Genomic DNA, 564,403 nt, shown 5'->3' on the forward strand with positions numbered 1-564,403 from the left:
GGAGGCATTTCATAAGCAACTTATGCAACTTTATTCCACATCAGCGTCCAACATAAATCCGTAGAGACCATATCTCCCATTAGATTGTTGCGTCAACCAACCTAACTGACGAAATAAAATAAACCCAATTTGCACAGGGATACTGCCCCCGTTGTACAAAGGAAAACAATTTCCCCATTAGAACTACCGTTCGGATAAACTTCAGGTTAAAGCATCAGTTCACTGCACTGCACAATTCAATTTCAAATCGTGTCAATGTTGTTACCCATTCTTGGGTAAAGTACTTTCGCAAATGAAAATTTTACCACCAAATGGGCAATACACTTATACAAGGGAAGCAATTTTAAAGGATAACAAGTAGCAAACATTCACCAGGCAATTTTATTTTTGTTTTTTTTTTCTTGAATGAAATGATTTTATTTACTTTTTTTCGGTATGGTTTGGATGGGATGTGTCCTTTTGTGTGGGTGTTGGTCTCCAAAATGGTTGGACGAAAGTTTTTTATCTTTGTTACCGATTTGCACAGAATGACTGTTTCATACACCCTTCTGTACCGATGGTGCTGGAAAGTCGTAAAACAAATTGCCATACCATAAATGAGCGAACCATTTCTGGGTGCTGCGTTTGTTGGGACCGTTGTGAGGTGTCACAGAAACATAGGGACAGCAAAAATCGTTATCGATAAAGTCAATTAACTGTGCAGTGTTAGAATGTTTCGATTCCAATCAAACACGGGCATATAAACAGGAAAACTTACCTTCATTGCTACGAGTGTTCTCAAACATTACCAGACAGGCAAAGTGTATCGATTGGAACCGGTAAATCAATTTCCATTTTATTGCCCACACACTCATTTATCAATCACTCTGTCCATAATCCAGGCTTATAACACCATATGGACTTCGTGAAAAGTCGACACGCTTTGCAAACAAGTGTCGGCAAAAGTACGATAAGTTTGTTTATATCAACCCATGAGTCACACCAGTGCACAATAATGGGCAAGAGAGAGTGTGAGAGATAATGCAATCTAATGCCAACTAGCACTAACAGGAACTGTTGCAAACAGTATACTAATATGTTTTGAAATGTTGAAAGAACTTTCTATGCTGTCAACTATTTCACATTGCATTCGAACAAAACTCTTTGTGACTAGGTTTCGGCATGCATTGTACTTTTTCAGCGGGACTTATTGGTGCAGAAATTGATGATAACAAACGTCAAATGCTCGATCCAGCCTCGTTATTGCTTGCCAATTTCAAAAGGTTACATTTGTTTGACCAACTGCAATATGAGCAGTTTTGAAAAGAAGTCCTTTTTGGGAATGGTAATAAATGCTTTTTTCATGATTTCATTATTATACTCCAACGACTTCCGATGAACTCCATTGATGTATAGCAAATTGAGCTGTCGGCTGCAGATATGCACAAATATTCAATGAATTTGCATCGTATGAAAGTATGTGATTATGTTCTATAAATTATTCATTACCATTTCGGCAGAAAATGTTTTAATTGGAACCGATTTTTTTATGTCACTAATAGCAGCTCTATGTTCTTCATTAATTGCGCAAGGATAATCATCTATACGTGGTAATGGTGCAAATTAACATATTTCTATACAATTCTAACGCTTACTGTCATTATTAATCTGTAAACAAATTCTATAAACGAGCTTTTTATCCTTTATTCAACGAATTGAAAGTAGAGCGATAGAACAGATGGTTAATTGCTAAATTTGCTCTTGCTTTGATGTCTTTACGTTCACATCCATCGCATTCTACCGTTTGAATTAATTATGAAACGTGAATTTCTTTTTGTAAAATATTTCTTCTACTTTTTTTGAGAATATGATATTAAAAAAAGCTTAAAGCAACAAAAATGGAACACGATTAAAGATTCAATTCATTCAGTGAGTCAGCTTATCGATCAACCCTTCCAGTTCAGTGCTGTCAAGTACTTCAACCATCTCCTTGACCCATATTCTGATAACACGAGAAAGTGAAGCTGTTGTTACACTGGATGGACCGGTTCAGTTTGTTGGTAACATTTTCTTCCAATTACAGCGCTCGTTGGTTGCTGTTGGACGATATCAACATAATAGTGGCTTAGTTTCCAGGGTAATGTTCACCAAATAATATAATGGAACTAATGAGCATTACTTCACTGTGTTAAGGATAAATCGACTCTCATCGACTCTCAAACATTTTGAACGCTCGAACATTTTGATTGAGCCGGATAAGGACGATCATTGGCTTTGCAAGGATAAGGGAAGCATTGTATATTTTACCTCAAAATAAAATAATTGATATCATAAGTATCAGAAGCGTAAAATTACATAGAAGCGAAACGAAACATTATGAATTTGTTCTAGTAAGTATTTACAAATCAATAAATTGTATTAAAAAAAACTGTTCAAATACAAATACTTCACTTAAAATCATGCATAATTAATGTACTATCTGAGGTAATAACGCACGTTTTACTGTTACCACGCTGGGTTTGGGATTGAGTGCTTATTTATTTATTATTATTATTAAATCTCTCTCTCTCTCTTCCTCGCTTTAACGACCTTATAGGTCACGCCGGCCATTTCTGGCTTACTAGACTTGTTTTACCACGTAGTCGGATAGTCAGTCCTTGCTATGGAAGGACAGTCCGGATGGGATATGAACCCGGTCCTGCCGTGAGGACCGGCGCCGTTTATCACATGCACCACCAACAATGATCCTATCCTATTATAAACCTAAAACTAAAACATAAGATTAACAATGAAATTTAACAAAACTAGCGTAAACTCAAAGCGGGAGCGAAGTAAAAAAAAATACATAAAACAAGAGGCAAGGATAACACTAAGATACATGAGGGGGTTTCAAACACAAGCACGAAAGGAAGCTAGAGAGGAGTTAAAATCAAAATCGTCGTAATATCAGCTGAACCACCTGAAGCATAAAGCACTTTGTAGGATCAACAAAACGGAGTACCAACTATTCGGAAATGGGTGATTCAAATAAAACAGATCAAGATCAACAAAGGTAGTGAAGTTAAATAGGAGGAAGTACAATGATGAGGACTTCTTTTTCCTTTATTTTTATTTTATTCAACCAAAACGGTTCGCATTGGTAAAAATACTTAAATATTTATACTTTTAACACACAATTCAAATAAGAACATCAGTCATCTCACAACGAATGTTAGCAAAATGCCATCTAGGGATAAAACATGGCTTTAGGAAAGCAAATTCATCATTTGCAATTCTGAATTATGTTGTAAAATGCTCACGAACACCCGACTGAAACGCGAGGCCGATACGATTGAATTGTGGAGCAATGCGACGAGTACAAAGTACCTGCTTGCCGGAGGTTTTGACCGTGCTAGAGCCCGACTCGGAAGCACAGTATCAGATGACGGCGACGATCTCGAGGTGGTAGAGAAGTTCTGCTACCTTGGTACAATCGTAACTTCAAACTGAATCCGAAGGCTCATTCAGGGAAATCGTGCCTACTACGGGCTCCACAAACTCCTGCAATCCAGAAGACTCCAGCAACACACAAAATGCACAATATATCCTCTACTGATACCTCCCGTAGTCCTCTACTATGCTGACGGAGGACGCTAATGCACTCGCTATTTACGAACGGCGGGTGGTAAGGACTATTTTTGGCGGTGTGTGCGAGCAGGCCATGTGGAGGAGGAAAATGGAGTAGCTGAGCTGTTTGGCGGTGCAGAGATCCTGATGTAAAAGTCAGAAGGATAGGATGGCTGGGCACATGATGAGGATACTGGACTCGTAGAGGAGCACAGCAAGCTCGTTGGCTGGATCAGAGGAAGTCGAACCTGTCGGTGATCCTTGAAAAAAGTTTCTTGGAAAAGAATTGGTGGCCTGGTCTTGTCATCGCGACGAGCTCGAGCAGGCCAAGGAGAAGAAGATGCTCATGGTTGCCACCTTTAACAAGATGTTCACATTCGCTATTTCTGGGTCTTGAGCTACAAGCGAACTTGAATGATAAGTACAACCAGGCATTAATTGTATCATATATTTAGGTAGTTCATGTAGGAAGAACAGTAATTATAAAATATAATGGAAAAATCGATTCAAATATCTTACGTACAATAATGTTAATAATAAAAAATCATCTCTTAAATTTTAAATGTTTGAAGATTTAAACCAAGATTACCTATATTTATATCCTGCTCTACATACAGTTGCTTGAACTAAAAACATTTTTCCAGCGTAGCCTTTAAAATGTAAATGCAAGCTCACTCGATTGCACAAAACTTAATCATTTTCTGTCATGTTGCTATGCAACTTGCTATTTGCCAACTTTTGCCATCCACGAAGTTTCCAGTCTATTCATCGTATCTTTCAATGTCCATAATTAAACTTCCATCACCCACGCTCTATTCACAATGGCAGTGTTTTCGACACGCAAATGAAAGACTTTTCCTGCAAAACACTATGCTTTTGCTATCGGGGGTGGTATAGAATATAAAGTCACTAAAACGGGGGGGTCGTTTGTCGCACCCCTGCTCGATGGTTTATAAAATATTAGTTTTGCATAGATTGGCTGGTACGATAAAATCGGAACCCGTTCATCAAACCACCGGCATGGTGCGCTCGTCGTGAAGTGGAATCGAACAAGAATTCGCTTCACCACAATCGAGGTCTGTCGGACAGGCATGGGGTAGCAATCACTGTGAACTGTTTATTGTTGTCATCTTCCGCGAGTTAAGTTTCGGACGAATGATGAGCGGATGAAATAATTGTTAACGCGTCGAGTGCCGATTACTGAATGTTAGTTTATTGCCTTTACAGCCAATAATTGGGTGGATGGAGGAAGGGAGGGAACGGAGGTGTACCGAACTGCGACGACGTCAGAATTGTATCGATGCACTAGTTCTGCCGAATAGCAATTTTGTTGCTAATCGGTTTTATGCTGTCCGTGCATTTGGATGCGGTCGGAAACAGCAACGGACATCGATGTTGCTGACATCGATATTGCTGACGATGACGTTGACTCTTAACTTGCCCCCTCTTAGTCTTGAGGCTCCGTACGAAAGAGATCTTGGATTGTGGGTGGTTGAAAACTTCGAATATTTTCGGAGTTTGCTGCTTCTGTTGGGCTGGTAACTTGAACTTCGATTCGACTAGATTTCTTTTTCAGCTGTAGAACGATGAGGCAACCGATGAAAATGATGAATGGTAACGCAATGAAGAAGGGAGGTGACCACTTCCATGTCCACGTAAAACTGTTTGACTCTAGTTTAATTGCGTCCATTTCTTTTCGCATTTCAACGTGTAGATCATTCAAGTTATCCAAACTCAAATTCGTGATGTTGCTTTTTGGCTGAATCTGTACACCGTATAGTGGAAGATGTATCAGTGATCCTGGTAAATCGGTGCGATTATTCGAAATTTCCTTCCCGTTCATTAGAATCGTACAAGAAGTGTATGTTATCAATAGCGGTCCGTTGAATACTCGTTCTTTCAAGCCGCAGTTGGTTGTTATGATGAACGTAGTACCAGTATTTATCAATAGATGTGTCGCATCCGGACACACAACTTCTGCTATTGTTGGTTGATAAACCATATCACATTCTGATTGTTCTTGGTTCAAAATCGCTGCAACGCATGATGATTCTTCTTCCTGCAGGTCCTCAGGTTGATATATGGCTTTTCGCAATGTCGGTACGGTATAAATATAGTGTTGATAGGATAGGAAATAGGGATTGGGTACATGAATACTTCTATTGCTATTTGTGACAGGGTAAACTTGAATTTTCTTATAAATCTTATCTTCCAGCCTAGGGACAGTAATTATTAAAACTAGTTCTGAATTGCTAATAGCAGCTTTTGTAGTTGTATACGAAAGGGATTCTATGATTGTATGTATTGGAAGATTATTCCGCTTAATGTCTGCTACTATTATGTCTATTTCCTTTTTGTTAAGGAGCTGTACATTGGTTACTCCCAATTTTGCCAAAGTTATGCTGTCGATAATGATTTTTATCCTTTCTGATAAGTGTTTCAAGTTTAAGAAAATGTTTATGGAGTAAAGCTCCATGGAAGAACTGTTAAATATGGTAATAGCTTCTCTTATTTTCGCTAGACTATCATTCAACCGAGTCGCCAAACCTTCATTTATTTTCACTTGTTCATTATTGTTTATGATCAATTTGTTTAAGGTACTATTAATTAATCTTAGATCATTAGCGTCTGGATTTCCTGCGACAAATTTCCAGACCGTTCCTATTGTGTCCCATCGTTTTTGACGGTTGGGTAAGATGGTGTTGAGTTGGCTTGTAATTTGATCAAATTCGTTCTTAATAATATGGGTATATTGGGTTTCCATTACTTTATCGAACTCGGCATGCAATAATTCCACTTGATTTTTTATATCGGTTACTTGAAAATGGTGAATATAATAATTATTACCTGTTGATATCCTAGCTACACCTCTATCGAAGGCCAGTAGTGGTATTTTTTCTAGGCTTAGTATTGAAATATTCTGTGTCCATACTGCCAAAACTATCCTGTAACATAACAGGGTATTAGACATTAATTATTTTAAGATCATTTTGATGAATCCTTTTTTCGTCTTTAGTGGTAACGGTTGTTTTGTTTACTTTTTTAATATTGATTGGTCTAAAGGGTTTGACTTGTTTCATTCTTCTTTTTGTTTTCACGAAAGCTAATGCTGAATCCGGTATCGGAATTTCTACTTTATTTTTGTTAAAGAAATGCAAATCTTTTTCCTGTTTTAGACGCAAATTTTTTTGTACTTGTAAAATAATAGCGGTACTTTTCTCTGAAGGATTAATAATTTCGAAAGGTTTAAATTTTGTAACCGAATGGATAGAATTATTATATTTATGCACAGTAAGATCAACGAGATCAATTAATTTCTTTAATTGATTGTCTGTTTTAGTTACACGATACATTTCCAGGAATGTTGAATGAAACCTTTCTACGATTCCGTTAACTTCGCTGTGGCCAGTAGGAGTAACATAGGGAGTAATGTTTAATGTGTTAAAGAAGCTTGTTATCTCTCCTGAATTGAACGATTTTTCTCCGTCCATGACGATGGTATCGGGAGGTTCATATTTAAGCAGCATTTCCTTCAAAACGGGTAACACATCAACTGTTGCCCTTGATTTAATTTTCTTAACCTGTGCGAACTTAGAGAATTTATCAACGCAAGTCAAGAAATAATTTTTTTCTAGGAAGAGGATGTCGATGTGTACAATTTGAAACGGTCGTGTTGGTAAAGGCGTTTCTTGGATTTGTTTTTTGATCGGTTTTCTATTGTATTTGCATTCGTTACACGTTGCACATGTTTTTATAAAGTTTCTGACGATAGCAGTCATTTTAGGAAAATAATATTTCCGGAGGATTTGTTGCTTGTTTTCCTCGACACCTCTGTGTGCCCTATTATGTTCTAAACACACTATATCCATTTGGTTTGAATAAGATTCGACGTCTTCAAGTATTCTTTGAGTAAATCGAATCTTTAAGATATTTTGTCTACCAAAATTGTTCTTGTAGACTTCCTGAATTCTTCCCATGATAGATTCAGTTGTGTACAAACCATTCAATTTAGAAGCATCAAAATTACTTTTCAGTATTTTAAGAAGATTTGCTTCACTGGTATCATCTGTTGTGATGACTATTCTTTTAAAACGATCGAAAATATTTATTTCCTCAATTTTATTTTTTCCTTCTTGTATTATTACCTGATGACGGAAAGCGTTTAGTGGTCCTTCAGTTGAAGGTATAAATAGCAAATCACAGTCAGGAGCTGAATGCTGGGTTGCTATCATAGAGCAGCAAATGCGACTTAAAGCGTCGGCCACCACATTTGTCTTTCCTGGTTTGTATACAATACTGTAATCGTGCAGTTCTAGATAGGCTTTCCATCTTTTAAGTTTTGCGTTTGTATTCTTTTCTGATAATGTAAATGTAAGGGGTTGGTGATCAGTTAGAATGGTGAATTTTGCCCCATATAAATAATTTCTAAATGTTTTAAGAGCCCATATAATAGCTAACATTTCTTTCTCTGGAACTGAGTAAGATTCTTCAGTTCTTGACAGAGAACGAGAAGCAAAATGGATTGGTTTATCCTTTCCTATGTCGCCTTGGGACAGAACTGCTCCAATTGCAAAGTTGGAAGCATCGGTTGTTAAAATAAAGGGCTTATTATAGTCTGGATAAATTAGAATGTCTGACGAGGAAAGTATGTTTTTTAATTTTTCGAAACATTTCATTTGTTCCGTAGAGAGTGTTATTTTGCTATTTGAAGTTATATTTTTCTCACCTCGTAGGCTATTAGTTAAAGGTTTCGCTATTTTCGCATAGTCCTTAATAAATCTTCTATAATAGCTTGTCAATCCCAAAACTGATCTCAATTGTTTGATTGTTTTGGGTGGGGGAAATAATTTTATGCCTTCAATCTTTTTAACGTTTGGTTTCAATCCTTCACTTGAGATAATATGTCCTAAAAACTCAATCTCCTTGTGAAGAAACTCGGATTTGTCTAATTGAACCTTCAGATTAGAAGCATTCAATGTAGAAAGAACTTTATCTAGATTATCCAAATGTTCTTGAACCGTTCTACCGAATACAATTACATCATCCATATAGATGTAACAGATTTTGCCTATGTGTTCGCGAAGTATATCATCAATGGCTCTTTGAAAAATGGCTGGTGCATTTTTCAGACCAAACGGCATTCTTGTAAATTCATATTTACCGTTGTTGATAGAGAATGCAGTTTTTTCAATATCCTGTGCATTCATCTGAATTTGATGAAATCCTGATGCAAGATCAAGATTTGAAAAGTATTGTTGGCCTCGTAGTTGATCAAGGACATACGAGATTTCTGGCATTGGATACCTATCGCTTATGGTCTTTTCGTTTAATTTCCTATAATCTATGACCATACGGAATTTCTTCTTTCCTGAGGCGTCGTCCTTTTTTGGTACAATCCAAACTGGGGATGTCCAAGCAGATCGCGACGGTCTAATGATTCCGTTATTGAGAAGCGTTTTGATTTGATCAGCCACTTCTTCTCTGTAGGCCGCGGGGTATGGGTAAACTTTTTGGTGCACAGGTAAATTATCTGTAGTGTTAATTGCACATTTTACATTTGTAGCACAGGTCAATTTGACATTTGGTTCGTGGAAGGTAGCTCGATTTGCATTCAATATTTTAATTAGCTTGCATTTATCTTCAGAATGCAAATGATCGGTACGAAATTCTGCTAAAGCATTGCTCATTTTGAATGAGTATTTTTCTAATGGTACAGTGAAAGTGGTGCCATTATCGGTTTTAAGTTGAAGTGTTGAATTTTTGAATGACATATCGGCTTCAAGGGTGTTCAAAATTGTTGTTCCGATTATTCCAGCAAAAAATGGATGGAAATCATGTACTATAAATTGAAATGATTTCATTGTTCTTGGTGCAAAAAATTTTATGTCTATTGCAGAAGATGTGTTAAATTTTCCGTTCGTAGACGCTATACTATTTGCTGAAAAAGGGTATGGCTTACTCAATTTGTAAGTATTTGCTAGTTTTGTTGAAATTAAATTTATATTTGATCCGGTATCTATTAAGAAGGGGAATTCTCCCACATTAGTACGCAAATTGATAAAGAAGTGAAATGGCTTTACCAACTCGCGTCCCACTCTAAAAAATTATTTTCGTGTGGAAAATTAGATTGCTCGTATCCGGGGTGTTCTGTACCATAAACATGTTGATCAGGCGTTTGGAATATAGATTTTGATTCACAGCTTACTTCATCTAATTGTCTGGAGCCATCGATATAATCGAGTGACGGTTCCGTTGAACTACTGTGTGACATTTTGCTGGTTTGTGCAAATGGAGCATCAATTCCGTAAGCCTGTCTAAGATTTGATGACGCAGGTCGGGGTCGTTTTGCATTGAAATTTCCCTGATTGATTGTTTGCATAGAACGGTCAACTTCCATGGGCACTGAAGTGTTGAATCTTATTGGTCTATTTTGGGGCTGAAAACCGTTTACGTTGGGATACCTATTTCCTGTATGAATTTGATTTACATACTGCTGAGGGTTACGCGTGAAATTTGGCGGTTGAATGTTATTCACCGGTGCTGTTCTTCTTTGATACGAGTGATTCTGATGGTTATGGGTTTCTAGGCCAATTGGTTTTGGAATTTTTATGATCCTATTGTCGTTAAAGGGTGCAGACCGCATGTCCATATTGTAATATTCTAAACAATATTGGAATGCACTGCTCAACGACTTAGGGTCGTAGTTTTTCAAAAGCAAGCTTAGTGTTTTATCAAGACCTCGGATGAAACAATCTAGTGCTTTTTCCCTAAAGAATTGTATGTGGACACTATTGTTAACCGCGTACTTGGGGTCGGATTGAATTTGTGTTACAATAGCAGTTTGTAGGTCGTTAACCCTGCTGAAGTAACTGCTGATAGATTCAGATGGCCTTTTTCGTATCATTGTCAGTTCGTGATCAAGTGTTTTAAGGTCTCTCTTGTCCTTATAATAAAGAAGGAGAGTCCTTTTTATTGTATTCCAATCTGCTGCTAGGCAGTTAGAATTCAAAACATCAGCGGCTTCACCTTGTACCTTTCTCCTAATAGTACCTTCGATTATCTGGTACTCGGAGGAGTCTTTAGGAAGCCGTTCATATAAACTAAGAACGGTTTCAACTTCCATTATCCAACTCGGTAAGCTTGAGGCTTTTCCACAAAAAACAGGTAACTCTTTGACATACTCTGGCACTTTCCCTATGTTCAAATACTCCTCGCGGCTCATGGTATTGGAGATGATAGTTTGATTCAACATCCTGTTCCTGTTTTGCAAATTTGCTCGTTGTTTTGAAAATGGAATTTTGAATTTTTTATTTTACGTAAAATATAAAAAAAAGGTAAATTTATGATGCCGAAAATTTTAAAATGATGGTTATACCTAGTTCACGCTTTTCAATTTTCAAATGCAGTTAAATTTACACTAACTTGAAATATTTTTTCCGATAGTTCACGCACACTTGATTCACTTATCGATTAATAATATTTTTAATGCTAGTCACTTAACTTACAGACTCAGAATCAGCAACGAACGAACCGACATCATCATCCAGTCCAGATGAACTCTGATCGCTTCTATGGTATGCAGCAGGTTGTGGGTTGTTCAATCCTCCTTCGGGCGGAAACGTCCAATCTTCAGGTGATCCTTTTTGATGTGTTGTTCTACTGGGGGCCTTCAGTTTGATTCGAGAGAGATGTCCCGAACTCGTTCCACTCCGTTGATGCAGGATAGATTTGTCCTCACTTATTTGGAGATGATTTTCACGACACGACACGACTGCTTTAACTACCGAGCGTTGTGCAGGTTTGATATTATATTAACGCCTCACTTTTATCAGGTCCCTATTCGGGCGCCAGTTAAGTTTCGGACGAATGATGAGCGGATGAAATAATTGTTAACGCGTCGAGTGCCGATTACTGAATGTTAGTTTATTGCCTTTACAGCCAATAATTGGGTGGATGGAGGAAGGGAGGGAACGGAGGTGTACCGAACTGCGACGACGTCAGAATTGTATCGATGCACTAGTTCTGCCGAATAGCAATTTTGTTGCTAATCGGTTTTATGCTGTCCGTGCATTTGGATGCGGTCGGAAACAGCAACGGACATCGATGTTGCTGACATCGATATTGCTGACGATGACGTTGACTCTTAACTCGCGCAACTGAACCACTTCCGATTCGGTCGAATTCTCGTCCCTGCCGATATGTCGATACAGCCATGCACGAAACCTCCAAAGCAAACATATCTGTCGACAGCTAGATATCAACAATATCAATCAATTCGCTTGAGCCAAAGCCGCTCGTTAGTAGGAAAATAATTGAGGATGCCCTGTCTGCGACCCCACTGTCAATTACGCAATCAGCACAACGGCAACGGCAAACGGTAATGAAGCAAGTGTGCTTCAACTGCCGAGAACGAATAAATACTTACCGCTGGAATGATATGTTAAACGTAACTTTCTTTTCCTGCCAACTTTCAAGCGATAGCAAAAAAAAATATTTTTTTTTTTGAGTCACAGATGATGTCATCGTCAGGAATATCCGGTCAAAGAGTAAGTAATGCAAAACTTAAAAACACACAAATAAAGTTGTAGCATTTTTTTTAAACGAATCTATAACGAAACCATCAAATATCTTTATTTGAAACATTCTCCATTGGCAAACCGGGCTTGTGAACAGAGTGGAAACTATATAAGCTTAATCTTAGAAAATACTTTATCAGGATTTACTAGCCCGTCTGCCCTCCTGCAAACGTCAGACCGATGGAAGTACAATCTTGCAGCGCAACGGCCTTAATTTAAATTGGCTACACAACGTTTCGCCCCCGGTCCAGACCCTAATGATCTGATCCGACCCGTTTGGTGCAGAACCTATGCTTTTTGCCGTGTGGGTTTTCCCATTCTATTTCACTATCGATATCACGTTCGACATCTAATCGCTATATGTACAGATGTAGTCGCTTCCTTCACATGGTGTAGCACCAATCGGCATCGTAAAGTCGTAAAATTCATCGAGAAATTTTTGAATCTGTGCTGTGTACAACGAGATGACAACCATAGTGACGATCTGATAACCTTTTCGTGCGGAACTGCTGGCATCGTGCGAGCAACAAGTGGAGAAGCTTCCGGTACGGTACCGAGCTAGCCTACGGCCATGGAGCGATGAATTTCGCTGGAATCAATCAGGGAAAGGTTGTCCCGCACAATGATTCCGATTAGTTTTTGTAGTACGTGTGTGTATGTATATATGAAATGGGGGAGGATTGATTAGCATCGAAATTCATCGTTGGGCTCAAGATTTTCTCCATTGCCATGGTAGCGAAACGGACACACGTCAGTCAGTCAGCTCCACTTGTGGCTAGGCTGCGCAACGGTAGGCACGTTTTTGAATGAAGCGTTGATTAGCTGGCAGACACACGGGTTGCATAACGTTAGGCGCTTTCGTTTCAGCATTCATTCACTCTTGAGCAAAGCTGCTCCTGCTCCTGGTGTTCGTTCGATTCGCAAAGCTTCTGCTGCTCCTCGTCGTTGTCTGTAAGCACTTCGGATTGATTGATCCAATGGCTCGGACGGTGCTGATGAGGGGAAAAGGGTAAAGAACATGTACAGGTATAACATTAATCGGGTCGGTCTTATGGTCGTAGTTCATCGATAGCAATTCAACCTACTCCTACTTGATATAGTAAATAAGTTTTAGTTAGGAGTGTATCCAAGTGATTGGTGTGTTCAGAGGGTAAGCAAACAGTTTGGTATAGTGGTTTAAGAAGAAACTTTGATTGAAGAGTAGCGTGAAAGAGTTAGATAAGTGCATTTAATGCATACTATCTTATTGCTGTTAAGATTATTTGCGCATACTTGTTTTAATTATGTCATTCATTAACTTAGGCACTGAAGCACTTATTGCGATAATAAATTATGCTAAAATAAGCTTTAACTACATGCAACTTCAAGTGCGGATATTAACACCAAAAGCATTGAACATTCTAACCGGGTTGTGGAAATAGACTTGTCACTTATGCCTTGACAATTTTGAATTTATTTACGTTTGGAATGTGGACTGAATATCTAAATCGAAAGCCATAAATTATGAAATGGTACAGTTTCTAAGCACATTTTTCATTCTGATGTGCCAGTTGACATCATCATGTTGTATATGAGAAACAAATGTTGGAATGTAAAATATGTTCCCATGAAGTTTACTTATGCATAATTGATCTCGTATGTGTTATGAAATTCCAGTAACCATGTCCAACATTACGACAACCAGAAGAACTATGTTTAGGTGATGGAATAAATTGTGAGTAAGATACATCAATTGAAATATTAGCATAGGTAGCATAACAGTGTTGCACATTATAATGTCAGTATGAGTTACATCGTTTGTTAAGTAAAAAAGGGTTTATATTGATGCTGTTTTTCATTTGCTCGCTGGTTTAGAGCTGAAATCACACTATTAGAAATGCATTTCATCTTGAAAATCTACTTTACATATAAAAGTGAAATTTAAACGTGAAGGACAAGGTTTCTTTTAAACATAGGACATAGCACCTTTACAACTGAGAACAGAATATTGAAGTAATAAATTAAATAACTTCAATATCTTTAAGCTTAGGGGCGGCCCGCTGGTGCATGTGATAAACGGCGCCCGCCCACACGGCAGGACCGGGTTCAAATCCCATCCCAGCATGGGCTGACTATTCTGCTACGTGGTAAAATAAGTCTTGACACGGCCAGGCCGTTCTAACCGAGCAAAAAAAAATATCATTAAGTTTCACCTGTAAAATGATCTAACTTAAGCATTGAATGAGATACTTGTATGAAGGAATAGAATGAAGAGCAACACCGAAAGCAGCTGATACATGAGCAGAAGAGCGAGTAAAAGGAAAGGCATTAGTGGAAGGCAGAAAGCAGTATCGGCATGGGAAGTGGATTGGCAAACCTCCGCGCGGTACCAGCAGACCGCTCTACAGCCCACCATCGGTGGTCAGTGTCGGGAGTCAGGATCAGGACATCAGCTCGGTCAGCTCTGTATGGTCACCGTTCTCGGTGATGCCCGATTCGTGCAGCAGTGCTGCCGCATGTCGATCATGGCGCACCTGCGTTAGTTCTGGTAGCGTTCGATCCTCAGCTCCACCGTCGGTCGCAGTTCGAGCAAGTTTCGTTCGTCCGGCTGTGGCAGCTGCTCCGTTCGCTCGGCTTCCATTCGAGTGACCGCCCGATCCGCCCGGGCCGCCCGATCCGCCCGGGCCGCCCGACGACGACCGGCAGAGCAGTTCGTTGAACTCTTTCCGAAAATTGTCATTCAACCAACCGTACAGTAGCGGATTCGAGCAGGCCGAACTCATGCCAGCCATGTGACAGATCGCGTACGCCACCATAATGTCTTGGGTGATGGCATGCACGTACAGATCGGCGAACAGGTTGAACAGATTTAGCGGTAGCCAGGAAACGCCAAAGATTAGTGCAATACTGATCAGCAGGTAGTTGGTCCGTTGCATTCTTCGGCCACGTTCCCGCTCCCGTACCGGTTTCGCTTCACCGGGTTTCCCGCTCGTGCTGGAAGCTGTACCGACCACCAGTCGGTGCTTTAGCTTTAGGTAGATTCGCAGATATGCGACGGAAACTATCAATATAGGTAGCACGTACTGTACGCAGAGTGTGAACGCCGAATAGTACACGCGTCCGTACGCAATCGGCCAATCCTCGATGCAGTACGACACATACTCTATGCCGAGGCTCGGCAGATTAACGTCGTAGTGGATCAGCTGCCGGGTGATGAACATCGGTGAGGCTAACACTATCGAGATGATCCAGATACCGGTCAGGATGGCGATGGCACCCATTAGCTGAAGGCTATCGCGTGTTGGATAAACAATTACCTTTTTGGGGGAGTGGAATGAAATTGCAATAAGTGGCGATTAGATGAATGGTCTCCCTCCTATCATACTCACTTGATACCTATCTAATGCAATGGCGGTGATGGAGATGGTCGATACGAAGATGCTCGTTGCCTGTAGCGTGCCGATGGATTTGCACAAAAATGGTAACCGACCCATCGGCCAGTACTTGGTAAGAATTTCCACCAGTGTCAGTGGCATTGTTACTAGGCACAACAGTAGATCTGCAACAGGGAAATGAACAGCATAAATGGTCCAATTACTGAAACTCGGGTATTACTGATTACTCGGGAAATAACAGTTTGTTAGAATTATGTGAATATTGTTTCATAAAACCCTCTTTTCACTGTATTTCGACCATTCTGTGTAATCAGCTTCATCGAACGTATTAATTACATCACGAGAATGCACCACTAATACTAATTGCAAAGGCAAAGCCCAAATGTTTAATTATTGAGCCTTTGGTACAATATAGACGAATAACATTATGAGTTGCTGTCAAACTTTTTTCCTTTTTTTAGGTCTAAAATTAATTACAGCAAGTTGATGTAAGAATATTGAAAATTCAATTTAATATTTTTCATAATTTGTAACTTAAAGCATTACATCTGAACTCAGCATTACACATCCGACAAACGATTATGCGTTAGCTATGAAATCTCTCAAATTTCTCTCGAACTCCAGAAAGAATTGCAAAACATATTGCGTTAAAATACTTTTAAGATGATTGCTTTCCAAGTGCACTGCAATGAATTACCGTAATAAAATGGTGATTATCAAGAAGATTGTTGTATACAACTGTTTTTAAACCGATTTGGAAACATAGAATAATTTAACATGAGGAAAATAAATACCTCCTCAAATCCTCCTCAAAAGCTCTTAAAGCACCGAAAAGTAATAAAGCTAAGAATTTATACACCTTTTCCAACGGTAAAGCCTTTTTCCACCGAGCTGTTCATCGATTTGTGATACCGGGGTGGCTTTACATTTTCGGTATCAAATTTACCATTCCGTAACCGTCTCCGATCCCAACGCAGTGGCAAACGTCGACTGCAAATAGAACGATAAAACCTCCAACCCATGTTGGTCGGAAAAGCGTTCCGACATCATTTGCATATTTACGAATGGAAATGTAGGCAATTTTCTTCCGAATGTGGTATGCTTCCGTCGTGGCAATCGAATTTGAAGATTCTCATCAGTGCAAAAAAAAATTGTATATATTGTAAAAAGCCCCGCATCTAAACCTTCACATCAAATACGATAGACCTACCGGAAACGGCCAAGTTCACGATGAACATATTGCGAGCCGTTCGCATCTGTGGTTTCCGGGCGACGGCCAACACCACCAGACTGTTACCCGTCGCACCGAACACGATCAAGGTACCGTACATGACGATCAGGATGTGATACCAAGGGTCGGCCACCTTACGGTTGTTGCTGTACTGTTCGATAAGCCCCTGCCGTATGTTGGAGCTTAACGTTGTCATATTGTCGAGCGTTAGATTGAAGCGGGTCAGCACGGATTCCATGGCGGATGGGTGGATAGATGTTTTGTTACCGCTGTCTATGCTTTTCCGTTGGAGAATGTGTTCTTTCGCCCTGTGTGTGATTTATAACGATGTTTTTGTTTTCCGTTCTCTTTCTGTACTTTTTGCGGTATTATCGCACTATCCGTGGACGGCGATGCGACCCCAGTTGATGCGTTGTGGATAATCCTGACTGAGGTGAAGGATAATACGCATTATCATATCAACGGTCGCAAATTGGAATGCTGGTTTTTGCGTACAACTCGTTGATAGTAAACTGTTGACCGAAGGGTGATTCGCTTCGGAGACGGAACATCGTTCTGCAAAAGGAAAGGGAAAACAAAGAGCATTCTGTAAATATTTTATATAAATGTAAATTTCGGTAATGTTATTGCTTGATCGATAGCGTTGTAGCTCATGAAAAATAAATATAATTTATTCCAATTGCTCACTAAAAGGTTTGCAAATGCATGTAACAATGAAATCGAAACAACATATCTGAACTAGGCTTGGGCAATTCGGTTCTTTCATATGAACGTGAACGAACCAGTTCTTTCATTTAGATGAACTGAACGTGAATCGTTGTTCTTCCGTTCACTTTAAATAGATTTGAAGCAACTGTATTAAAAAGACAAATAATGCATACGTTGTACAAAAATTGTGTTTAATTTAAAAAAGATAGCATTTAACAACTATTTTTTGTATATCAAAGGGTGTCATTCATTTACTTCCTGCAACTTTTTTTTTATTATAATACTTTCAGGCAGTAAAAGCATTTCGCTCCCGATTCCACCTGGGTAAAATGATCCCAAATAGGGCTGGTTGTGGTATTTATAGGCGCCATCAGATCTCAAAAAATGGGTTTATTATATCCTTTGAACCTTTTCTATGATCCTATTTCAATAATATTACCTTTTAACGTATCGTAGCTATAATTTATTTCGTTTGTATCCAGAAATTCAACGCAGCTCAATGCACAGTTAACTGTTCACAGACTCAAAGCGAAGTGAAGTTCAATACAGGAAACATTTGACAAATAACCAATACGAACACCATCTTACCAACATTCTTGATAGCAAGACTACAATACATTTAAAGATTTTTAATACTTTAAAAATAACCGTCAAAAATTCTAAATCAAAATTAGATATATAACCAATACGAACACCGTCTTACCAACATTCTTGATATCAAGGGTAAAATACATTCAAAGTTCTAATATTTTTAAAATAACCGTCAAAAATACTAACTCAACCAACGAACGAATATACTTGTTTAAGTGTTTGAAATTGCACATATATGTAGTGTCATGTACCTGTCCTTGTTTCACAAATTGGGATATCTAGGACAATGCGAATGTAAGAAAGAAAGAGCATACAAGCTTCTCATTAGCAATGTATTTCTGTCTTTCTAGAGTTTCTCGTGATAGTGCAGTTCATTTTTTGTTGCGGTAGAAAGAACGTTCTGCGTATCTATGCATCTCGTTCTGAAAGTGTGACGGCGAGAAGAACGACCTATTAGTACTGGACGTTATTAAAAACGACGGGTAGGTCGTTCATTCGTGGAATGACCTACTGTGAACTGAAGAACTGGCGAGAAGAACGACGTTCTTAAATTCGACGGGTAGGTCGCTCATTCATTGAACGACCTACTTTGAACTGAAGAACTGGCGAGAAGAACGACCTACTAGTACTGGACGTTCTTAAATTCGACGGGTAGGTCGCTCATTCGTTGAACGACCTACTGTGAACTGAAGAACTGTTGTACCTTGATCAAATGAACGTAGGTCGTTCGTTCTTTGCAATGAACTGAACGAACCGTACGATTCTGATTCTTTAAGCACACCTCTAATCTGAACACAAATTTCAATAAATAATCCTATGGGGTTTGCTTGATGTTATTAAATGGATGGATAGTATTATTCAGCTTCAATACGAATCCAATCGAATATATTAACGATAAATACAAATAAATTATTCTCTTTATCCATAAAGTAGGTGAACCGTCAATTCATGTGAATTGAACGATAAATACGTTTCCGAGAACTCATATGCTATTTGTATTAAATACTTTTGTGGCTCCACTATTTTTTTAAATTTAAATTATATTATTGTTTATTTTAATTTAAATAAAGAAATAAATTTTGTCTTTTGTTTATTATAAATATTCCGAACAGTTTACAAATACAGTTTCAGTTTTTTTTGGTTTTTTAGAACGACCAGACTGTATTAAGAATACAGTTTCAATTATGTGCTCCACAAAACAATACTAAAAAAATTCTGATACATGTATATTACAATCAATGTTGAAAAGTGCTGTTTTCAACGAAGCTTTATTTCTCTCGTCATAGTTGAAGTTGACCTCCTGAGTATGCTTCATGCAGGTAAACCGCAATCAATTTATATCAAGCCTTAGTAAATTCCAACCACAGATCAGAACTGAGCGTAACGTGGAAGAGGATATTGAGTGCACTCCTTACGACTTCAAAAGTCAACTAGAAAAGAAATGTTGCTTAGAGCTGAACCCGGGTAATTCAAAGAACGCAGCCTTAATTCAGTTAAGTACGGACTCAAGACAAGCTTCTTAATAACCCATAAGCCATATCGATGGAGCAAAAGGCAAGGATAAATATATAAAATCATTCAGGTTCAATATCTGAATCAGTTTTATTTGAAGTATTTGTTTTCATTACTTATTGTAAAATATCAATAGTTACTTAAAAGTAGCATAAGTAGTTAATTACATTTCGTTCGAAAAATGCTTCTTTTATCATTCAAATATCAATTTAAATTGATTGAAAGGAAAGCTAAAGCTGAAGCAATTTTCCACCACAATACACAAAAACGCGAAAATCTCACGCTTATCCTTCACTTCGTCACTATCATTGGTTGGTTGGAAGCCAGCAACAAGCGATGTGTACTTAGTGTACTATCTCTACCTCCGGTTGAAACGAAACGACCGACTCTAACCGCTAGAACCAAGGTGGAAGGTTTTCCACCCCAGCAAAGCAACAAACGATTGAAAGAATTTTATAGCAGTAGATCGTTCTTCCCTTGGCGTCAATCCATACGAGAGTTCATGGTTCGTTCCCCAGGTGGAACGTGCTCGTTTACTCCATGATGGTGCAAATAAATGGCGTCATTACTCATATCGATACTGGCATTACATCGAACTGACTGAACGATGGAATCTTGGCAGTGATTTAGCCGTGTACGTGCAGCCAATAAAGTTACTTTTTGGGGTGAGGTTAGCTTATGTTGTTGCAAAAAACCGGGGTACTGGCTAAAGCTACTGCATCACGTACAGGTAATGCCATTTTCATATACCAAACTTTTTTTTTTCATTGGCATTAAAGTCTACTTTGGTGGTCATTGCACCAAAGTCACTGCCAGAAATAAAACACCAGCAGACGCAATGAAAAGCGATAGTTTGAGCAAAGTTCTACAGATGCTTTTGATAACGGGCAATGTTTGATGTCCGTGAGTTTTATTTAGTGAGAATAAAAACGTGCTGGTACCAATTCAATAAAATATAAATGTGCTTTATGCATGACGTTATTGGGTGAAAATTATCTGAGAATGAGCAAAAGAGAAATCAAGTTTTTGTGGATTTTATTGTTTTTTGTTTTTTCATTACTGTTTCTTCTCACTTTATTTTTACACATATTTGACCGAAAGTTTGCTTATATTGCCGTATTAGTGATAATCTTAACCGTGATAATATTAACCGTACACTCTGTTAACAAACATAACATTGTGTATAACATATGATTACAAAGTTAATTTTGTTGACTTCATCTGACATAAAAGTGTTTTAATTATTTAATTAATGTACAGGGTTGAAATATCTTAAAGAAATTATTTATCGCTTAACAAGATGAGTTGAACACCAATGGTCATATTTATTATAAATTTAATTTCGAAAATCCACATCACAAATCAAAAACAAACATGCCACAATAAGTTGGAAAATTTTATGGCTTCATAATAATTCATAATAATAATTTTACATCAAACAAAGAAGTAATTCGTGTATTTCTCCGTGTATATAATACACCTTTTTGTCGAAATTTGGTATTCAAAACCAGAAGTGAGTGGGTATCAAATCACATACAGATCGAACCCCATAGCAAGGACTTACTATCCGATTACGTAGTGAAAACCTGTCTAGTAAGCCAGAAATGGCCGGCATGATCTTAGAGGTCGTTAAGCCGAGAAGAAAGAAGTGTGATTAATGATGTCCAGTAGAATCGAATCGAGCACAAGTTAATTCAAATGAAAATAAATGAAAACAATTTAATTAATTTGCAAAGAAATTGCAATAAAAATGATAAATAAATTTAATATATCGGTTGTAATATGTTTTCAGTAAATTGTTGTAAACTTAACATCAAATGTATTTACATTCTTAAAGAAATATTCCAAATGTCGTTTATCGTATCTCATCTCATTGGATTATTTATTCATGTACTAAAAAATATTATACTAAGCCATTTACGATGGACATGGCCTAGTACATCGTTAAATCGTAGAAAGAGAGAATGAGCGAGTCAGAAACTTGTAACTTGAATAGTCAACAATCGAAATAAACATGCCAAGACAATGCCATTTTTCTTTTAATAGTTTATCGCAAAAAACGAACTAAATTCGCTGTAAATCCTTCTACCTTACATTTTATAGCACATTTCTCGGTACATTCGGTTAATGTTTATCTAACTTTGTTAACTATCTTCATCATGCAAACGCAACATTACGTTCCGAATAAATACTTGCGTTTCTTACGCTTGTACAATAAACTCTATCCAGCTGCAAATGCAACCTTTTTTCCCTCCTCACGGCCCAGTGTAAACATTTACATTCCAGCTCTGTTCGCATTGCGGCATATTTCGAGTAGAGCAAAAAACCGATTGCCTTTTTATTTCTCCTATGGGGGCATCAGTTTGATCGTGCCTTTTCTTGCCGTGCCTGGTTGCACACTTGAATGAGGGCAAAATGTTTATGTAGTGTGCAGTGATTTCGCTACGATAATCAGTATTCGAGCAGCGATTTACGATCCGTTCGATTAGAAATCGATTATCTCGGTTGAAATCGTGGTGCGGGAAACGTCTATCACTCCAGGCAGAGAACGGGGTCCCGGCGGGAAAGGTCGTGTCGACGCCATGCCAGGGACTAATGGGGCAATCTTTCGTGCTGGTGAAGCAGAAGGAAGTAACCTCATAAAATCGACTGCCAGATTGAGTGGAATCCTTCGATAAGGTGGGGACAATTTTTATGGTCCTTTCAACATGGCCGTGAGGTTTTATTTTCGCCTCGATCCTATCAAACGAGGCGTACCACAATCGATGGCCCATTCCGGAGTACATTGCTTATGTTTGTGTGAATATGTGTGTCCGCATCCTCAACCAGCAGAAGGATGAAAATGCTCTCTGTTATTATTTATTACTCCATTCTTCGACCCAAGAACACTTGGGGGCGTTATCAATGTGGAATATGTTTATGTGTAGCGATAGCTGTTTTTTTTTACTTTTCCCACGTACACGAACATCATTAAAATAAACTGTCACTACCATGAGCCACTTTTTAATGCGGTGCGTAAAGTCAGTGTACGTACCCTTGTCTGGTTCTAAACAAAAAATTAAACTGTCAACAACCAGATTGCTGATAAGCGGTCCAAGAAGCAACGGGAAGGACGAAATTGTTCGGTTAGACATTATTCAAATAATGTTGTCCTACGCATGTTTCTGATGGGGACATACCGCCTAATAATAGTACGATACAGCCTTATCGAGATCAGAATTTTAAATAATGTGAAAGTTTTCACAGAATCAGTTAAAAAGTGCAATTACCACAACGATTCCCTTCATTGCTGACGATAAGAGCTTCTTTTTTTGTTTTATGTTATATCGATTGTGAAAAAAAGCCAGGAACATGGTGTATGGTCGTAACATTGAAGTTCAATGAATTGCATTCATTTTACGAACAATGGCTCAACGTCACTTCTCAGTAAGGGTCGCAATAAAAGCACTCGATTGCCCTATCTACAGTACCATCCTTCGGCGCTGTGGCCAAATCGAATCGACCAAACCTGAATTTACGAAACTCTACTGTCGACAAAATTGCACCCAAATCCTTCGTGCAGTAAAGAATATGTGAGAAACCCGAATCGAAACATAAATAAAACTCACTCGGAAAATACTTCATTCCTTCCCTCGTTCATTCCGCAATCGGCTTATCAGAAAACGAACACCAAAAAAAACCATGCCACCATATTAAGCCGTAAATTTAACAACAAAACAGGAAAAACCCTTCCGAACTCACACTCACGTCCCGTTCTGCATCTGGAAAGTTTGTTGAACAACCGCACGCCATAACAATTCAATCAGCTGTCGGTATATAAATTTTGCCATCCGACCTGGCCCTTTGCCCTTGCCGAATGCGATGGATTTTATTTTCGATTTTGGTGATGGTTCCCTACGTTACGTTTTGCCATCAGCAGTGCAAACACAGCGCTAGGCGATATGGGGTATGCCCATCATCAGTAAGCCGTCATTGGCAGCCTAGTATCGAACAAGCCATTTTTTAACGATTATACTCCGGTCCCGCGGTACGATTATGGTTCACATTTCCTGCCTTTCGCAGTAAAGGCTTTGATATATTTTTATTTCGCTTTTTTGTTGTTGAGCAACTTCTGCCGGTTGATGTATCAGTCTTTTCATATCGGCCATTCAATTTTGCAATTTATTAAGACAGCAACGTGTGTGTGGAACGAGTCGTTTTTTAAATAAACATTCATGCATTTAACGTGAACATTGGATGGGGAAATTAAATATTGGTGTATGAAATGGTATATTTCCTTTCACTCGGGAATGATTGTGGAAGGAAGGAATTAATATTCAATTTATTTGTTTGGTAACATCATATTTAAGCATTTTTATATGTTTTTTTATTTATTTATAATTGATTAATACGGCTTCGGCCGTATTTTCAGCCTCTGAAGCTGAAGAAGTACATTTTTCACAAGGCATTTCCTCCTTGTATTTTACCCTATCTCGGGCATACTCGGTTGTAAATCTGTTAGAGCATTTTTATATAGTTTGTAATATTATTATAAATTTAATAGTTTTTTGAGAAAAGAAAAATATGTTAAAGTAATAGATACAACAAATGGTCAACTTAAAATGTATAATTTAATAGAAAGTATGTAAAATATAATTTCATTATTTCAACGCATTCAATTCTTCACTATGACTGATTTTTGGTACATTTTGTACATTCAGTTTTCGTAAAAAAAAGTCTTGAAACTTTTATGTTGTCACCTTCAATATAGGATTTAAAGAAGCAATACACAACAATTTTTGTATGCATTTGAAGAGATCTCCTTCAGCTACTTCAACGAATTCTGTTTGATAACCTCAATCGACGTCCGCGAACTGACAATTTCCATTTTGGGAAATGAAAACCACAAGGGACTAAGTCTAGTGAATAGAGTGATTGTGCGATTATATTTGTGGAATGTTTGACTAAAAAAAATATATTCACAATATCGGACTTGTGAGACGTTGTCCTGTCATGATACAGGATTCATGAGATTTCCCTCCACAAATCCATCCGTTTCCTACACACATTCTTTCGCAAACGTAGTATAGCATGCAAAAAGAACTCCTTATCTATTGTAGAACCATTTCGAACGAACTTAGGGTGCATAATTCTGCGATAATCGAAAAAAAACGAACAGAATGATTTTCACTTTTGTGCGATTTTGTCGTGGTTTTTCTCGCCGCTTTGCGAATGTTATGTATCGCCACTCGAGGACGTGAGATCGAGTTTTTGACAAACGCCATAAGGTATTTTCAGTGATTCCGCACTCGAAGTTCCATTCAAAACACACGAATTCGTAGTTCGACACTGTGTCAACATTCTAGTAAAGAAAAAGTGTTATATGTAATCTCTTCTGTAATATTGAATATCTTCTGTCTAATCTGTAATTCTTATTTGTCTCTTCATTATTTTTATCCTTTATTGTACTTTTTTTTTCTTCTCATATCTTTTTTTATTTTTTAATTCGTTCACATTTATTATCCACTTTTTAAATATATAATTCCAGATACTTTTGTCACTATTAACAATATGAAACACCAATATCAAACACCAATTTGCATGACATTTTGCATCGCACAAGACCTTTAAAATTGCATGGATGATAAAAAATAAATTCTTTTCTTCAGTGACCTGATATGTAGCTACGTTACAGCCCGGCAAAAAATGTATAAAAGTATGCGCAAAAATAACTAAAATCTTTTCATAGTTTTTATTATCATAAAAAAGATCAGATATTTGTGTTACAAATTGTAGCATTAGAAAAAAAATAATTTCTTCTCTTTCTTTCTCTTTCGCTAACGCAATCGCATACTGTTAGACCATCTCAAAAGCCCAGGAGCTGGAAAATAAATCCCCCTCTGCAAATCAGCTTATACAGCTACGATCCGAATGGAATTTATAACGTGAAACTTTAAAAAAGACTTTTTCCACTCCGTCATTTCAATTTATCATGCCAATCATAGCCAGCGTCCGCAGAACGTTGGACCGGCAAAGTTTATTGTTTTATATTTTTGACCTTTCGTTTATTTTAAATTATCCCTTGTGTTCAACCTTCAAGTGTTTGGAATGCAAAGTGCAGCATAAAATGGACTCTGGACAAGCTAACTGTTTATGCTTTTCTTTGAGTTATATTGTGGAATTTACAATGGAGATTTCTCTCTCTCTCTCTCTCTCTCTCTCTGTTGAAAAAAAGCATACGTTGAAGTATACCCATAGCTGATTAAATGTAACAAAACTATAAACTGCATTATGTTAACGAGATGACAACGTGCATGCAGCAAATGGATCACAATGCGATGCATCTTGCGTTGTAAATTTAACCATGCAATGATTCAGCCAGAGCAGGGTTATTGTCAGTGTGTAGATAAATTTCGTTTGCATATGAGAGATTTTACTGCTGCATTGTGGTTTGATATGACGTATAAACTTTTATACAGGCAGGTCCATTATTCACCATCCATGGCTATAAAGTAATTGTCTGTTGGTTGAATTTTGTACATCACCATGAGGAATCACTTGAGACCATCAAGTTTCACATTTTATTTGCAATAAATTTTAAATTTTTAGCATTGTTCAGGCTTTGAGTAGCTAGTACGCATTATAGAGAGTTTTATCATCATTTAAATTTAATTTTTTTAGGGCAAGGTGGTGCATGTGATTAACGACTCCCGTCCACACGGCAGGACCGGTTTCAAATCCCATCCGGACCGTCCCCCGTAGCATGGCCTGACTATCCTGCTACGTGGTAAAATAAGTCTTGATACGGCCAGGCCGTTCTAACCGAACAAAAAAAGTAAATAAATAAACTTTTACTATATCTTGGTAATTTTTAAGGAGCGGCATTTACTGGAATGTCTCGCTCAAATAGCTTTAAACCGTAATTTATCAAATGCTTCATCATTCCGGATCGATAAAAGCGCTCAATTTGCCTACGTAATGCTTACTCTCTAATTCCTTTACAGCCGGTGATCTTAATCTGTTTTGCAGCGGCTTACTGTGCGGCTTATGCGAACCTTCGATAGCTAAAGCTCACTAGTTTCGTGAAGTGTTTCTCCCGATTTCTCCCGATTTCTTCCGATTGCCTTCATTGAATCACCTCGCTGCTGGAACGCAAATCGCTTAATTAAATTTTCCTCCATTACTAAAGTTTATAAAACACTCCGCCCCCCAAAAACCGTGTCCCTCCGATCACCCGTACATCAACATTACCGAGTTTCATCATCAATCTGCATTTAACAAATTATATCACACTCCCCATGTTCATTTACCAGCTCCATGGCCGTGACGCAAAAACGCTCTCGTAAATACAATCAGACACGAGACAGCAGTAATATTGTTCCATAAGAATGGAAAAAGCATCTTCGGTGCCGCAGCACCAGCACAGGCTTCTCCGGTGTCGAGTCGTTCGGGTCACGGAGCAATGCTGCGGTGACAAAAAGCAATCTCGCCTCGGTTTCGACGAGGAAATTTATGGCTTTTGCAACTTTTCTTTTCACAGCGAATGTAAAAGTATGGAGGGGGGGGGGAAGGAGGATTCTGCCAACTTCTTGTGCGCTTGAAGTGAGTCCCGCGTCTGATCAAAACTGTTGATATCGAAGGCATCCGGAGGATGCTGCGATGGTATCCGGGGGTGGAGCAAACAATTCTTACGATATTCGGTCCCTGAGCTGAGCACCTGAGGATGGATATGGTGGGGAATTCATTTGAAACGCTAATTTCCAGCAAACCGTACACACATTTTTAATGTGACACGGAAATGCTTCGTGGAAAACATTTTCCAAGTTTAAACTTTGTCTGCGTGAAAAGATAATGGTTTTTCGGGAAGCGGATAACGTAAGTAAACATTTCACATACATATTGTTTATAAATGAAGTACTTTTGGCAAACAATGATTTTGGGGACAGCGCTTGTAACACTTATCAATCTCTAGAGCCCTGATACGAGTAGCTCGTTTGTTTAAAGTATTGTTTGATTATTTGGAAACACGGTATCATTTTTTAAAGTGCATAACATTATTTTTCTTGGAAAATATATCTTTTGCTTTTGTTCAAACAAGGGAATGTTTTGAGTTTAATCGCCTTGAAATTTTCATTTCCGTCTTGCTCGGTTAATCCGAAACACGGTAATCGCTACCAAATAGTCGACGTTTCACTGTAGACAAATCATCCGAATTTCATAGTATATTATGGGTTAGTAACAGGTTGAAAAATATTTTAATCAACTGAATATTTGTTATGTATTTAGCAAACGAGCGTATGGGCACACATACCGTCTAAACACCGACTTAATTTAAAAAACATAACAGAAATAGCATAGTACAGGAGGAGCGAAAAATAATCTGTACTTAGTGTGCGAGCTGGGATTTAGATGTTTAAACAAGCAAGAAGGTCGGGGGCGTCTATTTCTTCAACGAACAATTTAGCTAAGAACACACATTGAGCCAATTTTATACCTATGGCTAAGTTTAAAGTTCAAATATTAAACAATGAGTTCTATAGTCAAGATTCCACGGAACATTACGCGCAAACAAACGAAAAGCAAATCGAGTGAAGCAACGTTAAATAGCTTCGATCTTGTTTATCCATACATCGAAATTGGGATGCCATAGGACACAGTTTTTCTCTAGTAGCGTAGGATACATACAGAACGGACGTAGTATACATACCTCCTAGTAGTATACATAACTTCAATCCTCGTCTGATAATTAAATTCTTCAGTTATCTTACAAATCAATCGCAGTATTCACAAAAATTTAATTTGTGTATGTTTGTTATGTAGATGCAAACTTATTCGAGTGTTAGAAGCTTAGGAAGCGCAACACTTGTTAACAGATATACATAAGTCATTCAGTTCACCTCAGTTACAGAAATTAGCACTGATGATTTGTGGCAGTCAGAAAGAGATGAAACTGACGTAAATATTTGAACATAATTGGCATACGGCATACAGGTCTCTTCTGGACTCGCATGCCAAAGGTCGTTTATATACATCGAGAACGGCAGAAATTTCAAGTTGCTCGCATGTGGAACTTCGGAAGAGCTTCCAAATAATGTTTTGACCAAATTATCGACCTTCATACGATGGTATCGACCAGTCAGATATAACCTCAGTACAAGAGAAGCAGATACTACAATTTATTTGAGTTTGGCAAGAAAGATTTTGATATTGACACGATCAAAAGTCGATCTTATGTCACTCAAAAAAGTGTCAATTTGACGTCTTGCCTCAAACTATTCGTGAAATTTAGATAGAAATACTAGCAGTTTTATAGTAACAAACCTTTTTGGAAAGATTCCGTGTTGTATAATACTGTTTATTCGCTTAACACCCATTAGAGCTCCTTAGAAACATTTTACAAGGAGCGCCAAGCGAGATTATGCCACGATTATGCTCTCGATGGAATGAAAATCTGTTATAAAACAGAAATCTCGGTAAACTCAGACACGGCGACACAAATCTTACTCATAACTTCAAATGCAACAAAGCTTGAACACTTCTTTGCTGCGTCTGCGGATGCTTACTATCACAATTGAACTTATTCTCACCGATTGTCATGGATGAAAACTTGTCAATGGAGTAGACACCCATCCACTCCAGGACATTAGAAAATTAATGACTTAAAAGTTATCAGGACTTTTAAAATATTATTTCACTAAATGCAAGCATCTATATCGAAAGAGAAACTAATAAATTCCTCACGAACCGAAGTCTTTACACCAATACTACAACAACTATCTCTAATCTAGTAGAGTTTAATAGCCCAAAGTATGTTGACGTCATTCATACCGATTTCTAACATAATGTGCTCTTAATTGTAGTTCAAATTTGTGTAAAACAAACGAAATCCCAAACCTCATTTCCCGTCTTCCCGATTTCAAAAACCGCTTTCAAGCACATTCATCCTGTAAAACATCGAATCGGCGCTATAGGCATGACAAATTGCTGTTGCAAACAAAATCCATCATCGTAAGCTATTAAACAAAGCTGGCTGAACAAACTTGCGGAATTCGGATGCTGAATTTTCTTTCGAGAATAGTTACCGTACGATTGGCGGGATTTTTAAGCGAAGAAGAGGGTTTTTGTTTATTTGTTTTCCCTTTTATAACCTTTTCTCTGAGTGCCCACTGAGTGCCACCGGCACTCACAATACGACAGTTGCTGAAACTTGACGAAACCAGCAAACTGTCGGTTTATACCACTATTGTGGTTCTTGTGTAAACATACTCCCCCCCATGACAGAATGTCATAACAAAGGCGAAATAATGGCATGTGGTTTCACCATCCGCTAACGGCCGTAAGCAGATTTTGTTGATCGGACGAGTGATGATCCCTTTTACCGTTTGTAGTTTTACCACACGTGTGAGCTGGTCCTCTCCAGGATGAATTGCAACGATGCGTGCTAGGGGCCATCGGGTTGTTGGTAAGGATTCATCCAGTAGTATAACCAATCGGCCGGGGAGTATATCGTTGGTTCGGTGTGATCTTCCTATTGCTTCACCCCTTGTCAATTGCCGTAGCTCCGTTGAAAATGCGTCTTGCTGTGCTAAACGACATAGCACGGTTTTAGCAGCTTTCATGTATTCGGGAGTGATGACTAAAGGTGATGCGAAGTGTGTTGGTGTTCGTTGAGTGCGTGCCTTCTCCTTAGTGTTACGTGTGAAGCGAATGCAGTATGCAACGATGCGTAACAATCGCTTCGGTTAGTGCAATCGGTTAGTGATGGTGTTTACATAGGCAGCACTCACCTGACGAATTTCGAGATTCGTATCTTCAGCTGGTTCAGGATTACAGTTGGGCCAGTTGGAGGCGGGTAGTGCTAGCCATTCCGGACCGCAACTCCAAAGCTTGCTCTGCAGGAAATCTGCTGCTGACATGCCGCGTGAGACGAGATCGGCAGGGTTAGTTGAGCCGGGAACATGCCTCCACTGACGAGGATGAGTATAATGCTGCACCTCCGATACTCGGTTGCCTACGAACGTTGCCCACGTGTTAGGTGAGGCGCTGATCCACTTTAACGTGACGGTAGAATCGGACCAAAAGAATGCTTCTGCTGCGTGTAGTCCCATCGCCTTCTTGACTCGATCGTAAAGATGAGCGCCTAATACTGCAGCACACAGTTCCAGTCGAGGTAGTGTGACACGCTTAAGTGGTGCCACTCGCGACTTGGATGAAAGTAAAGTGGTGCGAACTTCCCCTTGCTCACTTTCGCAACGAACATAAATGCAGGCCCCGTAAGCTGCTTCAGATGCGTCACAGAAGGTGTGTAACTGCAATTTACTACCAGGTAACAGCGCATAGCGATCGATCTTAAAACCGGATATGAGTGGCCAATCTTGCTGAATATTTTTCCATTTCTTGCAGATAGAATCAGGAACAAGATCGTCCCAACCAGCTTTCTGCAACCACAACTCCTGCATCAAGATTTTGGCTCGTACGACAATGGGAGAAATCAGGCCAAGCGGATCGAACATGCGGGCTATGTTAGAGAGGATGCTTCTTTTAGTAGGACGTGCTGTGTCGGTGTCGATTGCGGACTCGAATGATAGAACATCATGTTCTGGCTCCCACGAAACTCCAAGAGTCTTTACCGTTTCGTCGGGTATAAACTGTAGCGCTGACTGTGTGCCGATCTGATCCGCAGTTAGACCGGTAAGTACCTCTTATCGGTTTGAAGTCCACTTCCGTAATTCAAAACCACCCCTTGAAAGTAATTCATTTAACTCTACTCGTAGACGCCGAGCGCTTTCGATCGAATCCGCACCGCCTATGAAGTCGTCCACGTAGAAATTGCTCTTCAGAGCGGATGCGGCAACAGGATATGTGGTTCCCTCATCGTTTGCAAGCTGCTGCAAGGTTCGAGTTGCAAGGAAGGATGATGGGGACAACCCATAGGTTACGGTGTTCAGCTCGTAATACTGGATCGGTGAATGCGCATCAAACCGGAAACAAATGCGGGCATACTTCCTATCGTCTGGATGCAGTAGTATTTGGCGGTACATTTTAGCAATGTCTCCAACAACTGCCACCTTATACGTGCGGAATCGTAGAATGATGTCCAACAAATCGTCCTGCACTGCAGGGCCGACACATAGCGCTTCGTTGAGCGAGTATCCAGATGATGTTTTCGCTGATCCATCAAACACCACCCTGGTTTTTGTTGTTGTGCTCGACGCCTTGAATACGGGATGGTGCGGCAGATAATATGCTGATTCGTCGTCAGCTGGAGCTTGTATCAGCGACATGTGCCCTAGCTCCAAATATTCATGCATGAATTCATGGTATGCCGCTTTAATATGAGGATCGCGTTCTAGGCGCCTTTCGAGCATTGTAAAACGTCGTAGAGCTGATAATTTCGAAAGACCCAGCTTTTCTTCAAAGTCAGGCTGCTTTGGTAAACGAACAATATAACGACCAGTATCGTCTCGTTGTGTTGTATCTTGGTATAATTTTTCGCAATACCTTTCTTCGGGGGAGTAACCATCTCTTATTTGTAATTCTTCCACCTTCCAGAATCGCTCGAGTGATTCCTCAAGCGTGCTCATGCAGACGACGGAAGATGCGTTGGAAGTTTCGGTGTTATCATTACATGCTGATGCTGAGCCGGTCACGATCCAGCCGAACACACTTTCAATGAGGACAGGAAGGTTATACGAAATTTTATATTGCGCCCCGCTCTGGAAAAATGCATGATAATGCCGGGCACCGAGGATAAGATCGAGCGGTGCCGACTTATTAAACTGGGGGTCGGCAAGCATAAAATTCGGCGGAATTTGCCACTCGGCGGTGCGCACATCATGTGCTGGCAAATCCCCAATCAAATTGTCCACAATCAAGAAATCAGCATTCAGCTGATATTGGCCCGTTCGGGAGGAAATTTTCGCACGCACCGATTTCCGCACCGGGGTGGAAGAGTGACCCGCACCGATGAGCGTTACGTTGACCGTATCAAGTTTCAACGCTAACCTCTGAGCAAGCCTGGTGCTCATCAAATCAGGCTGCGAGGCACTATCCAATAGTGCTCGCACTGGATGCAGAGTACCATGTGAATCAGCAACGTGTACCACGGCAGTTTGCAGAAACACGTGATCATATGTTTGCTGGCTTGCGTGTGCTGCTACGTGGTGTCTTTGGGTGTTTGTGGCGTGATCGTCTTTGTTCTGTGGATGGCTTACCGGAACATTTCGCGCAGCTGGCATGGTGTTTGCAGTGGGAAGTGCTCCTTTTGCGTTGTGTACGTTGTGTAAAAGTGTATGGTGAGCTGAGTGACAGTGTCTGCATTTGTATTGCGAGGAGCAATCGCGCGCTCGGTGGTTGTCCCGCAAACAATTTAAACATAGTTTATTTGACATGACCTGTCGATATCGTTCTTCCGGACCCATAGTCATGAATCGCGGACATTTCGTGATGCTATGCTCTTGCTGGCATATTATGCACCTACGTGTTTCGTGAGAGGTAGACGGAAAACTAGCCAGCCGAGTGAGATTCGATTGTTTATGTGTGAAGTGCGTGTGATTTCCGCTAGAGGGCGCGTCGGTATTGTTTACCATTAGAGTTTCGAGCACTCGCATTCGGCGTTGCAAAAATTGCACCAAGCCTTCGTAGCTTGGATTTTCATTTGTTGATGCAAATTCCTCCCAATCGCGCAACGTTGTTGTAGGCAATTTTGTGCAAAGCAAATGTTCTAATACGCTACTCCAAGCATCTGTGTTTTCACCCAAGTGGTTTAGCGTTTTCTTGTGCCGCTCGAACTCATCGACAAGATGGTGAAGGGTTGAGGCACTTTCCCGTTTCATGGTGGCCATTCCGAATAAGGCTTGCAAATGACGCTTTTTTAACAGGTACTCGTTAGAGTAACGCTCCGTCAGTATTTTCCATGCTATTTCATAGTTTGCGGCACTGATGGTGATGGATTCAATAACCTTAGCGGCTTCTCCCTTTAAGGATGCGCGCAAATAGTGGAACTTTTGGATCGGCGGTAGGTCGGGGTTATCATGTATTAAGCCCTCAAAAGTGTCCCTATACGTTAGCCACTGCATGTAATCACCATCGTATTCGGGAAGCGCGATGGTGGGAAGTTTAATGCCTACTAGGGGGCTCGGGCCAGCGTTTGGTGTGGAACTAATGCTTCGAGGAACATGCACCCTTTTAGCCTTTAGCTGGGAATGTGCGCGTATCAAGCGCGGCTCAAAATCATCGCGTAAAGCGGCATTGTGCGCAATTTCTTCTTCGGTGATTGCCAAATCCTCTAGCTGACCTTGGATTTTCTCCAAGTCAATGGACAGCTGGTCGAACTTTGTTATGCGCGTTTCGATCTCGATAGCGTCTCGTTCCGGGAGAAAATCAAGGAGGAACTTCTCGTGGCGATCTAACGAGACCAGCAAAATTGCCCTTCGGGACGATAGAATGACGGCAGACGCTGGCATGATCAGACACGATGGAAATAGCTTCGTCAGCGGTAACGAAAAAACGGGAGTGTTGTGTCGCGATAAAATTTGCGTTATGCGTAGGAAAAAACAGGTCGCGAGAATCCGCAAATTAATAACCAGCAATTCGGCGTATCCTGGTCACGGCACCATGAACAAACTTGCGGAATTCGGATGCTGAATTTTCTTTCGAGAATAGTTACCGTACGATTGGCGGGATTTTTAAGCGAAGAAGAGGGTTTTTGTTTATTTGTTTTCCCTTTTATAACCTTTTCTCTGAGTGCCCACTGAGTGCCACCGGCACTCACAATACGACAGTTGCTGAAACTTGACGAAACCAGCAAACTGTCGGTTTATACCACTATTGTGGTTCTTGTGTAAACACTGGCAAACTATTTATTGGTGGAAAAATCCGCTCCACTAATTAGCTTCGTTTTTATGGCTTCCATCATGAACCACAAAATGGCCTCCGACCGGCAAAAAGTCATCTACTTTCCCTTAAGCTGTGCTCGTACAAATGTGCTTGCTTCAGTTAACGACCCGTGGATTGTGTCGCGGTTTTGCAGGACTTTTGTTCGGCAAGAGAATGGCGCCCAACCCGAAGGCTTAGAATGTATTTTAATGATAAACAAACAGCGCACAAAACTCTCCGCACCGAAATACTACATTCCAAAGTCAGCCTGACAAACTGTCAACTCACGTTTGCTGGGACGCGTGTCGGATTCTTCCGTTCTGTGTAGTGAACTTTTTTTCCTCCGGTTTGACCGAACAGTGTGTCGTATTTGTGGGACTTTTTTTCATTCGTGAAGTTATTTGAGTTCTTCCAGAGCGCGCTCGAACCACGCACCATTTAGCATGGGTGTTTTTCCAGCGGAAAAAATAAACATTCCATTAGGTTTTTTTTTTGCTGTTGTATTCTCTTGCTCGCCCATTAATAATGCCGATAATATTGCGCTTATACTGTATGCACACAAAGAATAACGAAGAAGCTTACAAAAGTTTTTCCTTACCAGATAGCATTTCCAGCAGTGAAGCTTTGCGCACCGTCGTACCGGAGACTGTTGCGTAGAATTCATACTCGGCGAAAGAAGCGCAGTATCATTGAAGAAAGAATTGCTTTGTATTCCGGTTATTACTTCGCAATATATAAATTTCTCCACAAATTGTTTCGTATTTGCTGTATAAATATTTTTTGTTGTTTGCTCTACTGTTTCCACTGTACACTAAGTATGGCAAGCTGGCAACGTCGTCATGGGCAGAGGTTTTATTGTTTTTTGTTGTTCCGGTGGGAACATGTGGTCACATCCTTGGCCCGTAGGAACAATCTACACCATTCGTTTCCCAGACACGTTCACCGGCCGCTGTGTAACGCCTAGCGGAAGCGTTTACAATCTGCTTGTATGTAGAAGTGATCGCGGCTGGTGGTAAAACTTTTCAAATTATAACACCATAGGGGAACTGATCTGAATCTTTGGCTGCTTTTCTACCCCACCGCAAATAAACATACCGGATGGAAAAATTAATAACGCACTTGCCCGGGCCGGATCAGGCCACAGGAGAGTTGGGCCAATTTTCACACTCGCACTTATTGATCGCTTATTGTTGCTTCGCTAAGTGATTCTACCACATTTCATACTAACCACAATAGACTTTCCACTTTCCGGAAGCGGTACACTGTACAATTTTACCATCGAACAACAACGGAAAAACGCTCGAGCACGTTTCATCGCTCAACGGACCACTTTGGATGGTGGTACATTTCATTACTTATTATTTTCACCATCATTTTGGAACATTTATCACCCGTTACGGAAGCCAATAGGCCATTGCTTAAGTGCTTTTGTGCTTGATTTTTTTTACATTAAAAATAACATCATTTTTTCACTGTGTTCACCCATAAATCACGTTTGTTAAAACTTGATGGAGACGCCTGGTATTCCGTTCCATGAAACTGGCTGCGTACGTTTTTTTTCTGTTCCTGCACATCCACTTACGAATCCACTCAATCACATTCAATCGCACTGAAACACTTCCTACTTCGACCGCGGACAAATCGCAACTGTACGAACTTTGTTGCAGAATGACTGTCGGTGTTTAAAGTAAGGTCCAGCACCAGCTATCATATCCGGCATGGTACGAGCCGAACGTTTACCATCGAACCGAATACACCGTTTGCTATTTTGGGCTGCGCTTTCGTAATGCGCAGAAGATTACGCGAATTGATTGTACCGATGGAACGGTAAAGTAAACCATGCACACACACACACACACACGGTACGATAGAGAAATGTGATTCGATTCCCTTGGTAGCATATGGGCAGATGGTGTTGCCGGTATCGGTCGATGTTGTGGACTGATTTAGCATCCCGCTGATTGATGCTCTCGTTCGAATGGGACCGTAACCGGCGTTGAGCAAGGCATCGTAACATCCGGTATGGTGAACTACACCAGCCGTTGACGGGTTGACAAGACAACAGTCCGGATAACAGCCGGGAATAAGATGCATTGGCTGAACTCATACACTTATTGCTTTTTGCCTGCGAGTGTTTACCAGTGCTCAGCCGGTTTCAAGCTCTCGTTCGTTAATCATGACCTTCTGCGAGATGTGTCTTGTGGGTGTACGCGTGTGTGTCTTTCTTTTTTCTTTTCGTTCCGCCGTATGTTTGGTAGCTATTTCTATTTCTCTACGCCTGCTCGTGTCTGCCCTAGAGCTTTGGGAAATACGAGCCCTCGTTAAATGGAACATGTTTAGTCTTCTTCGTGGAAGCAATGAAATCCTCAAAGGATTAATGTCATGCGTAGCATGCGATGTGAAAGTGTTGAAAATCTAACATCCCCATGGTTAATGATACGAAAAGGTTTCAATCTTCGTATCAAATGACATTGGAATTGTAAACATTAAAATCAATGTTAAGTTGCAATACGGTTGAGTAGTTATTTTTAAAAACTTACTAAACAGAAGACCTTAAGAAGACCTTACCTTAAGAAGCAAAATATATAGTAAACATTAAAATATTTTATAAAATACAATTGGTTAAATTTTCTCAGTAAATGAAAAAAAATTTGACTAATTTTTTTCAAGTTCTGGAAAAAAACTAAATAGCACTTTTTTTTAAAATGCTTTACAAAACCATTATAAAAGTGGAACATTTCTTTCGATTTATATTTATCATATTTATTTCAGCTGACCTAGAATTGACAAAGCAGATAAAAAAAGCCATCATACCAAATTTCCTGCTCCGAGATGAATTTCAGATGAAAGTGAACGGGTTTCCTTTTACTTGACCAACACAAATAAAAACACCACTTGCCCTCCATCCAACTAAAGTGAGAGTATCTTCTTCAAGCCATATTGCCATAAACACATTTGCGGAACCATTTTCTACCCGCACCGGTACCGGTTGTTACGGTGAACTATACACCCCGTATAAACATTGCCCGCCCTTTGGCGTAGTTAAAGATTAGCATCAATCAGCAGTGTAAGCACTAGGCAAAACACTACAAAACCTTTAGACATCCTCTCGCACGGAACACGATATTCGTTTACATCTGGTTCCTATCATTGCTTAGAATAATACGACCCGCATGCAAGTATGGGAGCTGGATGTGTGTGGCAAATGGTAGCTCTTGTTTTCAGGGTAAATTGAACACGTTTTCCGAAAATAATAACAACCAGACCTATCAATTGTTTAACCTCCAAAACCGAACCAAAGTGAAGAGTCAACTATGTAGATAAGCGTTGTCCCTTGTATTTTACTTCAGGCCAAACAGGCAAACAATCGGCAGGGGTTATGCGATGAAAACAAGGTTAAAATTTAAAATTTTCAGATTTATAATTTAAGGTAAATTTTTCTATATTTTTTTTTGCATAGAAAAAGTACCATTAATTGTATTACTTCTATTTTTATTAGTTTTGCATTTATTTATTTTTTTATTAAAATAAAAATGTATCGTATTTTATAACATTTAAATATACCCAAACAACGAGTATATCAGGGGTTATATATTTTCAAAATAAATATTCCAAATAGGGTTCCATTAGCTACCCCTTCCTACATGATTTATATTGACGTTGATGCTGTGCTGTGTCTTTCAATATTTCCTACAGCTTAACTTGCAAACATGGTTTGCATTGTTCTAACCTTCCAGAAACTCTCAGTAATTGGTCCTCAGTTTTCTAGAAACAAGATCCGGTACAGAAATGGTACCCGAATGTCATGTAAAGCTAACAACGGCATATTGATGAGTGGGCCAATACAGAGACAGGAAGATCCTAAGCTTCGGAATGCTTTGTTCGCAATTAGGAGAATCATTTGACAAGGGTCACAAAAATCGCGGGGCAGCGAAAGAGGAAAAGCTCTCCAACCAATTCTACTTAACTGAAAGCCTTTTCAAACGAAATTAATTTCAATCACAGTTTGAATAATAAGAACTTATTATGAAGCAGCTATAGGAAGTGTGTTTTTTTCGTACTTCATGAATTTTGGGGTTATTTCTTACCAATTGTCATAACTCTTTGTCTGTGCATGTTTTATTCATGTCGAACTTGATTTAAGCGTTTTGCTTAACACGACGTTTGTAACGCTATTGGAAACATTTTTCCTCCATTTTCCAACGTAACACCTTACCGACGAACCAGTTTCGCTTAACAAGAGCTGACGGATGCTGAATAATGCCCTCGTCAGCCAACTGGATGACCCTCGCCATTAAGTGTTTTGCTTGCTAAGGTGTCGGATAAAAAATCGATATAACAAAAAAAAACAACAAAACCCAGCCATATTGCAACCACCCCTTGGGAGTGACCCTTTGGTTGGGACTGTAGGCGAGCGAATCGAGAGACGAAGCACAAAAGTGTAAACAGAGAGAAAAGGAGAACAACAACAAAAAAATGACCATCCACTTTTGGTACTGTTTTCACACACATTTATTCATCGCATCCAATGGACGCTGGACGCAAACTCTGTTCTTTTCGTCCGGTTCCGTGTCTTTTTTCCTACAGTATATTCGTGCCTCTCGGGGGGGATGCCCTCGAGCAAAATTCGCTGCACGCGCGCCAACGAAACAAATAAATAATTCAATAAATAATTAAATCAATAAATAAATACATTAATCATCAAATTACTACATAGACAATCGACGATGAGCAGCCGTCGTGGGATAAGGATAGGATTGAGGGATGATGAAAATAAACACCAAGCTTACACAAACTTTTTTTTTTCTTCTAGCTGTGATGTGAATGTACGAAAGGGAAAAGAAAAAGTTATAAGATAGAAGTGCAAGAAAAATACGAAAGAATAGGAAGCAGATCGGGTGCGTACTAAGGAAGGAAAAATGAAGCAATAGACAAGAGTTGACAGGAGGTCAAGAAAAACGTGGACATGCTGTGAGGTGCAGAAGTGTCAGACAAAGATGAAAGTGAGACTAGAGTAGCTAAAAAGGGGAAAACCCAAATTCTAGGAAATATAGTAACTGTGCTCAGTTGCGTCAGATTCGTGAATCCATCCATTTAAAAAGGTTCTAGATTTTATGATTATCAATGGCATCGAGGAAACTGTAGCCGCTGTACGCCCGGTTGCTGGCCCAATCCTTGCTGTACGCATTGTACGGGGAGGCTGAATAGGACGGGTACGCTCCATACGCGGCATAGGACAGTTCTGCAATAAGGAAATGTTTCTTAAGTTGAACAGTTTTGGGGTCGTCCATTGATGCCACTTACCCGGACTGGATTCGCTCGAGATATGCGAATGTGCGTGTATGACGTGCGGTTGAATCTTGCAAATGTTCGTATTGCGGAAGAAGTGGAATAGCAGCAAACCGCCAGCAATCAGCAGCACCTGTATCAGTCCCACACCGAGCAGGATCGGCTTGAGGAGGAGTTTCAGATGTACCAGCTTCAACATTACCGCCAACGGTAGGATGAGACTCCATTTGCGCTGCTTCTGCTTCTTGCCGCGCGCTTCAAAATCTTCGTCCGCCAGAAATCGGGCCCCACTTTCCGCACCCATGCCGACCTGCACACCATGGCTAGCGATGAAGGTGTTGAGGGAACGTTGTAGAAATTTGGCACCTCTTATCAACTCGCTATCGTACGCTGTGGGAGAGTATAAAATACTTTGAGATATTCGATGTCCTTTTTTCGTGTTAAATGCTGGAAAGCTTGGGAGCTCGTTCCAGCCCATTTCCCATGCCGCACCACTTACGGTTTATTTGTCGCGCCTCCGGGAACACGTCGTCTTCCTTCGGTTCGTTTAACCGTACCAGCTTCAAACCGCCAGTATTTTCCACGGCTTGATTCTCCGAAGCGAACCAATTCATGCGCCCGGTTGCGAACGACCAAAGGTACCGGGAGAAGCGATACTTGAAGCAGGACAGCAACCGTTTCGATTTGTAGCACTCCGACTGGGTGTTGAGCACGTAGTCATCGAGCTTGGTTGGTGTAGGGCCGGCACCGGCCGGTCCAGGATCTGGTTCACCGACCGCACTCTGGCAGACAAATGCTAGCAGCAGTAGCACTCCGACTGAAATCGCACCATATCCTTGCGTCATGATGTCCTTGAATGGAAGCTCCAAACAACCGTAACACTGTACACTTTGCTACCGGGAAATTCTTGGAGTTTAATGGACACACCCGGAGGATATACACACACAAACACACACACGCACTCACAGCTCGGCTGATTGTACTGGTGGAGATCACACTGCGCCAGCCGGGAAACTGGGAACTGTTCGATGCGCTGCTGATTGATGCACTGTGACTCGAGCTATCCAAGGCCATCGCTTTTATACGACCGGTCCAAGGGTGTTGGACTTGTTTTCAGGTCAGCATCTAAGCCGACCTGGCAGCATCATCACCATCGTGTCTGATTAGATCCTCGTGCCATCCGATCGTGTATCACTTTCCCGGATCTAATTGTTCTGCCCGTCCTGGGCAATTCCTCCCTGGGCAAAAACAGTGCATGTACTCGCTTTTCACTATCGATGAGTGAGGCGCCCGTGATAGCGAAAAGGCATCATTACACACGGAAAGCGTACCGTCCGGTTTTTTTCCCTTGTGTTTTGAGTTTCCCTCTTCGTCTGATCATACAACAAGCATCCGTGTCGGCATGAATGAAGTTATGCAAATGATACGGTGAATGAATTTTATCGCTGAATGAAAGAAGGAACATCCATTTTCTCTTGAAATTTTACTCGAATAAATGGAATAATAACATCAAAGAAACAGTAAATATGTTACCAAGAAGAAAAAAACGCGTGAAGCGATCACTGTTACCGTAATTCATATGAAATGCGTTGTAAAGCAATTCATAAATACAGAAAAAAATTAAACAATTTCAAAAGTATCCTAGACTACAAGCTACAAACCATTGGAGTCGACTTTTTACCATTTACCACTTTTTGTTTGGGATCTTTTTTTTTCTGCTCACCTTCCCCTTTTTTGCGTGGGTTTCATTACTCAATCAAGCAATGTCACACACGCAACATCACATTCATAATTTTGACGGTGATTGTTGGAATGCTTTTAATCATATTTCCTACTACGTGAATAATAATACGTGAATTTATTCCACTTCAATCACTCAAATTGTGATGCGAAACGGAAATGAATGTTTCCGAAGTGAAGTCGTCTAATAGACGTGAGGCTTTCTTTCTGCCTTCCCATTTATTAATGTTTCTGCTGGTACACGTGTTGGTACACGGTTTATGAGCTAAACCCATATCAAGTACCAGTTCATGAGATGGAAAATTTTCTGTGATTTTTTATATCTTTTTCCCTTGTAATCGATTTAACCACAAATTGCGTACACACTTCAAAGGGAACGTTAGCCAATTTGGCAGTTTTTCATACGCGTTGGAAACTGTTTACTTGCCCCCCAAATCTACCAAACAAGATGGACGCATTTGGTCTTGGATTTGAAGGGGCAGCAAAGTCGTTAGCGGACTATCTTTAGCACCCTGTTGGCATGAAATGACGCGGTTAATTATTTACCTAAATGCTAGCGGGCGGAAAATTTATGACTCCACTCACGCCGGAAAGAATTTCAGACGCGTGGGTGTACCAGATAGAATTATGAATGCATTTTGCCGCTATGCCGTAGAATGCTGGACTGCTACAAGAAAATTGTTGTTTTGGTTGTTTTTTTGTTCATCTGACGTACATTTCATCTTTAACGATTCACGATTCGTCCTAATTAAAGCACGTAATGTGTGAAATGTCTGCTTTTCCTTTTCCTTATTATTTCATAGGAAATAATTTCAGCAGTTGATGGAAGATTCATCATGCTGTTAACTGTATTATAGCAGCCGATAATAAATCCATTCCAGCTACACATTTATTACAGCGGGTGCGATAGAACATTCTGCAGATGGGTAGGTCAAGGTTTTTGCTACGCATTCTACGCATGAACAGGCAGGTGGTAGATTGTGGTGATTTTGTTTTCACTAGGTTCTTCATGACCGGGATCATCAACCGATCGGTGAAAGTGGCCTGCAAAGAGTAAACTTTCATCCAATGAGTGATGTTGCCACCTAGCGATCGTTTGCATGAACGAGAACGGCCGGTTGATTAGATACAGGGATGGTAAGGTGTTTTACAATCGCTTACCCACGGGGTTGGATATATTTTATTGTATTATTATTATTATTATTTTTTGCAAAAAATGTTTGCATTTGCAATGAAGTTTAGAAGAACGTTTAATAAGCTTACAAATATGTCGATATAAAAAATAATTTCAAATCCGAACAACATTATGATATTCTTATATGTTTGTTATGATATGATATTTTGTATTAAACCACGAAAGGGACACTATGTCAAATATTTTTAACATATAGGTAATCAAAACTAATTAATTTTTATTAACTTTCAACAAACACAAAAAAACATTTAACAAAGTATTTTAAAATTTATGTCTAAAAATTCCCTCTCCAGCAACGTTTAGCACATCACTGTTAAGACAGGCGCATCCACCCGTAGGTGCGTATGATTTTATTTTCTTTACGTTGGAATGCTAATCACTGGCGACACGAGGCAGGCGCACACGCCCTTAGCCGTGGCGGTCACTGGCCCAATCACCAACTGATCTAGTTCGCAGTTCCGCCTCGTTCGGATGCATGTGCAATGCACCCAGTCAACGGCTGCAATTATGTTTTATCTGACACTTATGCGATCGGTACCGGAATGCTTTACCGTGGAGATACACTGAAGAAGGGAAAGACAACAACGCAAAACCGGCAGAGTAAAGAGCGTATAGCGAAGCAAAGGAATTAATCTTCATCTCCCTTTGGATGCGTTCGCGGTACAGTCGTCCAAGGCGTCGTACGACCCTGGAACTGACGAGGACCTTGACGGTCGTCGTTATCGTTATTAACCTCATGTGCGTCTAGCCCTGCACAACGACAGCCTGCAGCATCGAAGGTGTAATTAGCATAGTATCACTTTTTAATGAGATTAATTTAAATGTATCCAGACGCTAGTATGTGCCACTACAGTCGCAACCATGCACGTGTGGTTGTGATGCCGGATGATGGACTGAATTAAGTGAAACCGGACATGATTACAGCGAGTAATTGTATCCATCCCGGCCCATCCATGATTGATGGATGGTAAAAGTATCTCGAGCTTTGTTTTTCTAATGTTTTCACTTGGACTTGGCCCTGATGTTTTGCGATGATTTTTGTTTGAAGAAATAAAATATTTGCATGCATTTATGTTCGATAAATATAAATCAGAAGAATCTATGTAGGACCAAAGCCAGCATCGTTTGATTTCTAGATAAAGTGTAAAAACCAATCGGTAGAAAAGTGAAACAAAGTTACGCCGTGCTAATGGGTGCGTACTTAATTGATCCTCAGACAAGCTGTAATGCGTCTCACTCGTACAAATCGTGTTCATGTAAAATCAAAACCAATTACTTGAACAGAAGTGCATGGTGCAATCGGCACAGGTGGTGCTCTTGAGGCACAAAAAATGCCATCAGCAATAATGCATTTCCGCTCGCTTTTCATCAATTCAACTATCCACTCACAATGGAGAAGAGCTTAATGGATAGGAATTAACACTACTTGACACAGTTAGCAACTGATATCCACGAGTGTCATGTAATGGGTGTATAGTTCACCGATAGCTGTTTAATGCATATGGTGTTCTTTATTATTGTTTTGTTGTTGCCATAAGCGGAATAATTGATTGTTTTCGGAAATGTTAGCAGAGCTCATATCAGAGTAGTTAATTAGTAGAGTAGTTCATTAATAAAATTATTTCTTAATTAGAAAAAATCTGTTCAGTCGTGTAATATAGTTTATTAAGAACTAAAACACACAGGTTTAATAATTTTTTAATCATATATCATGTGAATAAAAGGAATTTGCAGTTGCTATTTTTAAATAATTTTTAACTAAACTTTTACGGTTCGGAGAAGAAAATATCTTGTAAGAAATAAAAACTGTTTCCTAGTAGAATTCTTCAATGGTTGTAAGCAATTCGCTTGGCAGTTAGAATATAAATAGAAAATATTCCAAGCAATTTTCTTGATATAATACATATTTAGCGATTTGAAGGTCTTTGTCTGGGTTTTTCTGTCTTGGTACGGAATTTCGGCACGGATTGGAATTGGTACTCGTCCTGCTACTATGCCAACAGAATGGCCCGTTTTTATCTTAATTTGTATATGATTTAATATTCTTCTGTAATAAGATTTTAATCATTTTATTTTCCAATATGATCTGTATGTGTAATTTATATACATTACAAGGCACCTGGTTGTTGTATATTTTTTTCCTTAATGTCTTTATTTCTTTGCAATTGTAACATTTTTAGTGAAATTTGTTAACATTTAAATTCAATAAATAAACAGCTCCGAAAACCCACCAATCCTTTTGGATTTTAATAAATTAGCTTTTGGTACACGTGGATCTTGCAATGTTTAGTCTTCTCTTGACATTTCGGTTTTTGTATCTGCCCAAAAATACAAACTTTAAGAGCGTTTTGATTTATTCATTTTTGTTTTTGATTTGTTCATTTTCGTAATAATTACGAAAATTTATTCATTACGTAAAAAGTTGTTGAATATTTTTAGTAAAGCGCGGTAGATTTAAAAATATTTATGTTCGAAAACTTTACCGCCAATTTCAGTTTCGAAAATCTCTCTCTGTCAATACTCTCTCTCTCGCTCTAATGTCATCCCAGTCCGCTTTGCATATGTAAGTTTAAACTATGCACAAAACGGCCACATTCCTTGGCCAAAATTTATTTTATATCCATTCGTTAAACTTTACAAACAATCACTTTTGTCGATGACTTTTCTGTTAAAACAAAACTATTCAAATATGTTTCTAAAATTGTTGTTAATCCATTTTCAACGTTCATGCTGTGACCTTCAGCACAGTGGTCGGTAATCGTTTTCTAAGCCCCGAACACTACACTATGGGATTATTGCCATTGGTCATAATAACGTGCTACATTTGACGTTTGTCCAATTTGACAACACGAAAGCGAGAAAAAATAAAGAACGAAAAATCGAAAACATTATCATTTTCCTGCGTGAAACTTGATATTTTCGTGATTTTTATCTTCTACGTAAGCATTCATTGCTTATAATTACCTGTGCTTAATGCGTTAACCGGTGGTACGTAATAGAAAGTTCCATCAAGTGGTGACTGTGCAAGATTGTGTGCTCCATTGCACGTTCGTTCATGTAAACTGCACAAAAGTACAGATTGCTCCCCACACACAAAACGGAACACTAGCGATCAACGCAAGGCTAGCCTTCCCCATGGCCACTGTACGAATGTCACAGCCGGGCACTCCGGCCACCACCCAGCCAAACTACATGAAAGTATTCATCCAGCGGGATTACAGTGAAGGCACTTCGGTAAAGTTCCAGAACCGCTTTCCCCCCGAGCTGGAGAGTAGGGTAGGTAAACCGTGCAGCACCAGTTACAAGGCAGAAACTTACCTGGCACTGATATCCGTTCCACAGATCGATAGACATACCTTCGAGAGCACCATGAACAAACTGAACGAGTATTTTGCAGAGGCAGAGAAAGGTTCTTGCAGCACATATTGTGAAGGTTGTCTGGCCTGTATTACAGCTTACTTGATTTACATATGCACGGAAACACACTACGAAAAGGTAAATATAAAAGGCGGCTTCCCATTTGTTTTCAATTGATTCGTCATTCGCGGTTCTGTGTTTTAGTGTCTCCGGAAGGTATCGAAGTACATCGCGATGCAAAATGAACGGGTATACAATCCAAAAGGGCTGCAAATCACGGACCCGGTGTATCGTGGGCTGCGTGTAATAGAAATATCCATACTCGATCGACCTGGGCGCACGTGACTGCCGCTGTCCCATTCAACGGAGGAATTCTTCATGTAGGAAGGTGTCGCCCGTGCGCAGCCAAACGTGTCCTCCGGCGAATAGGCGGAATGAAGGGGAAAACGCAGCATTAGCGTGCGGCAATCGTATGGAAACATAAAGCTAAGAACAAAACTTCCAATCGACGATCGAGTATCGGGGGTAGGGACGTAAATCGCAAAACAAATTGCATTACTCCCAATCCCACTCGAGACAGGACCGACGGACAGCTGGACGCACGGACGTGTACACATACTCACTTTACATCAGACACGACTTCTTCATACACCCCATAGCGACAGATTATTCCTGTAGAAAACGTCTACGAACGAGACAACGATACGCTCGGAAGAGATTTCCTCTGCCGCAGCGTCAGCGGGACGATACGTCATGTTGAATATGTTTAAAGTAGCCAACCTTTTTACCTAAGCCCCTGATGTCATCGCGGTTCCCCACTTTCCAAAACACAACAAACAGTTCAGTCGGTAGGTTACCTTTGGTCAGCGGTAACCGGTTGCATTACAACCTCATACCGAAACTGGAACGTTAATCAAGATCGACTGATCGTGTTGCAGGGCATTAAAAGTGCAGCCGGAGCATAAGAGAGATAGAGAGAGTGAGAAGATTCGCAGGCGCAAATCAGATATCATCACATGAATTCCATTACTTATACAAGCCCCTCTTAACTTATACTGTAAGGTAAAACAAAGCAAAACAAAACAAAAAAACAACGTAAAGTGAACAGTGGGAAAAGATGTACATGGTGACAACAGTGCTCTCTCCCTTTGCCACGCCTTTGGAACACTCCACAGGGCACCACGTCAACCAACATTGGCCTGCGAGTAGTCCAGGCACTAAAGATAACGAATGGCAGCAGTTGAATCAGCTAGTGTACTGACAAACGATTCTTTAACAACACAAAAAACACACACACACACACACGTTGTATTTCGTTCCGTTTAGGGATTAACCCGTTTCTTGAACTGTATTGCATCGCACCCGATGCGCTGACGGTGGTGAAGGTAGAACGGTGAGTGAATGAGCGAGTGCAAAGTTAATAGTGGAATGCATTTGTGCAAGAGGTAATAATAAATGAGACGAAAAAGATGGTTCTATATTTATCTGTAAGCAAAAAGGGTTTCCTTTATTTGTGCAGATACACCTGAGAAAAGAAAGAGATTAATGTAAAGGTGATTTAAATTGCGAAAGGGAAAAGTAAACTATTTCAACTTGCGCTAGATAAGAAACCGATCAACAGTTTGGATGTTAGGAGTTAAAGTATAACTGTTGGGAAAAGCTGAAGATGAAGGAAGTCTTTTGAATATTGTTTTCGATTATAATACTTACAGAGGCATCCTTTTTATCATATGTTTCAGCGCAAACTGTGCAAAATCAAATGAATATTGTCCTGTCTCAATTTGGAGTGGCAACATAATCGAAAAGACACAGCCCGAAATGTTGTTTGTACAGCGGGCTGACTCGTAAGCAGAACTGACTTTCCTGCTGGCAAACGAAGACCAGTCGACCAAGATCACAGAGTGTTTAAAGCACCGGATAAACAAGTAAGTATAAATGATATCACATCAATCCCATTTCCGACAGGTTATGGCGAAAGAAATCATCCACTCTCCTCCATAATCTCCATAATCCTAGCTCCTGCGGGTTCTGCTCCGTATAGTTCAACCCCATTAAATTCACAAACGTTTCCGCACATCGCTTGCCTAACAAGTGATGAGAAATATCCTGATTTGGTCTGATTTCGAAATCATCATTATTTTCATTTACATTGATGTATTAACATATTGTTCATTAATCATATAAAAGATAAGGAAAATTCTTCGAGAGCGTACATTGCCGCTGACACGATTACAAAGACAAGTTGTTTCATGAACCAAGAACCCAGAAGGCCAAGTCGTGTAATGCAATCCACGTCCGAAACATCGAGTATAAAATTCGTACAAAACTAACATACTTGTAGTTGTAGGAAAAGTCTACTTCCTAAAACTTTGTGGAGCTTCTTCTATCTACATTTTTTTTTTGCTCGGTTAGAACGGCCTGGCCGTATCAAGACTTATTTTACCACCTAGCAGGATAGTCACTCCATGCAACGGGGGGACGGTCCGCATGGGATTTGAAGCCGGTCCTGCCGTGTGGATGGGTCGCTTAAAAAACGAGATAAGTGCGTGAGTAATTAAAAAAGTTGTGTAATGATTTGCATGTGTAAATGGCGCCTTGCACGGAAGGACCTGGTATTAAATCCCAAATGTCAAGGAAAGCCAGAAATACCTCCTGAAGTGCCAGAAAAGGAGAAGAAATGCCACAATAAAAGAAGAAGAAATTGCTTTTACAGGGTTTTTCGATTCAGTTTAGACTAGCCGCACACTTTTTCCTACTCGGCGCACTTGGTTTTTAGCAAGCTGCATGTGTTTTTGCCTACCCGCGTCAAAAATCAAGTGCGCAGAGCAGGAAAAAGTGTGCGGCTAGTCTAAACTGAATAGAAAAACCCTGTATTAGGAATATCATTTTTATGAAGAATAGTGATAGGTAATTTAAAAAATTTCAATTGAACAACGATTTTCTCTAATCACCACACGGATCAAAATTGAACATTCAAAATGTTTGCTACAAAACTTTAATTGCAAAACGTATGATTAATTGCAATTATTATTATAATAACAAAAACTATATAAAATGAGCTTCGAAAGCTTTTCCTATTTTCTTTGCCTATTATTGCAAGATATCTGAAATGAACGTTATCTACTGATGCTTTAGGTAGTTTTTTTTTCAATTAGGACGGCCTTAAAGACGATTTATGCTTTTGGTAGTATTTTGTGTAAATTTCATTTTTTGTTTTATAAACAACAGATATGTTCTATTGGCATGGAGGCGCCTGGTAGTTCTGGTGGATAAATATTACCCCACCAAACAGGAATGCCATGCTCAACAAGCTCTGCTGACCAAATTAAATTAAAATTCTCCGCTCTTTTCGGGCCGTTACCCAATTTCCCTCCATATATTTTTGAAAGGCAAATGTTGTTGTCTACGTATTAAGTTTTTGTTTCACGTGCTAGTACTACTTAATGCGTCACCCATACACAGCACTAGAAGAAAGTAATTTCATAGTATTGCACAATGTTGTGCGAAAGGTAGAAAGAGGTTTAACAATGTCATTTTCCTCCATAAGAAAAAAAATACCATAATTTTTATTTAAGTTGAAGAACTGCGGCAACTAATGGAATAATTTGTTTGATTAATGTAACAGACTAATTATTGAAACGTTTGTTAATTGTTTAATCATTTCCAGCAATGAAACAAAACTGAAAGCAATTATTCTACATTTGGTGTTTGTCTATTTCGGATGCACCGTAAACAAAAATTAGCCCATCTCTTCAGTGCTCACATGTTGCTGTATTTCTTTTCCATCATTCTTGCCATTGTGGATAGCTTTCTTTTTCGACGGTGTTTTCGTTTCAGTTTTTCGGTTCGCTTAATCCAAAAACATTTCCTTCCCACACCCACGTTTTTTTCCACTCCCCCTTTTTTGCCACCCTTTTGCTAGAAGTGTTTGCATCACAAAAAAGTATACGGATATACAATCACAAAAATGTTTTCTAACCATCAAAGACACGGCGTTTGGTTTTTGCTGCTAATTATTACTGGAACATGCAAAGTGTATTGTTTGCCATGTATGTATTACTAATTTGTGTTCGCTTATGGACAAACGCTCCAACAAATCTCCCCCCTCTTCACACCATCACCAAATCATCTTGTATGAAGAAAAGCTTCAATCGTTTCACAACTGTTTTGCGGTTTCTTTTTTCACTACCATTTTGCCAACAGCCTAACGAAAATAGATTCGCCATTCAACTATTAATTACCCCTTGTTTGAACCGTTTTTTTTTCTTTTCATTTTGGGTACATGAATCACAACGACACATGGTGGTTAGTTTCACAAGTGACATCGCTTACCAGTCTTAAAGGAAAGGGGGCTAAGGAACGATACGAAAGCACCGTTTTAAGATAAAAATCTCACATGTTGATCATCCCGTCCAGTGTATTCAGTGTGTTACTAAAACAAGTACTCCTTTACACCACACAATAACCCACACACGTTGTGGCCATTTTGCAGTGAATTCGGTCTGGATTTTAAAAAGCGATTGCTTCCATGTGCCATGTCTGTACACAAAACTTTTACAAATGCAAATAAGCTGCACCAAGCCGAATGAAACACCGGCCAAGTACGCAATCACAACAACAGCAACAACAAAACAAAGCAACAACATTCGAAGGTGGGGAAACAAAACCAACAGAAACGTAATGTGGAAAACGAACAAAGCTTAACAATAGTATCACGGGCGCCCCTTTTTCCGGGCTTATCCTCTCTGGCATTGCGCCACCAGGAAGGACAACAAATAGTAACAATGGTGAAAGGGAACACAATAACGCTTAGATGCATAAAACAGCCCAGTGTCCTTAGAATTGGTAGACACTAGGTGCTAAACGAAGGACGGTAGCAAACATTGCACTCGGGTATCACCCTTAACATACCTTATCGGATAACTCTCATCTTCGTTACGACGACTGTAAGCTTCACCAGCCAGGATAATTGGGATCACCGGCACCAAGCTTGTTTTGGTCGGTGGTTTCCCTCCATTTTTGCGAACAACTAACATCGTACTTGGTTTTGCCATTTATACTTTGTTCCAGTAGCAGCGCACCGCACTACGGTAGGTATATTACCTTCACCAGCATCACCATTTGTGTGGACGTTTAAATTACTGTTTGTCTTTGGAGTTTGTCTCTTGCGCGCCTCGCTTGCAACACAACACACACTACACGAAGAGTTTTGCTCTTGCTTTCAACGTACTAACACATCTAATTGCTACTCTGTTCACGCTGTCCACTAGTTCGTTAACGTGTAAACGAAGCTTACTCTATACGGTGCGTATCCAGTTAAGTGAACAAACCACACACACACACACATCCACACAAAAACACCGATAAAAATTCGGTGCAATCAGGATGTGACAACATCTTGCTCACTACGCTTGTTTGCTTCTCTCTCTCTCTCTCTCTCTCTCTCTCTCTCTCTCTCTCTCTCTCTCTCTCTCTCTCTAGTTCTTTTTGGCGTTCTTAACGCTTTACTAAATCATGGCCTGCTAGAACGACTACTAATGACTAGGATCGTTGTTCTGTCAGAACAACTGTCAACCGAACAAGTGATGGTTCGGTGAGCTTGTTTTTTTTTTCTTCTTTTGAATTCTTTCCAGCTCTGGGCGGGAAAAAATAGCTACACTGCACAGCTCTATAACATCGATTGGTATTGTTTTTCTTGCATGCATTTTTCCACCGTGGAGAATTTTTTTATACGTAAAAAAAGAGATATTCACACGATTCCGTGGTGTTTTTCCTTGTTTTTTTTTTGTTGGTATGGTGTGTTTCCTAAATTGACCGATTTGTGTATTCCATTTCCACCTCACAGTTTGTCCACTTTTTTTACTCTCGCTTGTCATTGGTTTATTATTAGCATTTTATATTTTTTTTACCATTTTTTTACTTTTTTTGGGTGGTTTTGAGCATATGCATAACTACGTGTAACTATATAACTTCCACAATAGGAAACTGGACTATGAACAAACATTGAACTAACAGCCTTGTACGAACAACCCCCGAAACCCCTCTCGGGGAGGTGTTCGAAATTGTACTGTTTTGGCCTCATAATGGTGACGGCCCCAAAAAAGCGTTCCTCCTTTATGTTTTTCTCTTTTACTTTCCCTCATGTTTCTCGTTACTCAAGTTCAACAAGCTTTCCCTTTCACGGAATGTTTTTGTTTTGTTTTTTTTTTTTTTTGCTTCTTTCGCTACAACACGAAAAACGACAACAACAGAGCCACAGGGAGATAAACGGCATACAGTTCCATTTTTGGTTTTCGATTTTGTTTGCGGTTCAACACAACCAGCTTAGACGGCATTCTCCTTGTCCACTGCGGAACCACCACTGGCTGCATCGTCCGACGCGTCGGTGTAAAACTTGGGTCACAACAGCATACAGAGTTTGGAGCGCTTCTTAACCGGCTTGGTGGGATGTTTCGGTGGCTGTGCCGCTGTACTCCCGGTACCATCCGGTAGCTGTGAAGGCGGAAGCCCACTGCCCGGCGTTACCGGTACTGACTGGGAGGATTGATCGTGCTGCTGTTGCTGTTGCTGCTTCTGTTGCGACTGATCACCGGCATGCTGATCGGACGCATCGCCCGAACTGGGCAAAGGATGATCTCCACCAACCGGTGTTAATGTACCATCGTCCGTACCACTCTTGGTACTGCCCGGCTGCGAGACAATGGACGAAGGTCGCTCATTTCCGGTCGCTGCATTGTGATGCACCGATTTGGAGAGTTTGTTGCGGACGGCTTTCCCGAGGGCACCCGTTTTCCGTAAACTGCTGAAGCGTGGTTTCCGTTCGTGTACCGGTGTTGTTTCAGTTTTGTCCTCCGGATGAGCACAGTTGAGTGTCGTTACGGTGAACTCAATGTCCGCCAAAGGTTCCTTACCAGCTGTAGAAGGGGAGAAAACACGAGTAAAAACACAAAGGAAAATCACTCATATTAGAAGTTTTTCGCCGGGAAGGTAATCGAAAACTCGTGCTACTCACTTGCAAATTCTTCCACCGGCTTATCGATCGTATCGTGATCAATCCAGGTAAGACCCATCTCTACCTTCTCGGCTAGATCGTGCCAGTGTTGCCGGTTGTCCATCGTACCCTCGTACAGTGGACTAATCCATGGGAATGCTTCCGTCAGCACCTTGTACAGCGGTAGGCAGATGACGTCAATGAACCCGACCTGCATCTTGGGCAGCTCATCCTTACGCTCACTGTGGGTAAATGTCCAGTACAGCCAACACAGCACAACAAAGAACAATAAAATAAATAGAAACGTGAATGTAGTACACCATCAGCACACGACACGAACCACCCAGCGCTATGAACGTCATGGTGATGGTGGATTTTATGATCACTGCTCTGCGTCCGAGTCCCCCTAACATCGCCCATTCTCCCCATTCATCTTCCAAGGACACATCGTATCGATAGCATTATCATCATACGGCCCACCCTTAAATCCAGCCTCCCAAGGACCTAAGGCCACGGTACGGCCAGGGATAAATTATCTCCCGGCGACTCTTGCAGTTAATTAAAGTTATGTGCCCGCTGGGATGCACGCTTCGCACGCCTAAACCGGTCTTGCGGCCGTTAATATTTTACGTGCCGTTTTGCAAAAGAGCTCGCTTATTCATCGGTGGGCGGTGGACCGGCGGTGATGTGGCCGTCGCTGTCGAGCGTAATTTGGTTACGACCGGCATTGTGAGCTCCCAATCAATCGGTACACCGTGCCGTTGTTGCCGAATTATTCCCACACGGATCGTGATCTCATGATTGCTGGTAAGACGAAGAAGTGGATAAACCATTCGTCCTCCATGGTGTAATAAGCTGTTTTACGATTGGTGTAAGCGAGAAATTCGTACTCAAGGCGAACTATTTTCGTGCGATGGAGTCGAATCGGAACCGTGCAACGCGAACCATTTCTATTAGTAGTGTTTGGTTGCGAAGTGTTTGGAGGATTAATGGTACTTAGGGGTTTGTAATAAAATTGATATTTATCACTTACGTTTATAAGCACAAAATTTACTGCTATATTTTAATAAATTCTTATATCCAAATTTAATGAAGTTAGAATTAGGACGTAATTTAATTTAGTCTAAGGGAAGTCTAAGGGAAATAATCGTTTCCAAAAATGATGTTATCATATTTGAAGTGAAAATTTAAAATTTTCGAAGCTTTTTTATGTTAATAATTCACAAGCTCTCATAAATGTCTGGCGAAAAACAGTTTGAAGAGTTAATTCAACGTTTTGAAAAAAATTATGTTCAAACGAATTTATTCTAAACATAATGCTCTCAACAATTTCTTGATGATCTGTAAACCAATTGAATTAAAAACTTGTGGAGATATTTTAAATTTAATTTAAAAGTTGTAGACGAAATATTATACAAATGTATAGTACGGAATATTTTTTTTTTTGTTGCTCGGTTAGAACGGCCTGGCCGTATCAAGACTTATTTTACCACGTAGCAGGATAGTCAGTCCATGCTACGGGGAGACGGTCCGGATGGGATTTGAACCCGGTCCCTGCCGTGTGGACGGGCGCCGTTTTTCACATGCACCACCGGGCCGCCCCATAGTACGGAATATGGTAAATTAGCAATTAATATAGAAAAATCTAGAAATATTTGTTTCACACACTAGATTTTTTATATATTCAGGGAAGTTATTTTTTAATCTGAAACGGCCGTCATTTTGTTTTATTAATTGCCTTCTTTAAGAGTTAAATTAAAATACCTTTTTTAAAAAGTTAAAACAATAATAAAAGTTAATTTTGGATTTGAATTTTGATTAAGCACCAAATCTGTTTGCTTTACAATAATCCAACGAAAAGTCTGTTGCCTTATGAATTTGTGTAAAAAAATTTCCCATGTTTTTTACATTCGTATTTATACACTCCCAATTCAATCAGATATTTTTCTATTCAAAAATACCTTAAATAATTTTTAATGGCTAATCGTATATGCCGTATTAATTAACATCAACAAGTTGTGTTATTAAATCGTATTTTAAAGTATGTTACGATAAAACATGATTTACAATTCTTAAACCCTTCTCAAAATTACCTAACATCCCATTTACATTAGAAATCCCGTTTGTTATAACACCAATCAACACGATCCGGTAGAAACGTGTTTCAATATCTGTTACCCTACATTTACTTTGAACAAGAAACACAAAGAAAAAAAACCATTCGAATGGAAATATTCCCTTCCAAAATTTCGATCCTTGTTCATCGGAGTTATAAATGTCGCCCTTGGGGAGCAAAAACATCAACAGCGGGGTTTGTGAACCGATTGTGTAAAGGATAAGAATGGCTTATTTTTCAATTACCGCCTAAGCCCCGCAGGGATCTGTTCGAACAGCCTTTACGCTATGGCTGGGAGGTCGTTTTGTAATTGAGACCCCGAAAAGCCCGAGTTCCAGTTGGGAGGCAATGATAAAAATATCCCACAACAAACACACATCAACATGGCGCCAAACCTGTCGCTCGGATGGTTTGGAATCGGAAGCCTGTGTGGTTGGCCGTGGTTATAACTGTTTCATTAGCTCTCGGATTATTGGCCATACTTTATCATGTTTCCCTCCATCTTTCCATTGCTGCCGTGATCCAACCCACCGTGGCTTCAACCGCATGGGGCAATCGGCATCAGCCATTGCCCTTAAAGAACCCAATCTCGAAAGCAAAACACACGACCTAACGCAATCATAATGAAATAAACAAATTACCGATCCATCATCGCAACGGGTTGCTGATTGAGCTGTAGCTTCTCCAGATCGCCCTGGTCGAAAAACTCGTCCGCCACTAATTTGGCCACCCGGTGCTGAACCTCCCACGGTTTCGCAATGGCGCTCACATCGCATGCCGTCATCATCATGCCGCACAGAACTGTGTTTTTTTTTTATTTACGGGAAGAAAGGGAGTAGTAGTAGAAAAATAATCATTGTTAGTAGCATATAACCACCCCAAAACCTCCTTGCGTCATGTAGGAAATGTGTGTAGAAAGCAGCGTACTTACTTTCCTTCTTCTCCTCACTCTGCCAGTCGAACTCGCCGTTGTCGATCAGCTCCAGGAACTGGTTGCGCTTCTTGAAGTACATCGCCAAATCCGTCGACAAGATGGCCGTCTCGACGACCTTCATCACCGTGCGGAAGTCTTCCGGGGACAGTGCCTGCCATCAAACATTAACGAAACAAAACGCTTTACGATACACTGTGATTCGGTTGCCACAACGGGAGCCACTATGAATCGGCGTTCCGAACCCCCCCAAACGGACCAAAGGGGTTTTTGTTTGATCCATCACTGCTAGACACTCATCCGTCGGGGGTGTCGGTAAAACGGGTAAAGTAAAGATCGTGTGAGGTTGTTTAGTTGAATAATTAAAAGCACCTTACCGCACGGGTCAATTGATAGGGTTGTCGGCTTGTGCCATTGAAAGCGGACGGAGGTGAGAACAATGTTTAATAGAGCGAAACTGAGACCTATCGTTGACGGAACAACGGAAGGTGCCGAAGGTTTTCTTTTTATGTTTCACATTTACAAAGAAAGTGGAATGTAAATGAGGAAAAGACGCTTAGAACACAATTAACAGAAGTATTTTAAAATTCCATTTTACGCATTCAATGTCAGAACAAAGAGCTAAAAGTGCTGGATCCTTGGGTTGTTAACAGAAATGAAATATTTAAAAGAAAGTAAAAAAAGACGAGCATTTTCAGGCAACAACTTGAAGGCTCAATATTATATTTGAATGGTTTGAACTTCTCCGTTGAATGGTAAGTATTGTTACTTGCTGTAAAGGTATTGGAAATAGGAACTTTTAATGTAAAAGTAAGCAATAATACTGTTGAGTATTGAATTGTCACTAAACAGCACTTAAGGACAAGCGAATCAACCTTGAGGAATCGCATGTAGTATGGTCTGGTCGTACTACTTTATAAAATGATATCATTTGCAAAAACAAAAATAAATGTCAAAGAAAGTATAAAAAATAATATTTATGCTTCTTATTACCATAGTTCTATCACAAGTACACGAAGAATTAGTTCATGGGAGAAGGACAACGAGAATATCTACATCACTCCAAATGAATATTCAAGAAACTAGGAATTCTGTAGTTGATCGTCTATGAAGAATGTTTTTGTAGACATTTTACGGCAGTAATTAGATTAATCTTGCAGTTTAATAATGAATATAGGAAATTATTTTGTTATGCGTTTATATTAAGTCTGAATGTAAATATTACTAGCAGTTATGTACCTTATCGGGTATTTTCAATTTCGAGAAAAAACCGTGGGTATTTACCCAGTAAGAATGGTTTTTACTGATGTAAATTGCTTTTTTTCGAAATGGTGCTAACATAATCCCATATTTTGTGAATAACGAGGTTTCTTTTTGTATAAACTATGGTATGTTTGCGTGAAACACATTTTTTAAAGTTGTATAACCAACAAATACCTTATTTAACAGATTTTCAGGAATTAATTAAATGAATTGAAAATGTGAAAAAGGAAAAATGTAGCATATCAGCAACATGGGTTCAATTTCAAATTTGCCGAATGATCTTTCTGCTGTTGATGTAGTTGGTGCAGAAAGGAATTTCAATCCTATTTGCTTATGTTCGGATTGGAGATTATATGTTTCCCACCACATCAAATGGCCTATTGTGTCTGGAGCTTTCCATAAGAAAGAACTATTGTACACATCCTCGCGTTCTCGATACATGGCTAAATGTCATAACACCATATTGCGTTAATTCCCATTTTTACGGCTGTCTCATAAATTAACTCACTGGCGTTCATTTTTTGTTCTGATGTTTGTTGAATACCTTGATCAGTGGCATCTAATTTTCTTGTTCGAAAATACCCGATATTTACTTGGGTAAAAAAAAGAAGAAAATACCCAAAAAACAAAGATATTTTTACCCAGCGGTAGATCACTTATTAGTGATGTGAAATCGATCTGAAATAACAGTCAATAATGTCCTTGTGTTTTTTACAGAACTTTTTTTAAGACTAGCTTATCAAAAACTCTTATTTAAAATAACAATCCAGATCAATAACTTTATTGGTTTCAAGCGATTTGAATAAAAAAAAATGCTGTTACCATCAAAACCCAGTTTCAGCAACAGAATTGTTGCTTATCTATTTATGTATTCAATTATTGATTTTATTTTTAATTTTTTTTTTGTTTCATTCAATTGATATTGATGGTCTAAGAATGTACAGAAAGTGACCATTCTACTAAAAAATAATTTATTTTTATTTTATTTTATTACATGATTACGGCTTTTGCCGTATTGTCAGCCACAGAGGGCTGAAGTAATTACAATTTTCGCAAGGCATTTCCTCCTTGTGATTTGCCTTATCCCGGGCATACTCGGTTACTAAAAAATAATGATTGTATTATAAAATAATGAGAAATTTGTAAAGAAATACATCTTAACAACTTCTCTTCTTTCTTGGCATAACGACCAATTGCCGACCATTTCTGGTAGACAAGACTCAAAAAAAAATCTCAATATCTCTTCTATTTAACATCATAAAAATGGTAAATTACGATGAACAATTGATCAATTTATAGATTTTTTAAGCTATGCAATGTTCTTTAAATGCAATTCATTTGTCTCGTTTCGACACTTAAAAAACAAAAATCCATTGTCTCCATGCAACGAGCAGGAATTATCCAGAATAAGTAGAAATAATGCATAGCACGTTTCTTTATCAACCTTCTTTTGCTCACTATTTGCCTTTGTTAATGTTTCTTTACAGCCATTTTATGTGCATCACTTCACGTCGGTTCGTTTCCTGTGTCGCACCCCTCAGGTCAAAAAATTATGTATTGTCATGTTTTCTTTTATTAACCGGAGCGCGTTATTGTGTGCAGTGTGCTTGCACACCGTACGGAACCGATTCTATAGAACAAAAGGAAACACAATGAGCTAAAAAAGGCTACCAAAAACACACACAGCCTTTTGACTTTTCGTTACTTATTCATTGCAAGTAAAAAACGGTGGATGTATTTTTACAACCCAATGCACCTTTTCTTCCACTGACAATGCGGCAACAATGCGGCTAAAACAAAAGAGAGGCTCGTGAGCCACTTATTTTTATCTTCACCCATCAATCGTGTAACTTCCTTCCGGAAGAAGCAAATATCGTTGGCTTAAAAGTTGCACCCAAACCTCAATCCGCTATTAATTCTCGTTGTTTTCGATGCGATGGATCGGTTTAAAATTACTTCAGTGAAGGATCTGTTTTCCAGGCAACCGGAACTTTTGGGATGCTTTTGGAACGTAGCTGGCATAAAAAAACGGTGGCAATAATATCTTCACAAGAATGATGGTATTATTGCATTGACATACTGGATGGAGAAACCGGTACCGGTTGTGGCGTATATTTGTGCGTATGTGCCATTTCCATTTTTGCCATCGAATGTATTTGCAATTTTACGATCCAGCTGAGGAGGGTTCGGTTTTTGAAAATGGCAAAACGAAATAAAACAAAAAAATAAAAGCACCGTTCACAGAAGAATATGATATTTGATACGATTTTTTTTTGCTGTTCCCATCCGTTGGCAAGCAAATGAGATTCCCCTAGCATTTAGACATCGTTACCAATGTTATACGCTCAGCCGCTCGTCTTCAGCTGTCAGCAAATTTGATACGAATTATATCGATTTTTGATCTGCCATTCTGTTTGCCAGTTGTATTTTTTTCTCTCTACCGGTGTGTGCGTACGTTATCAGATCGAGTTGAAGAAGAGAACCAAAACAACAGCAACAACAACGATGACGATTCGGGTATGTTGGTAATGGCAGAATGACAAAATTTGAGAATAATAAATTATGCTCCGTTGGCTGATAGCGCTGAAAGAGGGAAAGGGGTACCGGGAACGCAGGTGCGATTCGCAGTACGAAATTAATAACCAATTGAGGCACTAAATTGTTAGCACATTTCGTTGCCAATCGACTGTAACGAGCGGGTTTCAAATTCTAACGATGCTAACCGATCGATGCCAGAACCGTTTTGATAACGAAGTAAAAAAAAATGGAACAAAAAATCTGTTGAACTGATGCAAATCGGATCATTATGTTGTGTACTTGGTAGAGTAAAGGTCGAAATGAAATACAATAAATTTATGGAAAAATTTGATAAACTGTTTTGCATTTTAAGTTTGTTACAATGATTGTTGCAATAAACTTGTTATCAATAGAATGGTAATCTACATTTTTTATATTGATAGTTGAATATTTACAAGGAAGCATAGCATAAACTTTATGTGTTTTTGTACAAATGTCAGAATTTTCGTAATGAACTACGATATGTTTTTTTCGTTTCTAATACTAATAGTCAGACTAGCTATACTAATAATGAAAGACAGTGGCGGATCAAGCGGATCTTCTCGGAGGCCCTGTGGCTGATTGATAGTTGGGGCCCCATTGCATTGATCCACTATGACCGATCGCGCGAATCCGAATTTCCAAAGGGCTGATCGTGTGGTTATTTGATTTTAAAAGTTCTGTATAAGGAGTCTTTTTTTTGGAGACCCTAACTGCTATTCCTCGGGGCTCCCAAAACAACTCTAACGATGAAGGAGGGCTTGTGAACAAAAATATATGGAAAAATGTATCAAAATGAGAAACACCCTGTGCTTGCGGCTAGGCTTTTAAAATACGTCCCGAAACGGCTAGAAGAAGCAGTAGTGAAGCAACCATCGAAAGGAGTCGAACTCAGGCGACAAGTATTCGACCAATAAAGAGCCATCCCTATTATTAACGATAAGTTAACGTTATTAACGATAAGAACGGAGTTAAGTTTGCATATCGCTTTATTCGCCAATGTCCAGAACCAATTCGTTAGGTTCCGGTGTTCCCGGTTTCCCGCGGCCGCTAAGTATGCTTATAGGAAAACCTGTCTCTGATTAAAGGAAAATGTTTAGTTTATTTTCTTTTGTAAACACAAGAGTTTTACACATGTTTTAAACCTGACATGCCGAACTTATGGAGGCCAACAAACGTGGCCCGCGAAGGAGAATGGAGCACTTTTACTGTTATCTAAAGCATGCAAAAATCAAATTCATTGTTTTTATTTTTCATGACATTACCCCCCACAATCCCTTTCCGACTGAGTCCCCCTAATCCAGCAAGTCTTGCCTTAAGAACGACTTTACATGGAATTCAGCCTGCGAGTCGAGATGATTTGTACATCGCTGCTTCAAACTTCAAGTACTAAAAATGTTTACTTATTTTAAATTTTTTGTTATTTTTTTATTACAAGATTAGGTTAAAACCAATAGCAAACAGAGAAAATATACAGGGAAACTTTTTTGATCTAACTAAAAACTAACACGATGAAAACTAAATGTTAGTTATATTAAATTTTCCACAGTTTTTAAGGTATTTGCGTGTGATTTCTTTTCCAACCCTCTCGTTGATCATGTTTGACTTTTCCGCAATGGGTTCGTTTCGTTGCACAAAAATTCCCTAATTGGAAACAGAAATCATCCCTCCCATTCTACCACAAACAACTGAAGAGTCAGGAGGCACAAACACACAAACACAACCCGATGTAGAAGCGCCATTACTACTCACCTGAAAAATGTTGTTACCCTCCGAGTTCAGTATCATCACGCACTGATCGAAATGGTGATGTTCCATCGTGCTCGTCGTGTACAGGATGGCCAACGGACTATCGGTTTTTGATTGGAATGCGTTGTTCGTACCACGGTGGTCGAGATCGTGGCAGAGGCACGCAACGAGCAGACCGAGAATTTCCAGATCCGTCATGAAGCGTTCCATCTTGCCGGTTTTCATCATCGCAAACATGGTTTGGGCCACGTTCAGTGCATGGCGCCAGTTGTGATACTTCACTGGACGGTAGTTCTTCCGCACGCTCAGTATCCAGCGGCATAGGACCTGGGAGAGTAAGGAACAAAAAAGCAACGTGAAGCACAAACCACCAGGGGCATAAGCGGTACCCATCATGTCACCACCGTGCGTGGAAGCTTTTGAATTTCCCAGCTCAAAGTTCCCAAGCGTTGTCGCCGGAAAGCGGCTTACCATCGTTGCGCCAGTATAGGGGGAAATGTAATTAAAAAACACAGCACGGCAAAGCAGGGAAAAAGCGTCAGAACAGGGGCTGGTTTGTGTACGAGTCTGGGTTAGAACGGTTTTCATCACGTTCAATGTCCAAATATCCTGATCCCTGGCTAACTTAAGCACATGACATAACGAACGAAGGCAGAGAGATAGAAACAAAAAACAAAACACACTTTCTCTCATCCTCACCACTAGAGTTCACTGAAATAAGATCCACTTTTCGGTATCCTAACGAATGGAGATTTACGATTGGCTCTAATCAGCTTTCGAACGAGGTCGATATGGGTGAGACTCGCAACGCATCAAAACGCTGACCTAACCCGCGTCAGTCTAGCGGACAGCGTAAGAGGTAGTAAGCTCGTAATCGTATTTTACCGGGGGCACATAAATTTATACCCCTACCCGTCCCCCCAAAAAAAAGCGATACTTCCCCTTCCGGTATTACTATCTTTACGCAACACAAACACATAGATGGACTGACGCGTATGGTAAAAACGATCCGTAGTTCGAACGATTGGATTTTCTTGGCCCCAGTCGACTAAGGAGCGTTCAGCACGCAAAAGAACGCTAGTGAAAGGATTGGAACCCAATAAAACTGCCACTTACGTCGTATGGAATGTGAAATTGTTGAACCAGATTGCATTGTAGAAACATCCGCACCGCTGCCCGGCATGTATCATCGTCGTCGAGATCGAAGTCTGTAACGAAAATGGAGGGAGAACGTAAAAGAAAGGGTTAGGATTTTTATTTTTTTGCAAAACAGCATCATAGTACAAATTGCATTCTTTTCCCAAGGGTCCCTTTTCCGGAGTGAAGTTCCTGGAACTTGTTTAATTTAAATAAGATTAACGCAGATCCTATTCTGGAACTGAATACGATCATCTTGGATCAATTTTTGGTTTGAAAGATTGCACCATATGAAGCAAAAACAAAAATATATTTTTTTATTATTATCATTTTAAAATCAAAACCAATGTAAATTTTTGCCATCGTCTGTTACGGCTATTTCTCCCTTTTCATTCAAATTTTGGATTACTTTATTAAAAAATTCTCTTTCTTTGAAGGCAATTAATAAAACAAGTCAATTTTCGATGTTTTTATAGTGTTTATAGGAACTTTTAATCAGGTGCCTTCAAACGGAGCATGTGATTTTCTGATAGTTTATTAATGGAAGAATTAAGCGGGAGGGACACAATAACCCATTCTACCGTTTCGGAAAAGGTTTTCTCCTGCTTGACATCATTTATTCTCATTAATTGGTCGCTAGCGATCTCGATTGATAATTTCGCCTAATTTAAATAACTCATAGTAGTTGATTCCGATCTGCTCCCATCAGTATAGAGGGTTTGATCGTTTTTGACTTTCCTTCGCAAAGTGTGTTGGCTGCATCGAAATCTCGGTTTTGTAGAATATATAAGCACTTTTGATACTTTATGTCACATAGTAAAATATCTGTAAATATTCCTTAGTTTTGGATAAGCATGAGGTGCCATTTGGATTGGCTTAAAAATTATTATCATTTTGGACAAAAAATCTTCACAAAATCGCAAAAATTAAAGATGTTTCAATTTTTTAAGCTTACAATATATGCAAAGAAACTATGTCAAGATTAATTAAGATGAGCAAACAATATGATAAAATAAACAAATCATTCCAGTTTGCTTTATTTAAAAAAAAAAACAATTCAATTAATGCTATTGCCGTTATCATTCAACATAAATAAAAATAAGAAAAATAAATTATATTTATCGAACAAACAATGTTTTTCAAATATTTTGTTTTGGGTTTAAAGTGCATTCCCAAAACGAAACATAATTCAAAACATAACATCCACCTCAAAGCAACTGTTCCATAATGACAACAAACGTGAGTACAGAAATAAATTTTAAGTACCACGTTAAGCCAGCTAGCATTTGATCTCGCACGCCCCGGGGATATTAAGAAGATAAAACAATATATCATATCCACCAGACTGGGCATTTGGGAAGGGAAGGAACAAAAAAAAATTATATATATTTTTATAAACGACGTGACAGTTGCTTAGCATCTGTTTGTCTATTTGGCTGCACCACTAGCCTGTAGGCTGGTTGTGCAGGTATCGCGTTTTTATTTTGTTTTCCGTTTGTTGCTTTTCCTACTTTTTGCCAGCTACCACATCACACCTCAACTTGCACCCCAAATAAAATACAACCCCGACCTTAGATCACGCAAAGCCGTAGCAACACGTCGGTGTACACATTCGAATAGAAATTCAAACCTCGTCAGACGGGCCACCTCCCACCAGCATCGGTATGAGCGGCTCCGGAAGAAAAAAAAGCATCAAATCGTGTCCAGCGTGATATGCTCCAGCTGGAGGTGGAGAACACGTACCGAAAGCGATTTCGATAAAGAGAATGGCAGGGCATTGGTGAAGAATGATAGGAACTCATGAAAAATTCAGCACCGCCTAGTACTTGATGAATGTGTGATCGTGATTAAATTCCCTTCATACCATGGACCTCTCTCATGCCTTGAGGGGGGTCGCGTGTCGAACGATCCGTCTTTCGTTTCCGTGTTTTTAAGGGAGCGAGATCTTTGCCTTGCTCAACAAATCCGTTTGTTGGAGTGAGCAAGAATTCACTGGTTGCATCAGACACCATCATCTGTTTTCCTACTCGGTAGCCATACGGTCGAAGTCGATATCCGAATGAACTCACTATCGTAACAGATTCCACAAGCATGCCTTGGTACTAAAGGGCAGGTCTATAGTACCATCGTTAGAGGCCCTTTTTTCTACTAAAAGCAAGAAGCACTTTGGCGTGTTCTACACTTGTTCCGATATTCCGTACTGTTTCACTAATTATGCTAACCTCGCTGATAGAACCGAGGGCGCCCTGTCACGGACTACCTCCAGCGTAACCCAAATGCCCAGCATCATCGCTGATGATCCAAGGGAAGCACGTACGGAATTCAGAACGGGATAAAACACACCGACGATATGTGTGCTTTTCCAATTAGCGTTGTGCAATGTGAAGCGCTAAAAATCCATTAACCCTCCCCGAAGCTCAAAGAGCATTGATTCCGTATACTGGGGAGCAACAGCAATCATTCCCATTCCCTGTTCCCCATTGGTCGAACGGACAGTACAACCGACGCGAACAATCAATCGGGAACCCGTTCCGGGGAAAACGTTCCGGTCGAACAAAGGGTCGAACATTCATTCTCATTTACGGAAGCGTTTAGCATTCCGTATCGGTTGTGTAAGGGCGAGTTCGCTTTTTTTTCTTCCCTTTAGCTTGAACTCTCAAACGAGAAACTGATCTGAATAAAAGCGAATACCTTCTGGCTTACGGCGCCCATCATTCTCTTCTACAAACGGCAGTCAAACCGCTCGTTTGTAAGCTGAGCCACCCAACATAAATGACCGCTGACCGGGAACGAAACCGAATCGTCTTGATTGCGGTCATCCATTTGGTCGTTTCCTACACGAATGCCACAGGTGCTCGGACGCCGCACGAAACAATCGCATAAAATATTAATTTACATCATTATGCAAGCTCGCAGCACCGAATAAATCGGATTTCGTTTCATCCTCAATTCCATGCGGTTGGTGTTTCTGAGGGGACCAGCAGAAAGTCAGAATTTTGGGAAACCGACAGTTTCCTACAATCCAATTAGTTCGCCTAATGCACTGAAATCGATCAGCGAGGGTGACCAGGCGCCCGTACAGCTTTATTAGACGTGAATTTGCGGGGCAAATGGAAGCGAACCAGAAATCTCACCCCAAGAATTATACTTACCGATGAACTTAAAACTATACAGCTTGTACTCTTCGGCCGACTGGATGGTATCGTTGACCAGCTTCAGTGTCTGGTCCTGACTAGCGGTCGCATGGTACGATAAACATTCGAGTGCCACCTTCTGTTTCGCCATCAGCTTGCAGGCACTCTCGTACATCTGCGTGTTGTGGATGCCGAGCCCGCAGAAGATGGCGAACGCCTCGAAGATGGAGATATCACAGTTGGTAAATTGTAGATCATTTTGCTGTTTTTTTTTTGTTGAGGAAGAAAGGAAACCAAAACGAGAACTCCGTAAATTAGTTGATGTGCAACAATTAAGCGGAATACTGTCTGTTGACGCGTAGACGTCAAGAGGGCCATTTGACGAAAGCTAGTTTCGTCAAGTGAGTAGTGAGAAAATAGTGAGTAGTGAGATGGTCTCTCACGATAGGAACACTCATGAAAAAACTTATAAATAGGGCTAGAAAAATGGAATAAATCCTCTTACATTTTGGAACCTCGAAAAACTACAACCTGTTTGGTAAATATCGCAACAAAAAATCGATCCGAAATTTCGCGAAGCTGTTCATGGTGCCGTGACCAGGATGGTACTTGCTCCTGGTTTTTAATCGCGAATTTCGATCATCACACCGTTACCGTAACATCGTTTCCTGCTTTCGTATCACATTCGTCGTGATTTTGTGAAACGCACAGCTGATTTTGCCGCCGCACGCAAAACACTGTCAATCCCACGCACTCATAGTCACTTACGCAATGCCCGTGCAACCCGTTGTCTTGGCGTCCCGACGGACAATTTTGTTGGTGTCTCTTTCGCGGTACGAGAAGTTTTTGGAGGATTTCGTTCCTGAACGGGACCAAGCAGAGGTGGAAATACGTGTAAAAAGGTTCGAGAAGCTATGCCTTGATCTAGAAAGTGTTCAGCAAGGTTTGGAAGATTCTGCTGCCACTGCAGAAGAAATAGCGCAAAATGCTGCTCTAAGGGAGAATTTCGAGAATAGGCTGATCTACGTACAATCGCAGTTACAGATTAAGTTACCATCAGAACAAGTTCCGATCCCACAAACGAGCACCGGATTGAATCCGTTAAAGGGCATCAAACTACCCACTATTGCACTGCCCGAATTCACGGGAGATTATATGCAATGGTTGACATTCCGCGATACCTTTGAGTGCCTGATACACGCAAACATAGATTTGCCGGCAATACAAAAGTTCCATTATTTGCGCGCCGCGGTTAAAGGTGAAGCGGCTCAAGTGATAGAATCTATCACCATAAGTGCAGCTAATTATGAGTTAGCATGGAACACGCTAACCGAGCGATACTCAAACGAGTATTTGCTGCGAAAACGCCATTTGCAAGCAATGTTTGCCATTCCTGCTGCCCAGAAGGAAAGCGTTTCAACACTGCACCATCTTGTGGATGAATTTGAGCGGCATAAAAAGATTCTACAGCACTTGGGAGAAGACACGGACACTTGGGGTAGCATTCTTGAGCATCTGTTATGCACTAAACTCCCAATAATCACCTTACGCGATTGGGAAGAGCACGCATCAAATAACGCCGATCCGAGTTACGATAGTTTAATTTCGTTCCTTCACCGTCGTATGCGTGTATTGGAGACGTTGTTAGTAAACAACCGTCATACGTCACAGGTTCATGACCTGAGTCACTCACCGAGAATGTCCTTTTCACGCCAAGCCAGTTTTGCTTCGACATCAAATGAAACGCCAAATTGTACGTTATGCAAATCCGCGCACTATCTTTTTAAATGCCCGCAATTCGAAGGGATGGACCCGAAGGAGCGTCACCGTTTTACCATGTCCGCGCGTTTATGTTTGAATTGTCTGCGAGAGAATCACAGGGCTCGTGATTGCCCATCGCCGCACAAATGCCGTTACTGTAATGCGGCACACCACACGAAATTGCACTACGTACACAACACCACTAGTACTACTGCACTTCCGCACCACACACCCGACACCACTAGAGATCACACAGCCACCAACAACGCACAACGCACTTTTGCAGCAGCTTTGCAGCAAGCACCCGAGCAGGTCTTACTCCAAACTGCGTTGATCAACATTATTGATGATTTCGGAATAGCTCATCCTGCGCGAGCGCTGTTGGACAGCGCATCGCAGCCGAATCTAATAAGCGATCGACTCGCTCATCGGCTACGTTTAAAGAAAAGTAATGTGAACATTACTATTGTTGGAGCTGGGCAATCTACAAAAACAGTACGTGAATCCGTACACGCCCAGATTGTCTCTAGATCCAGTTCGTTTACGGTGAACACCGAGTTGTTGATCGTAGACAATTTGATTGCGAATATTCCGACGCGCGATATTGACCGCAACGATTGGACCATACCACCTGGTTTCGCTTTAGCAGATCCGTTGTTCGATAAAGCTGCCCCCGTTGACATCATTCTTGGCGCTCGTCATTACCATACAGTTTTCGAGAATGCATCTCAGTTCCATCCAGCACCTCATCTACCCGTCATGATAAATAGTGTCTTTGGTTGGGTAGTGAGCGGCGCAACGTCCGTTGGAAGTTCTGCACCTAAAACCGTTTCCAACGCTTCGTATAGGGTCGTCTGTATGGCATCTTTGGAGGAGTCGCTACAACGATTTTGGCAATTAGAAGATTTAACGGTGAATGACGCATACTCACCGGATGAACGGTATTGTGAAACCCTTTACAAGACCACTACCAAACGTGACGACACCGGCAGATATATTGTACGCCTACCAAAGCAGCCTGACTTCGATCAAAAGCTCGGCCTTTCTAGATTACAGGCCATCCGTCGTTTCGAGCTTCTTGAGCGGAGATTGGAACGCGATCCTGCACTTCGAGAATCATATCAAACGTTCATGAAGGAGTATTTGGAACTGGGGCACATGTCTCGTATAAGCACTGAATGTGACGATACAGCTGCTTATTATTTACCACACCATCCAGTTTTTAATGCATCAAGTACCACTACAAAGGTTAGAGTTGTGTTTGATGGCTCAGCTAAAACGTCGACTGGACATTCACTGAATGAAGCTTTACGGGTTGGACCCATAATTCAGGATGAACTCATCGACATCATTCTTCGTTTTCGTACCTACAAGATCGCTGTTGTAGCTGATATTGCAAAAATGTATCGGCAAGTCATTTTGCATCCCGATGATCGAAAATTGGTTCGCCTCTTCTTCCGCTTCTCACCGCATTCGCCGATTGAATTGTACGAGTTGAATACTGTGACATATGGTTTGTCTCCATCATCGTTCTTGGCCACTCGTACATTGTTGCAGCTGGCGGAAGATGAAGGTGCTGATTATCCACTTGCTACACCTGCGCTGAAACACAATTTCTACGTTGACGACTTCATTGGTGGAGCCAACAGCGTGGATGAAGCTCGCAAGCTTCGTCAGCAGCTATCTGAGTTGCTATCCAAGGGAGGGTTTGAGCTCAGAAAGTGGACATCCAACTGTTTGGACGTGCTTACCGGTTTACCAGTGGAACACATCGGCACACAGTCATCGCTGCAGTTTGCGCCGAACGAGACGGTAAAGGCACTTGGCATCGCTTGGAAGCCCGAACTCGACGTTTTGTGTTTCGAGTCGACGGTAACAATGGAAACCACCAGCATCACCATGCGGTCCATATTGTCAAACATTGCTCGAATGTTTGATCCTCTTGGGTTGATCGCTCCAGTCATCATACGCGCGAAACTGCTGATGCAGGAGTTGTGGCTGCAGAAAATCGGGTGGGATGATCCGGTTCCTGCACATATCTGCAACAAATGGAAATCGGTTACTGACGACTGGAAGGATTTGGCTGACTTCAAAAGTGAACGTTATGTGCTTTTACCTAACTCTGAAATACAGTTCCATATATTTGCAGACGCGTCAGAGGTTGCATATGGTGCCTGTATTTACGCTCGTTGTGAGGACCAGCAGGCACAGGTACGAGTGACTCTGCTCGCGTCGAAATCTCGGGTGGCTCCACTGAAACGTGTTACGTTACCGAGATTGGAGCTTTGCGCAGCCGTGCTAGCAGTACATCTGCATCATCGTGTTCGACGGGCGATGAAAATCGATGCGACCGAATCGGTTTTCTGGTCGGATTCAACTGTGACGCTAAACTGGATTGCGTCTCCACCCAACACCTGGAAAACATTCGTGGCGAATCGTGTTGCTGAGATCCAGAATTATTCGCATCCCCGACAATGGAAGCACATTCCCGGTACATCGAATCCTGCAGACCTGGTGTCCCGAGGGATGTCCGCAGCTGAGATGCTGAAAAGTTCGATGTGGCGTTGTGGTCCCGATTGGTTGGCTTTACCTGCCTCTAACTGGCCTATTTCGAATCCATCACTGGCTACTGAAACGGATATGGAAACTCGTCAGGTGAGTGCTGCAGTCGCCAATATACATACCATTCACCCTTGGTTCAATTTGTCGTCGTCATATACCAAATTGTTACGCATAATCGCATACTGCACACGTTTTATACACAACACAAAACACAAGATACGTACGCAACCGTCAGCACCGTTTACCTCCGCTGCATTGTCGATTACACCCAAGTTCATCGAAGCAGCGAAAATCGTACTATGCAAACTGGCGCAGCAAGACGAGTTTTCATCGGAAATCCGACTACTGAAAATAGGAGAAACCGTGGGAAAACACTCACCTCTAAGACGGTTGAATCCATTTCTCGACGAAGAAGGAATAGTACGAGTGGGAGGGCGTTTGAAGCTTGCACAGCTTCCTTACCAGTCTAAGCATCCCATCGTGCTCCCCAAGAACCATAAGCTAGCTCATCTCATCGCAGTCCACTACCACGAAAAGCTTATGCATGGCGGGGGAAGACTATTGCTTTCCCAGATACGAGAGGAGTATTGGCCACTCGACGGACGACGTCTAGTGAAAGGAATAGTAAGGAATTGTTTTCGTTGCATACGACAAGATCCGTCGCTTACGCAACAACAAACGGGACAACTCCCGTACCAACGCATCACCCCAAGCCGGCCGTTCTCCGTAACCGGAGTGGACTACGCCGGGCCGTTTTACCTCAAACCAACACACAAGAGAGCTGCTGCCACTAAATGTTACTTGTGTGTGTTCGTGTGCTTTTCAACCAAGGCGGTTCACCTGGAGCTGGTTGGCGATCTCACCACTGCAGGATTCTTGGCCGCTTTGCATCGGTTTACATCCCGGCGCGGATTACCATCTGATATACACTCGGATAATGGGAAAAACTTTGAGGGTGCAGCACACGAACTTAATGAACTGTTTGAATTGTTTCAGAACGAACAGCTACAAAACGTCATCGCATCCAAATGTTCCGACTTGGGCATCACTTGGCACTTTACCCCACCTAAGGCCCCACATTTCGGTGGATTGTGGGAAGCCGCGGTAAAGACAGCCAAACGACATCTCTATCGGCACCTAGGCAGTTCGAGGCTGTCGTATGAAGGGTACTGCACCATTCTGCAGCAGATAGAAGCGGCAATGAACTCGCGTCCTTTGTTGCCGCTGACGGATGACCCGAATGATCTGGCGGCGCTTACTCCTGCGCACTTCCTTATTGGCACGTCGATGCATGCGGTGCCTGTTCCCGACTACACCCGCTTGAAGGCCTACACGTTAGACGAATTGCAGAGCTGGCAATTGCTTGTTCAACGCTTCTGGAAGCATTGGGCAACAGAATATCTGCAGGAGATGCAGAAGGATAACAAGGTGGTGAATCGTAGTGAGATAGTACCTGGCAGACTGGTCATCCTAGTGGACGATTCGCTTCCCATCACCCGATGGCCCCTCGCACGCATTGTCGAAATACATCCCGGAGAGGATCAGCTTACGCGTGTAGTGAAGCTGAAAACGGCGAAAGGTATAATTACGCGTCCAGTAACTAAAATTTGTCTGTTACCTGTTGCGAAGCCGTCTGCTTAGTAGCACGTGTAACTTGTTTTGTTTTCTTTATGACGTTCTGTCATGGGGGGGAGTATGTTGACGCGTAGACGTCAAGAGGGCCATTTGACGAAAGCTAGTTTCGTCAAGTGAGTAGTGAGAAAATAGTGAGTAGTGAGATGGTCTCTCACGATAGGAACACTCATGAAAAAACTTATAAATAGGGCTAGAAAAATGGAATAAATCCTCTTACATTTTGGAACCTCGAAAAACTACAACCTGTTTGGTAAATATCGCAACAAAAAATCGATCCGAAATTTCGCGAAGCTGTTCACTGTCTAATTTGATCGTTACCTTATTGATTAATTGAGCGACACCGATGACCGTTTTCTGGCCGTTGATGATCGGCATGCAGAGAATCGATTTGACGCTCTGCGTCTCATCAAAGGAATCCGTCGTGGCTACCGTTCCATCCGCTGCCGGAACCGGTTGTGCTACCGTTTGCCGCTGACAGATTGGCTTATCCTTTAGCCACTCGAGCACATCGCTAATGTTGAGCGTTTCGCCCGTTGCAGCGACATACTCCGCAATCTGGGCGAGCATCGAACTGTTCAGATCGCTCACCGACGGTCGCAGAATGTTGGCCGATGATTGATGGCTGCTGCCTAGCTCGAATATCATCGTGAAGCGTGTCGAGATCGTGTTCTAGCGAAAACGTGTTGTATAAAAAAAATCGGAAGTAAACGTTGTAGCCATCTTCTAACAAATTTTCCCAACGAAACGTTGTGAACGGTAGGAATCCATCATTTTTTTATTTTTTCGTTCTCCTTCCCTTCTATTTGCCTGAACGTTTCCTCTTGTGTGAATTTTAAATAATTTAGCACATTTTTATTTTTCGCTTACTTCACACAACACAACCACTGCAAGCTTTTCATAGCGAGGGATTTAAGCTTTGCATTGAGTCTTGCTGATTGCAGAACGAAAAGCTAAATCTCATGCAGGCAACAACAAGCAAAAAAAAGCGATGAATAAAAAATCCAAGAGGAAACATTCGAGTCAAATGAAAGCGAGTTAAAAGCGCACAATTATGGAAATTGCTACCGGTTCAAGTGTTTGGCAAATGAATAAACCTGCTGCTGAAGCACATCTTCAACGTCCACGTTGTGGCTCGTTCGGCGTGAAACGGTTTGATGAGTCCTCTCCGGCCGTTCCAATATCCGTTCAAGGTGGTTCTAGGGGTAGTGGTTGCGTCGTTTTTTTTGTTTCCGCACGATTTTATCATCCCAACGAGCGGTTGGAGTTTGTTGAGATCGAAACGGAAGCGTACCGGTGTGGATGGAAAATGGAAAACGAACGATAAAAATCAGTGAAAAATTGTAAAATATGAAACAGATTTTCATCTCGATTATGATGGAGCGTACAGTTAAACATTCACAGGTACAAATATGACGATAAAAGTAGTATAAAATGTGTGCCAAATGTGCACGTGTATTATTTTCTGCTAGATTGATGTCGATATTCTACAAGCGACCAGGCGCCTCCATTTGCGAAAAGCTTTTAATTGTTAAATAAAGTAAAATAAATGAACGAAAATTCATTCCACTACCAATATCAAACAATAAGTTCCACCCACATTAAATAAAGGTGTAGCCGGAAAATAGCATTTTAATTGACCGATCATGCAGCAAATTCCAACATCGTACTGTAATTGAAGGTAAAATAATAATTATTTCCCATTCGTCGCTCTTAATTACGATTCGATTTCGTATAACCCACGTACATAAATGCGTGCATTGCAGCATAATTGAAGCCACGCCAGGATGTGCTTTCGTTGTATTCGTCTGATTTTATCTTTCTTTTTTTTGTTTCATTTTCGGTTTTTTTCATCATCAGCACAGTGGAAAAGTGCACATTCATTTCAGCGTGCGGTAATGCGAGTGGGAGGCACGAGTGTGCGCTTATCAATTTCCCCTAAAATGAGATTTTATATCCTGTAGGCATGACGCATAAAGCTTTATTCAATCAGGCTGAACCTACGCAGGTAAAAGGTGCTGGGAAATGGCAGATGATGTGATTTGATTTCCATCTGATTTATGCTGGTGATAAGATAAACTGTTGGATCAATGCGCTTAGTCATTTTAATTAGGCATGGTGTGGTTTTTTTTCCTACAGAAACGTTGTATAAACAAGCTAATTTTGGAAAATTGAGTTAGAAATTTATGTTTACGATTAATAGGATTTTCCGCAATTTTCCGTGTTAATTTTTTGTTTATGATATAAAAAATAAAATTCAAAATATTTTGAGTAAGCTTATAAGCTCCCCAAAACAAAGACGAATTCTTGGACAGCATTTTGTCCCTCGAAAAATAAAACTGAACCAATAAAAGAAAATGCGAAGCGTTATTTATGAGACAGGTGCGAGTTGCGTGATGCGTCCCAACACTCATATTTTATTCTACCGATGTATCGTTCAACGTGCCGAATTGCCATATTGAAGAACAATACACCTCACATAGCGTGTACTCATGTCCCAGGAGGACCACTCTCGATAATGCCACAAAGGAGCAACAACCCATTGGCGTTTTGTTGCTGTCAGCAACAATCAATATAAATAATTCCTTCTCTCCTTATTCATGATACAAAACGAGCGAAAGTCTTCAAGTTTTCTAGTTTATTTAAGTACTCTGGAATACGGCAGGCTTTTATAGCACATGTGGGGAAGTGTAACTCAACCAGGCTGACGATTAAGCCCGTCAGTCGAGAGTGTGAGGCGTACTATCGAGTGTTCGTTAGCTGGGCTTTCCGATATAAGAGAGAAGAAAAAAAGACACCGGAATCTCTAATTAGCTAAAGGGCCCAACTTAGTCTTGCTTCTTTTTTCTCTTCCATTGCGTTGTCTTCTTTTTGCATCTGTAAATAGAAACAGTGCATGTCAGCAACGCCTCAGCACACCCATCCATAATGAACATTGCGATGCGTACGTACGTGACTACCGGTGCGTTTTATCGTTTACCAAAACAACGAGTAGCGTTTCCGAATGGCGAAACAAAGCGATTGGCATGTGTAGAAATGTATGTATGTGAACGAAATACTCATTTCAAACGCCTAAACAATCTACCGTGCTTATGTGCGCTTTATCAACATGTCACAAATACTTTCATTTTGCCATGGTTCAATTTTTGCAGTGCCCTACTGGTCTAATCGTGTTTGGTCAGGTGTTTTCGTTCGCTGCAATTTGCACACAAATAAGGTTAAGCTCTTTATTTGGCACTATTACTAAGCGTGCTGTAATGACGTTTCTCTGACAGCTGTCAAATGGCGATCGCGCTGTGCAATTTGCAAATGTTTGATCGATGTGTTTGATACGTGCCGGTAGCAGTTCTAACGACAAGGACATTGTGAGAGAAACTATTAGGTTGAATACTTTAGCTTTGTTGTTATTACTACGATTACCTTCAACGTGTTTCGATTACAGTCGTCATCTAAACATGCACACTTGAGTTAGCAGAGATCATAGAACAGTGGGTTTGTAATACGAAGGCAAAACACGATCAATGAAGCGAATATTGAACAAAGGTCAAAAGTTTAATTACCATGCATTATTGTTAGGCATTGTGAATTTTTTTTTTTACTTCACTAGGAACTTTTATACGTTCTAATCAATTATTTCCACCAGCAGAAAAAAAAACCCCGTATCGTCCACTTACCGCTTCCCCACAGTCGAGATCTAGCAGAAAGACCGCACACCGTTCACACTTGAGCAGCTCCCGTGCTTCGGTCATAATTTTCGTCACCAAACATTCGAGGTTGTTCTGCTCGGAGAAGATGTTACGGGCAAGGTTGAGCAGTATCTGATTGCGCCGGTACTCCTGGACGGACATTTCGAACAGCTGTGCATTCTGGATGCCAATGCCACAGAACGTGAGATAGCGGCGAAATATCTCCACATCACGCTCGGTAAACTCGGGTGAACCTGGGCCACATTAAATCGTAAAAACAAGCACAGTTACCATCCGTCCATCCCATGTGCCACACGTTGGACACACTTACCATTGGTTTTGTTAATGATCTGCGCCACACCGATCACCTGACCCTCGTAGTTGCAGATCGGCATCGACAGGATGATGTTCGTTTTGTAGCCAGTCTTCTGGTCGATTTCACTGTTAAAGCGTGGATCCTTGTACGCTTCCTTGATGTTGATGGTTTCGTTCGTTTGTGCGACGGTTCCCGCTATACCGACGCCGAACGGAATGATGATTTCGTCCTGTTTAGCACGCCGGACCGCTTCGTCCAAAGCTGTAAAATGTTGCGTTCGTAAAGGAAACAGTAAGAACAAGCGTAATAAGACATTGCATTGAATGTGATATTTAATATGCTTTATAAAAAAAAATACTCTTTATGTGTTCTTTGCTTTTTTTGTTCTAAATTGTGATTTAAATTTGATTTAAAATTATGATTGAAATAACTCCATTTTTAAATTAATATTTAATCATCAAAAGGTATGTTGGAAATAGTTTCTATTTTTCTGGCACGCGCTAAAAGATACTAACGTAAGCAATATCTTAAATGGATTTTAATGAAATTAAAATAAATTACTGAGCAAGAAACGTGTCCGTTGCAGCACACGATTTAATTATTCACATAAACTTTAATGGAACGTTTCAGGTAGTTAAACCATCGCCACTAAACAGCACGAATGCATCATTCCGTAGCGAGGTTTTTAGAAATGTGAAACCTCTTCGTCAAGGTTTCGGCAATGCTCGCTCGAGATTGATGTCCCCCTAAAAAGTCAACACCGAACCTCGCCCGAGTGCCGAACGCTCCTCCGATCAGTACACCTGTTCGCTTACCTAATGGGTTGATGTCCCATCAATTAGTCAACTTACGAGTGTTTTGCGTTACGTCGAACAGCTTCGCGACTAGATACTTCCCGGAGGGTGGCCCATTGACAAGGAACAGTGAACCCCGGTCGGCATGCGTTAGGAGACCCACGTTGACCAGAATCTTGTGACACAGCACGTCTATATCGAGCTCGTTGGCCACGTCCCGTATCAGCTCCATAAACAGTTCACCCTCGTCCAGATCGGCCAGATGGCTCCGGTTGGAGATGGAGCTCCGGGAGGTCGGCGAACGACATTTCTGCGAAGCAAACAAAAAAAAAGCGAAAGCGAAACAGCAACATAAGCAAAAACCGATCCACCATAATCGAAACATTACGTCAGCGCCCGTACAGCGGCCTGGGCCGATATCGATGTATTGGCAAAGTTGGACAAACCCGGCTTTATGGTGCTCCGATGATGTGCTTGGTGAATGGAGAATGAAGACACCATTAGTATTCATCGCTGGTTGCATTTTAAATGATGCTCGCCTGTCAGTGCGCCGTCAAGCGCTAGGCAGCCGGTGTGTCAGTAAATCGGTTAAAGTTCCTCTGCTCCACAGTCAAGTTCACTGTATACGTCAACACGAGACACGGTTTGGAGGTGTGGCGCTCAACAGATTACACTTTCACACCTTGCTTACGCACCGAGCTGTTAACAATGCGGTTGGAATGTGGTTTGGCGTGTATGTGTTAGTGATGTTTTTTTGTTGTTTTATTTATTTAAATGTGTTAGTGATTTTGTTATTGTTACCGTGGTTAAGCTCTTATTCACCTTTCGCAAAAGCGCTACAAAAACGATACCGGAAGCACCACCGGGGTGCGTCCCGAGATACCTTTAACTGGCTTTAAACCGCCCGCAACGGTAACAAAACGGTGAGGGGGGTGACGTTTGATGTTTGCATTGCCTCGCTTATGGTTCCGTAAGCCTTTTCCACCCAGACACGGTAATCGACCGAACCCAAGGAACCGGTAGCCCACCGTGGGGATGGTGAAAAACGAGTGAATGTTGTTCATGAATAAAACAAATCGTTCCCTTGGCGGCTAAGAAAAGCACTTGCCTTGTTGTCTCACTGCCTGGCTGTAACTGCTCGGGGCATCATACTCGGTCCCCCGGAACCGAGTTTGTCGGTGTTCGTTTATTAATTTGGTACTTTAGTTCGGGGTTGCGGTCCGGTTCGGCTCTCTCCCGGTACGATCATTCGCTTAACCGGCGAAACCGAACACTCGACCCGGTTTGTAATGGTTGAGCTTGTTAGCATTGGAGTGGATTGCGGAATGGAACTTATTGGCCTAACAACGTGCTCACATGTAATGTTATTTCTATGCTGAGTTACTTTCCTTTGGCAGTGTGCCGAATGATTGATGTTGGTACGGTACGGAAACCATACGAAATGGTTTTCCTTCGTTTCTGTGTACTTCTTTATATAGAGATTTGAGTAAGGCTAAGGAATATTAATTTACCTATGTTTCTCTTTAACCCGTTTTTTAAAAGATTTCGCAACAATTGGAAGAATTTAAATAGTTGTAAGAAGTTTTGTTTAAAATAATGATCAATTCAACTAAGAATTGTTGATGTTTGGATGATATTTTTATTGCAATCAATATTATAATATTTATTCATTTTTTAAGTAATGAATATGTAAATAGAAATATTTATTTATCAACTCAAATTTTGTCAATCTCAAAAAATAAAAGGAATATTTTGTTATTCATAATTATTCATTAAAAGAGTATTATGTCAAGCAGTAATTACTACTTGTTTTTTGACATAACTTGTTTTTTTTTTAGACAAAGCCAAAAAGGTTCGTTATTAAACCAAATAAATCATAAATAAATATGAAGCAACAAATTGATGTGAAACGAGTTTGTCCGGGATAAGGCAAAGGACAAGGAGGAAAAGCCAGGTGTTAATTGTACTAAATTCAGCATTTTGAGGCTGACAATATGGTCAAAGCCGTAATCATGAATTATTTATAAATAAAAAAATAAAAATTTGATGTGGGGAAAATGGGAATATATGTCAAATTGTTTACATTCATTGAATGAATATTAAAACATATATTAACATATTAAAACGATAGTTTAAACAAATGTATTTTTACACTTCAAAATATGCATTGCAGCTACCGAAAATGAAAATAAACAAATATTTAAAATGATGCAGGCAACATTCGGAATTTTATGTTATGTTTTATATTCAACAAACATTGAACGTTAACCTAAAATTCGCTTTTGTTATTCTTCGTGTCTCGTCGCTTGTGAAAGGCTATGAATCAAACAAATAACGAATCTTTTTTACTTTCATATTCTTTAACTTCCGCTCTTAATAAGTTTTAGCTTTTCTTGTCAAGTATTTTTCTGAGAGGAAGTTAATAATTAATTTATAATTAAAGCAAACCGCCAGCACTGTTCAAATGCTCAGCCGTCTAAAAATTTTCAATGTCTTAAATGTAGCCGGCAAAGTTGCTGTTAAAAACAAATTGAATTGAACAAATGTAATTTTAGCTGTTAAATCCATACATTTTCCCAGGAACAATATTGCCCGGAACAACATTAGACCACTATCTAAATGAAAATTTACAACACTTTTTGTTTCAAAAAGATTGCAAGATTATGCTTTATGAAGCTACTTTTGATCTGGTGTAAGAAAGTATAATAAAATTAACAGAAAAATGTAACATCCAATACGAAAAATATTGCTTTAAATCCTTGCAACGTTGCGAAACATTTTTTTAATGAATATTGTAATCTATTTTTCGTAACTATCCCTATAGTTATATAACGATAAGTATCCTTATAATTATGTAACCCACTGTATCAAAAACAATAAAAAACAATTCCTATTTGTTTATTTTTAGTTCCTTATAAATTACGTTTTAATAATTAAACAGTTTTAAACAAAACAAATAGAACATAAAATATATCTACAAACATTGTTAAAGCATCTAATTTGACCATAATCGTCCACCTCAACTTAACTATTCGAAAGCACATCTTAAACACATTCACACCACAATAAAAGAACTAAAAACCTGTTGTCTCCAATGGATAAAACACTCTAATCCCTCGCCGAGTGCAAAAGCTATTATCAGCACGCCTAACGATCTGCGAATCGTCTGGCTACGGGGATAGCAGCGCAAATGTTTACCAAACTGGAAGTTGTCGAATAATTAGCGCTAAACGCTGCAACTCATTAACATTTCCACAACCGGAAACTCACCGGTGTGGCTTTCACCGTATCGAGCCGCCACGCATACAACGGTCACCATTTATGTGGCGTTGCTGTAACATCACATCCCCATCCCACTAGCCCCACTAGCCCGTTAGCCATTCGTGCATGAATACGCGCAGGCTCATGTAAAACGGCTACCCCGGGCAGTCCGTTTCCCGGTTGCAGTGCAGGAAGAAATGGGGCTAGAATTACAAATTGTCTCCAGGGTTTATGGCATTCTTTTCCCCGTGTCATTTCCTTACTTTCGCTCCAGTGGTAAATCTAGGTCAACGGGAAGTGGTTAAGCAAACACACGACCAAAAAGCGCGCGCGCGCGTGCAAATGGAAAGGGTTTGCGGCACGTTCGCCAGTAACCTCCCCTCGCCGGTCCCAATGGGCTTGTGCAAAGCTTTGGTTCTGTCCACCGAGTCAATTACTTCGTACCTAGTACGTGTTGTGATGAGGTGACGAGCCACGAATAGACGCGTAAACAAAGGTGTCCACCCTTTAACGGTGTCCATTCTTCCCACGATAAACGGCAGCAGTGGAAAAGATGATGGAGACTAGAACAAGCCGCACGTCCTTGACGTCGGTATCTTTAACAGTGGAAAAGAAAAGATTCCTCTGTTCCTTTTGTATCCCGAAAGCAAAAGTCTCAAAGGCATTGTCTTGGTTTGCGTTGACGAGTGTTCACATTTTCGCCATCGTTCGGCCATCCAACAGTAGTGTGTAAGCACACCGGCACAAGTGTCATCTATCACACTGCCACACACAGTGGTCAAGGGGCACTCCAGAGGGGTGAATGTCAGAATGTCAGAGTGTCGCCAGTGTCTGTAACGAGCCACCCCTGTGACTGTTAGTGGACGGTGGTAGTAGTGGCAAAGAGACAAAGGGAAAAGATTCTTTATCTACGCTTTCCTTTCTTTCAGCAAACAGCAAGTACTGGGCGCCTCCATCGTAGAACGAAACCCGGTGGCCAATACTGACGCTGTAATCCGAAGCGTACCCATGGGATGGAGGAATCGAACGATTCGTGTCGCGGATGGTAGTGTGTTAGGACGATGTTGTGTTGTTGTCGTTCGCGAACGAAAACCAGAGTTGGGAAAATGGAGGAGAGTAGTGAGGAGAGCTGGCCGGGAGGGATAAATACCAGACACACTGTCTAAACCTTGCTTCGTAAATCAGGAACGTGATTGGGTTACCAGAGCAATTCGTTGGCATGTGAATATTTGCGTTTTTTCTCATTCCTTCATTCCATTCGATTTTATCGTCTTTATGCCGGAAATACATTGTTTTCTGCTAAGCGCTAAGAACATTGTACGGGGGGGGGAGAGAGAGAGAGAGAGACAGACTGAGTTGAATATTTAAATTAAATATCGCGCAGAGATTCTATTTTTGCCATCCTCATGTTATCAAAAATATAATTGTATTTATTTATGGATCATCATAAACATAACAAAACCATCCGTTAATTATACCGCATAAGTAATTTATCTTTTCGTATGAAATTCATTCACAGAAAACAGCGGAAGATATTAACGGAAGCGTATTTGCAGTTAGCATCCTCATTCATTGGGACATTAAGCCTTGTGTTTCTATGGCCCCATTCCAATTAATGAACTCCTCCACAGGTATGGCACCCTTCTGTACCGGATTGTATACATATTTTCATTCAACCTGATACATAGGAACTTGTTTTCCCCAAAAAAAACCATCCCCCAACGAAAACGGATCGTATTGCTACAAACACAGGGGTCTCAATTGTTTGCTGGAAATCCACTCGATTCGCGCTCCAATGCACGGAATGACTTCAGCTGAAATAATTTAATTTAATTTATGGCTTAACTTTCCTTGGCATTCGTGCATTTACCGCCAGCCGGAACGATCCTAAAGGAAAGTTTCATGTTTCCGGCAAAGCATGCACGGCATCGATTAAAACTCGGTAACAACCTTTCCTTTTTGGCTAACCTGACGGTACGTGTTAGACAAAACTTTCATCACCACGACCACGAGAACCGTTCGTTCGTGATGTTGCTTGTCTCGAGCGGTACGGAACAAGTTCTTACGGCGCACAATTTACGTGTACCCGGTGTGGTAAGACCGTTCACTTCAAGTCATTGTAGAGTTTCTTAAAATAAGATGTGGTTGTTTTTTTTTTGGAAGATTAATCAGCATGAAGTGGTTTGGGACGTCTCGCCGGGGAAAAACACTGATGAGCTAGTGTTACAATTTATTCACTTTAAATTGCATTCCGTGGCTGAAAGAAGTGCGCTACAGTGCTTTGTTGATTCTAGTTTGTTTATGTTGAGCTTTGAGCAATTCCATTTACTATTACTGTTTTAAAACATTTACACATTTTTTTTATTAAACTAATTTAAAAAATGGGATATAGCTAAATAAAAGACTCCTTTTTATAGAAAGTTAAAGATATGTTCTAAGAAAGACAGCACCGAAACAAATAATTGTTCTATTCTCTACCATTCTTTTTTATGCAATTGTATGTTATTTTTTTAAAGATATTCACGCCGCATTTAAAGCGATTTACAACAACTTAAATTTATCTATAAATTTTTTTCTTTTTAAGAATATGTTATGGGTACTGTTTCTTTTTTTTTAATATTTGAAAGGCTGATTTTTATTCAGATAGATCGGCCTGGCCGTATTGATAAAGGCTGATATTTTAGTAGGTTCAAAAATAAATATGTAACTAGCACTTGCGATTATAATAATTACAAAAAAAAACGAAATTTTACATCGGGACTCTTAAAGTTGTGTGGCAGGAGCTCCCAGACCTTTAAATATTCAGTCAACAAAATTTAATTGCATTATTTTAGATGCATTTAAACTGCTTGAGATTTTAAAAGTATTTTTCAATGATAGAATAAAAAATCTTAGGGTGTCTAACAGTTTTTTCAAAAAGGGAATTTTTCGACCCGATGAAAAAATATGATACAGCAGGTCTAAAAATGTTTAAAAAATCTTACTTTACATATTTTATTATTCTCTTCAACTTTATAAAATATGACTTTTATTTATATCTTCAAATTTTTATTTTAAAAATAAATGGTGTCTTATAGTTATGCTACAGACTTCATTTTAGACCGGAAATATATACAAAAAATAAGAAAAAAACTCCCATTATGAGAAATTAAATTACTATACGCATATTGTATCTGCCATTTTTCATTCTTTTTACCACAAAGCATTTAAGAAATATGTTTCTGGTTTTGTTGAAAAGCAACATTAATAATGCAAGAATTCTATAAACGAAAACAAACGAAAGTTGAAAGAGAACATTTCAGATAAAGTATGAAACGGAAACATAAAAAAATGTGGAAGAAAGAAAACATTTGTCGAAATAAAAAATCTCACACAAAAAAAAAAGAAAAAAGTTTTACTTTCCCATCGTACTGGGAAACACATTTGCCAGACTGTAAAGCGACCGAGTAGATCTCGCCATTTCCCATCCTGGGCACGGTGTCTATAACGAGCAAAATTGACTTTCTTCCACTTTCCTATTCGTTAGGTAATATTTTTTACTCTCCTTTGTGTGTGTTTGGCTCTTCTCAATTCTACATTTTGCTACCCTTGCAAGCGATGGATTTATTTCCAACGCGCGTTCCTTTATGCTCTTATATTGCTTGTCTGCCCGTTATAACGTTTGCTCCACAGCACGCCACTAGCTGCTCAGTATGGCTTTGATTTACAGCCACCATACCATCCATTTTACGCTAGATGTGGCCTTTACACTCATCCTCCCCCCAAAAAAGCACACCCAACAGTACAATCAACGCAACTACCTTTGACGTTGTGTGTGTGTGTCCTTTTGAATCGCCACCGTGAGCCATTTTGTACGCTTTTAATTCATTTTTAGTGCATTTTTTTGCTTTGCTTTGCACCCCATCCCATCCCCAGCAGTATGAAAAACGCATCTGGAAGATTTATATCATTTCCGTGCTTTTTGGTGCTTCCACTTTGAATGTGGCCAGTAGTGTCGGTCTGTGATACTGCCATTTGAGACTAAATAGTTGACCGTAAATAGATGCCTAGTGCCGTTTATTGTCGATCTATCATCGGTCAGCGGAGTAGTTTTTTTTTTTTAAATAATTTTAGTGCATCGTAAAGACTGTCCTCGTTTTATTTCTTCGTCAGAGCATAGAGACAATTTAATTACCGACAGTATTGTGTGCAACTCGGTACACAAACCGCGCCTAGAGAGGTAGCTTATGGAGCTTGTTTTGCTAAAAATCATACTCGAAAGAGGAAAAGAACATAAACCAACGAGAGATTTTAAAAAAAAGTCCTATAAATTATCTTCCTATCGAGACGACAACCTTGTAGATAAGATGCGAAGGAAAAAACACATTCCACTTGCGCCGCTATGGCTCATAAATCTCATTTAAAACTTTACCTTCCAATAAATTAAATCACCCGACCGGTTGCAGTCGTTCAAACGGTGGTTAAGACACGCGGAAAGGCAAACATCACCAACGATGTCGGCTATCCTCCGGATAAACAACGGTCTTCTATAGGAGTCCCTGTTTTTTTTTTCATACCATTTCCGACCGTGTGGGTGAGATAGATAATTAAGCTGGGACCTAGGCCGTATCCGTACCTAGTTTGACCAGCAGGCAATTAAAAATGAACAAGAAAATTAGATCGCAGACCAGACAACAATTAACGCGACCACGTGAAAGAGGTTGAACAATATTGCAAAAAGAAATCAGCTAACATATGGCCACAAGCCGATAGGGAACTGAGCTTGATCAAACTCTTGACGTCTCTAGACACGTCATGAAACTTGTAAACTTTTTTTCTTTTTGATTCCGTAAGGGAATTGTTAACTAAGTGGAACGTCACACAAGGACAGCATTTACATCCCGCTCGGGCGTGACATCCCATGCCGATGCATTCAAATGGCTGCCAGGTGGACTACCATCGGCGTAAACATCCCCGTTCGTGACGGTCGTCGGTAACCGGAACCGAGATTTATTTAACTCAATCTTACGTTCGTCCGGCCTGCATCGTCGTCCACTTCGAACCGGACTGACACCGGCAACTAGGTTATGGTTATTTCCTAGGTCGAAACATTCCACCAATGTGCTCCGTTCGATGCCTCTCGGCATCGGTATCGGTTCGGCATGGAAATAGTCGGCCGTTAGACTGACAACCGGTTGTGTATGCACTTGCTGCTGACACACAGCATACGGCATTCGATGAGTTTATGCAGCCACATCGTCAGTCTGGCAAAACTCATCCTTTCTGCCCACGTACAACCGGAACTGTTGGAACCAACCTGGTTTTTGTCCCTGCCCTCCGGGGGTCAAACGGTACTGCAACAAAGCTCAACTGGGCTTACAAAGGGTGTGGGTTTCCGGTGCCTGTGCAAGTGCAAAACCACAGAAAGAATAATACAACTGTTTCAGGAAAAATCTACCCACAAACACACGTGCACACAAACATTGACATAGGCAGTAAGCGTTAAATCCGTGCCGGTCGATAGGCGCAATGGGACGAAAGGTTTTTTGTTTTGTTTTTTTTTTTCGTTTTGCCTTTTATTTCCCAGGCACACCTTTTTGTTTTCTAGCGAAATGCGTCGTCCGCAAACGGGTTTTTGTAGCGGAATCGTACCCCGCGTAAGCCTTTGGTTTTTTGTGGTGTTTTTCTTTTTCGGAAACAAAGGTTTATTGGATTTCGTACATCAAATATTAACGCGTACAATTGAATGTTGCTTTATTTATTAAGCCGCATTAAGACCAGCGTGGTAAATATAATCGCTTCATTCGAAAAACAATCATTAATTCGAAGCGCGCTATCGAATCAAATGCAATATTTGTGCGTAGAGTAGGTATTTCAAAAGTATTTTAATAATGTTATTAATATAATATGTCTACCTCAAGTACTACTTGGCTTTAACGACCTTACAGGTCACGCCGACCATTTCTGGCTTACTAGACTTATTTTTACCTCGCAGAAGGATAGTCAGTCCTTGCTACGGGGGGACGGTCCGGATGGGATATGAACCCGGTCCGGCCGTGTGGACTGGCGCCGTTTATCATATGCACCATCGGCCCGCCCCCGTATAATAATGTTATATTTACTTCAATTTTTTAAAAATTGTTTAATAAATATAATAATTCCCATAGGTATATAAAACATAATTGAAAAAGAAAACAAATAAACAAAAACAAAATTCAGAGATACCACGGTGTCTGCTAATTTTATAGTAATATTTGGCAGCTCAGTGAGATGATTGTATAATATTCAAGGTAATTTCACAAAAAACGATCATGAAATTATCTAATAATTTCCATTTTTCTAATGTTTTTGTTATAGTTTTTACTTAGGAGCATTCATTCTAGCATAAACAGCGAAATTCTAGCAACATTCTAGCGAAACATAATATTCAACATAAGCGGCAACATATGGCAACAGATTAAAACAAATAAAAAAATTTAGAGAATATCTTAGACGCATTTTTTGTTCGATTCAAATATTTTAAAAAGTACCATGCGTCTCCATAACCTATGGCGAAATATTTTCCAGCTGAAAACCCTTTCATTCATACAGAAATTATAACTGGTCAAATATGAAAAAAGTTGAGAGAAAAGCTTACACATATGATTTTTTAATTTTTTTAATGTTTTGTTAAAAAAAGTCGCCTGGGATGCCGCACATGCATTACGCGAGACAAAGTAAGTTCTTTCTTAATATGTCAAATACAAACGAAATTGTTGTAAAATTCGAAATAAACTACTAAAAGACTGCTAAAACCATGTACATTGTGCACTCCTTGCACCCTTATGGTGATCAAATTAGTAACCTAAAAAAAATGCATGATCGATTCAAATATTGTACAAAGTACCATGCGTCTCCATGACCTGTGGTGAAATATTACCCAGCAAAAAAAACCTTTCATTCCTATAGAAATGATACCAGTTTTGAACAAAAAATGTCCCCACCTGCTATTACTGGTTACGTGTTTCAATGGTATTAAAATGCTTGACACATTAAAATAAAAGCTAAGCAACTCGCACTCGCACCATTGAATTCCAATGGTAATGACGTCAATGACACTTTGCCTCACTAACAGTTTCAAATCAACTACCCATCCCGCCTAGCTCCACTCCGCATCCTAAATTACCCCCCCTTCGCCATTACGAACCATTTCTCCGGACAAATAAACGCCGGCGAAGAAAACATTATTGTTTTACCATCGCTTGGGCAATGCAGAACACTACACAAGGGCCATTACGTGAAGCAATCTTAGCCGGAAGCAGTAGTTTTGCGTAATTTGTCCACGGTGACACTAAGCCAACTCACTGCACCGTGAGTTTTGCGCACCGTGCCGGTTGGAACGGCCAATTAGACGATTAAACTTTACGAGTTCCATTTCCATCGGTGCGCCGCACCATAATAATAGCCATAATTAACCCCGTTGTCGCCTGTCCTCGCCCGTGTCGCGTCCTAATGAAGCGCACACTGTCAACAAGTAGTAGCACCTGGGTTTCGCACCCCGCCCTGACACTGAGCATGACAAAATGCATTCAATTAATCTGCATAATGATAGCCAGGGTCACCGTCGCACCGGGACTATAAATTATCATTAGTACCCATCGGCAGTTTCAGCAAGCGGAAGCTGGTTGGTTCTGGTTGGTTCAGCTGGAAGTGTTTTTTTTTTTGTTAAAAATTGCAAACGATTGTACAACGAACAGAAAAAAAGAACTCTTGCACACATTCCACCAGACACCAGGGTACAATGCTGAATGGGACGTTTGGTACGCGGTACAGTGTATTTGATCCCTTTTTGCAGGCGAATCCCATTGGATGAAAAGGCTTACCTTAACCGGAGACGATGCAAGCCATTGTTGAAACAGGTCCGAAGTGACCGACGCTCGATGGGGCGATTTCGGCGACTTTGAACTGTCCCCGGTGGTAATTGACTGCAGCTTGCTAATGACATCGTTCGGCGCACGTTCACGGAACCAACGTTCAATGGCGGCCGAATGCTCCTCAAAGAATGCACCGACCTCGTCCAGCTCTTCCAACGAGCAGAGCGAATCGGGCGGTACCGAACGGTGCGATGGGGACAGATGGTGATGGGTCGGTGACTGGGACATGCTCGAGCGCGACGTATTCGGTGACAGCAGGTTGCCATCATCGGTCGAGGGTCGGGAACTGCTGCGCATTAGGGTGCAATTAGCACTCTCGCCATTTTCGGCCGGGCTTGACGGTCTCGGTGAGGCGAGCTTCGGTACGGTACAGCAACTGCTGCCATTGTCGTGCTGGTTGCCATTATTGTTGATGGGCGGTTCCGATGCATCGCCCGGCGGTGGTGGTTGAACATCATGGCCATCAATACCATTGCTGGTATCCGTCCCGCTACCGTTCTTCTGTGGCCAATCGAGTGTCTCTGTGGACTCCATGATGCTCGGCAGAGCAAAACACACACTGTACACTGAACAGCTGCTTCAATGCCGTTTTCCGATGGACGCGTGTAGGTGTGTGTGTGTGTGTGGGTTGTTGTTATGCTGCCTAAATAATAGGCCGGACGGTAACGATTACATCCGCTTGTGCGGATGCCGACGCCTCTCCATGTACCATACCGTACGCACCAAAAAATCACCGTTTAATTATTCACATTACACTTGTGACACTTTTCCCTAACATAGCATTAAAACCACTCTCGATCTTACACACAAACACACACGCACACTTAAGCTTGTTCTAAAAACAGCAACTAATTCCGTAACGATTGTGGGACGCAACGTTTTCCACCAGGCCGAAACGGTCCGCAGGTACAACGCCTTCGTCGTAAGGCGTAATCAAATAGTATTTTAGCGCCAATTAAGATGTCGGAAAGCCAAACAAAAAACTCTCCGCTAGCAGCACCGCGTGATTATGGCGCGCCCTGTGCTTGGTGATCCTGTGAACAGAGTCAGAAACAGAGAAGAAAAAAAGGAAAGATAAGAAAGAAAATCCTGATTGAAAGCGCACTTCAACGAGCGTGGATTTGCGAGGACGAAAATACAAGCTAATACTCAGAGAGAGAAAGAGAAAGAGAGAGGCAACAAATACAAGATGGGGAAACAACACTCGAAAAGATATTGACCGTAGCGAGGATGCCACACTGTTTGGAAGGCTTTTTTGAAAAAAGCGGGAAAGGTAATCTGCTTGTTGAGCAAACGGTATGATCGTTAAACCAAGAAGCATTATGAAGGTAAGTATTATGGATTCATCTGCTTGTTTTTTATTTCCTAAGTACATTGTTGAAGCTAGATTAGAGCAAAGAATGTTACAATCTAACACTGTATAACACCGCTTTGCTTGATGTAATACTTGGAAGGTTTGTTTCGCTGTGCTGTAGGCAAGGTAGGTAGTTTGGGTAAATGAAAGAGTATTTTTTCCCCAACAGTATCGTCTTAATCCTTAGCTTAAAAGAGCTACAAAAGTTGAGGAGAGTAATCCGTGTTTAACACCAACCAACGTACATTTTTGCTCCTCCTAAAGATGTTTCTTCAAACAATATTTATTTTATTTAGTTTTCAGTGTGACGACATTAGCCGAGGTTGTCCATTATTCATTTTACTCAGATATAAATTATGTTTTTTCTTTAAGAAAAAGTCTTCAAGCTGCGTTATATTTTATTTCGCGACAGTAAAAGCACAAACCTAACCGAGGGTAAAATAAAAACCGGAACCCGAACGCTTCTTTAAACCATCAATCTCGACTCGTGACTCGTGGTGACTCTGCTACTGAACGAAAGCAACGCCTTGACCAGTTCCTTCCATCGGTGAAGCAGCCATCAAGTAAGTCGTTTTCGCTTCTTTTTCTTGCTAATATCTTTCGTTTCGTTTCGGAAAAATAGCTTTCCCCGTAAGCTGCTAAGGTCGCAGGAAGTTTGCGAACGATCGAAGAAAGATTGTGCTCATTAAAGCTTAAAACTCCATCTTGAACGACTACCGTCCACGAATGTTCAATGGCATCAAGAAGCAAGCAAAAGCGGTCTGCTCGATAACGCTGATCTTGTGCATGGGCCTCGTCCTTGTTTGCACTGTTCGCTTTTGAAAAAGCAATGGGAAAACTAATAGCATCGAGTGGCAAAAAGGAGAAACACGAAGCAGTGAAAATCTAAAACTTTCCTCCCCTACATGTGGGGTCGGTTCCAACAAGGTTTCGGAAGTGGGGGGTGGGTGCCCTTTTTCCGCCTTGATTGGAAATTTTCCAAGAAGCAGTATAAGCATGATTGCACTTCTACCATCAACCAGCGCTCACCGCTAAATGGTACCCTTTCTTTGAAAGAAAGTTCTTAACCTACAACACCATCTCCCCCCCCCCCCTCCACCTCTCTTCCCAACCCAAAAACAAACTTACACACATGCACATGCTACCGACCAAACCAAACGCATATAAGCGTATATCGAGTGGCTGAACTGTCGAAACGTAAGCGCCACTTACCAAGGACGCGAAGACGTCAGGAAGCATCATCAGATCCCAGACACGTGGTGGAAGGCCAAGCGGCTATAAATAGCTCAGTAAGCACACCGGAACGAACCCGAACCGTACCTTACCTTACACCGTTAGGGCCATGGCGTTACGGAAAGCAGCTTCTTTCATTTTGTTTTTCTTAAGCATCGGCGGTGCAAGTGCTTCTTCGTTCGCTGACATCCGCTTGTCGCTAGAGGAGCTGGCTTCCGTAGAGATTTTTTTTCTTCTCTTTTTGGAAGCAGGAAATTGGAAGTGATTGACGGCACGGGTAGTGTGTCGATTTTTTGAGCTTGCTAAAAATAGCAATTCCACGAACATTGTCATATACACACACACAGACAAGAAAAAACTTTCACCCCACGAACCTAAAGTTCGAAAAGGGCATCGATGGTAATGCTTAGTGTTTCGCTCATTGTTATCGAAATAGAAAACCAGTTAGTAACAGAAAGCTTTTTGAGTCCCCAAAAAACCAAAGCAGTGATGATGTTTCCATATATTTTTAATATAAAATAAATTCTCGTCTAATTCTTGGTGGAATTGGAAAACAAATTAAAATATACCCCTTTGAAAGACTTTTAGTAGTCTAGAAAAATAATGCTTACCCCTTATAAACAACTAACAATAAACCTTTCAAGGATTTATCGTGATCTTCGACAATTTAGAAAAAAAATCTTTCCTGTACGTGATTATTTAGTATCAACGCTTCCAAATAGTAGTTCCACTCGAGCAGCTCACCTGAAGTAGTGCTTACAAAAACACAGAACATTCTGTGCAAAAAGTGAACCGTTCGCCCTGAAGCTGTTCCCCACCATTTCAACCATTGTGCTGTCTGTCAGCTGTACCGCAAACAATACACAGCACAATCCACTGCACGCCCTGCAGTGATAAAATGGTAAAAGCTCCATGCACAAAGGGCTTCACACTTCACGTATCACACAGCCTGCCAAACCACAAGCCTGGTGGAGCCTGTTGGGGCACTTGTGCTGTGAGCGTACATACCACTAGGTAAGACTGTTTGTTGTTTTCTGTTCCTGTTGCTGGACCCCCAACATCCTTGACAGTTTTGCTCGAGGCAGTGAGCACATTAGCACACCAGCATTACACGCGCAATGGGCGATGATGGATGTTTACCGTATTGTCCTCAGGCAACAGATAAATAGCGGTGCAGCAGCCGTACAGCAGTACTTAACGGTTCGCACGGATTCGAATACGGAAGTCAGAGTTTGCGAAAAAGGTACCATTTCGTGTACGGCCGGGATGTCGATCCTGGTTGGCAGTGGATAGCTGCGAGATAGGAATGTTGTGCTTTAGAATTGGTTTTGCTTCGTAAGCGTATGGGGTGTGCTGAGTGCTTTCAAGGAGATACATTTTGCTCAGATAGTTGCTGCAGAGTGTAACATTGTGTACAACTGTGTGACATTATAAATTAATCATTGATACAAAGAGCATCACTTATTTCCCTGCTGAATGTTTCTTCCCTTTCTTAAAGGCGATTAGATAAGAAATTTTTAATAAACGTGTTTTTAAACTATTGTAGACGGCAATTGCAGATAAACGCGAATGTTTCGAAATTCTTTAGGGACGCTTAACGCCAACCAAAAAAATTGTTGTCTTTATTCGCTTGTTTCCTAAAAAAATGGTCTCGTTTCTTCACTTCGTTATCTTGTTATCCTGTTGCTGTCTTTTGGTTTAAATTCACCACGATTCTCATTTATCACTATTGCAAACTGCCCTATCGATATTTCTATATATTTATACAGTGGAAGGCCGATTATCCGTGCTCGTCAGAACTCAGCCCCTGCCGGGTAAGCGAATATCACGAATAATAGGCACAACTCTTTTTAGTGACAAATATTATTGTTTAGTGTTTAGTGGACTTTTTTCTAAAGCCATATGTTTATTTGCTTAGTTGCATTTTGTAAAATAAATCTGTTCTATTTGGTCAAACGTGAGCAAATTGTATCATTTCCTATTAAGATTTTTATTTCTTGCCATGATCAGTATTGCAACTAACATGTCAATTCGCCTTTGGAACTGTCATTTTCGAGCTGCACGGATAATGGGACTGGCGGATAAAAGGCACCTGAATAATCAGCGCTCCTCTGTATAAAATATATGAAACGGTCTATCGGTCGATCAGTCGATATAGCCGTTTCGGTGACCTATTATATTTGAAAGGTATCGTTCTGCTTCTAGAGGCAGGTTCAAATTTTAACATAGTATAATCAGGTCCGTCAAATAATATGTTTAACATGTAAGACGTCACCCTACAATACGCGACTCTCGGTATGGGTCCAAATCTCGACTAAAACCCTGACACTTTTTATTATTATTTTTATTATTATTATTTTATTATTCCTTAAAACGTTAATCCACGCCCCAGAAAAGGAAAGATTCATACAATCGTTTAGCATATTCCTTAAATTAAGTAGAAAAAAATTATAGTTGGAGATTTCTAACGAAAACCGACATTGAATTTCTCTGTAGCCACTCTCCACAATTTTGCATCGTTCCTTTTTTTTCTAAAACAACCCACGCTTACCAGCAGGTAATATGTATTAATGAGCTCTTTATTTCTGTACCACAATTTACTTCTCGTTTGTAACCACCAACCAAGCAGTATGAACGTCATCATCATCGTCATCATTATTATCCTCATCATCATCATCAACGTAGGATGAAATGTAAGCGTTTTTATGTGCTTGCGAGCAGGTAAGCGAAGGCCAGTGCTTGTCTTATCACATGCTTAACCCGGACAGCACCTGGTGGTTAACGTTGGCAATTTATAGTTTTACGCTTAGTGGGAGATTTATTTACTCGCACGAATTATTACTTCACAAAAACGCCACCGAGAGCTGGAAGAAATGTACTGCTACTGGACAAAGAGAGACCCTTGTTATGGGGTATTTTAATTTAAATGATATTAAATGCTTCAATATTATGTTTTGTTTTTAAGGCAAAATATTTGTTCTATAATATTTATTGTCTTTGTATTTTTTCTGCTATTTTATTCCAGTAAAATAAACCTATCCTTACACTTCAAACCATAATACCATATTCCGAAGCAATGCGTTCTACACATCGCACGCAACTGCCACGACTACATTTCTCCCCCCAAGGAGTGAATTAATTTGCAACCAGTGCATATAAACTTTATTGCATCCTGCTTTCATCCTACCGGATGTTGATTTATTACACACCAGGGTAGCAACAACTAGTCGTTCCAGTTACTCACCATAACCGTAACGCCACTGACCTTGCTAGACAAAAACTTCCATCCAAAATGACAAACCGTCCGGGGCACACCAGGACGCTAACGGAGTGCCGCACGCAAGGGAACCATCGATTGGCCATTAGAGAGCCGTATCGATGGAGAAAAAAAAACACGTCCAGCGGCTGTTAAATTTTATGTTTCAGTTCGCGGTTTGTAGCCCTTTTCTGTAGCAGAGAGAAATAGAGAGCGTGGTGACGCTAAGCGTATTTACGCTATAAACTCTTTGCCAAATCGGTGACCCTGACATGATCGAGAGTGTTACGATATAAATAGATTTTTGGCCAGCGGACAGGCAAGTGTATGAGTGACAAAAAAAGGAAAAAAAAGCGTTAGTGCTATGTTTTCCCCGTAACGACAAAGTAACTACTTTTGGGTGAAGTTTAGCACACAGTTTTGCATTAAGATTTGCATTTCTAGCAATGGTTAATGGTTCAATATTGCTTATGACGAATCGATCAAGCAGAATGGCCATTATTTCATACTTTTTTTTAACAAAGAAATCTACTTAACCTCATTCATGGATTGCATAGAACTATGTTTCAATCTTTCAGAAATAAATCTTTTTTATGTAATTTTTATGATAAACCTTCTACTTTTTATTGCAAACCTTCTACGAGCTAGTCACTCTCAACATCCATCTAACAGACAATCTTATTGATTTATTTTCATCTGACAAAATAAAACAGAAAACGTATGTACCCGTTCGATAAACCAAAAACCGATATAGAGAGGAATTTTCAATAACAACATTCCGTAGCTTCCCGCCGTGTTTGAGCTGGTTCGAGTAGTTTCATAAAAAGGAGAAACCACACTCTAGTATAACTGCAAGCACGTTTTGTGCTAGAAACTTCGATCTGGCCAACCAATCGTATTATCTAGCTGCGTGTGGGTAGTATTACGTCTGATATTCGTTTTCATAAATGATAGAAAACTGAATGTGAGCCAAAATTGAAGTTTTATTACAAAAGAACGGAACTTCATGAAATTTTTCTGCATTTTAAAATTTTATGGAAAAAGGAATTTTGTATTATTTCTTTTTGAAATTCAAAATTGCTTTTGAACATGGATTGTTGTGAGTATTTTTGTAATACAGGTAAACTCCTTACCTCGTTTAACGAGTTTTTCATATAACACACTAATCTAAATGCGACGAAAATTCCCTTTTAAACGAGCACAATTTTGCTCGTGCTTAATTTTGCAAATTAATAATTTGCTTTTTTTCAGTGTCGAAGTAAAAACATTGAAGAAACTTTTACTTGCTGTTTAATATTCAGAAGCTGCTCAGACCAATTCCACAAAAGCGCCAGCCGTTATTGAACTTTCAACGTAAGGCTATAGTTTAGGGTCAGGAAATGAAATCAATAATATCGAAGGGCCTCAAACCGAGCACATGTCCGGACAATGTCATCCAAACTAATGTAGTTACTTAAGACAAGTAAAAACTTGCTGCAATAGGAAAACAATATTATTCACATATTATTACAAAAATAATTGATCATTTCATCATTACAAAAAATTAATTTATTTCGACGATCAAGGATAAAAAATGTTTAAAACTTTTACTTATAAATACGTTTGTTAAACAATTTTGTGATAATAATAACACCAGGAATTGTCATTATTTCGATGTGGAAAAGATTATTTCTCTTTTTTTACATAAATAGTGTGGAAATGATACTTCCGCATAGTGAGTTTTTTGCAAAACTAATAAATCATTGGAATGTGTGTTGAGAGTATTTGTATAAAAAATACTTCTTCTCTGGGGATAGCTATTTCTCATTATTTCTCATTTACAAATGATCTGCTAATGCAAATCTGCTAAAGTAGTTTAAAAATGTGCAAATCAGCTATGATAAGAAAATAAAAAAATACAAAACGCATTACAGGATGGCAACAAACGCCGCTCGTTTACTTATGTGATTTTAATTTCTATACGAACCACTTTCTAAAAAAGAACAAAAAAAAACCCAGTATCCCTCCATGTTGAGTACGGAGAGCTTTTTTCGCCATTTCGAAGAAATCCACTTTTTTCTTGTCTCGTCAGTCATTCGCACCGAGTGTCCTTTGCATGTCATCACTTCGACCCAACAGTTCTTGTGCGGTAGCGTGAAGATGGCATTTTTGTTGTTGTCTTGTTGGCGTTGTTTGGTTTGTGCTTATTTATTTATTCACACATCTTCCCTAAAACCGAGGTCAGGACTGACCGGTTCCATCTTTCGACGAAACGTTACAGAAACCGTACCCAGAGTACGGCTGTCAAACAGACTCGTTCCATTTCCACCGAACGGAATGGATCTTTACGATTTCTATTCTCTTCTCGTCCGTTCGTCAGGTTTTCCACCATCCATGGTTCAACAGAAAACGGAACGAAAATAAACATATCAAGTGTCACCCCCCGGTAACGGTTGTTGCCTGCATGCCTCATCCCGGAAGGGGACGGAAGAATGATAAGGATGAATGTTTGCATACAACCACATTCGTTCTAGCTGCAGGCAAACTGCTCCAAGCCAATCTTCGTTCGCCCCACCGATGCGTTCGCTGACACGAAGGACTCGGACGGATCGGTACAGCAATAAGGTTTCAAAAGGGCGAAGCGATGCTCATCATGGGATCGGTGCCACACCGTTTGATGCGTTCCATTTCGACCCTTCTTGTGCTGGTATTAGGTATCTGATGATTGAAACCAGTCAATTACGGACGGTTATCCAGATTTAGCGTGGCACAGGCAGGTATCCCGGGTGTACCGAAGCGAAGACTAGAAAATAAACCGTGAAGCAACGCTAGCAATTCAATCAATATTTCAACCCGCCAATAAGCATATTCATCGCTGGACACAAATGTGATTCATTTATCAAGGCTGTCGCTATCGAAACGAGGGCAAAATAGTACGGAATATAAAAAATACAAGAATCCCTAATAATTTCAACGAAAATGGACAACCTAATATGGGATTATTGCTTGGACGAAACTAAAAAAAAAACTACGAAACCCAATTCAAATAAACCGAGAACCTCGAACGGACGCATCATAAGCAAAGCTGATTATCAATACAACGCAAGTACAATAATTGGAACTTGCTTGCCTGGTACTGGTCTGGCCTGGTCTGGTACTGACAAAGGGGAACAAATTTTGCAAACGTTTCATTTCCCCAGTTTTTGCATTCGGCAACCGACAAAAATCCACTGCTTGACTCATTCCATCGGGTCGGGTGCAAAAGTGGCAAAGGCAAAAGTTTATCTTCCGCTCGTGCAGTACGCTGGTACGATGATAATCCAGCTGTGGGTGGGTTCATTCTTGAGCCAAAAAAAAAATACCCCCGAACTCCATTAAACTGCGAGAAATGCGTTTTGTGGAACGAGTCCTGCCGTACCTTGCGCAACGATGTAAGTATGCAAATTGGATCGCTTCCCGATTTGCATAACAGAATCATTCATAACTGAAACAAGATGCCGGCCCGGTCGCCCGGTGGTACTTTTGGCATTTGTTCTATCTAAGGGTTTCGGGCACCCAGAAGACCCCTACCGTGGGGTCTCGTTGTTCTGTAACGTCTCGCAGAGAGAGAGTGTATGGAAAGGCCAAAGGAATACCAGCAAAAGAGAAGATCGTATAAGCCATCGTGACGACTGTCAGACAGTTTTGGCATTCTATTTCCGGTCGTTTCGTTTTTCCTCTCTCGCTTTCTCTCTGTTTGCTGTTTGGCAAACGTCCCCAAAAACCCATCCACACTCCTTCACCAATCACTGCAAATTTCATTTCCGCACACAAACGTCACCAGCGATGGTTTACGTTTGATGATACTGATGTCCAAAATGGCCTATCACACACGACCGGTCTGTATACCTCTACAAATACTGAGAAGAAGGGAGCCCACAACAATTTACCATAAGGTGTAAGTGTATCTAAATCAATCATATCCTATCATCGTACAGCATTCCTTCACGATGATCACACATTGCTGCACCACAGGATTGTAGGAATTGCCACATCGGACCAACTGTGCAAACTTTGTGGCATAGTTACTTTTTTTTTTGTTGTACCCCCAGTATTGTTTTTATGTTTTCGAAACACCTAAAATCTACTTTTTATACGGTTGAACAATTGCCTGTAATTAACATTCGATATGAACAGTGACATAACGATGGTGACATAAATTCTTCCTACGTGGCATGTGTGGTTATAAAGGGACAATGTTCTACGGGGTTGTCTGTTGTGTGACATTTATATTTCGTGTGACAGATATTTCGTTTTTCTGTTTTCTGTTTTCCATTCAACCTCCTAAACTATTCAGCCATCGCTAATTCTCTTTGAGTCCATTTTTTTCATTAGCTTATCTAGTCCCCGGGCGATATGTTTTGACAACTCTGGGACTCTTCAATATTTGACCTATTGAATATTTATTCCATCTGTTCTTATTCGTACAGCTTTTTTACGCTGCCAACCAACTCAATCGAAAAGTTCGTATGTTACAACATTTCTTTAATATCCCACGGCAAATGTGGAACATTTGCATTTCTTGAACATAAAACTTTTCGGTTAATCGGGGTTACTCAACGTCTTTAAAACATTGTCTATATCTCAAAGGCGTGTTCTAATATAGTAATATGCTTAAAATATTTTTATAATAAGTAGGGCTGTAGTACCATAGCGTTTTCTTATGTCCATAATAGAAAAAAATATTCTTAGAATATTTTTACGACTTCTGAAGAGAGAAAAGAGAAGTGCATGATCTTTGTATAGTTAAGGAAAAACACAACTATCAATACGATCAGGCCGTTCTAAACAAATAAAAAAATAATAATAAAACTTTCTTCAATCATAACTAAAATACTACGTATTTCAACTATTACAGTGGAACTTGCGAACCCTGGCTTTCAATCGAAATCAAAGTACCTAGTATCAATCACTAATAGTAGTAGTTTTTTGCTTTTTTATTGCGGGTTTACAATATTATAAGATAATTTTTTAAGTAATCTCTCACTCTCCCTCTTCTTCGTTCAAAGACCTGTAAGATCACGTCGGCCATTTCTGGCTTACTAGACTTATTTTTTTCACGTAGCCGGATAGTCAGTCCTTGTTCCGGGGATGGTCCGGATGGGATTTGATATCCGGTCCTGTCGTGTGGAACTGACGCCGTTTATCAAATATACCGTCCCTCGGTCAACGCTTAAAGACTATGTTTTAATTACATTTTCCTTTCTTCATTAATTTGAACTTCTTTAGCGATTGCTGAGCTTTAGATTTCATGAGAAGGTAATGTTCAGCATTGTTAGAAAAAATTATCAAAAAAACCCACGGGCAAAAAAGGCGGGTAGACTTAATACTAACCTAACCTAATAACTTCATCTAACACTAAATAAAGAAAAGTAGATAATGGGACAAATATAGCCAGCTTTATTTATAACTAAATGGTTCAACATTCTAGAGTAATTGGCGAGATATTTATTGCAGTACTTTCTTTAGTGTTTTTTTTCCAATAAATTCTTCTATTGTGGCTGTGATTGTTATTTGGTGAAGCATTCTAGTAAGTATAGGTCGGATGAACGATTGGTAAATTAATTTCTTTTTTCTTAAATTTAGTTTTGATTTTCGATTTAGATAGAGGAAAATAGTTTGTTATTCCTGACTGGAGTTTTAGATTTTCTATGTGAGTTTTGAAACTAATTCGTTTGCCAAAGTGTACTCCGAGACATGTTATATTAGGTTTCCATGGAATGTTCTCTTGTCTCATCATCAGTTCACTTTGTGGTATTTTCCCCACACATGTTTTCCGTGTGTAATAGATTTTGGCATCAGGTTTTGAACTATTTGCTTTCTGTTTTCAATTCATGCAACTTTTTTCATATTACTAAAGCATTCTTTAAGCGCCTGATAATTATGTTGCGACTTTGAGGTGAAGCTTATATTGTAGAAAAGTGTAAAGCTCCATCATTAATTTTGCTGTTTCATGGCAATAAACCCGATAAATTGGATTTGTATTCAAAAATATCCAACTAGACGAATATTATTTAATAAAAACGTAAAAAGGCAACTTAAAATTAAATTTCCAATATTTAAGAATTAGAACCAAAACGGAGAACCTTTGGGTATCTTGTAGTTCAATTATTTATAAATCAAAGAATACGAATAAATGTTCCTAAATTATACAGCTCTCTTATAAAAACCCCTCCACTCCAAAAACATATGTTAAATGAGCTGTTCATTTATTTTGCAGTACTCTTCAATATTTTAGCAAAACACTAATTTTGTCATGAAGTAAACACGGAACTCATCAATAAGTTACCGCACTGCCAAATGTTTTATAACGCGACCCTGCAATCGAAAGGCAATCAGTGAAAACTTTCAGCTGAGTTGTACGAAATCCGCCCTGATCGTAAAATGTGAAAATGATCCCAATCGCTCAAACTATCATCCGCACGGCATTAGCCTTCACAGCAAAACCAAAAACCCGAACTTCAACTCAATAGCTTTCCGACTTTCCGAGGTGTGGGTAGGCAAAACTTTCTCCTCGCCCGAAATTCTTTTCCATCCCTTTCGTTCGCAAACCAACGACCGGATCCTCACTGATTTACCATTTGCAAATTTATGACCTACCGAAATCCCACGATAATCCCACGGCGCAGGAGTTTGATTGCTTCGGGAGGCATCAAATCCCGGCACTAGACAGGCAAGGGTTTGGTTGTGTGGAAGGACATGCCACACGGATTAAAATCGATTCCATTGCTTGTTGGCAATGGCCACAAGTTTGAGGGTAGTTCGCTGGTTCTCGTCGCGAGATTACACGTTCGATAGCGACGGCTCCGGTCGCTTCTTGTGTTGAGACTTACAAGGCTTACCGGTAGGTAAAACCATCATCACGACACTCTCACCATGCGGCCACGACTACTATCATCAAGCGGGTCCGATAACGAAAAATACAGATTTAATGGGAACACCATTTACACGTTAAGCAACGTTGACTAACCTCGGTGGAAAGGCGATGGAGGCGCCCGGTTGGTCATTCGAATGTCATTAGGACAGCGTAACCAGGCACCGGGGGGCGCGTCAGCCGTATACGCAAAAGAATAGCGGGAAGAGCAATGATACCAAACTTTGTCACTTTAACGTGCTGGCCAACCGCCGGCTGTCATAATTATGGCACCATGGTAAGCACGAACGAACGGAAGTAAACTTGTGAGAACAACGATATCATTTTGAGAACATTCCCTTTGGCGTGTTTACTCGCATTGTTTGTCCGGTTAATGTACGAGCATAATTTAGCCGGCCATGAAGCCGATGCCAAAAGTGATAAAATACGGACGAATTTAATGACGCACTAACAGCGCATTAAAAATGGGACCGATTTTAAAGGATTTTGGTTATATTACAGAATAGATAAAACATTGTTACTTTGAAATTAAATAAAAGCTAAATGTTTTCCCTTAGGCAGAAAATAATATTCGAAAATCAATACGAAAAATAAATGGCAAACATGTTATTGTCCTCATCATTATTAAAAGGTCTTCCTTCTCACACCATTTATTTTTGCACCTTTAATAGGCTTTATTTAGCAGACAACATTCTACTAACAAAACACAAGAGCACAAACAATGCAAAGCTTACTGAAAGACAATTCCAAACATTTCACCCAACTTCATCGATCCATTGTCCCGTTCGGAGATCGTCGCGCCTGCTGTAACACAGGCCTGCTGTAACACTGCGTTACGCGACGCGGATGTTGCTTAAGACCCAGCTAAGCCATTTATTGTGCAAATCCGTCCATTCGTTTATGTGTCTGTATGTGCCTTTGGAGGGTGCGTTGTAAAAACATCCCTTACACCTGGCACCAAAAACTTTTCGTACACATTCGCTTTGGTGTTTTTTTTCCTCACTCATTTTTACTTTCTTTTTTGTTTTTTGTTTTTGGCTCACGCACACAAACAACGGCACCTTAATAATCGATGAAAGCTTCCCTTTTGCTAGTAAAGTAAAAGTATCCATCCCTTGACTCCCAGAGCAGTTATATGTCTCTATTGTTGTGGGGCCTTTCTTTCTCTTTTTTTGCAGTAGCAGCAGCATACCTTTTCATCAGTCTGAAATCATTGACTCCTCCTGGTACAGACCAATATAGATGGTGTGACCCCGGGTAGGGTGTATTGGGACGGGTGGTTGACTGCGTGCGTGCGTGCGTGAACTAAATCACCTACCTACATACCGTTACATACACGTTCTACGGGACAGCTCGTAAAGGACACATCGTCCCCATTGCCGTTGGGAAAACCCACGGGAAGAAAAATATTGCTGTCCCTTCCGGTCGATCCGGTTGTTGCTGTGGTTTCGAGAGAGCACTTGTGCCACAACCGGTTACCGTACCATAATGCTAATCTTTATTGCGTCCCAAAGCACTCTTTAGTGGAAACCGACGAAAAAAAAGGGGGCAAAAGGCGATATTTTTTTATTATATTGTGGAGAACATCAGACACTTTATTTATTTAATTTTGTTCTCACGCAACGCGTGATGATATGTTTTTGGGCTAACTTTTTTCATTTTCTAGTGGGATTTAGTATTTTTATTTGTATTTTATTCTGACTATAAGTTTCAACTTTGCTTTGTTGAAAAAATGTTAACTTTGAGTTAAATAAATAGCTTAAAATTAATTGCAATGAGATATGGAAATGGAATTCTTTACTAAAAACATCTATCACAATGATTGAAGCTGAAATTATTTGAAAATATACATATTTAAAATACTTTCATAAGCCAAATACTTAGTTTTTTCCAAAATATATTAAAATATCCGGATTTGAGAATAAAACCTTAATGACGATCTTTATTATTTGTATTGGACTAACCAAGCTCCGGTCAGCTGGTCATGTCACCAGAACGACACCGGACAACCCAGCTCGCTGCAAAAGCCTTTTGAAATCCTCCATATGGACAGAGGAGGCCCAACATGGCCAAATTTAGATCCGCCAGAAGCTTCAAGGTTATGAAATCACAGAAAACGACTTGTACCGGGAGTGGTTGAATATAAAAAGATCTTTATAGAATAAATAAAAAAAAGCTTTTTATTTATATTTTTACTTCACCACCATGTTAGCAAAGTTAAAAGACGTTGGAAGTTAAACCATCAAAGCTTCAAACTTTGAATAAATAAATCTGATTAAACCTAACATCAACAATAATATCCACATCATAAACGTAGGATTAACAGCCCGAAAGTTAAAGAAAGCAAAAAGCACTTTCGCGCAAGTAAACTACAAACAAACAAACACCCTGTCGGAAAGATTATCATTCGTAGAGTGGCAAGTTGGGGTCGGGATTTGTATTTTATAATCACTTCAAGCCGCGACAAACCTACCGCTTCCTAGAGGACCACTTGTACATGTTTCGCTTTCTTTCATCTTTCGCTTGCCAGTCCGCGAAACAGGTGTTATAAAGCTGGGAACAGTGTGAAAGTACTTCTCAAGGTTCCACTGTCTGGGGGCCGACCCTTTCCGGCAGCCACCCACTCACTCACAATGGTAAAGTACCGGGCGCTTCCATCCAGCTAGCACACGTGGTTGATGGCAATTATCTTGCGTCACGTGTAACGTTCACACTCCATTCTTGTCCCGCTTCCGCACAGAATGCAGCCACAGTCGAAGAAGGAGGGCAAAATATCGATAAAGTATCGCTCGATATTCCCATGTGGCGCCAGGGTAATTTGTGTGTGTATAATATATATTTTTTTTATTTCGTATTCAATAAAATCTTTCCCTGTTGTGTTTGTTAATAGTATCAACTGTTTGCTATGCGTGCAACATTAGCGATGAGCAGCAAGTAACGCACAAGTGCACACACACAAGCGTAAACAGACACTGGAAAATGGGGAAGTTTCATTTCCGAACTTCCAGCAACTCCGAACACCACAACGGAAGGAGTCAACAAACAAACAAATGGAAACATAAAAAAAAAACACACACACACACACATACACACGTACCAAAGAAAAAAAAAAGAACAAATGACAAACCACCCACGCACCCATGGAATGTCGCCGCGTTGAGCGAAGGAAAAACATGCCACTGTAAATAATCTTTCAAGCGTGAAAATTTATCTTTTGCGCACTCGATGCGCCCAAAGCGACATTCTCGAAAATAGGGACGATATTTCTTCGCGGCTCCAATCTGGCTTCGAATCTGGCTGGTCCTGGTTGCTCTTGCTGCCACTCAAATGCACACACACACGGACACACACACATACATACATACATACACGGTGACACATAAAGATAAACCATTTCCTGGTTCCACTTACCTAGTTTTTAGGATGTTTTTTTTTTGGAAGCTTTTGCGAGGGAAAAGCAAACCACATCCGCTTTCCGGGTGTTCTTCAATCAGCCAGACACAGAAAATCACTATCGTTTCATTCGGGGTAAATAAGCTTTTGGTTTGGAATTTGCTCTATCACTATCGTCGGCTTAACCGCGAACTAAACCCATCACTTCCAATTTTCCTTCCGAGCCCTAGTTACCTAACTTGGTTGGCAAAAAACTCTATCACAAAACTTCACAATTTTGGTTCGCTAACTGTGGGAATATAATTTAAAAATATTTCATTAAAAAAAGGAAGAAAAAAACTCACTCACAAACGTAACAAAACATTATTCACTGCAATCACGCCACGCGGGATTTTTCACTCGTTCCGGAGCAATTGCTTTCGGGACACACCAAAAACACATCGGTCACCAACGGTATATACGATTGCGATCAAATTCCACCACTGACTGCCCAGCGCGACACGGCTGTGCCCGGGGATCAATGGATTTTGCGGCATGGCTGACCTCGACGTCCTCGGATCGACGCCTCCGGATACGCACTCCTACACACGTTTGCCGTTTCTGTTCCGTCGGCGATTAACCGTCGTCGCCGTCACACTAGCCCAGCCACAACTAAGCAGTAAGTCTGAGCCAAACGAAGGAAAAAAAAAGGTTCCATTGTGTATAACGATGCACGCGCAACCAAACCACGGTGAAAAGCACAAAGAAAAACACAGCCAAAAAAACGCACAAGTAAAGAACTTGTGTACATATTCTACCCACCAGCTGCAAACGGAATGGGTCGGGGATCCTCACACCCGGCCGTACGGGAACACTGGCTGACTGGCCGTGTGCTGTGCGTTTGCGAAGCCCGAAAAACTACCCACCGTTTCGGTTGGAAGCTGTCACGAGTCTGACCTGGCACCCGTATCGCAAGCTCTCGTAACTGGCACGTATATACACGCGGGGCATTCGGTGAGTTTTGCGTGTTGCTTATGTCTGGCCGCTCCAATCGAAGAGGCTTTTCCCGCTTTTCCTACGCTAACGCTCTTTTGCTAACAAAGCCCCAGCACGCCAGGACGAAGCGTCGGAGAGCGTTTTGGTAGTGATAAAGAGCGAATCACTACCGAATTTGTCTCTCTTGGTGTGTGTGCGTGTGTGTGTGTCTGTGTTTTGGGGGGTGTTTTATATTTTCGATGAATTATTTGAGAGAGCCCGAACCAAAAGGTGAAGCTCGGGCAACAAAGAAGGAAAAACAAATCTCAATTCGAGGGGAAGCTGTCGCCCACAGTTTTTGGTGACATTCAAACTGACAGAAAAATGGAACGCCAAATGGAGAGTGGGTGGATGAGTAAATTTCTCCTCCCAATGGCAAGATACTATACTAGCCGGTTGTCTGAGTGCTTTGAGTGTCGATGAGAGACATTTCCATACATACTTACACAGTGGTACAGAAACGCGTTCTTTTTTGGTCAAAATTTTCAAAGCATTTATCCTTGGAAAACTAGACAACATGGACTATAATTGCATCTACTTTTGTTAATAAATACTGTGGAACATCGATCACTTTCCTGTACATTTTCCTGGAACATCTATATATCAACTCTGATAGAGTGAGCAGATACGGATGATCTTTTTTAGCTGATAAATATTGTTTTGATGAGTGAGGTTATCTTAAGCGGTTTTCTTTAGCTTTGTTGTTTATTATTACATAACATTTATTATCTTTTTTTAATTGAATTTTTAATTGAATTTTTACTTTTTTTTAATTGAACATATTGCCTTCACAACCGAGTATGTCCGGGTTATGGCAGCTTGGTAGGAGGAAATTCCTACTATAAAAGAAAACGATAGAATGTAAAAACCTAGTCGGGGATTACCTCAATGCAACATAGACCGTAATATTCAATAAACAAGTAAAAAAATGGCCTTCTTTGTTTTGGCATTTATTACGTCAAATCGTCTTTAAAACTATCATTTCTGAGCGCTACGAAGGGGATGAAATATTCCTCCAGCCATAAGAGGTAATATTTTGTCATTTAACATAAAAAGATAAAGAGCATTCCGAAGCCGGGAAATCCGAAACCCAGTTTAAAGGAATGTCCAAATATTAATGTAAATATTATTGTACATTCTATGATTGATAAGTTTTTCTTGAGCAAATCATCTGTTCTTATTATGTTGTTAATTTAAAACAATGGGTACGGCGCGATGGTGTATGTGATAAACGGCGCCGGCCCCCCGGCAGGACTGAAGCTCAAATCCGGTCCGTCTCGCCGTAGCATGGACTGACTAACCTGTTACGTGGTAAAATAAATCTTGATACGATCAGGCCGTTCTAACCGAGCAAAATAAAAAAATAAATAAATTAAAAATATTGTACTAAAACATATTGTATTTTCCCGCTGAACCCTGTTTTCTATGTCGTTATCGGTTTTGCTGGGCGTATGGTAAAACGATTTTGGAACTTTCCATTTTTTTTCAGCACTAATCATCCAACAACCAGCTGATGAATAGTGTTGTCTATTATGTACTATTATATTACACATTTTATATAAATTATGTTTGATTTCCAAAAAATTGCATTATTAAAATTTTAACAAACTAAAAAAACTTATTTAGAATTTGGGATTGTTTTGTCTTTTTATAATAATTTAAACTGATCTTTTTGTTACGATTTTTCTTGCGTCGAATCTAGCAAAGGTAGTCATGCAAATTCGGTTTCAATTTCACGCTTCATTTAACTTAAACAACGATCTACAAACCCTCCAAGCATGTGCATATTAAGTGTATGTGCGTCACACATCATAACTTTTTCAATCGATCGTTTGATCGTTCCTTCCATACGATCGATCATCTGTACACTCACTGTCACCGGTGTGTTTTTGTTCGTCTGTATTGCGTTCGCACACTTCGGTGACGTTCTAATCGCACAAAACTCGACCCAACTACTGCGTGCGTCTCTACACGTCTAGTTTGGTCTTACTCATCGGATGGATGCGGCTACTGTATTTGCATGAATGTTTGTGCTGATTTTTTCTTCTTCTACCAGCACACTGCCATTGTCGTTGTACTAATCAATCGTGTAGGGTTTTTGCGTTTTGCCGCTTTTAATCACGTTTCTTCTCTCTCTCTCTCTCTCTCTCTCTCGCTTTCCGCACTCACTTCTCACTAGCTTTATCTACGTGAAATGCTTACTGGCAATTCACGCAATAAGACATTTGCAATCACACAAACAAACAAACTACACTTCATTCACAGTGATGTTTTGAGTGATGTTTTCACGTTAGCCAATTCGCATGATTTTTGTTTTGTTTAAATGTAAACCATAATCTTTCTCATTTGTACAACCAAAAAAAAAACAAATAAACGAACAATGTGGAAAAGAAACATCCCCAACACTGCAATTCATATCGGTCGCATCGATTCAACCATACTACTTGCACTTGATCGGTGACGCTACCGATTGGCAATCGACCCGTTTGTCAATATTTACCATGTGCCGCTCGTGTCCGCGCCGTTGCGTTCGCGTTATCGCAATCACCTTTAACGCGTGCACTCACTCACGTTCACGTCACTCACAGCTCAGCGGTTGTTCCACATTTCAGCTCGCACGAGAGCCATCTGTGAGATTACAAACTTTCCCCCCTCACGGCAAGGGGGGGGGGGGGGGCGGATGTGAAGCGGGGAAAAAACGTCTCCACAAGATGAAGAACGGCTCAAGCAAAAACACCACCCAGCGCACAGCTTCAGCAATAATAGGATGAAAGCATTCCGACTTGACGCGGGCGAGGACGATGCCATCCCTAACCCGATGGATCGGGAGTAACAGATTATGTTGGCCCTTTATGTAATTACGATCAAGTTTCAAGCAAACCACATTCCGGTTGGCTTCTTTTGTCACATGTAAACATTATTGCATGGAATGGTGAGTACGCGCAATTACTTAAAAAGGAATATAATTACACGCGGATTGTACCATCCTTTGCAGTGGTCACACTCTTCCTTTGGGGTTGTCTAGATTCCCGGGCAAAAAGGGATGACATAATTTTAAAACTACTTCGCACACTAGCACACACAAATACAATCGCACACTTGTTTCACGTGGACATTAGTTGTAAGATGGAATTGTGCCGCAACAATTTTTTTGGTCTGTAACACATCGAAAAACTGAATTCTGCGTCGATTGGACACGTGCCAAAGAAAAAAAAAAGCACAACCGTACATACACAAGATGCGCCCGCGAAGACCCTTCCGTACAAACTGGCATATAATCGCGCTCGGTGTGCTCGGTGGCGTCTACCGTTTGGCGTCTCGAAGCTCCAAACACGCTCCAAACCGCGTAAGTACACGGCAAACGATCTCGGTGAGCGACGCGGAACGTTGTTGTTGTTGTTGTCGTGCTCTCTATCAGCTTGAAGGAAAGAAGAAAAAAAACACACACACAAACCCTAGCAAACCCGGGTTACGGCATTTAATTCTCTCGCTGTCTCGCTGCATCGCTGCTCGCGTACACTATCAGCTCCCCCATTGCGTGTGCGTTTGCGTACGTATGTGTGTGGGCTCGCGTTAGCACATGCTGCCATTGAATTAGCAATGAAGTGTTTGTGTGAAGGATGGATAGTACGGTGAAGTTATCGGCGGGGGTGCAAACAAAGGGAGAGGACGTTGTTTATGTTATGACTGCCATAATGTAGTCACTCACGCTCACTCACCAGTGAGTGTTCAACAACCTTTATCAAGCGCAAGGGGTAATTGTGAGGGGTTTTTTTTTGTATTCAAGCTTGGGAAATGGGTCCGTTGCTTTCACGTGCAAAAGAGCGCAAAAGAGCACACCCACCGAACCGAATTTGTAAGTACGCGGACTTAAGGAAAAGAAAGAAAAACCCGCATGTGGAACAAAGCTAGCTGCATTAAAAAAACTACATTCTCGTTTGCCCCACGCTCCCCATCCCCGAAAGAGGGAGCTCAGTTCCGGTATGAATGAACCGTCAGGTCACACCGAAGCACGTGCACAGCTAATGGAGACGCCTGGTACTACCAATCCGGAGCAATGCTTCAAACGATGAGAAATTGGCTGGATAAAGGGAAAGGAAGAAGGAATGGGATATGAACGGGAGGAAACATAATAACGTCTGGTTGTTGGTTGAGCCCAAGTGCACCACTCACGGGTGCTAAAGCAACAAAACACATCCATCAGGTGCGTGCGTGTGTGTGTTTGTGCTTTGTTCCGGCAATTTTGTTTGTTTCCGTTTATGCTTACAAATTTAATTTGCGTTACGCTGGCTTAATTTGCTGCCGTACATAATTGTTAATTGGTGCTTAATTAATTTTTCTCTTAGCTTGATTTTCTAATTCTTTAGGGTAAACACCCGTAGCAATTGTAAAAAGGCAAATGCCCTTTAAGTTGTGTTTATATTTAGAAGTTGGTTATTTTCCTGTGATGTTTTTCAGCTGTTGTGGGAAAAACGAAACGTAACAGATTGGTTTTTTCTTCACACATTGCTGTAATATCAACAATTCTTTCTTTTAATTGGTTAACGTTGAATAAAAAAAACGAAACAAAGACTTTCCACATCTTTGCATATTCTTCACTCGCCGTTCGGTTCGTGCGGTTCAAAATAGTGACTGCGAGCGTTAATTGGACAATATTAAAACATTGATCGATGGGAACTGAATGTTTGATTTATAGACGCTTAATTGATTGCCGTTTTGAGATACGAAAGAGAGAGAGAGAGAGAGGCTTCCGTTGCCGTGGCTTCTCGCACGCTAAGCATAAAGAAGCGAAAGTGTACTAACCATCTATTCGGTGGATGGTAACGTTAACCGTTTTACGAAAATGGCATCGAACCGTTGAGTGACCAAAGCAGCTTTCGTTAAGTACACCGACAGCAATTAGCTTGCATAAGCAAGTCATTAGCTTGGGCTATTAGATCGTTATCAGCAAAAAAAAAAGAAAGGTGGCGACTATGTTTACCTATGCTCTGGGACTGGGCGGGTATATTGATTAGTTCGCTTCTTAGGTATAATGACTACTGGCTATTGAGGCGCCATGCCATAAGTCGCCTTTTCTTATTTTAATGAGTTTTTAGTGCGGTAATTGGTATTGGAGTTTTGTATTTTGTAGATAAAAGAATGAAAATTTAATTAGGAGTCTAATTAAAGTTTTAAAAGGTACTAAATTCTACACTTTCTTAGCGCTTCAAAATTAACGGACGCAGTTTGATTACTTAATACGTAGTTACTTACCTTAAGTAAGGAGTTAGGTTGAAGCTCTGTTTCTAAGATTTTGCGATTGAAGATTGTGTGTTCCATTCTTAAGGTCTTGCCTTGTTAATATTCTACACTTATTCTACACTACAATATTCAACACTTTTCTAGTGAGTTCCAATTGGAGGTGCTCTCTCTCTCTCTTTCTCTCTCCTCTCTTTCTCTTTATAATACATAAGGAATCCATCATGAATTGTACCGCTTCTTTTCTTCTTCCTTTGAAGTATTTTAAATCAAATTTGCGTCGATTTAATTTATTTGTTTTAAACAAGTTGAACTTGATAATTAATTTGCAATTTAAAAATGGTAGAAAATAGAAAATAAATAAAAAATATTTCAAAATAAACAACGTTCTTTAAAATTTATCAAATAATGGAAAAATATTCCTAAATTCTCTGAAATATTTTGTTCCATAAAGATTATATGCTTTTCTTACTTCCTTTAACTTCATCGCCAATTATCTGCATCTGTTACACATACAAAAACAAAAACTCCTCGCGTTTCAGCGTTAAAATATTCAACATATTTTTATAAAAATATTGTAAAAAAAAGCTTTTGAAAGAATGTGTATTATACATAACATTAAATTTAAGGTGTATAAAATATTATTTAGAAATAAGCAGTTTGATAACTATCAGTTTTCCTAAAAACCTTAGTATGGCAAACCTTGAGCTCATTTGTTTTAGTTTTTATAGTGTTTTATATGAAATGCAACAAGTTCCCAGTATTAAAGATATTAAAGATTTAGGAGTTTTAATAATGATAACTGACAACACATAATCACACTTCATGTAATAGATTTATTATTCATTCAAAAATCTGATTTATCCATTAATTTCTTTTCCTTTTCTCCAGGCCTTCCTTATGGACGCTCCAGCTTACAGTCAAACACGCGGGCATACGTTTGCGTGTACAGCAGTCGACAGGTGGCCGCATTGTTATCGAACCGCATCTCCGGTACCTTAAACTCTGGATTGATCGCCACCCGCATCGTGTACTCGCCAAAGTCCAGCTCACTGATGTCCACCCACTGGCAGTCGATGTTGTGCCGGTAGATGTCGGAACAGTTCACCGATATGCCCTGATCGCCATAGTTGGCACAAGCGTACCGTGGTTCGACATCCGGCAAACATTGGTTATCCTCCAGACAGAAGGATGCCTTGTGTCCTTCGGCAACCCGTTTGCCCTGCCCATCGATTACGTCGAACGTTGCAAACACCTCCATGCTGTGATAGTGCATATGGCACAGATGCCACTCCCAGAGGTGCTTGGGTATGTGGGGTCGAAAGTCTGCCGTGCCCATATTAACAACGCGTGCCGTAAACTTCAGCAATCGGCGCGACTCCAAATGCCAGTTCGGATTGTCACGCTGGATTTCGTACGCTTGCGTGGCCACACAGTTTTCTTCCATCGCACACTGCAACAGATACATGAGACGATCCTCCAGATGCAACGATTGTTCCATCTCGACATGATCGAACACCAGGTCGGCCATTTGTGGAACACATGTAACAGCGGCTACATGACCGCGTCGTTCACTGCACCGTATTTCCGTTCCTTCTCCGATTGGGTCATGCAAACATTCGGCCAACGTACTTTCATTGCCATAACACTCAGTCCCGCTCAGTAAAACTCGTTCCGGGAGTTGTGCCTTCGTTTCCGACTCCTCCGAAAAGAAGTCCGTCTGGACGGCGTTGTTTGCGTAGCCAAGATTAAGCTGACGGCACACGACGTTACCCTCCAGTAAACCCCAACCATCACCACACACACTACCCCAAGGTCCTGGCGCTCCATCTCCATCCACCAGACGCACTTCCACCCGTCCCTCACCGGGCATTCGGCCACCAACGAGCCGCAATTCGACCGTTTCGTCAAAGCGCTTCTTCGGTCGCTTCCACTCGATCGGTATTGGCTTCTTGGTCGTAATGTCCGTGTCGTGCTGTTTGCAAATCACGCCCGCCGACTCACCCGCCTCACAATCGTTCGTACCCCAACCGTCAAAGTGACAGTCGGCCAGTTCCGCTTCCTTACCACCGCACCACAGATTATCCATCCAGAACTTTCGTTTCGCACGTCCAAAGTAACCGGTGTGGGTTGGTTTCACGTATCCCGGAAATCCGAGCTGTCTGCAGACGACCTCCGCCTCGGCCTGATCCCACTCGTCATCGCAGATGGCACCCCATTTGCCGGCGTGAAATATCTCCACATTGCCTGCATTGAAAGGGGCAAAGAAAAATAACATAAATGTTTTCGAATGCACTGATTACTGCAGCCATCCTGCGTCAGTTGACGACACACAGCAGAATAAATCGTTCTCAAGAAATCATGCTGACAGCCGACTGTCCCCGCGAGATTTTGGAAAACTTTCGCTGCATCTGCTTTTGCGGCAGTTTCCGCATAATCACCATACTGCAACTATCTATCACGCCATGTCATGCTGTTCCTTACCCCGAAAAACTCACCCTCATAATCACCCCGACCGCCAACCAACTTCAGAGCGCCCTCTTCCTTCCTTAACCGCTTCAGATACTTTCTTACAAGGTTTTCGCGCTGCAATCGAGCTTCTTCCAGGGCGGAGGTACGATCACCATTCTCTATGGCACAATTACCCGTGTAAAACGCCAGTGTCACCATCTGCAGCAGTACGTACCATACCGGCCGAGACAACATTCTGAGCTCCTGTTCCGAGAATGATCGTCTAACTACTGAACGATCTACACTAAACTTCGGCCTGCCCTATCAATTCTGACGGTGGTTCGTTCGCAGATTGATCACGTACCAACGGACGATCCCAAACACGAACACAGAGAATTGCTTTCCAATGTCAACTCCGGATGCCGAATTGTGTCACCCGGTTGCGTCCGAAAGCAGGCAACTAACTCAAACAATTAGGGATGTGAAAAAGAGACGAGTTGCGTGTGTGTTTATGCACAAAGATGCTCCACAGCTTTTCGGTGCGATTGGACACTTATCAGGCACAATTTGGTCTAGACGACAGTGAGCCAAATTGTTCGATGATCGTTTCGCTGCTTGGGGTCTCTTCAATATTGATAATGCACTCGAACGTTTTAGTTGTTTTTTATTTTGGATTTCCTGTCGTTCAAACGAGTGAGTAATGAAGTTGCACAGCGTTGCGTATTTTTCATTAAAAAAAAACCTATCATTACTGCACATAAACAACATATTGTTGTACTTTTTGAATACATCTTCTTATGTGGCAATATAAGGAGTAGAGGTCTGTCTTGATTCCCTCGTGGTTATTTCTGGCTTTCCTTGACTTTATTTACCCGTAGCAGGATAGTCCTGCTAGTTGTTGAATAATAGTTACAAAAAGCTAGAGGGTTTATCTCCTACTTTAACTTTAACTACAACAAAAATAAGTATCTCCAAATTGTTAATAAAAATTCATATAAATCCTAGTTCTCGTCTTAAACAAACTATTCTAGTCTACTGTATATTAAAACATTTTATGGCCACTCTAGCACAACGAGAAATCATGTGTGAAATGAATCAGTAAGTAAATTGTACAATAATTTCCTCCCAACTGATGTGAATATTATCCTAATTCAAGTCTTGGATATTCGATCTTCGAGCAATACGTCTTTACTACTTAAGAAATCTTACGAAAAAAAAACTTTATTATGCAAGTATCAACATCTACTAATTCTAAAATATCCGTCAAATATGACATCAGCATCAATCTGTCCACAAGAAATGTCCCTTATCTATTCGTCATTTCTTTACTTTGTTACTGCAACAAATGGAACAACGAAGATCCGCTGAAATTAGACTCCAACATCCGTCGAAGGTGCCGGAACATGTCAACGATCTGCTCGTTTTGCAGATTGTTCCCGTCCAGTAGCATTCCATGTCGTCATCGATCTGCACTTCCATTCCCCCCGTCGACCGTTCCCGGGGTGTACAGAACTCCACGAACGAGATTCGTTGCCTCAATTGAGATTCATTCATTCCGCATTCGACGAGTGTGCGATTCGATTAATTTAATGACTTGCGGCAAGTGGCTTACGGTGCCAATGGTTTGCCTATTCGTTTCTCTTTTCCCACAATCACATTCATCAATTTCGTCAGCTCACTCGTACAGCACACGCTTATCAATAAAACAGATGACCGAAGTACGTGCCGCACGTCATGCAGTCTCTCCGGTGCCGATAGTGATTGGTTATTAAAATGCTTGCAGTATTTCCTTTTTTTATATATTACGCTATATTACTACAGCAGAACATTTGCTGCTGCTTTCTCTAGTGCAATAAGTATAGCAAGTAAACATTTTTTATTTACTGTTTGTTGCTATCGGCAATAAATTATTCAATAAAATTGATTACATTAGTGTATGTACAGCATGATGATATATTTCCTATTACCGGAATTTTTCTTGAAATTGTCCTAGCAGAAAGCTTATAAATGATTAATTTTTTAATTGCTTCTACACGTAGAACCTACTTCTCGTCAGTCTTACCACAATATAGAGTTCCGAAAGAGAGGATCACTTACATTTATAAAGGGAACAGTAAATAAAATCCGACGTGCCAAATTGGTATCCGTAAGAATAACGTTTACCTTTTCGAATTGTAGCAACGTGGGTTTTATTGGGTAAATCTGATTCAGATTCATGATTCTTAATGGATCTTTGAAGTGAATGTATGGTTCGGAAGAGATCCTTATGTAAACCCTCATAAATTGCTGAATGTAAAGAATTATGATTTTACACATTTTTATGGTTTTAGCATCTGAATCAAAAAATAAGAATTATCACCTTCCATGCCTTTTACGATTGGAATAAATCCATACTGAAGATTCATATGAATGATTCTTTTTAAAAGATTCAGTGAGCACAACACCAAACGTGATGATAAATAGGACCTAGGTCCTTGAAGAATTGAATAAAACGATATTCATATTCTGTGCTGCCGAGCCGGAAGGTTAAAATCCACAGCCGTATTAATTGCCCACCGTTCTCATAATAGGAACTGCAGCATTTTACTTTCCACTACCGAGTTCGATCTGAGGACTTTGGTCCTATAGTCTTGAAATTAAAAAAAAAAAAATTTGAAGACTAAAACTGTGTTAAGCTTACTTACAGATTAGTTTCAAGAGTCAATAGAGCTATTCCAAATAATGAAAAACCTTTGAAGAATAAAAGATCTTGATTAATCAATTACTTTTTAGGAATAACTATTTGAGTTCTGTAGATTATGATTTGTATAAATTAGTTTTTCAAAGTTATCATATTGAGCTCGCGCCATGATAGCGTTTGTTTATTGCTGTTAAGGGAATGTAATTATTGTAATAGAATTTTTCACTTTAAAAACATAAAAATACCCTAGGAAATACACAAAATAAAACCAAATGTAGTTGAAATATTCATATAAAAATAAAATTACTGAAACATTAAAAGATGAACATAAAAAAAATATCATCATCGATCGCATGCAGTTGAAACAGGGAACAGGTGTAATTTAAATTTCTCTATTTATTATTTAGTTGTATGCATTTTCTCACTTTCTACGATTCTAACACCCTCATGCCCGGTCACACGCGAACTTGCCACACAAATGTTGCATCCTTGCCGCCAAATCTTTCATTCGTTCATGCACGATCATTTAGTTTCCCTTCCTGTCTATTCAAAAATTTGGAATTTATTCCACCCTCCGTCTGCTTGCTGATATTACACGTAAAAAGTTCCATATATTTCTCATGTGTTTTTGTGTTTTTTTTGTTCATTTTTTTTTGTTGTCACTTAATATTTATCATCGAAATTCTATTGTTGGCTTCGGTTGGGCTCCATCTGTATGAATGCACTAGAGCAAATACAATCCAATTACCACTGCCTAACTAGCTTGCACACTATTACTATCGCTCTACACTTACACTTGCACCGTCATTTCTTCTATTCCAAATTTTGTATGATCATATTAAATGAGCTTGAAGATGCCAATTTTTGGCTACACCTCGACTATAACTTCCTCGCACCCAGCGGGACGCACCCCGGTCCGGTATAGCGATCCAATATAGTAGCCATCGAATGTATCGTTTAGTTATACAGATTCATTGTACTTCTCAATATGTGTCTAATAGTGAAGGTATGAAACACACATAGAAGGTTTTGTAAATATCTTTGCAAACCATGAGGATATCTGAACGCGTCCGCTTTCGCTTTCCATCCAATTCAACACTGCAGCAACATGCACTAGCGCCCTAATAACCTCCACTATGCAGGTTTTTTTCTTCTAATTTTCACCTTACTGTTGGACAATCGGAGGGAGGTGGAAGGTTCTCTTTCTTCTACTACTACCGCTACTATATACAGTACGATTTTTATTTAAAAACTCATTGGAGGAGACTGTTTTTTTGTTTCTTCCTTTGTTGGTGCTACAAAGTTTTGTGCTTGAATACGTTACGCACGCAAACTGTGCTCAAGTTCTCCACGTTTTGCGCTAGCGCTTTGTCTTTCAGAGAACGAAGATGAACAAGCGCTAAAGGGCTGAATTTTCTAAACGTAAGTATAACAATCTTATTACTACAACTCGGCAAAACAAATGCGCAACGTTTGTTTCTTAAAATTGCATAAAACAAGCACATACATTCACTGCAGCAACACAATTAGGCATAGCTCACATCACAAGAGACTGATTTGTTTACATTTTGTTTATTGTTTGCTTTTGTCTTCCCTTCGGTACGATAAGGGTTTAAATAAAACGTTAATACCAATCGGCACCGATTGCAACGGCACACACACACACAGGGGGGGGGAGGCTCGCCGAGCTTATACGGGTGCTTTCGCATAAAACTTAAACTAGAACGTTTGTGCGGCATGTTTATAGCTAAACAAAAAAAACGTTAAAATAAAATATAAAACATATTAACGAAAGCACACTCCTGTGCGGGGCTTGCTGGTGCAACTGGCGTTGCGTTTGTGCTTTCGTGTTTTTTTGGGGGGTGCTACATGTTTTGAACACAATACTTCAAAGATACGGTAAAACGCTAACCATTCCTCCTACCGGACCACAGTGATTAAAGCTAAAACAGCCCTAGTAAATGATTGCTTTCACTCATACTTTGTTTTAGGTTTTTTTGTTTGTTTGTTTTTTTTGTTACAGTTTGTTCTGATTCTTCTTCATCTGCGTTCCCTTTTTGTTCTTTACATTTAGCATTTGCGTGTCCGGTAACTAGTTTAAGTTTATCATATTTTATGCATTTGACAGTCCCTCGCTAGCCAAGAGTTCGCCTTCCCACAATTCTTTGCGCATTTCGAGTCAGTGTTTTCCTTTGTGTTTATATGGGAGGAGTGTGGTTCTATATAATGAATAGTATGCGTGCGATAGAGTTATACGATTTCTTCCTGCCTATCCTGCCAGCCCTCCTTTATCTTACCGCCGCGAAGAATCTTCTACGTTATGTTATAATTGATTAGTACATGAGTATGAAAACTGTTAAAAAGTTACCTTTTCAACCATTCGAATATTTAAGAGCTTCTTTTTGTTTTTTTTTAAGTACTTCCCCCATAGTACTTTTTCTACCCAATGGAAATGCTTTCACAAGCGGGTATATCATGCTTCTCACCATTGTTTCAAAATAATGCGCTAATAGTTAATATGTACGCCACCCTTTCTGTGTAGCCTCGTTGGAAAAATCGTGTGCCTGAAGCTAAATCAAACCTACGCAGTTCGTTGATACTTCTGAGCATATATGAGCATTGTTTCGACAAATATTATAGCAACATAATTACCATCACAAATTATTATTATGTAAAAAAAAACAAAGCTTCTGTTTGTAAGTTTGATCTGAGCATTACCATGTCTAGCAGCAAGTGTCTGTTTTTAACTCAAAACATTCACATACGGTGAGTGGTTCATCTTTGCTAATGGCTACATGTTACAATAATCGATTTACAAGGGGTCTGGTCGTGATGATGCACGCCCATGAGAAAACATATATCATTGCATGTCAATGTACCACAATGTTGTTACGGGGGTTTTATGTGTACTTTTTTTATACAAAAAAACTCATGAAGCTCGTAGGAAATTTTTAAATACAATATTTTAAGAGGAAAATCATTACACGTACACCCACCCATACATACAAAACCGTTCGCCCGTGCAGGGAAATATGTTTCGCATGCCAACAACAAACCCTATTCTCAAAACGGTAAGCTCCAAAATGCATAAACTTGTCGACGCGATGAAAGACGGGATAACGGGGAGGGGGGACGATCTCCCTTCAGCTTTGGTAAAATTATTTTTTTCTCTATGTTTTTGTTTTCGCATCCATTGATTGTGTCGTACACCTGGCAGTATAATATTAACATAAGATAGATTCCGGCGTTTGCTATCCTTTTTTGACTTAGCTCAAGCTCAAATGACAAAAATGCTTAAAGGAAGAAATAGAAACACAACTCACAAAAATGTCGAAATTTATAATATAAAAATATTTGTGCATTGCGATTTGATACGCGAAATAATCCAATTATATATATACGGTTTAAAACAAAAGTCACACATACTTCTGTAAAGCGAAGTACAAAGTGTCTGTCTCTTTTATGGCTCTCAGTGCAAAGAAATTCTGAAACATTAGCATCTTATTGTTAGAGAATAGTCAAATACTTCTAATTCGTCATTCGTTCCCAGTACTCCCGATCGGGCACAGGTTGCGTTCAATAGTTTCCAGTTTGTTTTTTTTTTTTGCATCCTCTTAGTTTGTTCATTATCTACTATTTGTGCGTATGAGAAAATATTCATGTGCATTACTAATTGTGTACCATTGACTGAGTGAGTTTGGGTGACGGATGTATGGATTCCGCAATGTAGAAGATTCATTACATTGTGCGTATGAATTCGAAAAATACCTGGCACCACGCAGATATTGGGGTGCGGATTTTTTCCACCACACCCTATTGATGCACGGAACCAACACGAAGTTGGCTTCTACTATCGATCGATGGTAAGCCCTCTCCCGTTGCGGAATGGTTTACAAACTGGAGGTTTATCATCGACTGGCCGGATGGTGGCGAGCAAAACCCACAACCAATCCATTTTCTCGTACGTCATTTGCTGCTACTATTTGCTACTAAGGTTACTATTCCAGCATTTATCATCTCCAGGATGTACAATCGTTTCTTCAACCGAACGTACGCCCAAGATTGCGTGCTCCTGGCCGCAGTTCGTGCGTGGTTGGTTTTGTGTTTGTGTGTCTGTTGATTACACCTATCAACTCTCATTTGGCGCCTGGCTACAGCTCACCGTTGTTTGACTAGAGGATAACAGTTTCTCGTTGAACGGAACCGGTTTCTCGCGGGGCGTTTGTTTTTTCTACCAAAGAAACACAATCATTTAGTTAGAAGAAGTAATATACAGAAAATTAATCTAAATGCACGCGCATACTTACTTTTCTTCTAAATGGAAAGCAACCAGGCTTCTCCACTACCGGTGGTGCGTTGGTGAGCAGATCTGGTGTCGGGCACTCATTTACACCGAACACATTCAGCTCCCTGAAACACTCAGTTTCGATCATTTCATCCTGCCACGGTATCGATACTGAGCCGGTGTTAAACTTGGTGTAGAAATTTTCATCTGTTGCGTCCAGATTAACTCCCTTCACGGTGGAAAACTGTTCAATGTCCAGTACATCTTTGGCATAAACTGCGTGCGGCTGCAGTGGACAAGAAAAAGACAACGAAAAGATTAAACCATTTCCGCCGCGGTTCGACGATCCGTCGCACACTTACATCCGGCACAAATGGAGGATCGTTTAAACCAGCTTCGAGTCGCTTCCAGTTATTACTGTTAAAGAATGGATTCAGCTTAACTTCGCGCGCACCGTGCCGTCCATTACGACACCCGAGCCGACTTTTAACCGCTTTCATCAGCAGCTGCTGGCACAACGTTTTGGCATCGTCACTGAACTTGTGCGAATATTTCTCTGGATCTTCCTTTACCCGCCGATCGACTTCTTCGCGTTTCACCTTCTCCTTGCGTGCACGGAACGGTGCCTGTCCCTCAATCATCTCGTACAGCAAGCAACCGAAGCTAAACCAATCCGGCGAGAATGCGTACTTCTCGTTGTCAATCACTTCCGGCGCCATGTAACCTGTGGATGTGTTAAGCAATAGTTCAATTAACCCATTTATGCAACAACAATCATGTTCGATATCACTTACCAACTGTACCGACTCTCCCCCTAACCATTTCGCCCTCCGGAATTTCGACAGCCAGTCCAAGATCCGAAATGCGCACGTGCCCGTGATCGTCCAGCAGGATGTTTTCCGGTTTGCAATCGCGATAAACGATACCTTGCTGGTGTAGGTGCTCCAACCCGCAGACCACCTCCGCCGCATAGAATCGTGCCCGGGAAAGTTCAAATCCTGGTTCGCCGCCCATATTGTAAATGTGAAACTTCAAATCGCCACCTAAAACGAACGAAAGCAGACATCATCGTTAGCGCGCCTCTTCGAAAGCTATTTTCTCTAACCTTCTCGCTTACCGTTCATAATCGTCAGCACTAAACACAACGCGTCCTTGGTTTCATATGCGTACGCCAGGTTCACCACGAAGCGGGAGTTGATCTTCTGCAGTATCTGCTTTTCTATCAGCACCATCGATTCACCCTTTCGCTTTTTGATACGCTTTTTCTCCAGCTTCTTGCAGGCGTACATCTTTCCAGTGGCCCGTACCTGTTGGCAGACAGATGAAAAACAAAACCATACAGTCGTTTAGTGGATGCATCATGACGAATCGAGCGTCTATTTTTGTAATGTGAACCCGGACGGCTGAGGCAAACAAATAGATGCAATTAGACGTTTGCTCTTTGATTGATTCAATTTACATCACATCAGAATGATCGTGTGCCATGGCCTTTTGAATGGGATTTGTAGGCGAAGTGCTAAATTCGATTACAACCTTGGAACGTTACATCAAACACCACGGGAATGGTCCAGTATTAAACTGGTAATGGCTTGACTATGTCGATTTGAACGTATGACTTTAATGTGGATAAGTTGTGTGTATATTTTTGCTTTATTATTTAAATTAATTCAAACAGTGTTTGTCAAATTAAAATATTTCATTCATTGCATTTTTTTAATTAAAAATTCAACAATCAGAGGACTTAAGAATTCTTCAACCTCAGGAGAAGGTCTTGGTGTATCAAGAAAGAAATAGTTACTAATAGAATTTTTCCTTCTTTCTCGAGGTTTTGCAAGTTGAAGTCGATTATTTACAATGGAATCATTCCGACAACAATTTAAACATGGTTTGCAAAGAACGAAAAATTTCACTCCTTCATACTCTTCTTCAACGATTACAAAAATCGAGAAACGGTTCTACCCTCATTTTCCATCATTGTTACATTTTTTTTTATATTAAATAAAATTAATTTAAAAATAGAAAAATACAAGTAGAATAAACACTATTTTCTGTGTAAGAAATCTACCTCCATATCATATAAAAAGTTGCCCAAGAGTTTTTTCCCCATTACTTATTTAAGTACGGACATTTCCATCGCTTAAGTGTGACATAGATGCCACGAAAGGATTTCCACCAGTCTGCAACACAACATTACAGCACCATCATCCACATCTATCCGGAAGTGTTATGAATTATTCATACAACCTTCCACTTCTCTATCAAGCTGTTCTCGTGTTGGGGGCACCCACGAAGACAGAAAAGCACTAAAGGACAACGATTGGTTCTGGTGTTCGCTTTCGACATTGTCACACTTTGTTTCCATTTTCGGGATATCTCCATTTAAATCTAAATTAACAAACAGTATCTCAACACCAACAGAAACTTCCATATTTATTTTCTGTGTTTCCTTCACTGTTCAGCGCTTCGAACGGTAGCAACCATTTCCTAGCGATGGTGCATCGATAACTTTGCGATTCCTTAAACATTCCGACCAGACGACGGTACAATAGCAGCCGACTATCAAACGATCCAGACGGGTGCTGTGTTTTCCCTGCTGTATTGCGGACCGAAGAACGGAATCCGACCATCCGGAAACTGGCATTTTCAACATTAGCCTTCTCTATCGATATTCTACGATCCGGTAGGAAGCAGAAGAAAGCAGCTGTACATTCGTTCCATTAGCTTAACATTCTGAACTCACCTTCTGCTGTCTTTCTGCATACAAATTACTTGCATTCCAACATTTGCTATCTACCATCCTTTACGGTAGAAACCATCGGTAACGATCGTTCCGTTTCTTGCGAAGATGTACGCCGTTTTCGATTCAAAATCAAAGGAAAAAGGTACATCTTGGCACAATCTTGTAAATTCCATCCATATCATTCCAACGATAGACATCGCCTCTTCCACGGTTCTACTTCCGAAGAAAGCCAGAGTGAGAAAATGATGTTAAAATGTACACGCGCTGCAATGTGTACAAATACTTTGCACTATCGGTTACACGAGCAGCAAGATTGTCAGTTTTCGCGGATCCTAATCAATATTAATAACAACGAGCCCCTTTGCGCCCGATCCCATCCTCTACGTGCAGCCGTACAATCCTTCCTTTCGATTGTCTTCATTTTTTATCGTTAACAAGCTCTCATGCTATTATAGCGACCAAAAAGTACATCGAGGACAAGGCGCGTTTCACAGCTCCCTCGAGGCCATTTATTTCGTCTTTCTTTTGTAAGCTTGCATGGGAAGACAAAAAGAAAACGAAAAAAAAACCGCTTGCCCATGGCGAATAAAAAGCAAGACAAGCCGAAAAAGAGACTACATGTCGTCAAAGTCACCATCATTTTCGGTCCGGCGTTACCAGCAGCAGGCCAATCGGGAACGTGTGCAACGGGCGGTGATTTTGGCAAGCTTTTTGCCAATGAAATCTAGCCGAAAGTGCGACGGAATAGGCGTGTGCTTCACACGAAAACAAGGCTTTCCCTTTGGGCGCTGTGGGGCCCTTTTTCCGAGATGCCATGGGAACAACGCACGGGCCAAGAAATCGTAAGAAAGATTGGACAATTCTTGCCTTTGCAGATGCTTTCATCGTAAAGCGGGCGCTTTTCCAGCTGCTTGAACCCCGGGTACACGACGCCGTGCAGGCAACACAACCGGTACCCGGTTGGATGGAACGATGCGGGATGTCTCTTGTTCGTTCGGTTGGATTAACGTGCTGTGTATGGGCTTTAAGAAAATCGATACTTGGACAATGTCGTATGGTACATGCAAGGGAGCTTGGTTATCGATGTGGTATACAAGAAAAAAAAAGCCTACGAGACTAAAGGCGCATAATTGCAACAAACTCAATGGGCTATCAAGTATCTGGTTTAGTTCACTTGACTATAATTATGTTTCCCCTAACTCATATCCGGATCGATACCGCGAAATGTAACATTTTTATTTTATGTTTGTAGTCATCAGTGGAAAACAACTCAATAACGATTTGATAAGTATATCCAATATTCTTCTTCTTGGCTTAACGACCTTACAGGTCACGCCGGCCATTTCTGGCTTACTAGACTTATGTTTACCACGTAGCCGGATAGTCAGTCCTTGCTACGGGGGAACGGTCCGGATGGGATTTGAACTCGGTCCGGTCGTGTGGACTGGCGCCGTTTATCACATGCACCACCGGACCGCCCTATATCCAATCTATCATATTTTAAAGCTTGTATATAATCATATCGACAATCATGAGCTTGTTAGCGTTTGAATTCGAATGAATTTATAAACAAAAAAACAACGCTATAAAAATGTTAATGGTATGTTGATTAGATGCTTTTATGTAATTACATCTGTGCCAAACAATTCCTATGAATCTGGTAGCTGGATCCAACAACATTCCAATCAGCGCCGGAATTTCTATTCCATTTTTTTTTCATTTCACGGTAATACTAACGGACAAATATTGATATTGTACTGGACGGTTTACATAGCTCCTGTTTGTTATTCTCCTCTTTTCCCACCAAACGACACCACTCAATACAAACTAAACTGCTTGTTAGCATTTTTAACTTTCGTTTGCATAATTGCATTCTCTTATCAACACTGCAGGATGCCAGGACAGGAGAATGAAGATCCCTGCTCTTCTCGTCGACTTTGCATACAATTCGTACAGAATGTAAAATCACTCCGTAAAAGCCTTTCTCGCTTGGATAGGTTGTTCGGGGAGTTAAAAAAAAGAATCGTATTCTATTTTTTCTATTTTTTCCTGAAAAAAATGTTTGCTTCGAGTTTTTTTTTTTGTTGCTTTCAATTTGTTCCACCGAAACATTCTCGACGCTTGTTTGCGCGTCTGCTCTCGTAAACCGTACACACAACTACGCCGGGTACTTGCGACCGACAGCTCAAAACTTTTGCTTCCAGCAACACCTACCTGACATGCGCAGACTTCACCGAAACCACCCTTTCCCAGGACGCGATACATGCGGAAAGTTTTGTAAGTAACCGGCTGGGCCTCGAGCCACTTCCACTGTAAATATCTGGAAAGAAACAGAGAGTGCGTGAAAGAAAGGTAAAGCTAGATTGTAAATACAGCTCGGGCGAAATAATTTCAAACTGGCCGAAGGAAAAACAGCCCGCTACAAGCAAACAAATTAATACGCCCCAAACTTATCACCCTTGGGTGCGTAATCACGAAAACAGATCTCACGAAACGGTGGGCTCAACAGCGTTAAACGACACAGGGAGGAGGTCAAGCTTAAATTACACCCATTTGAAGTATTTTATACGTTCTTCCTGCAAACGACTTTGACGGCGTTAGTAAGTAACCCGGTCTTGGACTTGCGATCCCTATCGTAAGTATAGCGGTAAAGACAACTTTCCACCAAGGTGCTTACAGCCAGGGCTTATCATTCAAGCGAGCTTTTCGCATCATTCGATGCGGGTGGTTGCAAAAGTATCAGACATAAAAACAACCTTTAAAAATCTTACAAATTTCAACCTGATTTGATACGATCCTAAGGGACATAAAAATATTCTGCCGTCGTAAGTGCACGATTTTACCAGAACTCTGGAACTCATGCTTAACGTGGTAGTTAAGACGAAACGAACATGCCGAAAAACACATCTGTGAGCATATTTTTTATATCTTTTCATGAGTAAATAGGAAAAAAAACTTTTACTTAGTACTTGCAAAGTTTCCTTCGCCGAAGTAGATTAAAAGGAAAAAAATCTTCAGCTGTTAACTGTTCAGAAAGCTAATATTAACAGTGCTGAAGGATTGAAAATGATGTGCCAACAAATCGAAGTTATTATATTTCTGCTAGAGCGATTAGACACATTTTTTTGTTGCCAACCTTTGTGTGTTTACAATAAACTTAAAGCTGAACAAAAATAGTATATTCAGTAAGTAACAGAGGCGAATACGGCTTGATGATATGCATTCCCAGCAATGGCGGAATAGGATTTATTGGTGTCTTTTTTAGATAGCTTTAGTGAACTTTTCCACTCACAATACTCGCCTTGAAATGGTTAAAGGCGGGATTAAATAATCTATTGACAGTCCTACTATTCGCATACTCGCTCAGTACTAGCTCAGGCCAAAGCTGACGACATCCTCTTAATCACCAGCGAGAAGAACAAGAGAGGATTCTACTGGTGTGATCATGTAATAAGAAAGACGCTGGACGACACAGGATTTTTGATTCATCCATATGGACAGAGATGATCCATATGGACAGTTTCATCCATATCAAATTGAGATGAAGGTGATAAAATTCGCAAAAAAGCCACGAAGAAATTCACCTATTTAATAGAAACCTGTACTAACCAAGGTAATATTTAAGTATTCATCGTAATATTGGAATATACACTTGAAAAAGTTTTTTTTCTTTTGCAGCCAAAACTCACGTTTGTTCGTTTTGTAACACTTGTAAGTTCAATGATACTGGCGAGCTAATCATAGCTACTCCGCAATCGGCGTAGAACGTGTAAAGGTGCAAGCTTCAAACTCAAGATCATACCAATAACAGACACGTGCCCTTCCAACAATCCAACAATAAGCGAGATGACAAACGACCGGAACGCACTGTTAGTTTTTTTTTTCATTTTCTTCTTTTCGGCACGATTATCCGAAAATGAGCATCAAACCGTGGCGTTATGGATGATACATTCATTTATAGTATATCCGAGAACTGCCATCCTTGAGAAGCACTGAAACGAAAATTTTCTACTGAAAGCACCTTAGAACATCGTAATTTTCCATCGCTTTTTCGAAGGTCCCGAAGAAATATAGAGCGTAGCATTTATCACAAACTGGAGAGATTAGTAAAAGATTGATATTCTAACAGAAGTCATATAAAATTAAACATTAAAAGCACGGGGAAAATTAGCTCATTTTTCAAACAAAGGGAGATGTACGAACTATATTCAAACTTAATAGAGAGATTATTAATAAAATTGGTTGAATTTGTCGTCCTGGCATGGTCCTCGCTATGCGAACACGAAAGCTCCCCAATGATGATGTAAATCAAGTCAAAGTATTCGATGTAAATATCCCGCCGTTTCGTTTCATACCGTGCGATGATGCACAACAAGCAAAACCGACCAATGATTATGTGTACCCCCAGACGCCACTCAACCGGATCGAACCAAGCGAGAAGAGTGACATATGATCGTGCTGCGGTATTCCTGTTCATATTGCCAACGGCCGTACACATATAGCTAGACAACAAAGATACCAAAAGACGGCCTGGGGAAGTGAACGCAACTGCAGACAACCGGGGCAGGAGCTACATTAGCAAACAAACACGATACGTGTAATCGAGATATAATTGAATTAGACCAGCGAAGAGATCCTTCCCCAAGTTGACAAGCGATTTACTCGCGCCATGTACGGAACGCGAAGGACTAGTCCCCCTCACGCCCCTCCTGGCAACCGGTGCCGTTGAAAACTACTCGGCAAGTTGTATGCGAACGGAGCGATTCAATTGCCCGTCCACCAAAGCGTTCGAAACTGGGAGATGACTTTGCCAACGTGTGCAAGTGTGAACGCGAAGCAGAAAGCCTTTTTCCAACAACCAGCCATGCTCTTGGCACGGTGTTTGTGTGTGCAAGGGATGGAAAAACGGCAAACATCATTAATTCATGGATGATGTATGTTTTGCTAGGGTGTATGTTTAATAGCTGACAAACATTCGCCCGGAAGTGAGAATCGTCGGGATCGTCGGGAAATAGAGGAGGCGCTCGTTCTGCTACAAAAGCGCACTGCTCTTACCACAGCGCGAAATGAAACCAACGGGAAAGAGCAGACACGGTTGGCGCAACACTATTGGCAAACATTCGCTATATTCTTCTGATCCTGCTTTACCTCGAGGTGGTAATGGAAGCAACAGCAGTCACCGAACGATACCAGCACATGAACCAAAGTCCGGAAGTCATCCGTCAAAGTTTATGTCTTTATTGATTTTACGTCTGAATCGCACACGTTGCGGCTTTGGCACCAAAGAAGGGGCAACAAGAAGGAATGCAGTTTATGCCGTTCCGAGTGCTTGGTTAGTGTTTCATCGCAAATTGGCTAAATAATGAGCGCCTGTAAAGTATGGTACTGAATTGCATCTAATTAAGGGGGTTTAACTGATGCTTTCGCTACAATCACTACAATCACGAATGCTTTTGATGTACAACGGGTGACCTACATTCAATTCCAGGAGAGTAAGCTATATTTTCTTGCTGAAGCTTTTTGAGATACGTTACATTGATGTACAAGATACACACGTAATGTTGAATTTAAACAAAAATTCCTTAAAGAGGCTTTAAATTGGAGGATGTTTTCTGAACACTTCAGGACAGGAGATACGGATAAATATGAAGTATTGAGAGAAAATGATTATTTCCTATTTAAACCATTATAACTTTACCCGTTTTTCTTTATTGAAACTAAAAAATCAACACCAACAGTCAGATGAAGACCAATGTCCAGTACATGCTACATTTGATGCACTTTCAGTTGCAGTTGATATCGCCATGATAGTGCATTAAGCGTCCAACCAACAAGAAGTCAAAGCTGGGCTAGTAAATCGAACCACTAATGAGTCAACCAATAATGACTTACCGAGCACAAACTTCACAACAAACTGTTTCTCCTTAGTTCCGAGTGCGTAACAGTGTCATTTAATTACTCTTCAAACTCAAAACCTCCAAGACGACGCCTCGGTGGGCGATTACTAATGACAAAGGATAAAAGTTGCCATCACTAGATTGCTTTCCTGCCCAGCACACTACACCATTCTAGAGCATCGTACCGCTTCAAGATGCACCGCAAGATACGCGGTAAAGCTGTAGTAAGCAACTGCAATCCACTTCCTTATCCTGCACGGATGCATTTTTAGCTCACAAAAGCACAATTCCATTTCCACGTGACACTAAATGCTTCCTCCAGCGCGGTCGCAACCTTTGCCAGGATCGGTACATTGGCTACGAGTGGACATTAGGGAGGAGTTTGTCGACGAATAACTTGTCCAGCACATGGAATGCAACACGAAGCAATCCATATCGATCGGCCAATAGATGTTTCTTTTTAATGTTTTTTATTCAAGTTTTACTTGCTCCCTGAAAAACGTGGAAACCTTCATGCACAGGATAGAGAAGAAAAAAGCAAGTTAAGGGGAAAATGCTTTTCCGCGAAGGAACCAGAAACAGGGTGCAGAACTTGAACAAACTGAACGTAAACTCGACAACAGAAAAACGAGGTAATGGCACTAAAAGGAAATATTATTATGTACCGCAACACTGCTGCTAAACCACTTTCCTCCGGATTTTTTTTTCTCCCCTGCTCTACACTGAAGGAAGCGTTTGAAAAGCCGAGAATTGTTCAAGCACACAGAATGGGAAAAAGTAGACACCGAAACGACATCGAGGACATTAAAAGCCTTTCCACCACTGTTGCTGCGGCTATGGAATTTGATATTACATTCCGTTCGCTGGGATCGTTTCATCGTCCATTTCATCAATGATTCTCGTCCCGGTTCCCCACTTGGCTTTTGTGTTGGGGGGAGAGTATGGTATTTGGTTTTCTTCAAAGTTTTGTAATCAATTGTTTGCACTATTGTGCTTTCCACACTTTACGATCTCGTACTCTAATTGCCCTGCATTTATCAATACTGTAAGCAAGAACGCGAACGAAACGGAGCAGGTTTGGCCGGGAAGGGTAGGTTTAATGTTGAACAGAAAATAGACAAGTGGTTGCTAATTAAAGAAAAAGCAACGTTGCAAAGTGCCATTTTTCATTCCGTACCATTATGGCTTGAAGTGGAAGTTACCATTTTGTGAAGCAATTTTGTTTTTTGGTAATCGAAGAGCAGTAACAAAAACAGGTTATTAAAACACGCTGTATATTTTGATTTGGCAATTAGTTTGGTGTAAAATCGTTGTCAAATGCTTCGAAGGGTTAGTCGTATTATCGTCAACTTTTAACAATATTCTAAAACCAGGAAATTCGAGTCCCTAACCCGGAAAGGAACTCTCAGCAACCAACAAAAAGTTGGCATGATTCGTTCCTGGTTTAACAATGATAAGGGACAGTACATAATACAGAAGAAGCGAATACTCATGCAAGTCAAATAATCCACCGTGCAGATCGGGAAGGAATCTTCTTGCAAGTCACTCCAACGTGTATCATAAATAACTTCTCGAAACTGTCCTATTTATTTCCATTTCTTTTTGTGCCAGCCGAATGCTGGGAACGGACGAGAGTAACAAGAAAAAGCTTACCAACGTCATAAATTATCCCGTTACTGCTGAAGATTGACATCACGTACCGTATGCACACGTGAACGGAGAGATCTTTCCGAGCGCACTAGCGCAATATTCTTACTAATAGCACCAAATGGAACAGCCGCGTCATCCTTAAGGTTTCCACCTTCACGGATAGTGACATGACATGAGAACACAATTTAAGCTACAATGTTAGTTCCCATTTACCTATCCAAATATCACACCCCAAGGAACAGCGGTCCCGAGCGGTTGAGCATTGGAAAAGAATGCATTACACTCACACACAGTACGGATGCGGACATTTTACAGTCTCGTTTGTATGTTGTTTGTTTTTTTGTACTACGTGGCACAAGAATCGGTACAAAAAGCCAACGATCACTAAATGGATCGATGGCCCGTTATCTCGCAGGCTGCTGAATAAATTACGTCGCTGACACTGGAGGTTAAGTTGTGTTCCCCTTCATTGAGATCTTCGGGGTATTTCTGGTACAATCGTGCATATGAAACATGTCCATACCATTGAATCCGTCGTAGAATGTGATAGTTAAAATCAAACCAGCGATACAAACGACACAGCTTACGAGATAGGCGTACGGTGCTGGTTAATTGGTCATCTCAACAAGAACAATTGAGTCACTCTTGACTGTAAAAACCCACTGAGCACCGTTTTACCTCGAGAGTTAAGTCAATTATACAGTGAACTTATTTATTACCATATCATCTAGCATTGAAGAGATGTCAAGACCTTGGGGTATTGGGAAACTTTCTTTGTAAGTTTAATAGAATAGACCACTTACATGAATGTGTTCCATATTTTGAACATTCTGACATTGTTATTTTCTTAATTCGATGATATAGTCAAAAGCTATACCAATTAATATTGGAATGTGCCATATTTCCGAAAAGCTATTGACTAGATTTCACAGAAATAAATCCAACAAAAGACAACAACAAATGATTCCATGAAAAAGATTGTTTACAAACATTATAAAATGTCTTAACATTACAATGTGCAATTCTAGTCAACTCAATGCGTACCAATACCAAAAGCTTTCTATCGCAGTTTACTAACCTTTCTTCATCATTTCGACACGCCCTTTGGCATAATTTATCGAGTGCCCGGTTTGGTCCGCTTCTTTTTCTTCGCACGCGGGCAGTGAGACGACAAGCTAATGTGGCATGAAAAATGGAAAAGCAAATTCGATTTTGCATTGTTAGCTCCCTTCAAGTGGAGAGCACTCGTTTCTCCTTCGTGGCAACGGAACTTCGCTTGAAACATTGAATCTGAAACCACATCAATCACTTCTTCCTCGGCACACTGAATCAGGTGCTAACGGTGGCCGCTACTGCCGTGAGACACCGCCGGGCACTTGCACTTGCCAGCAGTGTCAACTGACACAAAACACCACACTCGAAGCAGTCAGTTAGTGAGTTACTCGGCGAAATAGGATCAAGCCCTGGAAAGCGGGACAAAATCCTTCCGATTTCAAGCGAATTGTTCGCGTGTTTCTTACGTCCACATCCATCTTCATCCTCACGTATGTCCTCCGGATCATAACGTGCACGTGTCAGTCACAGCACAAATATCCTCAATTACTTCCCACACGCGCCACTTCGTGTATAGGCCTTCGAAAACGGTATCAAAAAGGCTTCCCGTTAGGAGGCAAAAAAGCAATTTTCGCTCAAAAATATATTATATCCAGCCTTTGATTGGAAAATTCAATTTCACTTCACATACGCTTCTCAATCAACAGTGGTTTCCCTTGTTCATCCACCGTTAATTTAAAGGTTTGAGCTACTTAACCAGCTTCTTTTCGTTTCCTTTCTACAGGTTCACACGAAACTTTGAGAAGGTCACCGGGTATGGTGAGTCAAGATGTTAGAGCTGACAGCGTGTGCTATCAGGTTGACACACAAAAGGTTATTTGAAACGTTTTAGCCCTTAGAATTCTTCTCGAAATTCTACTATTCGTATAAAGTATACACGTTCGTCAATAAGGCACCAATATGGTCTTCAGTAGCGTAAATATCACCAATCCAATATGGAAACATTCGCTTTTGTTCAATATTCAACAAAAACCCCGACCAGAGAGCTAAACTACCATACAACTTCCATCGCTTCCCTGGCTTTGCTTGTGTACAGTTGAGACACAACCATTAAAGCATTCTTTAATATGGTTAGGTAACGTTGGAAGAGATTTGAAACGAAAGACCTGTCATTATCGGGTACACACAAGCAACCCTAATCACAGCTGTTGTATACAGGTTTTGGAAATTCGAGAAATGCATACCACAACCAACCGGAATAGTTTTGCCGTACATTCTCTGTCGAACAACGGTGTCACCTTCAATCCTTGATCCTTGGTTTTCCGGCAGTGTCTTCATCAGTGTATCCCCGTGCATCTTACCTAGTAAGGCAGGAAACTGTTCATCTGTGTTCAACAATGGTTTGTGGCAATGTTTTGAACGTCCGGTTCAGGACAAGTTGTCGTCCACTCGTCCGCAGTACTTCGGTATTTTACTATTATGTCTATTCATTCTTCATATGGGTTTAGTTTTTGGATTTCGAAACAATAATCATAAACGAGCGAAATGATTACATCAACGATAACCGAAACTACTAAGGATAATATCTTCCGTACTGCGTTCTAAAGCATTCTTAGCTCCGCTTTGGCCATTCCTGTTTGGCTCGTTCTTGTCGCACATCCGTACTTACCTGTGAAAGTACATTGAAGCCTCAAATTCCCGGAATGGTTCACCGGCCAGGAAGGCTCGCACCGCCGTTATGGAAGCCTCAAACAACTCTTTGCTACCGACTGAAACGACAGCAAACAGAAAACGACGGTTATGGGCGCTCTGCTGATGTTAATCGAATGGAAATGGCCATTTAGTTGAATGTGGACAGAGTGCTAGTTGACTCCTCCACTCTTCTTCTGGTTTCTGGCACACTTACTCGATAGTTTGGTTCGAACCTGTGCCACCATATCATCGTTCAACACGTCCAGCACGAACTCGTCCTTCTCGTTGTTGATGGTATTGGTGGTGACCGAGTTCGAGCCGGTCAAGCTCTTCTCCGGATCGTCGTGGTTGCTGAGCTTCTTCGTGTCTCCACCGATGCCACTGTCATCGTCGCACTTCCCACCATCACTATCGCAGCCTCCGCCTCCACCGCTGTCCTCACGCTGACTCTCGGTGCAAAGACCGAGATAGCGTTTCGCGACCTCGTACGCCAGATCGACCCGATGTTCATCGGCCGCTATTTCGTATCTGCAAAAGTGGAAAATGGAAAACGTTACTACAATAAAATCAACGCAATCAGCTAATAGCATCCATCAGATGGTGGGTGACTGCATCGATCGTCATACTATTAGTATAGAATTGCGCACTATTCATACTGTTGCAATCACTCTTGATAGGCAATTTTGAAATGAAAAGAACATATTTTCACTTCCCCACGTGTGTGTGTCTGTTCACATGGTATAAACCTTTGTATAAACTTCTTTTAATTTTACTCTATTATGTGTCGTTCAGACTCTTGCCAAAACTCTCATATTCAGAGGCTTACTTTCTATATTCGGTCTTCGATTTCGATTTGATATAGACGAGTATTTTAGAAATACTGGCACATACAAAATTTGTACTTTCGACAAAAAATACTCCAAAACTAGTTATTGATTTAACGTCTTTAATAGTACATTAAAAGTTCCATACTCCAGGAAATTCATTGTGCAACGTTGCTGCCCTAAACGAACTAGAAGCTAATGCAGTTCCCAAGCACTTTCCAGCTGCTAAACGATATCTTTCAACCGTTGAGGATCGTTAAGGGCTCGGGTCGTGCTTTCAAGTTTCTCTCATTGGCCTTGAGCTAATACGTCAAATTTGGAACCTGCCCCATTTCCACCCTCCCTGTCACAACCAATTTGTTTTCGAATGACTTGCAAACGGGAAAGAAGCCAGAAATCATCCCTGAAAGAGAGTCGCATATGATACCAAGTGCATTTGTTTGTGCGTGTGTAAATTTGTGTGTGTGTAGTTCAAACAATTGCACACACACACATACAAAAAAGGATTGTGCAAAAACTTTTGCAACGAACATGTATGCCAGACCCTGGAGCACTATGAAGTGCACCGGAAAGTGTTCGCGCTTGCACAAATGCTTCTTGTGTCTTTGAAAGGTACAGTGGAAAGTTCAACGAAAGTTCAAACCAAGATACCACCAGCTTCATTCTCTTAACGTCAGCCAAAAAAGCTATCCTTTAGGTACAACCCCAGCCAGGTGCCCCGTTTCGAGACAGGACGACGATGCACTCTTGGACAGCTCGGCATCAACCCAAACTCCCCAGTGTCCCAAGGATGCAAAAGGTTGGAAAATTTATGGCCCTACTTTGGAGTTTGGCGTGTGCTGTGCTTCTTGACGTTTGTACCCACAAGTAGCACACTTTACCGTGCGATCCGAGCATGAAACAGGCATACCCGAGGATGAACGTACGCGCCGAGAAATGCGCTCATTTGACAGCATCGGAATTGTTCCGGGGTTCAGCCAAGTCTAGAGACACAACGTCACCGGTTTCGATCCGTGCAGAAAAGGAAAAGGAGACGAAAGTGTGGTAATTGTTAAAATGTGATTAAAAACAAAAGCACCACGATGTGGCATCATGGTGCGATCGTTCTCTACCGTCTATATACGGTTGGCTCGGAATCTAGGAATTTAACACTCCAACAAACCAGGAGTTTCATCTGATGACCGGAAATATAAAATGCAAAAAAAAAAAACATACAAAATCAGCAACCCAAGAGAGTACACCATAACTCATTTTCATTTTGATTTTAAACAAACGTACGACCTAGTTTCCAATGGAAATTATACTTGTGAGCAACGAACACAAGTTGTTGAAGTATTGTTTCATAACATAATTAATCAGTGTATTAGGAATTGTCCGGTTCTTTTTCACAATATCAAAAACAAAAGATATTACACTTTGATGAAGCAATATACAATATAATATGAAGCAATATAATTCAAAAGCTTTTTAATTTCTCATTCATCCATATATTTATAAAAAGCTTGTTTTAACTGAATTCCCCAGATAACAGGGAAGTTAAGAATTTGCAAAATAGTCAAAAATCTACAAACAATCAGACATAAGTGTAAAATCCAATACTTTTCAAGCATGGTATACACGGGATGTGTAAACCTTCTCATATGTGCTTCGTGCAAAAATCGAAAGCAAGCAATATTTCATTCCATTCCCACAACCACAAGCATCGTCTCCATGCGGTAAGAGTTCGTTTTTGTGGGTATTTTTCCAAACCAAGCGTGCTATTCTCTTTGTGTCAAAAACAAAACGATTGCCATTGTTTTCCGGTGTTACCCCAAGATCTCCACCAAGCAGACGGGGAAAATCGCGATTTTGTTGGCATTTTTCACAGTATCCAGCGTATATTTCTGTTCCTGCGTGTTTCTCCTGGTTAGAAAACACATCGTTCTTCCGTGTCCACATCGTTCCACCACCAGCAGTGTGTTGGCTCTCTGGTTCGTACTCTGGATTTTATGATTGCGCCATTAACCCACATTTCCGCGAGATTATGCTCAGCTAGGAGGGTTAGCATCATGCTGATATCAGGGTACGGAAGGATGTGGCTTGAGTGTAATCCACACGCGAAGGTTTATGTTGGTTGCTGTGTCAGCAAAACAAAGCTTTAAGAAGCATACGAAGCATCGAGGAGAAAGCGAAAGGTGCAGACAGGGTTAGCTAATAATGCTAGCATAAAACTTTCAACTAGAACAAGCTGGTTCAGCAAAGTAAACGCACGTCAATATCTTTCCCATCCGATCACGGGTGACGCACGGGAAATACAGACTGCTAACCCACTCTACTTACCTTGTGGCGTCATCCAGAAAGGTAATATACCGGGAGTACTGTGGTCGTTTCACCTTGCAGAACTGCCGGAACAGTTCACGTCCGATGGGCTGTTGATCGACTACATAACCATAGCTTACATCTGCAACAGAGAGAAATTAAATAAAGAAAAATAGCGATAAAATGGTGCTCTAGCATCAATATTAATACATTTAATATAATTCAATTACTTATTAAAAAAAAAATAACTAGATATCTCTAATAGTGACAATAGCAATATTAGATCTATCTTAAAACTACTTTCAAACGTGTCGGTGGAGCAACTATGGTCTAAAGTTCGAATTAAAATTGCAAGACATGTACAAACGGACAATGCGAGATATTAGAGTACTATTGGCGCCTCCTGAAGTCGATAGTTAAATGTTCGTAGTATCACAAAGACCACCGGTCTGAAACGCCAGGCCGATAGAATTGGATTGAGGATCAATGCGACGACGACAGAGTACCTGTTTGCCGGTGGTCGTGATAGAGCCCGACTCGGAAGCAGAGTATCAGATGACGGTGACGATCGTAACTTCGGACAATAACATGAGCGCAATCCGAAGGCGCATTGTTCAGGACTTTTTCAGGGCCCCTACTACGGGCTCCATAAACCCCTGTGATCCAGAAGACTCCAGCAACACACGAAATGCACGATATATCGTACACTAATACGTCCGATAGTCCTCTACTGCTACGAGTCCTGAACTATGCCAGCGGAGGACGCCAATGCACTCGCCAGGGCTATCGTTGGCGGTGTGTGTGAACAGGGTTTATGGAGAAGGAGAATGAACCACGAGTTAGCTGAGCTGTTTGGCGGTGCAGATATTATGACAGTTGTTAAAATCGGAAGGATACGATGGCTGGTGCACATGAGGATGCCGGACTCGCCACCAGGAAGGTGCTCGGCAGGGACCCGTTCGGTACGAGATGTTGAGGAGCACGGCGAGCTCATTGGTTGGACAAGATGGACTCAGACCTGTCGAATGCAGTCGTGGATGGAGAACTGCGGGTCTAGGGCGAGTTTCCTGGAAACGGATTGGAAACGTGGCCAAGTCTTCGCGACGTACTCAACTCCAAGTAGAAGAAGTATAATATCTTTGGACAGGTACAAAGTTTGCTAACCTACATAATTGGGAACGGACACTTTACAACTGAACAATACTCGAGTAGAAATAGAGCAAACGACAAATAAAGGGACTTCAGACAATGAAGTAGAGTGACGTTTAGCGAAACCTGACATTTACAGGACTTTGCTGGTAATCGTTTGATAATGAACACTTTTTTTTTTTTTTGTTAACAGGGAGGGAACCTTCAAAAGGTACCCACCTCGAAGGGCGGCTTGCGGCTACAAACCAATCCCTTCGAGATGGGTTATGTGGGATTCATCGTGACGCTGGGCTGATAATGAACACTTAAAAGTGATATACTGTCCATAACGACTAAAAAATCTCACTAAATTAAGAATTACGTATTATGTAATATTATACGAGTACTACAAATCGTTATAGCAAAGCAGATGGCAACACGGCCAGAATAACGATAGGCTTCGAGCTCAACGCGACGGTTGAGCTCGACCTCTTTCCTCGTTAGCTCTTGTGCGAACACGTTGTTCATATTATCAAAGGTTAAATTGTTAGTTTTTTGGTTAGGTTTAGTTTAGGTTGAATGTAGAATAAGTTTAGTGTTTAAATAAATATAATTATATGTTCATCGTAATGTGAAGCTTGTAGTTAAGGCTTCCATTTTCTTATGTCTGATGTGATTGTCGTGTCAACTGAGGCTGTTGAGATGTGCTGTGATTATCTATCACTCAAAAAAACCCTGTAAAGTATCCCTGAAAATTATCCCTAGGTGGAACAATTGTAACTACTATATCTAATATATTATTTTTTTCCATTTTTAACACACTTCTGCTTTGCGCAACAAATTCATAATTAATAATTCACGTAAAACGGTTGATAATTTTAATCGTTAACGGTTGTTCAAAAAAGGTAAAAGTGTGGGCGTTGGCCGATGTTAGACATTTCATTAAAAAAATTACAAAACCCGTTCAATAAAACGAAAGACTAAAATCTCCTAGATAGATATCCAACCGAGCCGGTCTAAATCCCATTGAGAGTGCTGTTCGCATCCTACTTTCGCTGGGCGAATTCTGAAAGACATTAATAATGTATGTAACAGCGTGGGACAAATCCTAGAGTGCTTTAATGAAAAACTTCAAAAAGGGTTTGAAACCAATTTTACTCCAATGCTGAACACATTGTTTGCCCTTTTCTTATGCGGTCTATAGTAAATCGCAAGGGTTCGACTTTGGAATTGAATTAACTGTGGCGTTTCAAATGACCGCACTGAAATGTAACATCAAAGGCAGACCCGACCGGATGAAGGATTTTAACTTCATTTCGTCTGTCCATAATAACATTCATCAATGCAGAAGCGGCTTCCTGTTAAGGGAAAAAGGGTATAATTCTACAATCGCTTTTAATAAGCAACTGATAGATTATAAATTTACAATGTTTCTTAAGATGCAGTTAATTTATTAATGTTTACTTAAGTTTTACTGACAAAAAAATACACACACAAAAAAACAAGAAGCATTCTTACTTAAAGTTCTAGGTTTTCAGGACAAGACATGTTCGACTTTATCACCAAGGTCAATCTACCGCTAGCCGATGGATAAAGGTAAGACCGTACGAATGCATCGTGGGTAATTGAGTTCGAAAGCAATGGGCAGAAATACAACATGGTCTGCATCCTTCTCGTATCCATCGTCCTACACTACACCTAAAAGCGTTTGACGCTAATCTATATTAATGGGTTTTGGTATCGTCCGGATGCAACCTATCTACAGGACAAGGTTGCATCCCGGAAGGAAGTACGGTAGATCGGACAATTCGATCTAAAATGGTCGTTACCGTTACTACCAAGCTAATGTCGTTCCAATGTTTCCTGCCCGTAGAACGATCGATCTTACGACACCTTTCTGATGAACCAAAGAATCGATCCATGCTCCAAGAGGTGCATACACTCTTTACTATAGTGCTATTAATCCACTGCACAAAGAACCGCTTCACGATGATAACAATACCTTTCTAAAGGTGAGTCATCGTTACAAATGCTGCACCGAACTTATTAGCACCGTAGTAACCCTGTTACACAATCGCTAGACAGCTCCACAGAAACATAACTTCAACAACAGACGACTATTGTATTTTTTACGTCAAACATCAATTTCTTATGTGGGACTAAAAGTTCACATATTCTTGCTACACAAACATGGAAAATCGTTCATCGTACCAAACCCGATCCAGTCACCGTTTCTTCAATACCTGTCTGACCAGCTTGATGATGTTTGGCATGGGTACAAAATCGACTAAGTGCTGTTGCAGTGTTTCCACCCACTTTCCAGCCACCCTACCATAGCGTACCATGGTACACACGATGATGAACGGTAGTGAAACGAAAATTTATCTCATTACTTCCGTCCGTGACATATTCCACCAGCCGTAGCTCAATTTTCGCTTCTTTTATCCATTATATAGCTTGTGTTCGTTTTTTTTTCTTTTCGTGCTTGTTTGGGGTTTGCAAGCAGTCGGAAAGTCTAGTACAAGATTTATTCAACCATTGCAGTACTTTCCAAGTCGATTACGTTGGTGTCATAAGCAGGATGTTGCTAGGCAGCAATAACAGTGTCCTTTTGAGAGCCACCCATACACACACACACACGCGCAGCGCCTTTTCGGTACCATTCGGGGCGCAAAGTTGGCAAAACATCATCCTTGATGAGCTGTGCTGGTCTCGACGTCGTTATCTGTTTTGGCGTCATAGGATTCGTTGGCACCACATCGAAAAATTTGGTCCCCCTTTAGCCCTCTTTAATCTCCTTTCATGTCTCGTATTCGGGGTAGCTGAGTAGCATATACTCTTAGCACCAACAGCTTTCAACGTTGATGTGGCACCATTCGGAGGCATCTCGCTTTCGACAGTTTGCAAAAGCTTTGCACCTTTTTGGAATCCTAACGGACGGACGCTCGTTTCGCTTTCTTTTAATCAATTTCGTCAGCTCGCACTATTAACGTTCGCCCGTCTCCTTTCCTCGGAGATGAATCTTCCGGACGTGCTTTCGATATCGCTTTGATTCTGACCCCGCCACACAAAAAACACTGACACGCTGTTCGTGAGCAAATGAACATAATTTCATTCCGACTACTGTATGCCATCCATCTGATCACCCTTATGGTACCCTCCCTACCCGATTCAACGATTGTGCTCAACCATATTATTATTACTTCATTACAATATAATAATAAAAACACTGATTGCGTTATCGCGTCTGAAAAGTTCATCCACAAGGGATTCGTACTGCATATAGAGAGAAGGAAGAAAAAAAAAAGAATCACAACCACACCCTAGGGAAATGAGGAAAATATACCCCATTCTCTATAGTGTGCCACGTTTTGTTTGTTTGATTTCTTATCTGTTTTCCCTGATATGATTACCTGCCGACGTAGGACCTGTTGGAGAGGAAAAAAACCTTTTGATAGGGGCCTTTATTAACCTACCAATTGCATTAGATTTTGCCTGTTTGTTGAACTGAAAGTGATTGTGAGCGTTGAACAATCTGATAAGAATATGTCCTAACATTTATTTTACCTAACCGTGTAATGTATCCATATGTCTAAATCCACCCAATTGCTTCATGTTGTCTGGGGCGTTATTTTCACTCCTATACTTAATACCCACACCTTCATGGTTTTCGTTTCACGCTACCTTCCGTAAGATGAAATACATGCTCAATGGTCAAAGTTAGTTTGTGACGATAAATTAAATTACTTCCATCTTCCATCGGAGACAGCAGCGCACTAAAACATAGTTCATTTACCAGCTGCGAAGAACGAAGACGAAAGTTACCAAGCAAATGGTACTTTCCAATCTGAACGCGATGGGAGAGAGAAAAAAAGCTTCCAGGTAGCTTCCACCATCCCCCCCCCCCTCCCCCCAAGCCCGCCTCTTCGAAGAACGCTGATTAGATTTTCCTACAAAGTCCACAGCGGTGCCAGGGAAGAAATTCGCAAACCCCAAAAAGCACACGATCGATCGATACGTTCGGCTGACTTCCGATGCTTGCAACCGTTCCAGAGCTTACAGCGACAAAACAAACGAATGACTTTCGGTGGTGACACTGGCCGGGGGGTGACACATCGGGCGTGTAATTCCCATCTTTTTCGATCATCTAAATCCCATTAATGTCACACGATGAAAAGCATGGGAAAATTGCTTCGCACCGGGGCGCAAATCCTGCAAAATTGAGAACCTGGGTACATTCGTGTTGCCATTACACCATCAAACGTCTCGTCTTTGGCAGGACAACACACACACACGCACACATACTTGCTTCAAGTGGTTTGGTTAGTTGATCCTGTGCATTCACTGCACTACCTTGTGCTTAGGAAAACTTGTTCTCAATATTACCACGCGCACGGCGTCCCTCGGAACGAACATACTTGACGCGATATTGCAGCTCACCGAGCTGGGGCTAGCTTTGGTTTGCGTCTATGCTTCGAAAGTCAGGGGTGCGGGGGAATGTAAAGAATGCAAATAATACGACACTATTCGCTTTTCTGGGTTCACAACCAAATAAAGCAACTATTGCTCGGGCCATAGTCAGCTTAGTAACAACGGTTGCTGATGCTGTTGCCAGTAGAATTGATTCGCTTTCTTAAACTTCCGCCCTTTCATGTAGATTTTAGCAGCGTCTCAATCACCTCCGCTTTCCCTCCTTTAGAAATTAGAGCTATAAATCATGAATGTCTCTTTTTTAAAAGAGAAGTGTTTTATGCTTTGCGAAACAATTTACAATTTTATTCAACATATACAAAAGCCCTGAGCATGTGTATACCTTGAGATACTTGGCTAGAAGTAAATTGTTTGAAATTTTCTGTAGATTCTTGAACACCATTGATGTTTCCAGAATTCCTGCATTGCGATACATATTAACAGAAGACATGCTAACTCGATCGGGAAATTTGGCAGCACTGGCAGCACTGGCAGCATTGGCAAACATGTAAAGCTTTCAAGCTAGTGCCGCATCTCGAGTTGGTCCTCCTCTTCTCTCAACACTCACGCATGAGCAAGTGTAACTAGTTTTGTGGATTGAACTTCTTCATTTAAATAGATTAAGGCTAGGTTATCTAGTTTTGTTTTACAAATAAATTGTAACAACAAAAAAGGGTTTCTAGTTCAAACGGTAAAATTGGAGCCATTTCTGGAATATTTTCATGTTGGAATCTATGCACCTTGCAGTAAATCGATTTTATGCAATCCATTCTCAACTCACTCACAAAACCCTGCGGCATGACAGATATGTCAAGCGAGAAAGGTTAAATTGCTGCACTTGAGAACCTTGAGGTCCTATACCGTACCTCCGAAGTCTCTGACAGATACAAGAAAAAGCTTTCTACAGATGAATTTTGAACAAGTTCCAAAAACTTGGAAAGATTCCACTAGAATTGCAGATATTAAAAGGATTCTCATTCAACTTCCTAAAAAAATCCTAATATAACTTCAGTTTTACCACTTGAAATTAAAAACTCTGTGGAGGTGTTTAAAGTGTCCTTGGACGTAAGTCTCATGCCTCGTTGTTTAACCTAATATTACATTCTCGAAGGTATTCACGAAGATCTTTGTTATAGAACCGAGTACCAAATCCCATCCGGATCCCATATTTTCGTACGCAGGACTTGACCGGCCGTCTAGCACCTCATGAGGTTGCTAAGCCACAACAGAAGAAAGCGCATTCACTAGTGTAATGGATCGATCCTCATGTACATCCCAAATACTCCATTTAAATAGAGTTTAAATTTAAAGTCTAATGTGCTAAATGTGTGTGATAATATAGACTACAAATAGATGCTTAAATCATTTACAAAAAAAACTAAACAATGTATAAAACAAGCATTACACAAGCTTTTGTCAAGTTATTTTAGGAAATTCCAGTCTTCGATGATGATGCTGTACAATGAATGAAACCATACATACGCATTTCCCATTCAAAATGTAAAAAGAAAAACAAACAACCAATTTCTAAAGCCATCATCGTTTAGAGCTGCTACCAGGAAATGCGGTCCCACAAGCGCCGCAGGATGTGTTTCGCATTTAATTACATCGCAGGCGTTATCGTGTTTATACACCGACTGCAGCGACATACAATGAATTCCTTGTTGTTTTTTTTTGTATGTCCTGTTTTGCTGTGGAACATTACCGGCTAAACCGTGGGATGGTATGTAGCATGATAATGGAAGCTTTTGCTGTATTTGTACGGATTTTCCCCAATACCAATGATGTGAGAACATCTCGGCTGCTTATTTTCATCCCTACTACTAGTGATTCTGTTGCTTTCAACAATGAATGACGTAGAAATGGTGTAAATTTGTTTTGTTTTTATGCACAAATTACCCACGCCTGCAAATCGATAAATTGTGCAAGCTTTAGAGAGGGAAAGCACTTAAGCGCATGAGGATTATTTATTTTGTTAATTAAAAGTATCTATAAATTAGCTCAAATTTATGGCGTTTTGTTATTTTCTCATAAGCTCGCTTATCCCGTTTATGAACAATCATGAAGTAATTAAGAGCGAATGAAGGGAGAGAATGTTTTAAAAATGGCGTTTTGATTTTATTCGAAAAAGACGTTCACTTTCAAACGCTTTTCATCTGTTTTTCCTATCATTCGATTGAGCATAATATGAAGCTTTACAACACTCTTGCATGATTCAAGAGAATCATATAAAAAGAATTGCTCTACCGAGAACACAATTAAACTATACATTATTTCATCTGGATGGTAGCAATTTCCTCTTATGACATTACCATTTGCTTCCCATACAAAGTGTGACAGTTCCTGTAAAAAACTTCAATAAGTTTGTTTCTAAGAAAGGGCAGAAAAAATGCTTCCATCATTGCTTCAATTTCCGGTGATTCAATTTGCATGCCAATGGCACACCGTTGAAACCCAGTTATCTCAGCGATTTGGCTTCAGTTAGCAAAAAAAAAAAAAAAAAAAACTAACACCAAACAACAACTTACCTATTTTGTTCTTGAGATCGATGCATTGCGATATGTGGGGAAACTGGAGGATCTTGCGCCATTTTTTGCTCTTTCCTTTGTTGCTGTCGGAGCCTCCTGTAACGACGAGAAGAAGAAAAACAGGGATACACCCCCAAAAATGATATGTAGATAAAACGAATGAATTGAAAGGCATTAGGTAAAATATTCTCATAAATCATATCGACACGTGGGATGGGGATGCGTAGAACACGATGCAAAGGGTCAACAAATAGTTCACAATGAATATATCACAACCATTTCCATGTAAGTTGCCTCTGTCGGAAGAAAAAAGGTCCTTTCCTTAGGTTGTAAAATTTTTTTTTGCTCCCCTTAACTAATGGTACCCGGTGGGTAAATGGGGAAAACGATACAAACATTAACACCAATTTTGAATTGAGACATAATTTACTCGACCGAATCTCGTGTGTCATGTGTCCTTTCGGACGGAAAGAAACAATTTTGCTGTTTTTTTACGACGCTTCAAAGTTGCGTTGACATCAGATTTTTGAATGTCCCCTTGGAAGTAAACTCCAAGAAAGAAGTAGATCTTAAAATACCATCTTTATTTCCTGGAAGGATTCATCGTTAGGATGACCTTTCACATAAGACATGTCGTCGGACGAGCTATTGTGGGGTTGAATAAATATTCTCCAAAAACTTTTTGTTACAATTAATGGGTCATATTTGTGTATATTAAACATTTAGCTCCTATGAAGTAGGTTAAATTATATGTGTTTACTTAAACCCTTAAAAAAGTATCAAAAACGATCGATTAAACCACAAAAAAGGAGGGATGATGTCTAGGTCTACTATTGTGCCATGGTTGGAGTGGTGACGGTAACATGCTGGTATTGTACATGTTCTTGCCGAATGTGCGAACTGAGAGTATTTTAAAAAACAAAACACAATCAACCACAGTAAACAAGGACCCTACAGAGTAATCAAATGAACCCGCCCTACGGCAATCAGGCGACGACAGGCAAGTAATTGAAACGGAAACAGAACAACATTCCACGAGGGAAGGGACCGATTGAAGTGAACCCTCAGGGAGTTAGAGAATAAATTAAATATGAAAGCAACCTACACAGCACAACACATTGGTTGCGAAAAATGAAGTTAGTTAGCGAAAGACACTGAAGTGTATATCAATGTTGTACACAAATTGTATTTGTTTTGAATTCTGGTCAAGAAATGAGTAGATTGTACTTAATATTGAGTTCGCAATTCAAGAACGGCCGTTTTTTTATATGAATTATAGGAATTTTATATTAAATATTATGTCATGTAGTATATTAATCATTGTTTTACATGTCTCTAGAAGCAATAAACAAATCAAGTCATTTTTCGATGAACACATGTTATTGGAACTGTTAGTCAACAAAATTATATGTTATCGAACAGAACAGAACATCTTCTGGTAGTTTAATATCTGGAGAATACGAGCGAAATAGAATCCTGCTACTTTCCGCTTCCGAATAAGGTTTACACCGATTTGGCATCAAAGGAGCGAGCGTTGACGTGTGGAAGAATTGCTTTGTTTCGTTTTATATCAATAGCTCATAGTAGTTGATACCGATCCGGTCCCACCAATTTGAAGATTTCGAACGTTTTTCGGGTTTTCGTTCACAATAACTGTCGTCAATAACGAAATCTTCGCTGTTAAAGAGAAGGACATCAAAAGTTATCGCCATTGCCTGCTGGCACAACAAGAAAAAAATTAAAACGGTGACTCTATTTGCAGACCTAATGTAAAATAAACGCTTTTCACTAATGAAAGTATTCTATAATAAAATTTGGGAATTTGTTACAAAATCACTGTTGCACAAATCAACGCAGTTCCAATGTCAAAATGCTTCTGACGGAAAATCAATTGATATGTTACATCTTAAAGACATCCATTAATTTTTTTGTCATTACGAGTTCATGCATCTAAGGAATTGAGTGTCCTGTACGCTTCCCCGATGCATATGGGTGAAGTAGTTTAGCCTGCTAACCAATACCCGCTAACGACCTCGCCCTTGTCTACCACCGCAAACACCAAATCTTTCCCGACACAACAACAACAAAAACGCAAGCGAAATACGCTGACACACCTTCCGCCGGTTGTATCGGGGGCAATTACAAGCACTAAATTGACATAGCATACCACTGCGCTGCACAACCTCTTTCGCAGACCATCGTGTGAAGTCCCACGAACCCGTGGGAGGTTGTGTGCTATGCTATGCTCGAGTTAGTCACACGCTTCGTTAGGTTTTGGAGCAATTTCATCAATCAGCTTTGCGCGCTTTGCAATGTGCGGGTGAGCGTAGAGCCGCTGGCGAAGGGTTTCTCCACCGAAAGTGCTCGGTCACCAGCAGGTCAGTAACTCTCCACATCGGACACTACAGCACCCTGTCCCCTCGACTATATGGTTGCAATTCGAAAGGCAGCAACCCCGGGGGCGGACACAATTTTTGGAAGTGTATCGTTTTGTGTATCCTTTGCTTTGGTCCATATTGCCCGGCGGAAACATGTGCTGGACGTAGCAGACTTATCACAGCAGCAGCCGAGTTCGCAACAGAGATTTGAAATTTTTCAACCACGTGTGCGCTTGATACAGGACGGGAAATGTCGTTTATTTCGTCCAATAGAATCAATTGTCTCTTACACGAATGGACCCTGTCGTTGTGGACCGGTGGATGTGTATCAGTTTCAATTCTAACCCCCCTTAACCCAGACGCAACCCTCGTCAACGGCATAGCAACCTCAAGCTATAATGTTTTACCAAATTTATCAACCATCGCAAGTGCACGGGAGAAGACCTGCAGCGTTTTTATCTGCTGTTCACATTACCTGCTTCCGGTTGGAATAGTTTTACTCTTTGTGTAGTTTTAAACGCACCAACGAAACCGCTCAGTATGCAACAACTCACCACACTGTGACGGTTTCAAAGCAAACGTGCGCCGTGTACCATCACTCTCAGCAACGGCATTTATCAACCAGCGTCGATATTTAACGAATGACTGAACGTGAGTCTCATACAAGCATGAAATTCTCGATCGATTTTACACTCCATCAGACGTGCCCTGCTGATGCCGCATGCTCGTGTGGGTACAAACCACGGATGGAAGCAAACCATATATCCTGCCGAAAACCGGCAAACGAAAGTGATAAGCGGGTGTACAGCATGCAATCTGGTGGGACACCCACTGACGGAACAGGATATAAAACTCAAATCCCGTCGTAATCTGTCGTGTGGAGTAACATTCGAGCCGGATGCTAGGGGATGCTTTCTTCCGAGCTTTGAATCCATTTAAAAGCGACGCGATCGATAACGAGAATACCACTTGACGCACCGCAAGCGACCGCCGAGAGGACACAGCAAGGACAAGTTATAAATGTTGGGTGTTTTAAAGTCCCATTTACACGTACATAACGCTTTGGTTTGAATATTTGACACGGCCTGTTACAGAAACGATTATCGATAGATGAGGTGAAGTGAATATCCAATGAAGCTCAGATTCAAGTATCTCTAATACCTAGTAAATAAAAGAAAGTTTATTTTGTAGTTTATGCTGTAGTATTACACTTTACTTTTTAGATTTACTTGTTCGATAATTTATTATTGTGTAGTTAAAGTCAAATCTGTCAGAACAATGTAAACAGAGGTTTTTGGTCAAATAAGACAGCCTTGGCTTATTTCTCCACTGCCTGGAATAGTTAGTCCTCTGTACTAGAGAACCCGTCCGGGCGGAATTTTACACCAGTCTTGTCGTGTAGAGAACTTGAAACCACCGAGAAACATACACTTTGTCGTAGAACTGTACAACAGTTAATTAAGATTAAGTTTTAAGACGACATCTGTCAAATTTAGAACATTTGTTTGATTTTGCTCAAAACTTCAGATTTACCGTTATGTCCATCGGTCAGACTGGATCCATTTCTTCCCAAGAATTCCCAAGAACATCTGCTTCTAAAAAATCGGAAACGCAAACTATCCAAGTTAGCTAACTTAGAATATTTTTTTACCATTTGTCGAGCAGTTAATTGAAATTTATTATTTGTTCTTTGGATAAAGAGTAGCTAAATTATAATTAACAGACTAACTTGGCTTGCCAGATTCTATGGAAAACTTGAAGCGTTTAAGGCTCCAAATATCAAAACAAATACAAAAAACTTGGTTAAAGATATCATAGATTTCAATGGTGGTTAACTTTAATAAACTCAGAAGTTTTTTCGTATGTTATATATTTTTTATAATATAATTTGTTTCTTTATTTTATCCGGTTCGAAGGACCAATGATGGTGTCTTTTGATCAACCGAGCCCAGTCCCGGTGAAACACACTGGTGGAAGATTCGCTATTGCAGGAGAAACACGTCCTTTCTTATCCACTCCGTTATTGCGTCTGTTTTATTTTCATGTAATATTACATTAGTTCCATAATGCACTCCATCTTTATTCGTTTATACTGTTAGACTAGTTTCGTGCAATTACTACTACAATTACTTTTTTAAAAATTCAAAAAAGCTGTTAAAATTAATTTAAATTCCAACATAATTATTACTCAAAAACGTTAGAAATTTTTGCTTCTTCGTATTTGAATTTTATGTCTATTTTTGTATTACAACTACATATACAAAATAAAAAAATTGTTCAATCAGAGACATTTAACAATAATGCATATCAATAAGTTATTAAACTTTGATTTTAACTTTACCAAAAAATTATTTCTATAAATCAACATTTTTTATTTTTCTCATAAATATTTATTTGACTACACCATAACCTATTCAAGAATAAGTTTTTAAAATTTAATATTATCTTTCGAAAAATAAAAAAAGTAATGTTCAGCTATTGTTAGGAATCTGGTAACTTAATTCGGTCTCAGAAGTTTACATAACTAATGAGCTATAGCAATATAAACAATCTGAATATTTTTTGTCCAACTTTTAGTAGCAAAAACATGTTTACGTGTTGTTTAATGCACTCATACATTCAAACCAGCCCAAGCAAATGGAAAACCTTTCAACAGTTTATATGTTTTTTTTGTTTGTTTCATTTTTTTCCACCAAATTGCCGACTACATCGAATCGTAAGGTAACACACATAAAGCATCGCGGAAAAATTCCTCAATCTGGACGGTTTCACCTGTGCTACGCGTTACATACGTTCCCGCTGAGATGGATCGGGGAATGCGCAAACGCTTTTCCAATTTATGCACGAACTGCGAGAACTGCATTCATCTGCATCGCCGTCAGCGATCGTCGTCGTGCAAATGCACATGTGCCGAACACAATACTCGTCCCGTCAGAGCGTCACCGGTGATGGGAGCAATTTTGCAGCCCGTAACGTTACCACGTCCAAACAAACTCCTACACTGTTTATCTTCCTTCTTGCTCCCCCCCCAATCATCGTACAGACCGCAAACGATCATTCTGTTACGCCCGTGTGTTTGGTGTAACAAAGTTGGTTTATTTTTTTCCAAATTTCAATCCGATTCGAACGGTGCTGCAGTCATTGAAAACCGCAAACTTACCAAGGGGTCGGAAGTTGCACTGCAAAACAACAATAACAAAAAAAAAAAGATTGCGGATAAATTTCCATTTCCAGCTTTGAGCCACCAAGCTATGACGTACGCCACTTGGTGGCGAAAGCGAAACCTTTTCACAAACCCACACGCACCCTGATACGATTCGACGTCAAACGGCCGATCGATTTAAGCTTCGATTGCACGAATCAAATTTCGATTTGTCGTAACCATTGTTAGCAGTTTTTATGCAATTGCAAGGTTATTAAAATTTCGAACCTGCCTTTAGAGAACGATTCGTGATGGTTTTGATTGTAAGACGGACGGAATCTTATTTCGTAAGAAAAGTTTAACTAAAAAGCACCGCATTGAGAAGGTCCTAAGCAATAGGAATAGAATAAAATCAGCTTAAATCTTTGTACAAAAACAGGTACGTCCCAGGTAATGTGTTACCGGCAAAATATGCACTCTGTGCCCAACAAAATTGAACAATATATTACGTGTCCCACACGTTTACTGCATTTCACCGTTCCGTTATGTTGACAAGCGGCAAAATGGTGAGCAAAACAAAGCAAAACCAACCACGAACGTTCGGTGAATATTTTGACTTTGGTAAAGCACGTTTCAATTGCACGCAACCATCAGTCACAGTCACACACAGTTGTGCGAAAAACTGGCGAGAACAGAAATGTAACGAGCGTGCACTTGGCCATGGTCAACGGGTCACACCAAAAAGGGAAACCGAACGGTACACCAAAGGGCCCCCCCGGGGGTACCGTTATGTACCTAAGCTGTACAGCAAAAGAAACTCTTTTATTGTACCATCAGCAAATTTAACCCGAAATGCAGTGGTTCCAATAAGCTTAGACGAGACTTTGTCAATTCAATTTCTTAATATGCTAGTCTTGTTATGGTTGACTTATTTTAATTTGATCAATTTTATTATTATTTCGTTCTATTTATTTGTAACTGATTTTATTTGTTTTATTTACAGATTTATTTTTATCTCAAAATAATCAACATTTTTAACATAAAATGACAAAGTTTATGCCATGTTTTCGATTGATTGGCTTAATGAATTCAAACATCCAACAGAAAAAATGGAGTTTTTCTATCGCTCTCAACTTTCTCGTTGAAGTCGATACTTTGGAGCAGCTTCATCGACTCGCACATTTCCAACGCTTGGGCTACAATTACGAAAAAACACAAAAGTAAAAAGTTTTTTTTCAGTTTGTAAAAAGCTTTGATCTTTTATTTATTCAATTCCCTGTTATTCAAATAAAAAAAATACAAACCTCAAAAATGCATAACATTGGAAATATATCAAAGCTTCCAGAGTGATAAAAATTGTGGTCACGACAAGCTTGTATCGATCGATTACTTGAGTTCTGCACCAAAAATTAAAAAGACTTCAATGAGAGAGGTGATAAACCGGTGTATGTTTGACATAAATCGTACGATATGATAATTAATTTTACTTAAAAATAGTGAATTTCTTTTTCCTCAACTTAATAGATACTTAAATCATTTGCCATTATGATGCTTTTAATTAGATTAGATATCTTAAATCTTAAAATGGAAGTTGTCAAAGAATCGACCAAATATTAAAGGCAGATCAAACGGAAGAGTTTGTTCGGATCTGTTTGAAATTTCTGATTTGCTGTTATATAAAACGATCGCCTTGCAGTAATTTCTTGATAGTTTCAAAGTTTTTTTTTTCTAAAAATTATTGAAAAAATCTTCAACAAATTATAGAATTCTTCTAGCTCTCCTTATTCCATAGTTACTTGAGGTACGCCAAGTACTTCTGGAGGGCCTCGTGACGGTTGATTTTACTGTCAGGTTTTACACTTGTCGAGAAGCAGATCAAATCAGACCAACTTGACTTTTAAATTTGTATGGAAAGGTAGCAACGAATAAATCGGCTAACGGCGCTAAAAAAACCTAATGGAAGGTATCGTAGACCCTATTGATGAAGTTTGATTATAACGAAAGTAGAAATAAAAATTGATCCTTCAGCTCGCTTCAGAACAATTTAAGGAAATAATTATAGAATATAAAAAGTATTGATAATTAAGAAAACGACAAAAAAAACTCCTTAGCCGAACATCCTAAATCATTACGATAAGAGCAAATCAAAAGTTCTCTTGAGAGGTAACAGCCCCTAAGCACTATGTAACTCTTTGCTCAATATACACTCATAATACACTCAGTAAAATCGATTCAATCTAGGGCAAAGTCTCTAGTAGCCGCACTGACCAGTTAGGCTTCGGACAAGCACAAATCAACGAAATGCAATTTACGCCACTAATTACAATTTCCTACCCGAGGGTATCTTCACTCTCTTCGTAACCTTATACTGGAAAACTGCCATACCAAAGGACAACATTCAACCGACTCTTTTAGCGCAATAGCGACGGAGGACAATTTCCTGTCCCACTTATTTGCATCTCAATGCTTGAACGATGGTAACGAGCGGCATTGTTACCACTCATGGCTTTCAACATTTTGTTTGGGTAAAAAAAAATGTATAACGCTATGTAACGTGCACTAACAGATGGATATTAGATTATACGCTACTATCCGGCTTCTATCAATGGTCGATTGATTTACACCATCACCGTAACCACAAACTTTTAGCTCACGAAAATCTTTCTCTGGAAACTGCTATATCTTACCGTACGTCTTCTGATCACCTTAAAGTGACTTTGAAGTGATAAAAGATAAAGCGAACGAAGCATCACGGTAGGTGGTTTGCCTCCGGGGGTTCTTTCCTTGAGCGTACAACAACAAAGGGCCGTACTTTTAATTATCCGAATCAAAGATGAAACACTTTCCGAGTGAGTTAACGATCCGGCGGATAATTAAGAAAACTTTACTAATGACATTTGTCACACCATCGACCACAAAAAGGCAGCCGACCGGGAGCAGTTGCGCGGACCTGATGCCTAAGGGTCTCTGTGAGATCGATCGCCACCACCACCGTTCGCACGCACCCGAACACCAATTCGCAACGTCTGAAGTGACCGAAACTTACATTATCCTTACATTCTTCCACTCCAGGTACAGTAGAAACCCTGGGCGACCCAAGCTCGATGACAAGAGCGCAAATCTTTAATTCATGAAGACGTACACACTTAATTATCCGCTTCGCAAAACTCACCAAACGCCAAGGTGTTTATGCCCCCTGTTTGCCCTGGAGGCCGTCCAGTTCAGAACGCGGTACGTAATCTCACCCCACTCGATTCACTGACAGTGACGCCGTGTTCACTCAGCTGTCAACGGCTGGGTGCGTGCAAAAACACGCTTCAATTAAACAAAACCGATGCAACGGGTGGTACAAAACCGGCATAAATGACTTTCCTTTGGAAAATGTTCTTCTCTTGTAAGTTTTTTTTTGTTTTCTTCCAACATTGAAGAATACCAATTTCGGGCTGAAACCACCTAGTTCCCGTTCAGCTCACGAAGCTAGTGATAAATTTCTTGACACCCTAAAAACCTCCGCTACGATTGCATAGCAGTTGAAAGCAAAGAGGCAGATCGTCCACAAACCGAACCAAACCATCTCTCATCATTACAATTGCCGACGCGTTTTGACGGTCACCAAAGACTCGCGCGCTCTGCTGTTGATTGGAGGGCGATACCTTTAATTACCACCCTCCAAGCCGTTTGGGGTGGGTTTTTGCCTTGTTGGGGCTTTCAGAAGTAAAAGGAGTGTTCTCACGGTACGATAGCGAACACCGTCTAGCCGGACGGCTTCGGTCATCGCAACGGAAGAAACGTAACGCAGCCACAAACAATCGGCACAACGTTGCGCCGTGCTATGGGCAGTGAAAAAGGGCAGCATAAATAGTGCGCTGCCACATTAAATGATCGTTTCGTTAACAGGCGTCGCTAATTGCCACTAGGTGAAAAGGTACTCCCGTGCAATGAATAAATAAACGCTCCTGTTGCACTTTTGCGTACCATGGAATAGAACGAGCAATTTTATAGTTTATTTCGATCGATCAATTGGATAAAGTGTATGGTAAGGATATTTTTAAATTTACTACCGTCAGGATGACCGTCAATGAAGTCATCAGAACTTTCTTAATTATTCCTAATTCTGACGAGCAAATTTGCAACAAATTAGTATTGAAAATGTTTTTACAATCTTCTTAAATTGATTTTATGAAGATAGCGCGAAGTTCTAAAGCCAGCTTTTCTAGCATAAGGTTCTATTTAGAAGATGCGCTTTTTATAGTTCGCGTTACTATTTGGACAGCTGCCGCACATTGGGAGTTCATCGCTAAAATAAATTGCATTATTTATTTCGATTATCAGCATTATTAATATAATAAAAAAGAATGAAAAATTTATAACTTAATTATAAATGTTCATATTTTCAGTTGAAAAAGGTCAGAGCAGGACTGCGAACCTCACGCGTCGCCTTGAATGCGACCTCACCAACCTCACGCGTGCATACTTCAGCATTATAATTGCGACAATTGTTAAATAAAGGAAGAATAGCGAAGAAAATCGAAAAAGGGCGTTTGGGAATTCCTGCTTGCAACATTCGATCGAGAAGAAGGAACTCTTCTCAAGAAGTTGGGTTAACATTTTAAAGTTATCGTAACGAATTTAAACCAAATTGCAGTACAGTGAAGTTTGCGTAAGATGCAAAACGAAAGGACTGCCATGTTAGAGAAACCTCCAGCCTTGAGAATGCGATAAATCATGCCCCGATACAAACTGTCAATGAAAACCATCGATGCTATTACGACTTTGGGAATATTGGTGTGTAAATATTATATGCAGCTTAGAGAATTCCATCTTTGTATAACTTTCCATCTGGGTATAATTATCCATCTTAGGAAGATTTCACTGTATTTGTAAAATCGTGTGAAACATAGTAAATAATATCGAAAGGAATACATTTATAGGAAGAGAAAATACATAGATATATGAAAATTGTTCAAATTTCTAGTTTTGTTAACATTTATATAAGTTTAAAGGGCAATGTAACATTTAAAAAAATGACCATATGCTTTGTCCATATGACCAATAGACCATATACCCTGGATAACAATGTGCAGATGCAACAGCAAAGTGAATGTAATAGTAAATTCACATTACTTCGTGTTTTCTCCTTCTCTCTCTACATCAGATGAGATGTTTGAAAGTTAATTAAAAAAACAGAACGTTTATGTTTGTGATGTTTTCATTATTCTCATGTTGAGTTTTAAATTTTTTCTTTGAGTTTTTATTTTCGAAAAAGAATTAAGTTTTCAACTACAATTTAGGCGACTCAACTACACTACAATTTACTCACTACAACAACAATTGAGGGAAGCAGTGCTAGGCTATCGAACATTAGACGATGTTGAACAATTTTTCGAACCTTGGTTACTGAGCTTCACTTCAACCAACACTACCCTAAAAATAGCCCGAATCCTTACGAGTCCTGCCGAAAAAAACCATCCATTTGCAACGCTGCTTGTAATATGTGCCAGCAAAACATCGTCGTTTACCATTCCCGTGGCAAGAATAATGCTCCAGCAAAATGTTCATCTATTTTCAAACAAAACCATTACGTATCCTTGTCTTCTTTGCCGACAACGACGAAATGCGACGAGTTAATCGAATTCACTTTCGATTATCGGAAACAACCTTCCGCGTGTCGTTTTGGTTCATGCTTGGCCAAGCACATACACTGCCAACGACTGGCAACGATCCACGACACAAAGAGCCCGCGGAGAAAAGACGAGGTCTCGGACTGGATGTCCTGTTGCGGATTTGTCACACTCTGTTCCGTTTTGTTTTGTGCATATCAATGAGCGTTCGGCACTTGTTTACTACATCGGATGGTGGAATTTTTGGACCTCAGGAAGTTTCGATGGCATCCTCGATGGCGTAGCGCCAACAATAAAGAGAAGGAGACAAAAAAAAACGCATCCGAGGAGAAGGTATCATCACTTTTGTGGATTGAAATCTTTATTCATTTGTTAGGCGCAAGCAAACGTACGAAACGCCTATACAAACCCGTACACCAAACAACTTCTGTAGTTTCTTAACGAATTGGCACGTTTGCTTTGATTTTTGCCGCCAGCAAACAACACCTTCAGCGTTTGACGCGGGAATATTGGATTCTAGCTTGTATTGAAGCATTTAAGTTTTCGGTTGCGAAAATTCACCATGGTAAACACTGCCGACCAACGCTCGGTACACGTCGGCATCTAAATATTAGCTCTTTACGATACCGAGAAGGTTTTTGACAAAAAAGAATATTAACATCAATTTTCACCAATTGATTTGCAAACCAAGCGGACAAATAGGACCGGCATATAAGGTAACGTTGAAAAAAAAATCAGACCAGCATTTTGTCTGCTTTTTCCAGATGAGTAAGTAGAAACTAATTTAACAAATGTGTGGAAAATCGAAACATTAAATTAAGCTTTTTTGTTTTGTTGTCTTTATATTGTCTGTATAGCATACTATCGAACATGTTTTTTTCTGCCTCATTTACATCTGCGCGATCGACCGCATAAATGGCGCACCTCTCACAAAGGTGTGATAAACGTAGCAATTTTCCTAATTATATCTCTCTACCGCCCGGTCGAACTAACGATGCTCTTTGGTTACGTAGCGCCGCACGTCACAGAATGCCCACGTACGTCGTCCAAGTTCAGCAGGTTCGTCATTCACAATTGCTACGACGATCACCGCCGGCTACAACGAGCAGATGCACAAACGTTTGGCCCCGTGTGGCCAAGCACACAAGTCACACCGAAAGGAAGCGGACAGCTAATCGAATAGAAAATGTGAGAATCAAATTATCATTTTACGAGACGGCGGCATCACTATCGAACACAGGAAGGAAATGGACCAACGAAGCTCACTCAACCACAAGGAGGAGGTTTTTTTTCGTCTTTGGCCCCTATTTTCCTACCGGAGATGCTGCAAAGCATTCGCATCGTCTTCACCGATCAGAGACCTGACAGGGAATGGGAAATGGATTCCACCGAGGAGCACTTGTGGAGCACCCTTCGCCGGAGATACTTCTGTCCTCAGACACACACACTAGACAAGATGGAGCACAGTAAACACTCTATCTGCCGGTCAATTGAAAATCTGTGCCTTTCTGGCCTGACGAGCAGCATCAAGGTGCGATACGGCGCGAATGCCTGGGTGCGTGTTTTATTTGTATGCAAAACAAACATCCACACCATGTCCAACCTCGTCAAAGCATTGGAGAACTCGCTGGAAGGGTGAACTCGCGCACACCGAGAGAGAGAGAAAGAGAGAGAGAGAGAGAGAGAGAGAGAGAGAGAGAGAGAACTCGGAAAGGGTTTAGGAAGGTGCGATTGACGTTGCGAACCCGGTCCCGAGCCCAAGTGACGACGAGACCGCTAAACCGACGTCATTCGGAATCCGTTGCTGCTGCGCGGTTTCATTCGGATTGCCACCGTAGGCCACCGTATTGTGATAATGAGAGGTACTCTGTCCGTTCGTTAGTGTGTGCTGGTAGAAGAGATGAGGGTGATGATGATACTGATGTATAATGTCGCCGCGCCAATGCTTTGCACTTTGGATTCTTAACCGGTAAGAGGCGGTTTACGTGGTCGGTTATTTTGCCCCATATTTACAAACTTCGATCTTTTAACCTCGAGAGTACGGTAGAAGAGAGAAGATTATTTTTTATTTAGAAGATTGCGGACATATCATGTGATAGAAGATTATTTTATATTTAGGAGATTCCGGACATATCATCAACTGTGGGTTGGAAAAAAATTGTATTAAATAGCTGCTTTATGTTTCCCAAGATTTCTACGCATCTGTCGTATCATAAAATTCAAAATGGCCAATTCATGCGCGCGATACTTATCAAAAGATTGTCGTCACTATTGGAAGTGAAACCGATTGATCCTTGCCGATCAATCGAAGCCGATCGAAGACCAGTAATCCCATAAGAACATTAAACATTCGTTTAAAAATATACCCAATTCCCGAGCTTAGCGATCACGACGCATGGACAAACATTTCCAATAAAGGTAGCAAAATACGTATTTCATACAGCTCTATTAAACGAATATTGTACGCGGAAAGAAGAAAACGCCACTGCTGCGTGTTAATAAAGCGGCCCAGTGGATGGAGGACGCCAAACGAGGCGCTTTGTTTACTCACAACCAAATCACATGCCAATCTCGCGGGGGCATGTGGCACTGGAAATAAATAAACGGGCCAGGCCGACTAGAGCCCGCCCGTTACGGTTGTTTAGGTCAAGATAAGCCCGAACTGGAAATAGCGCTTATTATCACTTATCTCGTCAGTCAGCCCGCCGGCTTATGCTGTCACAACCGTTTTCTCATCCCGTGACAAACGGGGCCATGTTCACAAGGTTAAGGAAGTTTGAAGAAAAAAAAAACAGAAAAGATAAATACGGTTACGGCTAAAAATGAGTACGGTTTTGTTTTTTTATTTTCGTTTTTGCAAACGGAAAAAGGAAAATTAGCTGAATTGTTGTTGGATATAAAATATTTTATCGAAACACTCCAACAATCCTGATTTATTTTGGGTGATTTTTCTAAGCTACTTCAAATTAATTTAAATATTCTTGTTACCATCTTTACTTAATTGACTGAATCAGGAACTGAACATATTATTAAAGAGACGATTAAAAATTATATTGAACCAAACATTGAGGCGTTACGAATTTTTGGGTTCTATGTTTAATTTCTTTATTTTTTGTGAGTATATAATTTAACAAGGGCTTAGCCTGCCATTTTAGGCTTTCCTTGAATTTATTTACTCCTAGCAGTATGGATAGTCCTGCGTACGAGAATACCGTCCAGACAGGATTTGATACCCGATCCTGTCTTGTAAGACCGGCGGAAGGTAACCGAGACACTCAATCACATCTGACTAAGAAGCATCCCGAATTCTTATTGTTTTAAAGGAAAATTTTAACAATATGTAGAATTTATCCAACTATTCTCATGAACCACAGTTAGTCAAAAATTAGTGGCAAATTTAAAATTAATTTATCGTCAATTTAAACCCAAAAATGGATGTCCTCAAGAGTCATATGCAGCTCGCGAGCTGTACTTTGCCGACCACTGGCTTAGTTGAAAAAAGTCAACTTAGTATACTGTTACCATCTTCATGGCTAAGTTACTTAAGTAGGAGTTTTGTGATCTAATTCTTGAAAAACCCTGGCCCAAAACATTTTTCGGCGCCATTCTTCATCAGAATATTTGGTGTCATTCGTATCATGTAACCAGTAGGTACAAGAACCACTGCTATTCAGACATTCGGACACTTCAAATATCGATAAAACAGATAGTTTGCACATGTTAACAAACACTTACTCCAAATTCCATCAATTTCCAATTTGTTTAACTTTCCACTATCAATTGTTATCATTGTTTCGCTACATATTGCCTGTTCCGGACAGGGAATGATAAATTACTATAAGTGATCTTACCTTCACCAGGATTTCTGGTCATTTTGGACGACAAACCAATCACCAATCAACCTTGCTTAACACTAACCACTCTAGCATCGGCTCAATGACCCTCTCGTTTTTTGCACTTTGAACTTCCCGATGTCCCCAAAAAGCAACTATCGAACAAACATACCTAAAAAAACTACTCAAACTGGTGGCAAGTGTTGCTACTCTCCTGTCAATCCTGTCAGAACAACACATGCCTGCTACAAGATTTCCGAATCTACAACAATAGATGACAACCTTCCCTCCCCCAAATTTAACATACAGAAACATACGGCTTCAATGTTGTTGGTGAACCTCAAACATAGCATAGCGAAAATGACCCCGCATAAGTGAGGTCCACAGGTAACACTTAAGACATCAGCAAAATAACCACAAAAAAGAAACAAAAACTCGCATCACACAATGTTTTGTCCAAATTTTGGAACTACGGAACAATGTTGTATTGCGTGTTGAAGCTCACTACAAGTGCGATGCGATCATGGAAAGCGCCGACGCACTTCATCACCGTAAGCGGACAACTTCATCCCCATCTGTCAATGTCGGAACGTTGCCGAACTGGACGGACCGCTGTCAATTGTGTAGCGCAGCGGGTCGAACGGCCTCGACCCACCTTTCGTCACCAGCTAAAATCCATCAGCAAATCGTCATTGTTCTTCCCGCACGAATCTTTTGTGTTCGGATTTGTTGTCCTACTAACATCGGATCTTTTTTTTGACCATTTACTTATGCTTGTACGTGTAATTTTGAATCCTTTGCTAAATGGGCTGAATAGACATTTAAACGAGCGATGTTTTAGTGAATGATTTCTTTTATCACAGTCACATTTAGAGCAACCGAAGAAAACAATTTATAGATTCTACACCTTTTTTGCTTTCATTTTTTACCATGGCAGCTGTTTCATGTACGCCATAGTCTACGTCATTCGTGCGACGTCACACTCCAGGAAAAAGGGGATAACGTTTAGTAGACCCCGCCATAAAACCAGGGCGCATATACGATATGACGACGCCATGTGTCCTGTTTGCACAACTGACGAGAGCTTTCGACGAAATAATTACCCTCGTTTCCCCTCGTTTTCCATCCGGAGACGCTCCGCTGTTGTATCGATTACGCCATTTTAGATCACTCACTGACTAATGCTGTCCCGGATGTCTGTACGAGACGAGCAGGATCGAACATAACGGACACCTTTGTTGCACACATTACGGTACGGTACCGCATACACGCATTCAACGTAGGAAAATATGGGTCCAAGGTATAGTGAAGGGCAATGTCAATAAAAACCATCGTATATTCCGGAACTAGAGAGTGGGGCAAGTGGAGGAAGGGGTAAGTGTGTGTGTGTGTTCTTCTTTGCCCAAAAATTAATACAGCAACAAACTAGATCAAACAAGATCCACTTTCCAGCTGAAATGGGCAGCTGGTATTAAATGATTATTTAAACCGCTACGGACAAACATCCATTAAATGCTTCGCAGTGCAAATGAGATACACCTACTAGCTTATTTCGGTAGGCATTCCAACCCACCGCATTTCTCTCTGGAGAGCACTCAGCGACAGAAGTCAAAAAGGTTAAATTATACCTTAATTGATAATAATTGATTGCTTTATGATGTAATGCTCAAGAGATGCACACTTAACCACACATACACATGTATTGGCCTTTATGTGCTTTAGATGAAGTCTTGGGTCATCTCCTGTTAAAACTAAAACTATAAAAAATCACGAATCCAAAAAATCAAATTTGTTCTCATGGTTTAACGACCTACCTAAGGAATGGGACTGTAGGGTTATAAAAATTAATGGGATTATTTGGTGTCTTTTTTTTATCTCATAACCAAATAATAAACAGATTTTTTTTTTAAATGACTATGTTGAGTCAAATTGAGGTTTCGAAGCACAAACTTTAGTGTAGTAAACCGAACGACGACACAAAAGACAATTGAACTGTTATTATTGGTGGAAGCTAGAGATCAAATTTAAAGAACGATCTCCTAACTGAATTCATTTTAGTGGACAGTGTAAAATACCAGATAATGGTAAACGATATCACTTCAAAACCAAGTTTGTATTCAAATGTATAAAGTACAGTAGAACTTCGATTATCCGGGTGCGGATTAATCGGCGGGCGGATTAACCGTGCGCCGAATATTGGCAGCTGTTCAACCGTGGCGAACATTTGTACTGATATCAAGTTGGTTAAAATTATGTGTGACCATACGATATATTTGAAATGTTCTACTTTTACGTTCTAAACACACTGTTAACTGCTATCTAATAATAATTTGTTTGATCCATAATCATTTTTTGTATCAAAGTGACTACCTTAGAGACCCATTTTATTATTGGATAACGGTCCGTCACATGCAACAGATTCAGTTTTGAACACAGATGTTACGCTTTTGGACAAAATTTTCCACCAAATGTAACTAGTATAATCCAACGAATGGACCAGGGAGTAATAAGTTTACAGAAACGACTGTACCCGTCCAGTATCTTAAATATGTTTCTAGAAGAGGACCACCAAGTGTTGGATTTGTGTAAAAAAAATAAGTTTTGGTATAGCTATACATTGATATAGTGTAATATATAGATACTATATACGCTTTATCTAGATATATAAGTAACATTGACATCTAGACATACTAGTATCCGTGGAAATCGATTAACCGGCATCAGTCCGGTCCCGAGCAACCCGGATAATGGACGTTCTACTGTAATTCATTATTAAACTTATACTTATTATACTAAAAAATAAACAAAGATAACATTCTGTCATTTGGGTTTCAATTTTATTTGTGGAAAGAAAAAAATATCGGATACACCCTGTTAGATACATTGCGTAGTGTAGTAACACAAACTCCATAATGGAACGCAAAATGACGCCAATGCGGCTGTGTCCATGATTATTCCATCGTAACTTAGTACATAGAAGAAAAGCCTGCCTTTTGCCAAAAAAGCATGCGTTTTTTCCTTCGTACAAATAAAAAAATGAAAGTATCGCTTACCAAAAAGAGACCAAATACACTAAAAGACATTCAGTAAATCAAATTTGAATGTGAAATATAACTTGCTTGCTTGCAGGTTATCCTTACATGGACAAACTTTAGCAATAAAATGAGGTTTCGGGCTGGTTGGGTAACAGACCCCCATTGCTATTGACTTCTGTTCTTTGAAATATATTTGGAAGTTTTTTTTTGCTTCTTGTCAAATCGGTACAATGTAAAAGTTTTGTACAGGAAACTTATTCTATGACTTTCGGTTCATCTTTCGCCGGTTGATGTTTCTGTACTGGAAACTGATCATATCATGCCTATAAAGTCGGTTACAGTCGATCTTTAAATTAATTATTACGTAATTTGATTTTATCTTGCTATTTTTGTGGAAAATATTTAAACTTCAAACGTGTAAACAGTTATGTTTAAAAGATTGTTCAATTTATATTTATATAACTAAAAAGTCATTTTTTGTTAACTTGTATGTACTTAAAAAGCTCGTATATTCGGTGATCGTGATCCAATCGAGGACAAAACTAAATTTTGTAAATATTACATTTTAGTAGTCACCGGATTTTTCACGCACGTAATACGATACGTCACTATACATTCAGTGGCTTCGTACAAGCCACAACACTAATCGAGGTTACACATTCACAATGGTTCACACATTGCGCCACCGTGTGGTGAACAGCAAGATAAACAACAGTTTCCACAAGCATTCTCACACTCCTGACCAAATCATCCGTTAATCGTTTCCAGAACGGAACACAAAAAAATAATAATAAACCTTCCTAAGTACAGCCAAGACCGTGCGCACGTTTTGTGATAAATGGCGTGCCTATCAATCATCTCCATGTGCGTGTGTTTGGTTCGATTAAAAAATCCGATCACCCAGAACAGTTTCCCTTTTCATCGAGGTCAGCTGGGAAAGCTGTTCATACACACACACACGCATATACCGAACGATTCGATTTTTTATTTATCTCCTTTCTCGTATATTTGGCACAAAAGCAAAAGAAAAAAAACACCTACCGATCGCATAATGTACGTTCGACTGACGTAAAATACGCCCCACTAAGTAAGCTGCAGCATTAATGGGATAAATTTCATGCAAAAAAACATCTCATAATGGTTTGTTTGAAAGACCAAACAAACGGAACCAACAACCAAACAAACAACCAGACAAACAAACCGCCAAACAGGAGCAATCAAATAAACCTCTCCATCGCGTACCGAGGGGAAACAGACGGACAGTGAATGGCCAACAGCAAAAAAAACGAACCACACAAGCATGGCGATTTAGTAGAAAGTAAGATACAAAAAATATATATATGGGAACAAAATTGTGGAGTCCTAAAATAAGATCGTTTTTCGCGGTGTGCCCCAAAAATAGACAACACACTTACACACGCATCTAGCACACTTACCTTCACGCGCCTTCAGGTAGACCGTATTGGCCACGATATTCTCTAATTCCATTAGTTCCAGGTTGGCGGCTTTTTGTTATCCGAATGGCAACCCCAAAATGTAGTGAACCGATACTGTTGACCGGGTATGCCGTTGGTTTCGGTTGCGATCAGCTGCTGCCTCTAAAGCGGGTCGCGCTTGCAAATCCGTGCCGTTATCCGACCGGTGCACCAGTGTTGCGGTGAATATTTTAAACCGGCAGAACCGAGAGAAAAAAAACTCCGAAATTCTTCAACCACCCACACCGTACCGAATCAGGGTATGTAAGTGCGTACGCACATGTGTATGTGAGGGTTTAGTGTGTGTGTGTATGCTAAAAGGGTGTTTTCTGTTCTGTTTCGGGTTTCCGTGTTGGTGGTTGATTCCGTGCGCCACCAGCTTGTTTGTTGGACTGGACGATGAGATTTTGTACGATTATTTTTACTTTTGCAACACTTTCACTAGAGCGAGCGGGGGCGCCTTTAGCGTTGTGTCCGCCAATCCACTCCACAAAGACGAACCACACCGAATACACCGCACATTTGACACGCCTCTGGGACGTGTGTCGTGGAGTAGTCGGTAACCGATGGAACCGGCGATGTGAGCAACACAAGCTCAAATGGAACGGTGCTCTACCGTTCGATTTCTACCTAATTTATGTAGCACACCCTCAGTAAAGCATACGACCGGTCAGTAAACGAACCACTTGCGATTGGGGCACACCTGGACACCAATACAACCGATGGATGGATGCGCCTGCACAGCAACATTCGATCACGCGATCGCGCATGGAACTAAGCAGCAGTGTGTAAGCTTCGGGGACCGCTAACGTTTGTCCCTTATGTTGTATTGCATTTACAAACAATTAACATGGATGCACGTAGAGACAGTGATATTCGATGGTACTTCTGAAGGTGAAGTAAGCACTGGCAACAAATGCAATTTCCTTCCGAACAGCTGATTTACTGCTTCATTCTTCTAGTAATACATTCATAGCTAAAACGAAACGAAGAACAAATAGAAATATTAGTAAATGTATAGCAGTCAGGAAATAAAAGAATCAAATAGTACACACAATCAACTAAGAGAGAAATGGTGAATGTTGATTACATACAGTTGGAGTTACATACAGTGTGTAACATAATTATATAAACACCTTTCTTTAGAAATTGTCTTTAATGCCACATAAGGCAAAAATAAAGTGGTTTGTTTAGAATTTATTCCCATTTCACAAATCGTCACAGAGTAAAGTTAGATTGTTATATGTTTGAAATGCAAGACTTTTTTAAAATTATTTCCATTTATTTTTGTCTACGTTTATTATTTTCTTGTATATATTGCGGATATTTTACATGGTTATGTGCAATATTTATAATTATTTTAAAACCTAATTCCTTAAAGATTATTAAATACAAGAAAACTATTAAAAAAAACCCAAAAAATAGGAAAATCTATAAAGCCATTCTGACAAATGCATGAAAGAGATCTTCGGAAGAGATCTTAAAAAAAGCTTATAGAAACGTAATTTTAAAATAGAGGATGCTTTAGAAAGACAATTTTTTTACCAGTACTTCAACTTCAAACAACTTCAACTTCGATAAAATTCGAAAGGTTGGTCCGAATAATTATACCTTTCGAAAAAAATATTTTATGTAAGCTTCTTTGTATGTTACTAGAAGCAATTTTCAAAATAAATAAAAAAATTTGTTTTTATTTTCAATAACTTAACTACGTTAGTATTTTCCATTATTTTGTATTCTTTTATTTTTACTAAAACAATAAGTGCTTCTAAAGTCACAACGGACAGTGTAAAAAAATATAATTGTTTTGCTAATACAATGCGTATTGAATAAATTTTTAAATTTTATTAAGTTATACAACAAAATTAAGTCCGTAAAATAGAAATACTACAGACAAGCTTAGAAAGGCAAGAAAAGAACAGAATAGAGAAATATGAGCAAACTAAGGACGAATTGAAATGAAAGTAATTGCAAAATTAAGTGATGAAGAATGGGATGTTCATGAGATAGCTTACTTAATTATTTAATGTACTTTGCGATAAGATTTTTTTTTACATTAAAACGAACCCAAAGTATGCTTTCCACCATTTACTGAATATACTCATTTTGATCCAAAAACTCTCCGTCTGCCAGCATAATTATTACGTTGTAAGAAGGGTAGTCGACGCGCACGCTTGTCGGCACGGATCCAATGTTGTGAATATTTTAGCATTTTCTGCGATGGCCATCTCCCTTGGCGTGCTAACATTCGCGAAGGATGGACAAGAGCCCTCGTTCTACACACCAAAGCTGCCCCCAAAAAACGCTTTCGTCAAAAGACACCACCATCACAAGGTGGTACACCTTTTTCCTTCACTACACACTCTTAACCGGCAAGCATGCATTTGCTTTACAAATCACACGACCCCTCTTCTACGTCATCCGTCTGCAGCCTTTGACCCTTCGTAATGTACTCCCCATTGCGTGACCCTCACCCAAGACCCATCATCAGACCCGGCGGCACACGAATATCCCTCGGTGCGGCTGTATCGACATTGTCCGCAACCAAGTTTGCAACAAGTTCCGAGACAGGGCAACATGCAGCGCAGCAAAACTTATGGCCACCGGTGTCAGATGGTGTTTTCGTGCAAAACTCTCCATCGCTCTATGCGGACCCCAGACTGCCGAGTCGAGTTGGGGAGGGTTTTGTTCATGTCTAGCGGAGCAAACGAAAGGCACTGACTGGAAGGTTGCACTGATTTATCTATTTTTGAAACCTTGTCAAAGTGTCATCCAATCTCGGACGGTGCCGGAACGGATGGACGGATGGGGGTTTCGGGTAGTACTAACGTGTCCGGTCATAGGCCTCCGACACGATGATGCTGACGTTGCAGGCCATTCTGAACCCCATTCAGTGTTCCCCTTGTTAGGGCGAGGTCAGCCAGCCGAACGTGGAACACTCGAACACACTGTTGCATTTACCGTGCCCGTTTGCTCGAGGCTCCTGTCCGTATCGAACATACTTTGGAGAGCAATTTTGTTGGACTCTTTCTTTGAATATTTGATGGAACTTCGAACCTGCAATTACCAATAAATTAAATTTAGTCATTTATTCTCTTTTAATGGCAAATACAGTGAATTGAAGTAAAGTTTTGCAAACAACATTATGTTTTGTTGAAGAGCCCAACTTATTTTTAGTGATCGCAAGTAGTTTAAGAAGAAGTGAGTCTTCTTGCTTTGGAAGTCCATCCATCATCCGTTCGACTATTCCACCCAAGCCGTACAACAAGTTTGACGATGTCGTCGTCGTATAACAACATCGAAACAGGGGCTGCATAGTACCAGCTCTACGATCGTGCGGGGTTCCGGTGCATTCTTGGAGTGGATCGTCGAGTGTTGCTCTGTCCAGTGGGGAGTGTCAATCAATGCTACAAATGGGCAGCGCTGGGCGAACCAAACCATCAACATTTGTGGTGCACCCTCCTTTTGGATACTCGTCACAATCTACATCCGCTTGGCTTACCTTTCCCGTAGGCTCGTCCCCTCCTGGTGGTGGTAATACAGAAGGTTGAACAAGAAGTACAAATACCATGAACAACTGTCCTTTCTCGGTGTAGCATGGGGGGTATGGTTCCGCAATTTGACTAGTGGTCCAGCAAAACCGATCAACTCTACCGCAATTGCAAGTGATAAAAGCGTACAGGCGGACGTTTTGTGATCGGCCAATTTATATATATATGGGCAAATATGTGTGTTTGCCATAGTAATACCAGCGGAGGAGGCAAAGCATGGGACGAAATGGAAACCAGTTCCAGCAAAACCTAACCAGTATGGGCCCAATCGGTAAGCCACCTGAAAATCTGGTCATCCGCTGGTTGCGAGCATTGACGGTTTGGATCGTTTAGTTTCTATTTTATTTCATTCTCCATCTATCGATTCCGCCAAACGCAAGGTGGAAGGTTGGATATTATGATGCCGCTCAGCAGCAGCAGCAAAAAAAAAGAACCTGTCTTGGAACTGTGCGTTGTGCGCGCTCTCCCTCTCGAGTCAAGTGGCCTCCGAACTGATTTTTCTAAATAAAAACGCAAACACTCCAATTTCGGAATCGGGGCTAGGGGAACATACATTGACGATATGGTGCGGGCCAGTGTGCACGTTGTGCGTGCTGCCTCGTTGGAGAATTTCGTGTTGAAACGTCCGTGTATTGTAACGTTTTGATGGGTGCCTTATGGTGCGTGAGGTTGGGATGGATTTTATAGCTTTCTTTATTTTTTTTTTTTGGTTTCTAAGAAACATACCATCCAGTTTTGAAGATTGGAATCTTAGTGTAAGGAGATACTAGTGCTGATAGAAGACACACTGTCCTTTTCGACGAAATTAATTTGCCTTTATCATATGTATGTGGAGTTTTTCTTATGTTGTCGATAATGTGGTCGGGCTAATAAACCAAAGGTCGGTTGAATCAAATCTAGAATAATGTATTTTAGCAAGACGACTAATATATCCAGCTATATAATAAAATTATTGTAAAAATAAAAAAGATCAAAATTCCTCGTTGAAGCAAAATTCCTCGATAAGCCAAGAAAAATAATTATGATAAAAAAAAAACAAAATACAGTGGAACGTCGTATATCCGTGCTCATCGGGAATCGGCCCTTGCCGGATAAGCGTATATCACGGATAATAGACACAACTCTTTTTATTGATAAATATTAGTGTTTAGGGGACATTTTTTTGCTAAAGCTTAATGTTAATATTCTTAGGCGCGCTTTGCAAAATAAATCTGTTTTATTTGGTCAAACTTGAACCAATTGTATCATTTTTTATTGAAGCTTTTATTTCTTGCGATCACCGGTTTGCAGTTAATATGACAATTCGCCTTTGAAACTGTCATTTCCGAGCTAAACGGATAATGGGACAGCCGGATAAAACGTACCCGGATACTCGGCGCTCTACTGTACCTCTTTAGGCCAACACGAAGACTTAAAACACCATTGTAAAGCCAAGACAAAGACTTACAAATATTGAAATTTCTTTGGTCATTAGGAATAAAATTATAGAAATATAGAAGACCAGCAATATTGGGCAACAAGATGGAGTATGTGGCAAAGGCACCGGTCTTTACCGGCAGAACCGGAATGAAATCCTATTAGGACCGTAAACCCATAAGCAGGATTGATTATTCTACCACATGTAAATAAAGTTAATTAATGGCCAGACCAATACCATGTTGAGGTTGTACCCCCAAAATTTAATAGAAAAAAAAATCAAAAGCTCAAATAAAATTAATTTCTTTAAAGAAGATTAAAAACTATTTAGTTCGCAGGCTGAATGAAGAAATTGTCTATTTTTATATTTTTCTTTATTTTATATATGAAAAAACAAATTTTAGTCTCATTATTACATTTATAATATTTTTACTACACCATCAGATAGTCAGCCCTTGCTACGGGGGGATACGGTCCGAATGGGATTTGATGCCTAGTTCTGTCGTGTGGAATTGGCGCCGTTTAATACATACCGGGCCGCCCCATCCCTCATACATTTATTACAGTTATACTCTTATTTATTTATTATTTGTGAGATTTACCATATACTCATGTAATAAGAATAATCAAAAAAAATATTTTTTTTTTTTCAAACATCTGTGCAAATATCTGTGCCCTCCCTTCCAAAATAAGCGAAAATTTCGTAAATCAATTTTTTTATTATTGTTTTTAAAAAATCAATTTAGTACTAAACTAAATTAGTTTACAGCACACACAATTGTTTGGTCACAAGTCAACCAGTGGAGACGCCTTTGCAATATCACAAAGGTTAAACACGTCTTTACGCTACAAAACCCTGAAGCGTTTGAGGAAAGATCTACCACCTTCAGATGAAATGTAATCCTTTTACCACCTTCGAAAGTAAGCACACACATTAAAAGTTCTCCAATTTTCCAAATACGCCACCCCCTCACCCCAAATTGGGGTAGTTAAATCTTTCCCAAAAGGTAACATTCGCGGGTCACATGAAACTGAGACTGGTGGTGAACAGCATTGTGAAACGATATCGTAGGAAGAAAGTTAACAAGACTTGGCCCACCTGAAACGCTTAAGTTCGTACGCTTGAAAACACTGTTTTTTTGCGCAAGGACTAAAACAGACACAACTGAACCAACCAACACCATTATTATTGGCTGAATAAATCGTATGAAACAAAAACGCATTTGCATAAAATTCTCATGAATTATAAATTTTCGTGATTCAACCATTACGCACTTTCGTTGCAAAATTGACAAATGAGGCAAAGTTTTTTGCTATAAACCTTCAGTTCAGAATAAGTTCGAAGGACAACAGTAAATTTCGAAATTTGCAAACCAAAAAGAAAAAAATTGAAATGGATTGACTTCTAGATTGGAAAAATGATAACGACTCCATTATTTCGGGAAGGAACTGGTAAACATAATGTAATAAAATAAGTAATCTTTTTGCATCTCTCACATCTGGAACTTTGCAACCACTTTCAATACTACATCGTAGTATTATAAACAATTAATACTACTTTTGTACATTCGGATATTCACTTTCCGTTGCCTAATTGGTATTTAGTAGAGAAATCCTCTTTTTTGTCTATTTATCCTTTCTTTTGTTATTTTTTTTTTACTTTTTGATAAACCACCGGTATTGGTGTTAAAAATTATCAGGCAAAGCAACATAATGATGCAAATTAAAAAAAATACTAAAACACTGTATGTAACACTCCCTACGAAACAGATTCACTCTCAAATATCCTCTCACTCTCCCTCTCGCTCTTCCTCAAGCTGTCAAAAATATGCACATAATCCGTCAAAAAGGAATGCGAGTGAAGGATCTTTCCTTCATTTCGATGCACTTAGTGCACCATGTCATCTTGCTTTCCCACTACATACCTTCAATTTGCTACTGCAATACACCAACCGACCCCACATCCAGGAACATCAGCCTGATTTATCCCGGTTGGTAATGAGGGTGATCCTGTCGGGTGTCCTGTTCCACACGTCAAAATCGCTCTCACTCGCTCGCACCAATCAATGGAGCAATCTAGCAGCCCGTCGTCTACTTGTCGTCCAGGAACAACAACAACAGGGGTGTGGTAATGATGGTACCGATGATGATGATGTCCGTGAAAGACGATGTTGCTGACGGCCGCCAATGAAGAAAAGCGAAATGCATTCCTTTCTCTGTGCACTGCTCACACCCTCCCACACGTTCCACTTTTTGCACCACACCTGCACGCGTGTGTGTGTGTGCGTGATTTTTCGGTTCCACTATTGTTTAACACTCTCGATTGCGTTCACACATTGCTTGATGTTTCAAAGATAATCATAAAAAAAAAATATGTAACGAGCTGCAGGAACGCACTAAGTATGGGATCCACCTACTGGACTATCCACCACAATATTACGGAACCGGGGCAAACAAACCGGGAGCACAACACCCACTGTATAAAGGGCTGCAGCAGCACACTTTTGGGATGGAATTCACTGCTTTTTCGCTTTCGATTGCGCGCCTCGCAAAGATACGTTCGCTCGCCTTCGTTCGCTTCTTGGCATGTCGCACGTTTGTATTAATGAAACGCCGTGTTGGCTCGTCCTACACACTGAACTCTTTGGTTGCTTTGCTTTGCCATTCAAACGCACCGCACCTCACAAACACACACGCACCGCACTCGAAGCGCATACGCACGCACACCACCATCGGCCCGGTACGTACGTACGCACGCGTCACTGAGATGAGCAAGATCGCGCACACTCTTACGCTCGACACGCACACACACACATACAGGGGCAACCGCGCTCCGGTCGTTTCTTCACCAAAAACCCGACAGAGGCACACACAGCGAGCGGAGGCGAACGAGTCCAGTGGACAAAAAAGTAAATAATAAACGGTATGTGCAGAACCCCACGGAAGTCGAACCTCGAAATGACACAAATGCTTCTTCGTTTCTTTTTTTCTATTTTCACTTTACGAATGATTCTTCTTGCGTGGCACGATGTTTTCTTTTTTTAATCACGAATCCTCCTACACCATACCGAACAGTGGCGCCTGAATGTGCAGCCCCCCAAAAGGATGGTATCCTGATCCGGAAGTACCAGTGTCCGGGACAGACGGAATATTGAATGAATGAATTACCGTGAGGGAGTGTGTGTGTGTGTGCCTGTGTCTGTATCTGTGTGGTATGGCTCCCCGTTGTGTGGAGCAAGGTGAACAACGGTGCGATGGTGCGATGGGGTGGTTCAACGACCAGCTTCCGACCAGCACAGATCGATGAAGTTCCCGTTTCCCACGAGCAAATCGACACAGCAAAGATGTGCACCTGTGCCGCTGCTGGTAATTGATCTGCGACCGAGCAGATTAGCTCTAATGAAACTTCCACTTGTTAAACAACCGATTGGTCTGATCGCGACAACTTTCCGTGGACTCGCGACGACGACGACGACGACGAGACGCACATCCGTACGCTTTGAGAGTCAAGAGAGAACTTAGTTTTTTTCTGGTGCTAATGCTTTTCCCTATGCTACGGCACTGATTTCACGCACACACGCTCACGTACGATAGATTAGGCGGTGGTCTATTAACTGTGGACCGAAAATTACCACTATTGAACAAGTTGTGGGAAAAAATCACATTATGCTGGTAAAAATTAAAATTTTGTTTTTTTACAATGTGCAATACAGTTATTTAAAATTTAAAGAAAATCTAGCTTAAAGTCATTCGTGTCTAACAAATCATTTAAAATCAAAATTAATTTTCATATTCAATTTTTGTACTAAGTTTTCACATATTAAGTTTTACGAAGAAATCTCCTAAGGAATGCAATTCAAGGAAGAAATTATCTACAATAGTTATTAAGTGCGCCATTGAACAACAGATTCCTCATTAAGCGAGGAAACATACCATACATTATGATCTTCGCCCGAGGATAGTTCCAGGCATTTTCATGAAGAAGTATGGCCATTTAGACCAGGGGTCTCCAAACTACGGCACATGCGGCCCGAGAGACCCTCCCGAGAGGTCCCGAGATTAGCACTCAGCTGTGGCTATTCCACTCAAAGTGGTCCGCCATCTAAAACATTTGGAGGCCCCTGATATAGACCAACCTGAGCCAACCACTGATGGATCATCCTCTGAGGAGGGCACAGGATTCTATGATCCTGAGTGGAGTTAGACCTTCCTTGTTGGATTCGATGGAGTTAATCGGGATCGCAGGTTCTCTTATCCGTGATATGTTGGATTGTAGAGATCTAGATCTCGTGAGACTCATTCACCGCTTTGTGTGAGACAATGCAGGTCGCGATCAAGTAGCGACAGGGTCGCTATGGGTCAGGATCGCCAAAAAACAATAGAAGCAACATGTACAATTCCTCACAAAAATGCAACAATAGAGCTGGATGCAAGGAAGCACCTAAAGCAATAGGACATCTTTAAGCTACAACAGTCATCAAACACATTATCACAACCGAATATGCCCGAGATAAGCCTCGTGTCTATTGTAACCATCAACCACAAGAGGTGCTGATAATACGGCAAAAGCCATAATAATACTATTACCTCCCTCTTCTTCTTATCCTTATAAATCTTCTTACCTCTTGTGTATTCGCAATGAAGGAACAACAATGTTTAAAACAATCAGAATTATTTACCTACTAAATGTAAAATTTATTCAATGTAATAAGTCTTTCGAATATATCAATATCGCTAGCAAATGATTAGCTAGCTCCTTGGTAATTCCAGTCCATTTGAATGCGTAAGCAGCACTGCCGATGATGCTCGCACTCAAGTCGATACATCTTGCCTGGGAGCGGTAGTAACACTTCCGGGACCGGGATAACTTTCACCTTGAAGTTCAATATAATTGGAGTTTCTGAAATGAAAGCAAATTACAAACATTAAAAGTTTGTTGAAAATCTTTTTTTCAGATCGCTGGAACATTGTCACCACCTGTAGAGGATGTAGTGTTGCACGATAAAGAGCACATCGAACAGAACGGAGAAAAGTCCTAACCCAAATTTGGCACCATCACCGAAGATGGAATCCCAATCGTCTGCAAACAAAATAGCAAAAAAATGTATCAGTTTAATCTTTCCTCAAGTAATAGCCCTTGATTTAACTTACCATAATTGTACCCGTTGACTAGCATCTGCACCATGCTAAAAAATCCTCCGGTAAAGTCGAGCAGCACGTTACCAATGCTCCATCCAACGGTGCTTTTGCGCCGATAGTTTAGCACGGCCTGCGGTATGTACTTCACCAACGTAACGGCGAGCTTAATGTAGCTGAGGTTGTAGAAGAAATCGAGCCAACGGTACGTACCGGTTGCAACCAATACGCCCGACATCAGCACAACCAGCGCAAAGACAGTCATCAGTGCACGTGCCGTGTAGGACACTTTCTGTTGGCCACGCTCGTAGAAGAAGCACTGCACAATTATCAACCCGGTAGCAAACGTGGCATGCAGCGAAAAGGCCACATCGTTCGCAAGCACCGGTATTAACCCGCGCGGATTACGCCGCAGATATTCCTCCTGGATGGAACCGTTCCAAAACAGCGCACAGTTGAACGCTGCATACATCGTGTGGCCCAACAGATTGAGCGCAAGATAATCGAACGAAAGACCAACTACACTGGCACGGGTTCGATTTTCCCATATCTGCGGCCAGAATGACCATGTCCAGGCGAGAAAGTATGCCCATCCGATCACCGACGATGCGCTGATAAGGCTCCACGATTTTGCTACCGTTACGCGCACAAACGCCTGGCTTTGATCGATGAGCGCACTGGCCGGTGACAGGTGTGCCAGCAGATCGAATATTCCTGCCCGCAAACCGTGCAACGATATGCGCTCGGAACGATCGATAAAGTTCGAAACAGGAGGATCGAACTCGATCGTATCGGGCGTTAATTGCACATAATCCATGCCATTAGTGACATTCGTTTGGGTAAAGTTGACGGTTACGCTCACGAATAGGGGTCCGTGTAACCGTAGCGTTACGATTTTCGTATCACCTACAATAACAGTTGTATCCTGTGGTCCAAATTGTAACCGCAATTGCGTTTGATTGCTCTGAGCCGCTGTCGTTGCTGCAATTTTGATGAAAGGTATTATTTCCAAACGAATACAAATGTAACGTACAGTAACTCACCGATTAAGACCAATCCTAAAATCCATAATGCTGAAAGAAAAACAAGAAAAAAATCACAATGAGCATCAATTCATGTCGAGTGGAAACAGAACAACTAACACTGGAAACAATTTTTAACGTAAAAAAAAGTAAGAAAAACTCCTTGATTTTCATGTTCATTTCACAACTTCGTTTTGATCTTTGTTTTTTTTTTTATTATTTTTAGCCTTCAAACTAAGTATACATGATGCTACAGAATCACGCACAATGTACTAAGTGTACACCTAATGGCATCAGTTACTGCTCAAGTAAAGTGGAATTAATTCTAACGTATCACCTATGGCGGATGAAGCGCACACACAAAGCAAATGGGGGAGGGAGGAAATGCGTTACAACTAGATGTACTTAATCGTAGTCGTTTGCCTTAAAACTCTGCTAATGCTAGTGCCCTAGGGTGCACCAAAAAAATTGTGCACCTAAACTACGGCAGACTATCCTTGCTGCCTCCATTGCTGACGGTGGTATTCGTCGTCGAGGAGTCCTCTTGGAGCGTTTTTGCCTCTGCACGATTTCTATAAAAAAAAACACAAAAGTGTGTGTAAGTTTTATGTGCAATAAAAACGCGACAAAAATAAGCTAAAGATGGTACGGCGCTGGTGGTTAAAGTTAATCGAACATAAATGTTCGGGTTTTAGTGTGTTTACTTGTATTTCATGCTGGGTGAGTAGAGTGTATAATTGTTCCGTGTTAACGCGCTCGCCTCTGAACTGTACTGTAACCGGTTTAGGTGTTTGGTGTGTTACTGAGCGTGTTAGATTATTCTGTATCAGTGCCGGTAATGGCATGCGGTTGTTTGAGCAATGTTTCTAGATTAGATTCGATTGGATCGATCCGTTTTTTCGGTGTTCTGCAAAGAAGAAATGTTTAGGAGAGTGATGTTATGTTTTTTTTTTGGATAATGTGTAACATGCGTCCGGCAGCATCGGTGCTCGGTTGTGTGTGGTTATTATTAGCTAGAGCAAGATAACAGCGACAATATGTACGATCGTGCTGTAGACGATCACACCCATACCTGTAGAGGATGTAATGCTGCACTATAAACAGAATGTCGAATAGAACTGAGAACAATCCAAGCCCAAACTTTGTTGGATCTCCGAAAATGGAAGCCCAATCATCTGGAAAAGAGAAGAATGTTTGTAATTTAAAATATTTTGTTATCAAGTGAGCAAAAGCTTCCTTACCATAATTGTATCCATTCAGCAGCATCTGTAGCATACTGAGCATACCGCCAGTAAAGTCTAGCAGCACGTTCTCTATACTCCAGCCAACAGTGCTCTTGCGCCGGAAGTTCAGTACCGCCTGGGGTACATATTTGATCAGTGTCACCGACAGCTTGATGTAGCTAAGCACATACAGAAAGTCTAACCAGTGGAAGGTTTCCGTACCGACGAGAATACTCGCCACGACGATCACGATAACAAAGATCACGATAATTCCCCACGCAATTCGGGACACCTTTTGTTCGCCACGCTACAAAACCAATGAAAAGAAAAAATCCAAAATTAATAAAAATATTCCCCAAAAATCCCTAAACTATTCTTACCTCATAGATGAAACACTGTGCCACGGTGAGAAGTGTGGCAATGGTAGCGTGTATCGAAAACGCAACATCATTTGTCAGTACCGGATTAAGCCCACGGGGATTACGGTCGAGGTACTCCTGCTCGATGTATCCGCTCCAGTACAGTGCACAGTTGAACGCTGCGTACACCGAATGGCCGACGAGATTCAGTGTAAGGAAGTCGAACGAAAGGCCAACCACACTCTGCCGCCGATAGTTGACGATCATCTGGGGCCAAAAGGAAACGGTCCAGGCAGCGAAATAGATCCACCCGATCACGCTCGAGATCACAATGATTGGCTGGGAGTTTGCCACGGTGACGCGTATGAACGCAGCCGTATCATCGATCAGTCCGGATGGTGATACTTCTGCTTCGAGATCGAACTGACCGGGAGATAATCCAACCAGATCGATTTCATACACCCGATCAATGAAGTCACCACTGTCCGGGGTTATCAATATCGAACTTGGTGCAACCTCAACGAAATCTGTGTGTTCCTTGGAGAAATTCAACCGTACGTCTTCGGATAGCTTTCCGCGCACCTTCGCCAGAAACTGTTGCCGTTCGCCGACGATCACCGTCACATCTTGAGGATCGAGAACTACGCTGGCACCGATTGATGTTTGTGCGTTGGCAAGGTTTGGTGTCGCTACCAATAGCCATAGTATCGCTGCCGATATTAGGTACATTCTCGTCATCTTCCGCCGATGGTTGCAAGCTATCTGCGCGGGCCAAACCTGTAGGGACAAACAACGAAGCTGTCGTTAATACGCGTAATGATATTCAATCTCTCACACACTCTCTCACTCTCTCCGTATTTCCAGCACAATTCCTTTCCCCAAAACATTGCTTCCAAATCGATGGCAAACGACCGATAGAGTTTTCGAAGGATTCATTAACCGCTAACACTTAACACCTAACACCGGGCAAAAGACCCCACACCCCAGGATAGTTTAATAAATCTTACCCCTCTGCCTTTGCCGATACATAGTTACCGTACCGGACAGGGAGACATGTATCAAAAGCTGTACAGTCAATATCCGACTTACGCGGTACTCGAGTTACGCGAATTCGGAGATACGCGGATTTTCAAGTTTGACAGCATGTTGGGTTTATTATACCAAATTAAGTTCTTCACCAGGGAATTGTCAAAATTCATTAGAACCTTTCACGAAGAGGACGCATTTTGTTCCTTGATTTCTTAATTAATAAAAGTGCTGCAAATTATAAAAAATGGCAAATATCCATAAGAAAGGTGAAATACGAAAGAAATGTGCTATTACGTTTGCCGATAAACTCAGCATAATAAAACTGCATGAAGGTGGAAAAAGTTTTGCTGCTATTGCCAGACAAACCAACCGGCCCGAGTCGACGATTAGAACAATAGTTAACACGAAGGAGCGCTTCCTGGAATCCGTGAAGAACACCGCTACGATGGAAGGAACGATATTGACGCAGAATCGAGACGAAACAATGCTGAAAATGGAGAAATTGCTGCTGGTATGGATAGAAGATATGACATCAAAAAGAATACCCTTATGCTTTAGAAATATTCAAGTTAAAGCAATATCGTTATACCAAGACCTACAAACTGACAATGCGGAACATGCGTTAACATCATTCAAAGCTAGTGTGGGATGGTTTGCACGATTCAAAAAACGTGTAAACCTGCGAAACGTTAAAATCCACGGAGAAGCCGCAAGTGCTGATGAAAATGCTGCTATCATATTCGTTTCGAGTTTCTCAAAATTAATTCAAGAACAAAATTACCTTCCGCAACAAATTTTTAATGTTGATGAAACAGCGTTATTTTGGAAAAAAATGCCATCTCGGAGCTTTGTCACTAAGGAAATGGATTCTATGCCAGGCTATAAGGCAGCAAAAGATAGAATAACTTTAATGATCGGAGGGAACTTAGCAGGAGATTTAAAGTTAAAACCATTAGTAGTGTACCGAGCACAAAAGCCACGAGCTTTCAAAAATATTGACATGAAAAGTTTACCAGTCACATGGAAACATAACTCAAAAGGATGGGTTACCCGAACGATTTTTACAGAATGGTTCAAAGAAAGTTTTTTAGTTGAAGTTAAAAGATATTGCCGCGACAATGAAATACCGTTCAAAATTATATTACTATTAGACAATGCGCCTGGGCATCCTGCAGAATTAGATAATATTGACCCCGATGTAAAAATATTATTTTTACCCCCAAGAACAACATCACTTTTACAGCCAATGGATCAAGGTGTGATAGCAGCTCTTAAGTCAATTTATCTTAGACGCACATTTACTCAGGCAATCGAATCTGTCCAAAGCAAGTCAATTACATTGACCCAGTTCTGGAAATCCTTTAACATTCTACATGCGATCAAAAATGCTGCTGCTGCTTGGAGTGAAGTAACATCAGATACGCTCCAATATGCTTGGAAAAAAATTTATCCAGATTTTTTTAATAAGAACGAAGGTCAAATTAACAGCATAATTGATATAATAGAACGTGGAGTCATTGAATGCGTTTCATTGGCTCAAGCATTGGAAATAGAAGTGGATATTCCAGAAATGGAACATTTCATTCATAGTGCAGGGGAACCTCTTTCAAATGAAGAGCTTATTAAAATGCAAACATTAGAAATACTAGAAGAGTATATTGATGAAGATGATGATGATGCAGTAGAAGAGGAAAAGAAAAAATTTACAGTAAAAGGATTAACTGATGTTTTTAGCCATTTGGAAATTGCATTAGCGCAAATAGAAGCTATGGATGAAGATGAGGAACGGTATCTAACAATCAGTAGCCGTATACGAGAAGAAATGGCAGTTTATACGAAAATTTTAAAAGAGAAAAAGAATGCTACCAAACAATTGAGCATGGATAGCTTTGTACATATGTTATAATTACATTCAGCTTTCAAGCAAATGATTTAGAAATACCTAGGTTAGTTTCATGAATTATGAAGTTTTTTTTTGTTACTGGAGGCACAGCCATTTGCATTATTTCATTTTTTTATTACTTTGATCATGAATTCCTTATAAAGTACAAATTGAGTAGTGAATGTTTCTGAAACATGCCAAGACTGAAATAAATATGTTGTTAATAAATAAATCAACTAAAAATACTCGTTTTATTGCATTTAATACAATAATGCTTGAAAAATACTCATTGTATCCAAATCAACGGATAAATTTAATATTTGAAATTTTTTATAACATGGACACAAGAACCCGACCTCTGGATACGAAGTATAAACTATATGTCAGGCAGTATTCGAGTTACGCGGATATTCAAGTTACGCGGATTTTTCCGGTCCCCATTATCCGCGTAAGTCGGGAGGTAACTGTACGGCAGTACCAACATTCGAACTTCATCGGAATATTCATAACGCCTCGTGCGCGCTCGTCACTTTCGCACAATTTTGCACACCGAGCGGCGGGGAATGGCGAAAGTTGACGTTATTGGTTTCGTTTGACGCTTTAACCAAAACTCGTCGTCCAAGACCAAGACCGCACTACTTGATCGACTGGTAAAGCCCCACACAAGCCGGCCCGATTTGCTGCTGCGGGGAATTTTTATTTCATTCCTCTTTTTTTTGGGGGGGTTTTGTTTTGCGCGTGTACTGCAGGCGCGTACGAAAACTTGCCAACGGTTTTTCTGTACTTCCCACACTATGATTGAACTGCTAGAGCCTTCAAGCCAGCCCTCGGGTGGCTCAGATTTGTGTAGCCACTTTAGATACTCCTTTTGCGTATGCGGTGTGGGTCTTGTGGTGAAGAAGTTGGCTGCTCTTAAGCTTGCGTAGTAGGGCAAATTAAGCTTAAGCAAGTAGAAGCAGTTTTCGAATGCCGTACCCAGCCAGTGTTGGGAATCACTACACGAACCGGCTCACGGAACGGAAGGAAACCACCGGCGCCACAAAAGGTCACCTACCTTTACCCTCCCTTCTCCTTTCATCCTTTTTCGTTACGGGGTTGTTTTGCGGTGAGCTGTGAGATGCCTACTAACGTCAATGCCGGTACGCATCGAAATTAAAAACGCCAGAAATGTTACATAATATGCACGCTTATCGGTAGACCTTGAATCTTAATTTTGATCAACTGATAGGGTAACAATAATTAGACGAGACATCAAATCAATAATAATTTGTCGATGGTTTAGATGATTGCTTTTGAGCTTTGCATGGCCTGCTTTGCATAGCAGCGCATAGATACATCTTCAACATTCCAGGTCAACCAAGATGGGTTTCTCTCTTTTTCTCTCTCTCTCTCTCCCCTTCTCCTTCTTTCTTCGCACCAGCGTCCACTTGAACATTGCAATATACAACTTGACCCAACTTCCCTTTTTTCTCTGGACATCTAGCGAGGTGGCAATACCCTTAATCTGAATCTGTGAAGTGATTGGTTATTGGCGACAAGCACCCCGGACGCGGCTCCGATCAAAGTACGCATAAAAGCTTCTCACTTCAAACGCTCTCAAGTACTTAGGGCTCCAATAATCCGGACATAGTTTTGTGTCTTTCTTTGCATTCTTGGCTTAATGATCCCAAGACTCAAAAGAGATGACGATCACTAGATCTCTATCGTCAGAATTATGTTTACCACATAGCCGGATATTAAATCCTTGCTCCGGGGAGATTTATTAATCATATTTACCTATGTACCTCTTCAAAAATTTATTGAAAGTAACACAAGAAATTCAAAACGAAAAACAAACAATTTACCAAGTATCGTTCGATAATCGGAAATAATTGCATTGCTTTGCACCTTTCCACGGCAACAAGCTACACGATAAGTAGGTTTGTATGCCGCGAGGGGGATAAAAAAAATGGGAACCTTTTTGGGGTGTATTCTAACGGTTTCAATTATGTATGCATCACCCAAAAAATATCCACAAACACCACACAACCGCCACAACCGCCAGGAGAAGTGTAACGTTGTAAAAGAAATAAACAAATAATAAAACACACGAAACGAAACACATAACATGCACCACACGTAGAAAAGTTTCGTCTTACAATGATGTTAATTAAAACAGAGGCAGAACACTATGCGGTTGGTCAGCGAGCGTGTTCACAGTTGCACTGGTCGTTAGTTACTGGGGCTTCGGTAGCATCGCCACACTACTCGTATGTCGCGATGCAGTTCCTGCACCTTTTTTTTAATCTTGGTGCATTGTAGGAATTTCCCAGTTCCAATATAGTGATGGACACTTCTCCACACTCGCCAAACCCGGGGGGATACCACTTTTGTGAACAACAACACTTCGCTTACTACACGTGAATAACAAAATGTTACAGTTTCTGCGTGCAAAAGATATGAGAAGACCACCACTCCGGCCACAGCTGCTCTCGAGCGATGTAGTAAAAACTTATCGCTTAATAGCTTTCGCATCTTATCAATGACCTGTAATATCCGCTGATAGCCGTACCGGACACGTTAAACGGGAGATCTTTAAGGGTTGATCTAAGAGCCTAAACTCATCGATGGCTATATTCACAAACCGACAGTCAATCTCGAGACGCGACACTGAGCGGATATTAAACACCTTCGCGTGCGGCGATCCTTTAAGTGACCGACAGTAACTTCGTCCACCCTTTCGTCGTGTATTATAGCGTGTGCTCGAGGCCTTTCAGCACACAGGCACACACGTGTGTTGCATAATATTCGAACATGAGCGGTGAAAACGTACTGTTTGGTGTGGTGTCTGGTGCAACGACGTACCCCACGGGTGGTAGTGACCCTGGTGGCTGGTAATGATTTGGGTTCTCTCGCTCTCTCTCTCTCTTTCTATATCTCGTTCTCCTCTTTTAATCCGCCACCTGTAAACCCCCATCATCAGCACCGTAGGCTTTTACTTGACATTGAATGGCGCGATCGAGACCCTACCGGCAAAGGCAGCAAATGCGAGAACTTACTGCCTGTTGGTTCGAAATGGAACGCAAACACGTATCGAATCGAAAGAGCCGCAAGTGGCCTCGGGAAAACCGGAACCAAATCGGTCCACCATGCAACCACCATCTTAGCAATCGGCATCCCTGAACTTAACCCACAAAACCAGACGTACGGCAGCAACCTTTCCCGGGACATACCGTGGGTTACCCTTCCTGCTTCAAGCAAAACAAAACAAAAAACCATAAAAGGACCACATTTGGAGTGCAACAATTCTACAAACAGTCGTCTGCTCCCCATACTAACCTGCTTGTATGATCGCCGAAAACGTTTGATGGCAACGATCGTGAGATTGCTGATTTTGTTGTTGCTGTGCTACTTGAACTGATCACCTTCACGGGCACAAACGGACGCAGCAGCTATCGAGGGCTTGCTCGAAACGAACCACACAGCGGAATGCGAAAACCGCTTGCCAACTGTGCGCTTTAAATACCCGGACGCGAAACGACACCGGGCGCACACTTTACATCATACTGTACGCACACACCGTTGCCCATGCTGTGGTGACCGCGCACGCGGTATATGATAACTATCGGAACAGATCGTCCACTCTAATGTGTGTGCGTGTGAGTGTGCGTTTGCGTCCGCCATTTGCGTCCATCCATCATCATTGATCTGTCCCGGTCGATAATTACACGGTCCCTTTCTTCTCGTCTTTTCTGTCTCTTTCTGTGGCTGTGTGTCTGTGGTCAATTAGTTGGACTACATCGGGTTCGTTCACAATTGGGCTCAACTTTGTGCCGGTCCCGGCAATCGTTGGCGGGCCTCGAGTTCAATGCTACCCGGAACAAACAAACAAAAAAAGACACCAACCAGAACGGTTATTTGTGTCCCTTTTTGGGATATCAATTTCATCTGTCTTTTACCATGTGTTCACCTATGCAGAAACGGTGTAATAGGATTACCTTCCCAACTAGCACTGATTCAGACGGTGCCGGACATTATTACTCCCCCTTAAGGCACCGTTTAAGTGGATTGTACGTGATACTGGTAAATCTTTACCATATTGTGAGTGTTACACTGGTGGTTTGTCATGCAATGGGTTCGAATTCTGCTTTGTCATTGCACTGAATCTCGCTGCACGCATCTTACCACCAACAATTAAGTGTTAGCTCAACTCTTATCAAGTAACACAATACATATATCCTCTGGGGCAATTTACCTAACAATGTGGACATTTGCTGTCAATTGTTCTAAATGATGGTGACGCTTGGAGAGGGCTTAAGTTATGAGCAATTTTACAACCGAATTCGATTAGATAGACAGCTGCAAATGATTTACAATACTTTGGTGCTGTTGTTGGAACTCCAATTTCAGGACGTCAATGCAAAAATTCCAACCTCCATGTGATGCAATTGTTTAGGAACGATCGGCAGGAAGTGTAAACAGTGTGTATTTTCCCGCTTTACATGCGCGGCACCGTTTTTACCCATTCGTCACTCCACTTAATTAGGTCACAAGCGGCCCATTTTCGAATGATACAAATAGCGCAAAGTGATTGCATATTCTTACGTGCTGTTCAAAACCTTAAAAAAGAAAGAAAAATGTGATGTGATTTGGAATAGGAAAGAAACTCGTAAAACCTTCGTAGTAATTTACGTACCACAAGTGTGTGTTCCTTATCCCGATTTGAACATCACCATTGCGTCATACATTTGTGATCTTGCGTTTGATCGGATTTTTATCACTTCGATCACAGCATGATTGTTGCACCTATCAGCACCGTTTTTTTTATGATACACTTCCAAACCACCAAAGAGAGTAAGATAGAGAGAAAGAGAGGGAGAGAGAGAGAGAGAGAGAGAGAGAGAGCAAAAGGTGGACGTTTTTGCATTTGATATCAGTCTCACAAATCGGAATCTTCTGTGGCACAATCACACCGAATAATTAATTTAAAAAACAAACTTTAACATCTTGCGAACGCGAGGTGCTTTCCTATATATGTATTCGCCAAAAGTATGAGGATAGTGTGAAGATTTCTGATGGAACTAAACGGCGACTTCTGGTGCAAAACATAAGGAACAGCTGTAACAACAAGCTCCCGTGTTCTGATCAGCAAACCCCGGTTGCTCTTTTGGGATTCTCAATCTTTCACCGCGATAGGCACTGTTGCTAGTGCTTCACCCTAGTAGCACGTTTTTGCTTTACGTAATTAATAATATACAAACTGCAGCTTTGCGATCTCGTGCGATCAATATGTGTGTGCTTGAGTGTTTTTTTTTTCTTTTATACCTTCACGATGCAAGATCGAGTGTCCGCTGAAGATCGTTTTGGTGGTGATGCTGGGTACGTTCGTTTCGCGTTGCTATTTCCCCCTGTTGGTGCGTGGCACTCTGCTCAGCGCTACCGAAACACTATCGAACTGAACACATCGATGCGCCTATGGGGCCGGTATCTTTAGGCGACTTCACAAAACGTTTCCAACCTTTTTTTTTGTACCTCGTGACGACGTGGTGGTAACGGGGCGTAATGGTAAATGCGGCATTTTGCGCGGTTTACGGTACAACACAAAAAGCAACGACGGCAGCATGAAGGCAAACAAAAGAAACAAAACAACCAAGACAACTGTCGCGGTACATTCAATTTTATCGATGCTCGATCGGATCTGCCGCAGACATACAGATTGAGCAAAGTGATTGTGAGGAAGCATTCATCTTTATGTCCATTTAGGTGAAACATTTTTTTATACTTGAGGAAAAAAAGAAGCGCGATTGTCAAAACAAAAACCAACACTAGCAAGTGGGCGGCTGATATGAAGTATGATCGAACTTTATCTAATCTTAATACAACCCCCTATTTCGAAAGCGGTGCTGGTAAGCTTAGCGCTACGCAATCACGGACCCCCCAATCAGGGTATGAAAGAAAGGGGTTAAATGACAAAACAAAAGTTTAAATGAAAGTGAAAAGATTTAACAACATGATTCATTGAATGCAAACGTTACTTACCCTCGCTGCGATCGCTGCCGGCATAAAGCACACAAACACTTCACTGTACCACCATTGACCATTGACGATGTTTGAACTGCACATCCCGCGGAAGACACAGACCCATACGAAGACGGTATCGCTGCCGTCGTGTCGTTTCAATTTGCCATGATTGCCGTACCGGCGTTACGCGCGAAGAGATACGCAACATTTACGAGTCTGATTAAGAACGATCGACGGTGGCGCCGGTGGTTTAGGGTTTTGCAACCAGCGGTATGATGTTGCAGTTGCCCGGCATCGGCATCCGGGACTAAAAATAAATCACGCGATCCGAATGTTGCTGCACTTCATGGTTCATGTGTAGCGTAAGATGACTTCTTCCATTCCCAGTGAATGCCCCCACCGGTACGGGGACATAAGATCAGTGGAAATTTGCTTCACCCTTAGCATGACTAGACAGAACGCGATTTTCTTATGGTCTCACGTCCGTCCGGATGGTTGTGAGTCAGCGACACAGCGTGAAGAGCAGAACACAACACATTGATGACGAAATACGAATGATTAATGTATAAACGCTAATTGTATTAAGTGTGACATGTATTAGACCGGCAAATTAAACTGATAAGAAAGACAGGTTCGCTATCGTTTCCAGATGCAGGTGAATGGTTTCGAAACGCTTTGCACTTACCAGTCCCCCAGGCAGCCATAGTTAAGCAACGCGAAATATGTTACAGTTAAGCTAGAGGTACGAGATAGAGTTAAAAAGACACGCACAGCTGCAACAATATTTCCATTTTTTTAGTAAATTTGTTTAAGAAAAAACACTTTGTTCGATATTCTTGTATGTTTTTGTTCGTTCCGCAATAATGTTGTTTGTTTTTGGTTTACTGTTTGACAGCGACACTTTGTCACATTTTCGCCTCACGCTACTTTCGAGCAGAATGCAGCATTCGAGCAGTAATTCAAACAGCACGTTTTTGCAAACTCCTTTTATTTTGAAACGGTTTAACATTGTTTTTGTGCGTTGATGTTTCAAGACAGATGGTGCATTTTAATCAAAATTTTATCCATTACCCGTATTGCTTGTTGTTGATAACGTGTCGTAACTATCGAACTGAAGAAACACTGTCAAATAGGTTGCAACTATTCCGCAGCTCTGAAATGAAACCAGTAGCAAATGCCGTTTGATAAAGTTAATCCATTTTCTCGAGCTATCCATCATATTTACCCCGTACAGCAAACTAAAGTTCAAGTTGAGTGACTTTAAGATCCGAAACTTGGGTTTCTGTTCTGCAACGTACAAACTGAAACTGGTGATCATGTACGTAAAATCACTCGTGTCTTCAGTCATTGTTTTTCCTACGGTGCATAGCTGTTTTTCAAACTCCTGTAGCGCTTTTTCTGTAGCCGTGCAAGCACCAATCAGCATCATGTCGTTCAATGTTAACGGAAATACCCAGGTCAACATCATGGACAACACTTGCAGGCTAGAGAATCCCACCGTTGCCCGATACATGCGTACCGCAAAAAACGATCGATCCGTTAAAATCAGGAAATGTTCGAAGAAAATTAGCAACAAAACCCAACCATAAACGGCACAGAAACTATCAATAATTTGAAGAATGTGTCGATAGAGTTGAATCATAGATCGTAGCTGCGTTTCACTTACGGTCTGGTGAATCATTCTTTTCATCTCCACAATGAGAATTCTCAGCAACATTGCAAACAGGCCAAACGAGGCACATAAAGTCGTATGTGACAGGTATGCATATATTCGCAACCCGTACATGATGAAATGGTTCGTCTGTACTACGAACCGAACCGTTGAAGAGAGAACCATGTAGGTAAGAAAGATACAGTACGATATCGACAGTATACACAGCCACAGCCAGAACAATTGGAACGATCGTTTTGACTCTATGCTACAATTGTACAGAGTGTGCATGTCCTGCACCTTCGCTATCAGCTGCTCCCAACACTGTGCCAACGATTTCTGCGAAGAAGGCCAGGCGATCCGAATGGTGCTTATCACATTAAACCCAATTGCTACTAACGTTTCAATGATGACGAAGTAGTAGAACAAAACAACCTTTTTCGCTGTAGTAAAGGAAACGAAAGAACCTTTTAACGGGTGTTGCCATCCGGACCAATAAATTCCGTTGTCATATCTTACCATTAGATTTACATACAACTGCTGATTCGTTGTTGTAGTAGATGAACCATGTGGAAACTGTTGAAATGTGCATCGACGCTCAAACGTCACTTTTGGTGAACACATTCTGTGTTCACACCTTGAACTAAATCACACCTTGAACTTTATGTATGTAACAATCTTGTAAATAGCAAATAAAGAACTCTAGGTTAGTTGAGCTTAAACCGTGAGCCAGAACGGATCCACTGCGTATGGTTATATTATTTGTGAAGCGAAACTCAACAGGTTATGGGCCCAGGATAGAGGCTTATAGTGAAAAATTCACGAAATAGTTGTGATTTGTTCATTCGATCGGTTAGTGTCGAGTATACATCGCAAAAGGACTCGGTCGCGTTTCCGAGCATAAAAGCTACAGTGGTAGTGCAAAAGAACAATGGCGGACACAAAGCTACGATTCCCAAAATTGAATGGGACAAACTGGAGCACGTGGAAAGTGCGCATAGAAAATTTGCTGCAGCGTGAAGATTTATGGGACGTGGTAGAAAATTCCTCGAAACCCAAAGAAACATCGGATGATGATTGGAAGACCAACAATAGACACGCAAAAGCGAACATAATCTTAGCGATTGAAGACAACCAACTCCCTTTAGTTAAAAATCAAGAAACAGCGCACGATGTGTTTAATGCTCTGAAAAAGTACCACGAGAAAAACACACGGTCGGTGAAGGTTTCCTTGCTAAAGAAACTGTGTGCATTGAATTTAGACGAGCATGGCGACACAGAGCAGCATTTGTTCAAGATAGATGAACTTTTCGATCGTTTGAGTGCAGCCGGATTGTCCCTCGATGAAGACACGAAAATCTGCATGATTTTTCGTAGCCTACCTACTTCGTACGAAACGCTTGTAACAGCGCTTGATTGTTTGTCGGATGATGACATTTCGGTGGAATTAGTGCGATCGAAAATTGTAGACGAAAGCCAGCGTAGGAACGAGCGAGATAGTAGTGGTACTACGCAAAGAAACGAGAAAGCGCATGTTTCTGCAGAAAATAACAGGCAACGGACGCCTCGCCTTTGTCATTTTTGTAAAAAGCCCGGCCATCTTGTGGCAAATTGCAAAAAGAAGCAAAAGGAAAACAAGTACAATGGCAATGCGAAGACAGTACTGAGCACTGTTCTTGGAACAGCGTTTGTTGTTAACGGCGGTAGCAGCAACGCTTGGATAATCGACAGTGGTGCGAGCGCGCACATGTGCCATGACAAAGCCATCTTCACGGAACTGAAAGAATTTGCTGGAGGTTTTATCACACTTGCAAACGGGGAGAAAACTAGAGTTCTAGGTGAAGGTAGTGCTGTGATCACTGTACTTGATGGGAGCCAGAAAGAGCGGCGCATAACGTTTAGCGATCTGAAGTATGTGCCTGGATTAGAAGCTAATCTAATCTCCGTGGATCGTTTGGCAAAGAGAAAGATGAAAGTAATTTTTGACTACGAAGGCTGCAAGGTAATCGACGTACAAGGAACCATCGTGGCGACTGGAGTGCGATACAATGGTCAATACTACTTACGTTTGACTGAATCATCAATGAGAGCAGCACATGCCCAACATCTCGAGAACTGCCAACATCAGTGGCATCGGCGTTTAGGACATCGCGATTGGGCAGCCGTTGAGAAAATCAACAAGGAGGAGCTCGGCACCGGGATGAAAATCACGGACTGTGGTTTGAAGTTGGTGTGTGAATGCTGCTTGCAAGGGAAATCAACCCGAGCCCCCTTTCCAACAGTGATAGACCGAAAATCAACTAGGGTGCTTGACCTTGTTCACACGGACGTATGTGGCCCTATGGAGACACCAACACCAAGCGGCTACAGGTATGTGTTGCATATTGTAGACGATTTTAGCAGATTTACTGTTACTTGTCTTATGCAGAAGAAGTCCGAAGCTGCTGAAAAGATCATGCACTACGTACAATGGGTAGAAAACATTTTCGGAAGAAAGCCCCGGTTTATTCGCTCTGATGGAGGTGGAGAGTTCGACAATACACAGTTGAGGAAATTTTATACAGACAACGGTATAAAGCCACAGTTTACAACGCCATACTCTCCTCAGTCCAACGGCGTGGCAGAGCGCAAAAATCGATCAATTACTGAGATGACTACGTGTATGCTGATGGATTCGGGGATGGACAAGCGATTCTGGGGTGAAGCGACGCTAACTGCAACTTATTTACAGAACCGTTTGCCTTCTAGGTCCGTTTCTAAGACACCGTACGAACTCTGGTGGAATCGAAAACCAGATTTGAGACACCTACGCATTTTTGGTAGCGATGCGTATGTGCATATTCCAAAGGTTAAAAGGAATAAGTTAGACGAACGGGCGGTTAAACTGAAGCTGGTAGGATATTCTCATGAGCATAAGGCATACAGATTCGTAAACCCAGAAACAGACTGCATAACGATTAGTCGCGATGCCCGATTCGTGGAAAATGAAATTGGAACAAATTTCGTGGAAGTTCCAATGACCGAGACGCTTCGTAAGAAAGCTGATAATGAGAAGAATGTAACGACAGATTCATCAACTGTAATAGAGCCATCACAAAAGGGAAATGAAGATACAGAAATGGAGATAAATACGGAGGAAAATGGTCGTCCAGAAAGAAGATCAAAATTACCAATATATCTCGAAGATTATGTTCTGGGTTACGCAGCAGGTGTTGCATCATGCGCACGCGAGGAACCATTGAATGTTCAAGAAGCCATGAAAGAAAAAGAATGGCGTGAAGCGATGTCCTCAGAGATGGAATCGCATCGTAGCATTGGTACATGGGAACTAGTACCACTTCCCAAAGGACGTAAGGCTATAGGATCCCGATGGGTGTTCAAGATTAAGCGGAACGAGAAAGATAAAGTTGTAAAGTATAAAGCTCGCGTAGTAGCACAGGGGTATACACAGCGGTATGGAATCGACTATTGTGATGTATACGCTCCCGTGACTAATTACACAACGTTCAGAACTTTTCTCACAGTAGCTGGGAAGCAAAAATTAACGGTTCAACATTTGGATGTAAAGACGGCGTATCTTAACGGTGTCCTTGAAGAGGAAATCTATATGCGTCAACCACCCGGTTTCGCAGTACAGGGACAGGAGGAGCTAGTTTGTCGGCTTAAACGGAGTATTTACGGTTTACACCAATCGGCTCGTTGTTGGTATCGAAAACTCAGCGAGGTACTGGCCAAACTAGCATTCAAGGCATCAACGGCGGACCAGTGCTTGTATGTGAAGTCTGCAAATGGGAGATCGTTGTACTTATTAGTGTATGTAGACGACATGCTCATAGCCACATCCACTCAAGCGGAAGCAAGGCAGATATGCGATGACCTAAACCAAGAATTCAGCATCACCTGTTTGGGAGAAATCAAGCATTTTCTCGGTATGGAAGCACAGCAAAGCGGTGGTTTCTACAAGATAAGGTTGAAGACATTCATCGAAAGGCTTTTAGAAACGCATGGTATGAATGATGCAAAATGTGCCAATTCACCGATGGACCAGGGTTATCTGAAGCAGCCAAGCGAAGCACAATTGTTTGAAGACGTTACGAAGTACCGTAGTTTGGTGGGAGGTTTACTCTATCTCGCAGTGACCGCTAGGCCGGACGTAGCAGCCGCTACAGCTATCCTCGGGAGAAAATTTACATCACCAACGCAAGCGGACTGGACCGCAGCTAAACGTGTGCTGCGTTACTTGAAACGAACGAAGGAGCATTTTTTACCACTAGGCGGGACGGATGAAGCACTGTGCGGGTACTCGGACTCTGATTGGGCTGGTGACATCGAGAGTCGTCGTTCAACTTCTGGGTTCATTTTCTTATATTGTGGAGGAGTTGTATCTTGGGCTAGTCGACGTCAGACGTGTGTTACACTTTCGTCGATGGAAGCTGAGTATGTTGCACTCACACAGGCATGCCAAGAGACTATTTGGCTGCGGAAACTGCTTCGCGATTTTGGAGAAGGTTCAAAGGATCCTACCGTCATTAAGGAAGACAACCAAGGTTGTTTGGCATTTGTGAAAAATGAGCGTACTCATCGTAGATCGAAACACATTGACACAAAAGAGCATTTCGTTCAGGAATTGTGTGAAAGGAATGAAATCATCCTCGAGTATTGTCCGACAGAGGTGATGATTGCGGACATCATGACCAAGCCGTTGGGACCGCAAAAGCACGAGTTCTTTTGTGATCTACTCAACATGAAGTAGATGGTAGAGAGAGTCGTCGATGAGGAGGAGTGTTGAAATGTGCATCGACGCTCAAACGTCACTTTTGGTGAACACATTCTGTGTTCACACCTTGAACTAAATCACACCTTGAACTTTATGTATGTAACAATCTTGTAAATAGCAAATAAAGAACTCTAGGTTAGTTGAGCTTAAACCGTGAGCCAGAACGGATCCACTGCGTATGGTTATATTATTTGTGAAGCGAAACTCAACAGAAACCAGTATGGCCGATACTATTATCATGAGAATTAGCTTCGGTGCCGCATTGCCCGATTTTACCCTTCCCTTATTGTCGATGGTTAGCGAAGATACACCGAAAAAATTCTGCGCCAGTAGCGTCCACCGGAAACGTTCAAGAAATATTTTCTGCTTGGTACGATGAAGCATAATTGCTGCTCCATGGTTGATCATACTAAAAGCTCACTAGCTAATTGAGCGTATGGCAACAAACTGAATGATGGTTAGCTATTGAAAGTGTATGCCCTTCTGATTAGCGCAAAGGGAATATCATCAATTGAAATTAATTATTGAATGCCGCCTTCTCTATTATGTCTAGACCTTGAGCTTGGTACGTTGATTGATTAGAGACACATTAAGCAGAATGTTTAAATGATGCGCACTATAGCTTAAATATAGGATTGAATAATAGATCCAATAATGGGTAAAAATTGGTCCGAAGGGCAGATATTAATATTTCAACTATTTATAAGTTTTGGAAGAACTACTACCCTGTTGTTCGGAGCCACTCTCGTCTAGGAAGTTACTTCAGATCGGTTCTAACAAGCAAAAAAAATGAAAGAAAACTAAAAATGTCAGTTTTAAACGTTCAACTTGCTGCTCTTGTGCACTGCTATTGTGATAAAACTTAAGTTTTTGTAAAACCAGTTCTAGTAACAGGAAATACTTTGACCCTGCTGTGTACATAACGGTGTCTTTCACACGACACGACCGCTAGAAAATCTCATACAGATCGTTCAATAGAACCCACTTGTGGCAGACACGACCTACGCCAAGAAAAGTTAGAATTGACTAGTTTTACATGCATTTTGAACTTTAGGGAATCTAAAAGTACCAAGTAAACATCATGGTTTAGAGTTTTTATTCAATTCTTTTCTAGTACAAGGAAAAAAGTTAAAAATAGGTTTGCCAAACCATAGTAAATGTTAAAAAAAATTAAATATAAAAATTTAGCATAATTTTCCGTTCCTACCGATTTTTAAATGAAGATTTCAAAATATCGAGCAGTATGCTGATTTCGCTCCAACACCAAAATGTGCCTCTACTGTATATGTCAAAACTGTCAACTGTTTGTCAAATACGGCAGCGAGAGAAAAAAAAGGAAAACAATAACATAAAACATTGCTCGTGCTGGAACGACGAGTTATCCAACTTACGAAAGAAGCAAACTGCTTTTATCAACGTTTTAAGCAATGCAGTCAACAACAGTTTTAAGCGGTATTGCAACAAGTTTAAATGTGAGCTTCGTACGGTGCCTGTCGTCCAACACTGCAGCCATAGTGAAGGTGCACCGTAGCATTTACGCCCGCCGGTATCCCACCGTGATGGTTCTTCCGAATGGAGCCACAATCAACCTCAATTATCACGAGCCAAGGAAAATAATCAAAGTATGATTCTAAGCTTAAATTTCTTCATGAATCCATCCAAAAGCTTCATTACATATTTAATGAATTGTTTTATTATTTTGTTTTAGCTTCCACTCGATTTAAGCCAGTTGTCGGAAGCGGAACGGAAAGCTCGCATCGAAAAGCGTAAACCAAAGCAAAAGATTCGTATTGACGATGATGTCGAGGATACGTTTAATGCAAACAAATACTTGAAGTATATGAAGAAGAAATGAGGCTTGGAAGGATCTTACGTGCATTAAATAGCTTGTAAATAGAAAACTAAAAATTGTAGTAAAAAAAATTGCTAATAAAGTCGATCACAGTTACAGCTAATGTGTGTGTCGATTTCAATATTCAAATAATAACAGGAAAACGTAGGATAATGTGCGTGGAATCGATAGTTCGTTAATGAATATTAGATGATTTACTGTTTCGGTTCAGTAGATCGCAAAAACTCAAGCTTAGGAAAAATGATAAGTTTGAAGTCTCTTTTAGTTTTATGCTTAATTGATCCTAACCGATCTGGAGAAAATTAAATTAAATTTATTTTTTTATATTTAATGATGGCGTTCAGCTGTATTGTCAGCCTCATAGGTTTGAAGAATTTTGGTGTACAATTTTTATTAGACATTTTCTCCTAGTATTTTGCATTATCACGGGCATCATCGGTCGTAGAAAATTAATGTAATGTAATGTAATGTCATAAAAAACTAAAAAATGTGCACCGGTGTAATGTAACTTTTATTAAAACAGTGTTAATATTTCAAATAATGATCAGCGCGATGTTTTTACACTAGTTGCCATGCCAACATACAAATGACATGTTGAATGAAATAAACAATAGAACAAAAATACATTCAGTTATTATTATTTTTGCACAAAATTAATACCCTTTTAAAAATGTTAAATGGAGTGATTGTTCTAATTTTCACTGCAACAGTAAAAACATTTTTTTTTAATAATAAACAAATTTTCATCGCCTGCTACCGTACCACAGTGCATTCATCCGACCAATGCTTCATGTACAACGCAATGGTGCATACGCGTAAGTGTGTGTGCGTGTGTAAAGTACTGCACAACCCGTAGCATAGCAAAGCATAAAAATACCTTTAATTTTCTCCTTCTGTCTTTCTCGCTCTCTCTCTCTTGCTCGGTCTCTCCCTCGAACCGTACGGTTATGCGACTCCGTCCGTTGTGCTCGAGGGGGTTAGTGCTAGTGAAAAATAGCACGCACACATCATTCGCCAAGCAGCAGCAAAACAAATCGTGCGGTTCAACCATTGCGTACAGTTCGTCTCGTGTACAGTAAAATCCTATCGCAGCAAACCACCAAAAATCGGTCAGTAAATCGTGAGACGGAAGAGGCACGTTTTTTCCCTTCATTGCGTGAAACAAACCTTCCGCAGTCGGTCTAGTTGTTGTTGTTTAATCCACAATTAGGGTGTAGAGTTTTTGGTTACAATTTTAAAGACAGATACAATACAGTACAAAGTGTTGCAAGTTTGTTTTTTTTTCTGTTGTTGTTATTGCTGGTGTTGTGTGTACGGTATGGTGTTGTGTTGCTCTCTTTTCCAATGGGTGAACCAATGTGCACCGCTGCCCAAGGGGGAGCGATATAACAAATCCATCGCCTACTGCCTGATGTTAAATGAAGTTTTTTGGTGCAACGGAATGTGTTTCAACAGCGTTCGGCTTGAGCCCTTTCCATCTCGCGCGTGACCCATCATTCGAGTGTTGGTGATACGCACACGTAGGGTGGCCTGGCCTGGTGGAAAATGTTATTTTTGCGAATAGAAGAAAATGCGAACAAATGCTACCTATCGTGTGCAGCGTAATCCCCAAAAGCAATGGTGCAAATGAGCGTTTTGCTATGGCGGGGGGAAAAAAGGATAAAACACACAGCACGCACGCAAGCAAACGCATAACTTTTTGGCCCATGGAAAAGCGCAACATAGGAAAGGTCAATCCGGTTGGTGGTGTGGTGAAGCTTCTGCGTGAAGCTGTGTTTGTGAATGTACTGTGTGGTCAGTTGTGGTTGCTCCCCCGGTTGCACAAATGCACCGGAGGAATGCATTTTCGCCTGTGCATTTTCATTCAGTAACGCTTTTGCTAATGGGCAAGAGTTGTGAATGTGTGTGCGTGTGTGTGTGTCTGTTTGTGTGAGTGTTGGGAAAATGAAAACACATGAAAAAGCATCTCAAGCTAAACGTCGCTGAAGATGGGAACATGGGAGATCGAAGAGAGAGCAGTAGAGTAAAATATAAGTCGGAAAAGCAGCAATGAATGAGTACAAAGAAAAGAAAGAAAAAAAAGTCAACACACACGAGGAAGAAAATATCCGGGACTTTTCCTTCCCGCGAACCATTCAGCATCACGTGTGACAAGAAGAAAAAGCGGATGAGAAAAGACACGGTGGGCTCTCTTTCTGTTTCCTAATGGGCAGATTTTCATCTGTGTTTTTAGGGGTGGAAGAAGTGTCATCAAGGGTTGGAAAAACTGTAGTTTTTTGCTTTGTGGTTGTGTGTACTAGCAGCAACAGAGAGTGAGAGAAAACTAACGAGAGCATACGATTGAGAGAGCGAGAGCGTGACTGATCTAGAACGCCGCAAGAAGAAAAAAGAACTGTCAGCAAATGTCAGATTGTTGTTGTTTACAGTTTCGCCTGAAGAGTGGAAGCGCGTACCCTTTTTTTCTTTGCCCTTCTTTGCCGGATGCTGTTTGGCTGTGAAAACCTGCGATCGTTCTCACCATCGCCCGCTTTTGCGGCTAGAATGAATAGCGTCGATGCATTCGGTGGAAGCGATTGCTATTTTTAGAATAACATACTTCCCCGAACCATCCCGAAAAGCATCGCCCTTTTTCTACTGTGCACTTGGAAACATCCGTCAATCCGTTCTGCACTGGAAAGGAACGATGGCACGGTGTGTTTTTGGTGGTTGTGTGGGTTTTTGTCCTGTTGGAATTCGCTATAAACACCCATCCCCCGGGCCCCTTATGCTTGAGTGTTGTGGGAGATATTATCCGAAGTAAGCTTTCCGGAATGTGTGCACGAAGACACAATTATTTATGTGTAGGGATTTGAAACGGGGCAAAGGAAGTTCGGTTTACCCACCCTATTGCTGACACATTCCGCGCTTTGGGGGGATGGGTAGAAGGTTTGAACCCACCCCATCCGTTGCAACCGGACCGACGCATCCGGCTTAACGTTGGTAGCACCATTTGATGCCTGAGATTTACGTCACATTCATCAACGAAGGGGGATTCAAGCGGGAGCGAACATTCAACGAACGCCCTTCCCCGTCCGGTTCCGATCAAATCGCATCGCGTAGAGAATTTTCCACATCCCTTTTCACTTGTTTTGCCTTTGGTTTGCTATTTTGTTTCCACGCAAAACGCGATTGACGTTGGAAACCGCGAAAGGTTTTTGGGCGTCCTGCCAAGAACTCAAGATGATTTTTTTTCCACCGTTCAAAAATTACGTAAAATTATGACTAAGAATTTGTACAGAAATGGAAATTCTCGACAGCACTTGAACTTATTCCTTGGGAAAACAAAACTCTCAGTAAAAGTGTAGAACTGATCATTTTGAAGACACGCAGATCATAGACAGATGTTAATTTTAACAGATTTAGCTGTGATCGAGATAGACCGAAATGAATGATCGATCGTTCTGAGTAGCGACTGAAATTCGGAAAAGAATTTATGGTTCTATAAAATGGATTAAAATTCAAACAATTTCAATGCAACTGAAATCTTTAACGATTTTTTTGAGCATAAAAAATTAAAAATTCTGTCAAAATTATCAAATTGTGAAATTATAGTTTTACTACTTGCGCATTGCCATAATGAAATTTAAACTAGTTTGAAGAAAGTTAATCATTATTATGTGGTGATTATTTGTTTATAATAAAAACTTTTGATGAGCCACTAGCAATATGGCCGAATTAACAGTTTTGAAAAATTGTTTAATTATAAATTTATTTTAAAAAAATTAAAACATATTTTTGTTCTGGAATTTTACAATAAACTAAATATTATCGTTCTGCTCGTTCTTGAGAAGTAATGTCATTCTGACAGTTAAAAACAATTGTGCCGATCGATGATCATTGCGTGACCTTGATCTTTTTTTTTTCATTTTGGAGCTGTTGGTGCCTTCGCTTTAAAGTTCTAACAAAAACATGCTATCAACAAACTGATTGAATGTTGATTTATGGTCGAAAGCAGACCAGATAGAGAGAGAGGGAAGACGTTGATAGGGTGACCTTGCTAGTTGAAGTCACAAAAAAACGAAACTAGCTCTAATCGATTGACACATATCAAAAGAGGGTCGATCAGATTGATCTTTCGGATACGATCTGGACAACAACTGGTGTGTTGCGAGGATCGCAAAGTCACTGACAGTTTTTGTGTTATCGAAGTACCACGATTGCTGTTGGTTTCTCCTCACGTTTAGACGTGAGACCATTTACATCAACAAACCTTAGCAAGTGACTACCATCGATTGTGCGCAGCTGCTTATCTTATCTGTGAGGAAGACTGACGTTGCCCTTTTTTTGGCCCGATGATTGCCCCCTGGAATGCTATTCGCCACATTACACAGAGCAGTTTCCGTAAAACGAGTGCCTCTCGTTACGGGCACTGATTGATAATAAGCTTGGGTGACTTTTGGTTGCGTTTTTAAAAAAAGGTGACACGGTATCAGTCCCTTATCGAGTCGTTAAAAATTTGTGGCTAAAAAATGTATAATTTAATCACTTATGGAGATAAAATTTTTCTACGAAAAGGAACTTTTTTGTGTGTAAAAAACCCTGCAATGTGATAAATTGTTTGGGGTTATTAAATTAAAAATGATTTACGAAAAAAATATTTTGTATTGTTTGTGTTAGTTAAATAAAAACATAATTAATACGTGAATCGTTTGGTATGAAATATGCTACTGATTTTTAATAATTTTTATGGTTAAAATTGTATTTTGATTAATAAAACATATTTATATTTTATTCGGCGAACAAAAGTTTAAAAAACGAACTTTTTTGTTAAAATATTTGAAAAAAGAAAAAAACTTTTCACAACACCCACAAGATACCGACCGAACATTCGCTTTATCAGCTGTCAGGTGCGAACGGAATGAAAACACACTTGCGGCCATCGTATCACACCTACGCATGCAGGAGCAATCGCACACCAACCGATCAGATAAGCATCAGATTTTCCATTGAATTCATGACGCTCGAACAGCGCCTTTAGTGCGCCGATTTCCGTATTCGTGTGTGCGTGTGAAGCATCCATCGTGCGTTTGTTGCGCTCGCGAGTCTCATCGATCGTCTACTAACGTTTGGTGCGTTTAGTAGCAACCGGTACACATCGGAGCGTGCACCATATTATACACAAAAAGCGGAAGAGCTAAAAACTTGAGCTGACTTTCCCGGCCCGGCCTGACGTTTTTCGGCAAATCATTTCGTGGTAAAACCGCATTTCCGTGTCTCGTGTACCGCTGCTTGGATCTCAGTTCTCCCCACCGATTTACCCTCCCCTTTTCCTTCTTCCGACTGAAAGGGTAGGAAGGGGCTTAATTGTTTGTGAATGTTGTTATTGTATATTTGCTTTGGGTTTTAGTAGCTGCTGTTTGCTTAAAAAAATAATGTTTTTTTTTACCATCCCCATCACCATTTTCCCCAACAATCCAACAGGTGACCGACGAGACAGGTGGAAGCAGTGAAAGAAAAAATCGAACAAACTATTTTTTTCTTTTGGGTAGGAGAAGGCATAATTCTATGTGAACCGTCAAAAAAAACCTCCCCGCAAAAAAAAACAGTCAAATGCAGATCCCGTACGCAATCCCCACCAGATGATGATGAAAATGTGTGCTGCTGTACCGGGGGTAGAGAAACAACAGAGACAGGATAGGAGCGGGTGAAAGAGATGGAAAAAATTAGGCGAAAGAAAGAGGCACCCTTTCCCCTAAACTAAAACATAGCTTGCTGCGCTCGCATAAGATGAATGCATTCGATCGGTATTCGTAAACGGGTTACATTCGTCTTTATACGGCCGGCCGACGTGTCGAAAAAGGTGTCAAAAGAAAGCAGCTTCCGGGCTGCGACGGTAACAAGCAGAATATCACCGTCAGTGTGTGTGTGTGCTTTTTTTTTTAAATTGGCCAATGTGTTATGGTGCGAGTGATATTTGCATTAAAATGTATTAAACAGAATCCGTAGTGTTCCGTGTCCGTGTGCCAAGAGTGCATGTATGCAAGCAACAAAATGGCTCGTAAATAAATTGCATACGATGATGGTGCAGTGTGCAGTAAAAGTGCAATTGCAGTTCCAAAAATTTCGCTCCAAGTTTTTACAGTGCCTAATATAGTGTTGTGGCGCGCATCCTCAGTTACTGATCGTTCGTACACGTGTTCGGGGTTTCCATAACGCCCACCAGCCCCATCCATAAACCGAAACCCATCCACACCGGTAAACCAGGTGGCAACGTTAGTGTTTTTCTTTTCACTTTGTCTCCCCGTGGGCAGTGGGCCATTACGTGCGGCCTTCGAGCGATGTGCGTCTACATTGTCGCCGTCGTCGAATGGCTTGATTCGAAGCGCAAACACACGCACACGAGCCTGCGGGTGGTGAGCTGATAAAGATGAACGTTGGACAGCACACCGGTCCGGGGCCGCCATTGAGCCGCAATGGCTGCTCGGACCGTTCCGTCACGGGTCCGTCCTGTCGGGCGCTCCGGACCGCCGTATCGGCCCTTTACTGTTTGGACGATTTTCACCGCGAACACATAGGGTCCGGTTTCTTCTCGGAAGTGTTCAAGGTAAGTTCGTGGAAAAATGATACATAACGAAAAACTTTTTTTAATTAAAAATTAAATCACATAAACGATCACTAAAAATCATAGTAGAAAAATATTAGAAAATTCCCTTACTGCTACAGAGAATAGTTGAAAAAAATCTCTCGTTATCAGGATAATTACTTACATTAAACATTATCCTTATCAAACACAGCAAATTGGGGATACCGTCCAACTGTGATCTGATTGCTGTTTTGCTACAGTTGTAAAACAAACGTATCGATCGTAAACACCTACGCAAAGCAAAGGATAAAGAAACACCAAAGAGCATTGGCCGGTGAAATCAGGCCTCTTACACAAACGCACACAGCTTCACGGTAACGCTGTAACGGGCCAACACTTTATTACTGGGTTATTGATTATGCGTGTAAAGGTCAAAAAATTCCATCACTTTTGACAATTATACGGTACACCACATACAGCCACATGCCATACATGCATACCTGTGTGCACGCCAACCCGCAACAATTATAACGTTTGTTTGCTTCCTTTAAAGCACATCTTTATCGTGCGTGGTTTAACAGTAATTAATAAACGCATTTGTGAACGTCACACCGAAAACGTGTAAAGTGGCGGCAAAAATCAGAGGAAAAACGTGACGTATCATACCGCACGATACGTGTGGGGCTGTGCGTCCTTCAATACACAAACACACACACACACACAGAGGCAGACATGATAGTAGCAAGATAAAAGAAATTTTCTCTTTTTCATTTGGAAAACAACGGCGCAGGGCATCTCTGATCTGTTGCGAACGCCGTGTGGAGAAGATGCCTCTAATGTTTTCATTTTTCCGCACTGGATAAAAGATCAACCAGCCAGCCAGCCGGCCCCGTGGTTGGCCGTTTTGGATGGAAGGGATGCCACATTTCACTTTTTTTCCTTCCCTTTTGTCCCTTGTTTCTTGTTTTATTGTTTTTTTAGTGCTTTTTTTGGTACAGGTGTATCATTTTTAAGTTGTTTAAATATATGTATAAAAAAGTAAAAATACATTAAATTGTTTTTTTCTCTGACTACAGCGTATACCTTTGTGTGTGTATTTGTTGCTTAAAAAAATAATAAAATAAAGAAAGTATTACACTATTTTTATGAGCTTGTAAATCGGGTTTAACACAAAGAACCTGTATAATCTGTGTGGAATACACAATTTGTTTAATTTGGTGTTTTAATGGTGTAATAATTAATTTGGTATAGTTTCGGAATTACTAAAACAAAAACAAATCAAAATCAGCTGAGCTTCAGTTTTTGCTCATATACTATTTCAGTCTGAAGATTTTCTAAAAGGATGAATCAATGCAAAATGGAGAAGAATTGAATGGAATAGAGGCTAGTGTCTAATTCCAGCTCAAATGCTAGTATTGTCTCTGGAAAAAGACTGTCCTGGATCATAAAATCTGTCAGGCATAAAGAATAGATCTCTTTTAATCAAGATACATCTTAACACAGAAAACATATCTCAGAAGTTGCAGTAACGAAACAAAAACATAGAAAACATAAATTTTCCATTTTACCAGAAGCTATGTTAAAAAAAAAACAAATATTTATTGAAATTGTTGAAGAAATTACTGTATAACAAAATAGCAAGATATTTCAATACTACAATATATTTAAAGAAAAGTTTTGTTACGGTAGCAAATCCAAACTTTTGAAGATTATAAAAATAAACACTAAATTGAACGTTCAAACACGAAACTACGTACGAAACTTACATGATAACTTAAGAGATGGTTAATGCTTGTTATAATTCAATTCTCCAAAAAAAAATTGGAACAACACACAAGGCGACAAAGCACAAATTGATTAAGAAATGAAAGATCTTCACCTGTCTACTGGCGAAAACCAGATATCAAATTATAGAGTACATGAATTATGAAATCTTGAATTCGTTGTGATTGAATTCTGGCAGCAAGTCATTATTCAGAAGTTCAGAAGAAGTACAGCACAAAGCCTAAGGTAATCTAAACAGCCGATCGCGACGAGTGTGAAAGAGCTTCAAGCTCTCACTGATCGTAATATAAATGTTACCAATATGTACAAATAATGCGAAAATTTCTTCATTCAAAATACCTGTCGTGATGATTAAAGCTAGGACTCTAACAGCGAGGATAAGTTCCAAAATACTCACATGCGCCTCTAATATGTGCTTTAATATGGACCTTGTCCAAAACTGACGAAAACCTAACAGTAGAAGAAATACAAATAAGGAACGATCGTGTACATTACTAGTTGTTGTCTCACTAGATCACAAGATCTCACTATCATGCAGCGAATTAGACATTGAAGGTTCCTGTAGGTTGATCATGTCATTAGTATGACACCAGACCACCTTGTCCACGAAATCTTTTAGGACGTTCATATGGGCAAAGGAGGCGTGGTAAACGCTCATTCGCTCACAGCTCATGTAACTGGCCACGAGCTCATAAGTTCGAGATGAAGTCTAATGTTTTTTTTCGATGGTCCGATATAATATTTTATTCGATGTATGGAATCGCTTAATGACAATTTTGACTCTCATCTTTCTTCACTGTCCAATCTACCTACTTACAGCGGGCTTTCTCCCCAACACCTGCTGGCGTTAAATGATTATTTTAAATGATTTTTTTTTGTTGCTACCCCTAAACAAAAAAGAAACTTTTCCTTTCCGCGTCAGCTAAGGTGATTTCCCGGCGCGTGAATTTATGCTGATTTGCTCGATTATATGGACAATCGAAAATGAACCGAAATTGGACACAAATAGGCAAATCGAAGTCGCTGGAGCAATTGCAAACCGCGCCAAAAGCGTGCAGCAGTGGCTAATGGCGAAAGTGGAGTCTGTGTTTCTTTATTTTTTATTTATCCGTTTGTTGTTTAGTTGGTGTTGCGAAAATCGATCTACTTTTCACGCGGCGTTAGGTGCCCAAGATGCTCCCCTACCCCCCGCCGGGTGGTCATGCTCAGTGCACCAGTTTTTGGGTGCGTTTAAGTTCGGACCATGAAGTTTCGGTGTTGGGTAATGTTGGGCTTTTGGTTTGAAAAGGCTCCAAAAACTCGCGTCACATACAATTCGGGTTCCGATTGCGAGACGGCGGGATAGTTTCTGCAATTTCATTTGTCAACGTACAGGTTGATTAATGCTTTTTTTTTACCTATTTTTCTCCTCACCTCTTTGGGTTTCCTACTTGCATCAGAGTAAAAAAAAGGTAGTAAAATTCGAGCGAAAGTCGTTTCCAATTCAATTAATTTAACCGTACATTTCGAGTAAAACTCGCTCCCTCGCTGCGCGAAGAACGGTGCTGTGCTCTGAATTTTGGCCACACACCGGCCAATAATTTCCACGATGCCTAATTGAAATATTAAACGTATCTGGTTGTGCGGCAAGGTGTGTGTAATTTGCTGCGGCTCTGATTTCCCTTTAGGAGACCGATCTGATCGAACTCTGGCCGATCGCAAAAGGGTTCGGTACTTCTGTTTTGGCCGCTTTCACGCCGCTTGTGTGATGTTTTAGCGGGTCAGTGTTGATTGGATTTTTTGAAGCTTTTTTTTATTCCACCATAACACTTGAGCTTAATTCCGATACATGAGGAATCAAGTGGGGAACACTTTTTTTTATCGTGTGGAAGTCTTGTTAGAGAAGAAGTACACACAACCACACAGTACGAGTAGCGTGGAAATTTTAATAATCAAAAAAAAAAAAGGTGACTCCAACATGTATGAAATAGCACGTCTCGGCAAAATAGTAATAATGGCGGCGTCCTTAGGAAATTATTTCAATCGACTCATCATTTAAATGTGGTAGAAAGTTGGATAAACGCTTTCCAAAATATATGCACTTTTTATGCTTATTGGCTTTTCATCTTGCGGTGTACTATCAGAGTAGAGTAGACATAAATGTTTATTTGCCTTTTTTGATTCCCCCCATTAAGGGCATTTGATTTGGGATGTTTTTTTTTGGTGTTTGCTCTTGATACAATGATATATCATTAGATGTTGGAAAATGATTCGTTTTGAAAATGGAGAAATGTAACAAAAAAATGACCTAACAGATGAAAGCGCTTGTTTGTTCCAAATTATGCCCTCACAATAGGTGAGGCAAAGTAACATTAATAAAAAAAACTGTTACAAGAAGTAGATAGCTCTATATGAGGTGTGTAAAACAATTTGACCACATGACGACCACCTTCTGGATGGGTGTTCTTATCACCTATCATCACGAGGACTCGGAGTGGAGTGTTTTGGTTTCGATTGGGTTTTTTTTTCGCTGACGTCCACATCATGTGCAACAATGATTAATGTGACATATTTGTTCGTAGAGTTGCCTTGTTTGTTCAACAGAGAGCAAGCATCACTTATCGCAGCAACTTGATGCCCGGACTGGTAATGTGTGCGCGTCCCCAACGTTTTGTTTTGCACAAATTATCACGCCACGACAACAATTGGTTTTTGCTTAAGAATGTTTTACGCCGCTTCGATTATGCACCTTTGAACGTGAGTGCGGCAAAAGTGAAAGTAACGCATAGTTCAGTTGCTTCTCCTCTTTACCCCAAAAATAAAAAAAAAAACATTTACACTTGTTGCCTATCGTAGGCCACCGATCTGATCATTATCGATGTATGTTGTGCGATATGCAGATGCCAAATTCCCGCCGTGCGAAGCCTTTTGCGTGCGTGCCTGATTTTGGCATGTTGCCGCTTACGCAAAACTTTGCGAAAATAGAAAAAAAAAACCCTTTGCAGCGCATCAATTCGTGAGGCGTGCACGATGTGAGAAAAGTTGATTGTGCTCCTTTCACCGCGAAAGGCGCTCCGCGAGGCTAGGCCTGTGTTGTAGGGAATATAATTAAGCACAATAATTTAATTCAGCTACGTTGCACCGTTTTCCCCTCTTTTGGTGGCTCTCCGTTGTGGCACTTGCCAACATGGACGAAATCGGTTTATTAGTGGTTAATCAATAAAGAAGAAAACGGTAGAAAGAGCGACGTTAGTGGGTCCATTGTTTATGTAAGATTACGATACGAAAGTCCGAATTTGGGGAACGATTGTTGTAACTGTTCAACAAATCACCCATAATGGCCGTTGCTAAATCGAAATGTATCGCGTTTTTGTGACTATAATTGTAATCCATTCCGTTTCCATTCTTAATCCATTTTTGATGATCTGTCAATGGAAAGACAAACTTAGGGAAAAATGAAGTTGATTGATAATGCTAAATTTAAAAAAAAAAAGAATGGGAGATATGAAGTAATCATGTGTGAAAATATCGAATATGTTTGTTTGCATTTTCTTGAACTTTAAGAAAATCTTGAAGAGTTTAAAAGATATTTGTAAATATTTGATACCTGGAAATAACGAAACTGTAGAAAAAAGAGTAAACTCATCGGTGAACAAAATGGCGCTAATAGGTAATCTGTTTTCTATTTAATATTTTATGATTTATTAAACAATTTTTATAAGGGTTTGCGTCCATTCCCAAACGACTCCAAATTCAAGCGAGTCCCTACTGATCCTCAAATGGATCGAGTTTCAACCGAATCGCAATCAAATAGACTCCCAACAAAATCCCAATTGGACAGATTCGAATCCGTCAATTGGGATCCGATTTGTTCGAATCGTATCTCCGAACCTTCCAATTCCCGAATTTGCAACACTATTAAGATCCATCGGCAAACAGAAAAGAGTTCACAATTCTCGTGTCTAGATTCCGAATAGCTAAAGATGTCAGAGATGTCAAACCAATTCCACAAGAATTGTTTCAGAATATCTTAAGACTTTTGTCATATGCCAGGAAAATCACTCGAGAGTGTCCGAGAATTAGAGTTCTGATGAAATCGCACGGCTCCGATGCTATAAATTTTATTATCTTTGTCAAAGTTTTTATTTTAAATTTCTTTAATATGTATTGGTTGTAATTGTATACATTTTTAATATATCTTGCACAGGAAGAGGGGTTCTATTTTGAATCTAGCATTACACATAATTAGCATGTAAAAGAAAGTGTAAAAAGAAAACATCAACATACAAGTTATGAAGGAAATGTGATTAATGTTAACCGGGCTTAATAAAAAAGTGCTTCATTTTTGACGCAACCGTTTAGTTTTGACTTTCGTCATTTTTACTTTACCTCTTGCGCATCCCGCATTTTACCGTGATTAAATGCCGAAAACTTTCGCTGGCAGTAATTCCTGCCATAGCGACGATTTTAACGATATCGGAATCATTACTGAAATAGTTTTCCCGTGATGTGTGTGTGTGTGTGTGTGTGTGGAGCTCATTTTTCATTCGCTTTCTCAACAAAAAGAAGAAGCAAAACGACACACACCACGAGCGTGATTGGAATCGCATCCGCGCAGCACCTTTGCCGTTGGATACCGATGCAAAACAATGCGCGTTATTATGCTCTCGAAAACATCATTAGGAGGCGAAATGGGTTTTTGTGCGCAAAGCTCTCGGCCAGCTCTTTTTTTTTTTTGGGCGCTCACTGCATCGCTGCAGGTGCAGGAAGGCAAATCGTGAAAATGTGAAACTTGGAACGATTTATTTACAACCGGCACGACCCGGCATTTGTCGGCCCTTTAATGCTGTTTCGGTACCGAATCTGAAGCATCTGAAGGTGTGCAATGCAATTATGCTTCCGAAATGGAACCGGAATTTCTATCCTGTTTTCCGATGCGCGGGATGCATAAAATTAATGCTAATGGACAAATTGATTTCTCACGCAGGGCAAAGAAAATTTGGAAGGAAAATGATCGGTTTGCTCACGAAAAAAATGTCCATAGAAAAAGGGTCACTGGTTCAATGACTTCTTCTTGGTACTTCGTCGGCAGATCGGTGAGACAGATTGCGTTGGCCGCGTGACTATATATCGCAGATAAAACCCCAGATGGTGATATCTCACGAATTGGAGGTGGATGAAGTTGGTACCCCGATAAGCTAAATCGCTAGAAACTATTCCACTTGCTGTTGCTTTTGTGCAAATGTTAGACGAGATAATTTAATCGCTACGAACGGGTGATGTGTGTAGTTTGATATGGCTCTAGCCACGATAAGTGGTCGTAAAGCAATTAGGATGTAAAGTGATGCTATTGCGATATTCTTCCTCTTGTTGTTTGATGGCGAAGCGATAACTACTGGGTCCTTTTTATTAGTATATGTGGCTTGATATTGAGCGATAACAATAACGCCTAGTAAAGGTTTATTGGGCGCCATATTGCGTACCGGTTGTAGTTCTTAAAAAGTATTCTCTCGCTAAATATTATTGTATATTTGAATGTAACATATCAACAGAATGATCACAGTTGGGGAATTACTTGAATACATTAAACTCCACTGTGTCCTTCACTTTGATTTCTCCCCTCTTTCTTTTTACTACACATTTGATTGGACGAACGGAAGTTACTCAGTATGCGCTTCACGGTTGATTTTTCATGGTATAATTTGTGCTATAAGAGCTGAAGAGAAACACACAACGTAAAAAAAACAACAGTGAAGAGCAATGCTTGAAGGATGGATTGCAGCTGGAACACTGGCCTTAGAGCGAGATATTGATCACGACGTCCTTCAGTAACTGTCGGCCGCAATCATCTATACGGGGAAGTGCAATGCGCGCACAAACTTAATTGAAGTGCATCGCAGCACAAGGTTTGATAAATGCACTGGCAACCATAATCAGTGACGGCATCTCTACCGGCAAAGGAGAGCGAAAGCAATCGGTTAGTCCACTCGCTGCATTTGCCCAGTCCGTCATTGCCGACCATAGATGCTGGTGACATTTTCGGTCTACGAACCGGCTCGAACGTTTGCTGCCATCAGTTGCGGGCACGATTAGGTACGTGCTGCGTGCTGCAAGCTGATCGTGTGCTCTACGTGGGGAATTAATTTATGCAACATGGACAGAGCAGGGTGGTTCGCCTCAAGCAATCTGTACTCACACGCCCTGTTAGTGGTTTGTTTACTTCCACTTCCGTTGCAGGCGGTAGTGTTTATGGCATCTCGTTGCATTTCAAACCCTCGACAAAACTGTGTCGTTACTGGTTACTCTACTTGTACGTAGCCCTTCAGAAGCTCCACCTTTGTTAGAATGTTATTTATATAGTTAGATTAGAAAATAAGAAGGGCAGACTGGTCGTGAACTTGATCGGTGCTACTCCGGCTGTACAGGGTCATTGAGCTCGAATGGCATCAAAGTCTCACCGTTTGATCGCCGTACTCGACGTACTTGGAGACCTTGGAGGAGAACGATCGTGTGCCGCACGTTGCTATCGTGTGCGATCGCGCAAGTCGCAATGTCGTGATCGGAAGTTTAGCAATTGTTTGATGCACTAAACGTACAAGATTATCCAGCCGGCTGGTTGTCCATACTCATACACGGCAATGCTGGCAGTGAAGTGTAGCTGCGACTGGGAAAGAGTTCTCAGTAAAAATCGCAATAAAGTGAACTCCTTACCCGTTCGCTAGAACTGACGATCGTAAAAGGTAATATTTTGTGCAATGAGAGCTGTCTTTATTTTACGGCTTTATTGCATTTATGGAGAGCAAAAAAGAGGTCCACCTCGCTTCTCGTCATGAGTTCTTATACGTTACGCCATCACGTGATCTTCCACGATCAAATGTTACGAAGGCCAATGTTTAGTTTTCCAATTAGCTCAATTGACAGCGCTTTATGCGAGCTCTAATAAAATGATGCGACGTTTCGATCGGTTGTTGTTCGAAGATGTGAACTATGAGTATGATTTTTATTGTTTTTGTTGTGGTTTGGTTTGTTTACTGTTTGTTGAAGCAGTTACGATAGAGAAATCGCACTGAACAATACGGCAATATTCTTAAATCGATATTACTTCCAGTATAGCGATCTTGGGATGGAGAATTCAAATTACTATTTTTAGAAAACAATCTATGCCATAATTTATCTTAACGACTTGGCTATAATGGTGATGCAAATAGAATATGGGCCAAACAGTTGATGAGATAGAAATGATTCCAAAATGCAATGCTACTGACCCAGAAATAGATCCGTGTTAGATTTCTTTACCAAACTTGTATTGGAGTTGATCGATACTCGCTATCGCTCTTGTGTATATCGAAGATCCCGAAGTTCCCGAATTTCCCCAAACATTCAAGCTCATCTCGTGCACGTGGAGAACCAAAGGCATACCGTAGTACATTGTTGTAAGTGGTCTGCTTGTACGAAGGTGGGAGAAAGAGCTAAATTGGCAGAAAGAAACATACTAACCATAGCAAAAGGTAGAAATATTTCTAACCAAGCTTTCTCTCCATTCATTTTCCCTGATTCGGAAATGCAGGTAGAGTCAGTCACTTGTTGAAACGGTGTAGTTGGGCTACACGAGCTCCAGAGCAGGATGGAATCCACTATACCGAAGGAAGGTTGAGAAGATCTTAAGAAGTGGGGAAGTATCTTGAAGCTATAGTGGAGCCGGTACCATTATCATCATCATCATCAGCCTGCGTCAATTACGAACCATCAGAGATTTATTGATCGTCTAGTTAATGGAAGAAACGTTCCCTTCTGTCGATCAGTATGAATGAGCCATGGCGCTGGCTGACCTTCAGCTCGATCGAAGGGTTAGGGGCAAAAAAAAGTCTTAGAAGATTGCGGTTTTCCTTTTGACTGCTTGTATACCTTTCTTTCGCCTGTGTGCAGTAAATCTGTGTGCAATAACCTTCAAATTACGTAAACCGAATCAGGTTACTCACTACTCAAGATTAATCTTTTTTGTGGAACTTTTGCGGCATTTCGGGGGCGTTCACTACCTGCGAGACAGCATTTCGTACCGAGACAGACAAGTGGATTGCTTTGCAGCAACGTAATGTTGTGCGGTATTTCAAGATTCAACCAGTGCTCAATCGCATTCGACATGTGTACAGTTTATCCAGCGATCTTACAACAACCGTTAGATGAGCGTAATCATGTCCCAGATGCAATCGACCTCAGTAGCTGTGCGGTTGTGCAATTGGGGCTGGATGCACCCTTAAACTGTCGCTTTAGGATGCATGTTGAGGCGGCGGATGTTGGTGGACAAGAAGATGTGGTTTGACGCACTAGTAGCTTCCGCCAAATGATAGTAAATTGGCACGACTAATTGATTTCTGGCAATTCATGTACTTCCTGATGTAGAGTTGGAGTGATGAGATACACCCAGCTGAGCCAGTATTCATTGACTTAGGATCAATTCTACATATGGGAAAAAGATTTGAAATTAAAGATAAGATCTTAAAGTAAGGTTGTAAGATAAAGATCTTACTTTTATTTAGGGATCTCCACAGGATTTCCTTTAATGCCCCAAGTAAGATCTTAAAGATGTTGTAAAATGAAGATCTTACTTTTATTTGGGGATCTCCACAGAATTTCTTTTAATACCCCAAGTAAGATCTTAAAGTAGTTGTAATATAAGGATCTTACTTTTAGTTAGGGATATCCACAGAATTTCCTTCAATACCCTTTGAGAAAAACAGTGTGTTGAATGCAATTCCTCTAAAATTTCATGGGGTTTCTATATTTGCTTCCTATTTAATTACAGTTGTTAAATTTAAGCGTTGTTTGTGTTTTTATAGGTCACGAAAATAATTAACATAGTGGATCTCTATTTAGTCAGAATAGCGCATTTTAGCGAGTACTTCTACCTGAGGTGATTAAATAAACTCATAGATGATACCAATCGAACGATAATTAATGCAAATAACTATCCCGTTTATTGTACAATTAATCGTCCTGCATCAAACCACACTTGCAGCCGTTCTTGCCAAAAACATTCCCGTGTGAAAACCCAAATTTCTCTCCACCTTCAAGCATCTGGTTTTGAGCACTAGTAACAGAACACGCAAAAATAATAATTGGCTCACAGCTACTTTCTTTGCCAGTGGCCTGATCATGCGGTCTCGAACCAACAGGCGATCGCTTACGAGGGAACGGAATGTAAGAGATTTCCGTCCGTGGATGCGTGTTCCTGGGGTGATGCGAATGGATGAGGTGACCGAACATGTTGCCAAAAGCAAAGCGTGTAATTAATCGCATCATAGCTGCGTGTGATTAAATCGAAAGTGTTAACGCCATTGCTAAAATCTTATGATCGCTATCGGGTCGATGCCGGGAGGCCGAAAGTGTACGTCGGGTCTTCGATGCGCTTGGCGGTTTCTTTCACTTTTGTGCCCCCGCGCGTTCGCAATCAATCGGGGCCTGGTCGGTTGAGTCGCGACCGGTGTACTAATGCAAACTAATCGATGGGGCAAGATTGCGAGCGTGCGTGCCCGATCGCGTGGTGGTAATTAAATGTTGCCGATCCCTTGCGGCCGGCAACGCCACATGACAATCGGTTGTACAGCACAGCTGTTGCAAAAATTGGTTGAAAACGGTTGGAAAATTAAATGAGAGCAGTACGAATCTCCGACACACAATTGCGATTATGATTTTTTTTTTTTTGATCGAGTTCCTTTTTGGATGTTGCTATCTGCCATTTTTCTTATTCGATTATCAGATTTAACGAAATTTTTGGCACACGTCTGAAGTGAATGGATTTTGGATTTTGGTGTTGCAAATTCGTTCGCCCCTTATTATATCGTATGATCAATTTGTATTAGCTAATAATTTTGTTTTGTTATCATTCGGATTAACATCTTCAACAACAAAATGCCATCTGTTCGAAACGTGCGCCTGATTTGTTGCATGCAATCACTTGACCCGATAATATCACAGATCTGTATCCCATGTGTGAATAGTAAATGTTTCATATTTGAGACTTAAGTTGTTAAGATTATAAATGACTTTTGAAGAAACAATAATTAAAAATCTTCTATTATTACAGATAGTTTTAGTACAAAAAACCTTCAGTCGCACATATTAATAATTTATGGTTCCTTTTGGAGGTGTCTTTGAATCGTGCAATTGTTGTTTTTTGGCGGGCGGTTAGGCCGTGCCCTTTTGTGCGCACATTGTAATGGCCATAAATTTCAACCCGTCCATCATCTCCACCAGTACTGTCTGTTGCACCCACAAACCATGGGCATAAAAAGTGTATGCCAAATCGTCGTATATCAAACTAGCCGCACGTTACTCGTGAGGTGTTGCAATATAAAACATTTGCCGACCGTTGCTCTTCTTTACACATGCACGATGCAAAAGTGCATCATGCGAGGGTGTGGTCGTTGTTTATGTGTTCCCAATACAACAACGGGCCATTAATCCCGGTCGCTCACACCATCACTTGTATTCGTATTGGGAAGGCGTTGTATAAGAATGCGAACAATCGAATGTAACGGGTCGCATGTGATACGCTTCAATGGTTTCGTTATTGATTCTGTTTTTATTCATGTGAGACAACCAACACCATGAGGGTTTGAAAATTAAGAATCTTTAAACAAAGTGTTCCCATTCTAAGGCGTGTGCGGACGATTGATAGCGAGAGTACGAACCTGCAAGGGAGTCATTTTTTTTTCTTCTTCTATCGTCATCAATCGTGGAATTGTGATGAAGATACTTTGCGGAAGAAGCGTTGGTGTTAATTAAATCGTGTAAGACAAAAAAACAGCTTTTTGACCCTTTTTGTTCTAGGGTCATTAGGTATAACTACGGCCCACACCGATGATCTTTATCACCTCCGGAACGTGAGGTTATACCACCCAGGTAAGGTGTTTCGGCGCGAGTAAGAATAATTTTCCACGAGTGGAGTTGGGCGAAAAAAAAGGGTACGGGGTTGAAACGAGTGGGTCACGTCATGCAAAACACTGCTCGTACGTCAAACGGCAATATTGAATTCAACAACGAGGAAGTACTTTACATCAGCACTGGAAGTCTGGACGTCACGTGCCATCGAGCACATGACACAATGACGCGGTGTTCGCATTGTTTCACCGTCGTTCGTCTTCATCACCTTGATTACGTACCGTCAATGTTTGGGTTGGGAATTTTGTTTTCTTTTTATTTTCGCCTTGTTTGGCCGCGTACCGCGGAGGGTCATTGACGTTTGGTTTAGCTATTGAACGGTCCATTCTTGCCCGCATTTTTCGCTGACCGGAAGCTGTTATAAGCGTTTAGTGCTTACTTCCTGACGAACATTTTGGAACATCTTCCGCTTTTCAGCTCGCGGCTGGGAAATGGTTGCATATTGCTATTATGTTCTTATCGTCGGAAGAAGATTGTATTGAAGTGGATGGTTTAGATGCTTTTTTTAGATGTTTAATGTTTTAACTAAACTTACCTTAAACGTTTTTATAATTTAAGGATTTTGGAATTGGATTACACAACAAAATTAATCACGTCTTAAAGTAATTACGAATGAAAAAAAGAAAATACAAAATAAAATTTATTTTAATTATTGCAAATAAAGTTTTATAATCTATCTTCCTAAAAATTATTAATACTCTAATAGAAAAAACTCTTCCTTCTTTGATTGACAGGTTTTTACGTTTTATTACAGTACATGTGTCAGTTTATTAATTTTCTGTTTTCTATTGGCTCTTTGAAGTTCGTTTTTAGTTTTAGTTCTATATCATTATTCATTTTGTAATTGTTACTAAATTATATTTCTTTTACTGATACCCTGTTTTTCTGCATTTTTTATTAATTAATTTTGTCTGCATACAACTTTATTTTTTATTCATTAATTTTTTAATTAATTTTATTATATTTATTAATTTTATTATTCCATTTTGCCGGTTTTTCTTCCTTGTATTTTTTAACTCTTTTGTTGTATTTTTTACGGAAAAAGATACTCCTTATGTGTATATTATTCTAATTAAATATTATAATATTGTTATTTCATATGGTTCCGTTTTTATCAAACATGGTTTTGTGTTATCTATCAAGAATGGAAGCATTTCATTGGTTTGATTTTAGAACCAGACTTTTACGTAAGGAAATGTAAGGTTAACTCTTGTTTACATAACAGTTCAGTTCAAGTTCGTGATTTTGGTTTTCGTGCAGCCTGTAGCCTTTCATGACGGAAATTGAGTTTTACATTATTATCCTTCCGCCACGTGATATAACGGTCTGAGCGGGCTGTCAATTGTTCGGACAGAGTAGATTGTGCTTTTTTATTCTTGTTCTGCAAGGGCAAAGTTCTGCAAGAATTGTTAAGGGCAAACAAATCTTGTTTCTTTGCAGACGAGAAAAACTCACTACTTTCTAGGAAGTCAACCCGAACAGGTGAACCACAATGCCAGAAGTCGTACAAGTTGGCACAAAATGACCTGCTTAACGACGAACGAACGTAAACTGCACGAAACTGTGCAAGTTTTGTCGACGTTGAGTAATTGGGTTATGACAGCCCACCTGGTCGTGACTTTGCTTCGGACATGGCGGTTGTCTGTAGCGTGTGGTTTAGAAATCAGTCACATTCTTGTGGAGAGATGGTCACAGATGGTGGTGCTGCAGTCGAAATGTTTGGTCCTGATCGTGGCTTCTATGGAGTAAAAATACTTCTCCTCTTTGAGGGTCGTTCATGATTGTCAACATTTTGACAGTAAATAATTGGCATTTGTCAGTCACGCCCGTCTAGAAGGCCATTAGCAAATGTTTTTCTTTTAGTGTTCCGTACAGGTGTTGAAGAGCGTCAATGATGAGATAACGCTGTGTGTTATTTTATCAAATTTTGATTGGAGTCCCCAGGAAAACCTTTGGCGAATAAAAGCAGAGTTGGTTTTCAATTGTTTTAAAACTGTACACCACTTGAAAGGAAACATTTTGTCCTTATTTTCATTGAATGATGCTTATATGACCATGTTCGAAGTTGTTGATCACTTTGGGATGTTTGGCAGCACATAAAAATCGCATCAACACGGTGTATAAAAACAAAATGTTTCGGCAAGGCTGAGTGGATGTTTATTTGGTTACGATACAAATCAAAACATATTTTTTTGCGCAATATTCCATTCTGTGTTTCCATTCCGATCGCAGGCCGGTTGTGAGATATTTTAGGAATATCTTCGCGCAACGTCCAAACAGTATAAGCTGCCATTGATGTCCATGATTCATCTCTCCCGACGTGTGGGTGTCGTTGCTTTGTTGCTCGTATCAGCAAACCTGCTGCAAATAAAAAAAAACCATCCTCGCAAAGATGTAGCTTGGTGCGTCCATAAACAAATACCGCATTTATGCGATTTACGCTACCATTAGCGAGGATTGCCGTGAAAGGGTGCAAAACAAGAAAAAAAGACATTAAATATCACCATAAATGCAAACTGTGTTGCAGTTGAATAGCTGTACGCCGTTGCTAAGTTGACGTTTTCCTCATTTCTTTACCCCTGGCAAGTGTTTCACACGAAACAGATTTGAAGCCGTTTCGGATGACGTTGGATTGAGGAATTGGCAAGTTTCCCAGAGCGTCTCCGGCGGGAAAAGAGACGATACTTGCGATACCCCCAATACACTGCACTGGTCAATTGAAGGCGGTCATATTCATTTAAAAAAAAGCGTTGATGGAGGAATGGACGGAAAATGGTTTTTCCATTACTTTCCTGCCCCTTAAATTATGGCAACTGCTCCGGAACAAGCGTACCAGTAATGCGGCCATCTTTTAGTGGAGGTCTTGCGCAATCGCTTATGATTTGGGAAAAATTTCTTTCTTTCCGCGAGCAATCGCATCACGTTCACCGATGGTTTGCAATTGAGCAGCAGTGGAACGGAATAGTTGGTCACTTGGCTTTTTTAGTTACAGACAAAATGGAAAACGGAGTAATTGAAAAGAGAAGAAAAAAGCGTTCGGAAATCTGGGAAATGTTACCACTTCTGCACTTCTGTTACATCTTGGAGACATTGCATAATTGAACTCACGCATGGACGCTTAGAAAGTCACTGCAAAGTTGGTGATGAGAAAGATTTCTTCAAGAATTTACTTTACCTGCGTGATGGAGACTTCTTTTTTTCTTCATAACCATCTAAAAGACGAAATTAAAAATCATTACGAGACGATGATCGATCCAAGATAGATGTTCGGCAAGGTGAAAGCAGGAAATATATGAGGCTTGAGCCATAATCAATAGATGCCCAGGAAAACAAACTTCCCATCGAGTAGGGGTAGCTCTTTGCATGTTATGTGGTATTTATACTTGTTGCTGTTGCGCAGAAGGTCTGACGTGTGTGCGGCTTCGATGCGCCTGAACGAGTGATCAGCGATGCGTTTGGGCCATGTGTGCGGTGCGATACTACATTGAACGAATGCGGGGGCACCATCGTTGTGTCCACCTCACGTTTGGTCATTTTGTCGTTTCTTTCAAACACCTTGCATGACACCCTTTTTTCAACGTGCGCAATGTAGTGCACGAGTCCCGAGTGCCTTTCCTTTTTTCTCTCGGCAATGGTAGCGAAATAAGGGAAAACTACATTGCTTCGAAAGTGGTGAGACGATCCGTGGAGTCCGCAGATATCGTAGAAGCGCGACTTACAAAACCCTGCACCATGGGACAGTATGGGAGATGCTATTGGTGGGTTTCTATGTTGGATGGTGTTTTGCTTTTCGGCATTTTCTTCAATTGCACAACGATCGATCGATGCGCTGCGACAGTTGGTATGATGTCTTGGACCACATTCATTCAAGGAGTAAATACCCTTCTTCAATATAAGCAGATATATCGCTCTTGTAAAGAGACCCTACGTTGCACAATTCTAAAATGGGAAGCTAAAATTTATCGCTCTTTAGCTGTCCAAGCCAATCAGATACGGTGCTTATAAGTTCAGTTCGCCAGGAAAATGATCACGAGAAATGTGTTTTGGTTTTTTGTTTCGAAAAAAGATGGGACCGATTAATTGTGCTGCCTGTTGCAATTGCAGTGACGGAGAAATTCTGTAGCACTTATGCCGTCTAATACTGCATGGATTAATGACATCGCCCAGGATGCACACGGTACTTCTAACTGGTGCATGAATGAAATGTAAGCAAACGAGTAAAAAAACAAATCCCCTCCCCGTTTGACTGACAGTTGGAGTGTGTTCAAGAATTTAGCAATTAACACTCTGCTATCTCTCTGTGTGTGCCGGCGGTGGCGTAGAACGTGTAGCAAACGCTCGAGTTAAAATTCCGGTGGGCGATCTCATTCTTGGCCTGGGGACAGAATATTTTTGAAGATGTTAAAAGAGATATGACATGTCCACTTGTTACGTGACTCGAATGGTGCTTTGCATCGCCAGAGCAGTGACTAATGAAACACAGTGTTTTGATTCTTCATTTTGCAATCCACTGCACAGGGACGCTAAAAAATAATGATACCAGAATGTGTGTTTTGATTGCATTTGCTACCAAAACAAAACAAAGAATTGTGCACTAAAGGCAACGTTTAGCAAAAATGCAGATAAATCATATTTTATTGTGAACACTTGCGTTGTTTACATTTTAGCTTTTCGCCGACATGTAACAGTTTATTGTTTTTAATTTACATTTATTATCTTACATCTCAGTTTGATGCGCGTTTGATCGTCTGATGTGCTTATGGATTATATGTATACGTTGTCACCAATTTCCTAATCGTTTTTTGGCAGTAAATTATCTATAATCTTGCGTCAAACGTTTGTGTCATCACGAAAGACTATTCCGAAGCGTATATTAGCGTCTGAAGTCAATCGTGTCGAAGAATTCTCGCCGTTGGTCCGATAAACGAGCAATCATCGCTTCAACATCGCGTCACGTGAAGTTGTAAAGCGCTTAATGTTTGAAGAGCGAACTCATTCGTTGGCCGGCACGTAATCGTACCGCGCAAGGAATCAAAGGTTCCAGCCCGATTAGCAAACCTTTCTATCCACTCAATCGGACACTCTTGTGTGGGCCTGTGTCACACACATAACCGTATTTTATTTGATGATCTTTTTCACCTCCACTGGATCGTGAGTGTCTTACCTGTTATCTAGCAACCGTGAAATATGAAGGGAGCTTTTTCAAAGGGAACAACCACTTCTGGTTATCGTATATTAGAAATCTGCTTACCTGTGGTCCCCCGTACAAATGTAACCATCATGTAACAGTCTTGGCCCATCACTAGGAGCTATTGCTTACAATGCAGCTTTTAGTATTCGATTTTATTTAATTGTTGAATAACGATGAAAGAGTTGTTAAATAAATATTTATCGGTCTTCAGAATTGGTTTGTTGAAAATAGCAATGTAAATTATTCAAACTACAATGGAACTCCAATTAGCCGTGCTGGATGACACTCTACCCAAACAGGATGTGTGAATAACACGAATTCCCTTTTAGTTGATAAACATTAGATTGTAATGTGTGATCGACACTTTTTTTAAGTGCACGGTTGTTTTACCTTTTATTAGTATCTTCTTCTTTTGTATCTTTCTTCTCAAGAGGTCTTGGCTTGACATTATTAGCTTCCCTTTACCTTTTTCACCCGTAGTACGATAGTCAGTCCTGCGGACAGGGGTTTGGTCCAGAAGGGATTGGATCCGCAGTCCTGTTGTATAAAGACCGGTGCCGCTGCCATTTCCTTCACTTTTAGAATAAATTTTTGCAAAATAAATTGTAATTGTAATATTTACTATTGTAGCTATTATGTCAATTCGTCTGCGGAACTGTCAGGACCGGACTGCACGGATATTCCGACAACCGGTTAAGTGACTTCCGGATAATCGACCTTCCAGTGTATTTCGTTTGCTTTATTATTGTGAATTGCAAAATAGGAAATATTTTCTAAACTTATTAAGATGTTACCAAAGAGACTCTTTTTAATCAGTTTTACGCAGATATTGTTTTTTAATTGCTAACCTTGAGCCTTAGAAAAACCTTTTCGGTTTTTCTTATGGAACCTTTAGTGGTGGACAAAACGATTGGTACAAATAACAAAAGTTACAAACAAAAATTATAATTATTTGCATACATATTCAACCATTGTATATTACTAGAATTATGTTTAATATTTGATACGTATTTTCAAATAAATTTCATTTTGTTGAATTTTTAACAAATAGTTCATATATAGTTTTATATATGAACTTCATGTGCAGTTTTAATACAAAAATCTATTTCTTATTTTGTGCAAATTCATATTACATTCTTTTTTGCCATTTTGCTTTGCATTAATGTTTTTACGCATACCCTATTCGTCATGTTTTGTTTCAAGCATGAGTTGCATTAGTTTAAGCTTCCTCCCCAATCTAATGCACTCGTTTATTAATTTGATTGTTTTGTTCACACGCTTCAACCCAAAGGAAGATATTTTCAATGAAAAGTTCAAAGACACAGCAGATGGGTGGAAGTAAAAGCGAAACGGTTTCGATGAGGCGCACACCCGCTTTGCGACTGTCATAATAAGTTTCGCGGTTTGCAGTGTTACGTATTTGCTCTGTGCGATTGACCGGGAAAGGTGGGCCGCCCGGTTGTGGTTGGTTAGTTTGTTTGTTTGTTCATTTGCCGGTGTCAATGAGACGTTTCGAGCGAGTTAGCTGCTGTTTGTTTTTTTTTTCTAGTTTGGTTTGGCTTTGCCATCTCGTGTACTTTTCGCTTTTGTGCGCCCATTTTCCTAACCACACAAAAAAACACGCCGAGAAAGGAGAAAGGTTTTCCGTTTAGGTTTTCTCGCACCAGTTAAGGCTTTGATCAATTGCTTCATTTGCCGAAAATGTAAAAACAGCCCATCACTAAGGGTTGGCCCCTTTTTCCCGCCCGAATGCGGTGCGGAGGCGTTTGGTAACAGCAGCGGAAAAGCTACGGCGGAATGCGTGCGCTTAAAAAGGGTTAAAAAGCCGTGTGGTCATGTTTATGTAATCGGTTAGGTGTTACACTAATTAGTGCTTTACATTTAGGCATTTGAAACGTTGAAATAGTTTGTTGAAACCGCATTAAAATTTTGCCCATAATCAGCAGATGGAAATCAAGATATGGTGTACAAATTATGTATTTAGTTAATTAAAAAGACGTTCGTAATTAAACCTTCTTTTGAGTTCCATCGACCCTTTTTTCTACGGGGAAAATAGTTTTCGTTTAATTGAGTTGTTCAGACGATTTGTCGTGAAGCCATCGGTAAATGCAATACGATGTCGTACGGTAGACAATCTACATATGTGGGTCACATTTGTGTCTGCTGGCGTGCTGGTAAATATTTGCTACCGACCCAGCGCAATGCACTTTAATGGTTGTTTGCTTTTCCAACGTCCGGACGTACGTATCGCACCATAAAGCTGAAGTGTTGCCGTAGTATTTTGTATTGATTTTGTGACTCTCAAATTGGTTCCGTGGGTCACTTTAAAGGACGGTTTGCGGAAATGTTTATTTATTTACGTTTACTGTGCTGTACATTATTAGGCAGCCGCTGAAATGCGTGTCATGTTTTATATTGAATGTTTAGAGACTTGCAATTGTTATGCATACCAGGTCTTTTGTTTTCATCAATGACAAATTTATCCAAATTCTTAACATTTTTCTTTTAATTTAGTCTAGTCGTGATAGATAAATTCTCAGTATCTCAATTTGACCTTTTATTTTTTTAACGGAATTTTTCGTAAGAAAAACTGCATTATCTATTAGCATTCAAGTATTTTGAAGAGAAAGTGTACACATTAAAATTCAATTGTTAAGAAAATAAATTTCTTCAGAGCGCATTAACATAAGAGTTTACGGTACACACTGCAGTTTCAAAATGCCATAGAATTATGAAAGATTATACAGTAAATTGTCAATTATCCAGGGACGGATTAACCGTGCGCCGAAAATTGACAACTGTTGTGAACCGTGGTGGACAGTTGTACTGATTTTAGATTGGTTAAAATTATTTGTTATGTCAAATGTTTTTATTTTAGGTTTTAAACAAAATTTTAACATTTGATGATTAATTTATTTGTCCTGAAGGCATTTTTGGCATCAAAAGGACTACAACAGAGAGCCATTTTATTATTATTGTATAACGATCCGTCACAGAATCAGTTTTAAACACAGATGCCTTGTTTTTGGCCAAATTTATTTCACCATATGTAACTAGCATAATCCAACCAATGGACCAGCGAATAATAAATTTACTCAAACGACTGTACCAGTCCAGTATGTTAAATTGGTTTCTGGAACAGGACGATCACGTGTTGAATTTTTGGAAAAAAGAAATGTTGCTAAGTTAAGTGACATTGACATTTAAGGGACTATTATCCGTGGAAATCGATTAACCGGGATCAATCCGGTCCCGAACACTCGGGATAATCGACGCTCTACTGTACTTCAATCTAGTATTTTACGAGTAGAAGTTTTAAAATTTTAAATTTTGGGCCAAATGTGGAATTTTATTTTTTATGTTATAAAAGGAATGTTTGATGGAAGATTTTTCCGAATTTGGGAAGGTGTGAGAGGTTTTGTCGGAAGAACTATGAAAAAATATGTTTATTATTTAATAAAATATTTAATAAATAATAATTGCCATGTGTGTTATAATCAAATCTTTTCGTTATTTAATGTAGAACGAACATTACACATTTGATGTTTCGCGATAGAAACAACTGAATATTAGTTAAATTACGCATTTTAAATATCCCGAAACTTTGTACATATTGTCTTGATTTAACTCTCCATTTAGACTGTTTTCCATTTCTTTCTCGACTTTTTAATTACACGTTTCCAAAGGTACACATAATGATACTTCAGCGCTAGCGCAACGTGTTCGCGCGCGTACTCCCGTTAGCTTGAATCTATCGGGAAAGCATCATCCATACGATCCGGTCTCCCGAAGCATCCGCCAAGTATCGACATCCCCATGGGGTGTAGGGAAACCGTTTCGGGGCAATCAAAAATTCGCACAGTCGCCAGATTGTGCCAGGGCTGCCATGGAGAGCTCATGGAGCGTGTGGTTCGACACGGAAAGTGCATCACCTCATAACCATCGCTCCAGTTTCGTTTTCTCGCGAGTGCGCGAAGGAATACACCGTTCATTTACTTGCGTTGCTTTCGTTCCGATTGAGATTTACGCTAAGGTTGCGAATTATTCCGTCAATGAGGGTACTGTGGTTAAGCACACTGGCGAGAACAGCGGGAGGGTAAGGACCGCACAAGTGCACCCTCGAACAAGCGAGCCTTCAGCTATTCGGTTTATGTGTTTGCGCGGTTTGTTTTTTTCTCTTTCTCCCTCTCTATGATGCTCTACATTTTCCGGCAACTGGCTTTCCCGACGTCTTACCGTGTAACCGATCGCAAATGTCTTTGTTGGCTCTGCCGAACGCAGCAGCGAGGCAGACATTATTCAAGTGCGAGTGCTGACCGAGTAACGGTTCTTTGCCAATTTTCCGCGATGGTGGTTGGTGATTGCTCCGGTGGATATGTTGTGACGCGGACGAGTCACTTCGAAAGATGCACAAGAGATACGTTACCCAGGCAAGGATGGTTAATACAGGCCAATTTGTCGTTCCAGGGAAGTCATCCGGTTTCTAAAGTAGAAGTGGATGTAGCGAAGGCACCTTTGAGGAGACTTCATGTTCTGCAGCATAATTCATAGAAGCTGCTGCGTATGGTGACAGAAGGCCACTCAAACTCATTTAGATGATGGGGGTTGGTTTTTTTTTGTTGGTCACAGTTTCTTTGCTCCATTTTGGAAACGACAGCAGAAGTGATGGATTACAAAAGCACCAAGAAATGCCGGCGTATTGAATCGTCGATATGGTTACAATTCTATAGGTTCACCAAAAAAAAAAAACGTTTCGGTGCTTTCATTTTCGTTCACTTCAAGCTTCCATTAGTGACGTGGACAATATTGGGGAGTTGTTTTTTGTGTGTGTGAGGTTGTTTGACGGATGAGGACATTGTGACAATCACGCTGACTCACGAATACGCGCTCCAGTATCAGAGCAAAACCGTCAGGGCCATCCATGTTAATAATGCCACCACGCGAGGGGGACCCGAATGTTACTCTAATGAAATAATGCTCATTCATGCGCGACACATCCCTGAGCTACCGAATATGGCGCAGGAATTCAAAAGTATTCGTCGCCGCATACGCACACCTCTTGCAATGCGAATGGGAAGGGGAGAGCCAACCCCAACCGGAGATGCAATCGTTTACCGTCAATTGAATCGACATTAAGGAGTGCGGTGTGGCGGCCCCTATGCTTTGCGGGCATGGGCGTAAATCGAGCGTGGGAATTGAATTCAGTCGGTGATTCTCGTAAGGTTCAAGTGTAACTTTCGCAACTCTCGGAACTACTGACATGCAAACATCGCTTGCGATTGCAAACGAAAGGAAAAGCAAAGAAGCCAAACGTGAAGTGATTCCCGTCAAGGTTACCGACGGATGTGTGTTTGAATTCTTGGCTACTATTTTCGAACCCGTGGCAACTCGTTGTTCCGGATGCTGTGTGCTTTTTTTTATTTCCCGAGAATCCGAAATTGCTCTTCTAGAAGCTGTTTTGCGAGTAAATTGGTGTGAAATATGATAAGATGTTTTTTTTATTATTATATAACGAATCGCCTAGCAATAGATGTCTACGTCTGGATAGCGATTATGAAATTGAAAATGATGAAACTCCACAATCACATCGTTGCTCATGCGTGCCCTGACAAACTACCCTACCGTGGGCGAAAGGGCCTGTGTTACTAGGGTGATGGTAAACCCCCGATGGTTTTAATGCAATCGGCAGCGGACAGCAACACTGTCTGGGAGCTCTCTTTCTTTCTTCTCTGGTGGTTTTTTTTGCACACCCCATCAACAGGCGGTGTCATGTTGCTTCTTGAGAGGCTTTGCCGTCAGGGAACCACAGAGGAACCAGTTTCTCACCCTCGCGCGAGAAAGGGATAATGTCAACGCGCCCGTTCCGTTGATTCGCCACCGGGGGTGATCTAGGCTTTGGTGATCGAGCACAAGCCGAGATATGGCTGGCGGTTTGTTGGGCTGCAGCGTAGCAGTGTGCGTGCACTGCATGTGACATCATTTTACCTTGGCGGGATAGAAAATTACTTCACCGCAGCGTAACTGCAAGAATGTCAATCGGTATCGGGGAATGTTAATTTGCGTCTGATTTGCGTGCGGTTGATGTGTGGCATGAGGGAAAATTGAAAGGAAAATTGGTCCCAAAAAACGATCATGCGACATGAGCATAGTTATGAGGTTGCGTTGGGTAGTGATTATTGGAATCAATTGCTAATTTGCAATCCGATTTGGAAAGTAAAATTGATTTCATGTTAAACTGGTTTTTATATCGTAATCAGGAGGCAGAAAATTGTTACGTTATATGGAGGATTGTTGTGTTAATAACTTACACAAGTTTTGTTATAAAAAGTTTAGCTTCTTCTTCTTCTTGGCTTAACGACCTTACAGGTCACGCCGGCCATTTCTGGCTTACTAGACTTATTTTACCACGTAGCCGGATAGTCAGTCCTTGCTACGGGGGGACGGTCCGGATGGGATTTGAACCCGGTCCGGCCGTTTGGACTGGCGCCGTTTATCACATGCACCACCGGGCCGCCCCCGGTGGTTAGCTAATATTCTAATATTCTTAGCTAAAAAGTTTAGCTAATATTCTTAAAAAGAGTCTCCATAATCCGCCATTTTCTTACAAAATAATCAAAATCTTTTCTAAAAGATCACATGAAAAGATAAATGATACAACTTCTTCTTACAAATTCTAACTTGGTTTTCTATTTTGGCTTTCTTTTTTGAGAAATTATAACTCCCAACGGTAAAAATAACATTATAATTTTGTCAACGTCATTTTCTCGTTAGTTTGAACGATCATAATGTCAGGAAATGATGCTGGAGGTATATTATTTGTTGCATTTGTGACATATTTTCGGCTTAATAACGTCCCGTAAAGCGACCACGCCCTAACCATTCGACATCATCGTTATGATTAACGGTTGAAATCCCAAAGAAAAAAACCCATTCGTTTGCTTTTGAGATGCCAGATGAATAAGTATCGAGGAAATTTGTGAGGATTAGCGTAAGTATATGCTGTGTGCCGGTTTTGGGTTTAAAAACCATAATATCACTTCCTTTCGGCAGCTTTACCCTTCCATAGATCATGGAAATAGTTGTTCGTTATGGGTATCAAAACATACCGAACTGTTGCTTAGAAGACTACAAACATATTGTTATTATTTTGCTACACGAACGGGGGAAATGAGAAGAATTGTCGTTGACGACCGTAGCAGATGTGCGCTCGGATGCGTTCGGATGCGTTTCAGGTCGCAGATTCTGTGCACGAGTTGGAAATGCAGAGTTTAAAAATAACATCTTCTTCCCTCGGTTTTTGACGGAAACGGCCCGAAGAAAACGGTAGCGATTCGAGACGGATTAAGATTGTCCGTGAAACGCACGCGTGGAAGATGACGACATGCGCAAGGGAATACGCATGGGCTCGATTTTTGCCCGATTTCAAGTACAATTAGGCTTCGGCGATGAGTTCATACAATGCAAGGTAAAATAATCCGTGACACAAAACGTGATGAGCGAGATGAGCGGAAAATCTGATTATGCTGGGCGGCAACATCAGGTGTAGCGAAGCCGCCAATATTTGTCAGACGAAGTGTTGGGATCGTGCGGCATATAGAGATGTCAGTAACCGTCGTCGGATGAAGAACAACGAAATTGCCAGCCCTGAACCATGGGGAATTGGCTCGTGTGTCCTACATGCGGTGCTATTTATGCCACGGGCGGCAGGCCGCTTTTCTACACCGGTCCTGTGTTTATTTACGCTTTTACTGAGTCTACTGAGTGCATGCGGAGGCTTGTTTTTAAATGTTTGAAGTCTTCATCATCTGCCATGGTAGCATGGTGCAATAAGGGCAGGGATCGTAGACGTGATGGAAAAATAAATCGTTGCAGTCACGTAGATGGGTGCAGATGGTGTTTTTGTGTACGGGTTGTAGGGAAATGGTGAAGAATTGTTTGTACTTATCGGAAGCTTATTGTTTGTGGTAAAATATTGTCTTTTTTTCTCATCTGGCCCTAGATTGGTGGATGTTTGATGACTGCTAGGTATGGATGGGTTTTGTGATACTTTAGCAGGATGCTGTTATTATTGTTATTATTATTACCTTTAATTTGCTTGTCTGCAAGACTGCTACACAAACATGCCTTAAAGCTAAAGAACCTATACCAATGACAATAAAATAAAGACTTAAGGAACTACGCTAAGAAACTAAGAAATCGATCAGAACGAAGGAATGGTAATCAGTTTTTGTTGCCATTCTTGTAAATAATTTTATTTTCCAAAACACAAGTAAAAAAATATAATTCCAAACTATGAATGTTGGTTACATTAAGAAATTCAAGTTGATATGTTCTCTTTTGATTGATGGCTAGAATATTTAGAACAAATCTAAGTTATAATACAAATTTGTCTTGTGATTAAAATTTTCTAACATTTTCTTTAATAACATGTCAAACAACCGAATTAACAGCGAATCAATTGACAGATATGCAGAAGCCGTCATACTGGAAAAAAATAAAATAAAATGTTAATGCTTTTTTTGCTTCTTAGGAACGGGGTCATTAATGTTTAAAAATTGAAGGAATTCTAATAAAAATAAAATCAAGTCTTATTTTTACCACGTAGCCGCATTGTCAGTCTTTGCTACGGGGGGACGGTCCTGATGGGATTTGATACCCGTTCGTTAATGTGGAATTGACACTGGTTGGCTTTAATGATTTTCCATGAATGTTTAAAAAATTAGTAATTCAAATTAAAAATACATTTTAATCTTAAATGTATCTACCCATAAGAAAATAATTAATGTAAAAGCAAACATGTTTTTTTTATCCACACTGTATCACTAGTATTGCGTGCAGTGCCGTCTGATTGCGTTATGTTTTCACCGAAAAACTAGAGCAAAGTAAGAAAGGGACATTATGCGTTGCTCACACCACACTAGAGGATGGAAGCGCATCAAATATCATTTCCCCCAAACACACACACACAAAATCTGTGACAAGTCCGAAAGGCCGTGCCCTAGCGTGACCGGAAGGGATGGTCATCTTGGCGTGAAAAATAAAACTTCCCGCCGTGCTCCTGTTGCATAAACTTACGCAACCAGCGCCCGGATCCGGGTGATGGGCGATTTACTTTGCCACATTCTTGCCACATTCCACATTCCCGCGGTCATCCGGTTGTACATGTGGGACGTGATCAATCACTGCCCCCCCCCCGTAGTGCGTAGAGAAAGCACGATGTGTTTTGGTTTTGGTTATCCTCACACACCACCGGTCAGTGTCCAAGATATACTGAGCCCCAGGAAAGCGAATGAGAATGAAGGAAAACTGCAACATCCATCGACACACTGACCCACTGTGTGGTGTGCTCACTTACTCGGTTCTCGGCTTTGGTCTCTTTCTCTCTATCTCTCCTTAAGCCCGGCTATGAATGTCTTACCAAACGCCATGGGACTTTCCTATGATTTGCCGAGTGGATTTTCACGAACGTTGAAGAAAAACATAAATTTTCCTCGTATTTCCCGAAAATGGGTGCGTGCATTTGTGTCTGTCTGTGTGTGTGTGTGTTTGGCCAGAAAGCATGGATAAAAATATAAACGAAAAGCAAACAAACTCTTCGATACGGAAAAGAAAACGGCCCATCCAACTGGAACGTAATGGGAAGAAAGACGGTTAAAATAAACGACATGCATACAGTTTCCCCCAGTCAGGCGTTTCGAGGATGATACGGCTCGGCACGGTAAAAGTGTAACAAATCTGCACAAATTCGAACGATAGCTCCCACGCTTTTAGCTTTTTGGGGTAAGAGCACACAAAAAAAAAAATAATATGGCAAAAGGTTTTGTTAAAGGCGATGTGAAAAAAAGAGATAGATTATACCAGAAGCTCTTTATTGGCACAAAAAACTGTAATGCGAAACAGCTGTTCCTGCGAGTTCTGCTCAAAAGTTCTAGAACAGTGACAAGCAAAAGCCGTCATCCAGTTGATGGGTTTTCTACTTTGTCGAACAAAGCAAAACCGCAAAATGACGCTTTCGATTGGAGGCGCCTACAGAAGTAGCAGCGAACTGACGAGAATCAAATCGATTCGCTTGCATCGATTGCATCATTACATCATTTGCTGCCGGTTCGAATTGACGTGTAGCCGTACATGCGGCATGAAGAAGCCCCCACATTGTGCCTCATAAGCGCATCCGTTGGATTTAATCGACGCTTTACGCCTTCGCCCTTGAAGGCAATGCGTAACGGCGCCGTGCGGATTCCGCCGATTAAACCGACCGTCTATAAGCGGTCTAACTCATCCGGCTTCTTACATTCGTGACAACTGCCGCTAATCTGACGGTGACCACAAACTGTCACATGACGCGAGGGACTGTCAAGGCGGATAGGTGAACCGTAGGCGATCAACGATTCGCCACGAACAAGTACGCACATTCCATCGTCGTGTGCGTCTTCACTACGCACGAAGATGCGAAACGATGCATGCACATGAACGTGGCACATTGTTTGTGCGAGCCTGCACTCATGACCCCATTGGCGCAAATGCATGTTGCGTTTTGTTCGAGGTCGCATCAAAGATATCGATGGTTCAGTTGCCGTTATAATGCGTTTGGGTAGATTTTCATCCAACCTACCGTTATGCGCATATGCAATCGTAAGAAATTATCCACTTACGTTTTATATCATTTCGAATTACTGAGTTATTTAGGTTTAAACACTTAACTATACGCCCTATAAGTAGTAAACTTTGGTGTTATAATCAAGTTTCGTACTATGGTGGGAAGAGATAAAACAATTTCTACTACGGTGAATTTTCTGTTTTAGTTCCAACCACGGTGCTCCATCTGGTCCAACTGGTAGAAGACACTGCCCAGTCTTTAAGCCACATACATTTTTCCTTTTTGTACTTCAATGTTCAGAACAAGTTTAAAGTTTTCAGTATTTCGATGTTGTTTTTGAAGATACCGACATCATGGAACCTTGCTTTATCATGTGGAAGGATGATCTGCTCATGTCTTTGTGTAGATATCGCTCTGTATATTTAAGCCAATCGAAGCAGTTCATGGTATATGATTTCAAGGTGATACCGTCATATGAAGGTGCATATGGTCGTACTGATTTGTATCTATCAGGTCGTACTCATTTGTATTTATTTGTAATCATTTAAACCGAAGAGCAGGGACATCTAGACTACTGGAATGAAGGTGAAGCGGACCCAGCAACAGTATAAAATCTTCATGCAGAAAGGATCTCTGAGACTCTTCCAGACGATAGCCTAACAACCAGACCTCAAGATTGACGTGTTCTACGGAGACATTGGAAGAGAGTGTCTCATCCAGCCACACTCCCAAGGCTTTAATAAAAGTTAGACGACTTGTATCGGTGTCTTGAAGAGTGTAGCCGTACGAGATCTCAGAAACGAGATCATACAATATTTTTGAAGATAAAGAAAAGGCCATTATTACGACACCAAACGGAGAGCGGAGAGCTTTTTTATACGAAAACTCAAGCTCAAATTGAGTATCACCCAATACTAACTTGAAAGAACCATGTTCTTTGAGAAGTTCCTTGAGTTTCTTGTGCTCGATTTTTTTTACTATATCTAGACGCACTACTTCCTGATCGTTCTCTCTGTTTTTATCGTGCGCTTGTATTGTTTGTTAAATTGGTTTACTTGCTGCAGCCTCTTTTTATTAAGAAAAAATGAATGTTTCAAGACACCTGCCATAACGATGCGTTTTGTAATCAATGTTATCGTTAAATCTCAATATTGTTGCAACATTCGTATTGATTGCTAACATCACCATCACAATAGTTTCCCCATTTTATTGGTATTATTTTGCCGGTTCTGTTCCATCACAGCCATAATCGTTAACACTGCGCTAAAAGTTACAAATTATAGATGCATTGAAAATGTTTAAATTAACAAAGTTCAGACCAATTGTGATTTCGTAAGCATGGTGCTGCGGATCGATCGACGCCAAAGGTTCGTATCACATTCCCACATACAAGTGATTAGGATGAAATCTGTTTTTCCCAAGATCGTAAAAATCGATGTTGAAACAATAGACTGTTTTGCATGGTACGCATCGTATGGAGGCTGGCTGCTTTTTAACACATCCACCGCACCATCAATCATTTCGTAAGCAATCGAATTAATTAGTGTGGAGAGCGACTGAAGGGAATTATGATGGAACGGAACGGATGAAAAACTACGAGGGCAAACACGTTATGATTAAGTGATTGGAGGACTCCCCTACGCTTGGGGTTTCGTTCACGATCGCTCCCATTATCGTTATTGCAGCATCTCAACAATTAACTCCTAACAATAGTCGTGTCCGGAGGCGCTTTGATGGCTTCGACAAGTGCAGTGCCATCAGCTGTTCATGTTTGACACGTGACTGTAAGTGGGAAAAAAGCGAAAAATTTCCTTCATTAAATTGAACTATTAATTTTCCTTTGGCATTCAAATTCGATCGCTTCCTTTTCTTCGCGAAATATGAAAAAGGCAAATGTCTTGTGGGGGGTGTTTGCGATCGCGATCTGCAAAACAACTGGCGGCACGCCCATTATGCGACCAATTAGCGATCCACTTTCGGATGCGTTCACTTTCGATTTCGAAGCTTTTTTGGCGTGTCGTCGGTTGTTGTCGCATCCTGCTACCGGAAGGAAATGTCCAAACAATTAGACCTGATGGTGTAAACCAGTTTCAGGCTAAATGGTGTACACGGGCAAGTAACAGGAAACCTTCACGTACAGTCGAATATTTGGCAATGTTTTAGCGTTGGCAAAAAAAAAACAAAAATCTTTGACTCAAAGTGACATAAGCTGCACTCCGTTGTGTTCCCGTCACATTCACCTTCAACGATCGCGACAGGATGCTACAACGGCTTTTTTGCTACTTTCTCTATGTGCCTACCATGAAGAAGAAAATGCTTTTGATTAAATAGAAGAGAAAATTGCAAAAAGGGGAAAAAACAAAAATAATAAAGGAACAATGTCACATTCACGGCACGTTAAAATCGAAAGTGCCAACCAGAGGTGGCACGCATCACCTTCAGGTTGCAATCAATCGAATTTGGCATTTTATTCGTTGCATATATTACCTAAACTGCCCTCTCTCTCTCTCCTTCTCTCATGTGGAATAGTAAAAGCCTCATTTGGTGAGTTCGGCTAAAGTACATTTCCTTTTTGTTTTCCTTTGTTTGTTGCAAAACAGATCAATTACATGCGCAGCAGATTTTTGCGAAAGTTTTACTATTGTCACTGTTACTTCGTAAAAGGAAAAGTATTTTTTTTTACAAGGAAAACCCGAAAGGCATCGAAAGGTGAGATGCGAAGTTGTGCTTTTGTTTTAGTTAATTTATTTAGGCTTTTTTTAGATTAACTACAGTTCAATCCACTGGGAAAGGCTTCTATGTGTGTTTTAAAAAGAGTAGGTAAAGCGATAGAAAAAGGTGTTGTGAAGCTTTGCGTGTCGCAGAATTAATCGCAGCGTTGTACGACCGTACCTCACGCTATCTGGTTTGAGGCGGAAGTCGATTAGTGTTATAGGGTCGGAAATTGGGATTGAATAAGGTTCCCGCACACGGCACTACGCCAAACACCGGTACGTGGTATGCAATGGCTGCCCATACAGCTGCCCTTCAATGGCACGCCATCTTCATAGGGGTGTATTCATCTTTGCACCCGGGAACAGCGAGCGTGTTGATTGATTGGTCGACGCACACGGACCGGATCGTTTACGCTTCCGGTTTTCGGTAACTGTCATCGATGAGTTTGTATTATTTTACTTTTTTCCCCTGTTTCACTTTTACCGGATCGCAAAGTTGTCAGTTGCCAATGTGCGGAAATTGTTGTTTACCGGTGGTTGGTCGATGGAAAACGCCTTTTTTTCCTCTCTGCCCTGGGGATTGTTGAGCGGGTAAGGGAGGATGTCACCGGTAATGTTGTGTAAATGATCGGGACCATTAGTGTGTAAATTAGGTTAGGATTGTGGTTTAATTATAGATATTTACTATGCGCGTTACTATAACGATTAATATTTAATGTGAAACCGGATTGGTATGAGAATATTTTCCACGAGGAACTCAAATAATACAGGATTTTTACAATTTATTTTGAATTGCCGGCCGAATTTTTCAGTAAACCGTTTGAGCTTTTTCAACTTTAAACGTCGTCCGTTTTGTCATAAATATTTTCCACGGAAACTCAAATAATTCAAGGTTTTTACAGTTTATTTTTAATTGTTAGAATTTTTCATATCAGTAAAGGAGTATTTCAACACTCTGTGTTTTTTTTGCTTTTGAATCGCTTTTCCAACTTTAAGCGTCCTCCGTTTTTTTTTAAATAATAAATGTCTTAGTCGACTACGACAAGCAATATATATATTTTCTTAATATTTTTAATGTTTTGGGTTACAATATTATTTTTTTGCATAATTACAGTGAACATGCTTACAGCTAACATGATTTTTTTTTACTTTACACATTTGATGATAGTACTCTGAAAAAAGCTCCATAATAGCGTTAATTGTTGAGTTTTAATACAATTTTTTAAAAGAATGACTACTTGCAATCGGCTTGCCAATCACCCAAAATATAAAAAAGTTTTTCTTTTAGAAAATTAATAAAAACACTTTTTGAGCTTCTGAGGATATATCATGCATTAACACCATTGCTAATGGTCAACTAGTACTGAATTTTATTTATAGAGCTACTTAAGAAGCACTTAGGATAAATTTGTAACAAACCGTTGCTCAAAGAGATACATCCATATTTCTGTAAAATAATTCATACGTAAATTAGTGCATTTAAAATCTATCATGAAAAAAGTCACTGCGCATCACCGCAACGATGCGGATCGCACACGGCTAAGGTTCATGAACCTCCGAATAATTTTCCCGCCCGCAAAAACCCGATGATCCTCACCTGCCACCGTGAGGCGACGTGAAGATGAGAGGCTTAATTTTCCTTTCTAGGCAACCGTGAACGCGCACGAGATTCACGGCCACTGGCCAACTCTCGCCCAATTTGATCAAGACAATCAACCAGTCCGTGAAGTTGGGTAGGGTAAAACAAAAATTATACGTGAGAGAGTGGATAGATGTTATCGGAAAAATAATCTCCCGCCACTTCATCCAACCACAAATTGAAAAAATGTAAAAAAAGAAACATCCACCAAATGCTTTCTTCGTGTGATTTTCATCAACTGGCGAGGCGCATAAATTATGCACCTCCCAAAGCTTTCTTTTTTAAACGACACCCCCCTCCAAACGATACCTTTCAAGTCCGTTGGTGGCGTCATGTTTGCGTCTACGAGCGACTGGTGATGATCAAGATCGGTTTGGCGACCGTTTAACCGAAAAAAAACAACCAATTGCGTGAAAATTACGTCGTAATGCTCGCTGGATCGGTTTCTATAGCGGGTGGAAAACGCAATTCAAACGTACGCGCGCACTGTAAAAATGTGATGACTCTCACTGACAAACTGGTAATTATTTGTGTGACAGCTAGCGAAGATGATAATGCACAACAATGGTCGGCTTCGCTATGACGATGTTGCAAAAAAGCAAAACCCCCGAATAGCCATTGCCTGCACTAAACGAGCTATTTAAATTTACGCTTCAAAAAGGGATGCAAAGCTGATGTTAGGAGAAAAGGGAACTATTAAGATAAGCGATACCTTGATTGGTGCGGGAGTCACGGTGGAGAACCGAAACTCACCTCCCTCCACCCCCCGTTTGGCGAGTGAGCCAATTAGTGCAAGACTCACCTTGATCGTGCACGAGGGCTTTATCGTGGACGGGCAGCCTCCAGAAGTCGTTTCGGAGGGAATTTATGGTGCACTTTTTCTTATCATCCCCTTTCCGTCGCACGTGCTCAGCTGGAGGGTGTTTCGGCTCTGTGTGGTTGTGATCTGTGATGGCGGGCGTGTCACGTTGGCTGCACGGCCCATACTCAACACTTGCCACTGGAGCAGAGCATCTTATCGTGTGGGTTAGCTTCATCAAAGGCACTGACGCTACGGGGTGTTCGAGAGCGTCTCGCGATGGTGCAGATTCGGTGACTTTCTCTACACGGCAGCAATCCCAATGACCGCGCCAGCGCAATCGTAACGATCATCCTTACGGGGTGATCAATTAGTTTCACGGTGGTGTGGTGTTAATGATCGGTTAACGAATTGTTATGATTTCGGATACGAACTGCGCTGTAATGGATAACACTGGGCAACAGAGGTCGTTTGTGTTTCGAAGATTGATGCAAATTGGTTCAATTTATTTACCAAACTTCGTCGTTTGTTGACTGGCAGTAATTTATTTTCTATCCTATGTTTATGATATTTAGCTGTTTTGAGGAATGCTTTCTTTTGTGTCTTTGAAGCTGATGAGCAATGCCTTTGGTTACAGCGGTTAATTTAGTTTAGAGAGATTTAATTCAGTTCAGTTTAGTTTAGTTCAGAGATTTTAAACCAAAGTCACCGGAATCACCAAAACAAAATATATAAAACAAGCGTCATATCCATAGTTCGTTCTATCGTCTAACGACATCTTTACACCAAGAAAGCCTGATTTATAATCGAAAGAAATTGATACCTTATATTTGCTGAGCAACTCGCATTGCAAGTGTTTTGTCTTTGACACATTTATCTATCTGCACCGCTGATTGCTTGTTTGGAAAAATCTAGAACATTGGTCGTATTCATTTTAATGACATTTTACAAAGCAATAATCGAGCTCTAGACCCTATTCCCGATTGCTACAATCGAATCGGATAAGATAAGAAATGGGAATAAATTCCTTCTAGTAATCACAGTACTTGACGTTAAGATGAGTAAGGAAAACAATTCCACCCTTGTGAGTTCAATAAATGGTCTTTATTTTATAATTGGTATTTAGAAATGAGATCGTCAGTGCGTTTTCTTAACATGTCGAGTATTGTGTCAAGTATATTTTAATAATTGAAATGATTAACCAAGAAAAAAACATATTTTTATCTCTAGCTATTCTATTTAAAAGCGATTCATTCGTTTTAAAAAAATAAAAATAGATTTAAAAAAAATTATCTAACTATTTGTGAGTTTAGATTTTCTTGGAAATGGCAATGAAAATTAAATACCTATTCACGTAATGATGTGTCCATTGTTTATTCAAATAGACCATTGCCAAAAAATCTGTGGGGCTTTAAAAAATGGGCTTTAAAAACCCTGTAAAATATGCTTTTTTGACCAAGTGTTCTTATATTACACGGTTTATCTCCTCTAATTGAGACTAAGCTATTACACAGCTGTAAGGAATACTGTTTAATTGGAACATGTACCAAAACCCCCCCCCAAAAAAAAACATTGCAAAAACAAATTTATACAACCTCAGACGTCATTCAGATAAGGGCAGATTGTTACTTCTCAAAACGCTTATTATGCAGTTACGGGTTTTTCCTCCCACTTGTCGGACATCTCCAAACAGCTAATCTAGGAGAACGTTATCTACATTATGTGAAAAAAAACATCCAACAGATCTCCTCTCCTGGTCACGTTGGTCTAATTGCCATCCCGCCGGGGGCAATTATTATTTCACCCTTAAGCCTCCCATTTTACAAACGGTACAGTGTGTACCGATGACTTAGCTCGTATGAAAACTTCTTACTAGTTTGCTTAATGTCTGTATGCCTTACACTAATTACTTCCATTTTGTTGGTCGCTTTTTTTTGCAAATTTCTTTATCAGGTGACACATCGGACAACCGGTGACGTAATGGTGCTGAAGATGAATCAACGGCGTGCCAACCGACCCAACATGTTGCGTGAGGTTCAGCTGTTGAACAAACTGTCACATCCGAACATCCTGAGGTAAGTTGTCACGGGTGATTCGTACCGTTTCATTCATCGATATTTCTTCATTCATTCAAACTCCTAAAGCCTGAAGTTACTACAGCCGAGTGTCTAGTCAACGTTGTCTCGAGTAGTACCCCTTGCCGGATGTGAAAGAGTCACCTGTGGGAAGCTATTGAAAGAATGGGTTGTGCAGTGTAATTGATTTAAAAAGCCATTTCCCATTCCAACCCTACCAAGGGACTGACGGGTCAATGTAATTTCTAGCCATGTATTCTTCACCAGCCATTCGCTTACTGGGTGTACAACATCTTGACGATTCTGTCGATAAGTACGTTCTGGTAAGGAAATGTCTGGGAATCGGTTTTTGTTTACCTACTCATGGTAACTGACTGTTGCTGCGCCAGAGTTGGTGGAAATGGATTTTACGTTGATGTGCACTTCCGTTCAGGGTTGGTCCTTTTTTTGCTCATTCTAGGCTTCAGGTGAAAAAAAAAAAATACGGGGGCTCGTCGATGTCGCGCCATGGGAGCAAACACATGGGAGAGAAAAAATTACATGTTAACACGAACGCGTACAGAAATGCATTTCCTTCATCGTCTAGACGGGGGTGTTCCGTCTGTGTTTACAGGGCTTGGAACCAGCATCGATTGTCTGGCGGTGGTTGGTTTGCGATTAACCCTGTTAGAGGGAGGGTGCGTACCTTGGCATTCCATAAATCGTTTGGCGTACTTATGGAATGGAATGTCGTGATTGACGGTGTAATCGTGTTTTGATTGTGAACAGCATGCTCTTGGGGAAATCAAATTTCATAATGAAAGTAAAACGAAAGTGTTTTTTTTTATTTTGTGGGTCATTTTAAATTGGTCTGATCTTGAACTGATATTTTTTTAAATAGGTTGCCTAATTAACTACAAATCGCATGGCATTGAAATGCTTGTGACATGTGTTAATGTGGAACTTATGTGAAAGGTGACTTGTGGAATTCCGATTTTCCGAATGTTGTCTGATATCTTTAGACTCTTTTCTTATATTACAAAATTATACAAATAGAGTGCAGAAATTATGTTCGATTTTTTTGGATAGTTCTTCTATTTTATACATTTATACAAGATTAAATGTCAAAACTTGCGAAAAACAACAATCGGTTGAAGAAATGATCCGATTTGTAAGACCACCCCAACACACTGGTGCTCTCCGAAAATAAAAAGAGAAACCAAATCTCAACCATGTTTCGTTGCACGGCGTTCGCTGTGCATGACTCCTATCGGGAAGATTTATTATGTGTATGTGTAGTTCGCAGTCTCGCACACACGAGCACAAAAGCATCCATTTTCACATTGGCGTGGAAAACGCGATCGCTGCACACGGGTACAGTTCCCTGGCATTGGAGGGCACCCAAAGTTCAAGGGTCGGTGGCCCTTTGCGATGCGGAAAAGACGCCCAATGCCTTGCGAACGGCATGCCCGAGTACGGACCCAGTGGTAGGCATACGATTTGAACGAGTTTTCGTATGCTGGTGCATGGAGTAGCTGGAACCATTCTTTCAATAATCGCTGGTTTAGATTTTCCCGCAGATAGAGATGGTTTCAGGGCAAAGTAAAATTAAAAAATATTAGTTTTTGTAAATTGAACAAAATAGTAAGGATTTTAAATAAGATTTTAAAAACATATTTTTAAGTGGTTTCATGCCTTAAGAATATTAACTAAGAATTCAATTTTTTTTAATCCATTTACCATGTTAAGTTCATTAATTATTGCTCTTGAATATCCATCTCTTCTTGTCCCTTTTGCGCATAAACTATTCAGCATACAAACAATGTTTCGAGTGTTTTGCGGGTGGATTTTACTCTTTTATTTCGTGCATTGGTTGGCCTTGATACTTCGTTCTGTGTATGGTCGCGCGATCGGGTGAGTTTTTGTTTTGTTTTGTTTGCGTAGTAATTTATTCATCTTCGTAAACCCCTAAGCCGGAAATGGCCGTGTGAGCTACGAGAGCATCTATGCGAACGTTCCATGATTCGCGCTTGCAGCAAACAGTGGCCCCTCATGAACATTGTTTTATTTATTTAATTGCAATCTTTAATATGGACCGCTGGAATGAGTGTTCAGTTTCTCCATCCGACTGCTCGGAGTGTTTGCATGTATGCTTAACTGTGAAAGGTGCGAGTGTAGAACGATCGTCTCTTTTTCCATTTTGCTTTTGTTTGTATGCTGTTTTCCCATCACTGGATTTTTTTTTGTAAGATACGCAAAGTACCCTTAGTTTGTTGTAATGGTCCCGAGTGGTTTGAAACGGCTCGTGTAGTTCGTCTTAGTTGCATGAGTTTTCGCTTTTGCCGTTTGTGTGTGTGTTTTTTTTTTGTTTGCTTACGTCCCTGCCGTTTTATTCCTTTTTTGTGTTTACTTCTCCTACATACATTTGCTCCCGAATCGGTAAACATTGCCATCGATTGCAAAACCAGTGTTACTGTCTGCTGCTGATCGACGCCACAAAAGGTGGAGAAATTTATCTCTTTTTTGAAGAAATGTTGTTCAGTATGTGCAGCGTCTGGCACTGGCCGCTGTAATGAAATCAAAACAAATGAAATCATATGAAAGGTAGCAAAAAATAGTAATGAAAAACCTGAAAACACCTTTATACAACAGTCCCAGTGTGCGCACATACAAACACACACGAACACACGTTGATGTACATGAACAGCCTTGGCAGTGGAGACGCCTGATGTGAGCGGCTTGGTAGCATCGAGCGAGAGTTCGCGCCTCGGTGGATGCCACCCGATCTTAGGCGGGTGCGTTGGATCAACATGGGAGGAAATTAAGAAACGAGAGTGAAAGCAACACTCATCGACCATCGGCCAACGCACTGCGTTGCTTCGTGTTTGCCTCTTCTCGAGTTTTCTTTTCGTTTTGTACGTTTACTTGCTTCGTCTGCAATGTACTGATCGTTGTCTCCAAAAAGGTGTTTTCTTTTTTTTCTTCTTCTTCTTTATCTTAAGTCCGATCAAGTATCATTTATTTACTTAGTAGTTGTTTTATTTGTTACGAATTTAAAGTTTCTTGTTATATTTACAAGTTATCTTGTTATCTTTTTTCCGAAAACTTCTATTTGAATTCGGACAGCTTTTTTTCATTTATAACAGTTTTTTTCTTCTTCTTTATGACGCACCTCTAAGGTAAGGGATATGATACCCGTTTTTTATATATATTTTTGTTCGATTTAAAAGCTTTTTTAAAAAGTGTATCTCACTAAGCATAATTAATTAATTCAGGTTTTTTTTTATTTTTATTTAATCTATTACTTTTGCATATTCTTACATTTTTCGCATTTGCAGGGTTTTCGAGCTTAGCTTAAATAGTTGTAGCCATTTCTGGATTCTTTTCAAGATGAAATAGAATGCGATAAGCTGCTTGTGTTAAGATGTTTTCTCGATGATCATAGCTTGCAAATCTGTAAATGCAAAGCTTTCAGTTTGTTAAAGATAAATTTAAACATAATCTGTTTTCGTCTGTACAAATTAAAAGGTGTAAAAAATTCTAGATCTACCTCACTTAATTCTAGTTCAACTTAAACACAAATTGTTCCAACGTTGCCCAGTTGCACTTGTAAACCCCGTGTATCCTATCGCCGCTATGTTACAATCATTAACAGTTTGTTTTGCACCGACTGCACTTGATCGTCACGAGCTGCAAACGTGTTTCGCTTTTATAGCGCCTCCTCTGCCCTGTTTGCCTTGTACTGAGAAGAAGTTAAAGGGCCGTTTAACATACGGATCGCAGTATCGCGCGATTCGACAGCACAAAAAGAGTCAAAGAAAAGCGTACCATCGGGTGATGAGTAGTGGTCCGAGGGTGCGTAAATGATCACGTTTACATTTGGCGAGCGGGTGTACTGAAGCTGTGGTTGTTATTTTTACGCTTAGGCATTTGTTTCGCTCGTACCTTTCGATTAGGGTTGCACTACACTGAAGAGACTGTAGCTGTATAAATTGTAGGCGTTGAGAGCGTCCCGTTCGTGTGGTGAAGTGGCCAAAACGTGGTGAAGCATACAGTGGCAACGCTTGCCAACTGAAGCTGATGTTTCGTTTTCGCACTACAAACTATAGGGCAGTAGCAGTCAATGTTGCCACCAACTAACTTTGCGCGAATCGGCATAGCCCGTCCGGATGGTGGTTGAAATTTTCACGGCATGGGTCTATGAACTTGCTGAAGGTTACGGCGAACACAACAGGCTCAGGCTGCAGCTGGGGCGTGCTCGTTTTATGCTCGGCATGGTCCAAGAACTGCAGCGATCGTGATCGTCATCCACCCACCCTAATGATCTAGAAGGAAATTTCTCTTCGAGGTTATTTTTCTTATAAAGCAAGCAAACATTTTTCATCTTTATAGTAAGTGTACAACGGGATTATTTTGCACACAATGAATTTATTTCATATTTTTATGAAGAAGATTTTGATCGGTATTTCTGGAATTTGTTGAGATGAATTACCTCGCAAAGTTATTTATATGGTCAATCCCTTATTGCGTTGCTTTGTGCCGAAGGACGTCCTTCAATCGCCTTCGAAATGTGATTGTTTAAACAACAGTGAGCACATTTTTCTTAAACTGTCACCGACATCGGTTCGCAGCCGTTAGTATCAATTATTCAACCGTTAAATCTTCGCGTCTTGGCCATGTTTAAAGGATGTACAAGATTGAACGCTTTGTAACAACCTTTTCAATTTTGCGATCATTTTTCTGCTCTTCGGTCAGGGTGTTTTGCACGATATACACTGGTTGTCGGGGTTTATTATTACGACCCCCTTCATACACAAACAAATCCCATTGAATCATCTTCCAAACGGTTGAAGAGTTTTACCCATAAACATATGCGCGTTTTTTGCCATTTCTCCGCTCCGATGTTGTTATTGCTTTCAGCGTGAAAATTGAATTGGTTTGACGTTGCTTCCTTTTTTTGTAACCATTCCATCTGCATATTTTTTTTTAGGCGGCCACATTTTGTGAACGATGCCGAAAATATCGTGGGTGTCGGTTTTGGGAGCTATTTTTAGTACGAATTCGAACAACCTGTGCGCTATTTTGGGAGTATGAAATATGTGAATAATTCGGTTACTGTTTTGTTTTTGTTTGGTTTTTACTGTTTTTTTTTTGTTGCAGACTCTATAAATTCTTTTGACCCTATAATTTGGCGTTCGTATCATTATAATAATGATGGTGCGAAACACTGCTGTTTGTCATAATATGTTGGTTCAATTTGGCTAATTAGGCGCCTAACGCATGAACACGCGGTATCTTATCTTGCGTGTACGTATGGAAATACAGCAATGAATGAGATCATAATAAACAGACAAAATTGTTCGTTATTGTTATGTTTTGGTGGTTAATTTTTTTTTTTGCCGCCCCCTCGCTTCCACAAACAATAATTCATTATTTTGATCGAACTGTTTAACTTTCGCTTTTGCGGCATTTTAATACCACGCTTTAAAACTCGTTATTTCAACGCGAATGCATAATACACAACATTATCAACTTTTTCTTTACTCTCACGCTGAAAAGAAGTTAAAATTTGGTTACCATGTATCGAAAGATAAACGAACCCTGCGTGCTATAAAATCGCTTCCGAAAGGCAACAATTAAAAGAAAAAACCCTTTCAAACATTGAGCCATTACTTTCATTCGTGCGTTCGCGTTCGGGAAGGTAGTTTTCGTACCCGGAAATGCATGGTACTGCACTGTAGCTGTACTGCGATGCAATCAGCAACGAAAATATGGGCAAAACGATGGGCATAATGTTTCACTCCATACCGGTCAGTATGGTTCATTGCATAAGACAGATTCCAGCTACAATACAAACAGCACCAAGACACGTTGGTTTTTTTTTGTATCTGTGTGAATCCTTTAAAATGCTTTTTTCTCTCCATCAGTTGCTGCTTTTATTTTGTTCGCCGAACGAATATGGCCGTAAAATGTGTGACCGGCCATCCCAGAAGCAGTAAACAGATAAACGGGGGAAGAACATAAAAACTGCAATCGAAACATTAAAACTATCTCGACATCGTCGTGACACTGCGGCGGAAGCGGATAGTGTACGGTCCGGAACCGGTATTTCATTCGATTCATCTCTCCGATCGCTACCACGATCGGTCAGCTGATACAAAACGATCAGCGCTGCGACACAGTCCTCGGACACGCGCCGTCTTAGATATAAGTCGTTGGAAATTGTTCCATTTGTGTCTTTTGCTTCGAGACAAGAGACTGAGAGAGAGAGATGGAAAGGAGATTGGTGATTTAGCATACATCGCAACACATTGTACGTTGTGTCGCTTGGCTGGAAATAAAACCGAAACCGTTTGCGCATCGAAAGTGAAATTTGACTTTTTTGGAAAGCAACTTGATCTGCTTTGTTACCTGTACTATGATATTGAATCGAAATCGGGCTGTTCGATCGTTGGTGGATGGAATTTGTTGCGAATTCGCAACACGTTTTACGGGCTTTTTTGCATTCAGTCGTGGGCGACATAAACCTGTCGATATTGCTTAGGAGAAAAAAATAAATTTAAAAAACACGCATATTATCTCTTGAATAGGCAATGCAACATAGCATAAAATTTAAATCAACCAAAACAAAACGTTTTAGTTTTATGTTACTCTACCGTTTCAGAAACAGTTTTTTTCTTCCCCCCGCGGAACGAGTTTACGGTTTAGAGAAAAACGGCTCATTGATTTGAAGTTGATCGTCAACGCGGTTTATTGTTGTTTTCGATACTGTTAGCAACATTCCAAATAAAAAGAGTTTGTATAGTGCCTCTCGTTGACACTTGCTCGTGTTTACTTGCTTTAATTGCACACTTGGGTAAATAATTTACTCCCTTACGTAGCGAACTTGCTGTTGCTCCACAGTTTTCTCCCTTACTCTTCACTGCATTGGGGTTTTTTGTAGCGGTCATGGATCAAGCACATACGGCAACAGTTTTGCAACCACCACCATGGGCAATAACACGGGAACCCAATATGGGCACACGCTCAAGATCGTTCAGATCTCATCTGATCGACCTCAATTTATTGGATGATTGTGGGGAGGATGGAACTGAGGAAAGGTCACCAAGCAATGGAGCACGTTCTGTGCTAATTGACTGCGTCTGGATGTCTAGAGAGAGTACATCCCTTTTTGAGAACGAGTCAATAAATTGAAATTCTTGAAACCATTTCGCACTTTGTTGGCGCCAGTTTTGTCGGCTTAAAGCGAGATGCTGATATGGCAAAATTCTTCAAAACCCACTATTTACCAGTACAGTCACTTAGTCAATGTGCCGGAGTAACAACTTTAGACGATCGATAAAAATAATCCAAAATTACTGACACCATATAGGACAGGCTGAAGCACCAATTACAGTTGTCTAACGCGAACGATCAACTTGCCGTTGAGAAGCATTATCATCTTCAATTGATCACCAATCGCTTTATGATCGAGCTAGATCTGGAGTTAGGTAGCGTACGGGAGTTTTGTGGTAGCATAAATCATTAGCTGATAGAGCTTTCAGTGTGAGAATGATGGTCAAAATTAACGTTCGCTAGCAATCAACATACGATCGGAACCGATTGTCCAAATCGAGGCGAAATCGAGGCAACCACGATGTCCCTGAGGCAGCAAATGGGAGACAGTTCCAATACCGCGGAACCGGTACTTCTTCGCTTGTCTCGTCGTAAAGCACACTCGAACATCACGAGATATTTCCCTGTTCACCAACAACACCAGCCATAACGGTTCCTTCCGCTTTCACGAACATCGGAAGGAAAGTAGGCGCACCGTGAGCTGATCAGGCGCGCACGGTTGTTGCGCTTTGCTCCTTGAGAAGATTAAGGTTATGTGCTTGCGGTTGACAGACATGGTCGCCTGCATAGTCGGCTATGTCACGTGCCTAATTTTCGAGCTAACGGATGAAAATTTCTCTCTTTTGGGTACCTTTTAGACATTCAGGCACGTAGATACGCTTCACACGAAATGATGGAAGCATTATGGGTTGGCGATGGATGCGATTCCCCTTGAGGCGAGCAATAATAATCGCCTCCGGAAAGAAAGGGAAGCGGGTTTCTCGTCTAACGAGATTATAACATTCAATTCAGTCTCAATGACCACGAGATGGTGCGGTTTTGTCAGCGACCGATTTGTTGGCGAATTGCGCGAAACGTGATTGTGTAACGGGGGTTTGTGTTTCGTACAATTACGGATGATAGCATTTTCCAGCAAATATGCTCGAATTCGATCCATCCAATAGATAAAGCAAAAACAACAGGTTGCATTGTTTGCAGCGAAACATTTATCAAATAGTTGAAATTGAAGCGTCGCTTGATTATGTTTTTGGTTGCAAAAACTGTGGAGGAAACAAAAAAAACTTCAATCATTTAAATCAAAACGGATAAGGGAGTACGGTTTACCTTCAAATCTCAATCAATACGATCACGCTTGAATAAACCGGAGCCGCGGAACATTTGTAAGAAAATGGAGCGATAAACAAGCATCATTTGAATAATGGGGAGAAGCAGAGGAAAAAAAAACTTCAACCGCTCCGTTACAAGGGCGCTGCCGACGAATTGGGACCCGTTCGGGCGGAACGTCTCGAGATGAAATCGAACCAGGGGTGGCAGCATTATACGAATGGGTTTTGGAATGCAATTGGGTTGGGTCGCTGGGGTTTTTTTTTATTTCGGTTGGATTAAAGGTATTATTTAAAACAATAAAAGGTAGGATTAGTTCTGGAAGCCCGGCTAAGCGTAATACGGCGTACCGAATCAGGGCGGATAAATAAGTGGAGCATTGCATTTTATTTGCTTTCGTTGTCGGTGAGCTTGCTTTAGCGGTTGTGTTGTGCTAGATTTGTCTCGAATATGTGCATTTGCTTTAGCTGTTGAGTTTATTTTCAAAATTTGTATCTTTTGCGCAAAAATAAGGGGCGAAAATAATTGGTTTTCTTATTTCTTTATGTTCAATGTCTCAAATTCAGAGACTTTGCACATTTTTACGCGAATGCCCAATTGAACATTCTCTCAATGCGTTTGTTTTTTTTAAACAAAAGTTTGAAAATATATGTTCAAGATTTCCCAAAAATTTGAGGAGGGCTTGGGAGTTTTATCAGAATTTTCTTTTCTTTATAGCATAACAAGCCCTTCTCGTCTAATATCGTTAATATTTATTTATTGTATTTATTTTTCTCGTTTTTCTTTAAAGTTTTTGGTTTCGGTTGCTTTGCAATAACGAAACTGCTGTGGATACTAGAAATATATTAAAAAACCCAAAAACGGATGTCCTATAAAATTGTGAATTTATGTGTTTTTTACACATTTTTCTTTGAAGTGCTAGTAGTATAATGTGTGTACTTTGTTTACACTTTCTTATCAAAATAAATTTTGAAATATTTCCTTTAAAAAATTTACAAAAATCGAGCACCTGAGCATTTTCTAATTAATAAATCAAAATTAATTTATATTTTGATTACATTTTTAAAAACTCTGGAAATTAACTTAAATGTTATCATACGCAATAATATTTATCTTAACAATCGATCTATATTTCAGTAACAATCGCCAATTGTTAATCTGTATAGATTGAAATATCTTGAAATATATCATATCAACATATCTTGGACCAATCAAATGCAAGACCCAATGGGAATAAATTATAGTTCCTCGAAACGAATCAGGAAAATTGTCGCTTCCTGCTTACCACCGCTAGCGCCCTGATGATCGGCAAGCATCATTGGATCTCGATTACATCAACCTGAGCATTATGGTTGTTGTTGGGTTGCAACGGTAACCAACCGCAATAAAGTGCAGTGATTAGGGACCGGTGGCGTGTTTCGATGCGCTCCTCCACACTTTAGTACCGGCTCCACAATGACACCTACTATATATCTACTTTGTTTCGTTCGATTATGTCGACGGTCTGGTCTCCCCGAATCAGCGTACTGCAGGAGATGTTACGCGAACGGGGGATCTGGTAGGGGGGGACTGCATGATGCGATGTAATCCATCGCAAAACCGCATAACTTTGCCCTGCAGACTAACCGGTGCTTGCCAGCACTGCAATGGGCCATAATCGCCATACTCGCCCCCGAACCCGATGGTGTGGAAAAGAAATGCCTCATTGGGCGGAAAAGATGCTCCGATCGAGTGGGTGGGGTGGGGGATACCAATGGGCTGCGGAAAATGAAGGCAATGGGAAGAAAAACCGGTTGACCGCCTTCGGCGTAATCGGCCAAGGAACACCAAGGAAACACAAAGAGGAAAACATGCTCGATTGGTTGGTGACCGGTTAGGGAAGGAAAATCAGTACGTTTGGTTGAGTTGGTTCATTTTTTTCGTGCAAAACGGCTTCGAATGGGGCTGCGGCCATGTTTTGCGAGCCGTAAAGAAAGGACAAAAACGCGCGATTAAATAAAGCACAAACATGATAAACAGTCGAAATTCGGATTTTTTCCAGAGAAACATTTCGCCGGGACCCACTTCCGGGAGACCGTGACCAACAAACGGTACGGCGACGATGGGCCTTCTGCCCCCAATTTGTGTCATTTTCATCGCGTCATTTCCTCGTAATGAGAGGAATTTTGCGCTCGCACAAAAAAACGGCAAACAATAACAAAAGTTCGCGTAGCAAAAAAGCACATTAGCACATATCGTTGCTGCATGCCGGCCAGGTTGCCGATGCGTCACCGGCTCCAAAAACAAGGGCAGCATCACCGTGGTTACTTTGGATCCTTTTTTTTCGCTTCTTTCCATTGCTATTTCGATAGTCTTTCTTAAAAAGCAAACCAGAAAAAATGCACACAAAAAAACATCGACCGACATAAGAGCCAACGAAAGATATGTCGAAATAGTTCCATCTTCTCTCTACTTCTCTTTACGTCTCTTTCCCGCCATCAACACAGCGTGGGCACAGAAGAAATGCACTCTAATTATCTCATCAACACCTGCGCTCGAATGATGCTGTGTTGATGCGCCTTTGCTGGAGGATCATCTGCATCGGTGAGGGGGGGTTCGCACCGATCTGGGCCAATCGAAACAACTGACCGAAAATCCCTGGCCACTCTGGTGACCAACAGGGGTGTAGGGAACGGATGGTGTGGAAAAGGAAAATGGGAAGACCAGATAGAAAGTCGAACGTGCCAGAGGTGAGATGCCTTTTTGCAGCGGTATGTTGTGTAGGCCGAAATGTACTTATTATGCTGCGCGATGTGCTAATGCAGCTAACAGCTCATATGAGGCGTAGGGTTCCAGGGAAACTTATAAGTTGTTGAATGATAGACAATGGTCCATATCATACTTTTTAAACGTCCAACAAAAACTCGCATGTTTGACACTGGAGTATTTGAAAGACGAGTTGGCATTAAATTTTTTTGTTTTTTTATGCGTGAAGGCTTTTGACGAAAATGTGGAATATCTGTAAAATCGGAATGTTTAATGTTAGTATTTGCGTTTCCGGAAAGAACAATACTTTTTTTTTCATTTTATTTACATAGGTTTTTTTTTGAATATTTCTGTTTCAATGTTTGTACTTAATGCATCGTTTGAGACAAATCGTTGATAAGAGTGTTTAAAGAAGAGTTATCGGAATCATAAATCTACACTGAAAACTTTCATGATTTGTTCCCATTAGTTATTCTATAAAGAGACGTGAATCTCTATTTTTATGTTTCAGCTTTTGTCGCAAACTTTGGCTATACGGAACTTTGTATTTTGTCCAATCAAAAGACATACGTAGAATTTCTTACATGACAAGACCGGGTATCAAATCTCATCCGAACCGTTTCCCCGTAGCAATGACTGGCTATCCGGCTTCGTGGTAAATATAAGTCTAGTATCCCAGAAATAGCTTAGATAGCCTTCCAATCCGAGATCTTTAGGTCAAAGTAGAAAATTAATTCAGAATCAGATTGACCCAACACAACTTCAAGACCTTTTTCGAATCATAATGCCCAAGAATCTTCTTCTTCTTGGCCTGTTCATCGAGTCGAGCACGTCGCGAAGACATGTCCAGGTCTCCTATCCGTTTCCAGGAAACTTGGTCTAGCCAAGTCAATAAATTTCTTGCATGTCAATAGAGAACGCCTAGAACGCCAGTTCTATTGACATGCAAAAATTTTGACATGATAAATCGTATCACTGTATTATGTTACCAAGCATGGGGTCAATCATACTTTAAAACAGAAGAAAACTTTAGTCTTAAGGAGCTATCTGTCAAACCTCCTCCTCCTCCACCAAATATCGTGTAATGATGTCTAAACGTTAAGCACAAGCAGCAAGTATAAGTTACGATCAACCCCAATATTGGTGTACAGTGCCCTACTAATAAAAATTCGGATTAAAGTTTTGTTTGAACTACGTGAAGTAACATTTTCATCTTGTTTCCCAAGCTCCGTATGTTTACCATAAATTATCCCAAAAACGACTACACATTTGCTTTGTGTATCCATCCTAACAAATGATTCTTCTTGTTCCTCACAAATGTTCTTTTATTGCTTCATTTTTCCGCGTGTTACCGGAAATTGTTAATCCATATCTTACCAAAAATAGCATAATTGCATCAATCATTTCTATTTCCCACACGGGTGAAACCGGTGGAAATGAGTGGCGGAAGTGTTAGAACGGTCTCACATTTTGCTTCCATTCCAACCATGCCCAACACCATTGGACACTTGAGCTTAACAGAAAACACGTGTGTACAAGCACTTCTGTCCAGGCGAAAGGCGGCATGGTGCGTAACGATTCTGAGAGCATTCAACAGCGCTCTCGAGGCACGTTTCTGGAGGGCACACTTGTAGCTGTACCCGACGCCAATTACCAAAACAAAGTTTCGATGGCTTCCTTTCGCGCATAAGCAGTGGAAACTGGAGAATGGTGTTAATTACCACTACCGCATTACCTAGATTTTCGCTAGAATTGAACATTGCTTGGATGGATCATTCTTCTTTGGTTGCGGAATAATACCGTACAGAAGCGGGTGGATAAGTTTTTTGGGCAAAAGGTTACTAAAGCGTAAGCAAGGAACCACTTGTCGGTAAGCTTCAGACACTAATGCTAATCGTGTACGCTCGCAGTGATCTTCGTGATGGGGAAGTGTTGGATGTAAATGCGTCTTGTATTGTGTAGTAAGCTAACTATTGGCCAATGAATTTGTAAATACTGTAGCGGTGAAGGGTTTTTTTGGTTTCCCAAAAAAAAGGCCTCTAAACGATCGCTAGCGCTCATCTAAAATTCTAATTTTTGAAAAGAAAAGCAATATCAAACACACCGCATAATCATAGATTTCCCGTTTTCACTAAAACAAAAGCGAAAGCGGCATTCGCTTAGCACATTTCCTCCAGTCGGCAATTGTGAATCATGTCACGAAGTCACGAACATGACCAGTTTTCCTATCCGATCGAATAGCGGGTGCTGGAAAAATGGCCGTCGTTAACCGAGCTTCGCCGTCGCCGAGGTGGAGCACCAAGATGGTGATGGCTTCCGCAGATGTTTTCGGAAAATAAAACCAGTTTCCCTTGTGCGTATGGAACAGCCCGAACGGTCCGTTTTCCGGGGTTATTCCGGATTGTATGTTGTGTCTTTGCAAACGGTTCACAGACGACCAGGAAGTTCCAGTGATAGATGGACATGGACAGCAGCATGTCAGGTATGTTTTTCAAACGAAACTCCAATGTGGTGCAGTGTGTATCTCCTTGTGTGAGAAGCACCTTATATTTGGAATGGCGGAAACGGTTGTGACGCGTTTATTGAATCATGGTGTATCACATCTGGTAGCACGATGCAATAATTGCAGCAGCTGCAAAACAAGTTATTACAGATGTTGCACGAATATCAGGTGCGAATAGCGCTACTGACCTGCTACTGGAACAGATAACTTACTGGTGATTATATCTCTAATTTCATGCTTATTATTTGAAAGAATTTTAGATTTATTTTTGTTCTTTTCAAAGTTTGGAACATTTAGACGAGAAAACATTGTTGAGATCAAGAAAACGGAAAGGATTAGTATACTTCATATCTGTCCGATCAAACTCACCTTCAGACAGATCACGCTCATGCTTCCCAAGATCGTTGAGAAAATGTCCTACGAATACGCTGCGATCACGATCGTCAACTTACTAACGCTAACCGATCAGTGGCTTGCGACTGGAGAGTGTCTTGCTGGCGCCATATTTCATCTCGTCATGCGAGATGGTTCCCTTGACCCAGATGAGGGTTGGTACCATATTTGGGATGTTTCTTTTTTTGGAATAAATTTGGCCCGCTTCCTACGGTCAGCCAGCCAGCAAGGGCTTCCGAAACGATGGGATCACAACATCACCGCCACCAAAAGTTCAACGACAACACAATTCGGTCATGATGGAATGTGTTAAATTATGCTACTTATACACTCGCGAACAGTGAAGAAAAAACAGGGTTGTGATCTTTTTTTTTTTGGTTTCACTCCCCGAAATCTCATGCTGACCTTCGCACCATCATGATCACCACGGCGACTCATCACCATCCGAGCCATTGTTAAGCATTTAAACCCTATTTTGTTGAAGACTCTTGTTTAGTTCACAGTGCGAAGGGAAAAAGATGAACATATTTCTGTGTCTTTGCCCTAGCGTCGATGCCGAGGTGTGACTTCCGCGCGTAAATAGACCGGATGTTGTTTACTTCTGGTGCTGTTGCTTTGGCTGAGAAAACTTTGATACTTCCCATATCAAGCAGCAGGAAGACGTGGCGTGCGTGCATCGCCTTGCCATTGTTTACGAACGATGCAGCATCAGCAGCGAGCGAAAGTCGGAAGCGACCGGTAGTGCTATTGTTATGGGCAAGAAACGCAGGGACGTTGGGAGGCAAAATGATCGACGGACGTTCGTTGACCGGACCGGTCTCTTCCCGACCGAATGGAGTACAAATTCGCACGGAGGTCGCAGAAGGAATCCGTTAAGTAACACAGATTCTCTAAATTCTCAGCACGGGTTAAAATAGATCGAGTCTGGACGGTCCGACTAAACGGTTGGTAGTGTAAAACAGTGGGAAACATCTCGTCAGGAAGGCGTAGAAATTACGACTTATGATCGGTCATTCTTTTGCTATGTGTTTATGATATCAAATTATTACTACAATTTTTTTCAAATACCGCTACCTTGTTGGAAGTAGTTTTGTTTGGTGGAACAGTGTTAATCATAAAGCTTACAGCATAATGTCGTTCAGTTTTTTTTACTGTAATACATTATTATATAAATGTAGCAATCCACTTCGATTCATAAAAATAGACATAATCGTCATTATGCGATTGGTAAACCATTGTAAAACCAAATCAACAAAGACAAAAACCTATCGCCAATAAAAAAACGACGCGATTGTTTAAACATTAGTCTGCTGCCTTCAGCTCTTTTAACGTCGTTAAAAATTTTCACTTTTCCGGCAGTTTAGCTCGTTGTGATCGTGTTTTTTTTTTGTGTGCTTTTTTCCGAAACGACACCCTGATTAATGAAGTCAACAATTGACGGACAGGCTCTTACATAAGAGCACCCGAGCACTGGTCAATCTCTGGCCAAAAGACGATGCGAACCAGATGGTGCCCTGAAGGGTTCCGTTGAGGAAAATTCGCTTCATTTGTGCCGAAAATGATTGGTTATAGGTTTTTTTTTCTTTCACGTGTCTCCGAATCGACGTATGGCGTAAGTGGCTCAAGACATATTACCATCGTTCGTTCAGGTGAATCACGCAGATCACGCTCTGATCGAAACCATTTCTTCAATAAGAGTGCTGCACATTTAGTTCCGCTTCCGTTCGGACACTTTCTTTGCTGTTTGTAATCAAGCATCGTAAAATGTTGTTGTTTAATGTTTTATGTATGATCAACCGAATCGGTAAACAAATATTCCATATTAAAAGTCTTTCTATTGCTTTTGTTTCTCTCGCTCTGACGATGGATTGGGGAATGTTTGAAGCGTTTAAACAGGATATGACGCGATTAATTGGAAGAAGCATCACTGGATTGCGAAACGTGTACTAAACTAATCCGTCCAAGGTTCCAACTACTAATCAAACATATCCTTTTTCTCGTCACCAGGTTTATGGGCGTCTGCGTACAGGAAGGACAGCTACACGCCCTCACAGAGTACATCGAGGACGGTTCGCTGGAGCAACTGATCGCGAACAAGGCACAGTACCTTCCGGCACTCTGGAAGATAAGAATCGCCCTGGGCATTGCTCGTGGAATGCAGTACGTACACGACGTTGGTATCTTCCATCGCGATCTTACAAGCAAGGTACGTTACTGTTGCCAATTGTCCACTGGTTGGTAAATTGATTTTTTGATGCGATTTGTAAAGAATTTCGATAGCAATCATGTCTTTTTTAATTGTTTATGTGTGTACTTTGTAGAATGTGCTTGTGAAACGGTTACCGGATGGAATGTTCGATGCAGTCGTTGGAGACTTTGGACTAGCGGCTAACATCCCCAGAAAGTGGTTAGTAGCATGCTAGATCTTGTATTAGACATCTTTAATTTCCAAACTATTTTTCCTTTGCCTTTACAGTGGTAAACCTCGCCTTGACACTGTTGGCTCACCGTACTGGATGAGTCCGGAGTGTCTGAAAGGACAGTGGTACGATCAAACCAGTGATGTATTCTCCTTTGGAATAATTTTGTGTGAATTAATAGCTCGGGTAAATATACTATTCGAAAAAAGAAATTGGTCAACATTCTTCTAATGCTTTTTTTTTATTAATTCCCGCAGATTGAGGCAGATCCGGACATTATGCCCAGAACTGATACGTTCGGTTTGGACTATATTGCTTTTGCTGATGTGTGTCCAAACGATACGCCACCGGCGTTTTTAAGACTGGCCTTCTACTGTTGTACTGTAAGTGTAAGATGATCCCCTTTACAAAAAGGTGTAACCATTGCTAATGAACCTCTTTTTCATTGTGCATTTTCTCTTTCCAGTATGATCCAAAGAGTCGACCAACATTTACGGAGTGTGTAAAAAAGTGCACACTGCTGTCGGATGTGTGCGAGGATAGCTACAACCATTTGCAGCAGCAGCAGCAAGCACACTACCGCATGAACATAGCTAACGGAAGTGCGATCTCGAACGGTGTTGGTGTGAATGGATTGAACGGTTCCACCAGCAGCAGCTCCGAACCGGTGCCAGCAGTGAGCGAGCACAGTTCCTCGGGCAGTAGCACATCCACCACACCGTCGGGCAGTGGAGAATATTCGCAAAACCCGCTGCACCATCGGCGCTCACTGTCGGAGAATGTGATCGTATTTCCACCGCACACGACGCCGAGTGATAAGGCGCGTTATCATATGTACCAACGGGGCAACTCAGTTGTTCGGCCGGCCGAACCAGCTATTCCAGAATCGCCCACCTACTCAAACCAAACGCTCCGGAAGGTCGCGGAAACGATGCTGCTGAAGGATTCGCAGTACAAACCACGCGCCAAAACGGAACAGGGTGCCGGCACGAAAGCGAACCCGTTCAGTGCGCTGTCGCAGCTCAAGGGCGTTAAAAAGATTCTCGGACCCAAACCAGCCGTAACGACGTACAGTTCTGGGGATTTGTTTAGTTCCTGCTTCGAAATATCGGCTCCATACTTTCGGGCCTGGAATTCGGTGCAAAATCAGATCGTGCGCAATGCACGTGATGGTAGGAGTTGTGTTGGTTTGGCAAGTACGAGCGGTTCCAGCTCGGGCGGTGGTAATGGCGAAGGGCAACCGAAAAGCTTACCAAACTCACCCACGTCACCGCGCAAGGAGTATGGCGAGGAGGACGACGAACATACGGCCGGTGGTGCGTTAGCGAACGAGTACCGCAAAGTGTCGCTCGGAAACGTTCGAAAGTATCGGGCCAGCTTCACCGAACTCTCTAGTCATCCACTGTACAAGAGTGGCCAAATTGAGACTGAAGTAACGTGTACCGGCGCGATGCCGTCGGTAAAGGCACCAACGGTGGCAAAGGCAGCGAACACAACCCCCTGCATCAGTGCTGCGGCGTCCGCAAATACGGTCAATTTAACTGCTGTAAAGAAAATGTCCAACGGTAGTGTTAAACCTATAATGCCTTCCATCGTGTCAGAGGATCCTGCTGATGAGGAATTGGAACTGAATGAGGAGGAGTCAAAAGTTGGTGGGAAAAGTTTGAAAACCCCCGGCAGCAGTAATGGTAGCAATCTGGTACATTTGTGTGGTAGTAATAATGGGGACAGTGGCACGGAGGAGGGTCAAGATGGGGCAAGCTGTGATGGAGAGTCAACCCAGCTGGAGGATGAAGAGGAGGAGGAGGAGGAGGAAGAGGTGGTTGTCGTTGTTAGGCAGAAGCATGAGGGCGACCAGAGAAATGGTGAAGATAGACTGATAAATGCCACAACTGGTACAACTATCCCTAGTGAGTCAAGTACGATAGGTCCAAGCGGGAAGGAAGTATGTCCAGAAGGAGACGGAGTGTTGGAGACACCGCGTATTCTCACCAGACGGGGATCAACGGAAAGTGGATTCTTCTCTTGTCTCAATGAAGACTTTGGCACGTACAAATCTTCACCGTGCTGCTGTTTGGAACAGATAGCACACTTCGAATCGACCGACCGACTGTCCATGTGTCGATGCATATATGCCGGGGCAACGACGCTTACCAGTGGCGGACCTGGAACAGCATCGAGCGGAACACCTGCCGATGGATTGACCGGTCTGATGTCCAACCAAACGCTAAACGACAGTTCGAGCATATTGTTTTTCGACGACAGCTCCACGACGGTCAGTTCGCTGCGAAGTATGGACGATTTGGAGCTTTCGGATTCAATACGCAAGCGTTTCAACCATCACCATCACCTGCATCACCTGCATCCGGTACATCATCAGCTGCACGGTCGGCATCATCACGTACTGAGCAACGTCGACATCGATGCACGTTCGATTGACATGGGTTTGATAAATCGTTTAGCGCTCGATTCGGAAATCAGCAGCATGATCCAGAAGAACCAGTTCACCAACCAGCTGCTGTACTGCAAAAATCGTTCGTCATCGATCTTTACCGACAGCTCGGACGATATCAGCAGCCTGGCCGGTTCGGACTCGCTGCTGTGGGATGACCGGTCCTGCCCGAACATGCCCAACACACGCTCGGCCCAGATCGCCAAAATCGTCGAGTACTTCGAACGTAAGGGGCAAACATTCAAACCATTCACTGTACCTGATACGCTTCAGCTGGGCGCGTCCGCCTCCGGGAGCCACTGCGGTGGTGCGGGTAGCTCGGTACATCTGCAGCATCATCATCACCATCATCATCATTACCATCGCCCTAGTGCGGCCTATTCGACGGGAGCGACTACACCATCCTGTATCGCGATGAGCGCTACGGTAACTAACGGTGTCGCAGCAGCGGCATCCGCAAACACACCAACAGCAACACCAAACGGAACAGTTAACGAAGGTGGACGAACACATGCGTCCACCGCAACGGTGATCACATCTGCTGCAGCAAACACAAAGCTGTCACAGGCCGAACTGAAGCAGCGCTTCGAATATGAAGCGTTCTGTTTGGAGTTGGAACGGAAGCAGCAAGCTTCCGGTGCCGTCCCAAACGCTCCCCAGATTCGGTTAAACAACATCTGCGAAGGAAACGTTCGCTCGAAGTTGCAACTGTTCGATAAGCTGAAGCAGCAGAGCGTTGCAGCGACTGTGGCCACTGCAAATGGAGGAGTCCCACTGACTAGTAGCACCAGCAGCAGCAGCGTCAGTAGCAACGGTAGCAGCACTAATTGCACCGCTTCCGGCAGCAACATGAACGGGTTAACCATAATAGATAAGTAGGGAAACAAGGGGTATGATACAATGTCGTTACAATCGTTGCCAAAAGCAATCCTTTATTACGGCTCTCATATGTAAGACCAGTAGGCAAAAAGTTACAAACGCTAAACAAAGCGGTATTTGCAGTTGTAGTAATATAAGTAGTACTATGGAACTACTTACCCACTGTAACGTGCGTTCAAAACAGACGGTTAGATAAAATTAGCAGAAAAACAATATGTTGTTATATATGTTTCTCCGTCCTAACCGTCAGTGACAGTGTAAAAAGACAAACAAACAAATTCATCAAAACATAAAACAAATCGAAATGCGAACCAAGTGCGCCAAAACAATTCTAACGTAGAACCTGATTAGATGTGTCAAACAAAACAACACAAAAGTAAAAACAAATCCGTACAGTTGAAAAGAGGAGAACATGTAGTAGAGTATACATATATATATTTCAATTTTTGCACCGCGCCATCGAGCCACTCTTGCCTCCCGGGCATCCATCCCTGTGCAATAGAAAATTAAGAGCAATAGTTAATAAACTTGTTTAGAAACCCAGGATCCGTGGGAGAAGTCTACGGACGCTGTAGTCGTTATTGTCGTAGGTGCAAATACGATCCCACAGTGTCGGCGCAAACAGGGCTAATGCTGCTGACGCCACTTCACTCTTCTCCCCAGGATGCAAAACTTCCATCTTCTAAAATGCTACCGCTGGGGCGTGAACAATTAGAGAAGCTAGTTAGCATTGGTGCAAGTAATCAAGAAAACCGTTTTTGAACGATCGATAGTTCCAGGATTTAAATCAACTGCATGAAGTAAACAATTTGCCAAACGTACTATTGTAGAAGCAGAGTTGTGTAACATACAACCTCAACAGTAAAAAAACACTTACAAACAGTCACAAACAAAAAGGAGAACAATCCGTTAACGAAACAGCGAAACATAGGGCAACTAGAAAATGCGGGATGCGAAAGGATGAACCACCACCCGCCCCCAACAGGTTTGTAGAAAGTCTGAATGGCCAACTTGTGTGAAAGAGTGAATCAATTCGTAAACTTTTTGACGTCCATTTTTTAAAAGCAATTAATCATTATAAATAGGTACACGGTAGAGATGGAAAAAGGTAGAAACAAACACAAAATATGTACATGGAGCGGAAGTAGAAAAGACATAAGAATCAAATATAGCCCGAAGAATATGGGAAGTTGTAAAAAACAAGGAGTAAACCATATACAATGTTTAAACGATGTGAGGATGAACACTTGTAAGGATGTTTGTTTGTTTTTTTCCTTTCTTTGTATGTCTCCTGTGAGGTGAACTGAACTGGTAGGATGTAGCAAAAAAACACAGCTGTGCAGAAGAAATAATGCCAAAAAAATGCGATCTACACACATGTACCACGCGGTGCACGAAATGGGCCCGCCTGTTCCTGCTATCCTTTCGATGTACGCATTCACTAACACTACACCCAAAACCACGACTATCAGTTTTCGGTTTTGCCCCTGCCGGCATATGTCTCCTAAGTCTTCCCTAAGCCCGGTGTAGGTGCTTCGGTGTTGCTGTGTTTTCCCTACGAAATACACAAAACGAAGTCGAAGTGGCAATTTTACATATTTAAGTTAAAGGTACCATCACATCATTCGAGACTCAGCATCAGGAAGTATGTTTTATCATATCGTTCGCCACTAATCCATTTGCTACCTCCACGCAACTGCTATTGCTGCTAGTTCTATTCTATTCTACCATTGGCAGCGAATCCTTAGCGCAAACCAATATCGTACAAGTATTCTTTTTGTCTGTTTTCTTCATTTTACCAACTAGTAAAAGATGGGCATGTTTGCAATATACTGATTTAGCTACGTATAGTGGATAGAGATTAGTTACGTTACGTTAAGTTAGTGTTAATTAGTTTGCAGCGTGTATGCTTTCAGGGCTTATCGAGACCCTCCTTAACAGTGCGGTGTCACTGTTTTAGCGACTAGTGTTTGAACAGGCAGCTCGGTTCCCGCGGGATGAGATTATTTATTGCTACTCTTCTATCACTCTAGATATACCTCTACGCCACTACAAGTGATCTACCACTTCCTCTTCGCGTTTAAGCGCATGTGCGCACTCTTGTTTAGCAAAAACAGATAAGAACTCTGCAAGGTCTTAGGTATTTAGTACGTTGGTTTAATCATGTCTAGATGTTTGGTTTTTTTTTCTTCCTTTCTTTCGTGTGTGTGCTGTAAATAGTTCAGTTAGAATGTGTACGAGCGCCACTAACGGTGCGTACTAATTTTAAATCACACAATCACACCCAATTTACAATCATCAGGAAAATCAGCAAGTATTACCGTACTATATTTATCACCCGCAGCGTATCGTTTTGTGTTGTTTTGTAATAACAAAAGTAGAAGAAAAAACAAACACAAACGATCAGTTAAGTTTCACGATCCTTTTACCTGTTTTGTATGGAACGATTTGCGTTGCGTTGCACAGCAAGTGAACATAATACGTTTTGGTTTTGTCGTCAAACGCGCGTCTTTGTCGCGATAACATTTCGGATCCATCCATAACAAACAACCGTACACAACTATATATATATATATTCATACTGCATAGAGGCGGTGCCACACCGTAGTACAACACGCATGTTCGTTTATATAAAAGAGCAAAAACTGTTATTTGACGTTTCTTAGGTACCCTTACCGGACAGGTTTAACTATAGTAAATGTAAAAAAAAAAACAATGTTTTCTTCTTCTACCACCTGAAAGGAGGTTATGTATGCAGGGCTGAAAGAAAGTAAAGGAAATGTTTGAAGCAAAAAAAAACAAACAAAAAATTGGCAAAAATACGGCAAGGAATACAAGTTTTCACAATAGTTATAACACAACTGTTGCAATATTGGGTGCAAAGTGATGGAACGTTTCTTGCACCTAGCACCCGTTCCAAATGTATCGCTTGTATATAGAAAATATACATATATAAATTTATTATATATTTGAACGTAATTATTGCCGTACCATTGAACAGCAAAACGGGAATAGAGGAGTACACAAACAATTAGAACAAAATTTGTGCAACCATACTTCGAGATTGACCTGCAAAACATACGAAATAGGAAAAGAAAAGGGGGGAAAACCCCCTGCAAGACAGTTCGTGAAGTGAATGATTTACTTTTGTGGAAATTAAAATAAAACAAATCAATCCACCATGTTCCGTGGTGGCATTAGTACATGAGTTGCAAACTGTGTCAAATGAAATAAAAAAACTGAACAAAATGTTAATAAACATTAGTGAAAAACAAACAAGTGAAACAGCGGGTTATGTGGTATGTTTTCTTTTTTTTTAATTTAAATAATTGCATGTTGATGACATTTTTTAAAGGAGTACTTTAATATTGTTTCGGGGGGATAATAATCCTGCCATGAACATTATTTAAAAAACATCAAAACTGTAAAGATCATAAAACTTCAGAATCTACGACACCTTCCTAATTATAAACGAGAACCTACAGAACAAAAACCGAATTGTGTAGGACTATCGTATGCCGCTTCGTTTTCAAAGAATTTGTTCGTAGTATAAGACACGAACCTTAGCGAACGAAATTCAATGTTAAAAAATCGAACTTTTTTGCGGCTTGTTATTGTTGTGCTCTTATAATATTTTGTATTCAATATGAATACCCACAAAAATCCAACAATTGATTGCTCAGAGCGTAGGTTTACAGTAAGTTGAGTAAATAAGATTTATTTGAAATATTTGTCAAACGTTCTTTAGACCTTTTGCAAGTATTGTACAAGAACTTTATCTATAATATTAATTTATTTTTGTTTTATTTGAATATCACTGTCAAAAATTTACGACGATTAAAAAAAATCTATTTTAACAGTTTTTGGTATTTTAAAATTTTTTGTATTTGATGTAATCAGTATTTCGAAACTCACAGGAGTAACCCTGCTTCGAAAAAACGATAAGAGCGATAGGACCGAAGTAGCGCGGTGAGAAAAGGTATTAGTAAAACAGCGATAGCAAGCGAAGGACGTGTGTACGATATTCAGCTCCAAAAATAAATTTTACTGTTACAAGCTGTAGACAGGATCGTCTAATAAAGTGCAAGCGATAAGTGCGGTAGTGTACAAGCGTGTTAGTGTGTATCACGAGTACAATGAGTGATAGTGAAGGAGAAGATTTTGCACCAGCTACAACCTCAGCGTTTGTAGCCGATCGGAAGAGAAAGGATAACGACGAAGTGGCGTCATTGAAGAAAATGGTGGAAGAGCTTCAGCTACAACTCTTGCAAACCAAGCTAACGAGTGGTGAACGGGAGGAGAAAGTGGTGAACGAAGCAAAACACGAGGTGAAGATGGGGACCAGTGACGCGTTAATAGGGAGAATCCCGAACGTAAGGGAGCTACGAGAGGTCATAACCCCGTTTGACCCCAAGGACACGAACTGTCCAGACGCCGTAATGTGGTTAACGAATTTCGAGGAGACCGGCGAGGTATACGGTTGGTCAGAGGCGGTGAAGCTGCACTGCGCACGGCTCAGCTTAGGTGGATGCGCCAAATTGTGGTGGGAAGGTGTCCGAAGTGAAACCAAGACATGGCAGGGTTTCAAGATCGCGCTGGAGGCCGGATTCCCAGCGTCACGAAACCAAGCGTACTACCATAACTGGATGGCGTCGAGAAAATGGCGTACCGGAGAAACGCCAACCGAATATACGTACGCCATGTTAGCAATGGGACGTAAAGGCGGATTCAGCGAGGAAACGATCATGTGCTACATTGTGAACGGGCTAAGCGAAATGTGGCGCCGAGCAAGAGTGACGGTGGGACGTGTTACGACCATCACCGAGTTACTGAAGGAGATCTCCTGGGTGGAAGGCGTTGAAGCAGTAGCGGCGCAAGCTCGCGGCACGCGGGCGGACAGAGAGTCAGGGGGGAGACAACGGTGCTTCACGTGTGGTTCGTCTGAGCACGTTGCTCGAGACTGTGGCCAGATCAGAGGCATACAGGGCAGTGAAACGAGGCAGGGAGACGGAAATATTCGTAATGGTACTAGGCAGAGATTACGATGCTACACCTGCAACGATGTAGGACACATATCTACAGATTGCCCTCAACGCTTAGGAAATCCGAGAGGCGAGATGCGCAGGGCAGGAAACACGGTGATCCAAAAGCAAGGGCAAAGATTTCACGTGAACACGGTGCAGGAAGAAGAAGAAAGTGTTCAAAAGGAGGTAAGAGCAGGAAAAGTAACCGTTAAGGCATTGATAGACTCTGGGGCTAAAGTTTCCACCATCCGTGAAAAAATTTCAGGCTTTACCGGAACACCACGAAGCGTAAAAGGAGTTTTGTACGGATTCGGAGGAGCAAGGGTCGCGGTAAAAACGAAGCTAGGCATGAAATTACGGTTGGATGATGTAGAATTGGAAGCAGAGCCATGGGTGGTACCAGACGAGGCACAGCCAGTAGACATGATCGTAGGACGAGATGTCATGGTACAACCAGGAGTAGTTGTCACGTTTCGGGATGGACAAGTAACATTCAGCAAGGAGGCAACAAAAATGGAAAAGGAAGAAATGAATCAAAGGGCGGAGAACAAATCCAAAAATCAAGCTGCGATAGTAGATGACGAAATAGATATGGATGGGGATATGAACACGAAACAAGAGATCGTCAGGTTAATCAACGAATATAGAGATTGTTTCGCAAAAGAGATGAAAGAATTAGGAACGGCAAATGGAACAGAAATGAAGATAGAGCTTACGGGACATGGTCCAGTTTACGTTAAACCGAGAAAATTGCCATACGCACGTGAAACAGTAGCCAAAGAAATAATTACGGAACTACTACAAAACGACATAATCGAAGCGTCGATCTCTCCTTACAATAGTCCGATAGTGTTAGTTCAAAAGAAAAATGGAAAGTGGCGCATGGCCGTGGACTATAGAGAACTAAACGCGAGAACCGTCAAGGATCGGTACCCACCACCCGAAATGGAGAGATGTCTCAATGCACTCATTGGATCAAATGTGTTCATTACGTTAGACCTGTATTCGGGGTACTATCAAATACCAGTAGAACAATCATGCAGGGAGAAAACAGCTTTTTCGACACCTGATGGTCACTTCCAATTTAAAAGAATGCCTTTCGGGCTAGTTAATAGTGGAGCTGTGTTTCAGCGGGCGATCGACAAAATGGTGAAAGGGATAGGGCAAAACAGAATAGTAGCGTATGTAGATGATATTATCATTGGCGCTCGTACAGTGTATGAGGGGCTAGAGCTATTGGATAAACTGCTAACAGAAATACGGAAACACGGGTTTACGATAAATCTGAAGAAAAGCCAATTCATGAAAACGAATGTAGAATGCCTGGGCGTCGAACTTTCAAAAAACGGTATCCAACCCGGAACGGAGAAATGTAGAGCAATAACAGAGTTCCCCACTCCCAATGACAGCAAACAAGTGCAAAGATTCCTCGGGCTAGCAGGATATTTTAGAAAATTTGTAGAGAGATTCAGCATCATAGCAAGACCGTTACACGCGCTAACTAGAAACGAAACGGATTTTAAATGGGGCAAACAAGAGGAACAGGCATTTCGAATCCTGAAAGAGAAACTAACAGAAAGACCCTTACTGGCCTTATATGATCGGGAAGCAAATGTAGAATTACATACGGATGCTTCCAAGGAAGGGTTGGCAGGAATATTGATGATCGAGAACGCGGGACAATGGAAACCGGTTAGCTATTTTAGCCGAAAAACTACAGACTTAGAAAGCAGTTATCACAGCTTCGATTTAGAAGTTTTAGCGGTAGTAGCCAGTGTAGAAAGATTTCGACAGTATCTGCTCGGACGACCCTTTGTGGTAAAGACGGATTGTAGCGCGGTCAGGGACACATACGTCAAACGCGAAATGAACGCTAGGATTGCAAGATGGTTCCTAAAACTACAAGAGTACAACTTCCGCATTGCGCATAGAGTAGGGAAGAGCATGGGGCACGTAGATGCCCTCAGTCGCGGTGCAGTTGAATCACCCGAAGCGGAGCCAACAGTGGCAGAAAAAATATTAGCGATAGAAGCAGATACTGAGGATTTTCTAGCATCTATGCAGAGGCAGGATGAAAAGATAGCTAGCATCATGGAAAGATTACAAAATCCAGTCACCAACGATGCAGAAAAACAAATCCACGATAATTATAGGCTGGAACAACAGAGGCTTATGAGAAGGGTAGAGGGGGAATCCAAATGGGTAGTACCGGTCAGAGTACGATGGAGGATAGTACGCGCATACCACGATGAAATGGGTCATTTCGGAGTAGATCGAGTACTAGAAACGCTAAGAAAAAGGTTCTGGGTCCCGAAGATGCGAAAATACGTACAGGGGTACATAGAAGCATGCCCGAAGTGTGCGTATAATAAAAAGAAGACAGGGCGACCAGAAGGGTATATGCACCCAATACCAAAGGAGCCAGTACCGTTCCATACAGTACACATGGACCATTTGGGTCCTTTCGTGAAATCAGCTAGGGGGAATCAATACTTACTCGTAATGATATGCGGGTACTCGAAGTTTGCGATACTGAAAGCAGTGAGTTCAACAAAAACAGGGCCAGTAATGCGATTTTTGGAAGAAGTAGCGGCAATTTTTGGAACACCAAGCAGAATAATCACGGATAGGGGTACGGCTTTCACATCAAAAATATTCGAGGAGTACTGTGTGGCAAACGCAAGCCAACACGTGAAAGTAGCAGTAGGTACACCGCGAGCAAACGGACAGGTAGAGCGATACAATAGGACTATACTGACAGCACTGAGATGCTCTATAGAAGAAGACAGCCGAAGATGGGATGAAAAGTTACCACAAATACAATGGGCTTTGAATAATACACAAAATACCACAACGAAGCGAAACCCAAGTGAACTAGTCATGGCTTACTGCCCCAGGGACGTACACCAAAATATAATCGCGTTAATACTCCACGACGAGGACGATAATAGGACGCAAGGAGTTGACGAAATAAGGCGCAAAGTCACAGAGGAAACGATAAGGGAACAACAAAAGCAAAAAAAGTATTACGATAAAAAACGCACGGTACCCCAGACCTATGAAGTGGGCGACATGGTATTAGTAGAGCGTGACCTATTAGCAACCGGAGAGAGTAGGAAGTTGGAGGCGAAATATAAGGGACCATATTCTCTCTCTCTCTTCTTGGCTTTAACGACCTTACAGGTCACGCCGGCCATTTCTGGCTTACTAGACTTATTTTTACCACGTAGCCGGATAGTCAGTCCTTGCTACGGGGAGACGGTCCGGATGGGATTTGAACCCGGTCCGGCCGTGTGGACTGGCGCCGTTTATCACATGCACCACCGGGCCGCCCCCCATATTGGACCATATTGGATCGTAGAAAAATTGCCAAATGACCGATACGTAATCGAAGACATACCAGGAGCCCAAAGAACCCAACGACCCCTAAGAACGGTATACGCAGTCGACAGAATAAAGCGATGGGGAAAACACCCAATGTTAGAAACAGATGAGATCGATGACGGCTACATGGACAAGGAGATCGCTAGGGACAGCGATATAAATGTGGTGTCCGATTGTAATCAGTATTTCGAAACTCACAGGAGTAACCCTGCTTCGAAAAAACGATAAGAGCGATAGGACCGAAGTAGCGCGGTGAGAAAAGGTATTAGTAAAACAGCGATAGCAAGCGAAGGACGTGTGTACGATATTCAGCACCAAAAATAAATTTTACTGTTACATTGAATAATTTTTGACGAAATAACAGTGAGTATCGTATATTTATGCTTTTCTACTGTACTAAAAGGACATATAAAAAATTAATGCATGTTAGTTTATGTTAGGCAGTTTAGTTACTTTGAAGTACTTTTAAAAGTACATACTTTCGAATGAAACTGCTGCCAATTCAACCAAGTGTTCAAATAAACTATAAAGGCCTTTCTTTGACGAGTTCAAATTTTTATCTCCTCTCCAATACTACTGTAGGGTACGGCCTACTCCGGGAGTTTATATGGGGAAAGGAGTCAAGAAGTGGTCGATGGACATGCCAACAGACCACCTTGAGGGAGAGTGGAAGGGAGGCCAAGAGTAATCGATGGACAAGCCAACAGATTACACCTGGTGGGACGGGAAGGGATATCAAAAAACTACAGTTCTTCAACTGTGTATGGAGCTGAATTAGTATAAGAGTAATACTAACTCAATGCGTTTGGAAGATAAACTTAATTTCAATATATTTTACATTGGGTTCACATTGGCCCTCGACATGGTTCGTTAGCGATGTTCAGATAGACGAACATTAAACTATTTAAGTTTACTCCTAGGACAAAACTAACATTTTCCGGTAGATGGAGCTACCGTTCTTCTTTATCTATCTTTGTCCTAACTAATCTACTGTCCCCTAGATGGCGTTACGTGATCGCGGAATGCCTATCTTCGTTTCCAACATTCTGCCACCTTAAAATTGGCAAATTTTAACAATTTTCCTCTGTAATAACGCAACTTAACTAAACAATGTTCAGAGGTGCTGAAGGAACTGCTCTGGTGAACTGGTAGCATAAGAGCTGGATGCCACCTGCTGTTGATCAATTGGCTGGAAGCCCCTTTCCGCAGCTCGATCCCTGCTTTTGCATTAAGGTGCTTGGCTTGGAACTGAAACGTCTGCACACCTTGAGCTGACTGTCCGTCAACGTAGGAATCACAGGAACGTGTTGATGATCCCACGGGCTGGAATCACATCGAGATAACAGTTGCGTCCTGCTGAATGGTTGCTCCAACCATCAGTGTGTTATTCAACAAGACACCATTGATGATTGCTGGAGGCATGAAGTACCTCACGCCATTTAGTGGTGGTCCGGTGGCAATCCGCCTTAAAAACTGGGTGGTGTGGCAGATAAAACGAGTTATCGTTCACTGAAGAATCTGCCACCTTGCTCATATGGAGTAAGCGAAAGTGTTCATCCAAGTTGATATGTGCTCGTTGGGTGTCGGGTTCGCGTTGAAGTCGACGTAGAGTGCTATTCTTCGAATCACCAAGCTTGCCAATCATTTCCGGCTTTCGTAGAAGCTGAACCACGTACCTGTCGTCATCTCTGGTTGAAGTTATAGCGAGTTGAACTTCACTAGCTCGCTCTTCTCTGCTGCAGCTGGGTGTGTTGCTCAGGTCCTCGATGGCGAAGGCCTGCTTCATCAAGTCGCCCAACTGGTTCGTGTGTAAGGCTATCGTACACATGACTGGTGATGACGGTTCGGCAATGGTAGCGCTGCCGCTGACGATCCAGCCAAACTCAGTTTCTTGAAGGGTTGGCATGTTGTCACCTAAGGACAGGCGACCAATCCGCAAAACTTCGAAGAAGTGTCTTGTTCCCAAAATAACATCAATAGTTCCTGGTCGATTGAAGAATGGATCGGCCAGGATGCAAGTTTCAGGAACTTTCCAATGGCTGATGTTGAGTTCATGCGTCGGCATGTCCACGGATAACTTCGGCAACACAAGCAGTTCTATCGATGAGGTGTAGCTTGAGCAACGCGAATAGATGGTGGTCTTGACAGAATGTCGCACATTCGACCCTGTGCTGCCACCGATGCCTGCCAACGGGAGATTGATCAGCTTCCGTGGTAAATCCAAAAGTTGGGCCATCCTTTCTGTGATGAAGTTGGACTGAGACCCACTGTCCAGGAGAGCTCGTGCCGGATGGCTGATTCCTCCTCTGTCCGTTATGTTGAGCAATACGGTAGGCAACAGCACGGTAGATGGCACTGCTGTTGTGAGAGATGTTGTAGATGCCTCACTCGATGGTGGCGGTTGGACATCAACTCTTGGAGCTAACGCTGATGCTGGCCGGGACTCTTCCTTGTGAAGTAGGGAGTGATGTCGTCGATTGCAGACACGACACGACCGTTTCGATGGGCACTGTATAACATTGTGTCCAGTGCAAAGGCAGTTGAAGCATCGTTTCAACGATCTCACCTTTGCTACCTTGTCCGCTACCGATAACGCAAGAAACTTCGGGCATCTCTGGAGTGGATGGTCCTCATTGCATACCACACACGTTGAGGCTGGTGTGGTAGTGGTGAGGGCGTTGGTGCTCACCATCTTGCGAGAGGGCTTCTCCTGCGATGTACAGCTTTCGAGCACTTCGCACTGACGATGGATGAAGTCGAGCGTTTTGTAGAGATCAGGGAACTTTCCGTGTTCCAGTGAGCTTTCCCATGTCTTCCTGGTTTCGACGTCCAAGCATGATGTGAGTAGGTTAGTAATGATCAGGTTGCTTGTGCTGTCGATGGATTGTTTCATGAAAACCAATCCGTCCACATGGCTCTTGCAGGATTCAGCCAACGTCCGTAGCTCCTTGGCAGACTGTTTGGGTACATGCTTCAGCTGCAATAATCCTGCGATGTGCTTCTCGACGATCAGCCGAGAATTTTCAAAACGTTTCACCAAAACGTCCCACGCGCTTTGGAAGTTGTTGCTGTTCAAGAGTGAAGCATTCAAGATACCAGCTGCCTTTCCTTGGAGAGCCTTGTTCAAATGGTGAAGTTTGACGGCGTCAGATTCATTCGTTCTAGCCATGATGTCCAAGAACAAGGCCTTGAACTTTGGCCAATGTTCATATTGCCCGTCAAACGTTGGCATGGGGATGCTTAGATGATGTTGCATGCTGGTGCTGCTGCATGGTGGTGCTGCTTCTGGTGCGGGCTTCTTGTCGATAACAGCAACCTTCGCAGCCTTTGTAGCATACAATGTGTGGAAAGCTTCATCTTGATCCAGGTCGTCTTCCACGTCGTCTGGCATTTGCTCGATAATGAGGTTCATGAGACGACTTTGTATCTCCTTCAATTCGAGCAGCTGTTCTTGCTGGACTTGAGATAACGCAAGATCCTGCTGTTCGATGTTCATATTCGTCAGTTTGCGTTGCACTTGCTTGTGCTTGGTTCTCAGACTTAGAATATACTTGTCTGAACCTGACATCGCTGGTGCACTGACTTCTGCAATTTGTTGTTTGTCTGACTGCGGCGCCACAGGTATCACCTGCTCCATTTCTCTTTCTTGGTGTTCCTCGAAGATAAGAAAGGCTTCTTCTGGAGGCGGTGAACGTGTGACTGGCATCGGACTCGTTTCGTCGTCACGACCTGCTGATTTTTTTGACAATCGGCTACCACGACGTGTCCGCATAACAGTTTACTGATAAAGAACCAACCCGTCTGGTTGTTCTGAGAGGATGGCCGCAGCTGGAGGGCTGGCGTTGGAGCTTCCCTCGCTCGCTGAGCGCCGATGAATCGATGAGGAACCAACCCGTCCGGTTGTCCCGAGAGGATGGCCGCAGCTGGAGGGCTGGCGTTGGAGCTTCCCTCGCTCACTGGGCGCAGATGTATCGATGAGGAACCAACCCGTCCGGTTGTCCCGAGAAGATGACCACAGCTGGAGGGCAGGCGTTGGAGCTTCCCTCGCCCACTGGGTGCCGATGAGGAACCAATCCGTCCGATTGTTCCGAGAGGATGGCCGCAGCTGGAGGGCTGGCGTTGGAGCTTCCCTCGCTCGCTGAGCGCCGATGAGGAACCAATCCGTCCGATTGTTCCGAGAGGATGGCCGCAGCTGGAGGGCTGGCGTTGGAGCTTCCCTCGCTCGCTGAGCGCCGATTGGGAATCAACCCGTCCGGTTGTTCCGTGGTTGCAGATCAACGATCACGTTGATCCGGTTCGAAGGACCAAATTGTAGGGTACGGCCTACTCCGGGAGTTTATATGGGGAAAGGAGTCAAGAAGTGGTCGATGGACATGCCAACAGACCACCTTGAGGGAGAGTGGAAGGGAGGCCAAGAGTAATCGATGGACAAGCCAACAGATTACACCTGGTGGGACGGGAAGGGATATCAAAAAACTACAGTTCTTCAACTGTGTATGGAGCTGAATTAGTATAAGAGTAATACTAACTCAATGCGTTTGGAAGATAAACTTAATTTCAATATATTTTACATTGGGTTCACATTGGCCCTCGACATGGTTCGTTAGCGATGTTCAGATAGACGAACATTAAACTATTTAAGTTTACTCCTAGGACAAAACTAACATTTTCCGGTAGATGGAGCTACCGTTCTTCTTTATCTATCTTTGTCCTAACTAATCTACTGTCCCCTAGATGGCGTTACGTGATCGCGGAATGCCTATCTTCGTTTCCAACAACTACAGAGTTTCAATAAATGTATTTACCATCTGGGTTCATTTAATTCAATGTACAGTTAATTCCACGGGTACTACCTGTTATAGGAGCGATTTAAAATTAGACGGCTCACTCAAATTAATGCATAACATTCAACTTGATATCTGTAAATTAAATACAAAATATTTGTATTAATTTTTGTTAATGTTTTCCTTTTAAAAGCGGAGTGCATTACGAGTACTGAAAACAGTTGTTGTGCCCTGCGCGCGATGCTAACGATGCACGACGAGTTTGACGTTACTGTGTCTCGGCTAATACGTTATGCGTTACGTTATGTGCCGCTAGAGAAATTTAAGCAGATTGATCATATTTTGAACAGTTTGCGTAGGATGTGATTAAAACATCACCGTGTGTTGATAAAAATACATTTTAATTGGGATTTTTTTTATTAAAAAACATGTAATTTTTGTTTGATGTAATGAATTAAATGTTCAATTATATTGCATGAATATTTTTATATTCTACTTAATCCAGATTAATAACTTTCTTAAATCCAACACACAGCTTTACATTAAAAAAAGCATTCGTACACGTTTTTGATCGTACCGTTCGACACCCTTGATCGCGGTAGTGCATGTAAACAAAACCTCCCCTTCTGCTGCTTGACTTGATGCTGCACCAGCACCACACAAGACATACCACGGTAAGAAGGAGAAGGAGAAATGGATCAAACAGAATAGAAAGTTTCGACGCACGGGTTCGCGCCATTCGCTGATGATCCGCCATCCGGTGCGGTCGTACTTCTCAGAAAAGCCAGTGCTCGCAACATCGAAACCCAGCAGTGGCACAGCAGTGGGCAGTGTTGTGCTGTATACAATTCACCGTGGTGTGTAGAAGTGACTCCGACACCGACTGAGAACAAACGTGCATGAGATGAACGTTCAACCGTTGATCCGTCCAGCAAGGAAAAGCAAAGAAAAAGGAAACAAAAACCCACAAAATTAAGTGTGCTACAACAGGTGAAAACTACGAGCGGTGGCCACTCACAGCTGAAGAAGGTTTGGGGTGAAATTCCACGCGTGCGTGTGTTTTGCTGTGTCTCTGTGTCTGTACACAAGAAAGTGTGTATGTGTGTGCGAGTGTTTCTTTTTCCCCTGTGTGTTCCCCAGTGTGTGCGCGACTCCTTCCAGAGGGAGCCGATTGGTGAAGATCGGTGGAGAGATTTGTGGCTGGGTTGACCGGCGCACCGAACGGAAGTGAAGTGGGTCACGGTGCAGGAGGCGTCCGTGTGTACGTGAGAGTGTGTGTGAAAAAAAGGATAAAACTTCACGCAACTCGTGCCATTCTAAGCGTGAAGTTGGCGCTGTAACGCGGCTTGAATGTTTAAACAAGTGCGGAAACTCAACGCTCCTCCTTCTCGATCGATCAGTTGCAGTGGAGTGATCAGAACCTAGACGTTTCCGGGTTTGCATATTTAGTGTAGCCATAAGGAGCATACGATTCCGGCATTACCAGTGGTCCCATCATCCAGCACGTACAAGGTAGGTTCCGTCGGTCTTTCCACGTGTACGTTTGCAACAATACGGCGACGGTGCGTCAAAGTGTCAACTGCTTCCAAATGTTGGAAAGCGGCCGACAACTACACGGCTGGTTGAATGTAGGTTAAAACCGAAATTCGTCCAACCGGCCATATGTGTCGTGCCCTCTGCGCTCGTATGACCGATCGAGCTGTTCGGTTCGTTGCGTACAGTCCGTCTTGCCTTTTTCCTTCGTACCCTTTTGCTGGTCACTTTCTCGGTCACCGGCTGAAAGAGTCGAACAAGTGAGCTCTTCAGCGCTGAGTGTGTGTGTGTGTGTTTGTGGGTATTTCTTGCGGTGGCACTTTCTCCCCATTCCAATCCGATGAATAATGGCACGGAATATGTATGCACGTGGAGTGACAGTTCAGTTCGAATGGTCGATATATCCTGGTTCTTCGACATCAGGCTTCGCCTAGACGAAACTCCCCAAGCCGTGTATTTCAAACGATCCCGTTCCGTAGGATGCTGATTACATAAATCGGAACCGTGTGGCCATTCGGTTGGTTTCCCCTGGTTGAGTCATGAGCATCGTACGAGGCAAGTGTACGAATTTCCAGCCCCGTCATTGCAAATCGCACCGCATTTGTTGACGGTTTGCTGGCCAAGCGTAAGCCGGACACGGATGTTTGTAACGGATATGCGTCACGGTTCGGTCGATGTGCAGAAAATCAGGCGCAGGCTGCTCGCGTAAATGTGGGTCACACACCTCTACTCTGCGCAAGCTCAGCGATCAGCATCCAAACGGGTTTGGGCATGGTGCGGCATCGTCCACTTGCGATACTGGGCACTACCGTGCCGCACACATACGCGCGCACACATACAGCTGAAACTTACACCAATATTTGCCACAAATTCGACAAAAATAGCGCGAAACTGCACCCTTCCCGTCCGTCTGCGGGTGCCTTTTTGGGTGGAATTTTTGATAACACAAACACATAATCTGCATCCCACTTACAAAACGGCCCAATCGGATAGGTGTTTTCTGGGTGGGGAAGATAAGTGGGTAAAAAATATGTATACGACCACGATGTGATCGCAGGAAGATTTAATTAACGCACTATCATACGCCACAGCCACCGAGCTGTGGTATCGGAAGGGAAAGGTGGAAGCTACTACTTGATGGAAGCACATCATATGTAATGTGCACCTTTTCCATGCTCACTGTTAACGTATGGTTTTACGGTTCCAGAAAGCTGGATACCGATGGAAAGTCCCACACAGACAAACACGAGTGCAAATGATTAATGCTTATCTAGGCGGCTTTCTTTAGCGCTTGATGAAAGGCGGCAGTAAATAGCAAACCTCCGGGAACGGTATATTTTGAAATATGCGATGGAATATATGATATGAGGCCTGTTTTGTTAGTCTAATCTTTGGGAGGTTTGTTGGACATATGCAATACTGTAGAGGACATGAGGGAAACGATAAGATACCAAAAAATAACGAACGACCACATGAGACGATGGGGATGTACAAATTAAAATGAAAATGCTTGAAAATGAATTACTTCAAATCCTGTACCAGAATCAGCAAACTGACTAATGTTGGAGATATCCTAATAACAAAAAAAAATTACAACCGTTTTCACTCAAGTTTAGTTCAGGAAATATTCAGGAAAAAGTAATTTAAATTTGCTCTAAATTTAAACGACTTCAATGCTTAATTTAACAGGATTCTATCAAGGATTATATTATCCACTCGATTAATTTGTTTGATGTTATTTAGTGTACATTTTCCCACAAGAACGGACTTTGCGATTAAACAAAATTTCCCATTTTTCTGGGAAAACCAGAAGGCATTTTTCATGCAATTTATTCCAATGCGTCACTAATGTAAACCACGTTAAAAAATCAAATAGGGAAGCATTTAATGTTTTGCTATTTTTCCTTTTTCATATTTTATATAAAAAAATTATTCATTATTCAAACAAGAGTTTCATGTATTTTAAATGTGTTTACCAAATTAAGATTTATTAACAAATATAAGTGAAACATTAAAAATAAAACTATAATTTAATTTCTCTATGGAGACATCAACGACATCAAGCGACGAACTGTGTAATGAAATCACAAAATTAATACGATTTAAAGAACTTTTAAATAAACCCACAAAAAAGGATGAAAATACATTTAAATAAGAAGTAGAAAAATTTTTTATCGCGCTGATAAAATGGAAAGGATTATCTGGTGAGCTAACGGAAAAAACGTACAGAAATAATTGAAAGAATCGTACAACTAATTAGCCTTCCGAGATTTTTTTAACGACAAAAATATAATTGTTTTATTATCCTGAAGAAACGATCGACTTTTACTTGTACGAAGGATCATAAAACGTCCTGCAACACGGAAATCGTATTAAAGTAAATGTTTCATGCTCTCATTCTAATAACATGAGCTCAGTTCCCAACAATGTTGTAATTGTTGGCATCTTTAATAATTAATATGGTAATTAATATGTTAATGAAAACAATTAAAATTTCTTCTTATTGTAGAAGTACAACCTCGAAAGAACTTGGTCGGCCATTTCTGGTTTTTCTTGACTTTAACAGTCAGTTTTCAGATGGTCGTTGAAGATGGTATCGTATTGATTGATTATAAACATGTGCATAAAGACCCATGATCGTTTGTTTGTCATTATACTTAAAATGAATTGTAAAAAATGCAAAATTCATGAAATTAGTATCAGATTTAATTACATGAACACAGTGTTAAAGATTAACGATACGATGTTGTATTCAAATTTTGTTTAGTGAAATGTGAAGAAAAAATTGCCAAATCTCATTATATAAGATAAATGTAAAATTAAATTGAAGCAACAATGAGAAAAGTTGATTAAAAGGATACAACCATTTTTCAAATTCAAACTTGTTAACTTTTAGTCCTGTTGTAGGCTTGCATGAAAACTTGAACACTTCCTTGGTTTCTTGAGATTGGTCCCTTAGCTTAAATGTACATTGTTCAAATGAAACAGACCCTACGGAAACTCTCTACAATTGCTATCACTATTCATACACCGACCGAAGCGATACATCCGGATATTCTTCATTGACCACAACGTTGAACACCATGCGTCATGGATTTGTCAATGCAAAAGAAAGTAACAAAAACACCCATACTTAATAACTTTCACCGGAAGAACAATAATACAGCGGTGGTAAAATAAATGACATCATCGAAAGCTAAAGGCTGCTTTCGTTCGCTTAAGAGCAATGAATAATGACATCTCTTTACGGGTCCTTCAATGGTGGACACTACACGGAAGTGATTGCGATGGGATTGAAGGGTTTTCTTTTTTTTGTTTGAATGGATACTTTATGATAGGGTTTTAGGTTGAATAGGAATTTCACAATTTTCCTTAGCTTCATGAGGAATTTAATTTATATAAACATCTTTCCGGTATCGACATCGACAAAATCATGTAACAAAATTACTTATTACTTGTTTTGATTCTCGATCATCCGATGTAAAAGAAGGTACGCATTACATCTACCCAACAAGAGGAAGCAAATGCGATCGCTTGATCGTCAATTGATCAACCCTCCATTGAGCTGAGTGAGTCACGAAAAATAGACAGTTTTGTATAGGAGCGTACGAAAGGCACACAATTGGTAAGGTGTGTTGAAATTGAATCAGCACCATTAACCCAAATTTCACCTCAACCTCAGCTGGTGAAGGTGCAGCGCACATTCATTTCTTCCATCCGATCGTGTCGTCGTATACGACCGTTGGCTCTAAGATCGAGTAGCGTACCGGCAGCCGTATGAGCCAATGATCGTTTGTTGCAAAAGGAAGCGTATGCCCAACCTATGCGACACATACCCATAAGCATTCCATCCATGCCACATTCGGTTCGGGAAACGTTTCCCCCATTCGCACTGGCAAAACAAAATAAACCATCAATTGTCACTTTCGCTTCCTGCTTCAAGGCTTCCAGTCGGGCGATCTGTTCCATCCCTGACCAGTCGGATACAAAACAAAAAATGAACATTTTTGGACACGCGTCGCCCCTCCGGGAGCGAAAGATGAATAATCAATTTTAGCATTCCAATCCACCATCAAACCACCTTTCGGGTACGGTTGGTGGTGGTGGTGGTGATGCTTTTGCAAATCCGTTTCGAATTTCGAAACCCATAAACGACTCCCGGCACCTTGGTTTTGGTGGGCCGGTGACCGGAACACACGGGCTGAGGGGTGGGTGGTGGAGGTTGCGGCGGCGTAGTTACGTTCGCTCGCAAGGGTGGGATGGGTAGGCCCACACGAAAGTACCACTTTCACGCCCGGAACGAGGGCCAACTGTCAAACTTTCGCCAAGATGTCCGCCCCCTTTGTCTCTTCCAGCTTCAGGTCTCATCCACCCCGGCGGGAGTACCGTGAACGGAAAATTGTCTTCCAAAGCTCGGGAAGTTTTGTTTCCCGCGGAAGAAGCATGTGCGCACCGTCCTCATGCGCGTTTTCTCAGCTTCGACCTTTTTTTCTTGCCTTGGCGTGGGTTGAAACAAAAGATGCATTTTTCCACGAAGCAAACAACACCGCCAAACGCGAACCTTTTGTTTTCATCCAGTCGCGTTCTGCAGCATCATCCGTTGACGCCAGTTGATGTTCGCTTCTGTTTGGCTCGCACAGCCAAAAAACTGAAGCCTTTGCCTGCCTGCCGGGTAATGGGCAGGCGGAAAAATGGTTTTGCTTTTGCGGTACCACCGTCATCGCCATCCCGAACCCGTTCGAGGGAAAACTTTCATTTATTTTAATCAGTGTTCAACCATTGTCTTTGGTGTGGTGGTATTTGTCTCTTTTTCGCTGTCTAACATGGTTAGCTTCTAATAGAGACACGATCATCTTCTATGCCAATCTTTGAAAGATCATACTGCGGTACCATGGGAACCAGTTTCGCCTTCCGTAGCAAAGATCGGTTTTTGTTGTTGTTGCTTTCTTCTCTTCCTCTCTCACTCGCTAACCATAAGATTTTCCCATGAACTATTAGTAGGTAGAGGTTCCTCTGGTGCTTTTTTTGTTTATCTCGCCTTGACTTTCCAACAAGAACGGAAGGTGAAGGTCGGTGCAATCTAATTGATTTTCCGTCACCGCGTGCAAATCGGTGAGAGTGATGAGTGTGAAGGCGGGAAAAGCTCAATTAGTGGTTTTCAACAGCAAGGTGGCATGGTGGCCACAAGGAAAGGGATGAAACGAGCTGTTGGGTCTTTCGTTTTGGTTTTTGGGGGTAGGGTGGAATCGCAACTGTTGGTCAATGGTTTAGCTAGGAACATTGTTTACGCTCATTGGAAGTAATCATTAGCGGTGATAAATTATGGTCTTAATGTTTTCTTTGGATTTACAATAAATAATGTTTGGACAAGGTAATGAGTAATGTGTGAGTTTTATAAAATAAATAAATAAATAAATAAATTCTTTAAGATTCATTGCATTTTTCCTTGAGAGGTTAAAGGTGGCTACATGTACAATAAAAATAATGATAATTAGTTGTATATTAGTTATAACTATGTGTCACTTAAACAATTCAAACTGATTAGGAGACATTTCCCTTCGTGACACGTTCGTGACCTAAATCCGGGTTTACTCGGTAAAAATAAATAAAATATAATTAAACGTTAAATAATTTAACATCAATATCATCTGTAATTATTAGACTAGAATTATTTGGATGTTATCAAAATATTTTATTATATGTTTTGTTTAATTACTTTAAAGATTTAATTTTCATATAATTTTACATTTTTTTAAATTAAAAAAAAAACACAAAAAAGACGCGAAAAAACATTACCACAATAATTTAATTATTTTATAAGTTGGCAAAATTTAACCACATTTTGTCGCATTACCTGATTGATGTTGATGAAAACCTTTCTGCTCTCATAGTTTCAGCTCTTTCACACTCTACAATGTCCATTTCGGTACATTGTCACGCACTTTTGACATATAAGCAACCGCTCCTTCACCTCCTCCACCTCATCCCCCCATCACACCAAACACGTGCTTTCCTTTCCGAAAAGCAATTAAACTCGCATCTCCCGTCTGCCGGCGCATCGATGTCACCGGAACGCCGGGAATTGATTGTTCGCATAAGTGGCCGCTGCGCGCGCGATGTTTACCGTTAATGCGAAATGAATAATCAATGAGAAATGGGCTGCTGATGCTTATGAATAAGCGAAATCGGTTAGGCCTCGATACCGCACCATGATCACAACGATCAAGAGGTTCGTCAACCTTCCGCCATAGTGGCACATAGTGGCGATGTCCGGGTCATCATCTTGGCGGTCGTCAGTTTTCCAATGTTCAAAAACAATATTAACAGCAAGAAAGAAAAAAAAACAAAACCACAAGAAGGTGTAGAGGTGGGAAACGGTGGGAGGGAGAGGGAAGAGAGGTATGCAGGGAAATCAAACGATAAAACATCATGGCCACATCAATCAGCTTCGGGGAAGGAAGATTTGCGTTGCGTGCTGCCAAGTGGTCAGTCGCGTGCTTTCGAATGGTATTAGAAAGTTGAATATGTGGAATGTGACTAAAAAATTAAACGTTTCTATCATAGTGCAGCGCCTGCGAGACATCCTGTGAAGATAATTCTATAAATCCCTCCTCGGCTGTACGGCGTATGAATTAGTTTCGGCAGCCATGATAGCTGAAAGCATTTTATTGTACTTCAACATAAACTTTACGAACCTTTACTGGCGTTGAATATTTTATCTTTCATTGTAACTTATAATGGCCACACGTCACACAGCTGTCATTGCAATGCAATTTGTAGCCGTGCGAAAAGCGATGCAAAAGACGCGATGCGCCATAATGCGACAAACTTTTCCGGCCACCGTTTTTCGCCTTTCCTGTTCGGTGCAACGAAGTAAAGGTGAAAATGAAAGCTGACCAGCAAGCGGTGGTGGTGTTTTTTTGGCGTGTTTTTTATTCACCCACTCTACTAGATGGATTATTAATTGGCCACTTCTAATTGGCAAACACCTTGACCACAGACTGCGCATACTCCGCGCTGATGGGGTGTGAAAAACAGCTCTCACTATCATGGAAAAGCCACATCAACCCGCGGGATAGGCGCAAAAATGGTGAACTTGAATTCCCCCCGTTACCGTTTTGAGACTCTTGGTCTTGGTTGATTGATTAATGGCTTGACTGATTTTGCCAACAATAGGCGACACCGATCTGATCGTATCGGGACATGATCGGGATGGATGGAATGACGGTTGTATTTTTCCCACGCACGAAATCCCAGCTTCCCCTCTCCTGGGGGGAGGGGGGGGGGGAGGAAAGCCGGTGTGCCGGGTGTGAGATTTGGGTCGCCACTGTCGCTTCCGGGGGCGGTAGACCATTAATCATCCGGCTGGTTAGGTGATTCGGTTATTTATACCCGAGCAATAAGGAAATCGGTATTTCGGCGGGAAATAAAATGGAACTCCAGCCACAAGCGGGATGGAGAAATCGTTCCGCTAAACATCCGAATTGGAATCGATCGATCGACTGGCATGGAGAAACATGATCTTGAACATTTTTAAGGTTTTCCATAGTTCTTATGATGGCGTGATTGGGTTGTCATAAAGTATAATTTGAAGAATTTGTATTCTTGAATGGTCTAAAAAAAATTCTGTTGTACAAAATTCTGCAGTACAGCATTCAAGAACTAATCATCCAGACTTCAAGAATTTCTAGTTCTACTCAAATCTAATCTACTCTACTACCTCATCGAACTACTCTACATTGCCTACTATTAATTCATGACAGCTGATTTTGGTTTCTGAATTAAAAAAATTCTCTTGCGTTTGAACAGCACAATCATGCAATAAAAATTTATATTACATTTACATTCATAAGTTTTCCTTTATGTAATACAAAGCTTTTATAACATTCTTCAAAATACGTATTAACCATTTAACTGTCTTCAATTGAATTTCATGGATTTAAACCATTTTGCTTATTAAATTTGTGTTCGAAATATCATACTGGTAAAAATATCAATTGACAATTATTAAAATGAAAGTGAATTCTATTCTTGAAATACTTAAAACTTCCTTATCGATACCTTAAGCAACTTTGAGCTTTAGCGAGTGTGCTAGCAACTTCTAATTAAATAGCAACATTGATGTAGACCAGGGGTTGGCAAAGTCTGGCCTGTGGGCCAAATCCGGCCCGCGAGAAAATTTGTGTAGAGCTCACGAAGAACAAAAAATCCTATTTTCACAATATCAGATTATTTTTAGTTCTGTGAATCCAAATCAACACTTCATGTCGCATCTATCTACATTTTTTCGAAAAAAAACAAATAATCTAATCTCTGGGGTAGTAAACCCTACACCTACATGTTTCAAGATTGGCTTCAAGTATTTGGTCCGCAGTTTCCGGTTAATTTTTACTGCCCGGTCCTTTTGGTGAAACCTCTGCTGACCCCTGATATAGACTACTAAATCTTAAGGAGATATCTAATTCACGAATTCGGAATAAACACCTGGAAAACAAATATTGGAAACCCTTAAAATCTTAATGTTAAAAAAGTAAAGTTTAGTTCATTGTTAGTTGGAAAGTCCTTCTAGAGATTTTATAGATGTAGAGTCTTTAGCTAATTTTATAGCTTAAGCTACGATGACCTTAATACGCGCCACCACTTTCACACCGTGATTTAAACTTAATTATAAGTTTTTTAGTTATCTTTAGTAAAACACTTAAAAAATTTTGAAGTTTAACAAAAAGTGCAGCACCATAAAACTTCCACTTGTAGATACAGGATATTCTTCATTAATTCTTTGAAGTTGTTTTTCACATTTTATATTATAATCAAACTGCTTATCATTTTCTATAAGTTTTTACATGTCCAATGATGCAGCCAAAAACCATACTAGCAGTGATCATTTATAAATTTGTTAATGATAACAGAAACAATTTGTAACGTTTCAATTGCTTTAACGACGATTATGTTTTAAGTTTCACTAATGTCTGATAAAAAATTTTCGTTAATTTCCTATCGTTACTTTCGAAACAATTATTAACCCGATCAACAACTTTATTATGGCATAAATATTTCTTTTGTCGGTAAATAAACTAACAAAACTAATTTGACAGCTACCACAAAGCACAGCTCATCATGTCGCACAAGAATTTCATGCGGAAAATGCTTCGGTTTTCGGTGTACAAGCCATTTCGCCCGGTTCGCGAAAGGAAGTGAACCATTTTCATGTTTTCACTAGCAGCGGATTGTGATTGTGTGTCGTTATAAAATTGTTCAGCTCAAAAAGCTAACTCATTAACCCGTTGCGGTTTGTCGCTTCCTCCCACAGAGCAATTGGCAAACAAAAAAAACCACAACAAAACCTACAAAAATACACTTTAATTATGCCATTATTATGCACCGCAAACGACATTATGGCGGAACATCATAAACGAGCAAGAAAAGAAACACCCCCAATCTCCCCCAAAGAAAAATGGGGTGGAGATGGAAAAGGGGGAATTGTGGATATACATCTTTTCCACTCTCATCTTTTGCCACGATCTGTGTCGCTTTCCGCCTTCGGGGTATCATCTTCACCAGCCAGTACGAACAATCCCGGTACGATCAGTTGGGTATAATTTACGTACTTTCAATTCCACTGCGCAGGCTCACTCTGAGTTGTTGTGGTCGAATGAAAAGAAAAAAAACATTCCCTCAGACACACACAGACCTTTTAATTGCCTACGGGTACTGACTGGCATTAAGTACACAAAATAGAGCTATCGAGCCAAGTTCGAGTGTTGGGGACGATGGGTGGTAAACACGTCATTTTTAGTTCCATCGTTTGGCACTGGAACATCATCGTCCGTGTCCGATGACCTTCCACGAACGGTGTGTCTGTGTGTGTGCGTAACATGAACGGTAAGGTTAAGCTTACTTTCTTTATGTTAAGGGAAATGAAATAATCATCACAATCATGCCTGCCAAACAAGGGGTTAAAAAAGCAGCTCAACAACTTTGTCACTGTTTTCACCGGTTGGTTTTGACAGAATGACGAATAGTGCGACGTCCATGTTTTGTTGGGCTTTCGAAATGGACCGATTGTTTTGAACGAAAGCGTGCATTTTACTGGTTTTTTTTTTGGGTTTTTTTTTCTTCACGCCGTCAAGTGCAGGTGATGTACCGTTGGACGAGATTTCCGATTTAAACGGTGTGTAGTTTTTGGATAATTATTAGCTTTTTACTCCATTGTGGGTAATTCATCACAATGAGTATTAGCGATTGAACAGTATGATAATAACAAAAACTTCAGTAGAGTCCTGCAGAATGAGCAAACTTATTGCAATATAAATGCAATAGATAACATACATATTCCTATGATCGACTCTTGTGTTTTCCGTTTGGATGATCTGGGTAAAAAGGTTCACACCATCCTAAGTGGATCGTATTCTTCCACGCAAGATTTAATATCAAACCTGGTTTGGTCTATCAATTACACCGTTTGGGACTGTAAGTGAGTAGATTGAAGCCATATCCGGATTCTTTTTAAGTTGAAGTAGAATATGATCTCAACTCTCTGGATCTTCTTCAAAATGAAATTATTGCTGTGCAGAACATGCTGAACTGAATAGCTTTGCAAGAGTCTCGATTGTACTTTGCAAAAGTTCGGGAAAGCTTCGCACGATTACATATCTACTTCAAGCACTTTCCTTTCAAGAAAAGGATCAAGAAATGATTAGACTTAAAAGTCCCATAAAAATCAAGGAAAGTAATAAATGTCAGATCATGATTTCTGAAGTCGTAATGCTCCCAAAAAAATATTTTTTTTGAGACAAACGAAACATGTCTATGTACGGGTATGTACGGGTTCTTTTTATTAACAGTTTATTAATTATTTTCTGTTCAATTTTGTATCGAATGTTAAGGGGATATACCAGGATGCTTTTACTGCATCAACAATTTCAGGATACGGCTTTCTTCGGAACAGGAATGAGACAAAAAAGCACCAAGATTAGTTGTTGGACAAACCGAACTTACCAAACCCTAGAGAGAAAGGTGGGATGGAAGAAAAATGACCGGAAAATGTTTAACTGATAGCTTCCCGCAGGAGGATTCCTTTATAAATTGAGTGATTTACGGATGTTGACATGAATTGCGGACTTCAAATCTTTTCCATTAAATCCTGCTCGAATCAGGCAGGCTTTTTAGCATTAATGGGTTTTTAGCCACAAACCACGTTGCATCTGTTAGTGTGGCGTGTGACAAAATCCAATCAATATTTTAACTAATTAAGTAAATCTTTAATTCCTATCAGAGTTCTCAAATTACCATCATTGGATTGGTAGTTTTAAAATTCGTGATGCTATCATATCCATTACACTCACCCCATTAACCAACTAATATCTTCTTTTAGGCACCAAAAATTCAAAAAAAAAATGTTATGGCGTGACGACAATCTAACCACACCATCTCACGGAGGTGACGCACCGTTTTCGCTTTCACAAGAAATATTTCGTTTTAAATGACAAAGGTTTCGCTAAAATGGTGTTCGTTCCGGTTACTTTTCTTTCCGGAAACTATATTTTTCGGGGTCGATTGTCACATTTGCACCCATCCGGTCGATTTCATACGTTGTAAGTTCCGCTTCCCACTTAAGGGAATCAACGAGGTACGACCGAAACCATCGGCATATGCATATCTGAAGTTGATCTTCCGGTATGGGTTATTGTGTTTGGTGATAACCATGGAAAGATTGGTGACAGTGCGTTGAAAGGTCAAAATACAATCCCATTCCCTTACCTTCCCAACCGTGTCCAAGGAAAGAAGACAAAGAAAGGATTTTCATGCATTTTTATTCGCAAAGTGCCTCACTTGCTTCTGGATGAGATGGTGAAATTCGCAACAAGGCTTAATAACATCAGTAAGAGGTCCGTACGATGGATAGCACCGTTTCCAGAACACCGTTTATTGTTGCGCACACACACCGAACCCGTACCGTGGGCTCAGTCGTCCGTAAGTCTCACGCGCGGGTTACAACGAACCGGCCAGAAAACGGTACTTGACCGGTTAGCTGTTGGGCATAGTGCTTGATGTGTGTCTGTTTTTGTGGCCATTTTTTTAACCGACCACATTTTCCCTTTTCTTCCCATTATACTTCCCTTCTCCCTCTTGAACCCTCCCTCCGGTTTGAGAACCGTTCCTTATCGTTTGGAATCAAACAAACACTTGTCGAGCGGTGTCTGGCATCACGCTCAAACACGGACGGACAGTTCCCGGCAGCAAAATGAGACCATTTTTGTTTTGAATGGGGTTGGTGGGGAAGAAAAAAAAAGTTGCACTAATGCACTAGTGCAGTTTCATCATGATGCAATTTGCTACCAAAGAAGAGGTTTTTGGCCCGATGGTTTTGATAAGCTGTGAAGCAGAATCATTTCGTTCATTATCGTGCCATGTTTTCGGTCGCAAGGGAATGGAAAACAAACGAGAAAGAATTGTGAGAAAACTGACATGTAGCTGGAGTAAAATCGTGAAAAATTTTAGCACCAAAAAAAAAAACTAGACGATGGACGAAATTTGACACATATTTCAACCCGAGTGAGACACTTAATGAGCGGCGGTTGCGTATGTGTAGCGAACAAGGATGTGTAGGTTTATGAATATGGATGAATGTATAAATTTCACCAAAAAAAGCCCCGTAAACTCATGTATTAAGCTTCCTAGCGCGATCAATGCAAAGTGCGGTGCTTTGTTTTGGATTATTAATTAATTAACGGTTTTGCTAACCATTTGCAGTTTGTTTTTTTGGCCCACCGAGAGTGCGCGGGCAGCATGGGGAAGAAATTTCTTACAGAAGCAAACGTAACTGTAGCCCTAATTGTTGGGTACTTCGAGCAAATCCCCGTGGCTCGCCCCATACCTACCCGTAGAAGGAAGAATTCCGTCATGCACAAAGTGTGCGAGCACCCGGAACCGATCGCATGACCTAATTTTGCAGCACCCGGCTCATCTAAGAACGCATTTAAACTGAAGCCGCTAGTTGTAAAGGGATTACGATCGATCGATCATAGTTTGCCGCGAGGAAAGGAAAGTATGTCTGGGTGTGAATTTGATACACTTTTCTGAAGGAATTTTTCAAGCTTGTTTTATAAACTTTTTTTTGGTGCTTCACGGTGCCATCCGGGTGCGGTTGTTTACAGCGAGAAAACCAAAACGAAACATTGCACCGGAACGTTCTTAGCGCAAAGTAGCACCGTGCAAATGTCGATTCAAAACGGTTTCCGGCGCAGAAATAATAACTATCACAACAAACTCGCTTCCACAGGACGCTTCCAGCGTGAACGTGAAATTATGAACTAGTTTCCGTTGCCACCAACGAGGCATTGCAAAACGAAAGGCAAACAACAACCGATCATCTCCTCGAGGGCGAGATTTCGTTTCGTTTGGATTGCCTTTTGCACGCCGCCGTTGTTCACTGCAACGGTGTTTATTATTTGATCGTGCACGAACGAGAGGGAGAGAGAGAGAGCCTTTCTCTAGCACAGAAAAATTGTTTTCCACACAGGAAATCGCAAAAGCAAAACGTTTTCGAAACGTTCTCACCAAAAGGGTGCATGTGAGATACCATATTTAGCGCTTCCTTTGGTTCCGGGTTCGTCGCTGGGGATCATTGAAGTCTTTCGTTTTCATTCAACGTTTCTGTGGCGGGATAGCTTTTCAGACGTCTCACAAAACCTATCCGCGTACGGGAAATGATCGTTCAGAGGTGAGCATGTGTAGGGGAGGTGTTTCAACCCCCGACCCTCCCCCCCCCCCCCCCCGGCGGGTTCCTGTGCGGCTGGATAAAACAGTGCCACATTCCGCGATAGAAAACGAAACGGAATCTCTCCCCGGAGAGTAGGTTGCAGAATGTTTGCAGTACTGGTAAATGCGCACGCTGCACCATGCACAATACCATGTGTAGCTGATGCTGGAGAAGGATTTCTGTGACGGAAGAAGAAAGTACCTTTTGAACCGGTTTGATTCGTTTTCTTCTATACGTACGGCCGATCGATCAAGCTATTCTTATAGGTGGTTTGTTTCGCACATCTTCGTACATGGCTGGTCAATTTACTATTGAATGCGACACAGGGAATAGTCACCTATAAATAGCTTATTATGTACACCATGAGGATTTTATTCGAAAAAATTCGGCGCTTTATAAACGTTTAAAGAAAATAATTAATTATGTTTTAATATTGGTTTGAGGGGATTTTTCAGATCAATTTACGAAGGTTTTTATTGAGTTTTTTTTTCAATATCTGTTTGGATCATTGCTCTCTAGTCACTAGCTTCAAACGCAAGACGAGCATTTCATATTGATCATGATGATCACTGTGAGTGAGCTGCTTGCTGTGTCATTGAACTATCGAAAAACCCCGTGATTGAGCGATTCGATGGCCGATTGATGGAACTGTAGCGATGAAAGCAAACAACACCAATCACCACACAAAACAATACTTCCACCATCTTCAACAGGGGTAACGAGACGAATACGGTGGAATGAACAAGCGAACCGATGGGAGATAACGAAATATGGCTCCTCCAAAAAGCCTTACAAACGAATGCGGAAATTGCTTCCACTCACGCACAAGACCGTACTTGAAAGCGATTCCCATCATCTCGGAGCACTCCGAGAGGCATACGAAAGGCACGAACGAAAACTTTCACCCAAGCGAGAAGAAAACCAAACCCCCGGACGGTGTGTGCGGGTGATGTTTCTTCTGCCCGATGGGGTGCTGTAGCTGGCCGTACTTATAATTGTGTATCGTACACAAACTCCAACCGAGAGGAACGACCTCAAACGTGAGCAGGGGTTAAAAGTGAAAACGTTCTGAGAGGATGAAGGAGAACATGATGGGTTCGTTCTTTTGCCAGCCGTAACCCACAATTAGGCCAGCTCAAGGAGAATGAACAACAACAACAAAAAACGACTTTCTCTTTGGGTTTAATCTTCTTTGTTCCAGAATGATCGTTTTTTCAAGAATGATCACGAGAACCGGTTCTTAAGAAGGGGAGAAAAGAAAAGGAAAATATTTCGAACATACGTGTTTTTTGGGGTGGTTTTCAAGTGAGTGAGACAGTTGTGTCGTTTAGAATGATTTAGTTTGTTAGTTTTTAATTAAAATTAAATTATTATAACTAAATTAAATTATAATATTAATATGTAATTTAGATATGAAATGTAAAATCCAAACACATAAATCGCGATTAGATATAACAAAATATTTTATGATACTTTAAAATAAGATAAACAAAAGCTCCGAAAAAGTTTTGTTTTGTTTGAAAATTTTGAAGTATAAAACTACCTCAACTACTACCTACCTACTACCTTAACGATAAATGAGCAATAACAGACACATAAATGGATGTTTTCATAGATCATTCCTTGGAGCTTTCAGCTTTGCAGTACTCGCAAAATCAACACCAGTTTCAAAATAAAATAAAATATAGAGAAAGACACTCTAATACACAGTAGCCTAAAACCAGAGTTTGAAAATACCAATATACTCATAACATGGAAGAAGAGAAAAATAAAGAAAAGTATAGAATGCTTTTCTTGACAGGTAAAATGCCAGTGTTTCAGTATATTAGAGAAAATTTAAATGAATGAATAGAACATTCGAATAACTTGTAAATGTGTTAATCGGTTCACAAATTTATTATTAATCTTTCGCATGTAGATGTTTATATACTCTTGTGGGCTGTAAGTTCAATTTTAAAAGGGATTTTATATTGAACAATGACGGGTAGGGGGGTTTATATTTAAGAATGTTGACTGTATATTTGCTGTACTTTATACTACTCAATGGAAATAGTGTTGTAACTTACTAAATATTTTGTATTGTTACAAAAGGATATAAACAGTTTAGGTTAAAAAAGTACTCTTATGTAAATTAGTTGCACAAAGGATCACATTATAATAACTCGTTATCTGTACAACTCTGTTGTCACTTCGATCGCTATGTAAATTTCAAAAATATTGTTTTGATTGAATGGTAAACTTGATTTAATCGTCTTGGAGTAAAACGCTTGAAATGCCTTGTCCACTAATCATGGCTTTGTGCGTAGTGCGTACAACCGCTCGAATTTGTATCTTTCGCTTCTCTTTTCCGTCACGATTTCTGCCGATTGGAATATGATCGAGTTTGAAGCGCTCGAACGCGTAGAAGCAGCTAAAGCCGGTCCAAGGCTCACCTTGACCCATTTCATGCTTTCACGCAGCACACCTGAGTCGGGAAAGCGCGGTGCGTACCCGCCGTCATTGCGGAAACCCTTACAAAGAGACCCTCACGAATCGAAAGTCCGACTCCGGTTTGTGCTGGTCACCGATCCGGTTCGCATTGGAACGCGATGCCACGGCGGATGTTGACAACTGATGATGATGATGATCATCATCATGATGATCACGATCTCCGATGTACAATCGGTGCGTCGCTTCACGTTTCCATCTGCCAAGTGTCGACGCGGAACGACGACGATGATGATGGTCAGTCAACTTTCGATTCTGCGCATCCGCAAAACTTGATCCAACTAGCCGCCGTCGATCGTGATGGAGCTCGGCATCATGTTTTGCAGCAGGTTCTTCCGTGCACCGTTGTCTTCTAATCATCTCGTCGGCGCAAGATAGTAACCCTAAGCATTCACGTTAAGTCCCGGCGGAAACGGGTGAAGGAACGAGCATTAAAGATCGCCCCTCCCGGGCAAATGGGAACCCTTCCGTGGGGAGGAGGGCTGGAGAGAGTAAAGCGCAGTTGAACGTTTGTACGGAGAGCTCTATCGCTCGGATAGGGGGGGGGCACACTAGGTTCGGTTTTGACCCAGTTGATGTGATGGGCTGTAGTTTTCGAGGAAGTGACCGATGAAATCGAGACGGAAGCAACAAACAAACAACTCGACACGCAGCAGAAGGGCATTGGAATGTGAAATGGGTAGCGGATGCGATCGCTGCACGATCGTCGGGATCTTTGCCTACTCGAGCAGCAGCCGGCCGAAGAGGAAATCTCATTCATTTCTAAATATTCTGGTGACGAAACAGATAGTGGGCTTCCGGTTTTTTTTTTGTTGTTGGGAGAAGTTAATACGTTAATTTGCTTTTCTAATTAGCGTTTCGTTTTTATGTACCAAAACGAAGCAGACTGTTTGATACCCGCTGCCTGCCAACGATCGCTTTTATTTATTGTGAGTCGAAATACACCGGTTTACGAGTAATCTGGGATGAAAGCTCCAAATTAAACCTATAGAAAACTCACAAACTATTTCGACCGTTTTTCTTTTGATACATCCACATCGAACCAACATAAAACTGGTACACAATTGATAGAAACCGCACCGAATTAGAAAACGATCGCCTTTTGCGCTTGGTATTATCGTATCGCGCAGCAATGCTAAACACACGCCGCCTTGTTTATAATGATAATTAATGCCTCAATTCATTCATTGCCTTATACCGCATGCGACAAATGGCCATTCTGATGCTGCTCGGCAAATTCAGGCCACTTTAATTTGCACCCCACTTTCAACCGTCGCACAAATGGAAAGTGAATCGAAGTGCTGCTGCACGACATCTGCTGCTCGTTCTCGATCGTCGAACGGATTGGCGTGGGCAGTGGTATTTTCTTTTCTTTTTCGGGTGGAAAAGCTTTCACTCGCATAGCGCACGGAAGACAATTTTTATTACAATTTCCTAGGTTTGAACTAGAGTAAGTCATGCCCTACAGAGAGGGAGGAAGAGATACAGAGAGAAATGGAGTTATACCAAAAAACAAACTTTCATTACCACCTAAAAACTCTGCAAAATCCTCCATCTTAGAAAAGAGGTCAATTTCTCAACATTGCGTAGGGTGTGTGTTTGCTTCCGTCTGTAGGCAAATATTGAGTAGGAGAAATTGACAAAAGCACAATCGAGCACAAGTAGAAATATCGATTTCATATTTACCGCTATTGCTCGCCAATGCTAACCGCATTGGTTTCAGTTCCAAAAGTCCCAATTCGTTGCTTAAAGCATTCGAGAGTCAGAAAGCATCAAAAGGCACAACATTCCCTTGGATGGGTGGATGGTCGTGAGGGTGGATACCAAACAATGCGAAGCAAGGGTTGCAAGGTGCTAATTTACATTTTTTAACATGCTTAGAATTCCTCATGCAGATCTCCACGAACGGGTAGACATGGTGACACCGGAACGCTTGGAACTAACGAAGAATAGTTAAACATCGTCTGAATTAAGTGACTGTCCTTATGCACCGTTGCATAACTTGGGAAGGGATGAGGAGAGAGAGAGAGAGAGAGTGGAAAAAGGGGAAATCTGTCGATCAACGTACAAATTCGGTCACCTGTCGAATTGGTCGAGAATTGGAGAATTTCTTTAACGATTAATATGCTAACCCCGTATAGCTGTCGGCTCGATTTGAGCCATGAATTTCGGTTAGCAGGTCGCACCTGTGGGCAATGGGTTGACATGCCTAACGGGAACCTTTCGACGTTCAAACCTTTTTTTCCTGTCAGTATTTTCTACGCACCGTAATCGATCGAAAACAGCTTCATTGGAATGTTGTGTTTTAATGGGTGTCTACGTCCAAACTTACCTTTGAATAGGTGGAAAACTTGCGAGTTCACCGGGAGAGTTCACACCATATAAGGATTTCCGTTTTCCTTAGCGTTGTAAATAAAGCAATCATCTTGTAGTGAATAAACACACACAAAAAAAAGAAAACAAAACAATCCTCATGCGCAGATATACTTCCACCTTATAGTGTGGGAGAACATGCCAGGGTGCCCGGGGCTTAGACAAAAGCTTGCGTTTGTGGGCGTCTCTTTCACTTTTTATTTCCTCCGCAGCGTAACTTGAGGCCATGTTGGGCAAAAGCAACGCCAGCAGCCAATCTAATTTGTACTCACGGTAGTACGAAAAGATACACACCGAAATTCAACAATAAAGCATCGTGTAAGGAGTGCCACGAGGAAGACTAGAAGATGGTTTTTGCAGAAAATGCAAACCAAAAAATTAAATAAAATAATAACCTTGCCTGCTCTGTGCGTTTTATTGTGTGGTGGGTGCGAAAACAAAAAACAACCCCACTGGAAGAGAAATCCGGCCCGGGTTCAATGGAACGCAATGCGCCGGAAACGTCATCACGCGTGTGGCGGCCAACCGTTCGGGTCAAGTCGTTTCCTTCTCCAGCCAGAAAGGCCATTGATTAAGGCATCCATTATGAACGGATAACGATCGTGCGATGCGGGAAAACGTCGATATTGATCCGGACCCGGGGATGGTTCGACATGCCCGATTCGATGTGCAGCTTACCGGGTTTGATTTCGCTTTCGATTGGTTGAAATTTTCCGCTGCTAGACTTTAGTATACTTAATTTCCGCTGTCTACGGACCACGGCTAACGGATAGTGGTGGAAATGTTTTGGGATATATTTTTGGTTTTTCATGGTAGAAAGTGAAATCGCATAACGTAATGTGCGATGTGTTGTTGATTGGATGTAAATTTGCTGCTGATTTGCTGCTGATGAGATCGGATTTTAGTCAGAAGAGAAGGAAAACAACAAATAAAGAGAGACCGCGAGCAAGAAAGAACTACAGCCGTGAAAATGCGCAAAGTTGACGGAAGCCATGGGGTTTCCTTTTTTCCCCAATATCTCTCTTATTCGTTAAGCTATGGCGTTAGGTTTTGATGAGTGAAAACTTTAAATGTTAGGTTTTTCTTCGACTTTCTTAGTTATGCATTCGACAGAGAAAACAGGAAAATACATACCACTGCAATGCACAGTACAAAGAGCAATGGAAAATGCTTTCACAACGATATGCTTATAATAAGCAATTTGATTTAGATATGAATCGAGCCTGATATTTGATCAGCACTTTGCAATCATTTTCGGAATTCTTCATTATTGGTTGAGTTTTATAGCTTTCGATAATATTTTTGATCACTTAATTTGCAATGTTTTTAACGCTCATTCTCTTGTCTTTTTTCCAGTTTGCCAACTTGAAGGATGGGAAAACGAACCCACCTGCTCCCGCTGGGAGTGACACTGGGATTGTTGCTACTTACCACCACAATCGCCTTCGTCCATGCGTACACCTTCGACGATGATTTCGAGGATCTGATCGCGGAAGAATCGAACGTCGACGAGGAACTGCTGCCCGGGTCAGTTCTGTTACCATCGGACGTGTTTAACGACGGCAAACCATTCCTAGTCGATCGTGACCCATCGACGGGTGCGATCGATTTTCTGCACAAGAAAACGGGCAACCAGATCGAACTCGGTGACAGCAAACCGTACGAACCGATCAAGGATAGCTACGTGAGCGACAAGAAAGATGTGATCATACACCAGTCGACGCCAAACTTTCACGACTTTCTCAATCTGCCCAAGATGTACTCGCCGGAGAACTTCGTCTCGATATCGAGCTCGTACGCGAATCTGAAGTATCAGGGCATTAACAAGGGTTCGAACCATCGCGAACATGGTAACACACACATTGTAGCTGCGACATCGGCTACTGCTGCACCTACCACGACAAGCACCACAACGACTCCACCGACTTCGACAAAGTATTTCTACAATAGACCACAGTACACGGTGGGTAACTACAACCGACCCGGAGCTGGATCGGGCAGCCCGAACGCATACTATAGCTTCCCTGCAACGTCGGGGCGACCGATCACGACACCGACTACGACGACAACGACGACCACGACTACCACAACGACACCGGAACCGACTACGACCACGACAGAATCATCAAGAACTACTGCCAATTCACAAAAGCAGCTATTCACGCGCTATCCATACAAGAGCACTATCAAGAACAAGTACCTCGAGACATCCGAACAGACGCGTAAGAAGTTCTTCCTTCCATCGACACTTGCTCTGCCTGGTCCAACAACTACGACGACCGAACGTGCTCCTTCCACACCGATGCGATCCTCTACCTACTACTCTCCATCCGTAAGACCACACTGGCCCTCAACGTATCAAACTACAACGACAACACAAAGCACCATCGCCGTGTCCGCTTCTACTGCACCCGCCAATCCGGTTCGCTTCGTAGACGATGCGGTAGATCCACCAAAGATCAAGTTCACCATGCCCGCTCTTAAGTACGAAGGTTCCAGACCAGCACCTTTCCGACCGATGCCATCACAGGCGGAAGGAACGGTTCCGGATCGCGAAACGACGTCTAGCACTTCCAGCAACACCAAGATCGATTTGCCTAAAAATCCAGCCGTCATGTCACTTTCTGATATCTTCAGTACGCTCGAACAGAAGAAGCGTCTCGAATCGCAACTGGCGGAAAGCAACCGTGTTGAGGAGGTGGAAGAACCGGAACAGGAACAAGATTTGCCAACGACACCACCTGCGATTGTGCTGCTAAATGATGGTTCGGCCGGATCGGTGACCATTGGATCTAGTGGTCCACGAATTGAACAATCGATCGACCTGTCTGATCAGTACGTACGATACGAAGTTCATCCACAGGCCCAAGCTCCACCGAGTAGACCATCGTTGGTGCAAACGCAACACCAACAGCAACATCAGCAGCAGCACCAGCCGCAATACAACCAGTACCAGGTGCATCAATCAAACGGACACCGGCCACAACCTCCAGCGATGGATGTGGTGGGCGGACAGTACGTGAAGTATGAGGTACAACAACCGCAGCTCAACGTGGTGAAGTATGGAGCCGTCCCAAGCATGAATAATGTCGTCATTAGTCCGAACCAAAACTCGGCTACCTTTGTCCTGGGATCGCAGCAATCCGTCGGTAGCAGCATTGGATCGTCGGGCCGTCCCGAGGGTGTAGGCCATTTTGTGGGCTCGGTGTCACAAGATACAGCTTCGGCGGCAGCCCTGAGCGCCGGTCGTCCCTCCTATCAGATGGGACAGGTACTAGATGAGCCACACGATCAAACCAACATTGGAGCGTCAGTGCAGGTACAGGTAAAACCGCAAGACATCATCAAAACAACGAGTGTTCGGTTCCCTAGCGAGTCGGACGACAAGTACGATAACGCGCCCATCATCAGTGGTACACACAAATCGGAAGTGTTGCCTCCGAACGGTCACTCAGCACCGGTACGCAACGATCAGATGGTTGTTTTCCCTCCGAACCAAGAAATCGCCAGCACGTTGCATGAGGTGTCGAACCGCATTGTGTTTGACTCGCCTGCACCACCGAGCGAATCGCTTAATCGCAACGAACTAGCAATCGCCCCGAATCCGAACTATCCGGCAGACTTACCGGAACAGTTGACGCCTCCTACCGCTCCCGAGCGACCTGATCTGATTAAACAACGACCTCGGCCACCGGTACCAGCTCAAGGACCACCGTTCCGGTACAGCGAAATACAGCGCCGTCCCTCAACGTATCCAAGCGATCGTCCATCACGGCCAACACTTACACTGCCGAATATTCTACCACAATTCCGACCGAATGCGAAGATTTCACAGGGCCATCCACCATACATGAAGGAACCGGGCACGTATCGTGTTCCTCCTTCAGCGATGCTCGTTAAGGCAGGTCCGCCATTACGCAAACCTGCCGGTTATAACGTTCCCAACAGTCTGCCACCGACGACAGCAGTCCGAAGAACGCCACTTCCAACGCGTCTAATGACACGCCTTAGCCCAGCACCTAGCCGTCCTCAGATGCATCCAGCATCGGCCGAGCTGGAGAACCGTCGCTACTATCGACTACCACCACCACCGCCAACAATGATTAAGGATCGCGTGTACAACATTCAACCGCCCCGTCTTCAGCCTCCTCCACTTCCGCCCCAACCGTCCGGAAGCCCGACCAACATCATACCGCCAGCAGTTACTTCCTCGGAGAAACCAAACGAACCATTAGAGGACAGCGAGTTCCATCGCAATCCACCACAGATTCTGCGCAACATACTGAAGGACGATCAACAGCAGAGACCCAAACTAGAACCCGTCGTAACGCTACAGATGCTACAGTCGAAGAAGCAGGCATCGTCCAGCAACTCTCCGGCCGCACAAGATTCACTGGGTGAGGAAAGCAATAACGTTTTGGCTGGATCTTCACAGTCTCAGCAGCAGGAAAACGTTAACAAAGATCGCCCAGTTTATGTGGTATATCCGGTTAAGAGTACACCTGTACGATTGGACAGCAAAGCACCAAACGGTGATACAATCGTGGTTGGACATCGTGGAGAGCAACTGCCATCGAAACCGATCAGTCCTGGTACGGAGTATCAAAACACACCCTTTTCGATTGCGTCTCACTTTGAGCAGGAACCAATTCTAACGGCTAAACACAGGAAACCAAACCCCAACGGTAAAGTTAATTTCCCCTACAGTCTTGAGAAACCGGACCCTTTCGCATTGGCACAGCAGCTCGATAAAGAACAATCAGCTGGCCAACCAGCACAGGATCTTTCGGAATCGGACTCCGAGTATAATCTTGGTGAAGAACCAACGAATGTGCGTGACCAGGATCAGGACCTGATCTCGAGCAAGTTGCAACGTTTCCAGACGGACAGTACACCGATTGCGATCGCTTACACACCGACAGAGTCCAGTCCGTTGGGGTCTAACAGTATGCGGTACAGCAAACCGGTAGGTGGATACGGATCGGCAGCCAGCAATTACTACTATTCGCCGTACGGTGAAACACAGACGGAAGTGTCCTATCTGAAGATTGACGATGTAGATGAGTTTGGCAATCCTTCGCGACGCTACGAACAGAGTTTCCAGGCACCGTTCCAAGCTAGTATGAGTCTCGATCCGGTTAAAGTAACCAATCCCTACGAAGGATGGGCCGTAGTAACTTCTTCTCCACAGGCACTCAAGCTCCAACAGCAGCAAACAGTGAACAAACCCGAACCAGCTCCTGTCCGTCAGTACAACAGTCCGAACACGATCGATCGTTCGGATGTCGGTGACACAACCTCGACGGGTACTGGGGAAGATAGTGCTGATCGTTCACCATCCGCACCGGTTACTGTATCTTCCGCATCTACCACCACCTTCGATCCGAACAGTTTCCAGCCGGAGCTGCAGGGAGGATTCCGTCCAATTTACGGAGCGGATATGAAGTTGAGCGAGCAGCTCAATCCTGATCCGCAGCGATCGAGCGTAGCCGATCTGTTCGCTGAAGACAATGAGAATGAAACAGTTAAAGCGCCGCAGAACATTACGACTAAACTTCAACCAGTAGAATCGAAACCGAAAATAGTGAAAAAGGAAGAACCGGACAGTGGAATGGATCTGGATCTGGAGGCATTCTTTGATCAGTTCACGAAAGACTATGACGATGGAGATACCGGTCTGGATGATGTGACCATGAGCGAAGAAACTACGAACGAAGCATTGCCGGGCAGTGACGAAAGTCAGTACCGTAGCGCTAGCGAAGGACGAAGCAGTAAGGGAACGGCAGAAGAGCCAAGTGTAAGCTCCTCGTCGGAAAGTGTCACTGATAGCGCTGCTACAGTTAAGACGGCGGAAGAACCCGTCACGAAAGCGACGTGAGCTTTGCCGAAGAACAAGCCTTTAATGACTCGTATCCTTAGGGTAAATCCGCTAGTACCGTGCATGAATGAGACAATGATTGGTTGGTAATGCTAGAGCGCGCGAGATGTACGGATGAATGCGAACCTGGGGATGTAGAAGTGGTACATAAGCAGGTGGGGTTTTGGGATTTTGCAACGAAAAGAAAATGAACCGAAATGAAGACAGCCAACCGACAACAGGAGAGCACAGCCGTTGACAAACCTTAACTCCTCCAAACCAATAGGATCGTGCAGATGATGATGTAGGGGCCGGCACAGTGTGACCGGCAGGTCGCAATCCGCCCGGCGGTACCGAATTCTTGAGTATCTAATGTTAAGCAACACCGGCCACCATCTTACAAGGCTGCCATCGCAAAACCGAAAGTAAGAGGCCGACGCCGTTGGACGATGGTGCAAACGCTAGTCAATAAAACGGCTGCCACAATCCAAAACCTGCACCAGAAAGCAACGAAACAACGAAATTCATACGCTAAAAACACAAACACACACAATGGCCATCAATGCGTGTTGGTGGCTACTATTTGTCTATAGTGTAAGAAAGAAGGAAGGAGCTTAATATTGGATACTTGATACTAGAGAGACAGGCAATTCCCAACCAAACGTGGTTCTCGCTGCGTAGTGTTGGAATTGGGATATTCTTTAATAACTCGAACGACAGTGTACCAACATTTGGTTGAATCCCTGCAAAACAAAAAATGCCTCCCTTTTGTCCTAACCACAGGTTAATAGACATGTAAGATACAAATTCCATTCTGACCACACGCTAACGATAAAGTGTTACAAGAGGATCGTATCAGCTCCTGGACGAGCAAGCGAGAATATTCATTTAAATTAAATTATTTATTTATTTATTGAACTAAAACAAACTAAAACCCGAACGACTTCAATCGAGCTCTGTAAAAGATGTAATGCGGTTGATTCAACTGAATTTTCCCTTTGCGCAAGTTATTCAAAATGGAAGCTGATCTTCTTGATGTGGATCAAATTGAGCGGAAGCTAGATTAAAATACAGCTTAAGTAACACGTCTGTAAATGCTTGAGGTCCGTGAGGTGGACCGCAAGTGGGAAGCAGCAAGTGTACGGAGGTAGAAAAAGATAAGTACAGTAAAACCTTCACTAGCCAGTAAGTTGCTGATCGGTAACCGCATAGAGAGAACGGTTATGTACTGTGTAAGACGTAAATAATGAGACAATAAAGAGAATCAAAAAACTAAAATAGCGAAATAACGATTAAATATATCACACATTTCAAAGGATATTGCATCACGTGTCATCATCGATGAATTGAAAATGACCAACACGAAAAAATTTCGTTTGCAATGGATTGGATTGCTCTAACTTAAGACAAGGACAAACCTGCATTTCATCAGCATTTTAAACGCTCGCACAGAACGTTTCATCACGCGCCGTCCTGGCCGGCATAGGGTTGTGCAGAATCAGACTCGAATTTGGTTCATCGGATTTTCCGGGGCCTTTTGCCAGTTCTTAAAAATCATCTGCTTTAGCTGCGATAATTTCAGTGACGGGTGCTCCTGTTTTAGACGTTTCAGTTCCTCCTCTTCGTACGCTTTGTAGGCTGCCTTCATACGCTTTTCCGGATGGCGATCGGCGGCTGACGCATCTCCCATGCTGAGCACCGCAATGGCTTGATCGATCGTTTGTGCTACTTCCGTGTCCGCCATCACACGGTTCAGATTCTCTTCTAGCGGAATTTCCTTCGGGACAGGTTTCGGTTTGACCGCGGCCGCGGTCGATGCTTCCACTGCACGATTGCGCTTCTCTATTTCAGACTCAATTTGAGATCGTGTTACCTTTGCGGCCGGTACCTTTGCCGTCGTCTTGATGGAGTTCATTTCTTCTTCAAGTAGAGCTTTGGTTTCCGCCTTCTTGCGTGCCGCTTCCGCTTTTCGTCGTTCGTCCTCCTCCTGCGGGAAAGAAAATATTATTAAAAAAGTGTACACTACCATAATGCATTTGATTGCATACCTTTTGTTTCTTTTTCTTCGCCAACTGCTTGTCGTCGTCTACCCAAAGTGCATCCTCCGCCGCTTTGGCTGCCTTATCGTTGGCAACCTTTTTGGCCTCCGCTTTACGTTCCCGTGCCTCGACGGCTTTTGAGTTGATTCCCATCTTTTTCGGCATTTTGGAACGCTATCCGAAAATGAATTTCTAACCCGGCTATTTGTTGCTCGCAGTAAATTTTCTCCTTCTGCTGTGTTACTTACACCACATTCAATATTTTAGCTGCATGTAATTCACTCTATCCTGCACCCTTGGCAAAGGTTAATTAATTGTCACTCATAGTAAAACATGAGTTTATTGATTCTTCTGCAAAATGCTTCCAATGCTTCCAAAAAAGCTGAATTTTACTGTGTTCAATTATTTACCGTACAATCTCGCTGGCAATATTTTGGTAAACAAAAGCCATACCGATTTTGACAGCAAGGTTGACCAGTAGGTTTATAATACATTATTGAATACTGTATGGATTCAACATGGCACAGGGTGTCTCAATATAATACGAGCATGTGGTATTTAAATTTAGAAAGCGATAATTCGTTACAATTCTATTTGATTTCATGTAAGTAAGTAATTTAAGATCATTAAAGTGTTTTATTCTACCATTTAAGTAAAACACAGACAGTTGTTTGTGTAGACTAGTTTATTGTTGTATTACGTCGTTAAACATACAATTCTTAGTGCTTAGTTCGTTCGCAATGGATGAAACAGAATAAATAAAATATCACTCTTTTTCGTCAGAAGCTTCAACCTTCCTTCAACCGTTCACCGTTTGCCATGATCAACAACGATGAGGTGTAAATAATTTGCTTACATTTGTTTAAACACTTTCGTAACCATTTGTCGCATTACATCGTGTGGCGTAAGTGCGAATGTGAGCTGTGTGCTTATGAATTCGGCAGCTAATTGTTTGTACGGAGTGGGAATCAATTCGAGGCAGTAACAAAAAATCTTTAACAGATCAATCACACACAAGCCGATACCGAGCAGAAACTGATCTTGGTAGCGATGGATTAGAATGGGTTCAATTTTGATCTTGCTACGTTACAATAGGAGTTGTAAGTACAGCTGATGGACACCGAACATTGAATGGCACCTTTTTTTTGCGGAATTGAGAGACTTTCTATGCCGCACAGTATCAGTAGAGAACGAATCGTCCGAGTAGAAATACGATCGTTAAAGCACCTGTGATCGGCACATGATCATGATGCAATTTCGCAACTCCATTATACTCCGCTTCGGTGACATACTCCGGTACATGGCGTGTTTTGTTCATCATCCAGTAAAACGCGTCCATTTTATGCTTTCGCTTAAGTTCGCTTCCAACGTGCTGGCGAATGCGTGAGTTGTAGTCGTTTAACCATTTTTTCTGCAGAGAATTAAGTAGAAAATCGAACAATATTACATAATTCCAAGTCAATGATCACAGTCACACTAACCTCTGGTACACTGAGTAATGTACGATCGATAAGTTTCCACTCGAACGGTACCAGTGTCACGTCCTGGAAAGCGAGAAATTTGTGTCCCGTTGGATGCATCTTTCCAGTATCCACTACTTCTAGCACGTTCTCCAATCGTATACCAAAAGCTCCATTTTTATAGTATCCCGGTTCTGTAAAATAATTTACCCACCCAATTCGCTTGAAATCATTCTTACTTTTTACTGCTTTACATTACTACTTACCATTAGAAAAGAAGTATCCCTCTTTGAAGGTGAACCTTTGCTTCGCCGTATATGAAATACTGATCGGAGCTAAAATAGGAGAGTAAAATTCGTGATAAAATTCCAGATCATTCCATAGGAACCTTACGCGATCGTTACTTACACTCACGAACAGCCGAGTACGACCCGATACCATGACCGGTCCCGTGCGGATAGTCGTTCATCGATCCCCAGACCGGTCCACGAGCTAGTGCGTCCAGTTCGGCAGGTTTTAGATTCTCCGGGAACGTCAGCATAGACAATCGAATCATACCGATCAGCACATTCGTATACGCACGGATTTGATCCGTTGTTGGTTCACCGAGATGTAGCGTCCGGGATACCTCCGTCGTACCATCCTCGTACTGGCCACCGGAATCGATCAGTACCATTCCCTCGGAAAGCTCAACGTTGGTACGGTTGGAAGGTGTATAGTTGGGTCGGCTGGAGTGCACTCCGTAGGCGACACTTGTTGGGAATGCGACCCCTTCCGAGTTGTTTTGTGTCTTTCGGGCTTGGTCGATTTCACGCGCCAGTGACAACTCGGTGATGTGATCACCGGCAATAAACTAAGGTAAAATGGAAATGTGGAAAAAGTTATCACGATAAGTCGAATTGCACATAACATTATTTGAGAAACTACTGACACACCTGAACATTCCTTAAAGAGAGTTCAATTCAAATAAATTATTAAGGCATCTACAGAATTCTCTAAAACCTTCTCAAATTTGGAATAGAATGTGAGAATTTGATCCAGATTTCGCAAAAATTCAACTTCTTTAACCTTGTTGTTCTGGGATATTTGGGAATCACCAGAAAATAGCTTAGGCCACCCCAAAATACTTTTGAAAGCAGTGTTAATCTAACTCTTAAACTCTTTCTTATTAGTCTGAAATTAAACCCTTTCTTACTTACCCTTTCCTCCAACCGACTGAACACCTCGCATATGGCCACTCCATCTCGTATGTGTGCCTGTCGCATTCCCTGCCGTTCGACCTGGTTCTTTTGCGCCCGAAGGAATATGATAGGAGATGGTCGCTCGAACACGATGTTTCGTGGCAGCGTCGCGTGTATGGCTTCCGATGCACCGGTATCGAAGACCACAGCTGACGGTACCAACAATCGGTGCCAGTGCTGTGCCAGGGTGCGCAGATCACGCCACACATCACCGTAATCCCGCAGCTGCACACAGTTCTCGTTGTGGCAGGAGTGTGCCTTCAGGTGGTTCTTTAGTCCGAGCGTTTCGCGGCTTGTGTTGGTGTACAGTACCAGTTCGCGGTGCGTGACCAACAGGTACGCCTTGAATACGGGCACGTGTGGGATATCGCTACCGCGCAAGTTCAACAAGTAAGCCACCTCTGTCAGTGAGGTAACGATCATACCGTCACACCGGAGCGCAGTCAGATTGGCACGCAGTCTAGCCACCTTACTGTCCCAGCGTTCACCAGCGAAGCGCACCGGATGCACTTTAATAGCGCCGGAACGTGGTGCAGGTCGTCGCGTACCCCACACCATATCGACCAGATTACGGTTAATGTGCACGAGCCGGATATAGTCCGCAGTTAGGTCCGTTTCGAGCGCTTTCCACATCGGATGCGGTACTAGTTGTGGATCGGCACCAACACGTGCTTCCGGGGATAGCTCCGAGAGTATATATTCTGCGACGGATGGACGCTCGCCGGTACGAAACAATCTCCAGGCGCAGTTTAACTCTTGGTCCGCTTGCTCGATAAAACGATCATCAGTCCAGAAGGCGGCCGATCGCATTAGAACCACTGCCTCACCGACCGTACCACTAAACCCGGTCAGAAAGCGTACACGTTGGTCCGATTCCATCAGATACTGTGACTGATGCTCGTCATACATCGGTACGAGATACGCGTCCAGTTCGGCACTCTGCGTTGACGTTCTGGTGCGCATCTCCGTACGTAACGCTTGCAGACGTTTCATCAGCACATTGTCTACACCTTCATAGATCTGAGAAAGAAAGGACCACCACGTGGGGTATGAGTTTGATGATCGCTAGACGTGATTGATTCAGCACCGGCTGAGATGACTCACCTGTGTACGATCACGGCTCTGCTGGCATTTGGATCGTCGTATTCCTTGAAATTCATTGGCAATCGTTTGACCAACCGCTGCCAAGAGGATGCCCAGCGCTACAGAATGGTAAACAGAACGTACAAAGGATGAGGTTTACTTCAACTGCTGACGAGTCCGGTCACTACGGACGTCGATCGATCGGAGCCGAGAATTATGCAACTATCGTTTGCCAACTACAAACACCAAAACCCTTTCCGAATGGCGCTTGTTCTAGCTCTAACGAACGATTTTGTTTGGTTTATAATTGTAGCGGTTAGCGGAAGGAAAGTGGAAAACCCCGCAACGGACATGTTGGGGAACGAGGGGTCTCTTCTTCTTCACTTCCTAGTGCCCAGGAATAAAACAAAACCCGGGAAAACGGAATGGAGTCGTGTGGAGAAGTCATTTGATGAGTTTGGGGGAAAATTTGTATGGGATCGCGCGAAAGGCATTTAGGCGATGGTGGAAAATGGCGGTTATTGCACCATCACCACGAAGGCCGGGTGTGAACCGAATGGTTTGATGGATTTGATTGAGCAGTCGGTATCGAATAACATGACCGGTGCGGCCATAGAAGAACGCCTTTCTTTATCGATATCTGGGAGTGTTCCATGTATGTAGCGGTGGTGGTACATGCTTATAAGGAAGACGCAAAAACAACCGCACGAAATTGCACTACAGGAAGACGAAGATTTACGCAAAGATGACGCGGTGGCAGGAATGGTTTATGTTTCTTGCGGTCGCCTAGTTTCTAATGGTCGCCCAAGCTTGCGCATGCTTCACGTGCACTTTTGCGCTACTTTTCGTACGTCCATGGATGGGTGGATGGATGGATGGATGGATTAGGGGAACTTGGATTGTAAACTAATTTCGTTATTAACGACCTAATGATAGCTTACGAGCTGCACGCGTTTAGCACATTCGTCTTGTTTGTGATGGGGTTCCGAAAGAAAGGTGCTGACTGTAGCGTCCGTATGAAGAACATGCCTTCGCCTACAGATGATTTGTGTTGTGTTGTGGATTCGTTTTGTTCTTTGGATTCGTGACGTGAGGAGGCAAATAAATTTCTCCACGCCTTGTTTCGTAACGAACAATACGGGTTCCAAGGCGAGTGCGTTGTTTTTGCGTTGTCTATGATGATCGTTTTGGGTACAACTTGGTTGTAAACATAACACGTGATTTAAGTAAGTGGAAATAGTCTCAAAAATGTATATCTTACTATAGGGTTTAGAAGTCTATACACCCAAGTCATTAAGAGATCGTTTTGAATGAGTAATGCCTTTAGACAAAGGCCATTTTGCTAAACGCCACTCTATGGAATTTCTTTGCAAATCCCACCACAAATGCCTTTTAATTGATGTTGCGGGATCAAAACCAACGTCTGGAGCTTAAACAGTTAAACAGTAACGATACTAACACCGCACGAGCATGTGCGTTGCATTAAAAATGATTCACTCCACCAGTCAATAGTCGGGCCGCATATTTGCTGCAACCTTCGGCTGAGTTACATTGCTCATGCCGTAGAAACAATTTAATCTATTCGCAAGAGGGGGAAAAAAAACTACACTTGTTGCCATAATGCAACACACACTGTGCCACGCTTGGTAATTGGTTTAAGATGTAATTCATCAAAAAGATTCCTCCGCTCGTAATGCAATATTAATCAATTTCCCGTCTGGGAACGAGGCGGATTTTTTTTTGCAGGGCCATCGGTGATCGTTATTGGAGCAAATCCTTGCCATCTGCATTCAAACTCCGGTCGATCGGTCCGCATTGACCCTGTGCGGAACGGAAGTACGGAAGGTCGGAAAAGTACGTCACCACCTACGGCTCGCCAGTGACCGGAACACTGGCTGTACCGAATCGACGACGGGATGAAAGATTTGACATTTAATTGAATTTGCGCCCTTTAATAGCTACGGCACCGTTGATGATGTGCACTCTCTGCCTCTGTGTGTCTGTGTGCTATTTTATTTCTAACGGACGCGAAATGGGTTTTTTTGTTTGTTGTTGCGTTACAAATGGTCCCCGAAACTATCGGAAGACAGACGCGTCATTTTCATCTGTGGCGTCTTTCGCTCCTAAGAACCATCGGGAATCAACCGTCCAAATACACCGACGTACGGACGCTGGCATGGCGCCAGTGATTCTACCCGCTATAAAGAGCATCCGCGCGCGCCACGAGTGGGTGGAAAAACAGTGGCTGTGTGACAGAGTAAGTGAGGTGGGATAAAAAGAAGAAAAAAACTTCTCACACAGACAACAAAAAAAGGGAAAGAAAACACTCGTTCCCAAAATGCGAATGAAAAACGGAACTCGCTACTTTTTTTTTGCTTTCCAATTTTCCATCTGCCATTTATCTCATTCACTCTATCTCTTTCCATTACTCACGCGGATAAGCGAACCGAGCTCCTGGTTCTTATCACACACACACACACACACACACTCTTCCGACCTCACACGCAGGACAGAATGCACATGTTGGATGTTCGTAACATTTTGTTTGTTGTCGGAACCGCACGGCGGGACAGCCAAACTGTCGTTTTGCCATGGTTTGTGATGTTTGTCTGTATGCTTTTTGCCTTAATTTATTGATCTTGGAACATAGCAGCAGCCAAGCGAAATGGAAGAACTTTTGGTATGTTTGGTTGTTGTAGTGTGGACATTTCAAGTTACAGCTTCTTGTGTTACCGACTTGGAGATGTCCAAGGAAATGCTCTTGTTACTAAGGGCTTATGCAATGATTATGTGTCCTTCACAATCATTCACCTCCCATCAAGGACGAATGCAATAAACTGAGAATGGTCGTTACGTTTGATGGCTGCCGTAACGCCCAATGTGTGCCTAAATGTGTGGGCACTGATTCTAGTTCTACTAACTCGGCTCGTCTATCTGTTGCGGAACATTGATCACTTCCGTTTCTTTGCGGAACGATCGATTGGCCGGATGATCGGGTTGCGTGTCCGTGAAGATTTCATGCTGATTGCGTGGTTTTAGAAAAGTGTTGCGGAGGCTGTTGATGCCCGTCTGTTTGTCTCCATTCTTGGCCAGTTCTGGGTCGTAAGTAGGTAGCCCTTCAATATCTCTAGCAAATTCTAGCGAATTCTCCCGCTTGTCTGGAGGTGTTGTTACCCCATTGGGTTATTAGGTTTGTTTTGAGGCCACACACCAGTACCAGTAAGGAATTCAAGTTCAAGATCTAACGAACACTTGCTGTGAAGGGGTGGGTTTTGCGGTACGCTGCTACTGTTTACATCGGCTTCAAGTGTTACATCAACTTAGCGCTTCCAAGTGGAGAAGTAAACAAGCACCAAAGTGGTACTGGAATTCGTTGCGTGAATCGCGATATTTTTAACGTTCAATTGCTATAAAACATTCAGCCGATGGGATGATCCCGCACTTTGTATGCGTGCGATTCTTTAGCGCTTAAGTATCAGTAATGTATACTAAAGCGAGACTGAGTTTGGCGTTTTCATGAGACGTTGGAAACCAACATGCTACCCGATTTGGTATCGTAAAATTAAAGAATAAAAAAAACCCTCCGCAAAGTTGCTTTTGGATTTATAGCGATTATGATCGCAAACGTGGTACAAATATATTAGTAGCGAACGAACGACACAAAAAAAAACGCTGAGTTCAATTAGCGATCGATGATGAACAAAGCTTTAGATATCCAACGCTCCATATCCAACAGGCGTATGGTTAAACATTGTTAAACCCTGTACGGCCGTTGTTCTCAAGACACCTACGCCAACCGTAACACACCACCATTTGGAATGATCTGTTTAATCTCGCTGCTAAGTATCGGTGCTCTCCGTAGCATTGCCGCTGGCCTACGCCTATTCCACGGCGCAACTGTCAATCGTTTCCGCGGGCCGGATATGGAAACGTGCTCCAAGCTGTTGTCGTGTACGCGTGCTTCACAGTTTTTGGGAAGGTTTTTTTGGAACGCCGAAAACATGCGTTCCAACGAACATCACGCTTAAGTATGCTCGATCGCTGCCGATCGATCGATCGTTTCACTTTGTTTCCATTAGAATGCTTTTTGTTCTGATTTGAATAAAGTAAATAAATAATCGTAGCTTCATGGAACTTATTTTGGGCGGATGAGTTATGTTGAAGTTATTTGGTCTAGACAAGGTAGACATGGTAACATGAGGCAACATGGTAGTGTTATAGTTAGTTAGCAAATTTTGTCAATAAAAAAGCTTTTTTGTTAAACAACATTTAAATAAGGTCAGCAAGACTTGGAAGCGTAAACACTTTTGCCTCGTAAAGGAATTTCCTCAACCAATAAACTTGTTTTGTAAACATGTAACCCTGAACAAGTGTAACAATGTCGTTAAAAAGAGTACAAAAATGTAGATAAAATGTAAAGAAAATCGTACATGTGTTGCTAAAAACACGACACGATCTCAAACATTTATTTTCTTACTTCCGATCGTATTCGATTCCGTCAATAGCAGCCTTGAAGATAATGTTGGAATTTCTAAATTTATCTTCCATACAGTGTGGTGAAGATGTTCTGGCTACATGATTCATGTACTAGGAGTAGATCCGTATTTTTTTTTTCAACTTCTAGTCTTCGAGCCGCACTTGAACCCTTCCACGGACGCGAAAAGGGCATATGGCCGTCATAAAGTAACGCGTCTGGAGTCCGCTTGGTCACTTGGCCCGGAGCGGAAATCAGCGCCACAAATGGATTCATCAAGCAATCTCAGTAAAGGGTAGAAAAAAAAACGAACACTCCCGAGGTTTTTTTTTTCTTCCCCCAATTCCTTCTGGCACTCAGATTTTGAATTAAAAGCAATAAAAAATATACACACATATAGCTGTGGTGCGGAACACACATAAGGTGAATGAAAACACATTAAACGCAAATGTAAATGTGATCCCCAAAAATAGCTCCTAATCGTGTGACTGTTCTGGATCGGTACTGGAAAATTTATGAGCTTCACCATACACACCTCAAAGCGAAACCTGATGGAGGCGCGCAACTTATCGCGCTTCATCGACGGCGTGATTCGATCGAAGTTTTGTGATCGATGGTAGTATATACGGTAGCAACAACCGGGGCTATTTGGTGGTATGTGTGGAATGTGATCTTAATCTCACGCTCAAAATGTGAAGCTGTTTTGCACACACACACACACATCATGTGCAGCAGGAAATGGCGTCCAAAATATTTAGTTTGCAAAAATTACAGAGGAGCGATTTAATTAGACAAGGGTCACGGTTGCACACAACGATTGATGTATCCGATAGCTTACCTAGGAATGATCCTAATCCCGCCTGCAAGCCAACTTTTCGTCGTTGCATTTTTGCAATCGACCGCGAACACGATGGGAGTGATGAATGGTATTTCGGAACAATTTTTCTTTTACACTAAATTTTGACACTTTATTCAGTCCACAAAATTACACAGACGCGCACATTCAGTCCATTAATTTTCTACGGGAAACCGCTCTAACACATGACATCGTAAATTGTGCCACTAATTCCTATGGTGTTGCACCTATGGCGCTCACGATCGTACAAGCGCAAGTGTGCGAATGAGTAGGCGCAGCAAATGCAACGGCACGAAAACAACGCACAATGTCAATGTCAGCTGCAATCTTCGCACGTTTCACTATCTCGTCACGATCATGATCGACGGTACCGCGGTGGGGCGATCGAGGGGGAAAGTTTTTTTTATTTCACTCTCCAACTTGCAAATGCTTACGAGCGAGTTGACCGAGCAATGTACGGGATACGGAACACGGATCGTCCGTACCGGTTGAGTTCTGGGTGTAGACTGAATTGCGCCAAAGTTCCCGATCCAAATTGATGCCGCGCGTTCGCACTGTTTGCGTTCGGTTTGCGTCCGATGTTCCGAGCGGCTAAACGCTGAATAAACGCATTACTGTTTGTGCGATTGCTGACGTTGGACGGTTTCGTGGGTGTGCGGTTTATTCGGGGGGGTTTGGGTGGAGTGATGGGGGCGGATAAAAGATGAGGACGTGAAGGGCGTATGTGTGTTGCAAGCAGTTGGGGGATGCGGTATTACATTCGAAGGTGGTGAAGAGCCATGAGCTTGGGATGTGGTTCGGATCGATTGTGTAACATCGGCGGCTAGATACAGTGGAGTGCATACAAATTGCGCTAGTAAGAAAATCAACCAGCAGTGCACACTTTTACAAGAAAAATATTATCGTTTTTGGTAAGTTATTAAATTTTCCATTTTTCATTTTTTAATTTTTTTATATTATATTTTTTTTATTTTTCAATTTTTTTATACATCTTAATTTTTTGTGTTTACTTTCAAAAGTTAATATTGTTTTAAGAGTTTTTATTATAATATATTTTTAATGACAGTAAGAAAAATAAATTAGACAATATTGAATCACAAAAATATATATTTAAACAAAAACTTATCCTTCAAAATATAGCTTTATGGAATGTTTTTAAGGTTTTTTATCTAAATTTTATTGCAAATGCAATATTTAAATTATTTTATTTTTTTATTTATTTTTTTTGACTATCGCATAAATACCAGGTTTTGTAAATATTTCTAGGAAACCAAACCAATCATAAAATGCCTTCTTATTGGCGAATATTTAAAATCTACTGTTCAAATAATGTTAATTTTGATTAAAACACTACAAACCATTTTTTAAAATATAGCTTTATGGAATGTTTTTAAGGTTTTTTATCTAAATTTTATTGCAAATGCAATATTTAAATTATTTTATTTTTTTATTTATTTTTTTTGATTATCGCATAAATACCAGGTTTTGTAAATATTTCTAGGAAACCAAACCAATCATAAAATGCCTTCTTATTGGCGAATATTTAAAATCTACTGTTCAAATAATGTTAATTTTGATTAAAACACTACAAACCATTTTTTACATTAAAAAATCATAACATGTCCACAAATAATAATTTGCTCCACAACGAAGGCGAACTACTCTTCCATAAACATACAATTTATACAGGAATATCATTTGGTACAAATTTTTATTGCATACTCTAAATTCCGGAATGAATTTACAACAGTGTTTTACAGCATGTTTTGCGTGACACGGTTTTGAAGACGACTGTAGCTACATACAAAAAAAATCAGAACGAGGCGAGGGAGTCAGCAGCTCGCCGTCATCGTTGTACTTTGCTGACTGTTGACCTGTTCGCTCCCACCAGCTTGATGCCAGCACCGATGGAATTGGGTGGGGGTCTGGCAATGACGTCACGAATCATCCAAGCGACGCCATTTAGCCGGGACCAGCCGCGGGGGGCTAGTGCGGCGTTGGCTAGAACGCGGAAGTCAACGCCGAAACGAATGGTACGAAGATGCGTTCTACGGACGTTCGGGTTTTCCGTTGAAGAAAAGCGAAAACGGCCAGATGTGATGTGAGCGAAATGGGTTCAGTACGGTCGTGAAAAACTATACGCCTTACCAAACGGATCGGCGGCAAACCGGCCGCCGGAGGGAGAGAGCCATCATCGTGGGTGACCACGATCGTGTGGCAGTTGAGTTGGTTTAGGGTGCCGGCTGGATGAAAATGTTATTTTTGCGCCACCAAACGTCATCCATCAAACGATGAACTGGGCCTCCTTGTTACTCCCGGCCATGCCCTGTGCGGGGGTGTGCGAAAATGCGTTCTGGTGCTATTACCACCGATTAGATGGTGGGATAGTCTTGTTTCCAACGTTGACGGGGAAGGGCCAAGGTCATCGAGTAGAAAGGCGGTTGACGGAAAACGGAAAACCGAAACGAGACCCCTATCCCGTGTATTGGCCGGCTCGTGTTAGCCAACACGTCTGCAAGACGTTGATGTGGCAACAGGATAGAAATGTGAGTAAAAATGGAAAACACGACATAACTGCTGACAGCATGACAGGATAGCAAAAGAGGAGTAAAAAAGAAAACACTGGGACGACTGTTTAAGAGTGAATTATCTTTTTAAACTTTCCTTTAAATACCTTCACATCCCGTTAGCGGAATGGATGACAAGCTATGGCTATGGCTAATTGTCGTGAAAATGATCCAAGGCGTGTTTGAAATAGACAATGTTTAACTATTAATAACAGATGTCTCCATACACTCGTAAATTATGATTGTGGTAGAATGGTTCATTAGCGAAATAGAAATACAATATCGTTTCGTTACTTTCTTACAAATTAATCTCGTGTTAGGCATTTTATCGGTGACCTATTTCTTTAACATTTTCCTCCGACTTTTCCATTGAAGGATGAGTCAGCATGGAACATATTTTATTTTATACCTTCCTTTATTGCTTTTCCACACTAAACACCCATCAATTGACACCATGCCACACAAACGCAATGAGCCGCGCAAGGACAAACAGTTGCGGGGTGGATCCGGTTGATAACATTTAGCGCGACGGTCATAAACACTTGTACCAGCTGGAACACATGCGGAAAAGCTGCCGTGCAAAGCGCAACTCGCTGGCGCCAATGAAGCTGGTACTGGTGGAGTGCACTTAGAATCCTTTTTATTATGTTCCATTCTTATCAATGGAAGGAGCGCTGGGAGGGTGCGAAAATTCTTTGATGAAGTCTTCTGTGCCATCGATGATGGTGATAGTTTTGATGGTGTTATGAGGCAAAGCATACAGTGCGTAGCATAACTTTGCGTACAGTTTTCTTCTATGGAGAAAACAATACTTTTAAACACATTTGAAACACATTAAAAATGATTTACATAGCATTTGTGTTACATTTCACTTCGGACATATTTTTGACATGTTTTAAAAAAATTATTTGATAAGATTCGAACTGGTTAAAAATGATTTTTTTTCGAGTATTATATCATTTCTGTCTAACACAATCTTAGTTCTTAAGGATTGTCGATCTTCAAACGAAAATACTACTATCAATTCCTTCTTAAGCAGAACTAACTTCTAAGTTACTGCCACTAAGTACAGTGGAGCGCCGATTGTCCACTGTGAATAGTAAAACCGATGATGGCAAGAAATAAAAATCTCAATTGGGAATGATACAATTTGCGCAAGTTCGATCAAATAAAATAGATTTATTTTGCAAAATGTAACTAAGAAAATTAACATCTAGCTTTAGAAAAAAATCAGCCATTACACACTAAACACTAATATTTATCACTAAAATTCGCTTATCCGGCAAGGGCTGAGTCCCGATGAACACGGATAATCAGCGTTCCACTGTACTACCAGAAAAGGAACAAGAAGTCTTCTTCAACTTGATTTAATGATCTTTCACGTCTTAAATACAACATAATTTACTTATCTCTTATTTTTGTTATGTAAACAAATATAGAAATGTATAGAAACATAGAAATAATTAGATATATAGAAGAAAAAATTCAAAATTAATATTTATTATCATCTAATCATACCTTCATTTCGCTCATTGATGTTACTTTCTTCACCATTCGCATCCATTAGCTCCTTTCGTATTACTTTTTCACATAATGAATTTTGAATGATTCTTTAATGGATTGTATAAGTGTATAAACTTGTTAATTTTTATTATTATCTTATGTTTTATTAAACTATGCACCCCCAAAAGGATCTCTTTATATATTTTGTAGTGAAAGAAAAAGAAAACTTAGGAAAAATAATATTTAATTACTGTGAAACTTCAATTTAGTAACAAATGATTTATCTACCTAATCAAGAATTTGTTATAAATTTGTTGTTATAAAAAAGACGTTTGTTTAGCTATTTTACGCACTGTCTGATCCTGTGATATGATACACGTTAAGTATTTTTATGAAAAGAAATAATTGCGGTAAATTTCAGATAAAATGAGTAAAAATGAGAAAAATTCGTATAGATCACTTTGATATTCGTAAAAAAATAATACACTAAACTAATCCGTTAACTACTCCTTTGTATTTCTGGTCACTCAAAACTCTGTGCCAACTATCCCTTTTTTAATTGTAAATCACTCTTTTGCATGTCTAATCACCCGATGAGCAAAATTGTTTTGTTACTCTATTTTTATTTAAAGCACTGATATCAGAGTGATAAGATATGATAGATTTGGGATTCTGCTATAAATCATCATTATCATATTCATTCGATGCAGAATCGCAAAAATATTTTTCTCGAATCCTAAAAACAAGCCTGTAAATGCAACAATCCATCTTGAGTAAAGCATCTTGATACCCTACACCGGACATACCAGTCACATCCCTGATGCGTTATTACCATACCGAGGAACAAAAAATTATAAACGGCGTTGTACTCGAATGTGGTTGTTATAAAGGTTACAGCCAAAAATTTCAAGTCGCATATTTTAATCGAAAAATGATTTTTGGGACAATGGAGAGTGAAACAAATACAAATACTATCAGGTGCTACAACCATTCCGAAGTCTTGGCCTGTTACAGGAGTCCTCGAAACCGCAAAAGACTAATGAAGAGATACATAAAAACCCGTCAATTTAAGCTGCCCTTCGAATTTAGCTAACTTTAACTTTGAACCTCTGTCACTGTAAAAATTAAGTTAAAATAAGATTTAATTTCATTACCAAAAATATCAATTTGAAGCTCACCGACGTATGGTACTAATCTCAATGGGATTAATTCACGCTCTGCACATCTCCCTAAGTATTGAGGTAAAACATCAGCCCAAAATCACGTTCCGTACCATTTTTTTGAGTGTCTGCAAAGAAGAATGGTTTCTACACTTCCGCACAAGGCCCTTTGGTAGACAAAACGAATTCTTAGCGGCATAAGTCACAACAAACCATTTCGAGTCTCGTCTGGAGTGGTAGGCAAGATGACTAGGGAGTTTCCCATTTCACAAGCGCCGTGCAACCTCTTCTCCCTACTGAAGCGTTTTGTAGAATCTCTGTCGGCGTCACCATAAAGAGAAAGAGAGAGAAAGCGATCGTTTCTGTTTGGCATTTCGTTTGTATGGCTTCACGTAAAACATGGTCGAGCCTTCGAAAAGGGCGAAATCTACCTGTCCGACTGTACGACATACCCTGGGTTGATGGGTAGATTAAAAGGACGAACGGGTGTGGACTTACATCACCGGTATATGACCAGTAATGGCGTCAAAACTAAATCCCACCACCAGTTAGGGGTAGGAGGAGGGTGTGCGGACAATATACATCGGAGAAAAGAATAACGGGTGACATTCTAAAGTAGGATAAGCTGCATCGTTTCATGCATCGTTTGAAACCCCGTTTGCCGACAAACGAGCGTGCGTATGTGTGTATGTATGAGTGTATGGAAAACAGGTTTTTCACTTTCCTTCCGATGCACCAACGTACAGCAAGGGATGTAAAGGTTACACAGAAGCATGAAGAGAAGAAGGGTTGTAACTGGTCCGCCATGTACGACCAAAGGCATAACGTTACCGCACACACGTGCTCGTGTGTATGTGAGTGGAATTTAAAAATCGAAAGCAACGACAAAACAAGAAAAAAACACACATAAAAAAATTATTTAAAAGCCAAACATTGAATAGTTTAAACTGCACGCTCGAATGGTGACGGTTTGGAATTCATCTCGCAGGAAAAACAGGTACCGTTTCCATAGCAACCGGTACGTTATCGTTCACATTCTTTACCCTTTGCTGTGACAGTGTGTGCGTACAATCGTTGCTACGCACAGCATCCTTCGAGCAAGTGTGTGTGTGGGTTTGTTTGTAGCTGGTTTTCATCTCAAAAAAGTGCGTGCTCTTTGTCTCTCACGCTTTGCGGAGATCGGAAACACATATTCTACGTGCTCGCTCGCACTCTCACCATATCGCCCGGTATGTACGGTAGTATTGGTGAGGATGCCGTGCGTTTTATGTTTTTTCGTGGAATTGTTTGTACCACTGCGGGTGAAGAATTTCATTTTCTATTGTGCCGTTTGCGTGTGCAGGTGCCGTGTTTGCTGCTAGTTTAGAAAATTGTGAACACTAAAATTAAACAGTGCGTACGGGCAAAGTAATTCCGAGGCCACAGTGTAGAGAGAAGTTTGCAGTGATTTGTTTGCTTTGCAAAATTGTGAGTTTTGTGGTTCAATTTTACAACCTTCCAACCAGCAGCAAGCGGCACGTAAAGATTACCTTATCTCTGATCTGGTTCTTCTTTTGTAGTGAGCGCGTTTTGAAGAAGACCGTTGCAAAAAAATCACGGTCTTGCAGAATCATCACATCAAGTATCCGCTTCCTGCACATCCGGGGTGGTCAATAGGAAAAAAAATCACCGAGCCTAGCGAAGGATAACGCACGCATATATTACACACTTTGTCCTTTGTGCGCAGTGTCTGCCAGTTCTGGTGCCACTCTTCCCTACGCAGGATGTGGCTGGTACGGGTGAATTTGCTGCTCATTACGCTTCTTAGCGTAGCATTACCGCTGTGTAAGTGATTCTCTTTGACGATTCCCCTCCAGGCATGGCATGGTGGTATATCAGCACCAGAAGACTCCGTACCGTGCTTATCAACGGTGCCGAAATACTTGGCAATTGAAAACGGGAAGCGTGGCCATTGAATGAATTCTTCTATCACTTTTTGCTCTCATTTTACATCCCTTCCAGCAAGCGCCCAGCAGGCGTCTTCGAGCCCGAGCATCGTTTTTATCAGCCCGGAGCAAATTAAAGACATTGGCGAACAAGTGACGCTTAACTGTTCGATCGCGAACGTGAAGAACTACATCGTTGGCTGGCAGAAGAGCAATCGCGATCGGACGAAGGAAAGCAACATCATCTCGCTCGGTGTGCAGCTCGCCGTGACGGAAGATCGATTCCGGCTGAACTTTACCAAGGAAAACAATGCCGCTAACTACGTGCTGGAGGTAAGCGAAGAATATTCAACTACCAACCAAGCCTTGGGAGCTTCCATTAGTAACATTTCTTTTTGCCGTAGATTCACGATATCGTCAACACGGATGCCGGTTTGTACGAGTGCCAGATTCAGGTGAACAGTACGAGCAAGATCACGAAAACGGTCGAACTTCAGGTACGGCATCCACCGATGCTGCTCGAAAACCAGCACACGAACACGCTCACAAAGGCGGAAGGTGAAGATGCCCAGCTCGTGTGCCGTGCCGAAGGATATCCACGTCCTTCCATTACCTGGCGCCGTGAGTACAGTGCTATCCTGCCGATCGGTGGCCAAACGTACACCGGCAATGAGCTACGGTTGAATGGGCTTCGCCGGGATGACCGTGGCACGTACTACTGTACGGCCGACAACGGTGTGGGTCGAACCGATACGAAGACGATCACGCTCGAGGTAGAGTTTGCACCGGTCATTCGTGTACCGCGCCCGAAAGTAGCTCAAGCAATCGATTACGACATTGATGTGGAGTGTGTAGTACAGGCCTTTCCGGCCCCGGCCATTGCCTGGTACCGAGATGGCAAACAAATCCACAACGGTGGTTCGTACAGTATCTCACAGATTGGTTCCCCGGACGATGTAACGATGTCGGTAGTGAAGATACATTCCGTTGCGTCCGAACATTATGGTGACTATGTGTGCAAAGCTACCAATAAGGTCGGACAAGCCGAGGCTCGGTTGAATCTGTTCGGTAGGTCAACGCAAAAGGGCGCGATAGCCTCAACTTTTATTTTGTGATTAAAATGGTTTATTTTATTGCTTACTTTTTATCCTATTTTTATCCCATTTTAGAATCTGTAATCCCCGTTACCTTTTGAGTCGTTTTGTTTTTTTGGGTAGGATATATCCATCACGGGGAAAAAAACATCTCCTTAATCCTCCCTTAATCAATGTTCCAGTTTTATTTTGTTTTTCCTGCCTTCGCTGTTCTTTTTCTGTGTGTGTTTTTTTATGTGTGAGTAATCCTATTGGTTTTCTTTTCAAACGCTCGTTAGAAAACATTTTACAGAAAGTTGTATTTGAATAATGAAATATTTCTTATTTCTTCTCTTGTAGAGCAAAACGTTCCCAACATTAATTATTCCGGTTTGAAATGGACCAACGATTGTACCTCAACACGGAAAGTTGTGCTCAGACATATGCTTATCGTTGTAACAACATTGCTGCTAGCAACGCTCTTGTGAAGAGGTCGTTGGAAAACGGGTGGCATTCAGGGTAATACTTGGCGCCACGCGTGCTTACTCGGCTTCTTGGCCAGAACTGGGCGATGATTTAATTTTCTCTACGGAAACCTATCATTCAGTAAAACGAACCTCATGAATCTTTGAAGATAATCAGGAACAGCTATTCTCTATCTCTCTCTTTCTCTTTCACTTTCTCACACACACTACTCTGGAGATCGATAGTTTAGAAACATTAGAGCGTCTACTTTTAAACATCCCATCATATCCTTCCTTATTGGGCATTTTTCAATGAAAGAGCCTACATAATAACTAAAGTGCAAAAGCGAAGTACATTCCCGAAATCGACAGAAGCAAATGGATGAATCCGACGAGGGCATATCCCGCCACCCGGCGGCCGTAGGCTGTTTGAAGCGATGGTACAATTTTATTCATACAAAAACAAAAGAAAACATGCGACCAAGCTAGTAGATCGTAGGTAGTATTGTGGAATAGAATGGCGGTATATTTTGTGTGCGCATATTCGTATTGGCGTATCTTAGAGATGGAAAGCAAATTTCGAAGCTAGAAAACAATTTTTAACATTATGTCTTGACCTTTTCGTCACTAGGTAAATGGTAGAACAAAAAATAACAACACAAAAAAGATAATAGACAGCAGGGACGATTCGATGGCATGATTTAGCAGGCCATTCCTTTTTTTCTGACTACTCTCGTTAGGCTAAGAAATTATGCAATAGTTAAACAACAAACACCGAAGAAAGCGTACATTTGGAATAAAATCGAAACATTGCTGTACAGCGCATAATGGAGTTTTGTTTTTTTATGTTATGAACTTTAGTACACAACTAAAACCCAACAAATCTAAATTTTAAAATAATCAGGCGACACAGATGCCGAAGGACAACACCAATAAGAGGCTTTCTATTTACGTGATTGTCTAACAAACGTGATGATAGATCAAAGTGCAAGGTACTTATGGTTTAGAGTAGAAGATTAAAAAAAGCGCGATGGATATTGGTAAATATTGATTAAATTCCTTTTAGTCTGTACTTTTATAATCAGGAGCTAGTATCTATCTTTCCAATCCATTCCTAATATTTCCTGGTATAAAACAAACAGATTCATAAAAGACATTTTCGATATGTTACCTGCAGATCTTGATGCTTTATGTGGAAAGCTTCAACGTGTAGCTTAAGTCTTTATTATCAAAAAACCAACCACTGATCAGATCTTGACCGCTTTAGAGAAGATGGCGGAGCAACAGCTTCACTCCTTGCATCCAGTAGCGTGTTTAATGGTACGCGGACGAAGTGAGCGCGAGGGCCCCGTGCTTGCAAGTGTATAAAATCAGAACAATTTTTTCAATTCAAGCATTTCGCCGGGGCCTTTTTTGCTTTACCGCTTAGGGCCCCACACGTCCGCTGAGGGCCCCAGACGTTCGCCTAAGGCCCCTAGAAGTGTTAATCAGTCACTGCTTGCATCTCTTCTTAGATTGCAAGGCCGCTTACGATAGAATAGCCAGGCTAAAACATGGGTTCTTTTGGAATCCCGGGTAAGCTTAGCAGACTTGTCCAACTTAACATATCAGGTGGATAAAAAACTCTCAGAACCCTTTGCTACCACCATGGGTCTACGCAGGGTAGATCGGTTAACTTGTCTACTCTTCAACCTAGCGCTACAGCGGGCCATCAGTGAATTAGAGGTGGAAGCCATCGCTCAGGAATCATTTTCTCCAGACCCATTCCAGATACTGTTATATGCTGATGTCGTACACATTTCTTTTATCTATCTCTGCTATGTAGCGCCTCAGAAATCTTCTGGTTGGAGGATTAAGAGGCACCACCAACAAATCCTGACCTAATTGGGGTGACTACAGATAGGTGACCACACTTTTGAAGTCGTCCAAAATTTAAACTATTTTGAGTCAAAGGCCCGCACTGACAAGAACATTGATGATGAGATATCCACTAGGATGCTGATTGCCAACAGGTCATTCTACAGTCTGATGAAACTTGATGAAGGCTCTTAGACATGGACTTGAACATGCACAAAACTGATGAAATCCTCTAGGTCTTGTTCGAGAGGAAGATGCTCGGAAGAATTTTTGGGCCCGTAAAATTGGAAAGACAATGGAAAAGCCGCTATAATTAAGGGCTCTATAAGCTATATGATTAACTCACTGCCGTAAAGCGGATAAAACTCACCAGGCTCCGATGGGCTGGTCATGTCATTTGAATAAATTACTGAATGAGCCAGCCCATAAAGTTCTCTATCGATAAAACCAAACTGAGATGGAATGATACGCCCGCCAGAAAGGCCGTGATAACGGATTGGATGACAATGGCGCTCGACCGTGAGCAGTTTGGAATACTCCTGCTACAGACCAAGACCGCGAAGCGGTTGTAGCGCCTGATATGTAAGTAAGTAAGTAACTTAAACCTTAGCTTTTCTCAGATGTTTCTGTTTTCCAGGTACATGCTATTTTCACATATTTGTAACCTGCAGCAGTTCTAATTCTAGTTAATTATTACTGTTAATTTTGTTTATGTTTGGCTAGAACGAGCCTGGTATTAAGACTTAATTTGCCGTGTAGCAGGATAATCAGTCCTTGCCGGGTGGTGTATTGCTGTTCATTTAAAAGAACAAAAATTACATTGAACTGTTATGAACAGTGGCCTGGTATGTGTATTAATGACCGTCCCACATTTCGCAGAACAGAAGTTAAAGTATAGAACAATGTACTGTCGGAATTGAGGTTGACAACGTAACGTTGCCCATTACCAAAATGTAGAGAGTCACTTTCTCTTCTTCCTTAGTTTTCTTCCTTAAACCTTAAGGAGGGTTTGTTTTGTTATTTTTTGTCTTATCTTTATGTAATTAACATGTTTGCGGAATAAATTCGAAGGTTTGATATCAACCCATGAAAACACTGGGCGCCCCCATTAATTTTTAATTTAATTTTTTTTAAATTAATTTTTAAAATAATGTTATTTTAAATCAAATATTGTTGTTAACGTAATGGGTTTTGGTGTGCTTTATTCCAGATTTCCATTCATACTCCCTGCGCCGCACAAATATTCTTGTTCTACTGAAAAGCATCATAGTAATAATTTACCCAATATTTAATGAAAGAGTTATCGTATAATTAATTTGCTCTTGGCAACATAAATTACCGTCATTCCACAGTTGTTTACTTTTTACAATCAATTTATCCTAATCAATCCTAAATGATTTAGTTTGGATAATTAATTAAATTTCATTCCAATCGCGTTTAATTTATACCGATAATTGAACCTCACCTAAATGAACAGATTGTTCCTACTAAAAAAAAGGACCAAATCATCGGTGACATTTATGGCAACGATAGGATGGATGAATGGTTGAGTAATTGATAGGCAGTGTACATGAAAAAGTGCTTCCATTCGTACATGCAATCAAAGTTTTTTTAAAATAAAAATAACCATCACTAACATAACCTAGTGAAGTGAAGCGGCAATGATGAAAAAAGGAAATCCCTAAAAAAACACTCAAATAAATAACTCGAAAACAGAAGTGTTTAAAAAACCCCGATGCGAACAAATAGACACTCAACCATTTCGCGTGTCTTCCCGCGGGTAACATGTTTTGGATGGCACATTTGGACAATCGATACGTTCCTCATACACACAAACCATTTGCTTCGAAGCAGAAGCAAAAGAAACACACAGTGGCTCGACACCGGTAAACGAATTATACTGTACGCCATGCTTATGTTTCACCCCGGAAGAGATGGACTGAAAGCGTTTTTTTTTCGGCCACATAAAACATTCATTTTCATCACCTGCAACCACGGACAACCAGGTTTATCTGGTGGGGACGGACGGATGTGTGTGTGTAATGAGTATTGAGTGATTAAAAAATGGATGTATTAAAAACCGATCCTGTCCCAAGCCTTTGTCTGTGAGGCCTCTTGATGTTCGCGTGACTTCGGCCGTGTGCGATCAGCTTGAAAATGATGATGAGCGATTAATTACCGCTTGCCCGAACGAGCGGGGGTTTTTGGCTAGTTATAGCCATCATTATACCTTATTATCGACATGATAACTATTTTTATTTGAAATTTGTTACCGACGCACCATCCATCGTGATGGCCATTCGGTTATCCTTTCGACGTGACCGTGTTGTGCAGTGCAGAAAAGTTGCCGTTACCCCGTTTTTCATCTATTTATTTTTAATTAAATTAATACCCTCCGGTTTTTGTTGTGCTTTTTTCCACTTTTTGTACGCTTTCGATTTTGTTCTTATTTCTCTCAATTATTTTTAAGCCATTCCGTTCGGTTATCGATATGGTGTATCCTTTTGCGAAGGCTTTACCTCTCATCCGTAATGCCACACCACAGCACATCCAGTCCAGGCCGCATGCTGTCGGGATTGGTTCCGGGATTGATTACGCGTTCGGTTTTGCTACCGGAACACGTGGGCTTTCCCTGGTTGCGGTATTGAGGCCATGGTAAAGTGGTGCAATGTGGAGGAGGCCCGATGGCAACACGGGAACATTTCACGATTGACCGATTATCGGTTGATCGACAGGCCATAGGTGGCATGTCCAATGTGTGACGAGTGTGCATTGAGCCTTTTGATACATCGCTCCACAGGGACAACCGTTTCTGCATTCTTCCCAACCTTTTTTCGACAACACTACAAACCCGGCCATGCATAACTATGCAGTGAGACAGAGCACTACGGAGAGAACGGAGAAATGCCGGTAAACGATTCATTTTTCATTATTTGTGCGTGTGTTGTCCACAGTTGGATTTTGGCAACATAATTAATTATCCAACTGGGACGGGGGAGTGGAAGAAGGCGATGGCCATTGGGAAAGGAAACGAAACCAACGGTGCAATATTATAATTAAAGAATAAAGCACCGGTTGAAAAAAAAAACCCCGGATCGTGCATATTGAAAATCAATGGAGCGTAATTGCCGTGACACCGGTTGCAGTGCGGAAAATGGTGACAGCAGCAATATGTGTTGGTTGAATGGTGAACGCAAAAAAAACAAAACAAAACATAAGGTGAGTCATGTACTTAAATTAATTGAAAAGCGTTTTCAATAGTTTCCCGCCGGTGTGTTGTAAGGATATTTTATTGGGTATGCATTTTTTTTTGTTGTTTATTTGGAAGACATTGAACGTTGAATTGTGTTTTGGATTGCAATGAATGTTTAAAGTTGGAATGAAGTAGAGTTTTGAAAAACCTTTTGAACGTGGTGAATTTGATCTCTATTCCCAATTATTTTTTGTAAATTAAGCTCCAAAAGCTAATATTAAACTATTATAATAATAACTAAAAAGACAATTCTTTATATCATAGTAATTGTAGGAACGAAAATAATAACAAAATGGTATGCAGGAAGGAAAATTTTTAGATGAAGTATGAACGAAGAACTGGATGCATTATTCTAAGCGATTCATCATAATTTGCGTTTAGGAGATTAATGTATTGTACTTAAAGAGCTTTAATTAGCTCAAGCTAAGGCACCACTATGGTGGAAGCTCAAAATAGTCAAAATGGGTAAACTATGGACCATTTCACAAATATTCCAATTTGAGTATGTTTAAGACTCCCTTCAGGTCTCTAATAATGATCACCTTGGGAGTACTGATCGGTATTCGATAATCGGAGAAGAGACCTTTTGACAAGTTTACCCTTTCCAATATCCTTGATGATAACTTCTGTGACTTCTCCAACTATTTTTTGCCTCATCTTTCGTTGCTTGGTTCAGAAGTTATGCATTATTCTTCATTAATATCGTCGATTTAGTTGTCTCTTCTCTCTGGTATGTCTGTTATTTACCTCGCTTAAAAGAAAGGTCTGTAAAAACGATATGTTAATGATTTTTCAGTATATTTTGTTTTTATTCATCATCATATTCATCATGGGATCGACTCCTGTTCAATGCGATCGAGTTCGAGTTGATCGGACTCGGATAAGATTTTCATTAAAGCAAATTTTCTGCAAATTGGATTGGAAAATGCTAATATAAAATACTAGAGGAATTGATCACTTTCTAGCATTTGAATGCTTTCATTATTACTCCAATACATGAACCGTCCCGAAAGTGATATTCACGCACAGAAATGCATAACAAAGGAAGATCACAAAAGGTTCGCTTTGTACCTTCGAAACATTTATCAGTGCGACAAGATAAACGGCAATGCAAGAAATCGTTGCTTTTGACAATGACAATCCCACAAACCGTTCACCGTTAGGTGCCATTTGGAGAGGCATCCGTTCACCTTTAACTGCCTGCTGCCAGCCAAAGTGCACGTGCCCACTCGTATGGAAAGTCAATGAGCAATTTCTCCCCCTTACGAGATGGAAATGCTTTCCACTCTGGAGTGCTCTGGTACTGCGTTCGTCATCGTTAACGTGGCTTGTTGTCGCGCAATTTGACACAATCATGCCTTAAGCTGGCGCTGACATTTGAGGGTGTCAATTTAACGGTCCACTGATGCGGTCCATAAAGCCTGCATAAGGCACTGCCCTTGTTGGGGATAGTTGACGGGGTGGTAGGGGCCTTTGGGGGATTGAACTTCGGCGAACCTTGACCGTGTCGTTGCGTTGGGGGTTTCGTGAAAATAGTTAGAAATTTCATTACGCGCTATGTTGGGTAAAATGCACCAAGCGAGCACTTGCACCGGTTAGTACAGTGACGCAAGCCGAACCGGACGGGTTGCGCGAACTCGAATTTGTAAACGATGGCCGACGGTTTGTTGCAACGATTCAGCACGATCGGTAGTGTGATCACGAGTACCAGCACGAGTATGCCACCGATCGATACGTCTAGTATCACCCAGCGCATTCATCACGAAACACCGCCATTGCTGGCCGGTGGAAAGTATCCCGTGTACGGACCCGGAACTGGACCAGAGCTGTACGATGACGAGACGGGTGAATACTGGCATGGTTCGGAGAGCAATGGAGGAGGTGGATTTTTCCCCAGCTTTCTGCCCTGGGGCCAAGCACCACAAGGAGCACATCCGGTTCCGCCACCACCACCTCCACCACCGCCACCACCTCCTCCACCGGCCTATCCACTGTATCGTGGACCGTACGGAGGCCCATTTGACAAGGGTCTACGTTTTAAGGGTGCCTCAGTGGCGGTGTTGACTCTGTTGGCTTTTCTGTTCTTTTTGAGCATTCTGCAGAACTACATACGCGACTATTCGACCACATCGCAACCGACCGTAATATTGCTGTCCGCTGGTGCAACGAAGGAAAACTTACCGATCTACCCGTACCGCATCCGGCAGAAGGTTGGCCAGCGTGGTGATGAACCACCGTCCCGTTTCGACGATGAGGACGATGCGGATGCTATCGATGAGACGTCGGACCAGGGTGAAGGGACGCCGACCACGGGAGGATATCGGGCACGGATCAAGAAGGGACCGACGGCACATCATCATCGGACCAATCATAAAGGCAGCAAAACGGTGTCCTCCGGGAGTGTATCGGTCGTACCGTCCAGTGCACCGTTTGGGGATATTTTCAAGGTAAACGGATTGTGAATTCAACAGCCGTGAACCGTTTGCGTAGTGGCTTTTAGGTGGATTTCAAAGCTGACAGACGATCCAACGGGGCAATCCGTAGCTTGCGTAGTGATTTTGTTTATTTATTATCTCGTTCTGATACAATAAAGGTAGCTTTTTAGTCTTGGAAGTGTTTGAATTGGTGTCATCTTTGCATGAGAAAACGCACAGACACAAAAATGAACTCCGATCGGTGACTTTCGTATGTGTTTTATGGAGGTGGTTTCTGCAAAAACTAGTGTTTTTCGTGTGCAAGTCGGTTCTGTGGTACGATTATTTGAATTGTTCAACAACCAGATAAACAAATGGTTGTGTTCTTTGCATCGTTTGCTTATGAAGCCCTAGTTAAAATTAAACCAGAGAAAAATGAATCGGAATTTGCTCTATGTCAGATATTCTATTGTTTGTCGTATTATCAAGTTATTGCAAACAACTAAAACAAAAAGTTGATGAGTTTCTACTAAAAATCAAATTAAATATTTCATTAAAACCATAAACTTTGAAATATTTCTTGGTTACGCTAACAACTGTAACGAAATGAGAAATTTATTGAACTTTTAGAGAAAAAAGGCTTTATTTGATTGTTGTCGTAGGATGTGGTATTTATTAGCGGTGGGATATTAAACAAGTTTGATTCGCACAGTGGATGAAATAGCAGCGTTAGTATTAGCTACTGGTAATATTAATAACTCCTCACTTAAACACCCTTCGTCAAAAAAGCCAAAATCTCAAAAAAGGATCCTTTTTATTGCCAAGCCTTAGGCTTCTATTTGTCTGCTTGTCTTTCATTTGACATTTTCTTCAATCATCTATTCTTTTTCGTTGTGTTTTCCAGAGTTTAAAAATATAGCATTTTCAAAATATCAATATAAGAAAATGTTGAACTTCATTGCATTAAAAAATTATTTAAATTAAAACTTAGATCAAAAACTCAACCCAGGCTTCTACCAAAAATTTAAAGATAAACGATTCGACATGAGGGTCGGTAAAGTTATATTGAGAGAGATGCTTTTAAAATCCTTGGAGATACTCCATATCGAATACAAATCTTGGCTGGTGAACACATTGGTATGAATGCATATTTTGAAGAACAGAAAATGTATGCCCAGCCTTTAAGCGCTGACAAATAGAGGATATTTTACAATACAAAATAGAGGCAAAATGGTAAACAAACCGACCAGCACAGGTGTTACCTGGGGCAATCTGCTTGGTAAAGGTTGTCTTGATGTGTTTGAATGCACTTACACATTGAGAAAGGATTACATGCAAATAATGTTCGCATTACAATAATAATGCCTCGTCTTGCGTGGGATCAACTCTGGATGATGTATTATGAGCTGTTAAATTCGAACTAGAGATCAAAAAGGAAGTTCACAAATTTGATGACAATATATGATGTAAAACCCTGAAATAAGGAGCTCAGTTAATCCACATTAGAAATTAACATTAACACACATTAATTTAGACTTTTTTTTTCCTTAAATGAGTTTTTATTTTATTTTCCCTTTAAAATTAAAATTACAATAAACAGAGGTCACATAATAAACAATTAATTGTTAACACTATGCGTCATTATAATGTCAGCTTAATGAAAAAATAATACTATTTAAGCACTGTCATCCATGGGGTAGTATATTCCACGCTTACCACTATAAAATCCCCCAGATATTCCAGTAAGCATAAGATTACATAGAAATTAACAATGCAGAGAAGACTTTTTCTGGTCCCAATGTACGTTGAGCCAAATAAAGCTGATACAAAAAACGACCACCAATAATTGTGCATATAGTTTGCAAAAAACTATAAATCGATTGCTGCAAAATCACACATACGTACATTGTTTCGTGCTCGGTTTCGTTGCGCTTCAGATTGTTACACACCACGCCCGGCATCACCGATCGCATGCCATTCTGCTTTGCGATGTACACGAACAACGAATAAGGACGAAGTGATGTATGCAGATTTATAGTGGCGTTACGTTGTATCCGACACATTTCTACTAGCACTATTACTAATGGTGGTACTGTTGCCGCACGTCCTGGCCAACACTGCCACAGTTTCAGCCAAAGGTACAATCCGTGTCGTTCCGCAGCGTTGTATCTTTGTGCTGTTAGATACCGAGCAGTGGTTGAACAAAATAGACAGAATGGGGTGGAGGATGAAAATGCAAAAAAAAGATCAGCTCCTCACACATACTTGAATACACGCATCCACATGTATACAGCGAGCAAAAGTCCTTGCGTTTGCGATGGTGACGCGGGAAAAGGGATCATTGCCGGCTGATAATGGAAGGGTGAAGGTGAATTATGGCACTTGAGGCAGTAAAAATATCGGTAATAAATTTCAATCCCCATCGTCGTAATTCAATTTTGGATTCCTGAGATCCCCAGGAAGGCAGAATCCTCTTGCTCCGACACGCCGTTGGATCCGCATTGCGAACCAGCCATGGTGGGATTACTCGCTCGATCATCTTGATTGTGCTGTGGTAAGGGTTGTGAAATAGAGTAGACATATTTTGTGTGTGTGTACTGTTGTTATTACGTATGACATTCTTTTAGTGGTTTGAATGTAAAAATATTGAATTCGAGTTGATACTCGAATGACGAGAAATAAGGAAATGTGTGGAAATGAGTTGATCATTTGCGGATGATGATAATAAATATGATTAAGAAATATAATATTAAACTTCTGTCACATTCAGATTTCCAATTTCAGAATAGTTGTATCCCTTTTATTTTAACCCAACAATATCGGCCTACCAGTATTGCTTATAAACTACGGTTACATTCTGTTGCATTCAGTCCAGATAGCTTCATTCAGGAAATGATCATTAATCGTGTATTAAATGTACAGACAATTATTTCTGAATTTTTACTGAATTTGAGTAACATCTTACGAAGCAATGGGGAATCGATTTATATTTTATTTAACAATTCTGCTTACATTAATTCATATTTTACATGTATTCAAAATCAGTCTCATATATGTTCCGTTATATCCAATATATGTAATTATGTTAGGACTCTATTTTCTTATTGCAACTAAGATAGAACAGATGTTTTTATGAGTCCAGGGTTTTATATGAAAATTATTGAATTTCAAAAGCAATTTCATGTCGCAATGAGTTTATATCATTTAAAATTTATTTAAGTTTAGTTTTCATTCCCAAAAATACCTTACAAAAAATGTATCACAAAAATAGATCAAAATCGAATCACCCCACTAACTAACAAAAGTATATTTCTTAATCTTTATATGAAAAAAAAATTTTTAAAAGAAATTTCCTAATTTGTGGAAAACATTGTTAAATTTTAGTATTGCGAATTAAGTTAATGGAATAACTCATTCATTTATCAACATGATCTTTAGTCGTAGGTTCCATTTTGTTTGATTTTGACAAACTAATTTAGTGTTTTAACAAACATTTAAGATTTTGTAAATTTTGTTATAATTTAGAGCTAAATGGTTTAAATAGGAAGTAAATTATTACAATAATTGCATTATTTTTTACAATGGAGAATATATCCCCAAATAAATTGACAGTGACATTTTGAACAATAGGGGTTATAATAAATTCGTAACTAAAGTGGGAAAAGAACACATAAGTAAAAACATAAGTAAATGGCTAACTAATAAATAATGAAACAAATAAACGTATGCAGTATAAAATACAATTTAAACGATTAGTTTTTATTGATTATATATTTGAAAGCAATAAATATTTAAATAAGCACAACATCCACACCGTTATCCAGGAAATAATTAGGAAGTGTAAAGCTATTTTTGGAGTGGAGAAAATGTTGTAAATTTGTTGGATTATTTACGAAATTAAGCTATGTGTAAGCTCCATCAGAAAGTAAATTAAAAAAATGCGATTTGCCAATTGTTCATCTTATTCACAAAACAAATTTCCAAAACATAATAACAAATAATGTTATTTAAACAAATTGTACCAATACGATGGTACATTACGCCACACATTGCCAACTATCTGATAAAACATGATGTCATTGGAGAAAATTGTTGACTTACATTGGCGCTCCTGCTCCAAAGCTTTTGCCCCTTTTTGTAACTTTATTTTATGCATCCTCCAACACATTCGATTCGAACACGTTGGCAGTTTTTGGCCACATTACTGTTCTCCGGCGCGAGAAGAAGCTGGCATGAGTAGCAGAAAATGCTGCCAACACACTAATTGCATTCCTCTCGCAGCACACAAGAGTCTAATTACAGTCTCCGTTTCATTTCCCACTCGGTGCAAAACCAGTGTGTCTCGTATCCGTCATCGCACAACGCAAAGGAACGATAGCACCCAGCAAGCACCAGGCGTCTCCATGCGTCTGGATGAAAAAGCACTTTCCAACCCTTGGGTCCGGGGGGTTGAAATGGGGAAGACGGGGACGGTGAGGATCGAAATAAAATTTGAAGAAGTGTTTTCTTCACCGTTCACCGGCCCGGAAAGTGATGAAACTTTCACCTGAATCGCAAAGAAGCACTAGAAGAACAGCGGCCGGTGCATCTGTTGGTCTTGTTGCAATGGTATCGCGCATCTTGCAGCCGCCTGATAACGATAAAAACCACACCACCGTACAGGAGTTGATGGCATTTCGGTGCTGATGATGATGATGATAAAATAAATTGTAACCGACGGGAGTCGAATTCTAAGAAACACAAGCAGCTCCAGGACGATTGCCAGGATGGAACGACCCCGTCTCCCGAGGTCCTGCTGTGCTGTAGGTGTTTCCGTTGAGTCATTTCCATCGAACATGGTCACGATGATGCAGCTGGCTGCTCCGGTGCCAGCGCTCGTTGATGAAAGGAAACCATCATCCCACGAAACCGGTACTTCGAAAAGGCCACCAAAAAACGCAATTCTTTGCTCTGCTGCATCCCATGCTGACCTGCGTGGCGTAGTGAAGTAGCTTTTCTCGGGCCATTATCGTCGGCACAGGCGGTTGAGCAGGTTTGCGGTTTGGGCGTGGGAAATGGCTTCATTAAAATTGTTGCACTTTTCGGCAGTCTTGCCACTTGGCGCCAGGTTTGTAAGGAGTAGCCTAGCCATCCTTTGCTAGACGAAGGCTGATATGTGCGTTTGTGTATGTGTGTATGTGAAAAAAGGATTTTTTGTTTTGTTCCGAGCCCCATTTTGTAGCTAGACGTCTAGTAGTACCCCGAAAAGGAACACGCGAGCAAAGGCTGCACACAGAATTGGCCACCAGTCCAGCGAACCGATCATCAACACGGTGCCCGCATACACACATGGGACCGTTGAAGATTGGCTGGAACAAATGAACAACCGTCCAGGGTGCTGTTGGACGGGACGCGGGTGTGAGGAGTCATTAAATGTTTCTTTTAATTTTCACCCGAGTAGCTCGTTCGCCATGGTGCAGCATTAATTTGCAGCTAATTTACAACGTGTTCTATCGCACCCGTGTACACTTGCCGACGACCGTGCTGACAGGGAAAAAAGCAGAATGTTTCGGAAAAGGTTCTTAAAATGCACGTAGCAAAAGGGTAAAATAACTTACGTACTAACAATCGATTGCGTTGGTGAGCAGCGTGAGTGGAAATTCGGTACTGTCGTTTATTGTGTTGACATTAGGTTTAGTGGAAGTGCCATATTAACTGACACTTGCATATAGCATTTGAAAATGCACTTTTATGGGTTGTTTTAGTAATATGGAGATATTTAAATTTAAGTGTAAAATTTCAAACCATTTTGGGTTTTTTAAAGATCATTTAAGATTTTTAAAGAAGATTTTAGAATGTGTTTTTGCTGAAAATCAAATAGTTTCTATATAAAATATTCTTAACAGACGCATCCCTCGTATCAGAAAGCTTTTCACGGAGTGCAAGCTTAGAAAGATTTAAATAAAATTAATTTTATTCTTGGAAAACGTTCAGAGAGGTGAAAAGTTTCCAAATCAACCATGACAAATCCCACTTCAACATGAAAACAGTCCATGAATAAATAAAATTGAATCATTTCTCTTGAAAACCCCTGTAAGCTTAATTACAGGGTGTTCGTGTTCAAGTAGCAATATATGTGAGCTTTTGTTCATATGTAAAAATGTATTCCTTTTTTAGTTTTTGAACCCTGTTTTACAAAAGATGATAGTCGAGAAAGTTTTGAAAAGAATCGATTTTAGCTTGCAAAAATTCCAGTAAATGAGAATTTTAACCTGAATTTAATCCAGAGAAAGATTCATCTTTTCCATTTTAAGCTTTAAGTCATTTAAAAAATGGGTACATTCTACATTAAGTTAAGTACTAATTTTCTAATGTTTCACTTGAGGTACAACCCCTTAGTCAATAAACAAGCTAGAAATGCTATTGACCGGGAAACTGTGAATTAAATTTAACACATTTTCCTGAGTAATTGAAATTCGTTCATCATGTAAAAGATGTTTGCTTTAAATAATCCCCTTTTTCTTTACCAAAACTCAATGTACAAGCTGATTGGACTGTTTGCTCACAAGATATAACACCCATTCGCAAACTAACAAACACCGTATCACCAGCACCCGTTTGCCCGGTTTGCCATCTTCATCCTGCCCGTGGCATTTGCATTCGGACAAAAAACTTTACCAACGCTGGTTCGATGTGCAATCCATTTGCACAAAACTTACAGCAGACGAACGAAACTTTTCCAAGATACATATAACAACTTTGACCGTTCAAAGTGAAACGAATGCAGCGGTACGGCCACTCCATTTCGTACCGCAAAGTTCAGTGAACGAAACAGAATTCCTGTGTATTGCATCGTATCGTGTGCCGACGGCGGAGAAGTTATTTATTTAAATTTATAATTAGTTTTAAGGGAAGCTAATTTATTGGCCTTTGTTTTTCGGGGTGGCTGGGTGTGTACCAGCGGTTTGGAAAACGTAGCCGTAGTAGCTTCGTTTTCGCCGACTAGAATGCATCCAACCAAAAACGCATCGGCTCCCGTCAATTACCAACCACCGAGCAACCAAAACCCCGAGTGAGCTGATGGATCGTTGGACTGCGTGAAATCCGACGTTTCGGGGCGACGTTGATTGATGTTCCGGTGAAGCTACTCATCCGAACGGCATGGCATCCAATCCGAACTAGTACGCCTCCGCACGGTACGGAGTGCGCAACGTAGCCGAAAAACTCTCGCACGATGTACGTGTCAATCGAATTGGCACTGGGGCTGGTGCCGGATTGTGTCTTCGGGAAATGGTCGGGCGTCTGAACGGGTTCGCGAAACTGGGCACCGTCTCTGAGGCCGGGTCAAATGTTTTTGCTTTCTTTTGCGAACAGTTTGCTGGCCACCAGGTTTTGGGTTTTGCAATCATTTCTTTCCGAGACAGAAAAGGATGAGTGACCCATGCCGGTGATCCGTGGTCCGGGTCTATCGTTTGCGAGCGAAAATGGTTTGCATTGTCATTGAAAGCCTTTTTCGTTGGAGGATTTTTTTTTGGCAAATGCTTTTGAGCGAATGTTGCAGGATGTGTCTGTGGTTTTTCAACGCTTCTGTCTAAACTGTCGGGGGTTTGCTGGTTGTTTTTTGCTAGTCCCTTGCCGAAAGTGCAACCGATTAGAAGCGGTACGAAAAGTGCAATTCAATTGGGTTTCGTGCCAAAATCGCCAGTGTTCGAACGGGGGTAAATAAAATACAACTCATCGGGCAAAAATTGATCGTTTCATGCACCGTGGAAAGAAATTCATTCGATTTCGTGATCGAATGGGGTTTGTTTAGAGCAACATGCAGTTGCAGATTGCAGCAACACAATATTTATCGTTTAATGAAGTTATAGGTAGTAGAAAAGGTTTTTTTTAGCAGCGAATTGTATCGGTTGAAGCTACGATCAATCCCTCTTAATAACAAGCAACCTTTTGAAAGAGTTTTCCAAATATCGAGCAAGTTGAAATGCTACAAATTTGTCAATTTTTGGGGTACTTTTGATTCGTTTTTATTTGCGCTCCCGAAAATAAAAAAATGGTGAAACTGTGGCTTGATATGAAATATTCTGAAGCTGAACTCCACCAAGGAATCTACCTTTAACAGGCTTGTGGTGTTGGACGGTAGTTTAGAATTGTAAAATTCAAATAAAGCTTCGGAAGCAGCGGTTGAAAGGAGCTAATGGAGTTATTCATGTCAATGGAAAAAAAATTCTCTAACAAGGCATTAAACAAAGCCTCAGTCAACTGCAGATTTTTTATAGGTGTTTTTGTTTCTACCAGTGGATAATACATGCAAAACAAATGATTATTTTTCCTTTCTTAAGAAGCAAAAACAGGTATTGTGAATAACGATTTAAGTCTGGAATGGATTGAATATTAAAACCGGTTTAGGGTTGGGAGTTGGACACGTTGCAAAATTACAAATATGCTCGTTTTTTTTTAAATATTTTATAGCATCATGGCCGAGCCAAATATATTAACGAATCTTTATGAATAAAAAACAATTCATTGACTGCTTTACATTAAATTTTTGTTAAACAATTATCAACTATCAATAATATTAATAGTATCAAAAAAAATCCGCAGAGAATCATCGCCGGGCTTACCCGGGTAATGTGTATTTCGTTGTTGAGAGAAAGAAATGTCCCTCAACAAAACTCAGTATATGTGGAAATTCATTAGTTTCTAAGTATAGTTTATAAGTAATTTGGCCTGGCCTGTAAAATTATTATTCGTTTTAATTTTTTATAAACTGGTAACAATTATTATTTGTTATTTTAAGTTTTAAAACCGGTTCAATTAAATTTAATTGTTTAAAAAAGTTGTTTCTAAAATCAACGAAAAAACCTTTTATAGTTGAATCTCGCACCCACGTATTTACTTCAAATTTACCCATCATATTGGTAATAATTCTTTCAATCCAAAACAGTTCCAAATCCAAAACACTTCCAATCCAAAACATCATCTACTGTGATGATATTCCCAACATTAAACAATGTCGCTCCAGCTTTACGGTTTACACATCCTTTCTGCCACGTGAATCTTAAACTTTTGCTTTGTTTCCTTCACCCTTTTGCAAACTCTACCTTTGCGTCACTTATGTTTGATTCTCCTCCTTGAAAACTGTTCACTTCTGGGGCGAAAAACTTACGCCTGCCACTAGAAATTACCCAACTCGTTGATTGATTTCTTTAATCTACGCTGAATTCCATGTTGATTGCTCGTTTACCTGCCACGGTTTGCGAACCTTTTTCCATGTCTTTAGTTCAAAACTTTCCACACCAGTACCAAGCACCTGGTTTGGCCGATGAAACATCTCACCGGCATGCCGGTCAGATCGAAACGAACCAGTGGGCCGTTGCCGTAAAACTTCTTCATTTACAATCAATCCCGCGCAACAACATACATCATCTTAATCAAACACAACTTCCACAGCAACCGGGGCTGTAGACCGAAGCCGCAGGGAATGACATTTTTAAACGAAAACTAATTTCGACTTTTCCATCCGTGTTTTTGGGCTGATACTACGGGTTTCACCGGAACCATTGGGATAATGGAGGCGGAGGGATTACGGCAAACAGATGGAATCGGTTTTTGGGTCGCTGTTTTCCATCGGATTACCTCGAATGCCAAGGCTTTCATGTCGTAACCGTATGTGTTCTGGTGGTTGGTGTCGGTCGAAACGGTCGGTTAGCGAAGACACGTGCGACCGCCCTCCAACGCATACGAAGAAGCTCCATTCGGCACATGTCGCTTGATCTTACGGATGAAAAGTTGCACCATCCCAGTAGCGCACAAAATTCTTACTCAACAATTGTTTAATTTAATTATTCAACCTTAATACACCGCAATCATACCCGGTTAGTGCGATCCAACTGCCCGATCCAACGATTTCCCCCCGGGGGCGGATGGATGCTTCATCTTCTTTCTTCGCTTTCTTCGTTTGACGTTCCTTTCAGTAGAGTTCGCTCGAAAAAGGAAATCAGTTGTTGCTTACACTTCCAGCAAACCGAACCGTGTGCCCCGGCATTTTCATGGGAAACCATTCCGAAAGACAAACTTTTCCCAAGAACGCACCCAAAACTGGCACCCGCAGCAGTAAAAGGAAGACGGTTCTGGCGTGCACATTGATAGCAAGAGAAGCGTAACAACAGATTCGTACAGCGTTGAATGACGCATTCAACTCTGGTAAAGATTTTTATCTTTCCACAGTTTGTTTTTTTTCTCTTCGCAGCTTATCTACAAAAATAACATTAAGTACATTCTCTTCTCCAGCGCCGGCTACCATCGTCAGGGATTAAAATTCAATTACACTGAGCAGGTTTCGAGATAAACATGAACGTTAAAAAAACAGTACAACACAGTTGATTATTTAAATTAATCACAAGATTGGGTGCATTGTAATGAAATGTTATTTAAGGAAATATTTCAGAACATTAGGTTATATAACAGTATTGATAAAAATAAAACAATTATTGTTCATGTTCAATCATGTTCGTATTATTCCATTGTTCATCTCAATTAAGTCAAATGTAATTAATTGATTAAGCGAATTAACAAATTTAGCTGCCTAATTGAGCAAAGAGATAACCTTAAAAAGGTTTTCTTTTATAGAATTATTAACAATCGTGTGAGATAAATTATAATCATTTCAGTTTATGTTTCCGAGCATATTACGCATAACGTACATTACATCATAATCCTAATGCGAGTTTAGGAGGACCTCTGAATGTGCGTGAAGGGACAATTTATTTTCCTAATTTTAAGACTTCCTAATGATTCAAAGAATTCTGAGAATGCTACAGGATGTACAATTTTTGAGAATTGTGTCTAGACGAACAACATTAGCAAGGGCAAATAAGTCGGTGTTTCGCGCGAATCGTCTTGTGTCAGTAACGATTTGTTTAACATGATTTGAAGTCTTCTACTGCGATAAGGGATGACCCAACTATTACGTAACGCAACAATTGCGAATTTTTGACCTACTTCCTCCTTATCGTAACACAACGTAATACTGGAAGCATCCCCTCTATTATCCTGAAAAAAAGAAATTTTTATCAGGTTTTATCATGTTTGAAATGACAATACAATTTAACTTATCTGCATATTTTTTTATCATATGAATTTTCCGACCATTGATGCTTTAGTTATTACAAAAACAAAGATTTTATGGCCTTAACATGACTATATGGCTTGTTCGAAAAAGAATGTCTTTAAGAAAATAAAGAATTTTAAAAGGGCCAAAGCTTACAGGATACTTATTTCAATAAATTTTATCCATAATATATTAACCCCACTCACATCGCTTCCAGTGTTACGTTATAGTTGAATGATCCCTAAGTTCTTGCGCATGTATACCATCACGGCAGCCGTATATGGGGTTGACGGAAAGAGACACTTGTTTTAAGAATCTAAATTCGGATCGGATTTGAAAATTGAAATCTACGATTGATCAGTTGAAAATCCCGCAATTCTAAGATGACTTCTACTTCCCTCCGGAATAGTTGTAATCTATCGTAAGGAAACAAGTTCATTCAGCCCACTCGTCTACAGTCGCTAAACAAGGAGCAAGCAAAATGAAATCGTAAGGAAAAGTATTCAATAATTATTCAATAATTGTAAGTTTACGAGCATTTTGTTACAACAGAAAGTTTAAAAAAGTGTGTATAAAAGCAATCAAATACATACAGGATATCATGTTAAAATAAAAATTCTATCAATTAAACAGTTTGCTCGTTTATAAATTACCACATACATCAGGTCCGTTTTCGCTCATTGAACGTGTGTTCAATAGCCAGTGACTGTAGACCAGCAGGCTAAAAGTTGGTGAATTTGAAACTGATCAAAAATTATTCTTTCGGAAAGCTTATTCATCGAAGGGAGAAGAATAATCAAACGATAACTCATTGAGAGCGAAGAGTTTTCTCCGTGTTTAAGGATAGTCCTTGTCATATTTTCATTTCCCGAAATATATTTAGTCGTGATTACACCGAGGGCGTTTACTTGCACATTAATTAAAGGTGTTAAAAATGTGTATTCCAGGTGTTGAAACTTGGAGTTTTCATATTTTTAAGTCGTCTGTTGGAAAGTCGTGCATTACTGATAAAAATTACATTCCTTTGGCTATTGGAGTTGTATTACTCCAATGACAATGCAAAATTAGATTTTTCAACACCCAAAATGGGGATTAACAAATTCCTGTTGAAAGACTTGAAGTTTTTCTCCAGGGGTATTGAACACTAAAATTCGAAAGTAGTCAAGAGATATTTTCATGTTATTGAAAATTAAACTGTAAATTTAACTTATTATACAAAAGCAAACTAAACGTAAACAACCGTATGATGCTTGTGGTTAATAACAGTGAATGTGTAATAAGTTATAAACCATCACAGTTTATAAATTACGTTGCCATTCACCGTCGTGCTTCACATTTATTATCTTCTAATCGTTAACTTTAAAACATTAGCACCGCACGTCGAGTCACCACCGCACCCAAAAAAAAGCTCCATTTTATGTTGATGTTGAACAAATTTACTGCACTCGTGACCGATGGCCATAGTTCATCTCGGGCAAGTGAGCTCACATCAATGTTCATTAACATCATCGTCGTGCACCATCCAACTTGTACCTTGGCTTGGCACTTGTGCAACGGTTTTAGCCAAAAACTTTGCAACATCGCTCCGCTTAATCCGGTGCCGTGTCGTACGGAGCTGCACTTATTTGTTGCATCGTGGACGATTAAATCGCCACCTAGCGAATGGCGTCCCGGCCCGTACCGCCTCCGGTGTGGTCGCACAGCTGGCACGTTCTTTAATCAAGTGGAAAATGAAAATAAAGACACAAAACTGCTAATGCTTTTCCCTTCCCAGGGCATCCCGGGAGCGAACCCGAGTGCCATTTGCTCGGATAAACTGAAAGCTCTGCTATCTCGGATCGATGGTTTGGTTCCCGGGCGTTCTTCACGGGTTTGCCGAGAGTGCCATTGGGGTTTATGTGTAACTGGTGCTAGTGCTGTTTCCATTTGCTGTGGATTACGATACACGTAACCGACGTTCAAAAGCCGACGTCGAAGAAGATTATGTTGAAAATCATTTAATTTGTCTAGGGTCGCTTAGTTGCACTGTGGAACCATACGGTAGTGACGGTTTAGTGCAACATGAAGCCCCAGGATCAGCAGGGCCCGGGCAAAAGGTGACACTCAAAGGGGAAAAGGGAAACTAAATTTTGTTTCTCTCCTTCCATAGCAAAATGGTCTGGGCAAGGAAGTGAAGGGAAATTTACAAAACATATACACAGCACAGGTAGAATACGTCCGGAATGCATGGCAGGATTGGTACGTTCCGTAATGGAATGCACACGTGTGCGACCATACCGTGTATGCACCGATGGTGTGCACCGGCAATCTGAGCCAGTAAGCTTCGGATACGAGGCAACATTATCTTCATAAAAAAAGAACTTTGAATAGCTTTCCGAGCCATTCTTTATGATTATCGAGCCCTTCCAACGATGCCATGAATCTGAGATGGAAACGAACCCCAAACCGTTGCTGATGGTACTGGCATATTACTGCCAGCATTCTACCGCGATCCGTCCCTGCTGCTCGTAATTCTTCACTTGCCACACACATACACACACAAACACACATAAGACAGGTGCACGAGATGAATGCCATGGCTGCTGAACGTCTTGAACGGATGGTGCCGAGTAGCGGCACGGACGGAACCATTTCGTTTCGATGTCCAGTGTCGATGACTTTCATCGTCCATGGCATCGACCGCATAGTGACGTCCTGCATTTGCTGTACGATTTTTAGGACCATCACCATTTGGTCTGGGTACAGAAAATCGAATTTACGTGCTCACTCACGTCTTGGATGGACGATGCAGTTTGATTTACCACCTGGGAATAATGGACTCATGTTTCTTGAAAGACACCGAGATTCCGACCGATGAGATCGTACACTGCACCGACGAGTTGGGATTCGAATTTGTCCACTGCTTCTTCGGTTGGGAAGAAATCTGCCGGTTAGGAGATTTGTTACCGAAGCTTTGCATTGCACGTTGGGGTTTGTTCTTGGACGCATTAAGCAGGGCAATTGAATTGACTAGCGTGTATGATTGTATGAGGAATTTTTAAAGAGTTTATTGACGAACTGAAACACATGGGATAATGCATTATTTGATGGGGCTGCTGGAAGTACTTCAAATTCATAATTAAATTATCGTATGTCCAACCCCAAGGAAATGTTGTGTCTAAATGCTGTTTCCACGTTCCCGTTCCCGATTTGGTTTTATTTTCTAAATAACTTTTGTAAGCTTAATTTTAATGGAAAATAATTAATTATATTAAACTTAGAAAATAGTTAATTATATTAAAAAATATTTTTATTTTTTTTTAAATTTCGTTTTTAGTGTGAGTATGTAGTTGAGCTTTTAATTTACGACATGATTATAAAATACACCGAATCATAGTTATGGTTGTGGTAATATCCGTGGTACGGCGATTATCCGTGCTCATCGGGACTCAGCCCTTGCCGAATAAGCGAATATCACGGATAATATGAACAACTTTTTTTATTGATAAATATTAGTGTTTAGTGTGTGGAATGAGTGGACTTTTTTCTAAAGCAAAATGTCAATTTTCTTAGATGAACTCTGCAAAATAAAGATGTTCCGTCATTATCAAAAATAATGTTTGATCGAACTTGAGCAAATACCTAGTATCATTGCATATTGAGGATTTTATTTCTTGCTATCATTGGTTTAGCAGTTAATATGTCGATTTGCTTTTGGAACTGCCATTTCCGAGCTGCACGGATAATGGGACAGCCCGATAAATGGTACCCGAAACTGTGGGAGCGTGGATTAGGCAAGATATACAACATTAAGTTTAAAGAAATATATATTCCATGATTGTTCTGAGAAAGAGTTCATTTGTTTAAACGAGAGTGTTTAAAAAACAATTGAAGAAAATTAAAAAAAAAACGAGTATGCCCGGGATAAGATAAAATACAAGGAGGAAATGCCTTGTGATAAATTCAGCTTCAGAGGCTGACAATACGAATACATTAACAATACGGTCGAAGCCATAATAATAAATTATAAATAAATAAATAAAATTCAAAAAATATTGTAAAAATTGAATGTTTTAGCATATATTGAAACTAGATACTTAAATCTAGCAAATTACAAACCTGATTATGAAAATTTCAATCAGTAATAGAATGGCTTTTAAAGTTTAAAAAGCGAAAACTCAAGGTTTTTTATTTATAATTTATTCATCAATCTAATATAATTAATAAAAAAAAGAACTTACACTTTAAAGTTCTTGATGATTTAAATTAAAAACATCTCGTCAAGGTCAATTGGATTTAAAATATTTTTGAGTATTTAATTGCAGAAGAACTCCTTTAAACATTTAAAATTAACCTTTTCTCATTTGAAATTTTAAAAGTAAACTGTCTTCCTCCTTTTTAATTATTTCTGCTAAGGTTTTTTTTAAACAGAAATCACCCATTTACCCATAAGTAAAGCTAACAAAACAAAAAAACCGTTCCTTGATGTCTCGAGTACACTCAAATTAGGTTTATTGCCATTGTGCAAGACGATACATCCAACTTCAATCGGTGTTAGTTCAAAACGAAACCTCCCCAGCCCCCACGGAACTCGGAAAATAATGCAGCATGTTGAAATACACTTAAAACGCTTTGCTTTGGGCTAGTGGAATGTTCGTTTCGCAAAAAGGATTCGAATGTAATTTTCCTTCTTCCAAGCATACGAAGCTTTTCCGTCCAGTTCCCGCCTCCCGCCCGAGCAGGCGGGCGTAAAAGCTTTCCGTCCGACATTATGCTAATGTGCATCCAGGTCGTTACCGGCGTTGTTTCACACACAACTTTACGATGACGAACACACACCGAGCCGCCCGCTTGCCGCACGAACGAATGGTACCGTATGGTCGGACCAGCGACAGTTACAGTAGCTTAGTGGAGTGATGCTGTAATTACAAAATTTATCCTCAATTCCATCCGTGAATGTTCGCCGTTTGGTGAAGACAAATCGATGCCCCTGCACGGAGGTCAGTGGCTATCGTACGCGGGATTCTATATGCATCAGTGTTAGACGTTCCGTGCGTAACGCTGTTGTGGCGAACATTCGCTCGGGAGCAATGTGTGCTATGGCAGCGCTAGAGAGAACGCATCGTATTTTGTTGGTACGCAAAAACCCCAACGAGATAGATGCAAGAGGAACCACGGAATGGGCGGTAGAGTAATGTGTGGTTTTCTTTGCCATCAATTGTGCATTCGCCGTGCAGCGAACCGTAGTGAAGTGAACCACCATAACATGGAAGGCGTCGCGAACTTCAGCGTGTATGATGCGCTCACAGTCGATAGGTACCGATCCGGCCCAAAATGTGTTCACCGTACCCATCATGGTGTGTACTCAATCCTTGTTATTTGCCACATCGGATAGTGGGCACCACCACCGCCACCATCACGGCATCATTATGGCTGACACCAGGCAGTGGCAGTGGTCGTTCTCTTTGGAGTTTGTTTTTTTCATTATCGTTTCTCTACAATATTTTTTTTTCTCTCGTCACCTCACCATCAATCCCAATACCCACATGTATGTATGCACACTGTCCGGTGAAATCAGTGATCCATTAATTGTGTCATGTTTATTCCGAGATTTGTGGCCGTACGGTGAATTGTTAAATAAACGTGCTAGAACCAAACAACAACACATTTGATACTGGAAACTGCGCATGAACATCTGCGGGCGATCTGGCGATGGAAAACCCATTTGTTCCGCTTTTCCAGCGGGCTTCCCACTAACACGGGGAGGGAGGGGTGGGGTAGAGGGCTTTTTTGTTTGCTTCTGGTGAGAAAATCCCCAATATCATTACTGGAATTAGGGTAGGTTATGGATGGACCGTAACCGATGGCTGTACTCGCACTATTATGGTTTGGCCGAAATTGATGCACTGCACATCATCGATTTGGTAGTCGACACTCTGCCAGAAAACTGCATGATGTGCGTGTGAAAATGCAGGTGATTGTAATCGAAAAACGAAAAAAAAGGCGTAAGTTTATCCCCGGGTTACACGCGGGTTTTTGGGGGGGCGTTTGGTTGTGTTTGCTTTTGCTGAGCATACATAATGGCGTACGGCATTGGTGGCTTTGGGAGAGAGTCAATAAACACACGCAGAATGTACTATTGAAATGTGTGTTCGATCAACATCCTTACATAGTAAAACTATACTTCAAACATTTAGAACACTAGAAAAGTTGTCCAATTTCGCTTCTATTAAACCTCAGTATTTAGTGCGAAAAAAAATGCGCTGAAAACAATTCAAGAAGGGAAACTTTTCTATACGTTTTTTGTTTTGTTGTTGGTTTTCGAATAAATATCAGCAAAAGGATGCGTTTATTCGTCCGTACAAGCTAACGTTTATTTTTCCACCTGAAGCACTTTGAACGCCAGCATGCCACTGAAGTGCATTTTTGACATGCGTTTTTTTTTTGAGGGGGAGAAAAAATTGCACCGTTCCATTCAACCGAAAAACGTGATCGGTTCGAAAAGATGCCACAAATTTATTGTCTCACTCACCACGCACCACATATCGGGCACGGTACACATACACGACGGTCGGACATCATCTACCCGTATATATCGGTCTGGCTGTACTGTACGTGAGATACCGTCCGGATCTGCTGTCAGCAGCGTCACTGAGTACAGTTTCCAGCAATGAACTGGCCCGATAATGCCAAAATGGTGGCAAGGTGGAAATGCTTTTTTCCCCTACATCAATCCCTAGCCATTCTTCCAGGTTCATCAGCAAACCATCATTGTTTTGGGGGAAATTTGAACAAAATATTTGTTTTTCGGTTGCGCCTACACCCCACGCTTGGAAGAAATTTTTTTGTGTATTTTTTTTTGTTTGTGTCATAAGCTTTTTTCCCAGCCCACAAAAGCGGGGAAAAAATAGGAACAATTTTTTTGCTTAATTCTACCACGAACGATTCAGTTTGTTCATCTCCCCAACCAACAAAAAAAACAGGATGCAAACGTTTGATGTGTTGTGGTTAAGAGAAGAGAGAGAGAAAAAAATACACACACACACATATTCGCACGTACACGATCTTCTCTCTAGTGGTGGGTATATTGTGTTTGCCGTCAGCGTGATGACGACACGGTTCCCGTTTGTTTGCCCACAAAACAAATATAGCCTTTACGGATTAAGATTCAAATCCGTACGGTAGCCGTGGCTGTGGCTTTTTGGAACGGAATCCGTTACGCAATCGAACCAGCAGCACAACAGTGCCGGGAAGGATTTATTTTGCAAGAATAATTTCCCACCATCGGTAACGAAAGGGGGATGTGCAAATTTTGGAAACACATGGGAAAGGTGCGGTAAATCTGCCATCGGGACAAAAATGGAAGCATCGGATTGGAAGTATTTTATCGGGTTGAGATTTTTTTTGTATGTGTGTTGTGTTTCTGCCACCGACCGTGGTTTGGCTTAACATTGTAAAACATTATGGTTCTATTTTGTAATCGGTTTATGGAGTAACACGTGCACACTGCATGAAAAGACAAAAAACAAAACTTTAAACTTGATTAGAAGTTTAATGGAATGAATGAGGGATGAGCTTTTGTTGGGAAGTATTTTAATGAACAATAGTGAGGTTCATTGATTTTTTTTCACCCTTAACATGTTCGACACAAAAAAACATTGACGGGACAAATATACAGAAGGATCATAAAAGTTTTCTCTTACGTTGATTGGAAGAGGGATTTGTTACATTGTGATTTAGTTGTTTTTTGCTTCAGACTTCAGTGAGGCATAAAACAGATTTTAGGCTGTTCAGGGTAGTCAACTGGGTATCAACTGATACAATGGTATTGTAGTGCAATAAAAAAGGGGACAATTAAAAGGTTACTTGTTCGTAAAACAAAACATTTTTTTTAGCATGGATAAGAAGTAGGGGCTAAAGGGCCTTTTACCAACCACTTTACTTGCAGGTCACGTTCGAACATACATCTACCAAACATATATCTACCGTCGATGAGAGCATTGCTGGGATAAGCCTTAATTGAAATTGTTATTTTTTACTTTGCTTCATGTATCACAAATGAAGGATTTAACAATTAGATTAACAACCATTGAGAACTAACTCGATCTACAACTTGTTGTGTCATGCCTATTGCATACCTTACAGGCGGTTATAATCGAAGACAATGAAAAATCGAGTTGGTTTAAACAAATTTTTATACGAGTTTCTTACTACCACGTGAAGAATCATACTCTGTCAGTTGCTGTTACTTTAATATGTTTTTGTAATTAAATATATTTCGGTAAATTTTCTAATTTCTAATTCTAATTTATTCTAAGATATATTCGTACTGTAGTCTTTGTACTCACCGTCTGGATGCATATCAGGATCGGGTATCAAATCCCATCCGGACCGTACTCCCGTACTCCGCAGGACTGACTAACCTGTTAAATAACGTCAAGGAAAACCACAATTGGCAGCCCAAGACCTCTCCTGAGGTTGAGTAGGAACAAAAAAGTTTCAAATCTTGAAATTATTAGTATTCGGCGTATATGTATATCCGATCTACCGTTTATACTTTCATTCCACTTCTGAAGAAAGCTCAGTCCGTCGAACATTACACTAAATTCAGCAAAAACAAACTTAAAGTTCCGTCGACGCTATATGTATATCAGCTCGATTTTTTAAAGCAAAGAGACTTTAATTTTCCCCCGAGAGATGGATATGTGCAGTAATAGCAACTTTTAAAACTTCTGTTAAGAAAGAAAGAAAAATTAAAGAATTCTATTGAAGAGCGACGTCCTAATCGTTATCGATAAACAGACCTGTCTGACACTGAACGAGCAACGACATGGACACTGAAATTGAGGTTTGCACTCGCTTTTTCCCACGATTCGCACTCCATTTTTCTGACGCAGAACCTTCATTGGTAGACAATCAACAAACTGAAAATGTTACTTTTTCATGAATTGCGAAGATGTGGGATACGGTCACAAAGTGTCTTCCGAGAATTGTTGGCCAAGGAGAACAATAAAGCATTTTTTTAAATCATCTGTTAAATTGATGTAGTCACATAGAACTGAAATCAGGTAAAGCTATCGACATTGTACCTATTTCACATGGCTACCGTCTTTAACATTGTATTCTAACAGCCAACAGCCAAATATACTGTGGAAATTCACAGCTTCATTCCACGCGATACGGTTTGCTCTGGCACGAGAACGCCACAAATTGGTTGTCTCGCGTGTCTGAATCGAAGTCTCCTTCACTCCTCCGGCACGCTCAAAGAAACATGAGACTCGTGGGGAATAGCATCGAAATTGAAATGGAAACTAATTAATGTTTATCTTACAATAATTAAAATTATACGGCTGAGGAATTTCGTTTAATGTCCGTCACAGGCCGCCAGACAGGCCGAGGCAGTATGCCATCTAGCTGGTGGATGGACGATCCTGAACATTCGCACCCGTGCCAGTATTGTCTGCACCAGTATTCGATTCAGCCCTGGCAGGACAGGGTTTGTTTGCCCGTTTGAACCAATCCAAGGATCCGAGCAGCATTCGCGAGGGATGTTGGCTGTGCGCGAGAAGGATTCCATTAAATTTAACTACCGTTCGGTGCGGCAAAAGACGATTGAGCGTGGCGCCTGCGATAATTGCTTGTGGAATGCTCCCACGGATGGCGGAGAGACGAGCGAACACGAGCGACCATCGACCGTCCGGAATGCAGCATTGTCAAGCGTTATCGTAAGCCACAAATTCCAACGTTTTTGGTGAAAAGGGAAAAGTTTTCCTTCCAATGTGCACTAAACACTGGAGAGCATGTATAAATTAGCTGAAAAGCTGATTGAATGCCGGATGCGCTGGGAGTTTTATTTTTAAAATAATACGCCGGATTAAATGAGGGATAAAATTAGAAACACAGCATTCGGCGATTAGAGCGTTGGTGTAAAGTGAAGCAAAAGTCTATTAAGAAAACTCAGCAGCTTAATCTATAGAGTAGCAATATAAAACGGAACTTTATTTTATAATCAATGGGCCATCATATCAACATATTTAAACACTAATGTGAATTAAAAAAATATATCCAAAACGCAAATACCTCGAAAAGGCAGCAATCATGCGTCGCCATTGTAAAAAGCACGTATCGTACACGACACAATTCATTTGTGTGCCGATCTCGACAAAGTGAAAACTGAACAGAAACGGGCAAAACCCCGACGACGACTACGACAAACGATCTCTTCCGGCTGGAATCGGATCATGATGAAGTGTGCAACGTGGGCAAGAACTTTAATCCACCAACGCGGAAAACACGAATCTCTTTTACCAATTTGCCTGCCTGAGATTTTGGACGGGAAAGCACCAAGTAATGGAAACCACTTGCGATGCCGGAAATCGTGAGCAATATTATCGTCATCAAATTGCGTTATTATTCAACTTTGGCGTACGTCCAAAAGTTTGTCCTGTGGTTTCTGTGCGGTTCGCAACGAAAGATCGGAAGCAGCGAAGAGAGCTGCTGGCGCGACATTCCATTTTGCCTGGTCAACTCATAAGAACGATGGCACACAATCGCAATGCACAATTGCACTGACGTCGATCCTTGGTTGGGGAGATGGTAATGTAATATTTATGCTTCATTGATTTGATTTATAGCGACCATGCGGGAAGGTTCAGGAAGTGGTTTTGAATTTATTTTCTTTTTTGTTCACCCGTTGTACAGGATATATGTGCACAAGATTGGTGGCAGGTTGTTGGATAGTAATCGCTTACGGGATATAGAGGAGGTTTTCAATTTGGGCACTAACCATCTCAAGTAGAGAAGCGTGCCGGCGTGTTCTCTTCATCATGAGGAAAACTAGAATCGGCGACGGCGAAGATGCAAATTTATTACACAAAAAAAAACAGGTTGCATGCCGGTTTATGGCCACAACATCTAACGGCTACTCACCGGAATGAGGCGTTGCCAGGCGTGAAGCTAATCGCATTTCGTCCCTATGGTTGATAAATTAGATTGCTAGCAAAGCGTAATGTCTAATGCTAGTAGCTTTGGGTCACGACAGGCGAACCCACTCTACAGGCGGTGAGGGGGGGCGGTTCGTGCTTGATTTTGTTGTCATCTCACGCGCATTTACGGCCATGTGTTGTATGCGCCTGCTAGGTATGCAAATTTGCTTTCCCACACACACAGATATTCCCGAACAGCTTTGGGCATGGTTGGCGCAAGCAGTCAAAGGATTCGACTAACGTTACGCCCGCTAATGGATTGAGTGTTTATGAGTTGTGTATTGCGCCAGCCAGCCAGCCAGTGTGTGGGGACTATCGACAGCTTACCGATACCGTAGTCCGATACCGTGTCTGTTGGTAACAGACAATCCGATGTAAAAGGAGCTGATTAGCTTAGAGGCAGTAGCGGACCAATGTGATTTGGGAAAGTGGAAAATCCGATCTCCATAAATGGAGCAGTAGTGGCCCTTCGTGGCCATATCGCCCGAAACGTGTATTTAATGTGCTAAGGCATTATGGAACAATATAATTACAATGTGTTACACATTCGCAAATTAGCATATGTGCCTTCCAAACGGACACCATCTTACGTACGTTCGCGTGAAGTTGTGGAACGGATAAGGTGCCATGTTTATAGTACGGGTTCGGCTAAACGTTGGAAATTATCTGCGTGATAATTTAGCACCAACTAATGGTGGATAGTTTGATGTGTGTATGTTGATGAAAACTATGCTCTCGGTAACTTGTGTTTGCCAACGTGCCGTGTCAACAAATATGATTGACTGACCAATTCAGCTATCGATTCATCAAACTCCATTCATCAAACCAAGCATACGAACAAGCGCTAACATCCTTCGATGCAGAAACATTGGTTTTGTTTTTTTTTTACAAAATTTTATCCAATTGATTTCTGTGTTACGTTTTTTTTCCTCTGCCTCATGGGGATTACATGCTCGTCAACGTAACGGACGCGCCACAAGTATGTGCTTGTGGTTTTGAATGCGATGCACAACGACACCAAACAACAACAAAAATGTTAACAGGCATTCCATTCCGTACGTGAATACTAATGACGAACATTCACAGGCAGACGGTAAACAATCAATGTAAAACAATTTTTGTCTGATGAAAACCACATCAATCATACCTGGACATTGATTTATCAAAAAGCGTGCTCCATATTGCGCGAATCGTGAATGTAGTGCGAATTGCAAACATTGCGCGGATATTTGTCTACCGTCCATGACGAAGTTTGTGTGTGTATTCATGGTGGAATGGAGCATTATATTAAGCAGACAATAGACAAAAAAACGCAATGTAATTGATGGGATAACACACGTAGTTGGTAGAATAAAAGTGCGTAATGCCGATTGATGTTACCATACTGTCGGTGTTCTAATGAGATTTCATAGAAATTATTTTCCCACTTGTGATACAGGGTTAAATTTAACTTTTATTCACACTTTTGCGGGGCAGGAATTCGAAATAAAATGGTAAATGTACTTTAATAATAAATAAAAAATAAATCAATTAGTCAAATAAGTAAATTTAACAAAAAAAGTCATTATACCTGAAGTGCCCTTCTGTTGCCTATTCAGATGCTAAAAAAGCAATATATAAAAAGTATTTTATTACAACTATTTTTAAATTTTCCTTTTCCTTAATGGCCATTGTGTAAACTTTAAAAACTCGTTCCTTAAATCGTTTCTCCATTTTTATCATAAATCTGTTAGGTGGCTGGTGCTAGAAATCCAATCTCAACCATTAGAAAACAAATTTTGGTTTCAATTTATTTCCATCAATATAATGAAATACCTTACGAACTGTTTTTTTCAACAGAAGTTTTATAATTGTTTGAAACATAAAACTTGTATCCGATATTATCCAACCGATTGTATAATCCTGCTAATTCCGTTCGCAGATGAAAGTGGTTCTCGCTTTCACTGGGTCAGCAATGGTATAAATTTAACATTCGAACAGTATACTGAAGCTGTGTGCCAAACGTGCTTTATTAATTAATCAGTAAGAATAATTAAAATGAAAAATGTAACACTATTTCATTTAAAGGCAAAGCACGAAATTAATCTCCCGCCCATGGCAGGGAAATTCTTCAACATTGGAACTGTTGCCACGCGTACCATTCTGACGTCTGTGCCATGGACGTAACTGAACCGAGCGTTTGGTGAATATAGATAACGTGTTGGTACTTGCTCATCTCCACCAGAAACCTAGCCAAAAACCCCGAGCCCCGATGGTGGAAAGATGAATCGGAAGGATATTAGATAATGAATGCTGCCTGTTGACTGACTGCTGCTCGGAACATGCGGCAGTCAATCCTTTACTCGTGGGTGGGAAAAACATCTTTCCAACTACAAGAGTTGCTTCGCCCTGGTAGTGTGAGGCTAGTGAGCAGATAGACAGATAAACCAGGCACTTTAGTGTTGTTCAAGAACTTCTGCTGGTGCTGCTGCTGTTGCTGTGGAATGGAATCAAGCACCAGTGCCGAATTGGCTCGGTTAGAATGTCCCGGATCAAAACGTGCGGCATGATGAAATGGAGGGATGTATAATAAATCTACCTGGAAATAAATTTAATTTCTTTTAATTCACAATATCAACACGTTGCGTGTATAGAGAGAGAGAAAGATAGCGAAACGGTGATAGAGCAGAGCATTAATTTGATAGAAAGTTTTGCCAGTCGGATGAGGAAAGTGAATTTATGTGAGTGTCAAAATTCCCTCCCTTTCATTCTCGCTCTCTCACACACTCTCTCTCTCTCTCTCTCTCTCTCTCTCTCTCTTTCGCTCGTTGTCCACCATTATTGCCTCAGGGAGTTTTTGCAGGCGTGATGGAACAGCAAATGGAGTTATTTACAATTTAAGCTCCATCGTGCAGGAAAAGTAAGGACGGGTAAGAATTCAACGGCAATAAGTTGTTATTTGGGAATTTACTTCAACTTACAGCATGTTCTTCACGTTTCGATAATTTAGTTGCGATCTATTTGCTGGGGAATGGGATTTCAGTAGTAGATGAAATTGTAAAATTAAATTATTTCAAAATATTTATAACTTTTATGAACTCAGGAAAAATATTTTTCAATAATTAGTAAACATTATACAAAATGATGTTTTTATTTTTCCATGCAAGTAGTTCAAGTACAGCCGTTATTTTAATATGCTCAGCATGGCATCCTTGCTTGAGAACTCCACACCAGAAGAGCTAACAACAGTTAGCGAGGCTATTGAAATGTTAAATTGCTCCTCGGGTGTGAAACAAAGCGACAATAAAGAAGCGAGAAGGCCACACGAAAAAAAATTTCGTTCCTGGTACTTCTTAATTTTAATGATTGCTTAACATTTAGCTTTTGGAGTTTTGTTTTCCCTTCTTCCTTGCCATGGCTAACCATCGATGGAAGTTCGCCGTGGGCTAGCCGGGCAAGAGCATGATACCGTACCAAATGCTCCTCTCAATGGTCAAGAGCTTGGTTTAGGTGTATGGGTTTTATTTCTTTTTTTTTTTTGTTTCGAAAGACCACTTTATGATCTCCGAGGCCACGGCAAGTGATGATTGCTCTTGCCCAGAACGGTTAGCTAGGATTAAGAGCCATTGATGATAAAATGCTTCGTGGCGGCTAGTAAAATAAGGATGCAAGAAAAAAAAAACACACCAAAATAAAATGCAAAATCACCTTCAAGTTCATTCTGGGTTCTCGTGGCAAAAAGGATGAAGCATACCGAGGGGGTAGGAAAACGACCATAATTTTTAATGGAATCATAAGCACATAGTTAACGTCAACCCCCGGTCAACGGTACAGGCAGGATGAAGTTTTTGTTTTCTTTAATTATTTGCACTGTAGGAATTTACATTTAATTTAATTTTCTTCCCGTTTACGCTTTGGCACGCTAACCGTGTCTCGAAATGCCTAAGCGCCATGCCTTGGTTGTTGTTGCGGCTTTCTGCCCACTTAATCGTGTTGCGAAATGGCCAACACTCGTCATCGTCATCTTTCGTTGGGTTTTGAGTTTAATTGGATGGTTAAATTGCACAACCGTCAGCCACCGTCAGCATAAGTCACGCCCGGGTGCGTTGGTCAAGTGACCGCAAAATTAAGGTACCGTTCTTCACGTATGGTGGTTTGCACAACGGCAAAGACGTGCCGAGCCCGGTCCCGAAACTAAATTGGGCGATTAGAAAGCGAAGCCCAAAACTGTCCTGGAAAACTAGCAGCAGCCACCATTAGGAAAACTTACGAGCGTTCTGCGTAATGGTCTAGAAGGCGACAGTGTGACCGTGCGTATTGGCCGCCGGTTGTTAGATGTGATTTCTGTTGCCAAACACCTGGACCTGACGGGCGGTTCTGGGTTCCGTTCAGGGTGGTGTCTGGTACCATTTCTGGTAAGAAGATGAACAATCGACCATCATTTGTTTGTTGCTTCTCACGCGCATCATAACCGACCTGGGATCGTTTCCAGCCGCTATTGTTCTTCGGGCCGGTATCATTCCAGTGCAATCTGTGAATGTCCGATTCGGGTCAGAACGAAATGGTGTGCGTGTGTATTTTATGGGACAGCTAACTTTCGCTCCACGTTCGATCTTTTCCAACCGGGAAGAAGGTGTGACTATCGTATGAATGAAGTGTCCATAAATAAGTACCGTTCCCGGGATGAAATGACCACACATCAGGAGTAGGAATGCAAGCAAAGGGTTCCATGGTGAAGGGAATAAACAAAAACGACCTATTTGTCGACTCCGATTCCTAGCGTCGACCGTGCGTGTGCGAGGAACGGGCCACAGTTGGGGAGGTTGGTTGAACGGTTGAAAGATTTCATTGATTGTTGAGGTTATGTTGTAGCGCCCAGAAAGCACACAACCCACTGCCAGGAAAGAGTCCAAACCGAGCCATCGTAGAGTAGTGTACGTACTTGCGTAGAAGTGTATTTTGCACACAGCACACAATATCTCCCCAGGTCGGGGTTGGGTATTGGGGAGACACTGGTACGATTGTCGTTGTTTGTCATCTGATGGAAATGATAGGCAATAAATTTCCGATTGCTTTTGTGAGTGGAATCTTGAGTCTCGAGCGGTTTCACTTGAACACCATCACAGCCAGACCTCCGATGGCAGACTCGGACTCGTAGCTGACCAAGAAGCTGAGCATCTACATTGCGCCATCGCCGGCAGATAATGGCTAGGGTAATGTCACGGGTGTGGCTGCCACGATGAACGTTGATTAAGGGAACGCTTTATTTCTGAGCCCGCTGCGTGCCTGATATGGTGCCGCAAGTACGCTTTGGTTTTCTTTGTTCCCTCTACCAACGATATCGAACCATCGAAGGGCAGATCGGGAACCATCCCTCGTACGGATGGAATTCAATGAAGATACAATGACGTACCTGGTGAGGTGTTTGTGGTTTCCGGATCATATGGTTTGCCGGTACGAGAAACCGTTATGAGACAAAGACCTCTATGAACTCATACGATCAGATTGTTCGCTTTTTCCATCACCTGGGTGAGTTGAAATTGTGCATTGATTGTTTATGATGCTACGCACATATTATCCAGACACGGTTGGAGCTCGGACTCGGTTGTTTACAAAACCAACATGTCAGCTATAGCTGTCATTGGTTGTCATAAATTTAAAATTTATTTCATTATCACGATCTTTTGCCATGCTAATAAATAAACAGGTATGTTTACTTTGGTAGTTTATTAAAAACTAGCCACACGAGCACAGTCGTGTAGCATGATTTATTCGTGGTAAATTTTATAAGAAAAGAGATAGAGAAGATAATACAATGAATGGGAGCTTTACACTCATTTAGTGTCATTTCATTCAAAGCATAATAATATTCGATGGAGGCGCCTGGTGTTTTTGGTGGAGCCGCCTGGTATTTATGGTGGAGGCGCATGGTGTTTAATGAGTTTTATTGAATCTTACAGTTTTTAATTGTTTTATCGACTTGTATAAAGTAATTAGCCGGGATAAATAAACTAAAACCAAAAGAACCCAATTTTAGGTTTGCACAACTTGGGTTTTGCCTTTCTACATGAATCTTCTTGCATCTCACACACACTCACATTAAGCATCACACTGTGCACCGCGTGCCAGTTGTTACTAATTACTTTGTTGACTATCCTAATCAAAGCTACCACCGTTAATAGGTCTAACAGTGGCACTATTATCCAGGTGCGATCGATCGAAACCATTGCCAGACAGCAACTTACCTTCTGTGTGAATGTCTTCCTTTCAGCACATCTTTACGGGGCGCACTGTACCACTGTCGGGAGGGGTTTTTCTACCACACGAAGCCACCGTGCACACGTGCACAGTAAAACGGGGGAAAAAGGTCACAAAATGAAAGGCAACTACTCGGTGGCCTGAAGAACGCCGAAACGTGATCTAATTCCAAACTTCCGTGCACCGATACCGTTCGTTTCCACCACCGGAAAGGTTCATCCATTTCATGGCGTCACGTGGCGTTCACGGATTGTGCGGGAGTGTTTCCTTTCGCTGATCGTAGGAAAAGCCCGAAATGTGGTACACTTTTTGTCTTTTCAGTAGTATGTGTGTTTTGCTAAATGATGCGAATGTTTGATGGAAGACGTCCGAGCGTCACAATCGCTCATTCGCTCAGCATCTTGTACATCTCTCGGTCGGGCAAAAAGGGTGTCGGGCACCATTAGGGCTGATGGTGCGTGGTGCGAATGGTGCGCATAAATAAAGATATCACGTATTACAAGTTTTCACCCCTCCTCCCTCCCCTCAAACACTTCGGTCCGGCCGGATGATAAATTCGTCCAGTTCTACTCAGTCATCACGTCGGTTGGTCGCAGCAAGTAGCACCATCGAGTTCATTCCTTCCACGATGGGCATCTTTTTCGAGCGTTCGCGAACAACTTCTGCCAGCAGGTGGCATTGATTAATAGAATTGGTCCTTCTCTCTTTTTTTTTCTTTTCTTAGGAGCATTTCATCTCCTCACCCACACCAGGTAACAGACGTGCCGAATGCTGATATTTTGATGGCATTTATTCGCCATTTTGCTCAAATGCCGGTACACGGTACGGCATTTCGACTGAAGTCAACCGCTAATGATATGGTTGCGCACTGAAATGGACTCACTGGCAGATTTACATACCCACGAGTGCCATGTTCACCGCGTGGCAATTCTGACACGTTCTGGTCTTTCAATTCCACTTCTCCGAATGTTACGGTACAGTGGCACAACATTAGCGCATAATTTTCCATTCACATGCGAATCGATTTTGCAATTCAATCGTTTGATTTTGGGATTATATCTGTCTGGAAGTTCTGTTTTTTTTTCGTACGAAACTCACACCTGTTACACTCATCCCGATTGCCGAAAATCGCTCGGTAACAGCTGGCGAATGGTTTTGCTTCTGTACCGTCCAAAATACGAACGATGATGTAGCGGAGAGATCCGTTAAGCAAGTCGACAAGGAATGGTTTTTCCTTTAAAGTGACAATCGGAAACTCTTTTCGTTTCGTCCTGCCACTTTGTATCATTATCGTACCACTTCCAAATGATACTGTCCCCGTAACGAGCTAAACGCATCCTTAAGATGTTGAAGGAAATCGAGCAATCCTTAAGCATGGTGTTGAAGAGCAGCCAATTCCAAAATCCCGAATTTCTATCTCCACTTCGTGCTGGGAACGAAAAAGTTCGTTCATCCATTGCAAACCACAAGCGTGAGGTACGGTGAACGGGAACGGGAAAACGAAACACGAGCGGTTGATGAAATACGCATTAAGCTTATTATAAAAACATAGAATTACGATATGCATCAGCAATTTTCCCTGTTTCAACACTTGCGCTGAGTCGTGTTGCCAAACATACACGGCAGAAGGGTGTGAGATTTTTGCTCGTGTGTGGTTAGGATTAGAGCATAAGAAGAACGGGTTTTGCGGTGGTTTGGAAGTTGGTACAAAATTCACACACGCTCACAGGCGTCGCTACGGGACTACGGGGTTAACTTTTGAATGGTTGAATTTTCCGACAACGTCAAGCTGCCGGGCGGGATAGATGATGACCGGCATGCTGAAAGGATTATCATAACTGGAGGACTTTGTGCTGATGTTAAGATATATCTTATCACTTCTGTTGCTGGCGTTTCAAGCGCACTTTCGATGCTCGTAATCCGCTCCGTGTGTCCGCCGGTACGCAATACGATCCAGCCCAGCCAAACGCCATCATTGGATACGGTTTTTCGGTACGGCTGACCTGCCAGATTGGACCAGCTTCATAATACGATTTTCGGGCTGAGGATTGGAAGAGTCCAAATCGGTTAGAATCGTCCGTGCCGTGTTTCATTTCTGCTGGTCTTGTTTGGACCGGTTCCCCGGCGATGTGAGGCTGAGATGCACAAGTTGATTCGAGAGTGTTAGTAGAATGTGTCATGCTGGTTCTTAGCCATGTAGTGATGAGTCTTTTTTTTTTGCTCTAAGTTCGGATCCGTTTGTCGTCAACCGGTTTGAAGGTGATGCCGGGTGGTGGACGAAACCATGTCGAGTAGACAAAATGATGTGTAGATAAGTTATAGTTTTGCATTTTTCTCACCCATCCTTTTGATTGCTGGATGGAGATCCTTCTCCTACCCGTTGCTGTTACTTACGAGTGAAGCATGTTCGAGCCAAAAACCATATATACCATATATACATGACAGACAGAGCAGAGTTGAAGAAAACACTCGAAAAAACATACCCACCAGATGGTGACTTTTGTGCTCCGTGTTGGTGGTTGCTGAAGTTGGCAATATTGCAATCTCGTCCTGTGCTACTACGACACTTGCAACGATTATTGCAATATTGCAATGGGTGTGTGTGTGTGCAGTACCGTAAGGCGTGCGTTTCTGCCAAAGAGCTGGTTACTGCTCACGAACGATCCGTGATTGTATGTTACCATCGTAAAGCGGGAAACTATCGATCATAAACGATTTTTCAACACGATCTTCAGCATCATCAGGGCTACGCGGCCTGTAATGCAACCGGTGAGACATGATGGTGTGGTGAAATATTTGACTCAATTTGTCGGTACGGTGCAAAGTGCAAAAGTGCCTTGCCTGCCGCACCACACACATGTCGACGGAAGTGATGCAGCAGCGTCACGTACGAAATTGGATATGAATCTACGTTACGTTTTTGCTCGTTGCTGCGACTACCAGCGCGATCCGTAAATGCACTTACCCCCAACATGCTCCGGTGGTTAACGAAGACGCAATTTAAATGCGTTTAAGAGTGGAGTACGGGAATGGAAGGTAAAGCGCTTACAGGTCGTACCCTATCTGCTAAGGAACGTGGCATATGTCTTTCGTGATTGCGTTACGGGCAATCGTCTATTCACTTCGAAGATGTAACGGAAGCTTGTTTCATCACTAGTGTAATTTGACTGTAAGCGCTTGTTTTGCTTTTATTAAAAATGGTTCTGACAGCAGTTGATTGGACCCAGTGGGTTTTGATTAGGTATTGGCTTTAATTTGACAAATAGCATTTTTTGTGTATGAAGATATTGCGTCAGTATTGAAAGAAAACATGCAATTTTATCAAACGTTATTGTTAGCAGAGATAAAAGACATTGTGTACATTGACTATTCTGTATGTCGATTGCTAAATTCTTTGTATCCTTTTGTTTCTAGTCATTTCTTCATTCCGCCAGAAGTTTATTGGATAGTTTATCAAAATAGATCTATTTTAGATTAAACATCGGCAGACAATATGGATAATTAGTGCGACTTCAATCGAACCATAGAAAAGAGGTAAATTGCATTCAATAGGGCAGGGTTTTCAAGTTCAAGCTGTAAAGTCTGTTCTGATTTCTATTCTAATTTAAAAATACACAGATTTTTCAGTAATGAAAAAAAAGATGTTGAGAGAGAATTGATTTCATATTGAACGCGAAAAGAATTGTGGAAAAAATCTTTCTTGACACGTTCTAGTTTATCATGAAAATAATCAGAATTAGCTCCAGCTTCAACATTTGATCTCTGAAAACTCTGTAATGTTAATCGAAACGAGTTCAAGGATAATAGTCGGTAGCATACATAATTATAGAACAATTTTTTTAACAGTAAAGAAAAATCATCAGGATCGATCAGTAACGAAGGAAAAAGTATAAGGGATAGACAACGGTATGCCTTAAGATTAAAGTTCATTTAAAGTTTTGAAACTTTAGTGCGCAGTTAAAGCGATTTACAGCAACACTACCTACTCTTATTTGCGTTTTTCCATACTTGTTCTAGGTACTAAATCAGTTATAAATAACCATATTTAGTAAGGTATTTACATCCAATACTATGAGAAGACGCCTGGGGACGTTCCGGTGGTGTATGTGATAAATGGCGCCGGTTCTAAACGACAGGACCGGGTTCAAATCCCATCTGGACCGTTCCCCCATAGCAAAGACTATCCGACTACGTGGTAAAAATAAGTCTAGTAAGCCAGAAATGGCCGGCGTGATCTTAGAGGTCGTAAAGCCAAAAATAGAAAGAGAAAATATGAAAAAATGAATCTATGAAGTCTCATAATTGACTAACATGGATCAATACCGAAAGAAATGTAAATTTCCATTTTAGCTGGTCTTTGTTTTTAATGCATTCATTTACAGTGTGTGTAAAAATATAAGGAAAACATATCAACGAAGACGTGTTTTTCAATTCTCTTTAGCTTTTTGTTTTATTCTAAACAAAACGCTAGCTTTTTTTTATTCAGGTAGAACGGTCAAAAACACTTGATGTCCTATAATTATGTTGTAGACTGTAGTAGAAACCATTTTTGCACAATTTTTGATTCCACTATTGATTATAGCAGGAAAGTTAATTATATGTTCAATTGAACTTAGAAGGGAAAGTTGTACACTCCAATAAGGTTTCATAACTAAATTCATTTCTAGGTAAACTCTATTTATGTGATTCTCAAACATTTTCACAAGAATTGAATACAAACTTTAGATCACTTCTTAAGCATTATCTATTTTTCTTGGGAAAGGAAAAACCTTTGTTAGGCGCTGTTTAGACAATCTGGCTTTAATATAAATCTACTGCAAGCATAAAACGGACATAACCATCCCCAACTCCATGGGAAAGTTTTTCCTATCCTGGATTACAGCGAGAAGCGACTCTTTAAGATGACAGTAGGCTTCCTTACAACAAGCACTTGTGAAAGGGCGCCAGATTTAACTTTATCCCCGCTAAGCATAGTGGAGATTGCAATATTTACCCTAGGCTCTGTGGCACTCATTACAAAACTCCGTGAGGTTTGTGTCGTTGTTTGCAAAACATCTGCCACTTCTCGCTCGAATATCGTCAACCATTCCGGCTGCCGGTTCACTTTTGCCCAATGGCACACAACACCAAAGCAGCAAGTGGTGCAAAACAGCACCAAAGTGACAAAGCGTGCACCGCCACCACCGGGCTGGAAGTGGTTGCTTAATCGAAAAGTTCATAAATGTCCTCATAAATAAAGCCAACGTGTAGTGACTCGCACGCGGTTCCGCCTGCCAGAAAAGACGGAACGCATCCAACAAAGCGGTTCATGTGCAAAGATGGGTTGAATTTCTTCCACCCGGTATCAAGTGGATTTCGCTGGATTACTTCCGAAAATTAAGAGTGCCGCCGGATTTAATGAGCGAACTTTGGGCCACCACTATACCGAGCGGTGGGTTCACCGTGCCACCCGGTAGAAAGACGTCGGTCCACAGATAAATAGATGCAAGCTTATGTCCCTTCGGAGGGAAACTTTGTTGGAGAAGTTTTTGTATGGGTGGCCCAAAACTGGACGTGTAAGTTTTCAATCCTTTTCTTCTCAGTAACCTTGTGAGCCATGGTGTGGTCCCCATGCGTACAAGCAAAATAAAAACATTATATCTTACCATTGAGCAGAGCAAAAAACAAAAACTCCCAGACTAGATGAGCAAAAGCGAGGTCCTTGATTGTCACTGAGACGAGGTATTTCACCGGAGGGAAGAACTCTTGAACCGGAATTAGTTTGCGCTCGTAACCAAAGTGTCTTATCTTTCGGGGGCACCCATTTTCTCACACTGTGGACATTTACAGGCCCATGTCCAAGAATCTTATCGGCAAAAGATCGGTCAACTGTTGCCGGGGAAATAACCGCCCGTAAAGCCTGGGACACATTGAAAAAGTTCTGGATCAAGGTTTGTTTATGCAAATCACTTCATCATGATGAAGCTTTCGCATGGAAGCTTTCCGCGCGATGCTTGCTTGATTTACCTGGGAAGGACAATCCCTCTCGCTAAGCAATGGAAGGCATTTGCCGGTTGATTATTTTCAGTTGATGCAAAGTTTTAATAATGGTCGCCAGCCGAAGAAACCGCAGCAAAACAAAAGCTCAGACGGTGTGTCAACGGTAAAAACGTCGACCGATTGATGGATAGGCACGGCCACGTCCACGTCTTACGCTGACCTATTTCGTGGGCGGATGCTCAGCTCGGCCACCATTTGCCTTCATCCAGTAGCAGATGTTTGTCGAGTTTCGTCAAGATTGTGTCGAGTCTTAACCCCCACAACTTAACCTTTTCCGTCGTCTACCATGAATGACATAGAGCGTGTTTGGCTGAGACGGACACGGACACAGTTTTTGTCGGAGAAAACTTATCAGATAATTGATCAACTCTTGTCCTGGTTGTACTGGCACGGTACCGTCGGCGAAAGGCATTGAGTTTGTTCCAGTTTGCGTTTTTTTTTCCTTCTACCCCTTTTCCCCGGAGCTTATCACCCGGACCGGAATTAGGTGCCATGTTGGTTGGTCGGCTATCGGGCATGATGGGAAAATGTGTGTGTGTGTGTTTTTTTTTTGTTGGTTCCATTTTGACGCCTTGCGAAACCTGCACGGTGGGAACTGTGTATAAAAAAGAAGCTTGTTGTTCAACTACGGTTTGATAAGCAAACACACAGCGTGTATCCAGGGTGGAAATAGGTCGAAAGAATCCTATCCTTTCAACATTTCCTGCCAGAAATACCTCAAACCACAACCAAAGATCGACGACCGGTGAACGAGTGACGAGCGATGATGATCAGATTAGATTTCCACCCACCGTACACCTTCCTGTGTGACAAGCGGAAACCCAGCTTCCGCTTGAGATTGTTAACACTTTTCCCCCACCGTGCACTTTTCCATCCAGCAAGATGCCAATATCGGCAGCAGGATCGAGATTAACCATCAACGTGCGAAATTTGCCAAGCCATCTTTTGCCGCACGGTTTCCACCGAGTTTCCCTTTTCCTGCAACGAATTGCTTTTCTCGATCCTTTGTCTGTTTGCTTTACATTCTTGCCGTTGGTTGTTGGTGGTCTGTGCAATGGATTCATTTCCACTGAAGTGTATTGAATGAAATATTTACTAAATGTCTCAACGTTAGACGCAGGGAAAAGGAGAAGATGTTTTCGTAGCAAAAATAAATTGGATGACCACCTACGAATGCAAAGCGTGACATCCCATATACCTGATAAATGATGGATAGAAGAACTGAGCAAAAAAAATCACTTCCAAAAAGACGATAGTTTGAAGAAGAAAAGAGTTTTCGTGTTTGCTCCCTAAGGGATCATTCAACTAATACGTAACACTGCAAGTGATGTGTTACAGCCAACGTTACGATTTTTTGCACAGATGCTACAAATGATTCGAATTTGTGTTACTTTACATAAAATAAAGTATTTTTAAACTTCTGGATTTCCAATGCATACATGAAAAATGAAGCAGCAGATGATGGGGAAAAAATCCTTCACCTTTTTCACACTTTACGACCAATAGTAAAGGATCACGAATTACTCTCAATGTTAAGATATGGAAAAGGAACCAATATAACAAGATCTAAGCTGGCGATCGGTAGTTAAAATTACCTCTTACTAGTAATATTATCTCTCAGTATGTTCTTTTGTTATTTCGAATGATGAAACCGACCGCTGGCTGAAAGCAAAAATTGTTATAGCAAAATATTGTTCTACCATAACTGACCAAGGAAAGGCCATGTTTTATAAATTTTGGAAACGCAAATGCATTTGTAAATTTTTATATCAACAGTAATTATTTAATATACATAAAATATAGCAAACTTCATGTGTAATTTTCAATAAACCTGATACGATCGTTTAACATAACAAGAGATCAATAATATCGAGCAGGTCCGTTAGCATGAAAAAATTTTTTAGAAGTATTTTTTTTGTGATAGGATCAGTTGAAGGTTGGGGAAGTTCTCCAAACTAATACGTAAATAATAATGGGGGATGTTTCCAGCGTTACGTTTTGTTACGACAGTGAGGCAGGGGGTCAAACATTCACAATGCTTGTGGTACGTAATAGTTGATTCATCCCTAATCAAGTTGTTTTGTCGACTGAAGAGCGTTTGCGCCTTGCAGTTAGGCAATACGCACAACATTGTATGAGAAGTATTTTGTCACAGAATGAATTGGAGCTTTTTTTAAATTAGTTTTAATTGTTTGTAATCAGAAACATTACATTTTTTAATAAATAATTCTCCAAGCAATTATTTTAAATAACTTAATTTATGAAGTAGTTTTTAGAAAAATAAAAACTAGAACATAAAAAAAATAAAATTTCTTGTAACGACTAAACTTTTCTTGTTTTAACGGTCAAAATATTAAACAACACATAACAAAAAGTCTTAACGGCACGTTGTTCAATCCGTGTCTTTTGCTATTAATCAGGCTGCTAGTTTCTGCTAGTTTTTTACTTCACTTTCTACCTTTTCACCAACACTCATTATTCATCTTCACCGGGAACGTGAAAGAAGGAAGCGATGCAACAAAAAAAAAACACACATACACACACACCCACTTTCAGCACGAATCCTCTCCATCCGATCAAAGGAACAAAATGAAGGCGCTTTCCGTCCTGAGAGGCCAAGCACCAAAGGCACACCACATTACGATGCATGATGTACTAGCGGCTCGTTGAAGCGGTCATTGCACTCGGCCACAAGCAGCATCGTCCCCAAACCGCTCAAGGATTGTCCTGTCCTCTTGGATTGTTAAGTGGAAGAAAGTGCTCGAAGCGTCCTGGGACCGGCGTCCTCTCTTACCTCGTGGAGACTTCTCCAAACCCGGTCGGCAGGCGTAGACAGGGTATGCAGATTACATACCCCTTAGTATTTGTCGCTTAATGTTGATTTCACTACCACAAGCAGTGAACCATTGTGCCGGTGCCATTAGCACCGCTTCTTTGGTGGTGGATTTTTAATCACAAACTCTCTTCCTCTTCCTCTGACCCTGCGGTACTGGGCAGGTGGGTTGGTTGCCAAAAAATAAAAGTAAGCAAAAATTGCCAAGATCGTGCATCACAAAAAAAGAATGAAACAAGTGCTATGAAAATCTCGTAACAGCTATAATTTGAGCTTGGCTTCCTTACATTTCGTATGCTGCCATCGTTTACACATCCAAACACACAAAAGCCACCGTCGTAAGCTAATGGGAATGCTATACCCTCAAAGGAAACAACAAAACAAAATCAAAATAAATAAAAAAAAACATCACCCTCAACGACACAAGCCATCAGCAAAACGCCAAGATGATGCCTTTTGCCGTTCAGCCGATCCACCCGAAAGTGTGTTCTAAAGGTTTCCTTTTTTTCGTTTGCTTCCTGGCCGCGTTTCTAGCATCATTGTTCCGTTTACTATTCTTGGAATGGAATGCAGCGTTTCTGTTCCACCTTCCTTAGGTCCCGTGCTGGAAAGCACGGGAATTACTTCATACTTCACAAAGCAGTCGAGTGCCGAAAATATCCTCACCAAGCACTTCATCCATCGGAAGCATTTTAACCGTGCACGGGCAAGCAATCGTATGCATTTACCGGTGGCACATTAAAAATCATTCCGTTTGCTCGTTTTTTGGGTACTTTGGTGTTCTGTTCTGTTGTTTTCTAAACTCTTGTTGAAGACGAAACCGACCGAAGAGGCAAGAAAATTTTTGGTGCATGATGGTTGCGCACAAGGCGATGAGATTTCTTTGTGTGTTGCCATGCTTTACAAATGCGAAAGCGTCAAGCAAATGAAGCCCCGACGCGACGAAACAACGGATGGTTGATGTGATGGTGGCACGAGGGTATTCCAATGGGAAGTTAAAAACACGTTGACGAATGTCGTTGATTGACGATACTGCCATACTGGCGCATCGAACATGGTGCGAAATCGTGATCAGCGATCTGCATGCACATACCGGTACCATTAGTATAATTACTTTGCAAACCGGTGCTAAGTAATGGAAGTGGGGTGGTTCAATAATTTTAAGAAATAAAACACCATAAAAGTAATGATGAATGTAGCACGATATCGTCTATAAAGCATATCTTTAAAACGTTTTATTTAATTTTGAAAATTGCTAGATCATCATACAGAATATTAGTTCTGGGTTATCGACAGCAGAGGTGACGGTAAATTGCAGCAGAAAATAAAAATAAAATCATAAGCAGCGTGCCCTCAGCGTTCCACCACTTCGAGGTTAAAGTCTTCCAGGAAGATCCGTCATCAAGAATATTTCGTGGAAAACCTCTATCCGAGAAACAATTTATTGCGAATATTATAGAAGAGGTATGACCACAGCGTTACGTTTTGTTACTCTATAAGTGGATGAATTGAAAATTTCTCAATTATGGCGTGACGTAGTAGTTGAATGATTCACAAGATGCGATGACGAATTGAAAATTGCAACGAATTGTTTGCCTCTTGAGATATGATACGTTGGAAAAATTTTCATAATGCGCTTGGGGTATTCGTAATTAAAAACAGTAAAATAAATACTTGTTTTGAGATCGTCAATAACGAATTTATTAACAATTTTAAATTGCAAATCAAACTCTCGAGGTATAGGTTAATACAGGTGGTTAAAAATAAGCAATAACAGTCCTCGAAGTTTTAATCTTCATTACAAAGATGAATTTATGAACCATCGATCGTTTACATGTTTTAATTTTTATTCGTCCATTCTATCAATGAGTTTTCGTCTGTAGTTTACAAGCATGATCATCTGTCGTGATGTTAGATGTTAGTTAAGCTACAGGGTTGTTCATCAATATTATATATTATTATTATATTTATTCATAAACTTACTAGTCACATATCCTGGATTTCAGAATAAAGAATTTTAAGAAGTTCAGGGTCGTTAGATATTCAAAAAAAATTCCAGGGCTTCAAAACACAATAAGGAGAGTAAGAATAAAACTATATGTTAATATAGAACTAATAATTTCAAAGAGTTTATTTTTCTTAGCTGATTTTTATTTAAAGAAATAAAAACAAAAAAAGTATAACGCTGAAAAAAAGCTCACCACTTCACTCGTACTGAACGCATTCTCAAAACACACGTTATACATCTCCAGTAATGTAATCACTTGCAATGTGTCCTTATCACCGCTATATGTGTCTATTGTATTTATGTAAAACAAACCGTTAAGTAGTAATTTCCGTTTATCTCCTTCCCACGCCACCATATTCCTGTATTTGTTGTGTGTTTCAGTTCTTTCAAAAATCCCAACAATGCCACTTAAACACACTCGACTCGTTTGATATCAAATTTCAGAATCAATATTTAGATCACCCCCCTTTTTTCAATTTGTTTACACCCCAACGGATTTCAGCCGACGTAAAAGAAGAAAACACTGTCATCTCCTATCAGCCTGCCATCTGCAATCAAACGCTTAACGCGTTTGGCGTACGTTGCGTACGGAAACACCATCAAGCGTCGAAACATTCAGTCCAATCTAAAGTCAACAGAATTATCCCTCACTTGCCACTACTTAAGCAAGGATGTTTACACAAGTTGGCTGTGTGTGTGTGTTTGTGTGTACACTTCGCTCGCCTTTGTACACTTGAATGCCTTGCATCTGTTCTGTATGCAACGCGGGAGGCCCGGAATGGGAACTTCCATTTTTTTATCCACGTATCGCAAAATGGTCGCAAGAAATGGGGGGATTTTCTCTCCCCTTTTATTCATCGCAATGTGCTTTCGAGGAAACAAAAACCCAACACCAACAACACCATTAAGCATTTGCAACGGCCAAAAACCAAAAAAAAAATTTTAAACGAATATTCGTGACCTCTTTCGGGGCGCGAAAAAGACAACCGTTATTGGCGGGAAAGTGTTATAAACTTTTAAAATATTTTCCATACAATTTCACCACCCTCCTCCATGTTGCTTCTTGCTATTTTGCAAAACTTGCTGTCCTCAAATGGCATCCTACGCCATTCGAACTAATCCACTAGTTCGGGGTTGAAAAATGTCGACACGCGCACCGTAAAGGAAGCTCGAAACTGAACCACCGCGGAAATGCTACGGCAGAATGCCGTACTGGGAATATGCTGCGAACAAGGGCATGTGACACATTTATCGTTCATCGTTTTGTTCCCTTTTATTTGCGAGCCGGCTTTGGTGGTGATCGCGGAAGGGTAGGCAGGGGGTGAGAAAAGGGAGGGTGAGTTCTGTCCCCCTATTCGCGAACACACGAAAGCGCTTTCGTGCGTGCAAAATGCGAAAAGGGAATTTTCCACACGCCCCCCCCCCCCCCCCTCCAAAAACCGGGGGGTGTGGGGGCGAACAGTCGCAATTTATACCTTTTCGGTGCTTTCAGTGCCTTTGTTTGATGGGGCCGATTCGATCGCTCGTTCTCTAAGGGCCACCCGAAAGGTTTTTGGCTTTTGAAATTCGGGCGTTTTTTATCCACCGATAGCACAGAAACACGGAAGCTATTTACACAACCGATCATTCGGAAGCGAATTTTCATAGATGCACATAAAATTGTAGAATAAACCGTTGGCATTCGCCCCATATTTCGGGCCCCATTCCTTTTGCTAGCCAGAAGCCTTGTGTGCACAAAGGTTCTTTGTGGAAGGTTTTTGTTTCATCTTTTAGTATTTGTTTTTTTTTCGCCCAGTATTGTTTCGTTGCTAACCATACAAAAGCACCCGGTATCCCCCGACAACGATCAGCTCGTCCATTTTTGTTCGATCAACGCTCTCGATCGGTTTTATGTTGACCGATCGGCTAGAGAAACGGTGAACTGAAGGAGACGGTTACCTTTTAGAAATTGAATAATATTATTTCTGCGACAGGCATGATGGACAGATTGTTGACGTACTTCGGGCACACAATGCACCACGATGATGGTAAATATGGGACGGGTGCCGATACCGAAGAAATGTCCAAACAGACAACCGACCGCAATAAAAACGAAGCCCAATTGACAGTGCGGAAGCTTTTTTCAATTTTTTTGTTTGGATGTGCTAAAGGTGTTTAGGAGGCTCGCAGTCGATTTCTCTTAGTTTTTTTTTGACGAATGGTCCACAAATTCGTAGCATGGAAGAGTTTGAACCGTGTGTCTGTTTTATCTAAATAGTCGCGCACACAAAAGATGAGCAGATGATTCTGGCAAATACATTCCACATTCCGCTTTAAGCAAACACCGCACGATGTGCCTTCTTTCTTCAAGCGTTCCAATGGGAGCCCTGAGCGACAGGCGGAAAATAGACATTTGACGACGTTTGAAAAATTGATGACACACGAGAAAAAAAGTCACTTTTGCAGAAAAAAAAACGGATTGTGGGCGCGATTTCCCATTTTCCTCTTGCTCCCAAAGCCAATACGTGATAGTGAAGAGACGAATGCGAAAATGCGAGTGAAATTTTACGATGCATCGACAAAGAAAGTTGGTTTTATTTCTTCCAGGAAACATATTAAATTTCACAACGAAAAAAAAAATACCATCGAACGCGTCCGTGAGTTGATCAGTTAGAATGTGGTTTCTACCGTTTTTTTCGCTCGAATGGGAGCAAAAAAATAAACAGGATGAAAGATAAAACACACAAAAGCGAGTGCAAATTTTCCAGCAAATACCATGAATTGGTTTCATCTCATATGCGTTTTTTTAGAAGTTTTTCTGTTTTCTTTCCTGCCGGAATGTAAACCGAAATGTAACCATTCAATAAAACAGTCGTAAAAGAGTCACAAGAGAAGTTCTCATCACATCAATGAGGGCAAATGTTGTTTCAAGCACATAAAACGTTAACGGTTTCACGCAAAATTTGCATCCACCCAGAACCCACCCGGGTAAGATTGAAGGGTGGGTGGGCCATGAATATTGTAATGAGCCCCGTTTCGTTGAAAATTTTGCACCCCTTTGACGAAGGTGGCAAATGGAAGGGAACAGTGGCATGGGTGAAGGAAAATGCTTTCCCATCGGTTTGTGTGGCTTGTGAATATGGAACAATGATTATACAATTAAACCGCAACGCAAATGGAAAAATGGAAAACTCTACTTACCTTTCGTGCCTTCTATTGGGAATGATGGAAGGCTTAACATATACTTTGGCGCTGACGAGAAGCACTTAGCAGCGGTTCTAAAAACCGCTAGAAATAGTTTTTCAAATGAAAAAAGTGCACCGCGTTAAGTGCAAACGCTAGTTGACAGCGCCAACTAGCGAAACTGGCCCAGTGGTCACATTTAAAAGATAAATTATACATTCATGAAACATTGGCTAACATTTGCGCGGGAATTTTTCACTTCATGCCATACCAAAAAAAAAGGACAACACAACTCTAACCTTCATAGTGTGACGACACGGTACCCAATCCACGAGAGTGAGTCGTGTTCGCGCGTCACACTTCACAAGAAAGAGTGCGATTAGTTGTGACGTGTGAAGCGAGTTGAAGTGAAAACTAATTATTTAATGGAATGAAGTAAGTAAAACAAAACATGCCCGGAAACTAGCAGCATTGAACTATGTGCCGGTTGAGCGGGTCGCACACAGAACGGAAGCTTCCTAGACGAGGGAAGACGTGTCTGATGCTACGGGGAAACTTTTCACAAGTACGTAAACAGTACCACTCCATACACACCTTGTTTGTGGCTACTACTGCATAACCTTCATCCACACACACACTCACATATCTTCATAAAGAACCAACCCGCGAAGATGAAAATGAGTTTCCATCCGACTTTCCCTGTCACGGTGCGATCGGTGGAGTGGCTTCATTCTGTCTCCTTCTTTGTGCGGTGAATTTCCGCACGTGCTGACGTTCTCGTATGTGACGTTTCCCGTGGCACAATGTTTCCCTTTTTGATCTACCTCCTGAAGGGAACAAAAAGAAAAAAGGTAATAAAATGCAAACCGGATCCCGAACAGAGGCTTGAGGGAACGCTGCGATCGCTACTCACGTCTCCACCAGTCAAAGATTGATCCTGGGGTAAAAAAAATGTCAGAGTTGAGAAGTTGTGACGCGCGTAAAGTGTGACGATGATTTGCTAATACATTGCCACAACGTGCGGAGACCACCGTTGCGCTCGTCAAACCGGAAGTGAAAACTTTTCCCAAAGAAGCGGGGATGCGAGAAAAGGGGAAAAAAGGAAAAGGCGCAACGCCACTGTACGTGTACTAATGAAAATTCCTTTGCGCTATATTTTATTCATCGCCCGGCAAAAAACCCGGTTTTTGCTAGGGCCGGTGTTTTATGACGTGGTGTTTCGGATGGCCTAGTACACTTTACAGTGGGCCGAGCGAAGCACACATACCCACACACACGCACGGTACAATAATGGGGAATGGTGCGAACTTAATGCTTCACGCTGATGGTGGCTGGTAACGGACCGGTCGGCAGCCATTGTGGAGACGGTTTGATTACGATAGTTATGATAATGATGAGCGCCGGGAACCATAATGGAACGCGCGCCATGATAAGAGATAGCCAGCCAGGAATGGAAGGTGTGTGCGAACGTGTGTGTGTGTGTACGTGCGCAAGTGCGTTTTTACGACGCGACAAATAATAGCTAGTAAAGGGAGCAAACATTACCGTTTACATCTCGGGGTTGTATTATTTAACTGGTAGCATGTAATCATAAGGCCAACCCGCACAAAGATGATGAAGGTGTTGGGCAGCTGGCTTCATGCTGGAAAGCCTACGCCAATAAGGGGTTTTTGTTGATTCTCTTGGAAGAGCTTTAATGTGGAAAAACAAATATAGAGCAGTGAACATTTCGTATGTTATTTGCAACATAATGCTCAATAGGGAATTGTTATTAATGGAGAAAACCCCTACGCTTTGCCAGATGTGATTTAAAGGAAAAAAAGTATTTTTTTTAAATAAATAAAATTATAATCAACAAAATGTTAAAAAACGGATAATGATTAGAGAATATTAAGAAAAAAAATTATTTTTTTGCATCGTTTTTAATTTAAAATAATGAAGTTATAGCTCAAATATTCAAAGTTCAAAATAGAATTTCATCAAGCAGTGTGTATTAGAATAACTCCAAAATTTGAGAACCGATTTATTTCAAAATATTGTCACATGCTACAAACTAACTGAAATTTCGTCGTAAGACACAAATGTTTTTCAAATATTGTTTCTTTTATATGACTGGTGCAAACTCCATCCTGAACTTCGTTGAAGTTTCACCATTGAAGTTGTTACAATATATTTCATTTTACAGGCATAATTATAGGTAAAAATTCACCCAATTATACCCCCTAATTATATTTTAAAGTATCTTCATCGTTTATATTTTAAACACTTGTCATTAATTTCTTTTGAATTAAAAACCATCTTGGTATGTTTATGGAGTTCAGGGAAGGCGGATCTTAATTTTAAAATTCTTGTAAAAAAACTTGTTCTATACTGTAAAGCGAAATGACAATCTCGTGCGAACATTATTTGTTGCTACGTGATTTTCAATGAGTAGAAAAAAATCTCAATTATAAACCGATGATATACGATGCACAGCAACGATAAGCAGGGCTAAATGCGTCTCGGCAAAGTGTATCTTTTTGTTAGGCTCAACATACAAAGGCAACAAAATATGAATTGATGAATGGGATACACTTTACTAATAGCACCACTAAAGAACGGACAAAAAAGACTAAACGCTGGAAAATGGAGCTGGATAGATGAGGCAAAGATCCATCCACCGCTCGATGTAAATCGAAGCTGGCGAGACACACGTTTCGCTTTGTGCGGTGGGTGAGTTCTCATGCGAAAAGAAAATGTTACCTTCTCATTGCGAGTACGATAACACAAAGCGACTTCATTGCAGTGCCAACAACGCTTTTGGGCATTAGAGGAGAGAACGGCAAAAAAAAGTTTCCCCCCCACACACACCTATATTTTCACTAACCAGTAGTCCAATGTTGCCTGCAGCAACAACAACAAAAAAAGAGAGCCAGGCGAACAAAAATCGCCAGATAAAGCCATTTTAAACATCGCGATAAGCTGGGCAAGGGAAAAATCCAGTTAAAAAGTTAATAAATAATTCAGCCAACGAAAGAAAAACGGAAAAAACCGTGTGAGGGTTTGGAATTTCCATATTGCGAGTGTCCTCGTCCGTTTTCCGTACGGGTTTCGCTGCGCTGTGAAGTGGTTTGAAAGGCGACAAAATGGGACGAAATTAACTTCTGCTTTTGAAGTCACACAGCTCCCGCCGGACGTGCTGCAGTTCCCTGCCACGGTTCGCGAATTAATGCAAGAACGTAAAAAGGATGCTTTCGGTGATGAGTACCAGATTGGCGATGGGGAAGAGGACAGGACGGGATACTACCCAAATTGAAGGAGAGGAGTGATATTCTGGAGGGGAAGAGAGACAGAGAGAGAGAAACTGTAAAAATGCACCATCCCCTAGGGGCCAGGGCTTCATGCTAGCGTTTGATCTTCTCATCCTGTCATATGCGGCTAATTCCGTCGTCCCATCGCAAAACCGCTACGAAATGCCAACAATGGTACCACTAGGAAGGAGGAAAGCATGTTTAAAAGTCCAAGCTTAAAGCAAAGCAGTTTTTTTCTCCCTTTTTCTCCCTTCCGTTTCAGCTTAATCCATGTGTCATCCCTAACGCTTTGGGAGTTTTGGAGGTGAGTAACCGTAGAGTATCCTCAAGCGAGCTTGTGCGGAGATTAAACGAACCTAACGACCGATGTGGTGGTCTTCACATCGGGTCAAATGGATCCCTCTGCCTTCGGGTGCTGCTGGTTGACAATTCATGCGTCAATCTATTGGCCACAAAAGGCGTCGTACGGTAGCGGCGTGAAGGATGCTATTTAAATCTTATGTGAAACGTTTCTATCGATCGTGATGGCTAGGATATTTTTTTCACCTCTGTTCAGCTGTTTGTGGGTGTAGGTGAAATAAAAACGTGAAACGAAAACGAACGTAAAAAATTTAATCTTTTATGCTCAAAATACAGGCTGATTCAGCACTCGTCTAAACAACGGTGGAAAACAGTCGAAAAGAGTCGAGTGGATTGCGTTCACTTCCTCGCAGCATAAACAATTTTAATGTGGATTCGTGAAGGACGTTTAGGAATTTTTATATGATACATTGTAACGGTGTTCCCTGCAAAGAATATTTCAACGTCGAAACATGCAAAGCATGCAGCCAGTGAATGTGAAAACGCTTCCATATCAAGTAAAACATGGATGGCAAAAAAATACCAGTCATATGAATTTTACCGTTTACTTCCATGCTGTATAGCAGCAGTTGAGAAGAGCAATTTTTGAGAAATTAAAATTGAAAATTTTCATATAGAAATTTGAAACGAATATAGTTATGTGCGGAACCTTTCAGACATATTTTTTGAAACAGATTACTAAAAATAAATTATAAAAAGAATTTTCTTATGTTGTACTACAACCATAAGATGGCATTGGCCTGCTATTACTGGCTTAAATTGACTCTAATTACGCGTATAGTGAGATTGTCAGTTCTTCGTACGAAGGAACGGTCCACATGGCTTCAAGACCGGCGTCTTGACCTTTTCTACCACTGGGCCGCGCATTCTATAGCAAGAATACGATGTTACAAGTAAATGAAGAGAACTTTAATGTGATTTCCTTTATTGAAAAATAAATTCAACACCTAAAAAAATACTTAATTACTTATCATTTAATTTTAAATCTTAGCTTTTTCAACGTAACGTGCAGTTCTTGACTTATACTTCTGAAGTATCGGATAATCAGCATCTTAATATTCATAATTCATAATTCATTTATTTAGACAAAGATCCTCCGTAAAGGCTCAACTATGTATGTACATATACTTATACTAATAATAACGCTCATTACAATGATATGATGCAGGACTATCATAAGTCAAAGCGGGACCAAAGGAAAGGGATTGTAAGGACAGATAGCAGAGAAAAGATACATTAAAATAGGGAACGAGCACGCTCACGGAAAGAAGCTAAGGAAGAGTTAAAATCAATGGTCGGAAAAGTGGCTAAACCATCCGAAAAAGGAGAGAAGTTAGACGATCATATCACAGTAATTTCTTGAGAATTCCACCGAAATTTAGATTTATTTATAGTAAATCGTATTTTTTTCCAATTTATCCCACATGTTCATACTGTCGATAACCAATATTAAAGCATCTAGAATCATGATGAATAATAACATACAAAAAGGATAACTAAACAATTCACTATAATGGCGACTAGAGGAGAGAAGTGAGTGTTACTTCGTCTGTGGATGTCCCCTTGGTGTCAAAGAATCTGGAGGTTTTTACCGAACGATCATGGGGAAAATTACGAAAGGTAAGAGTTGAACTACACTTCACTTTTCATCCTACGCATGCATAAATGATCCAGAATTTTTTATTTATTTTATAAAAGTTTCATAACACAAACATGAACCCGTGTGTTTATAACAGATCGTAATGCTAGCAGTAAGCACTAGAGATGAGAATAATAACTCTTTTTAGCGAGTCAACTCAGAGTGAATGAGTCGTTATAAGGTGTCAGCTCGTTTAACGACTCATTTCGGAGTCACAAAAAAACCAGGCATAAACGTATAAAAGGACTAAGAGGGTTAGAACCACATAAAATTTTCAATTTTATTATTTTTTTATTTTTTTTTCTTTTTTCATTTAAAGCATTACTTGAGTGAAAAGAAACACATTGCAACCGATTGGCATTAAAATAAATCAATTTAATTTTTTTGCGCAAAATTTCTCAAAAAAAAACGTAAGGGGTAAGCCTTATGAAATTTTCGAGTTGAAAATTTTTTAAAAATATTTTCCCGATTTTTTATTCTTGTTTTAATTTAACGCATTATTTGAGTGAAAAGAAACTTATTGCAACAAATTCTTATTAAATTAAATCAATTTAATTTTTTTCAAAATTACTCAAAAAAAGGTAAGGCTATAGCCTTAGGAAATTTTTAAATTGATAGAATTTGTTTCTATACAGAGCGAGTAGTATATTCCTTTGACTAGTTTGGGTATTGTGCACATGTATTCCGTTTTAACTCATGTGTTTCAAGCGTTTCGTTTAAACTAATTTTTGTTTCAACTCGCGTATTTGCTCTTTTTGCGATTCGACTCACCACGGCTACATGCTTACACTCATGAGTGAGTAAGTGAATAAAGAGTCACTAAAACTCCTCGTGGTGAGTGAACGAAACTCGTTCAATACAACGTTTCAACTCACTATCTTACACTTACTCACTTTGCACATCTCTAGTAAGCACCCATCCCCAAGTGCAGCGTTACGTAATAATTGAATGATCCCTTTGATTGTCAAGCGTTGGATCCAACGATTTGCAAATACAATATAATGTATAATTTATTTGGGAATTATTTAAATTATTCAATTTAAACAATCTTTACATTCTTTGACAAGGATTAGTCTGGCAAATTTTCTTTCATTTAAGGCAAAAATTCTTTCATTTATATCTATTACTAGAGCGGTTATTTGTGGTAATATATAAAACAAACATATCACCCTATGCTAACAATAAAAATAAATATCATAACTTCTCAGTATTCTTACTAAGTTTTGCTCATCTTCCAGATGCAACATCACCGTGAAGGGCAACGACAATTAAGGCAAAAATGTAACAAGGCCTGTAATGAGTGACAATTTCCATTTGTTTTCACTACACCCTCAGTCACAGCCACTCTGCTTCGTTCGTGAGCGATGAATCGTCACTCGACCAAACGAGTTTGCTACCTTACCTCCCTGTGGAACGCCCTGTGTCACCTTCACCGATTCGCCTCGGTGCAGATTAAGCATATGTTTTTAATGAAACGATTTTTTCTTTTAATTTCCCTGTCTGTTGCACTTTCTCTCGTGTTTTCTTGTGTTTGCGTTTTGTTTGCCATATCGCACGGCTTTGCCTTTCGGTGTCAGAATCGGTGCCACTTTACGCTGTCTCGTGTGGAATGGCTTGGTGGACTGCATTGTACCATCCATTGTGCCAGTTGCATCGTAGCGACGATGGTGGTGAATTCGATTGGTGCTGTCCTACCGCGAGCTGTCGATCGTAGCCAGCTCGTACAGAACCGCTGGAATCCGTACACATCCGGTGGATACGAACCGACCATGCCACTAGCACCTGGGTACGGCTCACCGTACGATGTGTCATCCGGGGCATCGTTTTACGCGGGTCATCCGATGCACCATCCGGTGCATTCGCTTGTTGCTGCCGGCGATGGATCGCAAGGATACGGTATGAAGTTTAGCTCATCGGGCGATGGGTATGGGAGCAGCGCTCACGGCAGCTCCGGCGGGTACGATTACCATCCTCCACCGCCTCCACATCCTCCGCCCCATCCATCGCCACCGGCCATCATTCATTCGCTTCCTCCACTGTGGCCGGCACCATCGCACGGCAAATCTGGCAAGGGCAAAGGTGCAGCACTGTCCGCGCTTACTTTACTGGCGTTTCTTTACTTCCTAAACCTACTGCAAAGCTGCCTGAAGGAACACATGGAAACAATGAACCCGACCGTAATGGTTATGACGGCCGGTGCAACAAGGCGCAAGGATATAGCCACAAGCCTGGAACAGAGTTCCACCTCGGTAGAGGATGCACCGCGCGAAGGTTCCAATATTGGTCCGGATGGTGATGCTATTGAGCAGTATGAAGGGTTGTCCCATCGCTACCAGCTGCTTACAAGCTCGAACGGAACACGTAACCCATACGGGCAACCGAAACGCTCCGAACGTCCATCAACGACAGGAACTCGCAAAAAACAAATCTCCACTAATGGTTACTCGTCGAAACGGAAGCCATCAGCACAATACACCGGAAGTGATTGGTACGATCGAAACTGAAGCGCGTGAAAAGATTCCCAAAGCCGATAAGTGAAAAAGTTACTAAAACAATAAATAAATATCGGTCCTCTCGGTGATGGTGAAGCTGAAGTTAGTGTTAGTTTTTGGAAAATTGATTGCGGAACACCTTCCGACGTGCAATTTAATGGGCGAGCTAATTTTCCTGTCGTTTTCCGAACGATTTTCCCGCATGAAAAGTGTAAACAATGGAAACACGTTGCTGGACACCGGCAAGGTACTCCAGTGGACGAGAAGAGAGAGAGAGAGAGAGAGAGAGAGAAGGAGAGAAAGAGGGAGCGTTAATTTATGAACAGAGTTCAGCTTTAGTGTGGCGAATTGTTTGATGGTGGTGAGCAACGAACCCACGTAAGATAAGAGTGCAAACTGCAGACTGCAAGGAAAGTTTTTCGATTAAGACGTCCTCCACCGTCCTGTGGAGGTTGCATAATGAACATAAAATTTAAATAAGGGATGCAACACAGAACGGAAGATACAAAAAAGGGGCTGTAGAAATAATTGTTTTTGAATAGTTTTGCGTCACCGCTAGGACGCCTGTCCACGAATGATTGGAGTGTTGTTACCGATAGGAAAACAAATGGCACGAATGACTTGATGTTTAAACATCCCTACAAAAAAAAATATTCTAAACTGCTGCAGCAACTCCGGAACTTCAGTATTTGTTTTTTGAAAGTTTTTTCCTCCATCACACTACATGACACCATAGAAAATAATTTCCCATCGAGCGATCTATCGCTAATTGCCAGCATCCGATCGATTGACGTTTGAAACTTGCGCTGCTGCTGCTGTTTCTGTTGACTTTCAAATGCAGCCTCCCATAATTATGCTCCACGGGAGACGTACAAACACTAACTACCCACTAGCAGCCTACACGGGCCGTGGCGCTTTTCACCGCTAGTGACCGCTAATAATAATTTAGATCATTATCTGAGCGTGCGGCAGAGAACGGAACGCGAGGCCTACGACAGGCGCTAGGTCAAAGCCTCATTCTCACTGGGGTCATTAATTTATGAGGTGATATTTACATTTATAGTGCAGTTGTTGATTAATATTTATTGTAGTCTCATTAGCATTTCATATTCATTACCCACCGGGAGTGGTCGTTTTAGACGGGGAAGATGAGGAGGAGCTGGGTCAAAACGAGTATGTTTAGAGGTGCGCTCGTATGTCCGAAAGTGTTGATCGCCCCAATCGTTGTTTCGTGCGTACAATTGCTGGCATTTGAGTATAGATGATAGGTTGGCGTATGAGCAATGAGCAGCAGTGGAAAGGTGAAATGGGTGCTTTATGCATTTGGGTTTGAATTGGATTTCGAAATACATCGATGAATGGTTATGCAGTCAGGAAGGGGAAAAGTTTTGCCTTATTTGTGACCCAGTTAGGTTCGTATGCAATGTTTGGTCTTAATGTTTGCTTGCCTTACATAAATATGAATAAATACAAGCAAGCAGTAAGCTTCGTCAACAAGTACTAGTGATCGTTATTCATCAAGTCATATTAATCCTGAGTATATAAATGCTACAACTACTTTTATGCTGTAAGTGTTACACTTCTTAAATGTATTATTCAAATTTAAATTATTATGAAAGTTTTATTACTTATTAGTTTTTATTAGTTATTAGTTTTATTATTTATTTTATTTCTTTCTTATTAAATAAAGTTTAGTTTTTTAATATTTTTTAAGGTTTTCAGATTTTATTATTATTATTATTATAAAAGTATTATTAAATTATTTTAAACAGCAATTAACAAATAAAAATAAATAAACATAATCATTCTTTGCAATTCATATGAGGAAATACAATTTTTGTAATAACTGTTTTAATATATCTTTATTTAATAATAAATTTAAAAAGTAAGCAGTACGGCCAGGCCGTTCTATATGAACAAAAAAAAATAAAATTAAAAAAATTGCACATGTTAAATAAACATATTACTTGGAACATGAACATTTTCTGGATGCGCTAATAACAAAGAGAAACATCTACAATGAACCTGTAAAAATATAACGTACAATGCTTTGATGCCTAAAACCGCACACTAACGAGTTAATTAAAAATCATGTTAAAAACCTTTTAATAATTACGAATGAGGACATTGAAATGTGAGTTTTAATATATTAGCATTATAAATATGCAATAATTAAATTATTCTAACGCTCCAAACGCAGCCAAGGATAGATAGCGAACCTTCCATTTGTAATGCACGGTTCATGAGTATTCCCATGGTTTGCCCGTTGCACTAAATTAGCCACATTACTAATAGAGTCATCGATCACCATCCATTTTACGGTCGAGAGCCTCCGCCCCCGATGTAATCGTCCCACACTCAAAAGTGTCCACCGTACTGGGCGGTACCAGTACTTTCCTGTCCAGACTCGTAATAGCCCTCGAGGAGGAGAAGTTAAATTGAGTGAAATTGATTCGGTGAGGCATGTAAATACACATAAATACCGGACGGCATGGAAAGAACAAAAAAGAACAAGTGAAACAAACCCAAAACAAAAAAAAAGGACACACAGTACGTAGCTCGATTGAACAAAACGCCGGTCTGTCGGAGAGTCTGCTGTAGTTTACCGTGATAAAACCATGCACAACGTTGTAGCCGGGGCCGGACTGTTCAGTAAACAGTCAAGGCGCCTTGGTAAGAGAAAACTCCACAGCAACGAGTTGACACGGTTGGGGGACGACGGTTTTTGTGTATGGAGCGGGTTCAGTTTTCTTATCTCGTCCTTACAGGTCTTCAACGGAACAACGGTCGGTAAGGGGTAAATAGTTCCGAAAAAGGGAAGGAGTTCTCGTGCCTTCCCGAGACGAGATTGCCGTCCATACTGCCACACCACACCGCACTGACCAGTTGGGAAAATATTCCCTGTGTAAATGGGAAAGGGAACGACACCGACGCAAGTGTGCCAATTCCCTGCTCGGTCGTAAGATCTGGCAAAAGGGCCAAGGGTAATCGGCAGCAAGCGGACCGGGACGAAAAACATTAATTGTTTTCATTTACCTACTCAGCTCAGGCACCATCGACCACCGACCGTGGGCCGACCCTTTTTTCTCCCACCCGGCACGACGAAACTTTCTTGTGGTCATGTTTTCCCGGACCGTTCTTGCTGCAAAAGTTGTTCTTGCACTGTGCGCTGGCTGTGCGGTTCGGTTGTGCGAATAACGGAGGAAAACGATCCCGATGGACAGTAAACACTAAATAAACTGGCTAAGGTCTCTTCGACTTTCTTGCTAGTGCTTCGATGACTTTCGTTGACACAGTCTCCAGCGTTGGAAGATGGTCAAAGTAAGACATTCAACAAGCATAACATGCTACACATCGAAGAAGAAAAAATAAAACACGGCCAGGAACATGGGTTTTAATGCACTTTTGCATCCTGGGAGTTGGTCAGCATTGGGGCAGAAAGTTCAAAACAGGCTTTAGAGCTATTAAATCTTTTTTTTTGTGCTTTAAAACATGTAATAAAATTATCTGAAATGGACGGGTAGAAGATAATTATTGCAAGTAAAATTTATTGCTCGCAAAACTCTACAGACAAGTTAGTTTTTTATATCGAAGTACAGTTGCGTGTATGAAAAGTACACTTGTTTCAATTAAACGTAGAGTTAACATAAATAGTTTTGAGTTATTTCTCTTTCTCTCTTGTTGGCTTTAACAACATCTAAGGTCACCCCGTTATGAGCCCCGTGAGTTATTTAGAGGCGTTAAGTAAATGATTTAAAATCTTTTTACTAGTTTTTGTTGATCTGCTATACATACAACTTTTTCATCGTTTTAAAATATGTTAATATTGAAATTTGAAATTTTGCTCTATTAATCTGTTTTATACAAAATAAATATTATTTTAATAAATATATCATTAATTATTTTATTTTATAATTTCAATTGTAATTTTTAAACTAAACATGAAATTCAAGCTAATTATTGGTGTTATTTATTTATTTAAAATGTTACGAAAAACAACGACCAGATTTAATATATTTTCGTCTTTAATCCTCATTCTTGCGATCACCCTTTGATTATGACCTTAGATTGGTTAGCCCCTATGTGTTGTAGATTGTTTGATCTTTTTGAGGTTCGTTAGTAGCCAGACGTTTAATCAACAGGGTAAGGAAAGTCCTTTAAAACAATTTAATAATTTAGTATTGCGTTTGCCATTTGTTAGAAAGTATATTCGTAACAAAATTGCAATTGCCACTAAATCACGCCGCACGCCCAGATTCATAACACTACGTCCAAAGTTCGAGTTCTATGAAGAAGTCAAAAAAGCATAAATCATGCATCGTAAGAAATGCAGCACCAGATAATCGTTGTCTAAGAGAAAGAAAGGTATCCCTAGTGAAATCGGTAACTTCGACGGAGAAAGTCTGGGTATGCGAAATAGCATATAGCGTGAAAGCGTATAAAACTCTCATCTAATGGCAAGCTTATGCAGTTGCATGCAGCGTGTCAGAGAAGCAAAAAAAACGTTGGAAGAAACCGAATCGTGCTCAGCAAAGTGCAACGACGATGAAAGCGATGCACAAGATCAAGACACAGAACACGGCGGTCTGCCAGCTAGGCCGAAATGCGGTAGCATAATGAACCGCCGGAACATATTTTCCGCTACACTAATCGAGCACACTTCATTCCACCGGTGGGCGAACCAAGGGCAAACTGCTGACTGATGCGTTATGTCTCTTTCTTTTAGCTTTCTTCTGCCAAAAAACGCAGGCAGCATGCAAAAGGAACAGTTCACAATCAAACGAGCGAAATAAGGTGGCCAGCACCAGAGCGTTGTGTCGAATTTTTTGGCCGAGTAAATTCTTAGATCTCTTCATCAAAATGGCTGTTTCCGTTTGGCAGTTGCTTTGCGCCGGAGAATGGCAACACACGGGTCTGCAGCCGGCGTGGTTGTGTGGCGGTGGGAAAGAGCTTTCCTTCCGGAAAGTGTATCATATTTAAATATCTGTACATCGCTCATACCAGCAGCTTTCTGATGATGTCTTGACGGCATCCCTTGGCTAGACAGGCGGTTGGTAAAAGAAGCGTTGGAAAAATGGAAACGACTTAAAAGCTTTTGGACTGGCCGACTTTGATGCAAGCCACAGATTTGACGGTGGCAGCACGAAATGCTCAGCAAAGCAGAAACAACATGCTTCTTGAATGATGCCATTTTTTTTTTTGCAAGAGAGTGAGGGAAAAGTAAACGTTCCGAAAGTGCTGTGTGACGTTTTGGACATTTCAGTGACGGTATTTAAATGTTTGCTCTCCGATCCCAAAGGTAATCTGTTTCCTTTAAGAGCAATTTTTCTACACGAGTGTTTTCACTTGAATTGCACTGCCGCTTTGTGCAGCAAACCGTCTGTGCATCGTGCCCGTGGAAATTAAACGATACTTTTTCCTACTGTTTTTTCATACCAATTAAAACTTTCCACGAAATTCAGCGCAAAAGGTTTTTTTTTTGGTTGATAACATACAGAAAAGAATTTCGCCTAACAAGAGCTCGTTAAAATTCGTGCTGCTCATTAGACATTGGTGGACATTGGTCTTATCTTGATGAATTGGACCAGGAAGGATGCCACTTGCTTGCGTTAAACATAATTCTACTTAACAAATACGGCTTATCGTATTTCTCCGCTTAGGGCAGGTTTAAATGTCACCCGGAAATATTGCACAGCTACTCGAAGTAATTAAGCAGTTACAGCAGAACAAGATAATGTCGAGATAAAACGTACTGTCAACGTACTACTCATCATGTTTCTAACAGCATCCGGTCAGTACCGGCAACTCCGATAAGCATAACTTCACCAGCATCAGCTGTATCTGGCGCTTGTTTCTGCCCGGTGCCACTAATCACGAAGGTCAACCACTGGCAATGCGTTCGTTGAAGGACGGTAAGATTAGCGTTCCATTTACTATTATTCAAGGAATGTTCTCCAAACCGGATAATCTTCTTTCGTGATCGACGAACAATGCTGTAACCAGCGTCAGAGCAGAGCAGAATTTCCCATTCACAAAATCGCTACAGCACGGTACGGCGCTATGTATATTTGTTCCTTTTATTATTCAAGCAAAATCGAAACAAACGAATGACTAAAAAAAGGAAAAAAAACATTCCACCTTCCCATGAATCAGTAAAGAACACACAAAAAGCTTTCCCATGCTGATGTACAAAAAAAAAAACAGATCACTAAAGAAAATAATGCAAAACGAATGCCTTCCTGCTTCCACTGAATGATGGAAATATTTATTAGATTTCCATTTTTCCTTCACTAAACAGTGAGTTTGTCTAGCATTTCTGGCATCAGCAGGGATAAAAGTTGAATGAAAAGGGACAGCAAAGTGGAGAAAATAAATAAACCGATAGAATTGGTTGAATGAAATTGTAGAAAGAGCAAAAAAAAAAGAACAAATCCAACAAGAATTGGAAAAAGTACAGCCAACAATCCATCGGACTTTGAAGAACTGATCGTGTCGTGGGGAATAAAAAGAGTGAGGAAAAAAAATCTTTATCATCGATACGATTCCGCCAATGGTCGCCCAACTGACGGTGGATAAAATGAACCAATTCGCGGTCATTTTTAGAAAGCAAAATTGGAAAATTTATTATGAACGAACGAATAAACTATTCGCGTGGTTTAACCTATCGTGGTCTTTCAATGTTGATTTTTTACACAGGACGGCTTCAGCTCACATTTATCACAACCGCCCAGCGTAATTTTTGGGACATAGTGTCAGTGTCTGAAGCAACGAAAAAAAAAACACACACACATTCCTATTGCACACAAAAGACGTCTAATGCCAACTTAACCTCCACGTTTCATCTGTCACACATTGGTTTCAAGTGGAAAAGAAAATGCCACGCCAATCGGTATACATATACGTAAAGCTCACCACTGCACCGTCTGCCTAAGTCGCTTCCCAAAGCAAAACAAAAAAAACCTTGTCCATTTCTTCTGGTGTACATTCATTGCGCCGAATGCGGTTACGGTTTTACGTTGGCCGTTTGTTTGTGCGCTTTTGGACGAGCCGAAGATTTATTGATAATTTAATGCTCCGCCAAAGCGAGTTTAGGAATAAATTTTCGGCACTCTCTATTCATTCAAATTTTCCACTTCGAACCGTTAGGCGTGTGGAACGTTTGTTTTTTTGGTTTTGGTATACGGTGGCGTACCACGAGCGCCCATAAATCTTGCTCCATTTTCCTTTAGCAAAGAAAAGCAATGCCCGACGGGTATAGAATGGTGGACGAAGAATGTGGCCAGTTGTTGACAACCGTGGCTTCGGTTGATGCGGTCGCATACGGTTTCGCTAGTGTTTCGTAGCTAGTAAAGCAACACAAAAAACATAAAAGTATAAAGCCTTACGCGGTTGAATATGGGACTACCGCAGCATTTCACTTTATATCTCACAACAAAACGATCATAAAAAATAGGTTAAAAACCTTTAAAATAATTCGAAAAAGTAAAAAAAAATGTTCGAATTTTTTAAGTTAAATATTTTTAAAACACCCAATAATACACAATCGTGATCGATCTAACTTTTCTAACTTCAAACAGCCATTCCAATTCGCCAGAACTCCTTTCGCTAACTGCTCCAAAGTTATTGAGCGATGCTGCAGCGGACATATAATTGCCAATTAGCCAGCTCACTACTCCACAGCGTCGTCAGCGCAATCTTCCCGAGGATGTCACTCTACACCAACTCTTGTACTCAACTGCAACATTTTGCTTCCAACCCTCCTTTGCTCGCATCTAAGCGACGTCTATAAGCGTATGTGAAGCTTTCGTCGAGAGCTTTGAGCAGCTGTCACACATTACAGCACCGTGTCAATTTACCTATCTCAACCTGAAACAACAACTTGCTCAAGAACCGCTTTAGTGCACTCGTACAAGCACGACATTGCAGGTAGCAGCAATTACACAAAATGGTCGTTTGTAACGTTTGGAAAACTGGAAGCCCCCAAAATATCCTATTCGTGGTACAGTTTGCTAAGAACGGTTGATGGAAAATGTCAAGTTTTTGAGTATGCTGATATTCCACATCCACTTCATCTTTAGCGTTCGGCGATGTGAAACACTATACCACCAATTTGCACCTTCGTTGCATGCAAATATTAACTTCCCTATTTCATTGTACCATCGTACTATCTCTCTACGGCAGTTACCGGAAGATTAGTGATTGAAAGTGGGTAAAAGATTTGTTTCCACTTTCGTTGCAATATCAAAACGCTCTTGCAGCAAATTCTGTATAAATTTTATTCCTTCTTCTCCCCTACGGTGCAGCTAATTCTGTACGCTGGCAAAGTTTTGCCCATAATGGGAAGAAATTGTCCGACACGGGAGTCGACGATGCCCGGTACAACAGAATGCATGCACCGACGTACGGCAAGGACAATAGGGAAGATGGGGCTGGCACCAAAGGCTACATGAAAGGGATGTTGATTCTTAGTAGAAAACAAATTAAAAGCCTCCACCTAAAACTACGGTTGAGTGTGCATACGGCAAGGCATCTCTGTTGCATTGCTGGTGGTTTGGCTTTCAAAGTTAGCTCCACGCTTACGTACATCGGTGGCACGATGAAAAACAGATCAAAAGTTTAAGCTTGCCATTGTCTCCTTGGGTCGGTTGTGATTGGTTCTCGGTCGAGTTGCTTGGGGCCACGGTTCTTGAAAGGATATTCCATCCAATACCTTTGCCGATAGTTTCAAGCGTACCATCGGCGCTTTGTACAAGCTTCACCGAAATGCTACTACCCAGCCAACATCCTTGGCAGTAGCAACTCACTTTGTAAAGCTCTTGTCTCTGTATGTGCGAGCTCCAATGCTTCATCCTTCGCTGTCCTATTCCCTGTATTAGTGAACGAATACGACCCACGGGGCAATTAAACCAGACGACAGCTTTCATTCTCAAGTCCTTTCTGCAGCGCCATCTTCTTACCATGCAGGAAACACAGAAACACACACGGACAAACACAAAAAGCACAGCCATTAAATGGTGGATGAAAATGATGACCGTTGGAATGAAATAAAATTCGATTAACTGGCCATAAATTGTGGGTAAATTTATCGCCCCAAAACTGACACTGCCGGCGATAAATGATTCGATATTGCTGGTGCTCATTAAACCAAACCAAAAAAAAACACGGAAAGGAAAATAAAGGACAACTCTGAAGCTGACCTACAACTTTTCCGTTTGTCAGATTCGTGTCATTACGGTTCCGGCCATGCCCATAAAATGGAAAACGACTGTAACGATCGATCGTTGTGTACGATTGGAGCAGCACTGATAGTGGGAAATCGATATTGTATTGGTGGGATTTATGCATCGCATCTTGTTATTATTATCATCCCTGACTGTTATCCTTCCAATTGTCTACTTGGTTGTTACTTTCCCTGGAGGTTATTATCGCTTACTCAACAGTAATTTTTGCTTTCGCCGGATGTTTTGCGTTTTTCTAAACTTCTGAAAAGAATCTGTCAATTTGACTTTCTCGCTGTAATGGTTAGGCTGTAATCGATTATTGCGCCTCGTCACCACCAATATACACTCAATCACCAAAAATAAAACACCCCGCCCAAACCAACATTCAGTCTGAACTAAATTGGATAGCATTTTTCCCCCAAGGATTGGCGCCAGGTTAAATAATCGTGAAAATAACAATAATCATTAGGTGCGTTTTTCCGCCCCTTCACTCAATTGACTGCCGTTTGTTTCGAATGCTCTTCCACGTAAGTAGACACGAAAGAATCCACCCCTTCATTAGGCCTCCCCCACCGAAAGCTTACCCAAAACTCGTGCCAGAAGAAAGCCACCCCTCGATGGAGCAATAAACAATCGGCTTATTGATTCCTGTTTGCTTTGGCTTTGTTTCCGCACAGGTCGGTTGTATTTCTGTGATGTGGGCCATGGATTTTTCCTCTTTGTGTTGAGCTTCACTTTCGCCCCCAACAAGTGGACAATCCATTGGCATGAAAGGTACGTTTGGTACGGTATACTGGAAAGGTTAATTTCCGGCTTGGGGTGTGGGAGTAAAACAAATCGAGGAAAGAAAACAACGAGCTCCGGTTCGAGAAAAGTGACCCTAGTTTTGTTCGGGCTGAACATCACTCAGATCAGGACGTGTTTCTTACCGGTTTTGCCAGACAGTAACTAGCGGAAGAGGATTTCTGGTCGTAATGGCATCACAGGGAATCGATTTGGAAGAGAAATTCCTATGTTCCTATTCCTATGGCTATTGTTTTATCGTTAATTATTTTGTTTTTTAATGTTACTCCGTCACTAAACGCTTAGCAACTGTCGCGTTTGCGAACGCGATTCAGATATTTTTTTGCGAAACTACATATAAAAAAAATAGCGAAACGTCACTATACGTGTATTTTCAGGGAACAATCGCTATTCGAAGCGCGACTTGACGCCATGAGAGTTTCCTGTAATGGCGGCCAGGATAGATCGATTTTGCTGGCAATAACAAAGTATTCAAATACAAATTCAAAAATTAGATTGGTCGAGTGTCATTAGAATTTGCAAAGCTTAAAAAAATCGAGTGCTTTTTTATTTTTTAAAGTACGTACGTGTTGCATATAGTTATGGTGAATGTAAATATTATTTTTAAAACAGAAGAATGACTGTTAATTCGAATGGCAGACATGGCAGACACATTAGCGAAAGAAGGTATAAATGAACCAAATATTATAAAAAACAGGATAAGAATGGAGGATGCCATAAACCGAAGCAGAACTAAAATGATAGAGGATAGAAAAAAGTGGTACCAGGACATGTGCGCTGAAAAGGGAAAAAAATTCGAAGAATTCCAACCCAATTTTGAGCTCATACCTTGGCACAGAGAAATCGACATATCGGCAACTGAAATACGGAAAATGAACAGAATTCTAGCAGGACACGACCTAGCTAAATATTGGCTACATAAAATGGGAATCGTAGAAGAACCAAACTGCAACATATGCGAAATGCCAGAGACCGCCAGACACATGATCTTTTCATGTAAAAAATATAAGCCATTAGGGATATCCATAGAGGATTTAAAAAAACATTGGAAGGATGGAGACGGAAAAACAGTCAAAAGAATCATGAACTACATAAAAACATAAGATAGAATTCTAAAACAACAATAACCAAATTACCGAAAAACAAATAAAAAAAAGCCAAATGCCAATATGACTCACAGAAGTCGGAAGGCAAACTTAGGGAGGAATAAACCTCTGAATGTGGACAGTGTATGTTAACTGAGGTTTCATTGAACATAGGTCTCAGACAACCCGCATAATTAGAAGAAGAAGAAGAAGAATTCGAAAAAAAATCACCTCGTGGACATTTCTCGAAGAACAAATTCTATAAATTTGCCATTCTCCTAAGGCTATATATAGCTTTAGCATTTTATTGGGGAAATTTAACAAAATTTATAAATTACGGGTTTTAATGCCAATTTGTTGAAATAAGTTTCTTTTCACTCAAATAATGCTTTAAATAAAACAAAGAATAAAAAATATTAAAAAAAAAAGAAAATATTCTACAAATTTGCCAATCTCCTATGGCTTATAGCCTTAGCTTTTTTTTGGGGAAATTTAGGAAAATTTATAAATTAATGTATTTTCATCGCTTGTATAAATGATTATGTATGAATGGATGAATGAAAGAAACTCTTATGAAAGAATGTCTAAAGAATGGGTACGATGTATGAAGGGTTGGGTACTACATGGAAGAAGGTGCGTCGACCGACGCTATGGATCAACAAATCAGTAAAACGGGAGAAGGAAACCATGAACGAGAAACCCAAAACGATCAAGACCACCGCTATGATCTGGACCTTGCCTTGAACACGACCCTGAATTGCATGACGGCATAATTCGCCACAACACAACCGAGCACATCCGGGATAAGGTGCCCTTTCACGGTTCGGAGCAAGAAAAACCTCCCAGTTCAGGGGAAAGGTATTTATATTTTATTTGTAAGTTAGGATTAATCAATCCTCAAAAATAAACATAAATCAAATCAAAAAAATAAACAAACAAATAGTTATATATCATCTTCAAACACCCGTACAGGAAAAATTTTGTTTCTTCTTTTCCAAAACTATTTTTAATATCATATTTTAGACATTGCAAGAAAATATAAAACTATGCTCTTAGCGACCTATCAAAATGTACACAAATACCTTGACATTTCAATTCCACAGCCATAAGGAAGCCGAAAATCATAATGCGACTTCCATCTTCTATCGTTCAATTTAGAAAAGAAAAGACTTATGGCCGCCAATTTTGGCTTGCAGCTTATTCATTGCGATCATAAACGGTATCTCTGGAGCCGTCAGACCTGAGAACCGATTTTTTTCTTATTGGCCAGTTGTGTACTAAAGCATAACGATAACCACGCTAATACTAGTTGATTGGATAATGTCACGCACGTTCCTCTTTCCTACATGTTTGTTTTCAACCTCTCACGCTCGCTTAGGAAGCAATTTGAGCAATTTATTTCACCCGCTGAAATAATCTGAACTGGAATCTTGCTTGCTTTCGAAGGAATTCGTACGGTTCAAGTTCAACGTGTCTTTGAAGTTGCAAGTGGACAACCACACTGCTGGAAAAGAACCATACATTCTATCGCCACTTCGAACCATTATTAATAGAACCACTGTCCTGGACGGTAATAAGTCATTCTGTGGCTTCTACACCCATTAGCAGGAACAAACAGTACATAAAGCGGTCGTCTGCACGCGCTCATTTACATCTCTTAAGTTCCGTGTAATAAATGCAAAAGATCAGAAAGCGCCCCCTTTTCAACGGTCAATGGGATGCGCAATAGGTACGCGCTCTGTGAAACGGTTCAAGCAATCATATGAAGCCGTCTTATCAAGCGCCGGAGCAAACTTGCCACACGGGCTGAGCAAACCAGCAACCATCCCGGTCACTTATCCCCTAGGAAGTGGTATCGCCCACAGACGATCCAGGCGCATCTCATACAAAATCTTAAATCCAATAAAAGATAATGCTTTGAGCCTGGGTCTGGTGATGACGGCGCCGTCAGTGAAACGGTGCCCGGTCACCATACTTATCAGTTCGTTCGGCATCTCGCGAACTAACGGTCGGTTTTCTGCTTGCCACTGCGTTCCCGATTAGAATTGTTCCGTTGTACGACTTATGGTAAGGTGAAGTGATCAATGCATACGGAGCTCAGTGGAGGATATGGACCACTACTCCAAAGCTGGGTTTAGATCGACAGATTGAACAAATTGAAACCCAATTAAACGTCAATTAAAGTGTCCTTATCGTGTGTGGTTTCGGTGGTGGTGTGCGGCTGTGTCTATTGTAGGTGTGGAACTGTAGGTGTGCACGAAAGGACATCGATAGGAAGGTTCTCCAGGTGTCCCTGTGTGGTCAAGTGATTTGGTGCTTCATCTTGCAGAGGTTAGTGTGGTGTGTGAGAGATGGTTGTGACTAGTGGCAACACAGTGGGATGTGTTCCGATGTGCTTGTCATGCCGGAAATGAGCATTAACACTCGAGTCAGACAAATTTAGCAATGAAACCGAGTTGGGTTTTTTTTGGTTTTTTTGTTGAACATTGCCATCTTTCCTCATTGCAGAGTGATTTTCAAATCTGAATAGAAAAGTGAACAGTTTTGTGAGTGCATGATGGACAAGTTGAGTGTGATAATCGTACAAATGAAGAGCAGCAGTCAAATGAGCTTGATGAGAAAATCTGCCATGAAGTAGGATAATTGAGTGGGATTAAAATCAATCACTTGAACCATTCTTCCCTTTTTTTTTGTTTCGTCGGTCAAGTATTCCACCCAAAAAAAAGATATTGGAGTTGGGGAAATTCGAGAATGGAAATTGCTATTATGCGTACCAGTGAATGTTCTATTATTGGAACTGCGGCCGGTAAAAATGTGAATGAATGAAGCATATAAATTGGTTTGTTAGTGATGTTTTGAAATGAATTTGTATAGGTCTTTATTTATATTTAAAATTTTCAAGTGTCCATGAACATTTTCCCCGGCTTTTGAAGACAATACGGAATAAACAGTTGATCTTAATAATGCGATATCCAAAAGCGCCTATTTTTCAAATGTACAAATCCAATCCCGATTTACAAAACAACTCTGTTATAGTGAGTTATTGGGCCATAAACAAAAAACACTGTACTTTTAAAGAGACAATCGAAAATCCTATGCAATTAATTCTCATCAATAATATTATAATAAGCATTATGTGAGTTCGGAAATGAAAAAAAAAAAACAAAATGAGTGCTTCATGTCACAAGTAGAAAGCTAAATAGCTCAGAATTAAACCAAACTATGAGGATCATTCAACTATTATGTAACGCTGGATTGCGGGAGGACGGCTATTCAGCGTTATGGTTGATTACACAGAGGCGAGGGGAGATCAAATTAGTGTTTCATTACATAAAATAAGATAATTTAAAAATACTGGATTTTTAATGCATGTGTGAAAAATACAAGCTACGGAACACAAGATCAATAGTGTGAGTAAGTAGGAATCAAAGTAAAGTATTGTTCGACTCATTGCTTTTGAAAATTTCCCCATGATTGTCCGGTATAATGCTTCGGAAACGATTCTTCGAATTAACACTCACTTCTATCCTCTAGCCGCCATTCTAGTAAATTGTTTAGTTGTCCTTTTTTGCATGCTACGAATGATCGCGTTTGTGGATTTACTATCAGTTATCGATAGTCTGAGCATGTCGGATGAAGGGGAAAGAATCCTCAATCTTTTTCAAACCATTCGAACCCATCTCGAATTACTACTATAAGAAGCACTAAGTTGGCGATCGGTAGTTAAAATTATCTCTTAGCGGGATGCTCTCTTGTTATTTCGAATAATGTAATTTGCCGCTTGTCAAAACAGAGTATTTTTCTAGTAGAACTTACCATCAAACGAACATGTTCTCTAAATTTTGAAAAAATAAACTTACATTTGGTAATTTTTATTGCAAAAGTAGCTATTTTAGAAACATAAAAGACATCAAATTTTTGTTTTTGTGATAAGAACATTTAACAAAACGGCTTATCAAAAGTAGCGAACTAGTCCATAAGCATGACAGAAACTAAAAAAATTGCTTATTTTAATGTTTTATTTTTTATTGTTAGTGATGGGATGGGATAGAACATAACTTGAAGGAATTCGAGGAGATGATTTTTTAGTTCAATTTGACTAGAAGGCAACTTTGATTTACGCAGTAAAGTAGACGTTCACAGTAATGGGTTTAGGAAGAGAAGTAACTTAGAATTTTATATTTAAACGGAATAAAAAGATCACAAAGAAGCATAAAGATTCGATTAGAAAGTAGCTCTCTAGTAGCTGGAACAATTTGAGTTTAGTAAAATAGCTCATCACTGTGAAAAAGCTCCCATCCAATACACTGAAGTCAGCTATTTAAACAAAACACTAGTTACAAGGCTTTAGGATTCCGAATATCTACCGTTGGTTCCCGCAACCCCAAACAGGATATAAATATCATTTCACCAGGATTTATCCAGGCATATGTTTTATTTGCAAATCATCGCATACGCTTTCATATGTTTCGATCGGTCGAAACGCATACGCTCCGAACCGTGAATGATTTTTCCTACATCAAAATTAAAATTTTAATACACGTTTCTGGTGTTGGGTGATATGGGCGGGAGCTGTAACGCGGAGCAGCAAAAGTGACAGGTACGATGGAATGCTGACGAATGCGCTTATTCCAGGGGACAATCTATTCCCAACCCATGTTGCCGGTGTTCGTTACGGACGTAAACCTTTTCGGTTGGGAAAATTAAAATATGAAAATGAACCCCGTCCATGTCCTGTTGCCCCCGGTTTCCACACGCAAAACTCATCCAATGTCACGGTATACTGATATGGTAACCGCATGTCCTTCCTGTTGCTCGTTTATTTAGCTACCAATCCTTCCCATGTCATGTACGCGCGTATACCTAGTGCTTTATTTTTAATTCACTTCTTTTTGCGCTGTTTCGAAAGTTCCACGGTTTGTGAGAAAAATGAAACGACATACCAGTGACAGCGCACATTGCACAGTGGAAATAAGGGATTACATATTGTTGCCTCCATCGGGTTGGACCACCACACTGCCTCACTAGCGGCCGGATCAGGTCAGGTTGGACGGAAGAAGCAAAGGAGGTTCGGTAAATTGTTTCGGGCACAAATACGCATTGCGTACGCACATAAAGGGAATTGTTCGGTTTTTGGGTTAGACGATGAAAGCGGTTTGTACCTAAGAAGAATGGTTATGATCCTTCGCGGCCAATGGAAGTTGGGAAAGAAATAATTATTACTAAATCCAAATAATATGAAACATGTTAAGCTGAGTGCATGGAGATAAGGATTGTGATATGGTTGTAATTTTTCATGTAGGTCAATTCCAATTCCAATTTTAATATGAGTTCTACTAATAATACTGCCATTTAAATGCTTTTCTCATAAAAACGTAGCATATAAATTGGGAAATAATTTTATTTATTCTTGTGAACTGATGAAAGCGATAATTCCATATTCCACATTTTCCTATAATAAATAGATCTACATACTTTTAATCTAAATTGCCTCAGCTACAGAGTAACACTAGCACAGGATGAACCGAAGGTTTTTTGTAATGCTTTATTATAAAAATATGTTTTAATTTCATAATAAGTAAAAATTCAGTTTAAAAACCTTTGTGAATGGATAAATATTAAAGCAAAAAAACGAGTTGAATAAAAATTTAACATCTAAAATGTTTTTTTTTATAATACTGAACCGTTGCATTAACCAAGCATGTCCGGGACAAGACAAAATACAAAGAGGAAATGTCAAAATTAAACACACTTCAGCCCTGTGAGGCTGACATTCGGCAAAATGTTGTCACAGTGTAAAAATAAATAACTAAATAGGACCAGTCGAATTGCATGAGTTATAACAAACGAAATGATTATTCTAGAAATAATAATCTAAGAAAAAACCATGAACATGAACATGAATTATAAATAAAAACAATTATCTAAAAACTAAAATTTAGACTAAATATAGACCATAGAAATTAAATGCAATATAAACTTTATAAAATAAGTTTTCACTTCTTGGCATATCTCAATTTTAGATAAATCTCAGGCTTGAGAACTTCTACGAACTGCTGAAAAAAAACACAACACCACCATGGATGCTGGCGACGACAGCTACGACCAAATCATGGCCCAGGCCGGTAACGATGGCAAGTTTCAGCGACGCTACAATCTGCTCTTTAACTTCGGTGCGATCTGCTTTGCGTCCATGTCGTACATGAGCATCATTCTGGCGCTGAACAAACCGCCCCACAACTGCCACGTGCCGGGCATGGAACAGTACAACATTACCGATGCAAACCTGTGGAAAAATCTAACCTTACCCAGGTGAGAAAGGGGCCAGATATCCACGGCAGTTGTCTCACGTCGTAGCGTGATTTGCTTGCCACTTGATTTACGCGAATTATTACCTTACTGTTTCAGAGAAACGGATAACCGTGGTCAACTTGGGTACAGTAAATGTCAGATGTACAACATTACGGAGCAACATCTGCAGCGTCACTACACGGAATGGAGCTTCGAAAGCAGCGACATCATCGGTGAGTGTGCACTTAACTACTGAGAATAAGAGAAAGTTCCCATTTTTGCCGCTTTATACGATCACATTTACATAAATGGAGCTCGCTTTTCCAATGGACTCGAAACCCATTTCTAGTGATATGTTTTTTCCGGGGGTTTTCTTTTCCAAAATCACTTTGCAAGGGATAAATCCTTCCGGTAGCCCACCAAGTGGTCAGTGAGAAGGTAGCAAAAAAAACGGTTTTTATTTCCAAATCATATCAACAAATGTGAATTGCATTCCATCTCATTTACCCACCATTTCGATCCATCATTAGAAAAGTAATCTTAAAACCTTTTCCATGGAGAGTGCTCACTGAAGAAGGCCACACACTACAAAAAAAAAACCCTGATTCGCCGAGGTTACCGGGCGATCCTTGCGGTATTGTTGCGGAAACCCTCTAGACGGGGTCGTTTCGAAAGGCAAATGCTTCATGGAATTCGTTTGCTCAATTTAAAGAGGATTACTAGGTGGGTGTGTCGCTGTTGCCACATAGGAAGGGTAACACTACTCAAAGCATTTTGCCTCGTCGGTTGCGTTGAGGCCATTTTGTTGGTACGAGTGGTTTAGTAACGCAAACGAAAGCCTTTTCTTTTTGCGGTACCCTATAGGAAATTCACTCGATTGGCTGATACGTTTGAATATATATTCGAAGCAACGACAAGCCCTCCGGTACAAGTGTCCTCTTGAGGTTTCCGGACCTTTGCGATAACCTCATAGAAGACGGTTGTGGGAAAGATTAGACGTTTCGGACGCGTGTTAAACGGTAAAATCTCCGCAATATCTCCACCTTTACCTTCACCACCACCACCAACCACAGTAAGTGGTACCATGGAAAGGGCCTAAGGAACAAAAAAGGGCAACATCGTGAAGAAGGTTTAATCTTGTGGAAAACTATTTTGCTTATCCTTCCTTCCGTTCGAAAGGCGCGTGCCACTATATTTTAAGTGGACGGGATTTTGTGGTAACATTTCTGCAAAAAGCTACCCTACACAACCAGAAGGGAAAATAGGAAAAAGATGCATGGCAAATGAAATGGCACAGAAAGTTGCGCAACAAAATGATGATCATCCTTCGTCCGTTACAATGTTATGTTTTCCTTTTTTTTCTTTCGATTCTTATACTGTTACTGTCCTGTTTCTTTTTCATACAGAAGAAACATATCCTTTTTCTTTTACAGTGTGCATATCCGACAGTATTGTAACGGTCATTTTTAGGCAACTTAGTTTAATGGAATGTGTTTTGCCAGTTTTTTTTGTTTGGTTTGCTTTATTATTCAAAGAGTTTCTTTTTGAAATTCAGATGGTTTTGAGAAGAAAAAAAAAACATCGCGACCCTTTCAGCAGAAAACGAACCGACTACCGATTGAGTCGGTTTTTGTGCTACGTTACGTTTGATGAAAAGGATTTACTTTGATGTAAATGGTGAATCAAATCGAACCACAAAAGGCTTAGTGGACTCTTACAGAAAAAAATCTCTCTTTACCGCTAAACAAATGAGGTTAAATTATTTTTATTTGCTTCTTCAATATCCATTGAAAAGCCCGAAAGAGATTACATTATTATGCTTGCGGTTTAAGTGATACTGGTCCGGGCTAGATCGCTACCTTGTAGAACTTTGGCCAAATGAATATTACTTCGAACGAAATTATGGCAGGAAGGTGAATCCTTTTTTCTGTAATACCTTCTACAACAAAAAAGCGAAATAAGATTCATAAAATCCTTTTTAAGACGATTACATTCGGTGAGGATAAACAAACGTTTCCGACAGTTTTACGTGAAAGGTGGCAAAAACTATAATATGACAGTTTTTGATACAACAGCAAAAACTTACCAACTTGCGTAAAGGTGTTGGAAAAGTTTAGCAACTGATTTACACTTGGAAAGAAAACTAAAAAAAAACCATTGCTAGTTCAATTTCATTCGTTTCCATTTTTCTCCAGTTTCTTCCACTGATAGGAAGCTTAAAAACTCAAATCGAAAGTAGTAACAACAAAAAAAAAACATTTAAAAGTGAAATGTGTCTTCTTTCGATCTTGTGCGTTTAAATTTCTGATTGCATTCAAGATTTAGTTTTCGCGCACAGAAATAACACGAACCGGAAGTAAACCATCGCCATCCTTCATGGTGGAAATCCCGTCAACAAGCACACTAGTCACTGTGAGTAGATGAAAAACTTTTTACTTTTCCCATCATCACTCACTTATTTCGAGAAGCTACAGAAATGGCGCAAGAGTCAGTTTTGCTTCGTTCGTTTGCTGGTGAAGGCGATAGTTCTCTCATCGAACGTTTGGTTAAAGAAAATACGCTAGCAACGTTTAACAAGTGTTTTTCTTTGTGTGAGGGGAGAAAAGGTTTGTATTAGAAAGTGAATTTCTTAAATACATCTCATAATGTACAGAGTTTGAAAAAATATATTTACTGAAGTTTAGGAAAAATGTATTTACAGAAAGTACAAATATAAATTACAAAAGAAATATTAAAAATATAAGAATAAAGTTCTAAAAAATTCATAAAAAGAACAAACAAAAATTGCATATTTTGGTAAAGAAGGTAAACAACTATAGGATCTTTGGAGACAATGGAAATAAGCATGGGTTTTAGCAGCGGATTTTAGGAAAAATTTAAAGTTTGTTATTTCTTCAAATTCCTCAATACGAAAGATTGTTGAAACCTTTTTTCAATTTAATTATCAATTAAAAGGGTAAGAAAAAAAAATAAAAATAAGTACCACTTATTTCTCAATAAATGCATCAAAAAAAAAAAGTTTGTAAAGCATATTTGTTTTATTCGCCATGCTTTAACTACATTTAAAATTTTTAACTGAATGTTAAAATGATTAAATGTATCAAAATAAATTTAATATCCAATAAGATGTTATAGTAACATATCAGATTTGCAATAAAAAGGCAACAAACTTAAAATTTATCCCGAAAGTTACTCCTTCTTATTCGGCAATCATTTACCAGCAATATCGATTTATACAATCATAATCTTTCATACACAGGCCACACTCATTTGAATTGTTCTGTTTTCGGAAATGTGCATCCTTCAGCTGACGATATCTTGGGTTGCCAACTCTTAAGGAAGCAGCCAACAGCCAGAAAGAACCATTTGCCAAAGAACACATGAACACAGTTGAACAAAAAAGAAATCAGCAACTAACAAGAAGTTAGCAAACAATGCGACAAAGCACGACCGTAAGCGGTTTAACGAATAATGCTCGCGGTACGCAGGGCCTCCCGAATCAGAACCGTCGGTGCTACCCCTAAAAAGCCACCCTTTTTTCGTTCATTTCGAGCAAGTTGAAACGGTGAAAGTTCACAAATTGTTGTAAAACAATCGGAGCGTTCGCCCGCTAGGCGGGAACCCATAAATTGTGAATGATAAACAAAAGAAAAACGAAGAAGAAATTTTGCAGTTTTTCCACCGACTCATATTAGTGGCAACAGCAACAAAAAAAAGGCCAAGTCTCTGAGAGGTAGATAGCGTTTTGGGTGGAAGATGCATGGTTGAAGACGCAAATTCTTTGCATAATCCAAAACGATGTTGGAACAGTAATACAAAATCGATGGTAAAACAACCGAAACGTTCTGTTTTCTTGGAATGAAACAAACGTCAACACAAGCCGGGGGTAACAGAAAGGAGGAAGGCCAAGGGTGGAAGGAACGAACGAGACCGTTGACTCGAAGTTCTTACGAGTGTAATCTGCTTCAATTTAGAGAGGCCCTTCCATGGACGAGACATGGATGGAAAGTGTTATGAAAATATTTATTTAATATCAATGTCTGTTTTGTGCTGTGCCGAGAGATGTTTTCCCAGATTCTATGACCCTTACAATTCATTCGTACTAAGTTCGTGTTAAGGATTGTGCAAATGCAACTCTTCCAACTTAAATACGGCGAACATTCACAATACAGTTTGTAACATAAATATAATGTATTTATTTATTTAATTTTTTTGTGAGAAAAATGAAGCTAAAATTTAAAAAGATACATAATAATCACGTTCATTACATTACATAAATTACTGTGTAACAAAATATTTAAAATGATTAATCGGATTCTCGAAACTGTCAACTGCGTTTAAAGTTCTGTTACATAAAACAATTTTGATTTGTATTGATAGAAAAAATATGAAAAAATGCGCAATAATTTTTTTTAAACTATCCTTATTCTATGCTATACCATCTTGAAGAACATTATTTAATCGATTTCTTCGCCTTTTTTAATTTTTTATTTTATATCAAACAATTCATTTAATATTTATCATGTCCTTTTGTTCATTTTTAGTTCATAGATTTTTTACAAATTTCAAACAATTATTAATTTAAATAAGTATATTTATTAAATTATTTTTATACTCGAATTAACAAGCAATGAAACATGTTATTATTTTTCTTAAACATATTCATATTTCTCCGAAAAAAAACGAAAATGAAACAATGTACGAAAAGTATCAAAAAAAAAGAACAACACCGCGAAACATCTTCATACAAGAATGAAACATTCCTTTAAGAGCGAACGGAATGAACAATTTTTATGCGTTAAAAAAACAAGAAAAAAAATATGCAAAAAGGTACAAATAAATGAAAACTTGGCGCATGAAAACCCTAGACAACCTCTTTGTCTGAGAACCCCCAGCAAAGGAAAGCTATGGAGAAAGATTTTTTCTCCTTCATCCGTATGAAAAGTGCACAAAACTCTTTGGCTTGCAAGGAGAAAAAGAATCTTTCGCATTGGAGTTGTTATTTTTTTTCTCCTTTCCTCAGGCAAATATGTTACTAAATTTAGTACCTTTTCGTTTTGCACTTGGTTAAGCAGTGTTGCAGGGAAAGCATTACGTTGCTATCGGAGCTACCAGCTAGCAGCTTCATAGCAGACAAACCAAGGCGCACAAGAGAATCATCGAGGAAATTGTGTATTGGAAGCTGGTGGGAAATTACGATGGGATTTATTTTATAAACACACCAACACACCGAACGCCCATTCGGTGCAGATTAAAGTGTGTAAATTCATTTGTTCGACAAGAACTGCTAATGCGCTGTTGCAGGGACGACGGTCGGTAGTTGTGCTAAATTGTGTCTTACTTTCCCAGTAGCATGATCGGAAAGGAAAAGTACTAATGTGGCTTATGTGGTGGTTGGTACATTCTTCCTTAACAAAGCTGACCGGAGTAGTGGTTTAACATTTTCACGAAAGAAAAACTGTACAACATTCTTGGGAAAACTGCTTAACCCACCACTCCATTTTCATTGCTCGTACTCAATGTTTTCACTTCACGGTTTCGTGGAATTGTACATTTCAACGCGCTGCGAACGTGTTAAGCAAAATACACGATTGCAAAACTGTACGATTCTCCAACAAGAGATTTCCTTGAAAGCTGATATTATTCCACCACAATGGACTTGTATAGGTGTTGGTTGCGTGGTTCATGCTTGTACTGGATTTAAGCGAATCATCTCATTTCTCGCGTAGGAAGTGAAGTTTTCGTATTTAATAGCCAGAATATTTCCATTTTCGAACACACGCACCCACACGGCACGAGCAAAACCGTCGAGTTGGTGGTTGGAATATTGTTTTGTGCTTCCATGTTTCTATTTGTTTTCAGCACCATTTCGTTTTTTTTCTTTCGATTTACTCCATCTCTTAACTTTTTTTTCCTGTCGTGGAAAACCACCCCCGAATTGCTTGGGTTTCGACGAATTCACTTTGTCCGTGAATTTGGTCGATCATCAGCCGAAACAGAGCTGGCAGTGAACGATGAAATTAGCGTATTTTTTTGTGTGTGTTTGTTGGAGCTGTGGCCAGAAAGCAGCTGCGATGTAATCGATCGGAAAATGGCGGCGAAAGTATACGCACAACGGCAAACGATGTTTGTTTGTTCTGCGTGTCGCGTAGCAGGGGAATGAATGTAAAACTATTCTTGGAATATTTTGCTTAAATAATTGAGTGGAATACACTGTTTGTAAAACATTCAAGTTATGGTGAGTGTCAAGAGGATGAAAGCTTTTGAAATAGCAAACCGAATTTGGGCTCGACTAGATCTCCTAGACAAAGTTAAGAAGTTTTAAAACAGAAAAAAATGTAATATTGCACAGTAAATGATCCAAAATAGTTTTAAAATATTTAGCTAAAATAATGGTTGAGATTTTCCACAGAAATACATGTTTAAGAGTTGGGGGCGGCCCGGTGGTCCATGTGAAAAACGGCGCCCGTCCACACGGCAGAACCGGGTTCAAATCCCATCCGGACCGTCCACCCGTAGCATGGACTGACTATCCTGCTGCGTGGTATAATAAGTCTTGATACGGCCAGGCCGTTCTAACCGAGCAAAAAAAAAAAATACATGTTTGAGAGCATTAAACAACCCTGTGTAGAAACTTTAATTATTTATTGGACACCTATATTCAGTATTTTAACAATATTACACAAAACTAATTCTCAACTATCAAAAAGATGTTGTGATACGAACAGAAGGTTCAAATATTGCAAATAATTAGAAAATTGATATTGTATATGGTACTATTTCTAGATTCATTTCAAGTTGAACCGAAATTCATAGAGGTAGAAATCGAATCTTTCCAATTTTATTGTGCATTTGCTATGTAAACCCGAATTATTAGTTAGAACTACCGATTCTGATTCCACTGGCAAAACCTGAGTCATGTGGCAATAATTTTCAAGTTGAAGTGGAATCCTTCACACTTTTTGGATCTTGTTCAAACGAAGATTGTTCTTGTCAAAGCTTTCTCGATTAAGATACTGAGCGGTTTTTCCATTAACTCATTTGCTGTCAGTATGACCCAAGTCAGTCCTAACGTCGACATGATTGTACAATTAATCTTTTGATGGAAACACAAATGATCGTCGTGCTTTTAAATACAAACTCTTTACAAGAATTACAGGGATTTTATCTGTTGGCGCTAGTGCTGGCTGCCGTCCAAATAAAGCTAGACTAGGCACAGACAGATCTGGATTAATTCGCACCATCCAGACCCGTCCTCAAAAGCAGTTGATTCTCTTTGAGCTTTCAAGATTGACGCTTCATGGAAAGCGTCGTTGCTGAAATGCACTCGAATCAGTCAGTTCCAGGATGCTGCATGAATGACTCTTAGTACTATTCGCAACACTAATGCAATTTACCTAAACACAACTTTTTTCTCTTCCATTTTTTTTCTTGTCCCTCAATTACACAGACTGTGCCTACGGCTACGAGTACGATCGCACCTATTACGACCGTACACCCATCACCGAGTACGATTGGATCTGTGACAAGGGTTTCCGGGAAACGAACATTTTCATCTACAACCGATTGGGCGAACTTGTTGGGACCGTCATCTTTGGCCACCTTGGTGACACGTAAGCATCACAACCTGCAATTCCCAATCACTCGTCCTTCCTTTCCTCTCCCCGCACTTCCCCTCTATCCAAGAGACTAACGATTTTGTCCACCATTGCCCCATTCACTCCCATTTCCACCCAGATTAGGCCGCCGGCCCGTGTTCAACCTGAGCATACTGATCGTTACGGCGGGCCGGTTGGTATCGATGTTTACTGCCGCCTACTACGTCGTGTTTTGCATCGCAGCCGTCGTTGGCAGCCTGACGGCACACTCCATCTTTCAGTCGCCTTTGATCATCGCCATGGAGATATCGAAAAGGTAAAGCCGCGTGTTTGATAAACAAAAGCGGGAGGAAACAGTTCTACAGTTCGGTTGGTGTGCGGTGATAAATTGGATGTTTCTATTTTTGTTTCATTTTTTGTTTCGATGCATTTGGTGCCGGGGCCCACATGGTAGCGAAAGACGGGGCCACATTTCGATGATGCAGTGCATCGGCTGGACGACCGGTCTGTGCATTCTGCCGATGGTGTTCTGGGCTACAAAGGATTGGTTTTGGGCATTGCTGATTACAGTGACGCCAATCGTCGTGTTCGTATTCATACCGAGGTAAGGCTTTTTTTTCTTTCTTTCACCCTGTTCGTCTTTTATATGCCATCAATCACTCGAAATGCAATAGTGCAATCAACCCAAAACGTGTGCGGATGCGTGGATGAAATTGTGTCAAATGCATGTCATCAGCTAAGTTCATTTGACCGGAAAGTTCGGAAGAAATTCGCTCGTAGCAGTTGGAGTTTGGAGCTTTTTTTTGCATAACTGAATAACTGAAATGTGTAAAACATTGGAACGCATTTGGTCGACACATTAGAAGTGGATTTTTTTTTATTTTCGTGTAGATAATTGCGATGGACATTCTCAGTTAAATCTTTTTATTGCTTTTTTTAAATATTTTCTATTAAAGCATAAAAGCTTACAATTTTTTAAGAGACTTTTTCTCTTATTAAACAAAATTTATCTTAAAGCAGAGGAAGATAAAGCATTTTACTTACTACACCGGAAACAATATGAATCGTTCCATTTAACTCCGCTTGCAACGCTCCACCATGCTGGAATGGAATAAAATGTTCGGATACTTTCAAGCTCGAAAACATTCCACCGAACCAACGTACTGAAAAGCTTGGTTTCGTACGTTCCTTGTATGACATGTACCCCGGTAAGGTATTTTGATTGAAAGTGCAACAATGTCGCACACGTTGCCTGGAATAAAACTTTCTAATTTCCATTGCACACAACGCACAAAAGAGCGCACGAAGAGTTTGATGTTCGTAATACGTCGCAAATATTTAGATGCAGTGCACAAAGGAATCGTGTCTACCCGCTCATGTGGGACGCATCTCTAGAGAGAAAATGATTGTTTTAAATACTTTTAAGATGTTGCGTATGGGAAAACAATATTTTAAAAGAGATTGTTTCTTCTTAAAATTTAAAAAAAATGAAAATTAATATTTTTAAAATAAATGAAAATAATAAACGGCGCCTTTTTAATACAACAGGACCTTGCATCAAATCCTATACGGACCTTCCCTCCGTAGCAAGGACTAACTCTCCGACTACGTGGCAAAAATAAGACTCGATACGGCCGTTCTTAAGAAGCAAAAAAAAATCCAAACAAGAAAATAAATAAATAAAAAGAAATAAATTAAAGACATCCTGAAGAAAAGTTTAATAAAACAACATAAAATTTAATCAAACTATAGAAAAAACAGATTAAAAAATAAAAGAGTTAAAAACGAATTAGATAACAGCTAGATGAGCTTTTGTTACGAAAGTTTAATGTCAAGAAAGTTCGATCTTGTACTCGACTCCTAACACTAAATTGTTCGTCTATTCCACAGTTATTCGATTGAATCACCCCGATGGTTAGCGACCCGTGGAAACTACCGTGAGGCCATGGTACAGTTTCGGAAAATTGCCACTATCAACGGTATCCGCGAGCTGACATTTGATGAAACTGTACTGGAAAAGCAGCTAGCGAACCATCGCACGGACACCGTGTACGGCATTGCCTCACTGTTCAACGGATGGCGGATGGCGAAAAACACGATTCTGGTTATTCTCTGCTGGTACGGGGGACACCAATTTCCGTTTTCAAACGCAAAGAAGAAAAAAGCACAACCTTAAACATGTAATTTATTCGAATTTTCTTCTCTCTTACCTCGGGCACAAAAACAGGACGGTGTGCAGTGTGACGTACTTTACGCTGGTGCTGCTCAGCTCGCGCATGGACGGCAACCCGTTCCTGAACTTCATGTACCAGGCTCTGATTGAGGTGCCGGCGGCATACATGGGACAGCGAGCGAGCGATCGCTACGGTCGGCGGGCAACCAACGCGCTCGCCCTGTGCTCTGCCACGGTCGCCTGTATCGTGCTGGTGCTGATTGTACGCGACCCGGCAAACGAAATGGCGTCCACCGCACTAGCGACGTTCGTGAAGTTTTGCATCTCCATTACCTTTTTCGCCGTCAACCTGCAATCGATCGAGATCTATCCGACCTGTCTGCGGCAAACGGGCATGTCCGTCGGTACGATAGCGGCCACCATCTTCGGTATCGTTGGCCCGTACGTGGTACACCTCGGCACGGAGTATGACGTGCGCTACCCGTTCCTGGTGATGGGGCTTTCGTCTGCCGTGGGCATACTGGCGGCATTGTTCCTGCCCGAAACGTTACACCAATCGCTTCCGAACACGATTGAGGAGGCACAGAAATTTGGCAAACATCAACGCTTCTGGTCATTGCCGAAGGCACCGAAATCTCCGGTGGCGAAAGGTGAAGAATCCATCCGTCTCGCAGTGCCCGAAGGCGATGCGGAACAAGCGTCCGGTGGGGGGACTAAATAAAAAAAATAGTAAACTTCCTTCTTCCAAGATTGAGTTTCACTTCACGCTGAACTTTTCTTTCGTTAACTTCCATACCTTCAAACAATCGAAACGATCCGGTGAATGTATTTTGTTTTAGATCTTGTATTTTCTTCCTTTTTCCAACGGTATCTTCTCACCATTTCGGCGCTTGCCACCGACCATTCTAACTAGCCGACGTTCTGACGGTTTGCCTTGTTGGGGGGCCTTGCTGATTCTCACCTCACTTGCGAACACTGCATCACTCGATAGAAGAGCTTGTTAATTTATTTTGCTATTATAATTTGATTCCTTGTTTTCTCGTTTCATAAATATTTGCATACGATTCCATCTTCATGCGGAGGGATTTCTCTATTATCCTCTCACGCCACCACTGACACTTCCAATGCTCAATTGCTAATGATGACTGAGAAATCAGAGCAAAATGTGGAAATCATATTTATTTTTGTTTTTCATTTTCGGTAGGTTTAACTCTACTCCATCGAGCATAATATGCTCACGCTGATTTGCTGATCAGTTTTTTTTTTTCAAGCTCACTTCACCCGAAGCACATCACATAATCTGATCGAATGGTCACTCTTTGTTGTAGTAGTGTCAGTGCATTTAATCGTTCGATTCCTTCCGTATCTCGTCGTCGTTGTACGCCCGTTTGTAAGCGAATTGTTCATCTCGTTTGCATCCCTTTCTGTGTTTTTTAGTTGTTTTGTTTTTTACATTAAATTACATTCTTAATGAAACCCTGACCATGTCTTTGAGAGCAGTCATGTATTCAAATTGTCTAACGTTTTATTTTGCATACAGGTTTTTGCGACCTTGTTTTTTTGTTTGTTTTCTTTTAGCAATACAATTTTGTGTGTGTGTTTGTTATCTTTTGTAATGTTTTTTTCCTAAATCTCGTCCTACGCAATAAGTGATTTGGTTTGGTTTTGGCTAGATTTTTTGTTTTGCTCTTACATATTTTTTTCTTCTTCTCAGATATGATGTTTTTAATTTTACTTATTCGCTTCTTAACACAATGATTAGTCTTTCTCGAATCGATTCCATTTGTTTTTCATCCCTACTTCCAATGATACACCTATCACCTTGTCTCTCATGTTCGGCTTATCGTTCTCATTTCATTTGCTGGTGAGCAAAACATTTTATTAAATCGATCGTAACGAGGATTAAAATTTTAGTGTTTTGCATTTTGAAGATAATTTAATTTATACACGAACTCGGTTCCGCCAACTAGTGATTGATGTGTTTCGGGTTTTCCCACCCTCTTTTCTTCCTTATTTTCGGAATGCGTCAGACTATAGAAAAGCGATAAGAAGTATCTTTCTTGAATCGAGCTAGATTGCTTAAAAAATATTGACTTGTGTGGAATGCATTCGTTTAGTCTCGCGTGCAAAATTCCCTTTTTTTTCGACTAATTTCAACACCAATATTCCACTTTTCTTCCCAACTCCTGCGCACGTTGTTGAGCTTTCTAAATTATGCTAATATAACGATGAAAAAACAGATCTCTTTCTTAAGGATGGCTTACACGCAATTAGTATGTACACACTCTAGTATGCAGAAAGATGGAGAAAAGGCGATGATAAGGTTTTTGTGTGGATCGTTGGTTAAATTTTTTGATTGTTTTGTGCCATCTGGTACTGGTACTGGAAACTGGCATTACTGCATTGTAAACATTTGGTGCTCCAACCGTACGTTACCATATTAATTGTCCTAGCCACCAACAACAACAACAACAAAAAATCCTTCCTCCTAGCTTCCCCATCTAGCTATTGCTTCGATTTCAATACGTTAAAGTGTTCTAGAATGTACAATTCGTTTTTTATTTTCGTTTTGTTGTTGATTTTAAATATACACTATTGAGATTTATCTACGATAACTTTACCCCATCCCCATTCGATCGCAAACGAGCTTTCACCCCATATTTTCCCCCTTTAGCTTAGTTTGATTCATTGATCGTCGTTGTTGCTGTATGCTTTGGTTGGTGAAAACAATCCGAAACAATCAGAAACACAGGAAGCATACATGTTTGTTTAGCGAATAGGCGCACAAAACAGTGTTCGAAATCAACAGAGACGATGATAACAGCAATCAGCAGTACCGTCGAGGAGCACTAATTCACGGCTCAGGGAACATTCAGCCCCCCAACTCAACACCCCCTTTATCCGGCACTAAACACATAAACTAATATCAACAAAAATCCTAACTGACAACGTGCGTAATGGTACTAGCAGTAGTAGTAATTAATAGTTTCTCTTGGTTTCTTTGTCCTAGTTCTGTCGCTGTTTAACAACACCACTCCCCCCGTACACACTCCTTAATGCAGCTTCTATTTTTTTGTATGTTGTTTTGCCTGGTTTTGTATGTGTGTTCCTTTTCATCCTGTTTCATCCTAATGTAATAATGGCTATTGCATGGTTCCGTTTGTTCTATTTGCATGTTCGCTACAAGTGCATTTGTCTGGTTCCGTTTTTTTATGTCAAAAATATCACAAATTTTTCATTTTCCCTCAACCCCCTTCTCCCCCCCTATACCCAGTTCGATGCCAGTTTCATGTCCCGTTTCGTAACTCTATTTCGAATCTCACGGCACACTCGCGCACCCCCGTCAACAACCATCAATAACAATCACAAATCACAATATATTGAGCCACAGTTCAATCCTACCCCAAAACGGCTCCTTTCCCGGGTCAATCTCACTCACGCACACACACACACGCACACTTCACAGCAATCCAATCGGGCCTTGGTGTCCTGCGCTCCTCGGCACTCTCACATGCGCATCACAATGTCCGTGCTTTCGGTGCCTCTGTTCACGTTTTGCTTTAGTTGATTGAAGCTGTCGCTCATCACCATCACTTTACGATACCATTTTCTATCCGAACTTGACTCTTGCTTTGTTTTGTCAACGCCCAAAAAGCACAACTAATCCACCATTCCGGACAACAACAAAAAAACTCATTCTATGCACATCCAGTTGGCAGTGTAGAAGTGTATTGATGTTCCCGGTAAAATCACTGCACGGTTTTCTGCACACTTTTCCCCGCATAATTCGCCGAGAACTTATCATACTAAGAATAACTTGGAACTAAGGGTTTTGTGCGCAGTATTGCTTCCTTTTGCACAATAATGGCGTGTGTGGTTTTTGTAGCATTTTACCTTGTTCGGTGCAAGATATCTCAGCTATCACACAATCACAATCTCACCACACACTTACCGTTCGATGCCGGACGTTAGCGTACGTTCCGTACCTTCGAACAGATCCGGTGGTAACAACGAGGGACAGCACGAAAGCATCCGCACCGTCGCATCTTCGTACGTGGTCATCATCGTCGTACGCCGCTAGAGACCACCGCTACCCTTGGCCGGACCGGACGACAGGCTGCTACTGCTGACACCGGAATCGCTCGACTTTTCACTGAGCGCACCACCGCTACTACCCCCCGTAACACCAACACCACCGACCATCACCATCCCGCCCCCACCATCACTACCACCCCCACCCAACAGGCCACCCTTTTTCGCCATCGTGCGGCTGTTCATCGTTTTGGACGAACCGCGCTCGGTCGTACCGTTGAAGCGGCGTGCCGACTCAACCCGCTTCAGTATTTCATTCGAGCACTGGGCAACGACCGAGTCCAGGTTGTTCGTTTCATTGTCGGACAGATGATGATGGTGGTGGTGATGATGATGCGCGGTCATTAGTGTGGCCATGCCGGCATGTTGTTGCTGCTGCTGTTGCGTCTGCTGCTGCATCGGTTGACCGTTGTTGTGCGAATGTTGCTGCTGCTGCTGCTGCTGCTGAAGATGGTGCAGCTGCTGCTGGTAGGAATTGTGCGGATTGTGCGAACCTTGCGATGACGGAACAGGCGATCCTTCGTAGCAACCGGAATCGCGTGGAAAGTGCCTTCGGCCAAACGGTGACGTTTGGTGGTCTCCGCTACTGCGCGTCGTACTGCCACTACCACCGCTCAGTCCACCGCCGAGACCGCTGGAACAGTTGACGTGGTTCAACCGCAGGCCTTCATCGTTTTCCGAGCTAGAACCGGCCACATCACCGTCGGACGTTGCTATTTAATGAAGCGAAGTTGTATGTCGGGTCAGATTAATTAATGGGGAACGGATAAGTGCGTAAGAATCGCGGGAATTTCACAGAAAGCACTAATAGCTACACAACTTTCCACCATAAAGACAACATTGTGCCACAACTGCTTGTGCTACTTACAGTCCAAATCGTGCAGAAGCTGAACGGCGGCCAGTATCTTTGCCCGATGTTCCGTATTTCCAATACCGAGGTAATCTAAATCGGACGGTTCCAACTCTTTGAACAGTTCCAAATCTTCGTACCTAGAGTGTATTATCGAACCGTTTAGTGTTGGACACACAGCCATCATTTAATGCAGTCAACCACAACTTACCCATTGAGCACAAACACGGATGTATATTCCTTCAGACCGATCCGAAGCAGCAGCTCCTCGACACTCGTCGGACAGCTCGTTGGTAAACGATGCCGGCTGACCAGCTTTCCACCATAACCTTTCAATCCCGTTGTGGGTAGATCGGGCAGAACCTCGACGCTAATGAACTTAAAGTGTCCTAACCGACCGTTCGCATAGCCTCGCCATACACCGGACGCATTCATGGACAGTACGTCTATAATGTCTCCTTTCTGTTAAAGAAATACAACAAGAGAGATGTCTTCTTTAAGTAAAAACCACTCAAAGCGATCAGATTTACTAAACTACTAACCTTAAACCGTAGCGCTTCTTTGTCGTACGGACTCGGGCAACTATCGACGAGGGCGATCGCTCTGCAGATCGGTAACATTGTGGTGCGATCCTCCGCCGACAGGGAACTATGAGGACTGCCCGGACGGACCAGGGCTTGAGTGCCTGTAAGTGGATTAAAGAGGAGAAAAAAACAAATGTAAAGCGGGAAATAGAGTTGCATTTTTATTCGCCGACTTACTTGAGCCGGATGCACTCGGTAAACTTTCGACCGAACTGGCCGAATGTTGGAACGTTTGGTCACTGATGCTATCCAAGCAGTTGCTGTAGTCACGATTGTTGCGATCCGTTCCACCGAATAGTAGATGATCCTTTGGCGATGTTCGAGCGTCATTTGACTGGAAAAAAACAGTAAAACAAATTGAGTTTATTTTAAAGCTCACGGACACTCTCCCTGCAGTCATGAGCCAACAGCTAATAACTCCCCCAAAAACAAACCCCCCTTCATCCCCATCTACTTACGTGATGTACTAAAGCTATCTGTTGACTTATGCTTAAATTTTTATTGTTGTGCGAAACCGCCACTGACGATGCGGCTGCCGCCAGTGACGACGATAGATTGTTCCGGTTTTTGGCCGCCTTGAGGCTTTTCAGATTGTTGACGGTATTTTTTGTACTGGTGCTGTTGTTGCTGCTCGCACTGCTGCTACTGTTGCCGCTGCCATTAGTGGTGGTGGTACTGTTGCTTGTGCTAGCGCTACTCATGTCCACCCCAATACCGCCGACCGCGCTGCCGAGAATGGTTGGCAGATTGGCACCGGATGCACCACCGGATGCGAGTGCTATACTACCACCAACGGTGCCGGATGTGTTTCCCACCGAACCAATGCCAACTGATGCAGCTGCTGCTGCTGCTGACGATCCTGCCGTCACCAGCGATGCCGCACTGCCGATGTGTCCGGATGTTGACCCCGGTTGCCCCGAAATGCCACCAGCACCACCAACACACGGTCCATCCAGCCGCTTCAGCTGCTGGTGATGCAGATGCTTCTGGAGCTGCAGTGCGTTCGCTTGCAGGATGTCATCATACTCGGACGATGGGGTGGGCGATGGTGATGGTGATTCGTCACCCAGACCGGCACTCAGTGTTCGATAGCGGGCCGTACAGTTATTCATACCGATCTGCGTTGGAGCGCATAAAAGATGGCGAAAGATGGAAAACGCGAAGCAAAGAGTGTTAAGAGGAGTGTTATAAGTGCGAAGAGCGAATCATAATTCCACCTAATGATATCGATATATACTAGCGGTCGTTCGTACCATTCGCCTCTAGCGAACGTTCGTGCGATTCGAAAACGGGGACGGTAAAAAGCTTTGTCGCGAAATGATGATAAATGTGTGCTGCCGGAGCGCATACTTCACCGCCTAATCCGCGCCTACCCGAAGAGCTAATCAGTCGTGGATTAGGCCCCCCCTGCCCCCCGGATTTAAGTCTACCACCCACGTTACTAAGCGTGTCGGAACGAAAGTGACATCAGGATGGGAAAAATGGAAAAAGGTTCACTTTCGGTTTCATCTCACGTAGTGTCCTCATTATTTTCCCAAATCCTATAATTTGCACCAAAGAGATACACTTTCCTATTCACCGTCTTCACTGTCTTGTTGGGTAAGAAGTTTGCAAGAAGATTAGTGTGGTGAGGTTGTGTTTCATTTTAAACACAAGATGGAAACCATTAATGTAAACCCACAATAAAGTTGATGTGCATATACCTACGACTGTGTTACGGCGAAGTACATATGGGATTTCCAGCACTTGCATTTAAATCAATGTAATTCAATTAAAGTATAAGAGTTTAGATTTTGAGCTTTTTGAAGATAATTGGAACACATCCAGTGCAAATCAAAAATGCATGAACGTGATAAAGGTCATTTATCGACAGCTGAATCCACAAGATGTCTGTCTCTTGGAACCATTTCCAGGAAATACCCTAACATCGTGGTATAGCACCCCATTAGGAATTCCAACACTGTACTAAGACCTGCTTCTTATTCGAATGAATATAATTAAATATTAATATTCTCTTGCCATCCCATTGCTTATAAATATTACATTTCCCGGTCTCCCCTCCAGAAAAAAGGGGATTTAAACGAGACGGTACTACTGTACCGGCTTAATGCATCACCTAACTTTTCCATTCTGCACCGATAGGTCCCGGTTCAAAATAGCCTGGTTCAAAACTTCGCACTCGAAGGCTTCACAAAATATCGTTACGGAGATGGACGGTTTTCTTCGCTTTGTTCGCCACCGACATCGTGCTGTCCAGCTTGAACGAAAGGTCCTTCTTATCCCATGAGAATAAGAGGAACGTCTCAGTCTCTCTCTCTCTCTCTCTCTCTCTCTCTCTCTCTGCTGGAGGTTCCTCCGCACCAAAAAACCTTTTTCTACTTCCAAGGATAATGATAACGTTTATTAAGTTGATAAGCACAATAATGGCATCCGATGAAGATGATGAGATACCCGCTGTCGGTGGACTGAAAATGACTCCTTAAATCCGCCACCGTTTCTTCCTTCCATTTGTTCCCTTCATTTCGTGTGCGCTTTCCAAAAGCGCTTGAAGCCATCCACTGACAGGCGATGGGTTTTATTATCATGTTTTATTTTTACTTTCAGCCCCTTGCCCAAAATACCTCTATTGCATCCCCCATTGGCGTAGGGTGGCGTTAGAAGAATTATAATTTTATGCCAACGGGCCAAATGGGAAAGACTGAGAGATTTCCTTCAATTACCAGGAAATGGAATCCCATCGACATTTTCATTTCGCAGTGGTTTTGCCGTTAGTTGAACAAGCAAAACAGTACCATCACACCGGTGAAGTAATCGGTGAAGTAATTCTAAAGAATTGTCATGGAAAAACAAAATATCCAACCGAAGCTACAACAAGAGAAAAAAAACACATTCCCCACCGGACGGCCATTGTATGGAAAACGGTATTTCTGCAAACACCTTACTTTAATAAATGCAAGCGAGAAAAGCCGAAAGCATCATTAGTCACTGTTTATGATACTAATTAAACATTGAAATATACATAAATAAAGTAGCTCATTTTGTAATCATAGGTCTTGAGAGGAGGGAAGCAAATCACCAGGAACAAAAAAACGGCGAAGAATGTACTTCATTACCTGGCAAAGTGGACCAAGATGACCAAAGTTCCCTACCGAATGGGACATGGAATTTGGGAAAATTTGCATACAAATTTAAGCCCGAGAGTGACTGTTAAGATTATTACGATCGTGATATAAGGACGAAATATATAATTTTGTGCCAAAAGTCATTAAGTCGATGTCAATCGTTGAGGAATAGGCGACAGAAATGCTTCAAGAAATTCCTTCCAGTTTTAAATAGCAAAACCACACACACAAAAAAAGAACACAGAAGAAACACTATCTTTCCATTATCAGAGATGAAATATTAATTACATTTTCCTCCAGTTGCAAAGCCATCGTCGCCGTACTTAATTGAAGGGTTTACCGAAACCACATTAGCGGAACAAATTTCCACCACTTACTAATTTAATTCAAACAAAAACCCCACCCGTACGATGGTACGTTCCGTCTGTGATGGGGAGTGTGAAATAGGGCCGAGATAGCAGTAAAAATTAATCACTACTTACCGAAACTTGACTTAACCGGGAGGTAACGCTGTGTAGATCCGATATTGAACCGGCATAATCTCCACTTTCCCGATCGTGCGATCTGCAATCCGGCAACGGATGTAATGAATCAGTTGCCAATGTTCAGTAGGAACCAGCGACAGGTGTCCAAGTGTTGGAAGAGTTGAAACAAGTTTAAAAAAAGGAAATTATTGCAAAAAAAGCTAAATCAGTGCATCTGCTTTACTCTGAGATTGGGGAAAAAGGATGGTCGATTTATATTAACCATCTGTAATGTTGCTGCTCTATGATGATGATACGGATGATGATGATGATGATGTTGAAACATCAGCAGAGCATCAAGGTACAGTAAATTTAAATTAAATCAAAGACCGTTCAACTCATCGTTCAATATGTTTTTTTGCCGATAGGGGAACTCACTGAATGGAGCATAGGAAAACGGTCGGATCCCTCCACTGGATATGCTGACGAAGTTTTAATTGGACGGGCGTTGGAGTTTGGATTGATTAAATTTAGAGTAAAATTATAATTACCGGCCATCATCAGTATAACCGACGCATCCGATCCCATCATTCCCAACCATCAGTCGCTTCTCAACCGGGAGAATGTAAACAGCGTTCTTTAAATCAGATAATGAGCTTAATCGATTTACGGCAACCCAAAATTCCATCACCATCATCATCATCATCAACGGTAGCATCCGGTTTTTTTTTCTTGTACACTCCATCACTGTTTCCGTAAACTTACCGGGCATGCTTGAGGGGTATAATGGTTGGAGGGTTTGGTGGCTGCTGGGGTACAATTAGGCCCCGCCGGGGACCCCGCTGCGGTATGGAAATGTCGCCCGCGGAACGCAACGATATCACACTCTGTCCTTCCCTCCCGTTCGTGGTGTAGCAGACGCGGCCACCCTGGAGTTATTTTTTTTAAGGAGCGTAACAAGTTTAATTTTATTTGCTTATCCTCCGGTCATTTTTCTTTTTTGCTGTTGTACTTGAACACCAACACTTACCTGTATGGTAGCACTTGGTCCTCCGCCACTATCACCACCACCGCCTCCTCCACCATCGCCCGCGTATCCGGCGGCACCGATCTGTCGCATGCCGGACATCAGGAAGTCGTCCGGATCGCTCTCGTACGGTGGCTCATCGTACCAGTGACCTTGGTGATGAGGCATTCGCATCACATTCGTTACCGCATCGTCGTACATGTACGTGTCGTCTGTCGAATTAGATAAAGAAATGCGATTGTCAAAATGCCTTTTTTTTTGGCTTGATTCTTGCTCGCACAGATCGACTGTTCGCTTCATTCGCATATAGTTGGAGCATGACGTGCAGCACTGTCAATATGGAAAGCAACCACATCGTGCAGTGGCAGCATGATTGCTGCCGGATATCACCATTCTTGATTGCATCCGATGATGCACAAATATTGAAACCACACACACACACACGCTATGGTCTCGTCTCGTTATGCTACCGGTAAGATGTCACCCCACGGTCAACTTTCTTCTGTCAAATGTCACCCCAAAATACCCAACATCCAATTTGCTTTCTTTTGTACTGAGCTCATTTTCGCAATACCCACGTCAAATGTTGCTTGCGTGTACGGAGCTTCAAATGAGTCCCAAAAGGGAAAGAAACAAGAAGAATTGCACCAAACCGCAGCACGAAGGCACACATGTACAGAAACGGAAAAGAAATGGTACCATGTGCGCACGATGCACACACCTCCCTAAAATCCCGGACCGTCCTGACTTCTGGCCGTAGTCATTGGGTAAGAAATTAGATTCAGTGCACCGGCAAAACGGTATAATGAACTTTAACCCACCTTCCCCTGTTGCTCCCCGGCCCACCAACCCCGGGGATTCCAACTCGGCGGGCGAGAAAGTTCCGGGTTCCGGGCCATAACAAGATTAGCAAAATGGTACTACTGCTTCTGCTGCCACCACAAAAAAAAAAACAAAAGGGAGGGATTGAACCGTTTGATGATTCTCCAAGGAGTGATCGGTTTGATTGGATGCAATCAGCCAATTCGTCTGCGTCGGCGATTCTACCGGGCATATCGGGATGTTGGAAGTTCCTTTCCCCCGTTCTGTTTGACACTGTGTCTCTATTCAATCCAAAACTTACCTCTCGAGTCTCTGCTCAGCTGCAGCAAACCTTGCCGAATGTCTCGTAGTATCTGGAACGAAAAGCAGGTGCAAAAAAGACGTTTAGAACACACACACAGCAGCACCCAATGATGGATCTAGTGCTCAAACACACACACACACACACATACAAATGCAGGCACACACACACACAAGAACCCAGAGAGCACTGATTGGGGTTGGGAATAATGCGAGCAGGAAATGGGAAAACATCGGGATGGGTTTTTCGATTTCGGGCCAATTTCTGTACGACCCAAGTCCCAATCTTCCCACCCCCGGATGAGCTAATGAACCAGAGGCAAAAGAGACTGATGTGTCGGTGTCGTTGTATGTACATGGATTTGCTAGAGGATACTCATGTCTCGAAAGGTAGTGTACCACTTGTACTTTTAAGTGTGAAAACACAAGTGGAACTGAGATGTAAATGTGTGTTTCTATGTGTGTATGTTACCGTATTTGGGGTAAGTATACGTAAGGGTGCTAGATATGTAACGCATGCCGCAAGCAAAACTATTCTAACTCACTCTGCCACTCTGCTTCGTTCGGTTCCAGTGTGGTGGGGTTGTGTCGTATCGGGGAGTGAGATTTACGTGCCGTGGATTACATTTCACTAATTCGCAAGTTAATCAATCACTTCAACCAAACCTACCTACTTGAAGGGGATTGTTCTCATGCTCTAAAGCTTACGTTTCTACCAGAAGTTTGATCGATGCACACACACACCAACTCACACAAACACACACGCATGTTTGGCCATACGTGTACAACACCACCCTCCCAAAAATCCTTGATGAGCGCTTTGGTGAGAAAAGCCCCAAAAAACCTTCACAAGTTTCACTTTCGCCTTGTGTGCCTGTCTCCCGTGTACCAACCAAACGTTGCCGGTGTCGTGCGGAAAGCCTAACTTGTAGGCGCGATGGCGTGGCATGGTGTAATAACGGATAAATTAGGACCCAATCAAGATCGGTCCTCCCCGCCCGCCCTCCTCGTTCCTTCCGTTCCCGTGCGTCGATTACATATTAGCGAATATTAGCAGCTCACAGGGCAGCGATGATTAGGGACATGGACCGAATAAACTGCTTCTCGTATCTCGATTACTGAAGGCGGTAGGAACGTCGCTGCTGATGGAATGTTATCAACGCTAGAAATTTCGTTGTCCCAGAACAGCCTGACGTGTTGGGCATGTTCATGTGTGTGGTTACTGTACCCCAAAACATTCCTGCATGATTGATTGGCCGACATGGTTTTGGTATTGTAATCATGCCACCGTTGCGCTTCACAATCGAACCATGGCACGCAGATAAATCAGCGCACGTATCTATCATCGCTGATGGGTAACAGTTATTAAATTTGTGTTTGAAGTCTAATGCTTCAAAAAAAATTGCGATTGTTTATATCAATCAAGCAAATGAGCCGGAGTGGTTTGATGATTTATGAAAAAATTACTTTGTTGAAGCGTGGTTTATACTTCTTTTTTTGTTATCTATTGAATGTGTATTAAATTTTTTCAATCATATTCGAAATATCTCTTCATTATTACACCTACTAATACACATTGACGCATTCGAAAAGAATGATTAAATTAAAAAACGCTTTACAGCTACAAATCCCTGCTCCTTTTTCTGGCACAACAAAACAACTTTTTCCCGTTTCGGCAACTATTCAGTGTCAACGGTACCCCGGTTTTCCCCCCCGGCACAAGTATTTGTCCGCTTTGCATAGTTAATTTTTCATTATACCTGCTGCACGGTGTGAAGATATTAAAAACTTTTCCTACACCATGATTGAAAATTTGCCTAACTCCCGGCCGAACCTCGTGGGGTGGAGGTGGATACCGTAACAGTAAGTCAAGTAATTTGCAAACCATAATGCCCTAATTCATATTCCAAAAAACCGCTCACCTCCCTTGCGATGAAAGATGGGCCCCCGTCTTTTCCCGTGGGACACCTGTGCCACCCAACCAGACCAGCGTTGGGGATTGCCAAAATGGGTGTACCGAAATAGGCAAATAGGGTCCTTTTTGCCGGTTGAATCGGGTTTGGAACCGAGAAGAACGAATGACCCTTGGTGAACTTTTCCGAACCGCGAGCAACTTTAATGGCCGGCTTGGAGTAAAGCGGAGGACGAGGACGCTTTCGCAGTCGTTATTACGAATTCTCAGGTGTAACGTTTCGGTGTGCGTTATCATCCCACAGTTCCTTAGCGTGGCTATCTCTTGCACAAATACAAGGCTGGGAGTCTGAAGGTTTGTTCAACCATTTTACATCGGAAAGAAGAAACAAACTCACAAACCTAAATATTGAAGCCAACAGCACCATAAAACGCACCAACGCACCATCCCCTAAAGGTGACCAGCTCTCTAGATCTAGAGTAAGTATTGCTGAGAACGCGATTTTTGGTTGCGTTTATAAACCCATAGCGATAGGTTAATATTACAAAACGCTATAACACCAAAGACTGCAGCTGAACATTTCCGTGGAAAAATAGCCACTCGGTGCCCGTAAATCATTGGTGTCCCCTTAAACTTTCAAGGAAACAAAACTGCAGCTCCCTATTTGTTTGGTCAAAATTGCGGTGGCGAAGTAACGAAGATAAATAAGACTACGGCGCTGGGTACGGACCCGGCCAGCTTATCCATCGAGACACCGTTGTTATTACCACCTCGTTGTAGATATTTTCGGGTTTTACACTTTTCCATAAATAATTTCCGAACATTAACAGAACCGTCGACTGCAGATTAGTCAACGGACCGTTTTGCTCTGCAACGGTGGTTAACGCGACTGACCATTTTTCGGGACCACGGTCGGTCGGTCCCTGCGCCGCTACGGTGAAAAACCATTTTACCCCACTGGCGACTAATGAAGGCATTTTCCTTTGGTCCGCGGCGATGGTACCGAACCATGGTGGAAATGAAATTATGCTAGGTGGATTTTACACGACTAGTTGCTTCGCCTTAGTACAGTGACTTCTGGAAAGCCGTACAGACCAGCCCTACCCTACCGTAATCTAAAAGCCCAAAGAACACGGACATCCGACGGGCTCGGTCTCGCAACCGAAGTCACCGAGGTTTACGACTCCCGGGAGATTAATTCAATCCTAGCGTGATTTAATGCGGTTGACTTTGGTGCAGTTATCAGCACGTTTTACGTTTATGTTTGCACAGTGCGACACATAGCGAGACTCATGGTCACCCTTTTTGGTTGCGACACGTTCGGGGTCGCAACATTCCGGGCGATACATCCCCCGTTCCCGGGCGCGCATTGCGCTCTTCTTTCGTTCGTTCACGTTTTTGTGGAGGGATTTCGTCGTCTGAACGTCTGAAACGGTGCGCCAGCCTGGAAGCACTAGCGACAGCGTCCTGATCAAATCGCCCCCTTTATGTTGTTCTTGCTGGCCACTCAAACGGACAAGGCATTCATCTGATCAACTGATGTGGATGGAGCGCAAAAGTAAGACGATGCATTGTCATGATCACGTGAGACGCGGTAACGGCCGGCAAAGGTTGGTGCGTTTTCAATTATCGGCCAATCAATTCGATTCAAGTGTAAAGGTTCAAATGTGTTTGTGATTTTGTTGAAGGAAGATGGTTGTGTTGAATGTATCGCATCTTCATGTAGTGCGTTGTTCATGGTAAGTAAGGGATAATCTTAATGGAAGCCTTAAATTCAAGTATACAATCAAACGTGTTACAATGATTTTAATGCAGTATTTCATTAGTTGTTAGAAAAATTTGATCAGAGAAGTATTTTTTTCTATAAATTTTATACAAAAACCTATATAAACCGATTATCCTTATTAAACGTAAATATACTAAAGTAAAAAAAACACTATTTCTTACCTCTATGTCCAAAAAAACATTAATATTTTGTAGTTTTTTATGATTGTTTTGATATTCACCCAAACTGTGAAAATGGGATTTATTTCATACGCTTCACAATGTCTTTAAATACAATTAGGAAGGGAATAAAATTTCATCTTTTGCTGTAAAATTGTTTGGTTAAAACCAGCTTTATTTTAATCAGCTTAACTTAAATGCGTTCCGCTAAAAGTTTTTCGAAGTAATTGTTTGAAGTTTCGAAATTAGGGGCGGCTCGGTGGAGCATGTAATAAACGGCACCCGTCCACACGGCAGGACCGGGTTCATATCCCATCCGGACCGTCCCCCCGTAGCATGGACTGACTATCCTGCTACGTGGCAAAATAATTCTTGATACGGCTAGGACGTTCTAATCGAGTAAAAAAAAATGGAAATTCCAAACTATTGATCAACTTCAAACCATACTAAATGGTTAGTTCACTGGAAACTCGACTTCTGAACCGAGGAGAAAAAAAATAATTTCCCAAGAGCCCCAAAGCTAATTTTTTTTTCTTTGAACGGCTTATTTTCGTTTTTCATTCATTTTTTATTTGCAAAAATCTTGTCAAAAGAAAAACTTGTTATAAATTGTTTTGTGTTATTTGATTTGATCTTGTTAAAAATTGTGCTATGTTACTATACAATGGTTATTCAGAGAAAAAATAAAATTAAACTACAAATAGCAGGAGTTATTTAAATTTCCTTAACTGAGCTTAATATTGTTCTTCAAAAGTTCTTTAAGCTCCTGATGCTAAATAGTTATAAACATATTTTATAACAAGTCAATCGCACTGTATTGTACATCCATTTTTTCGTAAATGCATTTCTCTTCAGTACTATTATTTTTAGCTTCTGCTTATACGTAGTACAGATAACCTCCAAAACATTCTTTGCCCAATTTACCATCCAATAAGAAAAAGTTACAGTTTACTTCATTTCGCACCAAAAACAGCAACAAAAGAACACACACAAACAAATGGTTAAAAAGTAGTTTCACTACAGTTCCAACCAGCTATTTCACTATCATACGTTTTAATTTTGCATCTGCACCGTCGGCATTTTTGCCCCCTCGGGGGGAGGCCAAAAGATCGTTCGCAAACGATATTGAACTTCGGGGGGGAAAATTTTCAAACGAGATGTTTTCTTTCCCATTTAACCAACGGGTTTTGGACGCTAACGTATACCGTTGCGCGAGATGCGTTCAACGGCGATACGGCGCTTAGTTAGACAGCTCAACGAAATTGAAAACCAACGCGCCTCACACGCTCATGCCTCATATGTGAACCCGCAGTCTGCGGGTTCTACAGTGGAGGCGTACGATGTGGAAAGGACCTGACCGTCGGTGGCTCGAACAGCAGCCACCAGTGAGTCGATGGCGATGAGAGAATATGGAATCTAATAAAATTTCATTATGAGATCAAATCCGCTTCTACCCACCCTCCCACAGTGGGTCTGGTGTGTCGGCAGGAAAAAAGAGAGAAATAGAGAGCTAAACCGCGATAGAGGTTGGTTGCAAGAGGTTTCACAAACACGCACACACTACACATACTCAAGGAAAAAACATTATCAAACGTGGGATGAGTTCGAATGGTCGGTAGCAAACCAGGATTAAACGAATGAAACGGGAACCAACCAACACAAAAAAAACCTCATTCTACGCTTCTAGTGAACATGGGAGACATGCACAACATACAGCAAGCAGGACGGTGGTCCACGCATTACGAAGCAAAATAGGAAGTTTTTTTGGGGGGTGGGGAAAAAAGGGGAGGACCACCCGAAGGGACGAAGGGACTACCTTTAGCTAGCGATAACCCTAAGCTGCTCATTCCTATTTACACTAGGTTCGTGGTTTGGTACGGGCAGTTCGGACATTTCGCCACAACATGCCGGAGACCGTTAACGTTACAAGGCACCAGGAGACTTTGGACGCAAAGTGTATTCCCAAACAAACACACACACTAGCCGACTAAATCGGAAGATTATTTTTCATCGAATGCATGAGAGAGAAAGTGCAAAACGTGTGGTCTACCCGGGTTTCCAACACTACTGAACCACGCACCGGGCAAGCAATACAACAAAAATCACTAACAAACGGGTGGAAAGTCGGATGTGGGCCCGACTGCCATGGAGCCACGCGGAACATCGGAAAGGATGAGCAGTGGAATGAACGGTTTTGTGGTAATAAATTGTGTACAAAATACCTCCAGACCAGGGATGCCATAAACACAGACACACGCGCCGGCGGGTCCCGTCCAGAACTGGCTTATAGGCTGTTGTACACTGTGCTAATGGTGGAAAGTTTTTGGTGCAATAAAGGCTCTTGTTACATTGCAGTGCATTCGGGGTTGGTTTTTTTTTACTAATCCGTTTAATGCAGCTCATTTTTACTGTTCTTTAAACTACACGATCATTAACATCCTGTTTTGCTTGCCACCTAATAACACCTGAGTGGACTGATTTACTTACTTGATTTAAACGTATTAAATGCATATTTAAGTAACTTGATTGCGTATGGTACAGAGAATCCACAAAGATATGTTTGGTCACAATTTATTCTATTTCTTCTGGTTGGATTCACATTTATTCAAAAAACCATGTTGTAAAGTGGATTCAAATTTTGATTCAATCATATCCTAAACCTCAACAAACTCCTTTTATTTTATGCTTGAATCACTCGAGTACACACACACGCACATAAACACACCCACAAGCAGCTGGTAAAAATTACAATCCTTTCCTAAAGAACAACAACGAATGACGACGACGACGACAATACACAACTAGAAAATGGGTTGACGATTAAACGGTTGGAAAAACGGTTTTTGAGGATAATCCTCCTGAACGAAACGTTTTTCTCCAACAAAACACACATTCGTGTTCGCATGGTATCAGGTGGTATAGTTTTGCTACAGGTAAATGCCAATCACTGTATTATCACCGATGCAATTTAGATTTGCCAATCATTTTCGACTTATTCGCTAACCCGACCCGTGCCCCGACCCCCCGAAGGGCACCATTCACGGTACAACGCTATATTGCTAAAACAAACATTCAAAGATCAGACCCTCGTATTGTGGCTGTGTATAAGTGTATATTCGGTAGAAATGGTTTCCCAGCCATATGCGTGCTATTGCTAGTAGCGCTTCCAGACGTCGCAAAACGTCGGTTTATGGTGGCAAAAGGCGGAAAGCTTAAAGTTGATCGCTGCGAATCCAGTACGGCGAGTTGGAGTTGGAATAGTTTCGCTGTGGCGTGCGGCGGCACATGTTCGATGTTTTTTTTTTTGCGATTAGTTAAGAGTTAGTAGTAGTAGTACAGTGTACGCGTAAAGCGGTAGATGAAAGAAGAGAAACAAACAAACATGGGTAAAGAAAACGTGAAGCATTGGTTGTATGATGGTATGCTTTGTTCATTCCATGGATAGATGTTTGTTCTGTTTTTGCTAATTTTAAACATTATAACGATCGGAAGGGAAGGAATGGATGGGAAAGTAGAAAGTTAATAAAACAAAAAAAACTATTTTGCTATGTTAATGCTGTTGGCTATCAGTTAACTGTTTAGTGTTCAGTGAGGTCGAACTGACCGCATTTAAAAAGATACGTTTTCGCTTACTACATGCCTCCGTTTACATAAGGCAGCATTTCGACATTTTTGATTCAGCTTTGAGATGAATGTTTCAATAACTAAAACGCTTTTCCTATATTTGAAACGATGCTATAAAATATTTCAAAATTGCACCTTCATTCTCAGTTAACATTTGTTTAGTATTAAGATTATGGCTTCTCATAGAATGAAAAGATCCTAATTTTCAAACTAAACGTCTACAAATAAATCTGCTTTTAAAATGTTGCCTTTATTGAGGACGCTTTTGGGATGAGTAAAGAAATATCAATCGAATTGATATGAAAGGATTTATGGCTTTTTTGGCATCTACATTATACTCAAGATATAAAATCTGATACCTAACCAAAATTTATATTTTTAAATCTTTACTATAAAAATAAAAAAAATGCGTTTTCTCTAAAATGATACAACAAGAAGAAATATGAAATTGTTTGACAAATTAATTTATATAAGATCATGTATGATATGGTCTTATATTGATCGAATTTTTAGATACAAATGTTTGTAAACTTATACAAAAATCTTTAACAAAGAAAAATTCTGCACACATCAAATTGCAAACCAATTATGCAAGGAATGTATCATATACTACCGGGGCGGCCCGGTGGTGCATGTGATAAACGGCGCCGGTCCATACGGCAGGACCGGGGATCAAATCCCATCCGGACCGTCCCTCCGTAGCAAGGACTGACTACTCGGCTACGTGGTAAAATAAGTCTAGTAAGCCAGAAATGGCCGGCGTGACTTGTAAGGTCGTCAAAGCCAAGAAGAAGTATCATAATACTATGAAAATATATTATGTTATATATTAAAAAATCTTTTTTTATCCTTCATTTATTAATAATAAACCGATCTGCTTCACTGAATATTGCACAGATAGCTTTGTCATAATTTAAAAATATAAAATTAAATTTTATAAAATAATTAAAACTGCTACAAAACCGGTTTCGAAATTTGTGAAGCATTTTATCATTCACACTTCATGCTTATCTGAAAGCCAAAACACATTATTATCAGCAGATCGAACGATGTAATCTTTACATTGTTACAAAATTTATCACAAAACGAGTGCAAAGCACAACTATTTTATAGTCTGCTCAACTTCAAAATGCCAATCATTAAGACGCAACAACAAAAGAACACAAAAGCCACCCAGATGATGCATGGTTTGAAGCGTCCAGAAAAAAAACAAACCCAACAAAACCGGGACGGGTATTAAGCAGGTCGACAATAAATGTACGAAAACGGGTAAAACTTAAAATTAATAACTTTGCTGCGTTCGCCAGTGCAGTTGGTATAGCGTGGGAACAACGGCAGTGTAGGCAGCTAAGGAGCGAAACTTACAAATAACTAAAAAGCAAAAAATACCAAACCAACCAGAAACAGGGAACCAAGAAAGGAATACTAGCAGCAGTAGTAAGTGGAAGTAGTAGCATGCGCTAGCAAACGGACTTACCTCTTCGTGTTCGCGTTGAAATTTTTCCTTCTTCCGAAGTGCTTCCTGTATTTTTAGCTGTACGCAGGGCGTGGGAAACAGAAAGAGAGAGAGAGAGAAAAAAAACAAGATGGAACCACAAAATGGTGGCCCATCCCAGTGAGGGAAAGAAAAGAAACAAACAAACAAAATTAGAACACTAAACGGAACTGGTGGGCGAGCGCGAGTGAAATGGAACTGTGAAACACACGCGCACACACTAGCATAGAGAGAAAAAACGGTAACAAGAAAGTAATGAAAAAAAAAACTAACGAAACAACCCAGTTTTTACGATAAATGCCGTGAAAACAAATGAGCTGGCGAAAAGTTTAAAGTGCCCTCTCCGACTGCACTGCAAGTTCCGTCAAAATGGCAAAGTGGCGCAATGTCACTTTTTTCCCTTTGCTAGAAGGTGGAGTAGTTTTGTTTCTTTTTTTAATTCCATTTCTCATTTCGTTGCACGTTTTTTCATACGATGCTTGCTAGTGCTGGGTTTTTGGGGAGTTTTGCGTTTCGTCATGTCCAGGACGATTTGTTCAGCTGTGCGCTCCTACCTCTGTTGCACCCAAAACTCGTCCCAAAAGCGGTGAGTTTTAATTTTTGCGAAACGAGGTAACAAGCTTGAAAAATAATTAAACGTGTTGAACGCAAACGAGCAGCGTAGCCGGTGCCGCAAAGGTGGAACCGAATCGGCCAAGGTGTGCAACCCAAACGCGGAGCAATAATGAAAAAACTCAAGCAATTTTGGAACATTTTTCACTACTTTCACCCACTTCAAAATGAAAACAACAAAAAAAAGGAAACAGAGGTCTAGCGCGTACAGGAGGAACAAGAGCCGAAAGCTTAATAACGCGGTCGCTGTCGAATGGAAATTAAACGGAAAAGTCACCACCGCCCAATACTTACCCTCTGTATGGTTTCTTCGAAACTTGGCTGCGGTCCACCGCCATTCATTTGGAAGTGTCTCAGTCTTTCGTTATGTGACTGTGGAAGAAAACAAGAATGCAATCAGCGTGTGGGGGAAAAAAAACAGTGTCCCTAAGTAGAAATAATGGAAGAACACCTAAAATCCACTACTGCACACCACAAGCGAAATATAAGGGAGAGAGAGAGTGAGAAAACTTCTTTATTTGGTCATTTTTCAAACAGCCCTGGCCGGAAGTGCGCCATGACGCAAAGCAGCACCAAACCGCAGTCACAATAGCGCGCACACAGCAACAAGCACGATTCACACCGTCCAAAAATGGAAACTCGATCTTTCGATTTCGAAAAAAAAAACACTCTCGAATGTCCAAACCCAAGTACGGAACAACACTAAACACAAGTCTCGTTTTTCCGCATGCAGGCACGGAAGAAGTTGAACAATTTGCATAATAAATTAAACGTATTTTTTAATTCTTCTGCAACGTTCAGCTTTGTGAAATGATTTCTTTTTGCCACGTCTTTGCATTCGTACAGGAGGAAGCTTTTCTTCGTCCATTCTTGAGTTGCACTTTCTGCGTGGAAAGCTATTTGTTTTCCACCGAAAATCAGGTCTTTATTTTCGTGTCATTTTTCTTGCCATTTATTCGTTTTTTTTTGTTTGCAGCGTTGATGAATCGTGTTGCACCACGAATGGTTCGTGTGCTTGCTACCGTGTGGAATCACTTTTAATTTTCCGCCAACGATAACTTTATAGCACACCCTCTTTGACCAAACTGAATGCTGGGGCGTGCACGCGATTTGTTGTTTTGTCAGGTTTTAACACTTTACGTGCATTTCCGCTCGGGGACTCAAACGGAAAGTGGCCAAACAGTTGCGAAATTAAGTAGTTTTGCCCATTTGCCTGAGTAAAAACAAAACCAAACAAATGAAGAAAAAACAGTATTCGTTTTTTTAGTGTTTAAACATAATTTTTCTTGCTGATGAAATTTTTTATATTTATTGTGTAGGAATATAAACTATTTTAAAGAACTTTTTAACATATTTTTTATTTTGTTATTATCACAAAAACCGAAATTTTCACACCTTGTTTACACCACCAACAAAAAGTACCAGGCGTCTCCATCGCACTTGAAGTACGAATGAACCGCTTTAAGTTATCTTCACACCCATTGGAATATTGTGCATCAGTGCAGACAATTCTCTTCCTAAAACTTCCACCAGCCATTAAAAATGTGCTAAGCCTTACCACCGATGCCGTAGTGTCATTGTTCGGCCTTTCGCCATTCATTCAAAATGCTTTTCATCAACATTTTGCTACGAAAAATGGCGACGACGGCAAGCACACAACCAACGAAAAACCTCACCGACAGGCAACGTTCCGTCCGTCTGGTCCGGTCTGGTAATTTTGTATGTCGTCTTTGATCCGTCTGGTATCACATCGAAGAAGAGCAGGTGAAGAAACACTTGAGAGTAATCAACAAAATCCAACCGCCACCGGGTGTGCCCGGTAATCGTAAGTCAACCGGCTTTCTTTTTTTTTTGCACAGTCCGATGACTAGACATACCAATGGACAGTCGGGAGATTGTGACCAAACTGGATGAGTGACTGTAAACGAGTGGGTAAGGGTTTAGGTGTCTTGGTTTTTGCTTCATTTCTAACCGGCTTTCTCGGTACAATTAACCACCAAGCGCCTCCATTCGGCGGGTACGCATCATGTCGTCAGTCGACGATAGAGATGTACCGCGTTCATCCGTCATCTGTCACCATGCATTCATCATCGAGAAGGATAACCGAACAATGGTCTTAGGTCCGTGTTAGTGATTGCTGTCCCGTCTGGAAAAGCGCCATTGCGAACAATGGTAAGATATTATTCTTCTCCCACCCAAAATCAGAGAAATATTAGTTATCCTTATGGAAGCGGTTTTGTACTAACATTTCACATAAAAGATCAACATGTGAGATTACTTAATGCTTTCTATAAAAGCAAAATAAATTAAATTCATAAAAACTACGAAGAATTGTTCTCATTAACCGAGCTTCTATTTCAACACGCTACAAAACTCCTCAGACGTTCCGATTTATATGAAATGAAATGTTTTAATAAATCATGACTCTCAGGCACGAAATGATTCGCATCCACTACGTTGTATATTTTCATAGTGCTAAATAATTAAAAACACACTTAAACGACTACTACTGCTTCGTGCTGGAAAAGCTTGTTTCCTTTTGCTAGCATCAGGTCAGCCAGCAGCTGTGGGAATCTTATCAGCACTACCCGCTCCTTTTAACTGCTCCCACGTGTATCATTAAGCCAGACGGAGACGGTTCTTTGCCCCGTACCGACTGTTGCTTTGTCTTGGCCCCTAGCTTTCGTAGCTCTTTCGTCAACAGTTTTACCAAACAACGAAGAAGAAAAAAAACTCACCCACACACACACACAATCAACCCCGGTCGCTTCCCATAAACCACTGGCAAAAGGACGCAGCGGTGACGAAGTTCACAAAACACTAAAATATATTACGGTTGATGTTGTAACCTGATGGGCACAACGCACACAGTGAACCCGCATATAATATGTAGCGCACGACTCAGCTTGCTCGAAACGGTGGAAAAAGGTGAAAGCGCGCCATAATATCCACCAACCGAACGGTGTCGTCTACCAAAGCGAAGAATCACAATGCAGAAGGGTTAACGATAGAAGTAAAAACCTCAAACGACACCACGACGGTACGGGAAAGGCATCATCCTCTAACCTCCCTCCCTCTCCCCGGTTCAAGAAAGGACTCATAATTATGATTACTATCGTAGCCACGCGTATGTGTGTTTGTGCGCATTCTCATTCTTCCACGAAAAATGCACACACCAAAAAAACGTCTCCAAAAATGTTGAACAAAACACGCTTCAAACGTGAACCGCGAATGATGCCATGCCTGGGAAGGTGAGTTCAACTTGACTTTTCTGGTCGGGTGTGTTATCTCTCGCCCAGCAACAGGGGAGGCATAATTTTGAGATTTTTATTCACCACCACAATCTCATAACCAGGCCACATAAATATGGAACGGAATGTTGATTTTCGACATAAAACCACGGGCGCTTTACACAATGCCGCAGCATCGGGTGCCTCTGTGTACCCAGCAGCAAGGATAGGCTGTAAGATAGCGCACTGATATGATGAACGAGCGAAGCGCGATGAAGATCTTAATTAGATTGAATTTTTCATTTCATGCACGCTTGTTTTTTTTTGGGGCTAGAGTGAAGGAGTTTTGTTTTTAATTTCACAAGATGCTTTTCTTTTGCAGTGATAAGAATGAAAAACAAAAACACTACGACCAGTTATGCCCGCATCGTTGGATTTTGTTGTTATGCCGCATCACAGCAAGTTGTTTATCTTTTTACCAAATAGAAAAGGATTTCAATTGTTTTATTCGTATTGAAAGCAAATACTTGTGTAAAAACTCCCTTTCTCTTTGTTTTTGGTTTAATGACCTCTTAAGTTGGCCATTTATGGCTTACTAGACTTATTTTTTAATACGCATAGTCAGCCCTTGTTACGAAAGAAATGGTATGAAACTGCAAAAACTAATACTTTTACGTAATGAAAAACATATTTTTAATCTCTCATAACATTAGGCAAAGATAGCTTTAGGATAAAAGAATGATAATAAAGTATTGCATTTTATTGTAGTTTAATTGTAGGTAAATTTTTAAATCAATATAGCGGCCAACAACGTACTTACAGCTAAATAGTAAATTCATTTTCAAGAGCAAATGCATATGCTAAATATTCAAAAACGTTTTTTTTTAAACATTATCCACAGATTATTCCGACTACATTTAAAGATTGACTAATAGTAAATTGGAACGCTCGTCGCCCACTGCCAGCAAGTTTCTAGCGTCAGGAATTAAAAATGTTTAAAAAATTATTTTTCTATACTACTTAAGAAAAAATGGAGTAAGTTTGATTAATGTATTGTAACGTAACCGTGTTTTGACCAAACATACGAACAACTGGATTTTTAGCAGTCATTTTCGAATTATCTAGAATTTCGAACAAATATTTGAACAACTTCAAAGCTCTTCCATCGGCGATGACTTTAAAATTTTAATGAAAGATTTATAAGAAAAAAAACATCCATGAATTCTTAAACTTAATCAATCGCGTTTAAAATTTGCTTTCAGTGTATTCTTTTTAGTACTCACAACCTTATCAAAAGTTTTTTTTAAACTCAAAATGGATTTTTCTGAGTAAAGTACTGGAGCAAATCTGTCAAAAATCGCATTTTAAATTTGAAACGTTTGTCATTGTGTACCAGAGATAGTTAAAAAACTCTTTTTTTAAACTTATTTAATAATTTGCAGATTCCCAATAGTTTAAAGTAGAACAGTTTTTATTTTTAAAATACTCTCAAAAATGTATATTTTCCAAAAAAAAACACACTTTATTCAACAAATTAATTAGTTTTTGTTTCAAACCTTTTTAGAAATATCTTATCTTGCGTATACATCTCCCCTCAAAAAACAAAAAGCTACAATTCCAAAGAAGCTCAAGGAAGGAGTTCACATCCCGGCATACATTTTCCCACTAATTCGACCGCTAATCTTACCCATTGTACTCCGTTATTCATCTACCCTACGTTATTCTAACTTTCACCCCTATTTTTCTGTGCTTCAAGTTTAAGGTTATGGACACGAAACTCTCACGAAAATCGAAAAAAAAATGCATTCCCCTTTCACTTTCGTTCGGAAATGTCCTGTAACTTGAGACTGATATTTCCGCTCAGCTGAGCCGATGCTGCAACAACAACAGCAAAAAACCCAACGTTGAAACTAAAAGTGTAGGTAAAATAACTCAACCCCAAAAACCGAGATAAACCATACTGCACCGATGCACGCACAAACAAAGAGCAATTAAAACTGCATCAGTGCATCACCTTCGCATATTCTGAGCTCACGCGTCTGTGTGTGTGTGACTATGGGTCTATAAGCACATAAAAGAAGGTTCCCATACTCTGGCCGAAAACGCGAAAGAATGCTGCCCCTAATGTGACATGATACGTGCTGAAGTTGTTGCATTCTGTCTGGTCGTAACAAAGAGCCAACTAACGATGGGACGATCAACCGGCCAGAAGGCAACGATGAAAACCAACACAACAACCACTCGAAAGATGCACACTTAAGGCGGGCACTTGGCTGAGTGCTTACTCAGCACAAGCCAGACACGAAGGCGACACGCTCAAGTGGATCCCCTGGCAGCCACCCTCCGCCAACAAGTCGGTCGCCAGTGTCGATACGCACCGTTCCATCGACAACTTATGGTCGGTCGCTTTAGGTCGCTTCCCCCGCGGCATACAGTGGATGCACTCGTACACGGTTCCATGCATCCTTGCACCGCACGTATCACATACACACACACATACACCCGGAAGTGGTCGGGTTGGGTAGATTTTGTGTATTCGTGTGGTACCGTTCACGTCTCAAGGATATCATTGACAAGAATTCAGTCATTTTCCTGCCAACCGAGTGACGACCGGTCACATTTCTTTTCGCCTGCATCCGTTTAAGAGGCTGGAAGCTTCAAGATGAATAGATAGCAATTATTACTAATGCATGGTATACAGATGTAGCGTCCTGTTTTACTTCACCGTTGGTGTCTCGGTTTTTTTTATTTTGCTCAAGTACATATAATGATGGGGTGAATATGGTGCGTAAACGCACTGCCGAGATGTTGACATCCGCAAAGCGACACAACCTTCAACCTTTGGTTAGTATAAAAAATATATAAATAAATAAAGGGGAACGGGAAAAACATGACAACCTTGCACGCTGATAAGTAAGACAAATAAAAATCGATAACATCGTACCGTTGATTGAAAGATCTTTAACATTTGCTGCGATATGTACATAAACGTAAGTGAGTAGAGTGTTTGTAGCAATTTTAAAATGGAAACTTTGTTCATTTCGTTTTCACTGCGACTGCGACTTACCCTTGACTGCGTTGCAGTGCCGCCGGTGGTGTTTTGATTCGATCTATCACGCCTATTTACAGTCTTTAGTCCTCTCAAGAGCCTCGCCAGGGTCGTCCGCTTTTTGCTGGTTTCTCGACCGTCTGATGTCGTAGTGATGTGTTTGTGTTTGTGGTGGAAGAAATATAAAGAGAAAAATTATTGTAAACAGTAATAGTGAGCTTTCGTTTGCTTAAAACAAGCTAACAAGAAACGATGAACAAAAGTCCTTTTTAGTGTTGTGACTTATTGGACGACATTTTTCAGATCATTATGTTCCGCTTGCAATCATAAATGGCGCAGATAAAATCAATAATAAAGGCAAACAACAAATTGCCATCGCTGATTCGCCGATGTCAAAACCGTCTAGCGCTGTTCCGACGCCGTGTGCAAAATGGTCATAATCCGATGATTACGAGCCACTTGCGACCGGGTGGCTATCCAATAAACATTCACAAACGACTCCAAAACTCCTGCACACCCGGCTCGTCGTTCGATGGCCACCTTCGCGCCCCTTGATCAGGGGTCACACGCGTTCGCGTAAATATTCAAACAGCGAAATCAGATGAATGAAGCGAAGGGAGAAAGTGCAAACCGGCGCAAACCTCGGCGGATGAAACGAGGTGGACGACGACGAGTTTTGGATAATTTATCTCAATTATAATGGCGTTTTGTTGTGTGCCGCGGAAGCGATGATTTATTTGGCGTTAAATTAGACAACCGAAAAACGCTTCTGCCAGCAGCGCGTACGTAATGGGGAATAAAGTGGCTAAAGTGAATGGACCCGGTTCAGAGATACAACACACGGTAGATAGCCATCGAGAAAAAAACGGGACGCAGGTGCTTGAGTCACATTTTCGGACTGGGAGCAGCCGCATCAGCACTTTTGAAAACGAAATTGTGAGGTGATGATGCGAACGTTGATTGACGGGAAAAAAGGGCTACCTTAGGCTCAAGCATTCGACACTTACCCGTTGGTGGAAATTCGTAAAAGTACGCTGAGCGTGGGCTGAGGCAGCTGAAAGTAAAAGGAAGAAATAGTACGATCAGTATTCGCATATCGAACGATCACGTTGTAAGTGGCCTGTTGGACAGTTGGCGAATGGTGACGAAGCATGTTTTAATTCTTAAGTATGGCGAAGCAATTATAGCAAGATGCTATAAGTGGATGCTACTTTATGTCATGCGTGACAGTGCTAAAGGTGGATTGTGAAGAGGGTATATGATGATGCTGATTGATGATCAAATCATGGAATTTATTTACAGTTAACGAAAGCTTATAATTATAGGTAAACATATAGTAAATTAAATTTGCATTAAATTAACTATAAACATTCATCATTTTGAATGTAATTGCTTAGATCCGAATATCTTCTACAGCTACAGGGAACGAAATTCCCATTTTCCCCATTAGCTATTACTTAAAATTTAATAATAATTTCCTGTCCAAAGTTTTGAATAAACAAAAAGCTTTCACAAAAATATATACCTAGTCTATTATTTGTGATAAAATATTTTAAATATTACGGCAGCTTTCCAACCTACAGAACGTTACCGTTTTGGTCCCGAATCAAACCATAATTCACCAAATTTTCCGAATCCCCAAACGTACTGTTCCAACGTTTTCCGATTAGAACTGTCGACACCTGCAACACTTTGCACGAGAACCATTCGGTGCATACAATTCCTTTTTCCCTGTGCATGCATAATTGAACTGCACAAAAAAAGAGCTCACTCACGTGCACAAAACACGCTCGTTCGCTAATGGGTGCACGCGGGTGGGTGCAAGATGCGCGAGGAAAAACATTTTCCAACCAGCCCAAAAACTCCCCTCCTCACCCCCCACGATGGCTGTATGCAAACCAATGGTGACACCTTAAATAAACGATCATACTCATTCGGGCATTCTGTTTTCCGCCATTTGCTAATGAAAAGATGGCTTCGAATTTCCATTTCAGCATTTCATCCCTCCTTTCCTGGCGTAAAACATGCCGCCCTCCTACCCTCTCGACTGGCAAATCCCAATTGCAGGTTAAAAAGAAAAAAATGTACCCGTTCGGAAAAACAGAAAGCTAAAGCCCATTCAGCGATCCCGATTGGCAAAGCCATGAAAATGCAATTGATTGCAAAGGATACGCGAAACAGTAGCAACAAAAACACACAGAAGAATGCCGAATCAAACGGGGAAAACCACGGCACCTGGCGGACCGCCGTGCCGCGAGTTCGTTCGTATCGGTGCCATTTCGTTTCGTTGTTTTATCGTTTGCTCACACAGCATTAAACGAACGCAACGAATGCCGATCAGGTATGGCCGCCGCCTTGGCTATTGAATATGGAACGGAAATAAAATAAGCGCTACCGGATCATGAAACGTAGCCGGAGGGGGAAGGAATGGTCCATACAACCGGGCGCGGCCATTACGTGCATATCCATTTGCAATGCTTGCATTCCCGGGGTGGGTTCCATCCCTTTCACACAGAGCCTACCGTGCACCAAACGTCCCCCCAAAAAACAGGGGCGGCAATAAACAATCATAGCATTTGCGATAAAACATGCATCTATAATAATACGAAATATGAATAATTTATTACAATATAATCGATACGGTTACCCCATTCCCCATGGGGTGGGACCTTTTCGGGGAAGTATTCTGTTGGTGCCCTTTTCGTGTGTGTTTGATGACAGCGCACCAAGAGTGTGATTCTACGCACTATTTGGCCTTTTGTAGTTTTTTTTTACTTTTCTTTTTTCTCCACTATTAATCGAATGCCAGCTATCGGACAAGCAAATGCATAAATGGTGCCGAGCCATGGTGAGGTGAGCAGATGAGACGGCACGAAACGGTATGCCCGGATCAAACTGTTGCCACTTAAGAGTCAATTGATTGAAAACTTGTCAGGCGTGAACGATGCCTATTTAAATCAATACGCTGCCCATTATCGAATGGCTGTGATGTTTTAATCGACTTTTCTGCCTGATTGGTGGTTCCCTTTTCTATGATTGGTAATATTATACACGAATAAAATATACGTTAAAAACTGTTGTCTAATGTGACTTTCTTAAAAAAGATTAATAGAAAGAATTTCTCGTAGATCAGGTTTTGAAAATGATCACCTACAAATAACAATGCCGGTCGTTCAATTTTTTTTCAAAAATCTGTAAAAAAATTAACTTGAAATTCTATCAAATATTCTTCAAATACGTATTGAAAGCTTTTTATTTTAAAACAATTTCTATCAAATAAACAAACATACGTAGACAAAAATGGAATTTCAAACTTTGAAGCTGCTCTCTTCAGTATATTTTTATTCCCAAATTAACGTGTAAAATCGAAGCAGAAATATTTTTTTCAATTATTTATGTATTCTTCAATGTGAAAACGTTGCGAAAGAAATACAAGTTTTGAAGGCCTGTTCTCAAGAAACTTCGATTATATCCCTCCTAACATATGTTAAGAATCTCTAGAACTCTATAACACATTTTTACCAGGCAAAACAAATCCAAATATGGCAATTAAAAGATATCAACATTAACTACTTGAATAAACAAAATGGAAATAATTAAACTATTTCCTAACTGCCCCAAAGAATTTAGCTCCACAAGGACTTACCTTTGCTGAACAGCAGCACTGTTGGCAGGTACATTGGCGGAGGTTTGTGATTGTTGTGGCTGGGGTTGTTGCTGTTGTTGCTGCTGTTGTTGTGGCTGTTGCTGCCCTTGTTGCGCTTGCTGTGACTGAAGGGTCGTTCTGGCCACCCTGGGAGCGAACACACCGTACCCGAATCCATAAATTTCGTCCTCCTCCTTATCGGACAAACAGCTGGAGGGCTAAAATGAACGATGCAAACAAAACAAATGAATATCGTAGGATAAACAAAACCCTTGTCTCTCTCTCTCTCTCTCTCTCTCTCTCTCTCTCTCTCTCTCTCTTTCTATTTCTTTTTGAGAAACGATTCCATTAGTAAAAAGAAAAAGGCAGATATAAACATTCTTCAAGCAATAACAACGTCGGGCGAATCAAGCCCCTAAAAAAGCGTCCCTTTCTTGCGAAAGGATAATCCACAAGGGCGCATCGTAGAGAGAAGGGGAGAGAGTTGTGCAATTTAATTATAACAATTAAAGCTGTCGCTTTTGATTGTTTTTTCACGATTTGTTCTGCTGCGTTCTAACCAAACAACCAAGCACAAAAGGAGCGATTGGTCAAGCAAGTGTCACTCCCTGCCATGTCTTACCACCGGATCCTTTTTGGGGCACAGGGTAATCTTTTTAGCACGCAAAACATCTTCCTTTTGTCTGTCGCTGGAGTCTTAAGCGAGCATTTTTTTTTTCTCATCAGTTCCGCTGAAGCGGATGGAACGCTTTGGATTGCTTGTTGGTTTGTTTGGCAACAATTCACCCTGTCATTACGATCGGCAAAAGCTCTGAAACATACCGGGACGCAGCTGGCGTTCGATGTGACCAACTGGTTCAGTGAGGATGCGTTTGCATTCTACGCTTCTTCCCGCTCAGAAGCTCAAAGCTTGTTCCCTACACACCTTGTACTGAAAACTGAACTGAGACCCCACACAGTCACAGGGCAGAAAAAGGAGCAAAAGAAAATAAATCCCAATGGCATCTTCACAACCACTTACGAAACCATTTTGATGTGAATTTACGCAATGCATTTTCTACCCAAAAACGGCTGCAAAAGATTAAGTAAAACAAACGGCAGACAAAAAACCCATCGAAAAACCAACAACTCATCAGGTGAATTCGATTTGGGTGGCAAACAGGGCAATTAGAATGCAATTTACGACAGGTTGCACATTTTCACGTCGGTACCGGCTGACAGTTACAAGCAGGGCCACACCTAACTAAGGCCAGCGGTCAATTAACCGTTTTGTAAACCGGTGGGCCAAAGATCGGGCAGATTATTATGGAAAGTGTTCGGTGTAACGTTAATGAATCAGCAGGAACTCTTGATGAGAAGAATGTTTTATACGGCAATTCTGAAAATTGTCCATTAATTGCTTTAACTATGCCTGAAGAAAATATTTGAAGCGATCAAGAAATTCTGGGAAGTTTCTTAGTAGCTACTCGATTAAATCTAAATAAGTATCGTAACATAGATCATAATTTTTGGTATTTGAAGCATTCTTAGCGGATACTTGTCCAAAAGCAAACAATTCCCATGAGTGTGTTTAATATTTAACAAAGTAATAGGTAGCGCTACACGTATGTATAATGTTGCATTCCATTAAGGCAACATTTAGAGTCAAAACGATCACAAATGGCGAAGAATTTACGGCACATGGAACGGATCAGAGACGTCACAAAGAGTACCACAATCCCCTACGTCAAGTAGTGATCTAGCAAAGAGCGATCTTGCCGGAGTAGTAAATTTATAGCAGATTTATAGCAAAGAACAGCGCCGGTAAGTCGATTCTTTAGTCAAGTATTGAATATATCCGAGATACAAAAAATCTCTCTTGGTTAGAAGTAATATTTGAAAAATATTTGTAAGTAATTAGAGCTGTCTCCTTGACTTGTGGAATTTACTTAATGTCTGAGCAAGTGTCGTAACAATTCAATACTTACAACGATCTCTTGATTATTAAAAAATTAAAGCTAAGAACTCTCTAACCCTTTCCTAACCCCTACTCTACTTACCGAATATTTGCCTGGCACGTAGATTGGCTGGCTGTGGCTGTTGGGCAAACCGCCGTGACACGAATTACCACGGTGACCCCGTATCAATCCACCGCCACCACCGGACGAACTGTGTGGACTCCGTTCCGACCAGGCACGCTGTCGGGCTTCTTCCAGCGCGGAAAGGACCTCACCGAATGGGGCCAGCAACATTTCACAGTACACAGATGCAAGACCCTCCAGGTGGCCTCGTGTACCGTCCTGTAAGCAAATACAACAAACAAACAAAAAACGAAAGGGCAATGTAGTACGAATCACAATTGGCTTGGCACGGGCACAAATACATCGTTAAAAATTAAGCACATCAAAATAGCACAAACACTGAGTTGATGAAATAATTAATAAACACGAAGAAGAATGGAGTCTTCCCCTTTGTATTTTCGGCCGTGCTGTAAAACAAGACCAAAAACACTGCGAGTAAGCAACAACCGAAAAAAAAGAACCCAAACGCCACTCAACTGCATCTATTGTCTTACTGCTTCTTACCCGCTGTTCATCCCTTGTTTTCAATCTCGTTTTTAAAACGTTCACCGCACGGCTGCAGTACGACGCAATGATGATGCAGATTGCAAATATAATGCATCATGAAATTTGAGCTGCATGCAATTGGGATTTTTTTTGGGTTTTTTTTTGGTGCATGCAAATGAGTAGCCTGAAATTTCACCTTTTTTTGTGCTGTTAAACTAGCGTTTCATCAACATCCTTCTTTACGGGGGTTTGGGATTCAATTTGCTGCGTTTCGTGGTAGAATGTTCGCAAAATCTCGCACTCTCTCTCTCTCTCTCTCTCTCTGTCTCTTTGTCTCTCTGGTTTTGCTGCAAATCTGAAACTGCAAGGGAGCTGGCCAGGGACTCTAGCCAATCAGTGTGCGACGACTGCTTCCTTTGTGCGACAGTGTACCGCCCGTTTGACAGCTGAATGCAATCAGTGCTTGGCAGAACCGATCGTGCGGAAGCATCCCCTACGTCTTCCTTTTGGTGCCCTTGCCCCGCGTACGGATTGCCCCGCGGGAGCGCCATCACGTACCGGGTACCACCGTACCAGACTACCTTTGATGCGTTTGAGAATGGTACTTGAAAGCCGTCGTAGGATGTAGGATCAACAAAGCGACATCATTAATTAAGTACCCAATTAAGCCCACCGCACTCACTCGGTGCCCTCTTTTTGTACCGGGCACTCGTACGTGGTGGTGTATGCTCAGAGCTGCTTCAGATAAGCAAGCACAAACCTGAAAACCTACGGAAACCCAGAAAGTGAAAGGATTTCACATTTGGTCCGTTTCTTTAGACGAGTCACACAAAAAACACCGGCTTAATGCCGATGAACGTCTCGGGTGACAATGTTACTCGTGAACGTTCCCAGTGAAGGATCAGAGGTAAAGAGGTCTAGGTCAATGGGAGGAACATTTGCAAAGTAAAACACCAAATTGCCATAAGAACAGCTGCTGGTGTACAGGTAAGAGAACCCCACACAACACTGGTAAGGAGGGATCATCAGCTAATGAAGTGTATCGAACCGGAACCCAAATTCGGAACACTTGTGCAACCTCGACAGCATCGAGAAGCGCAAGGGTATTTAGCAACAAGAACACACACAACAACAAAAAAAAACAATATTTGCACTTCTAGCTAATTTTTGGAGAGCTTGAAATACGATACTTCGTTGGCGGTAAACCAGGGGTAAACCAGTAAAAACCCCTTTGCCGGAAAATGGATCCCATCAAAAGGTCCCTTTTTCAGCGTAAGACACACCTCTGTTAGCATGGTGTGCGAAGTTTTCTGGAACCAGTGCAGGTTCTTGACTAGTTTTTGCGTGTCAGCAAGGTGAAAAATATTACCTACGCCTACGAAAGGTGTGCTATTGCCATGCGTCGTAAACGTCTCAATGTAAACACGAGCCACAAATGGCAAAAGTCGCAACGTCGTGCACCGTGAACAATTCCGGAACGATATCCTGATAGAGCTACCAACTTGCAGGCAAAAGCACGAGACTAATGTTTCAATTAAAATTTCCTTTCGTTACACAAAATGAAGGAAAATGGTGGTTGCGTCACTTGTTAAATTTATTTGCATGTGTACCAAGAAGTTAAGAAAACTACGTTAAAATATCTCTTAAACGCTTTAAAAAAATCAATTTTAAAACAATCACAAACATCACACCCACATCTACAAATTGTACAGGGTATTATTGCTTGACACAATTAAGGTGATAACATCCCATAAGCGTTCTGGTTGCGATCTCATACGTTAGCACTCAAGCTCAAGCGTGCGGTACTCGCGACTAGCTTCACTGCACTTCAAACCGTCAGCTGTGCTTTTGTGTTGCTGCGAAGCAGAACGCGTACATTAAGCCTAGCAGATGCACGCCGCAACAACACGCGACTGTCTTCCACTTGTGCGAATTCACACACATGAACAGCAAGTGTTGGAGGAAGGATCAACCCACCGCCACCGTGGTGCACAAACAAAATGGTGTTTTATTTTTGTACCAAGCTTAATCTCTAGCGCGAGTGCGACGCCGGTTTGCTGTCATACAATAGCAAACAGGCAGAAAAACACACGCAGCGTCTACTAGCGCCTAACGCGATTGTATGTGTTGGAGGCTTTTGCACGTTGGTTGCTATAAACTGAGCTTCTCATACATGACGGTTCTATTATATCCTTCTTTTATTTTTCATTTTTTATCCTCACATTTAATATCATTAGCAACATCAACAACAAGAAAAAAAACCTTACACAGTAAAAAACTGCTATCCAACTACATGACACACCGGGGGTCTGCCACACACACACCGCTACCATACCGAGGAACACTCATTTTCACGCAATGCGATTGAAACGCTTTAAGCGTAATAAAATTGTTTATGAACGCAACGTAACACCACGGTTTGAACATTATTTTAAGGGTCCTTACAAACACGCTAATGTGTACGGTCTGGTTTTATATTCAATTCATTTTATTAACTGGCAATTGCATGTGAAACTATTTGCGATAAGGATAATGCGCTGCTCGCACCAACCTTGTAACGGGGTAGATTAATTTAGCTGTTCAACCATTTTAATTATATTACTTATGAAAATATGTTTCGTCGATATTAATACTGCAATGCTAAACGCTTTCCTGGAAATTGTTCTTGGTTTTTATGTAATATTTTCATTTAAAAAATCAAAACTACATACAAATAAAAATTCTAATAATATTTAATTACGATAGAATAATTTGAAAGTTAGAATAATAGAATAGAATAATAATAGTAATTTAAAACTGTGTCTTTCCTTCAAATAAAGTTTAAAAATGCATTCATGATATTTGAAATAACTTATGTTTTTATCATTGCGACAGGGTCAGTCACTGGTCATAAGTATTTGTGTGTAAATATTTTAATTGGAATATTTTTACCAGCAATTACGTATCGTATAGCCAAAAAATTCTTTAAGAATCCAAAAAACTTAGCAGAGCACATGAACGATAAAATCTTTAGAAAATTCCTCAGTTCACACACCTTTCACCAATGCTCTAAAACATTCCATCCTTTTTATAGAAAGTAACAATACTTTGAAAATACGACTTATGAAGTCCTTCGAATGTTTTCTTGGAACATTCGATGAATTTTCGAATTTTTTACCAAACATTTTTTCACTTCCCAAATATACCGACGAGTTACAAAAGACGTATGTTTAAATATTTCAAAACAATATTCTAAAGACTTTAAATCTTTTAAAATAGTGTATACTATATGAAAACAAAATACACACAATATGGAATTGTAAATATTCAGCTTCAAACATGAAAAATAATTTGAACTGATTCAGACTAATTGGTCCTTACGGAATCTTAGTATATTTGCCAAGAATTTCATTCAATATTTTCACCCTTTTCGTAAGGGAAATTTTACCGAAATCAGTTAGAATTATCCCAAAACTGATCTTATGACACTTTTGAAAATTCCATACCCCTAGGCACTCTGTAAGCCAATGATATCTAAAGGTTAGTGATACATAAACCGATTCTAAATTTAAATCTCTTCATAAATTAAATTACAACGCTAAATACGTTTTGAACACACAAACGAGAATATTGAATGTTTAGCCCGATTAATTTTGCTTACCGGCTACAATCATACCGTGCTACATTTGCCTATCGTGCTCTATTAGACGGCACGCTCTACATCTATAAACACTGAAAAGCCGGTATAAATTGAAGAGTAAACGAAAAGGAAAACTCAACGACACAGCACACATGGCCGCACGCACACTGAAACGCCCTCCAAAAGCGGTAAGTAAAATCAATATCACTACCACAAATGGTGCGTTTGCCACCTTAAACGACGGCGTTGTTTGCACATTCACTAGGTTTTCACCGGCATGCTGTTTTTTTTTTTGTTCGACGAAAACCATTAGGCAAACGGGAAAAAGTTGCACCATTTCTAAGCTAAGTTTTCTAACCGATAGGCTTCTCCTGAAGCCACCGGTACCAATTGAAGAGCTTTTATTAACTCAAAGTCTGCTGTGCAAACAACCACCACTACTACCTATGAAAGCACGGCTGTGCTAGGGCCTACATATCCACTACGTCAGAAGGAAACGTTTGGACCTTCCACTTGGCTTCGGGTTCGGTTGGCACGTTGAATAATTCAGCTGCCCCAAAATGTCGAAAGCAATACGAACATAAGTTGCCCGCCGGTGTGAAGGTGTGTACGCTTCTGTCGTAGTTTCGGTGCCATTTTATTTTTCGCTGTCGGCTTCATTTTCATTTTCGTTTTGATTCGCTTTAAAAACAGAGCCAACAACAACATACAAAAAAAAAAAAGCCAACTTCCAGCCCGACTGGCAAAAGGTTGCTTTTTGGCTTAGTCTTCGCGTGGATACCCGGGGGGGAGAGGGAGTGCGCGTGCTTTGCGCGGGAAATGTCAAATCGAAAAACGTGCCCGGCATTTCGTGGTTTTTTGGGACGCCGGAAAAAGTACACCATCATCTAACGGAAAGGAAATCCAGCAGGACGCCGTGTCGTCGACGGCCAAAAATTGAGCGATATTGCTTGTGGCTCGACGACGTTGCCACCGGAGCGCAATTGCGTTTCAGGGGCAAATTGGAGGGGCGTGAGAGTGTGACACTAATTTGCATACGGTACGGATTTCAATTTCCCCCAAAACACCTGGCACGGATAGCTGGCACGTGGGCTGGGAGCGATGGAAAGAAAGTAGACAGCCACGTTGCCGTACCGTGCAATTCTGTTCTGGAGGATAATTTTAGGGGCAAAAACCCCAGATAAAAAGGATGGGTTCGATTTCTTGTAGATTACTTTGCTATGGTTTGGTAGTTTTCTTTTTTTCTGATACATGAATCTTTTTTTTTGTCGTTTCTATTAAACATTGCTTTAGTTTAAACCCCTTTTGGTAAAACCATAAATAAGACGCACGATTCGTCTCTTAGCAATAAGTTTCACCAAGTTACAGACTGTTTGGTGCTAACAAACATTGAAATTTTATGTCCTGTGATACCTTTAGCCACATGAGAGCTTAGAAAGAAGTAGTCAAGATATTTATAGATATTTAAGGATCTCAAAACATAAACTTTATGATTCGTGACAGCACAAGATGTAAATAATTCAAAAATCCGGTTCAAAATCAATTTCATCGAGTCACATCTAGAATGGAAAACCGAACATGATAGCTGTATCAATTCCTAACTCAAATTCGTCCTAATTTATCGGTTTGAAATTCGTTTCTTAAACAAGAACCAGTATGATTCTAACTAATGGCCAGTGTAGTTCACAAGAATAGACACTCACAAAAGTCAGACAACATCAGCAAATCCAACAAGTCACCGGAAAATTGAGCGACGACAAGCACTAGATACGGGGTTAATTACCATTATGCAGAAAAGATGATCAGTATACCCATCATACCCAACTAAGGGCACTTCTTTAATCGATTCTACCGATATCATGTTGCAGTATGTCGCAAACATGGTCTCCATTGCCGATGTCTCGTTTTGCGACAAGGAGAGACACAAAAATGTCTCCATTCACCAAAAATGTTCATTTCTTTCCAGTTTTCATCCCAAACACGATGGATGCCATCGTACGAACGTTTGCCCATAATCCGTTTGTCACTCGGTTGTAACGGACGAGGGAATCGTGATGTAGATTGAACCTGACACTCGATGGTAGAGTTGCCTTTTCGACCAGTAACTACACTACCGGTGGTAATCCAGGATACCACCGTACCCGTACATGTTGGCAAATCATCAGTGCAGGAATATTAAACGAATCAAAAAGCCATCCCACACCAGGAGCAACGGACGAGTAAAAACCGTGTCACCGAACCGCAACTTATCCTCCGTCTGTGTACGAGTTTTGCTGTACATCCAACGTCGCCGAATCACCGAATGATGTAGTAGCTTTCACGTACGCTTTCTCTGCCTTGCCACAACCCGTAACGATTCTTATCTTCTAGCCAGGATGCTGCCCGACTCGTATGGGTTACGTACGACGGATCAAACGACGGTACAACCATCGGTTGTCGAAATTCTGAAATCCTTCTGGTCCAGCCGAGCCCCTAGTACACGCCCAGTCGCACATCCATTTCCTGTCAATTTATTATGCATAACGTGGCGCTCTGGTACAGATTGTTTCACGCAGCGATCCCCCCCCCGAATGCTGGTGTCCGGTGTGGTTTGAGGAATCCTTACATTATCCGGGCCTTTCCTTTACCGTCAACCATCGCTGACGAATGTTTCATTTCACCGCTACAAACTGTCGGATACCCGCGTTTGAGTATGATTTTTACATGATTTTTTCAGCACAGCTTCGTCGAGCCCCAATTTTCCGAGGGTACTCTGACGAATGTGGAAGGGTTTGGGGAGAGATAGAGGGGTGATTTTCACTCTTCCCCCAAACATACACATACCGAAGCGTACTCATGAATTGATGATGAGCTTTGATTTTGCCCCGGAGTTTACAGTTCGTCCATCGGGTGCGGCTATTCCGGCCATATCCGGTGTTCTCGTGCCAGAAACTCGTAACCGTGGTGCTAACCGTTGCGTAACGCAACCTCCAACAAAACCTCCCCATTCGAACAAACCGATTCGTGCGTACATCAAAACTTTCGCTTACGCGTGTACCCGTAGCTTTTGGTGCGAATCGGTGCGAAATAATTTCATCCGCCTTCCGGTGAAAGGACGCAGTGGCAGTATAGGTGGTCGTTGGTGGCAGACAAATAATTCAACACAGCTTCCAACGTCAGAAGGCGAACGCGAGTGGTTTCGCGCAAATGAATCATAACCGAAGCCGAAAGGTTTGGTTCGGTAACGAGGGCGAGGGCGCAAACAGACGCGAAATCTCGGTCCCGCTTGGTCGGGTCCCGCTTATTTGTGTTCGCATGGGGTCCACCGGTTATATTAACATTGAACCGAGGACCGTCCGGGAGCTGATTGAATAATTAATTTACCGACGAAATGATAAATGTAGCCACGAAACACGAATCGCGAGAATTCGGAAGCAGCTTCAAGCTTAATTCGCACCGCACAAGCGGCGTATGTTTACCGTTCACAGCCCACATTGCTTACCTTCAATTTCGGTGCACGATGCCACTATAGACACTTGGGCTGTATTATGCTACCCAATACGTACAGACCTTAATCTAGGTTTCGCTCGGTACGAATAAAATCGGATAATGCTGTGATAGAAATAAATTCAATTTTCTCTTATATTTCTCTAAGACTTTGGTATCGAAGCACCAGGACCACCTTTTCGCTAGGTACTATTGTTACCACAACAATACGCCAGAAACGCAACACGAACGAAAAGACAGTTGATCGCTCTTCGTGGCCTGCCCCGGGCTCTAAGCCGACTAATTCTATTTCAATAAATTTTACAACCATTTCCCGTTTGGCTTTTGGTGCAGAATCCCCATGTGAGCTCCAAACGGTTATTCGCCATTCGTGCCATGTTAGCCGAACTCGGGTATATGTTAGCGTACTCGGGCCCTTTGCTGCAAGTATATCCACCATCGAGTCCCGAGGTTACAGTTCAAGTGTACGGCCGAAGAGCTTTACATGCGATCTTTGGATTACGTTGGCTTAAGCGGGTGTTCGATATTTGTTCTTTTCAATACACCAAAGCGCTTTGAAAAAACAAAATCTGCCCTCAATTGCCGGATAACTCCTTCGTTAAGGACTCTCTCGAAATATCGTCCTCGATGCAAAATAAAAACCAAAGCAAAAGAAATAAATTTATTTTCAAACTGAAACCAGTTTTCCACACCGACAATTTTCCGTCTGTCATGTCATTGCCGGTTTCCAATGGATGGGTTAATTATACATCTCTCCCCAACAACAAAAAAAAAACAAACAACCGTACCATTTCACATACACCTGCCAACACCTAAGGAAAAACCCCATCGAATGTCACAACGAAAAATCAAAGCTGACATCGTGGAGCTCCGACGATGGGGCAGCTCAACAAACAGCTGTCACATTCACGAAACAGTTCGGGAGTTCCGAATGCTTCGGATGAATTGTTTTCCAACTTCAACACGAACGTAACCTTTTTCCCCCCGGTCAAACCAGCCTGTCAAACATGTCTGGCTAACTTTGCCACGCAAAAACCGGGCATGACCACCATCGTCGATGGTTGTCGATAGGCGTACTGCTCATCTACGGCTTGCTACCAAAATGGCCAGACAGTCCAACACGGGCACAATGCCGTCAGCTACTTCGGTGGGGGTACTGGGGATGGATAAATTTATTCAAATTATGGTTTTGTTATGTAAATAAAATTGTTTTATTTCCCATTTCCCACGCGACTCCTAGCCGTGAACGCCTCCCACTTTCCCACCCGGGGCGTTCGGTCATTAGGTAGGCACGAGAAAAAGGGTTGTGTAGGTTCTCTCTTTACCCAAAAAAACCACCTTCTTTACCATTTTTATGGCGCGTGTTACGTTTTGTAGTAGAAGTAGTAGTTTCCCATACCTCCCCCAGCATTTCGGGAAGTTGTTTTGCAGTACCTAATTTTTATGTGCTTTTAATTCGTACCCCAAGTGGAACCTTTGCTCTCTGCTGGGCATGGGGCCAAAGCGTGCGCGCGCGCATACATGTAGTTGCTTTATGTAGTTTGAATGAAGTTTTTCCGCACCTCTTCACATGGTACAGTCTCAGGAATTGAAAATGGAATATAGCGAAAGTTCCAGCTACGACTGCACTGCGACCTCCTGTTGCGATTGGCCCAAAAAAGGATACGTTATCATACGCATGGATGCACAAAACCACACCAGAGAGCAACCCTTGCGGAAGGGGAAGAAGCGTCAGGCAAAACTGTAGCATGACTGTATGGAGCATGGAAAGTCATAACGCTTCCCGGGGGTTGAAGCATCGGGGGTGAACCAGCTGCCAGCGGGAAGCAGATTGTTGCTGGAAAATTAATAGCCCTCTGCATTCCCTTTATGAGCTGCTGCCGCCGTTACAGAGGGGAGGGTTTATAGTGAGTACGGATTTCCGGAAAATGTCCGACTTGTTTTCCGGCTTTTTGCAAACAGTCAGATACGACCGCTGTGCCGGCTAGTGTGGTGTGGGTAACTATTTATTTTTTAATCCTTCTATCTGCAGAATGAGACGATGGGTGTTTTTTTGTTGTTGTTTTGTTTTCGTTAGAATATTCTTGTGGGGCACCAATTACACCATGAGGTATTTTGCTTTATGAATAAACTTTTGTCGGAAAGGATAGACATTAAAAGACACCAAGCGCCAACTAGAGAGTATATTAATGTCACTCTTCTCTTCACAGGTGGTTCATTGTTGCTTGTTCCATGTTGTGGTACAATTGTTGTAACAAAATTGAATTCCTTCCCCAACTATCCTTAAATAAAATTGTTGAGGTTTTAAATAATTTTAATTGCATAACTATTTGTTGCATTGAAAAAACAAACCCTTCCTAGCAGACCACTCGAATGGCTTTCCTTCATTCCTCTGCTAAGTAGACGTTTACAAATATAGTAATTTAATTCACCTTTTGCTCATCCAGGGGTTCCTGTGCAATTACAACACACAAACCCATCAACGGGTTTACGGGTGTGCTCCAACTCTTATCTGTGGGCGGACCCTTCTTTTACGACCCCTTCGGATACCGTTGATTGCACGCTTATACAGCCTTAATTTATGTTCGCATGAGGTTCGAAAGGAAAGGTTCGTAATGTGTACCTTTCAACTGGCGTCCTTAGCCGTAACCGTAAATCTAACAACGGCTAGCCAACTTCAACAGCAAATCGAGGAAATGGGTTACAAAATGGATTCTTCACACGACATGAGTTGGTACTTCTGGGCCAGTGCAAAACACTTCAAAACAATGTCACCCCACCATAAGAATCGAAGAGTACATTGAATAAGCAAAAACACCGGTTGTAGTTCATGGTTCCAATTAATGTGTTCTTGGACTGGGGGTCTCCCCAATGCCTCCAACTCCCCAATGCTGACACAACTTTACCAAGGTGAAATGAATCGTTAAACTCAGGATTGACGTTTGGCAGCAACAAAAAAAAAACAAACCACGTCAAAAGCTCATCCTCCCCGGAACTTTGTAATTGATACCTGGTTTGAAGAGTGCTCCTTTCTGAATTTTCCCCTGTGGAACGGTTCATACAAGCAACAATCCACATTTATGATTGTTCTCTCTCTCTCTTTCCCTCGGGCTTCACGCTTTTCCTTAAGGGGTTTCCCAAACAATGACTTGAACCCTGCAACCTCAGTGCAAGCGAAAGAGACTCCATAAATTGTGTTAAATTAGTTTTGACTGAATTTATGGACGCTTGTCACGGTATCGTGACATTTACATGCCGAACGGTGCCGACTGTTTTCGGGTTCCGGTTTTGTGTCGGTTTGCTGTAACACGTCTTAAAATTGGTTACATTATTCACCATATAAATATAGGAAATGGCAAAATGATACTTTTTTAACCGTTTGTTTGGATGTATGAAGCGATGTCACGCTAAAAGGAGGAACCTGCGTCATGTGATTAGAATGACACCGAACGATCAAGTTTGTAAAATTGATTAGGACCATAAAATCAAAGAAACAGAGAAAGCACGGTCTGGTAAGTTAGTAAATTATACATAAACTAAAAAAAACTTCCTATAGACGCTGCCAAATAAAAAAAAGGTTGGCTTGATGAAAGAATAGTTTGTCATGTCATGTGAATCAATACAGTTTTGTGGGTAGTATTTTCAAAAAGTTTGTTTCAAAAACATTTATATTCTCTTATAAGTTCAAATCCGGCAGATTTTTTTCCACTTGGTAAGAAAAATATAAAAAAAACAAAACCATAACAAAGCTTAGTGAGAAGTTGCCTCAATTACATTTATTATCCAGTTTACTACAAAACAATTCCTCTCGCACATAAATGCCAACGATGATTTAAATTCTTCTGCATCCATTCATCACACCTAATGCATGGTACCATATTTTAGTAGCTTGAACACGCGAATAAATAAATGCACCGTTTATCTTGCACCTTATCTGGGTGCCGTTGAGAAAGTTTGCCAAAACACACATTATACGGCAGCTCATGAACGGAGCGGAAAACTATTTGCCAAAAACATGTGTCCCTTCTTGCATACCGACCGACCGGGAATGTTAGAAGGAAACCGGAGAAATATCATTATCACCTTCGCTTCCGTTGCATATGCATCTTTCAATTTTCCGTTCACTGCCAACAGCTAAAGGCAGCTAAGGCTCTAAACTCGTGCTTCGGTCGTTGTGGTTTCCTTATAACTTTACTTTTTTTTGTTATTGTTTCACCCATGGCACATAAGGCACTGCTCACAAGAATGTCTGCCATCGAGCACCAGGAGGGAAGCTTTAGGGACCAACACAATGGGAAGGACAGTTTGCTGTGGCATTTTAGCATCAGTTTAGCTCACCCCACTGCCATCAAAGCCACCAGCAGTAGAAAACAATTATTAAACAAACGAAACGAACAAATGGGAAGGAAAAAATTCAATATTCATAACGTGTACCACACATGCAAAGGAAAGTCCTCGGTATGAGCCTGCGATATAAGAAAAGAAGGAATTTTTCCAAACACAGACCTGTTCCGACTCTCACACCCTCTCCATGTTCTCTTCAAACACTCCTTCCCCGTACGAACAGGATACTGTGTTGCCATGAGCCAACAGAGTCGGATTTCGTTCCAGCACGGAGCATCATTTCCAGCAAATGACAGTACCAAGTGGTTCCGCTTAATTCCGAAACCAGTTCTGCAGAGTTTCTTCTCCCCCACACCCCCAGGAGGAAAACGGAAAGACAAGATTGTGATGGGGACACAAACGAAACAGAAAATTTCTCAATTGATCGTATGATTTATGAACTTTCAAGGCCTACGTGCTTCCGGGCTGAGAGGTTATGCGAAGCGGTACTCGCACCAGACATGGGAAATAGTCTCGTCAGTCGCTGGGTGAAGTCCCTGTGGCAGGTATAATATAAATGCTTTTATAACTTCATCATGCATTCGAAATTCGTGTGTGAATTCACAATGAGATCGTTCACTATGTGTATGGAGTGAAATGTTAGACGAAAGTATGTTTAAGTTAGTCTTAATCTGCGAAAGTTAAACATGTACTATAAATGATTTTAAAGTATTTTCATATTATGAGAATGACTTTACTTTAAGAATATGATAGAAACTATTATTAACTATTTTTCTGCTCTACTGCTCTTGAAAACTCGGAGGTCTTGCCCCATCACTTCTAACATTCCATGAGCTTTATTCTTTTCGGTTAGGCCAACAGAACAGCTGATCGGTCCCTGTTTAATTCTTTTAAATTAAGAAATTCCTTCAAAGCCATACAAAAAGTAATGTTTTGTATATTAATTGTATATAAATAAAGTATATAAATTCATTTTGTTTGAGTAATTTTTTTTTCTTTAAACCAAAAAATAAAGAAAGGCAAAATATCTTGTAAAAAATACTCCAAACAATAAAATAAAAAAAAATTGAAAACTTGTATAGAAATTGGCTAACCAACTCATCACCATTCGAACCAATCGAACCATTTTTTTTTTTGCTTGCAGAGCCTATTTAATGTCAGACCCTTCAGGCGCTCGAAATTCATTAAAATATAAACAACACCTCCATTTGGCGTTAGCTTCACTGTTTGACATTTATGTTCGCCGATCAATCCGCTGCAACGGCGGGGTCCGGTTCCCGCGCACACGGCGTCCTATTCCGGTGTTATAACTTTGAAAACGAGACCGCGGTCGCTTCACACGCATGGGGAATTCAAACAAATTTCCTGCAAAATTAATTGAAAACAAACACACATACACGTTCAGGGGTGTTGGCCGCGAGCTTACCCGCCTACATGCCGAGATACCAGAAAGGTACAAAAAGGGGTTTTCGGGCACGATTGCAGTGCACGCGACCGCCCAAAAAGCTGAAGTGAGCTGTCCCGTTTGATGGTGTCCATAACTTTCGTTCCCGCAACGAGAAAACAGCACAACCTGACACAAGAAAAACAACCGACATCAAATTGAAAACATACAACAAAAAAACAGACACACACTCTCACCCAGGAAAGCCGAGAAGCAAATGCAGACAAGCTGACTGTGGGGAAATCCGAGCAGCCGTAACGTGTCACGTCTCTGGGGGAGGTCTGGCTGTCCGAGAAAAGGAAATGAGATCCCCGTGCCGTACCGGGTCGGGCAGGGGGTTTTTGGCCGGATGCTACAGGAGCGGCATGGTTGTTTCTGGTTGAAATTGATTTGTTTTTAATTACTGTCAGCAACTCGGGGACAGGTTGCATACAGTGCAAGCTGTCACCAGATGTGCATCCACGGAAGAGATACACGCGTAACATGAAACCTTTCGATGCGTATCCCGTGCAGTATCCACCTGCCATGGTCTGCCCATCTCGGTAGGACAAATCATCCTTTTTTCTCGCTCCACCCCATTGCGGATCACGCCCTGCGTTAACCTGTTTTACATTGACATGGAATTGCTCTCGAATCGGATTGACACGACCATACAAATGCGGCACGTCGAGTGTCTATGGCATGGGGCATTTATTTATTGTGCTACGCAACAACAACAACAGAAAAAAATGGCATGTAACGAAACCACCAAAGCCGAAAGGATGCACCCAAAAGCCACCGTTGTGTGGCGCGTGGAAAAACGTTTTAAATTTCCTTCAGTCCACCATTACCGGAAGCAGTGGTTTAGCTGTGGCAGACATTGCTAAGCTAATACGATATGTGAAACAAAACGCAGACACACACTTCTTGGTAATGCTGGATGATATTACACCAAGATGGCGTCAAACAACGGGGTTGGTGTTTGGTTCATCCGCAGGTGCATCGTCTGAGATTGCATTACCCGTTGGATGGAACGATTGTGTGTGAAACCAATGGAAGATGAACTGTAATTGTGCACCCCGTGAGCCACGTGCCAATGGGCGCGTGTTGACCGGAGACATGCCCACCGAAGCGAGTCTACTAAAACTGTCTTCTATCCACGGTGTCTGGGTTTGATACGGTTGGAAACGCACCCAAAAGTAATGTACCTCACTTTAATCCGTTTTCGTTCTGGAAACGTTTCGATATGTTAGGATTCAATTTCTCCAACGATCATCTTGATTGTGAAATTGATCTTTTACGGGCATTCTTGATTTTGAATATTGATTTTCTCAAACCAGTCGATAGTTGCATACACACACACCAAAAGGAAAACAAACATCCATATCTTACCAAGAACCCGTTACTGGCAGTAAAACGAAGCATTGGTAGCCAACACCCAGCTTGATAAACGATTTGTGGACAGTCAAACCACTGGATTTCCGCCCCAAAAACCCGATACGGTAATGTTTTATTTTTTTGTAAGGGAATGATACGGGTTTTTGTTTGGTCCGGTGGGCTCCACCGATACCGAACGGGGGGCCAACGCGTATCTGTTGCCCGGTGGTCGAACGCTATTTGCATTCTATTTTCGAAACTATGCTATCACACCTTCGGGCCGATGCTTCGATCATCTCTATCACGATAGTAGTAGTAGTAGTATACTCTATAAAGTTCCACCGTAATGGGACACCACCAGTATCGGAACGGTTTGGTAAAGTCCACATCGAAATGTGTCCCAAAAAAAAAATGTTGCTGTTCCTCACTCACGTAGAACGACTGTGGGTCACATTTAGTAGCATTTCGATACATCCCTTTTCTTTCCCTTTTTTTTGTTTGGTTACCATTTGCAGTAAACGATTGAAATGTTCATCCGGTTCGTACCCAAATCGGTACTTACAAGGTGAGCTACGTACATCGGTGTTTCGACCAAGCTGTCCCATGGGAAGAGCTCAACACAAACCTATCCGCAACGATGCTAGGGCCAAGGTATAATTTGATTTTATCGACAGTGTCACCGGGTGGATGTATGTGTATACATGGGATCTTGGTGACCTACGGATTGATGATGGCTATCATGCAAATAGCCCGATCGGGACACTGCCGAATAATTTCGCTATCGAAAACGAAGCTTTGAACGCATGGCACAGGTTATAGGTACACCTGGCACAGCGATTTGGTAGATCAATGAATGGTGCTGAAGGCTTAGCAATGGTAGTTGTTGTTATCGGATGTTGTACGTGTAAAATGTGTTGAATATTTTTGTAAACTTTCTATACACCCTATTCGTTTGGTGAATGTTGTTGTGAAGTTCCCCTTCGATGCTTGATGCACAGGGAATATTTAGCACCTGGAGATATTTTATACATTATCAATTAGAAAGAAATTTAAAGGAAGAAATAAAAAATTTGAGATGCTTAAAAAAAGAAGATTTTAAAAATATTTTTCAATTATTAAAGTTAGAGCATATTATTTCTTGTTAAGAACGGCCAGGCTGTATTACGACTTATTTTATCAAGTAGCCGGATACTCAGTCCTGTCCACCGGGGGACGGTCCGGATGGGATTTGATACAGGGTCCTGTCGTGTAAACCGACGCGATTTATCATATACCAGTGGGCCATATCGTATATTTTTACATATACCATATATTTTTATAACACTTTATGTTACACTTTATGTTGTAACACTTTATGTTTTTTATTTAACCACAAAATTAATAACATTTTTCTAAACTCTTATTTCAATGATTTTCTTATTAAATCTAGTACGCCAGTGATAAGGCAAAGTATAAGTAGGAAATGCCATGTGAAAAATGTAGACACTTTAGCAATTTGAGGCTGACAATACGGTAATAATTGAAAATAAAAAAAAATGATTAAAACCTTTCAATTAGTGCACAACAACCTGGGATAAATTTAAATAGCTTCTTTATCATAGTTCGCTCATGACGAACTGATTATTTAAATGCGAGTTTAATTGTCAAATAATATGCCAAAAACCAATTTTCCTAAAAGGATGAGATAATGTACGTTCTACATACTTATTTAATTAATTCCGCGTAAAGGCATTATTTAAAACGTAAAACAATAAACACTTATATATGGTATCATTTCCTAGAAACCATTCATGTGGCAAACATCTGCAAGATATTAAAATCACAGCATTGTTTAATCAACTGAGACAAAAAAGAAAACTGTGTCTCAAAATATATACCCATACTATATCGTGACTCAAACTGATGCAACGATTGTGGCTGGTAAGTTTGTTGTTTGAGCACCAATTAACAGGTATCGAACCAATGAACCAGAAAACAAATAGCTTTCCTCGTCGAACGTCGATCGTCTCTTCACCCTTCCACGATACAATGGCTGCTGTACGGTCGGCACCCAGATGTTCCCACTTTTCGGTACTATTTTCAAGATGATTCACTTCCCGCCGACCGAAATGTCACATTTCATTTTCCAGCCTTCAAAACACTTCAATCGATCGGTACCAGGCACCACCACCAGAAACCATCCTGTCTGTACCAACAATCATCTCAGGACGTACGGTTCGACGCTAGACGCCCGCATCTTTGCGCAAAACGTTCGCTGAGGCGCCCGAAAGCAACCGATAAAGGACATTAAATCGACATAATAATGTCAATAAAATGTCTAATAAATATCCAAACGACACCGCCCTGGCAGCGGCCTGTGCCCGGGAGACATCATCCGTCGGGTTCGCGTCACAACGAAGGGCGGAATTCTCGCTACTTCCGCACCGCGCACCCTCCATGCCATTGGGCGTACGGACAAAAGCGGAAGGAAGCTGTAGATAAACAAGACTCCATTATTTCGGCTTCTGCTGGTACTGTGGTGCCGTTCTGTTGAAAATGTGCACCGATGTATGTATGTGGGGAGTTTTGAGGCGAGTTTTCGTTCTGCTGCTTGTTGTTTTAGCTTGAAAAGCACAATGAATTCCAGGCATGTGAATGTCGCAACGGGCAATAGATGGTTCTGTCTATCCCCAGACGGTTGCTTTCCAATCGGTTTGAATGAAAATCAGAACTAAACTAGCATCCCACGGCTGTGGCAGACAAAAATCGTACAAATTAAAGTCGTGTCTCAAACACTCACTGGAGGAATGTGTGTGAGATCGTTAAGACAGAAAATTTGTCATGTTATCGAAAAGAAAAGTCGTGTTCTTTTATTCTTTCTACTTTCTGGTGTGTATAAGTACGAATATTGTGCTGCGGATATTAGAGAATACTAAAATGAGACGAAAAGCAGCATTCGAGACACATTACAATCGTTTAAGTAATTTTCCTCGACTGTGAGTTTGGAATAAATAATGATTTACTACTATCACAAAATAAAATATAAAAATCCATCAAAACTCGAGAAATTTAAGTAAATTACATTACACAATTTTTTCCCAATTCCATTATTCAAGAAATTATTATTTCTTGATTTATCTTGATTTATCTTGATTCTTCATTTATTTCTTCATTTTATTTATTTTTTTTATATTATCATACGGCATTTAGTCGTATTGTCAGCCTGTGATTTAAAAATAAATGGTTTTTAAAAGAACTAACGAAAAACAACTTGCTGCCTAGCTATTTTAAGATAAATATTTTTTTTTTACAAATTTTAAAATTGGTAAAAGAACTTTACGATACGATATTTCTAACTATTTCACTTGTTCGATGTAAAAATACATCTAAAAATGTGAATCATCCGGAAATGTTCTTCTACACGTTGTAAATCGTATGAAATTATAAGCGGTTTTCGGAAAAGAAATACACAGATTCAACTACTCTTTCCAGATTTGTGCAGTGTGAAATTGAATTCTGAAATTAATTGTAAAAATAGCTATACTAAACAACTTTTAAGATCATGCAATATTCAATCTCATGTAAAATATATTATTAAACACCTAAATCCAAATAAAGATAAATTCACCTTTTTTGTGCTACACTTCGTGCAATATTTCAATAAACCCACATGAAAGTGAGTATTACCAGACATTCCATAAAGCCACATAAGAACGCCCTCCCACCCTCATCGATATGTATGGCGTTACGCGTTGTTCTATCGAATGGGTCGTAAAATTTGATGCATCTGGTACACTGCTGGCCCGTGCACACCGTTTCCCTTCGGACACCGTGGTGATTCATAATAATATCCCCGTCCGCATCCATAACGCCATGCCACACTCCCAATTCCAGCAACCGGATATGATTGCACCATCACCTTCGTCTTTATGTGTATGCGCGTCTTTATGTGTATGCGCGTCTTTGCGCGTACGTGAAGACCGAAGCCCAACATCAAACGATTTACGATCGAACGCAGTCAACACAAACATGGCGAGAAGATAAATAGAACAATCTACACGCATCCAAAGATGGAAGCAACGCATACCGGATGATCGAAACCTGCTGCAGCCCATCGTGTCACGACTGCTGGCGCATTAATCCGAACACTTGAAGTTACTCCCAAGCGCAACAACGCCATCGACATCAACAATAACCAATCTTTATCCGAACGTGATCCCAAAGATGGAGAGAGGGAGCGAACAAAAAAAAAACCAGAACATCAATCGTGGATAAAAGCTGGCCCGGGATCGACATCAGGACAATCTATAAAAGATGGAGCCCGTTAAAGGAGATAGAAGCAACATCAACAACAAAAAAAGCTACTACACCAAACGGCAAGCACTGTAATGGCAGCCAATACGATCAATGACCGTCGATAAGGTCTTATCGTTTACCTGTCAATGTCTACCAATTCCGCCCGCCCTGCGATCGATCGATACCGCCGCATATTGAAGAAAGAAAAAAAGTTGGTTAAAAATTGATTTATCTTCAACGACCGACTGGTGGAGTTCGAGTAAATGGGAAACTCAAACTCCCTGTACGCCCTCCATTACCACCAAAACGGTAAACAGACGACTTATGCTTCCGACCCGAGCTTTTCACTCACTTGACGTTGATCATTATCGGCAGCGGGAGTGATTTACTTCAATTTCAGCATGGACAGGGTACAAAAAATTGTATTAGACTTTTATCTTGGCACAATCGTTCACATCCCATGGGTGTTTCTTGCATTATCACAAACTGTGCCATATTTTTGCCGCACTTTACTGATTTATGGGATACCATCATCTCAACAAGTTCCACTCGTTACCGACTGTTCCCTGTTCCATCGGGTTTTTCGATAAGTTGTTCATTGCGTCTGTGGTATCCATCTAGCGGATGAGAGGTTTTTTTTTGTGTTCCATCAATGTCGCCGCATCGCGCCAAGCATAAGTGAACGAACGCAACGTCTGCGAAGAAAATAAATCGCATTCGAAACGAAAAACCCACCAACCGACAGTCTTCGTCATAAGCCGGCTGAAGAAGATCACCATGGGAAGCCCTAATAAGCGGGCAGCCAACTGCCCGACAAAGACGTAGCGACGGACAGTGAAGATTATCTGACAGCTAGGCCAATTGTTTACACTTTTGATTCCTTCCCTAAACGAGCGTACACCAACCATCGGATCCCCGGGTCTTCCCGGCGAACCAAAACCGTCATCGTACAACGTTTACCGAAACAGCAAATCACAACTTTGCGTCCGTATCGAAGAGCAGACCCGGCGGTAGACAAGACCATGCCTCTGGTCAGCTTAGCGAGAAGTTTCCACCGACTGCTCCAGCCACTTGCCGGAATGATTTGTGGTCTGGTTTAATGATTTGTTATGTTTGGATTAGAGCACACGCGTGCAGCATGTTGTAGCATGGGGAACTGCACCGGACTGGATCTAGTCCACGAACTCGGGATTTACCAAAGCTACGTTCTTGAAACTAACATACACATGCCCATCGAACGGGCGCACAAGAAATGGGCGATTTTTTTTTATTCTTCTGAAAGTCAGTTTTCAGTTCCCTTGTTTCCATCCCGGTACTATTCGGTACTGGAGCTGATCCGAAAAACCACTGGTCTAGGATTTCGAAGTCGTTAAACTTCTACGGCAAAACGGTACCGATTGCCTGCAACCGGAACGGATAACATCTGTCAATGCGTGCGTGCGTCGTGCTTCTTGGCATTGCGTCAGACCATCGACAAATACATTTCTTTTTATTGATTCCTATTTCATGCCCAGCCTCTAGTACGATGGGTACGACTCCACGCAAACAAATACACAGTGAGGGAACTTTGTTTTGGCAATAAAAAGATTTATGTTTCGCCGAGGCACGCTTAAGCCGGCTTATTGTCTGCTGAAAACCTGGTGATCTATGGGCTAGCGGGAACAATTAATAATGTTGTTTCATCCCCAAACCCCCATGCCTCACTGGACAACCGGTAGCGATTAGTTTTTGATGCAACGATTACAGCCTCGTTGGTGAAGTTGGAACGGGCCGGGTAAACCATCTGCCATTTGTCAATATAAATCCTATCCAGCGTTTTTTGTACCTTCGCTGTTTACAATGTTTGTTGGTTAGTGTTTTTTTTTGTCATGCAAAGATAATTCAATTATTATGTCTTCACAACAATTTGTATCCATTTCGAGCGATTGTTATTGAAGATCAAAGGGATTATGTGATACACATTCTTTGGCTCAGGGTTTACGAAAATGAAGTCTTTTTTTTCATAATCCAACACAAGTTGATACATTTCGTGGGAATTGCAAAACATCAAAGTCTTCGGTTAATAAGATCGAATGCTTTGCATGAGAAAATGGAGACCTTCTACTGTCCAGTTTATGAACTGGATTTTAATCTAAAGGAATACCAGTTTGATTGAAGATGAGTAGAATTTTTCAATTAGCATACCTTATGTACCCATCTTTCATGTTTCAAGATATAAGAATTCCTATAGCTTCTAGAATCTCTAGAACAAGCTTCACTTCGAATTTTTTCTTCCGTCATCGACAGCAGCAAAATAGCACCATTTTTGTAGAAATACAATAAAGCATTAAACTGGCTTTGAACGTGTAAACTAACACATTACCCTATTGGCACTTGATTTCGGATGACCATCAAAGTGTGGATCACCCTGTAGACACCACAAAGCAAAAGGGAAAATGTTAAACAAATCGACACTTGTGAAAAGTGCTGCAAAACCCAAGCATGCGACAAAATTCAACCATCAAAGGTTCACCTTCATCTCCGCTTAAACCCCACAGAGATGAGAAAAAAAACCACTCCACGTATATCCCTTCCTGTGCCAAACGTGATGCAAAACTTTTGCTCCTATTTCTGTGACTACACACTCTGGCTGTGTGTTTCCCCTACACGTGTGTCTGTGTGTTTGTGTGTGTTTGTTTCCTGTGAGTGCTGCTACTGGCAGAACTCGCCCAATCCAACCAAAAACGCAAAACCTTTCCCATCTATAATGGAGTCCTCCACAGTACGATGTTGTTACGAACTACTACAACAACACCGTGTGTGGTCAGTGTCTGCATACGATGCCACATCCTGCTTCCCCTCGTTCGTGTATCATTCACCTTCCTTCGTAACCTCGTTGAAGCATTTTTCTTATCAAACAACCCGACGATTGCTCAACGATTTTCCGGAGGCGGCGACGATCCAACGACTACCGGGACCAGAAGCTTCCGTTTAACTTCCTGTGAGCACATTATGACTGCTTCCTGTAATAACCGACGGCGGTACACATCCCAGCTGGTAAACCGTACTTTATCTATGCGTATGTGTGTGTGTGTGTGTGTGTTCTTGTTCGTGTGTAAGACTGGTACCAGCTGGCAACACTAACCCCCATCAGTCACATATGCTGCTCACCGTGGCTTTCGTACATTCCCGCTAGCAACACACGGAAAAACGGCATTTGCTTGCACCAATTTGCTTGCTGTATGTGCGGTGTCTACATTCAGGCGTTTGCCGCCATGTCAAGGATATGTACCACTGGCCCGTACTACTCGGTGTCGTATTTATTTACACTCGAGACAACGGCGAAAATGAGGTGCACTTGCTTCGGATCCACCTCAAGACAACGAACCGCCTCACCGCACCCAAGCTAACCTAACTAACAAACGACCCAGACAACGGCTCTTCCCTCCCCTATTCCTCCCACAACTCCCTTGGTCACCAAAATGGTGGAAATTAATGTGTACCTCCCCGTGAACTTTTGGACCATTTTCTAACGCGCTAAACCACCAGGGGCACCCAACACAGGCAGGGTTGTCCGCGGGAACGTACCGCGATGGTACGGGCAGGTTTTGAGACGGTCCTGCCTAAACTTCTTCGTACGCGTGGGCTGCGATCAGGGTTTCAGCAAGCGCCAAAACCCCGTCCCCGATATGCGGCAAAACGCTGACGAAACGACGAGCGTGCAGTATGGGGCTTTTGTTTGAATTCCTTTTCTGCTGCTACAAGCTGGTCAGAGCGGGATCACATTTTTGTCATTCACATCGTACTACCTAGCAGTCTCCCCCACGCCGGTGGGGTTGCCAAGCGAACGGAAAATGGGATGGAAAAGTTTTCACTTTTCACTGCACTGAATTCTTGTCTCGAGTTTCTTTAATGATAAGAGCCTTCACGGTGCACGCCTTGGAAAAGGTGCGGATCGGATAGAGTCATGCTTTTAGAACGTATATCTTACGGTGGTGAAGTATCGTCACCCAACCCATACGATAGGTAGGGACCCGGTGCGAATGGTTGCAAATTCTTCTGCCCAAGTCTATCCAACAAGCGTCGTGCATGGATGTAGCAAAACTAGGTTTTGCCACCGTGCTGACTAACTACTATGTGTATGGAGCTATGTTTTTTCTGTCCCCTCTAACGGTTCAGGTGGAAAATCGATTTTTCAACCACCTTTTCTTGGGCACAAGGAAGGCGAACATAAGAGTGCGGTTGGCAAAGTTAGAATATGCAATGTTTATAAATCCCACCCCACTTCCGGTCAATTTCCCTTCGTACCTGGATCGTACCGATTTCCATGGTACGGTGCTACTACCACACACACACACACCAACAAGACTTGAAACGAACAGTAGAGGACAGCGGCTGGGTCGTGTGAGTGCATTCCATTTTCTATTGGGATTACTTTTCACTGCACCTTCACTGCACCGTTGGTGTGCCATTTTTGTGCATGTGTTGTATGCCCCAAGCCGGTGAGTGCACTCTCACCGAACCGGGCACACAACACAAATAACAATCCGGATTGCGGATAATGTTATTTTCACGCTCCTCTACCCACGATCGGATGCGACTGCCCCTCCCCGGGAGTTACCATCCCTGTTCATCCTTCCGCCCGCCGGATGCATTGTGCAAATGGCTTACCAATCAACGGAAGCAGTTCAATTCCGTCTTCATGCAACGGGAGTGCCTCGTATGCACAAGTTTTCTGGTTCGGTTCTTTTTTGCCCGGCCGGTTCTGGTATGGTATCGATAAGATCGGGCAAACCTCCATCCAACGATGGTGGGGCAAGCAAGCGAGGGCAAACCCTGAAACCAATGATATATGGGATCGAAATGGATGCATACATGAGAAAAACGCACGAGGATCTATTAAAGGATCACCGATGGATTAAGGAATTAAGCAAATATAGATCACCGGTACCGGTGCTTCGGTGGCTGGCGTGCCGTAAAATGGGGAAGTTACGATTTTAAGGAATTGATTTTGCCCTCGTACCAGTGAAGTACTAATCTCCGGCAAATGCCCATTCTTCTAATGGAATCTAGCTGGGCGAGAGTGTGTGGTATTCGACTGGTGTGTTTCCTTCTATACCGGTACGTTCAATATGTTCAACTCCAGGGATGCTTCTTAATGGAAACAGGAAGTAGCAAATACTCGAAACGTTCCACTACGTACGGCCATAAACTTCTCGTTTCCCTTCAGTAAATACATTAAGGCGTCCACTTAACCTACATTTGCATACGTACACTGGTTTTCTTTTCCCCCTTTTCGGAGTTTCGTTTCGTATTGGATATATGCTATCTGTCAGTGTGTTGAAGAAGAACAAGGACTAAATATAGTGTTCATAGTTGTAAGCTTCTTTTTAACTGACTGCTTACTGTCATTTATGTATCAATAAAAAAAGATAGACACAACAGGAAAATGCTCTTTCCTCTATTTTGTTTTTTTCTATTTCAATGTTGTCTCAGTGATAACTGTACAAATACCTGAAGATGTGGAATATCGACTCCCCGCAAAAAAAAAAGAAAAATGGAGTTCCAGGAGGCACCTTAATTATACCATGATTATTAAGCAATACTGTTTGGCTATTCTATTTTAATAGAATAAAATCCCTCATGAATTAATTTGGAATATCCTTTGCCCTCGGAAACACATCTCATCAAGAGTTTTGAGTTTTTTCCCAAGAAAAGATGGTTCCATTTGATTCACAATCAGCGATATTATATTCAACCTTTTTAATTCATTTTGTCAGAATATTTAATATAAATTATTGTTATTAAAATAGTTATCATTATCATTGCCAATTTCAAATATTTTTGTTCCACATTTTGGTTTTTGTTTTTCCATAATATTTCAATTCAGTTTTACGTCAATTTATATCACCTCATCCCTTAATGTTGCACCTGTTAAGCATCATCGCTAAATTGGATGACTTTCTATTTCCGTGGAAAAAAATACTCAGCCCTTGAGTCGAATATTTTCTACTAAGTTAACTGCACCACTCTCAGAGTATTTGGTAGTTTAGAGAACAAAAAAAGCAGCAAACTGTTCCATTTGCTGCTAAACGGCACAAACCACAAATAACAACCGCAACGGCCGCAAGCAACCAAGCGAGATTCTTTTCACCTCTTCTGTCAACTTCAGCAACTTCCGCTGCACTTAACACAGTCCTTGCAAACGAGAAAAAAAAAGACAAAATGCCTCAGACTGAGCATCATTTCCATTCCATTCTTTGTTCCACTTTTTCCAACTGAGCACCATTTTTCGCTACATTTTTACGCGTAACTTTCCAGCCTTAAATTGGGATCCTTTCCCCGGGAGATGATACGCTCTGTAACGGGAAGAACCCATCAAAAAGCTGTCAAACCGATCCTCGAAAGTAAACCACGTTCATTCGCAGCGCTGCACTAAAACCGCGACCGGCAAAAGCTATCCGCGGCAACTTTACCACCGTTTTGACATAAACAAAATTCCACCGTACGCAGGAAAAGTTAACAGGCGTGAATGTCCCACACCGTGCATTGGAGTGCTTTATCTTGTACGGCGAAAAACCCGGAACCGCTCGCAAAAAACAACAACGGACCGTCGTGGTTTGTCCGGTTCCTGGTTTTGCATTAGAATTTACCATGAAATATTAGACTGCGAGCGTAAATTGAACATGGTGGGAAAGGTTTTTTTTGGTGTGTTTGTTTGTCGTTCTTCATCGTTCCACGCAACTTGGGCAGAATGGTTAGCACACCGTTAAACGTCCATCACTAGCCACCGTCCGAAAGACGTCCGGAATTTCTCCCGGGAGTAGATTATGTCGTTGGTCGAATGGTTTTTTGGTGTAGGTGACCAATGCGTGACGTTACAACACACGAACAGAAAAAAAACGGTCGCACACAAATCCATCAGCAGATGACGAGAAAACCTGTTTTTTTTTGTAAACTTGCCTGACTGGGTTGAAGTGGAAAATTTACATCCTTCAGGGACTTACCTGGAATGAAGCAAATAAAAATAGGAAATGAGTACTTTTTATCATTTAACCTAAGCGTTAGTTATGTGACTATAGAGTAGAGGTTGCAATATATCTTTCGTGTAAAAATTGTTAGTAGTGCATTCTGGGAAGCAGAAATCTCTTGTTTTCTAGGTAAGAGAGTCACTATCAGCTCGGTTAGAACGGCCTGGCCTTGTCAAGATTTATTTTACTACGTAGCAGGATAGTCAGTCCATGCTACGGGGAGACGGTCCGGATGGGATTTGATCCCCAGTCCTGTCGTGTGGGCCAGCGCCGACGACAACAATTATTTAGTCATTAAATTCGTTACTTTATTGAACATGTTTCGGATTATCCGATTGCAAAAATATTGTTAAATTTGTAACTTTTTGTTATGTTTCCAAACTAGCTTCATAATGCCTCTTTCATACTCCTTATCAAGGACTTTAATAATCAATTTGTATACTCTTCTTTTGATACATATTTTTTATTACTCAAGAAGATTAGATGATAATCGCTTGGTGCCAGATCAGGATTATAAAGTTCGTGAATTTAAACTTCCCAACCAATTCAGACTTAAGAGATATAAATATAATGTTTTGCCATACGAAAGCAACTCATAATAATTGATTCCCTTATAGTCCCACCAAAAACGCAGCAGAACATTCGCAACCCTTGGTTTTGATACCTTTAGAGCTGCTTAAACCACGTTTAGACCATCGTTTTTGCACAATATTCTTCTTAAGACAAACATTCTGCTTTTCTTCCTCAATCTAATATGACATTTTAACTTTGTGAAAGGCTAGAGAGAGTAAGAGTACAAGTAAGCCACGCTTACTATTCATAATTATATTCTTTTCTTTTTAGACTAGAGGAAAAGTAACCAAAAGCGTAAGGTTTCTGCCATCGTAAACAAGTAGCATCGTAAATCGTAAACAAGTGAACATCAATAAAACAGTAAAACAAACCCCGGAATTAAAAGCTTAAAAATAAACAAAACAACTGTTCATTTTCTGTTCCATTAGAAAATGAATCTCGTAAAACATAATATTTAACGACCAAACCAAAACTGCTCCACTCTAACCCTTATTTGGTAAGCAATACACCGATAGGTACAAGTGAAATTGTCGAGCTGCAGCTGCAGTTGCAATACAAAGATGTCACTGCTTAGGTATTGAAAATAAACAGGAAATGAAAATAGAAATGCACAGAAGAAAGGTTAACAAATATCATTGATGCAAGAGATACAACGGTCATAAACAAATGAAAATTTAAATAACAAATGAAACGTGATGTGCACATCTGACAAACAACAACTGGTACTATTGATTTAATTTATTGATATTAAAATTTATAACTGTTTTTTTTTATTTTCCGTAAAGCAAAAAGGTAATCGTTAAACGTTTGGTTCAATTTTTTCGGAAATACTTTTGTGGATAATTATTTCCTCTCTTCAATTCTCTCAAATAAAGCTCAAATTTACCATTCTCTAGAAGAAGATCATTTCCCCCGACTACGGCCCCTGAAACATGATCCGAAAATCATTAAATCATAACACAATCCAACCGTGACCAAATATAAATCGTCCACAACAATGGAACAATTACCGAGTTGACGGAGTTTGACCGATGAATGAACCGAAAAGAACCAGGAAAAACCAGCGAAAGGGCAAAAAGCTGCAGAATCCGATGCGCAACAGCAAGAAATAAAATGTTTTACCACGCACACAGTAAATTCTTGTACGAACGACAGAAAGAATCAAAACGTAATTCATCCATAGCGTAATGACCACCACACCTTAAGCACCATCGTTTCGATGCGCTTCAACGCCTTGCGTCATCATATTTTTGCTAGTGAATGCCCGAGGGCAAAATGGAAATCACGCCCTTCACCAGTTTCGGTTTTGTCTCCTCGACCGTTTTGCCGACTGAATAGATACGTTCCCGTGATGCCGTGAAGTGGAAATATTATAAAGTATGTCCCAACCATCGAAAGTTCCACCATCTTCGAATCGAAAACAGATTTCTTTCTCCCACCTTAACCACCTGAACAGAGCTGAACGAACGGCACATTTATTCACGATTTTTTTAACAATTCAAATGGATAGACAAAACAAAAAAAGTCCCCACCCATGGAATCCGGAAAAATCGGGGAGGAAAAAAACCTCACAAAAAGCAGATACGTTTCATCTTTTCCTTTGCCTTTTGGGAGCTTTTCATTTATTCAAATTCACTTGCGAACCAGGCGGTAAGTCTACCGACACCCAAGGCAGATATTGTTCTCGCTGAGTGATTCGCTTCGGGCAGCGCTGCTGGACGCTCAGCGCCTTCCTCAGCACAGCGTTCCCTGTGCCAGTACTCATTACCATAATTATAACGACGCGCTTTTAATGCTGATTATGCACTTCATTCCAGGGATTGCTTTGCAAAATCCCAAACCAAACCCTGCCGCAGTATCCTTTGCAGTAGTGTTTTAATGGAACTGATTCCTTTTAGAGTGTTGGATAAGGGTTTTTTTGGTTTTTCATTTGTGTGTTGTTGCTATTCTCCTGTCCGTTACACTTTTGTTTCATAATAGCATTTTTTTTTGTTTTGTTTCTTCCCGCAGTAAGCCGTTGATACGAAGTCCACTTTTTTTGCAACCACTCTTACCAACATTACACGGGAAACTTCTTCTAGGATATCCTTCAAGAAGCAGAAACCTTCAGCTCTTTTGTTTGTTAACGACGCTCGCTCGGACAAAAGAATCGTCCGTGCGGTTTATCCCGGATGATCCGCTTATCTCTCACTTGCACGGTTGATAGAGAACTGAAAATTTGTTTAAAAGATGGCTACTAAGAGCTGTAAACTTGAGCGCTTTGGGAGATCGTATCCTCAACGGAGAAGAATTTCATGAATTGAAGACCTCTCCACTTTAACTTTCTGTTGCGTTTTTTCACTGAAATATGAACTTTTGTTCGAAGTTTTCCTAAATGTTCTCACCCCTTTCTATGTCCCACACCAAGTGCTTTCAAATAATAAATTAAATAACACTAAATTAAATCCCGCCGAACCACAGACTTCGCACACATATTAGCCTTCCAGTACCTTCACTAAAAACTGATGCTGGAAAACAGTTTGTCCTTCACAAATTACCTTGCTGAGACAGACACACACACATAGAAATTCATGTGTTGATCCCTTTTCCTACCCATACACGTGTGTGAACGGGATAATTCGAATTTTACGCTTTTCCGACTAAATTCCAACAAAAGATACCCTTACATACACACACACACACACACACACTCGCAACCCGGGAAAAGACGCCCTGTGCACCGGAAAAGCGTTGGAAGATCCTTTACCACAAAAAGGGTCATCACCAGAAACTAATTTACGACCGCGTCCGGTGCGAAACTCCAGGGATTAGGTGGGTTTGTGTTTTACCGTGACCCTGGGACGGATGCTAACTTTCATCCCAAAAACCTCCGTAAGCCTCCGGGCGCGCCGGGGAAAAAAGAGGGAAAACTGTCCACACTGTTTTTGGAAGGTAAATAAAGAACAATTTGTGTGGAAATTATTTTGAATAAATTTTCCCCATCACCTACGCCCCATTTGGTGCTTCGCCAGCAAGTGAATAAACATTGGATGGCGAACGAAAATGTTGCCCTACAGGCCGGAAAACTATTCCATTTGATGGTGCTAACCATTAACGGGTTGGTTTCGTGTGGGACGGGGATGTAGTATTTAGATGGCTCTAAACATTGGGTTGACAGTGGCAGTGGTAATGCCTCCGCTCAATTTCCCCACATTTTCCAAACGTTCGCAGAAAGTCGTACGACTTGACCGTATTTCTCCCACCTCGCCCAATTTCCATTGGTACGATTCTCCGGACTAGGGGGCAACCCTTGCCCAGAGTGTTGCTGATTCTAATGCAGCAGAGCAAACAAAGACTGCAGCGCAAGCAAAGTACGGCTACCGAACTTCCGTTAAGAGCTGACCCATGTGTTTTAGGCTGCCCGGAAAATGACCAATCTCATCGGTATTATCGGTAAGAGGAACGGACGAACAGGTTCAAACTCCAGGGGGTAAGAGTTTTCGCACTCACCGCCATATACGTGGCATTTTATTTTGCTTCGGAAAGGATAAGCTTCATTTTGGAATGTTCGGGAAACGAAAGTGCATAAGGTGCACCTTTTTTCCTGGTACTTGTGCAACGCTCATTGTGCTCATTGTGTGATATCGTTCAATAAAGAAGTGCCCTGGAAAAGGTATTATCGATTTTCCCCGGGATTTCTACTCCTTTTGAACGAATTACGAGAGGAAGTTGTACCATTGAATCATTCCCAAAAAGCTACTAATCTATAGGCCCATTAGCTGGTCACACAATGAGAACGTTTGGGTGGAGAATTGTGAAGGGATGGGTGTAAAACTTTGATCCATACCATAAACCACTGTTCTGGAACATACAACATCGGATGAATCGATTATACGGAACCACAATGCACAAAGGAACTACACAACATGTTCGGACTAGCTTTGAGTCAGTATTTGTTTCTTCCTATCCTTGCTGACGGGAACCATTCTGTAGCCAGCTACCCAAAACTTTTTTATACTTCCACCAAACAAAGTATGAACGCTTGCGAGGTCAATCAATAAATCAATATTAATTTTACGTACAGCGCTAATCAATATAGTGCCAAAAATTTACATTTCACTACCATGCACCAAGCGAATAAAAACGATTAATCAAACACAAAAACACGCCACATTAGCAACAGCTTTATTACACGATATCCATGACCGGGGCGGAATGCTACATGAATGTTATGTTTAACACGCGCCTGTTGTAACATGATTACACTTCCATTAGCTAATTTTCCGCGACGAAAACATGATTGGGATCCTCGACGATCAACAAGCACAAAGCCTTGGAGAATAATTCGACCAACAGTTTTCCCACACCACGCATAGAAACACCGATAGGGCTTCTTTATGCGCGTGAACAAATTAGCTCGCACAAGCGTCTTTGCAAGGAAACGATGTGAACGATTTGTTTACTTCCAACTTTTTGGGGCTGGTTCCGGTCGCGACTGATGCTGCCGTTGTTGTTCAGAACCTACCGAAATTTGGCAAACGAACGAACAATTCCAAACATGGCATCCAACATACCTTCGGAGCGTCTGTTTTTGACCGGCAGAAGAAAAACCACATCAAAGCTAAACAGAGCTTGCCGGGGGGAGTTTTTTTTTGTTATATAAACCGTGCAATAAAAGGGTGGGTGGTAAACTTTGCTTACGATCCGAAAAACCTTACCACATCGAACTCGAATGTCTCGGGCAACTTGCTGGTTTGGTGTTGAGTGAGAAACGGAGCGAAAAAAAAAGTTTTGCTTTCCTTCTTTTATTGATGTAATTCCTTTGCTGGATCAATACTGAGCTAGTTCTATTGTATATCCCAATTAGGAATTACTTTATACAAAAAGAAAGCTTATTCATATTGAACTCAAACATCAGTCATCAAGATTCGTCCACAAACACCCTCATTCACATCATCTTGCAATGAAGATCCTTTATAAGGCTTTCAATCAGTGATCATCATTTTGCTGAAACACACTCAAACAATCTGGAGGGAAAAAAACAAAACATCCCATCAGCAAGTGTTCGCATATCATTCCCCCCGCCAAAAAACCCTATAAATTTTCATCGTCCCAATCCCGCGTGCAATTTCATCAGCAAAATTGAAAAGCCTTTCGTGCTTTACTCAGGCCAAAAACTTTCGCATCAAGCAGCGAACATTTGTCGTCGGAAGTGTTTGGTTTTCCGGAGCGCTAGGTTTGCTCGTTTCGTTACTGGTTTCAATTGCGTGTCGTAAGGAAAGGATAAAATTGTCACTAAAGCAAGATTTTATCAATCGCGAAACGGGCACGACCCGGGTGATGAGCGGTGATGAGCGGTGGGTTTTTCGGCTTCAGGGCCCCATTATGATGAGAGGTTTCATTACCGTAAAAGCCGTACCACTCTGGAGCAGAGTTTTTGGTGGAGTAGTGTCGTCGCCATGTCATCGCCCTGCTTAAAGGGCGCTTCTTTTATTGCGTGGCTTTGTCTGTCGTATTGCAGCGCGATCATATCGAGCGCTCAATGTCGCCGAAAGATTTTATTGAACTAGCTGATTTTTGCATTAATGCTGACGATAGTTTGTCCTGGGTTTACTACTTTCAATGACTTTCATATTTAGAAACCAGTGAAATAAAAATAATTCTATTAGCAAGATTACTTGTGTGACTTTATTTAATCACTTCTTAAAAATTGACAAAAAAATATTTAAAAAATCGATAAATAAAATTCAAATCATGTTTCTTAATAAATATTGTGCGAAACTCCAAAACCATTAATTGACAAACTTTAAAAAAAATAAAAACTTTGCGTTTCCACATTTCCAGCCTTTAATTAAGCCATTCCTTTTCCGTTTCACTGCACTTGTATTGATTACAGTAACCGGAGGTCCACTCAAAACACACTCAAATGATGCTTCAAAGCATTCATTTTCACACCGCATAATTATTCGGTGGCTTGACAAATTACGCTGCTGGCTTTGGCGTTAGGATATCATTAACTTGGCGGGCCCGAAGAACTCATCAATTCTAAATCATCGTTAAAAGACAAACACTTCCGTGCTGGGTTCCATTCTGCCAACTAATACACCCAGCAAAAGACAGCTGTACAGCAGCTAACAGAAGAAAAAAACCGAAACTCACATTTTTGTTACGTTTTTTTCTCCGGTTTTATAGCCCGATTACTTTGGCACTGCAAAATTACGGCACCATTTTTGCCCACATTGCTACACACCGGGAAGCGCTGGAATGTTGTTACTTTACCTCATTTCACACATAACAACGGAACGGGCGCGTGCAGTGGCATGCGTTGGTACCGTGGTTCGAAGGAAGAGCCACAATAACCGTGTCCCGGGCTATAATCTCGCTTTAATGTGGGTGGTCGATGATAGCCGTGATGGTGGCCCGGCACAGGGAAGAATATCGGGGACCACCACCAGTACACTGACGGAAGGACCACCCCAACCATGGACCATCCCATCTCATCGTAATGGTCATTTCTCCTTCCAGCTCCAGCTCACTAGGCTGGACGAATTTGCAGACACAAATTCGATACTCCAGCGTGGTCGTTGGCATCCTCTAAAGCGGAGAACCAAAGTCCTGCCTTGTGTCCACCATATTAATGTTCTCTCTCTCTCTCCAGGGCAAACCATGCACCCCTTGGTAGCGCTTTGATCGAGAAACAAGAAACTACCCATCAAAACCGGTAAATAAACGGGACTGGTTCGTTATTATTAACGTCATTATTACATATTTTGTTGGTTTTCTTCGGCTGCCGCACGCTGCCGAAAGCATTGCCGGTTGGTTCGTCGTGCTGGAATGAGCAGGGGGTTGCGGTTACCCTGAGAGCTGGGGGTTAATTTATTTATGCGAGCGCAACTTAAAAACTGCACCTGCAGCATAAAGTTTACTGTTGAAGAAGAAAGCGCGTAGGGTGGCACTGATCGGTCAAGATATTCTTGGATCACTAGCCGATACGTTTGATACGGAAGCAACCATGTGGTAGTGGGTATTGAATATAATATTGTATTTTTCATATTTTGAATATTTTATCTTTATTCCTGACCTCAAGTCTTAAAGTACCCTTTCAGTTGAAGTTCCAGGTGTTTTTCGTTCTCGTTTAATACAGATCTATGCTTGAGATGGGACTTTATTTGGGTTCCAACAAATACCAAATATATTTTGTAAACTTAAAATTAAAGCCAATCCTCTTTCGATATCAATCAAATACATCTTAAAGCATCACTTTTCAAACATGATTTCTTCATTCCGAAACCAAAGCCAATCATTTCAAACCCCCGTACAAGATGTCATTAAACACTCAGCTCCAGACATTGTTTCGGAGAAGCATTAACAAAATCCCACTTGTAAAGCTTGGTGAAATATTCAAAATGCATCCCAAGTTCATATCAAACAGGTATCCTGAAGATAGGTGGTGAAAATAACAACAAACATAGACGGCCAGAGAGCTTTTGCGCCATGTTTACCTTTAACCATTTGACCATGCCATGCCATGTCTTGAGCTTTGTTTGCTTTTCATTTGTAGCATAGACGATACGAGGTCCAGCAGTGTGGCGAAACGATTAGGTCATTGCATTTTTGTTGTTTTTCTCTAATACACCAACCAAGTTCCGTGCAAACTTCATGTTACAGAAGCTTTAGGAGCTTTCTAAGAGCAAAAAGCGGACAGCCAGTGCAAAAATCTAGAACGATAGAAGTGGAAATCCATCTCTAGCATTTGTGTTTTTTTTTCTTTCAACCACCCCCTCCAGCATAGGATAGCATGACCGTGGCACCATTGGCAAAGGAGTCCCATCATGACCGGAATGATACTTCTTCTCTCATGTATTATTCAAAAATAGTCCTTCAGCATCTCCGGTCCCCTTGACTGTTCTGTTCGTCTGTCCATCTCCAGCAAAGCCGAAGGTCGGTGCCCGTCGATGGATTCTCGTTCTCATTTTGTTACCGTTTTGGGTCATCACTAATTCCAGTGTTTGGCTATCCAATGCAGTGTATCTGGGTGGGTGTGTGGTTTCTTTTTTTTTCATTTCCCTTAAAAATAAGACACCACAGAAGTGTTCTCCCGTGCCAGGATCAAGCAGTCAAATAAGCTCAGCTTTCGCCGAGTGACGGTTTTGAGGCCGAAAATCATTGCGCCTTACAAAATCGTAAAGCAGGATTTTGTTTTTACTTTTGCCCCGGACATCCCCTTCGAGCTCTGATACATATAGCCAACCACCGTCACTTTCTTTCCCCATGGCAGTGGAAGCAAAATCAGGCAAATGTTTGGTTCTTTCTCACTGCTGTATTATTCATCCAATGCCGTCGAAACATCCCGTCTTTTCCTGGTATCAGTTTTCGCTTCGGCCAAAAAAACCACGCGAAGTTTCGCTTCCGCTCAGGAAAATGCTCAGTAAAACAAAGCAAAACCGAGATTCTATTCTTCCTGCTTAGGAGAGCATTAAAAAAATCATGCGGGTTTGCCGTGGAAAAGTTCTCTTGAAGGCATTGAAAGATAAGCACAAATTTCAATTAATCAAAACAGTGCCGCTCCGCTGCTAGCGAAAGCGGCAACAAAAAAAATGCCCCCCCACGGAAGCGCAGGGAAAAGAGATGAATGGTCCGTGACAGAAAATCGACTAACGCAGCACAGATCGAACCAAGGGGAATGGAGCAAGAAATTCAGATAAAAAACAAGACATCTTCAAACAAACCGATCGACCGCTTTTGCCCGACGGTATCGAGAGTTGGAACGCTGCGCGAACATAAAAAGAAAGAATAATAGTCACGGGATTGGTGCGAAAACAAGTTGCACTCTTCTTCGATTTTATGCAAATCCCTACACTCGACATCCTTTGCCAGTCGATGGCATAGTCATTGCGCGACGTCACAGCGAAACGTGCCTTTTGTGTCGTGCAAGAACCTAAGAAAAATGTTATTCTCTGCAAGGATTTCTGGCTTTGAAGAGGTGCAAAAATATTGAGTTTGAAGAATTTCTTTAAATGTCCGCATGTTGGAATTTAAAGTTTTCCAACCCGGATAGTGTGATGAAAGTTGGCTATGACGGCTATTTATTGAAAAAATCTTTTTTGCTAAATGTTGATTTAAAAAAAGATCTCACAATTGCCAAATAGTTTAACTACTGCTACGTCAAAATGTTTTCATTTCATACCAAATAAAGTCCTTCGCTGCCAGAATTGGGGGTGCGAAAACGAAAAAAACCTCTCTCTATCTCCCCCTCTGAAAAGGACGTCCCAACCGTGTAGATAAGAGTGCAAAAGTCGCACTTCACCAAGGTACGAGAATGAATAAGTAAATAGAATGATTTTTCATTTCTCGGACATCTGACGTTCTGCCATCCGGAAAACAAAAAAGGATGGCAGGTTTGAAAACGAGCACAAAAAGGAATCCTTCCCCAGCAACAGCAGCCAGTCGAAAAGACAAAAGAGAAAGTACCCGCCAGATAAGTGGATGGGAGTAAATGGAGAACAGCAGATTGGTAGATTTTTATTTTCCACCGGTAAAGCAAACGGATGGTGGAAAATGTGCGACCCCGAAAAGACAAACTTCCAGTACACGTGGCACAACTCGATGTTGAAACACTTTGCGAAAAAAAAACAACTCACCGTACGCCACTCTTAGATACGCTTCCTTCGTAACCATTCTCATCTATTTGGGCGTCTACGGAACTGAGATGAAATGGAATGTAAATTTTCTCTTCACTCGTTATGAAATATGCAACTTCCTTACCAAAACGACCCGCACGGGATAGCATTATGTCTGCCACGATGCTGCCGCATCATAGCAGGGGTTACGAATTTCTTGGCCCCCAATCTTTCAGCAGTGATGAGGTTGAAGAAGTTACGCGAAGAAACTTGGCTCGCTCGAAAACCTGACAACACCGAACGAGCAAACGATTGAATGTCAATCAATCACAACACAACCAAACTTCATGTGCTTGCGGGTATTCGCGTAGACAACGATTCCTATTCCCCTTTGGTCGACGACTGCAACTGGTTGGTGAGTTTTATTTTTATTTTTTTTTATGTTCCTCCTTCCAAAGTGTGCACTTGCAAATGGCCTCTCACAAACGGGATAAAGAATGCCGGGTCAGTCAATTATAATGGTGTTTCACAATTTGCATCGCAATTACAATCCAATCCAAACCGCCTGCTCCATGCGATGGGTCTGTTTTTCATCGATATCGCATCCAACTAATACGATCCATCCATATTATTTTTTTCAAATTCATTAAATTGGATCAGTTGCTTTTCCACTTCGCATAAGCACATGCAGCGCGGATTCATTCATTAGGGGAATCCAATTAACGTGCAGTAAAACGGAGCACCGTTCGTCTTGAGAAGATACGATAAGAATATTCCGATGCCTGATGAAGTATTGGCAGGAGCCATATTTCTTACGAATCGAAATAATTACTCCCAACTCTCCCTAAACCAATACGAATGCATGAATGCACCGAGCTGCTGAAAGTTTTCTCCTTGCAAGAAGCATCTTTCCAACTCTGTGATTGCTCTTCTAATGGGGTTTGCCATCCATTTCCCGGGCTATTGCAGGGGGTTTCTATATACCCTCGGTTCCAATTACGTCCGGTGCTTCATTATCGTCAAAGTGCGAAGCGAAACGCATCTTATCATCAAACCCAGCACAGCAAAAACCCTTTTCCACCGTACTACACTCGTGGCAACAAAAGGTGCGTTCATAAATTTAATGCTTCATCCCACCATTCCCAAAGGAACGCACCAAGGTACTCTCCCTAGCGGATAACGCCTCAGATGAAGAACACTCGGATATGAAGGAAGTGCTCGATAAAACGTCCCGAAGATAAGGACCTGCCCGACATTTAGCATTACTGCCGCCTTCTCTTTGCATTTCTTAAAAGCACGATCTACTCAACCATGCTACCGAGCAACCGGTGAAGGAGTGGATGTTTCTCTTTGGAGATTAGTGTGTAAGCATTTCGCAAACCCTTCTCATCACGGTACTACCGCATGTTCTGAGCATTAAAACCTTGCCGCTTCTTTTTTTTTTCTTTCGAGAGCGGGTGGAATATATCAACCGACAACCGGCAGTGGAATGGTATTATTTTTTATAATTTAAATTGTAATTAATAAAATTAATGAGCCACCAGTCGCAGGCCTTCGTTTACGTTAGCGAGGGAAGAAAATATATCACCTTCCCTTCCGATAGCGCTTGGCACACTCGATAGGAAAAATCGTGTGGAAAATTGCTCGGCCCAGGAGTGTTGAAAGCGTAACCGTTTGACTTTCCAGTGAAAGTTGAGGCAAGCAAAAGGTTAAGAAAGAACTACAATGTTTACTGTTTCATTTTGATTTGTTTTTTTACTGATGAAACTCGTTTCGATTGGATAGCATTGAGCAATGAAATAAGAATTCGTTCCTGGAAGGGAACCATAACTTACGAAATGGAAGCAATTTGTTATGATAACTAGGCTAATTAACGTCAGAAGATTTCTAATTCTTATGTCTTAAATAAAAATACTTCGGTGTAGAGATAATCCATATAAACCTGGTATTAAAAATGTGAATGGTTCCAAGGTTGTTTTCTGGGTATACAAAAGATTCAACTCGAAACAGTTGCTATAAAACACAGTGCCATAAATCTAAGAGTGCAAATACATAAACCCGAATGCACTATGAATGTTTGACATTTCAAACAAATAGAAAGCTAACTTTAAACAAAACCAATTCCTTAGCAATCAACGATAATCACTAACAGCGAGTCAGCTGCCGTTGGGCTCCAACTGCGCGTTGAAAGATCGCACTGATCGCGTCACACAAGCCGTATCCTTTGCCCCGGTGTTGTGTACGATTTATACACGGACGTAACACAACTTTGCTCTAACTCTACGTACGATGGAACCCTGCTGTGCTAGCCCAAAACCGAACGAAACATAACATAAATGGGGACTTGTTTCGATTTCATTTTCGGAAAGCGCAACACACGGTTCGTCGCACGGTCGTCCACAAGTCGCATGGTGCATAGTGCCACGGCAGACTTTGCAATAATTCAAACATTTAACCCATTAGGGCAACTGTAGCGCTGCTAGGGGTGGATCACACACCAAACTAAAACGGTGTACATGGTGCATTATTTCGATTTGCCGATTGGTTTCTGTCCGTGCCCGTACACAATCGTTCGCGGTTGTAAGCGGCACCGATGGCCTTTCTTTTCCTTCTACACAACATCGTGACTCTGGTGAGCGGAATTGCCACCAGAGTGTCATTATGCACTCGAACCTCCGGTACATTGCAAGCTGGTACATTCATTCGATTCGCTTTCCAGTTTTGCTGTTGACCGTTTTAGGGCAGTAATTCTGTCAAACATAACGCATGAGATCATTTAATGCACCCGTTGTCGCCGTTTTCGAAGAACCCATTCTTCAATGGTGCTTCGCCCTCAACAAATACCCGTGGCCATCCATCGTGGAATAAATGTCTTGAGAAATCGTTGCTTTGACGTAAGCTTAATTCGCCCTTTCAAATTTATTGCTAATTACCTACGGGGAATGGCTGCAGCGAAACGCCACCACTTCTGACGAGCTTTTCCGATCGCTTCTTCGCCACACAGGCACGTGTGTGCATTTGGCGCCTGTACCACTGCGTGGCAAAGACTTTTGCGAATTGCTCCAGCCAAACAGCTGCCCGTTTCGCTGATGAGCGGGCTTAATGGAAGGCTTAAGCGAACTCGTCACGGACGGGTGGATTATATTGCCCGGGTGAGTCCTCTTGGTGCACATCAGCATTTTGAAGTCTTGTGTCCGCCCTTTTGACCAAGGATCGAATCGTCCCGCTTATCGCCCCTCAAGCGCGGGCGAAAGAATGCGGCACAAAAGCGAACCAAGTCAATCCCGCGATAAGTCTTGGGAGGACTCCCAAGGAGTGGGCAAAATCGAAACGATGAAACATAAGCATAAACAAGAAGCTTGTCCAAATGGTTACAGCTCGGTAAGAGCAACGGTTTGAAGTAATGGCACACAGTGCCATGGGTGGAAAGGGAGAAAAATCAATCGATCTGTTCCACGTTGGCCAACCAAAGGGCCCCCAACACCGCAACAAACACTTGAAAACCGGGCTCGCGGGAGCAGAGGGCGCTACTGCTCGGGATGTGCTACTTTTCTCAATTTTTTTTATCTCACCCCTCCCCATCCTCCTCCTCCCTTTTACCATTCGCCCCCCCCCCCCTCCCCCAACAAACCCCACCCGTTCGACAGCAACTCTTCGATTTATTTTACTCTTGCCTCTTTCAATCGATCCCGTTTCTACGTCCGCTCGGGCGTACGTAGCGAATGGCTTATTTAAAGTTGAGCTGTAATTTACGGAATCGATTCCGGAGGAGCGGTTCAATTACGATATTAAATTGATTATTCGAGAAAACGGATGGACGTTTTTCGGACACCGGGCCCGCCAAGAAACACGGGCGAGCAAACGGAATGAATGGAGATTGCTCCGGCAGCTTCAGAACGTCCGTCCGCTTCGGTACCGTCAAGAACATTGCTGACACGCACGAAACAGGTTCCACGCAGAACAGATAGCAAAACCAGGGTTTTGCCAGTGTGCGTGCCGGTACTGTGAGTGTGTGTGTGTGTTGGATTAGGCGAACGAACAACTTCATTAATGCTGAGCTTCCGCAGAGCCAAATCGAAAGATTGAGGCAATGAAATTGAAAATGAGCAAAACGCAACGGAAAATAACAAAAAAAATGAACGATTCATCTCTCTATCTGCTTCCCGCGAAATTACAACCCCCTTCCCACTTAACCCTTAGTGTTAAGGAATAGGTCAGTGAACCGCTGACCGTAACGAAGAAGCATCAGTTTGTGATCTGTTATGCTATGCTTTTTTATCAAAAATCATTTTTTGTTTTACTTGTTCGATACCGTATCGATTAAAAGATCGCTTTGAAATAATCGGTAGGTTCGGGGTCGATCAAGCGAAAACAACCGAGGTGTTCAATGAAAAAGTTTAAAGAAAACGTTCCGCGTTGCCAGGAACGAACACTATTTTGCATAAACTATACACACAAACATAGGAAATTAAAAAAAATCATTTATATCGATTGATTGAAAATTTTTCTGATTTTCTTAAGGATATCATGTTTTGTTACAAAATCACAATGTTTTTTTTCTAAAATTGCTATTTACAATCTCTAAATAACTACTTTTCTTTTGAAACTTAACAAATTATTTAGTGTTCCAGGTCATTCTAAAAAAAAAGTTATTTAGTTATCACCCATGAGCGACACAAAAATACGTTAAAGTAAAAAAGGGGAAAAGCTTAAATAAATTAAATAAAATTATCAATCTGATAGATAAAAAAAGAGACATGAAAGAAAGAAACTAGTAATACTTATGATACAAACTAGTAATGGGAATTCCAAAGCTGAATCATGAATCCACGGATTCTCCTCCGTAATCGGGTCCGCACTATTCCGGAGTTCCATACTCTGGAGAGTACTGGGGGATCAACTTCGTATTACCGCGGAATCGAACCCAGAGATGTATTCAACATAGATTACGGTGTTGCTTCGGGTGCTGATTTCGATATTTACTCCTATTTCCACTCCGGAATCGACTACGTAATATACACTATTTTTTCAGCTGTGCACTACGGGTTTTTGAAACTGTTTTCAAATTATTTTTTTTTAGTTTTAGCAAGGTTTTCTTACATATAATTTTCCTCATATTTTGTGATATTTTTCCACATGTCTTCGCACAGTTTTTAAAAGATTTCCATAAGCTTTTGAATAGATTTTTTAATTTGAAATTTTTGCAGTTTTCCTTTCCTTTACCAATGTTTCAAACAGTTTTCTTCTGTTTTTTCAACACTTTTAGTAGGTATTTTTAATAAATTTCAATTGGTATTGGTATTGGGTATTAGTGTTTACACAGCTCCATTGTGGAAAACTTTATTTAAATAGTTTTAGGATAGGTATCCTCACATCTTTACGAGTTTACAATAGTTAGTTTTCCGTAATTTAGTATGGACGGTTTCCGCTGTTCCTTATCATCTTGTAATATCCTCGGAATTTCGGAGTTGATCCGGAGTAGACTGCAGAATGTCCTGGTGTTGGGTTACTCCGACTTTTACAACATTGCATTTTTCCCATCACTGATACAAACCGCACTAATTGTATTATTAAAAAAGGGTTGTGCTCATTCGATCTTTAAAAAAGGGTCATGCATATGAGTTTTCAGTGAAGAGTCTTTCAAATCCGGAGTCCACTGTAAAAAAGTCATAAATTCAATGATTCATAAATCCTCATAGATTCATGATTCCCAAACGATTTGATGGATACATGAAACTGCAATTAATTTTATTAATTAATGTATAATTAATGAAGGGTAAGATGAAGGTTGCTGTAACAAACGATAAAAAAAGACCAAGAGAACGTCATTAAAGAAGAATGATATCTACCAACTTTTATTATTAAAAATATATCATAATAAAATGATTTAATCTTAATAGACTTCAATCAAATGTTTGGAGCAGTCTGAGTAATTTAATCAGTATAACAATTCTTATGTTAGTTTATGTGTTAGTTTCATGCAGTTTAAAGATTCGACTCATGAAACTAAATCATATTCAACCAAGAATAAAATAAATATTTTACAGTACCCATTCTCTTACAATAGATGTTTAAACAAAACGGATAAGTATTATAATAAATCCCTGAAGTTATGCTAATATGTGCCCAAACCAAATAAGATTAGACATAATAGAATAAATCATGTACATGGCCGACGGTCAAGACGACGCATGGTACAAAATAAAAACACAAACCGTTCATCGTCCTCACCCAAGGACAATGATCCACGAAATTGATAAATGAACATGCCAGCATTATCATTGCACCCATTTACAGTCCCATCCATTTTTTTTCTTCTTCTTTTTTTTGCATCACATGGTATCCACCCCTTTTGAACCCAGGGATTTGTGTGAAATATTAGCCAATCATAACGGTTAGCTCTTATCGGGCAGAAAGGAGCATTCCTTTCTCGCTGTTCGAACTTCTTTACGAGCCAAGGCATCGAGTTGTGAAGGTAGAAATTTAATCGAATCAACCTGAATAGCTTGTGCACCATGTTTCAGCCCGTCAATGGGTTACGCAGATTTAACATTCAGCAGTGAAACAGGTAGATTCCGGCGTTGGGAGTAGTACGTACGTCAATATTCATATTATCTGTTCTTCTTTTTTTCTCTACCTATATCTGTGCTCGCATACGATAAGAAAGAGCCGAAATTGATCGACCGAACTGTTGTAACGAATGTTCAACCAAGGAAATCCACCTTCCACTGCCTTAACGGCACCTGCCTGGTATCCATTCCTAATCCACTTTTTTTTGGGGGGGGGAGGGGGTAAAGAAGCGAAGAAAAGTAACATTCTAACAAGTTCATTTTTTATCCCAAAAACCCAAACTACCTTTTTGGCTGTGCTCGTCCCAAACGCCCGTACAACGCGAATCAAGCGCATAACATATAAAACATCGACTCGTTTACGTTAACTCTAGCATGGTATTCGATTTCCCTCCACTCCGGAGCACTGTCCTCATCCAAACATGCAGACATGTTTTATATTCTGTACGCAATTTTCAATTCCTGTCTCGTTTTGCTATCCATCTGAATAAATGGTTTCCCATTCTTGATTCGCATTGTCGGTTTGCTTCCGTATGCGAAATTGAAGGTTTGTTGTTTTTTTTTCCTATTTGAAGTTACTGCATTTGGAAAGCTTTTTAGCTTGGTAGTGAAGCGTTCATCGGATGTAGTAAATGCAGGCTTTGCCCGATCGATTCACATTCAAAGGCAAAAACGAAAATCCAACCAAGCAAAACATAAATATCCTCAGCTAAATCGAACCAGCATGTAGTTGCTTCAATGAATTTAGTTCAAAATTCTTCCCTTAGAATGTAGAAGTATTTTTGAATCAGCCTTTCACTGCAACGGTACGACATGTCGCCAAAAAAAAAGAGTCTCCATGATGGATGAAATGTTATTTTTCGCACCGCAAGTATGCAAATCCATACTTATGGTAAACGATAAGCAAACCAACGAGCAAGTCGTTGTATAGGCCGCCGTCACCTGCTTGGAAGGCGATAGCATCAAACCATCATAATAATGGTTGCCTCCTGCGCCATTAAGCCGGCCGGTTATAAATGGCTATAGCCCAGGAAAGTCGACTTTCTTGTTACCATTGGAAGCTGGTCCGGTAGTACAGCCGTTTTAAAAAAACTGTCTCAGTAACGCTTTTGTTCCACATTTGCCTATTGAAATAAACAAAATGGACCAGCCCTTTTGTGTGGTGATGAAAAATTGACGATTTACACTGTACTCTGCAGGCAAAGCATGATTTTAGTTTTTTTTCGGTTTTTTGTAACAAATTTTGGGCAAAACAAATGTATCATTTCTTGCTTTTCGTGTCTACATTACCTTCCGCCGTGTCTTTAAACAAGTGGAAAGCACAAACGTTGAATAATGTGTGCGCCACCATTAAGACACCGCTAACGGATGGGTACCGGGAGTCCTTAGCGAGTCCATAAATACGCACGTGACTTACCTGTAACAACAGAAGAAAAGAAAGGAAAAGGAAAAGCGTTAGTAAAAAAAAAAACACACACATCAAAAGAGTTCAACATTGGCACGACATACGTATATACGTTCCTTCCTCTTTCGACAGTCACATTTGGACCTAGTTTTATTGGTTCAATTTCACCTTCCAAAGTTAGCATGTTGTGTGGAAAAAGTCGGCAAAGTATTTCCTTTTTTTCTTAGCACACAAAACACACCAACTGTACCATGGAAAACACCGAGGGCGCGTTAAAGTCGGGCACGGTCGTGAGACTTTGCGCTGCAATTATTCAAATGTTCAAAACCGGCGTCTACCGGCCTAGAGAAATTTATTCATAATTCCAGCACACCCTTTGCCACACGCGTAAAGACACGCTCCGTTCGGTACATGAGTGTAAACAACGCGACGACGACGACGACGACGTACTGCCAAACTTTTCCCTCGGGACCTCGCGTCAATGGAAAAAGGCATGCAGGAAATTCAGCACATCAAACGGGCAAACTGCAAGCTACTTCGGGAAGTTTTGACGCTTTTTTTTTGGCCAAACAAAAAATTCTCCCAAAATACTTTAAGGGGGACTCACTGACATTCGTTTGCTGCTCGTTTCACATGTTAACACTGGTGTAAAAACATTTCTGTGTTTGTTTTTTTTCCAAACTTGCTTGGAACTCATTACCATACGAAACTAATAATTCCGTCACTGGTAACACGGACTGGGGGGACAGGAAACCGCTCAATAACAGTCAAATTTTATTAAAAATGAACATTCCATTGATAAGCATGTTTCGGTAGCGCGATGTTGCATAATTTTCCCATCCATCTTTCATTCCTCACGTGAAGCCAGTGGAGACAGTCATCTAAAGCTATGATCTAGCGACTGGTTATCATTATTATTAGTATCTATCAATTTATTCTACCAGTAAATACCTAACCATTGTGTTGTGTGTGGCAAAACTATCTCAACAATAGATTTCAAATAAACGAAATCACAAATTGAAAAGGTTAATGTTCGTTTCACTACACCCAAAATCTTTTCTCTATTACCAGTCCACATCTCCCGTACCACATTCGATTCCGCAAGAGCGAAATTCAATCGATTTGAGACGATACACTCAATGCGTCAGCGTCACAAATTGGAGAGTGACTGAAGCAATTCATAAATATTTATAAATATTATTGACTTGCGACAAGCTTCAGAACGGATCCCGGCAACACAAACATTGGTCACGTTCCCGGCCTGGGAAGTAAGGAGCCAGAAATGTCAAGTAATTTTCACTTCCGTCGCACCCTCAAAGCTCGCGCTGTGAACGATTGTACTGTTAGCATAGCGAACCTTTACATGCTTTTCCCTACCGTTGTCGCTCCCGCCCGGTTCCGGGGTCCTCAACACCACCCCCACGCTGGCTTGATTGACAGGATCATTCTGTCGTGTGCGCACACGGGGAAAATGTGTGACATGATTTTTAAGGAGGCATTTTTCGATTCCCTTCATGTTATGCGATGCCGACAAATCGACAACAGCAACTTGGTACAAAAACCGCCCGGCTTAACTTTACTCACCCACACTCACCCACCCACACTCCAAGGAAAGTTGGATAATGTGGGGGTGGAAAATCGAGTGCCGCACTGGGGTAATGGGTTTTGGGTTGTGGACCGAAAGCCAACCAAAGCAAACTCACCCTTGCGAGACGTTGTGATTTCCGGGCGTACAGTTTAGTACGCAGGGCAGGAACCTTGCAGGAGCTCATCAACACCGGCAGCAACTCGACGATGATGGAAATTTGGTCGATTCGAGGGAAAGAAAACACCGACAGCACTGACAGGGTGAAAGCCTTAAATGACTGAATTTAATAAGCCTGATAATGGGGTTTGACGCAAAACGCGTTGGTGGCGCTGATGGGAGGGAGGGTTTTTCCAGTAGAAAAGCAGACTTAGACGCGTTAATAAACTTGTGGTTTGTTGTGCCGTACATGTCTGCTGTAACTGAGTGAGTTCTGTTGAAGTTGTTTTGAAAACCTTTTCCTTTATCCGTTGTGTGACGAGTTCTGTATAAAATACAAAATAAACGAGGATTCACAACACACTTGTTTACGTTTGTGCGTTTACTTAATAGTATAGAAAAATAGTCACCCCTCATCAAACGAAATCGACAAAATCGATCGAAACATTTTACCAATATTTGGCCTTTCTTCTCCCAATACGAAACACGCAGTTGGCCTTCGACGTTATAAGCCAAACAGCAAACAAATGGTCTAATAAATCCTACACATATTTATCTAATCATCCCAAAACACAGACGAACCAAACGGAACAAACTCCCGCAAAACGGGATTCAGGTTCCATTGGGTTAAACCACGCGAAAGGCTGGTTCTAGCCTGCTCGCAATAACGCAATTACAACTTTCACTCCAGGCACAGGGCCTACCACCCTTTGCCTCTAGTTCAATCCCTACCACCGAACGAATGAATCGTCCCACAGCTTTCTTTGCGCCGCTTTTCGCTAAGAAGCGGAAACATTCTTTCCGCAGTGCTTTCTTTAAATAAAAACCCTGTCATGTTGGAAGACCGTGCCGGGTGAAAATTTCCCTCTCCGTAAAAACCCCTTTCCAGACAGTTAGAATGGTTTCATTTTCCACGCAAGAAAAAAAAACGGACGCACCGGAATGGGAGGGAAAATCCGTACAAGATGGGGATCGCAACAATTGGGAAACAGTCGACACGAAATTTCCCCCGAGGTAAACAGCATTTCACAATGAACCGTACACCGCCGGTCGGTTCAATCAGACACTGTGTACCATTTTCCCTCGGTGCAATCATTTCAAGAAAGGTGGAACAAAAAAATCTTTTGCTACAGAAACAACCGACACCGGGAAAAGATAGGGCAAATGATGCCTACGGCTGAAGGATGAGGAAAACAGGAACAACAAAAAAAGTTCCCAATCTGGTGGAAAACTTTTCTTTCATCCACCCTCGCTTAGGCCTACGAAAATAAACGACAAGGATGACGACGATGGCGACACCACTACCGAAAGGGAAATGATTTTCCCTCATTACCCTTAGGGGGCAGACCGGTACCTTCCATTTGCAAGAAAGCAACAAACCACCACCGTACGGCAATCGTACCGGCCGTACTGTTTTCGCAATAATAGAACCTTCAACGAATCACTTTCGCTCGAATCGATTGTTGCTCAACATGGCGTCACCACTCTGATCCGGGGCGTGATGATGCTCTGTTGCTGCCTTTTGTCGCGTGCCGTAGCTGACTGGATGGTTGGTACAGTCTAGCAGCAGCACAACGTTTAGTTACCGCAGCAAGGAAAAACACACAAGAATACGCACACGGTGATTAATGGGCTGTAAACGATCCGTCTTGAGTTCGACGCACACGAGGACACTTTCACTTTCCCTGTGTAAAGGTTGGTTAAAGGCAGGAATGAAAATCAGACCAAATTTTCCACACAGAGTGGAAGGAAAATATTATCTTTTAATAAACATCCCGCGTACCGTGTGTACATCGCTTGTTTCGCCCGTGGGAATATGGACGGGTGCATGATGTACTAGCATTCCCATTTACTACATAAACACAACCTTTATGTTGATTCTTACGGATTGCACGGCAATAAGTAATTGAAAAGAAATATTCAACCGGATAGGGTACGAAACGAATACTTTCCCAATATGGGCAACACTAGCGCCTGTGGAAGAATTTTCTTCTGTGATTTTTTTTACTATTTTCAAATGAAAACATAATTTACCTTCTAAACACATTTTGCAAATTTACATACAAAACATTATCTAAAGAAGTTTTGTTTTCTCATTTTTGCAACAAATTGAATCATAACAGTTACAGCAAATCAAAATTACATATTTTTACATTTCTTGATCATTTACATGCATCCAATCCATACACTGTTTATTCAAGACAAATATGTATGCGACTTTTGTGTTCAACTGTCAAAATTGTAGCCATTTTTAGATTGTTTTCAAATTGAAGTGGACTATGTCAAATCAGATCTGTTATTCTACACACTTTATAATAAGCAGATTTTATTTTTTATTTCTCTCAAAACATTCTCGTATACTAAAAGCTTTGAAAAAGCTTTGAGAAGATTATCCAGAAAAAAGCCCATCTTTCCCAGTTTAATTCAAAAACCCTGTACCGCATATTCAGAAACATTTTCCAGATTTTTTTCACAAATCTTCATAGTCAAATGTAGGTTTCATGTTAATCTAATTGCAATTATAGATTTTCTTTTCCTTTTTCCGTACAATTTCGGTGTCTATTAATTTGGTCTTAAAATAATTAATCCTATTTCGCTGCATTTTCATTCCCCAAGAATGAGTGGTAGAAGCATAATTCTCAATGATTTCCTACTGGTTTCACTTTTACCTCGAAAACCCGTATGGTAGAGAAAATGGTTCCCTTTCTGTCTAATTCAGCTTCTGCGGTTGAAAAAGCAATTACGACAAATAAAAGCCCAACCTCACCCTCTCCCCCAATCACAAGCCGGCCGGTGTCGTCTACCACCATTCGAAACACAAAAGCGTTTCCGTTCCGTTTCCAATTGTCACTCGATTGTCGTGTTCTGAATCGATGGCAAATCGTAAACCTTCCCCAAAGGCTGTTCAGTCCTTTCCTTCTCTCACTCGTTCTCGTTCCTTCAGATCTGTCCGGCGCCGATCAAATGCCTGGTAACACGCATAACATCAGGTAACACCTTTCGGAATGTGTTCCGATCGGCTATAAATCCTACCATGAGAAAAGTGCGAACAATGACCGAAAAACCCACAAATTCATTACTTCGAGGTGTCCCTGCAGACGATAGACCCGGACCATGCAATAGCCGCGTGTTGCGCGAGGTGTCACAGTCTCGTACACAATGGGTCACACCGGGCAATAATCGTAAAACCAACGGCATCAAACACACTTCGGGTCACACACGCACAAATACTGCCCAGCACTGAAAATAAACTGTGCGCTTTACTCGTTGGCAAGCCTGCTGTGTCTAATTCACGCACGACGCCTTATTCGCACCTTCTCCCAATATCGGCCACGTACCATTTCCTGGGGCAATAAAAAGTGTAGCAATTCGCACCTACCACCAATTCACGGACTCGAATGTTCACGTTGCTTCCTCAAAAATGCTCCCGATTCTACCTCTGCCATGCCTCGATTGCTTTGCAAGATCAACTTTTCTCACATATTCGTGCGGAAAATTGCTGTACCATTAAAATGGACGCACACCCTTCGCGTCAGGGCCCATTTCCCAAAACCTGCCCCGAAGATCAACCCCTGGAAATGACGATGGGTCCGGTTCGGGAACAATTTATCATAATTCCCGTGCGAACCTTACTCAAGCCTAAAACTTCGCCCAAAAACAAACCACCTAGTCCCATTTAATTTCCGGAACCCCATTTGCACTCCCACACCAGAGAAGCACTGTGCGATCCTTTACATTTTGGGCGGAAAACTATCGCTTGGGCCTACCCTTCGGTTAGTGGTTGGGAAAATTAAGGTTATTTATGGCCCGTGCATCAACCAGTTCAGTGCATCGAACAGCCTCAACAGAACCACGAAAAACTCACCCGAGAACACATGTTGCGCACACACGCCGGCATTGTTGTCGTGGTAAGGAAAATTTATCACCATTTTATTATTTTTTTTACAATAATTGTTCATCGGTTTGTAGAGGCTAAAATGGATTCATAAACTATTGATAGGTTTCACAGCGTGTAGCTGGAATTCAATCTACGAACATATTGAACCATAACTTTTACGCATAGGCTTTCATAATTTAAAAAATTAACAATTATCGAACATAAGAATGTGATATATTGCCCTTTACATGTGTTTTATCTGTTAAAATGCTGAGAACCGACTCACAGAAGGACTTCTGTTCAAAAGCTTTCAACAAAGTTGATACAACGAAGCAAAGTATTGTTGAGTACTCTTTCAACAAATGGTAGCAAAAATTGCATGATAACTTTACAAAAAACCCAATCGAAAAAGGCACTTTGGCGAGTGTGCAAGATAGTCAACTTTCCAGGCGCAATTCCTCCCATTACGGCCAATTAAGCTCAAAGCAACGAACGGTTGACGGATGGCTGTCAGGAACGGATGCCATTCTTGCGAAATCTCTCGTACCGAAAGACAAGCAAGCAACCGAAGGAAACCCTGTACCAAATCCAACCAAAGGCAAGAAGTCGGTCACGTTTCCGGACGGTGGTGCGTCTCGTTAGCGAAACGGAGTTTACTGAAGCGCGCTAACAGCAGCTATAGTAGACTAGTGCAGTAGCACGAAAAAAAAAAGCTTTTCGATTTTTTTAAGTTTTCTTTACTTCTCTTCCCACTGCTTACCAGTAGTTGCGAGGACAGGAAGTTTACTTTTTTCTCCCCCTTCTTCTTTTGGTACCATTTTGGAAGGTGTAATCGAATTTTGTTCCCAAAAATAATGCCAGAAAGCAGAAGGGACGTTTCACTGTTCTGATCTGACAGCAGCGACGATAAAAATTGTCACGAAGAGAAATATTCTCATTGTAAACCGTATTTACACTACCCATTACACTAACAGGCTTTTTGTCGCATTGTCAAATATACGACGGTGGTACGAGTCGTCGTCAAGATTTGCAACTTCACACTTAAGTAGGCTTGTTTGCATTGAGGATAGTGTTTTGTGGAAATACTGTCGAACTTTACTGGTTGAGTCTGTTTTAGTTCAGTTTTTCGTTAGTTGGAACCTCAATAGTTGGGTGGCATGTCAACTAACGAGGTTGTCAATTCTAATGAATTTTGACGTAAGAATTATTTTCTTCATCATTTTTTAGTTCAATTGACTGTTTGACATCTGTCAAATAACTTAACTATCATGTTATAAACTCACTAATTGGTAGACAATCATATCCCAACCAGTAAAGTACAGTTTTTAGACCGTTTAGACACCTATCGATTATTAGTGTCTTAAACTTTTCATTACATTATTTTTTTTATTATAATGATATTTGATTAAAAAAAAATACATTTTTACCTTAATTTTACCATATTTTTATTTTTTTTTTAATTCAATTTTTCAATTTGCTTCCAGTCGCTCAAGATATACCACCAAGTTTCCAATTTGTACTTCTGAAATTGATTTTTTAGAACATACCAATTGAAATCATTACATCGAACCAATCAGTCAGCCATTATCCAATTCAACCGGCTGTAACAGTTTCCGATCACGGACAATCTTTAAATCTCGGAGCACAAATTTTGCTAATTAATGAGACTAAATTTAATCACCGAAAGTAATCTTGACCGTCTCGACCCGGTTTACGGTTTCCATGTGCTTAAAGAGTGAAGCAAACAATAAAAAAACTTCCCGAAAAATAAACATGCCAAGCTAGAGGATAAACGGTTTACGGGCTTTTCACTATGGCCGCTGACAGCCGAGTAAAATATTTCACCTTAGCGAAAGGGAAAGAAAACCTCCCCCGAAAACGTGAAACACCTTGCCGTGCGATGGTGGTCTTGCTGCTCGAAGCACCTTTAAGCCCGGGCTATCGATTACCCGGCCTGTAACGTGGTACTGACGACGAAGACCCTTTTCGCTGCAACCGTTCTAGGTTAATCTATCTGGAGCATGGTGTGTGCCTATCGATGAAAAGCACTTTCCCTTTTTTTTGTTTGGTTTCGTTTAGATTCCTGTACCGTATTCCGTATTCTGCCTCGTAGTTGGGAAATACACGACGACAGCTCACGCTGAAAGGTGTGCCACGTTTGTAGCTGATATACGGCCAAAAACCCGGAGCCGGATGTTACGGAAAAAAAGAAGGAAAGCTTTGGACAGGACACTGTCGGGTGAGTTGAAGTCGCGCAACACAATTTATTGCCACACGTACATATTTTTTTTTTCTTTTACGGTTTACGTGTAGAACTATACGTAGGTCTATTTCTATGCACGCTTCATGGTTCCAATTTCTTGCGACAGTTTGTCGACTGTTTGCTTTACCTAGATCCGGCCAGGATCGGTACCACTCTTCATGGTGCCGTAATCGATAGGAATTACCGGTAATAAATTACCTCATCCAACCGTGACAGGAGCTTCGGGGTCACACTATGGTAAATGTCGCACCGGACACACGATTCGTCCCTGTCTCCTCTTATCTGGAGGATTCTACCACCGCACGGGACATCCTGTGGAGTGGCTAGCAATCATTTTTATGAGCAAAAAAAAAACCCCTACACCGCACCCACAATCTTCCCCAAAATGCTAGTGGCAAGCTATCAAAAATCGGTTAGATTAACGCTTACGAAGTGAACGCTTCTGTCCGGGTGGTGCTTTATTCCCCAGGGGCCACTGTCCCAAAAACGTTGTCCGCCTTCCAGTAATGTCGTCATTTTCGAATCATTAGAAATTATGTTTATTGTAACGATTATTGGTGAAGCGCTTTTCGGATCATGCAGCGCCAAATGTCATCTCACCGGTGGCGCGACACAAAGATTTACCCCCGTGGAGGTACTGAAGGCACACACGCACAGACAGACAGGCTAGACGGTATATGTTCAGTAGATCAAAATTTAAACTCATTATCACGAATGCCCCCACTGAGGAGCGGTGAGACTGAAAGAGGTGTCGCATTGCGCCAGCACCATGACCTTCGCTGAACGTTCCGTACGGAAGATGCCGCTTCTGTTGGTGTGCGACCGTTGATCGATGCCGGATGTACGGGAGCATTTCGCTTTATTATGATTATTATAAAATTAGCACCAAATTATTTTACCAATCAGCAATCTCGCCATTCCGCGGACGAATAATGAAAGGAAATTGTAATTTATGACTAGCATCTATGAGGTGTTTGCTAGGGATATGCATTAATTAATTGGATGCTGTGCTCATTGGAGGCTGCTGATTGTGTACATTAGTTTGTAGAATAGTATATAGTTTTTTCCCTAATAGAGCCATTCTATGATTCCTGCATCAGGCACACAAATCTAAGTTAATGTAACAAAATGGCATTCTGTACATGTATTGGGTGTTTAAATTAATTAACAGTTTCCATAAAATTTGTTGCTTTATGTTGAACTGTTGCTAAGAAATATTCGTCCATATGATTAACCAACATCAATTACACATTTAATATAATTTTATACTTTCTACTTCAACTTACTGGAATTATGAATTTCTCGCCTTTTGTTGCGTTCAATCTACTGGAGTAAAATTGTGGTTTTCTCGGGTAAAAAGAAGGTTATTCCGATAGAAACATTCTAAAAACATGAGTTAGTCTAATGGTGCCGCTCCTCTAATAGAAATATAAACTTTTTTATTCATATTTAAAATACCTCATATTTTTCGTAGAACGGTTCAAATGAATTGGTTGGGATAAATACAATTCCCCACTAAAGATTCTTCTTCTTTCTTGGCTTAACTACATCTATAGTCACTAATAGACTTGTTTTATCACAAAGCCGGATAGTAAATCCTTTCTACGGGGGGAAACGGTCCGGATGGGATTTGGTACCCGGTCCTATTGTGCAGAACTGACGCCGTTTAACACATACATCACCGGGCCCCTCTTAGATAAGTCAAAAGCAGTTCATAATATATAACACCATTCTGATCCCACCATATGTCAAGCATCGCATTTTGTGAGTGAATATTGGAGTTGATTGAACTTCCTGAGCGGAATTGGCGAGCGATTTTTATTCAGTTTCAATTTTAACCTTAACCGCGTTCACAAAATCTGACAGAAAACTCGGCATGATATTTAAATCCATTAAATGATATTTAATTATAATATAGCAAACCAATGTAATTAACAACAATCCATAGAAATAAATATGACACATGTATATATAAAAAAAATCTTTCTCATAGACCTAATTCTAAAAAATTCACAAATTAAAAATACTCCAAACATAATATAGACAAAATAATTCTCTTTAAATTTTGCATATGCTAATAAAGATCGCTTATTGCTACGTTCTATGGGGTCGGTCACTTCAAAGTGATTTGGTGCAATTGCTATTCCTCAACAACAAGGACACAGAAGCGTTCCAACAGCATGGTGTGTAGCGTGAACCAAAGTTTTTACCAAGAATGGCAAAAAACCAAAACATAAACACTCTCAAGAGTACAAGAAACCGCTACCAACTACCAAAGCCCACGAGCCGCGTATTGTGCCGCAATAGAACCAAGAACAAATTCATCAGTGAGAAACACAACGGGTTGAAGTGTCATTATGATGGATTCATAAATTATGTAAATGCATTTGTATTTCTTTTCTTGTTCTTACTAGTTTCTTTCCCCGGTTTTCCTGTGCTTTTCTGCCGCTTTTCCCATAAGGAAGTGTTGTGCGTTCGGCCGATTGATGATGATTTGTGCTTCCCGAGCGCAACGTTTAGTCCCGACCCGCAGACGAAAGGCTGGCGTACCAATCCATTGCCCGCACCCGTAAACCTTCACATGCCAACGGGTTCGAGAGGCCGGAAAGGCTAACGTTGGGACCCATGTGAGCGAAGGTGCGAGAATTCCTATTAAAGCTACCGCTACCGACCCAGACCTCGGGATAGCAAGCCAGCGAGCGTGAAAAATGGGAAAATGATTGCTCCATTTTACAGCAATTAAACTCAGAACGCACCCCGTGCATACGCGAGAAACGGAGCGCGGTTTATTCTTTTTGCGCTGTGGTTCGTATTATTTTTTTTTAATGTCATTTGCACTTCCCCCTCGGGAAAACATGACTGCGGCACTGGAGCGAAACGCAACACGAGTGCCGACAAATATTGAACGTGAACACTTAAAGCCGGAAGTCTATTACAAGGATGATGTAGTAATGAATCAATTTAAGAAATGCGTTTCCACTGCGGCTATTGATAGCTGCCGTACAACTCTTCCTTGTTGCCGGTGATGACGTTCCTAGCAGCTCGGTAAAGGGAATGGATTCAACGATCAATTAATTTATCAGTCACCAGTCACCAATTCCAGCCTGCCGTCCATCTACTCCGATGGAGTGGATGCGAATGATTATTGAAGGTTGCACGCACGCTTTTATGTTGCATGCTGTCATTATGCTACTATTCCCGTCCGTCCGGAGCCGCTCGAACGAAATTGGGCCAATTACACGTTTATTATTATCATTCTGCCACCCTACATTACCAATGAATGAGCGGCCACCAGATCGTGGCCACTGTATAAACATTGATCCGCGGTTCATAAACCCACGTTCGTTCAGCCTCTGTTTTACTCTTCAATTTCGATGGAGTTTTCATTGCAGAATAACAACAAAAAAATAAATAAACCATCACCCAAACACGTATCGATGCATCCTACGGGGTGGTGTATGTTAGTGTTTGTTTATGTCATATTTACTTTTTACAACCAATCGTTACATCCATTTTTGCATACCCAGAGTAAACATGATCAATCTCTCCATATCCTTTGATGTCGTTTTGTATCGGAACCACGAAATTAGTTTTGGAATGCGTGCAACATTGATGCAGTTTGTTGTTTTTTTTTCTCTTGTACACTTCGTTTACGTTAGATTAATGCACTGCTTCCCTACAAACTACATCGCCAACTGGAAACTCATCGCTCATTGATAATGATAATGTTTCGCAAAAAAAAATCAATGAATAAAAAACTAATTATAGCTATTCATTTATTTAGTCATACCTCAATTTGTTGTCCATACTGCGTGAATGTTTGATGGCATTTGCTGTTGATAGGAACATCAAGGATCAATCGAATTAATATGGAATTGAATATTGAACGAAAGCCAAACGTTGGTATGGACACATTTCAATGATGTATGCGATACGTATCTTCCAAGAATTTTTAAATGATTTCAAATATAAAACAAGTAATTGTATTGTTATTACAAATTTCAAAGTATGCTTTTATAGCTTAATTTATGTGTTTCTCATGTAGCGATCTCGGCTGACCTTGATATCATGTTAACGCAATTAAAACCGATAATGAAAAAAAGACCTAAGCTAAAACATTTATTTTATTAATTTATAATAATGATAATGTTGGTAATTCCCACCTCTTACACGAACACAGGTTTGAGAAGGAAGGAATTATTTTTAAAATATTTTCTCTAATGTAATGAAAACAAAACTACGTGTAAGTGGTGTTATTGAAATGCATTTTGATGTCCATCGCGTCATTACACTTCTAAGGCGTCCAACACAATTCAACCGAGGAAAATGGAACTAACGCCACCGCAATGGTATTCCATTATATATCCTCTACATAACGTTCCAAGATCCATTGAATGAAAGTGTTTCACAACATTTATGGACATCGTTTTGTCCGCTTTTGTGCCCGCATGTCTCAAACGTTGCGTTGTCTAATTGTTTTTTTTTTGTCATAATTATTTCTAAGTATAAATATGTTATTCTTTTCATGAAGATCGTGATAGAAACTGCAATTGTGCACAACAGAGTGATATAGGACATTTACTGATATATCACATCAAACAATTTGTTTATCATGCACAACACAGTGACACTTTAATTCTTGTAAGCTATTCGAGTTCTTTAATTATTTGAACAATCTGTTGAATCATTGAATACCTTTTATATAAAAAATTGTTTCTGCTGTTGTGAGATAGTTAGTTTGGAACTCTGGACTCATTTGTCTTATGTGTAGAATGCATATGAACATCAGATCCTTGAACTATACTTTCTCTCGGGTACTCGTAATAAGGTCGTTCAATAATCGAAATATAAAAGTCGTAACCAAATATGCAACCCTCTGGTCTACAGACATTCATTGTAGAATATCGAACACAGCACTAAATTAAGGTCATAATACGACATTGCAAAACGATGAAACCTAATCATTTACCGTATATATTGCAAAGAAAACGAATGGACGGGGCGAAATTAGGAAAGTAGGGTGATATAAGTGATTTATAGAGTTAAGCTTTCTCAAACAAAAAAAAAAAGTTCGTTCTCCAGCCTACAAGTTACTTTGCAATTCTTTGTAACTTTGGTGATGACCCAGTCTATGTGAGCGTAGAACTTAAACTTGTCGTCTAAAAGTATTTAACCTGCCGGAATCTTTCGATTTGTTTTATATTGATAACGATAGAAGGAGGGATAGTCGAGAACGTGTTGATAATATAATGTCTATCTTGTAATTACTGCAAAATCACATATATTTCACACAGCAAAACGTAATCTAGTTGAAGCTCTGCAGTACATTAGATATTGAGAACTTAATTCTGGCTTATAGGGCTCATAGAGAAGGAGAAGTTTTTTTATTACTGAGTAAATACATAGATAAATGAATAAAAATGTATTTCTTTAATACTCCTGCCTGTTTTATACAGAATTATTTCAAGAATTTAAATAAAAGTCACAAATCAAAATACTACCATTATCTCTTTGCGCGCTATTCTACTTAACTAGACGCTACCGACATGTCACTCGACGCGTCAGTGAACGATTGGAATAATTCGTGACTTATTGAAAAAAATCGTCAGGTTTTTTCTCGTCGTAGGCATGACTTCCCCAGACAGCATTCAAACAGTAACACTTTCCTTGTACACAGGTACTGTAGGGAATGTGATTAGAAGCAATTGTAAAAGAAGAAACACCCACTCTACATCACCAAAGCATAGAGACATTGTGGTACATCAAAAGGACGGAAGACAGTACTTTACACTACACCCTCAATGTGCAAGCACGCATCCTACAAAAAGGGGGGTTGGTGCATATCCGTGCAAAAACCGCGAGTTCCCACCATTTTCAATCGTTCAGACAACTCACGCTTTTTCCCCGTCGTTCGCGAATCCTGCCTACCTTCCGCAAAACAGTTGTCTTTTTTAATTTATTTTCTTTTTTCCACCGCTTTTGTCTCCCGTTATTCCCAGACCCCTTTTGGGGCTGAATATCCTTTACAAATGGAGTTTGCGTGTGTGTGTGTGTGTGAGTGTGTGGGCCGCACACCTGCGCCGTACCATCTCCCAGCGATACGAAGATCAGGAGACACTTCACAAGAGTGACAGACGATGGAAGGCGCCGCACCATTGTCCCCGAGGCTACGGTTAGTTATTCATTAAAGTTAATGATAAATGTTGCCCGACGTGCGAACCACTCGGTTCCACTTCACCTAGGGCACCCGCATACAGTGCATGCTCACTTTTCTGTGCAACATCATCAACGGACCAACGACACGAGCTGTTACTGATACCGTCACATCCTTGAGGTTCGGCCTCAATAGGCATCGGGGCCTCTTGGTTCGCACTTCAAACGGTACGGAAACGTGCTAAAACTCACACCGCCCTGTCAGATGGCGACGACGGCTGGCTAGCCCGGCCAAAGGAGTATCACGTTACACGTGTCCCACCGTTTCCCCCACAGTATGCAACGCATCTCCTTCAGCATTGGCCGGGATTTCGCGCCATTTTCTTTGCGTCGTCTATATGCATTTGATTCTTTTTTTTTCTTCGGGGTTTTGGTTTGTTGCATTTTTCCACCACACACCAGGGGAAAGTCGAGACGTCTCGCTTGCACAGTGCACGTACGTGGGGTGGTTCGTCTGTCTGCCTGTCAGTCTGGAACAGTCTGGGACAGTTGCATTTCCCGCGGCCTATCGTACCGTGATCGTTTGCGCGTTTCGTTCCAACAAGGCCTAGGGGGCCGCACCTTTAACTTGTCCGCCCAAGCGTGCAGTCGAACCTGACGCTCTTGACGAAGCGACACAACGTCGACGACAAAACGCCAAGATGTTTGCGAACAACTGGCGAACGAATCGACTTCTTCGGCCTCGTTGCAAAGCCGTGCAAGTCCATTTGTGTATCTGTGCATTTAGCACGGCAGGGCATTTTCTTTCTACTGCGCCACCGTTCTTTCATCGTTCACCTTCGGTGGGTTTTTTTTTTGCTCGTTGTTACTGCTGCTGCGTTGTGCGTGTGTAAGCCGCTGCACCGGTGTCTGGGGCTTCTAATGTAATTATTTAATTAACATTTTAATGGGACTTTCCGCCATCGTCACCAGCTAGCCGTATTTGTTCGCCGCACCTTGAGCGTGTTTTGCCACACTTTCCAACCCCTTTTTGGTCAGCAGATTCTTTCTGCTGTGTGTATTTCAAAGACAAGGTACGTTAACTTTTGTACTTTCATTAGGTCCGGGAAGAAAAGTTTTGTTTGTTCATTACAAAAAACTACCGTTTTGCTAAACATTAAGCAAATATCTACCAGCGAGCTGGAACCCTTCTGCTGAAATGATAGAGAGTTTCTGCAGTAATATTTGGATGCTTATTAAAAATGCAATTACTGTCAGATGGCTTTGCGTACAGTTAAAAACACAAAACTTATCATCCAACGTGATTCCATGAAAAGCAAATTCAAGACTCTTCAGAACGGGATTTAATAATTTACACCAAATATTATGAGCCAGATAACTAATCTCAAAACTTCGGCAAAATGCTGTCCATTGCAACATTCGCTTCGTAACAGATCAACATTTTTCTACCAACTACCAACTGTTGCTTAAACTTACCAAAGTCACAACCAGCCTGCCTATTTCTTATTTTTCAATTTTCCCATATTTCGATCCACCGGACCGAAATCTTCTTCTGCTTATCGATAATGCACACAAACACACCACTTGCAAGCATCTGACGGTAGAAGTTTGAGCTGAATTAAAAAACTTTACTTCCTCCAGCCGAAAGTAACTCCGCAACAAAGTTCACTATCACCCGAGTAAACTTTACCCATTACACAGCTTCTTGTAAAACCACGCGGCGAATGGTTCGAAATTGAAGAAAGTAAGTAAACCAAAAGAAGCGGAAGAATATCGAAGATATAGAGCAGGTTGCTCTATCTAATTGTTCGATGACTTCCCGAATAAATAAACAAAACAGAAAACCCCTCGTTCCAGGATCTTGCCACAAACTTTAACCTTTGTCTCGTTGTCATGCGGTTTGCACAAAAAAAGATGGAAACATTAACGTAACCGTGTGACCTTCGTGAACTTTCTAGCACCAAATAAAAACCTTTTGCAAACAACAGGGCCACGTACCGGAGGCTATCGTTGTGTATCCTTTTTTTATGTAGGACCATGAACAAACAATCTGATCTTTGAATCTACCAAATGCTCAAAAAATAAGATTACTTCAGAAGCAACAAAAAAATCCCTCTCCTAAGACAAGAAGTATCAAATGAATCAGATTCCGGAATTAAGGAGCAGTAAGCAAAACAAACACACACAAAAAAAGCAATCGGAAAGAAAGAAAAGGGATCAATTCAAGCGACGTGACTGAAACCTGCGGATCAAACAAAATCGACCGGCATTCAGGGCCGGGATCCCAACATTCATCCCAAAATGAACACACAAAAAACACACGATAAAAGCAAGAAGGATGAGTTAATGAGATCATCGTGTGGGGGACTTTTGCGCTTCCCTCGGTCCGGTCAGCTTCCTTCGACATGTCAACTCGCTTACATCGAGGTTTGTTGACTTTTCTTTCCAGTTTTCCAGCGGCACTTCATCCGCCGGTAGAATCTCCTACAAAGAGATCGATAAAAAGAAAATTCGCCAACAGTTAACGACGATATCATTAGAAGAAGACGACGAAAAAAAAAGCGCAACGATCAAAACCGGTTCAATTCCATTCGCAAAGACGTGCGCACCTTCTCCTCACTCTTTTTGTCGTCCATTTTGAAACATTGAACATCATTGAACGAATGGAAAGTAAAACATCATCATTTACGGTAACTATGACCCACGGTCATGAAAGCCCTTCATCTGAGATTTTTCTTTTCTGCCTTTTCTTTATGGGTGTCTTTGTTATCTTCCGCTCAGCTCAGCGAAGAATCGTACCAAGTGATCCTTTTTAGGGGTAACTCGATGTCAGCAAAGTTTGTTGTACGAACGCATCACTGACCACCACGCAAGTAAGCGGAAGAAAGATTACGGTAAGTTAAGCAAAACAAAAAAAAACCATCAGAATAAAACCATTCTGAGCAGATCACCTTAAGAAAGACACGATGCGGCTCCAGAGCAACCTTAATTAGAGTCCACCGAAAAGGGTGTGGTGCCGGTTTCCAAAACCAAAGGTTGATAGAATTGTAAAACGCTACCGAAAAAGAATTGGGAAAAATAAATACATTCCGTCGCTGGTAAAAAGGGTCATCCGGGTTGCATTACCTACCACTCCCCGTGAGGTCCTACGCGATAAGCCGCTCCCAGAATCTTCGATACCTTGGGAACTCAATGTATGCATTCAAAGCGAGATATTTTTACCCCCAAAATACGTTTCCCTTATCAGTAGCACATTAAAATTCGACCAACCGAGCTCTTCTGGTGGTGACTTTTCCGTTTTTTTTTCATTACAACCAAGTTGTCGGTCTACCTTTCTTTGGTATTCCGTTCAACACCACTATTGCTGGTCTTCTCTCTCAAAAAAGAAAAACTGAGCAACACACCAGGTTTCGGGATCAATTAGCTGAATGTGACATTTCAATTTCACCACCCCTGGGTGACTTCTATCCGGCACCGTAACATCCCGAAACGACGAACGGCATTCCTGAACGCTGGACCCTTTATTACTGCCGCCGTTTGCCGGTTGCAGATGTGTGGTATTTTCTCATTAACTCGACCACCCTAGACCACACGTTGGTGGCTTGGTTCGTGATTCCGAGACGCTTCCACCAAGATGCCACCGGATAGGTAATGGACGTCTTGAAGATGTCTTTGCCTCCGGTTATGTTAAAGTGTGGTGAAAAATGGTTTCGCCGATAAGCGTTTCCTCGGACTAATTAAAGCAAACGCGAACGCGCAAGATAGCATCCAGAGACACAGACACACACTCCCAGAGGTAGATAGCTGTGCGACATATGGGATGTTCGGTAAAGATTCGTCCACCGGGACGACCGATTGAGACGCAACGTCGAACCTTGTCGAACCTCGAAAGCGAGATTAGAACGTTTCCGTTTGCTTGCATGATTTATCTTGCATGATGCCCACGGGAGAATATGCTGTAATTTAAGCTAATATTATTCCCCGCGGACAGTGTGCTGGACATGGGATAAGGCCTTTTTTCCCGTACCAAACCTTTTGATCGCTGATAAACAAATGGTTGTGCCTACGGGGATTCGTATCGGGTCGTATAGTTTGAATTGAATTATTACGAATGAACCGATAACACAACGACCCACACGATCAAAGTGGTGAGTTCATGTTAACATCTTATCAACGAAACTTGCTAATGAGTTAGCGTCAACTTTATGCCGAATTATAAATAGACGATCGAAGGCTGGCTACTTCAACGTGATCGACATTCGTTATGGCGTTTTTTCTATAAGCGATCACCAAACGCTTTCTATCACATTTCCATTTATCTTCCCAATGCGACACATATGTCTCACCCAAAAACCTCCTACTTTTTATAATCCATAGTGCTTTCCATATCTTCACCGGAAAAAGGAAATTTCCACCTTTAAAAATCCACCCATCAACGCTCTCAAACCGCTGCATCCATATAAACACTTTTAAAGCATGTTATACATCACAACAATAAACAATCATGCACACCTACATCCTTCATTGTTGAAAACGCCCGCAACAATTATGCGGTTCCATGGTGACATTCGGTTGCGTCTAGCCGTCGGCGCCATTCGTTGCCACACCCTACGCACTTTCAATTCACACAGCTTTCATTTGCTCGAGGTTGATACACATTAGCCGCACCGATAAATCGATAATTTATGATGAAATAATCGTCCATTTCCGTTCGCTTCCCGTTGCTCTGTTCCGCTGAGAGGGGTCCACATCGGTGTACGTTTCCCGAGAGCAAAGGAAGCATTATTCTACCACTTTCATACTTCCATTAAGCGTGTGTACTCGAACAATCATCAATAGAGCGCACTCGCGCTACTAATGTGTCGATTTGGGACCGAATACAGGAAAATGGAAAGGAATTTTCATCCCCCATCGTCCCCACAATAACGTCCCGTACAGCGTATGCAATCCATCAGAGCGGGGAGGGAAAAAACACCCACACATGACCCACCATGAAGGGGACCCATAGTCCGGAAAGCAACCAGAATCGACACTAACGACATACCGCATCAGTGAACAATTTTCGGCGCGTTCTCCAATGTTGAACGAGCGAACGGGGAAGCGAAAGTGCAACCCTCTGCTGAGGGATTTCCATTTTCCGGGAACACTTTAGCTAAACCGTTAATGTATCATTTCGGCAGAAAATCACAGCACTCGGTATGAAACTGCTTTTCCCACCCATTTTCCTAAAGGTGACAGAAAAGATAGAACGAGAGAAGCAACACAAAAAAACAGATTTAAAAGCATGCAACACCCACGACGGCACCAGCGACGTGTTTTCCATTGAACTTTTTTTTGCATCCCTAATTTTCTACCCATTTCGGGATGTCACTGGCAGAATAGCTACAATCTTCTGGGGTTTTGGTCGGTGGCTTTGGCCAGCATGATGCCGTACCCGCTGTATGCTAATGTGTTGAAACGCCCCGACCGATTTGCTATGTACCCCCCTTGCATTTGAAATATACATTCCACCAGCACGGTGAATCTGTGTGTTTTGGACAAATAATGTGAGCGTTTGTAATGCATTCCATGGAGTAGGAAACTGTGAATTTGAGATACTTTTTACCAACTCTAAGAAAAAACCGATTTGAAGCTCAAGGTTTCAAGAATATCAAAAGAAAATTTCAAATCAAAATATAAATATCAAAATTACAGCCTAAAAACTAAACGCATCATCAAATGAAAACCATTTGAAGCTTTTCCTAACAATTTACAACCATTAGCAGTTTATTTGTCGCCAGGAAAACTCATTCGTTTGTCCTAATTATCATGAATTTCGTTCACTCCGGATCAATTCCGAAATATGAAGGATATCAACAAGATGCTGCAGAAAACCGGAAACCACTCTCACCAATTTACGGAAAGCTAACTATTGTAAACTCGTAAAAATGTGAGAAAACCTCTCTGAAAGTCCTCGACGACAATGTAGCTTTTGAAACGCTGATACTCAATACCAAAACCAATTGAAATCTATGCAAAAAACCAACGAAAAATGTTAAAAAAATCAGTGGTTCGAAACATTGAGAAAAGCTTTTGAATAACTCCAACTCGAATGATCCCCAATAATACGGAGTTGAATCCGGATCCTGTTGGAATCGACTCCGGTTGCGCAAACTCTTGAGTCGGAGTGCATTCATGATTCCATTCCGGAGTTGCCAACACTAGTGTATGTCTCCTTTAAAATATTAATAATTGTAATGGCGTGGAGTGAATAAACGATTATGAATAATTAAATCAATTTCCGTTCGTTAAACACAACTAATTAAGGTAATTTAATGGTGAAACAAATTTATTTCTTCAACGACCTAAATATCACATAAATAATTCTTACCCAAAAATATAAATTACACTGTTTTGGCATTCAAATGTATCAAAAAAACAATAAAACATAAATATAATTATTCTTCAATTAAACAAAATTCTTCGGCACTCCATTCTCCAGCCAGGTTCGCACCTAATAAACCACAAATAATCTCTAATCATTTCGATTCGGCAAAACAAAAACAATAACCCAAACCGGTTGCACGTGCTTTCATATAATTTCATAATCGCTCACAATCCCATTCCTTAAGCGGTAATAAAAACTCTCTCTTTCTGCCGTACCGTAAAGGAACAACCACGTACCCAAGCCAAGGTTAGTTCATTCTTTATTCATAAGTCTCCTGTTGCTTCGTGTGCGGAATTGTTTTCTAACCTACACTGGCACAAGGAGAATCGTTTTTCCTTCCTTCCCGTTTTTCCTTGCTTTCCCCAAAAAGCGTTCGGGTGGCTGCTATCGACAGAACGTGCCTAACACCATCGAGTCGAAGATTTATCAAAACAGGTAAATTCGGCACCAGGACCCAGCCTGCCTTGCGGCCAGCTGTTATGTGTTCGGTTCCGGACATTACCACCACCTTACCGACCGTGTGCATTGATTCAGAAATTGCTTGTTCACCCTGCATGACTGTACACAAAAAAAAGGATGGCAATATTGGTGATGCTCATTGCCATCATCATCGCATAGCAGCGTCATCATTCCCTTCGTCCTTGTCAGCAGTACAAATGATCGCCCATCAACACTGTGACACTGCACTTTTCTTGTGCAAGGAAAAGCTTTTGCTTTCCTGTTCTTTTTCCTTTTACGAGCCAACATGGCTCGATTCATAATTTTTCCCAGGAAGTGGAATGAGTGAAATATGTCATAAATTTTCCGTACCGGCCTTTCGGACGTAGAAGATTGTGTACATTCTTTTTTTTTCATTTTGACAAATTTGTACGGACTCATTCTGGGCTGTAAGTAGATATTACTACACAGATCCATAATGGTAGTAATGTTTTACGAAAGATCCACTAATACCGGAACGCCCACTTTACTGAAGAATGTCACCATACCACCACCGTGCATGATGGAACCGTTCCGTTTATGATATCATTATCGGGACCATTCCCTAACGCACCACCATGAATGCCACAGGCAGCAGAAACATCTTCAGAACCCGATGACTAAGATCCTAGCCGGACGATGACACATTGAACGTTAATTTAATGACAGCAAGTGCATCATGTGCTTGACCATTACGGCACGGAAAACCGCGCTCATCGCACACACAATCGCCTATTCATTCGCTGTCGGGCCTAATTTCAGTGCCACATCTGCAGTTTATTAATGGGAGAATTATACAGTGAGCAGGGAAGCAGTTCACGGGATGGCACCAGTGCGTGATGGCATCAACTCACCATGGTGCATACGGACCAGTGAAGTGGACCGGGCATGATATGTTGCGGCCCCATGTGGAGCAATGCTGTATGCACTTACCCGACGCACGGCTACATACCGCTCGGTTGTGGATTAACGCGGGTTGGATTTTGTTTCGGCCCACATGCCTGCTCGCGGGTAGGTGGATGATAAATGTTCATCTGGGATTATAACAAACGCAACTATAATGCCATTCAATTTACTTACCGCTCGGTTGACCGATTGTCTTCGAAAAGGACAAGACAGTGCGATGGTTTCCCTTGGAATGGGAAGACTCGGCTAACATAAGCTGTATATTAATTGGATCAGGCTTTCGTCTTTAGAACTATTTTTTATATAAATTATAGTGCCTGATTAGCCTTAAAAAAACATCAAGAATTTTCATAGAACTAATTTTACTATCAAAAAATATATAATACCGTGATCCTGTAACTGCTTTGTACATAAACACTTTAAAATGATTTTCTTTTCTAACCTAAAAGTATCCAACAAAGTACTCGTCCATCATATTCCACCAGATCCTTATCGTTTGACCTTATCCGGCTACTTTGTGTTTGTAATTTTGTTTTTGTTTCCATGAACCAATGCCACGATTTGCTTTGATTTGCTTTGAAACGATCGGCTTACGCTTGTAAATGCTTGCTTTTACGCAACGCATAAACGGCTCATCGTTTCAATTTCTTTTTTTTTTTTGTGTGTCTCGAATATCCTTTCTGTATCGTATCCTTTCGTTACGATATTGTACGCCATTGCGTGATTTTCAACGCACATTTCTCTCTGGGGGAAAAAAGGTTTCCTTCATGATTTTTCCTTTTGTTTCGTCTTTGTTTTCCTTTTTTCCCGGTGTTTGTGAGCTGCACTGTGATCCTTTCAAAACCCCAGCACCAAACACCACATATCTAACCGCCGGGAGACGTCGAAGCAACAAAAAAGGAAAACACCAAACATATAAAACAACCCGGCAAAAAAAATGGCAGAAAGATTAGGGCCTGAAAGTCCAACGGCGAAGGTTACCACACGTCCATCCAATTCGTCGCTTATACTTCATGTCTTCGAGTACGAAAAACAACCTTAACGAACGGGAAAAAGCAACGGAAAGTCCTGTGAAAATCATTCCGGCCCTTGATTTTTCTACTTCTGCGAGAAAAACCACTCTCGAGGGAGAAGAAAAAATCAATCGATAGTGTGTTTGCAGGGCTACACAAGGAAAATCCGTCATTGATCCATCATGCGGGATGACCTTGTGCGCTGAAGCGAATGCCAGACCGCTCGTAATGCTTTCTATCGTTAGATCTTGTAAACTTTTGATTTGATAAAGAAAAGAGTAGGTAATAAAATAACATACATAAGATACGCGAAATCCTCCACAAAAGAATCACTGTTCAACGACTTCACCACTCATCGAAAGACGGCAACAGAACGCAAGATGTTAATCGTGGTGAATTTCTCCATCTCTCAAAAAGCCAATGACTTAATGGTTAAGGAACATTCCTGTTCTATTCAAATTTTAACCATCCGTTAAGAAAACCCCCCATTTAAAAGGATATAATTTCCCAACATTCTTCATACCACGGCAGAGTGGCAAAACTGCGTGACGCCTTCATGCTGTAGGTGCGAAACTCAAGAAGACATCATAAATTAAGACATTCACTAGCCAAGCATCTGTGTCCTTCTAGGTCCCAGCCAAGCAATTCCAAGAAATTCCCCGCCAACCAAAATCACGCACGCACATATGGTAAAAACTCGTTTCGAAAAATCTTTCACCCGCCAGATCTGGAACGATGCAGAGATAGTGGTGGTTGCGTACGGAAACACCACAAAACTGACAAGTAATTTGTCTATCTCGGGTAATTAACAATGAGCCGAAACAGTAAGACGCAAGCCACACACACGCATTCATCCCCACAAAACGGTCGCCAAAGTTTCGGACGACTTGGCAATTAATTAGTTTCCTAGTTGTTTTGTCTTTCTACCCAATTCCCAGCAAACTAACAGCCCCCCAAAAAGGTGGGAGGTAGGAGTTTTTACGACCGAAACAATCCACGACACCACAGGGTGGAAGTGGCTTTCCAGCCCAATCTCTCTCTCCCTTCCTCTCGCAACAGTTGAGATGTTAAGGGGAGCCCAAGTTTTTCGACTTTTCTGACCTTTCTTTTCTACCATCCACCTGACCCGTCCGCCTTGTACTCGCCTGTAAGTCGTTGTTCCAAAACATGTTCCAGTTTACAAACACTGTGGATAACCTGGGCGTTTTCTCTTCTCCGCAGCAACTCTGCATTTTCGTTTGATTGATTGTGGGCAAGTGTTCCGTCATACAGCATTTTCTCAACGTGTCTCAACGTTGGCACATTCCCGGTACCGAAACTTAAAATGAACCATTTAAAAAAAATCATCCGAAAGGGCACCACTCGAGAAGAAGGCACACATTCTTGGCCGCACGTGCAGGAACTCGTTTTCCAACCGAAAAGGCAACACCGGACAACCAGTGTTGAAGGGTGGAACGAAAAAAGGGACAGAGCGCCCACCAGCGCAGCGATTTATTTCCTCCGGGAGCAGCGTCGGAACGAAACAAGTGATAAAATAACAGCTTAAATCAATTAACGAAAATTAATGCAGATGAGAAATGCCCGTCTTCACCGTGCTGCCAAAAAGTTCCGAACAACTTCTGGAGGGACGTTTGGGGTTTTTTGTTGTACCTTTGTTGTCTTTCCATTCTTACCACGGCAGAACCATTTCATGCGCACGCTAAATAGCTTCAGCTCGATTCAGCCTATTCCACCCTACAAACGGCACCAAAACGGTTTTGACGACGCATTCCATTCATTTCAATCGCAACTCCCGAGCGAACCTCTCTAGGGCCACAGTTTGTCTTCATTCGCCGCTCAGTCAGTTGCTCTGTCACTCTGCCCCCACAGCGCTTCGGCTCCATTGGGCGAACAAATCAAAATATTTGCGGCAAAAGAATTTAAATTTCGAAAGTTTTGTTTTCCGTCTGTACGGTTACATGGGGTGGTGGAGTTTTTTTGTTGTTGTTTTGTTTTAATCTCGTTGCAACCAGCTGGGTGCCAATGGGGTGGGTTCCACATGCCCACCACACAGTACCGATTCTAAAACCAGTTGCAGTTAAACAACAAAACCTTTCCGAAGTAACTGACAGAGGTGCCCCAAAAACCAATGGGAAAACCGGATGGAATGTGGTAGTCTTCCACCGTTACCGCTACCAGTTACGATTGGAATTTCAACAAACCTTCAAACATGTGCAAACTACACGTGAATGCAGCAAAAATGTTTTGCCACTCATTTAGATCACGATCAAATCTAGTCAGAATTGTCAGGGTAATAGCTGAATACACATTCCATCGATACGATTAAACGTAAACGATGAAAGAGTTGTGTTTTTGAAACGAAGGAAAGGAAAAGTTTTTAAAGATTAAACGTGTTGAGAGTGATTTTTTTTTTGCTCTTCAAATCGAAAAACGTTTCTTGAAAATTTAGAAAACACACTTTACCACTTTCTGTTGTGAAATAAAATTGTTCCCATTTTCCACCATTTATAAACAGTTCGAGCAACATACCGACGCACTCGTACGATTTCAACAAGCGATTAAGCAATTTTCCTAGCCTAACAACAATCTTCCATCCTTCAATCCTTCAGCGTTAATCGGTTAGAGGTTAGTGAACGGAACCGAAGTGGATAACAGCCGCGACGACATTACATAAGTCATCCGGAATGGCCCCGGCGCAAAACGGTAAATGGAGAACCGATTACCAAACCAATTCTGGCTAATTAAAGACGGTGCCACACAAAAAGAGGGGAAATCCCCTTTACCGAACTGTTGCCGTCAGTTTTCGGGACCCGGGCACCAATTATCATCACCCAGACGCTGCTCCAGCACTGTCCCCATGGTTGGATTTTGTATTTCCAACCCACTCTTAACACGCTTTTTGCCCTCTGCGCAGTTTCCCTAAAACATTCAGCTAAGCAATCCGGAAACATCCGTAGTGGTAACGTTTTCCGGTTTTTCGGATGTTCCAGCACGGAGGGAGGGAAAACATTGGATGGGTGTGCTTAATTGTGCGCCAACCGGTTGCCATAGTCATTGGCAATCGTTTGTAAGCAGCATGTTGTGGAGTATGCGCCTTAATGCTGCGAAGGATTCGCTTCAACTCGAATGGTCTTAAATCTACATCAAACGTTTCGGTACATACGAGAAGGATGTCTTTTCTATTCCACTTTCCCAGCTTCTCTCCTTGCTCTCTCTCTCTCTCTCTCTCTCTCTCTCGCTTTATCTTCCAATGGCAATAAAATAATGAAATGCTGCACAATGGCAATTAACAATAAATTTTACTGGCTAATTAAGCACATTGAGCGCAGTGATTATTATAATTTGGGAATCCGTGCTGCTCACATTTCCATCCGCTGCTATTTTTAGGACATTTTTTTTTCGTCTATCCCTACCGCGATGACAAAACCCGCTGCTGGGACAGTCATTCGGATAGCAAGTGTCGGTTACGGGAACAGGAAGATTGATGAGGTAGTATTATGCCCGACTAGCGACCACAAAAAAAATGTTAAAGAGGGTGTCTGCGGGTACACTGCAATATGCAGTTTAAGGCGGTGAACTAGCAGCCCATACCACACATGTTTGCCGCGATGGAATGTGCCGTCGTTGTAATTAGCAGCCGTTTTGGTGGCACATTAAACATCGATCAAGTGGAACGTATGATACGGTAGCGGTAGGGGTGCAGACGGACCTCTGTATGGTGGGGTTGGTAGCATGGCCAAAAGGCGCCGATTCTATCGCTACTACATGTCGCTTTTGGTTTACCCATTGTTGCGATAGTCGGAGGAACAAGCTTATTAAAATAGTTATGTTGCAGTTTAGGAATGCGCATTGAGCTTTGAAATGTTAAGTACATGTTTTATTTAATTAAACATGTCTAACGAAGTTAACAGGCATTCTCTTAAAATTATACACAAAAATTGTTTTAAATTTTCTACTAGTTTCCCATTAATATTATCACATACCATTGAATATTCGATTGCTAAATTGAATTATATTCACTCAAAAATTTGCTTTAAATTTTTATAAACTGCTTTCAGATTGACATTTCAGTTTTTTTTTCACGAAGTTTGTAGTTGCTTGTATTGAGTGTATAAGAATGTTTTTAGTATTTTTCCGTTAAACTTTTGGCTTGATTGGGCATTTTTTAACCCAATTTTTATATTTAACACCAGCACTACCAAGCGTTTTAAGCTTTTTTCTTGGTTAATTTTTAAACATTTTCGAAGTGTTGAAATATATTATATTGTTTATTGGAGATCGTACTATAGAATATATATGTAAAACTCATGATTCAACTACCTACCTTAAGATTGTTTAACCCCAGAAAATCATGTGATGAAAATGAAGCGTTCCAGTCAAAATTACTGGTCCGGTAGTTCAAGTGTTAACTGTTTATGTAAAACTGAATGTTTTGACATAAATATTATGCATTTAAGGACCAAACTAAATCATGCAATTTGCGCCCACCATTAAAACAAATCCATTTGCGACATTCTCGTCTAAAAGGAAGCACATCCCGGTATGAAAATTTTGCATCGACTAAAACAAGTGATAGTCGGATAGAGAGACACGGAGAAACAAGCTTGGAGTGTATTAAGGCAAAGTTACAATTTCCATCCACTATTCTTCAAATAGTTTTTATTGCTGGAAGGCTCTCTGATGGTTTTCTTATTTGAAAGTAGCTCGTAACGTATGACACACAGCTGGACCCTACGTATGCCCAAAGCATGGCTTTCTCATAGAATCTTTCGCATTCTTCTCGATTGATATTATTCACCGCAGTTGGCATATTTTCCTTTTAGCGTTATCATTAATTCAGCTCTACAAATGTCCTCGAGCGGGCGACATACATTCTTATCTTCATTTAAAAAAATAAATTATTTCGCTCGAAAAATTATTCAACGCATTTAAAAACTCCAAATCACTCAATCCAAATCCAAAATGTCACTCGAAAACTGACATTTCTTTCCATTATTTACCGAGAGCATCTATTTTTTTAAATATTAGAAACTAAGTTGAATACCAAATATCTCACATGTCTTTTGCTCTCAAATATTGTCTTCTTTCTTGATAAATTGAAATTACTCCACCCTAGGTACGCTCATTTTTAGATCCTCTACAAACGTCCATGTTTCAAGATCCCTTCCTGTTAACGTCTAACCCACGAATAGGGAACGCCACCAGTGTGCCCCGAAGTGATAATTATGATTAATCGTTCCGCAAATCCCACGACGCCTCTTTAGCACTGATTCCTACACGTTTGCCCTCATGCCCACCGTTTTCAAACCACTATCAGCACGAAATGGCGTGCTGCTCCAGGCGCCATTCCGTCAGAAGTTATTTCTTAGAACCATTTTTTTTATTTCTTTTTCATTTAATCATGTGTCATGTGTTATCTCCTGAAGGAAACCATTCCATCACCACCGTTCTGCCAAGGGCACGCGATGACGGATGTCAGGCGTGTGAGCTGACGAATTGATGGTTGATGCTGGGAGAGTATTAAGGCATGTAAAAATGCTCATCTATTTTCCACCTCATAAATCGCCCATTTTCCACGCAACACCACCGAAAGCGATCATCTGCATCAGTGCGGGAAGTGAAAATCCTCAAAAAAAGGCGGAAGCAAAATTAAATCACAAAACAATAATAACCTCAAAGAAATCTTGCCAAACACAATTTGCCTAAAGCGATAGCTTCGTGTTTGATTAAATTGTCTCGGGCTCGCGTCCAGCATCCCCAGCGTGCTGAAAACGGTCCAGTGTTTGGAGTTCGTTTTCCCAACAAAGTGGGTATATTAAAGCCGTGCCTAACATTAATGCAACGCATTAGCATTATAATGTGGAATAAAATAGCCATTAGTAAACATTGCGATGTAATTTAATTAATTACCACCACCATCCAGTGTAGTATACTCCCACGATAAGCATGTTCTATGAGATGTAACAGGCGTTTTAGTTTTAGGCTAGATAAGAAGCTGCCCGTTAACACTCATTATAGCGTGAAAATCATTCAAAAGAAAACCATCGTAGGAAGAGGAAAGTGCCGAACCCATCCAAGCTGAAACTCGTCTATTACTTGACCACATAAAAGGTAGTGTATTCACGAGTTCAACTACGAAATACCTTCCTGACAGAATAGCACGCAGAACAAAACATTGTTTTAGAAAGCTGCGAGACATGCTGGAATGCGTCTTACGGATATTTACTTCGCTGTAGCTACAATAAGGCGTGCATTACAAAGCGTCTACAAAATCATATTACAAAGCCTGTATGTAATGCGAACCAGTTCCTTTCCTCTGCACGTGGCTGCACGTTACTTATGAACGACTCTACACTGATGAGCAATAGTTTTACCTTTTTATATTCGCATCTACGCTGACGCGATGGAACGTGCGTACAAGGTGCGTACACATACGCCCCGAAAGCCGATTAGTCGACACAAACACACAGCTGTGACACCAAAAGTAGCGGCGTACAACGGACACTCTTTTGCAGTACCATTAAATAAAAACCAGCTAGGCATACCCTTCCTAATGAACTAACAAAAGGGCCACTCGCCATTTTTCGGTCAGGTATGTACCGGCGCCCCTCTCTATGCACGCCAGCGCACCAGTCGATAAAGTGCTCGATCTGTCCTTACAGAAAGTACAAACTCACACATACACACGTACAACAGTTCCATTGTATAAAGTATCGTGCACATTTGTCCCTTCAAAAAGAAAAACGTTAAAACACAACTGTAGTCAACCGTACAGCAAAAGGGACAGATGATCATGGTAGATGAAAATGCCGGAAATTTCACACCCGCCTTAGCCACGTGGTACCATCTGCCCGGCTATTGCGAAGGGCTCGCAGAAAGCATAGAGACACAAATGCACAACACTTTGTGCTACAATTTATGACCTGTTTTTTCATTATCCACTGATTTCCGTTCCCGTTTCCAGCTGGCGAGTTCTAGGAGGACAATGTTGTACCACTGAGCCAAAGCCAACAAGGAGGTTGACCGAGGAAAATTAAACAAACAGACACAAAGGAAATATACGCTGGAGCAGTGAAAAATACCTCTAGCTGTTAATGGTTAAACGTGTAATGTACGAGCATTTTATCCTGATATCTGCAAAGAATTAAAGTTTTATACCCATCATGAAAATGTTAACAATACGAAGTTAACTATTACTGAGGCAAGTGGCAAGACTAGTTTGTTAAAAATCCTTGAAAAATTATAGACTTCATAACCAAACATAAACCTCAATGCTCTATCCGTATCTCTGCTATTCCATCCACTGTAGCATCCATTCCATTCGTCCGTGATGACAGGCGTAAGTAATGCAATTAGATAATTTCAAACCAACTTCGTCTTTTTTTTGTTGCTCCCACCGGGCAAGAACTCGCGAAATGCTCCGGCGTTGATTTAGTTCGCAATAATTTGATTAGCTTCGGGAAAACAAACCAACCAAATAAAAAGTATTCGCGCACTGCACCAGCTTGCGACGAGTACGAATTTTATACAAGAGTTCACGAACGGTGGAGGTAAAGTTTTTCCTTTCTGCTTACATTTTTATATTCAAACTGGTCAAAACTTGGTGTTCTTTTTTTTTGGCTGAGCAAACTCAGAAAAACAAGAACTCAATGAAACTTGGATCCCTGCACCAAAAAAAAAAACTAAGTACAAGAAAATGCTTCTTGTGCAATAAAAAAAACCTCGAACAGGAAAGCGTTCCGAAATTGAATCCAATTAAGTAAATTATTTAATGCCGATGTACCGTCCGGACGATGCGATGAATGAGATGACAAGCGAACTTCAAGTAGCGAAGAAGCGCACACACTTACATTCTGCAAACCCTTGAATGAACTCGCAACAATGAAAATAAAAAGCTTGCAAACAATTCAACCAAATCCCATAAAAACATAAACACAACTTTACGATCAATTATAAACGTAAGCAAACAAAACTACTGGCTACTACTGGGGCAGAATTAATGAAGTGAATTTTGTTCAGCTTCATCCCTTTTTGTTGATCCTTTCCTCTGCCAATGCTTCACTCGTAAATATGTTCACAAATACTGCTCCCACCACGAAAACAAATCATTTAATTAGCCGTTGACTACCGGATGGATTCGGTGTCCGATTGTGGAGCCGACGTGAAAAAGTCAATTCTACCACACTTCTAATTGTGGCCCCGTTTCGGTACAACCGAACCAGCCTGGACGAATCGAATATCGTACGCGAAATTGATTTCTATTTAACGATAAAACAATCTTTCCACGTCAAACATTGGGGAAACACGGTGGTTGAGGAATGGTTTGCGTTTGATTAAAATTTAATTGCACCGATTTGATGATTTTATTGGTACAAGTGCGCCGGTACGGGGGCTTGTGGCGGAACGGAAAAACAGATGAAATTGATTGAAATATTTATCCACCCCCCAAAAAGCGTGTGGGATGGGATGATCTCACAACGGCTAAGTCCGGGTGCTCTGTTCTCCGTTTCACCACCCATCGAAAATATCCTGCCGGTCCTGCGGTCAAAGTTCAAAGCGAAAGCGCTTTTGTTCAAGAGCAAAACTCGACCCCTCTCTGCGAATGCGAGAGCCACCCAACGAAGAAAAGCCCCGAAACGAGGGAAAAGCTCTTTCATCTGAGAGATGATTATGCTGGCCACCGCGCGTGTATATGTCTGCTGTCCCGCTGGATACAGACGGTTTCTTGCAAGGATGCCTCTGCGTCGGCTAGGCACCAAAGCTAATCGAAACGCCCCACAGCTTTACTCATCCCCAACCCTTCTCCTCCTGCCCTTCCAACAGCCACGCCAGCCAGCCATCGTTGAAGAATCAAATTATTTCCAGCGCATCGCCCGGTACGAGACGGAGCCTGGCGATGGAAAGCGGTAAAAACAAACGAACGAATCGGTCCATAAAGCGTACCAAAATGCGGGGTACGCAGGATGCAGACAAGATTTTGACCCGGTCAAAATACACCAGAAGCAAAGAAAAACAAAACAAAAACGGACAAGAAAAAAAAACCGAAAGATTATTGCCCTTGCCAGCTGCTTCCCCCCGAGTCAAGTTATAAAGGGATTTTCAGCAGAATGGCAGGTAGCAATGGAAGATGGCAAGGACCTGTTGTTGTCGTTGTTATCTGCCGCATAACGCAATAATGGGGCGGCACACGGGAGCTTCCATCGCTGCCGTGTACCAAAAACGCCACTCGCAGCAAACCATCCTACCCGGACCGGGCAAGCAATCAGATCAAAAAGTTGACGAGCGCCATCATCCATTACCGTGGGAACGGTTTCGGCAAAGATAAATGAGAGCAGGTTTCTGGTGCAGTTTACCCGTAACCGCACCACGGCACAGGGACAGACTCATTGAACGACCGTTCGCAAGATCATGTTTTGCGACCAGTAGTCCTTCCATCTTTTTTTTTCTTCACCAAGCATAAAGAAAAATCTCTATCTCCGTCCACCCGTAAACCTTGAATGCCCGAACGGTATGCAAATTAACATATCGATTTCCTCCCACCGGGGGAGTTCACAAAAAACCAGCATGCCTATCTAATACTCTGATCCTTTTATAAAAAAAGGATCCACAGTGCTCCCGAGAAGCCCTGTTGCTCTGGTGAAGTGGATTGACCTTTTTTTTTGTCTCCCGCTATCCAAGCTTACATCACGATTTTAAGCATCCCTGGTCTATGCGCTCCAACTCTCTCCAGATTTTATCCTTCGAACTTCGATTTGCTTTCGTACCGCTACACCCGTAATCCCCATCATTGTCCCACCGGACAAGCTGCTTCTGCAAAAGCGTACTCCAACAATATTTTTGGGGTATTTTGTTATTAAAATCCCTGTCGCTTCCCAGAACGGTATCTGCCCCTGGGCCCCGGATTTGCCTTCATACAGCATAATTATTAATTTCGACAACGTCGACGTGCGGGTCCTCACTAAAAAGGGCAAAATGTAACTGCAACAAAAAAGGCAACAAACATGGTTGGCGCCAAAGATGTTACGGTTTTGAAGAAACTTACACTGAAATCGATGCGAATGAAGCGGTCGAAGTGTATTTCCATAAGCGACCCATTCGCACCACTGACTTTGCGATAACCTTTCGTTATGTGTATTTTGCATTTATTTCGCGAAATCACAGCGGCAAACCATTTCCGTCGCTGTGGGTCATACGGGTCGAGGGTAAGCATATGCATCAGCTGATAAGCGATGCAAAAACTGATGGCTGAACTGTGTGCGAGAAGTTGCTTCCAATGGGTTGTCGACATTCGAGACAATAAACAATGTTTCTAAATAGCGCTTTACCATGTGCAGTTGTGGCCTAGTTTTGCTAGAGTTAAAGATTGTAGTGGAGATAATTTGTAGCTTGAAATAGAAAAAGCGTTAATCGTTCATTGAAGACAATAAGCAATAAAGAGCGAAGATTTCACACTAATTTTTCTCAACTCCTTGAAGCTACATACTTCTTACTCAGGAGAGATATACAGACAATATCTTGAGTCCCATAATCTCATCAAGATCTGATTAACCAAATCTTAATAATTGTTGTCTGTAGCTAAATAATTCAGACTATAGAGTAATTTCTTTGTAAAAACTCAAATTCTTAATGTCTAAACGAGTTGTACTCAAAAACGGCGATGTAAAAATTATTACCTAAACATTCTCAAGAATCTGTAACCAAAGAACTTGATATTTTTCCTGGATTCTTTACACAATTTATATCTTAAATTACGTATATGACCTTATTCTTCAACGCTACATCCGAACTTGGAAACTGCAAAATAAACCCCAATCCCCCAACTAACCTAAAAGATCATTTTAAGGTTTAAAAATGTCTTTGCACAGTAAATATAAATTCCCCACGCTAGGAAGTTCATTTCATTCCACTTTCCCTATCACTTATCAATTACTTACCACACCGGAATGGCATCGTTTCACCGTTTCCCGCCGGTATTTTTGCTATCGATTCGCAATAACAATTTCAAAAACTTGTTCCCGTTTGGCTATCTCCCGGGCACCTGGGACGGAATAATGGTTGTACTTTTGTAAAATATCACCATTCCACTGCAGCGAGTAAATGGTCCATCCAATCGTACTTTACCGCATGTGGAAAACCGTGTACGGTTATTAGCGAGAATGGCATCAGCAGTTTTTTTTTATTTTTTGGTTTGGTTTGAAGTGCCCCGATCTTTATCTCTTTCCCACTCGCACTGTCTTTGCCATTCGTTTCCATCCATTTCCGACCTGTTACTGGAGTTTCCCGGCAGGCCGGTTCACCAACCGAAAGCCACCCAGAAAATGCAGAGCAGCCGCAACGTTGGCCGCGGCGGGCATGATACCCCAAAAAAGCAGGAAAGAAAGCGAAGCTTGCAAGTAAGAAACTTTATGGTGGAGCAGGGTAACGAGTACTTCCATCACGAAAACCCTGCAGGGCTGCTTCACGTCAGACATGGGCTGGAAACCTCCCAAACGTAAAACGGGATGGACCGGAAAACCAAATATAAAAGTCCACAGACCCCGCAGGAGTCGCAAAAGTTGCAGTCTTCGTTGATTTATTTTTATGATTCTCTGGCCCAAAATCGTTTGCGAGTTCTGACTGTTTCTTTTTTTTTTCTTTTTTGCATGAAGCTCCACTTCTTTTGCTGTTAGTTTACGCTGGCAGAGTAAAAATGCGGGGCGGTGGAAATTCTGACAGAGAGCTGCCGGACGAAGATGGTACAGGTTCCTGCCCCAATCGAGGAACCCTTTTCACGATGGCCGTACGTTTTTACTTTTGCAGGTCACTTTTTTCGTTGTTGCCTTGTTTGTTCCATTTTTGTTTTGCGTTTGTGCCTGCAGGTGCCATCCGACTATCCGACAACACCAGCCGTATGTCTCAGGTCACCGTTGTCGTTTCACTTGACTTTTATTCTCGAGTACACACGGCCACCCATTCTCATTTCCCCCCAGCGCGACGTACTCGTTTCCACCGGCCAGGGTGGGGAGAAAAAAAAGGTATCTGTCTGAAAGGTCTTGCCCGAACCCTCGAGCTACCGGTTGGAAATCGCATCTAACTTTACGTAAAGGCCCCCCGAAAATAAAGCTAGGCCAACATGGAGAAGATAAAAAAAACATACACACACACACCGTCACTACAACCCGAAAAACCTCAAACGGACGAACTCCAATCGTAAATTACGTTTTATTGCATTTTAGTACAACTTACACTGTGCCGGGCTTTCGGGTGAGCGTTTGCATTTGCTTAAGATTTGCTTTGCGCCAGACGATTTCGATGGAAAGGTCCTCACGCGTTCGCTTCACCCCTTTTTCCTCTGATAGGCGCTATGGACGAGATCTTTCAAATCTTCCAAAATTGGCAAAGGAAATTCAGCACGTCTTAGGAGCATCGCTGAGTACTGGAAGCAACACAAACACACGATCAAACCAGGGTGGCCAACATGGGTTTAGGGTTTCTTTTTACACGAACCCAAAAAACCTCTACTGGAGATCGGTCGACGGCCTCGGAGCGGTCGGTACATTAGCAATGAAAATTACCTTTCCTGAAGTTTGCTAGCTTGGAACGATATTGCCGGGCTAGCGTTACAAATGCTCTACGGCTCCCACACATCAAAAGCTTTTATGTGTTGCTCGGTTCGGTCAGAAGCCACCGGCCAGAACGGCATGCCAGCACGAATGGAACCGAATTCTCAGTGCGACTAATTTGGCCAGTTTCGTAGTAGTAAGACTGTTGACAACCCGAAAGCTGAATAATCATATCCCGAAGCATCGAAGCTCGTCCACCCGGGGCAGGGAAAGTATGTGAGCGTGATGGCAGATTATGCTAATGCTTCCACTAGTTTCCAGACGCTCTACAAACTGACGAAGGATAACGCGCACGCTCTCGGTAAAGACGATGGTAATGACGTAATAAAAAACTTATTCCAAACCCATTTACGAGTAGTGCAACTTTGCCCATAAATAGGATCATGTTTGCTCCGTACTACTACACCTCATGCAATGCCAAGTGTATCCATAATTTTGCCCACCCACTCTGACCTCTACCACACAAAAACCCTTGGTCTGCGCCTTCCCACGGAATGGGGATGAAAACACACGCTCTCTGCACAGTATTACACGTTTGTGGTGAACGAATTGCTATTTTTCCATCATGAGACTCGTAAAATTTTAGATACATGAAAAACTCAAGTCGTTGCTATTTTTTTTTTTTTTTGGTGCATGTGAATTTGGAACATTTGGCTTAGTGCCATTTGGTTTGGTCTGGGGTCTGGGTGGTAGTGGATTAGAGGAAGTAACTTTACCGAAAAGCATTCCCATCATGCAATGGTTTAGCTGGTGGTGTTTCGGCATAAAAATGAGGTTCATTGAATAATCGTGTGCAGCAAGGCGTCTCTGCTGAAAATGCACTAAAGTATGGTTGTTCGTGTGCAATTAAAACACTGAACTTGTGATTGTGCTTGTTTATACAAGACATAAAGTTTTTTTATTTCAATACTTACAACTGTCACGAAACACACCACGCTTTCATGCTTAAATATAACTTCAATTTCCCAAGGTACTCCCCATACTGATTTCTGAACAAATCGATCAATAAAAATCGAAATCATTATTTCCAATCGCAATTCCAATACATAATATAAAAAGGAGATAACCTTTTCCAAATTGTTGCATAACATTGATATGAAAAAGCAAGAAAGCAAAAAAATCATTTAGCGAAATAGTAACCTAGGAATGTTTGCAAGAAATCCGATTGAGTAAGATCACTTTTCTTGGAAAAGCAACTTATCACGCAACACTACCCCCTTAGATGTCCCGGACGAATGCATATGGAAAGTTTGAGAGAGCTTGGAAAAGAGTTTCAGTTGCACTCAGCAACGGTAATAATGGCGACCATAGTGAAGAGATTTGAAATTAGAAAAGTTTTGTCCTATCTTGACTTTCGTAACTGAGTTCAAACCTTTCACCCCTTCAGTTAGTATCCTTCTATTGGGATAGTACTTAGAGCTTTTAAAATTGGATATGAATGTCATTGAGCTTTTGAGAAGTTCAAGAAAATCTTTACCGTAACTAATACAGGGTTTTATAGAAATAGTCAATCTTATTTTAATAGAATCCAAAATCAAAATAGAATTCACTTACCGGTGTCGAGTACGGATGTGCCGTCAGGCATACGCCGTCTGCCTTTAGCTGCTCCTGCAACAATGCCTCCAGTTCGCTCAGCATCAATGGTGAACTGTCCCGCTCCAAGCTGTCACTGTTGTCCGACAGCAGCGATTTTGGATCGTTCAGCTGAAAGTAAACGCTGGCCGCACCTTTCTCGCGCAGCAACCGTACACTCTTGAGCAGCTTGCTCCGGTGGGCCGGGTTCTGTACACCGATCGCGTCCAGATCGGGATCGCCAACCTGCTTGCAGATCTCCAGATCGTCGTATCCATTGTCGAGGAAGCTTTCCGCGTACTGGCCGAGCCCGAGGGCGCGCAACCACTCGCACACGATGTTGCTTACCGCCATCCCTTCGACCAGTACCTTCCCCTACCTGTGTATGTGTGTATGCTTCTATCACCTCCCCTTTACCTTACCAACTTCCGGTAGGTGAATTTTCACCGGCAACAAAAAAGATGCACACACTCACTCAATTAACCTCACTTCCGGGGTTAAGCGGGTAGAGCAACAACAACACAAACCAAACGGAAAATGACTGGCTTTTTTATGTTGTGATAAGCTTTCCCGTACACACGCCGGTTTCGTTCACTCTGCACCAAACCTTCGCCACACTTCCATACGCGCGTGGGAAGTAATGACCGTACACTTTTTTACCCCCTCACACACACACACTCTCTCTCACATTCAAGCACTTTAATTTAACACACTCACACACACCCACAGCACTTACGCAAAAAAAAAGCTTCACGTGCACCTCCGGTTTTCACCGGATCTGTAGACCTAGAGCCAGAAAGAGGAGGAAATTTTAACCAACCAAGCAAAACGAAGGTAAACACAAACGTTTAATTAAACTTGTCCTTCTCCTGTAAAGCAACCGCACCATACCGACGCGCGCACACACACACAGACCGTCCCATAGCATTGTGTCGGTTTTATCCTTGTTTCCTTTTCATCTTTTCTCGATTTAACTCGCACCGTCTGTCTTTTTTTTTTAATATTATTTTGTTCCGTTTTTTTGTTGCTCTTCTTTTGTTTAATGATCTTTTTCGATTACTTTTACCTTTTCTTTTTCTTCCTTTCTTTTGCTTGACCCTTTTCCGTTTTTTTCCATTTGTTATCCCTTTTCGGGGTTTTTTTTACTGTTCTTACTATGCCAGTCGTACGAGTAAAAAGCTTTCCGGTACCATTTTGACAGTTTAGCTTTCTTGGTCGTTCGGTTCGTTGTTTTAAGTCTTTTTTTTTTGCTTTTGTTGCTCCAGAGCTTTTTTGGGTGTTACCTGCTCTACATTACACAAAACCGCATTCCACACTGCCAAGGACTCTTCCCCGAGTCTTCGATGCGACGTTTACGATGCTTTCCTTATGCATTTTACACACACCCAGCTCGCTCCGGTTCTTCGGTTCGCGTTATTGCTTCGCACTCCGTAAGCAGTGTCGCTTACTTAGTGGCCTTACGTTTATGCTTGACTTGGCTGCAGGAAGCTATGAAAGTCTCCCACAATCCCGTGAAGTAGTTAGCCGCGCGCAATGGAATGTTTGCTTGCTGTGCAACGTTTTTCCTCCTTCGGTTCCATTCCCACCATGCCAGCGCTCCAACAAGACGAACGATGCGACCCAGAACTGGTACAATTACCAACGGCGATCAATGCAGTAAGGCGGAGGAGAGTCCTCTTATTGCTCAGTATTTTTGCCGATAAAAAAAGAACTACAGTGCCGGTTCCATCGGAGCGGGAGGAACGACTTTTTTGCTTCGCTTGTGTAGTTCTCCTTTAGCCACAACATTGGCAGAAGATTCAAACGACAGATCTGATCCAACCTGAAAGAAAAGAAAGAGAGAACGTGTGTAGAAGCAAACAAAGTTAACCATTTGGAATCGTGACGAGTTGGTTAATGATGATGATAAAGATTATTATTACGGTGCCCTGTTCGATCGCGCGCGCTCACACACGCTCTTCGGCTGTGCTTTTGCCGCGGTGTTCAAGATTAAGAAGAAAGAGGTAATGCAGTAATACGACTTTACAACAACAACAAAAAACACACGGACTTGGACGCTCCAAGTAAAAACAGTACTCATACGAAACCGCAGGAAACGGGACTCTCTGCACTGGCCAACATCAGCAATGTAAGAAAACAAAAAAAGGTGGCAGCAACAACAACCGTGGGATGCTGATCCGTTCTTAAGTCAAACGACGACGAAGCGCAAGCTCTCGAGCGATGCTTAACCACTCATCTTCTCGTTCCATTGCAGACGTGTACCGCTTTACCGTTTACCCACCTACTCAACCTCAACCATCACGAGCACCAGGCACCGAGTTTTGCTGTGGCTCTAAAAATTCGAGAAAAATTTATGATGGGCTGCGAGTAAGAAACACACCACCACATCATGCAGCACGCTCACATTGGCTCCATCTCGCGCGCTTCACTCGGTGACCTCCACCAATGATCTAGGGGACGGAGCAACGAACGGAGCAAAGTTACCCCGGGGGCCAAACGCCATTCGGGAAGCGGGAGGATTGAAAAATTTTCGTTGACAGATTAAGATTTATGAATGTGGCAATTAAAAAGAAACGTGAAGATGGCTGCCGCACATAAACCACCTCGCTATCCCCACCGAGCTGGTCACGTGAAACGGTGGGGAAGAGTTCTTTTAGGCATTCCTGCCCTAGCGACCTGACGCTGACGAAAGGCGACGAGCATGACAGAAAGGTGTCTAGCAACGCGGGCACCACTAATGGAAACCACTGTCGTTTAAAGATGAAGATGATGATGACTTATGGAGACAAACAGCGCGTGAAAAGTGAATGCTGAAAGGTGATCGTTAGAATGATTCCCCAAAAACCCTGGCACAGAACAACGGGTAAGCGATGGAAGGGACCTGGCGAAGTTGTGTGGGCACTGCTAAGCAGCTCGTTGAAATTTATGCTCATCCACTCATCATGTAAGCTCGGTAGACAAACAAAACACTTCAACCAGACAAAACAGACTTTGCGGGTAACTCCATACAATGAGCTCCAATATTCTGACGTACATTGGCTGATGATATAGTAGGAAGAGTTTTGTGTGATAAAGGTTAGAAAAATATTAGCCTCTCGTAAAAAAAACTCCTGCCCAAAAGCTGTAAGACAACTCGTCTAAGATTTCTGTGAAGCTATTTCCCAAAGCTCTTAGACACAAAATCCACAAGGGAGGTCGAAAAAAAATTGCAAAATATGAGATTGTTTATGTGAAATCCCAACACCCGACATTCCAGCAGGTTTCCTTTTTGTATGTGTGTTTGCAAAGTAAGAGAATGCAAAACAGCATACCACACTGCAGAAAACTATACACACACACACACACACACACAAGCCACCGATTCTTCCTGGGGACACTGCACACGTTCGACGACAAACAAGCCCAAAACCTAACAACAAAAAGGAACGATGAATGAATTGTGGAATAAATGTGAAATTCCCAAGCCGTCACCTTGTCTGGCTTGAAGGTCATACGGGCGAAGGGGAGGCAAACCCTCATCGAGATAGAAAAGGACACGATGAAGCAAAAAAAAGGGGTAGAACTAGGTACCCCGAAGCAATTCTCCATTGACGGAACGTCCCCTCGTTGTGCTTTGTTGCCACCAAACAGTGCGCCCGGTGAGCGATTTTCACAAAGGATACGCATTTTGTCTTGCATTCCCAGCAGACATTATCGTTGGTTTTCGGTGTGCTGTTTCCTTCGCACCGTCTGACGAAGGTCGGCATCGGTATCCGGTATGTGTTGAGCCGTTCGGAAGTAAGGTAAGGGAGAAGGGGTTTCCCATATTTCTTCATCCTTCAGCTTGGGTTCAATTTTGGTTGGAATAAATTTCCACCCAAAATTCTCCCCAACCCAGGTGAAGGTACGCAGGGTCATGAGCGATACAAGAAGTCATTCACCTGAGCACCTGAGCATGGTTGGTTACATGATAAGACCGTTCGCAAAATGCATGCTGGCTGCTGTTTATGCTTCGCAACGTTTCTGTCCCAGACTTGCTCTATTTAGAAGCGCTTTATTTCGGCATACTTTCATCGACTCGGTTTTTGTAGCTGCCGTTGATGTGTATTAGCATATAGTGGCAAGGTGTGCGCTATTTTGCTGTTTGCTTAACACGGGTAAACTTTGACAGCAATCCAGCAGCCAATACGGTAGCCGGCGAAGGTATGTAAATAGTATTTTGCATGCGGAGTAATGTCACATGTAAATCCTTGCAAACATGTGAGCGAATAGCTTTCCGTTTGATTCCGAAGGAAATGCTGTACAAATCGTGGTCAGATATAGAAAGCGAAGCACAATCCGATCTAATCTAGGTTTGCCGATATTCACTTATCCTTCAAACATCTACTCGGAACAGGTGAAATGGGTTAGAAATTGGAATAAGCTTAAAGATATTCCAATTTCAGCCCGTATGATTTACCCACTATTCTTGAAGATGCTGATTTTATGCGTACAGCGTTTATGTTTCCTTGGATATCCTTGTCGAAGATTGTAGAAAAGCACACTCTGGCATGTTCTCAAGGTTTCGTTTCGACCGACATTTGCATATCTTACGGTTGTGTCTTAGTATGTCTTGAAAATCTTCTCCCGTTGCAGCTAAATTTATTCATTTGCTAGCTCAATCTCCGACATTGACTGAGTGCCGACATGGCCAAGGTTCTGACTCCGGAAGAAGTGAGATAAAACAAGTCACAAGCGCCAGAAGATCTTACATCTGGCCCACATGTTGAGCTTTCAAAAGTAGTAAAAGTCAGTGTTCCAGCTGTGAGAAATTTTCCAACAAAAAAAATTTGAATAGTACCTAACAAAAGATAATATACTAAAATCTGTACTTATGTACATGAAACAAATTGGTTCTTCACTTCAATATTTAAACAGTGTTCTATTTATTGAAATCCACCTTCTTGGGAATTCTCTAGCTAAGGTAGATATTATTCTCACCAAACATCATATGAAAGTGTCCTTCAGACAGACCAGCAGCTAGTGTCCAATAAGTGAAGCTCACCTAACTTGATTATCGCACTACCAGTTCCCAGCCGCGATACCGAGCATAATCCGCTTCAAACAACCGACCGAACCTTAAAATCCAAACTAAACCTTAAGCACGAAAAAAAAATCCTTCTCCACTCTCTACACATTACGCTCTCGTTGGGAAAGCTTTTCCCTTGCAAATGCTGTGCTCTGTTTTGAATATTAAATATTTACAAAAGTTCGTCCTTTTAGCTGCTGGTGCTGTGGTGTACGGCAACAGGATAACACTTCCACCACTGGACACGCTATTTTCATTAACGTACACCGAGCTAGAACTGAGCAGTGCTCGAGAAATGTCCCCGTACCGAACACTACCGGCACTTGCTAATTGGGTTCTTCGCTTTGGGGGAGTTTTTTTTCTCAATAACTTCCAACGCAAACGACTGGCCGCTCTGGGGTCGTCCATCATTGCTGTGGCGGAGTAGCTGATCAACGGCTATGAAAGAAAGAAATTTGCACTTCATTTGCATATCGGGCGAGCGTTTCGAGAGTGATGAAAGCGATGTTAAAGCCATCGTCTAACTTGTGCAAGGATTTCATCTAAATGCTGGGAACACAGACTGCTACTGGTACGCGTTTTAAATCCAACTCTCCGGAAGAGCGTCACTGCTCAGCAAAACGTCAAATAGACCGAAATGGTTTCGGTTTTTGTTCCGAATTTCATTTACCCAAATAAATGCAGGGTTTTATTTTTTGGTTCTAATGTGAATTCCAAACATTTGTGGGGATTGAAACATCATACACAACTTTGGTTGATTGAAAACACACAAATTTAATAACGCTTTTCGGTGAAAATCCGCGGTTCTGCTACGTCGCGTGCCATCAACTTTTTGCTTTTTGGTTTCGTATGCCACAATCAACCGTACAGCATAAAAAGCAGAAAAATACATTTGATAATGCCAGGCGAAAACGTGTTTTTTATATGTTGCTGACAGTTCATGTAGGTTAACGCTAAACCCTAACACCATGGTTCAGAGCAAATGGATATGGTTAGTGGTATGTAAAGCGAAATGGGTGAATCCCAATGGTTTTTAGCTTTAGATCACAAAGCAAAGGTGAATGTGCCGTACCATTAAATTTGGAAAAAATAAATGTGAAAAAAAGGAATACATTATTTGCCTGCCAGATAAAACAACAAAGTAAACAACCACGCGAACGTTGGTTGGTTGGTTCACCGAAACTTTTTTTCTTTCGTTTTGCTTTTTAGCTAACTTGGAAACTGTTCCGACGCGTGCAGAAACAGAAACGTCAAAATCAGATAAAACGCCACACATAAATGAGACTGCGTTTATGGCCAGCGGCGGTTTTGTTAGCATTTTGTAATTTAAATTGATTCAATTTTAACCTGTTGTACAGTGGAACACATTATAAGTTTAATGTTCACCACCATTTTCGAAACGCGTTTGCCACAAGTGCTCTGTGCCGTTCAATAAGATTCGTGGAATTATTATCAAAAACGTCCCAAATTGCTACCGACAGCATCGATTACCGGACCGGTACTGGTTTGCCGGTGTACAATTACACGCTCCAGGGAAATAAGACTCCAGTGGAACCCCCAGTGGAGAAGGAAAAACCAGCGAAAACGTCAAGCCACGGAAAAAAATATCTATCACTACCATACGCCACTAAACGCACCGTCAAACAGAATTGATCAAACAGCGCACCATAATCAATATTTGACACCACAGTATGGTCCCTGGAACCGATATCTACAGTCGAATATTTTTCCGAAAAGTGTTCCACCCACCGTGAGACGTTCCAATCAATTGCAAGCGAGAACACATTTCAGTGTGTCGGAATGTTTGAAAACCAAAAAAACTGAGTGATTTTAAAGCCGAATCTACCGCACGGCCACATCCAAATATGCATGCAAGGCACCGGTGTCTCCACTATGCCGATTCACTACACCTCCCCAAAAAGCTTCCCTCACGGCGAAAAGGTGAATCGCGACGACGCTAAGGAGAAAATCGATTTCTCAAAAACCCAACGATCCAACACCTTTTTCGTGACCAGCGCTCGAACGCCCCGCGTCACAAACTGGCTGTCGTTCTGACGAGACACAGCAGGAAACCTGCCCACCTTTCACCCGTAACAATCCGTTGGTGGCCGAAATACGTAACCTTAAAATTAAGGTGGAATGGTAAAGTAAAATGGGAGAAAAAAATAAAACTACTACTACGTCTGCGTCTTTAACTCTAACTGTGTGTTCGATAAGACGCAGGGGAAAGGTTTTTTGGGTGTCTTGCTTTACTCTCTCCTCCACCATTTTTTTTTTTGGTTTCTTCCCGAATTCATCGTTCAGAGAAACCGAACCGAACCAAGTGCGGATAGAATTACTTCAATCATATTTCATAGTCGTACGCTGTGTCACTGTGAGTGTAGGTCGTTTTCCAGGGCCAGCAAAGGAAGAAAAAAAATTAACAGAACTGGCGCTGCCACCCGCTACTTCATGCTCGTGTTCGTTCATCAAGTAAGGTGCTACAAAGACGAAAAGACACATAGAACGAGATTTGATACTTTTTTTTGTCTTCCACCACCGACCATAGTATCGACCCATCTATCTTGATTGTCGCGCTTCCTTCCCATCTGTGTGATCTGCCCATTCAACGATTTGTCTCGCGCTCGCGTTTTTACGATCTTCCCACCGGAAATCTAAGACGGCATCGAAGAAGATGGTTGGAGCTTCATGGCGGGCGGTGTGCTTCAGGTTAGTGGGAGCGGGTTTGTATTTCTATAGCAGAGCCTCCTGTAAAATACTCTCCATTTCTGGGTTTGTCTTTCTGACTAAGCGTCGTAAACTTACAACCAAATAGACAAAAATGCCTTATCAATTCAATCAAAACCCTTAATTCCTGCTATTACCATTCTTCGTAACAAAACGACCTGTTTGATGATGATTTCTATATTGTTTGATTAAACGTTTGAAACCTTAAAAACAATGGTAACGCAGAAGTCCGCATTGGTGTACACAAAAATCCTTGAGAACTTCTGTCATATTCCATCCATACAAGAACGCCAGAATCAAACAACCTGTCGTTCAATGGTGCACTCAATACGCCTGGAAAGCACCTCATCTGTCCGAAGGGTATAAAGGTGAGCCTAAATAGATAACTACTCAGAAACGCTATATGTGCGTCCCCGTCCGTAATCGGATAGGGGTGAGTCCTTATTTTCCTCACTCTAACCAAACATGACTGATGACTGCACAAGGGTGATCATTTGCAGTACGGGGACACGATACGAACCAAGGGCGCAAGGTGCAAACGCTCGAATGAAGAGATTACGAAGATATTTGTACATTGCAAGGAAAACCATCATCATCCCCTTTTTTCGACCAAAGACAACAATCTTAAATATGCCATCAAGGATACGCTGATGCAGAGCAGTGCGAGTTCCCGTTGCTGTTATGCCAATCGTTAAAACAAACCCTGTTTTATGCATTACACGTAGCAACCCTCAATGGCACTGTGCGTACCCTTGTTAGAAGGCATCATCATCGCATGCACGGCGGAAGCACCGAAACAAAGGTTTGTCATTGGAAGGATAAGGAATAATCTAATCAAAATGTAGAATTATTTGTCCCACCGGGAGCAAAAACGGGCCATACATTTCTTCAGAACGCAGTTAGAGCTGCGGACCAGGACCAGCTGTTCGCTTTGGTGACTAAATCATCCAGTACAACACACCCCTACACAGAATCGCGTCCGTGGCTGATTTGTAAACGAAATATCATGAAGGGCGCACTGAGCTATTCCGGGGGAGTTTGATGCTCCTGCTGTGCACTGACAGGTTGTGTCATTTTCGTCACGCTTTTAGGGCACAAATGGCAAAAAGGGCATTATTAAATGTAATAAAATTGGTGTATTTTCAAATGAAATATCAACCATATTTGGAATGGAACAAAAAATGTTGCTAAAAGGAGGTACATGACGTATAATTAGCTGCCAGAAGGTGAATTTTGAGGAAACAAATTCTCAAATATATGAGAACCTTCTTAAAGAAAAATAATTTTTTCAATAATTGAAATTGCCAACAAACTTAAACAATGTTCAACAAACCAGTGTTTAAACATAAACATAAACATAAAAATATATTGTAATAATTTAAATCATTTTCGTGAAGTGCTGGAACATTTTTTATTCTTCTTTTGTAATAGGTAAATATTTGTAGGTAAATAGCATTTAAATAATATGTAAACATTTGAAATTTCCGATTATTATTCACGAAACGCCAGTGAATATCGCAAACTCAACTTTTCAGACAAATGCCCCAATAATATATTCTTGTATTTTTTATAATTTTCTCATCCTTTTGAATATGCACACCTTGTCTTAAAAATACTCGACTTTTTAGTATAGAAGGTAGTTTTCCTTTTTCACAGCTGAAGAAGACTTTGAATATATCCTATGTTTTGACCTACTAAATGTATATCTTTTTCCACTTTAGAAATAATCAGTCGCTTACGCGATTAGTCTTCAAACAGAAGTTAATTTCGTCATTCGTCTTATTAAAGAATAATACTCATAAGTGCTCTGCTCTTTAAGTTAATAAAAAAACCTCCATACACAACACCATTCCTTCGTTTGTAATGAAGTAAATGTGCTTTGAAAAATTGCTCCTAATGCTGTACGCAATGCGTTTCAATTCCTACGCATTACAATAACCGTAACATTATCGTAAAGATTAACCATTCCAGTGTATGGCAACAGCGATACACACCGAGACGCATTTCAAATTAAACGATGTTATACAAATCTCCAGCTGCCATTTCGGGGGCTTTCATTTCAGCAGCAATGGAAGGTAGGTATTATTGCTAAACCTATCTCTAATTTTCCCGACTGCCTATCCCGGCTTTGCTGTCAGCACCATCCGTCCCTTCCCGGCTCGATCCAAAGAGTTCCAACGCCAATTGAATATTTCAATTACGACAATCGAACTTCTCAACAAAAACAAAAAACACACACACACAGAAACAAAACTTTAGCACAAAAACACCCGCATCACCGATGCTCAGTGCCGATGCTCTGAGTTGGGCTATAAATTTTGGCTCGAATTAAACTTGAGCCATCCTCAGCACCTAGCAAAAACCCCGCATGCCGCGAAGGCAGCATCAGCGATTGTATCCGACCGAATTTCGGCACCGGCGTAAAATGGCCCATACAAAACACACCAACACAATCGACACTGGCAAAAACAAACAGTCCACGGGACACAATACACACGCACACGGTGAGAATATTTAATTGGCAGGATAGAATTTCGTTTCGGGATCGTTTACGGGATAAATTCGTGACCACCGATTCCTTTCCTTTATTCTCCTTCATTTTCCACCTCGTACTCATCCCGTACCTTCTTATTTGAGGACAGGTTTGCACTGCTACACAGGGTTGTCTGTGTACAGGCTCTCAGACACTCAAGGTACCTGGGACGAAAAATGGTTGGAATTGCTTTTCCACCTATCTGCTACCGGCATCGAAGTGCGGCCTGGCGGTGAAAGGATAACGGAAGCGAACGGAGAGAACTAGGGATGTTTAATTAGGTGCTATTCGAGTTCGGTTCCGTCCCGTCCCATCGTCCCATCGTCTCATCTGTTGCGTTTCCTCCGGCATGCAGATGGAAGAGCTGGTTACCACCGACTGGCCGGATTTAACACCCGATGCAAAGTGAGAAAGATAAATAACGCCTTCTCGAACGTGGTTCCCTCTGTTTTCCATCCCATCCCAGGCAGGCCAGCATCTCTTTCGTTCCGGGTATTGAAATCTTTACGGAAACTTGGAAAAAAGCAGCTTTTTCCTTGCCAAGCGTTTGCGAGACTTTGGTTTCACCGGTGCAGGTGTAAGGTGTGTACACCCGGTGGGAATTGTATAGAACGTTTTCCGTGCACAAAGAGGAAAAAAAAGGAACCATAGTATACAGGCATGAATTTCCGAATCCAATTGAAGGATGAAGGCAAGCATGTATTTTTGCCTTTTTTCTAGGTTTAGATTTAACACTGAAAAGACAGCGTGTCAGGTGTATTTTTAATCAAAATACATTCCTACTCCCAAACGGGTAGTATAAACAATGTTCTACTCTTTTTTATTTTTCGTAACAGTGATCGCTTTAATTTACGATCCAACAATTTAAGGATCTTTTAAGGAACACTGTGGTGTACAAGTGTACGAAAGAAGGCGATATCTTGGAGCTTTTTTTTGGATGAAACTTGTAGCAGAAATAAATAATAAAAAAAACATTAATTATTTATTATCTCTTGCTTGTTGGCAATACGCCCCAGGCGGACTTACTCATATTTTCCCGCCTGCAACGATCAATAATGGTTGCATATAAAGGAAACGTCATTAAGCATTAACGGCATCAAATTAATTTTACCGACCAAAAAAAAAATCCGTGGAAAAAAATCCACGTACCCGATACGACGCATGCAAAGATTCGACAAAGATCGGTTAAAGTTAATTTCGTCGCGTGTGCCTATGATCCAAGCGAAACCAATCTTGTGTGCGATCATTAAAGTGCACTAAGCATCGGGATATCGATTTTAAACCAAACGGGTTGGCTTTTTTTCTCATCGACAAAGATAAAAGAAGGTACGGCCAATTGGGAACATGGCCGGGTGCACGAAGAGGGAGAGAGAGAAAGCCACATACATTCATCGATGGGGGACATAAATTTTGCTATACGATCACATTAAATTCACATAAAACCATCCATCTGAACCGTTAATACGACGATGGCGATGGTCTTAAAAAATGGGCCTCACCGCACCGAAGTCGCGATATGACGACGCGCGCATTGACCGCGATTGGCGAACGGTTTCTTGCTACGTTCGTTGTTCAAACCATCCACGCTTCATCAAGCCCGCCGAAAGACTTCAACGCAGCGACTAAAGAGAAATCCCGGCAAATCGCATCAATCGAGGCCCCGGTGAGAACTGCAGGTGGTCTGACAGGCCATCGTCAATGTGTTTGTGCCTGTGTGTTTGTGTGTTTGGCACAAGGAAGAAGCGACACACACGGACGGATACCCGGCCTGGTACGTACTCCAATATGCACAAGCCGCGATCGCGATCTTTTCGACCGAGCGCGGCATTTAAGTCGTTGGATAGCGCGTCATTCACGATCCGAAAAAGCAACGGACAATATTTTTACTTCGCTTCTCTACCATTCCCATAAGCAGTGCCAACAGTTTGCGTTGTGGTCTCAAGGGAAGCACCCTTCCGTTCGATGCTCCGGCGAATGAACGATATCAATCTCAACCAGTGACAAACCTATCCGTCTATCTTGAGTTAACATCAACTTTCTGCCCCGACCAGAGCCGATCATTGACGTTCGTCGGAGTTTCTTCTTCCTGTGGAAAAAAAACCCCTCAGGAAAGGTTAAGGAAGCGCTTAAAATACCCTTTTACCCATCGGTGCTCTGGAATTTTCAAACATTCTAACCCCGTTAGGTACACTCGGTAAACATCGCTACAGCAACAGAAGCTTCATCATCATCATCATCTTCATCAGTGAGCTTCACGGGTATCACATTTTCCCCCGTTTTTTTCTCCCCCAAGTCCCCTAGTCCGCTTTGTTTTGATTAATGAGATTAAAAATGAGGTAAAGCTCTTGCTAAGGTCACGCTCACCTATTGCTTGGCCCTGATTGGGTTGAATTTACACCAAACAACAACAAAAACAAAAAAAGAAAGGAAAATCAACCTAACCTAACTCAAAAGAAAGCAAAAACAATCTCTTTAAAAATACCCAAAACATGATCCGAACCTCTTTGCTTACGCGTACGACCACACAAGTTTACGATCATTTATCACAGATGGTGCGGGATCTTACAGGAATCTGGCAAAAATTAATCCTATGGGGAAGAATGAAGTGAAACTTGCCTGAACAAAAAAAAGGGTCCAACTTACCTTCGCGTTTCGATGCTCCAAGTAATCGCTTCCTCCAAAAACATTGCTCTGCTCTCAGTACACCGAGTGGATGCGACACAACCCTGAATGAATACACCTTGTTCTATTCATTCCATTAAGGTTTAATAGCCACAATCCGATTTGGCATTCAAACACAGCGCACACAATGGCTTTAAATCCCGATAAATGTCCTTCTGGTGAAAGACACCCGAGTCCGGTGTTTGGGAAAACTCATTTAAAGCCTCAAAGAATAATTACACAGTCGTGTGGGAAAAATTAAGGCCAACGCTAGAATGACAACATTCTCTGCTTGTGCCGTTTGCAGACAAGCACCGGTGCAACCCAAGACCGGTTTTTCTTTCCCATTCCGCAGGGCAATAAAGAGCTGCACAATCCTAGACATCCCTTACCGAAGGAAATCTTCTCGACTCATTGTAAATAACGCCCGGCATAGCTGTTACCGAAACGTGAGGAATAGACCCGGCAATAAGCAAAGCAGAAGAACAAACAGGCAAAAACCCGAAAGAAGATTAATCTAAAATAGATCTAGTGTTGCGAAGGAATTTTTGCAACATTCTCGCAAGAAAAAAAAACGGTGAGCTTTTACATTCGGAGCACTGCTGCTAAGCTGCTGCTGAAGGCGATTGTAGATGCTGTAAGCTCGTTTCGTTCGCTTCTCCGCTTTGTCTTTGATGCTCTTTCGTGTGCTCTTGTTTGCGTGTGTAGTATTAATTTTTGTTCTTTTTTTGTTTTTGCTCTTTCGTTTCTAACCTCCGTATTGAGTATTTTCTCTTTTAGTATGCGTTCTTTTGATTTAATATTTTGCGTTCGCTGTTCGCTCTTTCCCAAGCTCTCTGGCACTGTTTTGCTTTTTGGGTTGATTTGTTCTGCTCATCCTATGGTATGTTCGCACTAACACAAGGAGCAACACGGTCAGGTAATGCGTCACCACCACCAAGCAGCTGATGATGAGGATTTGTTGTGTTTTGTTGCAGCTTTGCAGCAACCGATTCTCATGCCTCTTTGTCTCTACCAGCGGCACTTTAACGCACTTCCTGCTGCTGCAATCTTTCATGACCGTGAGCTTTCGGTTTTTCTTTCCTGTTCCTTTGTTTTATGCTTTGCCCTTTTTTATTCTTGCACACACGGCACATTCTTGCATTTTGTCACATGTATGCCACACACATGTTGCAGCAAACTGTTTACGTGCAATACGATTGTATACCACCACCAAGAAGTATTCGTGCTCTCGCAACCAGAAACATGCAGCATCCAAGCGCCCGTAGTCGGACTGCATGTCGAAAACACACGGCCACATCCTCACAAAACTAACTGACCACCGGACCAAAAAGCGTACCGAAGTGTACGTGTGCTCGTGAAAGGTAACAGCTACACAGAGCGACAGCCACAACAAAGCAGAAACGTGATTTCCAACCAGCCAAGCTGCCCCTTGCACTGCTCTTCCGTCCAGCCACAGCCACCGAAAACGCCGAACGAACGAAAAGCAAACGAAAAACAAAAACCGGAAAGCAGCAGACCACCGTCGACAAACACCGTTGCCATGGCTTCCCTCTGGTTTCCATACATGCAGAAAGCTTTGCCGAGTCGTGCCTCGGGTACGGCCTAGGAAGGCTCTTCTTGCTTGCTTTTCTAAAAGAATAAAAAAAAAACGTTCTCCTCCGTACACACGGCTGCGGCTTCACTCTTTGCGCCAAACCGGCGAAAAACAAGGGCTGCACGACGACGACGACGACGACACACGCCAAGAAAATGTCGGTCTACTCTGAATGCACACACGGTAGTAGGCACAGGTTGCTTATTTTTCTGCTCGCTGTTACCAGCACCAAACCCTCTTGACGTGGATGAAGCTTGGGCAAAACGGTCTTTGCGATGTTAGTGGCCTCCTTTTTTTAAAAGCATCATCCACGTTGTGTGTGTGTGCGTGTTTGTGCGAACAGAGTTGGAGATGAAGCAAGATGAAGGGATTAGAATGAAACCTGCAGAGCCACAAACAAGTACAAACAACAACGAAAACAAAAAAAACGCGCAACAACGTAAACCGTTTTTTTGTTATGGCGAGATGATGGGTAAGCTTCCCCACCCAAAAACTTCAACCATAACAAAGTGTGCATAACACACGAGAGCTTTGCACTTCTTTTCCCGCCACACTCTGTACACATTTGTTTTGCACACACGCACCCACACACATATACACCCGCACCACACCCACCGGTGACTTCGATCGTGCGTTTGTTAGGGCTATGTTTTATACAATTAGGATTTCTTTTTTATCAGCTTCAGAACGATGCAATAATGCTCAGTGTAATCTTTTACTGCATCTTCACTTTCCAAGGACACTATACACTTTTGCGATTTTTTTTCTTGTTTTGCAAACTTTGATTAAACTTTTCCATCCGACAAACAACAACGGGCTACGGGGTAACCAACAAAAAAATGCACCGAATCTTCTTCTTCTGACATTTCACCATTCGACAATCACAGCACTTGTACGGGATATGTTCCGCAGCCGGACGATATGTGTAAAATGTACTGATACAGGGCAAAGGCGGCACCTTTATTACTCCCTTTCGCGACAGGTTGAAGAAAACGATCGAAAAGGAAGCAATAAAACTCACCCTACGCTTTTATCTTTAGTCACAATTTCTCTATTCATCAAGCACGAATATTTGATCGCGAAAATGTTTCATCGGTTCGCGATAACGAGCCGCACGTCCGCACGCTTCGAGAGATCAGAGAGAACTGACTTTTTATGCTATGCAATGCTGTGTTTATGCTCCGTTATGTTCTACGAGGGGAATACCGCATTCTCGCAGAACGAGACTGTCTGGAGTGAGCGCGTCCGACCGACGGCTGAGAGCAATGCGGGAAGCGCTCTGAGAGGAATGTGTGAAAGTCAGGGATGTCAAATCGGAATGTTGCTGAATAGTAAAACAACGAGCGTAGGGAAATTTAATTGCGGTTTGGAAACTCATGTATAATTAGAACAAGAAAAAATTGTACTTTTCAAAAATTAGTAGAAAATTAGCATATTTTTTATCATATCTGTACACATTTTGATTATAATAAAGGGACAAGCGCTTCAAGCAATGTTTTAAAGTTAGTTATTGTTTATATAATTAAATTGACTTCATTAATTTTGTTTGATCCTAAACATTCTTTTATTGAGATTTTTAATTGAAATCATTTTTATACAATTTAGCTTTCTACTAATCTGGCACTATACAGTCGAATTTGTCCATCACTACTAATAAGCGACGAACGCGGCAGACGAAATGAGCCGAACATTAACGCGAGCCTCATGTGGAAGGCTGCCCACTGCGAGGTTCTATCGATTATTTTTGTATTTTAATTGAATATATCTTTCAAAATTGTTTCTAAATTTAATTTAGAAAATTTTAAACCGTCGCCTATTACACAACCTAAAATATAAAGACAAATTGTATGAAAAAAAAATATCTGAAATATAAATAATAAAAATTAAATAAAAATATGCATCACGTCTAATTCATGCACTTTTTTATTTTATTTATTCGTTTCGTTTAAAGCTTCTTATTTGCAATTTTGTTTGTTTAGTATCTTCATCTATGTTTTTTTTGCATACCAAACTAAATTAACACATAAAGCAAACCACGAATTGACCAAAAACAAGCGCGCGCACTTGTTCAAAAATTAATCATCTCATTGCTCCCGGTACAAAGGGCCAATCGTCGCCAACCAAGAAGCAAAAGAAACTAAAACTCAACGGTTTCAGTTTCTTCATGTTTATCAGCAGGAAATCCAATTAAGTTTCACATCCGATTTCATTCACCTAACGATTTATCCTGCCCGATCACGCATTTGCACAAAACAATGAAACAAACACCGAACGTGCGCGCCATCATTATACCGAACGGCCAGCAATCTTCACGCATTTCGCTGGTGTATTAGTTATTTACCAATTCGGCACAGACCCGCTTCGTCTGTTTGCGGTCATTCTCGAAGTCAACTGCTGCTAAATTATTCACCTTCATATTAATTTGTACCGTACACTATGGCGTAACGTTCCGATGAGAGCTTTCGCCGTGGACTACAGCAAGGCTACAACAGACACTTTGGTTTCTTCAATTGTCTACAAAAACATGTGTCGTTTTTTTGCGTAGTATCGATAGAGGGGACCGGTTAATTGGTTAATTTTAGACATGGGAAATCAGTTGCCAATAGGCTGAAAACTAGAGCGCGAACCTTCAAAAAATATTCTGCACTCGATTCCAAACATGTTCCGATGCTTCTGATGTATACTTAGAGTCTTGTAGTATCAGTTTCTTTTTAGAAGTGTGGCGTATTTAAATTTTTAAAAACAAAAACATATTTTTTCTGAATCTTGAAAATTGCGTAAGATTTTTCCCAATTCTTCTTGGCTTAACGATCTCTACCTCTACCTGGCCATTTCTGGATAGCCGGTCCTTTCATGTGGACCGGCACCGGCTATCACATATATCTTTTTTTCTAAATTATTAGACTTAATTTTCCTTTTTGTGTAAAGAACATGACCATTCTGCAAATTTCATTTCACACTAGAAACATAAGTATATAATCAGAGTATTTTGTTGTATTTTAATTCTTTTATCAGAATTCTTTTATCAGTTTCACGATGTTTTTTTTTCTAACCAACTAGAAGACTCTGGTTTTTAGTTATAGAATTTTTTTTATTCATTTTTTCTTCCACATTTCTCTTAACAATACTTCTAGTAAACAAACTACACGCATGAATCGACTATTTCATATCAAAAATCTAATTTGGCTGTCCTGCTCCAGTCAAGCGCACTTATTCGGTATGGTCAGTCCATCAACGGTATTGACAAATTGATTTACCATTCATCCTACGGCCTAGCATCAGGCAAACAAAGCCACGCTGGTGTTGTTCGCTGCGATCTATTCGTCCCTTTCGGCTATCGGTGGGTGAAAGTGGAAAACCATTCCCATTTCCTGCCGTTATTTCAATCGAGGTGAGAAAATGGTGAAAATTCTTTTACCGCTCTTTGCCTAACGTCTGAATAAAACGACGAACCCATAGCACTTCCGAACGTTTGCTTTTAATGATGTTCCTTGACACAGGGAAAAGGATAGTGTACGGCTGTGAACCATAACAGATGGTCAATCAGGATCAGGATCTTTTTTTCACGTGTGTGTGTGTGTGTTTGTGTGTGTGTGTAACAGTAGTACAAAAATAACTACAACTTCCGGCCATCGAACGATGCACAATGGAACATGAAAGAAGCAAAGAAAGGAACGATGTCCACCGAATATCCTCACGACCTCTCGGCACAAAAATTCGGTTAAGATTGCACGCACATTTCAGCACACTTCCATGAAGATGTAAAAGCATCCGCAGCAGGAAAGCGGGAAGGGAAAGATTGAAATTTATGAATCCATTGCACACTACTTTGGTTGGTTCATTGGTTTGGTTGGTCTCCCCCACACCCTTCGAATGAGAGACTCCGCATCAAAATACTTTGCTAAAAGACTATCGTTTAAATTGATATTTTACTATCCGGCTAAACAGTTTTGACCTAGCATGGATGGAAGTGTGGTCGGGAGCGTTAGATACACAATTTGTACATAAAAACACTATGAACTGGGGATGAAAGTCGAATAAAAAGATGTGACAAGCTCCCAATGGTTAGTTTGAGGTTGTGGAAAAGGGAGCCTTAATGGAGAGCGAAAGCGAAATAACACTGGACCGGAATAAGTACTTAACACTTTAAAAAATAGTAAATAAATTTTAGTTTGTTTAAATTTAAAGTATCTTATAACTTTGAACTATTCAAAGAAACATTGGTAAAGTTGAATGTTTGGATAAAAATATTTTTTTAAAGACATTTCGACTCTTTAATGTCATGCGAAATAAAGTCCCTTTTTTACCTATATTCCATAATAATATTTTTAATCAATTTTAAATAATTCAATCTTCCATCATCACACAAGCAGTGCATGCAAACAGTTGGAGGTAATTCCGTACCCACTGACCGTTTGCTCTGTAAAAGGAACTGCCAGCCAACGACTTACTCAGCACTATATTTTAACACAGAATCCTCACACAAAACGGGAGGGTACAAAAGCTTTGCATAGCTCTCGGTAAATACACACCAAAAACTCACCCAGCAGTTCGGTTGAGTCGTCGATAAATCGGATATGGTAGATAATGATAGCAATAATATTTACTTCCGCTAGCTGTGCCTGAAGTACGCCACAAAGGACCCTACCTCTTGACTGAGAAGATGACACTCGACGAAAAGGTGTATTTTTTTTACCCTCATCTCGTGGGATACCAAACTCCAATCACTTACCAGGTAAACTTCTTGCGCCCGTAGGATACGTGACGCAAGGATGGGGCACTCGGTGCTGATTGCATATTTCGCAAAACCTGTTCAAGCGTATTAAAATTTAAACATCGCCAGTGTCAGCACCGTGGCACAAGGAGAGATATATCCATAGGGATGTTTATAAATCATAAAACGACATTCTGCCACCGTGAGACAAAGATGGCAAGTGAAAGCATTCCAAATACGAACTCCACATTCTATGAATTAGTTTATTAAAATAGCTTGCGGGGTAACTGCAAACACACGTCCATAGCGCTACGGATAACCTTGGCCCAATACATCTTCTCCTTTTTTCTCCCTATTCCGTTAACGTTCGACGCACTTGGCGAAGATCAAAAACCATTGTCATGCATGCGAAGTGCGCCAAAACAGGCGGAAAATCATTGACACACAAACGAGGGATGCGGTTCACACTTGAGCGGCAACAATCCGACAGCAAAAGTGTGTTGACAGCAATAGAAACTAGTGGAACCGCCATGGGAACGCGGACAAGAACAGTGGAAGGAGACATCATGGGGAAACTTTTTTCCAAATTGAAGTTTACCTCCGCGTCATATCTGGCCGTGGTCTGTGAGGGGCTGATGCATCAAACAGGGCTGTTGTATTTTTATAAGGATGACAAAGTTTTCCCTCCCATAAGTTGAACTACGGAGCTGTAAGAAGCCATCATCCGACCATCACATGATTTGAAAGTACTAACAACGGTAGAGAGAAGAAGAGAGAGAGAGAGACATACCAAAAAATTGGAACAATCGTGTCAAAAATCTCTGGCTGTGATCTGACCGGGAAAGTTTTCCTGTCAGACGGTCTTTGTGTCGCAGTGGGAAGCCAGTTAGCGAGTCCAATACTAATACTGGCTGGCAAAACTTCGATGAGCGACGGTGTTTGTTGCATTAGGGATTCGTACCGTTTAGGTATTTCGATATCGTTGTTTTATATTTGTTTAGAGACTCTTTGGACGAGTGATCTGAAATATATAAGCAACAGATTTATACAAAAACATCAAATTTCATAAGCTTTATTGCACTACCTCCAATATTCTGAGTCTTAAATATCCTTTGGAACGATCAGCAAAATATCATATTTACGTTCGTAGCAAAGAATTTGCCCTTCAAACTCACTTCGCCTCATAAACGCTCCATTGTCAAATCAGCAGGAGAAAAAAAAATGCTAATATTGAACGAATATGCAATAGCGAATCGTTTTCTTCCATGCCATCCACTTCTGGCCACTTTGGCAAAACTTCTCCCATTTGCCAGCTGACGTTATGCTACCGTGCGGCCGCTCCATCTGTCTTGAAGGCACCACGTTTGATTGAAGCAGTGTCAATTTTCCCATTAAGATGCTTGCTGTCGATAAATTTCCAATTTTCCATTTTCCGATCCACTGTCATTCTACCTCGAAAAGCGTCACGACGATACCCCACCGGTCGTTGAACGGTTCAATATTCTGTGCAGTGAAAACAGGGCCGCATGGATGCTCCGTTCCTGGTCCGGCACCCCGAAAGACGTCACTCAGCTTTCCCATCTTAAGTGGGTGATTAATTTGTCAAACGGTTCGGTTCGGATCGGTTGGGCACGTTTTGGTCAGGCTTGTCCACTCGTGCGAGCGTTTGATTCTCGGTAGCCAATTGCAGTTTGAACCTGTTCACTGTTCAGCCCTTTGTAGTATGGATTTTGATCCGCTTTTCATGAAGCTTTCATGGGATGCGTCTGGCGTGCAACACTTCAAAGCTGGCCAATGACCGATTGAACCAGGGCGTCCTGATAGGTCAGGATGCTCTGGATACGAAAACCATGTTTGATTGACCGAAAGCCCTCTTACGTTGGGGAGGTTCACCGTATTTCGGCAATCGTGCACTGCAAAGGGAAGGTTCAGCTGAATGTGTGTAGCAGCAGTGTTTGGCAATGTAAGGCTCTTTGGAATTTTTATCATGGTTCTTCCTGGAAAATGATACATCCCGGGGTAACTTTGCTGAAATTTGGCCACAAAATGTAGCTGCATTTTAACCATATTGAAAGTTCTTTATTGTAGTTGAACAAATTTTTGAACCATTTTTTATAAATTTTCTTCTGAATAATGAGAACAACTGACAACACTAAAATATGATAAGATACTTAAATAATTTAAACGAATTCTGAACAATTTTTCCGTGGTAAAATTAAGCTAAAAACGATCAAAGAATTCGTAACTTCTTTATAAATCTTGTACTAATACTCTTAATTTATTAATTATAACCTAAATTTTACCCATTACAAATCATGTGCACAAATTTCTAATCCAGATGACATAAAAGTTAATACCATTAAATTATTTTTCTTAAAACATGAGTTAAATGAATTAAATTTTTTTTATGTTATAGGTATGATCCTTTATGATTGCCTCACTAATTAAACCAATGTAGAATCATTTCAAATGCAAATCATCGACATTAACGATCCTAATTTTTTCTGATCGGTTTTATCTAAACTTTGGACAATACAAAATAAAAATAATTTTTCCATATTTTATCTTTTTTATTTCTCCAAGAAGATTGCCGACCACTGATGTTGCGCATTTATAGGCTGACTCACAAATGCAGCAAACACTAATGTTTGTGATGATACAGAAAATTGACCAAAACTGTTCGTTTACCGCTCGTAGGTAATTTAAAATTCGTTAGATCAGCACGATTCAGTTGGGCTATACTGGCGTGTCTTACGAAATTCGAGTCAACACAAAGGAATTCGTGCAAATTTAAAAACAAAACCTAACTAAGAAGACTTTTCAAACACATCACATGAAAAACACCAATTTCTTTGAAAAATGCAGTCTTTTCTTGGTCCTCCCACCTGAACAGTTGTAATCATTTGGAACAGATTTCAAACAATGTTAAATCAAAATTTCAAGCCAATACCTTCTGCCTATCGGGACCCGGCACCAGGCACCAAAACTCTCCACCACATCTGCAGGCTCACGAGTTTGACCATCTCCGACTTCGCGAAAAGCCACCCGAACAGTTCCACCACCCACAATCCTATTCTGGACGCCGTTGCTCGGCTCAGACTCGAGTGAACGAGTTATTCTTGCCTCATGCCGGTACTATCCTGCGGGTTTTTGGCTCATTGTTGGGAAAGAAAAGTTGTGCAGGTTGTTTTACTTTATTTTTAGCGTGTTTTTTTTTTCCTTCGTTTCCACGTTGTTTTTTTTTTGTTCTTCATCCTTACAGCACACTGATGTTCAAATCGCCTTTTTATGTTCCAGTGAACTCTAGTAGAAAGTCAATAACTCAAATTGACTTAAATTATGTGAACAAGATAAATATTCGATTCGGTACCGAGTCGATTCGGGGGAGTTTTTTTCCTTTTCCATTTTAGTTTTTCCTTTACTTTCTTCCTGTTTCATTCAACCCGAGGTTTTGAGAACCCTTTGTATATAGACATGTAAGCATGTGTGTGTGTTGGTAAATTTCCTTTTTCTTTAGTGGATTTTTTTTTTATTTCTTTTTCTAACTGCCTCAGTAGAAATGATGTGAGCCAGAGAGTTTGCCTTCCCACCCGATGCGTGCGTGTATTCGTTTTTCATCTTGAGAAAGTCAAAACTATTTCTTGTACACCATATTTATAGCCTTCCGGAGGCACCGAGCCCCGAAAGCGAGACGCGAAAGTTGCTTAAACTTGAGTGTTTCGATAGGTTGTGTTTTTTTCTTCTTCTTTGTTATGCTCCTTTCAGCGTGTTGAGCGGATTTCCAAGCGCCCTTCTAGTCTGGATGGGGAGGGAAAATTCGTGCAAAAAAAAAGATTGAAGTTTCGTTCATTGCTAAACCGATCCAAAACCCGGCAAGCCAAGCTGCAGCTGAAACGGGCCAAACAGGCGAAAAAGACGATGATTGCAGACGCAAAGTTGGGTTTTGTAGCGATTTTTTTTTCTCCCCTTCTGTCCTTCTTTGCATCAGCAGTAACTTAAAGTAGTAACACATGCAGATATTTAAATCCTTCACCGTAGATAAGAGCTTTTACTGCGCTGTGTTACCCTCAATTCGATTTCCTTCGCTTTTATATACTTTTTTTGTACTTCTTTTTCTCGACGATGTGACGGCAAATCAGATAAAACTTCAGTCAGTCAACTCTAGATATACTTTCACGTTAATCGTTACTTCCGATTCCCACATGCTGCCTGTGACCGTGCCGTACCGTTCAAGGGGAAATAAAGCTTTGCCAAAAACTTTACATGCTTTCGATGAACACATTCAAAGGAAGGAAATAATCTACTCTGCTAGGTTTTGAGAAGACAAAAAAATAGCAACACAATCTAGTTCAAGGCAGAGTTGGGTTCAAGGCTTAACAACACGAACCTGCCCAAAAACGGAAAAGTTTCAACGTACTCTGTTCGGTCTCTATCGCCGTATCGGCTGTAGGACGACATGTAAGCAGCTAGACATCGGTTTCCGTTGATGGGTGACTACTCTACTACTACTGCTACTACTTCTACCGATCAAGTTGTGCGTGCGCTTGGAGGGAAAGCGAAAATTCAATTTGTTCACCCTGGTGCCAAGTTTTTTTTTTTGGTTCCTACCGTGGAAATTATTGACATTTCGTCTTTCGGCAGTGCCCGGGATCCTTAATCCCGTCGGCAGCCAACCGTCACGTACCTATCGCTAGGCGAACGAACTTCTCGCACGCCGAAAATAACGCCGACCCTTGCGTGCCCTTAACGTCGTGCTCAATCCGTCCGTATGCTGTCAAATAAATAGCAAACGTCCAGGCGTTCTACCATCCCGTCTGACCCAGCACCATGCCGATAGTGACTTACGAAGGCACGAGCCACCAGCCCCCGGGAGGTTGCTTGGTTTCGGGCAACTTTTGGCAAGAGCATTGCCGGTGAAGCATAGCGAATGGAATAATCATATTGATCACCATAAATCATCGCGGCACGGCCAGAAGAAGGCGGTGGTACTGGTTTTTTTTCTTCTTTCCTTCTAGCGAATCAGCCGACGGCAGAACGATTTCATTATTCCATTGCCCATCCTGGTTGGTCACCGACTGACGTCTAATATCTTCGAAAAGCGGAATAACGAAAAGAAAAAGTACACCACACACAACCGTGAAGCTTCAGGCACGTGCACTGCTCCCATCGGCCACAAGATACGGTGGTTTTGAAGGTGGATGAAGGAAAGAAGAAGCAACACCAAAAAAAATCGCTTCGCTCGCGAGAATTTCGACATGACAACGGCAGAAGCCGCGGCCATCTTGTGCACATCGGGTTCCTTAACGAGCGGATAAGCTTCGATGGTATAAAATTGGTGCTACTTAATTATCATTTTTGCAACATGTTTCGACACTTCCCGTGTACCAATCGTGCTCACGCCTTGACAAGGATAGAGATCCCCTAATCCCTCCTGACCATTCGAAAGGTTGAATCACTCCGCAAGTCTTCAGCATAGCAGCCGTTCGTACGCCAGTGACCGGACATGGGAAGATGCATCTATCGTGCCCAGTCGACAGTAGCGAAGCGTTTTTGGGGCCAAGAATGTTTGGCGAAAATTCCGATAGAACACTTTATATTTCGCACGCCTTCCATCACAGGCGGTTCGGCTCATCGCGTGCGCCAAAAAAAAGCACAACCTGCCAAAATGGATCGATCCAGTCCCGGTCACACGACATGGTCTTATCAGTTTTGCTGCCCATCCTGGTCCCCATTGGAAATGCGTTTGTGCGCTGCTTGTGGATTGATATCACGTTCGATTCCAACCAGCTTCAGAATCGTGCAAAAACCAAAGCGAAAGAAAGGAAAAAGCATGACGACATTGACAACGTCCAAAGCGTCAACCGAACGGGTGGGCAAGTGAAGTTACGCAGGCGAAAAGTGCCAAATAAAATTAAGATGTAACATGAACACTAACGCTTTTTGTCCATGGTCCGGAATCGAGTTTCCCGCGATCGGTTGGATGAACCACTAACGCTTACAAACATATACAAACACACACCAACACTTTCCTTTCTAAGTTCGAAATGCAGCGAAAGCATACACATAATTTATTGTTAGTTCATAAATCAAATCTCACCGCTGGTGCTGCTTTGCCCCGGCTAGTGCTAGGACGCCCAAACGCGCGCGTCCGAGGGCGTGAAAATGTTCGCGGAAAGTTCGTAACGCAGCGCTTCAAATCAACCCAGTTTTGTGGCCCGGGAACGGGGGTTTGGAAAATTTCATTTCATTCATTTTTCATTTTCACTTTTACGAGGTTTTGGGGAGTTATCTTTAGCTATTTCACACCCCGATTTGATCGGGGTTTTTCTGCAGCGTGCGAAATTCCAAGGAGTTTTCCACCGAACCGGAGATGGGGTATGAAATATTTAGTTTCAAGCAATCACAAACGAAGGAAGTGGTCTATCGAACGGGTTTTACTGTTCAATCGCTTTGCATACGGGCAGCGATTGACAAATGCTGCTCATTCCATTCACCATTTTATGAATGCCATTATGTGAATTGTTTATTATAAAGAAACATTCATACTAGTACTATTTGTTATTGTTATGTTTGTAAAATATATATTGATTACTGTTTTTTCCCATGCAAAACAAATTGTGTGATATTATTTCATGGGAAAAAGACATTTTTTAAGAGGCCACAAATAACGCATATTGAGGCATAATGAGTAGTACGATCTATCCGTCCTACACAGGTTCTGTAAATATTTAAACATCATCACTATTTCTTAGTATATACAAACTTACCTTCTTTAGATCTTTAAACATCCGAATTTCTCGCATTTCCGTTTATGTCGAACCCCGGTGCAATTTCGCTTCAAATTGACAGTTATAGAATCAACTTCCTTCTCTGCTCGTAATGTATTCCGCTTTTCAAGCGACTTTTTGGGGAAGAATTAACAAAAATATGGAAAATAAACATTTTGTTTGAAATAGAAAAAAAGCACGATCAGGAACAGGTAGATTCGAGCCTGTCGTAGATCGAATCTGCCGTGGATGGAGGACTGCAGCCCTGGACCGAGTTTCCTGGAAATGAATTGGAGTGCTAGACATGTAGTCGCGACATACTTAACCCTGAGCAGGCCAAGAGGAAGAAGAAAACATTAACAACGAAATTTTATGTTATTGTTCAAATTTTGTACTTTAATATTACTGAACTGTCAATTTTCAAAATCCGAATATAACATGTACCGAATATTTCGGAGAGTACTTGTATTGCAATTCAGTTGTAATTAAAATAAACTTTTTAAAAATGAAGTACCTGAACAGTATGTAAAACAGTCCGTGGCATTACTAAGAGGTCACTGTTTGTTTATAAAAAAAGTTTATTTTTTCAAGGGATTTGATTTTTTTTCAGCCAGTCTTTGCTACTGGAGGACGGTGAGGATATGAATGGAAGCATCACAATTTTATGAAGAATTAATAAATGAAGGATAAATAATTACTTTAAATGTTTCGTATATATAAAAAGCGAACGGTTTAATGTATGACAAATATCTCGTAGTAAGGAGTTTAAGGGAATAATCAAAATATCTTACACAGTTTCCCCGTAGTTCACGGCTGCTTATATTTTGCAATCATTTACAAGAATGTTCCACCATTTCATTGGTTAGTTTTAAGTTTGTTTTAAACACTTGTTTCACTTGTCGTGTCTTACAGATATCTCTACTTTGTAGAAACAAGATTTCTACAAAAAAAAAGAAATAATTGAAATGGTAAAAATCCACATCTACCAAAGAATCCTAGATGTGTGCGTAGGAGAATAAAACACACGATCAATAACGATCCCACTCGTTTTGTAATCAACAAAGTCACGAACTGAAAAATTTGAAAAAGAAGAGAAAAAAATACTGTTATTCCACTAGATTAAATTCAATGTTCTCATGAACCGACCAGAGAAAGTTTTAACTAAGGCTACACCTTCCTTCCTTCTAATGCTTCCAGCTTCCAAACGCACCATTTACCAATGGATTGCGAAGGCAGTGTTTTATGCGTACATGGGCAGCAAAGTTCATACTTCCTGTGGTTTTATGCTCACAGCATCCGAGAATTGTGTGCGTGTGTGTGTGTGTGTCCGCCCGTCGAGAATACGTGTTGTCGGGCGAGAGTAAAAGTTGGTGAAATGGTTCGCTTCGTTTTCCGTAGCATCCAGTAAAAAGAAAACCGGAATCATCGCAACATGCTTTCGATTTACGACCTCCGAAAGAAGACGCAATCCGAAGACCGTAGAATGGAATGGCTGCAAACGTTTCCGTTGCGGTTTGCGGTTTCCCCGCCCCATTTATCCGGGATCAGCCATACTAACCCATCCGGAGGTGGACGATTCCTCCGGGCTCCTTTCGGATGGATCGGATAAAATAGTACACCCAGCGGGAAGGATGTACGTTGGGATGGTGGACCCAAACCCCCCCAACCGTACCGTGCACAATCGATTTGTTTCTAATCGATCTGAGGTTTTACAAACTTCCGGGTTCCGTTTCCCTCCTTTCGGCAAAGCTTCGGCCCCACCCTCTTGTAAGCGTTGGATTAGTTTTAGGTTGTTGATACATTCCTATTTCCACATAACCAGACAGAAAACGGTAGCGAAAAGCGAATGCTGTTGCTGTTGCAGTTCACCAATCGATCGATCGATTTGAGAAGGTCCAGCAATCTTGAGCCAAGAAATAGCAAGGAAACTTAAAATTAATTCAAACCTGTTGAAAATCTTCAACCTTCCTCAAAAGCCAATCGGTTACTGTTAGCCAATGCGATACGAAAACAAGGTGGTAAAGAAAACAGGTTGGAACTTAATTTTCCTAATTGATAAACATCCTTTCGAATGGTATTTGTATGTTAAAAAAGGTGAATCATTGTTGAGTGAATAAACTGCCACAGGCAATACGAACTTGTACGCACCGGGGATGTGTAACAAGATATCCTTGCGATCGGTGCACAATCTATATACCTTACGTACACACAAATATACCACAACAATGCTTGAGTTCACGAGGTGGATTGGAAAATTCCTTACAGTAGCGAATTTCCCACTTTGCCCTCGCGCTGTAATCCAATTTACGTTGAGAGGGACATACGCGAAAGGTTTTGCAGCTTGATGTAAATCTTCCAATACATCCGTCTTCCGTCGATGGCAGGCACCGTCTCCAGCTCGCTTGTCGATCATCTTCTCAAGAAGAAACCGATATGTGAGCGAGATAACGTTGTGCAGCACGCTGTACCAAGGGTAGGGCTTTATTGAGTTTAATCTTTTCCCAGTTAATGATACTTGAAGTAAATTAGCACATACGACAGTCGGGGCTTGCGTGGGACGAAACTCCACTCAAGGTAACGTGAGCTGACTTTCCACCATTCGAATTGCGTTTCCCGCATACAAATCGTGCACAGTGAGCGCTTTCCATCATTTCAACGGGGTTTTGCTATTTGCAGACAGCTAGAGACTCATCGTGCGTTGGTAAGTAGCGAACTGAATTGACTACAGCAACCGTTTCTCCCTCCGCGAAAACCGTTGCGAACAGATTAAGGCGCTTCAATCGATTTAACCTTTAGACGCACACAAAGTGCGTACTTCTCCAAAACAGGGCGGGAACAATTTATACCAGTGCATCTTACGAAAGTGTACGAAAGGTGATAATGAGCATAGCTTGTCGGAAAAGAAGCAAGTAATCCAGCAACTTGGTACGCTTTGAAAGGATTTTGTGTGGAAGAAAGGCAATCTTAATAGGGAAGACAGAGAAAGCTCCTGTATGGTGTTCGGCTTCCACACAAGCTACCTGCCCGTTTTTGCATTACATAGCTTAATCGTGTCGCAGATAAATGTATGCACAACAGCAGCAAATGAAACAAGAAACAAAAAAATACTCCCAACACTGTCAGCGAATTCGTAATGAAGTCGGTTTGTGAAATATCTATCGCCATTTGCAAGCTTGTTTGTTATTGTTTGGAGTAGCTTAGCACGCGATAAGCTCCATTACTTCTCGTTGACAAAGCTACTTTGCTATTGTATTGCTCTGCTGTGCTGTAAGCTTTTGATTTGCTTTCATCTCTAGCGATATCGAGATGGCGTGTGGTGTGTAGGAGCAGGAACAAAACAAAATATAAAAGGAAAACTTTTCCATCGTACTTGGATTTTCGTGACGTAGCTGGATTTGATAATCAATACTAAGGACACTTCGGATGCTTACCGAGCGCATTTCGGCGCTCGTTAGTATACTGGTGGCAGTTAAGGTCTGCCATCCTTTGTAGCAACCATGGCCCCGGCACTGAATTAAATTATTGCCGTTCATTTTCAACAAACGAGTTCCTTATTTCCAAACAAACTTCCCTTATTCTTCCTCTCCCTCCCGCTCTTTCTTCTTGGGGTGAAGAAGCTAACCAACAACAAAAAAACGAAGCAATAACGATCGAAACGTCCGGCTGTGTAAAACCGGAAGCGGAAGCATAGAATCGCTCTCAATCAGGCGTCCTTTCCGTCGGGCGTCCTTCCGACAGCGACCGATAATCTTCCCCCCCCAAAAAAAAACCGGTCGGGACGCGACCACAACAACATCAACGGATGTCACCGAACGAATATTGTTTATATATTCAAATCACGCTTCGATTCAGTGCACAAAAACCTTGGGTTTCGGAAACACCATAAATGTGCAGCTCACTTACGAAAACCCACTTTTCTTTTCCTGTGGTACTTCTAGCTGGACGTGAAAAAAGAATATTGTCTTCACTTCTACCGGCGTAACCTTTACAGGAAGAAGCAACACAACACAACATCCATTCCGACATGATCCTGGTTCCGTGTGTAATACCCACACCCGCACGACAGCGACTACGATTGCTAGCGTGCTCGATAAAAAGCTCCCCTTTCCGGACACGATCGATCGGTTAGGGTCCCAATATAACAAGGAGTGGGGAATGAGGAAAAAAGAGACAGGGAAGGAGTGACCGGAACCAGGGGATATGGGCACAACGACACACCGCAACCTGTCAGCCGGAAGAACGATGGCGACGGGAGTCATCTTTCGGTGGCAGTAAATCATGGAACGCGTTTCATAAATTATTAGTCCGTTTGAAATTTATTGTGCCATGGGTTTGTGCCGGTACCGAAGTGGTCCAGTTGTGCAGAGAGTGCAGAGAACATGCCTGCCCTGTCCTGCTTGCCAATTTCCGTACGATTGCCACGGAAGCAATGCTCATTGGTTTGAGCGGTACAATTGCAACTTAACAGTTTTACACTACATTTTCGTTGGTGTACTGAAATTTAGTTATTGATTAAAAATGAGGACAATACACTACTAATACCATTTAATAAGGACCTAAAAAAGTAAATTGCTCGAGTGCTAGATAGGAAGAAAACGTGCAGAAGTTTTCTTCTTAATGGGTTTTATTTTAAGGATCATACAGTGTCATAAACATAAGACCACTTGCATTTATTTGTGAATAAAAAGTTAAAACGAACGATACACATGAAAGTTTTTAGAATAAAACATGAATAATCTTTTTTTCGAAATTTATACATCAATTTGTAATTACACAAAATATTTGTCTAATGTAATCTCACATCACAATTAAGAAAGATTTTGGGTTAATATTTAGCTTTTAAGTACGAGACGCGTTTAAAGCGATTTCTTTGTCTTTGATTTTTTTTTACTTTCATTTTTAACATTGTCTCTGCATATGTTTTAGTTTCTATATCGATTTACATTTGAAACGATATTTACAAAGATTTTTGATTAAAAAAAATAAGAAAAGAACTTAATAATTGCATAGTATGAACCATCTTGGCTCAACATGAACAAGATGGCTTTAATTACTGCAATTTTTAACAAATTTTAAAACGATTTTAAGTATGGTAAACACATTTCGTCTACTAGTTGTTTTATAGATTTTTTGGGTTGGTATTTTTTTAGGGATTTCGATGTAATAATATATCCCAAAAATCAAGTAACTTTATAACTATTTTACCAGATATCATTTTATTTTCCTTTTGATTTTTACAATTTTGTGTAAATTTGCTTAGTGCTTTCCTTCAGTGCTCTTCTTCAGTTGAAGCAAATTATAAGCTTAAATAAACGCACAAAGGAAGAAATAAAAATAAACCTTTCGTGCCTTTTCGTGCGCAAGTAATTTAGTCACAAGTATGGTAATTTAAGTGTTTTCGTTTGCTTCTCAATTTTCCATAGTTTAAATATTAAAAACTAAGTATTTCCGAGTAAGGAAATGGAAATAACTTCATCAAAGACAAAAGTTTATTAACATAATTTTCTAAAAGAATAAAAAAGCAAAAAATCATTAGTTAAGCGAAGCAAAACATTTTGTACGATTAATAGGAAAAGAATTGTTAGTAAATCCTTTTTTTTTGTTTACCATACTCGTTTTGTAAAAATGCAAACTCTGCTCCGCTGCTATCAGCCAGGTTACAAAGGACATTTAAACTAGCTGGCACAGGTGAAAAACAAAAATCATGTGCTTGGCTAATAGAAATATCTGCGAACTACAGCACTTGACATGACTTTTCGTTAACCTCAACCGTTTGCTTGCGTCCGCTACACTACGCTCGAGAATCTAATTTTCAACATGTGCCCAGACAGTCGAACGACGCTATTCGTGCGATAATGAACAACGTTTGTAAATTGGTAGCAAATCAAATTATCCACCAACGGGTAAAAATTGAACAAGACTGACTCGTTCTAGCTTTGCAACGATGGAACGATGGTTTCGTTTTAGCTTTATTTGTTTGTTGTAAGTTCTCGAGAGGGGTTTTGTGCTTTTCTTTTTCCAAAACAAAAAAAAAACTATCGTACCATGTTTTCCCTTTTGGACGGTTTATTGTAATAAATTAATTAAACTTTTACCTGAAGTAGCTTCAAACATTGGTGCGTCAGGCACGATTGCTTTCTTTCTTTTTTGTTTTATTTATTAAAGCAGTTTTGTTTTAATTGAAAATTGCTTTAAATTTTATTTGCAAATGAGATATGAATTATACTCTGTATAACTTAGAGTTTTTATTAAGTATATATTTTCTATAAAATTCTATATGTTTAACTTCACCTCAAGTGCACAATGGTTGACTTTAATTTAACAACATGCCAGCCATGTTCAATATTTCAGTCAAGTCTCACGAAAAGCTTGTATCACGATCGATCCTGCAAAGCATCCTGCAGCTTCAAGCAGACGAGTTTTCCGGTTCTCATCCCAAAATCTTCCATTGCTTGACCATTTGCCGACGTGAGGTTTTTGGCAAAATAAAACCCATCCTCTACCAGCTTCTGAATTTATTCAAATGATCATTAATTTTGAGGAGCAAAGTTTTCCTATTAAAATAATGTTCTGCGTTCGACAGTTCTGCTCCCGATTGTTGATCCCAACAACGGTTTTTGTACGGTTAGTTTGATAGTTAGTTTTTTGCTAGTTGAGAGTGTTGGTTGGTTTTCGTTTTTCGTTTTGTTCTGAGCAAATTTATCCACCGCTGCCCACAGTGAAAGCTGCTTTGGAGAAAGTTTGAACAGCTTTAATGTCTGCGCATTGCTTGCTGATGAAAACTGGTCAAATGTGAGTGCAACCTGTCATCCACTAGTGCTTTCCAAACAGTAATCGCCAGTTACGTCGGTGGATTGGTGTAGCTCTTTTGCTCAGGACCCTTCATAAATCTAACTTTACCCACGCCAAATCAAATGTTCTCTCGAGGGAGCTTCTAATTGGATTATCACATTTTTACCCGAAATCAAGTGTAAGCGTGTGTGTGTATGTGAGATTATATTTAAAAAAATATATATGTATATGCCACACCTACCCTTTTTACGCCAAATGTTCATCATCCAACTTTATCTCGTCCGACAATTGCATTCCCACGGGAGCCAAACCACTAAGGCCTCTGTATATGTCGCTATTTATGCGCACGTCCACAGCTCTGAAAGCAATGATGCTTCGTGTTCTAATGAAGCGATTAATTACGCCATCACTTACGGCCACCGTAACCGGAGGTGGCACAGAAGACCGACCATAATTCGCCACACCACATACACCAGTACGAGAAAAGCCCGGAAGGAATCGATGAAATGGAAAACATTTCCATGCTGGTTCTGTGGTGCCCAGTGCGGTCGCATTGGGTGCACCGGCAATGGATTTACATTTTGGCGCACTTGTTTTTTTTTTGTTTTGTTTTTGGTTTGGATCTCGCGAGGACCAACCACTTCGGAAATGTGTCATCATGTGTCAGGAGCGCACATCTGGACCAGTCATGTGTGAATTTATGCCTTACCGTCCCTTGGGGTGGTGCAAGGGTGAAATCCCCGTTATGGAAAAGGATACACGTTGGAAAGTTATCCTTCACATTTACCGACCGAGCAGCAGGCAATCTGTACGGTAACAGCGACCACTTTCACTCTCGAAGGCTTGCGGTGAGAAAAATCTGCTGTGAATGCGTAATTATAAAGAACCAAAGCATCGTAATTTGAAGAAGCGCGTTAAATTTTCATAGAATAAATGAATATGTTAGTAAAACTTACAGCTAAGTAAGTAAGTGGTGTGTTTGTAACTTGATAGTTAATTTATTACAGTTTATTACAAGACTACGGATTACCCAGATTACCGTTTATTACAGATTACCCAGTTTTATTACAAGATTTTTTGTAATTTTCCTCATATTTTGTGGCATTCTTCACAATATTTTCCCAAAGATTTTTAATGGATTTTCTCCAGTTTTTACATAGTTTTTTTTTTAATTAGAGGATTGCAATTCAATTGGAATTCTTCTAGGTTTCAAATCGGTTTCGTTTGGGTTTTCCACAGTTTTCATTGGTATTTTTCATAGTTTTTAATTGGTATGGGAATTTGTTTTGAAAGCTTCGTCGTCATCGATGACTTTATTTGAACGGAATGGCCAGTTCTTGGATTACACCGTTTCCTAAATAAATAAAATTTAACCCATTACTAGTAGTTAATTAAGTTTTACAAGAAAGTGAGTTCATACAAATCTTCGCCAAGAGTTTGTGTAACTCTTTTGTGACTTAACTCATTGATTGCGATTTGAATCATTCGTGAACTAATCACGCATGGAGCAATTCCTTTAGGGTTTTATTCTTCACAGTGACGAAAAACTCTCGGAAAGCGATTATCATGATTCATGAGATTATAGAACTCATTTTGTGAATTGGTTGAGGATTTAATCCTTCGGGGGGAGCTATGAGTTATTAAATTCTTGCCTCATTGTACGACATATTAAATTCCGTTTCCAGGAAACTCGGGCTACATACTCCATACACGGCTGCATCGGAACTCCGACATGTTCGACTCCACCTGACCCATCCAACTAGCTCGCTGTGCTCCTCTACGCTCCTCTAAGTCCTCCATGTGAGATATAATTTCCCTCTTCTGTACAGATAGATGAACGCACTTATAAAATTGTCGAACATTTCTACTCTTCTCTAGTCAAAGGTGAGCACCAAAACAACATTGATTTAAATGTAAAGTTGTCCCCGGTGAAACAGCGCCTCCATCCAAAACTAGCGACAACCTCTTAGCCGAATTAGCGAGCAAAGTGCTCAGAAGAATGTATAACTCCTTGTATATGGATAGACATTGGAGAAACCGACGATGGAGCACAATGACGAACTACAGGAGTTGTACGCAAGACTCACTACGAGTAAGGCTAGCTTAGGTAGGCTGGTCATGTCATTAAAAAGACACCGAATACGATCCAAGTCTATTAAGGTCATTCACTTGGGCAGAGGAAACGTGTAAGAACTCACAAAATGAGAAGAATTGTTTAGGTTGATAATGTATTGACTGACAACGGTGTCCGACCGTAAGCGATTTAGAAGACTCCTGTAGCAGGACAAGACGAGACGAGAAGCGATTGAAGTTCCGGACAAGTAAGTACATGCGCTCTCTCCGGAAAGAAAAGTTGTGCATATAAAAATTCGCATTTGATTCGACATTAAACTTCTCTCAAACCCCTTCCAGTTAATTCATTGATTATACATAAAAAAAAAATATATGTATAAAGTACATCAAACGATTTTTTTTCCAACATCAATTGAAGATGATCAGCTTGGGTACGTAAATAGACGCTCACTTTAAGTCTCGTTTTACAAGAATCGACTTTGTAATGACGCCATTGAAAACATCAACCATTGCATTGCTATTTTGCAAAAGTACCCACACAACCCCTAAGCCACCCTACCGAAGTGGTCAAACAAAAACGGAAAACAAAGCCAGCATAAAAAGGGTCTCTGAAAAGCAGCACCACTTCAAAAGTGCAACCGTTAGTGGTCATCCGGAGTGATGAAGAAATGACTCGACGACAGACTTGACGACTGGGAATCGGTGCTTTTATACACACAATTCAGCACGCAAAAAAGCAGGCTCGACTCGTGACAACTTTGTAGTGGTTCCTTTGCCCTTGCTGGCACGACGTCAATAAACCGCTTTTTTATTTCTTTGCTTGCTTTAATTCTTCCCCCCCCCCCATTCCGGTCTCATTTCCGGTTCCTTTTACCAATATTTTCCGATTGCCTTTTTTTTGTTAATCGTACTAAACTCTTGCTTCTTTCCTTTCGATTCGTCGTCTGTCCGCCAATACGGACGGACCGTTCCAGGCGCTTTCAATCGTATAATTGCTTCTAATTAACAAGTTCACTGTCTTTGCAAAGCGGAAAGAACTCAAGAACCCGACGGTGGTGCAAGCAAAAGGTTAGACACGTGGCCAAATAGCCATTTCAACGTACCGTGGGTTAAAACAGGGATCGAACAGGTTCCGGCACGATTCTACTGTCTCGGGCCGTCTCAATCGTCATTCGTCAACCGGGTGCAAAAGGGATCAAAGCAAAATGGACACCGATCCCTTATTGGTACCGGTAAAACAAAGCACTAATTATTCCTCTATTCAGCTGGAAAATAAAATAAAGTTCGGTATACTTTCTACCGTTGCGGAGCAACACTGCTCACCGTTGCTTACTGCAGCGCCTTCCCCTTCATGGTTCATTGAAATGGCGCACGGGAAATGGAATTGACATAGGCGAAACAACTACGAAAAAAGTAGCTGAGATGATTTTTCCATCTACCTTCCAGAAAGTAGCCAGTAGAAAAATGACACAAATCATTCACCGGGCTGAGAGGAGATGGGTTCACAAGTACCGACCGGAAAGGACACACGGTGAATGAATAAATTTGTAGTTTGTATTGAATTTTGTATGCAGTCCGGTCATTAAGACAAGTGGGACTCTTGGTCGACGATAATCATTAAGCGTAATGTGTCTTCTGTGCGTGAAATATAGTGCCATATATAGCATCACTGATGGAAATGCCTTTTATCTGCTGAATCCTCAAGCATTTCCGTTTTTGCTCCCTTAAGTAGTGAGAAGATTTTATAAAAGGATTTTTTGTCGTTGGACTTAAGAGAATTTTTCTTTTTTCAAAATAAAAACTGAAACATAAATGTATAATTCTGTTCAATTTTCGATTAAAATAATGGAATAGATGTGACGAACATAAAAAATTCTTTCTATTTCAATGTTTTTAAAAGTTTGTAATATAACTGCAGAGAAAATATGAAACGAAGTATTAGTATTCTCTAAGTATTCTATATTATGTTAGATTTTTTGTATATTTTCCTTCAGCTTTTAGCTTTACATATTCATGCCGTTCGTAAAGCGAATAAGTTTGCATTTGTTTTTTCTACGTTTATTTTTTTTACTGTAAATATTTAAATATATTTTTTATTTATAAATCATGTTTGTTGCAGCATTATTACAAGAAAAATATGAAACTTACTCATGCAATGGGAAAAATATCAAATACCTGTAATATCTGTATACGCGTTGAAGAAAAAAAATTGTGTCGTAAAAATATTAAAAACTCATTTAAATTTTTTTAAATTTTTTTATAACTTTTGTGTTATTCTGTTGTCAGTGTATGTAGCCATACCGCACTGATATGGGTATGGATCCGAAGCCTCTAGAAGGATAATATAGGCACTCCATACCCTACTCCGACTCAATACGTCCCCGTCGTACAGAATGGTTACATATCTCTCCAAATATCTGAGCTTGGGTATACGGGGAAACCCAACCCCTTGGGAAGATGGGGTATATGGCTAAATTGAGCGGAGGGGGACAGCCAGCGTCTGTTCTCCATGTTAGGGGCAGCTGGATGTCCCTTCTGTCCTGGCACCCTACGGGACTTTAAACAGCTAGGATGCGTAGGCCCTCCGACGAGACAGGGGGTTGGGGGAGAGGCCTTGCAAGCCACCCCCAATATAAAGGCAACGAAAGGTAAACAAGAAATTTCGAATCGGACTAACAGATACAGACCCACGCAACTGAACAAGGACTACGATTGGAAACTCGGGACATGGAACTGCAGATCCCTCACAGCACCCGGAAGTACCCGCAGTGATTGCATGATCTACCAGAGCGGTGGTGAAAAGCATGAACTCGGTACAGCGTTCCTGGCCATAGGTGCGATGCGAAAGAGGATAATCGGTTGGTGGCCGATCAACGAACGGATGTGCAGGTTGAGGGTTCGTGGAAGGTTCTTCAACCGGAGCATTATTAACGTGCATAGTCCGCACCTTGGAAGCACCGATGACAATAAGGAGTTATTTTATACTCAGCTGGAGAGGGAGTACGATTGCTGCCCACAACACGACGTCAAGATCGTCATCGGAGACTTTAACGCTCAGGTCGGACGGGAGGAGGCATACAAACCCATGATAGGTAGTTTCAGCGCCCACCAGCTGACAAACGACAATGGGCTTCGCCTAATAAACTTCGCCTCCTCCAAGCACATGACCATTCGCAGCACCTTCTTCCAGCACGCACCACGCTTCAGCTACACCTGGAGATCACCACAGCAGACATATTCCCAGATTGACCACGTTCTCATCGATGGAAGGCACTTCTCGGATATAATCGACGTACGTACGTACAGGGGAGCAAACGTCGACTCGGACCATTTCCTGGTTATGGTAAAGTTACGCCAGAAACTGTGCGCTGCCAATATGCAGCGCTATCAGCCCACCCCAAGGCTCGACATAGATCGGTTGCGGCAAGCTGATGTGGCGAGGGACTTCGCGACCACGCTTGGGGAAGCGTTGCCGGAGGACACCACCTTCGAGGCGATGTCCCTCAATGACCATTGGCGTACGATGGAACAAGCCATCAGCAGCACGGCCGATCAAACTATTGGCCGCGTAACACGTAACCGGAGGAAGGAATGGTTTGATGATGAGTGCAGGCGAGCACTATCCGAGAAGAACGCAGCGCGTACTCGCATGCTCCAGCGCGAGACCAGGCAGAACGTGGAAGACTACAGACGACTGAGAAGGCAGCAGACCCGACTCTTCCAGGACAAGAAGCGCAGCTTCGAAGAGTCGGATGAGCAACTTATGCAGCAGCTATCCCAGTCGGGGGAAACTCGTAAGTTCTACAGGATGCTGAATGCGGCACGAGGCGGTTTTACTCCCATAACCGCTATGTGCCGCAACGAGGAGGGAGATATCCTGTCGGACGAGCGAGAGGTGATCGACAGGTGGAAGTGCTACTTCGACAGGCACCTGAACGGAGCAGATGCAGGGGAGACCCCTGCAGGAAGCAGAGGAGAGCAGTACTGCGACAGCCAACAGGATGACGAAGTGCCCCCGCCATCCTTGGACGAAGTCATCAGTGCCGTCAAACAGCTGAAACGTAACAAGTCAGCTGGCAGCGATGGGCTGGTGGCAGAGTTGTTCAAGATGGGCCCGGAGAGGCTTGCCGCGCTTATGCATCGGCTGATCGTAAGAATTTGGGACCAGGAAGAACTACCGGACGAGTGGAAGCTGGGTGTCATACACCCAGTGTACAAAAAGGGCGACAGACTGGACTGTGCTAACTTCCGAGCCATCACAGTCCTGAATGCTGCCTACAAGATCCTGTCCCGAATACTCTTCTGCAGACTTGCGCCCCTTGCCACAGATTTCGTCGGAAGCTACCAAGCTGGATTTGTTGGAGGCAAATCGACCACCGACCAAATCTTTACTCTTCGGCAGATCTTCCAGAAGTGCCGAGAGCATCAGATCCCCACGCACCACCTGTTCATTGACTTTAAGGCGGCCTACGATACCATAGATCGGACCGAACTATGGAACACCATGCAGCAGTACGGATTCCCTGGGAAGCTGGTACGGCTGTTGAAGGCCACGATGGATGGGGTGCAGTGCAAGGTGAGAGTATCGAACATGCTGTCGGAATCGTTCGAATCTCACCGGGGTCTGAGGCAAGGGGACGGACTCTCCTGTTTGCTGTTTAACATCGCTCTGGAAGGTGTCATGAGAAGCGCGGGCTTCGACATCCGGGGCACGATTTTCACCCGTTCTCTCCAATTTCTCGGCTTCGCGGATGACATCGACATCATCTGCGGCGCTGTGCGATGCGTACACCCGACTGAAACACGAGGCCGACAGAATTGGATTGAGGATCAATGCGACGAAGACAAAGTACCTGCTTGCCGGAGGCTCTGACCGTGATAGAGCCCGACTCGGGAGCAGAGTATCAGTTGACGGCGACGATCTCGAGGTGGTAGAGGAGTTCTGCTACCTTGGTACGATCGTAACTTCGGACAACAACATGAGCAGCGAAATCCGAAGGCGCATTGTTCAGGGAAATCGTGCCTACTACGGGCTCCACAAACTCCTGCGATCCAGAAGGCTCCAGCAACACACGAAATGCACGATATATCGCAAACTGATACGTCCGGTAGTCCTCTACGGGTACGAGTCCTGGACTCTGCTAACGGAGGATGCCAATGCACTCGCTATTTTCGAACGGCGGGTGCTAAGGACTATCTTTGGCGGTGTGTGCGAGCAGGGCGTGTGGAGAAGGAGAATGAACCACGAGCTAGCTGAGCTGTTTGGCGGTGCAGATATCCTGACGGTGGTCAAAGCCGGAAGGATACGATGCCTGGGGCACGTGATGAGGATGCCGGACTCATGCCCCACCAGGAAGGTGCTCGTCAGCGATCCGTTCGGCACGAGGCGGAGAGGAGCACAGCGAGCTCGTTGGCTGGATCAGGTGGAGTCAAACCTGTCGGAGATCGGATGCAGCCGTGGATGGAGGACTGCAGCACTGGACCGAGTTTCCTGGAAACGGATTGGCGACCAGGCCATGTCTACGCGACGTGCTCGACCATGAGCAGGCCAGAAAAGAAGAAGAAGAAGAGTTATTCTGTTATTCTAAAAAAAGTTTATATCTTATCTGTAAATATTTTAGAGACTTTATTACTTTTGTTAATTTGGTTAAAATTTTTGTGTTACGAAAATTCAACTAGTTCACACAATACAATAATATTAATAGGGGCGGCCCGATGGTGTATGTGATAAACGGCGGCCGTCCACACGGCAGGACCGGGTTCAAATCCCATACGCACCGTCCCCCCGTAGCAAGGACTGACTATCGGGCAACGCGGTAAAAATAAGGCTAGTAAGCCAGAAATTTACGGCGTGACCTGTGTAAGGTCGTTAAAGCCAAGAAGAGAGAGAATAATATTCATCAAAATTTATTTTCTTTTTTTAATTGCTTTTCATTTAACTGCTTGTTTTTTTCTTGATCACTAATAAAATAAATTGCCATAACAACTTATACATAAACAGTATTTTAAAAAACAACAACATCCTAATGTGTGTCTAAGCTTAATCTGATTTGCTTATTGTATACTAGATTGTATATTTTCACCATTCCTCATTACTAATAAAAAATTTACTCAACACTACAATAGCTTCCGACCGGAAAACAAAATGCCAAACCCGAATATATTCCAAAGGATGTTACTTTGGGTTTTCCTTCCGAAAAAAATCCCCCTCAAGCTTAGCGGGTGGTTTCTACCACTCTGGTAAAACGACAATAATAACGCACCAAAGTGAACGTGGTTAGTGTTCCACGTGTCGAATCAACCTCGCCGAACCAAAAAAAAAACCAACCCAACACCAGAACATGAGCAACGAAAAAAGACCTAGAAAACAGCAGTATTTTATGAATTTTAAATGATCAAAAAGCGTGAAATTGAATTTTGAATTTTTATGAAATATACACCCAACCAGTAAATGCATGGGCGTAGCAAAATAAAAAAAAACTGGAAGTCATTTGCACGATATTCGTTGCGTTCCGTTTATCATCATCCATTGGTTGAGGGGTGGTACGGAAAGGTTGGATATTGTGATGTTTTGAAAGTTTTCCAACAAGAATGATGATAAGTTGTTTTTTGTTGTTTTGCTTGGTGTCTGCTTTCTTTCTTTTCTTATTTTAGTTCATTGGGCGAGCCTCGTCGTAGAAGCTATAAAAATGCTATGTTAAATGTTTATCAGCGCACTGGATGGATGAATAAAGTATATGTTTATTGGGACATTGTGTAATTTTATTTAATATTTTCATTTATCATTTCAAATAACAATAGTATTTGAAGCAATTGTACAAATACACATTGTTTGAAACAATTGAGCAATTGTACTAACTATTGTATTTGAAGCTTCAATTTGAAACTTATAACCTATTCGCAGCTCACAGTTCTAATAAAGAAAATAAACAAAGGAAAAAAAACTTTAATTGCGCCATTTTATTATAAAAAAGTTTTGCGTACGATGAGGCGAAGGAAGATAAACGGCCATTGAAATTATTTTCTTTTTATTTCTTTTTAAATGAAAGTGCTTCTAGATTCGGTGAGTAGTAATGAAGATAAAGTTATTGATGCAAAATTTATCTCATAAGAAAATAATTTAAGTAAAGTCATTGAAAATAATAGTTCAGTTCTCTTTATGTAGGTTACATTACATTTTTCTGTTACTTAATTCATTCATTTACCTAACTGTTTTAATTTTGTAAATGTTCTTTATTATACTACAAAACTTCCGCCAAGTGTCTTGGCACAGATTCGACCATTCGACGACGCGATTTCCATATATCAGTTTCAGCAATCTTACGAACTGTTTCACTAAGTTTATGGATTTAAATAGCGTTACTTCGTCGAGCTACTGATGTTTGCTTTATGCTGTCAATTATTTTGAACATGCCTATTATATTTTGAACTACTATACAAATTGTGGAAAAATGTGTTACAGTAACATAAATGAGTAAATAAATAAATTAATTAATTAACAAATAAATTTTTGCATGAAATGATACAATGAAACTTGTTTGCATAATTCTGTATTAGCGATCTTTTATGTTATGGTTTCAATGGACGTTCGGTGACTTATGCATGTGTTTTTTTAAATTTGGGTTATTAAAGTACTTTTCTACAAAAATATTACAGTTTATAGATAACTTTTAATAAACAAAAATATTTTTTATTCATGTAGCACAGCACGGCCGTATTGCTAGCAATATAGCAATGTGAAGGATATTTTCTATTAAAATGTACTAATACCAAATAATTTAAATTCAACGAAAAAATCAACAAAGCTATCGCATGTGTCCGATCAATTTTGCTCTACAGTTTCTACTCTTCACTCATAATTGTAACGGACTAGTGCTTTGTAACACGTCACTGCTAAACAGTTCGTAATTAGATCTATCAACACTACATTCCAAGTTTATTCACATTGCACTTAATTGAAAGGACGTATGGGACAAGTTCGGCTTGTCGGCATCGTATTACCAACACCTTGGATAGCTTCTTAAGGCAAAAATTATTACCTCTTGAGCTGTCAAAAATACTTCAATCTAACTACAATCAACTACCGTGTCAGTATGAATTACCTAAACAATGGTTGTCCATGAAACTTGAAGCTTTTCAAGCTTTTCGGTCTACAGTAATAAGATAGAACGAGCCCATAAGTCTACGTAATGTACATGACATGTGACAACCAACCATACTGGGGGTCAAATTTCAGTCTATGCACTCATCTTGTTGTATAATTAATTAGCTAGTACAACTTGACAATTCCAACGACAAGTCACCAACTGTAATTAACATTCACTTTCTTACAAACAAACCAACTGCAAACTGACGATAGCGCTGCTCAATGCTTCGTACTACTATTTTCCTACAGTTCTGTAAATATATTGGCCATTAACTGACCGGTCAAAATAAACGATAAAACTACTTACATAAATGTTTATCTGCAATGTAACACACACTCGGCCATTTTGTAAATAGAAAAAGTAGACCAACACAAAGGAAAACCCAACTGCCCATTGCTTCCGAACGCATCCTCGAGTCGAAAACTTAAATGAGAATGTTTTGCATTCGACGTTGCACCCAGCTGCAATGTTTTCCACCTTCCAACACCTGATGTCCCACCCCTGCAGTACAACACACGGCACAAAACCGGTATCAGATAATAATGCAAGAAACCTAGTTTCAGTTTTCTTACTATCTCAACCAAACACCGGAAACTGCACTTTCTACCAAACTAACCACCCACCGAGCCGTCCCCTAGTCCGACGTGCGCAATGACCACGACCTTCCCGTCAATCCACTAACCCGCTTCCCGGGATGATTTCATCGTGCGGAAGTGCAAGTGGAAAAGTTAAAAGATTTTAATGCCAGTTTCATAGTTTCACTTCCTGCTACGAGAGAGAGAGCGAGAGGGAGAGAGAGATAGAGAGAGATTCCGGTTTATGATGCGCCCACTTGCCCACCGGGATGCCCTCAAGGGGATGGACCAACTTCCAGCTAGGTCACGGCTTGAGTCGTGGTTCACTAGTGCGTTGTTGCGGTGCGGCCCCTGGGTGGGTTTTGGGGAATGTAATTTATTTAAATTCATAATGAGTTTCAAGTTAATTTATTATTTAAAAACGTTGAAACTTTCCGACGTTCTGGTTTTGGGGGCACGGAGGATCATCTCTATCCAGAAGCTTTGCCGCTTTGTAAGGCAGTGCGAATAACGCACATTCGATCATGTAGGAAAGTATATGGTGTACTGACACGTAAAGGTTATCTTTTTGAGGAGTTCTAATACCGTATGTGATATTAGTGTAGAAAATAACAAACTGGTTTTTTTTTTTAGTTTTCGTTTGTTTATTTGCCTTACAAATAATTCCAGTTCTAAAAGTTAAAGTTAGAAAATTGTAGAAATTTTTTGAAATGACAAAAGAGTTCATTATTTGATGTTCACGAATGAGAAACTCAATACCGTCTGATTATGCTGAGATTCTCTCATAAACGATGGAGGCGCATGGTGTGTCACGTGGTATGTCATCTGGTCATCTATTCCCGTTGGCAATTCAATGTACTGAGTGAACAGCAAAAAGAGATAAATACACTTCGAAGATAATATATTTTGGTAGAAAATATTTTAACAGCAACTATGTTAATGAAACACTTAGTAAAAATAATTTATGAATAAAATAATAAACTTATACATTTAACAATTAGGATTAAAATGGTGATATTCTACTAAAAACTTATCTGAAAAGAACACAATTAACATTTTCTTTAAATGTAAAGAATAAGTACTGAAAATTTAAAGTCAGTAGATTTACAGATTTTCGAGAAATTCGTTGACCTATTAACTTAAACGTTTTCACATAGCCAAATGTTTTTTTTTTTCTAGGGGTTTTAACTTAGTCTTTCTCGATGTTTTGAATCAAATTTCTTAACAGATATTCCTACAGAGTTATATCATTATAACGTGAAAACACTTTTGCAAATTGTTTTGAACATGCTCATTATATACTACTGCTTAAAATGTTGATAAAAAGGTAAAAAATGGTGGTAAAAAGAGCAATATTTTGTCTTATGTATGCCATTAACTAAATTTATCTAAAAGTATTCGATTTTGAGTTCGATTTTCAGTGATACAGAACAAATAAGAAAGTATGTTTTTTTTCTCGTTCCGAAATTCATCAAAGATTGCAACGTTTTCTAACATCAATCAACTAATTCACGCACGAGCAAAAACAAAAAAAAACAAATCTCAAACATCGTATTACTCCCATTGTGTTATCTTACCTTTGTTTGTGTTCGAACGAAACCTGCCAAAAACCCAACACTAACAATCGGAGTAAAGAAACTCCGAAGCAAAACTTTAGCACCTACGGTAAGCACACAGAGAAGGTGTCAAAGCCGCACAATCGAACACGGCAACTTCCTGCAACCGGGGACGTGCCTCGTTAAGCAACACTGACACCAGGACAAAAGTTGTCGAAACCAAACACACCAAAACGGACACCACATACACGCCACTTAGCTAATGATGTAAACAGGTGGGCAAAGGAACAAAAAACAAAACTTGCTGACGATTCTTTCCTGCAAAATGGTTTGTCTTTTTGGGTGGGTGGAAGTTCTACTGGAGTGCACTTCCGCAAACGGTCCGACAAAAGCGAACGAACCATTCCGGCGCCGACTGAGTTCCGTCCTGTTGCGTACCGTAGCCCTTAAGATTGACGCTATTTGTCACGTAATTTGTCTGTCGTTGCGGTCTTTCGTCTACGCGGAGATCAGCACGGTTGTCTGTCATTTCGTTTTTGAATGAAAGCAATAAAAGTGACTCATAGAAGGGAAGATACTGTGCCTTTTGGTCCAATTATTTTTGTCGAAAATCTATGACTTTCTGTGTGTGAATTTTCCAACATTCTTATCACTGAGATGATTATAATGTTTAATACAGTTTGATGTTTTTTTTACAAATTAATTGATATCGTAACTTTGGAGTCTAAACGAGTTGTAACGATTTTTTTTAAATTCATCTCCACTATCCATCATTAAAGCTTCAAGATATTCAGACACATTTTAATTTCTTCCAGTAGTGTATCGTCGTACATCATCAGTACAGATGTTCAACAAGAACTGAGTTACACCGTTCACACAAATCTCCTCACAACATATTGCATGATTGTTGCTTCTTCTCTATCGGCAGCATGTTCTACTATCATCATTAATACGACGGTTTCTACTTAAAAATAACAAGCAACAGCAAACCTCATACGCTACATCTACTGTTAACTCTTCTCGAATTCAAACCACCGTTCAGACGGTAGATCAGACGTGCGAGTCATTTTGTTGTAATTAAATTAAAAATAATTACACCGACTAGACTAGGATTCCAGCTACGCAGCGTGGCAGCTTTGATATCCTCGGCCATGGCATTCAGCAAGTTTCTTAGTAATTATTCTACATCGTACCTCAATTCGTAACCTCAAGGTGTTTCGTGACGGATTAAGCAACTGTTTTGACTGAAAACTGTCGCTACTTTCTCGGTAACTCATGTGTTGCAAATGAAAGTTAGGATTTACCGTGAAACCCGAAAGCTTACACTAAAGCATCCTTTTTTTTTTGGGAGGGTTTGCAATTAATCGCTCCCGCGAAGTATCTTTCCAAATAAAACGATAAACGACACTTCTCAACGCTTTGTGCGCACTCGTAACAATCCTGTCTCCCCAGGTGTTCTCGTATAATGCGATGAGACAAAAAAAAACCAAAACTCTAATCCAACACTAATCGCCACAGACAACGGACTGTGGACTGGAAATAATTTGACACATCAGTCCGAACGTTTTGTAAGTTCGTTCTGCTTCCAGTTCACCTTTACGTTGGTCTTTCATCCTGCCAAAAGCAGACGCCTACACACCTTTTTTGTAATATCTGCTGCATGGTTTTGCATTATTATCCGTACGTATCTTCTGGATATATTATGAGGACGCAACCAGATGCTAACAAAACCCCCCCAGATGCGTGATGTCTGCCAAGGACAAGCCAAGGTTTGGAGAATACATTGTTCCTTACATTTCGCTTACAAATGTTTTTTTTCTTTTTTCATTTCCTTTGATCCTTGCCGTTAGTTTAACGATGTGAAATGACGGTACACGGTGGAGCTTCTTCCTGTACCTCCTAGAACAAAGTGAGAACTCCACTTTTGAAGCAAACCAAAAAAAAACCCCAAGTTGACCGAAAAAGTTTCGGAAGCATTTTTAATTACTTCCACACACCCAAATCAAGTTAAGACACCACGACCATTTGATACCCCCGAGGTGGACGTGCAAGGAATGCCCTAAATGTACATAATGTTTGTATATGAGTCCCTTTTTTTTGGGGCGGACTTTGGACTTTGTTCATCTCTGTACTTTAAATCCCTTTGTCTGCCTTGTTTAGACACTTTAGACCACCATTACCCATATGATTGTGCCATGTCCATTTGCCGCAGTTACTAACCAGAAAAAATGAACAAAAAGTGTATCTAAATTTACAACAAAAAAAAAGGTTTGGGACTTCTGATTATGACGGAGAATTGTAGCAGACCGATAGAACGAAGTATTCGGATGAGTAGTAACGGAGTAGATGCGCTCACCAACATGCGGCTGTCTCTGTAGCCGGGTTTACCCGTTCAACCTCGCCTCAAGGCAACTCTCCTCGCAAAAAGGACCACATACGCAATAAAAGTAAACCATTAGCTTAAGCAGCAAGAGTTTTATAGTGCAGGAGAGGGAGTTCTTAGTTCCAGTGCTTTAGGGGTTTTTTTGCGTTTTAAATGTTAAACATAATCCGATTCATCAAATAGAGACAAAAAAAACGCACTCGGAATTTTCGGTCGACCATTTAATGAGGGCTAAGTGTTGGGTGGGTTTTGTTTGTAATTTTACTCAAACTGCTTGCTGTACGTAAAATGCTTTCCAAACCCAACACGAAGCCACGAGGCTTTCGGTAGTGGACATCAGCTATTTTCGTACGATTTGAGAACGACATAACCCCAGTCGTCTCACCAAGCAAAAACCCGACAGTAGTGGGTGAAAAACCTCCCAAACTATGGAAAACGGGAAAAAAAAGTTTTTTTTGCTTTAAATAGTATATTTACGGGTTCCGGATTGAAGTTAGTCTACACCCTGGTTCGCATGCATTCGCTTCTTCTACAGCGTCCGAGCGTTCAAAATGGCCAAAGCATGGTAGATAAAACTTTTGCCCGAAAACCTGGCTCCTTCACAAAAGGTTTGTACGCTTGTAAGGATAAACATGACCCAGCTTCGAATACCCACCCTCGAGGCAAGAATCTGTCAGCATTGTACAATTAAATTTGTTTTTATTGCATTTTAAGAACTAAAAAGCGACTGACACTCGCCCGAAGCTGTCGTCGGGGAGGACATAGACACACACACACACAAACACAAACAAACACAGTTAGTTTTGCACTTTGTCCTACGGTAGCAGGATGCAGCATTCGTCCGATTCATTCGTCCGAGGTACCATTTCAACCCTTAAATTCCAAAGCTAAAAACCGTGCTAAAAGGGTTTAGTTGAAGAAAAGTTCACACAAATCTTGCCACCGCCTTTGGCCAATGGAGCAATTCCGAGCGAAATCGGACACGGACGACACGACACGGTGTCACATGTCACATGCGGCCATTCGTTACCGGTGTCCCAGAAGCGTAGTTGACGGTCCGTCACCCACCGAATCTTCATCCTTCTAGGCTTGCTTACGTCCAGAATATCTTCCCCGAAGAATAGTAAAAGGAAAAAAATCCATAAGACACCCACCCCGAACTACATAGTCTTTAGGATGGTAAAGTTTAAGATTTTTTTTCATCCAACAGTTAAACTTTCCTCTTTGATTTCATCATTCCCTTCAGGGCTATTTCTTGCGTGATTTTACCACATCCACGGTTTGCTGTGAAGCGAATTCGGCGGCGGCAGATTAAATGCGACAATTTATTGGTTTACTTTTTTATCACATCTTCGCCAAACGGCAATGGCGGCCCATTATGGGTTGTCGGAGGCATGCTGGGCAGCGTTTTGTAGTTTGGATTCTATATTTGCAACTTTTCTTCGTTACCCGTTGCAGAAGCGCGTTTTACGTGACCGTGGAAAGTTATGGATAAAGAAATTTGCATATTTCCCATGTATTTTTGCGATTGAATTGGTTTTTTTGGGTGTATTTTCTTGTTACAAAGAAAAGAATTGTTTGTAACTGTGCTGATGTAATGAATTTGTATTATTTAAATTTAACTTAACATTTTAAGTTAATTTATTTGTATTTTTTACCATGCTAACGATATTGCGACCATAAGTTCTTAATGGTTCTTTTTGGTCAGTTACGACACTATATAGCAATCGAATAACACTTACTACTTCAAAAATTAACAAAACTACAACATGTTCAAAAATATGATTGCAATATTTGGGTTGTTTTAGACAAATTTATATTTTTAAAAGAATCTCAAAAAAATATTAATAAAATTTTTATAATTTCGAAAAAAACATTGAAAAGAATCCTTCATATGTTTATTTCATTTTAGAAAATTACGTGACCATAAACATAAGGTACGGACTTTAGTCTGGATAAATATATTTCATCTTTGTAGTGTACGACTTAACAATGTTAACTAGGCTAGAATCAATTCCGATTTTATCGTATTCTCCATATGCAAAATTGACAACTTCATGTTCATGCTGGTCGTATTACTGCTCTTCTCTGCTCTCTGCGCCTGGTTCGGTAACTCCTGCATCTGCTCTAGTCAGATGTCTATTGAAGTTGACATCCTGCAAAACTTACGGGTTTTTCCCGAATGGGATAGCTGCCGCAACAGTTGCAGCATCCGACTCTTCAAAAATGCGCATCTTATCCTGGGGGAGTCAGGTCTGCTGCCTTGTTATTATTAGTGTTCGCCTGCACTCATGTGCAAACCATTCCTTCTTCTGGTTACGTGTTATGCGGCCAATGGTTCGATCGGCCGTGCTGCTGATGGCTTGCTCCATCATACGCCAATGGTCATTGAGGGACATCGCCTCGAAGGTGGTGTCCTCCGGCAACGCTTCCCCAAGCGTGGACGCAAAGCGCCTCGCCACATCAGCTTGCCTCAATCGATCTATGTTGAACCTTGGGGTGGGCTAATAGCGCAGCTTATTGGCTGCGCACAGTTTCTGGCGTAACTTTACCATAATCAGGAAATGGGCAGAGTCGACGTTTGCTCCTCTGTACGTATGTACGTCGATAATATCCGAGAAGTGCCTTCCAATCGATGGGGTCTTATCTGCGGTCTTACCCTATCTCCAACTGCGTATAGAAGATCACCTTATCGTCATCGGTGCTTCCAAGGTGTGGACTTCTTTTCCTTCTTCTTGTCGTAACGACCTCTGAGGTCATGTCGGCCATTTCTGGCTTACTAGACTTATGTTTACCTCGCTGCCGGATAGTCAGTCCTTGCTACGAAGGGACGGTTCGGATGGGATTTGATCCCCAGTACTGCCGTGTGAACAGACGCCGTTTATCATATAAATCAAAGATAGAAGGTGTGGACTATGCACATTAATAATGCTCATGTGGAAGAAACCTTTCTCGAACCCTCGTAACTCCTTTCCAGCGCATCTCCTGAAGTGCTAGGAGGAGGAAGTGCTAAGGGATCTTCAGTTTCATGTCCCGAGTTTCCAGTCGTTGCCTTGTTTCGGTGCGTGGGTTGATATTCGTTAATCCGAGTCGAAATAATTTTGTGACTGTTTGTTGCGGAGATATTTGGGGTGATATTTGCAAGGCCTCTTCTCAAACCCCATGTCTCGTCGGAGTGCCTACGCATCCTAGATGTTTAAAGTCCCAAAAATTTAAATGATGCCAGGGCATGAGGAACATCTAGTCTCCAGGGTTTCCTCGTATACCCAAGCTCAGATATTTGTAGAGATATGTATATACGACATGGACGTATAGTAGGGTCGGGACGGAGAACCTATATTATCCTTCAAGAGACTTTGAATCCATATCTATATCAGTGCGGTATTGCTACATACACTGACAACAGAATAAACACAAAACCGACTATCCAACTATAAAAAACATCAAATTGCTGCTAGTGGCAAAACCCACAGGAAAAAAATTAAACTAAAAATGTTGATACATCATCGACAAATAGACAATGCATTTTCTTCTTATTCGCTACAAATGATCCCTGTTTTCTCAAGCACACGCTTAATAGCTTCAAAACGCG

The 564,403-nt window shown here is 41.2% G+C and overlaps 21 protein-coding genes across 44 annotated transcripts; 9 read left to right on the forward strand and 12 right to left on the reverse strand.

Moving 5' to 3' along the window:
* Nucleotides 1-10,708: 10,708 nt before the first annotated feature.
* LOC125760564 (neuropeptide F receptor) lies at nt 10,709-36,147 on the reverse strand. 2 transcript variants are annotated; one of them, XM_049420815.1, is made up of 5 exons: nt 35,032-36,147; nt 16,746-17,321; nt 15,530-15,699; nt 14,675-15,457; nt 10,709-13,153 (listed from the first exon to the last, which is right to left on the reverse strand). In XM_049420815.1, the coding sequence occupies exons 2-5, from the start codon at nt 17,002-17,004 to the stop codon at nt 13,025-13,027; spliced, it is 1,341 nt and encodes a 446-aa protein (XP_049276772.1). In that variant the 5' UTR covers nt 17,005-17,321; nt 35,032-36,147; the 3' UTR covers nt 10,709-13,024. The 2 variants fall into 2 exon arrangements, 1 of the variants encoding a protein (XP_049276772.1); XR_007418016.1 differs by having other exon boundaries at nt 13,041-13,153; nt 14,518-15,457.
* LOC125766001 (uncharacterized) lies at nt 30,299-34,021 on the reverse strand. Its single transcript, XM_049431574.1, has 3 exons — nt 33,313-34,021; nt 31,325-32,622; nt 30,299-31,228 (listed from the first exon to the last, which is right to left on the reverse strand). Exons 1-3 carry the CDS (start codon nt 34,019-34,021, stop codon nt 30,299-30,301), a joined length of 2,937 nt encoding a protein of 978 aa, XP_049287531.1.
* A 1,754-nt stretch (nt 36,148-37,901) lies between the features above and the next one.
* Nucleotides 37,902-40,674, reverse strand: LOC125760574 (uncharacterized). The gene is made up of 3 exons (XM_049420832.1): nt 40,222-40,674; nt 39,738-40,112; nt 37,902-39,675 (listed from the first exon to the last, which is right to left on the reverse strand). Exons 1-3 carry the CDS (start codon nt 40,565-40,567, stop codon nt 39,539-39,541), a joined length of 858 nt encoding a protein of 285 aa, XP_049276789.1. The 5' UTR covers nt 40,568-40,674; the 3' UTR covers nt 37,902-39,538.
* A 4,821-nt stretch (nt 40,675-45,495) lies between these two features.
* On the forward strand, nt 45,496-47,498 carry LOC125760583 (golgin subfamily A member 7). The gene is made up of 3 exons (XM_049420843.1): nt 45,496-45,933; nt 46,000-46,152; nt 46,219-47,498. Exons 1-3 carry the CDS (start codon nt 45,793-45,795, stop codon nt 46,357-46,359), a joined length of 435 nt encoding a protein of 144 aa, XP_049276800.1. The 5' UTR covers nt 45,496-45,792; the 3' UTR covers nt 46,360-47,498.
* A 2,267-nt stretch (nt 47,499-49,765) lies between these two features.
* LOC125760548 (cGMP-specific 3',5'-cyclic phosphodiesterase) lies at nt 49,766-108,573 on the reverse strand. 12 transcript variants are annotated; one of them, XM_049420772.1, is made up of 15 exons: nt 108,171-108,573; nt 103,942-104,212; nt 87,745-88,829; nt 76,700-76,952; nt 75,864-76,109; nt 75,521-75,786; nt 72,944-73,045; nt 72,168-72,518; nt 65,910-66,153; nt 62,737-62,828; nt 61,624-61,947; nt 56,053-56,206; nt 55,763-55,922; nt 53,027-53,247; nt 49,766-52,928 (listed from the first exon to the last, which is right to left on the reverse strand). In XM_049420772.1, the coding sequence occupies exons 3-15, from the start codon at nt 88,327-88,329 to the stop codon at nt 52,414-52,416; spliced, it is 3,513 nt and encodes a 1,170-aa protein (XP_049276729.1). In that variant the 5' UTR covers nt 88,330-88,829; nt 103,942-104,212; nt 108,171-108,573; the 3' UTR covers nt 49,766-52,413. The 12 variants fall into 12 exon arrangements, with proteins under 12 accessions (XP_049276729.1, XP_049276734.1, XP_049276735.1 ...); XM_049420777.1 differs by having other exon boundaries at nt 108,162-108,573; XM_049420778.1 differs by lacking the exon at nt 108,171-108,573 and adding an exon at nt 107,942-108,151.
* Nucleotides 108,574-110,991: 2,418 nt separating this feature from the next.
* Nucleotides 110,992-113,082, reverse strand: LOC125760561 (lysyl oxidase homolog 2B). The gene is made up of 2 exons (XM_049420812.1): nt 112,674-113,082; nt 110,992-112,422 (listed from the first exon to the last, which is right to left on the reverse strand). The coding sequence occupies exons 1-2, from the start codon at nt 112,879-112,881 to the stop codon at nt 111,074-111,076; spliced, it is 1,557 nt and encodes a 518-aa protein (XP_049276769.1). The 5' UTR covers nt 112,882-113,082; the 3' UTR covers nt 110,992-111,073.
* Nucleotides 113,083-115,684: 2,602 nt separating this feature from the next.
* On the reverse strand, nt 115,685-171,861 carry LOC125760555 (G protein-coupled receptor kinase 2). 2 transcript variants are annotated; one of them, XM_049420798.1, is made up of 13 exons: nt 171,675-171,861; nt 170,248-170,661; nt 163,317-164,331; nt 143,872-143,967; nt 135,767-135,887; nt 132,838-133,151; nt 132,601-132,700; nt 124,546-124,651; nt 120,709-120,898; nt 120,386-120,634; nt 119,954-120,315; nt 119,614-119,877; nt 115,685-119,537 (listed from the first exon to the last, which is right to left on the reverse strand). In XM_049420798.1, the coding sequence occupies exons 3-13, from the start codon at nt 163,366-163,368 to the stop codon at nt 119,436-119,438; spliced, it is 1,956 nt and encodes a 651-aa protein (XP_049276755.1). In that variant the 5' UTR covers nt 163,369-164,331; nt 170,248-170,661; nt 171,675-171,861; the 3' UTR covers nt 115,685-119,435. The 2 variants fall into 2 exon arrangements, with proteins under 2 accessions (XP_049276755.1, XP_049276754.1); XM_049420797.1 differs by having other exon boundaries at nt 171,491-171,861.
* A 1,132-nt stretch (nt 171,862-172,993) lies between these two features.
* On the reverse strand, nt 172,994-185,624 carry LOC125760589 (uncharacterized). The gene is made up of 8 exons (XM_049420850.1): nt 184,992-185,624; nt 176,084-176,839; nt 175,722-176,010; nt 175,553-175,655; nt 174,973-175,052; nt 173,474-174,496; nt 173,300-173,402; nt 172,994-173,222 (listed from the first exon to the last, which is right to left on the reverse strand). The coding sequence occupies exons 1-8, from the start codon at nt 185,073-185,075 to the stop codon at nt 173,135-173,137; spliced, it is 2,526 nt and encodes an 841-aa protein (XP_049276807.1). The 5' UTR covers nt 185,076-185,624; the 3' UTR covers nt 172,994-173,134.
* On the forward strand, nt 177,365-179,312 carry LOC125760562 (tigger transposable element-derived protein 1-like). Its single transcript, XM_049420813.1, has one exon. The coding sequence runs from the start codon at nt 177,537-177,539 to the stop codon at nt 178,995-178,997; it is 1,461 nt and encodes a 486-aa protein (XP_049276770.1). The 5' UTR covers nt 177,365-177,536; the 3' UTR covers nt 178,998-179,312.
* Nucleotides 185,625-185,690: 66 nt separating the features above from the next.
* Nucleotides 185,691-187,216, reverse strand: LOC125760571 (uncharacterized). Its single transcript, XM_049420829.1, has 3 exons — nt 187,144-187,216; nt 186,199-187,067; nt 185,691-186,126 (listed from the first exon to the last, which is right to left on the reverse strand). The coding sequence occupies exons 1-3, from the start codon at nt 187,214-187,216 to the stop codon at nt 186,034-186,036; spliced, it is 1,035 nt and encodes a 344-aa protein (XP_049276786.1). The 3' UTR covers nt 185,691-186,033.
* Nucleotides 187,217-192,712: 5,496 nt separating this feature from the next.
* On the forward strand, nt 192,713-193,353 carry LOC125760584 (39S ribosomal protein L55, mitochondrial). Its single transcript, XM_049420844.1, has 2 exons — nt 192,713-193,023; nt 193,110-193,353. Exons 1-2 carry the CDS (start codon nt 192,829-192,831, stop codon nt 193,254-193,256), a joined length of 342 nt encoding a protein of 113 aa, XP_049276801.1. The 5' UTR covers nt 192,713-192,828; the 3' UTR covers nt 193,257-193,353.
* An 823-nt stretch (nt 193,354-194,176) lies between these two features.
* LOC125760546 (uncharacterized) lies at nt 194,177-258,630 on the forward strand. 4 transcript variants are annotated; one of them, XM_049420760.1, is made up of 8 exons: nt 194,177-194,362; nt 198,714-199,836; nt 235,414-235,535; nt 251,602-251,800; nt 251,916-252,001; nt 252,071-252,200; nt 252,272-252,397; nt 252,481-258,630. In XM_049420760.1, exons 2-8 carry the CDS (start codon nt 199,660-199,662, stop codon nt 255,343-255,345), a joined length of 3,705 nt encoding a protein of 1,234 aa, XP_049276717.1. In that variant the 5' UTR covers nt 194,177-194,362; nt 198,714-199,659; the 3' UTR covers nt 255,346-258,630. The 4 variants fall into 4 exon arrangements, with proteins under 4 accessions (XP_049276717.1, XP_049276720.1, XP_049276718.1 ...); XM_049420763.1 differs by lacking the exon at nt 194,177-194,362 and adding an exon at nt 194,576-194,983; XM_049420761.1 differs by lacking the exon at nt 194,177-194,362 and adding an exon at nt 197,860-198,486.
* A 6,507-nt stretch (nt 258,631-265,137) lies between these two features.
* Nucleotides 265,138-267,390, reverse strand: LOC125766003 (uncharacterized). Its single transcript, XM_049431576.1, has one exon. The coding sequence runs from the start codon at nt 267,388-267,390 to the stop codon at nt 265,138-265,140; it is 2,253 nt and encodes a 750-aa protein (XP_049287533.1).
* Nucleotides 267,391-269,245: 1,855 nt separating this feature from the next.
* LOC125760544 (mucin-17) lies at nt 269,246-295,827 on the forward strand. The gene is made up of 2 exons (XM_049420758.1): nt 269,246-270,049; nt 290,049-295,827. The coding sequence occupies exon 2, from the start codon at nt 290,065-290,067 to the stop codon at nt 294,568-294,570; it is 4,506 nt and encodes a 1,501-aa protein (XP_049276715.1). The 5' UTR covers nt 269,246-270,049; nt 290,049-290,064; the 3' UTR covers nt 294,571-295,827.
* A 92-nt stretch (nt 295,828-295,919) lies between these two features.
* LOC125760578 (coiled-coil domain-containing protein 124) lies at nt 295,920-296,981 on the reverse strand. The gene is made up of 2 exons (XM_049420838.1): nt 296,598-296,981; nt 295,920-296,536 (listed from the first exon to the last, which is right to left on the reverse strand). The coding sequence occupies exons 1-2, from the start codon at nt 296,751-296,753 to the stop codon at nt 296,048-296,050; spliced, it is 645 nt and encodes a 214-aa protein (XP_049276795.1). The 5' UTR covers nt 296,754-296,981; the 3' UTR covers nt 295,920-296,047.
* Nucleotides 296,982-297,255: 274 nt separating this feature from the next.
* On the reverse strand, nt 297,256-306,317 carry LOC125760554 (xaa-Pro aminopeptidase 1). The gene is made up of 7 exons (XM_049420795.1): nt 305,685-306,317; nt 300,394-300,491; nt 299,248-300,309; nt 298,457-298,901; nt 298,315-298,383; nt 298,070-298,242; nt 297,256-297,999 (listed from the first exon to the last, which is right to left on the reverse strand). Exons 1-7 carry the CDS (start codon nt 305,731-305,733, stop codon nt 297,769-297,771), a joined length of 2,127 nt encoding a protein of 708 aa, XP_049276752.1. The 5' UTR covers nt 305,734-306,317; the 3' UTR covers nt 297,256-297,768.
* Nucleotides 306,318-310,840: 4,523 nt separating this feature from the next.
* LOC125760569 (lachesin-like) lies at nt 310,841-315,598 on the forward strand. 2 transcript variants are annotated; one of them, XM_049420823.1, is made up of 5 exons: nt 310,841-312,399; nt 312,492-312,756; nt 312,934-313,190; nt 313,262-313,925; nt 314,291-315,598. In XM_049420823.1, exons 2-5 carry the CDS (start codon nt 312,696-312,698, stop codon nt 314,416-314,418), a joined length of 1,110 nt encoding a protein of 369 aa, XP_049276780.1. In that variant the 5' UTR covers nt 310,841-312,399; nt 312,492-312,695; the 3' UTR covers nt 314,419-315,598. The 2 variants fall into 2 exon arrangements, with proteins under 2 accessions (XP_049276780.1, XP_049276781.1); XM_049420824.1 differs by lacking the exon at nt 314,291-315,598 and adding an exon at nt 314,027-314,242.
* Nucleotides 315,599-321,067: 5,469 nt separating this feature from the next.
* LOC125760575 (uncharacterized) lies at nt 321,068-322,568 on the forward strand. The gene has a single exon (XM_049420833.1). It carries the CDS (start codon nt 321,157-321,159, stop codon nt 321,964-321,966), a length of 810 nt encoding a protein of 269 aa, XP_049276790.1. The 5' UTR covers nt 321,068-321,156; the 3' UTR covers nt 321,967-322,568.
* A 48,053-nt stretch (nt 322,569-370,621) lies between these two features.
* LOC125760568 (uncharacterized) lies at nt 370,622-373,530 on the forward strand. The gene has a single exon (XM_049420822.1). It carries the CDS (start codon nt 370,907-370,909, stop codon nt 372,044-372,046), a length of 1,140 nt encoding a protein of 379 aa, XP_049276779.1. The 5' UTR covers nt 370,622-370,906; the 3' UTR covers nt 372,047-373,530.
* An 11,553-nt stretch (nt 373,531-385,083) lies between these two features.
* On the forward strand, nt 385,084-399,978 carry LOC125760556 (beta-alanine transporter). Of its 2 annotated transcripts, XM_049420800.1 has the most exons (9): nt 385,084-385,211; nt 385,381-385,475; nt 389,168-389,456; nt 389,553-389,668; nt 396,886-397,048; nt 397,173-397,349; nt 397,488-397,637; nt 398,924-399,151; nt 399,261-399,978. In XM_049420800.1, exons 3-9 carry the CDS (start codon nt 389,224-389,226, stop codon nt 399,925-399,927), a joined length of 1,734 nt encoding a protein of 577 aa, XP_049276757.1. In that variant the 5' UTR covers nt 385,084-385,211; nt 385,381-385,475; nt 389,168-389,223; the 3' UTR covers nt 399,928-399,978. The 2 variants fall into 2 exon arrangements, with proteins under 2 accessions (XP_049276757.1, XP_049276756.1); XM_049420799.1 differs by having other exon boundaries at nt 385,084-385,475.
* Nucleotides 399,979-401,908: 1,930 nt separating this feature from the next.
* Nucleotides 401,909-529,203, reverse strand: LOC125760547 (sterile alpha motif domain-containing protein 5). Of its 6 annotated transcripts, XM_049420767.1 has the most exons (19): nt 526,190-528,814; nt 514,523-515,061; nt 513,222-514,025; nt 432,019-432,258; nt 429,980-430,197; nt 427,341-427,387; nt 426,352-426,473; nt 420,349-420,426; nt 419,425-419,481; nt 410,469-410,520; nt 409,349-409,557; nt 409,084-409,247; nt 408,337-408,418; nt 405,191-405,850; nt 404,910-405,066; nt 404,691-404,833; nt 404,360-404,610; nt 404,167-404,288; nt 401,909-404,011 (listed from the first exon to the last, which is right to left on the reverse strand). In XM_049420767.1, exons 3-19 carry the CDS (start codon nt 513,591-513,593, stop codon nt 403,284-403,286), a joined length of 3,702 nt encoding a protein of 1,233 aa, XP_049276724.1. In that variant the 5' UTR covers nt 513,594-514,025; nt 514,523-515,061; nt 526,190-528,814; the 3' UTR covers nt 401,909-403,283. The 6 variants fall into 6 exon arrangements, with proteins under 6 accessions (XP_049276724.1, XP_049276722.1, XP_049276723.1 ...); XM_049420765.1 differs by lacking the exons at nt 514,523-515,061; nt 526,190-528,814 and adding an exon at nt 528,826-529,203; XM_049420766.1 differs by lacking the exon at nt 526,190-528,814 and having other exon boundaries at nt 514,523-516,820.
* Nucleotides 529,204-564,403: the final 35,200 nt, after the last annotated feature.

The sequence above is a fragment of the Anopheles funestus genome, chromosome 2RL (genome assembly GCF_943734845.2).
Source record: "Anopheles funestus chromosome 2RL, idAnoFuneDA-416_04, whole genome shotgun sequence".
Lineage (NCBI taxonomy): Eukaryota > Metazoa > Arthropoda > Insecta > Diptera > Culicidae > Anopheles > Anopheles funestus.

Excerpts from the sequence above, each read along its gene's own strand:
- LOC125760569 (XM_049420823.1), top strand. The coding sequence starts at position 312,696 with ATGTGGCTGGTACGGGTGAATTTGCTGCTCATTACGCTTCTTAGCGTA. Across the intron at positions 313,191-313,261 it reads CCGCTAACTACGTGCTGGAG|ATTCACGATATCGTCAACAC; the intron begins GTAAGCGAAGAA and ends TTTTTGCCGTAG. Across the intron at positions 313,926-314,290 it reads GGCTCGGTTGAATCTGTTCG|AGCAAAACGTTCCCAACATT; the intron begins GTAGGTCAACGC and ends CTTCTCTTGTAG.
- LOC125766003 (XM_049431576.1), bottom strand. The coding sequence starts at position 267,390 with ATGGAGCAGGTGATACCTGTGGCGCCGCAGTCAGACAAACAACAAATT.
- LOC125760568 (XM_049420822.1), top strand. The coding sequence starts at position 370,907 with ATGAATCGTCACTCGACCAAACGAGTTTGCTACCTTACCTCCCTGTGG.
- LOC125760571 (XM_049420829.1), bottom strand. The coding sequence starts at position 187,216 with ATGCACATTTCAACAGTTTCCACATGGTTCATCTACTACAACAACGAA. Across the intron at positions 187,068-187,143 it reads AGTTGTATGTAAATCTAATG|CGAAAAAGGTTGTTTTGTTC; the intron begins GTAAGATATGAC and ends CCTTTACTACAG. Across the intron at positions 186,127-186,198 it reads ACTTTAGTTTGCTGTACGGG|AGCTGCGGAATAGTTGCAAC; the intron begins GTAAATATGATG and ends GTTTCATTTCAG.
- LOC125760547 (XM_049420765.1), bottom strand. The coding sequence starts at position 513,593 with ATGGCGGTAAGCAACATCGTGTGCGAGTGGTTGCGCGCCCTCGGGCTC. Across the intron at positions 430,198-432,018 it reads ACGTGCCAGGCAAATATTCG|CCCTCCAGCTGTTTGTCCGA; the intron begins GTAAGTAGAGTA and ends CGTTCATTTTAG. Across the intron at positions 420,427-426,351 it reads GCACTGCAACGCAGTCAAGG|TCACATAACGAAAGACTGAG; the intron begins GTAAGTCGCAGT and ends TTTCTTCCACAG.
- LOC125760564 (XM_049420815.1), bottom strand. The coding sequence starts at position 17,004 with ATGGAATCCGTGCTGACCCGCTTCAATCTAACGCTCGACAATATGACA. Across the intron at positions 15,458-15,529 it reads TTGCATTAGATAGGTATCAA|GTAATTGTTTATCCAACACG; the intron begins GTGAGTATGATA and ends TCCCCCAAAAAG. Across the intron at positions 13,154-14,674 it reads CGCTACCAGAACTAACGCAG|CACCGTCCGAGCCATTGGAT; the intron begins GTGCGCCATGAT and ends TCCCCTCATCAG.
- LOC125760556 (XM_049420799.1), top strand. The coding sequence starts at position 389,224 with ATGGATGCTGGCGACGACAGCTACGACCAAATCATGGCCCAGGCCGGT. Across the intron at positions 389,669-396,885 it reads CGAAAGCAGCGACATCATCG|ACTGTGCCTACGGCTACGAG; the intron begins GTGAGTGTGCAC and ends TCAATTACACAG. Across the intron at positions 397,049-397,172 it reads TTTGGCCACCTTGGTGACAC|ATTAGGCCGCCGGCCCGTGT; the intron begins GTAAGCATCACA and ends ATTTCCACCCAG.
- LOC125760584 (XM_049420844.1), top strand. The coding sequence starts at position 192,829 with ATGCAGTCAACAACAGTTTTAAGCGGTATTGCAACAAGTTTAAATGTG. Across the intron at positions 193,024-193,109 it reads AGCCAAGGAAAATAATCAAA|CTTCCACTCGATTTAAGCCA; the intron begins GTATGATTCTAA and ends ATTTTGTTTTAG.
- LOC125760574 (XM_049420832.1), bottom strand. The coding sequence starts at position 40,567 with ATGACGCAAGGATATGGTGCGATTTCAGTCGGAGTGCTACTGCTGCTA. Across the intron at positions 40,113-40,221 it reads GGAGGCGCGACAAATAAACC|CGTACGATAGCGAGTTGATA; the intron begins GTAAGTGGTGCG and ends ACTCTCCCACAG. Across the intron at positions 39,676-39,737 it reads CTCGAGCGAATCCAGTCCGG|AACTGTCCTATGCCGCGTAT; the intron begins GTAAGTGGCATC and ends TCCTTATTGCAG.
- LOC125760546 (XM_049420760.1), top strand. The coding sequence starts at position 199,660 with ATGAACGTTGGACAGCACACCGGTCCGGGGCCGCCATTGAGCCGCAAT. Across the intron at positions 252,002-252,070 it reads GCTAACATCCCCAGAAAGTG|TGGTAAACCTCGCCTTGACA; the intron begins GTTAGTAGCATG and ends TTGCCTTTACAG. Across the intron at positions 252,201-252,271 it reads TGTGTGAATTAATAGCTCGG|ATTGAGGCAGATCCGGACAT; the intron begins GTAAATATACTA and ends TAATTCCCGCAG.
- LOC125760544 (XM_049420758.1), top strand. The coding sequence starts at position 290,065 with ATGGGAAAACGAACCCACCTGCTCCCGCTGGGAGTGACACTGGGATTG.
- LOC125760548 (XM_049420772.1), bottom strand. The coding sequence starts at position 88,329 with ATGGAGTCCACAGAGACACTCGATTGGCCACAGAAGAACGGTAGCGGG. Across the intron at positions 66,154-72,167 it reads TCGCTCAATTAATCAATAAG|CAAAATGATCTACAATTTAC; the intron begins GTAACGATCAAA and ends AAAAAAAAACAG. Across the intron at positions 53,248-55,762 it reads CCCGTTGCGATGATGGATCG|TGAGCGTAAGGATGAGCTGC; the intron begins GTAATTTGTTTA and ends ATTTACCCACAG.
- LOC125760555 (XM_049420798.1), bottom strand. The coding sequence starts at position 163,368 with ATGGAATTAGAGAATATCGTGGCCAATACGGTCTACCTGAAGGCGCGT. Across the intron at positions 143,968-163,316 it reads CTACCTGAAGGCGCGTGAAG|GAGGCTCCGACAGCAACAAA; the intron begins GTAAGTGTGCTA and ends TCGTCGTTACAG. Across the intron at positions 120,899-124,545 it reads GTGAAGTCTGCGCATGTCAG|GTACGGGCCACTGGAAAGAT; the intron begins GTAGGTGTTGCT and ends GTCTGCCAACAG.
- LOC125760562 (XM_049420813.1), top strand. The coding sequence starts at position 177,537 with ATGGAAGGAACGATATTGACGCAGAATCGAGACGAAACAATGCTGAAA.
- LOC125760578 (XM_049420838.1), bottom strand. The coding sequence starts at position 296,753 with ATGCCGAAAAAGATGGGAATCAACTCAAAAGCCGTCGAGGCACGGGAA. Across the intron at positions 296,537-296,597 it reads CGAAGAAAAAGAAACAAAAG|GAGGAGGACGAACGACGAAA; the intron begins GTATGCAATCAA and ends TCTTTCCCGCAG.
- LOC125760583 (XM_049420843.1), top strand. The coding sequence starts at position 45,793 with ATGGCCACTGTACGAATGTCACAGCCGGGCACTCCGGCCACCACCCAG. Across the intron at positions 45,934-45,999 it reads CCCCCGAGCTGGAGAGTAGG|ATCGATAGACATACCTTCGA; the intron begins GTAGGTAAACCG and ends TCCGTTCCACAG. Across the intron at positions 46,153-46,218 it reads CGGAAACACACTACGAAAAG|TGTCTCCGGAAGGTATCGAA; the intron begins GTAAATATAAAA and ends TCTGTGTTTTAG.
- LOC125760575 (XM_049420833.1), top strand. The coding sequence starts at position 321,157 with ATGGCCGACGGTTTGTTGCAACGATTCAGCACGATCGGTAGTGTGATC.
- LOC125760554 (XM_049420795.1), bottom strand. The coding sequence starts at position 305,733 with ATGCAACGACGAAAAGTTGGCTTGCAGGCGGGATTAGGATCATTCCTA. Across the intron at positions 298,243-298,314 it reads GGGATACTTCTTTTCTAATG|AACCGGGATACTATAAAAAT; the intron begins GTAAGTAGTAAT and ends ATTATTTTACAG. Across the intron at positions 298,000-298,069 it reads CATTACTCAGTGTACCAGAG|AAAAAATGGTTAAACGACTA; the intron begins GTTAGTGTGACT and ends AATTCTCTGCAG.
- LOC125760589 (XM_049420850.1), bottom strand. The coding sequence starts at position 185,075 with ATGTGCAGTTCAAACATCGTCAATGGTCAATGGTGGTACAGTGAAGTG. Across the intron at positions 175,656-175,721 it reads GCTGAATGGATACAATTATG|ATGATTGGGCTTCCATTTTC; the intron begins GTAAGGAAGCTT and ends TCTCTTTTCCAG. Across the intron at positions 174,497-174,972 it reads CAATGGAGGCAGCAAGGATA|TTACTGTACGTTACATTTGT; the intron begins GTCTGCCGTAGT and ends TTAATCGGTGAG.
- LOC125766001 (XM_049431574.1), bottom strand. The coding sequence starts at position 34,021 with ATGCCAGCGTCTGCCGTCATTCTATCGTCCCGAAGGGCAATTTTGCTG. Across the intron at positions 32,623-33,312 it reads GAAAACGCTAAACCACTTGG|TGCGAGCACTATTGGATAGT; the intron begins GTGAAAACACAG and ends CTCTGCATCCAG. Across the intron at positions 31,229-31,324 it reads AAAGCGCTCGGCGTCTACGA|ATCGGCACACAGTCAGCGCT; the intron begins GTAGAGTTAAAT and ends ACTGCGGATCAG.
- LOC125760561 (XM_049420812.1), bottom strand. The coding sequence starts at position 112,881 with ATGTTGTCTCGGCCGGTATGGTACGTACTGCTGCAGATGGTGACACTG. Across the intron at positions 112,423-112,673 it reads CGGTCGGGGTGATTATGAGG|GCAATGTGGAGATATTTCAC; the intron begins GTGAGTTTTTCG and ends CTTTCAATGCAG.